The following is a 576716-nucleotide window of genomic DNA, read 5'->3' as shown; positions in this document are numbered from 1 at the left end:
TTCTAGCTTATTGGAATCTATCCCTTCTTTGATATACAGTGCTACTTCTCCCCTAATCCTCCCCTCCCTCTCCTTCCTATAGCATCTTTGGTCACAACAGGCCAGACCCAGGATCCTTTGCCCTGCCTCATATACATATCACCTCCTAGGAAGTCATGATGTTCCCTTCATGGAGTAACAGAAAAATAGTGCCCCTCAGCATCCCCCACTGCCAGAAATTGTGGTTGTGCAAGACTGTTTTGTTTGGGGGATCTTGCGAGGGTGGCAATGCAATCGCTGTTAGATGAAGGGCTTGCTTGGCATGTAAAGGGATTTAAATGTCCTTTCCTCGATGAGGGTGGATGGACCATTCTGAGAAGGCAAGATCATGCTTTGCCTGCCACATTGAAAATTGTGGCCAATGGCTGCCGCTCTTTAGACATTCTGATGCCTTTCCCACAGTCTAGCGATGCAGAGCTTGCTGGGATGCAGACTTGGTGGACTAGGAAGAGGGAGGGGCTCTCCTGCTCTGAAAACAGAGGTTGCGAGGCTGCGGTTGGATGAACGTCTGTGATGCAATGCATGGTTAGAAAAATTAACTGTGAGTTTGGCAACCTTTGGTTTCACGTTACGTGCAAATGTGGCCATTTTTAACTCTTTCCAGGTTCCAACTAAAATAAAAAGACTTTAAAGCTGCAGTCTAGTGCATACTTACTTGGGACTGTCTCATTGGATTCAGTAAGGCTTACTTCTGAGTAAATATGTACAGGATAACAATGCACAATGATTAACTTTGGCTGACTCATGGCAAAGGGTCAAATTCTTTGCAGTGTGAAAGGTATAACAGCTGAGGTTTGGCATGCAGTAGGAATTACTCCTTTCCTCTGTCAGAGAGCTAATAGATCTTTCTTCCTCTGTCCTATAGCTAATAGGCAGCGCTGCCTTTACTTTCCTCTGTGATTATTTTCACGAAGAAATGCAGGGATTTTTAATACCTCTGCTGAGGGCTACTGATTTCATCACAGAAGATAGATCTTTGTTAAGTGTAAGTCTTCCTAGCCCAGGCCAGCCCGATACCATTTGATACAATGTTGATACAATGCAGTATTGTATTGAATGGTTTATCGATATCAGAGGAATTTTTCATTGGAATAGTCTCCGATGAAAAATCCTCTGATAGGGCTTGCATTGTCTTGTGTCCAGTTATTGGGTTGATGTGATACACAGCCCTAGTTGCCAGCTCTGATTGAAGCTATTCCTGGGGAATCTGCCCGCCTGCGCCCCCCCCCATCAATCCATTAACTTCTCCAGGATTGCCTTCAACAGTCACCTGCAGATATATGCTGATTCCTGGAGACTCCAAGCTAGTTCTGGAAGGTGGCAACCCTAGCAGGGAGTTGAAATAAACCCGACTCCAAACTCTGGTTCAGAGAAGTTCTTTCAACGAGCAAGAACTGAAACCAAAAATATAATATCTTGCTTGTCTTGAATCTGAAGCAGAACCAACCCCCTAAACACAAACAGTAGTAACTGGTTCAATAAGGCACTCCAGAGATTCTTTTGATAAGTTATAAGGGCTCCTCTCTGCTTCAGCTATATGTGGATAAACTATAAACTATATGTGGATTTCTCAAGGAGCCATCTAAAAAGAAGAGGAGGAGGAGGAGGAGGAGCCGTAGAGATTGGTAGGTAGGGCCTAGGGTTAGTAGTATTCCGAGATGTTTGCCCACCCACAGTTTGTAGTCAAGCAACAAGACTTCAGTGTGGGGGATTGTTATGGGCCTCAGGGTGAAAGCCTCAGTGTGGAGGCTGGAAGCTTATTGTGTTTCCTGGGCACTGCAATTCCTGCTTGATGTCATTCTACCATGCATCCAAAACACAGTATTTTTCCTGTTGTTGTTGTTTTAATTAATTCATTTATTTTAATTTATTTTTATTTTTCCTATTATTTCTTGTTTACACAGTCAGACAGGTGTTATTGACTGGTTTGTTTTATCCAGACATCGAGTCCTTCCCAAGGACCTGGGATGGCTGAATTTTATTGTCAATTGTTATAGATATCGTCGCAGAATATATTATTGTTATTATTTTACTATGATTATTATTATTATTATTTTACACAGTCAGACAGGTGTTATTGACTGGTTTGTTTTATCCAGACATCGAGTCCTTCCCAAGGACCTGGGATGCCAGAATTTTATTGTCAATGTTGTTGCTGTTTTTATAGATATTGTCGCAGAATATAGGCTGTTCCCAGTAAAGCTGCTTTTTGTAATTGGCTGATGGTGATTTTATTATTATTATTATTATTATTATTATTATTATTATTATTATTATTCCCTATGTCCTCCCTGAATGTCTGCTTGGAAGCAGTAATGGGCTAACAAACTGAAGGTTAACAAACTGAGACTGAATCCAGACAAGATGGAGGTACTTATTGTGTGGGGTCGTCACTCAGGAAGCAATATTGATCTACCTGTTCTAGATGGGGTCACACTTCCTCAGAAGGAACAGGTACGAAGTCTGGGAGTGTTTCTAGATCCACACCTTTCCCTGGTTCCCCAGGTTGAGGCAATGGCCAGAAGCGCTTTCTATCAGCTTTGGTTGATACGCCAGCTGCGTGCATTTCTTGGGGTTCATGATCTCAGAACAGTAGTACACTTGTTGGTAACCTCCAGACTTGATTACTGCAATGCGCTCTATGTGGGGCTGCCTTTGTACATAGTCCAGAAGCTACCATTAGTACAAAATGCGTCAGCCGGGTTGGTCTCCGGGTCATCTCGAAGAGACCATATTACTCTTATATTACAGGAGTTGCACTGGCTACCAATAAGTTTCCAGGCAAAATACTAAGTGCTGGTTATAACCTATAAAGCCCAAAACAGCTTAGGGCCTTCTCTGTTGTCACCCCGAGACTTTGGAACATGCTTCCCATGGGAATAAGCGTCTCCCCATCTCTAGTGGCTTTAAAAAAAGTGTCTGAAGACTCATCTTTTTACTGAGGCTTTTTAACTTTTTAAAAGTTAGATTGTTTATTGATTTGTTTTAAACTGTTTTTAGCATTTAATTGATTTTAATGTTTTGTTTAGTGTTTTGTTGTGAACCGCCCTGAGACCTTGGTTTAGGGCGGTATACAAATACGTTAGATAAATAATAATAAATAATATTTTCTTATCGTATTGTGTGCATTTTGTTTGTAAAATACCATTAAAAATTCCAATAAATAGTTTAAAAATATTAAATATTTTTCTTAAGTGTTCACCTTGGGTTGTATCCAAATCTTGTCTTCCACTCATATTTTCTTGCAGTCACCAATATCTCCATCCTTCTCTGCCCTCCTCCCCGTGTAACATATGATATTGTTCCTGAGGGTCCCCCAACCCTCAGGAACAGATTTTTGGTGGGGCACAGGCTGGAGAAGGAAGGGGGAATTGGCCAAAGTCTCACACACACCCCACATGTGCAGTTGTAAGCATCTTGCCCTGAAATCAGGGACCCACAAGGCTGTAGCACTGTGGATAGCTCCCAGTAAGAAACTTGTTCCAACAAGGGTCAGAGGTAACAATGATGACTAGCCAACCCCACGCAGAGCATCTGTGCGGTGCTTTGTGGCTGGCTGTTTCCCCCCCTCTTCCTACTGCCCCGGTCTCTTCTCTCCTCCCCTTCCCTCCATCCCTGCACTCTCCAGCCCTCCTCCCCTCCCATTCCTCCCCCCACACAGAGCCATGGTGGGCGGCCAAGACGGGCCCCACCACTGCTGTTTTTCCTCTCCCCCATCTGCCTGCCGCCACAGTGGCTTTTCTCTCCCCGCGCCCGTGGCCTGCCTCCGCCTTTCTCTCCCTCCCGCCCACTGCTTGCCACCACCTTTCTCTCCCCCCTCCCACTGCCCGCCAGCGCCTTTCTCTCCCCCTGCCCATGGCCCACTGCTGCCTTTCTCTCCCCCCACCTGTGGCCTGCCGCTTGCCTCTGCCTTTCTCTCCCCCCGCCCACGGCCCGCTGCTGCCTTTCTCTCCCCCATCCTCTGCTCGCCAGCCGGCCACCACTGGCACTTTCTTCCCCCTCTCCTCCTCAGTCCTCACTTCGGAACTCTTGCAGCGTGTCACAAGAGTTCCGCCGCCAAATCCTGGGCACGCATGTCCCAAGAGAATTAAATATATAGATGATGCCTCATAACAAATTGTTCTCTGGGCAGTGGTGGAATGAGGTTTTAAACACCTTCAGACGCAGCTGCCCCTCCCAGGCTGTGCTCCCCTGGCTAGAGAACAGAAAGATTAAGGGACAGTCCTATGAAGCTGTGTAACATTTCTCTAAAGCAATGGAAGTAGTTTTCCCCTCACTACTGCCATGATACTAGCCTTGATCAACATCAGAAACATGATTGCTATAAAGACCAAATGGGGTTGCAGAGAAGGAAAGGCACTCACATTTGTGAGAAGCCTGATTCCTCTGTTTGCAGTTGCTCCCCTAATGATACAGAATTCAATAAATATGGGAGATTGACTAGACTGGATTAGAAGAGGCTTCTGGTCTAGTCAATCTTACTGTGAAGGGAAACTTTATTTGTGTTTAAAAGGCTACTTGATCACATATGTGGATATACAGTTATTTCTTATAACAGCATGTACTCGTTAAATACTTTCCAAAACAGTACAAAATGGGATCTGAGTCCAGGTAAGAAAAGTACTTTACTCATCACAAGTACTATCAGAGAAGTACCCACAACAATGACATCAAAACATAGATACAAATACTAATAATATTTTTGTTTCTGGAGTTGTGTTTTTAGCTTTTTGTGTATACAGCTTAAAAACTGCAAAACTGGTGTGACCAGAGACCGTGGCAAGACACAGAAATTTACATTTGCTCCAAATCCCTGAGGAGCTATTGGTATATGTATAGAGCCTCAGAAAGGTTGGAGGAGGAGCCACAGCATGTGTTGTCCTGTATGTCCTTCTCTAAGTTGTTTTAGCGACCATTACATGATTATAATCATGATATTACTATAGGCAACTGTATTCTGAGAGCATTGTTCCTGTAAGTAAAACCCGCCTCCATTAATTTGATAGAGATATATTTGATGGTAATTGTGAACGACCAACAGCCAGGACCTGTTCTCACCCAGCACCTGTGCAGCTTTATCAAAGTCAGGTGGAAATGCTTGTAGCTGCAGATGGAATTTGATTCTGATGCTTTAAAGCAGATTTTTCCCCTGATTTAGGATGAATGAGTTCCTCATTGAAGTGATTTTGTTTCTTTTCTTTTCTTTTCTTTTGCCACAGTCCTTTGGTTTGTGTGGAGATTTGACATCTATTTTCCCTCCAATGTAATTTGCAAAAGCAGAAACTGTGCTGAAGAGACTACAAACCCCTCATTCTTCTGTTGAAACAACAACAACAAAAATCCAAGCAGGAGATACACAGGAAGCGATTCCAGCCTTTAATCTTAGCTGTGAGCAGGGGGTTGAGTGAGCATCAATAAGTCATTAAATCTTCAATTTTCTGCCCTTCCTTGAGGCTTCCCCTCATTTCCCTTGGGGCTGCCTTTCAAATGCTCAAATCACTATAGAGAAAAGAACAGTGTTGTAGGTCAGCCCTTGTCCCCTCACACAAAGCCAATTCACTTAGCACAGGCTGCACAAAAAATCTGCTGTTCAGATTTTCCTGCACAGAGTGAGGAATTAAGCAACATGCTTCATGTCATAAATCATCTCTCTCAACTGTTTTTGTTCTGCTCTACACCATCCTCTGCCTTCTTCCTCAGGTTCTACTCAGTGAACATTGTCCACAAGGGCCACAGTCCAACACAGTGTTAGGCTTTAAAGTCAGGGAGAGCGTTCCTGGCCATGCTGTGAATGTAGCGCTCGCTGGTATTTGCTCTCAAATAGGGCTGTACAGGCCCATTTGGGAGCAAAGCCACACACCCTGCATCCGACATCAGACGCAGGGTGTGTGGCTGGGGTGCCAGGTGTGGCCCCTGATTGGCGGCGGCCCGGGTTCTTTGAACCCATCCGCTCAATGGTGGCTCCGCCCCTGGCAGATTTGTCTCCTGACTATAAATAGTGTACTTGGCCCAGATAATAAGTGTGCAGCCCAATCGCTCTGTAAAAAAAAGAATTCGGATTCTGTATAGAAGAAACATACTTTGGTTGGTATGAAGTGATATAATGAGAGAACAAGACCTTCTTTCTTTTAAACTTGTATTTCTCTTCCTTGGAAAGCTCGGAGTGCCTAATATAGAGATTCCAGTGGCCTCCTGACCCTGCACTGATGAAGCCTTCATCCTTCCAACAATGCTCTAGAACCAGTTGCTCACAATATATTCACTTTAGGTTCTCCCACTTGTTTTTTTTGTAACACACACACAAACACACCTGTCTTTTATGGAGTCAGACCATTGGTCCATCCAGCTTAGTATTGTCTACAATACAATTGTCTACAAGCGAGCCCCTGGTGGTGCAGTGGTAAAACTGCCGCCCTGTAACCAGAAGGTTACAAGTTCGATCCTGACCAGGGGCTCAAGGTTGACTCAGCCTTCCATCCTTCCGAGGTCGGTAAAATGAGTACCCAGAATGTTGGGGGCAATATGCTAAATCATTGTAAACCGCTTAGAGAGCTTCGGCTATAGAGCGGTATATAAATGTAAGTGCTATTGCTATTGCTATTGCTACATTGACTGGCAGTGGCTTTCCAGGATTCCAGACTAGGATCTTTCTCAGCCCTGCTGAGAAATGTCAGGCATTGAAACTGTGATCATCCGCATGCTAACATGGGCCCTACAACAGAACTATGGCTGCTTCAAAAAGATATGCTTAGTCACTATGTGTCTTGGGAACAATCCAGAGAAGAGTTCTACACAAGCCTTGTGAAAAAGGGGATCTGCGCAAGGTCCCTTCCATTAATTTCAATAGGATTGTGTATGAAAACTTCTCGTAGGGTTATGCATATGTTCCCAGCTTTAGCCCTGAAACAAATGAACAATGCAGTAGTTACCTGCCTTGGCTGCAAAAACCAGAACTTGCTTAATGCCAGTACCTGATCTCTTAACATACAACCTATATTAGCATCACCACCATTCAAGAGCCAGATGCTCAGTCCTATCTGGCCTATATGTGGGTTTTTTTAATTTTTTTTTTTTTAAAAAATCCACACTACTTTTCACATGTATTGTTCTATGAGGGGAAAAAAATACACCATATATAGCCCTTTTTACAAAACCCATCATTCACCTTAAAGGTGTAGTAGTTCTACAAGGAAAAAGATGGCATCTGTAGTGTTTAAGATTGTTTTGTTAATCTGAGAAGGCAAAAACAATGCAGCTGTTGTTTTTCTTATCCAGTGACTACGTATGGGGACAAGCTTCTGTACTCCTGATCCATGTCTGAAAAATGACACCAAAGCACAGCATATTCAGTACTTTGCTTGCTTTAAAAATCTCACTTTCTGAAATGTATTCTCTTAGTCACTTTTATCTAAGGGCTATCTATAATTCAACACTGAGGCAAGTCTCACGATCAGTGAGACTCGCTGGAAGGGGGTTGCAGGCTTAGCCCGCTCTCCCTGCAGACGATCATTCCTGCAGCCCTGGGTGGCCCGATTGGCCATCCACATGACTGCCGGCTCCATCATGGAGCCGGTGGGGACTGCGGGGATCTGGGGCTGTGCGGCCCCCAGAAGTTCCAGGATGCCCCGCGTGAGTGCACGGGGCATCCTGGAGAGACCCCCGAGCCCGGGAAGCTGCTTGGATCCTCCTGCTCAGGGGTCTCCTCATGTGTTGCCGCAGCATGGAGCTGTACCATGGCAATACACAATCAAATAAACAAGGTTAGCGGAGCACTTGCTCCGCTAACCTTGTTTAATGGAAGGGTACTTTAGTGGGTTATCCACTTTGGAACCGCGGGGCTTGCCTGCGAGCTTGGTCATTCCCACAATGACTGGAAAGTGGGCTAAGATCCCTTAGCCCACTTTCCAGTGATCGTGAGAATATCCTCACCATGTAACATAGTGGAGAACATGCTGTAAATGGCTATGGTTGTTTCTTATTTAAAGGAGATGGGTGGAGCACAGGTAGGCACAAACAGGATGATTAATGGATAACCGTGCTAATTTCAAAAGGCTGCTGCTTTAAATATGAGATGATAATGTTTTAGTCACAAAATGGGATGAAACCAGTGTTCCCTCTAACAGGGATTCCCAGATTTTGTTGAATACAGCTCCCATAATCCCCAGCCAAAGGTAATTGCAGCTGGGGATCCTGGGAGTTGTAGTGAGCAACATCTGGGAATCCTTGTTAGAGGGAACACTGGATGGAACCACTTGCAATTGATCTTCAGATGCGCTCTCGCTCTCTCTCTCTCTCTCTCTCTCTCTCTCTCTCTCTATATATATATATATATATGCCTGGCTGCTGCTGTCAGATGAGTTCTTGAGCAAGGAATATACAAGCTGGCATTCATAAGGCTACTTTGTGCTTCTTTACTCCAGATTAGTGAATCCAGAATAAATAGCATCATCTGATGTATGCACAAGACATTGCCTGTATGGAAACTCTTGTTGCATACTTCTTATAGTTAGCATTTATGTACTGCTATTGTTCAAAGTGTTCAAAGCCTTCACTTAAATTAGCTCTGTAATCCTTACAAAAGTCTTGCTTTTATTATTATTATTGATACCATTATTGTATTAGTGGCTGACATGATAGGCAGCCCAATGTTGACTTTTGGGTCTCGCCGAGGCTGCTGGGGACCATGAGTGATCTGTGACTGACCAGAAGCAGTTTTAAGCCACTCCGTAGCAATCCGGTCATCATGTCAGCCATTATTAATGTTGTTGTCATCATCACCACCATCATCAACATATTGCAGGTGGAAGGGCTGAGTCTGGGAGGCAGTGATTTGCCAAAGGCCATCTATTGAGTTCATGGTTGAGGTGGAAATGTCCTGGCTCACTATACTCCTTCCTAATCAGATTTAGGGATCATTCATATGACCTACTGGGCGGATGGGCAGGGGGAAGGATTCCCATACCATGCTTCCCCCCAGATGATTGGCTGTTCCTCAGTGGGAGTGTGCTCCCACACAATCAGCCCTGCTCCATGCAGCATGGAGCAGGGCGGATTGATCTGAAGCTGGGACTCGTTGTCCCAGCCTCCGTGAAGCCCACAATGCACCATGCAACATGCACGCTGCATTGGTGGATTAACTCAAGAGACGGGCTCTCTAGGTGCCCATCTCTGTGTGCAGCTGGGCTGGAAACAGCCTGTGCTCACACATGAGCACGTAGCCAGGGGTAAGGGAGTGCTCGCTCCCTTAACCTTGGCTAACAGCTGGGCTTAAAAACCAGGCTAGGTGGTAGGGGTGTGTCCGAACCGGTCTGGGGGCCATTCTAAAGGCCTCCGAATTCTCCAGACCGGTTCAGACGTGGCCGGTCCGGGTCCGGGTGGGGGGTCTTTCTTTAAGGGTGGGGAGAGCTTACTTACCCCACCCGCCTCTTTGCCCCCTCCAGCGCCCGTATATGACCAAGTAATTGGGGTGCTGGAAACCAGCCGCCCCCGCCGCCCCCCCCCGCAAGCGAATTATGGCCCTGGGCCAAGGCTACTGCTGCCCCCGTCGCCCGCAAAGGACGTCTGGGGAGTTCCGGCGGAGGCCTGGTCTACCTGCCGGGATGAGGCCGGGTAGACCGGGCCTCCGGCGATCGGAGGCCCGGTCTACCCGGCCTCATCCCAGCGGGTAGACCAGGCCTCCGATCGCCGGAGGCCCGGTCTACCCAGCCTCATCCCGGCGGGTAGACCGGGCCTCCGCCGGAACTCCCCAGATGTCCTTTGCAGCGCGCGTGCACCGTGCAAAGGCTCAGTCGCATCTGTGATTTTGCTGAGAGAGGAGCTCTGTTCGTGAGCTCCTCTCTATTTTAAACTCAACTTCTGGTGAGGACTCGGGCCGGGCAGCTGGGAGGGAGGGAGGGCGGGCTGCTGGGAGGGCGGATGGGCGGGCGACGGGGGCAGCAGTAGCCTTGGCCCAGGGCCATAATTCGCTTGCGGGGGGGGGCGGCGGGGGCGGCTGGTTTCCAGCGCCCCAATTACTTGGTCATATATGGGCGCTGGAGGGGGCAAAGAGGCAGGAGGGGTAAGCAAGCCCTCCCTGCCCTAAAAGAAAGGCCCCCCATCGGTGCCGGTCCGGACTGCTCCGGACCATGCACATCCCTACTAGGTGGCACTGGCCCACTGGGATTGGGCTTGATCCTGGCAGTTCTCATGCACAGCCTAACCTGGGCTTGGCATCCCTAGGCTGGATTAGGCTGTGCATGAGAACAGCCTCTTACAGTCTTTGTAGATTTGCAACCATGAATGCTCTTTTAAATCCATAGAGGGAAAATAAAGCTACCCTTTTATCTATTTTGAATGTGCAAACAGTGTGTTCATGGTCTATGGCCTCAGCAAGTGTGAACCCGTGCATATTCTTCAACAGTTAGTCAAGCTCTTAATACTCATACTATTTATGAAAACATTCAATCAGGCATTTCAATCAGTTAGGGGAAAGCCAGAAAGTCAGAGACAGGTTTCTCCATCAGTGCTGCAATAATCCCCCGTGCAAGGCAGGGTTAAGTTTTCTCTTTCATCACATGCCAGTCGCTCCTGGTGTTGCTAATGTCTGAAATAAAATCTGAGTGTCTCCTCCCAGCTAACATGATGCATGGGGGCCTTGCATTTTGGTGTTGATTGCCCATCCCCTCATGAAGCTGTCATCACATTAAATATGTATTATTTAACTCAGCCTAGGGAAGAACTAGAGGCATGTGCGTTATGTATTAGTGAGCATGTTTTCAGGTATATTTTTGCCCAGTATGGTTCTTTCTAGTCCTATGGCCTGCTGTCTGATTAACAGAGTCATAACCTCTAAATCTGTATCTGTCTGTGCTAATTGTCATTACTCCTGTTTTATTTTTACCAATTTTCTCTGTTCCTCTTCTTTCCTCCCAGCAGATTGCTTGTAAGCATCAGTGGAGTTAAATGATTGACACTGACTATCAAGAGTAAGAACACATGACTTGCAAAAGGAGAGAACATAGGTTGTGAGCATGTGTGAATATACACATATGTACGCAGTTATAAAATGTTCCTTGGTGACCAATCATGACTGATATCTTGAGTTTCCCTATTAGAAACATTTTAGAAATGAATATGTATGAGCAATATATTTAAAAGCTTTAAGAGCCCTCTATTTTTAGTTTTAGCAAATTGTAGCAAACTGATTCTGTTTTGAGTTTTGACAAATTCTTCTAATCAATGGCAAAGCTGGGACTTGATTTAACTTATTGAGTTGACTTATGCTAATTCTAATTAAGGATGCTGATTTTTATTCCATCCCTTAGACCCAGATTAGGTCACAATACTTTAAAAATAAACATAAGCAGTATAAGATCCCCATTAACTTTGGTCCCATTCATCTAACCATTGGATCATGTTTTCAGCATGTGTTGGGAAATACTGGGAAACTAGCAGACCACTCATGGTTAGTGATGGAAGAATTCCCCTTAGCTGAAATTAAAATTGGCTCACTAAATATGAGCTTTCTTTGTGAGAATTCAGAAAAAGCTCATCTGTTTTCTGAGAGTTCTCCCCCTTCTTGTAATGGTGCATGTGTGCGGATGGTGTCATGCAGGCAAGTTATCATACTCCTCCCTGGGAACTGTAGGTTGCTTTAATCTGTCCTGCATCCACCCCATAACACTAGCCATGGTATAGATGTTAGAGTCATCTGGAAATTCAACTGCCCCCACTCAAACATGAGACCTAGGTTTGGAGCGGGGTGGGAAACAAGGAAGGATCAGGCCCATCCTTTGGCTGGGGCAACTGAGGTGGTCTCCCCCAGCCCCGCAGTTTCCCAGGCTCCGCACACATACTCTTCTGCCCCTGCTCCTAGCAGCAGCAGTGAGTCTGCTGCTTGGAAGCAACATGTGGCCGACAGATCCTGCACGGGCTGCACACACACACACACACACTCTCCTCCTCCTCACCACCTAAGGCTGCATGTGCTTTCTCCCTTGACCCTGTTTCCTGAGCAGCTGCTGCTTGGAGAAGGCATGTGCAGTCTGGGCTCAGAACTTGGAGGAATTCTGGGCACTCTCTCTTTCTAGAGAAGGGTGGTGTTCAGTGGCGTAACTATAATAGGGCAAGGGGAGACAGTTGTCTGGGGGCCCACTGCCTTGGAGGGCCCCCCGGAGGCAAGTCACATGACTGACTCCCCCAGCCACGCACCTGCCCGGGCTTCCTTCAGTTGTATTCATCCTCTGAAATTGATGTGAGTGTTAAGACCTGGAGCTACCAGAACAGCATGTCTTTCTCTAGTACCATTAAATGACTTGCATCGTCCACAATTTACAAAACCTTTTTAAAAATAATTTAGGATGGTGTTCTGTTGTGGCACATAGGGGTGTGTGTGTGTGTGTAATTTTACTATGCTTTTTGTTAGCAGTCCTCATTTAAGATTACTTAATGAGCTGAGCTTCAGTGAGGCAGGGGCGCCATTTTAAAATCTTGTCTCTGGGCCCACTCCAACCTTGCTACGCCCCTGGTGGTGTTGGTTTCTCTGAGTCCCAGCCCACGTGCCTCCTCTGAGCTGCAGCTGCACTGCCACTGTTGGGCACTGAGCTGCAGGGGGTGGTTGGGGTGGGTGGTAGAATGCATGCTTGGGGCCTGGGGGACCCCTCTGGACCTTGCCCCCTAAGCAGCTATTTCTTGGAGAGGGCATGCAGACCATGCTGGGACTCAGAGGAACTCTCAGCAGCAGGCCAGGAAGCTTCCTGTAGAGCCGGCAATGATGAGGAGGGCTGGTGCACACTCCCTGGTGCCCACCCAACACCCACCCTCCTGCCCACCTTCTGCCCACCACCTGGGGTACCCAGGTGAGGCACTTGGGCAGGCAATGGGGTGGGCAGTGGGCATCCAGGCGGACTACACATGGGGCACCCTGACCCTTGGGCTGGCCCTGGGGAGGAGACACCTCACTCCTCCCCACAATCACCTCCCCATGAGGCCCTGCACATGCTGATTCATACACATGATTCGCGGCCCCATAGGGAGAGCCCTGCAGGATTTATCCAGCTACTGAATTCTGAAGGCATTTCCAGTGTTTTCAGGAGCGGCCCCCTGGCTTTATTCCCTAAGCAAGCTACACACTCACTTAGAGTATAAAGCTTGCAGGGGTGGTGACAGTCTGGGTGACATGGGACCCAAGGTTGCCACCCTCTTCCCCCTACCCATGCCCCCCCCCGCTCACTCTCCTGTTCACAGCAAGAGCTGGACAGGAAGGTGGGCACTGGGCAGGCAACAGGGAACATGTGCCTGTCCTCCTCACCGCCACCTCCACCTGCCACTTTGCTGTTGTGGTGGCCAGGAGGGCGGACAAGTTACACAGAACACCTGCCTGCTCTGCTGCCCTCCTCACTGCTTTCATCTTAATGTGAGTGTTCCCCATTACCCGCCCGCCTTCCTCACTGCGAGGGGTGTGCACAGAACCACTCTGGGTGGTTCAGTTCAACCGAACTCAAACCAGACCAACCGGTCCGTGAGCCGGTTCTAATGAACTGGATGGTGGTGCCTAGAACTGGATTGACCCAGGTCAAACTGATTTGACATGGTTCTAGTGATTGCAAAGGGGAATTTGGTAAGGATTTCCCTTTACAAGCATCAGGGGAACCCTACGGGGTTGAAAAAGTGGCGGTGGGGTGGGCGAGAGGTTGCCTTATGTGCCGCGGTGGTGGCACAGCTCTTCGGGGGCAGCGAAGGGCTGTTAGCATGTGCCCCTCATTGCCTGCCCTGTTTCTGGCCTTCTGCTGCCCCCAAGGAGCCACGTCACCCCTGTGGCACAAAAGGTAACCTCCCACCTGCCCCCGCTCACCCTTTTTCAACCCCATAGGGTTGCCTGATGTTTGTAAAGGGAAATCCTTACCAAATTCCCCTTTGCAGGCACTAGAATCGGGTCAACCCGGTTCCAGGCATGAACTGAACCACCATCCAGTTCATTAGAACCAGTTCACGGACCAGTCAGTCCAATTTGAGTTCGGTTCCCCTTACCAGATTCCCCTTTGCAAGCAGTAGAACCGGTAGAACCAGGCCGAACTGGTTCCCTCTGAACTGGGCCCAGTTCACGTCCCCATTTTTGGAGGGCAGGTGTGGTTCAAGCTTGAACCATTCAAACCAGGCAGGTTCAACTTGAACCTGGTTTGAGCTCAAACCGGTCCGTACACCCCTACTCGCTGCCGCCAAGCAGCGGGTAGAGGTTGTGGCAAGGAGGGCAGACACCTGCTCCCCATCACCTGCCTGGCATCAACCCTCCTGCCTGTTGCCTGCTGTGGGGCACCCAGGCAGTCAATGGGGGTGTCCAGGTGGGCTGCACCTGGGGTGCCTCAGACCCTTGGGCTGGCCTTGGGGAGGAGACTCCTCCCCCCAACCACATGTGGCTGCATGCTTTCTCCCTGCAGATGGGAGGAGATGTACAGGCATGAGGAGGCAGGCCCCATGCAGGTGGCACATATACTCCCCCCCACTACCACCTCCCCATGATGTGCCACACATGCTAATTTGCCCTCAGTCCTGTGCCCCCCGCCCCCCAGAGACAGCTCTGGAAAGGACGGACTGACCCAAAGAGAAAAGATACCAAACAAAATTGTATCAAGTATATTGCTACCCAGCACAATGCAGCTTGCTGAAGCTAAGCAAGTCTGAGTTTGGATACTTCATGGATGGGGCATCTTCTGAGAACCCTGCATAATGCCACAAGTTATATGAAAGAAAGGGGAGATATAAATGCTTTTTTAAAAAAAACCCTCACTTCCATTTTTCCCCCTAAAAGACAAGCTTTGCATTTCCCCCGCTATATTATTTGTTTGTTAGAATCCATGTATTCTAAGCAACAACATATGTAAGTAAAAGGTTAAACTTGGTAATAAAATCATTAACTTTAAGCTCTCTCTTTGTACTATGCAAGAAATCACACATCTGCTGAAGTCCTGAATTAGAGTATTCAGCATTTCTGGGAAAATAATATTTGTTGCCTCAATGAAAGTCCAGACTTAAAATACTGTCATGAAAAGTTGTTACATCCTCTTGGAGCCATGAACATAAGTCCAGTGAGCAGAGCTGCATGCTGCATTTTCTGCATGCAGAATTAGAAAAGCTATGAATCATTGATTGTGATCTGCAAAACCTTCCACTCATTTCAAAATCTTTCACTGTTGCATTGTGGTAAATATGAGCTTCAGATCTCCCCACAAACTTAAATGCCTTGCAATTCAAGCTTATGGTTAAATTCTCTGAAAATTTTGAAGGTTGAAAATGTGTCATATTTGAACATTTTATTAGCTTTTGTTTCAGCACTATTTCATATAATCAGCCTACCATTATTTTTTAATTCATTACTGTTTAATGACAATTTTAAAAGTACAAACATATGCTGGACTAGGACCAGGGAGACCCGAGTTCAAATCCCCATTCAGTCATAATACTAGCTGGGTGACTCTGGGCCAGTCACTTCTCTCTCAGCCTAACCTACTTCACAGGGTTGTTGTGAGGAGCTCAAGTATGTAGTACACTGCTCTGGGCTCCTTGGAGGAAGAGCAGGATATAAATGTACATAGATAGATAGATAGATAGATAGATAGATAGATAGATAGATAGATAGATAGATAGATGTCAAGAAATAAATCCCACAGTACCAAGGTTTCCCCATGAATAATTAGCTGCTCAGTTTCTTTCCATTTGGTTTCAACTTGGGTCTCATACTTGAGTCCTGATCAAACATAAAGTCATGTTCACCAGACAGAAATCCATGATTTGCAGTCCTACATGAATGGCAATCTTCAAAGTTTTAAGCTGGTCAAACTACATGCATTTGGGGAAATTAGCACAAGGCTACATATCCCATACAGCAAGACAAAGCAAATGTCTGGGTACACCGTTGCCAAATGATGAGAATTGAATGTGGGATAGATTTTCACTCTCTGTTGCTCACCATTAGACTAATTTCCTTGTCTGGGTAAAGTTTTACTGTCCTGTGAACTGATCCATGGGTGATTTTTTCACTCTCTCTTGACTATTACAATTCACATTTACATTTCCTCTTTAATGATTCATTGAAAACTATTCCCCTCTCACCTCCAATGAGAACAGAGCACATTGAGGCAGGAACAAGCACATCCAGTTGACAAATGGCCCTAGGTCAACAGATTACATTAAACAAATGGTAAAAATTAGCTGTAATACAAATTCCCTCACTCACTTCTCTCAACTGTCTATTCAGCTCTTTCCTCCCAACAATTGCCTGTGCCTTTCACATACACAAGATATATCCTGGGGGGGGGGGGGGGAACTGTATATATTTTGTTAAATGTGTAGCTTGTTCCTGTGCATGTGTGTGTGTGTTTTCCTTAATACTGTTATTCAGTAATCCAAAAACCTTCAGTTTGAGATGAGAGTTAAAATGCTTTACATATTCACTCGTGCTCTAAAAAGAATGGAAATTGCTTGTTAAGGTGCCCATCGGCTTTAGAAATGAAGCTCCATGTACCCACACTTTGCCTTGATCAGAGATGCTTCAGGCAGAAATTCATCAGGGGCATCTCTAGGAAGTGACTGGGGAAGCTACACCTGTTAAATGCCTACCTGGATGCATCCCTCCCCAGCCCAATGTCCAACTGAAAGACCAAGGCAAAACAGGGGTGCATGGAGCTTCATTTTAAAGCTGATAACATAATAGCTTACTCAAAGTAGTCTCGTTGAAATTAAAAGGGCATTAGGCATTCCTTAACAAGTTATTTTAATTTCAGTAGGATTACTTTGAGTAATGTTCCTCATTATGTCAGTTGCTAGCTCTTTCTTACTGTATTATCTACAAATTAGGAGAGGATGGATTATTGCCATTTGCCAGAGTGCTCATAAACTGTCCTTATCACGCATCTATGTTCCGAACCAGGAAGACACTTGCTAAAAATTGCCAGGACTTGCTCCTCCCAGCTGCGGCTTCAAAATTATCAGTGGGCAGACTCAGTTATACTCTTAGCTAACTTTTCCCTATTATTATGGGGATTTCAAACAGTAATTACTCAAAAATCACTAGACTGATGTTTTTCAGACTAGCAAAAGGCACCAGTCCCATATGGACCTGAATTTGGGGGGAATGGTAAAAATACATAAAGCATTTACAAATATACTTTATCTGTGGTGAAAAAAGGTTACCAAAACTTTGAAACCTCTTTTTAGGAGTTAAAAACGTAAACTGTGGTATCTCAGCTTAAACTGCAGTATCTCTGCAACGGATTTGTACCAGATTTGGAGGGGTGGTGACTCTTGCCCCCTAGTTGATGTGATTGGGTGGATACGATTGACTTTATAAGCAATAGAATGTTTATGGCTTATAATGGCAGAAAGCTGAAAACACTCTTCAACTTAACCATACTGGCACAACTGAGCCAGTATAATTTTCAAGAGTATGTCTATATTAGGGATGTGCAAAACGTTTTGAGCTCATAATGGGCCGTTACGAGGGTTTCAAGCTTGAAACAGAATGGCCTTAAAATAAAAGGCCTGTTTCGAGTTCAGAACAGAACAACCCCATGAGGCCATAGTTTTATCCAGACACAAGCAGGAAGCAGTGGCATGGGATATATGTGGGAGAAGAAGAGAAAAAAAAATAGTTCTTCTTCTCATGGTTAGTGTCTAGAAGCTTTTTTTCTTGTGAGTATATTGGTCCATCTAGCTCAGTACACAGAGTTCACAGTACACAGAGTACTCCAAGTAAGGCAGGAGTCTCTCCCTCAACCGTATATCTGGAGATGCCAGAGAGGGAACCTGGAACCTTCAGCGCACAGATGCAGCTGTTCTTCCCAGAACAGCCTCATCCCCCAGCGGGAATATCTTAGAGTGTTGCTCACATTTCTTCCTGCTCCTTCCATTCTGTTCAGAGTCTTCAGATAGATAAGCTCAGAGCTGAGCTGCTCAGGCCATGACTGCTCTGTCTTCCTGTCTTTCTGGGGCAGGCAGGATGGAGGGAAGGAAGGTTTGATTTTGTGGTTTTCTCAGCATTGACCGTAATATGCTGCGCTATTGCTGCTCTAACAGGTTTTGCTGGATCTCAGATTGACAAAGGCAGAATTTGAGTATCCACCTTCCTTCCTTGAGTTGTGGTTTGTTTTGTTTGTGAGATAGTTTTGTGGTGAGAAATGGACAGTGGCATCTCTCTCTCTCTCTCTCTCTCTCTCTCTCTCTCTCTCTCTCTCTCATATATTTCTTGGTGATTGCTGTGATGAGCTCCATGTCTGACCTTGAGACTAACTTGCTTCATTCACTGCTCTGGTCTGCTCTGAAATCTGTATTGCAAGGTGTACTCAGTTAAAATGTGGCTGTAGTTGCTCTAGTTGAGCTTATGGCTATGCTTGTTCTCAGTTGTGCTGCTATGGCAGCTGTTGCAATGGAATCATAATTGTGTGTGAGAGAGCAACTTGTGCCTATGAAGTTACTGCAGCTCAGGCACTGTGGCTGGCAGTGGATTCTGGATCAGCTATTCTTTTTTGGTCATGTTTGGATTGTGTTTGAAATGTGTACTCTGTGTTGGGAGGGACAGAATTCTATGGGGGCTTAGAGTTTGTTTTGTTAAAACAGCTGGCTCACCTGCTGTTTTGATGAAACATTTTGACCATTTTGCATTTTCTTTTGCGCTTGAACTGAAACGCAAAATCTGTTTTATGCACATCCCTAGTCTATATCACTTTTCAAGAAAAAGTTAACAAAGCAGTTTACATAGCAGAAGGAATGCAAAAATGAGAAAAAGGGGCTCATAATCTAAAAATAAATACAGGGACACAACAGCAACAGCCACTGGGAGGCATGCTATGCTGGGTTAAATAGGAACAGTTGCTCTCCTGTGGTAAATATAAGAGAACCACAACTTTAAAAGTGCCTCTTTTCCCAGTTAGCAGGACTTTATAACCCATTTCTAATTTAAACAGATGACACTGTATGGCCAGATCAGAACTAGAATATTCTTGAGGTAGAGAAAGAGCAAGGTGCAGAAGGCAGCTTACATGGGGTCTTTCTCCCTGTCTCTCAGTATGAGAGTTCTGAACAGAAACCAAAACATTTAAGGTTCTAAGATAAGGCTTCCGAACGGATAATTTGACAACACTGTCACTCACTCTCCAAACCTTATGCCTGTGTATATGTTCAGGAGGATCAAGTTTTTTCCTGAACTGTACCACAAATTAAAGCAGCACATTAAAGAGAAGGCAAAGTCAACCCTTTCCCCTACTCTACTGGTTTTCTATGTGTAGAAGAAGCATTAAAACATGGTGTCCCAACACCTGCAGCCTGTACAGTCCAGGAAAAAAATTGTGAATTTATTCTGCTGAATATATAAATAGGCTCACAGTAACCTATCCTGGCAAAGAAGAAAAGCTTCAGAAGTCATCACTTCTGCCATCTGCGTTTTATATTCTCCTCAATGTAATCAAGAGGTGACCATTATACAAGATGTTAACTCTTTTCAGCCACAGTCCAAGAGGAAGTGATCTGGTTACGGCATGACATAATCATCTTTTTTGAAGCAAGTTGGACCTGGCCCTCTTAGCCTGTTGATTTGCATGCTACTAATGGTGCCAAGTCAATCTGAGGCAATCAAAATCATGCTGAGGGACTTTTTAAAAAAGTATTTATGGGACAGGGGCATATGGGTGTGCCTTTAGCCCTCTTCAAACATTATTTTTATTGATTGATTGATTGATTGAATGAATGATTGATTTTTATATCATCTTTCATTAAAATAATCTCAAGGTAGTTTGCAAAACATTTAAAACAATATAAAATTATAAAACAGTTACACAATAACAAATCTAATGAAAAGTTTTTAAAAAACAAATACAATGAGACCATAAAATACAGAGGAGCAGCAACAAAAACAACACTCATATAAATGCCTGGTTAAAAAGCCAAGATTTCACTTGCTTTCTAAACACTGTGATGGAGACTGAGGAGTGGATGCTAACCAGGAGAACATTCCAAAGTCTGGGGGCAATAAATGTGAAGGACCTGTCCCACATGCACTACAGCCAAGCCTCCCTCATTGTGGGCACCTAGGTAATTTTCGTGCCCAGACTATAACTATTTATCTTGTGACATCCATAATTTTAAATCACACACAAAAAAAGCTATACATTTATTAATAATGAGGGTTATGAGATATTGAAGCAAAACTGTTTTATTTGTAACAACTCTATTTTAATTATGACCAAAACTGTTTTTTGAAAAAACAGCCTCTTAGCTTCCTTTCCCCTCAAGTGAAATTCTTCATTAAAAATAAATAAATGAAATAGGTTGATATACGTGACAGTTCAACACAGGATCCCTCACCAATTTGCTTGTTTCTTTTGGTTCATTACAAGCCTGGCCAGTTTAAAAATAAATGGATGCCAACTCTATATTTATTAAAGAGGGATGAGCATTTATCACTAATTCCATTCACTTTTGCAAGTATTGACACATTCGATGTTTAAATTGAACTCGGGTAGGCCTCCAATGTTACAACTGCTCTCCATATGTATTGCCTTAGTAATATTATAACTACAATACCTGTTGTTTATTATGTGAGAAAATGTTTAACAGGGCTATTAAAATTTCTATTAATTTTTAAAGCACAACACTGGGAGTCCTGATGCATGAAATTGGATGGCCTTAAAGATAGATTCTCTTTGGTCTGCTGGCACGTCTTTTGTCCATGAGGCAAATATTTTCAGTGTGAATTTTGTACTGAGCTGTATTCATGCTTATGAGCCTGTGCTAGGCTTTTGTCTAACCTGTGCTCATTGAAACTGTTAATAGTTTCCAGAAACATGAACATCTTCAAAAAGCTGGGCTACTAAAAATATCCAATAGGATAGTTCTCACCATATTCAATGGGCCATGTAATTTCCACCATAGGTATTCACTGGTGTACAGTAGGTGCACTGTGCTTTTGTCTTCAAAATGAAAGCCCCGTGCAGGGTTCAGGTTACAATCGTATGCACAATTACTTCCAAGTAAACACAGACTTCCAAGTAAACACAGGGTCCTAGAATTTTGGGTCCTTGAAAGTCTTCTACTTCAACCACCTGCCCAGAGCCAGAAACTGTAGCAGCATTCCTGACAGATCATTAGCACCTCTTCTTGAAAACCTCTAGAGAAGGAGACTCCACCACTACACAAGACAAACAGTTCCACTGTTGAACAGCTCTTACAGACAGAGATCCCTAATGCCTAGCTGAAACTGATTCCTTGTGACTTCAGTGCCCTGGCTCTAGCCCTGCCCTGAGAAGCAATAAATTGCTTCCTGTGACAACCTTCTTCTCTGTGACAACCCTTCCAATATTCAAAGCACTGAGGACAATCAGACCTATGCACAGCCGAAATGTTGGCTTCTGATCTGACATGATCCAACCTGACAATGCGACTTCAGGAGGGGCCATGTCAGCCCTTCCCAGGAGTTGCGTCATGTGTGTCAGGTCAAGGCCAGTTGGAACGGCACCCCACCCTCCCTCAGCCCAGCCCTTCCATTCTCTCTCTTTCCTTTGCCTGGGACCTGGGAGGGGAGGGGATAGGCTCTCCCTATTCTCTCCCACCACCATCTCCCTCCTTCCTGAGTTATCACTGAACTAGCTGTTGGCTTTGCCAGCAGAGGCTTGTTTTTTTTTTAAGTGACCCCACCCCCAGGTCTCCTACTAGGCTCCTGAGTTGTTCAGGTAATCCCAGAAGCAACTGGGCTACTCAGGCACTTATTAGGATAGTATTGCCTTCTATCCACTATTTTTTATATTTTCTTTTTTAGAAATGTGTCCCAGTGGAGATTCTCTAGGGAGTATGGGAGGTGGAGTAAGAAAGGAAAAGGTAGGGGAAGGAGAAGGAGAAAATGAGGTTGTTTTTTAAAATAAATGTATATAGATTAGTTAAATCTATATAAGATTATACAGTGTCTGTGTTTGTGTGGGAAGAAGATATAAAACAGATAACCTTTCGTCTATGACCCTGAGCTATTCTCTCATGAAGAAAGGACCATGAACTATTCTCCATTTTGTTTTTACAGTTATCTAGTTGTGGAAGCAGGATCAAGACTACTGCCACTATTCTAATATAGAGGAAGTCAAGCTCATTGCTTCACAAAAATAATATGTATACCACCTGTGCACAGAAAAAACCCAGATGTGTCATTTTTGATGCAACCATCTGCGAAAACTTAATTACGATCACAATGAAACAAATGCCATTTGCCTTTCCAAATATGTGGTAGCAAACTAGCATATAAGTCACCAATTCCTGGCTTTGTTCCAGTATTCTGAAGTCTTGTTATGATTTACTGGACTTAACAATGTCAGGCCAATCTGTTATCTCTCCAATTACTGTTTATCTCAAGCCTAGTCTCCAGCCATAGACTTCTTTTTTCAAGCCATGAAGCTTTATCTTCAGTTCACAGTAACTGACCTGTGTGACTCCTGAAAGAATACACTATGGTTACTTTCCAAACTATTCATAAATATATACATTTATGGGGGCAACAATGTATTGTTTTTCTTTTCTAAATACCACTAATAAATTATATCCAGCAAGGTTTTTTTTTAACCGTGTAAGAACATTTTCAGTTATGAAAAATGTGAGCTTTGCTTTCTCTCTGCAATCATGTATTGTCATTGACTCAGAGGCAATTAGTTATACATAACTAGAGCTGCTATCCTATGCACATTTACTTGAAATTAAACCCGAGTTAGGGATGTGCGTGATTCTCAGGTCAAACTGTGGTTTGAGCACTTTTGGGGAAATGGGACACGGAACTTTAAGGAAAAGGAGAGCAGATCCTTACCTGCTCTCCGCTGCCCCATGCAGCTGCCTACTGGGGTGGTGCATGTCCAAATAACACCAGCATGGCGCCAGTGTGCAGATGGCATCCATGCATGCATGAGCACCATTTGTGTGGTCAGCATGGTGTTGCTGACCACACAAATGGTGCCCATGCATGCACAGATGCCATGAGCATGCTGGCACAGCAGGAAGCACGTAAGGATCTGCTCTCTTTCCCCTTAAATTTCCCTGTCCCATTTCCCCAAAAGCACCCGAACCCTGGTTCATGCATATCCCTAACCCAAGTGAATTATGTGGAACTTACTACTGAATAAGTCTGCACAGGTCTGCACTGTAAAATTGCCAAATTGCCACATTATTTAGGCTATGATCCAGCAGATGCAAGCATACACACCCATTTAGTTCATCTATGCTTCTGTTATACATAACACAGAAATGTATAAAGTAATCATTGCATGTAATATTGAATAAACACATATTTTGTCCTGAATATTGAATAAAAAACATAGAAGGAACCTATGACTTGTTCTTCCTGATACCTTGGCTAAACAGGCTCTGCCCAGCTTTTTCTGCTACCAGCCTGAAAGGCCTATAGAAAGGCCTTCCCCACAAACAGCTGAAATAGTGGCAGACCAGTCTGCTCTCCATTGTTGGCTGCTGATACAAGGGTGTGGTCAAGGTTCATATGGGTGTGGACAAGGCCAGATGAGAATCCATGGGGCATTTATTATCAGGGCTAGGTCAAGGAGTCAATTTCCAAAAACATAAGTGAGCAAAGTTTTTATTTGAGCTGAATAAGAATTCAGGGATTTTCAACGCTTAATTCCCATTTCAGGTAAGCTCTTATGAATTCTGAAGTTCTTCTCCATGTTTGGCTCTGGAGAAGTTTGCAAGCTGCAAACAGAGCATAGCTGTCCTAGGATGTATGAATGTACCCCAAATCAAAACAAGATATCAAGATAACACTCAAACTCTTCTGATAAAGTTGCTTTCCAAGACAAGTGGGTTTTTTTGAAGTAAGGAATTGTTCACTAATATGATCCTCTGCTTACATTCTAGTGAAACAATTCAGGAAGGCTGGAAAAAGCCTTCATCATCATACATATAATGGCCACGTGAACTGGCTTCTGGTCCTTTGTGTAAATGGTATGCATGAACACATCCCAGGAAGTGCAGATAATGATGAGTTCAGGGTAGCTGGAAGATTATGAGAAAAAAAGAATAGAAACAGTTGTCCTTTGTATTTCCATTTATACCTCACAGGCTAAAGGAGGTTTGGGCAAAGATATCTAAATATCAGTGTTGCATTTCCGTTGTGAAAGGTACAAAGCAGCAAAATGGGCTGCTAGTATCTCTGAATCCATCAGGAGCTTTAGAGCACACAGTGTTTCCCCTGGAATGCTTTCAAGGTCTTTTCTCTTCCGAACCAGAGTTTGGAACCTTCATGAAAAAGCTCTTGGTCATAATTATGTGACATCAAAGAATGTTTGTCTTGGTTGGCAGCCTGTTTGGGTTCAAACCAAGAAAAATGTTGAATTGGCAAACTGAGCTAACAAACAACACACACTCCTCCAGCACACCACACACATTATGGCTAAGGAATACAAAGTATACTTAGAGTTCATATTTCTACCACCCTATCCTGTCCTTAGTCAGCAGTTCAGGGGGCGGGGGGAGTTGAGCAGGCTCTCATAATAGATCTTATTTCCTGTTCCACATGCTAGAAAATACAAAGGAATACACTGCAGCAAAAGCTCAGCAATCACAATTCTTTTTACTCATGTTGAAGTTGCTTACCAGGAACAGGAATTTATTAGTTTTATACCAATTGGGTATACAGTGCAAGGCAGTGAAAGGAATCAATCTGCTTGTTCAGAGTCAAAAGTGCAAGGGAACTTATCTATGCAGACTGGTGGGCTGGGGTGGAGACTGTGAGCATGGAGTAGTTCTGGACAGGATGTCAAGAAGACCACTGAATAGCAGTTGCTGGGGAACTGTTGCCTTGCCCTGCTAGCAGGTAGGGGTGTGCACAAAACCACCTGGCCTGGTTCGGTTTGAGTTCGAACTGAACTCGAACCACACTGGGACAGTTGGGTTTGGGCCCCTTTCAAGGCCACTCCCCGATTTGGTTTGGTTGCAGGGGGTGGGGGGGTCGACAAACTTTTTTTTTAAAAAAACGAATTCTCTCTTTTTTCAACTTACCCCTTCCGGGGGGCTTCTCCAAGGTGGCAGTGGGGTCTGCGGAGGCTCCCCCTCCCCCTGCTGGCCTTCCTTTCCCTAAAAATCACCTGATTCCAGGCCTATTCCCTGACGCGGTGGCCATTTTGGAGGCTGCCGTGCCTGCACAGTGGGACCCTGCATGGCTGGGTCGTAAGGCAGCTTCCTATGTTGTTCCTTTGTACCGCTCTGGTCAGACCAACTCTACAGGCAGAAACTGTGCCTCCTCTCCCTGCCTCTCCATCAGTTAGCGTAGACAGTAATGAGCTAGATACGCTCACGATCAGATTCAGTATAAATATCTTCATGTGTCCAATTCCACCTTGGCATGATCAGAAAAAACAATAATGAAATGACTGCAGGCCTGATAAGGCATCATATAACCATATACACTGTTCACAGTTTAGACCACCAGCAAAAGTGCACTGGTAAGCCTTGCAATCTTACCCATGCCTCCTTGTCTCCAGGGATACAGTTTGTGTCCTTGTACCCAAGGATGTATCCTCCCTATGACTGGAAATGCTGGGTATCCAACATTCTTAATCATGGGGAGGATCTCTCCCCTGTGCAGAGCATGTCTCTGATAACAAACGTTGTATCTGTGGAGTACTGGGGGCAGGACTATGGAGCACATCTGCATGAGGTGTGAGGCTTACTGACATGCTCCTGTTGTTACAGCATACGTAGTTATGTAATATCTAAAGAGGGACTATTTGAGATAGGTATGTAGGTAAGAATTCCTGACAGATGTCACATTTCACAGACCGTTTTCTCGCAGGTCACCAGATTATTAGTAGTAGTAGTAGTAGAAGAAGATGTATGAACATTCCTCAGAGAGTACTCTCCCTCCCTCATCAACCTTTTTTCTGCACAATCATGTTTCACTGCACAATTTGTCATGGTGTGCCTGGAAGCCAGGCTAGAGGGGCACTGAAGTTGCCATGTATGACCCTACAGTGTGACAACCTGACTGGTGGGGAGGTGAGGAAGGGAGGGTTCCGAATGGAGTCGCTCCTGAAGTCACTTTGAATCAATTTAATTGTTAAAGTTGAGGGGAGAAGGAGGAAGCAGACCTCAGACTAACACTGTGTGGCTAATGTAACCAGAAGTGATAAAATATACCCTTACAGCCTGCTGTGCAGCAAGTCTTGGAGAGATTAGAAAGTTATTGAGTGAGAGGACAATTAAACTGATTTGTAATTAACTCTGCAGAGAGTGAAACAGCAGAGTTAATGGAAGTCTAAAATACCACTTGCTGTGTTTGTCCCTTGAAACTGTTTCTGTTCCTAACCCATTCCGCCCTCTGTGCCTCATAATAACCTTGAAGAGTTGGCAAGATGGCATTTTTGGGTTGCTAGCTTCACTCTGGGTGGTTGAATAATTAACACCTTCATTGCTGAGGATGTTTAAAACCAATGGAGATGTAGAATTATGATTAGCAATAGCAATAGCACTTACATTTATATATCGCTTTATAGCCGGAGCTCTCTAAGTGGTTTACAATGATTTAGCATATTGCCCCCAACATTCTGGGTACTCATTTTACCGACCTCAGAAGGATGGAAGGCTGAGTCAACCTTGAGCCCCTGGTCAAGGATGGAAGGCTGAGTCAACCTTGAGCCCCTGGTCAGGATCGAACTTGTAACCTTCTGGTTACAGGGCGGCAGTTTTACCACTGCGCCACCAGGGGCTCTTACTAGACAATCCTCTTACATCTAATGGTGGCAAGTAAGCAAACAGAAAATTAATTAATTAATGAAGATGGTGGTGATGATGTATGACTGACACTATGCACAAATCTAATAAGGCCAGAAGACATCAGCACCATGGGTACACAGGCATTGGCACCATGCATACACAGAAGTAGTGGCACTGCTGTTCAGGCTGTGAAAGCTGTAGCCCTACTTTTCTCCCATTGTGGCAAGTGGGAGAAACCACAGGGATGCAACTTGCATAGCTGCTGGTTGGACAGCAATGACACTGCTTCTATGTACACAGCAGCAGTGGCACTGATGGCTTCTGCCCCCCTTAGGCTTGTGCACCATGCCAACCACTAATAATAAATATGTATTGAGGCTATTCACATGATGGGACAAAATCAGGCTAGCCATCCCATCGTGTGAACCACCAGGCTCGGCTGCGAGCCCAGTGGTTCCTGAGCGGGTAACCAACTCAAGTGACCCGCCCCTTAAACTGGGTTTGTGGAGCGAGGCCTCTGAATCCTGGTTTTTTGGATTGTGAGTAGCTGTGGTGCGGCTCCACACCATGGCTACTCATGAGGAGACCCCCGATTGGGAGGCTGAAAAGCAGCCTCCTGGCTTGGGGGTCCCTCCAGTATGCCCTGCGTGTTTGCACAGGGCATACTGGAGCTTCCGGGGGGCGCACAGCCCTCAATCCTCCCAGCCCCCACCGGCTCCATCACAGAGCCGGCAGTCATGTGGGCAGCCGATCCGGCCACCCAGGGCTGCTGCCCTGCTCTTCTGCGGGGAGAGCAGGCTTAGCCCGTTCTCCCCGCAAACCCTATGGAGGCGGGTCTCTGTGATCGTGAGCCCCGCCTCATTATTTATTATTAATAGATACACCACTTTTCAATACAAGTTGAAATAGTGAGCCACTTTCCAACAGAAGTTCTCAAAATGGTTTACATAAAATGTATGATAAAATAGTCCCTGTCCCCAAAGGGCTCACAATTATTTATTTCTATACACACATACATATATGAGAGACACCACCAACAATGACTGGAGAGACACTATGCTAGGCTGAATAGGAACAGTTGCTCTCCCCCTGCTAAATATAAGAGAGCCATCTTTATGCAACTTTAAAAGGCACCTCTTTGCTCAATTGCTGTAGTAAATTGTTTCACAGACTCAAGCAAATAATATTTCTGCACCTTCCCCACGCAACGTAGGGTGGTGCCTTTGTGACTGGCATAGGGGAAGAGGTGAGGAATGCTAGACTTCCTGGCCCTGGTCACATGATTTGGGCCAGCCACTGATCCACAGGAACACTGTTGTGTTGGGCCCTGAACAGTGCATGGAGGTACCAAGTCGTTCAAAATAGGGGTTAGCAACAAACTGGGCCAGTTCGACATTTCAATTGTGAGCTGAACTGGTCTCTAGGAGAGGTGGTTGGGTCCACAATTGAACCAGATCCTGGTCCATTGTGGACTGGTCCAACCCGGTCTGACAGTCCAAGCTATGCTTGTACAGGTGAATGCGGTGAGGATTCCCCTTTACAAGCAAAGGAGAATCCTGCCTTTAAAAGGCTTCTAAGGGTGACCGGGCTGGTGGTGAGAGGGCATCCAGTGACTGTTGCTGGTGTCTATCTTATGTGATTGTGAGCCCTTTCGTGACAGGGATCCATCTCATTTATTTATAATTTCCCTGTGTAAACCGCCCAGAGCCATTTTTGGAAGGGCGGTATAGAAACTGAATTAATAATAATAATAATAATAATAATAATAATAATAATAATAATAATAATAATAATAATAGGAAGGACTCGATGTCTGGATAAAACAAACCAGTCAATAACACCTGTCTGACTGTGTAAAAAAGAAATAATAATATTAATAAATAATAATAATATCCCCCAGTGAGGCACTACCTTGGCATGGTTGTGGGGCTTGCGTGCTCTGAGGAAGGTGAGAGCTATGCCAGAGGTCCAACCATACTGGACAGGTCTCACCAGAGGAGCCAGACAAAGAGTGCCTCTCCCATCAACAATATGGTGAGACGTAACTTTAATAAATCTATACCGGATCGGTCGTCGCCCAGGTCAACAAGGACTGCGCCAGGTGCTATAGTCCCTGGACATCTGGTGGCAAGTGGGCTACAGGACTCAGGATCTTCAGTTGAGCAACCAGGGCTGGAGACTGCAGGGTTACTGGAAGAAACGTCGCTTAACCGAAAAAAATATACGAAAAATGCCAACAAGGAAATAATGATCTGCTATTACAAGTCTAGTCCAACTAGAAGAGGTTATTTAAAAAGAATGTACCAAATTTGGAAAGAGAAGCATCCAGATACAGAAATAACAGAACAAAGGCTAGCAGACCAGAGAAGATTCATAATAAGAAATAAAGTATTCACAGGAGTTGAGCTGGAAGAACTGCAAAGAGCAACACAGGCTCAAGACATGGAAGAAGAATTACCACCAACTGAAGCAGTTGCTCACGCGCAGGTGGAGGAGGTGTTGGAAATAGAGGATGCCACTGTTGCTGAACTGTTTCAAAATCAAAACCAGGCAACAGCCCCTTTGCCTTCACCTCAAAACCCTGAATGCCATTTAACAGAAAAGCAACAAGAACTAAAGCAAAAAATAACTGAGCACATGAACCAAACAACCACCAGGGTTCAACTTCCAGCTCTAAAAACAGTTGCCAAAAAACAACTCACTCAGGCATTAAAAGATGTCAATGCTGTACTTGCAGAAATAACAACCAATAATTTGCAAGAAACAAACAAACTAATATACAGTGCAGCAACAATAACAACACAAGAGCTCGGATATAAGATCAGTGGCCCTGTCGAAAAAGAAAGCAGTACATCACCTAAATGGAAGATTAGATTAGAAAATAAAATTTCCAGGCTTAGATCAGATGCTAGTAAATTAAAAGATATGAAAGACAAGAAGCTGAAGAATGAAAACACCAAACAGTATCTGATCCAAAAATACCACCTAGATTCAAGGAAAATTAGAGAAGTCCTGGAAATAATAAAGCAGCAAATAACAGCAGTGTCAAAGAAGATTAGCAGATATGAAGCCAGAATTACACAACACAGGCAGAATCTCCAATTCCAGTCGAATCAGAGACGTTTCTACCAAAGCATAGAAGGAGAAACTGCAAGAAACATACAAACACCAAATAAAGAAGAAACAGTGCAATTCTGGGGGAAATCATGGGACAATCCAATAGATTATAATAAAAAAGCAGGCTGGATGAAAGAGGTAAAAAAATGTAACCAACAAATGCAAGATCTAATAATAACACCAGAATTAATAAGTGAAAGAGCAAAAAAAATTAAAAATTGGACTGCACCAGGTGACGATGAACTGCATGGCTTTTGGCTTAAACACCTAACAAGCCTTCATAAACAACTATCAAAACAGTTCAATCACATTTTGCAAGGAGGTGATATTGAAAAATGGCTAACAACTGGGAAAACTCATCGCATTATGAAAGACCCAGCAAAAGGTGCAGTTCCAAGTAATTATAGACCAATAACCTGCCTGCCAACCATGTTCAAATTATTAACTGGAATAATAGCAAATGAAGTAATACAACACTTATTAACTAACAAACAGCTTCCAGTTGAACAGAAAGGAAATTGCCCGAACACCAGAGGCACAAAAGACCAGCTGCTGATTGACAAAATGATTTTAGAAAACTGCAAGAGAAGAAAAACAAATCTAAGTGTTGCATGGATTGACTACAAGAAAGCCTTCGATTCATTACCTCACACATGGACGCTAAAATGTTTAGAAACAACTGGTGTCAGCAAAAACATTCAGATATTTATAAAAAAAGCAATGAGCATGTGGAGTACACAGTTAACAATAAATGGCGAGACACTTGGACAGGTTAGCATTAGAAGAGGCATTTTCCAAGGGGACTCACTATCCCCTCTGTTGTTTGTAATCGCCATGACCCCACTTTCACAAATACTAAACAAAACAGGCCTCGGATACCAAACATCTAAAACATCAAGTCAAATAAACCATCTGCTGTACATGGACGATCTGAAGTTGTATGGAAAGTCCCAGTCAGAAATCGAATCACTGCTAAACACTGTCCGTATATTCAGTAGCGATATAGCAATGGTGTTTGGACTAGAAAAGTGTGCTGCATTAATAATGAACAGAGGGAAAATAACAAAAACAGAAGGAATAGAACTGCCAAATGGAAGCAAGATCAAGAACCTGGAAGAGAAAGAACCTTACAAATACTTGGGCATTCTCCAGGCTGATAACATCGCACACACTGAAGTTAAAAGAAAAATTGGAAGTGAATACATCAGGAGAGTTAGAAAAATCCTCAAGTCCAAACTCAGTGGCGGGAACACCATACAAGCCATAAACACCTGGGCTATACCTGTTATCAGATACACTGCAGGAATAATAGACTGGACCCAGGCAGAGCTAGAGACGCTGGAAAATCATGACCATCAATCATGCTCTGCACCCCCGCAGTGATGTCGATAGGCTATACCTTCCTCGCAGCTCAGGTGGAAGAGGAATGCTGCAAGTCCATCAAACAGCAGAGGAGGAGAAAAGAGGCCTTGAAGAATATATCAAGGAAATGGTCAATAACGAGAAACTATTCAACACCAATGAAACAAAGCATGCCTACAAGAAAGAACAAGTCAAGAACCAAGCAGAAAAATTGAAAAATAAGCCCCTGCATGGTCAATATTTGCACAACATAAGTGGAAAATCAGACATCACCAAGACCTGGCAATGGCTTAAGAATGGTTACTTGAAGAAAGAAACAGAGGGTTTAATACTGGCTGCGCAAGAACAGGCACTAAGAACAAATGCAATAAGAGCAAAAGTCGAAAAATCCACAACAAACAGCAAGTGCCGCCTTTGTAAAGAAGCAGATGAAACAGTGGACCACCTAATCAGCTGTTGTAAAAAGATCACACAGACTGACTACAAACAAAGGCATGACAAGGTAGCAGGGATGATATACTAGAACATCTGCAAAAAATACAAGCTACCTGTAGCCAAAAATTGGTGGGACCATAAAATTGAAAAAGTTGAAGAAAATGAAGATGTAAAAATATTATGGGACTTGCGACTACAAACAGACAAACATCTGCCACACAATACACCAGATATAACTGTAGTCGAGAAGAAAGAAAAACAAGTCAAAATAATCGACATAGCAATACCAGGGGATAGCAGAATAGAAGAAAAAGAAATAGAAAAAATCACCAAATAGAAAGATCTACAAATTGAAATTGAAAGGCTGTGGCAGAAAAAGACCCAAATCATCCCAGTGGTAATTGGCGCCCTGGGTGCAGTTCCAAAAGACCTTGAAGAGCACCTCAACACCATAGGGGCCACAGAAATCACCATCAGCCAATTACAAAAAGCAACTTTATTGGAAACAGCCTATATTCTACGACGATATCTATAACAACAGCAACAACGCTGACAATAAGATTCAGCCACCCCAGGTCCTTGGGAAGGACTCGATGTCTGGAAAAAACAAATGAGTCATTAACACCTGTCTGACTGTGTAAACAAGAAATAATAATAATCTTTTTTAAAAGTAGGTGCTTACTGATCTGGCAGTGGCAGCAGCTCCTGGAAACCCTTGCGGTGTCCCCACCCCCCACCCCCCGCAGCATCTCACCTGTACAGCAGTGGCACAGTTCCAGCTTCCATAGATATACGGACCATGCAACACAACATTTTGAATCAAATAAAAATCAAACAGCAAAAATCAGTCCATGAGCAACCCTGGTTCAAATTCCCATTGTCTTCCTTCTAGCCTCATTCAGCTTCGAATGGCACCCACAAACTCTCCCACGAAGCAATGCAGAGTGTGTTTCTTTTGGTGGGGATCCACATGGATTATTCAATACAAGGTCGAATCACTCAAATCACCCAGATTTGAGTCGAATCAATTCAGCCACTAATCAATTCACACATCCCTATTTAAGGGAAATCACATTTTTTTTGTTTTGAAGTCTTAAGGTCATTCACACAACCAGCCTTACAGGGGCTTGCATAGCCCTACTCAGGTAGGGCTGGTCATGTGGAGTGCCTAATACAGTTAGGTAACAGATCCGGATCTCTAGGGAGGGGATCTTTTCTTGCATTATTGAACATGAATTGTCCCATTTGCTAGGCAGGGTCTGCCCTGGTTTGCATGTGGATGAGTGACTAAATGTGAATGCTGTACAATCAAATGTGATTGTAGCTCAGTGGTAGAACATCTGCTTTGCATGAGAAAGGCCTGCCTCTGTTTTCCATAGTAAGTAAATATGGGTCTGAGAATTCCAGGTTTTCCTTGGGATCCATCCCAGTGGATACACAGCGGCAAACTCGCTTATTAAGCCACCTAGTTAAATGAGGTTAAGGAAGCGAGTGCTACCTCAACCTCATTTTTTCAAGCGTGTGTCACCAACGGCTGCTTGCAGCCATGGCTGGCACAAGCAGGGGGATGGGGGGTCCCGATAATGCACTGTGCACTCACGTGGTGCATTATTTGGGCTCTGGGGGGTGGGGTGATGCATGGCGGCATGTCCCGGCACCCTGACCCTGGGAGCTGCTGCAGGAGCACGCCCAGGGACTTAAAGGAGATCATCTGCGGGGATGATAAGGTAAACCGTCCTTCCCTGCAGATTGCCCCAGAGCTCTTCTCATGGATTGTAGTAGATTTTAATCTACTACTGCCAAATGAATACAGTATTTTAAAATAATTATAGAGTTTAATATCTAGGCTTTTAGGATTGGACGGTAAGGAGAAGCCTGTGAAAATTATTATTAATTTATTATTACAAATATTTATATACCGCTTTTCTACAAAAGAAGTTCACAAACTGGTTTACATAGAAAAAAAAAAGATGGTTCCTAGTCCCAAAAGGGGAAATGAATAACAACAAATGCATTATTAAATATAACTAGACAACACTGGGAAGCCTAATACTTGATTCCCCCCCACCCCTGTTCCCAGCATCTGCTCCTGATTCCCTTTGTTAGAAACATGTTGTGAGTTTGTGTGTCACAGATGAATGTGTGGCTTTCTTCAAAATGGGATTCCACCTGTGACACAAAATGAGTGTGCACTTGTGATCTCCTTGTGATCTCCTTTCCTGTCTTCTTTGGTGGAAGCCAAGTGTTGATCTTTCTGCAAGGATCTCCCCACCCTTCTACCCCCTGCCACTCTTGCTCAGCACTCGTGTTAAGTTAAAAACAACAACTTCTCTACAGCCTTTTTTGCCAAGGCTGCAAACGAGTTCATTTAGTGCCACTGGGGTAAGTAGCTTCAATAATGCGGACACCTGTTCCCTGAAAAGGAATCAAGTCCAATTTGGCACGGTCAGCAAATAAGCTTCATCAGCAGCTACAAATTGCTTTTCCAAAAGCCCAAGCAGCTTTGTTTATCAACTGCTGTACACAGTATGAAGGTTTCATGATGAGAGTACAGAAGGAGCAGCCGTTACACTAGTATAAATGAGTTTATTTATTCTGTGCATCTGCCAGGCTGTTGTAAAGGCTGCTGTTGTACAACTGAATGATTATGTTGCAAACTATGTATGATGACCACAAGGCTTATATATACATTTTCAACAAAGTTACAGAAGCATTCCATCAGAAACTAGAAGCCTGATCCCAACTTGCTACGCAGTTCAAATGAGTCTGTGAAATCCAGTCCTATCTTTCCCACTGTCTTTTGGCTCTTGCCGTCCTTTAAGATAAGTTCACAGTGCTGTGGTCAAGAGAGAAGCCAGATCTAGTAACATTTTCACTTCTACAAAAAGGTACAGGAGACCTCTCAGGTTCTGGCAAATCATATGCCCCTTGATTCCTCAAAATGTCTAAAGTTCCTTTGTTCATTTCTTACTGCCAGTAGCACATATGGTCACTCAACCCATCTCTGCAGACTCTATTAAAGTTTTTGCTTCAGCCCAACTCTGTTCTTGTCTTATAACTCACCCTCACCCATCCACTTTTTCTCAGGCCTTTTGGCTCTCTTTTTTGGCCCTCTGCCTGCTTGGTCTCACTTCCTTTAGCCAACCTATCTCTTGGTTGACCTCTGGGCCTTCATATTCCTCTTCTCCCCTGCTAACTGGGCAAAGAGGCACCTTTTAATGTGGCGATTCTCTTTATTTAGCAGGGGGAGAGTAACTGGCCCTCTCCACCCCCAGCACAGTACCGCCAGTGACTGTTATTGGTGTCTATCTTATGTTTCTTTTTAGAATGTGAGCCCTTTGGGGACAGGGATCCATCATATTTATATGTTATGTCTCTGTGTAAACCGCCCTGAGCCATTTTTGGAAGGGCGGTATAGAAATCGAATTAATAATAACAACAACAACAACAACAACAACAACCATCTCTCTTCTCATTAGGCCCTGTGGAATTTTTCATCTGCCCTGTCTCTGGGTGCCCTGCCTCTTAGCATCCCTCCTTCTAGCAATCAGTCTCTCTAACACAATGCCACATGCAACAGCTTCTGTCTCTGTCCCTTCATAAACTTGTAATCCTAGCCTGACTGACCTTTCAGTTTCCCCATAATATATGAATGATTTGTAAACAGAATTTGCATTTTCTTAGCTCACAGAATGTTGGTGAACATGCCATCACATCATAGTGGCTCAGCCAATCACAGCCAGAGCCTTAACCACTGCTGTCACCCCAAAACTCCTTTAGGTATTGCAGTGCAAATATTTGGGAAGCCAGGGAGGCTATTCCCACGATTGTTCAAAATTGGGCTAAGGGAGCCCAGCCTGCTTTTGGGCAGTCATGTGCTGCAATGGGAGCCGCGCAGCTCCCTGCAGCTAGCCACCATAAATACCCCCCCCAAACAAGGTTAGCAGAGTGCACACTCCGCTAACCCCATTTATCCAATCATGAGGCGCCACGGTGCGGCTTTGCACCACAGCAACTCATGGGGAGACCCCTGCCAGGAGGCTAAAACAAACCTCCCAGTTTCAGGGGTCTCCCCAGGATGCCCATGCACTTGGATGTGTGGGGCATCCTGGGACTTCTGGGGGCTGGCGGCCCCCAATCCCCAGCCCCTGCCGGCTCTGTCACGGAGCTGGCAATCATGTGGGCGGCCGATCTGGCCGCCCAGGGCTTCCTGCTTGCTCGTGTGTGGGGAGCAGAGGCGTAACTATAGGGGGGCAGGGGGGGCACGTGCCCCGGGCGCCATCTTTTCTGGTCACGTGGGGGGCGCCGCCATGACAAAATTTTTTTTTTTAATTTTTTAATTTTTTTTGTTAATACAAATGTTTCCTGCTCAGTGCAGCAGCGCTGCAGCAGTCAAGGGAGCGCATCGGTCCCTTCCGTGCTGCCCACGCCCCCCCCCATTGCTTTGCTGGTGCCTGGCGGCCAGTCAGTGGCCTGGCTTGGCGGCAGCGGCGGGCACTTGTGAGGAAAAACCTAAGTATAATGTAGTATGGGGGGGCGGGGGGGCGCCATTTCAGTGCTTGCCCCGGGTGCCATTTTCCCTAGTTATGCCTCTGGCGGGGAGAGAGGGCTAGGCCCGCTCTCCCTGCTTAATTCACCTCAGCTCTCCACATTGCTCGTGTGGAGAGCCTCAGGGTCTATTTCTTCCCTGGTTGTACACACACAAGAAGGTCGCAGAGCTGTGCAGGGATGCTCAACATTGTGCAATCTCTTGTGCTCCCCATGCACTTCCAAAAACATCATTACCTGCAACATATATGGACTGAGGAAGACGCTCTACAGCAGGACCTGTGCCACAGGTTGTGCATTCTGTTACATAAGAACATAAGAACAGCCCTGCTGGATCAGGCCCACGGCCCATCTAGTCCAGCATCCTGTTTCACACAGTGGCCCACCAGATGCCGCTGGAAGCCACAGACAGGAGTTGAGGGCGTGCCCTCTCTCCTGCCATTACTCCCCTGCAACTGGTACTCAGAGGCACCCTGCCTTTGAGGCTGGAGGTGGCCCACAGCCCTCTGACTAGTAGCCATTGATAGACCTCTCCTCCATGAAGTCATCCAAACCCCTCTTAAAGCCATCCAGGTTGTCAGCTGTCACCACATCCTGTGGCAGAGAGTTCCACAAGTGGATCACGCGTTGTGTGAAAAAGTACTTCTGTTTGTTGGTCCTAGACCTCCTGGCAATCAATTTCATGGAGTGACCCCTGGTTCTAGTGTTGTGTGAGAGAAAAGAATCTCTCTCTCTCCACTTTCTCCGTGCTATGCATGATTTTATAGACCTCCATCATGTCTCCCCGCAGTCGTCTTTTTTCTAAACTAAAAAGCCTTACAGTAGGTGTTGTAGTCTTGCCTTATAAGGAAGGTGCTCTAGGCCCCTGATCATCTTGGTTGCCCTCTTCTGTACCTTCTCCAGTTCTACAATGTCCTTTTTAAGATGTGGTGACCAGAATTGTACGCAGTACTCCAAGTGTGGTCGCACCATAGTTTTGTATAAGGGCATTATAATGTTAGCCGTTTTATTTTCAATCCCCTTCCTAATGATCCCTAGCATGGAATTGGCCTTTTTCACAGCTGCCGCACATTGAGTCGACACTTTCAATGAGCTGTCCACCACGACCCCAAGATCCCTCTCCTGGTCCGTCACCGACAGCTCGGATCCCATCAGCATATACTTGAAGGTGGGGTTTTTCGTCCCAATGTGCATCACTTTACACTTGCTAACATTGAACCGCATTTGCCATTTTGTCGCCCACTCCCCCAGGTTGGAGAGTGCAAGCATATCCTGTTGTGCTAGCACAACACTAGTCTGAAACCCTAACTTAGCAGAACTAGCTAGTGTAACATCCTCGCGCTAGCACATGCTTGTTCTAAAACAGTGATAGACTAGATGTCAGCCTGCATTAATAGAGAACACTACAACATTAAAAGGTTCATGAAGTGCTTGAGTTAGTGTGTAGGGAATGTTAGGCTATTGAAACTGTGATCTTCTGAATGAAAGGGTATGATGAAATGAACAAGGATGAATGTATCAGAACTTGCAAGCGTAAGGATTTCCCTCTCCTCAGCCACTCTAGTTCTTAAGTGGAAGTGACTGGCAGGCCCAGCTGATGTTGCCGCTGCTTGTCTAGCCTCATCCGATGCTCCTGGCAGATGTTTTAATCTACTGTTTGAAGAATGACTTCTGCACAGTTCTGATTTTCAAACATCTGTTTCTGTTTAGACAGACAGAGGCATTTCAAACTGCACCGGCTATGCCACACACTGGGAATTGTTTAAACGGCAGCCCAAAGTTGCTTACATTACTCCATTACGGCAAGAGAAGGATTTACTGCAGCAAAGCTTGACATGTCTTTAAGTCCTGTAAAACAGATCATTCATTGAAAAAAGGCAGTTTAACTTCCTAAATACATCCTTTAAAGAAAAAAAAGAGGACTGTTTATAACTCTAACCTATAAACCCATCTCTAAAACAAGGCCTCTCAAATCTGTACTTGATCATGTCCAGTAGAACATTTATTTCAGTCATAATTTTGTCATTTCTAAATTCCCAGGGCTAAAAGGGGAAAAAATTGTTAGGTTCTTAAAATGCAGTGGGTTTGACATCTTTCTGTCCTAACAGGAACTAGCAGGATAAAATCACACAATCTAGTGTGAAGATACTTGTTTCCTTCACTAGCTTCCCTGCTCATTGAAGAATAATATTAATATATTATATTAATAATACTTTTCAGCCTTTTCAATTATCCAGTACATTCTACATAAAACTTGGAACATTCCAGAATATTCAACAATATTCCAGAATAGTCAAGAATATTCAACAAGGAAAAATGAATATATGAAAAGAAATGTTCTCTGTAGTCATGGGAGGGGGGGGGACCCTAACTCTAGCTATTAGATACCAAATCCAACCAAATCACATTGCTTACATGGGTTTGCTTTGTTAAATAATTTTTCATTTCCTGTGTACTTGTTATAATTTTTGCTTTAAATACATTGGCTGACATCCTGACTAACATCTGCATGATCCCCACCGCACATTAAGGTCATCTGAAGAGGTCCGTCTCCAGTTACATCGGTGCATCTGGTGGTGACTCAAAGGCGGGCCTTCTCTGTAGCGGCTCTTGGACTGTGGAATGCACTCCCTGCAAAAATCCCTAATTTGAATTCTTTATTGGCCTTCAGGAGACCCCTCAAAACCTATATGCTTGGCCTGGACTTCCAGGGTTTTTAAAATGTTGTAAATGGTTTTAATGTTGTAACCTGGTTTTTCAGGATTTTTAAATTGTTCTGATTGTTTAATTCTTGTTTTATGATGTTTTAATTGTTTAATTGTTGTTATTTCAGGCTGTTTTATAGATTTTGTTTTAACTGTTAATTGATGTTAATTGTTTTGTTTTAATTGTAAACTGCCCTGAGCTATTCTGGAAGGGCAGAATAAAAAAGTTGAACAAACAAACAAACAAACAAACAAATAACATTGAATGCATGTTCTTAACAGCAGCATGTGTGTGCCGCACAACACTTGGTGCATCTGAAGTGTGGGCACTTTTGTGCAAAAGTGCAGCCATTTTACTCATCCTGTGCTCTCTGGCAGTGCTGTTTGACCTGTGGCAACACATCCCTGAGGGATGTGTAACCTTCAGGGATGTATTTATGCTATCAAAAAGCATTCCCAGAGCCTAGCAAAAGCATGATAATAGTCCTGTCCAAAAGCGCCTATGTTTTAGAAGCACCAAGGCTAACACTGTACACATGGTGTTGTTAAGATCACACATGCAGTGTTGGTCAGGATGTCTGTCAATGTATTTAAAGCAAAATCTATTCTGAACATTTTCACACAAGAAACTTAAAAAGCAACTCTTCTACTAGTTGTGCCAGTTGTGGATTATATCAGTGCAAGAGAGAACATGGAAGAGAAATCTAATAGGAGAAAGTTAAGGAAGGAGAAGTGGTCTTGTAGTAAAAGGTAATGGTAAAGTGTGCTGTCAAATCAGTTTCGATTCCTGGTGCCCACAGAGCCCTGTGGTTTTATTTTGGTAGAATACAGCAGCAGTTTACCATTGCCTCCTCCCACTTAGTATGAGATGATGCTTTTCAACATCTTCCTATATTGCTGCTGCCCGATAAACATACCAGTGAGGATTCAAACCGACAACCTTCTGCTTGTTAGTCAAGCATTTCCCCGCTGCACCACTTAAGGTGACTTGGTCTTGTGGCAGCAAGCATGAATCATGAAGAAACCAGAAACCAGTATTTTGTAGTGCTAACACAACTGCAATCACCATGCAACAAGGTTTTTAAAAAATCACTGTAGTACAAAGAGTCATCCGAATCAGCCTCTACTTGGATTCCCAACAACAACCAGCCGTGGCAGCCTAGTAACTGTTCTCTCTTTATTTTTTCTCAAGCATATGCAGCTACATGGATCTAATAACCAATTCTATAGTGCAATATGGTGTTTATTAAATTGCTACATTTGCTAGGAAATACTTGGCACTGTTTGTCTCAGATCTAAATATTTTAAGTCACTTTTGGTAACCCAGGCTTGTGTGTGTATATTATACTGTGTACTCAACTATACAACTAAAGAAGAGCAGCGGATGCAAATTGTCCAAACAAGCCTCAGCTGATTTGATTGTCATTATTCATATCCTGCTTTCTCCTGCAATCTCTTTTAGTAAATTGTTCTGGCTGGAGCACTAGTAAAGGTGAAGTTGCTGGCTAAGAGTAGGCCAGGTGAAAAAGGAGATCTGTCTTATGGATGTGCTTCCAAAAATGAAGCAAATCTACCCAAAGGCCTGTCCTACCCTAACAGGAGAATGAGGTGGGAATCTGGTGATTAGAATCATGAGGTGGCAGAATGGCCTCTCCAGATGGCTGAAGAATCCAGAGGTGTAACATGCACACATCAGGCTGTGGACTACAATTAGCAACATTAAGACTTTAATGAAGAGAGACTTTAGTAAAGCAAGGCAAGGTAAACTGCTTTCCTACTTGTTTTCTATCTGCCCCACCCCCAATCTAGGACAACTGGCCTTAGCTAACTAATCCAACGCATTACTCAAAAGCTGGTTTGGATTAAGGAACAGATTCTTTGGAAACATTATAATGGCAAACGTGGATCACATTTTTGAAGGTTCCCCTGTGTAAAAAAAAAGTCCCTGCAAGTAGAAAACTAGCACAGAATGAATGCACAGGCTAAAACCTTTCTCCCTGAATGGCCATAATAGACTGTATGGACATCAACACAGCAATTTTAAAATAAAGACTTTTTATTTTTAAAAATGAAATAAGTCCTGAATTGGAAAGCATGAGCTTCGGTTTTTGCTTTTCTTTGGAAAGTGGAAATAGCCACTACTTCCCAATTACACTTATGCTGAAATGTTGGGCTTCCCTGTTGTTTTCTATGCACAGCTCTCGCTTCCATCCCAGGGTTGGGGGTGGCGGGGGGTGGAGGGAACCAGCTTCAAAAAAGGAACTACTACGTTCCACTCACAGACTTTTGAATTAGGACTCTTGTCTAATAAAAAAAGCAAAATACTACATCACTGCTTTCCCTTTGCTTAACATGTCAGTTTTAACTCTGCCTTCCTTAATTGGCTATAATAATGGAAGGTATGTTCCCTTCTCAATATACAATTAGGCAAAACCTGCACCATTAGCCTCCTATCTCAGATTTAAGAAAAGAAAAAAGAAGGCTGGTAAAGCAGACAAGCTAAGTGACCAAATGGGCCGTGCTTAGAATCTGAGGGGGGGGAATCGCCATCCAGGTAATATGGCAGCCCTATCCCCTGCCTGCTATCTGAAGTGGTACAATTCACCCTATCACATCAGGATTGCATCTCCACTAACAATTTCTGTTGAATGTGTAGACCAGGCCTTAGTCTTCAGGAGAAAGCCATATGATGCGGCAATAGACTGATCCACAGCTTTGGAAGAAAAGGGTGATGCCTTTGTGCCACAACAGACATAAGAATGGAAATGAAGGTTCCCAATGCCAAAAATTTAGGCTCAGAGTTGACCTAAGCATTTGTAACTCTTATCTGAGTAACGTTCTCTGAACCAACAAAATCTGGAAATGACCAAATTCTGTACAGGCACTGCAGTGCAGAAAATTTATTTTAACTTAATTAAATTAAAACTGAAAATTTAACCATTTGAAGAAAAGCAAATTTCCTCACTTCATCTTACTGCACTACAAATACATGTATAGCTGGAAACCCAGAAATCTAACAGGGCAGTACTCACCTATGGGCAGAGTCTATTAGTTCCTCTGTGCTCCAGGAGCCTACCCTCATCCTTGCGAGAATGTATGAGTCTTGTCACCTGCTCCATTTTCATGCATAAGGTTCTGAATAATCTCTCTGCAGGCATTCATCTTAACACCTGTCAGGTCAAAATTTCAACCATAAGGGACAGTATAACATCAGAGTGCCTATTCCACAGAGTGTTGCCAGTGCTGGTGAATTATATTCTGTGGAGCTATAATGTTCTGATATATGGAACCTTCTTTTAAAATAAGAGATAAAATGGCACCTGTCTTTGTTTTCAGTTGCACCACAGGAGTTTACTTAACGATTTTAAAATATAATTGATATATTTGGTCTTGTAAACCACCCAGAGAACTTGCGTTTTGGGCGGTATAAAAATGTGTTAAACAAACAAACAAACAAGAAATACATGAACAAGACTTTGTGCATAATGAAACTGTTAACTAATCCAAAATAATTGTAGTCTCTGAACAAAAGGACTATGTGGAGTCTATGGACATCTTATTTTCAGTGTAGGAGATAAAAGTTCTTAATTTAACATAGTGACTTTTTAAAACAATTATGACTCACTAACAGCCTGATCCTAAGCACATCTATGCATGCTTACTTGGGAGCAAGCCCCTTTCAATTCTGTTGAATTTGCTTTCAACTATATGCTTATTCCAGTGTTACAGAATAGCAAATTTCCCAAGTGTTACATGGAGGGAATTTTCATAGGTAATGTTTAATGCTCTTTTTTATTTCTTCTTCCAAACAGTCTTTATGTGTCCAGTATAGTGTCTGATATTTTATAGGAGTCTTTACCTTTGTCTATAATGATAATCTCCATATAAGCATCAGAAGGCAACCTTGTGAGTTTTGCACAAACATAAACAGGATTGTAACAGATGGGGTCTGTTTAGGGTTTTTTTTTTCCACATCTAGAAGGAAAGGTTCTCAGCTAAACTGCACTAGACGATCCATCAGAGTTCAGTCTGAAAGGGGGGTGGGATCCCATTCATTTACAGCGCTAGTCTTCCAAGTTAAAGCCCCTCTCGCTTGACAGCAGCAAGTGGCAAACTTAAGGAAGCAATGGGTCATGGGAAAGGTCCCATTAGATCAGTGGGAGCACACACTAAACAAATACAGCCACATGGATGCGCACATTTAAATACTGCCCAAGGGAATATGTAGACATATGTTCAGTGTGGCTGACAGAAGCAGGCTTGGGGCCTCAAGAAAGCTATGTGTTGTGTTTTTTTAAAAAAAATTCCATCAATCAGTCTCTGGATCTGTGAAGTATGATGATGAAAACTGCAAAAGAAACATGTGCTCAGCTCTCTTCACCTGCTGCCCCATTAAAGCACCATCCCCTTGGAGACACTGTGATTTCAATTCCAGGCTATTTAGGCTGTGAGGGGAGGGGGGAAAAACAACAGTGCAGGCATGTGAAGGGGGGAAAAGAATAGAGGAAGGCAAGTTTCACAGCTTTACAGAGACACCTTCCCTAGCAGCATAGAGGCAATTTTGCTGCCTTGGTCATCTTTCCTTTCTGGCGAGCTGGCAAGGTTCCCCACCCCCCCACCCCAATAACGAAGATGCTGCTTTTTATGCTTCGCGGCTGAAACCAGTGTCTGGCGCCACAGTGTGCCAACCCAGCAGGATGGTACCAAGGCTTTGTGATGCCATCTGGGCTTGGAGACATAAGATGCAATTAAATTAAAATAATTATATCTCGTGCCTCTGTGTTGCTCGCAGCTGTTCATTTGTCAGGATGGAACTTATACATGTCATTGCCACCAAATTAAAAGAATGGGGAATGGATGCCATAAAATAAATGGCTACTAGGGATAATGCTGTGTTATGTAGCTCAGTGCCAATGGTTGGCCATAAGGCATGTCAATGTGATAGTAAATCGCTACCACCAATGGTTGATGTTACCAAAATGCCAAGAGGTTCAGGCCACTTGTTTGCAATGAGGTGGAAACATATGATTATGACATCTGAAAACTCTTTAGCAGCCAGTTTTGCCCCGGTAATGGCTGCACGCAATGACTTAACATCTCTCTTTCCTGTGGTCAATCTGCCTGAGAAAAACTCCAAAGCCACCGAATCTAACACTGATTTCAAACATTATTAATTTATTTGATTGATTGATTTGTACACCACCCTTCCAAAATGGCTGAGGGCGGTTTACAATTAAAACACACCACTAAAACAGAAAAGAGCTAAAACAAATTAAAAAACAACAATTAACAATTGAAAAACATTTTAAAACAACAATTAAACAATTACAGTGATTAAAAACCCTGAAATCGGGTTTTGAATTTTAAAATAAACCAGAAATTAAACCCCCCACAATTTAGGAAGTTGAGAAAGCTGAGAAAGCTTGGGTGAAAAGAAGGGTTTTTAGGTATTTTTTGAAAATTGCCAGAGATGGCCAGATATGTTTTCTGATGTGAAAACAAATATGTTTTCTGATGTGATAATCTTTCATTTTCCTGCACACTTCACTCCTTACATGCATCTATGATCTTCATGTGGTGACTTGATCACTTCAAAATAAAGCTGTGGAGATCCCTGCGGACTGAGCAAAGAGGCACCTCTTGAGATGGTGATTCTTCTGTATTTAGGAGAGGGAGAGCAACTGTCCCAACTGCCAGTCAGCTGAAGTGGTTAGGGTGATGGACTAGGGAGGTAAAGGTAAAGGGTGCCCTCGAGTCGGTGTCGACTTGTGGCGACCACAGAGCCCTGTGGTTTTCTCTGTTAGAATACAGGAGGGGTTTACCATTGGCTCCTCCCATGCAGTATGAGATGATGCCTTTCAGCATCTTCCTATATTGCTGCTGCCCAATATAGGTGGTTCCCATAGTCTGGGAAACACACCAGCAGGCATTCGAATTGGCAACCTCTGGCTTGCTAGCCAAGTCATTTTCCCGCTGCGCAAGTACCCAAATCCCTGTTCAGCCATGAAACTCACCGAGGGCCAGTCGCTTGTCTCTCATCCTAATCTAGCTCACAGGGTTGTGGTGGGAATAAACATAACCTTGTACACCACTCTGGGCTCCTTTGAGGAAAACCGGCATATACATGTAAAAATAAATTAATGAATAAATAAAATCCAAACCCAGAACAGCACCAGTGGTCGTTGCTGGTGTCTGCCTAATGTTCCCTTTTAGATTGTGAGAATCTGGGAACAGGAATTTATTTTTTCATTTATTTATTTCTGTAAACAGCTTTGAGAATGTTTTTGAGATATACTGTGATTTATAACAATTTATAAAAGTGATATATACCCATTTATAACAATTGGCCTTTGGATACAGCTGTGCAAGACAAACTTTTATCACATGACAAGATATTTTCACTTGAGTGATATCCTGATAGTATAGGTAAGTCATATTAGTCTACTCCCACAAGAGAATGTGCTGGAAGCAGCTGCCAGAGATGTAATAATAATAAAAAAACAAATAAGACGGGGAAAGGGAGACAACTCACACCATCACATTTGGAGTATGCGATCATTCTCTTCCAATTGCTCTTCTGTGCACCTAAGGAATTTGTTTTTAGGTTCAATATACTAAAAATAATGTATAGAACTTCAGTGTTGGACATTGTCTAATTGCTCTTTTGAGCCCCAAGGGATGGGCGGAGTCATCATTAGTTTGATTTTATAACAGTTGCAGTACCTGGTAGATGATTGACAACTGGCCATTGACAGGGTGAGTGTCATCATCAAGATTCTCCTAGAAGGCAATACCTTTCTGATGTCATGGCCATCAGATATTTCTGAACTTCAAGAAAGGCTGTGGAGTCCAAACTCTCTACTGCTTATCTGATTGGACAGTGCCAGAGAACAGTGTTGGATGACAACTGGGAGTTTTCTTGTGGGATACTACAGAACTTTTTTGTGTCACCACTCCTCCTCCTCTTCTTCTCAGATTCTTCTTTCAAGGGAGACTTAGCTTTATATATTGATCTGAACTAACCATACAGATAGTTAGCTACCAATTTCTAGTTTTATTATGATTTATTTCTTTTAATTGTGGTTTTATATTTATTAATGACTTACTTCCTTGCCCTAGAACAATTTTTGAGGTAACATGTTTACTTATTCTTTATCTGTGAACCACCAGCAGTGACCCGACCATGAAGTAGGGTGAAGCTGATGCGGTGGGTTATAGCTCAGTTCTCAGGGCAGCATAGCAGCCCACCCAGCACTCATGATCTCCCCCATGCATGACCTTTAGAAGTAAGATAAAATGACACCATGCTGCTGCTTCCCTTCTCAATATAAAAAGGAAGGAAGAGGTAGAATTCTGAATGAAGGGTGGTGTGTGTGTGTGTGTGTGTGTGTGTGTGTGTGTGTGTGTGTCGGGGGGGGTACCATTTGGTTATGAACTTCAGGCAGCAAAAATCATGGCTTGGCAGAGCAGCCCATTAAGGTAAAGTTGTACCATTGAGTTGATGTCGACTCCTGGCAACCACAGAGCCATGTGGTTTTCTTTGGTAGAATACGCAGTCATGCAGGGGTTACCATTGCCATCTCCTGTGCAGTATGTGATGATGCCTCTCAGCATCTTCCTATATTGCTGCTGCATGATATAGGTGTTTCCCATAGTCTGGGAAACATACCAGCGGGGATTCGAATTGGCAGATTTCTAATCTGTTAGGAATGTTTGGATGAAGAAGACCTTGACTGTGTAGGCTCTTGAATGACATGATCTTCAGAACCCTTGTAGCTATCCAATTCTGCGCATTTTCTGGCCTTCCTTGGATCTCACCATACATCCAGAGTATTTCTAGAAATAGAAACTTGGGCTATAACCTGTCTCTTAGTGCTTTAAAAAGTAGTGTATGCTTATGTTTCCCCACCTTACACAGCAGTGAGTTGAGTTTAAACCCAAAACCACAAAACAGGGACAGAGTTCACACCAGGGCAAATTTCTTTGGGGCCCAGTTTGCATGCGCGGCTACTATATCGAGTGTTCTGTCTTTTTCTAGCCCCGCTTCAAACCGCTGCTTGGCACCCATCAGTCTAGTATTACTCTTTGTTGTAGAACCTGTGCTTGGAACTGGTGCCTCGGTGACTCCTGTGTGTGCTGAATACCAGTCAAAAATTCCTTACTCACACTGAACTACAGACCACCACTGTAATGAAGAAACCAATCCCCGGCAGAGTAACTATAGAAACTCCCGCAATAATTACAGAGGCAGCAAGGGGATGTACAAAAATAGATAGCAAACCGCATTTAAGCGAGCTTGATAATAAGTATCCAAGGGCTAGATGTAAGGGAGGAACACACCACAAGCACATAGCAAGAGGTGATAATCTCCTCCCTCCTTGGTAAGTGTGGTGTTTGCTGCAAAACCACTGGCAGCTGTGGTTTGCTGTGTGTACCACAGAGGAGAAAAATCACAGTGGTTACATTATCTTCTTATTTCATTCCACCTATTCTTGTACTGTACATGGAGAAGAGTAGAACAGAGGTAAACCTTCTGTGTTACCAGGAATCTTCTGTGTAGCTTCATGTCAGTACAGCTCTATGGAAATGCTTTGTTTATCCAATTACAAATTATTTGGATGTCCCAATCACTTCTTCAACAGGCAAGATTGTCTTGTATCTGTGCAGTTGAGAATCTTCAGTAGCAGACTTTTTTCCCCTGCCAACTTGTCCACTATAGACTTGCTGCCACCTTCTTCTGCCACCATTTCTTCTTGCAAACAGTTATATTCTGTCTCTCAAGGGCTTTCCTTTATTCATGATTTCTTTGTCCATCCTTCTTCCAGAGCATGCCTTACTATTTCTCCTTGGACTTTAACAACCCCTATATTCATGTTTGCTCCATCCCTGCATTGGGGTGAATACTTAAATGGAGTTTCGAAACACGAACAAGATTTCCAGTCATATAGAAGGATTTATATGCATACAGCTGTACATGCACAGGTACCATATTCTTATCAGGGCCGTAGCTCTGTGGCAGAGCTTCCACTTTGCCTACAGAAAGTCCCATGTTCAATCCCTGGCATCCTCAGGTAGGGATGGGAAAGGCTCTTGCTTGAAACTTTGGAGAGCCTCTGCAAGCCAAAGCAGATAAATCTCAGCTAGGTGGACCTATGGTCTTACTCCGTATAAGGCAGCTTCCTATGTTCCTATAAGGCAGGGACAACTGGTGTGTAGAGATCAAGGCAGGGGCAGAGCCATCATTGGGCTAATGGGTTAAAAGAACCCAGGCCGCCAATGAAAAGGGCTGCTGAAGCCCGCAAGGGGTGTGTGGCTCAGGCTCCAGAGAGCCTCTAGCGAGCTCTCACCTGTCCTTTTCAGGCAGCGCTTGCTACCTGACAGCATGTATTTCTCTTTCTCTCCCTCCCAAGGACTAAGCCTGTCTCGATCCCAGGAGCTATGCCAAGAGGAGAGAGGTTCCATATCCTGCTTTATGTTGAGATCTGGTTCCATGACTAGTTCCAATTCAGAAAAGGGAGTCCTTCTCATTAGAGATGTAGCCACCAATGCTGTCTGCTTCTTCAGCACTTTGGAAGAGGGTGGTGCTTTATCCACTTTATCCAGCAAGGGAGAGAAAGGGAAATACATGCGGTGTTAGGCAGCAAGCGAGCCTAAAATGACAAGGGGAGAGCTCGCTCGGGCTCTCTGGACCCCAAGCCACACCCCCGTGTGTGTGACATCACACGCATGGGGTGTAACTAGAGGGGCCACCGAGCAGCGCCGGACACAGGCTGCCATTCAGCTGGCTCTGCACCTGGGTCAGGGAACAGGGCCAGTTGGTACAATCTTACTTCCTCAACATGTACATGTGGAGTCAAATGTCAGTGCAGGGTGACAGTCTTCTTTTATTTTATTTTATTTTTTGGCCAGTGATACCTCATCTGTTCTTCTTTGTGGATGTTCCTTTCTGTCCTCGCTTCTCCTTCATCCTTTTTAATGCTTTCTTTGGCAACATCTGTTTTCTTCTTTTTACCTTTCTTCTGTTCTCACCTTTTTTCAACTTCTAAGTCCAGCTCCTTCATTCTTATCCCTGTCTCTCATTACTTCTCTGAATTGCCCATTCTAACCTCTGGTTAATGCTTGTAATTTTTCACTATGCTCTAATATAGGCTATATAAGGTTAGGATAGCTTCTGAAATGTTCTTTGACATAGGCTATCCTCCCACCTCTTTTGAAAAGCCCCTCACTGGACTCTTTCACCCAATTTCTCTTAGTTTTCTGTCAAAATTCCACAATATTATGTAAGTTTATAACAGAATTACAGAGAAAACATAGGGGATTTCCTATTCCACATTTCCCTCCTAAGGCGAATCTGGAAAGGACACTTAAAGAGAAGCCTGACTGAAAGAAATTCAGGGGTGTTTGCAGGGGGGATTGCAATTAAGCATCCCTCATTCTCTTCTATAAATGACCTCTCTGCGCCTGTATTTGCATTATCTTGGTCAATGCACATTTAGGTATATGGGCTTGAGAAGGTAACACACAGTCTGCCCTCAGTTTTCTGATGATCTCACAGTTCTTTTTGATGTATAAGTCATGGCTTTTGTCCTTATTAGTCAACCATGACTGCTTTGACAGAACTACTCAAGGACCTTCTGTCTAAATTCAGAAAGCTCTTGTTCTCTTCTCCTGCTTCTTGATCTCTCTTCCACTGTGATCACACTATCCTGCTTTCTTCTTTTCATAAACTGGGCTTTTGCAGATCTGTCTTTTGCTTGATTTTATTTTTCTCTTTCTTTCAGGGTTTCTGTTAACAATTCTTCCTCCCCCTGCCCTTTCTCCTCTTTCACAGTTAACCATTTCCACAGAGTGGAAATATACTAAAGTTGGCCAATGAGGAAGTTTTCAAGAAAGTATACTTCAAAGTTATCCTAGCAACAGCGGAGACTGAAAACATACCTAATTGGCTGATGGAATTACATCATCACTTTCTTGTCCTGCTCTGGGGAAGAGTTCTTGCAGCGTATTCTGCTGGGTTTTCTCTGCTGTCTTTGTTGCCAACTAACAGGCCCTAAAATTATTAAGGTGAGAAACAACCTGGAGGTTGGGGAGGTAGGAGATTCATCCACCTTTGCTACGAAGTAATGAGGTTGCAGGGATTAAAGAGCAGGGATTCAGACAGATGGAATCTTTCTTGGCAGGGGTGGGGGTGCTTTTATCCCTACCTTAATTTAAGTGATGCCACAGATCTGCCTGGTATCTCTGAAGCGAAAATACCATAAGGTCAGGGTCTCCAACCCCGCTGCAAAAAGTAAAAGGGATCTTACTGTCTGCACACTGGTTAGCCAGCCCCTTCCTGCTCTGCTTCTATATTCATCTTCTTGGTCCTCCCAGCTCATATTCCTTTAGGAACATAGGAGAGACTCAGGAAATACAGCTTCCTTGGTCTTTCAGTATAACTAAGTAAACACCCCCCAGTGAAGATGCGTATAGCCAGGGGCGTAGCAAGGTTGGAGTGGGCCCAGAGACAAGATTTTAAAATGCGTCCCCTCACTGAAGCTCAGCTCATGAAGTAAAGAAATCTTAAATGAGGCTGAATAGTGGCAACAAAAAGCATACACATACACACACACACACACACACACACACCTACCTATGTGCCACAACAGAACATCATCCTAATTTATTTTTTTTAAGGTTTTGTAAATTGTGGACGATGCAAGTCATGTAATGGTACTAGCGAAAGACATGCTGTTCTGGTAGTTCCAGGTCTTAACACTCACATCAATTTCGGAGGATGAATGCAACTGAAGGAAGCCTGGGCAGGTGTGCAGCTGGGGGAGTCAGTCATGTGACTTGCCTCTGGGGGGCCCCCCAAGGCAGTGGGCCCCTAGACAACTGTCTCCCCTTGCCCTATTATAGTTACGCCCCTGCGTATAGCTTACCTTCTGCTCACCCCACATTCCAACCCCAGGATCACTGGAGACAGTGGTGGAGAAAGCATTCCTCAGCTCCCCTCCAGTATCCTCCCAAATCAGAGCTGCCACTGCCTCATATACCAGAGGCCTGCAGTATCAGAGAAAGAAAAAGACTCTCCACACAAGCAGTGTGGGGAGCCTAAGAGCATTCTGCAGGGAGAGTGGGCTTGACCCACTCTCCCCACAGATGAGCAGGCAGCTCACCCTGGGCAGGTGAGGCTGGACTCCCTTATAGCCCGCTTTTGGGTGATCATGGGAACAGCCTCAATGGATTCTGAAATTTAGGGAAATAGCTCTTTCACCTCTACACATTGGGGCTATTCTTACGATCACAAAAATCGGGCTAGGAAAATCCTAGCCCGATTTTTGTGATCGTAAGAACCACCGGGCTCTCAGACGAGCCCGGTGGTTCTGGAGCGGCTAACCCGCTCCTGTAGCCCGCCCCTTAGCCCAGGTTTGCGGAGTGAGCGCTCCGCAAACCTGGGCTATCTGCTCATGAGTAGCCCCCCAGCCAGGAGGCTTAAAAGCAGCCTCCCAGCTCGGGGGTCTCCCCAGTATGCCCTGCACGCTCGAGCAGGGCATACTGGGACTTCTGGGTGCCGCGCGGCCCCTGAGCTCCCAGCCCCCGCCTGCTCCGTCTAGGAACCAGCCATCGTGTGGGCGGCCGCTCCAGCCGCTCAGGGCTCTCTTCCCGCTCATGGCTAGGAACTGGGTCTCACTGATCATGAGACCTGGTCCATTGCCAACACTTCACACCAGCCTTCTTCAGTCAGTTTATTTTTAGCCTCTGGACATTACACAGATACAGTGCTCATGGGAGTGCACCAACAAGCCCTGCCCCACCCACCCCAATGTGCTCTATAGCCCTATCCCCATGCTGTCCCCAAGTAGTGTTTGCTGAGTCAAATGCTGACCTCATGACAATGTGGGGGTGAGGCTACAGAGCTTGTCATCATGGAGAGGCCTTTCCAGTACACTACTGCCCCCCTCCCAAAGTATATTGTAATTAGATTCAGTAACAACTTATTTATTATTTCTCTGTGTAAACTGCCCCAAGACATTTTTGGAAGGGCGGTATAGAAATCGAATGAATGAATGAATTACTGATTAGAATGAATTCAGGGGGAAGTTAAATGTATACCTAGCAGAGCTCTGCAAAATGTTGCAAGTGTATGCCTTCTGCCTCTCCCCCGGCTTTGCTGTGCTCCCTTAGGAGAAGTCCGAGTCCGCTCTAGCTGAGTACAAAGGAGGAAAGGAGAAGAATCCATGCTTACCAGGTGACTGATGTTACAATCAGCCGACTTCTGCTCCAGGCAAATGTGGATGAGTAGGAAGAATGCTCATATGGGTTAGCTCAATGAAACAACAGCAATGTAGGGCTCCAGGGTGGGGAATGTGCCCCCTCATTGCAGTCCTTTTTATTCAGGCCAATTGTAATTAGTATTTGATAGGTGACAGCTTATAAAAACCCTAAAAAAAACCTAAACTAAAATGTTTGACATTAAAACATTAGATAGATTAGATGAAAACATGAGATAGGGCTCAGGCTACAAAACAGAGTCTAGCCTTGTTCATTTGTTTATTGCTAATCTGCATAGTCCTGCTCCTCAAGCTGCAGAACTCTACCCATCTTTTTATCATACAGAACCCAATAAAAATACATTTTACTTTTTATGTGTAGCTAAAAATTATTTGGATTTCCCCTCGTCAAATAATCACAGTTTGTTCAGTTTGAAATGTTGCACCTAGAAGTTCCTTGTCTAATGTTGCATCTGGAATGTGAGGTTTTTAACTCAAAATGTGAAATTTTGATTTTTAGCATGAAATATTTCAAGCTATCAGTTGTCATATACTAACCACCTTTGTATATTATCTAGCCAATGCTGTAAGATAAAGTCCCAATGCATGTGATCTAGCATTCTCTAGTATTAAACACTATTGCAGACCAACCATTAGATATTGTTGAATATAATGGTTTTGAAGCCATCTTCTCAGGCTCTTCAGAAGCTTATCAGGGGTACCTCAAAAAGAAGACTAGTAAAGGCAGACAACCTTCCCTAATAAACAGCTTGAGCCTATGAAGCTGCCTCATACTATGTCAGGCCACTGGACAATTCAGCTCATTATTGTCTGCACTGACCAGCAGAAGCTTTCCAGAGTTCCAAAGAAGAGTTTTTCCAAGCCCTACCTGGAGATGCCAGGGACTGATTGAACTCATGGCCTTCTTCACACAAAGCATCTGCTTTTCTACTAAGCGATGTACTGTAGCCTCGTCCCCCAGCTTGCCCACCATAACTCAACTTCCTCAGAACGTTGCAGCCATGCAATTATTTGTTTATCCTATACGGCATGATATGTGCAGCTCTAGGCGGTGTACAAAGTTAAAACACACAACAAATGTAAAAACAGAATAAAAACAGTTAATTCACAAGACAAAAACAATCCCACAATACTTCTCTCCAGATCTTTTTATTGCGTAAATTAAAAGGAAAAAAGTTGCAACAAAGAACATACATTTTGACGTACATGCATCAGCTTCAGTGTTCTATGTCCCACTGTTTAAAATCCATACTCGTATCCAAAGCTCTTAGAACATACCCCTGAATCTTATCCAGTGGGCATGGGTTCTGCACCAGACGCACAGAGGTTCTTTGCCCAATGTTGCACCAGAAAACTTTCACCAAAGGCAGGAAATCCAATATGCCACTGAGAATCAGCTATCAGCAGTGTTAAGTACTAATACCATTGTCAAACATCAAATGCTGCAAAATATAAACTGCCAGATATCAAAGTCAAGTAATATATTGGGTGTCAAACACTGATATTGAGGGACTGTTGTGCATTCATTTTCAAGATGGATGGAACCCAAACTAGATGGGCCCATTTAGTTCAGTTTCCATTAATTTCAAAGCAAATGAGCCAGGGAATTAATGAAATAATAGCAGGGAGGTCTGTTTTTGGATTCCTATCCACTGCCCATTCATTTTTAGGAATTTTCTTAAAAGGGGGAAAAAATCATTTTAACTGTAGTTTCCAATGCCAAACTGTGTCCTGGGACAAAATGGTTATAGCTGCCACCTTGAACAATCATTTTGTTCCAAGATAAAAGGCAGTAGCAAAAACTACAGTTAAACATTTTTTTTCCACACTGACACACACACACACACACACACACACACACACACACACACACACAGGGGTTTATGAAAAGAAATCTGGACCCTTCACATGAGTTCAAAAATGAACAGAAATGGGTCTGAAATGAAAATTTGGGGCCCCAAAACAAACCAACCAACCAACAAAAAAGAAGCAAAATAGAATTGCATATGCACCCAGAGTTGTTCTGCTCAGCCTTGACTGAAATGAACAGTATTTTACAGCTCAGATTTGAAGAAGAAACTTTATTTACAATCAGTGATTAGATTCACAACCCCAACCCCAACCCCCAACAGCATTATATCAGACTTGAACAATTTCCAACGGTGATACCACAGTGCTCTAAATCTTATATTAAGGGCTGCTTTTTTAAGCCAAGGCACTCATACCAAAACTACTCCATACAGAAGATATGTAAACCGTCCAGTTTGGGGTGATATCGAAATAAGTGAAATAAATAATAAATAAAATAAAGATACTTTGCCCCATTATTGTTTTGCTGCAGGACTGAGCATATGCAGAGTAAAGATAAAGTGTTCCGTTGAGTTGGTATTGACTCCTGGCGACCACAGAGCCCTGTGGTTGTCTTTGGTAGAATACAGGAGGGGTTTACCATTGCCATCTTCCATGCAGTATGAGACGATGCCTTTCAGCATCTTCCTATATCGCTGCTGCCCAATATAGGTACCAGCAGGGATTCAAACCAGCAACCTTTGGCTTGCTAATAAAGTTGTTTCCCTGCTGTACAGAGTACCTTTCCATTATCACAAGATATCCACTATTGTAGTGAGCAACCAGATATCATAGAGGGGAGGGCCCTTTTATTTTATTATTTATTTATTTATTTATTTATTTATTTTATTTAACATATTTTTATACCGCCCAAAACTTATGTCTCTGGGTGGTTTACAAACAGATAAAAACAAAGATAAAAGGTTAGTTTAAAACAAAAAAACAAAAAACAAAATTTAAAACACAGCAATTTAAAAACAATTTTAAAAAACGATATTCTAAAAACAACATTAAAACAATTAAAACAATATCAGTTAAAAGCCTGGGTGAACAGATGTGTCTTTAAAGACTTTTTAAAAATTGTCTGAGATGGGGAAGCTCTTATTTCACTAGGGAGCGCATTCCAAATCCTCAGTGGAGCAACGGAGAAGGCCCGTCCCTGAGTAGCCACCAGACGAGCCGGTGGCAAAAGCAGACGGACATCTCCTGATGATCTCAATGGGTGGTGGGGTTCATGATGAAGAAGATGTCCTTTTAAATACCCAGGGCCCAAGCTGTTTAGGGCTTTATAGGTTATGACCAGCACCTTGTATTTTGCCCGGAAACATATCAGCAGCCAGTGTAACTCCTTCAGTACGGGAGTAATATGGTATCTCCTAGATGACCCAGAGACCAGCCTGGCTGTTGCATTCGGGACCAACTGTAGTTTCCAGACTACGTACAAGGGCAGCCCCACATAGAGCGCATTGCAGTAATCCAGTTTAGAGGTTACCAGCAGATGTACCACTGTTTTGAGGTTGTCTGTCTCAATAAACGGACGCAGTTGGCGTATCAGCTGAAGCTGATAGAAGGCCACTGACTCAACCTGGGATGCCAGAGAGAGACTTGGATCCAGAAGCACCCCTAGACTGCATACCTGTTCCTTCTGGGGAAGTGTGACCCCATCCAGAACAGGAAGATCAAAATCGTCTCTTGAGTTTCGACCCCGCACAATGAGTACCTCCGTCTTATCTGGATTCAGTCTCAGTTTGTTATCACTCATCCAGCCCATTACCGCCTCTAGACAGGCATTTAGGGAGGTTATGCCCTCTCCTGATGATGCCGACATGGAGAAATAGATTTGGGTGTCATCAGCATACTGATAGCACCCAGCACCAAATCTCCTGATGATCTCTCCCAGCGGTTTCATGTAGAAGTTAAACAACATCGGAGACAATATGGAGCCCTGAGGGACACCATACAAAAGTTCAGATTTTGAAGAACAACAGTCTCCAAGGGACACCATCTGGAACCTGCCCGAGAGGTAGGAGCAGAACCACTGCAGATCAGTGCCTCTCACCCCCAACCCCCTCAGACGCTCCAGAAGGATGCTATGGTCGATAGTATTGAAAGCCACCAAGAGGTCCAAAAGGACCAACAGAGTCACACTTCCTCTGTCAATTGCCAGTTGGAGATCATCCATCAGGCCGACCAAGGCAGTCTCCACCCCATAGCCAGTCCAGAAGCCAGTTTGAAATGGGTCTAGATAATCAGTTTCCTCCAAGACTGTCTGGAGCTGTGAGGCCACCACCCTCTCAATTACCTTGCCCAGCCACGGAAGGTTGGAGACAGGCCTGTAGTTGTTCAAGTCCGAAGGATCCAGGGTAGGCTTCTTCAGAAGTGGTCTAAAAATTGCCTCCTTAAGACTAGGAGACATCCTACCTTCCCTCAGAGAAGCATTTATAATCTCTACCAGGCCTTCTACAACAACCCCCCTGCCAGAAAATATAAGCCATGTCGGGCAAGGATCAAGAGAACAAGTGGTGGGCTGCACTGTTCCAATCAGCTTGTCCACATCCTTAGGAGTCACAAACTGGAACTGATCCAACCTAACCACATAAGAGGAGTCGCTGGACATCTCCACATCAGACACTGAAGTAATTCTGGAGATGGAATCTAAGTCAGCCCGAATACGAGAGATTTTGTCCACAAAGAATTCATTAAACACATCACAGCGGGTGGTAGATGGTTCCTTTATCTGATTCAAGGGAGGAGGGGCACATACTAGCCCTCTCCCAACCCTGGAAAACTCTGCTGGACGTGAACTTGCGGATGCAAAACGGGCAGAAAAGAATCGCTTCTTCGGCACATGTATCGCCTGAGCATAGGTCTTCTAATGAGCTCTATGTTGCAATCTGTCGGATTCAAGCCAAGTCTTTCTCCACCTGTGCTCCAGTCGTATACCTCGCCGCTTCAGCTCCCGTAGTTCTTCCGTATACCAAGGGGCCAGTTTTGAAGCAGGTCAGACAGGACACTTAGGAGCAATCATGTCTACTCCCCTGGTGAGCTTGCTGTTCCAATTCTCCACCATGGCATCAACAGGATCGCCGACAGAGCCAACACTAAATTCCTCCAAGGCTTCTTGAAATCCTATAGGATCCTTAATATCTTTAACAGCTGTGTAGAAGTGGAAATTTCAGTAGGTGTAGCTTTTCTCATTCCTGTATAACAAACTGAGCCCTGCACAAAGTTCCTCTTCTACACAGCTGTTAAAGATAAAGGAGTTTTGTCCTCTGTGTCTGATCACCTGTAGACTTCCTAAGGATGAGAGAGACATAGCAGGGATATAGGAAGGTGGCAAGATTTGAGAGTGGCCTCTGCCTGCCACCTGCCTTCACAATGGACCCAATGCCACTGCCGGCCTGTATTTGCCAGGCAGTGCATACTTGTTTGGGGCTGAGTGCCACACATGCACTGGCATCAGGAGCACACTGATGAAAGGGACACAGCCACCTGTCAGCCTCTTCCAGCTGACAGTCACTTTGCCTGCTCGGTGACTTGGGTGGGAGCAAACTGCCCCCCCCCCCAGACACCAGTGACCAGGGGACATTTTTCCTCCTCCCCAACCATTCAGTGATGACTATGACCCTGATTTCTAGGCAAGAACCCGACACCTACTAGCACACTCTCCTGTTAGCAGAGGCTGCTGTATTAGCAGCTGAGAACAGACGGAAGACATCTCTGATAGGCCTTTCAGAGCTCTGCTTTTCTATAAAACTTCAATTCTTCCCTGACTTGCACCTTGAGTTTGATTAACGACTCTTTCACATCAGTCTATGCAAAGCAGAAAATGAAAGGAAAATAAGCCCTGTCTTAAAAATCCCCAGCACTCAAGCGTAAAGGGAGGGAGGAAACAGAGACAAAATAAATTTAAACACACACACACACCCAAGATTTGTCTTCAAATAGCAGCACTTAAATGCTAAGCTCTGACCATGGCAGGTGTTTGCAATCCTTGATGAGCAGGTGCAGTGAACGGGCTATTGGGGCTGGTGATGCCCTGCAGCCAGATTAGAGCATTCATTCAGTGAAAGAAAAGGAATGCGCAAAGCCATCAGGGAGCTGGCCAAACACCGGGTGACTCTTATGAAGAAGGCCACTGCCTGTAATGAGCCCCAAGGCCATAATAATTGGAGCCTCCACTTTTGCTCCCTGCTTTGCATCTGTCGCACTATCTCTCACAAAGAGTCAGGGCACTCAAGCTGTGCAAAAGGGTGGGGGGAGAAGAGGGGAGGGGAGATGCATCTTTGCAAGACATGCCAGTTCTTTCTGTGGAACAGATCGGCATCCTCACAAATGAAAAACAAATGATTCTGTAAACACTCTCTCCTGAGCATAATGCTGCTAGTCATCAGAAAAGAAGGGGAGAGAGTGGTAAGGACAGGGTCCACTAATAAGCATTTCTCTGGTAGTGTTGCCAGCATTTTATCTGTGCTCTGTAACTGTGCCTTTAACATTAGCTTCATGTGCAGACATTGGCAAGTGATAATGCTTACCTCCAGGCTTTGAAAAGTGTCTTCTAATGCTCTCTGTGTTACTGCTGCTATTAAAAGCACAAGAGCAGGCCATTAACTTGTGTATTAACTTGGTCAATTGGCAATCTTACTCACTGTCTAGGACAAACGTAGTTCAATGTAGATAAGTATTTACTGGAGCCATTGGTTAATGTATTGCTTTCAGGTTGACTCCTGGATGTGTAAATTAGAGATGAGAAAATGCCTTGAGCAATGTTGATAGTCTTATCAAAATTTGTTCTGCTCCCCTCAAAAGTCCTGTTGTTTTGCCTGAACAGGAATGTCCAAGTTTCCCTTAAATTTCATTTCAGGTAGAATTGGGTGGCAACACTGATATGTGTGGAATGCCCGTGAAACCTATACACTATGGTCATGTGTGTGAATCAGACCAAAGTTAATAGCTTAGATGAAGCAGGTGTATTCTATCATAGGAACATAGGAAGCTGCCATAGACCATTGGTCTATCAAGCTCAGTATTGTCTTCACAGACTGGCAGCTGCATCTCTCTTGTCCCACCCCCCCTCAGCACAGTCCCAGGGATCTCTCCGATTGGTCATGGCTCATCAGAGGGTGGGGACCACACGCTGCTCAGGTGGCTCCCTCACCTCCTCTTTCTTTCTGCTGTGGCTGGCTTCCCTTCCTCCCTTCCCTAGGCACAGAATGGCCTTCAGATGGTCGTCCTTTTGAGGCCTGAGTCGGAATTTTTGGCTCTCAACTTATTGGCCATGTTGAGGCTCTTTTTGCCTACTCCATTGTGTTTTTCCTAGTTTTTAGTTAGGTCACAGCTGGGCAGGTACAGTGCAGGCTGAGTGGAGGTGTATAAGCGTTTGAGATCGGTGATCACCCTTGGACAATTTAAGAAGGGTGGGTGGGTCAATTGGTCCTTAGAGGCTTTTCAGCTCAGGGACTTTGATTCACCAGGAAACCTGCTTCAGGGCTTCATATACTTTAAAGGCTGAGTGGCTTGTTGGGGGAGGGTGTGTGTGAAGCCCTGGAAGTTGACCTGACCCTTTGGGGTTGATAGGGGGAGGACATGGGTTTTATCCCGCTTCTAGCCTGAGCCAGGGTGTGCTGCCCATTTGGGGCCCAGGCAAGGACAGCAATGTTCTAACCCGTCCTTAGTTAGGCCCACACTGTATGATGTTTGTGCAGTTCACTGATTATATCACAACATAATAAAGTTGTGGCCCTCTTTATTGAAGCCAATTGCATCTGTGTCTTCCTTGGGACTGGAGTGTGGGGACAATATATCCAGTGGAGCACTGCATGTTGTTAGCCCTCTGCCACACCCATTCCCCAGGCCTCTAGATTGCCACATACTATTTGCTTCCAACCCATGTTTAAAAATAAACAGCTTGTGGATTTTGCTTCTGTGAAAGATCAATGCAGAGAAGTGCATACAAACATGGAGTGGTGGGAAATCCACAAGTGCCCCTTCATTTACTCCAAAGCAAGTGGCTCAATCAAGTACATCGTCTCTTGTACATACTGATTTGGAAAGGTGAGGCAAGAGTATGAGGGATGCCATACAAATGTCAAGGGACAGGCAGGATGCAGTCCACATCCAAAGACTCTTGGGATGCATTCAAAGTTAAACTGAACGCAGAAACAGAGATTCTTCAGAGTACTGTTTGTGATTACTTTCTTGTTTGTGCCTCACACACTAACTATAGCAGTACTAACAAAGAGTCCTGGTACCTTAAAGACTAACACATTTGTTGTGACATAAGCTTGTGTGGGCACAGAAAGCTTATGTGACAATAAGGTGCCACAGAGCTCTTGGATATGTTTACTACAACAATGCTAATATGGCTCAGAAAATTATAGCAATATAATTAATATCTGACATTAACTGTGTTTGGAAACAAATGGAGGTACACCTTTGTTATGCATACCTAGTACAATTTTTTATAACAGGGCTGGTTAAAACGATACCTTACTGACCTGTGTAATTACCAAGGGAATGTGCCAAGATTTCACTTGTGATGATGTCCCTTGCAGGTGTCCTGATGCCCTCCCCACTTCTAACTGAACAAAAGAGGCACCTTTTCAAAGTAGTCATTCTCTTTACTGAGCAGGGGTAGAGCAACTGGCCCTGTCCATCCCCAGCACAGCATCCCTCCAGTGGCTGTTGCTGGTGTCTGTCTTATGTTTCTTTTTTAAACTGTGAGCCCTTTGGGGACAGGGAGCCATTTTATTTATTTATTCATATCTATGTAAACTGCATTGGGCACTTTTCTTGAAAAGCGGTCTATAAATATTAGTCATATTCATTTCTCCCTTTATCACATCAGATGGAGGGGGAACTGTTCCAGGGTTCCCCTAGCAGGGATTCCCAGATGTTGTTGGCTACCACTCCCAGCGTCCTCTGCCAAGGTCATTGCAGCAGGGGTACAGTCTGAGTTGTAGCCAACAACATCTGGGAATCCCTGCGAGAAGGAACACTGGACTATTCTTCAGAATGATCGCTATACATGTGCTTCAGATTCTTGTTTAAAGAAATGTTTGGAGTAAACATTCTCTAAAGTGACCAGGTCAATACATAACCTGCAAAATCCAGAATGAAAGTTTACTCATTCGAAGAAAGCAATGATTAATGTTTTCTATGTGCATAGCAAACATCTCGCACTCACTGTTCCAGCTCCTTATGAAGAACCACCACCATACTCTTCTGTCCTTTCTCCATCCAGTTCACCACCAAGCAAACATGTTTCAAGGTAGCAGGCAGCCAGCATGACTGTCACACTGGTGGGGTTTTTGTTGTTGTTCAGCATGTATGTGATTGTACTAATGCCAGGAAAGAATAATCCTTTGGCAAAGGGACAAGATCCTTGGATGCCGAGCCTCTCATCTCTGCTGTGGTTATTAGAGGAGACACCTCATTAACAGCTTGTAATGATCATCAGTAAACCATGTGCTGTTAAATAATAAATACATGGTGGTTATCTGTTATGGCAATTACAAGCCCACAGCTGACATTGGGGTTGCTCTGGAATATTATCTGCAAATATAATCTTAGTCTGATTTTAATAGCAAAAGATCTCATTTCCTCAGGCTTCTTACTTTATGGATAATCCCTTGTGCCATTCCCTTTGGATATCCTGCATTGTGCTGCCTGATCTCATCACTGCATGAAATAAGTGGCAAACAGAACATTGAATATATTAAGTGAATATTTGGCCATCAGCTATTTTCTGCCATCTCCATTAAGCAGGTCTGTATCTTGATTTTGATTTGTATGTCTGAAATGGGGGATTCCCAAGCCAGAATGTATACCAAAAGAACAATTAGGCATATTCGTTGTCATGGGATTCAAAAGCAACATAAATCTACAACACCTTTAACCATTATTGAGATGTGAACTATTGTTTAATACATAGGAAGCTACTTCATACTGAGTCTGACCATTATTCCATCTAGCTCAGTATTGTCTACACTGACTGGCAGTGACTCTCCAACATTTCATGCAGGAGTTTTTCCCAGACCCACCTGGAGATGCTACCAGGAACTGAACCTGGGACTTAATGCAAGCAAAAAAGCAGCTGTTCTACCACTGAGCTATGGCTAGGAGTGTGCACAAAACTGCCTGGCCTGGTTCGGTTCGAATTCAAACCAGACCCGAACTGCGCCGGGCTGTTTGGTTTTGCCTCTTGTCAACCACCCCACCCAGTTCAGTTCGGGGTGGGGGGGGGATGTCATCAAACTTTTTTTAAAAAAATAAAAATCTTTTCTTTTTCCTTTTTAACTTACCCGCTCCAGTGTGTGTGTGGGGGGGAGTTTCCTGCGGAGGTTCCCCCTTCCCTTTCCAGCCTTCCTTTATGCAAAAATCACCTGGTTTGGGCAGTCTTTGGCCATTGCTGGGTCTGTTCCCCGGCATGGCAGCCATTTTGGAGGCCGCTGTGCATGCGCATTGGGACCCTACATGGCCTGGCTCATGACCCAGTTTACCTTAACCCTATTTACCTGACCGTGTGTCACCCACACCCGTCCGCCTCGTAGGTAGTGTGACTGGCCCCTTAGTATTTTTATGCCACTTTTGAGTGCTCAAAATGCTGCACATTGTAATCCCTGGAACAGTCCTGTAAAGTAAGTAAGTACTGTTAATCTCATATTTGCAGGCAGGGAGCTGAGGCAGAGAGTGAATAGCTTGCCTAAGGCTACAGGAGCTCCTAATTCATAAACATCCATATTCAGAGGAAGAATACTTCTGAATACCCGATGCTTGAGATGCATGGGGGGTGATGCTGCCCTTCAACCTGTCAGCTTCCCAGAATCATCGGGCTGTGGCCATGTTTGGAAACAAAATTCTGGATTAGGTGGACAGTCTGCAAGGCAATTCTTATGAACTGATTTTCATAGGGTTAGAGGTGTCCCTATAGACCATCTAGTCCAGGGGTTCCCAACCTGTGCTACTCCAGATGCTGTGGAACTACAACTCCCATCATCCCCAGTTACAATAAATTATAGCTGTGGATGATGGGAGTTGTAGTTTAGTAGCATCTGGAGTACCACAGGTTGGGAACCCCTGATCTAGTCCAACCCCAATACAGGAAATCCAGAGTAGGCCATATGGTGTTCAATTTCAAATAGTAAAGCAATAGGTGGGTGAGTATGTAGGAGGCTCACACAACAGATCTCCAAATCTGTGTAATAATGGCTAGATATATACACAACACATACAGCTCTTGAAGTTATCTCCTTGGTGTAAAAATGTTCAGAAGTGGTTCAGAATTGTATGTTCCAGTTTTCTCGTGTGACATTCTTGAGATCCCTTCCAGAAAATGCCCAGTCCATGGAGGAGGTAGCTTGCCCGTCCCCTATTCATCTGGCAAAGTCAGTGAGACATGGAAATTATGAAGTAGCACAATTTGATTCAAAATAGTTAAAGATAAAGCAGATGGAGGCAATTCAAAAGAACAGAGACAACTGGCACTAGAATGGCTAATTATCAACATTGACAACTGCAAAATGATACACGCTGGGGAAAAACAGAAGAAGATAACTCTAACTTTAGTTGCATATAATTGGATTATGAATTAGCTTCTACTATTCAAAAAGATGTACTGGAAACACTGTAGACAGTACCTGTTGGAGCAACGTGCAGTATTGCTGCCAGGCAAAAAGCAAAGAGAATGTGAAGGATTATTGGGAAATAATGGGCAGCAAATTATAGGACATAACACCATATTTCAATGACTGAATGATGCATTCCTGTTCAGTGTGTTGTGTATCATCTGGGATCTTAAGTCAAGCTTTTCAAGTGATTATTTATACTTGATGCTTAACTGAGTACAATGGTTTGGAATACAAAATATAGATGAATGGTTTTGGATACAAATATACATGAATGGTTTTGGATACAAAATATAGGAGAATGTCCAGTTCTACACTGTTCCCTCTCCTCCCTATTCTGCACAAGCTGCTTTTCCTTGCTGACAACCTCACCACCACCACTATCACTGTATGTGAGGAGCTGCACTCATGCGAAGGCTGGGCACCCAGACTGCCATGTGAAGGGCATGGATTGGCATAGGCCTTTGTTTTCTGCTTCATGTCCTGCTAGAATTAGAGGCTTCCTCTGAAACGATAACAAAACCAGTTTTTAAGTGTTTCAAAACAAAATGCATTTTTTTGCAATGATGTTTGCAACTCACTGATGTGGGATACAGTACTGACTTAAGAGTGTTAACCAGGCTCAAAAAAGGGTTTGTCCTTTGAAGATAAGTGTATCAGTGTTGCTGTGGATGGCCTGGAAGATGGGCTACCTGGTAGTGTTAGTGGGGAGTATTTCATTCAGAGAAGTTTTATCCCCTTTCACATCCAATTTCACTGATAATATGTCACACTAGTCTTGGTCAGGCCAACATCTCAGACAGGGCCGGACGGGAGCACTGAGAGGGCGCCGGAATGTATGTGGGGAGGGCGCCAGGTTTTGAGCAGAATAGGTAATTAAGGGTGAGAGTTGGGGTGCAGGGGCACCGTGTGGGTAGGGCGCACCAGGAATATGCCCTGTTGACCTATGGGCCAGTCCAAGCCTGATCTCATACACACCATAAAATATCTGATCCTTCTGTTTAGTATTTGCCTCTGTGGCAAATGCTTTGATGATTTTGTAACCAGGATCTTGCTTTAACCTGACATATTTCTGCACAGCAGGTGTTTAGGGTTCAGGGCTGCCATGATTGCTCACCTACCTTCTCTCACTTGTTTTGATGAACTGGTTATTTGAACTGGTCACCAACCATGAGCAGAAGCCTCCAGTCAACATTTACATTTAGGATATGTAGTAGCAAGCAGTACTGTAGCTTTTGTTTGTGATGAGGAATTAAGGGTGTGTGAAGATGTACATACAGACAGATATCAGTGCACTTTTTCTGCTGTGCGATAAACACGGCTGTTCCTTGTCTTAATTTCTTAGATTACATGCATGCATGCATGCAGCTGGATCCAATGATGTTTTCCAATTCTTATCCACTACTCACTTACCCCCATTCTTCCAATGGGTTTTCTGCCTTTCCCTCCGCATCCAGGCCTTACAAATTTATCCAATTAAATGTTTGTTACCTTTCCCCACCCCCAAGTTTTTAAAACTTGAAAACTGCTTGGGGTGACTCTTGATGCCACAATGGCTAACCAATCAGTTCTGTGTACTACAGATGATGGTTTCTTCTAAAATAGAAACAATGTATAGCCCTATTCAGACATTATGTTGAACACTTTTATGATGAGTGTACAGTATACACAGACAGAGTTAGTCACACATTATGTTGAACACAGTTACAGCAGTATACTTCTTATCTGTACCATGCACTTGAAGGGCCTATACCCAGGTTCAATTTTAAAATGAACATAGGTACAAACATTTACACAAAGACATGTAAAAGTGTACATCTGTACGGTCATAGAACATAATGTCTGAATAGGGCTTATGTCTGACTAAAATGGAGTGAGTGCAGTTCCACAGCAGCTCGACCACTCTAATTATGTATCCTCTCTGCACAGATATCCCTCTTTTGTCATAACATAGGCTGAGATACATTGCCATTACATAGGCATTTGAAGGACTGTCTACTCCCATATGAGCTTGTCTGGTTATTAAGCACATAATTAGAGGCCTAGCTTTGGATGCCCCTACCTCTTGAGGTGACATGGGTGGCTACAGGAATAGGGTCTTTCCAGTAGTGGTGCCTCAACGTTGGATCTCTCCCCACTACAGTTTACCTAGCACCATATCTGACATATTTTAGGCACCAGCTAGAATCAATTTTGTTTTCCCAGAATTTTTAATGGTTTTTAAATTGGTCTTCAGCTCCTGTTGTAGTGACTGCTGTTGTTTAAAAAACAATTTTGATTTAGCAACTATGTTTTGAATGCTGTTTGAATTAAATGTTTGTTAGCTGCCTCTTGTATTGAAAGGTGGGATTAAAATGTTTTAAATAAATGAATAAAAAATAGGCATCAGAGAACAGGTCAGCAGTAGCACAATAGAATGTACTGAAAAATGAGGAAAACCAATTTATAGGCCTGTGCACATTCAGAAAATTTTGATTAGGATTTGATCTGATTTGACTTGGATAATTTTGGATTCAGATTCTATGGGCTCTGGCAATGTAGGATATCAGATCAGATTCAGAATCCTAATCCTAATTCCGATTTAAATTCAGATTCCCCCCCCCGTAGTGGTAAATGGGAAAATCAGAAAAAAATCACCATAACTCACTAGTTGGACCTAGAGCCTTGCGACTTGTCACACATGTGGGGAAGGAGGCACCCTGTAGTGAATTTGAATAGAATTGGTCAATTTCATGATCTTTGGTGAATATTTGAAATTTTTGTTAAAATGGCTAAAAATTGTGAAATCTGATTGTTTCAAGCCAAAATTTTACAAAACATTCTGGATCTAAAGCCCCTCCTTGAACCATCATTCCACCCACATGTGGAATGAAAAGGTCATTCCTTTGATATTGTATTTTTATTTTTCTTTCCCCCAATGAAGGGACAGGCAGACTTTCTGAAGGGATCAAATGAGCTTCACACCTTTTAATCCCTTAATGGCTAGAAGGGGAAGTATGAAAAGTATGAAGGGGAAGTATGGAAAGGGTAACATTCAAAGTAAAGGTAAGGGTAAAATCGATTTCGACTCCTGGCACCCACAGAGCCCTGTGGTATTCTTTTGGTAGAATACAGGAGTGGTTTACCATTGCCTCCTCCTATGCAGTATGAGATGATGCCTTTCAGCATCTTCCTATATTGCTGCTGCCTGAAAGTACTTCAACTTTTACTGACCGTGTGCTTCTGCAATGGGGAAGACAAAAATTAATATAAAATCAAAGGAATGTCTTTTTTCCTCCACATGGGGATGGAGGATTAGTCTCAGGGAGCCATCGGAAAAAGCTCAGCTCCAGAACATTTTGTAAAGTTATGGCTTGTTTCAAGCCAGATTTCACCATTTTTAGCCATTCCCCCCCCCAAAAAAATCACAAAAAATCAGGAGTGACCCATAGCTTTGGGGAGGGGGGGGGAGTCCTGCCAGTGTGGACTTCATGTGTGCCAGATTTCATAACTGTTTGCCAAACTATTCCAAAAATATAAAGGGGGGAGGGGCATGCTGTTACCCCTTTTCATGAAGGCAAGGGACAGATTCCTCCACATGTTGGTGGAATTGTGGCCCAAGGAGGGTCTTGTGTTTCTGAAGTTTTTGTAAAGTTCTGGCTTGTGACAAGCTAGATTTCACAATTTTTGCCGTATTACAAAAACTTCAAAACTCACCAAAAATCAGAGAATTGACCACTTCTCTTCAAATTCACTACATCTGGCTCTGACATCGTTCCACATATGTGTGGCAAGTGTCATGGCTCTGAGACCAACCAGTGATTTTTGGTGATTTATTTTATTTTCCCAATTCACCTCTATGGGGGAAATGGTACCATTTTGTGAATTCTGAAATTCCAAAGTGTTTCTGAAATTAATTTTATTATTTTGGAATTAATTCCAATTTTACCAATCATATTTTATTTTATTAAAAAAAATCAGATTCAAATGTTACTGATTTGGGGCAATTTTGGATAAAATCCAAATTTTCAAATCTGAATTTGCACAGGTCTACCAATTTACTTCACTGTATAACAAATGTGGCTTCTATTTGTTTCTGTTTTTAAAGTACATTCCAGCTACAACAACCCCACTCTACCTTTCAGGATAATGAACTGATTCCTGTCCTCATGCATGAGCATTTTAAAAGTCTTTACTCTGGTGGATTTTTTTTTTAAAAATAGAAGCACTTGAACATTCAGCGTTCCCTTCCCCAGCAAAAAGAAAAGAATATGACAATAGCTAATCATAAAATAAATGGTTTAGATCATATCATTAGTTCTCATTTCCTGAGCTTCCGTGAATTAAAGGTAAGCAGCTTTTCCTGTTCTTTTTGAGATCTATTTATGAATGTTTGGGAGAACTTGACATAGTTGGTGACATTCACAACGATGTCACATCTTTTCCTTGTTTGCATACCCTTTCAAGCGGCATGCATTTTTTTTTTAAACAGAGTTTTGCTGAGGAGTTTCCAACAATATGCTCATTTAAAAAGTCTTCAGGATTCTTTCAGCAGTTGCTTGGAAGTTGCTGTTTCCTTTACACACACACACACACACACACACACACACCCATCTTTGCTTAACTGGCTGCTAGTTCTGCAGACACTGGGCTTGTCCAAGTCCTCCTCCCAGCTCTCCCAGTAACCTTTACAGGAAAAAGCATCCCATTAAATGGTAGGTGTTCACTGCTCTCTTGACCACATAGTCCAAGATGTTTCCTGCCCATGTTAAAGGAATAGCCTTGAATGCTGCAACCCCCATAGGGGCCATTCTGTCAGTCCAGGCATTTAATTAGCTAATTACAACCTGCTGACATGAATACACCAAATATGGAGTTTGAAGAGCAATTTTTTTTTTTTGCAGTTCATTTATTATTAACCCCCCAGTAAACATCTGATATGCACTTCCCTTAGGGGACAGAGTGGTAATTGGTCCCTTGAACACTAAGTTCTCTTACTAATCTGCCTGAGCTGGAACTGAGTGTCGCCATCTGTCCATATTTACACATACACCCCACCGTGCATTTCACATGCTGGAGAAGAAAGAGAGAGAGGAAAAGAGTCTCAGCAAAGTATTTTGAATGCAGCCAGGACCAGCTGCCTTTGTGTAGTGCATTTCAGACATATGTGCCCTGCCCAGGAAAGGAGATGCAACAGTCAGTGGAAAAACCTCTTACGGCATGATGACCTGGTTCTGGTGCTGTTTAATTTCTTTTTCTGTCCCTCTTTCCTCTATTTCCCATCTGTGAAATATAGAAGCATGGAAATTATGTTTTGCTCAAGTGCCCTGATTGCAGAGTCGATAAAGGGAAAAGTAGGCCTTGGAAGTATGACTTAGTAAAACAATGGAAACAAGGTGGACAGAATTAGGGGATCTGTCCCATCCCAAATTAAGCTCCTCATCTCCAAAACAACCTGCTGCATATCACTCACTAGCCTATATTACATCTGGGGGAACTGCTTTTCGTCTGAATGGTGAGAAGCAAACAAAGGGGAGAGAATGGGATAGCCAAAACAATAATTCAATAATCAGAGGGTAGGATAAGCAACATGCAATTTACTTAATGCTGCATTGCTACTCAAATCGTGTGCCCAAATTGATCTGGCTGCATGTTGAGAACCGAAGCAAGAACTTCTAAGGTTGCCAGCTGACCAGAAACAAAATCCTGGTTTGCTCCTAATCTTTTAATAGTAATTCGATGTGCAGAAAGCAGTCAGTTCAGTTTATTTATTTTTCCAGTATGTTTATATACTGCCTTTTTAAAGTATCCTTTGTCCAAGGTGTTGAAGCTTTTCATATATGTCTGCAGAGCACACCCTTGTTAAAGACATAGGTACAGGGGCCTTTTTTTTTTAAGCTGGCAAGAGATCTTTATGATAAACTGGCTCAAAAAGGAAAGTGGTGGAAAGGACTCCACTTCCCAGTGCTCCCCATGTGCCTTCCAAGATGGTGTTGGAATGCAGCAGAGCTCCATGCCCTTTAAAGGAACCCTTGAAACCAGTAAGCAGTTGGTTAGAGAGCCAGGCACCATCTGGAGGTGCACATTGGCAACACTCGACTCTGTGTGCATTTTTCCACTTTGCCTATTTGGAATCAAATATGTGCAGAGACTTTTGGCAACTCTACATGGATCCATCTCCAGTACTCCATGTGGCAGACATGCAGCTGCTTCAGCATGCACCCAGCTTGTTGCTCCGCCCATATTCTCCATTCCTTTAAAATATGGAACAAGAGGGAACTAGACAAATTTTCCAAGAGAATGTTTCAAAGTTGTGCCCTGGCTTTTTGACCCCATAAAGATAGGAACATAGGAAGCTGCCATATACTGAGTCAGACCATTGGTCCACTTAGCTCAATATTGTCATCATAGACTGGCAGCAAATTCTCCAAGGTTGCAGGCAGGAATCTCTCTCAGCCCTATCTTGGAGAAGCCAGGGAGGGAACTTGGAACCTAGATGTTCCTCCCAGAGCGACTCCATCCCCGAAGGAGAATATCTTACAGTGCTCATACTTCTAGTCTCCCATTCATATGCAACCAGGGCGGACCCTGCTTAGCTAAGGGGACAAGTCATCCTTGCTACCACAAGACCAGCTCTCCTCTAGCTTACATGCCATTTAGCAGGCATGGAGACACCCCGCCTCCACAACCAGCGCCCACATGCTTTTGAATAAAATGCAACAGCGTGTGTGCATCTCACTTAGAATGTCTATATCAGGTGGTTTAGAAACATATATGAATGAATGAGTGATGGTGGACTGCATGGGTATATAAGCCCCAGTCCCTCCCTAGTACCTGTCAACCATGTCTCATCCAGAGGCAATTCCACAAGTAAAGCCCCCAAGGCCAATCATAAAATCCTGGTAGGTTCAAATGGGGGCCACGAGCAGTCCCTAAGGTAAACTGGGGCATTTAGAGCTATGTGGCAGGCAAACATTTTAGCAAGGGAATCTTTTCTCACTATGCAAATGAAGCAATTGGAAAAGCAATCCATCCCACTATTCTGTGATCACGTGCAGGGGCAGAATGGAATGTTTGAACTGCCCCTCAATTTAAATAGCATTTTAAAGTCTGGCAGTATCATCTGAACTCGCCCCTGCTAAATTTCCACTTTTAATGAAGCTATTAAAGGCACAGGGGCTCATTTGGAAGAAAAACTTTGCAGTCCTCCTAATTAAAGTTATTTATTAAGCACAGAATTAGGAAAGGCACCAAAAGGATAATTTCTATTCTTCTTTAGCGTTGGGGAAAGCAGCTCTTGAATCCCTCTAAAAATTTGCCCCCCTGTTGAAATCCATATGCACTGCCTGCCAATTAGTCTCAAAAATCCCCTTGGCCAAGACGTTAGCCTTCAAAAACCTGACTACTTCCAAGTAAAGAAGAAAGATGCACTGTACTTGCAGTCATTTATTTTATTACTTATTGAGGCTATTCACACGAGTGTGCAAAACCGGGCCAAGGGAGCCCAGCCCAGTTTTGCACGTGCGTGTGAAGCACCAGGCCTGGGCTCGATCCCAGTGGCTACATGGCGCCAAACCCACCTATTTAGCCACCAAGTTAAATGAGGTTAAACAAGTTAAGTGAGCGTGCCCTTAACCTTGGTTTTTTAATCGTTTGTCAGTCGCAGCTGGCACGCTCGGGGGCGGGGGCGGATTCCAGTAAATCACCACACACTTGTATGGTGCATTATTTGGGCTCTGGGGGGCAGGGCAATGCACAGCACTGCGTCCCGGCACCCCGACCCCAGGAGCTGCAGTGGGAGCTGCTGCTCGTTTGGGCGGGCAATCCGCCTGCCCACAGACTACAAGCCAATCATCTGCAGGGAAATACTTTAACCATCCTTCCCCACAGACCACCTGCGAGCTCTCCTCATGGATCGTGAGAAGAGCTCTATTGTGTATGTTTATATCCTGCATTTTAAGATAAAATCTTCACAGGGTGGATTATAGATATAATAAAATCACAAACAGTAATAAGCCCCTGGTGGCGCAGTGGTAAAACTGCCGCCCTGTAACCAGAAGGTTACAAGTTCAATCCTGACCAGGGGCTCAAGGCTGACTCAGCCTTCCATCCTTCCGAGGTCGGTAAAATGAGTACCCAGAATGTTGGGGGCAATATGCTAAAATCATTGTAAACCGCTTAGAGAGCTCCGGCTATAAAGCGGTATATAAATGTAAGTGCTATTGCTATTGCTATTGCTAATAATGGGGGGGAAATCTCAATAAAACACAGAAGAAAGCATTCTGATGACATTATGAGAGCCAGCAGAGATTTAAAAGCCTTGCTGAATCACGAATATTTGTGTGGAGAAAGTTCCCCAGCTGGAGTGCTGCCCTCTGGGAAGTTCTTGTCTTCTGTGAAACTTCAACAGTTTTCGGTAAATCTTTCCCTGCAGGTTTAGTGGTTTGGGAGTCACCTAATGGCACAGTGGGGAAGCAACCTGCCTAGAGAGCAGGCGCCATTCAAATCCCTACTGGTGTGTTTCCCAGAATATGGAAAATTCGTATATTGGGCAGCAGTGATATAGGAAGCTGCTGAAAGGCATCATCTTATACTGCATGGGAGGAGGCAATGGTAAACCACTCCTGTATTCTACCACATAGCTTTGTGGTCACCATGAGTTGACACCGACTCGATGGCACAACCTTTTAATGGTTTGGAGAGTCTGAAGTGATTCATTTTCTTTGACAGTAGAAATTAGTCAAGTGCAATGCAGACATAACAAAGTTGTGAAACTGCCATGGCATGCAAATCAACATTTGCAAAGGTATGGGCATGCCCTGCCACTTCCCTGGTTTGCTTTTACCATCATTTAGCATAGCATCTGCATCAGTACAAACATGGCTGAAACAAACCCACACTGGATTGGTATGGACAATACTGTCCTACCAATGCAGTATGGAATGGGATATGCTGAAAGCACACAACTGAGACCTCTGCAGATGATGTCCCAATGCCTTCCCAGTACTGCCCTTTATTTCATGGGAGGGGGGACTGTTCATCCAAATGACCCCTCTCCATGTGCTCCCGATACTTGCTTAAACATGCATTTGGAGGATGTGTAGAGGGGCCTTTTGGATGAACAGCCCCATCAATTGGATAAAGGAATGTGCCAGGAGGACTTCGGGACATTCCAAAGGGTACACTTTTCCTAATCTCATGCCTTAAGTGTACCCTGTGCTTTTGCCAACTTTACTGATTAAATGATCAGCAATCAGATTGTTTTGGAAACAAACTGCTCCAAACTGTTTGAAAAGCTGCTATTGGAGAGGAAACTTACCTCGGATAACGTTATAGAGATGGCTAGGAGGATGAAAAATGCTGTTCACTGTGCCAAATTGCTCTCTTTGGGACCCCAAAACCAACCTCCTGAAATCCGGGCTGTTCAGTCTAAATCCTTACAAATCCAATCTTCTCATATGGTCCTGCCCAAGAAAGTGACAGAACAACAAAGAAGGAGCTACTGATGCCACTGATGTGAAGACTCTGCCACTAAGCTGATTTTGATCACTGTCCTGCATGGAACGTCACTTGCAACAGGTGCAAAACAAAGGGTGCACTTTGCTAAGTTTGCAAGTCTGCAGTCCACTCTATTACTGATTTACCATATGATAAGGATGAGGCAGATGAACAACTTCCTGACAACATTATTTAAGTGTGACAGAATCAGAGCTTGCTTCTCCACATTGTCAAGTTAAATTTAATGGCCACAAGTGAAGATGCTGGCTAATTCTGGTTCTACGTACATGATAATTTCCCATCTGATTTACAAGAAAATCCTTACTACAACAAATCTGCTCTTGCAGCCTTCAGATATCCACTCATGGGGATATGTAGGTTCTTCTATTGCCATAAATTGATACTTAAATTCTGTCCTGGAATACAAAGGATGTACTGCAGAAGGGAAAGTGTATGTGTCACCAAAAGGAGTCCAAATACTGGACTGGAAATATCAGAAAGATCTCCAGATAGTGTTAGACCCAAATAGCATGGAACCAGTATTACAGATGATGGAGCATCCATATGCTGATATGATTGCTGATTTCTCGGATGTTGTTGCTGATACTCTTAGCACTGTCATACATTTCAAACATAAAATTAGGATGAAGGCAAGTGCAATACCTGTGCAACATGAAGTGAGGAATGTAGCATAGCATTGCGCCAACCACGTAAAGAGGAGCTCTTAAGACTATAGCATGCTGACATCATAGAGCCTGTTGATTTATTAGAATGCATCTCTCCCATTGTTTTTGTGTGGAAATCAAATTGTACACTTCAAATGTGCATAAATTTAAGATATGTGAACTCCAACATGGTAGTGGATTGTCATACATTACCCAATATCAATGAAATACTGCTTACCCTGAAAGAGGCCTCCATATTCACAACTTTGGACTTGTCATCAGCCTATCATCAAATTCCTCTGCTCAAAGGTCCTTACAAATACACAGCCTTCATTACCCCAGAGGGTCTTTTTCAATGCAAAAGACTGGATTAGCCTCTGCAGCTTCTGTATTTCAAAGGATGATGCATGCAATTTTTGGGATTACGGAGGCATAACTTACTTTCAGGATGACATTTTAGTGTATGGCAAAACCCTTGAGGAACTTGATGCTAAACTGACAGAAGACTTAAGAAAACTCCAACAATACGGTCTTCCTGTCTCTCCAGAGAAATGTCAATTTTGCACACACTCGGTGACATACTTGGGACACACAATATCTCAGAGTGTCATACATCCCAAAACAGACTTGGTGAAAACAGACTTGTGTGGAGAGCCTCAGTGACTGAGAATGGGACACAGCTTACCTCATTTGAAGTGGAGCAATACTTGCATAACATGGATAAAACACAATACTCTTTCCTTGTACCATCCTCAAGAGAATGGCTTAGTCTTAGTGGAAAGAATGAACAGATTAGTGAAAGAAAGTTTACAACTGGCTACTATGCAACAACAACCCTGGAAAGAAGCAATCTATGAAACTCTATTTGCTTATTGAACAACTCATTCTACTACTGGTAAATCACTTTTTGAATGGCTAAGAGGACACAAAGCTACCACCAGTCTACTCAATGGCAGCAACTGATAGGGCTTTCCATGCCATCTTACTCTGAGGATGCAGAGACCTGTGATCGGGTAGAAGCAACAAAAATATAAATTGTATGTGGATCAGAAATGGGGGGCAAAAGAGTGAACATTTCAGATGGAAGACTTTGTTTGAGTATGGTGGCATTATAAAATGAGAAAGCGGGGGGGGGGGATTTTCCTGATAGTCTGGACCAAAACAAATAACTGAAACCCAAGGAGATTCTGTTATATTGGATCATGGAAAGAAATGGAACAGTTTTAGTCTTTCCAGCATGGATTATATGAGAAAAGAGGGAAGGGAGTCTGATCTCAAGAGAGGAACTAGAGAGGCATTTGATCTTGCCTCCAAGTTTTGAACTCACAGAGGAGGCTGATGAACGTGATGGATAATCCTCTTCACCAGGGGAAAAAATACATCACTAACAGCTACTGTGCCCGTCAGCACCCAAGAATTAAGAGGGGTGTGATGACAGGAAACCATATAAGAGACTTCAAGACTTTGACACTGAATTTTAAATTAATTCCGTTCTGGTTGTTAAGGGGAGGGATGTTTGTAATTTATCCAGTAATCTTTTATGTTTTAAGAACATAGGAACATAAGAACAGCACTGCTGGATTAGGTCCAAGGCCTATCTAGTCCAGCATCCTATTTCACACAGTGGCCCACCAGATGCCGCTGGAAGCCTACAGGCAGGAGTTGAGGGCGTGCCCTCTCTCCTGCTGTTACTCGCCTGCAACTGGTACTCAGAAGCATCCTGCCTTTGAGGCTGGAGATGGCCTATAGCCCTCCGACTAGTAGCTGATGATAGACCTATCACCCATGAAGTTATCCAAACCCCTCTTAAAGGCATCCAGTTTGTTGGCTGTCACCACATCTTGTGGCAGAGAATTCCACAAGTTGATTATGCATTTTTTGAAAAAGTACTTCCGTTTGTTGGTCCTAGATTTCCTGGCAATCAATTTCATGGGATGACCCCTGGTTCTAGTGTTATGGGAGAGGTAGAAGAATTTATCTCGATCCACTCTCTCCACACCATGCATGATTTTATAGACCTCTATCATGTCTCCCCGCAGTCATCTTTTTTCTGGACTAAAAAGCCCCAGGTGTTGTAGCCTAGCCTCATAAGAAAGGTGCTCCCGGTCCCTGATCATCTTGGTTGCCCTCTTCTGCAACTTTTCCAGTTCTACAATGTTCTTTTTTAGATGTGGTGACCAGAATTGTACGCAGTACTCCAGGTGTGGATGCACTATCGTTTTGTAAAAGAGCATTATAATATTAGCCGTTTTATTTTCAACCCCCTTCCTAATTATCCCTAGCATGGAATTGGCCTTTTTCACAGCTGCCACACATTGAGTTGACACTTTCAATGAGCTGTCCACCATGACACCAAGATCCCTCTCCTGATCAGTCACCGACAGCTCAGTTCCCATCAATGTATACTTGAAGTTGGGCTTTTTCGTCCCAATGTGCATCACTTTACACTTGCCAACATTGTACCGCATTTGCCACTTTGTCGCCCACTCACCCAGTTTGGAGAGATCCTTTTGGAGCTCCTCACAATCCATTTTGGATTTCACTAACCGAAAGAGTTTGGTATCATCTGCAAATTTGGCCACCTCGCTGCTTACTCCTACTTCCAGATCATTTATGAATAAATTAAAAAGTAGGGATGTGCACAGAATCGGCTGGCTCAGTTCGGTTTGAGTCCAGATTGGACTCGAAGCTGACTGGGCCAGTTCAGTCCATCACCCCCTTGAACACCCCCCCCAGTTTGGTTGGGTCTGGGCGGGTTTGCGGACCTTTTTATTTTTATTTCTTTACTGAAAAATGACCCAGGCTTCTCAGAGGCCAATTGCACATGTGCGGTGGCCTCCAAAATGCCTGCTGCACCAAGCGGGAAGACCCGAACGGGCCAAAGAGCCAGCTGAATGGGCCGGTTCAGGCTGCATTGAGGCCAGTGGGGGGAGGGGGAACCTCCATGGGACCCCCCCACTTCCAATAACTCCCCTGGAGGGAGTAAGCAACATTAAAAAATGTTTTAAGTTTTTTTTTAAAAAAAAATGTCCACAAACCCCCAAACAGACCGGGGGGGGGGTCGGTCCGGGGCCGGACTGAACAGTTGGTGGTTCGGTTCAACTCCAGACCGTCGAACCAAAGTGGCTCGACGTCAAACCAGTTCAACATTGAGCCGGTTTGCACATCCCTATTAAAAAGCACCAGTCCCAGTAGAGGTCCCTGGGGGACCCCACTTCTTACTTCTCTCCATTGTGAAAATTCTCCATTTATCCCTACCTTCTGTTTTCTGTCTTTCAACCAGTTAGCAATCCACACATATACTTGTCCCCTTATCCCATGACTGCTAAGTTTCCTCAGGAGTCTTTAATGAGGAACTTTGTCAAAAGCTTTTTGGAAGTCTAGGTATACTATGTCAACTGGATCACTTTGATCCACACACTTGTTGACATTCCCAAAGAACTCCAAAAGGTTTGTGAGGCAAGATTTCCCTTTGCAGAAGCCATGCTGGTTCACTCCCAGCAGGGCCTGTTGTTCTATGTGCTTTACAATTTTATCCTTGAGGAAGCTTTCCATCAATTTGCCTGGAATGGACGTTAAGCTAACCAGACTGTAATTTCCCTGATCGCCCCTGGATCCCTTTTTTGAAAATCGGTGTTACATTTGCTACTTTCCAGTCCTCCGGTACAGAGATTGATTGCAGGGAAAAGTTATATATTTTAACAAGGAAGTCAGCAATTTCACATTTGAGTTCTTTGAGGACTCTTGAATGGATGCCATCCGGCCCTGGCAATTTGCTAGTTTTCAGTTTTTCCAGACAGTTTAGAACATCATCTCTTGTCACTTCTATCTGACTCAGTTCATTAGCCTCCATCCCCAAAAAGCCTGGTTCAGCAACAGGTACTCATATGCTCAGTATCCTCTGCTGTGAAGACAGACACAAAGAACTCATTTAGCTTCCCTGCAACCTCCATATCCTCCTTAATAATCCCTTTCACTCCCTCATAGTCTAATTGTCCAACCACCTCCCTGGCAGGTTTCCTGTTTCTGATGTATTTAAATAAGTTTTTGTTATTCCCCTTTCATCCTTTTAGCTAAACGTTCCTCAAACTCTTTTTTCGCCTCCATCATCATCATGGGTTAGAAGCCCAGCAGAGATGGAAAAGGAGAGTCCATCTACCTCCCACCCAGTGCTGCCTAGAGTGAGAGACCAGGTGGGTGTTGGGGTTCCTTCTGCTGTTGCCTGCCTGCCTTTGCTTCCCCTGTGGGGCTGCAGCCTCAGGTTAACATCTGCGGGAAGTGTGGGCAGGATTGGGACAGCCACTTCGGGGGAGAATGAGGGCGAGGGCTAGAGGGCTTCTGTTTAATTAGTTTTAAGCTGTTTTAGACTTGGGTTGAAGTTGCCATAATGTGTTTGGGTTCATCTGAAGATGGGGGGACAGGGGGTGCCTTCGTTGACTATGGGGAAGCTATCCCAGTGGTGGTGGGGAATAGAAGAAGTAATGTTGGCAGGTCAGTGGGCCGTTCCAGGGGAAGGGTAGTCAGAAATTTAATAGCTGTCTCTCCTTCTGGCTGTCCTGCCAGCTCTTTGACCTCGGGGAGCACTGCCAACAACCCACATAGCTTTTCCCTGCTCCTCTGTGATGCCAGGACAGTCCAAAATAAATCTGAACTCATCCATGACTTGATCATGGATGAAGGGGCTGACCTGGTATACATTACCGAAACTTGGTTGGGGGAGGCTAGTGGTCCAGTTTGGTCCCAGCTTCTCCATCCAGGACATTCTGTAGAGGAGCAGGTGAGCGGTAGGGATGTGCACAGTCCGGAGCAGTCCGGACCGGCACCGAAGGGGGGCCTTCCTATTAGGGCGGGGAGGGCTTACTTACCCCTCCCGCCTCTTTGTCCCCTCCAGCGCCCGTATTCCACAGAGTAACGGGGCGCTGGAAACCAGCCGCCCCCCACCGCCGCCCCCGCTGCCCCCCCCCCCCCGCCGCGAGCAGATTAAGCCAAAAACTAACACTGCCGCCATCGCCCGCCAGCCCTCCCTCCCTCCCAGCCGCCCGCCCGCCTGCCCGAGTCCTCACCCATGCTGCTGAAAACAAAGAGAGGAGCTACTGAACAGAGCTCCTCTCTCTTTCAAGTCCTGTAGGCTACTGAGGCTTTGCATGCACGCATGCGCGCGCCACAAAGGACTTGATCGCCGGAGGCCCAGTCTACCCGCCGGGAAAAGGCCGGGTAGACCAGGCCTCCGATCGCCAGAGGCCCGGTCTACCCTCCGGCGATCGGAGGCCCGGTCTACCCGGCCTTTTCCCGGTGGGTAGACCGGGCCTCCGGTGATCAAGTCCTTCATGGTGCGTGCATGCGTGCGCGCAAAGCCTCAGTAGCCTACAGGACTTGAAAGAGAGAGGAACTCTGTTCGGTAGCTCCTCTCTTTGTTTTCAGCAGCATGGGTGAGGACTCAGGCGGGCGGGCGGCTGAGAGGGAGGGAGGGCTGGCGGGCGATGGCGGCAGTGTTAGTTTTTGGCTTAATCTGCTCGCGGCGGGGGGGGGCGGCGGCGGCGGCAGCGGGGGCGGCTGGTTTCCAGCACCCCGTTACTCTCTGAAATACGGGCGCTGGAGGGGGCAAAGAGGCGGGAGGGGTAAGCAAGCCCTCCCGCCCTTAAAGAAATACCCCCCACCCGGACCCGGACCAGCCAGGTCCGAACCGTTCCGGCAGTTCAGCCATTCTTTAGAATGGCCTCCGGACCGGTTCGGACACACCCCTAGTGAGCGAGGAGATGAGGTGGCTGTGGTCTATAATTATAACATCTCCCTGTCAGGGTATCGAACCATACTGAATGTGTGTACTTGAGTTTGGGGACAAGGGATAGATTGGGACTTCTGTTGTTGTACCGATCGCCCCACTGCCCAGCGGAATCCCTTACTGAGCTCACGGACTTGGTCACAGAACTTGTGTTGGAGTCTCCCAGACTCTTGGTGCTGGGGGACTTCAATGTTCATTTCGGGATCAATCTGTCTGGGGTAGCTCAGCTGTTCATAGCGGCCATGACAACTATGGGCCTATCCCAAGTGGTCTCTGGACAGACGCATATTTCAGGTCACACGCTTGATTTGGTATTTTACTCTGATCACGGTGGTGTTCCGTAGGTGGGGACTCCAGTGATTTCCCCATTGTCATGGACGGACCACCATCTGGTTAAGGTTGGACTTACAACCACTTCCCAGCTCCACAGGGGTGAGGGGCCCATTAGAATGGTCCGCCCGGAGAGGTTATTGGATCCACTAAGATTCCAAGAAGCCTTGGAGGGGTTTAATGTTGGCTTTGCTGGTGATCCTGTTGACGCCCTGTTTGAGAATTGGAACAACTTGCTCACCAGGGCAATACACATGATTGCTCCCAAGCGTCCCCTCCGACCTGCTTCAAATTTGACCCCTTGGTATATGGAAGATCTGCGGGGTCTGAAACAGCAGGGTAGGTGACTGGAGCGCAAGTAGAGGAAGACTCGACTCGAATCTGACAGATTGCGACATAGAGCACATCTAAAGATCTATGCTCAGGCAATATGTGTGGCAAAGAAGCGGTTCTTTTCTGCCAGTATTGCCTCTGCGAGTTCACGTCCAGCGGAGTTGTTCGGGGTTGTGAGGGGATTAGTATCTGCCCCCGCTCCCTTGAACCAGAGTCATCAGTTACCCGCTGTGATGTGTTTAAAGAGTTTTTCACAAATAAAATCTCTCGGATCTGGGCCGACCTAGATGGAGACTCCACAATTAATTTGATGTCTGAGTTGGAGATGCCCAACTACTCCTCTTGTGTGATTTGACTGGATTGGTTTCAGTTTGTGACTCCTGAGGTCTACCACCAATGTTCTCTTGACCCTTGTCCAACATGGCTTGTTCAATCTAGCAGGGAGGTTGTTGTAAACAGCCTGGTGGAAATCATAAATGCTTTTCTGAGGGAGGGCAGGATGCCTCCTTGTCTTAAGGAGGCAATTATTAGACCTCTTCTAAAGAAGCCTGCATTAGATCCCTCAGAGTTGAGCAATTATAGGCCTGTTTCCAACCTCCGATGGCTGGGCAAAGTAATTGAGAGGGTGGTGGCCTCTCAACTCCAGGCGGTCTTGGAGGAAACTGATTATCTAGACCCATTTCAAACTGGTTTTCGGGCGGGCTATGGTGTGGAGACTGCTTTGGTTGGCCTGATGGATGATCTTCAATTGGGAATTGACAGAGGAAGTGTGACTCTGTTGGTCCTCTTGGATCTCTCGGCAGCTTTCAATACTATCGACCATAGTATCCTTCTGGAATGTCTGAGGATGTTGGGGGTGGGAGGCACTGTTTCACAGTGGTTCTGCTCCTACCTCTCGGATAGATTCCAGATGGAGTCGATTGGAGACTGTTGCTCTTCAAAATCTGAGCTCAATTATGGTGTTCCTCAAGGCTCCGTACTTTCTCCAATGCTTTAACATCTACATGAAACCACTGGGAGAGATCATCAGGGGATTTGGAGCTGCGTGTTACCAGTACGCTGATGACACCCAGATCTACTTCTCCATGTCAACTTCTTCAGGAGCTGGCATATCCTCCCTAAATGCCTGCCTGGAAGTAGTAATGGGCTAGATGAGGGAGAATAAACTGAAGCTGAATCTAGATAAGGCAGAGGAACTTACTGTGCAAGGTCAGAAGTCTAGAGACGATTTTGATCTGCCTGTTCTAGATGGGGTCACACTTCTCCAAAAGGAACATGTTCTCAGTCTGGGAGTACTTCTGGATTCACATCTCTCCCTGGTTTCTCAGGTTGAGGTGGTGGCCAGGGGTGCTTTCTATCAGCTTCGGCTGATACGCCAGCTGTGCCTGTTTCTCGAGATCAATGACCTCAGAACTGTGGTACATCTGTTGGTAACCTCCAGACTTGACTTTTGTAATGCATCTGCATGGGGCTGCCTTTGTACATAGTCCAGAAACTTCAGTTGGTTCAGAATGCGGCAGCCAGGTTGGTCTCTGGCTCATCTTGGAGAGACCATGTTACTCCTTTACTGATGGAGTTACACTGGCTGCCAGTAGGTTCCCGGACAAAATACAAAGTGCTAGTTACAAAGCCCTAAACGGCTTAGGCCCTGGGTATCTAAGAGAGCGTCTTCTTCATTATGAGCCCCACCGCCCATTGAAGTCATCTGAGGAGGTCCGTCTGCTAGGGGTGTGCACGAAACCATCTGGCCTGTTCGGTTCGAAGCTGAACCGGCCTCGAACGGAACCGGGCCAGTTCGGTCCGGCCCCCCATCGAACCCGCCCCCGTCCAGTCTGGTCCCGGACTGGTCCATGAACATTTAAAAAAATTTTTTAAAAGCCAATTAAGTACATGTAGCCCCTTCAGGGGGCTTGTTGAAGCCATGGGGGGGGGGGTTTTCATGCGAGTTCCCTCTCCCCCCGCTGGCCTTCATCATCACCGCCGTGGCCGGATAAGTAATGCCTTTTCGGCAACCCAATTTGCCGGCCGCTGTGCATGCGCAAATGCCCTCTGCGAGCTCTCCAAGTCCGGGGTGTCACTCAGGATTAATTCCAAGGTTGCCTTCTCTTTGGTTGGTTCGAGGACCAGCTGTTCTAGGGCACAGTCATTCAGTATATCTAGAAATTTGACCTCTTTATCATTACCTGACTGTGAATTGACCCAGTCCGTGTGTGGGTAATTGAAGTCACCCATTATTACTGCCTTGCCTCTCCTTGACGTCTCCCTGATTTCCTGCTGCAACTCCCAGTCACTGTCAGCTCCCAGTCACTGTCAGTTTTGATCCGGAGGGCGATAGCACGTCCCTTGTAGCACATTTCCTTTCAGGCCTTGTATTGTCACCCACAGGGTTTCTGCGGAGAACTCTAGTCCACCTAGGTTTTCCAACTTGTTAGACTCTATCTCTTCTTTAACATACAATGCTACTCCACCCAGGGGCATACCAAGGTTTGAGTGGACCCAGAGACAAGATTTTACACCCCCCCCCCCGAAGCTCAGCTCATGAAGTAAAGAAATCTTAAATGAGGCTGAATAGTGGTAACAAAAAGCATAGTTTTATATATCTATATCTATATATATCCCCTATGTGCCACAATAGAACATCATCCTAAATTATTTTTTAAAAGTTTTGTACATTGTGGACAATACAAGTCATCTAATGGTACTATAGAAAGACATGCTGTTCTTGTATCTCCAGGTCTTAACACTCACATCAATTTAGGAGGATAAATACAACTGAAGGAAGCCCGGGCGGGTGTGTGGCTGGGGGAGTCAGTCATGTGACTTGCCTCTGGGGAAGGACCAAGGCAGAGGGCCCCCAGACAAGTGTCTCCTCTTGCCCTATGATAGCTACGCCCTTGACTCCACCTCCAAGGTGCCCCTCCCTGTCCTTTCTATAGAGTTTATGTCCAGGAATAACAGTGTCCTACTGGTTCTCACTGTTCCACCATGTTTCTGTTATGCCCACTATATCTATTTCTGCATCAGCAACCAAGCACTCCAGCTCACCCATCTCGGCTAGGAGGCTTCTGGCATTGGCATATAAGCACCTGTACTTTGAATCTCTCACCTGGTATATGCTATCTTTCTTTTGACTCTTCTGTCTGCTCTTTATGTGGTTCTACTCTGTCCCCTTTTGTTTTATCTGAATCCTTTGCACCCTCGCACTTTAAAGGATGGCTTTTGCCGAACCAGATACTCCCCAGCTCCTGTCGGCTATTCCCTTGTCATCATTTTAAAAGCTGCTCTGCAACCTTTTTGATTTTAAGCACCAGAAGTCTGGTTCCATCTTGGAACCATCTTCCATCAAGTGCAGCCTGTCCCTTTTGTAGAGGCTTTGCTTGCCCCATAATAATAATAATAATCATCATCATCATCATCATTATCATTATCATTATTATTAATGTTTCTATACCACCCTTCCAAAAATGGCTCAGGGCGGTTTGTAATGTATCCCAGGGCCTAACAAATCTAAACCCCAATTCCTGGCACCAGCGTCTCATCCATGCATTTTATTTATTTATTTATTTATTTATTAAAACATTTTTATACGACCCAAAACTTATGTCTCTGGGCGGTTTACAACAGAATAAAAACAAAGTAAAACATTCATTAAGACAATAATGGGGTGGGGGGAACACACACATTACAACAATTTAAAATTTTTAAAATAATATTTTAAAACAGCATTAAAACCATTAAAACATTAATTGAAAGCCTGGGTGAAGAGATGTGTTTTTAAAGACTTTTAAAAAGCTGTCAGAGATGGGGAGGCTCTTATTTCACCAGGGAGCGCATTCCAAAGTCTTGGGGCAGCAGCGGAGAAGGCCCGTCCCTGAAGGCCCGCATTGAAACCCCTCCACTCTGCCTGTCTCACTGTACTGTGCGTGGAACAGGTAGCAGTTCTGAGAATGCTACTTTGGGGGTCCTGGACTTCAATACACTACCTATCAGCCTAAATTTAGCTTCCAAGACCAGGACCTCCCGACTACATTTCCCCACATTCTTGGTGCCAACATGCACCACGACAGCTATCTCCTCCCCAGCACTGCCTAACAGCCTATCTAGACACTGTGTGATGTCCGCAATCTTCGCACCAGGCAGTCAAGTCACTGTGCTGTCAACACACGGGTCACAAACCCATCTCTCTATATCTCTATTGATTGAATCGCCCACTACAAGGAGCCCCCCCCGGAGGAGTATCCCCTGAGTGAGAGGATATGGGTTAATCTTCCACTGAATGGGTCCCTTCTAAAGCAGCATTTCCCTCTTCCTCAGACTGATGTCCTCCTTGCCCGAGACCTTCATTCTCCCTGACAGCAGTGGAGCTATCAGCCCTGGAGTGGGTTGCCTCTACCATGTCCCTGAAAGTCTCATCCCCATGTCTCTCTGAGCTTCTCCAAATCCACCACCTTGCTCTCAAGGAAACGAACTTGTTCCCTGAGAGCCAGGAGCTCCTTGCACCAAGCACACACCCATGACTTATTTATTTATTTAGCACATTTGTATACCGCCCTAACCCAAGGTCTCAGGGCGGTTCTGCCCATGGAGCAAATAGTCATATATATATGGCACTCTGTGCAATATACTGGGAAGTGCTTCCTCCCCTGCTGACTTTCTATCTTCATAGTGGTTTTGTTGGCTGTTTACAGTATTTAGAGAGAGTATATTATAAGAATAGGTCTCAGCTGTAATGGTCAGCTATTTAACTGTCCAAACAGCCTTTCTCAAGAATATGAGGAAGGGATTTGTACTTACCTTCTCTTCTCCACTGGGCTCCTTTGGATCACAGGGGCTTGTTCCAGGCTCCCACACACATTTCCCACAAAATTCAAATGTCCTGTTTGCTATCCCTGTTTGCTATGCTCTGGGGCCTTCACCTCTTATGTAGAGTGTAGGCTTCAAACCGAGACACAGGATGCAGACCAAAGGAATGTCAAAGGAAAGTGGGGCCTCCCCCAGCCCTAGCTGACTCCACTCCCTCCAGGCAGGGACAAACAAAAATACTGGAGTTTGCTAGCCCTGGCAAATGACACACACACAGAGAGACTAGGACTTATTCCTTAAAGAGAAACCAGCCCCTCAAAATCTTCCTTTCGCCTGTTAGTTAGTTTGAAGGGGGAAAAGGCTAGATGTTGTTCTGCTTAGAAAAGCTTGCTCACCTCCTCAAGCTTCTTCTGCTCCTCCCAGAGTAGGCTTTAAACTTTGTTGTTGAGAAGTTTGTCTCTGTGAGAATCCTGTAGAGAGAGTGGGGGGGGGGGGGGTGCAGGGGGGAGAGAAAACAGAAAGAAAGGGGAGGGAAAGGAGAAGGAGAAACTGGAGTTGTTTCTGAATAAACTCTTAGTTGAATCTACATAAGGTGACTTTGTGTTTATGAGGAAAGCAGCTACAAAACATACTTGTTCAAAAGTTGAGTCCTGGCTCAAGATTTTCTATGGTCTTTTAATAAAAGTGAACATTACATTGTACATATGCAGCAGTTGTCCTGCTTTATTCTCTTAAATAATGACACTGGGCCAGCTCATATGACACCTTGTTGGCCTATGCAATTGAAAAGGGGACAGGCTGAAGCACATCTGTTGGGATGTCTTCCACAGATGTCCCAACACCCTCCTAGCATATCCCTTCATCACATGATCTCAGAATGGCCATTCAGTTCAACAGCACACCCTCACATAATGAGTATCGCCTTCCCAATTGGTCATCCCCTTCCTAATCACATGAGCTGGAATGGTATCACCCATACTAGTCCCAAATCCTGTAAGTCCCTGATGCATTAGGACTGTTGGGTCCATCTCTAATGGAAAAGCATTTTTCCTTCTTCCTGTTGCTCCATTTTAGTGGTTACATTCAGACAGGTCAGTTGCTGAAAGCTGAGCTGATGATGGCCAGGGCAGGTTTTGTTTTGTTTTTTTTAAGTCATGAATTAGTTATTTCCTGCCATGCTTGCCTGTATCAATTACCATCCTCTCCATATAAGAGCTGCTTTAGCTCTGTTACCATGTACCCAGTAATAGCTCACTGCTCTGTTCTCCCCTTTGATCAGACACAGGTGGATGACAAGCCTTATACTTGTCTGTTGAAATAGGTGCACATTGTTGTCAGGGTGATTATATCTAATTACATCCTGGTTAATTATCAAACATGATTAATTATAGCAGAGCCACTTTACTTTTGAGGTTGGTGCATCTTCCAGATGTCACGCTGCTGTCTGCATGATACAGTTCCCAAAAGACTTGTTTTTGTGGCGTACCCACTGGAGAGAAACACAAGAACACATTACAAACAGCAAAACAATTCAATATTCTTTTTCTTTGTCCCTATCTTTCCCACCTGTTCAGGCCATTGGGGAAGCATAATATTCAAGGTAAAATTTTCAGTTAGTCATTTGCAGTACACAAAACTCCTTGACTTTCAAAGTTCGAGTATGAAGGGTTTTGATTTACACAGAATTCTTCATCCAGCAGGCACTGTTCAGTCTGATCAAGTCTTTCAAAGACTTCTTGCAACAATAAAATTTAGCCAAATTCCTCTGCCCTTGTGTATACTTAAAAGTATGTCTGCAACCAAATATATTGTCTTGAAATATTTTCTACAACATTCATTAGTCTTTCCCAACTTGGTTTTCAAAATACATACTCTTTCAAGAACATCCAATCCATTTATGCCTTTGGCAAATATTATTATTAAAATATGTACTGTACTGTATATCATTTTCAACAGCAACAAATGTTCTCAAAGCAGTTTGCATAGTAAAAAGAATGAGAAAATCGTTCCCTGTCCCAAAAGGACTCACAATCTTATAGAAACATGAAAGATTCACCACTAGCAGCCACTGTTTATATGCTATGCTGGGTTGAATAGGGAGAGCTGGGTTCCCCTGCTAAACATAAAAAGCTGCTAGACTGCCACTTTAAAGGGCCAGCTTTTTGCACCATAAACCTGGCCACATAATTGAATAATCAGGCAATTGTGTTGAAATGAATCCAATTGTAGAGCTCACAGAACTGAGTTGGCTTTGGGATGCCTTGAGCCCTCATTTGCTACTGGCCAGAGTGATGCTTCCTGTTGCTTAATTTTGTTCTCCTCCTAGTAGATGGTATTGGGTATTTGCTAGGGCAACAACTGCCTGCTATTTTCAAATAGCATTGTCTAAAAATGCCACAAATAATCTACTTATGTTTGCTGATCACACACACACACGACTGTTTGCTTTACTGGTGGAGAGGCAGAGTTCACAGCCTGGAATTAAGCGGTGGTGGTAGGGAATAATAAGAGAACTCCTAAGATAGCGAAGAGAATATTCCTAGCCGCTTGGGGGTTATATGAGTTCTCCTGCTCTTTGGGGTTAAAGTGGGGGAAGCAATCTCTGAATTTTGAAACATAGTTGTTTTAAATAACAAAATCACTGAGTCGCTTCACACAACTTGTGTGAAGCGCCAGGAGGGTTTGTGTGAGGAGAGTGGACTTAGCCTGCTCTTCCCGCATACGAACAACCTCCAAGCCCTGGGTGGCCGAATCAGCTGCCCACACGACTACCAGCTCCATCACGGTGGGGGCTGTGGGGATTGGAGGCCGTCTGGCCCCTCAGAAGTCCCAGGATGCACCGCGTACCATCCTGGAGAAACCCCGATGCCGGGAGGCTTGTTTTAGCCTCCCGTCAGGGGTCTCCTCATGTGTTGCCATGGCACGGAGCCACGCTGCTGTAGCACATGGTCAACTAAGCGGGGTTAACAGAGCGCTTGCTCCACTAACATCGTTTAAGAGGATGGGTAGTTTGTGTAGTTTGCTTCCGGGAGCCGCACAGCTCCTGTGGCAGCAGACAACTAGGAGAAATCGGGCTAGGCTCCCTTAGCCCCATTTCTCCTGGTCGTGAGAATAGCATCACTGTCTTTTCAAGATCAGTTAAGCAGGCTCAGCAGGCGGTACTTGTTTTAGCCTCCCGTCAGGGGTCTCCTCATGTGTTGCCATGGCACGGAGCCACGCTGCTGTAGCACATGGTCAACTAAGCGGGGTTAACAGAGCGCTTGCTCCACTAACATCGTTTAAGAGGATGGGTAGTTTGTGTAGTTTGCTTCCGGGAGCCGCACAGCTCCTGTGGCAGCAGACAACTAGGAGAAATCGGGCTAGGCTCCCTTAGCCCCATTTCTCCTGGTTGTGAGAATAGCATCACTGTCTTTTCAAGATCAGTTAAGCAGGCTCAGCAGGCGGTACTTCCTCTGACTGAAAGAGGAGCCCAACTTGGAAAAGGGAGTTTATAGCAGGGGTCGTTTTACACAAGTTCTCCAAAACAGAATTAGGGCCTAAACTTTTTCTCTGAGCTATCTTTGGATGTGTGACATGGCACATAATGCAGCAAATATAGGCATGGGGAAGTCTTCTATTTAATGAGCACTGTTTAATAGGCACCTGACGGGTGCAGAATTACAAGGCAGATGGCACGCAAATAACTATGCAAGTGGTAAAGAGGGTTTAGCATGGAAGTGCTAAATGTCTCTCCCCAAGCCTGAGCATCTTATGCAGGGACATCTCAACATCCTTTCTTCAGCTTGCACAGTCTATAGGCGAAATAACAACAGGTTGCAGGTTGAGGTCTAGAAAAATCCCCTACTAGCTGGGCAGAGAGGCACCTTTCAAAATGGTGATTCTCTTACATTTAGCAGGCAGAGAACAACTGTCCCTGTCCAGCCCTACACAGCATCCCTCTAGTCTAGTGGCTGCTTTCTTTGTGTTTCTTTTTAGACTGCAAGTCATTTAGGGGCAGAGGACCACCTCACTATTGTTATTCTTTTTCTATGTAAACCTTTTCACTGAAAAGTGGTATATACTGTAAATCTATTACTGCTGAGAATGTTTTGTTGAAAAGTGCTGTATAAAAATATATAAATAAATAATAATAATAATAATAATAATAATAATAATAATAATAATAATATGATGATGATGACGACGACGACAATGACGATAAAACTGTGGTTTCCCCAATACTGAATGACAACCTAAGAGAAAAATGTTTGAATAGCCCTGTGGTGGATGCTCAGTCTGAGGGAGAGCTGTTTTCCTTCTAGGCAAAGATTGTCATGACATTACCTGAGGAAATGGCAAATAAACTGGAAAGACCTTTAAATGTGTGTGTTTGTGGGTGGGGGAGGGGTTGAAGGAAGAAAGCCACACAGCTCCGCGTTACCCATCAGACTCAACACATGGCAAGATAGAGAGAGATGGGAAAGGTGCCAAGTCTGCATTCAGCCTGCATTGGGCTGGAACAAAGCTGCCCAATGCAGATGTGTATGGGGACATAAAGAGTCTAGTGATGATTCCACAGAATTAATTTCCCCCAAGTGAAAATGGCAACCAAGGAGAAAAGACAAGGCAAATTACCGATACTAATCACAGTCTCTTGCTTTTGCTTTCTTCCCCTTCTCTTGTATGATAATTATGATAATTCACAAGCTAACGAGCTTCTAGTAAAAACAGTTCCTGGTTCTCAATGTATAATTAATATTTATGTTGATAACAAGATTCCATTTATAGTATACTTAGGAGAGAAATCCCCTCAGAGGACACACGTTGCAAATGCTGCTCACATTCCTGATTCATTTATTATTTTAGAAGAGGAGAAAAGCTTTCCTGATGCACCAGTTCCCAGCATTTCAAGACAATACACCTAAAACCTTTATACTGTGATTACACTGCATGTTTACTGTTAATTAATGTATTAAATGTATTAATGTATTAAAAAGCATTAATACATGCTTTTAAAGCCAATCATTAGTTCCCTTTGCCATTGCTGATTGACAGTGGCATAGGTTTTGAAACTTTTTTTTTAGCTTTCTCATTTAAATCAAAGCAGTATACCCAAATATTTCAGCTTGTTATTAGGGAAACAAGGGCTTGAAACAGGGGATTGCTCTGATCAACGGCTGCAGTTTCTACGGATTCCTTTTTGAAATACACATTATTACAGTCTTGGAGGCTATTCACACGTGCAGCAGAAACCGGGCTAAGGGAGCCCAGCCTGGTTTCTGCTGCTCATGTGAACCACCGGAAGTCGCATGGCTCCCGGCAGCGAGCTCTCTTAGGTAGTGCGTTGCTTAACTCAGGTTTTGGACACAAGCACACCAAAACACCGAGTTAACTGATCGTGTCTGCCAAGCAGCTGTGGCAAACACACTGGGGGGGGGGCGCTCCCAGTAATGCACTGTGTACTTGCGTGGTGTATTATTGGGGCTCTGGAGGTGGGGCACTGCATAGAGGCGCTTCCCTGAGTCTGACCCCTGGAACAGCCGGGTGCAGCACAGCGAGGCACAGGCAGCCCGCAGGAGAGCCGCCGCTCATTTGGTCGGGCAATCCGCCCACCCAGCCATGTCCTGCGGGGGAGGTAAGAGCTTTTCAGGTTTCCTCCCCGCAAAAGAGAGTAGCCCTTCTCACCGATCGTGAGAAGGGTTTCTTGGTGTAGTAAGGCATTTTGCGATAGCAGCATTTTTTACTCATCCCAGGACAGACGATTGACCAATGTTTATACCCTTATGGGCATAAACTCCTGTGATGGCCTGCAGCCCTTTTGCTTGAGCAACAGGTAACCTGGCCTGCTCCTTAAAACTGACATCGTCCTCTCCTAGGAATCCTGTGCCCACTTCTTATCCCTACTTTGCTTTGCCTTACTGAACCTCTCACAGTGTGTTTGTGCCTCCTTGTTCCTTCTGTACCTCACGTGGACTCTTCAACTAATGACTGAGGCTTCTCCAGGGGTGGCCCTCAAGGTATGACTGAGGCGAGGCACCAAGTGCTGACTTTCGCCACCACACTGGTAAGGGCTAACCCTCTTTCAAACTTGACCCTTGAAAGTTTGGAATCACTCAGTGGGTGTTACCCATGAGTAGGCCCACTGAAAATAATGGGCTTACTGATGTGTGACATCTGCTGTGCAGCAACAGGAGGAGCTCATTTGTATGCTGCTGCTGGGCTGGCAATTCTCATCCCATTTCCCCAGCCATATTTTTTTTTGCAGAAGCCTGACTCCTTGTTTTCTCAGGGACTCACTGTGACTGGCCCCGTGGCCCCAGTGAGAGACTTCATCTGACTCGTACCATGTGTCTCTGCTACCCTATGGCTGCATGAGCAGCCAGCAAGCTCCCTCCTGGTCAGGAAACGTGTGCTTCCCCTAGGTGCACCACTGTGGAGGGAAGGGTAGTGTTGAACTGTGGAGAAGGGGTGCGTCCCCCCTGCCCCAAATGAAAAGCAAATGCACCATTTGTCCCCTAGGATTCTGTGATCCAGTCAGAGGAAGGCGAGTGTTTGGACTGTGTGGGGAAAGGGGTGTGTGAGTGGTATTTATTCTCAAATTATCCTATTTTTTAGCAAAGCATACATATATTATATCAATCAGCATACTGTATGTAAATTTTATGCAATTTTTAACACAAAATGGAAACCTTTTAGGTGAACAGCACCAGTGTTCTAATTTTTTTCATCTTTGTGAGGAATGAGTTTGGTTTTGGGCGGCAGTATCAAGGCAGTGTGTGCACACGTGCATTCAGAATGGGGCCTTCCTGTTTCAACCTGAGTGGGTTCTAAAATTAACTGAGTGGAAATCAAAAAACTTGTGAGCGTGTGCATGTGCAAGTGCCTTAGAGGAAACACTGAACAGCCCCAACTATTTCCACTTTTTTGGTGACAGATTTGGACTATTTTCACCACCTGGACCTAACAACTCTAGTTGCCAGCAGCCTCTTCTTATCTCCTTGTGCTTTTGCATGCTTTGCAAGGAATGTGAGGAGAGGTGCTCCTTGCAAAGCTTGCAGGGGTCAAACCAATCCCTAAGAGTTATTCCAATGGCAGCGGCAGGACAGCATCTTGCCACCTTGCAGGTACCCCAATAATCCACCACCTGAGGTGACCAATTCACCTTGCCTTGTTAAGGAGCTGCCCTGAGCTTCTCCTTTTCATTGATTGTTGGCTACTGCCATTTAGACAGACTTCAGTGGTCCTTTTATCAGTTAAAATTAGCCATGGGGGCCCTGATCCAGCCCAGGAATGTGGTGTATGGTTAGGAGGGGGTTAACACTTTCTCCATGCACCATATTCACCCTGAAAGTTGCTCCTCCAAAGCAGACATTTGCCCCTGATGTAGCTATGTTCTGCAAAAAAATATAGATAGAGAGAGAGAGAGAGAGAGAGAGAGAGAGAGAGAGAGAGAGAGAGAGAGAGAGAGAGTTGGGGGAAATAGAGGGAGAAAGAATCAAGAATGCTGTCAGATGCAGTTACATGGACTCAGAGCTTGTTTACACTTGGGCATTAGGATTAAAGTATAAGCCATAGGTCACATGGAATACATTTTAAGGAGGAATCTGAAGAAAAAGAGATGGCATGCAGAGGTACACCTAAGTAATTTTGGAGCCCGGACCTAAAGGCTTATGGAGCCCTTCCTCACAAATTGCGCATCATCCCCCTACACAGAGACACACACCGTATTTTTAACATGTGAGTTCCTTAGGGCACAAACTGCAACTGAACTCACAAGAATGCAAGAATATAAAATGGGTTTATTTATGCGAATCCAGAAACGTTTCAACGGCAACTCAACATATTCCCATCCCACATATTTCTTCCCCCCTCCCCCCTTTCTCTCCAAAGCAGAGGTCACGCTCGGCCACCTGGCATGGGTCACAGCCACGCTTGCCTGCCTGGCACAGCACGGACTGGCGGCACAGCAACCACACCAGCCAGGACAGACTAAAAAGGATTTGGGGCCCCCCAGGGAGTGTGGAGGCCCTGGACTTCAGCTCGGAAGTCCAGGGGTAAGCGCACCTCTGGTGGCATGACATCCATGTTCAGGGAGGGAAGTTTCTATAGTGAAGGAATAGCAATAATGCTTCTATTAGGTGAGGGTGGAAGAGCTGGAGAAGCAGAGGTCATGAGCAAAGCACAGACTAAAAGACAGGGCAGGGCAATGCTGTGGAGAACTTTAGAGAGAAGGACAAGGAGTGTGTGCTAGATATAAAAGGTGATAGGAGATGGTATCACGTGATCTGAGCCAGGGCTACACAACTTCAGCTCTCCAGCTGTTTTTGGACTACAGCTCCCATTATCCCCAGCCACAGTGGCCAATGGTCAGGAATGATGGGAGTTGTAGGCCAACGTTGGCAGGAGGGCCAAACTTAACTTGCACAGCCCTGATCTGAGCTATGGGAAAGGAGGTTAGAGCAGAGTGTTGGACTGAAATGAGAGAATTGAGGTGTGAACAAGGAAGTCAAGAGAAAGTTACGGCAGTGTGTGTGTGTGTGTGCCCGTGTGTGCATCTGTTAGGATGAATTAAAGTTTTGCCTGATGTGATAGAAACAGATGAATTTTGCAATATTGCAGGAGAGGGGGACATGGCATGGCAACAGGGAAAGAGAACAGGGCATAGATAAAGCCAAGGTATGTTGATGAATATGGAGAGGGATCAAGGAGCACTTCCAGATAGCAATAAAAAGCACTGGAACAGCACTTTTCCAAGAGCATTTTAATTTTCTTTCCACACATGCCATCAGGCTTCTGTAGTCTTAGGTAATGGAAACCCATTCTCTGTCATTGTGGAAAGCAAGTTCCTAGTGCAATTATCTAGGACATCACCTGCTGGCCAGCTCCCGCTTTCTGTGGAAAACCACCATTTTCCAGAACAGTAGTAATCAGTTCTTCATGAAAAGGAAGAGCTGGTCAGTAGGTGGAGCTGTGAAAATTGTGCTAAGACCCTAATTTTCATATAGACAATGTATGGATTTCCACTGCCTGCCTACGACTATGGAAGCCTGCTGGTATGTGTGGAAAGACAGTAAAATTGTCCATAGAAAACTGCCATTTCAGCATTTTTAATTGCTATTTGGCTTGGGGGGAAATATAGGTAAGTTTTAAAAATTATTATTAATTATTAATTATTATTATTATTTATTCAATTTTTATACTGCTCTTCCAAAAATGGCTCAGGGCGGTTTACACAGAGAAATGCCAAATAAATAAGATGGATCCCTGTCCCCCAAGGGCTCACAATCTAAAAAGAAAGGTAAGAGAGACACCAGCAACAGTCACGGGAGGTACTGTGCTGGGGGTGGATAGGGCCAGTTACTCTCCCCCTGCTACATAAAGAGAACCACCATGTTAAAAGGTGCCTCTTTGCCAAGTTAGCAGGGGTTAAAATGATAACAATAATTTAAAAGTGGGTGCTAAATCATCCTTCTCGTTTATAAAACTAGGTAGAATGCCCTTGCATATTAAATGCTGATCTAAGCAGCAGCTATTTCTTGCCTTGTTCAAAAGCATCAGGAAGTTCCCAATGGGCAGTACAGACAAGAACAAGATGCTTCTACAAGAATGTTTTTGTGACAAAGATGCAATGAACTCTCTTCCTGAAGCCAGTGAAACATTTGCCCATTTGGCAACTTGGTCCCAGAAAGTGTGACAAAATTCAGGGGGAAGACTAAAATATTTTTCAGCAACTTGTTTTAATAAATGCTTACTTTTTTAAAAAAGGTGCACCCCTACAACTCAGATAAATTCTGTGCAATGATTAAAAGGATGTTTAGTTAAGGACACCAGGTGAGAGGATGAAAATGCAGAGAATTATAGTACTGTACCCACAGTGGTGCACTGTTCGAGACAGCTTATCCAGCAGGGCTCTGTGTACACAGCAGGCTGAAAAGGGAAACATTAACTAAATCACAAGATTTGGATCATTTATCTTATCAGCAGATGGGGGAATAGGTTATCTTCCAAGCAGGCACACCTGCTCTCCTTTGTAAAACTGTATTCATGCCATTATATGTATTATTGTTCCTTGTTTAAACATTCCATTGAAGGAATGGGATGCAGCATTATGTCAGCACACGCAGGGCACGCACTTAAGGGAATAAGCCTTCTGTCTGAGTTGAAGGCTGAGTAATGGAGAAGCAGACAGTCTCAATTTGGAAAAGAATAATTGCCAATACAATATTTCAGAGAATTATTCTATCTAGTCTATTAAATGCACTGGTGAATATTTTTTTCCACGTCTAGTAGACACTCTCCCCTTTCTTTCTGTAGGTTAAAAGTTTCCATGGGAGAAGGAAGTAGAAAGGAAATGGAGTGGTCAAGTGGGCTTTTTACAGTATAGCTGTTAATGCAAATCTCAGTGAGACTGTGTTTATGTGGCCATTTCCCACTGGTCTGGTGAAACATTCAAACACATGCTCAAAGGTAAACACATGAACTTTATAGACCTAATTTTAAAATGTTTGATACATTTCTATGAGGCAGTTATTGTAAATGGTGGGGTTTTTTTTGTCTGCCGGATTAGCATTCTTATGGATCTTCACTGATGGCAAACTATCAATCAGTCAAGGAAGGAGAAGACACATTTCTCAGTCGCTCTACCTGGGAGTTATTTGCACATGGCTTCATGCTGCAGGGTAAATGTTGAGTGAAGCCACTTCAGATCACACTCGCAACATTAAGGGAAGCCTCCCCTCCCCTCTGCTCTTGGGTTTTGTTTTGATGCAAATTCACATGGCATGCCTCTCTTTTCCTTCCAGCCAATGGCAGGGGTGGGGGAGAGCTTTCTAAAGAGTTATATCTGAATTTCTAAAGATAGTATCCTTCTTATGTGAATGATTCTGCCCCTCCCTAATTGCTTGGGTGTTTTCAGAAAAAGTAGCTTAAATCCAGCATTTTAAAAACCCGGAAATATGACGAGATAAGCTAGAATTTGCATCACAAAGCCCGATTTGTGTGTGGAGTGGGTCCAAGGATCTTGAAGGGACTTCGGGGTAAGTTTGGCTGGTGCATGAATGCAAACACTCTCTTCTGGAGATCCGGGGTACAGCCCTGTCCGTAAAGGCTCCTGTAATGACTGACTTCTTCTTGGCACTGCTCTCTCCAGAAAGTGAGGGAAAGGAGGTACCCTAAAATGATAAAACAGCTACAGGAAAAAATGGGATAGCCGGACAATAGACCACAAGACTATGAAAAATAGGTATATTTTATATGTGCCAAAGGGTTACAATAGCACACATTGGTACTTTTACTTTTTAATCGGCAATCTCCATGCCATGTTACACAATGAGGTCATTCACACAATCAAAAACTGTTCTACTTAGGTTTGGGAGCTGTGTGTGCTACCAATTTTTGGTTGTGTGGAAGCAAGGTAAGAGGAAAACCTGGGTAGAGGTGATTGTGTGGAACCAAGGTAGGAGGAGAAGCTTCCGAGGCACATAAAGATAGATCCTCTCCCCACGCCAGATGTATGTATGATGTCCATGCTTTTAAGAACATAAGAACAGCCCTGCTGGATCAGGCCCAAGGCCCATCTAGTCCAGCATCCTGTTTCGCACAGTGGCCCACCAGATGCCACTGGAAGCCACAGACAAGAGTTGAGGGCGTGCCCTCTCTCCTGCCATTACTCCCCTTTTTGTTTGTTTGGTGCTGCAAACAGTGGTGAACAACAGTGTTAACTCCAGCAATCATAAGTGTAGTTCTTAAACTTTGAAATGAGACATAAATTTGTAATAGATAACTTATGCTAAATATTCAAAGAAATGCAGGAAAGGATGGGTTTTGAATGAGAGAGGAAAGGTTATGCAGCTGCCAAGGCATCCCACGTCCATAACGGTAGCTTAGAAATGAAGGCCAAATATAGCAGCTCTTACTCTAGAAAATAAAGCCATGTTTTAAAAAAGCAAGTGTTGAACTTTTAATTCTCCTAGCTTTGCTTCCTCTTACCAAGGAGCCACTACTTAGTCTGAATGCAAATTAACCTCAAATGAGTAGAGCACTGCACAAAACCCTCACTAAATCCTGGCCCTGGAAAGGCAGGTGCTGAGCCACATCTGCACATTGTTACCATTACTTATCCCCACACAAGCTATTATTCACCAACAGAAAAATACCCTCTCCATTTTTACAGCATACAACTCTAGAGGTCGCAGACATGCCATCAATTTAATGGCTATCACTTCTGTAATTGTCCCTCAGCTGCCTCCCCAGAGATGTGTTTATCATCAAATTCATTTCCCCCCACCCCTGACAAATAAATTGCCAAGCCTGCAATGGTTGTTCGCCCATTTGTGACGCCCTGGTGCCACATAGAGTAGCATACATTATGCACTAAGTGCAATACCATACATTGGCAATTCCAAGGATATTTATTTCTCCCTCCTGCCATTTGCTTGCAAGCATTTCAAGAACACATTTTCTGAAAGGGCGAGAATGGCTGCTTCCTAATACTACTCACATTGGGGGCAGTGGGAGAAAGAGAATGAATGGAACAGAAGAGGTAGGAACAGAAGAAGCCAGTACTAAAGCCCAAGCATTCACGGCTGAAAGCAGTTGATCTGCTTTGTGGCTCACAATTTGAGTTCAAGCCATGACAGTGTGAGGTTGCTGAGGGTCCTAAAGCGTGGGCCCTCATGGCACACTGGGCCCCCAAGCACCCCCTCAAGTCATATTGGATTCTTGCACCCATCCAAGCTTAGTGGCAGTGGTGGGTGGCAGCTGTGGGTAGCTTCTCCAACATGGGAATCTAGGAGGAGCAGCAGCAGCAGGTCCTCCCCCTCCCACCCTCAGAAGATAAGGGGAAGAGGAGCTGCCATCACATCCTAGTTCATTGGAGATGGAGCTGCTGCCACTGCCAATTTCCTTGGTGGAAGTTTCACCTTCTTCTACCCTTCCCATTAGCCAATGGATTCTCTCTCAAAGGCACATCACGGTAAGAAGAAATCCCATGGACTGGTGGAGATGGCAGGAGGAAGAACAGCTGCACAGGTCTCTAGGCTGATAGACTCATATTGCAGCTCCCATCCACTCCGTTGACCAATGGGAGCGCCCCCTTGAGCCCCACAGTGACACAGGGGCCTCTGGGGGATGCTCCCATGTATAGACGGGATGCTGGGTATATAGTGGCAGCATGAGTCTCTCAGCTGACTAGTGTCACTGCTACCACCAGTACGGGGGAGTGACCCTCTAATAAGCTGGCTCCTCAGCTGGTGCCTGACCTGGTCAACCTGACATTGACCCTAAGTTCAAATCCTATCAAAAACCAGCATGACTTTTAGCCTTAAGCATCACGGGGGCTGTTGGGCGTTTTATGTAAGTTCCCGCTTCGTTTTATATTTTATTGGTTTTAAACATTTTATTCCAATGCAGTATGAGAAAAGCAAAGCACTGCAGCATGTAGAACAGGTATTGTTTATAGCATTTGACATTTCCTATCCATTTCTGACAGCTTTTGATTTCACTTGATCCAATGCCTAGTTGCCATTAACTCCTTAACAGAGGGGTGTAGCAGCTGTATGTTCAGTATTAAACATGTTTACATGTTCCTGCAGACGCAGTAATAAATAATCAGTTCAGATTTGCAGGGCTGCGAAGACTGGGGAACTGAAGACTTAATTCCTCATCTAGAAAATGGAAAACAAACAGGTGTTAACAGATTCAGGGATGCTTTGCTGTAGTAAAGTTGACAAATATGCATGCTGAATGGTGGGGGAGAAATGCAGATGCCCATGGGCCCTGTGCCCAAAGCAAGCACAGGCACATATCATTGCCAAAATAGCACTGCTGTGCTCTTGTGCAATACCCATTCACGAAGCTAACATAGGAAAGTACAAGTTTTGCCTTAGCAGAATAGGGACACACATTTTTCCACTCTAGTTCAGTTGTATTAGGACTATTGATGGGCAACTAGTCTCCCACATTTATTCTACAGATTATATAAAACAGATATAGGTAATCTAGGCCAGTGTCATAATCTTGCCAAAAAAGGCAGAAATACATTTTAAACCCAAAAGTGGCATTAAGGGAACAAGCATTGTTTTGTACAAATGACATGTTTTGGGTACCACTCATATGAAAGGTGAGGCAAGCTTGTTTTCAAATATTCATGTTGAATATCTTCACAAAAATACACATTCTATTTACAATTACCAGTGCAAGAGTTGAAAGAAATGTAAGGATGAGCTCTCACAATTTACTTATAACTATAGCTCTTTGAAAAGGAGCCTTGCTCATATAGTTGCGTGTATGAGAAGAGTCCTTCCCTTTGCCTGACACTAGATCCTGCCATCAGTGGGGCAAGGGAGAGTCATCACCTTCATCTAGTACAACACTTCCCAACTTTGGGCTCCCAGATGTTGCTGGAGTACAACTCCTGTCATCCCCAAACACAATGGCCGTTGGGGATGAAGACTCAAAGTTGGGAACTCCTGATCTACTAGTAGGAAGCAAGAAAGGGTTAAAGTTACTTGCAAATCAGGGATTGTGTGGGATAGGAGAGCCCAGCATTAATACTGATCCTAGAGCCCTACAAACTTCTGTGCAGTAATTGAGAGCAACATGTAGACAGGATCCAGCATTATCTTGCAGATCACGTGTGCTAGGGGGTAGGTATGAATGTTTATATCAGCGGATGAGTGGAAGAGAAACTGTTACACAAGGCCTAAGAAATACTGGATTAGCAATCTGTCAAAAACTTAAGAGGAAAACTAATTTAAGCAAGCAATTTAATTTAGACTTACAACTGCCAGGGAAACTTACATTAAAAGCGGGGGGAAAGTAAATCTTACAGAAGTTAGAACATAATTATTTGGAACTGCTAAACATGCAGCCACCACAGTTTCTTTCAGAACAAGAAAACAACATAATGGTGTCCTGTTTTATGTATTCATTTCTTAAACAACCAACCTCCTTCAGGAAAGGCTGTAGAATTTAAAGAAAAAACTGTTACCCTTTAGGGCAGGGGACAAGAACCTACTACTTAAGTAATGCAACATCGCCACCATGTGCTTGATTTTGCAAATTGCAGTTTTATCCAAAACAGTTTTAAAGGGCTGAATTTGTTGCACTATTTGTCAACAAATGCTCTGGAAGACTAATCCTTGATCATGCTCAATTAATCACAGTCAACTCTCATCTCCTAATTAAATTTTTCAAATACAAAAATATATATACTGGTAGTATCTGTTTGTATATCAATCAATCAATCAATCAATCAATCATTATTACGGTCTTTCACCAGCATACTGTTTGTATATTAAACTAAGAAACAAAGACAACCACAGGGCTCTGTGGTCACCAGGAGTCAACACCGATTCAATGGCACACTTTACCTTTAATGATGTGAAGGGATGATGATGATGTGCAGATAATCACATACCAAAGTAACATCATCTGGAGTAATGCAGACTACTACAGTACAGTAAGTTGTGAAGTTGGACAGAAAAGATAAACCTAAGAATATAGCATAAGAGCCCTAGTGGATCAGACCAAAGAGCCATCTATTTAGCTTCCTGTTATCAGCAGTGGTCTTGCAAGAAGCCCATATGAAGGCAAGAGCCCTCACCCTCAGTTTGTCCCCAGCACTTGATATTTATTTATTTATTGTTAAATTTATTTATTTATTTTCTATATTCAAAAGGTAGACTGCCTTGTAGTCCTGGAGATACCATTTAGCTATTAGGGCTAATAAGATCTATCTCCATGGATCTGCCTCTACTGCTTCTAGATAAAATTCAGTATGTTAGAGTATAGCCCGATTTCTATCCGGAGGAAAAAAATCCACTTTTGGGGGGAACTTTGAACCCGCAGTAAAGGCTCACAGAAAACCCGCGGTAAAGCCTGCTGTCTGGGAAAGTTCCAAGAGAAGACAATGAATACCTTCTTCAACTCTTTCACTGACCCACTGTGGAAACCCAACCACGTCAATAGCCTCTACAATAGGAAGCGGGAGGGCTGTGTGACTGCACAGAACCACCACCACTACAGGTACATGAAAGTCCTTCACAGCCTTATAATGGGAGATTTGTGAGCTCACTTCCTAGATGGTGAGCATAGAGTGATTGAAGCACCAATTTCTCAACAGTGGCCTGTTTCCTGGCATTGACACCATGGCATAATACAGTACACAAGACAGATCAAAAGCCATGGATTATGTTTTACGTATGTCCTCCAGATGAATACATTTCAAACTGTCATTCAAGAAACACTCTGGCCTGTGAACTAGGAGCAATGCTGTGATTACCATTACTTGCCAAGAGATGAAGATTCATTTTTCCTGCTCTCTCCAAAAGACTCAGGGATAGTTGCAACATGTACTTGTATTTTATCCTTATACAGCCCTTGTGAGGCAGGGCAAGTTGAGCATAAGATCACCCAAGTTTACTTAAGGACTATTTGAACTTGCATTCCCCACAACCAGTGCATCTTAACAGAATAGTAGTGACCAAAAGCAGCTCTATACATTACAGTGGTCCAACAGTGTGTCACACAACAAACATGTTAAGTGTGGATTACTTACCCATGCCTAAATACCTTTAAAGACCAGGCATGGGACCCTGATTGGATCAGAACTCTCTGATATGTACAGGTGAAACTCGGAAAATTAGAATATCGTGCAAAAGTCCATTAATTTCAGTAATGCAAATTAAAAGGTGAAACTGATATATGAGACAAACGCATTACATGCAAAGCGAGATAAGTCAAGCCTTAATTTGTTATAATTGTGATGATCATGGCGTACAGCTCATGAAAATCCCAAATCCACAATCTCAGAAAATTAGAATATTACATGGAACCAAGAAGACAAGGATTGAAGAATAGAACAATATCGGACCTCTGAAAAGTATACAGTGTACTGTGCTTGATTGGCCAGCAAACTCGCCTGACCTGACCCCATAGAGAATCTATGGGGCATTGCCAAGAGAAGGATGAGAGACATGAGACCAAACAATGCAGAATTGCTGAAGGCCGCTAATGAAGCATCCTGGTCTTCCATAATACCTCATCAGTGCCACAGGCTGATAGCATCCATGCCACGCCGCATTGAGGCAGTAATTGCTGCAAAAGGGGCCCAAACCAAGTACTGAATACATATGCATGCTTATACTTTTCAGAGGTCCGATATTGTTCTATTCTTCAATCCTTGTCTTCTTGGTTCCATGTAATATTCTAATTTTCTGAGATTGTCGATTTGGGGTTTTCATGAGCTGTACGCCATGATCATCACAATTATAACAAATTAAGGCTTGACTTATCTCGCTTTGCATGTAATGCGTCTGTCTCATATATCAGTTTCACCTTTTAATTTGCATTACTGAAATTAATGGACTTTTGCACGATATTCTAATTTTCCGAGTTTCACCTGTACACTGCTGTTTAAAGAGGCAGGTGTGTCATTCAATTATGCATTTGCTGCACGAAACACCAGTGCACTCACAGCAACTGGGTCTATGTGAAGTCTTAAGCACCCTTCATTGCAAAATATGATGCTTCTATATAAATTAATGCTTGTGTTTTGAATGGAACATATGAAGTTGCCAGAATTGGATCACTGGTTTATGTAGCTCAATATCGTCTACTGGTAATATGTGACTCCCAGTGGCTGTAAAAGGTCAATGCAGGAATCCTTCCCAGCTTTTCCATCTAATAGCCTTTACCTGGAGACTGAACCTTGGACATTCTGCATTCAAAGCATATATTCTACCTCTGCATTACAGCCCCATTCATACCTGCATTACCAAACTAGTTGAATTAAATAGTAAATCCTAAATATCAATGGCCACCACTGGAACACTGCAAGCACACTTCTACCTACGTAAAGTAGAAGTAAGTTAACTGAGATCAGTTGGACATTCGTAATAAAATTCATTGGGGTGGGGGGAGACCCACAAATGTATCAATGCAATTACTGTAACTGAGCATGCTTAAGACCAGTTTAAGGTCCCTCTGCATGGCAAGTTCCGAGGCACAATGGATTTGCATCTTCAGTCGGTGATGGTTCTTCTCAACCCATTCATCTCAAAGTCAAAATAAAAATAAATACAAATTCATGGAATTTAATAGAGTTGGTTGCTTATAACAACAAATCCACCAACTAAGGGTGATACATAGGGTTGTATTATAAAATAAAACATATATTGAATGAGCTCTTCATTGAGAAAAAGGGATATCCAGGCTGAGTCTCAGTGCTGCCTGTGTCAGATTCCATATTTCCCACAGAACATGGTGTTATTAATACCAATGGATGGAATTCCCCCTCTCCCCAACAACACGATTATTGGTAAGCAATGCTTGACTATTTTGGCTGGCATACTTTGGCCAGGGTGGGTGGGGCAGAAACATCCACTGAAGAAAACATCACATGTGAGGAGAATACCCAGCTAATTGCACAAGTGTTAGCTGTTCCTCTAAGAAAGTTCTGATTTTTATCAAAGCTTTATGAGTAAGCTCCACAGTTTCATCCCACTTATTCTTTTCTGGGCTTGTGTAGGACACCAAGTTCTCAGCATACTGCAAGATCAACTTAAGAAATCTGTTAAGAAGCAGGAAAAATGAAATTATGAGAATATAATAATTTGATATAAAATACATTTTTAAAATAAATCAAATGTTGACAATGGTTTTTAACGTGTGTGTGTGTGTGTGTGTGTGTGTGGTCCTCCACTCATATTACTGGAAGGGCAATCATCACTATTACAGCTGGAGAATGATAGCACAATGCTCCCTTTCCCAGATAGCACAAGTCCTATCCCTGTTCATTCAAAAGCAAGTCCCACTATGTTCAATGAGCTTACATCCTTGTACTTAGCACTGCAGCCTTGAACAATGAGTTCTTTTGGAAACTAAAGTTGTACAGCAACACTGGGCAACATCTTCTCAGCACACTATTGAAAGTGTCTTACATTTATTCATCATATTACAGCTAAGAAAGGAATGGAAAAAATTACAAATCACTGGAGATAATGAGTGGATCAAAGCAGTTTAACGTGTCACTTTCATACAGCCAGAATATACTCACTTGAGGTATTGTTGATATTCAGAAGGATTCTTTTCGCAAGCAGTATGAATATTAATTAGCTCCAGAGTAATCAAGATTAAGATTAGTTGCAAGATCGGAAACAGAAGTTTAATACTAGGGGAAAAAATTGGGAGAAAATTAGAAACAAAAATCAAGCCAGACATCTAAATGAGAAACATTTAAATGGATTAGATGAAAGTTACATCAGGTCACAACCACTTAGTTCAAGAAACAGCAGGAGAGTTTGCTTATCATCTGACAGTCTCTGTCTCTACCACCTTGCATCCCTTCAGCTACTCCGATGAAGATTATGGTCAGACTCTAAACATCTCTGCCAGTCTATGTCCTGCAATACTGGCATCATGTCAGATGGTAAACTCAAAAGGGGATGCGAAGTTTACTCTCAAATGGCTAAGGTAATCCTATTCTAGCCAGAAATCTGAAATTTCTAGTTCAATACATCCCTATTATTGGAAAAGTCTGGACATTTCCCATCTTATAGCCAAACTTTGGAACACAACGTTTCCTGTATAACAGAGAATGGCATAGATCAATTGAAGCTGCACATGGGATGAAATGTTGGGTTGTGAGAGTTCCATTGCCTCTTCAGCTTGGGTTGTGCGTGGATTCCAGCAGCAGCCAGAAATACTGAACGAAATACAGAGCTATGCTTACAGAACGCAATCTTCATCTGAGTGAGTGATACACATCTTATGTGTATATATAGCTTTGTTTGTCTAATAATTTATTTTGTAAGTTTTCAGTTAAAGTGAATTCTACTTTTTTTAAATTAAAAAGCATCCTAACCTCCTTCTCAGGCGCAGATAGTTATGTCTCTGGCGTGATCTCAGTGACTTATCTATCCACTGCTTATATCTGGTTTCACAGGTAGAAATGACTTGACAGAGCACTTGATGACACTGTGTGCTTATCTGACGAAGCACCACAACTATTTCCAGGACAGACCGTGGGCAAAAGAGGATACGAACATGCTTGTTGCAGAGTTCAATTAGCAACCTGAAAGACAGAAACATGTATTCAGTGTTCTTTAAACTGCAGTAAAAGAAATTAAGCATGTTCAACCTGATTGTATTAACTACCTCTAACAGAGTAAACACAATCTTATTAACTACCTCTAACAGTTAGAGTAAACACAATCTTATTTACTATTAAAAGGGGCAAAGTGATGGCTTATTCCATGTTACTCCAAGAGATAATCACAAATCAAATTAGAACGAGACCATGTAAGGGCTAAAAAAGGATACAGGAAGTTGTGCAAAAAACAGCTTTCTCCAAGAAGGCTCTCTCTCTCTATTTATTTTTTTTTTTTAAGCCTAGAGCTGCCTAGAAAGTATCACAGAATTTTAAGCCATAAAATGAACATGTATTTCAAATCTGACACAGGGAAGGATGAAAGTAATCAAACTTACTCCTCTGTTAAAAGACTGTTTACAGGATCACCTAAAAGTCCAACATTTGGAGACAAATATGGCTGCAGTAGAGATAAAATATCAGCAGTCACACAACCACAAGCAACAGCAGCAATATCTTTTTCTGACCTAAAAAGACGAAAACACAAAAATTACCACACCACACCTTAAGAATTGAGTTGGAATTTTATACAAGATTTATTTGGATAAATGGATGTTATGTAATAGAGCCATCAAACAAAGAGTAATTAGGGGCAAAAAACCACCTAGTATTGGCTTGGACATGATCACACTTTTTCCAAAAAAGAAAGGAAGAAATTGCATAGTGGACGATTTCCTAAGTCTACAATAAGGACAGATCTGCTGGATCAGGCCCAAGGCCTACCTGATCCAGCATCCTGTTTAGTACATCCTCTCTCATCACCTCAAATTGGCCCAGTTATTCAGCCTCCAAGCCTGAAAAGCTCAGTTCTGGAGAGTGATTATAGTCAGTATTCTCTGCCATGAAGACGGATACATTCTGCTTCCCTGAAATCTCCTCCTCAATCATCTCTTTCATGCCTTCATCATCTAAGGGTCCAATTGCCTCCCTGGCAGGTTTTCTGCTTCTGATATATTTAAAGATGTTTTTGTTATTCCCCTTGACACTTCTAGCGATATGCTCCTCAAACTCTCTTTTTGCTTCGCTTATTGACTCCTTGCATTTCTTTTGCCAGAGTCGATGGTCCTTTCTGTTCTCTTCTTTGGGGCATGACTTTCATTTTCTGAAGGAAGTCTTCTTCCTTTTTATAGCTTCCCTGACTTTACTTGTTAGCCATGCTGGCATCCTCCTGAACTTGGTGGTACCTTTCCTCCTTCTTGCTATACATTCCAACTGAGCTTCTATTATTGTGGTATGCTTTTGACATCGAACTGGTTCAGTTTGACAGTTCAGGGTCGAACCAAACCACCCCCTATTTGGTCCAATCCTAGACTGGGACACCCCCCCAGGCCATTGGGGGTGGGTGGGTTACAAACGGGCTTAAATTTTTATTTTTTTTAAGTGGGCTTCTCCAAGGCCATGGGGTGTTTGTGTGTCCATGGAAGTTCCCCCTTCCCCCACCGGCCTTCCTTATGCCAAAAATTGCCTGGTTCGGGCATTCTTTGGCCCTTTCTTAGCCTTTCCCCCATCACGGCAGCCATTTGGAGGCTGCCACATATGTGCAATAGGCCCCTGAATGGCCTGGTCATGACCCAGGCCAATAGGTTTTGTGCACACCCCTATGATTTGACCCTCCTGACTTCAGCTTCTGTTTTACCAATCCCCTCATTTTTTAGACGTTTCCTCTTCTGAAGTCCAACGCATCTGTGTTGGACTTCCTTGGCAGTGCTCCACTCACATATAAGCTGAATTGGATCACACTATGGTCACTGTTCCCCAATGGTTCTACAACTGACATCTCGCACCAGATCCTGGGTACCACTCAGGATTAAGTCCTGGGTTGCCTTCTCTCTGGCTGGTTCCACAATCAACTGTTCCAAGGCAGATTCATTTAGCATTTCTAGAAATTTGGCCTCTCTTTCAATACCCGCACATGAGTTTGCCCACTCTATGTGAGAGTAATTGCAGCCAGCCATTATTGCAGCTCTGTCTCTCTTTGACACCTCTCCGATTTGCTTCTCCAACTCCAGGTCATTCTCAGCGTTTTGATCCAGAGGGTGACGGCACGTCCCTAGCAACACATTTCCTTCCACTCCTTGTATTGTCACCGATAATGATTATGTGAAGGACTCTAGTCCTCCTAGGTTTTCTAGCTTGTGGGGTTTTATCCCTTCTTTAATATACAGTGCTACTCCACCCCCAATCCGCCCCTCTCTATCCTTTCTGTAGAGTTTGTATCCACGAATAACAGTGTTCCACTATTTCTCACCATTATGCCAGGTTTCTGTTATGCCCACTCTAGCTACGTTCTCATTAGCAACTAAGCACTCCAGCTTGCCCATCTTGGCTCGGAGGTTTCTGGCACTGGTGTATAAACGCCTATATGCCATGTCTCTTACCTGGCATTGGTGTGTACTATCTCCCTTACTGTCATTAGACTTTTTTGACCAGCTGTCATGTATTTCCATCTGCTCTACTCCTGGTTCTACTCTGTCCACTTCTGGTTTATCTGAAAAGTTTGCACCCTCGTATCTTTGGGAATTTTGCTTGCCGAACCAGATACTACCCAGTTCCAGTTGGCAATCCCTCAAGCATCATTTGAAAAGCTGCTCTGCAACCTTTTTGATTTTAAGCACCGGCAGTCTGGTTCCATCTTGGTTCAAGTGGAGCCCATCCCTTTTGTACAGGCTTCGCTTTCCCCAAAATGTCTTCCTACCTTCATTCTCCATGACAGGTGAGGAGCTGTCATAAGGCTTATTCAATGAACATGTTTGCTGCAGTGCCTTCCAAGCCCTATAGACAACACCTTTACTTATTTCAGCAGGACTTGGGCTCCATCCTTCCCCCCTCTTCTCTGGGGAAAACCATGTTGTCACAGTGTGCAGCATATCAAGAACAGCACAGGATATGCCCAAGGCTCCTCACATCCTTCTGCCACAGCCACAGCAATGCGGGCAGTGGGGAAGCACCCTTTCTCCAGGGGTCATTTTGGGAGGCTGGAAGTGTGGCAGGGAGGACTGGTGGGGCAACAACAAATTTCTCCAAGCTCAGGCTTGGATGTGCCCTTTGGGAGCTCACCCCTCCTTACACAATAATCCTACAGTATGGGGAAATGCTTGACTAACAAGCAGAAGGTTGCCAGGCAGCAGCGATATAGGAAGATGCTGAAAGGCATCATCTCATACTGTGTGAGAGGAAAACCACAGGGCTCTGTGGGCGCCAGGAGTCGAAATCGACTTGACGGCACACTTTACTTACTATCTTCTTATGCTCATCCAACACAACCTTGTGTTATCCCTTGGTAGAGCTGTTTTCTCCCATTTCCTACACAAAAATCCTACAACATCTTAAACAGCCGTTGCTTTTTCCCCTTTAGAAAGACAATACAGATTTCACATTTGATTGCTGCTTCTGTTCCCTCATAATTTGCCCCACCATAATTAGCAATAGATGGTTCTTACAAAATTGAAGGGCCTCTTCTTGTTCTATCTCAACTAGAACACTTTTGCAAGGTCCTCCATTGCAACGGGACCAAAAGAAACAAATACCTGGTCAGTTAATCCACTTTTCTCCATGATTTCTGTCTCTTTGTTAGGAGTGTGTACAGACCCCTAGCGGTGGTCCAGTCTGAATTCAAACTGATTTTGGACCAAACTGCTGCTTTGCAAACCAGTTCGATTGAACCCAGCGGCTGGTAAGGTCGAACCAACGAACCAGCTCAAACCAGTTCGCGATCGAACCGCTCGAACTGGCTCAGTTTGCAGAAGACTGGTTTGATCGTGAATCAGTTCTGCACATCCCTACTTTTTGTGATGCCTTCATAAATGGACAGAGAAGGCTTAGCTTGGCCCAATGTTGAACAACATAAGGTTGCCTCAGTGCTGTATAATCCATGAAGGTGGGAGTGGATGGATTTAAATAGCAGGAATTTTCAATTGCTGTGGGGTTTTTTTAGTTTGGAATATTTTCTAGACGTTAAATGTTCTAAACCTTGTAATACAAACAATGTATGGTTTGGAGATAGGGTTTTCACTATGACTTGCTCTGAGCCTTCATAAGAACATAGGAAGCAGCCATATACTAAGTATGACCTCATAGATCCATCTCGCTCAGTATTATCTACACAGACTGGCAGCGGCTTCTCCAAGGCTGCAGGCAGGAATCTCTCTCAACCCTGCCTTCAGAACAGGATGGAATAGAAATCATTCATATATTTATACTCTCGATATTTATACTCTCTCTCTCTCTGTATGGCTTCTGTTAAAATCTAGCAAGAAGATTTGCAATTAAGCTTTGTCTTACTACATTCCTTACCCACCAACCTTAATAATAATAAAAACTAGAATCTGGGTGGGTGAGGGCGGGGCGGAAGGTTTTACCCTGCTATTTCTTGAACTTGCTCTTGCTCTTCTGGCAGTACAGGAAGATGAGACCATAAATTAAGGCTTTTCATGCACTTCAGTACCTAGAAAATGAAAAATAAATTAGTGTAGAAATCAGACTGATCGGATCTTAACTTCTTTGAGTTATTACCGGAACTTATTTACCTAAAGTCACATGTGATACAAACAGTTGCTGAATTAACTTTATTTGGCAGTCTATAATTTGAAACTGAGCTCCTAGGATATTGTCAAAAGTACTTTTTAACATGTTAAAGACTGTGGCTGTCATCCTTACTAGATTTACGTGAGGAAGTCCCATAGAAATTAAAAGGAAAAGTTAAATATGCCTTTTGTCAGGATGTCAGCTGTGTGTGTACCCATTTGACTCCCATTTACATTAATGGGACTTAAAAGTATGTTACTTGTGATATTTTACAGCCTGGGTTTTTAAAAGCTTCAAGGGACAAACTCACTATTAAACAATGGGGGGTGGGGGAATTACGTACCTGTTTTTTAAGTTTGGCTATTGGATGAAACTGAGAAGAATAGCAATCTGCACAGCTCATCAGTGGTTTGAGGAATGTATGTTCCTGATTTAAAAAGGAAATTACAACAGATAATAAAATATAAATATATTTAAATCCTCCTTCTGCAAACATGAACATAGCAGAGTATGAAATCACTGTGCTAAATGATTTCAGGAAAATTGCTTACACATGATTATTACAGAAAAATATATCCACAAGTAGATATGTGTAAGCTATAACTTAATATTACATAATGAGGCTGTTCTCATGAGCAGCCAAGACTGAGCTAGGGCAGTTAAGCCCTGGCTTGGCTGTCCGTGGGAACACAGGGGAGCTGACAAGCTCTTGGTGGCGCCTCGGTGGCAGTGAGTGAGAGCACCCTTAGCCATGTTTCCTTGACCATGTATCAGCATCAGCTGCTTTCAGCCGGTGCTGACACACTGACGGGTACCAGCGCATCACTGGGGGATCCCCACAATGCCCCGTACACTTGCACAGTGCACTGTGGGATTTCTGGGGGCCAGGACACATTGTCCCAATCCCTACATCTCCGCTATGTAGTACTGCTAGTCTGGGAGCGCATTTTGCGCTCCCAAGAGGAGAACCCAGTTGTCTGGGGGGGGGGGGAAGGTGAGTTTATCAAGCCTCCCCCATCCCACGCCCCGTCGTGAGAACGACCTCAATGTGTAAACATTGGTTTAAATAGTATTTATGACGACTACGTCTAATCAACTTTATTTGTTAGCTGTCCCATAACAAATTATTCTCTGGGTAGCTCACAATACAACATTAAAAGCTTCCAATAAAAACCCATAACATACAACAAATCATAACACAATACAACAAAATACAGAATACACTACAAAACATTTTAAAAACGTTAAGAAGAAAAGAAAAAGAAAATCAATTTTAAAAAGCCTGAGTAAACAGAAAGGTCTTCACCTGGCATCTAAAAGAACTAAGTGATGGTACCAGGTGAGCCTCACTGGGAAGGTTATTCCATAAATGGGGTGTCACATAGATTGCAACATGGGAAGCCTGCATGCTTGCCTGATTCAGATGTAATGGGAAAGCATAGTTTTCTGCTATATAAACGAGCCTCTGTGAGCTGTGGAGCTTGTTCACTCCTCCCTCCTCTTTCGTGCAGAAGAGGAGGAGGAGATCAGCTTTCTCTATTGCTTTGCAGGAAGGCACAGTACACATTGTGTCCAAACTCAGGAATTGTGGCTTACATCAAGCCAGACTTGGGGAAAAACAAACCAAGATCCAATTGTGGTTTCAGATGTAGTCTGAAATAAACCATAGTGCCTTACGTTATTTTAAGGGAGCCACAACTTGCAGGTTCAGGCATAATACAGAACCATGTTTTCCTTCAAAACAAACTTTAAAGCTTTCCGTCTCCTCTTCTTGAGTGTGAAAGGAGAAGAAACTGAGGTGGGGAGAGCACAAGCCCCCAGTGGCTTATTCACAACTATGGATTCCTGTTATGTCTGAACCAGGCTGCTATGCGTTAAGACTTTAGTGGACACCTTCAAAGACACTTGTACATACATACACACACAGTTAGACAATGAATGTTGGGGCTTAAGTAGGTGTGATGGGAGATCCACAATGGATCTCCTGATATTTTGTCTAACCTTAAAATTGCTACAGGGGAGTCCAAATTTTTATTGGAATAGCAGTGCTGGGGAGGGGCTGTTCAACCTTTTCCCTGAGACGTTTTCCTGAACAATATATTCAGTTCATTTTCCCCACAGGGGCCAATAGTAGGTTTGGAGGAGATCTAAACTGGAAAAACTGGAAGAGCCAATTAAAAAAAGTAGTCAGTCTGCACGTGGTCTATGGCACACTGACCAAGATCTAAGGAGCTCGATGAGTGCTCCTAAGGCATTTCTGCACAAGCCCAGAGGGACTGTTAGCTTTTCTGCCTGGCATTCATATTACATCAAATACTTCTCAGGAGAGTCCCCCAACCTACAAAAGTATATTTTCAGATGGTGTTAATGGGGGTTTGAAAAGATGTGTTTGAAAGTCTGAATAAACATAGTATTAATGTTAGTCAGTGCTACTGACCAAAACCAGTCCTTACTTTAATGATAGCAATGTCATCCTTGGAAAATCTGCACAGAAGTGTAATGGAAAATGCAAGTACTGAATTTGCTATTTCTCTTGGGAAGTCATTTAAGCTGATCTCTCCGTGGCTCAGATGATCTCTAACACGTGGACCTTCTTGGTGGTTCAGGAAATCCCAAAGAAATTCCTGCAGAAATACTGTATGTTAATAGGACCAGAAATATACTTCCAGATAACCATTAAACATTATTTTGTGTTAAGATTCTAGATGTTCATGGTCATGATCCAAAGGAGGGAGATGTATACAAGCTGGAGCTTTGCTTCAGGTTTTGGTGCAGGAGACCCCACAGCAGAACAGATAAGCTCCTTTTTAAACTGAATACAGTGATCTGTAGTTAATACAGTTGTAATGACTACTGTGGTGAAAATAGCAAGCAACACTATGGCTATGCGTGGGGTTCTCTCCTTCATATGTTTGTCCCTTTTTTGGATTATAGGTCAGAACAGCTCTTCTAATGTAGCTTACACTATAGTATAGCACCAGAAAAATGAAAAAAAAAAAAAAATCCCGACACGTTTTTCTGCTTGCTCAGGAAGAAGCTTGAGAACTGCTATAGGTCTCACTCTTGCACAAATGTTTGAAAAACTGCAAAATAATTATTTCCCTTGTGCTCACAGTTGCCTGGATCTAACCCTGGTTTTCCCCCGCCCCCCATTTTTAAGCTGTGCAAAATATTACTTTGTAAAATTCCAGATTCTTAGTCCCTTGTAAACCTTGTGACTTTTCTGAAAAGAAATGAGTGGGGGAAAGACCGCTCTGACATAGAAATGACAGGGCAACAGAGGTTACTATGTTGGAGACTAAGGTTTGTCTCACACCAAGGGTGAATGATGTGTTGACTTGTTGTTCTATACTATAGATTGGCTTCTCTGTTAAAAAGCCAGTCTGAAGCCTACTCTGGGAAGAGCAGAAGCAGCTTCAGGAGGTGAGCAAGCTTTTCTAAACAACATCTAGCCTTTCCCCACTTCAAACTAACTAACAGGAGGAGGGGAGGTTTTGACGAGCTGGTTTCTCTTTAAGGGATAAGTCCTATTTTCCAGGGCTAGCGAACTCCTGTGTTTCTGTTTGTCCCTGCCTGGAGGGAGTGGAGTCAGCTAGGGCTGGGGGAGGCCCCACTTTCCTTTGACATTCCTTTGGTCCGCATCCTGTGTCTCAGTTTGAAGCCTACGCTCTACATAAGAGGTGAAGGCCCCAGAGCATAGCAAACAGGGATAGCAAACAGGATGTTGCAGATTTGTGGGAAGTGTGTGGGGCAGCCTGGAACAAACCCCTGTGATTCACAAGAAGAAGAGAAGGTAAGTACAAATCCCTCCCTCCTATTCTAGAGAAAGGCTGTCTGGACAGATAAATAGCTGTCCATTACAGCTGAGACCTATCCTTCTAATATACTTTCTCTAAATACTGTAAACAGCCAACAAAACCACTATGAAGATAGAAAGTCAGCAGGGGAGGAAGCACTTCCCAGTATATTGCACAGAGTGCCATATATATATGACTATTTGCTCCATGGGCAAAGGGATAAATGGAGAGTTTTCACAATGGAGGGAAGTAAGAAGTGGGGTCCCCCAGGGATCTGTAATGAGACCGGTGCTTTTAAATTTATTCATAAGTGATCTAGAAGTAGGGGTAAGCAGCGAGTTGACCAGATTTGCAGATGATACCAAAATCTTTTGGGTAGTGAAATACAAAACAGATTATGAGGAGCTCCAAAAGGATATCTCCAAACTGGGTAAGTCGGCAATAAAATGGCAAGTGCGGTTCAATGTTGGCAAGTGTAAAGTGATGCACATTGGGACCAAAACCCCCAACTTCAAGTATATGCTGATGGGATCTGAGCTGTTGGTGACTGACCAGGAGAGGGATCTTGGGGTCGTGGTGGACAGATAGTTGAAAGTGTCGACTCAATGTGTGGCAGCTGTGAAAAAGGCCAATTCCATGCAAGGATTATTAGGAAGGGGACTGAAAATAAAACTGCTAATATTATAATGCCCTTATACAAAACTATGGTGCAGCCACACCTGGAGTACTGCGTACAATTCTGGTCACCAAATCTAAAAAAGGACATTGTAGAACTGGAAAAGTTGCAGAAGAGGGCAACCAAGATGATCAGGGGCCTAAGAACACCTTCCTTATGAGGCAAGGCTACAACACCTGGTGCTTTTTAGTTTAGAAAAAAGATGACTGTGGGGGAGACATGATAGAGGTCTATAATATCATGCATGGTGTGGAGAAAGTGGATAGAGAGAAATTCTTCTCTCTCTCACATAACACTAGAACCAGGGGTCATTCCATGAAATTGGTTGCCAGGAAATCTAGGACCAAAAAAAGGAAGTACTTTTTCATACAACACATAATCCACTTGTGGAATTCTCTGCCACGAGATGTGGTGACAGCCAACAACCTGGATGGCTTTAAGAGGGGTTTAGATAACTTCATGGAGGAGAGGTCTATCATCGGCTACTAGTCGTAGGGCTATAGGCCACCTCCAGCCTCAAAGGCAGGATGCTTCTGAGTACCAGTTGCAGTGTACTCAGGATGCCTCTGAGGTACCAGTTGCATGCCCTCAACTCCTGCCTGTGGCTTCCAGTGGCATCTGGTGGGCCACTGTGTGAAACAGGATGCTGGACTAGATGGGCCTTGGGCCTGATCCAGCAGGGCTGTTCTTATGAAAGTGCACCTTGATCCAACTCAAAGTGAATGAGGGGAAAAAATTAAAGCCAAATAACACATTTGCTTGCTTTTTCCCCATCGCAACAAATGCTTACTAAGAGTAAAGTTTTCAACATTAGAGCCGGTTTGCCAAATCTGTCCCACAACTGGCATTCTGAGACCCCACTGCTCTTTAATGTAATTCTTAGAGCTGCCACATGCCACCCACAGATTTTTTTCAATTGCTCGTATCAATGTATTTGCACATATGCAGGTTTAAAGTAGTATCTTCTACAGCAGGGATTCTCAACATTGGGTCCCCAGATGTTATTGGACTTCAACTCCCATAATCCCCAGCCCCAGTGGCCTTTGATTGGGGATTATGGGAGTTCAAGTCCAATAACATCCGGAGACCCAGCGTTGAGAATCCCTGTTCTACAGTATCAAAAGGTAAAAACCCTGCCAGGATACAACAAACAAAAATCCCAGTAAAACCAGCAAAGGTGACAATCTTATCAGTACTGTTGCTTCCGCAATCATCACCTTATTTTAAATTATCCCATACTTAAAATACCCAGGTGTTTTTTTTTTTTTTTTTAATATTATTTGTAAATGCTGCAAATATTCAGTCTATAACTGCTTGCTTCAGAGATACATGACTTGAAGACATACTTATACCTTAAAGTCTGCATGTCCCTAAATAATAATCTGAAGAAGCCAAGCATTAATGTTTAAAACAATATGCATTATTCTGAAACACCTAATAAGGTATGGCGTTGCCAGTTCAAACTCCCCAACTCCATGGTCTTACCATTGCTGGTTCACCAAGAACTAAAGGAAGCTGATTGACTTTTTCATTACTCAACTGTTTTGCTAGCATCTAGATAGGAAAAATAGGAGATATAAATGTAAAATAAGAGATATGAATGCAGTCTCTTGCACAAGAGTGCAAGTGCACAAATACTTAAAAGTTGAGTACCTGCCCTTTGGGAGCACAACTTATGTCGACAAAGTATTTGTGCTAGACCACTACCCGGCGGCAGCACGAGCCCATCAGAAACACTTGTATAACACTGCACAACATACGAGCTGACATTTCCAAGTTAGAAGTATATGATCAGTAGGCAGGACTGTAACTCAGTAGATGGAGAGGCCTGACTTTCCTACATGAGAAAAGGCAGGCAAAACTGTCAGGATTTGTCTACTTGCTTTTAAACTGTTGATACTAGGCTGCACCAGTGCTAGGGTAGTGGCCACAGTGTGCAGAAGCAATTCCCTAGCACCACTTGCTGAGACCCACTCTCTAGAAATGACTGGAGCCACTGCAGAATGATACCTTCCATGCCCATCTTTGCAAGACAGTCTAGAAAGATAGTATTTATTTATATTTATTTAATAAAAAATTTCTTGTATAGCGCCACCTCCAAAGACTCTACGGGGTGAACAGCAGCTGTATGGCTGAAAATTATTTTTAAAAGCTGATGAGAAGGCCAGAATAATCAACAGGACACATTCCTCTGCCCATCTCCCAGTTCTAGCCATCCACTATGGTGGTCAAAGCAGTCTCCATCCTAAACCAGGTCAAAAGCCAGGATCCAGATAATGAGTTTCATCCAGAGGAACTTGCTCATGGATAGCATATTGGAGATTGGCCAATAGTTGTTCAAAGTAGTGGAATCTAAAGAAGGTTTATTTATAATGGCCTCACTGCCACCTTTTTCGAAGCCACCGAAATAGATTCATTTCTTAAGGTACTATTAGATTAATTCAGCCCATCGACTACCACCCCAGCAGATCTAATAATCTAGGATGGGCAAGGATCAACAAGGTACATTTCAGGACCAGGGTGATAAGATGCTATTAAGTCTAAATCACTGGGTTAGATATTAACTGGAATGTATTATTTATAAAAGAATGTGAGGCTCCCCCCCAAAAGATTTAACACTTCATTCACAGGACTGATTTTTTAAAAAAAATGCTGCCTGTTTGTGAAGCGCTTTTCTATTATAGCCTTTGGAAGATTCTCAGAGTACTGTATTTATAAATGAGATTTTCAAATTTTCCGAGGAAGGAAACCTTCATTTTATATTTCTCTGCACTTCAATTTCATAGTTATCAGCTAAAATAAATGCAGCAATTGTACCATTGTAAGAAGTATTCAGAAAAATCACATGGTTAACTTACCTCATCAAAAGTGGTGTAGAGAGAAGATGACTATAAAATATAAAATATATATTTCATTATTATCCCTATATTTGACACAGAGATGCGCTCAAAGCAGTGTACAGTGGCATATACTTCCCCTGCTAAGTGAGCAATGAGGCACCTTTTTAAAGTGGTGATTCACTTTATTTAGCAGGGGGAGAGCAACTGGCCCTATCCATCCCTAGCACAGCATACCTCAGTGGCTGTTGCTAGGGTCTGCCTTATGTTTCTTTTTTAGATTGTGAGCCCTTTGGGACAGGGAGCCATTTTATTATTTATTTACATCTATGTAAACCAATCTTGGAACTTTTGTTGAAAAGCAGTATATAAATATCCTTCATATTTGTACAGCCTTACAAGGGCAGAGAAAGAGCTCCGTCCTTGCAAAGAACCAGTAAACTAGCTGCACATGAAGCTTGGCTTGCAGCACTGCACAGGTGGATGAGAACACTATTTTCACTTCTCTCCCTGCAAAAGATCCTTTCTCTGAGGATCATATAGCCTTCAGCTTTCCATTTCCCCAAAACTAATACATCAAAGTTAATGACACACAGCACTTAGCACCCTACAATCTTAAAATAAATGTTACATAGTATCACCTATTAAGAGGGCATAATCAAAGTAATTGCAAATGGAAATAAAGGTGACGAAGAAGGGGGAAAAGATACCTCAGCTGTCAGTAGTCTGCTTGGACATTTATTAACTGTGGTGAAAAGTAACCTAAGTCCATTTTCCAGCTGAGGAAGTAGAAGAATAACACAGTCTGCATACCTGCAAGAGAAATATTATGGTCAGATTGATTTCTAATGCACATTGCTCCCATTTCATGAAAAACTGGTTTTCTTTTTACAAACACTTTTAGCTTCTGAATTATTCTAGATTAAGAATGAGCTTCATCTGTGCTGGGATTCATACTAGGGATGTGCACAAAATAGATTTTTCATTTTGTTTCAAGCTTGAAACAAAATGCAGATGGCCAAAACGTTTCATTGAAACAGTGGTCAACCTGGTGGTTTCAACAAACCTCAAAACATTTCGAGTGTTTCAGCCATAGGGAACAATGGGGAAACTTGAAACACCCCCATTGTTCCCCATGGGTAGCTCCTAGGGATACCAAAGTGGGTTGGGTGGTAGGGCATGATGGGTGCTAATCAAATTGGATTATTAGGTTTGCTTAATATAGCAGTCTATGACAAATATTAATGCTGCTGGCCAATGAACCCTGTAAATGTAATAGATTATGCTCTAGATCAGTTAAAATCCATGTGACTATTAGGTTTTTTTTCTTTTTCTTTTTTAAGTCTGGGAAAAAAAATACTGTACAGTTATTACCTGTTTTGTCTGAACGAGGTTAGTGCAGTAATCCAAAAGGGTAACATGGTTCTTAATACAATACTAGATTTTATTACTAATTCTTCAGCCAAGAAAAACAGTTCATGATTAAGATCTACAAAGCAATGAAAACGGAACGTGCATTGGAGGATAAAGCTTTGTCACATTTGATGGAACAGGAATTATTCGAAGTACATTTTCGTGGCGGAGAAATCTCAGACATTTCTTATCAAGATGATCATTCTACCATTATTATTATTATATTAAACAACTGAGAAAGAAAAGAAATCCCTTGTGAGGTTTAACAGCCCAGTCTTATGCACATTTACTCAGAACTCAATCCTAGCAAGTTCAATGGGACCTTCCCCTAAATAAGTTCACAACTCAGTCTTGCCGACTTCAGCAAGTGCCCCTGACCTGATAGTTGCCCTGTCCACTAGTCCAGGGACTGTGCTTATGAAAAAATAAAGCTTCTATTTCCTTGTCATATTTTTCTGAGGAAGGGTGTGTCCTACACAAAAAAAACAAACATAGGGCCATGTTACAGTTTCTGTTTAAGCAAGCATGCAAGTCTCTGTAAATGTACACTTAAAAACTGTAAAGTATGGATGTGTCAAACACGCATTTGCAAATGTATCATCCAAATATGTTATTGAAGAGCTGCGATTGGCTGTTTCCTGTTAAATGTAGACTTGGGTAAAACTTGTGTTCACCTCCACACAATGTGTGAAATTAGGGCCATTTCACACATTGTGTGGAGGTGAACACAACTGTTTCAAAGGTTTGAATGCTCACTAGATCTTAAAAGCCATGCTGTTTTTAACTATCAAACTTTTATTAAAACATTCATGAAATCTGGATAGCTGTGTCAGGATCACACTCACTATCTCTCTCCTCACAGCTGGCTTCATTGCATTCAGTAAGCTTGAGTCTTGTGAAAAGCCCTTTTGTGCACAAACACTAGAGTCTACAGATTTGGACAAACCTCTTTAAAATAAAACAGAAAATCTTTAAGGAGCACAATAGGTAATATTAAGCCACCACAAATGGCTGGCCATAACATATGTACCTGAAAAAACATGCAGCTCCTTCAAGTTAGTGAAGGCTATATAAGGTCGATGGACTAAAGTAGACGCAGTTTGCAGAAGATAGTTCTTTAGCACTTGTCCCAATCCTACAGTTAAAAAGAGCAACATAGAAGAATATCTAGGAGAAAAATATGATATACAATAAAATTAGAAACATACACAGGCAGGTCCATTAAAAGAGGCAACTCTCTATGTTTGAGAGTCAGGATTATTGTAAAGATGTTTAAATGTAGATTTCATTAAAATGCAACTATCTAAAATTTAGCTATAGTCACAAAAAGAGGAAAACTAGTTTCGTAGAGGCACTAGGAAAAATGGTCTCTGTGTAGTCCTCTTTTTGCTTTTTTGAACAGTTTTTGCCTTTCATTTCCATTATTAAAATCTTCCCTTCTAAGAGATAAAGCTACAGGTTTCTCAGGAGAACACTTTCTTGTTAGGCTAACTGGAACTAAAGACTGAAAGAAAAACAGTGCATCTGGAAAGGAGTTCATTTCCACAGTATCACTGAAAAGCAGAGCAAGGTTCTGCTGAAATTTATACCGCATGCTGGCTTGTCATTGATGATCCCCGATTAAATTCTCACTCTCTTAATTCCTGTAAAAGATAGTGAGGCTGTGAACACGAACAGCCCTAACTGGGTAGGGCTTCTCGTGTGCAGCGCTGGGATCAAGAGCGATCTTGGCGCTGCCTCCCCCGGCAGCCTGAGGTGTTTTTTTAACTCGGGCTTTTACCTGGGTTAAAGGGTGTAAGGGCACCCTTTACCCCAGTCCATATACTCAGGCTGCACACCCACATCCCCCAGTGCACTGTGCTTGTCGCACGGTGCATTGTGAGATATCTGGAAGCTGGGTGTCCTTCCCCTGGCTTCCCTGCTGCTGCGCTGCTCACCAAGGCAGCACACGTCTGCTAGTGTGGTGCGGCAAGCAGAGCTTTAACTGTGGGTTGTGTGAGGGAAGGCAGGAGCGATCCTACCTTCCCCCTGACCACCCCTGGCTCTGAACAAAGAGGTAGTGTGCAGTAGAGATGTGCAATTCAAGTTGACCTCAAATAGAAACACCCTCAAAATAAAGGGCCTGATTCGGGGTTGAAGAAAATCACCCTTGATTTGAACCGAATCAATTCAGGTGATTTGAGCTCCATTTTGAAGCCAGTTTTTCCAGGGAGGGCTGGTCTACCAAATGGGGTTGGCAGGTAGACCAGCCCTCTGCTCTGGACTTTGCACGTCAGCCTGCCTCAGAGGACTGGTCTACCGGGCCAGTCTGTCATTTTGAGACCCGTTTTTCTAGGGAGAGGTGGTCTACCAATTGGGGTAGACAGGTGGATCAGCCCTCTACTCTGGACTTAGCTGCTTTACCAGCCTATCCTTTGGCCTACTGGTGCTGCTGTTTAATGCCAGATCAGTCCAGAATAAGATCTTTATTATCCATGATTTAATTGCGGAGGACGGGGCTGACCTGGTTTGTATTACGGAGACCTGGGTGGGGGAGCTGGGAGAGATTAGTCTTTCCCAGCTGTGTCCACCTGGATATTGAGTGCAGCATCAGCATAGGCTGAAGGACTGGGGAGGTGGGGTTGCTATAATTTATAAAAACTCAATTTTCCTCTCTACACCCCCTGTCCAAGTGAGTGCTGGTTCACAGTGTTTGTACCTGGTGTTGGGCTCTTGGGACAGATAGGGGGTTCTGTTGGTGTACCACCCACCTCGCTGCCCAGCTGTCTCCCTGCCTGAGCTCATGTAGGTGGTCTCAGATTTGGTGTTGAGAACTCTCAGGATGACTGTTCTGAGTGACTTCAACAACCAATTTGAGGCTGCCTTGTTTGGGGTGGACTTCAGGACTTCATGGCTGTCAGGACAACCATGGGGCTCTCCCAATATGTTGTTGGCCCAACACATGAATTGGGGCATACTCTGGATCTGTTTTTGTTTTTGTTTTAACTGGACGGGAGGATGGTGATTTGAAAGTGGGGGATATGTCATCTATGCCTTTGTCATGGTCAGATCACTTCCTTCTGAGGGTTTGGAGTCTTTGCGGCTACACCTCTCTGCAAAGGTGGGGGACCTAGAAAAAAGGTCCACCCCCCAGACACTGATGGACTCCAATCAATTCCTGAGGGCTCTGGGGGATTTTTTAGCTGGTATGGCAGGTGCTCCTGTCGAAGCTCTAGTTGCTCTATGGAGTGGAGAAGTGGCTCAGGGAGTTGACACAATCGCTCCCAAGTGCTCTCTCCCACAAAGCAGAGCCCATGCAACACCTTGGTACACACCTGAGCTGAGGGCGATGAAAGATGCTAGGAGATGGCTGGAATTTAAGCGGAGGAAAACTTGGGGTGAGTCAGAGTGAACACAGATTAGAGCTCATTATCGAGCCTACTCTGTGGCAGAGATGGAACAAAATAAAAGCATTTTTTGTGTCCATCATTGCATCCTCTCAATATCATCCAGCGGGGCTCTTCCGGGTGGTGCGGGGCCTTTTGAAATCTGGCCCTGAGCAGGATGCATTAGAACCCTCAGTAGCACATTGTGACGCATTTGCACAGCACTTTGAGGGTAAAGTCGCTCAGATTCGCCATGGGTTGGACACTATGGCTGATGCAGGATCATTGGGAGAGGTGCCCAGAGTAAAACCTGGTCTAGTTTTGCTGGAGGAGTTTCTATTATTGGTCCCAGAGTTTGTGGACAAAGTGTTTTGTTGAGTTTGGCCAACCACATGCATGCTGACCCTTGCCCCTTGTGGCTTATTAAACCTAATAAGGAGGGAATTCTTAGCTGGGTCCAGCAGGTTCTAAATGCCTCAATGAGAGAAGGAGTGGTCCCAGCTTCATTGAAGCAAGCTATTATTCGACCATTCCTAAAGAAACCCAGAGGATGTAAACAACTATAGGCCTGTGGCCAATATTCCCTTCCTGGGCAAGGTGCTTGAGTGTGTAGTGGCTGACCAGCTCCAGAAACTCTTGGAGGAAATGGACTATCTAGATCCTTTTCAATCAGGCTTCAGGTCTGGCACTGGAACAGAAACGGTTTTGGTCACCCTGAGGGATGACCTGTGGGGGGTGGTGAGGGGGGGGGGGGAGAGAGAGACCGAGTGCAACCCTTTTAATTCTCTTGGATCTCTCAGCGGCTTTAGATACCATTGACCATGACTTGAGATGTCATTAATATGTAGATGACACTCTGTTGTATCTCTTTTTCATCAGATGCAGGCGAAGCAGTGACTGTCCTGCTTAGATGTAGTCATGGACTGGATGAGAGTGAATAAGCTGAGACCCAATCCAGACAAGATAGAAGTACTGTTGGTCGGTAGTTCCTCTGCCTGGGTGAATTATGTCCATCCTGTTCTAGATGGGGTTGCACCGCCCTGAAGAGCTAGGTTCACAGTTTTGGGATGCTGATTGGTCCAGCACTGTTGCTAGAGGCTCAAGTGTCTTTTGTGGCTTGGAGTGCCTTTTATCAGCTTTGGCTGATAAGCCAACTGCAACCATACCTGGACAGAAATAGCTTGGCCACAGTTACTCATGTGTTGTGTGTTTTTATTGGATATTTTAATGTGTTATGTGGATGTGTTATGAGCTTCCCAGAGAACAATTTGTTATGGGGCAGCTAAAGAATAAAGTTGTTTATTATTATTATTATTATTATTAGCAGCACATCTGCCGGCCTTAGAGAACTGGTCTACCTGGTAGACCAATCCTTCAAGACAGGCAGACGTGCTAAGTCTGGAGCAGGGAGCTGGTCTACCTACCAACCGCAATTGGTAGACCAGCTCTCCCCAGAAAAATGGGCCTCAAAATGATTTGAGTGATTTGAGGTTGATTCATTGACAGCCACCAAGCTGGCTGTTTTCAACAAATCAATTCGAGTTTTTACAATGCAATTTGAGCTTGAACTGAATAGCAAAATTTGATTCTTACACGCTTCTAGTGTGCATGACCTCAGTGCCTCTTGAATGATGAACTAACTTTCCCACAGATAATTAGAAAATCCTGACCATTGGTCTGTCCTTTTCCCTCATCATCAGTGTCTTTTTTCGTTTTCTTCAAAAGCTGAAATTGATTTTGCATAAATCCATCTAAGCATCATAGATACCTCACAAATTTCAGTATTAATTTGTTCCAGCCATTGACCATAACAATACCACCAATAACACTGCTAGTCATACCAAGAACATACTTGGAAAAACTGCTGTAAGCCACTGAACTTATGGGCTACAATAGGACGAACTATAAGATAAATACATACCCGCAATAAGAACAGTTTAGCAACAAATACTGCTTTAGAGCTGTAGTTTAATCCTAAACATGGAAGTGAACCCCACTGACTTCAGTAGAATTTATCTCTGTGTACGTTTGCTTAGGAAGCCAAATATCATTTAAGATATACCATTATGTAATGTTTGTTTTCATTGGTGCAGCTTAATTATTTACTTGCAAGCATAATAGGTTTAGAGATGTATGGTCTACATCACTACAGAAGAGTTTCTCAGATTGAAGACTGGACCATTGAAGTGGTTTTACAATACAACATTTTTATAAAAACTAAAGTGTCATCAAGGATTATTCAGGGTTCTGTTATCTTCTTTCGTCCCTTCCGCTATTCTTCTAGGTCATCAGCATTAGCTGGAGAGTGTTTCAATTTGGTCGAAACGAAAGAGAGAAACCAGATTGTGTTACATACTATATTGTGTTAGTTACACCTGATAACTGAGCAAAGAGGCACCTTTAAAAAAGTGGTGATTCTCTTTATTTACCAGGGGGAGAGCAACCGGCCCTATCCAACCGCAGCTCAGCATTTCTCCAGTGGCTGTTGCTGGTGTCTACCTTTATGTTTCTTTTTAGATTGTGAGCCCTTTGGGGACAGGGTGCCATCCTATTTATTTATTTATATCTATGTAAACCACTTTGAGAACTTTGGTTGAAGAGTGGTATATAAATAACTGTAGTAGTAGTAAATCTCATTGAGTTCAATAGGTTATAAGCAGCCTGACTGCACAGAGGAATGGAGAGCAATATAACACTTTCTTACTGGTCCAACTGTGTTTCTACCCCTACTATGAGTGAAGACATTAATCTGCAATCTTACTTCACAGGAATTTCTTGAGGCGATGCAAATCCATGCCACAAAATATTACGAAGATTTAGACCATCCGGAGACCCAATGAACACTCTCAGGACATCCATCTAATGCACAAAGAATAATTACTTTTTCAGGATACATTTATTTAAATTTGTTAAGAGCATTGGTGCCCAGGGTTGGAGGATTTGATATAAAACACAGAAACCTGCAGCCTGGTTGCAGTTCCTCCCATGTACAACCCCGTTAGATGGGCAGTAGGTACAAAAGGACACACTCACTTTGTCTCTGTGAAGCAATAACTGAAAGAGTCCTAACTTGCTGGCTACTAGGAACACTGGTTGTCTGCCAAGCCCAGCCAAAATTTGTGGACCCTTGTACTAACGTGTGCTAATTACTAAGCCCTAGAAATACTGATATTCTTCAAATTCAGCCACTGCATAAAAACAAAAGGTTTGTTTAGAAGGTGTAGAGATTGCCAAAGCAGTCACTTACCACAGATTGCCCAAAGATCATAGCAAGTTCTTGAGATGCAAGCAAGTCTCTTAGAAGAAAGGGACAATCTTTGCCAATTAAAAAGAACACCTATAAAATCAGAACAAGATATTTTATTTTCTTCCCCAAACTTGTAGCAAAATCAAGTAAAAGCCTTCTCTGTAGCACACCTCAGTTGTGGAATGCCCTCCCTATTTCTGCATGACTACCACTCTATTATTATTCATTTTCTATGTAAACCACTATGAAAACTATTTCTTGGAAAAGCGGTATATAAATACTAGTAAAGTTGTGCCCTTGAGTCAGTGTCAACTCCTGGCGACCACAGAGTCATGTGGTTTTCCTTAGTAGAATACAGGGGGGGTTACTGTTGCCTCCTCCTGCACAGTGCGAGATGATGCATTTCAGCACCTTCCTATATCGCTGCTGCCCAATATAGGTGTTTCCCATAGACTGGGAAACATACCAGTGGGAATTTGAATTGGCAACCTCTAGCTCACTAGGCAAGTTAGTACTAGCACCTATACTGATCTCATTTTGGTGCCAGGCAACGTCATTTTTATTCATCCAGGCTTTTAAGTATTTTAATGCTTGTTGATGTTTCCTCTGGTTTTATTATTTTTTGCTGTTTTTAGTTTTAATGTAAGATTTATTATTAGTCAGTCTTCATAAGCTGCCTTGGACATTTTATGGGGAGATGGGAAACATACACATTAAAAAACCCAGTTTCTCCCCCTTTAAAAGAATAATATAATGACCACAAAGACCAATTGAGGCTCTAGTTCAGGCCTGCTCAACTTTGCCCCCCATCCAAGCTGGTTTTGGACTACAGTTCCCATAATTCCCAGCTGTAGTGGCCAATAGCCAGGAATTATGGGAGTTGTAGATCAACATCTGCATGAGGGCTGAAACTGAGCAGCTCTCCTCTAATTTGATTTGCCAGGAGCTTTCCCAGACAACGGGCTTTACCATGGGTTTACTGTGAGTTCTAATTTGCACCCCAAAAAACTATGCAAAAAGTGGATATTTTAACCCTGGACATAAATTGGGCTAGGCTCTAACACACAATGAAAAAACCGAATTGTGTGTGAAGTGCTCCGCGATATCTCACATGGACTTCAACAAAAATCCAGACGATTCACACCCTCCATTATGGTAGAGAAGTGAGCTAAAAGCCATGTCTGAGAATACTCCAGATAAGAATCTATGAAGTGGACAGGATCATGCCCAAGTGATCTATGATCTTAGGCACTGAGCCTTAGGCAGCAAAAGTGGGCTAATCTTGCCCAGCTCACAAGTGTGCAGATAAGGGGGAGGGAAGGAGTGATACTGCATTCATCAGATGAAGACAATAGCCTGGGTCAAAAGAATCACACAACTAGTTTGGTATGTCCAAGGGAGTTTTGCACTTCTGTTCCTTGAACAGCAGCCTCCACCCCAAGCCACAGGGCAAGTCCAAACAACAAGTCCAAACAGGCACCCAATCAATATCTAAATAACAAAGTACATTAGCAAACTTCAAGGATCAATGACAATGACTTTAATTGTCACAACTCTTTGTCTTTTAATGTTTAACAGTCTATTAAATAGGACTTTTAAAAAGACTTTCCCCATACGTGTTATGTAGTTCCCAGAAGAATAATTAAAAATATACAAACCAAAGATCACAGGTTTTAGTTTCCATGTCTGTCTGTCAGCTAACTAAAACTGTTTTTTTTTTTTTTAAATGAGGTATACAGGAGTTTTCCACAAGCAATAAAGAGTCTGTCTTTTCTGAATGGTATTCCAAATACAAATGTCCAAGGCTTGTGAACTTTAACTACTGTTGGATAAGTTTTAGAATATAGCACAATATCATCATGTCCTGTCATAACTGCAACACAAAGGTGATGGCAGACATTCAGATTAATACTGCACATGCTTGCTACATAGGACAGGCAATTTTCCCAATCTCTCCTTTCCTCTATAGCTCACTGTGTCTCCTGAAAATATGTCCCTGAGGATCATGCAACCTTCAGGGACATTTTTTGATAGGCACAGTGGGCTTCAGAATAAAGGGGAGATCCATGAAAATTGTCCCTTTTCTGTAGTGTTAATCTGGATGTCAGCTGATGATAACTTTTACATAGAGGAAGTTATGTTTAGATTATTGCAAATGAGCCGCAGGGAACTTCACACCACAGTTTGACATCCTGGTCTGCTAAATAACCAGAGTATAAATAAACCACAATAACCTGAGTTTGTATGTAATGTGTTTTAGCTAAAAGTGAAAGAAGTAGCTTTCATTCTCCTCCTCTGTGAGAAGGGAGAGGAGGGGAAGAGAGCATAAGCCCAAGGCTTGTTGTGGCTTATTACTGTAACACTAAACAACGGTTTCATTTTATGACTGAAACGGGCCTACAGTTAGAAAACTGAAATAATTTCATTTTGCTGTATGTAGGCTAGGATGATCTAAAGCTTTTGCATAGCAAAAAGTGCCCAGCTGTGGGGGGCGGGGGGATGTTTAACCTAAGCAACTACTGAACATAATTATACCCCAAATACAAGTATGTAAGAGGAGGAGACTTTGGGCCGTATCCAGACTACTTAGTCATGACTAAGTACCACAGAAATCAGTGAGACAAGTTTAAGTCCTAATTTCAATGGGACTTAGACATGACTAACTTAGTCTGGAACCTGCCCTTTTAGTGTAGCAATATGAGTTTAGTAACTTAAAGGATTGTTATAACAGAGTTACTTTACATAGCATTTAACACCTTCTTCACTGCCTTGATCAGATTACTTGGGGCTCTCTCAACTAAACACACGAGGGATGAAAGAGCACAAGGGGGAGGGAAATATGCAGAGCTGGCCCTTTCCCTTCACCCTTCTCCTTGATTTCTGCACAACATCCTCTACTGCCAAGTGGTAATGTGGAAGGAAAGCCCTGCTTAGCATATTCCTTCGTACTCCCATTCAGCCCACGAGACACCCAGCTTCAAAACTGCTCCAGCTCCACCTTCTCAAGGTAGTAAGTGGCACAGACAATATCCTGTGCGGGACTCACTCCTGCCCCTGGAAGACCGTGCAAACTGCATGCCCCAGCAAGAGTGTCTTGGCTGCTGTGCCATACTGCTGTACACCCAGCATGGTAGCAGCCTTTTTATACTGCCCTGCACACACAGAAAGTTGCCCCCTTGGTTTCTTCTACATTCACTCCTACAGTGAATTTGTAAGAAACCTCTCACTACACCTAGATATGGAAACCAACTGGTATTCACTTCAACCTGTAACCTACCAATCATTAGATGAAGAAGTGAAATGCTGATTTCTTGATTGCAAAAAGACCCTGTTAACCTAAAGCTTGGCAGAGTCTAAGACATTAGCACTTACATCACCCAAGGCTCTTTCCAAACAGGATGTAAGCTTCATTAAGTTGAGTGCCATTGTGGCAGTGTGCGGACTCTTTAGAGTATCAAACATTCCAATAAATATCTGTGGTTTGGAAGATAATAAGGAAAATAAAAAGTTGTGTGTCAGTTTTTCCAATACATTAACGTAAGAAAACAGACTAGTCAAGCAAGCTTATAAGTATAATTAAGTGGCAGAACAAAAACCGTGAATATTTGTGAAATTATCTGTTTAGGTATTGAAAGGAAAGTGTAGTCCTTTTCCATGAAAAAATGCACTGTGCTACCAATATTTTTATTTATACAGCTTATGAACAAAGCTGCTAGGTTGCAATCTGGAGATGATGCATTTTCCTTTAGGGCTACAAGGCAGCATGAGACAATGGAATTGCAGATTCTGCCTGTCTTTTCATCAGTCCCTTCAACTGCCTCCTCCACCACGGGCTGTAGCAAGCAGGAGTCAAATTCTGTCCTTTACTTTGCTCACATGGAGAAACTGAAAACCAATTACACTCTAGCAGGTTGCAACGATGCTTGTTGGTTCCTAGCTATTAGCCCATTCAGATAACACCTTAGAGGTCAGTAAACCATAAAGCTGGAATGGGCAAAAAGGCCACCTATTCCAGCAGCTGGCCACCAGATATATCAATTCACTCCCCAGTTCTGCATAAATAATTTACATAATCTTGATTGAAATGTGCCACAAGCAGAGAGCAAGTGTACTGCAGCCAGATGCCTACAAATCAGATAGCTTAAGATGACTCAAACAAGTATGCTAAGCCATGCACTACAGCAGTCACTCACGAAACTGTGTAAAGCAAAAGGAGTATGTCCATTGTATCTCTGAATGATTTGCTGCTCTGGCCTTCCAATTACGTTTGCTTGGCAGTGGGCAATTTTGCCACATCTCTGCATGACAAGTGATAGGTGATACAGGGACATGCCAGCAGAGGCATAACTATAGGGGGGCAGGGGGGGCACGTGCCCCGGGCGCCATCTTTTTGGGTCACGTGGGGGGTGCCGCCATGACCCCTGCCGGTCCAAATTTTTTTTAAAAAAAATTAATATATTTTTTTAATACAAAGTTCTCCGGCTCAGCAGCGTCGGTGCCCCCTCCCCCATGAGCGCCAGTGGTCCATTCCGCACCCGCGCTGTCCCCCCATTGCTTTGCTGGCCTGGCTGGTTTGGCGGGCGCCGCGGCGGGTGCCTTTCATGCATTGCTCACTGCTGCTTGCCTTGGCTGAGGCGCTCTGTCTGGAACTTCAGGCCAGCCACAGCCAGAAAGAGGCCCTCTATTGGCTTGGGTCTCTAGTCACGCACGCACACGCGACTCGGCCGGCATGCCAAGTCACGCTGCGCATGCGTACGGGTGCGTCCGTCCTCCCAGCTCGGTTCGCCCACGTGGTGGGCTGGTGGTGCGGTCGCGGAGGAAAGCGTCGTTGCTGGGGCTGCAGCAGGCGCAGGCAGGACGAGGACACACACGCCCATCGCTCTCTTGCCCCCGCCGTGACCTTACTCAGGCTTGCAGCAGCCAGGCTGCAAAGCACCATCCCCGCCAGGGCCCAGGCTCCCATCGCAGCACGTCCAGATGGCTCCCCGAGACACGGCGGCGGCATGGCCCCGAGCGACGCTGCGGGAGTGGGCGGGCGCAGCAGAAGCCGGCGGGCTCTAGGAAACTGGAGCCGAGGGGCCGCCTCCCTTTCTCCCAAGACGCGAAGAACAGCTTAACCCGGTCGCTGCACAAAACGCCCTCTGACTGAGCCTGCTTGATCTTCGCCGGTGTTAGCAGGACCGGAATCCTCTGCCTCTGTTCAGTTGGCAGTGCAGGGGTGATTGGATAGCAACCGGGCTACCGACCCTCCAGCGTTGGCCTGGTCTCCCCAAGAATCGGCATCAACCTCAGGAGGTGACTATTGAAAGGAATCCTGGCGATTTTAGCGGCTTAATATTGTGGTAAATAATGTTGGGGTGGGGGATAGTGTGAGTGAAAAAATCGGATCCCCAAGAATCCCTTTGGTCAGTGCTGGCAACCCTAACCTGGGCACTGGCTTTTCATTACAGACCAACATTTTGCTAAGTGGATAGAGGTGAGCAGATCAGTATATGTTTATGGGGAATTTTTTTTTAAAGGTCCTAAGGAATATATGGTTCTCTGAGTTAGAAATATTTTATTTCCTCTGTGAATGCTTGAATTTGTTTTTGGTGAATTCTAAATAGCCTCTATATTTAATCCCAAAATGGATATATGTATTTCTGTCTTCAAGGATTATGTTATATGGTTGGTTTTTAAATCCTGTGGTAGTCTCTGAATGTGTGGTGTGCACCTTCATGTTGTGTATGGTGTGTATACATATTGATGGAAGCATGTATTTAATCTTAGATTTACAAACCCACATTTAGCCATGGAAGTTTTGTTTACAAGTTTTGTTACAGCAGCACCGGGAAGACATTTTAAAATGCAAACCCAGGCAAATTGGATGAGGAGTTTGATTTGTGTCAATCATTACTCTTTTCTTCCATCGGCTGGATTCAGTATTCGCTGTCCTGATTCTGAGCCATGTGAAATCCGTCTGTTGATCCACAGGGTTGTTGTGAGGAAAAACCTAAGTATAATGTAGTATGTATCATCATTGCATCATAATTCTGATGTTTGAGACACAGGCCAACTCCACAGGGTTGTTGTGAGGAAAAACCTAAGTATAATGTAGTATGTATCATCATTGCATCATAATTCTGATGTCTGAGATACAAGTTTTCTGAAACATGTGTGTCAGTCAGATGTATGTTGGGGGGCGGTGGGGGGCAGTGGTGGGGGGGCGGGGGGCGCAATTTCAGTGCTTGCCCCGGGCGCCGTTTTCCCTAGTTACGCCTCTGCATGCCAGAACTACTTGTCATTAGAAAAAGCACACCAAGAAAACACAGGTGGGCTTCTCCGAGGGCAGGTAATTCTTAAACACACGAAGGATCAAACTAGACATGACTTTAAACATGTGTTTTTAGTTTCTTTCTAAAAATTCCAACAGGTGGCAAGCGGGGCATCCTAGATTGGTGCTATGGCATGGGGGTTAACTCCCTCCTGTGCTGCAGCCCTGACTGAAGCTATCTCTCACCAAAGCTGTCACAGGATGGAAGCTGCTGTGGGTGCCAATAGGAATTTGCTCCCTGGACAAACAGTAGTTATGTGTTTGTTAGGAGTGCAGCATGGGGAAGTGGGTTTAACCCCCCCTCCCCCACAGTCTAATCTGGATCAGCCTGTCCTATGGCTGTTATTTTAAGAAAATAAATACAGAAGGAAAAGGCGTATTGCATCTACTTTGAGCCTGAGTGTGAATATTTCTGGGCAAAAGAATGAATTTAACCTCAGCTCTCAGAAATTTGGCAAACAATACTGAGATATGGGGGAGGCAGAAATGCACTACTGTATTCTCAAAGGCTATTGTATCAATGTGTGTGTAGGGCATATTCACGTTAAACCAGCATGGCCATGCCTCCTCCTCCCCTACAACTACAACCCCACAAAAGCCTTTAACAATACACATGCATGGAACAAATAGAATTCATCAACTTATGTTAAAGCTGCCCAGATAACATGTTGGATGCAAGATCTATCCCTTGTGGTCCTTACCACTCCTTTTCTCCCCACCTCCCATTTAAAACTATAAAACTCCCTGTCCTTTTTGCTTTTCTTATTTAATACAGTGCTATGTATGGTGATAGTATTACAGTAACGATATTCTGAAAATGGAGCCACTTCCAAGCCATTTCCATCTTCAGTTCAGTTCAAACAGACTAACTAACTGACTAAATTAACTTCATACCTCTGAGCAGTTTGTCCACTGGAACCACATCACAAACTGATCTGTAAACTGCTTCATGGTGAGAGATTGTAAATGTAAGTGGACAGATTCACACAAAGGTCCTAAAGATCTCACACTTCTTACATAATCCACATTGTGATCTTAAAAAACAGGAAGTAAAACAGTGTTTAGTCAAGCAGAGGATCAATGAACCCACATTCTATAAACACCATGCTCCAAATTATGTCTCCCCCTCTAAAACAATCAAGGATCATGAAAACATCCCTTTTTCATAAGCAATAACTATGTAACAATAAGTAATTACTAGGGATGTGCACGGAACCACGGAGGCGCAGTCCGGCACCGGGGGGTGTCTTGCTTTAAGGGCGGCGGGGGGGGGGGGGTAGTAGTCATGAAACGTGTGGCGTGTGCAGTGGCGACAGACACGAGCACAGAGCGGCGGGAGCATGTGCGGAAGCTGCTTTTGCTTTTTCCGGGCAACGATGGGGGCAGGGGCGGCAGGGAGGAACGCTGCCGCCCCAAAAGCTTTGCTCAAAAATGGAGTGCTGGAGGGGGAAAAGTGGCCAGAGGGGTAAGTACTACCCCCCCCGCCCTTAAAGCGAGACACCACCCCCCGCCAGACCAGCCCAATTCCGAACCTTAAAGGCTGGGAAGAGCTGCTGCTGGCAGCGGCCCTTTAAATCCTGAATGGGGTCTGCTCTGCCCGCGCTCGGGAGCTAAACCAGCACCCCCGCATCTGACATCAGGCGTGTGAGTGGGTGTCAGAGCCACGAAGCGTGGCCCCTGATTGGGCGTGGCCCAGGTTCTTTGAACCCATTCACCCAATGGTAGCTCCGTCCCTGGTTCACACCATCTCAGACAGTCCACACACCCCCTCCCCAGCCAGTCTCCCCCTCAGTCAGTCGGCTGATGGGACTGGCTCCCATCAGCCAGTCTCCCGTCAGCCAGTCTCCCCCTCAGCTGGCCTGGGTTCTTCCTCCCCCGCCCCGCCTCCATTTTGGGGCTCTCTGTGAACATGGGCAGAGAGCCCCCCAAACAGCCCAATCTGTCATTCGCCACCTGTGTTGGCTATCTGCCTCTGTGGGGGGCCCTATGAGATGGCAGCAGAGGTGGTGAAACCTGCTTCTTTGGGCCTGCCTGCCGTCCAAATGACAGGTCCTGCGCCCTGCGCAGACGCAGATAATCCTGAAATGGGCCAAGAACAGCCCGACTTGTCATTTGGGAGGCAGGCAGGCCCAAAGGAGGTGGCTTCTCCACCGTCTCCGCTGTCTGCTTGGCCTTCCTCCTTGTGAGGAGGCCGGTGGTTGGAGCCGACGTGTACTCTCCCACTGGCTCGCAGTGGCACCACCTTTTCCTTGATCTCCCTCTCTCCTTGGCAGCTCTCGCAAGATGTGCCACGGACAACCAGAGATCAGCCACGGACCACCTTAACGTTTTAATATATAGATTGTGCTACTGTATATATTAAAAAATTACACTGGGGCGGGGGGGAGCCTGACCAACAGAGATGCAGATAATATACATGGCTTCACTAACTAATACAATGCCATTTAGAACACACACACCTGGTTCTCCATACTGTACGTGTTCTGTGATTGTTCTCCAATATACCTCACCATTATCAGACAGAATTGTACTAATAGCATGGCTTGCTTTTATCTCAAATCCAAGCTCACAAACCATGTAGTGCACTCTTGATGAAAGACATGTAGAGACAGGATTTACTAATGAAATCTGAAATGAAGAGGGGGGAAAGGTGGAACAGCATACAACGATGTAGTGCTCACTTACACAGATTCCCCACAGACATCAACCCTTTTTATGTTATATTCAATATAATAATTATATACCACTTTTCAACAAAAGTTCCCAAAATGGTTTACATAGATAGATAAATAAAGATGGCTCCCTAGCTCCAAAAGGCTCACAATCTAAAAAAAGAAAAATAAGAAAGACACCAACAGCAGCCACTGAAGGGATGCTGTGTTGGGGCTGGATAGGGCTGTTCTTATGTTCTCATTCTACAGAATGAATGTCAGCTGATTGGTTTGTTTTTTAAATGCCCAGAAATTTGTTAGTGGTTAGAGTGCTGGACTAGGACTGGGGAGACCCGAGCTCAAATCCCCATTCAGCCATGATACTAGCTGGGTGACTCTGGGCCAGTCAGTTCTCTCTCAGCCTAGCCTACTTCACAGGGTTGTTGTGAAACAGAAACTTAAGTATGTAGTACACCACTCTGGGCTCCTTGTAGGAAGAGCGGGATATAAATATAAAAATAAATAAATAAATTAATAAAATAAATTAAAGACATACTTTCTCTGCTTTGTCCTGAAGGAAGAAAAATTGTTTCTATAGCAAAAGGTGAACATGTAGATTGTTAGGAAAGTTGCTACCAAACTGAAGGTCTCTGCCTGAGGAGGGCAAAAGTAAATGCACTCATGTCAAAAAGGACTTAAGCCAATGTTTCTGGTGCTTCTGCTCACCAGTCAAATGTGGAAACTACTAATTATTATGTACATGGCACTTGTGAAAGACTCAGCTGGTCTCTACTTTTGCCCTTTCCTTTGCTTAAAAAACTAAGCAACTACCTCCACAATTCTATTGCCTGGAGAGGAGACTTCCTGGTTAATGTTATTCTTCTTTCCCCCCTTCCTTGCCCAGTAAATGTGACAGCTGCCTAAAGGAAGTTATAAAGAAATGAGATTTTAATGCAGCTGTGATTGGGGAGCAATGTGTGTCACACCTTGGCCACACACCCCCTCAATGTTTGTGCAGTTTCTAACTCAGATCTTGTGTAAAAAATGTGAACATTTCGAATTTGAAAGCGTTATATACATGTAAATACAACCAGGGTTATTATTCCCATATTTGGGGTGGTAAGAGAGAGTGGCTCATAGAAGCCCTGAAATGCTGCCCAGTGTTTCTATTCCCATATTGCAGACTGGAAGCTGAGAGTAGTTTACCACAGCCTCGCAGTTAAGAGAAGGGCTTACAGACAGTGGCTTTTGTCAATCCCTTTAATGTAGTCCACTGTAAATATTGTAGGTTGGAGTTGGGGATAAAACTGAGAGTGGCTTACAACGACCCTGCAATGTAGTGTAGTATTATTACATCCTAAAGCTGACAGAGTGGCTCACAATGGTATATCGCTTACTCTGCAGTATATCCAGTATTATTATCTCTGCATTAGCACTGAAGAGGTCACAAAGATCCTGTATCATGATTTCTATTAGATGGGAACCAAGACTGATAGCTGCTTACAACTTTCCAGTTGTAAGAACTCAATTTTTTTATTAGTGTAATACAACATTATTGATAACATCAAAATACATAAGAACAGCCCTGCTGGATCAGGCCCAAGGCCTATCTAGTCCAGCATCCTGTTTCACACAGGGCCCACCAGATGTCTCTGAGAAGCTCACAGGCAAGAGGTGATGATGTGCCCTCTCTCCTGCTGTTCCTTCCTCCCCTGCAACTGGCATTTAGAGGCATCTTGCCTCCAAGGCTGGAAGTGGCCTATAGCCACCAGACTAGTAGGCACTGACAGACCTGTCCTCCATGAATTTGTATAAGCCCCCTTTAAAGTATCCAAGCTAGTGGCCATCGCCACATCCCATGGCAGAGAATTCCATAGATTAATTATGTGCTGTGTGAAAAAGTAATTTCTTTTGTCGGTCCTGAATTTTCCGACCTTCAGTTTCATGGGATGTCCCCTGGTTCTAGTGTTGTGAGAAAGGGAGAAAAAATTATCTCTGTCTACTTCATGCATAATTTTATATACCTCTATCATGTCTCACAATAGTCGCTTCTTTTCCAAACTAAAAAGCCCTAGATGCTGCCGCCTTGCCTCATAAGGAAGGTGCTCCAGGTCCCTGATCATTTTGGTTGTCCTATTATGCACCTTTTCCAGTCCCTCTTAAGATGTGGTGACCAGAACGGTATGCAGTACTCCAAATGTGGCCACATTATAGTTTTGTTTAAGTGCATTATAATATTAGCATTTTTATTTTCAATCCCGTAATTAAAATAACACCATGAGCCAGCGTGGTGTATTTCCCCAATATGGGAATACACCACGAGCCAGTGTGTAGTGGTTAGAGTGCTGGACTAGGACCGGGAAGACCCGAGTTCAAATCCCCATTCAGCCATGATACTAGCTGGGTGACTCTGGGCCAGTCACTTCTCTCTCAACCTAACCTACCTCACAGGGTTGTTGTGAAGAGAAAATTAAGTATGTAGTACACCACTCTGGGCTCCTTGGAGGCAGAGCGGGATATAAAATGTAAAATAAAAATAAATGTAAAATGATGATCATGTAATTAGCTTTTACATGCCGCCCACAGAGTTGACACTTTCAACAAACTGTCCATCACAACCCCAACATCTCTCTCCTGGCCAGTCACCAACAGCTCAGACCCCATCAGTGTATATGTGAAGTTTGGTTTTTGTGCCCCAATATGCATCACTTTACACTTGCTTACATTGAACCACATTTGCCATTTTGTCATCCACTCACTCAGTTTGGAGAAAGACGTTTGGACCACCCCACAATCTGTTGTAGATTTCACTACCCTAAATAGTTTAATGTCCTCTGCAAATTTGGCCATTTGACAAGTCACCCCAACTTTTAGATCAATTGTAAAAAAATTAAAGAGCACTGGTCCCAATACCGATCCCTGGGGAACCCCATTTCTTACTTCCTTGCATTTTGAAAACTGTCCATTTATTCCTACCCTCTGTTTCCTGTCCTTCAACTAGTTACCAATCCACACATGAACATGTCCCCTTATCCCATGACTGCAAAATTTACTTGAGCCTTAGGTGGGAAACTTTGTCAAAGGCTTTTTGGAAGTCCAAGTATAATATGTTGATCTTTATCCACATGCCTGTTGACACTCTCAAAGAACTCAAAAAGGTTAGTGAGGAAAGACTTGACCTTGTAGAAGCCATGCTGGTTCTCCTTCAGTAAGGCCTGTTCTTCTATTTGTTTAACAATGTTGTCCTTAAGTAGTTTTCCATCAATTCACCAGGCACAGAAGTTAAGCTAACAGGAATGTAATTTTCCAGATCGCCCCTGGATCCCTTTTTGAAAATGGGAGTTACATTAGCTTATATTTAGTTATATTTCCAGTCCTCTGGCACAGTGCCCAGAATGTAGGGTCAAGTTACATATTTTTGCTAGATCAGAATTTTCACAATTTAGCTCCAAAAAGTTTTTGACAAAGTTCCTCATAAAAAAAACCTGAAAAAACTTAGCAGTCATGGGATAAGAGAACAAATACATGTGTGGATTGCTAACTGGTTGAAAGACAGGAAACAGAGCATAGGGATAAACTGAGAGTTTTCACAATGGAGGGAAGTAAGAAGTGGGGGCCCCCAGGGATCTGTACTGGGACCAGTGCTTTTTAATTTATTCATAAATGATCTAGAACTAGGGGTAAGCAGCAAGGTGGCCAAATTTGCAGATACCAAACTCTTTCGGGTAGTGAAATCCAAAACAGATTGTTAGGATCTCCAAAAGGATCTCTCCAAACTGGGTGAGTGGGCGACAAAAGGGCAAATGCAGTTCAGTGTTGGCAAGTGTAAAGTGATGCACCCTGGGATGAAAAAACCGAACTTCAAGTATACACTGATGGGATTTGAGCTGTCGGTGACTGACCAGGAGAGGGATCTTGGGATCATGGCGGACAGATAGTTGAAAGTGTCGACTCAATGTGCGGCAGCTGTGAAAAAGGACAATTCCATGCTAGGGATCATTAGGGAGGGGATTGAAAATAAAACTGCTAATATTATAATGCCCTTATACAAAATGACGGTGCGGCCACACCTGGAGTACTGTGTACAATTCTGGTCACCACATCTAAAAAAGGACATTGTAGAACTGGAAAAGATGCAGAAAAGGGCAACCAAGATGATCAGGGCTCTGGAGCACCTTCCTTATGAGGCAAGGCTACAACACCTGGGGCTATTTAGTTTAGAAAAAAGACGACTGTGGGGAGACATGAAAGAGTTCTATAAAATCATGCATGGTGTGAAGAAAATGGACAGAGAGAAATTCTTCTTCATAATACTAGAACCAGGGGTCTTCCCATGAAATCGATTGCCAGGAAATTTAGGACCAACAAACAGAGGTTTTTTTTCACACAACGCATAATCAATTTGTGGAATTCTCTGCCACAAGATGTGGCGACAGCCCACAACCTGGATGGCTTTAAGAGGGGTTTGTATAACTTCATGGAGGAGAAGTTTATCAACGGCTACTAGTTGGAGGACTGTAGGCCACCTCCAGCCTCAAAGGCAAGATACCTCTGAGTACCAGTTGCAGGGGAGTAACAGCAGGAGAGAGGGCATGCCCTCAACTCCTGCATCTAGGCTTCTCAGAGGCATCTGGTGGGCCACTGTGTGAAATAGGATGCTGTACTAGATGGGCTTTGGGCCTTATCCAGGAGGGCTGTTCTTATTACAAACCCACACAATGAGCACCTCTGTCTTGCTTGGATTCATCTTCAGTTTATTACCCCTCATCCAGTCCATTACTGTCTGCAGGCAGGCATTCAGGGAGATGCCATTTCCTGATAATGACGACATGAACCCCTGCTAACTGGGTGAAGAGGCACCTTTTGATGTGGTGATTCTCTTTATTTAGCAGTGGGAGAGTAACTGACCCTATCCACCCCCACCACAGTACCTCCAGTGACTGTTGCTCGTGTATATCTTATGTTTCTTTTTAGATTGTGATCCCTTTGGGGACAGGAATCCATCTTATTTATTTAGTTACTAGTGTTTTTAAGCCCGTTGATAACGGGCGCTAGCGGAGCTGTGCGCTCCGGACCCCCGCTGCCATTCCCCCTCCCGCCGCCCACCGCCGCCCGCGGCTCTGGCCGGGCCCACCACTACCTGGGCCCACCACCGCATCCAGTTTCCCCCGCCGCCTCGTCCAGCAGCCATGTTGGGCGGCCAGAAGCGGCTGCCCTGAAGAAGCCGGGTAAGCGGCAGCACGGCCAGGCCTCGGCCATGGCTCCGCCGTGCTGCGTCCTCTGGCCAAGGCGGCGGCTTCGCTGCCGCCTTGGCCAGTGTCCCCCGCCACCACTTACTTGGCTTCTTCGGGGCGGCCACTTCTGGCCGCCCAACATGGCCGCCGGGTGCTGGCAGTCGTGTCTCCTTTGCTCTGTTCTGGGCATGCACTCCGCGCATGCCCAGAACAGGCCAGGGAGGCACGGACACACGCTTGGTGTCCGTCCATGGACGGACACCAAGCCTTTTATTAGAGAGGATTATTCCTCTGTGTAAACCACCCTGAGCCATTTTTGGAAGGGCAGTATAGAAATCAATCAATCAATCAGTGAAGAGAGAGATTTGGATGCAATCCTCATATTGATAGCACCCAGCACCAACTACCCTTATGACCTCACCCAGAGGTTCCATGTGGATACAAAAAAGTGTTGGTGACAGAATGGAGCCCTAAGCGACTCCATATAGTAGCTCCCATATTAAAGAGCAATTGTCACAAAGTGGCACCAACTGAAATCTATTGAAGAGATAGGAGCTGAACAACTGCAAAGCATTGCCTCCTATCCCCAACTCCCTCAGGTGATCCAGAAGGACAGCATCGTGGCATCTAGAGCTGCAGAGAAACCCAGAAGAACCAGCAGAGTGACACTCCCTCTGTCCATTCCTGGGGAAGGTCATCTATCAAGTCAACCAAGGCTGTCTCAACCCCACAGCCTGCCCTAAGGCCAGTTTGAAATGGGTTTAGATAACCCGTTCCCCACAACAAGGCTGCTTGAAGCTGGTTAGCCACCACCATCTCCATTATCTTACCCAATCATGGTAGGTTGGAGACCTATAATTATCCATCGCCAAAGGGTTAAGAAGAGGTCTAAGCTGCAGTCTGCCCTTTCTCAATGGGGCACTGAAGTTGCCCCCACACCTGTTGGGAATTCTCTCTGGTAGAGAAATCCTTTTTCATTACAGCAGAGTGCACAGAGGCACAACACAGCGGATTTAGTTAGGCATGCGTGTATGCTGAGAGTAAAGTAACTTGGAGCCAGTTCATAGTTTCAAATCAATATATATGGCATTTATTAAATAACTCCATTCTAGATAGGCAAGTGAGGAGTTAGGATCTCAAATCTAGCTAGCTAGCTAGCTGGAGGCAGATGGATTCTGCATCTCTGCACACAGGGTACAGGAGAGAGAAGCTTGAATGTTGCAAGGTAGAAGGAACAGAAAGAGAAGAGAGGAAAGTGGCTAGAAGGAAGGAAGTCCCCTGAGAGTAGCAATCTACGTTCCAAAGGAATAGTGTCAGAGCAGTAGAGAAGGGATGACCAATGTCTTGACGCTCTAGCCCTCTGACTCACTAGTCTGTCCTCCACTGTCTTTGAGACGAGACATAGTCCTTCACTTCCAACAACACCCACTCAAAAGCTAGCGCTTCACTGAATGCAAACACCACACTCAGTATAACATAGGCATGCATCGCATACCAAAGCCAGACGGAAGCCAGGCAATCTTTTTAGATTGTGAGCCCTTTGGGGACAGGGATCCATCTTATTTATTTATTACTTCTCTATGTAAACCGCCCTGAGTCAATTTTGGAAGGGCGGTATAGAAATCGAATAAATAATAATAAGGCAGGCCATGCGCTACCCTCGTTTTTGTCTCCCTAGAGAGGCCTTTACCTCCATGCTTTCCAGGTTTCTTCCGTCTACTCCTGTCGCACTTAGTGACGTCACCCGGTAACGGAAAACGTCGTCTCCGCACTTTCATCAACCGTCGAATCAAGCGGTTGGTGGGAGGGCTTCGGGGTTGCTGTGGAGGTGGTTTCCTCACCACCCAGCCTAATCTGATATGGATAAACGCCTGAAGAAACTCGTGGCGGGTGCTGCTGCCGCCGCCCCCTCCCCCACCACGCCGGCGGTGCCAAGGAAACAGAGTATTTATGATAAGGATGCAGTCCGTCGGGTAGGTGGGATTGGGAAGACAGCGCTGTCACAAGTACGCATGCGCTAAGCGCTCTCCCACGCACGCACGGAACAGAAGAGCGCGCTTGCTCGGTATAAGAGAGCGAGATGATGTGTGTAGGCTTTCCTTGCGCTGTTATGCATGACAAGCTGCCGACCACGGGTGGGTAGCAGTTTACTGTAAGAAAATTAAAAGAATAAATAAATCCTAAAAACCCCGTGAGCGGTGCAGGAAGTCAGAGGGCTACGACTAACGCAAATAAAAATCTCAACACCAAGCGAAAATAATCGCAAGGTGATATATGTATTCCAGAATGATGCAGACGCTTAGAACAAGCAGTTTTCTTCAGGGAAATCTATAAAAAGCGATCTGCCTTTTTATTGCCAATGTTGTACTATGTCGAGTTCGTTTTGGTTGCTATTTCTCCCATAAAGAAAACTATATGTAACTCTCTCCACGCATTATTCTTTCCTCTCCCTTCCCTTATCAAAACTCAGATTGCAATTTGCAAGCTTTTCTTTCTTTCTCATTTTCTCTTGTAAAACACCATATACATGAGTGGTAGGATATAGATAAGTAACATTTGATATTTTGTTTGAAAACTAACACCCCTATCCTATGCATGCTTACTAGAAAGAAAGTCCTAACAGATTTGGAAGTTAGTACTCTGTTTTCCATCTTATACAGTTACCTGAGACTAACTCCCATTGTACACAATGGGGCATATGCTGCTCAGGAAGTGTGTACAGGATTGCAGCTAGAGTTTCCCAGCTTTAATATGCTGAATTTTAAATTCTGGAAAACTGTAATATGTGAGGAATGAAAAGTTATCCTTACCCATAAAAGCCTTGGGCGTGCGTCCGTGCCGCCCGTGTCTTTTTCGCCCGTTCTGGGCATGCGCGGAGATGGGCGGCCATGTTGGACCCAGCCGCCGGTGGGCGACTGGCCCCGATGGCGGCGGCCGCCGCCACGGGAGACCAAAAGGAGCAGAAGCGGCGGGCGGAGAGTGCGGCCGAGGCGGCGGCGGAGCCGCGGCCTCGGCCAAAGGAGTGCGGGCCAAGGAGGCGGTGGCCGTGGCGGGGCGACTGGCTCCGATGGCGGCGGCCGCCGCCACAAGAAACGGCGGGCGGAGAGAGCGCCCGAGGCGGCGGCGGAGGTGTCGGCCCAAGGAGTGCGCCCGAGGCGGGTGAGGCGGCAGCGGGAACCGCCCCCCCACTAGAGCCCGTTATTACAACGGGCTTACACATACTAGTATGACAATAAAACTATATACGTTTATGGTTTCAAAATGTGGAGTTGTGCTTTTTTGCTAACTAACAAATGGATTGATGTGCCACTGCTAGATTACATATATGAACTCCTTATTTATGTGCTGGCTAGTCCTAGGCAGGGTTAGGTGTGTGGAATCACAGTATTTCCTGTAATATGTAATCAGTAAAGTGGCACTTTAAGCAATAGCTCTGAATAAACATCTCAGTTTGCCACCATTTGGCCTTTAAAAAACCTGTTGCTTTTCTAAAGCAGGAATGGCCTCTGTATAGCCTTCATACCTGATGCAACCAGGGATAGGATTTGGGAATTAATTTCTAAGGCTGCAATCCTAAACAAAAACACCACTGAATTCTGGACTTCCTCCTGAGTAAACATGCTTAGGATCACCTTATCAGTGTGCCCCATTAAAATAACCAGGATTTTGGCACAAATATGTAATGACACATAAGAAACCCATTGATTTAATTATGACTAACGATGGATAAAGTGGTAAAGAAAAACCCTTGTCAACAACTTACTGTTCAGAATGGGGACAAAATGGAAAATAATTCACCTAACATGATTATTTGAGAGTGGGTTTTTTTTAAATATTAGGTATGATTCCTAAAATTATCAGAGTTTTCCAGATGTCACAGGTTTTAAAAGAGAGACGTAGAACTTTAAGCCATGACAGTCAAGGTATGGACGGAGATGATGAGTCAGTCACGGAGTTTACAAGAACTGAGCTCATGGCATTCAAGCCTAGTTTTGCAAGACCAAGATATGCCAACACATACAGAATGGAACCTTATAGAAAATTTCAGGATTATGTAGTAAGGAAGAAAGCTGAAGAGGTCCTAAAGGTAAAGAAACATTTGCTGTTTTCCAAAATTGGGCTTCAGTTCTGCATATACTTCTACTAAACGTTGTGCTGCATAATCTTATAATTCGCTACAGGAAACTGCCCAGTACCTCAAATCTTTGTCTCTTCATACACACTGGGTTTTGATTATTGATTACTATAGTGAAGGTAGCCTGTTCATCATTCTTATTTGTCATTCTGGATAATACTGACATACCAATTATTTTGGCTTAAATTGATCCACCACCCTCATACTTTGAACTTTGCCAGCAAATGGCATATTTACACTACAGATACATAGCCTGTGAATTCTTACTCAAAAAGTACTGAAGTGATTTTAAACTGGTTTTAATTTTGTTTTAATGAGTTATTTATTTGTTTTTAATCTGTTTTTATATTTGTGAACCGCCTAGAGCCATCTGAATGAGGCAGTATAAAAACCTAATAAATAACCAAACAAATAAAAATAAGTCCTACTGTGTGCAGTATGGCTTACCTGCAGGTAAGTGTGCATAGGATTGTGGTTGAATTTAATAGCTATTACCTATTCCAGGCCTTGACAGTTTTTCTTTGCATTTAGAAGCCAGCCCAAAAATCTAGGAGCCAGATAATGGACAATGCCCATCACCAGACTTAGCGATGGGCATTGTGTGTGGGGGTGTGTGTGTGTGGGTGAGGGTGAGAGGATGGACTTTTGTTTGTCCCTTTACAAGTAATTTACAAAGAACAGAATTGGGGTTGCCTGGGACAAATAAATATTTTATTAAATAACTCTACCTCTGAATATCCTAGTCTTGGTGCCATGGTTTCCTGGCGCCTGGAATTTGTCGAGTCCTGATCTATTCATGGGGAACACATCTCTGTTCAAGCATTTTCAAAACTGAGGATGCTGTACTTGCACCCAGTATTCTCAAGTGTGCTTGCTTACCCGACCCATGTGCTGATGCATTCTGGAGCCCCCACTCTCCATGATTACAGTGTTTGCACAGACAAATGCTGTACTTGTGGAGATATCCTGCCCATGATACTGAGGTGAGACACTGAGGTGCCTAGTGCTCTGATCACAGAAAGAATTGCTTCACAAGCACAACGTTTGCCTCCATAAACATGTGCTGCAACCATGGATAGTGGGAAGGTGGGGCCTTAGAGTTCAGTACCACATGAGTGGGGCTTGCAAGCACGTGGTTGGGGATGCTGTACAGCATTTCTCAGTGGCCACTGGCCAGTCATCAGGCTATCAGAGCATAAGAATTACTTTGATGTATCAGATGTAGGTCCATCTAGTTTAGCATTTATAGCAAAGAAGAAGAAGGCTTAAGAATTGTAGTTTTGTGTGGATGGGCTTGAGGTCTCAAAATTCCTTATGCTCTCTGAACTATAATTTCCAGGTTTAAAGTGGTATAAAGCCAATGTACATTTGCACTATAGATATGTCCTAAAATTCCACAAAATAATATCTCCTAAGCATTTTTAATTCTGAAAATTAATGTAGGTGTTTCATAATCTGCAGTAGCTTCTAACTTTGCTTAGGTTAGTCTAATTGAAATCAATGGAAAGAAGTAAAAATATTCAGGATTGAATGTCTTCGTTTTCTAATAAACTAGCCCTAAACTGAGAGATACTCTATTGTTTAGATGTGTGGAGAAAAAACACACATCTTAACTGAAAAAAGATTTATCAACAATGAGTATATTTAAATATTAAAATAAAGCTTATAAACAGTTTATTTACATGAATATTGGCAACCATATTTTTTAACTTTTAATAGAATAAACTTCAAGATTTCAAATATATTGGTTTCAATGGTGCTTTCATGTGTACAACCCTCTCAGAAGATATACTAGCAGCTGTTAAGGATCAGGGCTTTGATCGCTACAAGTACATAGTCCAAATATTTATTGTGGAAAAGACTGGTCAGTCAGTACATGTGAGTAAACTAGTTGGTATTTTTTGTTCTCAGAAAATTGATGGTTTACTTGGGCATTTTCCTCCATTGTAGTTATGTACGAAACAGTACTTCTCAGTGGTTGGTCACCAGGCTATCAGAGCATAAGAATTACCAGCAGACCAAGGTCTATCTAGTCCAGCATTTACAGCAGCTGGTGATATGTCCCTGGGAGCAAACAAAGATGATAGCTGTCCCACCTGTTCCCAGACTCTGGTATTCAGAGGTATACTGCCTCTGCACATGGAGATTTCATTTAGCTTTCATGGCTAATAGCTAATGAGAGAGCTGTCCTCTAAATTTGTTTTACTCTTTTTTTATAGCCTCCCTTATATCCTGTGCTAATGACTTCCCAAAATAATTTCATTAATCTCTGTGGGAAGAAACACTTTCTTTAGTCTGTCCTAAATGTACTGCCAATCAAATTTCATTGGGTGGATTCAAGGTCTAATTAGAAAGAGGAAGAAACACGCTCTCCATATGTTCATAATTTTATAAATCTTTTTCATCTTCCCCCTCCTTTTCTAAATTTACAACATCATCACTAATTCCCAAATGAATTACTCAGTAAAGGCAGTGCAATATGTAATACTGTACAAGCTCTTCCTTGTGGTTGATTGGCTAAAGTAGAAGGTAAGAATCAAGAATGCAGAATAGAAATTTAGATCAGTTCTTGTTAAATGTGGAGTTCATTATGGCAAATGATTGCAGTTGCAAGGAAAGATATTTACATGTGCATTTGGACTACATATTGCAATATAATTCTGTTAGTTTCTGTAATTAGGGTTTAAGATAGTTCGGGCTGTGAAAGACTTGGTTTGATTTGAAAATATGCTTAATGCCCATTTGTAGAACACAATGGAACAATGTGAGAAACCACTTTCCTTGCAGTTATATTCCTGAAATTTTGTGATTACTTGTGATTTATAAAAGATATAAAAATGTCCTGGAGCTGATGCAGTTTTTATGTAAGCAAATCTTGCACTGGAAGAAACTTCTGTGAAAAGTACACAGAAATTTGAATCTGAAAATCATCCAGGAAAGCACTGACCATTAAAAATGCTGGCTGTTAGGTTTTTCAGCATCATGGGGGAGAACCTAAACCCAACCTGATTACCTGTAACTTCTTGTAATGTTATCAAATTTAAATGGGAATATTTTTTCCTAAATTAATATACCAGCCCCATATAATACTTTACAATAATTCAGAGCTGTGGTAATATTGTTGAGCTAATTGGTCAGTATTTCACTCTTTTCTCTCCTACAGATTGCCAGCAGATGGGTCTGGGATGTTGCAAGGGACAACTGGGTTTCAGTTCAACATGAAACTGAGAACTATGTTGCACTGGCTTTGATAGTTGCCGGTTATTATGAGTAATTCCATAAAAACTAGCTTTGTAACAATAATACATTCCTGTGAGTTGCCACAATGGTATATTGTATTTGCTTAAATAAATGCCCTTGCAGTTTCTTTTTTCAGCTGTGCGGTTTGAGTGACATTAATTTTCAAGAGGATGTTGCCACAAACTGGGTGCTAATGGTATTCTTCATTCCTTTGTGAAATCAAAACTCCTTTCCAGTTTTGATTTCATCAGAGTCACTGGCTTGGCAGCAGTACATGTGAAAGGAATCCAGGTATCTTCGTGGACAGTTCAACATGAGCCATCAGGGTGATGCAGCTGCTAAAAAAGCTAATGCAGTCTTAGGCTGAATTAAAAGAGGCATATTGTCCAGCTCATGAGAAGTAATAGTTCCACTCTATTCGGTGCTGGTCAGCCTCACTCACAATACTGGCTAACATGTAGAAATAACTGCAGGCAGTGCTGCTTGCACAATCAATTGTACTCCACAGTGTCACTCACGGCTGCTTTATGCATCTGCAGCAGCCCCAAAACAGTTTGCGGCACTGATGGGATGAGCATCATGTCAGCAACGGTGTCTGCTTCTGGGTCCTGCATTTTAAGGAGGATGTTGATAAGCTGAAATGGGTTCTAAGGAGGGCAATGAAGATGGTGAAGGATCTGGAATCCAAGTCCTATGAGGAATGGCTAAAGGAGCTGGGTATGTTTAGCCTGGAGAAGGGCGGGGTGTGTGCGCGCGATATGAAAGCTATCTTCAAATATCTGAAGGACTGTCACATAGAAAAAGGAGTGGCTCCTGAGGGCAGAACTAAAACTAGTGCGTTGAAACTACAAGGAAGCAGATATAGACTAGAAAGGAAGAATTTCCTAACTGTAAGAACTGTTTGACAGTGGAACTGTTTGCCTCATGCCATGGTGGGCTCTCCTTAGCTGGAGATTTTCAGACAGAAGCTGGACAGCCATCTGTCAGGGATGCTTTAGCAGTTTCCTCCACTGAGCAAAGGGTTGGACTAGAAGATCTGCAAGGTTCCTTTTAACGAAAATTCTAGGAACTCAAAGCCATGTAAAATATTTTTACATTTATTAAAACACTAATTTATGTGATGTTTTATTTTCCATTTGGAACCACTAGATATTTTTGGGTTGGGAGAAAATGAGAAGCTAGATGAGCTTGCTGGGCAGCAAAAGCAAAGGAGGGGAGCATCTCAGGTTCCATGCCTCCTGTAAAATGAAGTCAAGTATATTTAGGTTGCTATGCTATGCATTGGGCCACCTAATGGCACAGCGGAGAAATGACTTGCCTGGGGAACAAAAGGTTGCTGGTTCGAATCCCCTCTGGTATGTTTCCCAGACTATGGGAAACACCTATATCGGGCAGCAGCAATATAGGAAGGTGCTGAAAGGCATCATCTCAGACTGTGTGGAAGGAAGCAATGATAAACCCCTTCTGTATTCTACCAAAGAAAGCCACGTGTTTTCGGCACCAACTCGACGACATAACTTAACCTTTTTGCTGTGCATTGATTAAATGCCATCAGGTAGGTGTCAACTCTTAGCGACCACATAGATAGATTCTCTCCTGGATGATCTGTCTTCAACTTGGCCTTTAAGGTCTCTCAGTGGTGCATTCATTGCTGTCGTAATCGAGTCCATCCACCTTGCTGCTGGCCGCCCTCTTCTCTTTCCTTCAACTTTCCCCACCATTATGGACTTCTCAAGGGAGCTAGATCTTCGTATAATGTGTCCGAAGTATGATAGTTTGAGCCTGGTCATTTGTGCCTCAAGTGAAAATTCTGGCTGGATTTGCTTTATGATCCTTTTGTTTGTTTTCCTGGCTGTCCATGGTATCCTCAAAAGTCTTCTCCAGCACCAAAGTTCAAAAGCATCAATGCTTTTTCTATCTTGCTCCTTCAAAGTCCAGCTTTCACATCCATGGAGTGTCACAGGGAAAACCATTGTCTGAATGATTCTAATCTTTGTAGGTATAGACACGTCACAGCATCTAAATATCCTTTCCAAGGCTTTCATTGCAACCCTACCAAGTGCTAGTCTGAGGCGTATTTCTTGACTGCTGGATCCTTTCCTGTTGACGGTCGATCCTAAAAGGCAGAAGCTATCCACCACTTCAATGTCTTCATTGTCAATTCTGAGGCTGGTTGCTGTACCCATTGTCATTAGTTTAGTCTTTACATTTAGCTGTAGTCCCATTTTTTCACTGTGTTCCTTGACTTTCATTACTAGAGCTTGTAGATCATCCATGTTTTCAGCTAGCTATCAGAGTGGTGTCATCAGCGTAGCACAGGTTATTGATGTTTCTTCCTCCAACTTTAAAACCACGCTCATCTTCTTCCAATCCAGCTTCTCTCAGTATATGTTCAGAATCTAAATTGAATAAATAAGGAGAAAGTATACAGCCTTGTCTTACTCCTTCTGCCAATCTGGAACCAGTCTGTTTCACCATGTTCCGTGGTTTCCTGTCCTGTGTATAGGTTTCTCATGAGAACAATGAGGTGTTCTGGGACGCCCATTTTCCTAAGGATATTCCACAACTTGACATGGTCAACACAATCAAAGGCTTTTCTGTAGTCCATAAAGCACATATTGACTTCTTTCTGGTATTCTTTGGCTTTCTCAATTATCCAGCGTGTATCAACAATGATGTCTCTTGTTCCTTGGCCTTTTCTGAAACATGTTTACTCAGAAGTAATTACCACTAAATTCAATGGAACTTAGAAGTACATGGGATATAGGCCTGCCCTGTTAGTCTCTGAGTACTTCTGTACAGGAGGAAAGATTCCGCCAGCAACAGTTTCACAGCTTCAGCAGTGTTTGTACCCCAATATTCTGAGATAAGTCATTGTGGAACTCCAATAATTGCCAACATTTCAGTTTCCATGTGAACAAAAAGGAGAGCAAACTTTGGGGCATCTTCATTCACTACAAAAGGGATGGGAAGAAGTCTTTGTCTGGTGGGCCTTCAGGATAAAAGTTGCTACATTCCAACTCCAGCGCCATTTTCCATCCCAGTGGTGCATGCCAGTGTTATACACACTGTACATGGTGTTTGTTTTGTCAGAACTAGTTGCACTTCTGTCTCTACATGTGAAAAATGTAACATTTACACAGCAAGCATGGGAGAGAAAAATACCCATATTAAGCAGTAAGCATCAAGATGTTGGGAGCCTCAGAGACTAGCAATATGAGTTTTTCTTACTTTTTCAAGCTCCAGGGAGAACAGCTGCAGCTATCTGATAAGTGCAGTAATGATTTTCTCACATTTTTCTTGCTTCCAAGTAGATCCAGTCTATTACTGAAATGCTTTGAGAAGTGCTATATCAAGTGCAAAATTTATGCCATTTAAATGGGGAAAATGCTATATTAACAAATCAAATTTGGCATGAAAGTTGCTCAGTAGTAAGTTGCTCCTTTAGGCACCCCCATATTTCCCCAGGCCCCGCACATACACTCCTCCCACCCCATAGCCTAGCAATGGCAGTGCATCTGCTGCTTGGAGGTGTGTGGCTGGGAGGCCCCACACAGGCTGCACTCCTCCCTACCTCCTGTGGTTTCATGCACTTTCTTCCTTGACCCTGACCCCTGAGCAGCTGCTGCTCAGAGGAGGTGTGTGCATTCCAGGCCCAGGCCTCAGAGGAACTCTGAGTATTCTCTCTCCCAAAGGGTGCTGGTAGTTCCAGTGGGTCCTAGCCTGCATGCCTCTGAGTGGCAGCTGCACTGCCACCGCTGGGTGCGGGTGGGAGTTCTCCCCACCAACCCTGTCCCCAGAGCAGCTGTCGCTCGGAGGGGTGTATGGACCAGGCTGGGACTCAGAGGAACTATCAGCACCAGGCTGAGAAGCTGCCTGTAGTGGTGAGGAGGGTAGGTGTGCTGCTTTGGCCGGGAGGGTGCTCTGACGGGTGCATGCATATTTTCCCCCACAACCACCTCCACGTGAGGCCCCACATATGCTAATTCACCCCCAGCCCCATAGGGAAAGCCCTGCAGGATGGTATCCAGCTGTTGTACTCTGAAGACATTTCCAGCATTTTCAGGGCTGGGTGGCCCACCCATTAGTTAAGCGTTTGCTTAGGGCCCAAAGCTTGCAAGGGTAGTGGCAGCCTGGGTCACATGGGACCCAAGGTCGCCACCCTCTGCCCCCTGCAGGCCCTCCACTGCCCCACCTTTTCCTGCCCACAGCAAGTGTGCCGGGTAGGAGGGTGGGTGCTGGGCAGGTGACGGAGTGCGTGCTTGCCATCCACACCGCTGCCTCCACCCGCCACTTTGTAGCAGTGGCAACACCACTTTGTGTCAGTGCTTGCCATCCTCACGGCTCGTCACGCCTACACTCCTCGCCGCCGCCTGCACCACCACCTGCCAATTTCAGGTGAGTGGAGGCAGCCACAGCACGGCAGGTGAGTGAGTGTTCCCCACTGCCTGCCCTCCGTGGCAGCAGAGAGGGCAGGGCAGACGCATGCTCCCCACCCTCCTTCCTGCCACCTACTGTGGTCAGGAAAGTGCCCGGGCAATGGGGGGTGGGTGGCGCCTTGCAAGCCATGGGCCGGGGGTGGTGGTGGCAGTGACCCAGACCTTTAGCCTGGAAAGGAGACGCTTCCAGCCATCAATGACTGCAAGCACTTTCTCCCCCAGCTCCCTGCCCTACCACCAACTGCCCCACCACTATCTGTGGCTGCATGCTTTCTCCCAGCAGCTGAGGGGAGACGTGAGGGCGGGAGGAGACCCATGCAAGTCCCACGCGCAGTCTCTCTCCAGGGGTGTAGCAAGGTTGGAGTGAGCCCAGAGACAAGATTTTAAAATGGGCCCCCCTCTGATATACTCACACACAAACACACTTCACAATATATAGTGCACTCACCATCACATCCCCATTATGAATATGGTGAATATCTAGTTCACAGGGACAGATCCAGCAGGAAATTACAGGGGGTGCAACAAGAATCCCCCTGATAAAAGATTCCACCCCCATATAAATTTTGGGGCTTGGATTTTCTCTCTCTTGCAAATGTACTATGCCAGGGGGTGTCAAACTAAAATTTGGTGGTGGGCCAGATTAGATTCTGATGCACCTCTGGTGAGCCACACATAGCCTTGCACCCGCCTCATATCACATATCTTCCTCCTCCTCTCTGCTCTCATTCTTTTTCTCCCCCCCACCTTTTATTTGCTGAATTCACTACTTTTTACACTAAAATACACTCAGGGAAAGATTGATTTTTTAATTTTTTTAGAAGAAATTCGGAACAAACCTGCTAATACCAGCTTTTTACATGGAAAATCCTATCACTCTTCCTCTCTCCCTTACAGAGATGTTTCTAGGTACTTAAAAGATCCAGGGGGTGCAACATGGGTGGGTGTGGAGTCATGTGACATGCCTCTGGGGGGCCCCTTGAGGCAGTGGGGCCCCAAGACAACTGTCTCCCCTTGCCTAATGGTAGTTACGTCCCTGCTCTCTCCCAACCATCTCCGCATATATAATTCGTCTGCCTAGGGACAGCCCTGAAGGACACCACCAAGTCTCTTATGAACCCACAGCCTTTGGCTTGTAAGCCTATTAAAATCTGTGACGTGGGCGCAGCAGGCATCCCGTGAACAGTGGAAGTGCACTCCACACATGTTCAGAGGCATCACAACTAGTCAGATGTTCAGTGGACAGAAGTATAGCGGTCTAGAAAAAACAGTTGCAATGAGTCTGCAACGTGATTTTAACAAATACATACATCTGACTTGCTTACTATCCAGCATTCCATTCCCCTAAGGTTCTTCAACATGTAGCCCGAAAAGGCCTATTTTCTTCCTTCCGACGTTAAGAAACGGAGGCTGTCTACCAAGCGCGCGCGCGCGCGTCGAACTCATCGGTCAGTCACTCAGCCTCAGCCGCCGGAGGAGGAGAATGGGCGGCACTGAGGCGGCTGCGTTGCCATCCCCAGACGAGCAGGTGGCGCTGTTGCTGGGCGTCGCGGGGAAGGTGCGAAGAGGGGGAGTCGTCTCTCTGCCTCCGTCCATCCGTGGCCGGCGGCGGCGATGGCGGCCGTTCTGTCCCCGCGGGTTTGTGACAGCGACCCGGCCACGCCCGGAGCCCAGTCTTTAAAGGTGAGGAGAGCGGGGAGTCAAAGGTGCCCTTCTCCCAGCTCAGCAGGCCGGGGGAGCTTGCTGGTCGGGTGTGAATAAATCCCGTGCCGGCCCGAGAGGCGCAACATGAAGGGACGGACACCAGCCTCCTCCTCCCCCCACCCGCCCCCGGGCGCCTCTGTTTTATCCCAGCGCGAACCCCTGAGCTGATGCCCAGGAGCTCCGCTGGCGTCCAGCGAGGCTCGAAGGAGACGAAGGAGATGGGCGGGTGGCCCATGTGGGGAGGAGTCGACAACGCAAGGAGGATCTCGGGCTAGTCCCCAATAACACTGGCCTGACTGAGACACTTAACACCATCTTATGGGCTGATGATGGACGCTGTCAGCATATTGGCTGAAGTTACTACCTCTTCTTCCTTCAACTCTGGATTGGATTTCAGGGTTTTATTCTTATTTATTTACTTAATTTATAGCCCGCCTTTCTTGCTTACGAGTTCAAAGCCGTGTGCATGGGGTTCCCAGACCCAGGTAGTTTTCCATCCAGGAAAAGGTAAAGTGTGCCGTCAAGTCGGTGTTGACTCCTGGCGACCACAGAGCCCTGTGGTTGTCTTTGGTAGAATACAGACACTGACCATATCCAGACCTGCTTAGCTATAGCAAAGTTGTGGCATCATGTGCCTTCGGGACTGGGACTCCGGTATTGGATGCAGTGGACTTACATGTATGCATACATCCAACACTGTCAGCATCTCCCATCACCTCACCCACTTTTATTCCTCTCACTAGTCCTATTCGCATGTTATATTCAGCACATGCACAATCTGTGTACGGTAACTTTTTAAAACTAGTGTACTTGGGTCATTTTAGAATTAAAGATTGTGGGAGTATACTAGATGTTTATACATTATTAAAATTATGATAAGAAAATGGATAGAACCTTTTCTCTCTTTCTCATCATACTAGAATGTATTGACCTGTATGCTTATACAGCTATTCACATATTATGTTGAATGCACACACAATAGTACACTTTCTAGCTCTACCTGTTTTTGAGGGAGCCAGTATCCAAGTTTACTTAGATACTGACTCAAATGAACACATGTGCATCAGTTACAGACACCTGAGCGCATGTACAAGATCATGTCCAAATAGGGCATGTTGCCATCATTAAGTGAAGAGGGTGTGTGAAGAAAAGGCTTGGATACTGTGAGGAATACAGGTGGACTTTTGGAGTGCATCCTTCACCATTGCTTACTTCTGTGGGATTCCTGACAGTGAGGGCCAGGCTGCTCATCATGGAGGGTGATGTGTAGGTTTTTCAACAGTGTCCCTAAGTAAAGCACTTTACAATTCCATATAGGAATGAATGGTAACCATGGAAAAATATATGATAAAGTAAAGATGTGTGTTTTGGGGAACACTGATACAAGTGGTGTTGAAATGCAATATATAAATATTAATAACAAGCTGACCTGGCGCAGAGCATCTGTGCCCCTAGTTCTCCCTCTCTCTCCCCCCTCTTCATTTCGTGCTCCCCTTCCTTCAACCTCAGCTTGTGTTCTCCCCCACCCCTTTAGCCCCATTTTGTGCTCCCTCCATGCCATGCATGGAATTAGCTATGAGTACATTTAGAAGAACTATATATAGAGAGAGAATAATAATAATAATAAGTAATAATATAAGGGCTAAGCCTGCCCTCTGCTGCTGGTTATCCCAGCCACTGAGAACAAAGTCTGCTGCTTCATATGCATTGTCTCATCCTGGCTTGTGTTTCTTGGTCAGTGTTGGGAACTGGCTTGTACAGAGATAGGAGATTCTCCTTGAGCTCCTGTCTTCTCCATATGATCATTTACACCCCGGCATTTAAACCTGTTTAATGGAAAATCAAGATCTGTATGCCTCAAGATCTCTTGCCCTAATAGCTAGGTACTGAGCCGAGTCTCACGATTGGTGAGACCCGGTTTGGGAAGCTTACAAATGCAGTCACTCACGAGTAGACCCCCAGAAGAGAGGTGAAAAGCTGCCTCCTGGCTCCAGGGGTCTCCAGTATGCCCTGCGCACTCACGCAGGGCATACTGGAGTGTCCGGGGGCCACACGCCGCTCTCCCTGCAAACGATCCGGGCGGGAGCCCTGGGCAGCTGGATTGGCCACCCACATGATTGCCGGATCCGTGATGGAGCCGGCAGGGGCTGGGGAGCTCGGGGGCTGCGCGGCCCCCGGATGCTCCAGTATGCCTTGCGTGAGCGCGTAGAGCATACTGGGGAGACGCCAGGAGGCGGCTTTTTGCCTCTCCTCTGGGAGTCCACTCGTGAGTAACTGTGGCATGGAGCTGCTCCGCGACTACTCACGATCTTTAAAACCAGGTTTGCGGAGCGCTCCAGGCTCGCAGCCCATTTTGCCCCATCGTGTGAACCACCGGGCTTGGCTGCGAGCCTGGTGGTTCCTAGGCAGCTGATTTTGCTCAGCTGCGAGCCCGGTGGTTCCTAGGTGGGTAACCCGTCTAATTACCCCTGCCCTTAAACCTGGTTTTAAAGATTGTGAGTAGACCCCTGGAGGAGAGCGAAAAGCCGCCTCTCAGCTCCGGGGGTCTCCCCAGTGTGGAGGGAAGTAGAGAGGGCCCCTGAGCTCCCCAGCCCCCTCCCCAGCTCCCTACGTGGCTCCTGAGCTCCCCAGTCCCCTCTGGCTCCGTCATGGAGCCGGCAATCGTATGGGCAGCCGATCCGGCCGCCCAGGGCTCCCGCTCTGATCGTGAGCAGGGAGAGCGGGGTTAGCCCACTCTCCCCGCTCACTCTTACGAACCGGGTCTCACTGATTGTGAGACCCGGCTCTCTACTTCCCTCCCCCATCACATCCTTGCTTATATTGTAAGAGATCCTGCAGTGTGCCCTTCTTAAACTTTATGCGGCTCCTTGTCATCCCTGTAATTATTGTTGCCCCAAGTGACTGGCTGAGTTGTTTTTATACAATGATTATATGCAGATGTAATTCATTCCAGTGATTGTTGAAGTGGGAACAAATTCCAAGACCTCATACTTCCTTCTTTACACCCCCTCCCCATCCTTGCACACTCAGTTTTTGAAAGCATCCTGGCTTATTAAATAACAGTTATCTGTGATGTCCACACCTGTGGGAACTGTAGTGTAAGCATTCTCTACATACTAGGAGAATATCAAAACACAGTTTGATCCTCATCTGATATTCAGGTTTGTTGGGGATGCTTAAACTACAGTTTCCCAGTTCAGTTGTCACAGGAAACTCGGTTTTAGTAACCAGGATACTTTTACTGGGCATGTGAGAGGAGGAGGAAAGGGGTAGGGAATGTGTGGAATTGGTGCTCATTCCTGGGATCATTATGTCTGCATTTGCCCAATATGTGAAATCAACAGTGAATACCCCAAAAGCATTAGAATGAGTGTTGCCAGAGTTTGGGTTCCAGTAGCCAGGGCCGATGCTTTATGTTGCTATTTCTGCTCCACTTTGATGAGTATGTGCTGTATTTTCTGGGATTTTTGCTTTTTAATGTTTGATTTTTTTATTTTTATTTTTTGCTCTTGTCACAGGATGACACAGAAGAAAATTCAAATGATAGCAGCCAACCATCTAAAAGGCGGCGAATGGGCTCAGGGGACAGCTCACGAAGCTGTGAAACTTCAAGTCAAGATCTTAGGTAATACCATGCTTTTAAAGTGTTTTTCTCTGGACTGGTATAGTATGTGTCTTTTCTTTACATATTCTAATTTTGTAAACATATATACACACACAAATAAACCTTGCTGAATCATTTGCTTACTCACAAGGGTATTGAAATGGTTAAGGTAATTCTCCCTGAGCTAGCACCCTGATATGTGGTACCCATATAGTCATAAATGGTCCCTAGAAAATTTGGTCAATAGAACAGGACATTTGTATTTTTCTCCCTCAGTGTTGAGGGCTGAAAATTTTACCCTTAAGTGAGTAAGTTGTTCCTGCTTTTGCTAGAAACCTGTAATTTGTCAAAAACATAGTCCAAGACATCCTGATTATTAGATTAGCTTGAAAATGGGACAAAACCTAACACATGAAGTTTATTTCATAATAAAAGGTAATATTCTAGTACACAGTAAGTGAAGCCACATGTAAGCCGTAATGCTTTGCTGTGGCAGTTCTTCCTCTGAATGTTGATTGTTTCAAGATTCATCTTTCTGTGTTTAGCTTCAGCTACTTTCCAGCTGAAAACCTGATAGAGTATAAATGGCCACCCGATGAAACAGGAGAATATTATATGCTTCAAGAACAAGTCAGTGAATACTTGGGTGTGACCTCCTTTAAGCGAAAATATCCAGGTATTTATATTACGAAGTCTTATGTGGATTTCTGGAAATTTAACATACGTACAAGTTAGTAATATCAATAAATCTGTTAATTTGCCTTTAATGAAATTTTGATGGCCAGCAAGGAATTGATATTACTATAAATTGATACCATATTACTATAAATAGACACAACATGTTCCTTACTGTTCAAGAAAAAGGAATATTCTCATAATAACTCATGTGCATGGACATCATCCAGTAGCAAGTTAACTATCTTTAGAGCTTTGAAATTTTTTGCGAATCTTTGATAAGACAATTGAATTGCTTTTCATTTGCCTGCACAGAATGGACTTATTGGCTGTAAACTTACACACATCTGTTGTCACCCATATTCTTTTCTGTCATTAATTTAAAGAGAGAATTGTATCTGTCTTCCAGTATGTAGTTATTAATGATTTGGCATCCCTAAACATATTGACTATTATTAACCTTGCTAGCCTCAGTGTGTGTTAAATCATTTCAGTTATCTTAGATTTCAGATTAATATTCTTTAATGGGTTTCAAATGGCTGCATACCCTTGTTCTCAAAGTTAGGCAGGAAAAACAGAACTGCTGTTTGTGTGTGTGTGCGCGCGCGCATGCGTGCACACACGCATACATGCGCGCACATGGTCTTTAAGTCTGACAAAAACAAGAAGTATTGTATTTCTTGCAGGGATTAATGTAGCACTCTTTCCCATGACAGCAACACTAGTTATGAAATTTAGTATTAAATTATGCTTTAATTTTAAAAGTCAATAAATTTAATAATATTATAGTATCTATCTATCTATCTATCTATCTATCTATCTATATATATATATATATATATATATAAAAATTAAATTTATTATTACATTTGGTATTCATTAGCTACTGATAGATAATTATGGTGGATTTATACTTCGACTAACACACTCAGAAATTCCATTAAAGTCTATGGACATAACTTCCAAATTATTGTATTTAGGATCATGATTGCAGATATTAATACTTTAAAACATTGAAATATTAGTTTATTGGGAGACGTTTGGAGGGAAATCTCACAGTGTTTATCTCATACTTTTGAAGAAGTTACAGAATCCTTTACACTTCTTTTTACTACTTCCCCTTCTCCCCCTTTTCCTTGAGATTTAGAAAGACGAGATCTATCTCACAAAGAGAAGCTCTACCTCAGGGAGCTAAATGTCATTACGGAAACACAGTGTACTTTAGGTAAGAAACAAAACAAAAACTTTTTGTTTTAAACATTTAATGAAGTACAGTATTTAAAAATGTCCAGGATGATAAAATGAATTTGTAAGTATGAATATTTCATTACTGTCTTTTAATGACAAAATCATTTTAAAGATGTGCAAACTCTCCTTCAAGATTATGACTTTCTTAAAGCTGGATGGATCATTCTAATGTTTAGGATCTGGAGTACAGTGGCTGATAGCCAGACTGAGTTGCTCAGCTGTACTATTCAGGAGTTAGTTTAAAGGCCTCCTTAGTTTAGTAGGACTACTCAAGAGTAATTTAGTCTGCTTGTCAGCCCCTGATACTAGTTCCGTGAGCCAAAGGCGGCTTTAGACCCCCCCACCTCAACTGGGTTCTAGTGTGGGTTTATTTTCACATTTAGAACCCCACTGGAGGGGGGCAGTGACTTTGAAGAGATTTGAAGCAGAGATGTGGCGGGCAGAGGAAGGGTTAAGTGCCTTCTGCTACATCCTTTCTGCTACACATTGACTCCTCCTGAAGTTGTCCTTTCAGGAAAAAAAGTGGCAGCTTTTGCCGGTGAGTTACATCCAGATGTTTGTAACTTCTAATTGGGCTGTAAAACCATGAAGCTTGACTCAAGTTGCAAAGAGCAGAGGTTTCACCTTTTATTGTGCGGTTGCCAAATGCATTTTTTCTTATACTGATGCTCTAAGCAAGGATGGACTACAGGTCTTTAAAAATATGGATTATGCTAAAGACAGAGGTGCTTATGTGCCGCGCAAGGAGCTGCCAATCCAAGAGAGGGTGCACATGCTCCTTCTGAGCCATTGTAAAGCATGCTTGCACAGCATGTGGAAGCAGGGCCACTCTGTGGCTACTAGTCCTTGTGTAAATGTGGTTGCGATGTTGCTTCTACCATTCCAGTGGGAGTAACACTGCAACTGCATTTATGCCATGCTTAGTAGGCACAGAGCAGCCCTGCTTCTACATACTGTGCTATTTAACAGTGGCTCGCAAGGAGCACGTGCGCCTCTCTTGGATCAGTGGATCCTTGTGCAGTATGTAAGCCCTTAATTTCATTTCTTACCAAAATGCGTTTAATGAAATCATGTGAATATCCTTTTGATGTGATCCAGGTCTAACAGCCTTACGCAGTGATGAAGTAATTGATCTGATGATTAAAGAATATCCTGCCAAACATGCTGAGTATTCTGTTATACTTCAAGAAAAAGAGCGTCAGCGAATAACTGATCACTATAAAGAGTATTCTGTAAGTATTCTCTCAAATTTTATTTGGTGAGAGGTTTAAAACATGGAGCATGACACTGAATGCCTTTTGGGATATAAAGCTTCTGCAGTTTTTGAAACATTTTTTTTTAAAAAATGTGTTCCAGCAAATGCAACAACAGAACACGCAAAAAGTTGAAGCAAGTAAAGTTCCAGAATACATTAAGAAAGCTGCCAAGAAAGCCGCCGAGTTCAACAGCAACTTAAACCGTGAACGAATGGAAGAAAGAAGGGCCTATTTTGATTTACAGACACATGTAGGATGGCTTAACTTTCTTGCTCAAATGACTATAGGTAGCTTCTTGTTTATTGCAAAGATGTCAGATTTATTTATTTATTTTGCATTTTTCTTGGAAACATACTCTTTTGTTTTAAAATTGAGCTAGATGGTGGTGTTTAATTTTTTATATCACCTAACCCAGATGGCTGTAGGCATTTCACATGTTGAAGGAGCTATGGGTGGGAGTCAGTTGCCCAAGTTTATTCAGCTTATTCTTGCTTGTGCAAGGAAATGAATACAGGTCTCCTGTATTAGATACAGATGAAATGAACTCTTCTCTGAACTAGCCTGTCTCCATTGGTCCTGTCTGGCCTGGAAGTCACTCAGATCCCAAACAACTGTGAGCTCACCCAGATGCTTTGGGATTCACACCAGCTTTTCTTATTATTCCTCCACTCTATTTGCTGTAATTGCAGTTGTTGTAAGGTACAATTGCTATGAACCTTTTTTAAGGACACTTTTAAAACAATGGGACAATAAACAGTATTTTTCCTCACTTTTAAATTTCAGAGTATTAATGCAGTTTAACTACATGTGCATTCTTTACATTTTAGTTTGCATGAACTCAGATTGAACAGCTAAAGAAAAATGCATCCTATGTAGGAGTACAAAGGAAAACATCTCCATATTCTCTGATCTTACAGCAAAATGTGCAAGTGGGCTGCTGGGAACATACTCTTTATCCCACTTCGTGACAATCCATACGTAAAGTGATTAGGAGTATGGATCTGATTTCCACAATCCTTTCTCCCCTTAATTGAGCCATAAAATCACCAGACAAAACGTTGTATGTTGAATAGAGATTGCTTATGACTTATTTATATTTGTTGCACTTTTATACCACCCAATCTAAATTAATAGCCTTGGGCAGTTTACAATTAATACATTAGTAGGTTTGTTTGTATACTGCCCTAAGAGGAGAGTTTGTTTGTATACTGCCCTAAGTTTGTTTGTTTGTATACTGCCCTAAGAGGAGAGCTGAACTTGTGGTAGCAAGCATGACTTGTCCCCTTAGCTAAGCAGGGTCCACCCTGGTTGCATATGAATGGGAGACTTGATGTGTGAGCACTGTAAGATATTGCCCTAAGAGGATAGAGCCACTCTGTTAAGAGCAGAAGGTTCCAAGTTCCCTCCCTGGCATTTCCAAGATAGGGCTGAGAGAGATTCCTGCCTGCAACCTTGGAGAATCCGCTGCCAGTCTGTGAAGACAATACTGAGCTTCATAGACCAATGGTCTGACAGTATATAGCAGCTTCCTATGTTCCTATGACCCAAGGGTGGTGAATTGACCATCATATCATTGATATACACATTGTGTGTGTGCCATACTACTCGAAGTAGGACACATATGCATACATCTGATCATATTTGCATGGAAAAACTAATGATTTGATGATCCTCTGGAAAAACAAGTGAATTCACCAATTTTTTGTGGAAAATTAGCTCCATTTTTTTGTTCTGTTTCAATAATCCAGGTTATCCAGGTGCCTCAAGGGAAATATAAAATCTTACCCACAGAAAGGACAAAGGTTAGTCCTTATCCAGTGGCTCTCATACCAGGCCAGTTTCAGGAGTACTACAAAAGGTACAGTTAAAATATTGAGATATAGTTGTTCTGATTTTATTTTAGGAGAAGATAGTTTATAGGAATTGCTAACAGAATATGACTTTGTCGGGGGGTGGGGGAGGTATGTAAGGGAATAGCGTTCTTGTTAAGCACTAGCTTGGCAATTTCCTGGTTTCATAGCCCCTTTCTGCCTAGAATAGAGGAGCATAATTAACAAGACAACTTAAAACAAAAACTGCCACACTCGGCCACACCAAAGGTCCTTCTACTCCAACATGTTCTTTCCAATGGCAAACACCCAAATCCTCTAGAGAACGACATGGAGAGTTCAAAAGTGATGACAATTCACTGTTTCTCCCTGATATCTGGATACTGTTTCCATGCTTTAATTTAGCTAGCATGGTTATTATAATAATTTAGCTAGCACTTTTTATCTATTCTTTATGAATTGGTCTTTTTCTTAAAACCACCTAATTCTGTGGCCATTGCACTGTCATATAGTCATGCATTTATGTCATGTAAAGAAGTGCAGACTGTCCTGAACCTACTTAAAACAAGCTGAATTGGGTAACAAATGAATTCTAGAATTATTAGAGTGGGGGAATCTCTATACCCACCAGTCACAATTTTTAACTTACTATCACTCTGCACTCCTTACACTGTTTTTCTCTGTTTAGGGGAGTATTTAGAATAAGTTTTATTTCTGAGTGTCAATGCTTTACAGTATATAGATGACCACATCCACGCAGGGATAAGGCATCAATCTTAGGGCTAAAATAGAGTCCGGTGTCATTGTCCCCCCTCCCGCCCCAGCTGCAGGGCATGTGTGTACATACAGGTGCCACATTGGGCTCCCAGCTCTCTGTCTAGCCTTTCCCTTCTGCTCAGTGAAGGAACACTGTCATTTGTGTTCCCTGAGCAGAGGAGGGAGGTTTCTCATTGCTCAAAAAGGTCTGGTTTTTTGAGTGCCCATGCATGACTGCTGGGAGAAAGAAAATCCAGACTCTATGGGGATCCCGTTGAATGCCAGCAGTTTGTCCTCAGTGGACTGGATTGAGTTTTAAATGACTGATGATTGATTTATTCCATTTTCAAAATGAGAATAAATCCAGTGGTCAGTTTGAAAAGGTGCTTGGGCAGGGGGGAGACGTGAAAGCTGCATGTGTGTACCTTTCAAGCTTGCACCTCCCTTCTCGCATGTTGCCCTTTGGGGAAAAAACAGGAGAAATGCAATGCCATTGCATATCTTTTTGTTAGCATTCATCATAATATCTCCCAGCTGATTCCCTCAGTTGCAATATTTTGTTTCAGGTCAGTCCAGTCACACTTTCTCTAAGTGTCTGGAAGGTATGTAAACACAGATAAGGTATTCAGTGTCTCCTCATGGTAATGCTGCTTTTGGCTTGACTGAGGACTCAAGTCTTCTGGTATGCACTGTAGGAGTTACTGAATTCAGAGAATCAGGCTCCTAACACATGAGAGAACAAGAATGATTGCAGTCTCCAGAGCAGTACTTAAACATTCTTGGATCATTAAGTATTTTATACATATAAAACTGAAACGGAATACAGAGGCATGCTAGTTCAGTATAAAATGCGGATGTTAGCCAAGTATAGTCAAATATTTCTTTAAATGGCACAACAGTTTTGTGATGCCCAGATGTTTATATCGCTAACATCACAGATAAAGTACTGTTCTTTATTACCATGCCTAAGTGCTCATCAGCAGTTCTCTTTAAAGGGAATATGGCACTGAACATGGTTACTTCTTCATTTCAGATACTCTCCAGATGAGCTTCGATATTTGCCATTGAATACAGCTCTTTATGAGCCCCCCTTAGATCCAGAGCTGCCTGCATTGGACAGTGATGGAGACTCGGATGATGTAGAAGAACGAGGTGATGAAAAGCGGAAAATCAAAGGCAACTCGGTGAGTTAAAACTGTTTAGTAAAAACAAGTATGTTTTCCTCTTTGATTAATAGAAGACTGGCAAATACAGAGGACCAGGTTGTAAGTCAACTGTTTGTGCTCTCTCCTTGTCTCCGTACAACCCGTGACTCATTCATGGCAAGCCGATGAGCTGCATGGCTGAGTGGGGGATCTAAATCTGGATCTCTTGCATCTGAATATAGCTCCCTTAACTGCTGAACCTCATATCAGTTACACGTGTTTGCATTTTGATTTTGACTTCACAGAATTACAGCATCTTGGCTATACAGATTTTGTAAGGGTGAAGCAGCTGGAGTGTTTTTAATTACATCATTCAGATTAAGAAACTGTTAACCCCAGGGGTTCTCAAATTTGGGTCCCCAGATTTTGTTAGACTACTGTTGCCATCATCCCCAGCCACAATGGCCTTTGTGGCTGGGGATGAGTTAACCTTTGGCTAACCCGTTAAATAATGAGAGCCAGTGTGGTGTAGTGGTTAGAGTGCTGGACTAGGACTGGGGAGACCCGAGTTCAAATCCCCATTCAGCCATGAAACTAGCTGGGTGACTCTGGGCCAGTCACATCTCTCTCAGACTAACCTATTTCACAGGGTTGTTGTGAAAGAGAAACTTAAGTATGCAGTACACCACTCTGGGTTCCTTGGAGGAAGAGCGGGATATAAATGTAATAATAATAATAATAATAATAAATAATAGATTGATGACTAGAAACCTTTAAATGCTCAGTAGCCAGTGACTGCTGCTCTGTTAATGTGGGATTAGATTTCAGCTAATACTGCCCCGGTTATAATCTTGCCCCACTGTTGTGACTTTTAAAATGTGATCCCCAGTACACCATCAGGAGAACACTGGACTGCAGAATCAGGCAATTACCCTTTTCATTTGGAACCTCAGAGGTAAACAGATAGTCCATCATTTGCTTGACAGTAAAGAGGGAGGCATGGTCTTCTTCCTAACTCTAATTGGCATTGAAGTTTAGGAAAAGCTCTTATTGTTGCCAGCTTCAAGCAAGCAAACAAACAAAATGATGATCTTTTCGTTATAGGACAACTCATCTGGCAATGTATCCGAAGGTGAATGTCCTCCTGAAAATCAGGAGGAATCTTTTCAGGGAAGACAAAAAGCAAGAGAGAAAAATTCTACTCCAAGAAAAGAGGGTTCCAAGCGATCTGTATCCAAATCAGTTCCTGGGTACAAGGTAGAAGAAAAAAGCCCCTGACTCAGCTTCTTTACTGACCAGCCTCTCTCCCTGAAACGTTTAACTTTGTTTTTCAAAAATATGGAACTTCTGCTTACTATACTTGACTAGCTGCTCTCCTGTTGTGCATTCCTGTTTGCTTCCTTACTTCCTGTTGCTTTATTTTACTTGGGGCCTTACTGTTCATTACCCTGGCTGTGAAGTGGCTTATGTTTTCTGTACCTAAAGCAATTGCAGCATGAAACCCCATTATAAGAACAGTTTTCTCATTTTTGCAGGGTGAGAAGGTAGATAATTCATATCAAGTATAACTTTGGGAATTGGTTTAAAATAACTTTGTCACCAGTGTGATCATTGGCTCACACTGTCAAATGCAGCGAAAATGTTGAATATATTTTCTTATAACATATTTTTCACTTGGAAAGAGGTAACTGTTTAGAATGTAATTTAGTAATAGTACCCTTAACAAATTCCCCTCATAGGTAGGATGTTGGAAAAGCTTTGGTTTTCCAACATTAATATAGCATTACAATATTGTTTTTAGGGAATACTAGCTAGTTTACCTAATGGCAACCTGGACAGTCCAACACAATACTTTTTCATCTGTACCTCTTCATGTAGTTATATCAGGAGCTAGTCTTGGACTCATATTGTGTTGGACTTCCCCACCACTCTTTTAGTTTGAAGAACTGCAGTTTTTAAAAATTGGTTCTCTATTGCAGGATTGGGGCATATGCTGGTCTGAAACTCCAGGTTTAGCTGTTAACTGTGAGCTGGTTTGGATGATATGCTCTTGGTCCACATGATTAAAAGTGTGTGTCTGGTGAGGGCATCAAATGCATGCCAATTATGACATCTTTTGCAGATGTCCCATTGTCATCCTGATGCATGTGGAGGGGTTGCTTGTTGGAACAGTTGCTCTAAATGTGCTCCATTTACTAGTTAAAAATTACTAGTAATTTCAAATACTAGTTTAAACTAGTAAAGCTGTCCAGGAGGATGTTGGGATGCTCATGGAAGATGTCACATAATGATGGGTATGCACTCAGCATGGGTCGGAAATGTATTATCTGAAGCAGCCCATTGAGAGTACAGTGAAGGGTGGGGCAGAGAGGAAGTGTGTATTTGTTAGACTCCTGCTACCCGTGCTTGTAAAGGTGATGGGGGAGAAGAATTATCTGATCAGACCCAGAATTTCTAGCTGTCCAGGGCTTTAAAAGTTTTTGTGGCGTTTTAAGCAGTGGTTATTATATCCATTATATAATCATCAGTTTTACTGATGCATCTCCGTTTAGGAGTAAATGGTACTTTCATATTTCTCTTGAACTAATATATGATATTGAGGGTTAAGTTAAATAAGGAGGAATAACCCATCTTGTTTCCATTAAAACCAGTGGGAAATCTACTTTACACTGCAGTCAAAACAAGAGAAGGCAAGTGTGTAGGAAATGTTACAGGAAGAAAAGTAAGGAAGGTGGCTAAAAAGTGATTAAAGAATGCCTAGTCTGAGAAGTTGTGTAGCACGTCACAGTTTTAAAGTTCTGTAAACCATTATAGAACTCCATGGTTTATATGCTGATTTTTTTCAAAAAAAATCATTCAAAAATCATCTAGTCACTTTCTTGTTAAGAGTTGTGCAGCTTTGATTAGAAAAGGCTTCCAGGAATACTATTTTAAGTGCATAAATGCATGCTTTCAGCCTATATTACAGAAAACAATACTGTATAGTCTTCAGCTATATTTCCTTTCAGGAATAATTTTTAAATGATACAGTTAATAGAGAACAGGGAACTTTTGCAAAACACATCTGTTTTTACGTATTTGTATTGCAAAAGGTCTATCTTATTGGAGACCAAAATTTATGCTAGTAATGTGTGTCAGGAACAGTGTTCCCTCTAACAAGGATTCCCAGATGTTGTTCACTACAACTCCCAACATCCCTAGTTGCAGTAGCCTTTAGCTGTGGATTATGGGAGTTGTAGTCAACAACATCTGGGAAACCCTGTTAGAGGGAACACTGGTCAGGAAGTCTGAACATGAAATTTGAGGTGGCAGTGTAGCATTTTTGGAACTTTGGGGATTATGTAAACAAAGATCACAACATACAATAAACGTTTGGCTAGTCTGTCATCATGAGGGCACAGAATCACGAACTGATTAGTAAAGCTTTTGACCACTAAATATAGAACTATATCTTGTTTTCAGTGCTTGGATTTGAAAATAGATCCAACTGACTGCTGACCACTAGTTCAAAACCATCCATATTTAGTCACTCTGAGGATGATCCACTGCAAGGAGTCCCTTGAAATTAGTGTTCCCATGCTGTTGTGCAGCTGTCATTCATTGGTGAATGGTGCTGGAGAATTTCCTGTGCATTAGGTCCCAAGAAGACAGCATAGGCTACTTTGAGAACAAAATAGTGCCAAGCCTTTTTCCTACCCATGGTGCTTATTAATGTTCCCCTCAGAGCTCCTTGCTTGATGTAATGTCAGAATGGTTTTAAACATGTAGTACATTTTATTACATGGAACTGAAGAGCATCTTCACTGAAGATGGTTGTCTGTCTATAACAGGTATTTATATGCCTAAATGAAGGCACTTTGAAGTATATAAATGGGGCCTTAACTATTGTCCCCAGGAACTCTTCATATTTCTAATGGTTTTATTATGCAGCATTCACTAGAAAATTACCAGTATATCATCATATATTAATCTCTAGATCATACTTTTTTTTAAAAAAAGTAAAATTCAAGTATAAGAGTAGTTGGGATATACAACCATACTATTAATAGGTCATGGAATACAGATTTTACTTCTCTTTTTAAACTGACACTTGACTATAATCTTCTTTTCTCATTATGGGGAAACAGTTCCCCATGTACTCTTCTTCAGGAGCTATTCTTGTTGCTCTAACTGATGAAGGACTGATGGTTATAATTGCACATGTAGTCGTATCCTTTCCTCAGAGTAGGGGAGATGTAAATTGCACATATATAAACTGAGCATGCAGCAAGAGGCTGGGGTGAAATCCTGATACATCCCACTTATCTTTCTCTCTCATCCCAGAACTCTGGTTCATGTTCATTTTGCTATGAAGACAGGAATGCCTTATTTTCTGGCAATGTAATTTTAGAGAACCCAGTATACTTATTTAGAGTTGTTAGTTATTTTAGCATTAAGCTACAATCCTGCACATTTTTAGGCTGCTTAAATTCCATTATCTTCAGTGGGATGTATCAACCTGTATACAGGATTACAGCCTTGGTCTTAAAACACATTTTGGAAGCAGCAGGATAGAAAATTCTTTTTTCTTCACTCTGTTTTTTGAGTTATTAGTACTACTGTTTGTAATAATAGTAGTTTGAGTTGAAAATTGAGTTGGACAGCAACGTGCCAGACAATGTATTTGTGTTCCTGCAAAGCCACGTTTCTGCTTTTAGTATCACTTGAATGGCTTTGAAATGTGAAGAGGCTTTCCTTTGTATTTCATTTGTATAGGAGTACCCTTCCATGTTTTTGGAGGCTCTTTTAATACGCTGTGACTATTTCACTCCTAGGTTTGTGGAGCTGGGAACAGGGGGAAACATTTTAAATAAATGCACCTACAACAGTGTTTAGTACGTAGACTGTGTATCAAAGTATTAACTGCACACAATGCAGCGCAGAAATAGTAACTCGAAGATAGTTTTGCTTTGGGTGATGGAGAGGGAGTTTGCTACTGTATTCTAATAGCAGTAGAATATAAATATGGTAAGAGAATTAGAAAAGTGCACTTGCTGTTTTGTTTTATATTGATATAGCTTAAAAACAGTGAAAACCTTACTCGCAGAATGTAGCAGTAATGAAAGGATAAACATTGCAGGAATGAGGTTTAATCCTTTTGTTGGGAGGAGCAGGGTATAAAAAGGTATACATGTAGGACTAGAATAGCTCAGTAGAACTTTATATGTATGTTTTCACTTCCATGGTATTTATTATTTTGTAGAAACATTTGTGAATGTTAGACTTCTTTTATCATTTGATTATATTTATGTATATAAAACAGGTGGACTATGCTTTTTTAAAAAAATAAATAAGCAAGAAATTATTCCTGAACGCCTCTGTCATCTTTTGAAAAGGGAGCTGTATATCAATGCCTTGTGGATGTTTGTTTTAATAAAACTCTGGAGGCCAGACAAGTTAAAGGACCCTGAAGCCCTAGTTCTTTTTAACATTTATACATGGATGTAATAATTTTAAGTTTTAAAATAGGGCTAATGCATATTAGCACTTGAAACACTTCTCAGGATGTTAGTTATTTCTAATTCCTGACAAATATTTGGCCCATATGACATCTTTTAGATAGATCTTATTTTACAAAATCTGTTTTGATAGTTTGGTTTTTTCAGATGCTTAATACCATTTCAGTTCAAAATATTTTTTTTTCCTCTGGTTAAGTGTGGTTTTATAGATCAATAAGTTTGATTACTTACCAGTGACTGGTAGTTTAAATCTGTACTGCTTCCCTTAGCATAACTAAAGTCTACCAGACAGAAATATGTATTTTGCAAAGGTAATTGTTAACATCCCACTGTTTGAGTGTTTGACCAGCCAGTGTAAGGTATTATTTCATGGTTATTTGTTTAATGCTCTTCTTGCTTTTCTCATTGGCTTTGCAAAGTTCTGCCTGATCATACCTCTCACTCTTTCAAAGCTTGGGATATGTTTTTATGATGTTTATTTTGAAAAGTGCTAACAATAATATCTCTAGATATTCCACGAGCCACTATCCCATATTTTACAGCCAGTTTCTGATAGTCAGTAAGCAACTTTACACTTAAAGGCTCCCACACTGCAGACATAACTGGAGAAAGGGTTCCAAATTTCAGGCACCAATATCTCTTCAAACCAGCAGATGTTGCCCTGCAAACTCTCTTTGGCCCATTTACAGGATAGTTCATAAGTATAATATGCAGATGCTTGGACAAATTATACTGATGATGTTGTGAAAGGCAGTGGTTTTGCAGCAGTAGTAATGCAGCATTATACAGCAAAATATAGGTTTTTGGTTGGTTTGTTTGTTTTTAAAATTTTTTTAATTTCATTTGTAGTAATGTTAATGTGTGCAATTCAATCCTATGCATGTTTATTTGAAATTAAGTCCCACTGTGTTCAGTTAGGCTTACTCCTTGGTAAGTGTGCATAGAATTGCAACCTTAGACACAGCCTTAAAATTTTTTAATTTGGAGGTAAATGAATTAGACCTACATAGCTGCCATACCAGGTACATAGTTTGAAGATTGTTATGAAAGTCAAGTATGGGTTATTTTCTGTAACATATTAAGGCATGTATTAATATGGACATAAAACATCAAGAAAAGCACTGCAGATCACAGATGTATTCAATCCCCCCACCCCCCGAGATACTATATAGTGATTTCAGACAATGAAGTGATTTATTCTGGTGCTAAATATACTAATATTGGTGGTAGTACTTGCAAAGCAGGAAAATCAGTCAGATAATAATGGCATAACTTTGTATACGTTTCCCCATGATTTCTGTGCATTTTAAAAGGTGGCTGGATTAACATCTTATAATTGGAAATTGATAGAAAATATGTGGAGTACCTTGGAATGCTATTATTTGATGCTAAGTTTACTGAGTATGTGGAGTACCTTGGAATGCTATTATTTGATGCTAAGTTTACTGAGATGTCCAAATAAAGTTCCTATTTATTTTAATGGTACTGGATTGTGATTATGATCAAGTTTGTTGTACACCACCCAGAGCCTTTGGATGGGGCGGTTTATAAATGTAATTAATAAATAATAAAAATATGATTAGGGTGTGTACTTCAATACCCGAATTATAATCTTTTATCATTTAAGTCAACAATATCATTTTTATTTGCACATTTCAGTAAAGTAGCTTTAAGTGATATCACTGCAAAGTGTTCTAGAAACTTCATGTCAACTTCTGCAATGGATATAGCTGGTCATCATTATACCAGCTAGTCATCTCTTTGTTACACTAGCATTACCAAGGAACAAAGAACAGGGTGGTGCTATTTAGTGTTCCCTCTAACAGGGATTCCCAGATGATGTTCACTACAACTCCCAGCATCCCTAGCTGCAATGGCTTTTGGCTGGGGATTATGGGAATTGTAGTCAACTTCTGGGAATCCCTGTTAGAGGGAACACTGGTGCTATGCATATGAAGGGGTAGGCTCAGTTACCTGCACCACTCTGTGCTGTGGTGCCAAAATAGACAGACAGACAAGGACCTAGGCTGCAGTCTGGTGGGACAGAGTTTGGTGTATGTGTAAAACCTGTCTTCTACAGGGTCTATTGAGATCACCAACAAGTAGGACAGGACACAGGTTCTCTCCCCACCGCCCCATAACTAAATATCTGATTGCAGCTTGCTTATCTTCGCTAACAAAAGTCAACAGCTTCCACTTATTTACAAATGACAAGTGAACAGGCTCCAGTCAGCAAAACTCAGGTAACAGGAACAGGAAACGTTTCTGCCTGCAACTTAGCAGAGTTGGGTACAAGATCTCCTTTCTTTCAGCACTGCACCTTATGTAATGTTATATGTTGTGGGTAATATCATTGGCTGACATCCTGACTAACAAAGTGCCAGCAGACTAGCAGTGCTCCGTGTGTCATATATGTGGGGGGAGATATGTGATTTTCACTGATGTGCCCTTCCCCTCAGGAACCCACTTCCTGGTTACAGGGGAGATTTGCAAACAGTGCCCTCTGCACCCACCCCCGGCACTGCCTTAGTCTGGAAGGCAGCAATACACACAAAGTTTCAGTATTGCATTAGTCAGGATGCCAGCTAGTACTGTCTTTAGCAAAACGATTGTTGGCATCAATGGGTCTTTAAAGACTACAGGCTTAATGCAACGTATAACAGTATAAATTGCTGCTCAAAGATTAATTCAGTTTGCATAGGGCAACAAATTATTATATACATTATTTAGCATGCTATTTTATATATCCATAGTTACAAATTTAAAAGCTTATAGAAAGTTTGTATATTAACATTAACTGGTGTTACATTTTAAAAAGATTATTCCTCATTAATTTTTGCATAACGTGTATTCAGGCTGTAGGCAATCTGACCTCATGTTCATCATATTTGATAATTTGATTATTTGTTTGTGGCTTTTAAAGAAAAAATTATGAGCTAACGTACATGCTGTATTGGCTTGGGGTATGTTTTTGTAAAATATACAGTATAGTTCACTTTGCATATACGTTAGACTGTTCATTTATATCCCCAGTATCTTGAATACAATCAATACCTGTCAGTTTTTAATCATTGCCTTTGATCCACACCACACAGAAGGTTTGTTAATGTATAACAGTCAAAATAAGGAAATACATTTTGCAAAACAAAAAGAAAGAAAAAACCTGTATCAGTTCTTCTGGAATGAATTTATAGCCCTCTTCTACCCTTCCAGCCAAAGCCCATTCCAAATGCTATATGTGGAATTTGTCTGAAGGGTAAGGAGTCCAACAAGAAAGGGAAGGCTGAAGCACTTATACACTGCTCCCAATGTGAAAACAGTGGTAAGTAACAGAATATGCTGTAACTCTCTCTCTGAACATTTAAAGTGATGACTCTGAAATCTGAAATGCAGAATTATGTCAGCTTCAAAAATTAACATTTATACAGTTTTAAAAAATTACTATAACATGCCTGATATGCTGAAACAAGCATCATCCATAAAATAAGCTATTTAATTATTCTTGTTAAAGATACTTCATTTGACTAGTAATGATACTGGTTTTGATCTAGGCCACCCTTCCTGTCTGGATATGTCTGCAGAACTTGTTGCAATAATTAAGACCTACCCGTGGCAATGTATGGAGTGTAAAACGTGCATTATATGTGGGCAGCCTCACCATGAGGAAGAAATGATGTTCTGTGATGTGTGTGACCGTGGCTATCATACGTTTTGTGTGGGGCTTGGTGCTATCCCATCAGGTAATTTATATGCAATACTTTTGTTCAGAGAACAAACTCTTCCTCTTAGTTGCAAGAAAAATCTACTACAAAATAATTATTTCCGCTGAAGAAAAACTTGTTGCTTTCTTTCTGTTGGAAAGATGTTAATCTCTAATAATTTTCTACAATGAGCAATTACTTTGTGCTCTTTATAGGAATTAATTTTAGTGAATTCTTGGAGGTAGCGCCAAGAATTAATAGTGCAGTTAAACATCCAAGTTTAGGATGTTTAACTGCACAATAAGGAAAATCCCAGAAAAGTAAACTCTGTTCCCTATTATCTATTCTTGTTGCTTTTAAATATCTATGTATACAAAGCAAAGCATATGACAAAAACCCAAAATGTCATCTGAAGATAGGAATAGGCTGGATTTATTTATCAAATTTGTATGCCGCCCCAAACTTCTGTCTCTGGGCAGCTTATGAATATGATTGAACAGTTAAATCTTGCAGTAGAGAAGCTGACTCCTGATCATAATTATTCTTGATGATTTAAGCAGTGTAGCTGTTGGGTTGAGCTGACCTCTTCCTCCCTGCCCCCCAACCTCCTGTGTATTTTAGTTGCTTTAGTAAAATATAAACATTAGCTTGCCACTGTGAGCCAACTGAAAAAGCCAAGAAAAATCTAGTGAACTGAGCATATTGTTTGAATCTAGTGAAATGTGTGCATGGCTTTTTATTTAGCAGCTGCTGCTAAAACTATTCAGTTGTAAAAAATTGGAGTTTTTCACTTCTACCATTCAGGAACATGATTCTGAACAAACAGTTTCCTCTGTTGGACGAAGGACAGTGCAGTGAACCACACCCACATGTGGCTGATTCTGCTCTTTTCCTACAGTACATAGAATGATCCCTGAGAAAACTTACTTAATAGGAGATAGAGGTGGCCCTCATTATTCGTGAGGGTTCCGTTCCTGTCAATTTCTGTGGATAATAAAACCACAAATAAACAGACCGTAACTCTATGGGGACTGGAGGGGTTAGGTTCCTTGAGCTTAGAAAAATGCTTAAAGCGGGGGCATCGGGCGGGGGGAATAAGGGTAGAAAAGCATAGTACCCTTTTCTCCAGGAATGCCCCTAAATCCTCTTATTTTTTCATTTATAATCTTTTTTTTATACAAAAAGCCACAAAATAGCCATGCTTAAAAATGGCAGCTGGAAATGACACTGGAAGTCATTTCTGGCCATTCGGGAACTTGCAGATAAAGAAACTGGATCTCTGACCCATGCACAGATACATGAAACCATGGCTAACAAGGTTCTCTTATATGGCAATACACAACTGGACACCTTCAAGCAGTATATTGCTGCCTCTCTTCTGCAGTGTACTTAGGGGAACAAGTAGCAGTGTGCTGCTTGATTCCAAAAGAAAGTCATTCACAGCCCTGGAGCATAGATGTTGACTTCTTTGAGAATTAAAGTAGTACTTGACTTGTCAAGAGGCGTGGCAGACAATTGAAGAGGCACAGTAACACAACGAACAATTCTTAAGGTGTTATGTTATGCTTCTCCTTCTGTAATTTATCAGTACATCATTGAAAGAATTACAGAAAAGATTATTCCTTTCAACATTAAGCGTGGAGTGCAAATTCTTAACCTTCCTGAAACTTGTTTTTAAGTTGCATGAACTTAAAGTTACAGCCTAGTCCTAAACATATATGGTCAAAGTCCCAAAGAATACTTTCAAGAAAGTGTGTATAGAATTACACTCAACCTGAAAAAACACTTGTACCAACTTGTTCTATTAGGAGGAGATGTTTGGTCTGCTTTTAACTGACAGCTCTGATTTTGTAGGTCGCTGGATTTGTGACTGTTGTGAAAGACAACCTCCATTACCCAGGGGCAGAGGAAGAAGAGGAAAAAACAGCAAAGAAGGCTAAAACTATTATTTACATTCTATACTGAACTGCACAAAACCAAGTGCAAAATTTGGTGCTATTTAACCTACTGCTTTGTTATAAGGAAAAATACCACTCGAAACATTTTTCACCAAATAAATTCTTTTTTTAATTTTAGTATGATGGGAAGGTTATTGGACAAATTTTGTTCCAGTAGCTTTGCTTGATAATTGACAGTCTCATGCATAGGGGAAGTTCTCCCTATCTGTATTATGTATAATTTGTCATATAGATCCAGTACTGCGCAGTAGTCACTTCTGATTTGAAAAAGTTGCACAGCAGATCTACATATTGCATATTATGTTCTATGTCTCTCATTCTAAACAAAGCAAATTATCATATGACTGGTGGGTGATTGCTGTTGCTTTCTGATAGTACTTTCATTTATTAGCATGACAGCTCCCAATACTTTATAAGGAAATTCTGCTAAAAAGCTTAAAGTCTCTTGTGGTATAGTGGGTTGGTGTTCTCAAACATACTAATGAATATAAAATTACAAGAAGTAATGATACAGAAAGAATAAGGTTGTTTTATACAAACTAAATTGCTTTTGTGGAGCAATAATAACTACAAAAAATGTCATGCCTCATACTTGAGTCACAGCTTCTATATTTGGTCTGATTTAATCAAATGCTTAACTAAAAGAAAGAGGCCATACTCAAGCAGGGAGCCCGATTTGGTAAGTAATCATTACTCCAATGTCCATGCTTGATTCATCTAGTTTTTCAGCCCTTTTGTACGTTAAAGTGAGTGATTTTGACTTTTGTTGGGTTTGAAACAGGAACTCACATTCTTCCAGTGCAGAAATGTAGTGCTGACTCTATACTAGTCCAAACCTCTTCCAGTTCCACCCCTCTTCAGATATTACCGGCATTGTGTGTGTGGGGGGGGACGGACGACCCATCTTCTCAAGGCTGCCAGCTTTAAAAAATAGTACCTGTTACTAGGGAAAAAAGCAGACCAAAATCCCATTGAAATTAAAAGGGATTTGTTAGGTTTCATTTATTTTAATTGTGCCCAACTCATGAATAACAGTCTGGATCCTACCCTGTTTATACTTGAAACGTGATGAAAGAAGTGTGCAGGTTTTCATTTCTACAATATCTTTGTAGAGAAATCTTTGTAAAGAAAATAAGTTTTATTCAGTTACAGTAAACTGCAACATTGATTCAGATTAGACCCTTATCAGTCAAGGGAAAACTGTACAAATACTGTGCATGCTACAGTGTAGCTCTGGGGGAAACTTACAATACAAAATTAATTATGGCTTTATTTTTCCTCCCCAGCATAGAAAGTGTCAGTACTAATGCTCACAGAAAAGCATTCATTCAATTTTACAGACTGTCCACACTTGAAGACCAGTTGTGTTTAAATATAAATTTAAAAAAGCATTTCAAGTATTAGTTTCAGTATTCCAATCAATATAGTCCAGAAGACTGATTCTTCATCCTGAGATTCGTCTTCTGTTGAATGAAACTGCTTCCGGCTCATCTCAATATCTTCTGGATTGTAGGAACCACCACCAAATTGATACGCTACAACTGTTTGATCGAAGTATAGTTTCATTTCAAATTCACTTTCCTGGTGAGAGGGATGACCATAAATCCCTATTCCCACTGGTCGGCGGAAGTGCGCTGGCACACGAACCACATCTTGGCCACAAGTTACAGACTGCAATTCATAATCATCAAAACTGGGGCGAAGAGTCACATCAGATACATACAAGTCTGCATCACCTTTTAAACTCTGCATTTGAAGCACAATCTTTCCTTCATGATGTAGCCATAAATAGCTGTAGTTTCCAGCACCAATCTGACCTTGAACTACCTGGAGGAGAATCCATTCTTCAGGTACATCTTCCTCATCATAAGCACTTGCCATCAGAAGTCCTTGAAAGGCAAGCAACATCACCAATACTCTCTTCCAGTTAGTTGCCATGGCACCTGTGTTGGATATACATGAACTTGTTCTGTCATACATAACTATATTACTACAATAATTTTTCCATGATAGTGGTTGGAAAACTAGAGAGTCAATATCATTTAGAATAGCAAGAGAAAGTCATGTTTTTCTTAGCACTTGTGTCTATTATACAACAGTTTGTGAAAGTGTTCTGTGGTGAAAACTTGAGACATTCAGCAAAGACAAGTCAACCCAAATGGTACCAAGCTACATCTGACACAGCAGATCAGCATCATGTGTAGTTAGGCTAAGTTAAAGCACTCTGAGAGCTTTACCAAATTACAGGTCTTTGGAGCATGAAACCAACTTGTCCAGGTAAGGCAGATTGTTTCAAGTGAAAATGCCCTCTTTTTTAACACTAGTGATTCGAAATTATTTAATAGGCATAGCACCAACAGATGGACCTATTTCTCAGTATAAGTGTATTTTGAATTTCAACAAATGGCTATGCAACATAGGAAGCTGCCATATACCAAGTTAGACCATTGGTCTATCTAGCTCAGTACTGTCTTCACAGACTGGCAGTGGCTTCTCCAAGGTTGCAGGCAGGAATCTCTCTCAGCCCTATCTTGGAGAAGTCAGGGAGGGAACTTGAAACCTTCTGCTTTTTCCAGAGCAGCTCCATCCCCTGAGGAGAAGATCTTACTGTGCTCACACTTCTAGTCTCCCATTCATATGCAGCCAGGGCAGATCCTGCTTAGCTAAGGGGACAAGTCATGCTACCACAAGACCAGCTCTTCTGGTTGACATCAAAGCTTGTAAAACGCATTGCTTGCTATAAGGGCTACATACATGGTCACATTTAGAATATAGGTTCCTGATATTCTAACGAACCATACAAGATTCCACCTAAGTTAAGACATGTATAAATTACCACCCAAAGCTGCATTCTTCAGGATAAAGCTTCCCCTGTGAATGTTTCTGTGGGTGAATCTGTTGACCTTAAGGACTTCAAGTAGTATTTAGTATGTGAAATTGTAGTCCATCTTGTTTCTCACAGATGTGAAAAGGATCATATCCTACATAAGTTTTTAAAAAATATGTACCAAATTGTAGCTTTAAAAAAATACTTACCAAAAGGTATTTTCACTTTGAGCAGACACTGCAGTTCCAAACATGATGCCTTGCTTATATACACTGAACCAATTTTCTGACTACAACACAATGAGGTCATTCAGATGACCTTCCTTTCCTGGGGCCGGGAAGGGGGGAGGCAGAATCGGTCCTGCCTTTCCCCACACTGTTCGCTGCACCCCTACACGATCACTGCTGCAATGAGCAGTGCAGCAACAGAGAGGTCTGGGGAAGGACACCTGGCCTCCAGAAAGCCTGCAGTGCATTGCAGTCATTCTAGAGACCGGGATACTCCTTCCACCAGCCTCTCTAGTAGCACGGGCTGCCTGCAGTCCATGCTACCACACAACTGGGTGGTACAGCAGCACCCAGGTAGAAAATGGGCTCCTCAGCGGGTCAGTGCTGCTCTGATCAGGACTCAGCCCAGTGCTCTATACAACCAGCCCTACCTGGGTAGGGCTGGTCATGTGAACCAGCTTTGTGTTTTCATGAGAACAGGCCTCCCAGGGCTGCATACAGCTTATTAAGAGATTATTCTGAAGGCAAACACTGCTCCAGCCTCTGCATTAACTTGGTACAGCAATTGACTCTGTGTGCAGAGAATGCAGACTAGTACTGCACCAGAGGGGATAATCAGGTTTTCCTTCTGGGTCACTGATTGTCAAAGACTTGACAATCATTTGTTGATTTAAAAATAGAAGTTCAGGAGCAAATGTGTTAAGGGCAGAATCAAAACGGGAAGATGACCAAAACCTCACAAAAGGCAGCAAATGAGTAACTGAACGAAACAAACACAAATCTTCATTAAGACTTCTTATTTATTTATATACCGCTTTCCAACAAAGAAGATCTCAAAGCGGTTTATAGGGAAAAAAACTAATAATTAGGATATTAAGAATAATTAGGGTTCAGTCTAAAAAGAAACATGGTACCAGCAACAGCCACTAGAGGGATGCTGTCCTGGGGCTCGATAGGGCCAGTTGCTTCCCCACCCGCGCTAAATATAAACAGAAACATCACTTTGAAAGGTGCATCTTTGCCAGGTTAGCAGGGGTAAATAATTATCGAAACATTTCACTGGGGAAGAGGGAATTTTGTCCATTCTTGTCTATTTTGGTATTTCGACACCACCTATAGGACTCGCTTATCTGAACTTGGCAGCAAAGAACTCAAGAAACAGAACTTAAGAAAGAGTGGAGGGAGGACATGGCGGAAAATACGCGGAGCATATTTCTATGGGAAGAATATCGTCGCCTCATTTGCAACCTGCGTTCCCCCAAGTCGTTTTTGCTGTTAAACGCGAGAGAGAAAGAGAGAGATTTCTACCTCCCACCCAGCCTTTAACTCTCCAAAAGAGTTTTAAGTTGGCGGAAGTGTTGGTGGGCATGAATTAACACACACACCCCGGAAACATTTACTCTGTAGAAACTTCTAGAGCGGCTGGCTCTGCAGTCAGCTGCAGAGAGCCTTCCCACGCTGACCCACGTTTCCCCAGGACGCTGAAAGCACCTCGTTCCCCAAGTGCTGAAATCCACACAAAGCTCAGCAAGCATGCGCTGCCCGTACCTGCAACCCCTATTGGAACCCACGCTTACCCCAGCGCCGAACCACTCCGCTGGCCCTCCAGTCACCATCGAGGAGGCCGCCAGAGCCTCTTGACAGAGCGGGAGCCAAACACACCCGCTCCAGCCCGCGACAAGACACAACTAGTATCGCGAGACTTTGAAGAGACTTTCCAGTCGCTTATCTTTATGGTTTTGCGCCGCTAAGGCTGGCCTTCCAAGTCCGGAAAGGGAAAAGGAAAGGGGCGGAGTCGCGGGAGAACCCGCTTTTGATCACCACAGGGGCAGGAGCTCGTATATGGCGGCGGCCAGCGGCTGGCTGCAAGCAAGGGCCTAGTAAGACACGGAGAATTTTCTAACTGCCGAGCGAGGAAGACTTTTGGAAATATATCTGCAGGCCCGTCCTTTGGACAGGGAGAACAAGGCAGTGGCCCCCAGCCTGCGCTTCTCCAGGCCCCGCAAGCACACTCTTCCGCCCTACCGCACTCCCAACAGCAGTGCATGTGCCATCCCTGGCCCTGCAGCCTCTGCAGGATGGTATCCAGCTGCTGTACTCTGAAGACATTTCTAGTATTCCCAGGGCAGGCCCGCCCTTTAGAATTAGCTGAGTGCTCACTTAGGGCGTAAAACCTGCAGGGGCGGCAACACCCTCGGCCCAGGGCCACCACCCCCTCCTCCCCTGCTCACACTTCTGGCCAGAGTAAGGCACCAGGCAGGAGGGTAGGTGCTGGGCGGGCAATGGGAGCACATGCTTGCCCTCCTTGCTGCTGCCTGCTGCTTTGAGGTGGCAATGAGTAGGGCAGGTAGGTGGTGGAGAATACCCTGCCTGCTTGCCTATTCTCCTAGCTGCGGCCTTCACCTCCACCCCCTGCTTCTGCGGTGAGTGGAAGCGACCACGGTAAGGAGTGTGGGTGAGTGACTGTTCCCCTTCACCCACCCTCCTTGGCAGGACAGACACATGCTCCTCATCACCTGCCTGGCACCAACCCTCCTTCCTGCCACCTGCTGTGGCCAGGAGGGTGCCTAGGTGGGTGACAGCATACAAGGGCACCCAGGTAGCCTCGCCTAGGGTGTCCGTGACCTTGGGCTGATCCTGAGGAGACTCCTCCCCACAACCATCTCGTGACTGCACAGGCTTTCTCCCAGTTCCCCAAGTGGCTGCCTCACCACCACCTGCAGCTGCATGCTTTCTTCCTGCAGCTTGGAGATGTGCAGGCGGGAGGCGGCATGCTCCATGCAGGTCACGCACACACTCTCCCCCACAACCACCTTCCCGTTAAGCCCCACACTTGCTAATTGGCCCCAGTCCTGCACCTCCATGGGGGCAGTATTGCTAACACTGTGTAAAAGGGGCAAATACAGTACACCAAATGTTTTGCCTACTTGCACCCCCACCCCAATGTTTTTACAAAGCAGGGGCATTGGTGAGGATGAGGGGTTGCGTGGTGATTTGGAATTCCAGCCCAGCAGGCACCCTGTTACTGCCTCCACCATCCTTGAGACTCCATCCCTTTCCCTCCATGCCTTCTCCCCAGCCATTTTGTCTTCTGTTCGGTCTCTTCCCTTTCCATTTGTGCATGAGAGCTGGTTGTGCTGGGGTCCAGATCTTTTGATGAGTCTCATGCCTAACAACTCAAGTGCTCAGCTCTGGAGGAGATGGCAGGTATCCATCATGCCTAGCACCAAGGGACTCAATAGAGCTGCTGGGCTGGAGGGGGCAGTGACCGAGGACAAGGAGGTCTTAACCCACCAAAGAATTGGTGGTTTGTTTTTTTTAATGTCAACTACAAAAAGAGGTTGAAAGATGCACAATAAAAACTCCCATAGCTACAAAGCCACCACAAGAAGTGATTGTAAATGGGAGCAAAATATGAAAGAAAAGCAAGTACAGGTGAAACTTGGAAAATTAGAATATCATGCAAAAGTCCATTAATTTCAGTAATGCAAATTAAAAGGTGAAACTGATATATGAGACAGATGCATTACATGCAAAGCGAGATAAGTCAAGCCTTAATTTGTTATAATTGTGATGATCATGGCTTACAGCTCATGAAAACCCCAAATCCACAATTTCAGAAAATCAGAATATTACATGGAACCAAGAAGACAAGGATTGAAGAATAGAACAATATCGGACCTCTAAAAAGTATACAGTGTACTGTGCTTGATTGGCCAGCAAACTCGCCTGACTTGACCCCATAGAGAATCTATGGGGCATTGCCAAGAGAAGGATGAGAGACATGAGACCAAACAATGCAGAATTGCTGAAGGCCGCTAATGAAGCATCCTGGTTTTCCATAATACCTCATCAGTGCCACAGGCTGATAGCATCCATGCCACGCCGCATTGAGGCAGTAATTGCTGCAAAAGGGGCCCAAACCAAGTACTGAATACATATGCATGCTTATACTTTCCAGAGGTCCGATATTGTTCTATTCGACAATCCTTGTCTTCTTGGTTCCATGTAATATTCTAATTTTCTGAGATTGTTGATTTGGGGTTTTCATGAGCTGTACGCCATGATCATCACAATTATAACAAATTAAGGCTTGACTTATCTCGCTTTGCATGTAATGCGTCTGTCTCATATATCAGTTTCACCTTTTAATTTGCATTACTGAAATTAATGGACTTTTGCACGATATTCTAATTTTCCGAGTTTCACCTGTACAGCAGACCTGTTCCTAATGGGACTCTAGCAAGGACCTTGTTTGATAGGGAGCTCCCACTATTTGGGAGCAATGGGGATAGTCTATAATCCATGAGTTCATGAATACCATGAAAACTCATGAATACCATGAGCTCAGAGCTAGCATCATAGAGGCAGCAAGCAACTTAAACTTGCCAAGTTGAAACAAGCTCAGAATTGGGTTTATCTGTAGAAAGGCCTCTTGTGCTTCAGTTCTTAAAGAACTCTTCTGCAGCGGTTATTAAACTTTATGGGATTACTCTAGAGTGTTTTCAAGATCTGTGAGCTCCTGTGTGAGCAATAAGTGCTTAAAGCACGATATACTGTTGTACCAGCAGAAGCTCACAACTTCTGGCACTCTGCATGCTGCTAGTGACATAACAAATGAGTCTATGCTAATCTTATATCCACTGATTTTACCTTTGTTGAGTCCATTAACTCTATCAGGCTTTACAACAAATATTAAAGATTAAGGCTGCTACCCTAAACACACTTACTTGGGAGTTAAGTCCCTAGAAATGCAGCTGACTTACTTCAGAGTTGACATGCTTCAGCTTGCAGTGCACAATTCCCCCCAAGCATTTTCATGGAGGCAAATGCAAATAATATGTTAGCACTGCTAAACATTAACTGATTCAGAATGAACCCATTAAGAAAATATACACATAGAGACCAAAAAAACCTTTATGCATTCTTGGAAGACTAACTTTCATGGTGTTCCTGTTTGATGATATATAGGACACACTTGGTTTCTCAGGCTTTTAATTGGTCTGTCATATAAAATTGTTTTCATCGTTTTATATTCATTGTATTTTACCTTATGTACACCACCTAGGGATGCATATGTCAGGCAGTATAGAAATATGATAAATATAAATGGCCGTAAGGCGTGGATACTTTTTCTTTGACATGTGTAGTTTGTTAGCAAAGATTTGTCTTCTGTTGCACTTTTTGTAGATAATCAGATTTGGAAGTTAAACATGGAAAATATAACATTTTAGCTGTTTCATATTAGATTCACATGACTTCAAGCGCTGTCCTGTACATAGTTACAGGCACGCAAGTCAAACTGCAGCCAATAAGTCCTAGCCCTACTACAGTATCCAGATCCACTTAAATAAAGAAATAAATCCATGTGCAGCAACAAGTTTGTGACTAATGCAGAAAAGCCAGCTGCGCCACCTCCAACAACTCCATAACAGACAGGACATGTGTACATCTGCAGTTCCTTGAACTGGTTTTACATCTCATCCATAAAGGTGAGAAGCAGGTAACAACAGTGGGAAAGAGGAAGGCAAGAGAGAGCATAGCCTTGCAGCCAAGCCCATGAGTCCTCCTGCTTCTGTCCGATCTCCAGCTACATATGCTATTTTAACCATCTATGGTGGTCACCTAGGAGGCACTACCCTAAACCTTCCCAAAGAACAAAAACAAAGTGTTTGTGTGTTCATCAAAATTTCCAATTCCCTTTACCCCTCTTAACCTCTAGTAGTAAATTTTTGCCTGGAAGTGTCACTCCCTGAACTATAGACACAGTTTGTAGGAGCTAGCTTTGATTGCTGCCCGATCCCAGAGACTGTCGAGTACTTTGCACATGTCCAAAAAGACATATCACTGCAAGTTACAGGGCTTAGCCCAATTTCAGAATAAAGGTCTAAACTAGCCTCTCCATGCCCTTCTCCATCGTCACCAGACCTTAATCCGTCGTTCTTTCCCAAGAACTTCTCCCACGACAAACTCCGAGCAATAGCACCAGGAGGTCTAGCCTTTCCAAATCAAACCCTTCTCTGTTTCAAAATTACCGACAGTGAGAAAGTCAGACTCCCCCCGCCGCATGAGAACATGCATTAAGGAAGGAAGGAGTCGGCTTTCAGAGGGAGAGTGGTGCAAACTACAGTGTGGATATCACTTCATAACTGCTCTTTAATTATACAGTCAAGAAGAGCTCGTTCAACTGTTCTCGCTATGGTGGCCAGCTTGATAGAAGCACACATCTGGGCCTTGGGTACCTGCATACAAGCCAGAAATTCAACAGGCGCAGCAGCACAATTTTCGCCCACAGACAGAAATGCAGAAAGGCCCACCTATTAAATTTCTGCCTGACGCGCAGGAACTCGGGACGGGAAGGAAAAGCAGCCTAACCCCTTTCCCACGTGGGACTACGCCATCCACTTCCGCGCTTCAGAGCGCTCCTGGAAAGAGACGGCAACGCAGCGAAGCAGAGCGCGGGAGTTGCTCTAGTCGACTTGCCGTAGGCGTCTGTGTTACCTAGGTAACCGTTTGGACCCCCCGACAAGAAGGGAAAGAACCAGAACTTCCTACTCCTTCTCCGCTTCTCCTTCTTGAGGGCCTCCGGGTGCCATCAGCATACAGCCGCAGCCAATCACGGTGAAAAGCAAAGGCTCTCTTACGGTACCTAGGAGACAGTAGCTAGCTTTGAGTTTTAGGACACCGCTATCTATGTAGCCATTAGCCACTGCCGGCTCCCTTCTCAGCCAGAAAGCGGCATGCCCCGCCCCCTTTACAAGCCCACAGGGTTTTCAGCTACCACTCATGCTGCGCGTTGGGCGACGTATTGAAGATTGACGATTGAAGGCCACGCCCCTCGAGTCCGCACCTCCTGCAATTTTGTGTGTGGTGGAATGGCTACCTTCGTTCAGGGTTGCAGGTTTCTAGTCGTTAGCTCCACCCGCTTCGGTTTCTGTTGCCCAGCAATGCTGCCAGCCCATAGCTCACATGACATAGACGAAGCAGGAGGGAAGGTAGTCCTCTCTCTCCCATTCTCTGTTGCTGCCCAAGGCGGAGGGAACTTACTGAGATTAATTTTCTGGTTAACCTTGGTTAGGAACGGAGTGGCACCTAATGGAGCAGTGAGGAAATGACTTGATTAGCAAGCCAGAGGTTGCCGGTTCGAATCTCTGCTGGTATGTTCCCCAGACTATGGGAAACACCTGTATCAGGCAGCAGCGATATAGGAAGATGCTGAAAGGCATCATCTCATACTGCATGGGAGGTGGCAATAGTAAACCCCTCTTGTATTCTTCCAAAGACAACCACAGGACTCTGTGGGTGCCAGGAGTTGACACTGACTTGATAAGACACTTTACCTTTACCAGTAAATTGGCACACATTGGGGAGCCAGGCAGGTACCCCTCTTTTCCCCACTGTGGCCCCCTGTGGTCCTTATCAGCTGTCTCACCTCCAGGTAAGTCCCTTGGCATGTCAGATTCAAAGGGAGATTGATTTAATACCTGTCGGGTCTGACTTGACTCGGCTTTGGGGGGAGGCAATTGCAACTCTTAGCACTGAGTTTCTAGTGTGTGGGCACACACGTTTGGTGCACTGCACTAGAAGCCTTCAGTGATCAACAACAATAGTTATATACCACTTTTCAACAAAAAAGTTCCCAAAGCAGTTTACATAGAGAATGAATGAATGAATAAGATGGATCCCTGCAGGGGTGTAGCTAGCCCGCCGGCGGCCCGTGTGTGGCCGTGGCGGGCGCCCCGATAGCCCCGCCCCTGCCTCTGACGTCAGACGCAGGGGATAGCCACGCTATCAGCTGTAGTATATCACTCCTGTAGTATAAACAATTCTTCATACAATTTCATATTTTTTACATTTCTTTGGACAAATTGTCAAAGTCAATTGGTTGTTTTTTTAAAAAATCTAGGAATAAATGGAATCTGTTTGACCCTAATATCTGATCAGTAAAGTACTTCTTACAAACTTGTGAGGATTAAATTGTACATGTTTTTAAACTTTTAAATTAGATTTGTATTTTTATATTCAATTTGAATTTGTATTGTGTAGTTTTGTATGGTTTTATTCCATTTTAATCCTTATTGTGTAGTGTCTTCATGGTTTTATATTGTTTTTAAATGTTTTGTAAACTGCCTTGAGATTATTTTAATGAAAGGTGGTATAAAAATTTAATGATAAATAAATAAATGGAAATAAATGGAAATGCAAGACCCTAGCAACTTTCAGGGATGATGAAGCACAAAATATATTGGCAAATGTGCCTCAAATTATTAAATGATTTTGATTTAGGCAAAATATCTCTAAACTAATCCTAATGAATGGTAAATTTCTAATTATATGCAAATATTGGTGTCTGTTTCAGCTGTACTATGGAAAGCCCTGTGGATCTCTGTTTTACTGAAGACGGATGTAGCAACAACATAGTTCTTGAAAAACAAGTGTTTCAATCCAAAGTACCAGAATCACATGTTCAGCTTGCTTGTAGCCTGCATTACTGTGCTTTTCCTTTGAATGGGAATGAGCTTTGCATTTGGAATACTACTGATGATCCTAACCACCAGGTAAAAACTTGTTTCTTTGTGGGTTCATGTTTAAACCAATGGCTGACATCCAGACTAATGAAGCACTAGTGCATCACTGGTGGGTGGGGAAGGAGGAATTTTGATGAGCTTTTCTTCTCCTGGAAACACTCGGTGCCACCCCAAAATCTGTCCCTGAAGGCTGCACAACCTTCCTAGTGCTCCTAGGGGAAGGGGAGGTTGTCAAAAATTTATCCCCCCTTCCTCTACTGGCTGCATGAACAGTGGAGCTGAGATAGTTGAACTCTTCAGAAGCCACTCCTGTAGCTCCATTACTTCATTGGTCTGGATGTCAGCTAGTGTTCTAGGGAATGCAGCCCACTGTACTGCTTCGTTCTGTGCAAGTTCTTTTGAAAACAATGGAAACAGTGATTCACACAGTGGGAACAAAAAAACTGACACCATTAATGATCTAAAGATAATCTAAAGCTAGCTTTAGAACTGCATTGGCAGCCAACATGTTTCCGAGCGAAATACAAAGTGCTGGTTATTACCTATAAAGCCCTGAATGGCTTGGGTCCAGGATACGTAAGAGAGCTCCTTCTTTGTCATGAACCCTGCTGCCTATTAAGATCATCTGGAGAGGTCCAGTTATGGTTGCCACTGGCTCGTTTGGTGGTGATTCAGGACCGGGCCTTCTCTGTGGCTGCCCCGGGGCTTTTGAAAATGCTTCCTGTCAAAATAAGAGCATCTCCATCTCCATCTGTTTAATTGTTTTTATTCTGTGACATTGTTTTAATTGTTTTAAATTCTGTTTTATATTTGTTCTTTTACTTAAAAAAATGTAAAAATATTTCTGTACCGCCCAAAACTTGTGTCTCTGGGTGGTTTGTTGTGTTTTAAATTGTGTATACCACCTAGACATACACATATCAAGTGGTATATAAATATGATAGATAGATAGATGAAGTTCAGTTTTGTATTTGGAAGAATGATATAGAATTTGTTGTGGTGAGTACAGTTCAGTGCTTAATGCCAGACAGTTTTGAATTAATCATGATAAAAATTAAGCATCATTGATGACACTTCTTCCTTTATGTCCCATTTGATAATGCCTTCTCTATGTTACATTCAGATGGTGGAGGTAGAAAGAAGGATTATTTCTATCAATTGATTTCTAATTCTGGAGCTCCTTTATAATGCTTGCCAAGCCTAAATTAGGATATTTTTTTCTGAGGCACTGTAAGCCTAAGCCATATATATGCTAGCAGAGATTATACTGATGTTATTTAAGCTCTATATTGATAGTATAGTAAATGATATATTTATATGTCATGTAAATGATATATTTATCATTTTGGGACTAATATTTATATCATTTTGGGACTAAGAGACAGATGAGTTAACTAAATTGAATACTTTGGAGAAAACAGCTTTGTTATCTATGAATTGTATATGCATTAAGAGTTATCTATGATATCTTTTTGTCAGCCATTACACTTAATAGGTCATCACCATTCAATTACTGCACTGGCATTTGGAAGCAAAGTCGATCCACTCCTAATTTGTTCTGCTTCACGTGACTATGTGATAGTGTGGAATCTGGATGAATGTATGAAGAAAGTGCTACAAGGTGAACTCTTGGATATAATCAATATTTTTGCATTAGGGTTTGCATTCTGATCTAGGCAAAATATGTTCAACACCTGTAGGTCCCCAGGAAAAATGAGAGGGCCACTGAAAAGGGAAACATGTTGATTCAGTATCATAATATAGCTGCACAAATTTATTTATGTAACAAATGTATTATTCATGTGCAATGCCTCCCAAAACAGCTATCTTTATCACTCTGACTTTTCTTTATTCCTTTCTTTGTTATAATGTTTATTATTATAAACCAGTCTTTATTTCTATATAAATATGTATCTAACTTCCTTCATTCTGGTGGGGTAAAAATCTTGCATATACCATGGGAAGTGTATATGGGAATTCACTGAGTTTTAAACTTCTAATTTATATTAGTTATGTCTTATGCTGGTTAACATCCAGACTAATGCTGTGTAAACGCATTAGTTGCACACATGCAAGAAGGTTGTGTAGCTCTGCACAGTTGCTCCATCGCTCATGCTCTTGTTCAGGTTACATTTGCACAACAAGGGTAGCAGAACTTGATATGGGCATCCTGTTCTGCACATTGTTGCACCATCACACCCTGTTAGGCTAGCACAACTTTGCTGTGTCTGGAACACAAGCTCTGAGCTTACAACAGCTAACTAGTGCAAAGCCTTGCACTAGCGCAACAGGTTTGCACAAGTTCAGCATTAGTCTGGATGTTCACCCAGTGCATTATAGAATGGCTAAATAAATAATTATACTCCTGTACAGCATTTTGGATGTTTTAGAATGATGGCTTTTGATTATATAGCTAACATCATCATTAATAATTAGTAAATACATTAAAATAATATATTCAACAAGGAAGAAGAAAGCTTTAACTGAGAAGTTTAACAAATGCTGAACATACTGGAGTTCAGACATATATATATATATATATATATATATATATATATATATATATATTTATTTATTTATTTAAAAGTTGCACATATGCAGTTTTGGAGTAATAATAATAATAATAATAATAATAATAATAATAATAATAATATGATTTCTATAACACCCTTCCAAAAATGGCTCAGGATGGTTTACACGGAGAAATAATAAATAAATAAGATGGAACCCTGTCCCCAAAGGGCTCACAATCTAAAAGAAACATAAGATAGACACCAGCAACAGTCACTGGAGGTACTGTGCTGGGAGTATCAGATCTAAGAAAGAGCCCCAATAACTGAATGTTTCAATTGCTGCAGGGTTAATGCCAGAAGGTATCGTTATAGGAACACTTTTGGGAATGGTGCTTTATGTCCGATTTAGCCCAGATGATCAGACTGTGGCTGTGTGTGCTGGTAATCGGATATATATGCTAAATGCGAAGGTGAGAGCATATGATGTCAAATAAACTATATTCCTATTCAATTTCAAAATTAAGGCTGCAATCCTGCACAGACTTTCCTAAGCATCAGGCCCACTGAACATAGTGGGATTTACTTCTGAGCAAACAAACATAGGAATGTGCTACATGAATGATATTAATGTGTTAGAAAAGGAATGAAAATAAGAGAAAGCAGTTTTTTCTTTATTGCATCAAGTAGTGTTTTTCAGAAGTGATAGACAATAACATTACTTTAATTTCTCACATTTATTGATCTAGTGAAACTGCCATATTGATCATAATATATTTTTGAGTTAAAACAATTCTCTGCTACTTTTGGTATCACTTCTACAGTATTGTGGAGTATCCAGTGAAGACACATAGACATGTTTAGCTTCACATGTGAAATCAGCCTTGGCAAAAGATGCTGCTGAAAATATAAGAAGAATGAATGGAAATAGAAAGAGAGAGAGAGAGAGCATGGTACCACAATTTGACAAATGGAAGGACTGGTGGAGTCTACAGACTACTGGCCTATTACTTTGTATTTTAAATGATTGTTTTGGAATTAAGTGTATATTAAATACCACTGAACAACATTCAAACTAATGCTGAGCTTGTATTAGAAGGTTGCCTATGTGCAAAAAACTTTCTTGATCCCACTCCCTTCCTCTGCTGCCCCCAGTGCACCCTGAAAATATGTCTCTGAGGGCTGGAGAACCCTCGCAGACATACATCGGGGGCAGCAGAGAGAAAGTAGGGCTTGGGAAAAATCATTGCAAGCCAAGCAAAGTTCAAACATGATGGTAGCATTAGTCTGGATGCTACTCATTGACTTTAATGAAATTCGTGTGTGACAAACCACAGGACAGGTGAGCATTTTGAAATTAATAGATGCCAGGAATTAATGAAAATTCTATGTAGTATTACATATGGAAGTATTACATCGGCATTACATCTGTATTACATCTGTACATAGACAGTACAGCAGACATGGGGTACAATCCCCTAGAAATGACTCATGGGAAAGCTGCTTTGATATGAATGAAAAAACCACAGGAACACAATTGGGCTTTTGCATAGCTCCCTTTAATTTCAGATCTCTTGCATTGTTCTAGAAGCACTTTAACTCTAATAACATATGCACAGAGGAAGCCAGTAGGTGAAATAATATTATTATGTCACGTTTGCATGTTATTTTTTAGACTTTGTTTTAAAGCTCTAGTGGCATTAAATGAATGAAGGAGTAGGATCAAGTAGTACTATTTTTATTTTGAAATTGTCTCTCTCTCCCCGCTGGATTAATTGCAGGACGAGGCTATACTTGCTGAGTTGGAAGGCCACCTGGCTCCAGTGACTGCTGCTGAGTTTTGTACTTGGGAGAAAAATATACTTATATCAGTTTCTGAAGACAGAAGTTTTAAGGCAAGGAAATTACAATTGGTTTTTGTAATATATATTTTATTGAGACCAGGACTTTGGTAACATGAATGTAAAAGCACTCGATTATTACAAATGGAGGTAAAAGTAAAAGCCTGAGAGAGGATACTTTTTCCTGATAAAATATTAAAAGGGAATATTTGAGTTCATTAATATTAAAATTGAGAGGGTGGTGGCCTCCTAGCTCCAGGCAGGCTTGGAGGAAACTAATTATCTAGACCAGGCTTCCCCAACCCGCGGCCCTCCAGATGTTGCTGAACTACAATTCCCATCATCCCAGCCACAATCATATAGATGGGGGTGATGGGAATTGTGGTTTGGCAACATCTGGAGGGCCGCAGGTTGGGGAAGCCTGATCTAGACCCATTTCAAACTGGCTTTTGTATAGGCTATGGGCTGATCTGCAACTGGAAATTGGCAGAGGGAGTATGACTCTGTTGGTTCTTTTGGGTCTCTCGGTAGGCTTCAGTACTATTGACCATAGTATCCTTCTGGAATGTCTGAGGGGATTGGGGGTGGGAGACACTGCTTTGCTGTAGTTCCACTCCCACCTCTCGGGCAGATTCCAGATTGTGTCTCTTGGAGACTGTTCCTCAAAATCTGAACTTTTGTATGGTGTCCCTCAGGGCTCCATATTGTCTCCAATGTTGTTTAACATCTGAATGAAGCCACTGGTAGAAATCATCAGGAGATTTGATGGAGGGTGTTATCAGTATGCTGATGACACCCAAATCTGTTTCTCCATGTCAGCCTCATTGGGAGAAGGCATAACCTCCTTAAATGCCTGCCTGGAGGTAGTGATGGACTAGAAGAGGGATAACAAACTGAGGCTGAATCCAGATAAGATGGAAGTACTTTTTGTGCGGGGTTGGAACTCAGGAGATGATTTTGATCTGCCAGTTCTGGATGGGGACACGCTCCCCTGGAAAGGACAGGTACACAGTCGGGGTGCTTCTGGTTCCAAACCTCTCCCTGGTGTCCCAGGTTGAGGTGGTGGCCAGAAGTGCTTTCTATCAGCTTTGGCTGATACGCCAGGTATCAGCCAAATACGCCAGGTATCAGAGGTCGTTCTTGAGATGAATGACCTCAAAACGGTGGTACATATGCTGGTAACCTCCAGACTGGACTATTGCAATGTGCTCTATGTGGGGCTGCCTTTGTATGTAGTCTGGAAACTGCAGTTGGTACAGAATGCAGCAGCCAGGTTGGTCTCTGGGTCATCTCGGACCCAGAGATACTCCTGTATTGAAAGAGCTACACTGGCTGTCAATAAGTTTCCGGGCAAAATACAAGGTGCTAACCAGCATGTCTTCTTCACCATGAGCCCCATCGCCCATTGAGTTCTGGAGAGGTTCATTTACAGTTGCCACCAGCTCATCTGGTGGCTACTTGGGGACCGGCCTTCTCCATTGCTGCTGCTACTACTAATACTATTTATATACTGCTTTTCAACAAAAGTTTGCAAAGCGGTTTACATAGAAAAATTAATGAATAAGATGATTCCCTGTTCCAAAAGGCTTACCATCTAAAAACAAATAAGGTAGACACCAACAACAGCCACTGGAGGGATGCTGTGCTTTGGTTGGAGAGAGCCAGTTGCTCTCCCCCTGCTAAATATAAGAGAATCACCACTTTAAAAGGTGCCTCTTGGCTCACTTAGCAGGGGTAACTGTCCCTGGGCTGTGGAATGCACTCCCTGATGAGATAAGAGGCTCCCCATCTCTGGCAACTTTAAAAAAGGCATTGAAGACATATTTGTTCACCTAGGCTTTTAATTAGCTTCATAGTTTTAATACTTTTAATGTTGGGTTTTAAATGATTTTAATGGTAATGATTTTAATGTTTAAATGATTTTAATTGTAAACCACCCAGAGATGCATGTTTTGGGTGGTATAGAAATATGTTAAATAAAACAAGATTCAGTAATAATTAAATTTCCTGCGTTACTTGGTATTTGGGGCTCAGTTCTCTTCATGCAAAATTAATAGAAATACTTACAATGATTCTAGATGTTACTCTTGTTTTTAAAGCAAATATCACTCACTATTGTCCATTTTATTTCTGTACCTGCTGATAGTAGGACAGGGATATTTTGCAGTCAGATAATGGCCATTTAAGTAAAACATTGTCTGATACAGGCTACCGTCATAAACATACTTAATTGGAAGTAAATTGTTCTAAAAGGAATTTTCAAGAGTACATATCTTAAGACCTGAGTGGCAGTTATTTTCTGCAACAACCACAACCATCCACGCAGATTTCTTTATGGCGTGTACCTCTGAACAATGACTACATTATCTGAAATCTTGACTTTCAACATATAAATATACCTTTTATGTAGTTTTCCATTTGTTGCTTTGGAAATACATTTCATAATGATCTAAACCAGCATTTAAATATTACCATATTTCTCAAAAGGTGTGGGACTATTGTACTGGACTGTTAATATACCAATCAGCAGTAATTACAGGTATGTGTTGGGGTTTTTTTTAACATGAATTGGTACTAACCAATCATATGTTTTCATAAAGAATTATTTTAAATAAGAGATGAATATGTTCACCAATGCCAGTATTAATGGAGATGAAGGGCAACATCTGCTAATGTTTAGAATAATGGAGTGGGATATAAATTCAGTTACATAACATCCCTACCATTCTCCATGCTACTCCCAGTGATGACATTAGCTGTATATCCGGTAGCCCTAATCCAGAGCCCTTTACATAGATCCTAATGTATCCCTGAAGTTTCTCCATTCTGAGATGCTGCCTTGTTAATTTCAGTGGATGCAGCGGAGGGAATATGTGCATGGATCTGCTACCTCCACAGACACAAATGTGACAGCTGCTGCAGACAAAGGAGAGACATGTGTAGCAGTGCTCCTATGCAATTAGATTGGTAGAAGGGATTGTATTTACTGCCAGTTATTATTTGTTTTTGCATCTTATTGGTTTCTGGTCTATTGATTTGATAGCAAGATTTGCTACTCAGGCCCACTGCTCTCTTCAGAAATTTTCTTCTTCATATTTATGAATTGTGTGCTTCTCCCCACCCCCACCCCCATGTTAGTTCTTTTTTTAATTCTCTAGCATTGTGGCTAGTTAGAAGCTGCCCTCTAGGGCTAGCAACTCATTATGTGCACAGTAATGTAAGAGAACCCGAGCACCATTTAGGGGGCGGTGGTGGGGGATCTTCTAGAGGGAGAATCTGAAGCAGCAGCATGAGGGAGAGGGTTTTCCCCTGCCTTCAGCTTTCTGGCTTCAAATTGCTTCCTGCCTCAATGCTTTTCCTCCATACAGTTTAAAACATGTGTTTGCAGTTGCATGTTTAGTTGTGAACATGCTTTTTTAATCTTGTGGGAGAGAATGCCATTTGGAGTGGAGAATCTGTGTGCAGAGAAGGGACTAAGCAGTGTCTCTCCCCTGCCCCTTGTTCTGTCCCCATTAAGAGAATGAGGGGGGGGGGACATAGGGACATATGAAACTACCATATACTGAGTCAGACCATTGATCTATCTAGCTCAGTATTGTCATCGCAGACTGGCAGCACCTTCACCAAGGCTGCAAGCAAGAATATCTCTCAGTGGCGCTTATACCATCAAGTACTACTACTTAATGCGACTAAGCCATGGCTCCCAGAGGGCCAGCAAGAGTGCCCTAAAATCACCTGCAAACAGAAGGCTAGTGAGCTAGGCAAAACATTCAGGGAAACCCACTCACATTTCTTAAAATAGTGTGTGGTAGCCAAAAGAGTGTGGCAGGGAGTAAGCAAGCTGTTAGAGTGGCCTGATTTGGAAAAACAGACTTGGGAAGAACTAACCTCAGGTTTGAGCGATAGAACCTCCTTTCGAGGTCCCAGAAAGAAACCTTCAAGGAAACGGGACGGAACGGGTGCCCTCATACTAGGGAATTGGAATGTTCCCCTTCTCGTAATCAGGTTAGTAAACCTGTATGTCATTTATGCAATGCTCCTGCATAGGAATAGGGAGGGAAGACGCGACCAAGAGGTTCACGCAGATGAGACAGTAAATCTCTTCTGGAAAAGTTTGTATGGTTATGTGCAAAAAGTCAAGAGTAGCTCTTTTAAACAGCAATGGGACAAATTGTGGAAATGGACGTCGGACGTAAACCCCCCCCCCCCATTACCTGATGTGCCTTGAAATCCCCCACCCCCGAGTTACAGTACTACCTGCATATACTTCATAACCTTGTGGGTTTCCAAATCCTTGTGTGTAAATCTTTGTAGATATATCATGTACAAACAACCACTTTGTATATAATTATGCTTTGGCAACGTACTGTATGCTTTGGTAGTTTGTTGGTTCAATTAAAAAATCTTGTCCTATTAAATCTTGTCCTATCTTGGAGAAGCCAGGGAGGGAACTTGAAACCTTCTGCTCTTCCCAGAGTGGCTCCATCCCCTGAGGGGAATATCTTACAGTGCTTATGCATCAAGTCTCCCATTCATATGCAACCAGGGCAGACCCTGCTTAGCTAAGGGGATAACTCATGCTTGCTACCACAAGACCAGTTCTCCTCTCCTCTCCTCTCCTCTCCTCCTTAGAGGGAGAGGGTGGGGGTGGGTTGGGTTGTGTATAATATGTAGTTAGCCCTGCAGCTCTCTATTTCATTTTCACCTTTTTGACATTCAGTAGGCTCCAATGAAAACAGCATCATCATTGCTCAGCTACATTATTTCAGTTTGTGCTCACAGTTATTCTGACACATTGATTGTATTTACTGTACTGACTTTGTTACTGAAAGGTTGTTGCTGTAATTGTGAATGGCTGGCTTTAGAACTAGTTTTACTCATTGATTTAAGAACCATGCATGCCAGCCTTGCGCAACTGAGGTCTCTGGGGCAACACCAATGCATTTTATAATTAGCCTTTAAAACTTTTATACAACACTTTGAATGAAAAAATACATGCTTATTGCTGTACCTTAAATACATGCTTATTGCTGTTTCAAACAACTGAACTGATGCCATGCATTTCAATATGCTTTGTTAACAATAATACAATGTAATTATGTTGTATAGCATTTCCTCTTTTAAGTCTCTACATTGATGAAGAAAATAAACAGATTATCACTGGATGTGCAGATGGCCAGGTAGGCAATGAAATACATATTAATCTCGGTCAAATATCTAAATAACAGTTCTGTATTGTGAAATTTTGTAATATGGATGTTATAAAATTAGATAGCAAAATCATGCCTTTTGATTTACTAGAGAGCACACTAGAAAACTACAGTAAAAATATAATATGGAATATAAGGAGTTGCTTTATACAGAGCCATATAGTAAACATGTAGTAAGCTCTGACTGGCAATAGCCTTCTACAGTTTCAGTAGTCATCTGAGAAACTTTCATGCTAGAGATGCAGAGACTTGAACTTGTAACCAAATCAGTGCAAATCCGGTACTTTACCACTGATTAATGACCTTAGAATTGGGCTTGTGCTTTGTAATGATTTAACTGATACATTTCTGTTAAATAATTGCACATTTCTTATATCTGAATATAGACTGAGAGTTTACAATATTTCATTTTAAATTATAGAAGGGTACAGAAAATTCACGCTTTACTTCATTTATGCTTTCTTAGCAAGTCAAAATAGTCAATTGTGCATCTGTTAGTCATATTTCAGTAGTTGAACCCAAATCACTCTTTATCTGAGAAAATTACACCAATTGATGGGCAAGTTGGAGAAATCTACACTTGAGATAAACGTATTGTTCTGATATGATTTGGTATCTGGACACAAGCTTATGTCAAGTGATAACATCATAAACATATTATTACTTAAACAGATAGGTGGACAAGTTGTTTATAGTAGACTTTTTTTCTTTTTCAGCTGTGGATCTTCAGCTTGATTAGTGGCCATCAATATCGTTGTGTAGTACATATCAATGTAAAAAAAGAAAGAGAGAAGTTTTACAACAAAATAAGGAAATCTGAACAATTGGGTAATGTGATGCTTCAAGAAAGCATTTAAAAATATTAACTGATGATATGGTTAAAATGTGGTTTTCACATAACACATTCCTCAGGGACATATTTTTGGGAGGCAAGGAGCATTAACAAAGGCAGGGAGAATAAGTGATCTGCCCCACCCACCCACCGTGTGACTGCTCTGCTACTCAGCAAGACACTGGCTGAGCTTGGAGCAGCCTTGTGCAGGATGCAGCTCCACTATGGCACTGGATGGCTGTTCAACACGTTAGCCACATGTTTGAGAGCATGCCTTAATCTTTCTTAATCTATGTATATCAATCTTAATCCATGTATATCAAACATGTCCTGAGGTAGATACAGTGATCTGGTTCGTGATCCGTTGAATCCATTAGAATGGGTTCTGCGCCTGCGCGGAAGCCTCTCAGTGTCGAGTTTTACAGCTCCTCTTCGGCGCCTGCGCCCCACCCCACATGGCTATTTAAGGCGGGAGGAAGTGCAGGCACCTCAGTTCCTTTGCGACCGCCGTAGGAATCGGTTCACTCGGTTTCTACGGCTCCTCGTTTTGGTTCCTCAAATCTTTAAAAAGTTCTACTATCTTGCTTCTCTGGACTTCTGACCTTGGATTTCTTGTTAAACCTTCTGCCTTGCGATTCTACTTTGCCGCCTGATCGGACTGTTTTGCTGGTGAATGACCCTGGATTGCTTACCGTTTCTGCCTACTCTAAATGTATTGGTTTGGAAACTTTGATTGGACTGCTACCTGGCTTTGACTTCGGACTGACTAACGACCACGTATTTGTGAGTAACGGACTAACTTGTAGATATGGATACCCCAAAGGGGAAAAAGACTTTTAAACGTTGTGAGCAATGCAAGGCAAAACTGCCCTCACAAGATGCACATAGTTTGTGTTTGCTCTGTCTGGGTGAGGCGCATATTATGTCCTCCTGTAATATCTGCCAATCGTTCTCAAAACAAACCCAGAGAAATTGATAACTCCATTTGAGGGCCGCGATATACGAAAATGTTTTGGCAGTGCCTTCGTCCGCGTCAAAGAAATCTCCTCAGGCTCATGGCTCGGGGGCCCTGGCTTCAACCCAATCTAAAACCCCGTTGCCCGCCGTAAAAACCCATAAATCCTCAAAAAGGTCTGGTGAGAAAATGGCGACTACTGAAGAACCCGCCGCAAAAACGCAGAAGCTGTCGACATCAGGCTCGACCCCGTCGCTGAAGTCTGTTCAGGAGGTGGTTTTTGTGTCGATATTGAAGCCCTCGACATCGGCAGCTCCATCGGCATCGACGACGACTCAACACTCTGGGCCCTCGGCATCGACGGCAGCGCATCCAGCTGGACTATCGACGCAGAAGCCACACTCGATGCCTAGAGACACCTCAACATCGGGTGCTCCAGACATTGCGTCAACATCGATCTTGGCACCGATGAAAGCATTGACGTCGACAATTGAAGAAGTGTTTTCTCCTCCAGATCCTGCTCTACCGGTACCGAGTCTCCGAGATTTACAACCAGCGCCGATGCCGATACGGTCCCCCTCGACATCGGGGGAGGGAGTCCAGCCTTCGGCATTGAACACACCAACAAATATTACTACTGTTATACCTCAATTCCAGGCTCCCCTGACGTTTGCAGTAGAGGAAGCCGACCTCTCAAATAATGGGGGCACGGCTTTGGACCCGGGAACAACACAGTCTCTTCTGACAATGTTGGATTCTGCAGCTAACACTCCATCTACATTTCCAGGTTTTCCTTGCTCGGACGAAGACACTCCACAGTCCAACCCACAGTTACTATCTGCTACACAACTGTCCACTGCTGCCCCATGGCACACCTACGGGTTCAGTGGGGTCTCCTCTTCTAATGAGATGGTGTTACCTGGCACATCTTCACCTGGAATGGCCTATGACTACGATGAGGATCGAGTTTGGCGATGAGCCATGCCTGCAACTACTGTCCCTCGAGCTACTGCTGCCCTACCAATCCATCCACTCCCTAAAGGGGGTACCCCTCTTCTGCCGAAACTGGTGTTTTCCAACGCTTCCATGCAGACTCTGCTATCTACATCTACACGGTTAACACAAACCACACAACAAGTTGCTGCAGTAGTGGTCCAAACGGAGGACCCACCTTTACCCCCTCCTCCAATGATAACATCACCAGGCGGGGTTCCCTCACACCACTCTCCCTCTGAGATTGAGTCAGATGACAGTCACCATGGCTCTTCTGATTTTGAGTCTGACACAGAAACTGTGGAAGCTGACCCCTCGCCCGATGTGGCTACACCTGCCCACGTCTCACCAACGGAGGAATTAAAGAGCCCCTGGTGGCGCAGTGGTAAAACTGCCGCCCTGTAACCAGAAGGTTACAAGTTCGATCCTGACCAGGGGCTCAAGGTTGACTCAGCCTTCCATCCTTCCGAGGTCGGTAAAATGAGTACCCAGAATGTTGGGGGCAATATGCTAAATCATTGTAATCCGCTTAGAGAGCTCCGGCTATAAAGCGGTATATAAATGTAAGTGCTATTGCTATTGCTAAAGGCGTACCACTCTCATGTTAAACAGATGGCTGCCACCTTGGGATTAGATCTATCCTCACAAGTAAAAACCACTGTTGACCCGGTCTACAACTTCATGGCCCAGTCCCAATCAGCACAACCAGTAGCTCTACCTCTGCTACCCATCATTTCAAATGCCGCTCAATGCGCCTGGCAGGTTCCACACATGTCCACACTAGATTCTAAGAGGCTGGAGGGTCTTTACAGGTTACAAGAACAGGATAATACCTACCTATTCAAACACCCTGTTCCAAACTCATTGGTCATTGACTGTGCGACCACGTCTAGGTCCGGTCGTCGACACACCACCCCTGTGGATAAAGAGGGCAGAAAATTAGACGTCATGGGGAGAAAGTTATACTCCACCTCTTGTCTTTCAGTCAAAGTGGCTAATTACTCGGCCTGCATGGCTAAATACAGCTACTGCATTTGGGAGAATCTAGAGAAAGACATTGATAAGTTGTCTCCTGAAGAACTCAAGGTATGGTTCCGGAAAACGTTACAGAAAGCTGGGGACCTCACGTGTCAACAATTGAGCACTGCAAAGCACCTAGCAGAGTCGGAGTCTAGGTCTGTCACCACTGCGATTATCCTCCGTTGTCATGCCTGGTTGCGGTCCGCATCCCTGCATCAGGACATGAAAGATAAGATAGATGGCAAGGGCTTTTTCTCTGAAGAGACAGATTCAGCAATGGAGAAAATGAAGAAATCAAAATTCACGGCCAAGACATTCACGTCTTCGGCATCAACTTCGTACCCTAACAAACAAAAATCCTACTATTGCCCCTGTGCGTCCCACAGGCCACAGGAACGCCGTGACTTCCGTAAGAATTACCAGCCTTTTAATAAACGCCCAGGACAACAAAAGGGTAGATATACCCCTACGCAACGCGGGAAACAGGTGGATGGCAACAAACAACGACCCTGAGATACAGAACAGTCCATTGCACCAACCAACTCTATTGCTCCATCAACTTTATTCTCCCTCCCAGAACATCAAGGAGGTCGACCACCTGGCCTACACCATCAACCAGCCGGTTCTGCAAGCCAACAACAACATCAGATTGGCAAGTTATGTGCAAGCATGGCGCCACATAACATCAGACCATTGGGTCTTAAAGATTGTCACATTAGGGTACGCAATAGAGTTCAAGATGCGCCCACTGTTCAGGGGCCTTCGCTTTACGAGATCAACTCCAGCTTTATTGCAAGAAGTGAAGGAGCTCCTTTGCAAGAATGCAATAGTCCCAGTGCCATGGGCATCTCGACGGGAGGGGTTTTACTCCCATCACTTCCAAATCCCGAAAAGAGATGGCGGGATTCGACCGATCATGGACCTCAGGCACCTCAACAAGTTCGTACAAGTGAAAAGGGATTGGATAACGACGTTGCAGGACATCCTACCGCTGCTACATCAAGAGCAGTGGCTCGTGACGTTAGACTTAAAGGATGCCTACTTTCATATAGGGATTCGACCATCCCACCAAAAGTACCTGAGGTTCACGGTAAGAATGTCAATATATCAATATCAAGTCCTCCCGTTCGGTCTCTGCACTGCCCTGTGTGTATTTACCAAGTGTATGGCGGTGGTAGTGGCTCATTTAAGGACAAAAGGCCTGAAACTCTTCCCCTATCTGGACGCCTGTCTACTGACATCCAGAGACAAAAAAGAGTTATGTCTGCAGATTCAATACATGTTGGGCCTCATCCGAGATCTAGGAATACAAATCAACTGGAAGAAGTCCAGTGTCCACCATATCTTACATTGGCACAATACTGGATGTAGATGTGGGGAGAGCGTTCTTGCCAGAAGAACGCTACCAGACCATAGCTCTAATGGTTTAAGAGTTTCAACACAATCCCTTGCAAACAGCGCATCAAATACAATGTTTGCTAGGCCTAATGGCCTCCTGCAAGTCGACTGTACACTACACCCGATTGAAAATGCGGAAGCTTCAGCTGTGGTTTCTGTCCTCCTTTTGCCTAAACAGAGACAGCCCAGCAATGCAACTACATCTGCCTCTACCAATCCTAAGATCCCTCTCTTGGTGGATGAGGCGGCTCAGCTTGCTCAGAGGAATACCGTTTCAGACACAGGCCCTGTCTGTGTGGGTCACGACAGATGCTTCACTGCAGGGTTGGGGTGGTCATTGCAATACCACAGTAGCACAAGGTCTCTAGACCCGACCCCAATGCCAGTTCCACATAAACTTCCTGGAGCTACTGGTGGTTTTCCAAGCCATGAAAGCCTTCCTCCCAATGCTAAGAGGAAGTGTAGTATAATTACACTTGGACAACACGACCGCCATCGCCTACCAGAACAGACAGGGTGGAATGGTCTCCAGGTCGCTGTGTGCCCTGAGCATTCAAATCTTGGCATTGTTGTATCAAGAACAGCATCACCTCAATAGCCATCCACATCAAAGGCACGGACAACATACTGGCAGATAGCCTCAGTCGTTCATTCTCCACGGAAACCCAACATGAGTGGGAACTGAACGACCTATACCTCCACAAGATATTTCTACTCTGGGGTCACCCGGAAGTTGACTTATTTGCTACAGCGCAGAACACAAAATGCAGGCTGCTCTGCTCGGGAGCGGGCCACGAACCCCAGTCTTTGGGAGATGCTTTCCAGATAGACTGGTCGGGGCAGTGGGCTTACAAGTTTCCCCCTTTGCCTCTTGTGAGCAGAGTTGTAGCATGTCTACTGGCAGGCCATGTGAAGTGCATCCTGATCACGCCTTGGTGGCCCCGCCAAGCATGTTTTCCACATCTATTCAAACTAGCTTCGAGTTATCACAGACTTCCGAACCGTCCAGACCTCCTGATTCAGGAAAACGGACACCTTCTACATCCGGAAGTGCTCACCCTGCAACTAACAGTGTGGAAGATCGATTGCTGAAGCGAATCATGCTAAATTAGCACAAGCCATCTACGAGAAAAAACTATGCCAGCAAATGGAAAAGATTTGCTATCTACGCTTCTCACCATGCTTTCCGCCCTAAGGAGGCTTCTGTCCGTGATATCCTACTTTATTTGACCTCTCTGAAATCAGCGAAACTATCGAACGTGTCAATCAAGGTCCACTTGGCTGTGCTTTCATCTCGCCATCCAGGCTGGGATGGGAAAACAGTGTTCTCCCACCCTTCATGCAAGAGCTTCCTGAGAGGCCTCACTAATCTGTTAGGAGTGTGCACGGTTCAGTCCGGCAACATTCCATAGAACGCCGGACCGGTCCGGCGGTCCGGCACAGGGGGGGCCTGTCGCTTTAAGCGGGGGGGTGGTAGTACTTACCCCCCCCCGCCGCTCTTCCCCCTCCGGCGCTGTTCCGATCAAGGAATCTTCTTGGAGCGGCAGCGTTCCTCTCTGCCGCCCCTGCCTGCCCCCGTCGTTGTCTTAAAATGCCTCCAATGCTGCCCCCATTGTTCCTAAAGCCCACAGACGAGCGCTAGCGGCGCGCATGCACCCTGCGCGCCGCGTGCTTGTCTCTGACGCTGCCGCGTGCCCGCCGTTCGCTCCGAACATAGGACAGGCATTGTCCAGGCAGAGACTATCACACTGGATTGTCGAAGCCATCCATCTGGCGTATTCTTTACAGAAAGTTCAGCCACCAAAGACCATCAGGGCGCGTTCCACAAGAGCTTATGGTGCCTCGGCTGCTCACCTGTCTGGCATATCGTTTCAAGACATTTGTAAGGCCGCTACATGGTCTTCTGAACAACCTTTTGTGAAGCACTACGCTGTAGACTTACGGTCTGCTGCGGAGGCGAATTTTGGGAGAGGTGTCCTCAAAAAGGTGTTGCAATAACTCTACTGCTCCCTCCTCCTTATGGAGCTAATTAAATACCCATTCTAATGGATTCAACGGATGACGAACCAGATAAACAGGTTGCCCACCTATAACTGATGATCTGGTTGTGATCCGTCGATATCCATTAGACCCTCCTGAACCTCCCCTCCACAGTAGTACTTACCTCGCTATAGTAGAACTTACCTGCTGACTTGACTGCTTCGGCGGTCTCCAAGGAACTGAGGTGCCTGCACTTCCTCCCGCCTTAAATAGCCATGTGGTCACATGAGGCGGGGTGCTGGTGCTGAAGAGGAGCTGTAAAACTCGACACCGAGAGGCTCCCGCGCAGGCACAGAACCCATTCTAATGGATATCAACGGATCACTACCAGATCATAAGTTACAGATGAGCAACCTGTTTTTCTTCATGTAAGATTTGTCACAGACATTAATGACAGTTGTATTGGACTCTGTCACTGTAAATCAGTAGCACAACTACAATTCATATTTTAAGATTCATACAAGCATTTAGCAGGAAAAAGTCGTGTGTGTGTGTGTGTTTGCAATTATTTATAATGAGGTCTGGATACTGCTTCTGAAGATGTGAGAGCAAAACGTATTTGCATATCAGCTGCAAAGAAGTCATGTTTGACTAACAGCATAATCCGATCCCTGTTGCATCAGTGGGATAGGACTGCACATAATTCAACTTGTACCAGTTGCTCAGTGCATCATTAACCAGAAGTTGTGTTTTGCCAGTACAAGTTTCTTATCCTGGGGAGCTATCCTAGCCCAGCTGTCTAATGCAAGTCAGGAATTCAGTGAAGAAACATGGTCAAGCAGGGTGAGAGGAATGGTCAGATTGTTAGGAGGTCCAGAAGTGAGAATCCAGGCAACCCCCTCCACTCCTAAGGAGGCATGTAGTCCAGGCCTGCCTGCCCACAAGGGGGTCCAGGAAGAAGGCAGGGTCCATCCCTGTGGTTAGAAGCCTCGGAGGGAAACCAACAACAGAAGGAGCCCAAAAGCTGCTCCCTATCCTAGAGAGGCCCAAACTGGGTATCCCAGAATGAGTTTCCCCAATGAAGACTAGTTTTCCTGAGACCCAGGACAAGGCAGCCATGGCTCACCTTTCCCCATGTCACATCACTGCGCTCCTGACCTCTGCACGGATTCTTAGGTCAGCCACGTCTCTTGGATAATCCTAATTCCCAAAGCCAACATCCTGCATCCTTCTCAAGCGATCAGATCCTCAGGTTATGTCTAACCATCCCCAAACCCATTGTTATGCATCTTTCATCGTATAAAAATAGCTAGCAGAAAAGCCTCCAATTTGCACAACCTCTGTGATCTATCTTGGAGCTTAACTTGTTACCCTCTGCTTCTCCACTCTCCCCACCAAGGATCCAGGCTCCGCTACCTTTACGTTAGGAACAGGGAGTTTAGGGGACTTCCCTACTTCCTCTGCTGCTGGGACCTCTTCTCTCCCTGATCCCCCCTTTTCCTGGCAAATCTGTGTGAGAGTGTGGTTACTGTCAGGCTAGGTTAGGAGGTTCCTCTGAAAGTTCCAGTTGTATCTGCCTTTGTGCCACCAGTTGAGGAAGTTTGGTCAACTCCTCCCTTGGTTAAAAAGCAGCCCCAGAGGACACAGGGCTATTGATCCTGCAGAATCAAGGCCACTGCCTAGCCTTACTCATAAGGAGCATTCCACTGTATGGCAATGGTCTTGAGTCAGCGTCCATTACCTACATAAAGAATGCCCACTCATAAATAAGCTCTCCTGTGAGGGATAGCAATAGCCTAGGGCAGAAGCTTCCAGCCAGTTCCACCAGCAAGGGATATCTGCCTCTTGCTCCTCCCACTAAGAGGGACCTCACTCACACACTCTCCTTCTGTTATCTTTTCTTTGTAGGATTCCGGCAACCCTCCAAATAACTTATCCTCATTCCTCCAAGCTCCCCAGACAATGCAGGAGATCATTTCTATCTCTGATTCAAATTCCTGATTCCCAGCAGCCTCCCACGATTTGCATAGACTGGCCCCACTGACTTCCAACTCCCCTGGAAACCTGGGTCCAGTCCTTGTAATATCCTTTCACTAGAAAGGTGGCTGTCACCTCCCCAATTAAGCAGAGGAGCCATTTCCTTCCTTTTTCCTGGTTTTTACTCCCCTTCATGAACAGCAGACCAAACCAGCCATCACAGGAAACCACCATCTCACTTATCCATTTCCATTTCAGTCAGGCATTTATAGTTATTGAGCCCGGGCACGCTTCCACCAGAGTGTCTGAGTCATGTGGGGATTCCCTCGTTATCCTTCTAGTCAAGCCTCTTATTTTGTATTCAATAAAGCAAATTTTTTAAAATTTGGATTTAAGCTTGTGGTTGTGACATTCTGAGGAAGTTTTGGCTGTGACTTTGGAAGCCTGTGGTTGTGACTGTCTTTATAACTGCACTTAAAGGTCTTGCAAGTGGGGAGAGAGTTCCCCATGTAACAAGCTTAGTTGGGATCTTGTCCACCTTTATAGGATTAGGCCTGTACCTTGTGCTGGTGCAGCTCTACAAACAGAAAAATGGGTGTGCCTTGCTGTGATGTAATCAACAGCATTGCCACACACAAATCATGGGAATCTGCCTAAATTAAATCTTAGTAATTTGATTAATTGTGTTTAGCCTTCAACTAAATGTCTTAGGGCAGCTTCACACAATCTGCTACAAGTAAGTAAGGTGGGAAAATTTTGGAAATAAGCAATGCACACTCCTGGCTGTCGTGTAATGTTAAACCCCCAAGTCTGCTCCTAAGTCCATACCCAACATTCTCTTGAGATGCTCTTCCCGACTTCATATCTTGGTTATGGAAGTCAGGAGGATGTTGAGTGGCAGACTCAGAACTGGACTTGGGTGGGTTTGCACGACACACCCACCAGGAGTGCACACTGCTGGTTGCTGACTAGGGATGTGTGAGCCACCCGTTTGGCCAGTTCAGTTCAAATCCAGACCAGATTTGAACCCAGAGGTGCACCTATGCAGTTTTGGAGCCTGGACCTAAAGGTCTTTGGGACCCCGCCCCCTGCAAGTTAAGCATCATTTTTTAACCTGTAAGTTCTTGAGGGCATACCACCCGGGACAGATTAAAGAGGGTTTGCGGCGGGGGGGGGGGGCAGGGAGTGTGGAGGACCTGAACTTCAGCCCCAAAGTCCAAGGGTAAGAGCACCTGTGTTTGAACCACCCAGGTCTGGTCTCAGGTTTGGCCGAACTGTGTCCAATCTAGTTTGGTCACTGAACTGAGAGAAACTGGGTCCAGTCCAGTTTGGCCATCGTACCAGGCTGAATTGGTTCATGGGCCAGTTCAGGCAGGTATACAAAGTAAAGGGGAATCTTCACTGGATTCCCCTTTACAAGGATACCCCTGAACTGGCCTGTGAACTGCTTTTTAGCACTGGGGGCAGTCTGGTTCAAACTCAGACAGGCACCCCCCTTTGGGTTAGGCATGCCTAACTAGGCTGGTTCTATTCGAACCACGGTTCGAATCGAGCTGGCTCACACATCCCTATTGCTGGCATCTCTGTCTCCCTTACTTGGGGTAGATAGTGTGAAACCACCTTTAGTCAATCTGTTTCTGATATGGTAACCAAGAGTCATTAACTATTTTCCCCAGATGAGCTTCAGAATACTTCTAAAGTGTATACTCCAAATGACATAAGAGAAGAAGAAACAGTTGAAACTACCTTTCCAGTCCTTAGAATTGAACACTGTGACAAGTCTGCATATTTAAGTAACAAAGGACACGGGTAAATACAGTAAATGTTTATTGACTGCTTGACACATTGTGTTATATAAATTAAAATCTCATAGATGTATCTCATGTATGCAATAATATCTAGTTGGTGATCACTTTTTAATGTTGAACTGTCCTGAAAACATCGTGAGGAGGGCTTCCATGTTATTTTAATCATATGGAGCATCAAACTTCTTAATACGTAGTAAGCATATTGCAAATCAAATTGAGCAGCTATGAAAACATAACTCCTAGCTTTATGTCACAATTTAATTTATCTAGGCTGGTTAGTGTACAATATACAGCCACTACTTCTTCCTCTCCCATCTCTGTTGACACTGTACCTTTCTCTTTAAATGTATAGTAATTTAAAATGAGATTTGTTTATTTGATGGAGGGTACTGCTGAGCTGAAATGTAAGGAAAAGCACCTACTTATTTATGTACAACTTTTAGTTTGCATGGTAAGAGGTTCCCTGTATCAAGGCTATGGAATTTAAAAGTACAGCTCTTTGTATCTGTAATAAAAAGAATTCTTGATTTTTTTATTTTTTATTTTAATCTTCCTTTCTGTCTTTGTTTTAACTTAGTTTTTCTGCAGTGAATGCCCAATGCTTGTGGATAGGAAGCTCTACTAGTTTATTCATAATTAACATGGCAAATTTTGAGTTGGAAGCTGTTTTACATTATAGAGGTATGATTATATAGTGGTTGTTTTTAATAGTCAGATATGATTTCTAACTCCAGGACAGTACTTATACGGAAAGCCATGTTTCTGTTAAAAAAATATTTTACTTCATATGTGACTTTCTTCTTGTTTCTACTGACTGATTAGAATTGTACAGGTATGCAGACTCTTAACAAGTATGATGTCTTCTAATTTTGCCTATGATTATTGTACTGGGAGTGTATGTATCTTTTCCCACCCACATATTTTAAAACTGACAATAGCACTGCTGAAATCAGCAGAGTTAGATTGATGTAAACCGCATATAAGGAAAAAGTTAGACCTAGTATGTAATCTAATATGATGTTTTTCTGACTTGGAGAAAGAAAAAAATACATTTTATTGTGTTGGGTTTTTTGTTTTTGTATGTTTAAAGATTACAGTGCCCTCAGCATTCAGTTTGCTGGATCATGTGCTTTAATGAAGAAGGCTGTTAGTGGTAGGGTAAGTACAGTACTTAAATGCCTTTGAAATATTTGAAAATAGTCAGTACTTGTAAGTGTATAACATAATTTATGCTCTTGAAGACAAAAGCTTTGGAAAAATAATCCACATATGCAGTACCCCATGCTAGCAACACTTGTACATAAGGTCCCCACCCTTCATTTTTTTCATAGTGGTAATGATGTTACCTTCACAGAGGTAATGGGAAAGCCACTGAAATAAAGCAGGGGGAAATGTTATTTTGATTTATACTGAGCAAGACGAATGATTCCAGTAATCCAATATTATCAACTCAGTTTATAGTTATCTTGGGATAAGGCAGATTTTTTCCTTAATTCTGATATCCAAGGACATTTATTTCAAGATAAATAGGACTGAATGCCTCATTTACACAAAACATATGTTCTGTCTACCTCTTTAATTATTATTATTTTTCTGATGTTGCCTTGCCCATTAACTAGGGCAGTAGATGGGAAGAAGTGAGAAGTATTCTTAGTGACTCTCTGTGAGTTAAAGTGAGGTGGTGGGTGGTGGTTTGAATTTTGAAGGTCAAACAAAGTCACTAGCTGACATCCAGGCTAACCAACAGAAGCACTTGTTTGTTTTTGTTGAGCAAGGAAATTGCCCTCTGCAGCTGCTTATGCCTCCTGAAACTATCTCCCTGAGGGTACTCGTGCTCTCAGGGACATAATTTTGGGAGGCACAAGCAGCAGCAGAGGGAAGGGGAGATAGCAGAAAATTGCCCGTTCCCCCTCATACAACAACAAAAAACCTGGCATGTTTACAGAAGGTGAGATAGGATGTTGATTGCTATTCCTATGACTTGCATATCCTGACTGAGGAGATGTAATGCAGTGAAAACCAGCACCATGCAGATCAACACAGAACTATTTTTATTTCTAAGCCAGCATGATGGTGATATGATAGCAGGTGGCATTCACAACACTGAAATGTTGTGGATACTGTATATTTTCATGCACTATTTTGGTTTGAAGGGAGGAATATTTCATGAACATGTTTCTGCAGGTTTTCTGCTTGCTAACTTCAATGTTTGAGAATAGAATTGCCTTACTGGAGATTAATGTGGCTGCACTACTGAGATCTCAGCAGAGTGAGCTTCTTGTAACTGGAAGAGAGAAGGGCCTTTCAGCTATTGCCAAGTAAGGATTCATTTTACTTAAGCTGTAGTTTCAATTTATTTTGTGTTTGAATTTCTACCTGTTTTGCCTCAGAGCTTCAGTAACATGTTAAAATATAAACAGTTTGATCTAAAACAGCTAAAGCGTGACAGATGACAGATACAAAACTGTACCCCAGACTCACCACCAAATTGTCTCAAGCAAGGATGAATTAGGGGGGCACAGAACATTAAAAGGAACCCTTGATATCCTGCCTTCCATTTCCATTTAAGCAGAATCCTCAAATCTGTAACAAGGTTGTTGTATGGGTGGCGCCATCTTGGATACACTAATGGATTTTTTGGTTTAAGTAATCACTTTAAGAAGTACCCTTCCTTCCTGCTGCTTCTATGCTGCTGCCATTATGGAAACAGTGTTGCTGGGGAGCGGAAGAGAGATTGGTTTCACTACTCTCAGGCTGAGGCTTGCAATACCAGTATAAGCTGATAACTGGGCTTGTAGTAAAGTTTCATACAAATGTATATAACTATGTCTACTGATTTGTTGGTTTAGTTACTCCCTTCTACCAACCTCTCCCTTGTGCCTGAAGAAAGAAACAACCAAATTTGTAAAGAAAAAAGGTAAGCTTGGTAAACATAAATCAGTTGGGGATATCTATCTATCTATCTATCTATCTATCTATCTATCTATCTATCTATCTATCTATCTATCTATCTCGTGCTATTTGCATGGGGCAGTATCCAGACTAAGCTGGTCATGACTAAGTCCCATTGAAATAAATAGGATGTAATTTGTAACTGACCAAACGTTGGTTCTTCAACGTGGTCTCTGTGCTCTTACACGAAGGGGCTTTGCGCCTGCGCAGAGACCTTGTTGGAGTTTCTCCAGCCTAAATGGGTGGTAGCCCCTCCCCTCCGGTGATGTGCGCATGTCCCTGTGATCCCCTGCTCAGTCTTCTTCGTCTGTTGACAGACTAGCTTTGTTCTCAGTTTCTCTGAGCTCTTGCAAAATCGGAAGTACTATTTTAGCCTTATTCTGTCCTTAAGTTTTTTCCTCCTATCCCTAATTAAGTTTGCTCTCTCTTTCCATTTGCCTTTTTCTTTCTATTGTGACCCCTCCCCCTTTCCCCCTTAGGCAGGGTGTGTGTTCTTATTTTAGGCTTTCCCCCCTTTGCTTATGACCAGTAAGGTCACTTTTAAGATCTGGATCGTGATCCGTTGCATTCATAAGGAATGGCTTCTGCGCCTGCGCAGGGACCTCACAGATTGATTAGCTAGCTCCTTGCGCTGGCCCCAACTGTCAGCACGTGCCTGTGTTGCCATTAACTTAGGCAGTTGGGGCGCGCTTTACTGTAAGGTCACTTTTAAGTTCTGTGTCCATTGTAGGGCACAACTTCCCTGGACACAGTCGTTGCCTTTATTGCCTCGGTGAGGCCCATAATGTGCAGGCCTGCTCCTTTTGTGCTAATTTTTCAAGCAAGCACACAAAAACCGGGCTTAGTGCCTTCATGCTTGGCTGTGGAAGCAGGCTCAAAAATCTTTACCAGCCAGAATGCAAGCTGGCTTAGAAGAGTGATTATTTATTTATTTATTTATTTATTTAACATTTCTAGCCTGCCCTATACCCAAAAGTCTCAGAGTGGGTTACAATAAAACCAAAATAAAACATAATTAAAATACAACATCATAAAATCAAAAATACAGTAAAAAATACAGTGCCTGAGAGGGGAAGAACCACTACATCTCTGGTCAATGGCCAGGGTAAAGAGGTGAGTCTTCACCATTCTCCTGAATGTGCACAATGTTGGAACTTGGCACACCTCAGAGGGGAGGGCATTCCACAACCTAGGGGCCACCACAGAGAAAGCCCTTTCATGTGCCCATACCCCTTTGACTGCTGGCAGTGGTGGCACGACCAAGAGGGCCTCTCCTACAGATCTTAACTGACAGGCAGGTCTATATCGGAGAAGGCCTATATTCCTTCAAGTATTTTGGGGCCAGGTTGTTCAGGGCTTTATAAGTCAATGTTAAAAATATTAATTGGGCTTGGTGGCAAATTGGCAACCAGTGCAGTTCCTTTAAGACCAGCGTGATGTGCATCTGACCAGAAGTGCCCATCAGCAGTCTTGCTGCTGCATTCTGCACTAGTTGCAGCATCCGAACTGTCTTCAGGGGCAGCCCCACTTAAAGAGCATTACAGTAGTCCAGTCTGGGGATTACCAGAGCATGGATCACTGTGGCCAGGCTATCTCTGTCCAGAAAGGGCCGTGGCTGGCGGATAAGCCTGAGTTGAAAATAGGCACTCCTGGCCACCACTGCCACCTGGGCCTCTAGTGACAGTGATGAATCCAGGAGTACCCCCAAGCTATGCACCTGTTCCTTCTGCGGTACTACTACCCCCTCAAGAATAGGATATCTCCCCACTTCATGGACTTGAGAGCCCCTGACACACAGCACCTCCGACTTATCTGGATACAGCTTCAATTTATTGGTGCACATCCAGCCCATACCGCCTCCAGGCAACAGTCAAGCACCTCAACAGCCTCTCCTGATTGAGATGGAATAGAGAGATAGAGCTGGGCATCATCAGCATACTGGTGGCCCCTTCTTCAAACCTCCTGATGACCTCTCCCAGCGGCTTCATATAGATGTTAAAAAGCATAGGGGATAAGATCAACCCCTGAGGAACCCCACAGGACAACTCCCAGGGAGTTGAACAAAATTCCCCCATTGCAACTCTTTGATATCAACCCTGGAGATAGAGGAGTGAAACCACCACAATGCAGTGCCCCCAACTCTTGAAGCCTTTTCAAAAGGATACCATGGTCAACAATATCAAAAGCTGCCAACAGACTGAGGAGAACCAGCAGGGTAAAACAGCCTATGTCCCTCTTCTGGTAAAGGTCATCAGCCAGGATGACCAAAGAAGTTTCAGTGCCGTGACCAGGCCTGAAGCTGGACTGGAATGGATCCAAATAAACAGCTGCCTCCAAGCATTCCTGAAGTTGAGTGTGTCTGCCACCAGCAACCAGTCATCTAATTATGGAAAGAGCTGGATTCCCTGTTGTTGCAAGAACGCTATGACTGGGGCCATACATTTTGTAAAGATTTGTGGGACGGAGGCAAGGCCGAAGGGTAGAGATTTGAATTGGTAAGTGTTGCTTCCGATTGTGAAGTGGAGGAATCTCCAATGTTGCGGCCGGATAGTGAGATGGTAATCAGAAAGTCTCTGGTAATCAGAAAGTCAGAAAGAATAACCCTTTCAAAAGGTTGTTCCAAAGGGCCTTCATTGGGATCCAAGGGATCTTACTGTTCGTATTGGAGATCCTCTGCCTCAGAGGGGTAATTTTGCTTGTCCCCAAATGACTCGTCTATCAAATCATACTGCCCTGCCTTTTCCAATTTGAGAGGTGACTTATCATCGAATTCGAGCAGGCCTTCAACTTCAGGTTTGAGCTACCCCTCCTCTTGGTCCGGGATGTAGTGTTATCAGACCTCCTCTGCAAAACAATACAGACCAAACAGATGGAACTGCAATCAACCAACCTGCCCAACTCCCCAATCTCACCAAAGGGACCAGCCCTTTCGAACCAGCCACTACCAACTTTAAAACAAACAACCCACGTTCCCCCAGTGTCTGCAGCCTTCTAAGTCTAGACCTTCCTCCACTTTCCCAAAGAAGCAGTGATTCTTTTCCCACACCCAGATGGGGAACCTGCTTATCACCTTTTCTCCCGGCATGGGAAAACATTACATCAGATTTGTGGGTCCTCACAATTATAAGATTGGCTATGCAGTGGGATTTTCTACTATGTCCCCCTACAACCTGCCTGTTGCTACCAGGGCCACCCCCACCCTCTTGTTGGCGGTGACCTCGCTATTCAACAAACAGGCTATAGAACTGGTCTACAACCCCACTTCCGAGGGGTTCCACTCTCAGTACTTCACTGTTCCCAAACCAGATGAAGGCCTCCATCCCACCCTCGACCTACGCCTTCCCAATTGCGCCATCGCCTACAAACGGTTCTGAATGATCACCATCCCAGCCATTCTCACTCTTTTACAAAGGAACGTGTGGTTTGTCTCCCTAGATCTCAAGACACATATTACCATCTCACCATCCAGCCGCAACATTGGAGATTCCTTCACTTCACAATCGGAAGCAACACTTACCAATTCAAATCTCTATCCTTCGGCCTTGCCTCCGTCCCACAAATCTTTACAAAATGTATGGCCCCAGTCATAGCGTTCTTGCAACAACAGAGAATCCAGCTCTTTCCATAATTAGATGACTGGTTGCTGGTGGCAGACACACCTCAGATGGCGCTAGAGTCACTAGTCACCATGATACACTTGTTGAACAAGTTGGGTCTCCAAATCAGTTATGAAAGATCCAAGCTGCAGCCAACAAGATGCATAGAATTTCTGGGCTTCCTGTTCCACTCTCTACACACAAATATTTACCTACCAGATTGCAGAATCCAGGCCATTTCTTCCCTGGCCTCCCGTGTTGCTCACAATCGACATCACTGCACCCGAACCATCCAACAACTCCTGGGCTACATGGCCTCTATGATCCATGTGCTCCCTCATGCCCGTCTCCATTCCTGAATCTTACAACACTGGTTCCTTTGCTGTTTCCATCCACACTTGGATCCCCAGTCGCATTGGCTTCACCTGCCACCAATAGTCAGGCATTTGGTGTTCTTGTGGACTCATCTGCAGAACCTAACAGTAGATGCACCTTTCCATTCTCGGACACTGTGTCACACCCTTACCACAGATGCCTCAGAGACTGGCTGGGCGGGGGTGGGGGGGTGGGCTCACTTAAATGATCTTCACCTCCAGGGTATCTGGTCCACGAACAACCTACCATATAAATTTCCTCTAACAACTGGCTGTCTCAAAGGCCTTAAAAGGGTTTCTGCCACTTCTAGCCAATTCGGTCATCACAATTCAGACAAACACCACAGCCATGGCCTACCTCAACCGCCAAGTGGGAACCTCTTCTACAGCACTTCTGTACCTGGCCATCGAAATCTGGTAGTGGTGCATCCTACACTCTGTCACTCCCATAGTGGTGCATATTCAAGGAACTGCCAACCCACAGATGGACGCCCTCAGCAGGGCAGGCAAGGACTCCCACAAGTGGCAGCTAGACCGTCAAGTAGTTCGCTCACTCTTCAACCATTGGTTTACCCCAGACATAGATCTCTTTGCCTCCCAGTTCAGTGTGGACAATTCAGTGGACGGTACTGCTCTAGAGCAGGAAGAGGCCACCGCTCCCTAGGGGACACCTTTGCCACCGCTCCCTAGGGAACACCTTTTCCACCGCTCCCTAGGGGACACCTTTGCCATTCCCTGGAATGGTCTACAGGCCTAACTGTTCCCTCTGATACCTCTACTCCCATGAGTTCACTTGAAGACCCACCAGGAGGGAATGACTTGCATCTTGATTGACCCTTGGTAGCCAGGCGTCCCTGGTTCCCTGGTCTCCTACATCTCTCAGGAGGTGTACATATCCGCCTACTAACTCCTCCTCACATTCTTACTCAGCATTCCGGCTGCCTTCAGTACCCGGACATCCACAGATCACATCCCATGGCATGGCTGTTTCATCTTCACTCCCTCCACCAGGCCCTTTTTGCAGCCAGAAAACCTACAATAAAATTGTGCTTAACTAAGTGGACACGCTTCATAACACTTCCTTCACACCAGGGTTGTATCCCCCCTTGATGTCTTACTTACAGACATTTGTTCTTACCTCCTTTCCTTGAAGGAACAAGGGCTAAAATTGTTCTCCTTAAGGACCCACCTTGCAGCATTTGTGGCCCACTCACCACCGAGTTCTCCAACCTGGTTTTGGGATCCTACAATTAAGCGTTTCCTTAAGGGACTATCTCACCTTTATCCAGATGCATCTATTATGGCTCCTTCCTGGGATCTCTCCCTGGTCCGTCTTGCCTTATGGGCCCTCCTTTCATGTCATTGACTTCAGCACCTGTAGACATCCTTTTGTCTAAAGCGGCCTTCCTTGTCATCATCACCTCGGCCCAACATGGCAGTGAGCGTAGGGCCCTCAGGGTAGATGCCCCATACCTCATATTTCATAGCGATAAAGTGGTGCTAAGACTTGATGTATCCTTATCAAAAGTAGTCTCCTTTCACTGCTCTCAACTACTTAACTTGCCAGTGTTTTTCCTAATTCCACGGATTCCTCCCAGGGGTGTCTCCATTTGTTGGATGTCCAGAGAGCCTTAGTCTTCTATGTTCATCATACTTCTTTTGGGCAGACTTCATAGTCTCTGTTTATTACCAGTTCAGGCCCCAATAAGGGCAAAAAGGCCCCAGCTCAAACCATATCAAGATGGCTGGTTAGGTCTATTCAACTCTGTTACCAGATCGCCAAGAAAGATGCACCTACCTCCTTAAAGCTCACTCAGCTAGAGCAGTAGCGACATCCACAGATTTCAATAGGGCAATTCCACTGGATGTTATCTGCCAAGGAGATACTTGGGCTTCTCAACATTCTTTTATGCATTACTATGCTTTGGATGTACGCTCACTTAAGGATGCGGCATTCGGCATAGCCATCCTGCAATTGCTCTTCGCCCAAATACCCTCCTCCAGGTAAGAATAGCACAGGGTGCAGCTTGTCATGCGTCCATTCGAGTAAAGCACAGAGACCACGCTGAAGAACGTCTGGTTGCTAACCTCTAACTTGGGTTCTTCTAATGGTCATTTGTGCTCTTACATGCCCACACATCCTCCCCTCTTAAGATTTCTTCCAGTTCGACATCCTCAGAGACTGAGCAGGGGATCACAGGGACTTGTGCACATCATCAGAGGGGAGGGGCTACCACCCATAAAGGCTGGAGAAAAATTGAGCTTGGAGAAACTCTGACGAGGTCTCTGCGCAGGCGCAAAGCCCATTCATGTAAGAGCACAGATGACCACTAGAAGAACCCAAGTTACAAGTAAGCAATCTGACGTTAGTTAGATATAACTTGTTTCATTTATTTCAGTGGTGGTCCTTCTCCAGAATATCTTTGGTATTTCTATTTCACACATTGACCCTTCACTGCTTTTGTAGCTTGCATTGCATCTATAATTTTTATGGTCTTTGAATGAACCTTTTCTTCCTGTCAGGGCTAAAGAACTAACTAACTAACTAACTAACTTTATTTATTTATTTATTTCTGGACAGTTAATAGGACTGGGTTACTTTTTTCCCTTTTAGAAATAATGCTAAATATGTGTGCATACAAAGAGGAACAAATTCTTTATTTAGGCTACTTGTCCCAAATGCTGTCTGTTCTTTCCTATGTCATAACAGTTATTTGGGGCTCTGTTGATATGCATACTTCTTCACATAGGTCAAAGGTGAATTATTTTATCGCTTCGTTGCTATCTAGCTTATCAACCTCTGTTAACAGCATAATAACACGTATTATTACCCGTCTAAGCCTTTACTGAGAAAACAGATGTCTAGTCTTATTCTGAGAAGATTTATGCTTTCTTGATGCAAATTTTATATCACAATTCTAAGCATGTATACTTACAAGTAAGTTCAGTTCCCTTCAGGACCTCTTTTTTCCATATTAATCTTCCTGTTCACTCAGATCAATATCATTGCCTACCCTGGCTGTCTTTGGTGGGACCATGAGACAGGACCTTTTCATTTGTGGACATAGCCTGCCTAACATCTTCACTCCTTGTGTTTTGGCAAGCAGTGAAGACCTAACTTGTTTAGCAGACATGTGGGCAGGGGATCATTGACATTGTATTTCGATTTTGCTGGCAGTCTTTGTGTTTATGTATGTATGTATGTATAAATATAGATAACTGTTTATTTTAGAAGCCCTCTGACACAAGGTATCAAAAATATATTTGTGCTTGTAGAATACATTTACTGTTACTCAGTTGTAGTAGTCATTTTAACTAATGACTTTACTTCAATACAGGTAAAATGAGTGTAATAAAAGATCAGCCACTGGTTTTCCATAGCAAAATAAAGTCATCAGGTTACACATCATCACCACAGTGAGTACAAATTCTGGTAATAAAGTTTAGAGTAGCTGACATCCCCACTAACTGTCCGTCTACATGCTAGGAAGAAGCATCCTGGCAGTGGACCACATCTGTAGCATGATCTGTTAGACATTCTTAAGCTCGGGTTCTGTGCCTGCACAGGACCTCATGGGTGGAATATCCAAGCTCCTTGTGGTGCTCGGGTACTGCCCTTCACGCTCAGTGCAACCGTTTATTTCAGCGGTTCCTACTGTTCCTTTCTAACCGCCAAAGTGTTCACCTTGTCAGATAGGGCTCCTCCGTTGGATTGGTTTCTGTAGATGGAGAGAGAGAGAGAGAGGGAGGGAGGAAGTGTTTTTTAAATCTTGGACTGGCTGTTGACTATTCTTGTTTCTACACAAACTGATTTTGTTGAAAGATTTGGAGTTTCCCCTGGTTTGAAATGGCTTGCTTTTTGATTTCCCAATTCTCAATGGACATTAATTAGAAAAACATTTAAGAAGTGCAAAGATTGTGGGGGGAAATTGCCCGCAACTGATTGGCATGACTCCTGCTTGTTCTGCTTAGGCGAGGATTATAATACAAGGACCTGCCAGATTTGCACGTCTTTCTCTCGCCAAACGTTAAAGAACCAGGCACTGTGACTCAGGGTGGCTTTATAGAAGCAAGCATTTCGCCCCCTGCCACCAATGCCGCGCTCTCTACAACTGCCATTGTCAATATTGACCTCCAACCAACCCCTTGGTATCTACAATGGCTTTAAGCCAAGCATTGGGCAAGCATGTATTCAAGCACCCAGGGAGGTTTCAAAAGATTCTGCCTCCAGGAGTTAGCACAGGAAACATAAAAACAAAAGATCCTCGGATGAGGATTGGCATTCGGACTCGCTGTCAAAGTGTAAATCCCTCAAGTTGACAGATTCCTTGACATCGAAGACAACGCTTCGAAGGAGCAAGCCTTGGACCCAGTACTGATGTCAACTGAAACTGTATTGAGATGCCTGTCTCTGTTACTGAATCCATCAACGTCAATGGCGTCACAAGCTCTATCACAAGGTCATCTTTCCCCTTCAATGTCAGTTATTGATGCGGAAGAAGAAGGAATCCTAACACAGGAGGACCTTGGGCTTTATCAAGCTGCTTCCCCTTCCTTGCTATTTAGATTCTTCAAAAAGCACAACCTTGGCTTTAACTTTTAGAGGATTTCTTAGCCAAGGTCTAGATGTGGAGAATAATGTTGAGGGGGATGTAGTTCCCATCCTGGAAACTCCTTTGATGTCTTAATTGAAGCCTTATTCTCAAAGAGGCACACAACCTTTGGATCATACCTCTGCGTTAAGAAATATGCACAGGGCTTATGTACAGTGCTCACATGGCTGTGGCTGTTGTGGTTGCTGAGGTTCCACTGTATCACTGGAGTGTTCTCACCACTGTACCTGCCACAGGAAACTCAAAATTCAAGAATATTGTTGCCCCATGTCTCCAGTTCTACCATATGACTATGAAGATTACCATTTGTGGAAGTTGCAGAAGTCTGTTTCCTTGGATAGAATGAGAGATAACAGAAGTGACCATCATCAGTCAAGTCAAGAAGGGATTCCATCTGCACTCCAGGGGCAAAAAGGGGATACTCTATTTAAAATCCCAACTGCTGTTGCAGGTCCTTCTTCTTTAAAGTCTATGCCTACTTCAGCTGCTGTTTTCCAAGAACCACCTACTCCTGCTAAGGATATGTGAGTGGTCTCCGAAGAGACCAGCTGTATACAGGGTACAGGTGTTTCTGGTACCTCTATTCTGCCTGTACAAGAGGAGGACAGATTTTCCTCTGCAGAGTTTTATACGTCTTCCTCTGATTCTGATGTGGAGTCTGCAGCAAGGGAACACCTTTCTGACCCATCTCTGGATGAAAACATTCCATCTAGACCTTCCATCTTCCCTACTGAGGAGTTGATGGAATATCATGTGTAGGTATCTGCGATGGCTGAGGTTTGGGGTCTGGAGTTAAAAAAGCAAACTTCAGAAATTAAAGACCTGGTCTATGACTTTATGGTGTCTTCTCAATCAGCACAAACTGTCGCTTTACCTATGCTACTGATCATTACAAAGCCTGCACGGTCTGCATAGGATATACTCAATGCTGCAACTCCAACGTCTAAAATAGTGGGGATGTTGGTCAGTGGGTTGTATGCTAAGTGGTGCAAGCACAATGGTGATGTTTCTCACACCCTCCTCACTAGGACAGCTTGCTTAGTCCCCTGAAAAGCTACTCTGGAGGTTTCAGGGAATGGTGCTGGAGTCTTCAGTGGGAGGGGAGAATTTACGGAAAAGAATCCAAGCACTTTCTGCTGTTGCTCCCTGGTTACTTAGGATACAGCTCAATGATTTGATGTAGATTTTCTTTTCATTTAATTCAGAAAGAGTATCTTTATTGCTTTATAGCAGGTTCATAGGAACTTAGGAAGCTGCCTTATAGCGAGTCAGACCATTGGACATCTAGCTCAGTATTGTCTACACAGACTGACAGCGGCTTCTCCAAGGCTTCAGGCAGGAGTCTCTCTTAGCTCTGTCTTGGAGGTGCTAGGGAGGGAACTTAGAACCTTCTGCATGCAAGCATGCAGGTGCTCTTCCCCAGTAGCCCCATCCCTTAAGGGGAATATCTTACAGTGCTCACATGTAGTCTCCCATCCAGGGTATGGAAAATATAGTGTAAAAGAGGCTGAAGAGTAAATAATAAGCTATTCTAGTTTGACCCGAAGATAAGCTAAGGTAAGAATATATGCTTATCTGGGAATTTGGCACACATTCTGTAGTAATTTTCTGTCAGCCAAATTTTTAAGTAGTCATACAGTAGTCTGTCTGTTGTGTCAAGCAAAAGTTAAAATTCTGAGCCTTGGCCGTCCTGTACTAAAAAGCACTGAATTATGCAGCCTGTATAAAATAGGCAAATTGAGCAAATCTGCATAGTTTGGTCTGCAGTTCTTAGTATTTTGCATAACTTACTGTGGTTTTGCTATTCATTAGGAGGGGCAAGACATATAGTGCTGCAGCCCCTTCCTCAACCAGTAGAAGCCATGTTTGCCACCTCTCTGACTTCTGAGATTTCAGCAGGCTCCTTGTCCACACACTCTCAAGGATACATTTGCAGCCAAAAAGGCTGGGAACAACTCTTTGTTTAAAATGAAAAGTGTGAATCTGCATCTTGTACTGCATTATATACAGAATGTGCAGAATCACAGCAGGCAGGCAGGCAGGCAAGCTTTGTGCACTGTAGCAGTTACTTTAGATGTTAATGTTATTTTTTCTTTTCTTTAAATAATCTTTCAGGCAAGCACTCAGATCTGCTTACACATGATGCTGACATAAACCATAGAAAATGAAGTTCAGTTACTGAGTGGTCTGTTCTCCTGTGGATATTTTTGTGCAGTTTTCACTTATTTCTAATGGGCTAAGTTGATGTGTAAAAAATGGGAACAAGATATCTTAGTTTGTACATTAATGTGAGCAACTTCTGTGTTATGTCTAAGAGCTGTCATCTGCTTTAAGAGCTGTTGACTTCAATGCCATGTCTAACTCAAGAGCTGGAGAGTGTCTTTTCTCCTTGCAGAATGAACATGTTTTCTCCAAAGACTAGTGCAAAACGGAACAACAGTTCAACATCAAAATGCAAGAGAAGTTTCAAACTGTAAGTAATACCGTGGCTGTATTTTTAAAAAGCCATTTATGACACTTGAGCAAAACTAACATTATCTTACAATTGCAATGTAAGAGAAAAATAACGAAAATGGGCCTTTAAATGTGTTTATTACACTTGTATATTGATGGAGATAAATATTTAAAATTCCCTGTATTTCTAATATACTATACTGCTAGTAGAACTACTGCTATAATATTTATATAACGCTCGTCAACCAAAGTTCTCAAAGTGGTTTACATAGAAAAATAAATAATACATCAAGAAGATGGTCCCCTGTCCCCAAAAGGCTCACAATCTAAAAAGAAACATAAGGCAGAAACATAAGGCAAACTGGAGGAATGCTGTGCTGGGGTTGGATAGGGCCAGTTGCTCTCCCCCTGCTAAATATAAGAGAATCACCACTTTGAAAGATGCCCATTTGCTTAGTTAGCAAGAGTAACTAACACAATATAGTATGTAACACAATCTGGTTTTTTCTCCTTTTAATTATTTCCATACTATTTCTAGAAGAAATTACGAAGAATATCCACTGGCAAATTCTCCTCCAACGAAATTCGAGAGACAGATTATTGTAGCTGATAAACCAACTTCTGTATGTTGTATTCAATACTCAGGTACAGAAATATTGATCTGTGTGTATTATGACTTTGATACCTGTAGCATAAAGGTGTGCACAGACTCTTTTTGCTGTTCAGTCCGAATTCGAATTGAATTTGGATCGGACTGTGGGTCCGCAAAGCAATTCGAAGCAGTTTGACGGTTCGAGCCAGGCTCGATTGAGGGGAGAGGGGTGAGGGCGACGCAGCAAGAGACATCTTTAAAAGTAAATGAAGTCCTTACCGGCAGCATGTGGTGATGAAATCCTCACCTCCACTTGCATGGAGGCCAGGTAAGTACCAGAGTAACGCCACCGCCATGTGGGCTGTTGGGTGGAGAGTCACTGCTGCCACATGGGCTGCTGGGAGGAGTGCCGCTGCTCCAGGCAGCTTTGGTACCTTCGGACTGCCACTGGTAAGGGAAATTTACTTTTAAAGATGCCTCTCGCCCCTCATTGACTTTTAAAGATTCCTCTTGCTACACCTCCCTCACTCCTCTCATCTCCCTCAGTTGAGTCCAGTTCAAACCATCACACAGGTTCTCTTCAAACCGGGTTTGATTTGATTGCAGACTGTGCCCCTTTCCTGAAGGCTAGCCCGGTTCATGCTCAGACCAGTTTGTGCAGCAGACCAGTTTGCTTCGAATCATTCGTGCACACCCCTACTTCTTCTTTCTTTATTCAATTTCTATACCGCCCTTCCAAAAATGGCTCAGGGCGGTTTACACAGAGAAACAACAAATAAATAAGATGGACCCCTGTCCCCAAAGGGCTCACAATCTAAAAAGAAACATAAGATAGACACCAGCAACAGTGACTGGAGGTACTGTGCTGGGGGTGGATAGGGCCAGTTACTCTCCCCCTGCTAAATAAAGAGAATCACCACGTTAAAAGGTGCCTCTTTGCCAAGTTAGCAGGGGTTGCAAGAGATGGATGATTGCAAGAGATAGCAAGAGATTGACGGGAAGACTCTATTCCTATTTAGTACATTAGTATAACTAGTAAATAACTAGTAAAGTGTACTGTATTATTCAAATATTAAAAACCAGTTTTATTCACATAAGGATCTGTAAGAAAAGGAAGGGTAATTCAGACAGCTTGCCTTAATTTTTGGCCTTATTTTGGACATTGAGTGAGCAATTTTTGCACACTTTTTGTTAAGTCCAATTTAAATGTGATCCTGGACATGTACAAAATCTCACCTGTGCAACATTTTGTATAGCTTGCATCTTGTTTAAATTGGTTCCTCTCGCTTACATGTGCATTGTGAACACACCATGGATCTGTGACTCAGGAGAATTACATTTTAATGTACAAATTCTGTAAGAATAGTGGCAAATGGCCCAGTTTAACTGGGGTAAAATGCCACATGAGTAATTTTTCCTTACATGTCCTGTGCTGCATTTAAATTAGGCTTGGTTTATAGGTAAGAAGTGGAATTTTCTGACTCCTTACTGAAGTGGAACATAGGGACATGCTCCATCCCACTTGTGCTTTGCTCTCTCCTTCCCCACAGGGAAGTAACCATATCAATGCTTTGGCAAAATCTTCAGAGGGAGCACAAGCCTCACTTCACATGGAAGAATCCATACTGGAGAGAAAATGATAGAAATGCCTTGTAGGGATACATACAAAATGGATTTTGCATTTTAAGCTTAAAACAAAATGCAAAATGGCCAAAACAGCAGTCAAACCAGCTATTTCCATGAAACAAACGCGAAACATTTTGAGTACTTTGGCCATAGAAAACAATGGGTGGGGGAACTCGAACCATTCCATTGTTCCCCATGGCTAGCTTATAGGGATACCAAAGTGGGTTGGGTGGTAGGGCATGATGAGTGCTACCTACCACCCAACCCACAAAAGAAATGGGCAAGCAGGTGATTTAAAACAAAATTTTAACCTTTCCCCTAAATTGCCATAGGATCCTATCAGGGTTTTGGGGAAAGGTTAAAAATGTGTTAAAAATCTCCTGCTTGCTTATTTCTTTTGTGAATTCTATGGTAGGTAGCATTCATCATCCCCTACCTCACAACCCACTGGAGTCCCTGCAAGCTACCCATGGAGAACAATGAGTTGTCTTGAGTTCCCCATTGTTCCCTATGGCCAGAACAAGCTGCACTCACAGAGTGTCCGCAAGTTTTGCATTGCAATTTGCAATGCATTTTTCAACCCTGCCTTGAAAAACACTGCAGAAGTACATAGTAAAATGGAATCTGTCCCTCCTAACACAACACACATTTCAAATACAGTCCCAAAAATGGCCAAAAAAGAATCACTGACTCAGAATTCACTACCGGCCACAGTGCCTGCGCTGCAGTAATATCATTGGCACAAGTTGCTCTCTCACACACAACTATGACTCCTTACTTCCTAGCTTATAGCCACCTAATGGTGCAGCGGGGAAATGACTTGACTAGCAAGCCAGAGAATGCTGGTTCGAATCCCTGCTGGTATGTTTCCCAGACTATGGGAAACACCTATATCAGGCAGCAGTGATATAGGAAGATGCTGAAAGGCATCATCTCATACTGCACGGTAGATGGCAATTGTAAAACCCTCCTGTATTCTACCAAAGACAACCACAGAGCTCTGTGGTCACCAGGAGTCAACACCAACTTGACAGCACACTTTACTTTTACTTCCTAGCTTCGCAACAGCTGCCACAGCAGCACCTTTAGCACTCATAAGCTCATCTAGAGCAACGTCGGCCACGTTTTGACTGAGTAAACCTTCCAATGCAGATTTCAGAGCAGACCAGTGCAGTGAGTGAAGCACAAGTTAGTCTCAAGGCCAGACATGGATCTCATCTCAGTAACAACTAAGAAATATTACATGCACACACAGAGACAGAGCTAGCTCTATCCATTTCTCACCACAACACTATCTCACAAAGCAGCCAAACCACAACACAAGGAAGGAAGGAAAGCACCAAAGTTCTGCCTTTGTCAGTTTGAGATCCAGCAAAACCAGATAGATCTGGATAGTGATCCATTGCATTCATAAAGAATGGGGTTCTGCGCCTGCGCAGGGACCTCGCGGACCGATTGACTAGCTCCTCATGATGCCTCCAACCACCTTGCACGTGATCGTGCCCACATTTTAATAGGCAGTTGGGGTGTGTCTTCCTCAGTTTCTTTTAGACCGCCATTGCATCTAAACCTCAGATCGATTGCTCCTCGGTATATTGGATTGTTTTCACATTAGACTTTGAAATTGGACTGTTTTTGGACTACAGTTTCGGATAACCCTCAGGATTTGTAATTTGGTGGGCCAATTCTTGGCCGTGAGGCGCTCAGCGCTGTGGCGTCTAAAGCGCCAGTTAAGACAACTTTCAAACGCTGCACTAACTGTAGGGCTAAGTTACCGACAACGGATACACACGACGCCTGCCTACTCTGATTAGGTGAGCAACATAACCCGCAGAACTGCAAAATCTGTTGCTCTTTTTCTAAACAAACTTTGAAAAATCGAGCTTTGCGGTTACGGGCAGCACTATATGAAGACGCTCTTCGACCCCCGACAAGACTGGGGACCGACACCGGCTGGTGGCGGATTTAACTCCTGCAAGAACCCCAATTCAGTCTCCGGCGTCACCCAGGGTGACTTATCATCTGGAGGATTATATGGACTTCGGTGAGGGAGTCATGCAAGAACAACCTGTTTTGCAGAAAGCTCGGACTCCGTTGTTGGCCCTATTGGATTCAAGTGAAGGCACGCCATCCGGGTCGACTTTTCACGGTTTTACCATCGACCAGCTGACTGGGACAGCAGTGCCTAAGACTCCGTCTGCGTCTCCGGTGCGGCCGTCCATGCATACTCCCAAGACTACTCGACTCATTTCAGCAGCCATGAGTCCCATTCGACAGCTAATGACTCCTTTGGTGGAGCATCATAATCTACCGAAGCCGATACCTATTCTGGCACGAACGGCAGATGCATCAACAGCCACGTCAGTTGCTGTGGGCCGCATCACACATGCTTGTGGTTTCCGCCACAACCCCGAAGTGTTTTTTCCACCGGATTATGCGGAATACAAGATATGGAAAGCACAGCAGTCACTTCGTGAGGATCCACTGCCACAACGGCAGCGTCCATTGGAGGCCAGATTGCCGCAAGATAACCCGTCCTTGCCACACCGCTCAGAGTCCATACGTCCCCAAGTGTCATTACAAGGGGCACCTTCTAGCCTTGTCCCTGCTACACAGTGTGTTTCGACGCATGAGACTGGGAGCAGTAGAAACAGTGACACGGACACATCATATTTGTCAGACACTGAGGGAAGTAACTTGCATGAGCCCAGAGAACCTGACCCTCCAGAGGAGGTAGCGCCTGGTACCTCGATCTCTCCCTCAGAGGAACTAAAAGCGTACCATGCGCAACTACGTGAGATGGCGGAGGCTTTGGGCCTGGAAGTCCAGTTGCCAGTCTTGGATCTGAAAGATCCTGTGTATAATATGATGGCAAAAGCTAAGCTTACTCACCCTTTGTCGCTACCAATGATTCCAGCAATTACGAAGGCGGCGCAGTCAGCGTGGGGTGTTTTGAGGACATCAACGCCCACCTCGAGGAAGTTGGAAAGTTTGTATAGGGTGCAAGAGGCAGATAACGCTTACCTGGTGAGGCACCCAGACCCGAACTCTTTAGTGGTGGAGTGTGCGTCGTCAAAGGGTGCTCAACGCCATACTACCCCTGCTGATAAAGAGGGGAGAAAGCTTGATGTCCTGGGACGTAGAGTTTATTCTACGTACAGTTTAGCAGTGAAAATCGCTAATTATGCTGCGTGTATGACACGGTATGCCCACCATCTATGGGACATTTTTTTTCCAGGACTCGTCCACGTTGTCCGCAGATGATTTACAAAAGGCACTAGCGCAGACCTATGAAAAGTCTACGGTGGTGACCAGGCAGTTGCTGAGCACGTACAAACATTTAGCGGAGACAGAATCGCGAGCAATGGCAACAGCTATTACTTTGCGACGTCACGCATGGCTGAGGTCTACAGACTTACAGCCAGAGATGAAAGATAAAATTGAGTATTTGCCCTTTGATGGGAAAGGACTATTTGCAGACTCTACGGATGACACCATGGAATCCTGGAAAAAGATGAAGGTCACGGCTAAGACGTTCATGGCATCCACTTCTTCAACTAGTCAGCAGTCTCGTAGTCGCCCCTACGGTAGACAGCAAAATAGGTATTCGATGAAACAGGATCGAAGAGAATACAGGAGGCAGAACAGGCCTTATCAAAAGAATAGACCCTATTATCAGAAACCTAAAGGCCAGAGGGCTGCTAAAGACCAATCTAAGCAGTCTCTTTGAAGTGAAGGTCCATCCACCACAACAGCACATATCGACACCAACTACTGTACCCGAGGCTCCCAACACCAGCCTCGCGTTAGCCAGAGTACCCGAGGCTCCCAATACCAGCCTCACGTTAGCCAATGTATCCATCAAATTGGCACACCACGCCAATGCGTGGCACAACATAACATCAGATCAGTGGGTACTGGAAATTATAACTTATGGCTATGCAATAGAGTTCAAGAATTTGCCACCTTTCCAGGGTGTGAAATACACCAGGTCAACGCGAGTACTTCAGGACGAAGTACAGGTGCTGCTGGAGAAACAAGCAATAGTGCGTGTGCCGTGGATGGACAGACTGACGGGGTTTTACTCCAGATATTTTCAGATCCCCAAAAAGGATGGGGGAATAAGGGCAATAATGGATTTGAGAGAGCTGAACTATTATGTAGATACGAGAAAGTTCAGAATGGTCACTTTGCAGGGCATTCTGGATCTCTTACTGAAGGAAGAATGGGCGATCACCATGGATTTGAAGGACGCCTATTTTCACATAGGGATTCGCGAGAGTCACAGGAGATTCCTTCGTTTCACAGTAGGCGATACAGCGTACCAGTACACAGTTTTGCCATTCGGGCTCTCAACAGCCCCGCGTGTGTTTACAAAGGTGATGGCAACAGTCGTAGCGTTCTTAAGAACGAAAGGCGTAAGGCTGTATCCTTACCTCGATGACTGGCTTATGGTGAACGCAGACAGAGAAGAGTTACTTTCTCAGACACGATTGGTCTTACAGCTGCTTCAAAGGTTGGGAATCAATGTGAATTGGAAGAAATCCAATCTAAACCCCCAAAGACGAGTGAACTTTATAGGCTCGATACTGGATTTTGCGAACAAGCGGGCTTTTCTGCCAGAGTCACGGTACGAACAGATCAGGGATCTAGTGCTTATGTTCGAGAAGTTGCCACGTCAACCGGCGGAGGCCGTTCAGAGGCTTCTGGGGCTAATGGCATCCTGCAACTCTACTGTGGCTTATACCCGTCTAAATATGCGCGACCTTCAGTCGTGGTACCTGCGCAATTTTCGTCCAAATGTGGACAACCAGAAAAAGATGTTGCTCATCCCAATCTGTGTCCTGAGGTCACTGCGGTGGTGGATTCAACGAGACAATCTACTATCAGGAAGGGAGTTCTGACCCCGGACACCATCCTGTTGGGTGACAACGGATGCCTCCCTATGGGGTTGGGGAGCGCATTGTGGTCATTGTCAGGTGCAGGGTCGGTGGACTCCACAGCAAAAACTAAAGCACATAAATTATCTGGAGCTTTTGGCGGTGTTCTTGGCGTTGAAGGCTTTCCGTCCCCAGTTGCAGGGAAAGGTTGTACAAGTGAACCTCGACAACACAACCGCCATAGAATACCTCAACAAACAAGGCGGGACGGTGTCCCGAACCCTATGTCGTCTGAGCCAGCGTCTGTGGACCGGGTGTATTGCGAACGCCATACACCCCATGGCGTTGCATATCAAAGGGGAAGACAATGTTCAGGCGGACATGCTGAGCAGATCGTTTCAGCTGAACCAGCAGCACGAATGGGAATTGAGCGAGTGTTACCTTCGGCCACTGTTCAAGAAGTGGGGTTCGGCGCAAATAGATTTGTTTGCCACTGCTGTGAACAAAAAATGTCAGAGTTATTGCTCTCGTGCAGAACATGGCAAACACTTACTGGGAGATGCGTTTCAGCGTCTCTGGAGGGGGGGTCTATATTACCTGTTTCCCCCACAACCACTGATCCCCAGGGTATTAGCACAAATTCTCAGGGACAAGACACAGGGGATACTGGTGGCACCATGGTGGCCCAGACAACCGTGGTTTGCTCTTCTGCTGAAACTGTCGCAGGGCCGGTATCACCAATTTCCCGTTTACCCGGACTTGCTGAGTCAAGAAAGGGGAATGATCTTACACCCGCAACTACACACGCTGAAACTGACGGCGTGGCTAATAGGTTAATGAAAAGGATCCTGCTTAATAGTAGGAGGCTTTCGACCCGGCGTAATTACAATAGTAAATGGCAGAGATTTCGCAGCTATGTGAGAGGGAAAGGATTCTTCCCTAAACGAGCGTCAATCACGCAGGTGCTACTGTATATGATGACCTTGAAAATGTCCGGCTTGGCAAATTCATCACTTCATGTGCACCTGGCGGCTATATCTGCCGAGCATGGTGGCTGGGATGGAAAGACTGTGTTTTTGCACCCCAAGAGTAAGAAATTCCTGAAAGGGGTTAATAACATGTACCCACCTGTACGACGTCCCATTTAGCAATGGAACTTAACTTTAGTTTTGAATGCATTGATGGAAGCACCGTTTGAACCTTTGGGGGCTGCACCCTTGGGCATGCAGACTTTAAAGACTGTATTCTTAATAGCGATGACGTCGGCACGTAGAGTGAGCGAATTGGCTGCAATACGGGCTGATCGGCCCTACACCCAAATTTACCCGGGAAAAGTAGTGATGCGCCTGGATCCTAGGTCCAGGCCCAAAATAGTATCAGATTTTCATATCAATGAGGATATTGTGCTACCCGCGTTCTTCCAGGGCCCACAAACGCAGTTGGAAATCAAGATGCATACGCTGGATGTAAGGCGTTCCTTGCTGTATTATCTGCACGCTACTAGGTCCATAAGGAAAACGAACAAGTTGTTTATACTTTACTGTGGCAAGCCTAGGGGCTTATCAGTGACACGACAGCGGCTTGCGCAGTGGATCGTGCGTGCCGTACGGCTAGCATATAATGCTCAGGGTGTGACACCCCCAAGTTCTATTAAAGCGCATTCAACGAGGGCTTATGCGGCATCGGCAGCAAATTTGGCGAGTGTGCCACTACCAGAGATCTGTAGGGCGGCCACATGGGCCTCATGTCATCCTTTTGTGAAGCATTATGCTTTGGACATACGGCAAGCGAAAGATGCGGAGTTTGGTCGAAGTATCCTGAAGAGGGTGCTGCCTTGATGACCTGCCGCCAAAGCGGGAAGCTGGCTAATCACCCATTCTTTATGAATGCAACGGATCACTATCCAGATAAACAGGTTGCTCACCTGTAAGATGATCTGGAGGTGATCCGTTGTATTCATAATACCCGCCCAGCCTCCCCGCAACATCAAGGCGGTGAAATTGAAGTTTCAAGAAGGCTCGTCAGTGTGCACGACGGTGTCTGGCGGCCTGCAGAAACTGAGGAAGACACGCCCCAACCACCTATTAAAATGTGGGCACGATCACGTACAAGGCGGTTGGAGGCGTCACGAGGAGCTAGTCAATCGGTCCGCGAGGTCCCTGCGCAGGCGCAGAACCCCATTCTTTATGAATACAACGGATCACCTCCAGATCATCTGTTACAGGTGAGCAACCTGTTTTTATAGCAGCAATAGCACAGCATAGTATACTCAATGCTGAGAAAGCCACAAAATCAAGCCTGCCTTCCTCCTCTCCTGATTTATCCTCCTCAAGAGAGACACGCTATAAGGATGCTCTCTGTCTCCCAGTCCCTTTGAATACATTTTGAAATCCCTTCCTCCAGCCAATGGGGGGCACAGTTGCCCATGACAACACTTGATTTGTATGATAACAAGCCAACAAAAGTATGGGTATCGCAAGCTAATTGGAAGCCAGTGCCAGAAAACCAATCAGCAAGGGGAAAACAGTGACGTTATGACACCCTCAGCTCTGGAACTCCTCTCCTTGATTCAGAGGTGCTCTTTGGACTTCGGGGCTGAAGTCCAGGGCCTCTACAGCCCTGGGGTGGGTGGAATCCTCTTTAGTCTGTCGTTGGTGGTGTGGTCACCAGGCCAAGCATGATGTTGCTTAATTTGCAGGGGAGAGGGGCCTCTCCAAAGGCCTTTAGGTCCAGGCTCCAAAATTACCTAGGTCCACCTCTGCCTTGATTCTTCTGGTTTTTCTTTCCAAAGAGAAAGCAAACAGATGACCCATTTCCTCTAATCAATTATAACTAACTCTTTCATTCCCAAGCCATTCCTATTTCTCCTGCAAGCTTTGGTTGTGGGTAGAGTCCCATTGGCTAAGATTGGCATGTATGAACTAGCTACAGGGGAGGTTTGGGGAGGCAATTGGGGAGGGAGGTTGATCTGATTGATTTGATATAGATTGCTATAGTGCTGAAAATGCTATTGGAATGTAGATGGTGGTGGTAATAATTACAGATTATTAACATAGCTACAACAAAAATCATGTATAGTTCCAGAATTAATTTCTGTTGAATGTTTGAAGCATATTCTCTTTTTGTGATTTCTGGCATGGAAGATAATCTTACTGAGGCAAAACCAAACTTCTCTGAATTTACTTTTGTTATTAGTTTAATTGGCAATGGGGATGGGTTCTGCGTAATGACATAAAGATAAAAAGAGGAATTTTGCAATATGTTCCCTCCCGCTATTGACAGGTTGCTCATATTTCATGTTTAACAGTGCATCTGTTTCCTAAGCCACACACACACACACACACTTTGGCTGAATTTTTGGATTCATTTTCTTTGTGCATTATTCTTGCAGGAGATGGAGAGTTTTTGGCTTGTGGCTTAGCTGACAAAACATTGCTGGCATTCAATTCAAACCTTACAGGAACACCAACTGTTTATTCAGGTAAAATTAATTCTAGTCATTTTCATTCTTAATTATCCCCCTTTCCCTAGAAGATGGCTGATTGCATTCAAATCATAAAGAAACCTAAGGTAGACCTACAAAAACTGTAGAAATCAGTGACTTAGAATGCAAGTAGATCAATAACCCACTTCTTTTTCAGTTCTATTTTAGGTGTCTGTCAGATTTGTGTTGCAATACTCTGTCCAGTTATTGTTGTTTGATACTACTAAGCTGAGACACTTGAACACTTTTAACTAAAGATTAAACTTACAGATTTTTTTTAAAAAAAATAGATCAATCAAATAGAACAAATTGAAATAAAGGACACAATCCAGCTTCTCTGTCCATATGGGGGGTGTGGTATAAAGGATATGAGTGTTGAGTAAGATTATTGGATTGCATTAATGAGCCTCTCATTCCAGGCAACGGCTGCAATGCACTTGGCACTATGTGTGCCCCGCTCAAAGGTGGCAAAGTTAAAGGGCTCTACTGAGCCTTGTTGGTATCCCTCCATGTACACTGAGGAGAGGATGGTCACACCCCAGATTTTATTTTGAGACTGAACTCTGACTGTGAGTTCTGCCTATTTCAAAGCAAAACTGGCTTTTAGTACATTACCTGCTTTCGTGAGTCATTGAAGTCTACTACAGCAGGACCATGGTATTCATGGGGGTTCCATTCTTCGCAGTTACCACGGCTAGTGAAACCGTGAGTACCTGGTCATTAAAGTCTATGTGATCAAGGGGTTTAGGTTCCTGGAAGCCCCAAAATTGTGCAAAAAACAGCAAAGTAAAGTGCTGTATCATGCTCCACAGGCCTCCAGCAGTCCAGCAATGCTCCCCAGAAGTCCGAATTTGGCCATTATTTTGTGATTTTTTGCAGGGGGTGGATGTGTATTTTTTAAATTGAATGAGCCACAGAATGGCTCCCGCGCCCAAAATGGTGGCCGGGAATGACCGTGGTAATTTGCAGCCACCATCACCCCGACCTGCAGATATGAGGATATGACCCTCTCCCTACATTTTCTCCCCGCGCATGCCAAGGTTGGGTATCAGTTCCCCAACCATGGAAACGCAAAATGGCAGATGCTGGATCTGCAGATAATAAGGTATTCTTGTACTGCTTCTTCAAATATTTATATACCACTTTTCAACAAAAGTTCTAAAAGAAGATTACATAGAAAAATAAATACTAAATAAGATAGTTCCCTGTCCTAAAAGGATTCACAATCTTAAAAGTAACATAAGGTAGATATTGGCAACAAGCACTGGAGGATGCTGTGCTCAGGTTGAATAAGGACAGGTGCTCTCCCCCTGCTAAGACTTTATGTGCACTACTTTAAAAGGTGCCTCTGCTCAGATTCACTTTTTTTTTTTTTTGGTGAGGACTGGTTGTATGTAACTGTTTGCAAAAATGAAAACCACTTCTATAAATGAAGTAAATAGTTAAGTAGGATTTAAATGGATGTGCACTAGGGGGCAGCCTAGGACCTTTAAATATCTTAATATTATGTTTTCACATTGGTGAATAAAATATCCAAAGTAATAAATCTGAGATGCTACATCAGGGTTGTTGTTGTTTTTCACTTCAGAGCGGTTCACACATACGTGTTGGATAAGAGCATGTTAGTAATCATATATGATCTGAGAGATGTAACTTCTTCTGTTTCTATTATACTAATAAGAGCATTATAAACTCTAAAAAACAAAATTAGTTAGCCATTCTAATTGGTAATGTAAAGGTGGTTGTCTGTTCAGAGAAACAGAAATGTATTCCTTCTATATGCTTTTGCTTATGAGAACTTCAATTCATGCAATTTCTTATTTGCAATTGATCGTTATCTTTATGAGAACTGGCAATTTAATTGCTACTGTTGGTACCAAACACAATAAAAGGGCAGAGTTTATAGTTCGAATATCTTAACACTGTAATTGTTTTCCAAGTATTGAATTTTTTTTAACTTGTTTATTAGGTTATTTACACAGTTATAGAAATGCTCATTAAAATATCAGCTACATTGCATTTACTAGCCGACCCCACACAAAGCATCTGTGTGCTTTGGGGCTGGCTGTCCCCCCCCCCCCCGTGTGTCTCCTCTCTCCACCCTCCCTCCTGCCCCAGTCTCTCCTCTCTCCCACCTCCCTCCAGCCCCACGCTCTCTTGCCCTCCCCCCTTCCGTTCCTCCCCCCCTCCCTCCACACAGAGCCACAACTGGTGACCAAAAAGGGCCCCGCCGCTGTTAGCACCTGTTTCCCACTCACCCCTTCCAGCGCCACTAGGGCCAGTCTGTCCCGCTGCCTCCTGCCTCCTTCCAGCTCAGGCCGCGGAGGTCGCAAGTTGCCGCAACTGCAGCTCGGCTAGGCCTGCGGCCGCCGCCTCTTCACAGCAGCCAGGCCAATAACTAGCTGGATTGGCTGGACGGCGGGAGCTCACGCGCAGCTGGGGCCACTGCTGTCGCCTCCTCACCATGGCCGCCGCCATTTCCCCCCCGCAGCAGCTCAACTCAACGGCCTCCGCCCAGCCAATCCACTGGGTTGCCAGGATGCATACCCACGGGCACGTCTACGAGAATTAATATAATAGGAGACTGTCATATGACTAGCCACAATTTATTCTCATTGACACTATATGACCAGAGTTTCCTTATTAGAGATGTTGCTTTACTAAAAGATTCTTTTGAATTATTACAAATAGCTGCATTTGATGGGCTAGTGGGAAGATATATTTTGAAATGAGGGGGTGCATGAATCCGCTGCATCTGTACACGCAGAATCCTTTTTAATGAGCTGAAACTCTCCTGGTGTCCTGTTTGTTGGGAAAGGGGAAGCAGGGGTGTCTGAATCAAGCCACCTCATTTTCTCTCCCAAAGAACTGATGAACAGGATTTCAACTTTGTTAGAAAAGGACCCTTCATACATAGGACAATGGAAGGAGGAGTGCACATGTAGTCCCCATTTGTGTGTGGCGTCCTGCAGGCAGCTAAGAATAGGTGCATAAAACTCTGCTGCCACACATTTGGCCCTTATCTAGCTAGATTAGAGTGTAATCTTATCATATCCTCTGGGAGTCAAAAGGCTCTGTGCAACATTCTGTGTACGCACCCAAGATATGCAGTTCTACTTCAGCTTCTTTCTCTACCCTTGCAGAATGAAGCTGCTCTTGAGCTTTAGGAGACCTTCCACAACAGCATTCTTAGTGCCAGGGGCACTACCAGAGGAGACTGGCAGAATCCTCATGCACAGGGCTGTTTGGATGCTAGCCACTCAGTGCTATGTGCGGTGGGACGTACTCAGTGGGAGAACGTCCCACTGCATTCTGCTTGCCTTCCAGATTAACACTTCCAAGCCCTTGGGACCAATGACTTTTCAAAATATGCATTCTTGGGATAAAAGCTTGTCTGGCTCCTTTAACTAGCATCAGGAAGACTGACCATATTGGCTCTTGATTAGTCTTTAATCTATGCTTTTAATAGCATTTTCTTAGAGGCATTCCTTCTTGTGTGATAGAGAAGGGGAAATGTCTCTTTTAAGGTCGTGTTTTTATAAGCATGTTTTATACATATATTTAAAAATATATCTGCTACCTAATTTACCAGGGGCACCTTTTTAGTCAGTCAAAGGATTTTTGATCAGTTAATCTGAATGACCAATCAATTGAACATTGAAACACTAGTAAATATAAATTACTGGTGCTACATTTATTTTACACCAGCAGCACGCTCAGTTGGAACTCAAAACCTGCAGTCAAAGAGTTCTCAGAGCAAGATGACTGAATATTACACATAGCAATTAATAACCTGAAACCTGGAAATTATGGAAGGGATTCATTAAAGTGTGACTACCCAGCTGTGGACTTTGAAGAAGGGCTTCTGTTGCAGTTCAACTAATCAGCTAAAAAAAGATAAAAACTGCACATATTTGGCCCTTTGTTTACAGTCTGGAACAGTGAGGATGTTTGAAAAGCTATAAAAGGTTCATTTAAAGGGTTATTTTTAGTCTACTTTCCATATCGAAGAAAGCATATGAGATCATCATGTCTGTGTGCCTACCCTGTTAACTTCTGTGTCCTATACAAACCAAATCTATACTATGTGGGAAGGGACCTGAGGACTGTCTGGCAGTTCCAGGAGGCAACCAGTAGATAATGAGGCTATTTGCACGCATGTGCAAAGCTGGGCTAAGGGAGCCCAGCCCAGTTTTGCACTCACATGTGAATCACCGAGATTGGACCCAATTCCAGTGGCACCACAGCGCCAACCACCCCTATGAAGCCTTCCCTCAAAATGGGGTTCAGAGCGCGAGCCCCGTTTTTCTGCCCATGTGTCAGCTGTGACTGCTTGCAGCCATGGCTGGCAGACTCAGGGAGAGAGGATCCCCATAATGCACTGTGCACTCGTGTGGTGTATTCTTTGAGCTCCGGGGGTGGAGTGTCACATTCCAGAACACCGACCCTCGGAGCTGTCGGCAGCTGCCTGTGCTCGTGTGGGCAGGTGATCTGCCCACCCAGGGACGGTGGAACGATCATCTGTGGGGAGGTAAGTGCTTTCAGGCTTCCTCCCCGCAAAGAGAGTAGCCCTTCCTTTTGAGAAAGGGCTCAATATTTTGCTTGCTTAATGGCTGGTTGGGTCAGAACAGCTGTTGAAGTCAGGAAGGGCAGAGCCCAGCTAATGACCTCCTTTCCTCCATTTACCAGGCCCTTGGCTAATGTCAGTGGCTGACAGTCTTCCACATCTAGAGGTTGTGGGGGCGCGATGGGAGCCTTGTGCACTCCCCCTGTCCCTCTGTGTGAACATAGTTGTGCAAGAACATTTATACTCGAGCGCTGCTGTGCTCTGGAAGGGCTCTGGAAGATCAGAACCACATCATTAAGGGTTAAAGCAACATGTTCCTGATCTTCCAGAGCCCTTCCAGAGCGCGGGGAGTGCTTTGGAGTAGCAATTTGGTGTTGTGTGACTTCTGTGTATTTATTGATATTTTACTGTTTCTATTGACAATATATTTTTTAACTATTCTGTGAGCCACCTTGAAACTTTTTCATAAGACAGGATATGGGCCCGATAATAAACAAATTTACATATTTTGTGTAGCCACCACTCATAGGCAATCTGTTGTTTAACATGGAGTTCTACATGGGTTTGGAGAGTGAATAATTATTTCGTTGAGAAATCTTTTTGTCACTAGTGCATTTCTGCCTTGTATATTTTTTAGAGTGATTTAATGTATTCAAATTTTATTTGACATAGTTTTATTTTGGATTGTAAGCTGCCTTGAAAAGCTGGCAATGGAAACACTAGGTATAAACTTTATAAATAAATTAATAGAATCAAGGCATCCGTTGACTCTTCTGGCAGGTGAGTAAAGCTAGGATGTTCTTTTTCCTTGGTTTCTGAGGTGTCAAGTATTCCATGATAATGGCTTACATAAAAGCAATGACTGAGATATGTAATTGCCTTAAGAAATGTTCATGAAAAGTCAAGGAAGACTGTCTGTTTAGAATTTTTTGCAATGCAAAACAGCTCAAATTGCAATTATATAAATGAAAAAAATGTACACACAGATGCCAGCTTTTAAAATGTAGTTTCATGCCCGTTAAAATTAGGCATCATAATAGATTCAGTACCAAGTATTGTGTAATTTTACTCATTGCATTCCAACTCTGGGAATTGAGCTGCCTAGATAGCGGGAAACGTTACACAAATTTTTGGTAAAAAGCATGTTATTTCTCTCTTTTTCTTTTTTGTTGCTTTTGTGATCAATCTCCAATTTGTTAATGGCCTCTCCTTTGGACAGCGGGAAGCACAATTTGATTAGTAATCCTCCGAATCCAAGGAAGAGGGCAGATTACTCACAGCATCCGAAAGTACATTGCTACAGAAAAGATAATATTGAAACAGGAGAATAATGTGAAAAAAGCACAGTCAGCTGACTTCATTACAACATATAGTGCATGAAAATAGCATTCAGCCTTTATAAGACCCCAGGATACCCATACCTATAGGAAACAATTCAAGGGTAGATGAAATTGCGCATTACATCAAAAGGAAAGGATTCCTTGCTTCCTTCTCTCTTTTCCCTTCTTGCTATGATGAACAATCTCTGTGACTGATTGTTCTGAATTCGTACCGTATTTACCTGAATCGAAGATGACTCTAAAGACAACTCCCTTAAAAAGTAGAGGTTAAACACACTTATACTTGCATTTACTCAAAAGGAACAGGGCTCTGAATTTAAGATGACCTTGTGATCTGTGTAGTGATCCTCATGGTACTTACTCATAGTGATGGGTTCTGCGCCTGTGCACGACCTCACAGAGTGGATTGCTTTAGCTCCTTGTATACTCTAACCGTGTTGTGTGGCAGTGCGGCTGTTGGATAGGCAGTTAGAACATATCACAGTCAGTTTCTTTTTGACCGCCTCAGAGTTCACCTCATCAGACTTTGCTCCTTGGCGGATTGGTTTTAGGGGACAGCATAAATAGTTTGTTAAAACTTGTAAATAGGACAGATTACTTGGTTATAAATTGGACTGATCTTTGACTATGTTAAACGAATTGATCTGGATTGTGATCTGTTGTAATCACAAGCAGTGGGTTCTGCGCCTGCACAGGGACCTTGCAGGCTGACTTAGTAGCTCCTCATGACACCCCTCCCCACCTGCACGTGTTGTGCAAAGTCTGTTAAGATTGGCAGTTGGGGCGTCCTCCCTTCAGTTTCTCTTTGACTGCCTTAGCATTCAAACCTCATAGTAATAGCTCCTCGGTATAACAATTATTTCCTAAACTGACCTGGATTTGGATAACAGACTTTGATTTGGAAAATGATTTGGCTTGTTCACTGATTCGAACCACTTGGAATTTGACTTTGGAAAGGAATTGACGAGACCATCTTACGATCTGGCATAAGAATAAAAATTGACTTTTACCTCAGCAATGGAGGTAAAAGAAGACTAAAGTGCCGGGCAAAACTTCCGTCATCAGATCTGCATGAAACTTGCTTGATGTGCCTTGGGGAAGAACACAATATGGCTGCATGTAAGATTTGCTGTTCTTTTTCAAAGCAGACCAGATTGTAATACAAAGCTTCCACTGGTGGATGACAAAACACAATCTAACTCAAGCGGTCCTGTTCATGCCATTGACTCCAACGCAATGGGTCACGACAAATGCATCTCTAATGGGATGGGGAGCCCACTGCAGGAACCATTGCATACAGGGGAATTGGACGGAGGTACAGGCACGAAAACTCATCAGTTACTTAGAGTTGATGGCTGAATTTCTGGTGCTAAGGGCCTTCAAACCCATGCTTGCGGGGTCAGTGGTGCAAGTGCAGCTGGACAATACGTCAGCAATTGCTTACCTCAACAGGCAGGGGGGCACGGTCTCCATGTCACTGTGTACTCTGTCCCTGAAGATTTGGAAATGGTGTGTTGCACATGCCGTCTATCCAGTGACAATACACATAAGAGGTGTCGACAATCAGCTAGCAGACATCGCAGTTGAATCTCCTACCACAACCAAAGACACAAATGGGAGATAGGGGACTCTTACTTACAGAAGGTCTTCAGCGTCTGGGGTGTCGCATTGGTAGATGTGTTTGCGATGTGTGTCAACAAAAAGTGTGTCAGCTACTGTTCTCGTCCAGGCATAGGACAGGGCTCTCTGGGGGATGCCTTCCAGCATACTTGGAGTGCGGGTCTCCTATATCTCTTCCCACCATTACCAATAATAGGTTGGATACTAGCACAAATATTGAGGGACAGAGCCTCCTGCATTCTTCTGACACCATGGTGGCCACGCCAGCCATGGTTTGCCCTGTTCCTACAAATCTCTAAGGGTCTCTTTGACAGATGCTTGCTTGCGCCGGATCTGCTCCAGAGAAATCAGGGGAAAGTTCTGCATCCCGATGTCCACACGCTCCGAATGACAGTGTGGAGGATCGGGTTCTGAAGGACATTCTGCTAAACAGGTGTTTTTCAACAAGTCAGAATTACGCCAAAAAGTGGAAGCATTTCATGTCCTATATTCAAGGCAGGGGGTATCAGCTTTTCTGTGCCAAAGTACAGCAAGTTCTGCTTTACGTGACTGGGCTGAAGTTAAGGGGCCTAGCTCATGTTTCAAGCAAAGTACATTTAGCGGCCATTTCTTCAAAACACAAGGGTTGAGACGGCACAATGGTTTTTTCCCATCCTGAGTGCAAACATTTTATGAAAGGCCTCAATAATTTATATCCACCTATTAGGAAGCCTGTTGAGCAATGCAGTCTGTCTTTGGTGCTTGGGACTTTGACAGAGCATCCTTTCGAACAGTCGGCAACAGTGCCAGTCTGTCTGCTCACCCTGAAGACAGCATTTCTCGTGGCAATCACGTCAGCAAGATGTGTGAGTGAATTGACAGCACTCCGTGTGGATAAACCTTACACTCGATTTTATCCTCACATTGTGTTGGCTGTGGTGTGCAAGAGATCTTTTGGCTTGACCTGGACAGGACTTGACTACCCCTCTAATGAAAAAGTCCTTTTAAAATGTGCTCTTAGTGTGCCACTGTACTCACTTCCAGCGCTGGTCATTTACTTTGTTTTTTCTGAGTGACGAACACAATTCTGCTGCCTGCAGCATTTGCGCTTTATTTTCACACCAGGCTAAAAAGAGTAGAGCTCTCCATTTAAAACCAGCTCTCTATGAGAATATCCTCCACCCGGGGACTCCACGCCCACAGTCGCCGCGGATGGCTCTCGTGATGTTGAAGTAACTGACTGAGACTCAGCCTAAGCCTTCGACATCGAGCACAGCCTTAAGATTGGAGGTGCACACATTTGAGTGCCCAGCATCTGTCTCTACCCCACTCTCCACACAAAAGGGGGATAAGAGACAGAAGCGAACAGTTGAAGATACAGCCTTTCTGGCTGCCTCCGCAAAGCAGGAAAAAACATCTGATTCAGGGCATCACTCCCCAGTAACAGCAGGGATGTCAGTAGTCTCACATATTCCATTGCTGACATTGGCACAGACTTCAAAAAAATAATCACTATCGGTGACTTCAAAGGCCACGTCTAGCTCAAAAGTGAAGGTGAAGTCAGTGCCGAAGGAGAAGCCAGAGCATACCCTCCACAGCATCGAAGCTGAGGACTGAGTCCCTCATAAAAGCTCCTTTGACCTCGGCTACAAAAGGGAGCAATACCCACCTAAATATAGAGAATGATCCTAATGTGATTAATATTTTACCTGTTCAGGAGGAGGAGGAACAACCCTCTCATACACTCCTTCCTTGTAAAGCTCAAATGAAACTACACCTTCAGCATTTAAAGGGTTTCTGTCAGAGGGTTTAGATGTGGAAGATGATGCAGAGCAGATTCCTGTTCCCAAAACCCCTTCTATGTCACCTTTAAGGCATAACCCTGTTCTTCAGTGACAGAGCTTTGCTTATAGGAATGCTTAAAGTCAGGCGCCTTTTCATGCTCCACAATGCTCATGAACGGATCCTTTTGGGAACTCTAGTCATGCATGTCCGTACAAACTCCACCCAACAGGGCAATCATTGGTTTACTACAGATCAGAGGAGAAGAACTTCTCCTGCAGTGCTTTATGATTATGAGGAATTCAGATTGTTTTAAGCAATGGAAGGCTCAGGGATCATTACAATATGCTTCCCCAGCAAGATCACCTGTTCCACAGTATGTGCAGATGGTGCAACAGCCCCATGTTCTGTCACCTAGTCATTCAGCTACCCAGGTAATATACTCAATTCCATCCAAAATCATATCAGATCTGCCTAAGAGGGATTTATCAGTTCCTACAAGTAATAAAGCGATTGGATCTAAATCTATCCAGACATCACCTCAGCTGGTTGTAGACAGCCCTAAGTCAGCATCAGTTTCTATTCAAGCCCATTCTTCCCCACAACAGTATGACCAGGAATCATCTGAAAGGGAGTGTGAGTCTGAGTCAGAATCAGAGATGACATCTGTGGCCACTGAAACATCAAAGCCATCTGACTCAACAAGTGAGGAGTTAAGATCTTATCATGCTCATGTGTCTGAGATGGCAGAGGTGCTAGGGCTGCAGATAACACAACAAAGATTGCTGAGCCAGTTTATGATTTTTATATGCAATCTCACACATCATGTCCAGTGGCACTCCTAATGCTGCCAGTAATTGCACAGGCAGCAGAGTCTTTTTGGGGCATGCCATTAGCGGCACTGACTTCAATGAAACTAGAAGGGCTCTATCATATGCAGGAGGGTGAACATTCCTTTTTCATAATGCAACCTCTGCCAAACTCACTTGTCAGTGTCTGTGCTACATCGAGCAAATCATTTCATTACCATTCTGCTCCTGCAGATGAGGAGGGGTGTAAGTGAGATGCTTTTGGATGAAGAGTGTACTCTTTGGGATGTTTATCAATAAAGATGGTCAGTTACCTTGCTTGTATGGCCAAGTACTACCATACTCTATTTGAAGCTGCTATGGAGGAAATATGTGACTTACCTGATGAGTTTCAGCATAAGTTCACAAAGCTTTGTGCAAGGTCCGTAAGTTTGACAAAACAACAGTTGGGCACATCTAAGCATCTTGCAGAGAATGAATCGCAAACTTCAGCTACAGATATTTTGATCTGCAGACATGCTTGGTTGTGGTCTGCTAATGCAAATGGAGATGAAAGATAAGATTGAATACTTATCATTTGATAGCAATGGTCTATTCTCTGAAACAATGGATAAGACCATGGAGAAAAAGGAAAAGTCCAGGTATACTGCAAAAACATTTACATCTACTACTCAGCCTAGCTATGAACAAAAGTACCTAACTAGGGATACAGGCCAGCTGAGAGGAGAGATTTTCGTAAACAATATCAATGCTACTTCAAAAAGCCATATCGCCCCAAAGGGAAGCATCTTCGATGAAACAGAATCTTTCATCTTCGATACAGGCCTCCACCATTACCTCCATCAAGCACCATCAGGTTAGCCCAGTATGTGTAGGTGCGGCACAAGATAACAGATGCATGTGTGCGGCATATTGTTATCACGGACTGTGCCATAGAGTTTCACTGGAAACCATGTTTCCAGGGCATAATATACACAATGGCAACTACTGTGCTGCTCAAAGAGGTGAAGGAATTACTGGAGAAAAGGGCAATTTCCTCTGTAGGATGGAAGGATCAGAAACAAGGATTTTATTCATGTTACTTCCAGATTCCAAAGGAGGATGAAGGCATAAGACCCATCATGGACCTATGTATTCTCAACAAGTTTGTCGACATGAACAAATTCAGAATGACTTTGTTGCAAAATAGTCTAGTCCTCCTATGCAAGGAGGAGTGGTTTGCAACTTTAGACTTAAAGGACGCTTATTTTCACGGCAGCATTCAAGTGAACCACAGGAAGTGCCTTTACTTTACAGTGGGAAAACAAGTGTGCCAGTACAACGTATTACCCCTCAGAATTGCAACCGCACCAAGGGCTTTTACAGAATGCATGGCTCCAACTATCGCACATCTGAGGATGGAAGGATTTTCAATCTTCCCGTTCTTGGACGATTGGGTAATAACATCAAAGTCAGCAAGTGAGTTACATCCACAGACCCTGTATGAACTATAACTTCTACAAGCCCTGGAAGAAGTCTTATCTAGAACCTGTTCAGAGGATACAGTACATAGGTGCTGTTTTGAAGGCAAAGGAAGAAAGGGCATTCTTGCCAGAGGAAAGATTCTAATGCAAGATTTGATTCTGACCTTCTGGAAAGAACCTCAGCTAAGAGCCTATCTGGTACAAAGGTTGTTAAGGCTGATGGCATCATGCACCACAACAGTGCAGTATATGTGCCTGAGAATGAGGCCACTACAGTACAGATGTGGTTTCTCAATGTGTTCTGCCCAAATGTGGATGGACAACAAAAGACTGTAGAAGTCCCTGTGCATGTACAACACTCTCTGAGATGGCACACATCCCAACACAGTATGTCAAGGGGTCTTCCGTTCGAAACACCACTTTCCACTATAACTTTAACAACAGATGCATCCTTAATAGGATGGGATGCACATTCTTTGGGCCACAAGGTTCAGGGGTTGTGGAATTCCAATCAGAAGAGATTGCACATAAATGTTTTGGAGCTCATGATAGTCCTTCTCGTTTTAAAGTCCTTCTGCCCACTGGTAACGGGGAAGGTGATGCAGATAGTGATGGACAACACAACTGCCATTGCTTATCTAAACAAACAAAGAGGTACTATTTCTCGCTCACTTTGCACTCTGAGCATCTAAATTTGGGATTGGTGCATAAAAAACAACATAAAACTAATAGCAATACACATCAAAGGGGAGTTGAATATGATGGCAGACAATCTCAGCCATGTGTACTTAACATCTCAAGCACACAAATGGGAGATTCACCAGAACTATCTACAGACCAAATATCTACAGACCAGATATTTCATCAATGGGAATGTCCAGTTATAGATCTGTTTGCTACAAGATTGAACAGAAAATTAATAAAGTACTGCTCGAGGGCAGGTCTCAGCCTCCAATCTTGGGGAAATCATTTTCAAATACATTGGACAAACAGCTATTCTATATCTGCCCCACCCCCTTTGCTGATGGAGAGGGTGTTGGCAAAAGTATTGTAGGAAGGCACATGGTACATACTCTTGGTGCCATGGTGACCACAGCAGCTGTGGTTCACGACTTTATTCTGCCTATTCTACAAAATGGTGCAGCTGCCTCTGCATCCAGATCTATTGTTACAGGACGTGGGGAAGGTACTGCACCCCAGACTCAGGACACTGAGGTTGACAGCTTGGAGGATAGGGCTTTGAGGAAGATATACCTGAATTCCATAAATCCGTAACCCCCAAATCTTATAAAAGCAAGTAGAAGTGTTTAAAAATCTGTGCTTCCACAAGGAACTTTGCACCAAAATGTGCCACAATAAGAGATGTACCTTATACCCATTTTTACCCAAATAAAGTGGTAATGAGAACTGACCCACAATTTTTGCCAAAGGTAGTTTCAGATTTTCATTTGAACACGGATGTAGTCTTACCTGTGTTCTTTCAAAACCCAGTTTCTTCATAAGATACTGCATTGCATGTTCTGGATGTACGCGGATCATTACTGAACTATCTAGAGAGAACTAAGGAAATACTTAAAATGAACCTTTTATTCATTGCCTATAAAGGCAAATGTGTGGGACTGGCTATTTTGTGACAACTTCCAGTGGTTGGGTGAGTTGATCCTGCTGACTTACAGAATTCAAGGAGTGGCACCACTGTGTACTGTGAAAGTACATTCAATGAGGGCATATGGATCCTCTGCTGCCTATGTCAGAGATTAGGATGCAAGATATTTTTCAGACTGCAACCTGGTCATCTAATCTGCCATTTGTGAAACATTATGCCTTGGATGTGTGGATGGCTGCTGCACCAGAGTTTGGGAGAAACATCTTGAAGAGGGTTTTGCCGTAACATACTGCACCTGCCTGGGTAAGCTTACTAATCACCCATCATTATGAGTACCATGCAGATCACTACACAGATAAATAGGTTGCTACCTGTGACTATTGATCTGTGAGTGACCCACAGGTATTCATAAGACCATCCTATCCTCCTCGCTGCAGTACATTTACTTATGTTTCAAATGCTGTCATTTCAAGTTATAGGATGATTGTCTCATGTGGCGGTCATCCAGGAACCAACTGAGATGTGCTCTAACCGCCTATTCAGTGATCACACTGCCAAGCGACACAGTTAGAGCACATGAGGAGCTAAAGAAATCTACTCCATGAGGTCCTGTGAAGGCACAGAACCCATCATAATGAATACCTGTGGATCACTCACAGATCAATAGTTACAAACAAACAACCTGTTTATTTCTTATAGTTAGGAAAAACCTAGTCTTGGATTCAGGTAAATACATTATATCTACATAGGCTGGGAATGTTGAAATTTAAGAGGGATTGTAATCTGCACACTGATGTCAGTCCTTCCTAAGCAGGCTTAACAAAATAGTCCATTGCAGCAGAAAGAAGAAATGATATTGGCAGACATCCTGACTTAACAAAGGATTGGTACAGCAGTGTTGCATTCCAGACCAAGGAGACACTATGCACCCCTCCTTCTACAGCTGCCTGCATCACCCAGAAAATATGTCCCGGAGCCTCAGGGACATATTTTTCAGCTAGCACAGGAAGCTGCAGAACCAAGAGGAGATAGTGTCTCCTTAGTCTGGAATGCAACACTGTTGCACCAGTGCTTTGTTAAGTCAGGATGTCAGCCATTAACTAGTAGGTAGGAAATATTTTACTTTCCTTGATGGGGGGAAATAGATCAGTAATGAAATTTACATTTTTTAATCTAACCCTTTCAAGCTTGTTTATAATAGGTAGGTGTTGTTTTTAAGTAAGGTTGCCTGAGATGAATAAGGATATTGCTAGACAAAAATTTCTTGTGATCTACTGAGTTTGTGTGACAGGCCTGATTTTTAGAAATGTATTTTCTGTCTTTATTAAGGGCATGATGGTGCTGTTAACTCAGTGGGCTGGAGCCATGATAATAACTGGCTTGTTTCATCTTCTGAAGACAGAACTTTAAGGATCTGGTCAGTCAGCAGTGCAGAACCTGCTTTATGTCTGGTAATAAATAGCTCATGCCTGTTAGATTTTGGGTACCTTTCTATATGCCTCCTGTACTCCACAAATCCCACTGATTATATGCAGCTGGAATATAACACTCATTAGCATCTTAGTTATTGCAAAACATTTTCAGGAACAGTTTGGCTGTTTTGGTAATCAGTAGTAGTGGTGGTGCTGAATCTTGTCATTATCAGGCTCATAATATGAATCTGTGCAGCTTGTAAGTCACGAGCCCTTTTACAAGCAGAGTGCTATCCTCCTCCAGCTGAAAGTTCTCAAGCTACCCAAAATGATTACTGAACTGCCACACATATTCTAAGGACATCAGGATCCTGATGTCCTTCCTTGGAATGCAGAGCTATCATTCATATTCCCGTTAGCACTGCCCAGCAGCAGTCCCCTGCAAGCTGAGGTCTCTGCTGCTGGGAGACTTACCTTCTACCATTCCCATCCTCATCAAGATAAGTTTCTTCCTGGTTCACTCCCAATGATAGCGTAATTGGGAGTGTGACAGGACCTTAGCTTGAAATGAGGTTAAGATTCTGTAAATTAGTCTTGAGCTGGACGGTTTAGCTTACCCATTGAATCTGTGGATCAATTTTTTTAATCATACCCTGTTTTCTTTAATATATTTATTCCATATTTGCACTATCACGACTGAGATAATTAAATAATCTTCTAATTATTCTAAAGCATGGGTGCACAACTTTGACTCTCCAACTGTTGTTAGACCACTACTCCCATGGGCAGTCCACACTATCCCTGCCTATTGGCCACTGTGGCTGGGGAAGATGGGAGTTATAGTCCAACAACAGCTGGAGGACAGAAGTTGTGCACCCCTGGCCTAAATAGAGAATATGATTATTACACATTGAATAATTATTGACCTCTTCTCAGTGCTTAGATAAAGGATTATAGCTGGATGTCATGACATCAGCCTATATTTGGTACTGAAAGCCATTGGATTTGATGAGATCATCCATGATGAGTGTATGTAGAATATGCAGATCAACAACCACAGTTTCATAGGCCAAATCAGAACCCCAAGTTGCCAATCTAGAGGCAAAATAGGATTGTGGAAGGAGTTGTGTCCATGGCAAGATGATTTGCCAGCAAACAACTTTAATAGGCAGATGCTAGATACTTGGTGTTCTGCTCCTTCTGTCATTTTCAATAATTACCAGGGCTAGAACAAGAATTATTTGGCTCAGTGGGTGGTTGCCTATATGGTGCGTTTTAGGACTGTGGTTTGGGATATCTTCCCGGGCAGAAAAGGATTCTTTTGTTTATGGACAATGCTTCCCATCAAAGCTGACCATTGATTGATTCCTCCCAGGCAGAAAGAGCTACCTTCTGTTCAGGCTGGAGCTTTACTGAGTAATGGCTGTCTTAGGATTCTGGAGGCAAACTCTCAATGAAGCTATTTGCACGACCAGGGGAAATCAGGCTAAGGGAGCCTAGCCCGATTTCCCCTGGTCTTCTGCTGCCATGGGAGCTGCGTGGCTCCCGGCAGCAAACCGCAAAAACCACCCCTCCCCTTAAATGAGGTTAGCGGAGCAAGTGCTAACTTAGCGGAGCAAAACTCTGTTTTGTTGATCGTGTGCTGCCGCGACACGGCTCTGCGCCATGGCAACACATGAGGAGACAAGCCTCCCGGCCCCGGGGGTCTCTCCAGAATGCCCCATAAACTTGCATGGGGCATCTTGGAACTTCCGGGGGCTGTGTGGCCCCGTGCAGCCCCCCATCCCTGCAGATCTACCCGGCTCTGTGACGGAGCCGGCAGTCGTGTAGGCGGCCTCTGAGAAGCCCATAGGCAAGAGGTAAGGGCATTCCCTCTCTTTTGCTGTTCCTCCCCTGCAACAGGTATTTAGAGGCATCTTGCCTCCGAAGCTGGAGGTGGCCACCAGACTAGTAACCATGAGCTTGTCTAAACACTTTTTAAAGCCATCCAAGCAAGCGGCAAACACCACACTCTATGGCAGAGAATTTTTCTTTATTTTTTCTTTATTTTTACATTTATATCCCACTCTTCCTTCCAAGGAGCCCAGAGCGGTGTACTACATACTTGAGTTTCTCCTCACAACAATCCTGTGAAGTAGGTTAGGCTGAGAGAGAAGTGACTGGCCCAGAGTCACCCAGCTAGTATCATGGCTGAATGAGGATTTGAACTCGGGTCTCTCCGGTCCTAGTCCAGCACTCTAACCACTACACCACACTGGCTCTCAGAATTCCACATATTAATTCTGTGTTGTGTAAAAAAGTACTTCCTTTTGCTGGTTTTAAATTTCATGGCCATCTGTTTCATGGGATGACTCCTGGTTCTAGTGTTTTGAGACAAGGGGGGAAATTTATCCCTGCCCACCGTATCTACTGCATACATAATTTTATACACCTCTATCATGTCTCCCCATAGTTGCCTTTTTCCAAACTATAAAGCCCCAGATGCTGTAGCTTTGCCTCATAAGGAAGGTGCTCTAGGCCCCTGATCATCTTGGTTGCCTTTTCCAGTTCTACAATGTCCTTCTTTAGATACTGTGACTTGAATTGTGCACAATACCCCAAGTGTGGCCACACCATAGATTTGTATAAGGGCATTATAATATTAATATTTTTATTTTCAGTCCCCTTCCTAATGATCCCTAGCATGAAATTGGCCTTTTTCACAGCTGCCACATGCTGAGTCTGTCAATGAGCTGTCTGCCGCAAGACAGGGAGGTGGGATTGGGTAGCATTGTTTTACAGTGGTTCCACTCCTACCTCGACAAATTCCAGATGGTGTCGCTTGGAGACTGTTGTTCCACTAAGCGAGAACTGAAGTGTGGAGTCCCACAAGGCTCCATAATGTCTCCAATGCTTTTAACATCTACATGAAACCTCTAGGAGAGATCATTAGGAAGTTTGGTGCTGGATGTTATCAGTATGCTGATGACACCCACATTTACTTCTCCATGCCAACCTCATCAGGAAATGGCATATTTCCCCTAAATGTCTGCCTAGAGGCAGTAATGGGCTGGATGAGGGATAACAAGCTGAAGCGGAATCCAAATAAGACAGAGGTACTGACTGTGGGTGTCCAGGACCTGAGAGATGGTTTAGATCTTTCTGTTCTGGATGGGGCTACACTCCCCCTGAAAGATCAGGTACGTAGCTTGGGAGTGCTCCTGGATCCAAAGCTCTCCCTGGTTTCTCAGGTTGAGGCGGTGGCCAGGAGCACTTTTTATCAGCTTCAGTTGATACATCAGCGACATCCATTTCTAGAGGTGAGTAACCTTAAAACAGTGGTATATATGCTGGTAATCGCCAAGCTTGACTACTGTAATGCACTCTATGTGGGGCTGCCTTTGTACATAGCCTGGAAACTGTAATTGGTACAGAATGAGGCACCCAGATTGGTCTCTGGGACAACACAAAGGGACCACATAATAGGGATGTGCACGGACCGCGGAGGCGCGGTCCGATGCTGGGTAGATCTCATTTTAAGGGGGGGTTGTACTTACTCCTCCTGCCACTTTCCCCCCTCCAGTGCTCAGTTTTTTAGTAAATTTTTTGGGGCGGCAGCATTCCTCCCTGCCCCCTTGTTGACAGGTAAAAGCGGAAGTAACTTCCGCGCATGCGCCTGCTGCTGACTTGCGCATGCCCACGCAACATGTGATGTGTGTGGCAGGCACATGCACGTCAGCAGTGGGTGCATGCACAGAAGTTACTCCCACTTTTACCGGTCAACAAGGGGGCAGGAGTGGCATTTAGGAACACTGCCGCCCCAAAAATTTCACTGAAAAAATTGAGCACCGGAGGGGGGGAAAGCGGTGGGAGGGGTAAGTATAACTCCCCCGCCCTTAAAACGAGACCCCCCGGCATCAGACCATTGCACCGGGCCACTTGTGAACCGGTTTGCATGCCTCTAACATGGCCTGTGTACCGGTTCATGCGCATCCCTACCACATAACACTAATTCTAAAAGAACTGCACTGGCTGCCAATATGTTTCCAGGCGTTTCCTTAGCGATCACATCTTCAGATTACTAAAGCTCCTCAGAAATAAGCAATTAAACTTAAAAAAAAAAAACCAGTTTCAATGGCTTGAAAACGGAACAGAATGACTATTACCCACAGATTTTGGAAAGTATTAGAGAATTACATGATACATTGACTACAGAACTCTAAACATGTATAAGAACGCTTGACTATTTTAACTGTGTTTATGGCGGGATTTATTGGCTTGACCCGGGACTGGAATTGATTACTCTATTAGAAAAATCCCCTATTGTTCCTGCCATGAGTGCAAAATCTCCTAAGGAGAAGACCACCTTTAAAAGGTGTGAAAATTGCAAGGGGAAATTCCTCTCATCTGACAGCCACCAACTCTGTTTGCTGTGCTTGCGGGAGGGCCATAGTGCTGTGGCCTGCTCAATCTGCTCTTCATTCTCTAAACAGACTTTTAAAAACCAAGCGGCCCGACTTAAAGTGGCATTAATGGAGAACACGCTTTGCCCCAGAAAAACTATGCCCCAATCACCTGCGGCTTTGAGTTCAACCTCGAAATCGGCACTGAAGGCTACAACACATACGCAGTCTAAATCCTCGGTGTCTGGGGAGGCAGCCTCGACCTCGAGGGATGAAACACAGTCGGTTTTCAAGAGACCGACTGCCATACAAGCCAGCCCAAAGAGAAAGGGCAACCTGTTAGTGGACGCTCCGCCACCGAAGAAACACAGAGACAAAACACACAAGAAAAAACACCATAGCAAGACATCTGAAACAAACCCCTCTCCGACAGGGTTGCAGAAGATGAGAAGTCCATCGGCATCAAACCAACATTGGCCAGAATCATGACATCGAGTGTTGTCACTTTCACCGGCACCAATCCCACAGCAGTCTCCTTTGATGCCAAGGCAGCCACATTGGATGTCTACATCCTCGACATCAAAGACAAGTGAGCAGATGCTGGAATCATGACACCAAGTGGCATCTCTCTCACTGGCAACAACACCTCAACAGTGGCCATTGATGCCGAAACTGCCACGTTAGAAGCCAACTTCTTTGACATCAAGGCCAAGTGAGCAGACACCTGTCACCTTCAACATCGAGGTCAAGTGAGAAGAGACCTGTCACCTTCAACATTGCACATGACGTCGAGTCTGAGGTGGAGACTGGGTTAGACCCTACATCAGTGACAGACATCATTAAGCTGATGGAGTCTGGATAGAGCACTCGATCAACCACTACGTTCAAAGGCTTCCTTAGTCACGGACTGGATGTTGAGGTGGAGGAGGAAGAATCGGATCAACATCTTTTGGCACCAAGTACACCTTCGGTGTTGTATACAGGCCCATATAAGGCCACTCCAGTGTTGGAGTTACTACTGCATAGGGGTTGGGGGGATATCTCCATAACCCTATCACCAGAAGAATATTCTTTATTTAAACAATGGCAAATGCAAAGGAAGCGCTTAACACAGACCGCAACACAAGTAACGCCGAACAGGCAAGATTACTGGGACACATAAGTGCAGACAGTCATGCTACAAGAACCAAGATCCAAAATAAGAAGAGTTTCCATTCAAATGAACTTCCCTCCCCTTCCGGTAGTGGCTACACACACTACACTGATGCCACAGGGCACAGCTACACAAACAATCCAAACAAAAGACACCAAAAGGAGGAACAATAGGAATCCACCTGCAGAGAAAGGCATGAGAAGGAACATGACCACATCTTCCACAGACACTGCCTTGGACACAAGTGGGGCTTCGAGCCACCAAACTGATGAGCAGCTGGACTCTTCAGATGAGGCGGAAAGTTATGCTTCAGACTCCTCGGTAGAAGAGTCCAAGGAACACATCCCTGAACCTAGTCAGACTGTATCAACAATTCCATCTGTGTCACCAACAGAGGAGATGAAATCCTATCACCAGCAGATAGTGGAGATGGCTGAGTTACTTGGCTTGGACCTTAAACAAAAAACAACAGATCTGGATGACCTGGTGTACAATTTCATGAAAAGGATGACAGGACTACAGCCACTATACTTACCGATGCTACTGGTCATTACCAAGGCTGCAAAGTCAACTTAAGAAGTTGTCCAGACGTCCATGCCAATATCAAAGCGACTGGAAACACTGCATAGGATACAGGAAGAAGACAATGAGTATCTTATGAAACATCCTGTACCTAACTCACTGGTAATAGATTGCACATCATCTTCCAGAGGTGGAAGGCACCACACAACTCCAGCAGATAAGGAGGTACAAAAGCTAGATGTTCTTGGCAGGAGAACATACTCAACAGCATGCCTTACTATTAAGATTGCCAATTACATCGCTTGTTTATCGAAGTATACATACTCCTTGTGGGAGAGTTTGTTTGAAGAGTGTGCTAATCTGACTCCAGATGAGTTTCAAAAAAGATTTGAAAGCACCTTTGTCAAAACAGCAATGACAACACGCCAGCAATTAAGTAACACAAAGCATCTAACAGAATCAGAATCCCACATCCTAACATCTGTAATAATGCTGAGGAGGCACACATGGTTGCATGCGACCACACTATAACAGAATATGCATGATCGCAGAGAGGCACTCCACTTCGATGGTAAGGGGTGATGAAACAGACACCACAATGGAAAAAATCAAAGAACACGGCGAAATCATTCACAACCCAAAGATATACTAATACAAGATATCAACCTTACCAAAGGAGGCAAAACACATTTTGGCAGAATGAATGAAAGGACTATAGAAAGCCATATCAAAGATAAAACTAAAAAAAGGTATGCTGCTAGAAATAGAACTAACCAGCAGAACCATTAGAAGGCCGCACAGCAGGCCAAACAACACTTTGATTGCAGTCAGAGCCCATCTGCACTTATGAAAGCCAGCAAGATGATGATACTCACCATCTGCGCAAGGAACAGCATCACCTTGATGCTTGCCAGGGTCTCCATCAAACTGGCAAGTCATGCTCCAGCATGGCACTGCATAACATCAGACCAGTGGGTGTTGCGCATAAGCACAACGGGGTATGCAATAATGTTCGTGACTCTGCCAGAGTTTATGGGGATAAAATATATTCCTGAGACAACAACGCTGAAAGAATTGTTGGAGAAACAGGCAATTGTGCCAGTGCAAAGGGCTCACAGTCAAGTGGGCTTTTACTCCTGGTACTTTCAGATCCCAAAGCGAGATGGGATGTACGCCCAATAATGGACTTACACTGGTTGAACTTGTATCTCAAGGTACAGAAGTTTCGCATGATAATGCAAGCAATCCTTCCATTTCTGCATGAAGATAGGTATATTGCGATGTTGGATTTGAAGGACGCATACTTCCACATCGGCATACAGGAGAACCACAGGAAATACCTGCGCTTCATGGTGGGCACAGAAATTTACCAGTACAATGTGCTACCCTTTGGCCTAGCAACGGCCCCAAGAGTGTTCACAAAGTGTATGGCAGCAATCATAGCCTACCTTCGAATACAGGGCCTCTCCATCTTTCCATATCTGAACTACTGGCTCCTCACTGCAAGAACAAGGGCACAGTTAACCTCCCATGTGAAGATGGTGATATCACTGTTACACAACTTGGGGGTACAAATCAATTGGAAAAAGTCACATCTACAACCTGCCAAGTGACTCCAGTACATTGGTGCAGTACTAGACATGGAAGAATGAGGGCTTATTTACCAGAAGACAGGTACAAACGCATTTGAAAAATAATGAAAGTATTCCAAATGACACCACTACAGAAAGCAAGGTTGATCCAGGTACTTATGTGCCTGATGGCTTCATGCACATCTACTGTACGCTATGCGAAACTGAGACTGAGGAAGCTGAATACGTGGTACTTGTCGGAATTTCACCCCCATGTCGATCCATAGAACAAACTCTTGCTCATACCAGAAAAGGTGTTGGCCCCTCTACACTGGTGGACCAACAGCACAAATCTCCAGAGGGGAATTCCATTCAAATCTCTAGTGCCCACGCTGATGGTGATGACAGATACCTCCATGCTGGGCTGGGGAGCTCATCTGTCAGAGCTAAGGGCGCAAGGTTTTTTGTCTGCATGAGAAAGGCAGTTGCATATAAACTTCTTGGAGCTACTGGCTGCCTTCAAGGCTCTGGAGTCTTTTCGGAACACCATAATGGACCATGTGATCCAGATACAAATGGACAATACCACTGCAATTGCATACATAAACAACCAAGGGGGCACCATATCAAAGCCACTGTGTCAGCTCAGTCTACAAATGTGGAACTGGTGCATCACACAAAATATTAATATGATTGCTATCCACATATGGGGGAGGACAACACATTAGCGAATGCATTGAGCAGGAGTCATGTGATCCAACAACACAAATGGGAGATGAATCCCTTACTCCTGGAAGAGCTGTTAGCATGTTGGGGGACACCAACAGTGGACCTATTTGCAACTGAGCAGAACAAGAAATGCGGGCAGTACTGTTCCAGAATGGGACTAGGAAGCCACTCCAAGGGCAATGCATTCCAGTTTCAATGGACTCTGAGTACATTTTACTTGTATCCGCTGTATCCCCTACTGAACATGGTGGTAGCCAAGGTACAGCAGAACAAGACCAGAGGGTTTTAATAACCCCCTGGTGGCCAAGATAGCTATGGTTCCTGCAGCTTCTCAGACTGTCTGGCCAGAACCAGAGGCAACTACCACAGCAACCGGACCAGGTAACTCAAGAGAAAGGTCAGCTACTGCACCCAAACTTAGCCACACTAAATCTTACAGCATGGAGGATAGGTTACTGAGGAAAATCTTACTGAATAACAGAAAGACTTCCACCAGGAGAAATTTTCGGGCCAAATGGAAGAGGTTTTGCAACTATGCAAAGTCAAAGCACTTTACGCCCAAGGAAGCAACACTAAGGGAGGTGTTGCTATATCTCACATCCTTGAATTCACAGGGACTCGTGAATGTCTCAGGGTGCATATGGCAGCAATTTCGGCACGCCACAGTGGATGGGATAGGGAAACAGTGTTCTCTCACCCTAGGTGCAAGGAATTCATGAAAGGCATAGATAATATGTACCCACCAGTACGACAGCCCATGGACAAATGGAGTCTGTCTCTTGTGCTTTCCACACTAACAGAAAAACCTTTTGAGCCAATGACAACTGCTGCTATGAAATTGGTGGCACTGAAGACAGTATTCCAGGTGGAAATAACAAGTGTGAAATGCGTAAGCAAGTTTCTAGCACTTCATATATGAATCATATACAAAATTTTATCCAGATAAGGTAGTGATGCGCTTGGATCCAGACTTCAGACCAAAGATAGTCTCATACTTTCTTTTAAACCAAGATATAGCTCTGCCGATCTTTTTCAGAAATCCATCCTTGCCTTTGGAGCAACCAATGCATTCGCTGGATGTGCGTAGGGCTGTGCTGTTCTATTTAAAATACAGAGGATTAGGAAAACAAAACATCTATTTGTCTGCATGAGCAGCCAATGAAAAGGCCAAACGCCATCACACCAACAAGTATCACATTGGCTAGTGGAGGCGATAATGATGGCTTATGAACTACAAAAATTGACCCCACCAAGATTGGTGAAGGTCCATTCAACAAGGGTGTATGCAACATCAGCAGCGCATTTGTCTGGCATGAGGTTCAAGGACATCTGCTTGGCTGCTTCCTGGGCATCAGACCAAACATTTGTCAAGCATTATGCTTTAGACCTTCACTCTGCAGCAGCAGCTGAGTTCAGAAGGGCAGTACTGAAAAGGGTGTTGCAATAGCTTGAGGCTCCCTCCTCCTCAAGGGAAGCTCATAATTCACCCATTGTTTATGACTGTCCTAAGATCACTATCCAGATAAACAGGTTGCTTACCTGTAACAGATGATCTGGTAGTGATCTCACGACATTCATAAAACCCACTCAGTCATCCCCACTGCAAAGTGCAAGCAATATGATCTGTGAATTCAGAGATGCTTACAGGAAAATGCTTACAGTCGGCCAACAAGAAACTGAAAGGGGGACGCCTAACTGCCGGTATAAGATACTGCAGGGCATGCATAGAAGGTGGTTTGGGGCGTCTTGAGGAGCTAATGAATTTTACTCCAAGTTTACACAGGTGCAGAACCCCATTGTTTATTAATGTTGTGAGATCACTACCAGATCATCTGTTACAAGCAAGCAACCTGTATATCCCTTTCCTCCTCTTTGGTATACATTCCAACTGAGCTTCTATTATTTTGGTTTTAAATAGGTTCCATGCTTTCTGGAGTGATTTGACTCTCCTGACTTTCCCTTTCAGCTTTTTACCAGTTCCCTCATTTCATTTTTGCATCGGTGCTGGACTTCCTTGGCAATGCTGCCCTCCCATATAGCCAGTGTGGTATAGTGGTTAGACTGCTGGACTAGGACCAGGGAGACCCGAGTTCAAATCCCCATTCAGCCATGATACTTGCTGGGCGACTCTGGACCAGTCACTTCTCCCTCAGCCTAACCTACTTCACAGGGTTGTTGTGAGGAGAAACTTAAATATGTATTATTTACATTTATATCCCGCTCTTCCTCCAAGGAGCCCCGAGTGGGTGTACCTTTCCGGGCTCCTTGGAGGAAGAGCGGGATATAAATGTAAATAAATAAATAAAAGCTGAATTGGATAACACTATGCTTTTACAACTCTGAAATCTCTCACCAGCTCCTGGGCACCACTCTGTACTGTGGTGCAAAGGGCTGAAGTCAAACCAGGGATTCTTGTAAGATATCAGGTTTTCAGAATGTTGTAGTAGCTTCCTCTTATGGCCTTTAGCTTTGACTGATTTAGATAGTAATTATGTTAAACAGCAATCAAATAAAACTTAAGATGAACAAATATTTAAGTAAGAAAATTAACACAGATGGTAACATGCTAAAATGACTGGACTCTATAAGGAAATTACTTGCAAGTCTCTTACATTATCTAACTGAAAATTATCCAGTATATAATGTTAATTATATATTTTTAATTTCAGGGCAAGGAAATGTTTCATAAATCTATCCGATCAGCACAGTTTTATTACATAGACACATTTATATTGCTATCTTGTGGAGCAGAGTTTCAATTGTTAAGATACTACCTTGACACCAGCAAGGATGAGATGAAAAGGTAGGTGAAAATGTACAATTTTACAAATATCAGAATATCTTTGTTTTTTACATCCTATAAGGTGTTGTGTTTTTTTAAAACTGAATAATAGACAAAACAATGTAGAACCAGTACAGAATTTGTTTTAGCTATCTCTTTTATATGGCATCGGAAAATAATAAATTCCAAGTAGGACTAATGGAGCCTAGTTTCAACTTATTTCTGCCTGGTGAATTTCACAGAGGTATTATGTAGTGGGTCTTGGTTTATAACCAATTTGGATCAGATTTCACTGTAATATTTAATTTGATTATACTGTGAATATGGTCTGTATTGGACTGCAAAGATATGAGAGATAAAATGGATGGTACTAATTGTTTGAGTGGCTGCCATAATCTTATTTCAAGTTGGCAGATCAAAATAAAAATAACACTGTCAGGACCCCCTCCCATATAAACTTAGCCTATAAACACAAAGGTTATTGGGGTGGACAAATGGGGACATGGACATAGTGATCTCCTGTGCCTTTTCCCCTTTCAAAAGTAGGCCAAAAATGAGGGGTGGCACAAAAATGAGATGGGTTCTGGTCATAGCTATGCCAGATTTAATTATAAAACTATCTTACACTATTTTGGAATTGTTGCTTTTTCTTTGGTGAAAGAATGTTTCATTGTTGCTTTTTCTTTGACTTTATCTTTGCGAAAGTATTTTAATTTATTTCTAGAGTTGCAAGGTTAAACTGATACATTAATAAATCAAATATTTAATTATGAGAGCAAAGTTTAATCAGTAAGACTTAGAGTTAAGGAAACATTGTTTTGGTTTTTGCTGTAGTTTTGATGAATATAATAGGAATTGACAACAAAATTTTAAAAATGACCTTTCCTTCCATTACTGAATATTATCCTATAATTTAATAAACAAAAGCTTACATATACTTATTTCAGTATCTCAGAAAGGCATCTTTATTGAGGTTCAGATAATAAAATCAGCTTATTTAAAATGTAATTATTTAATTGAGCGGTTGACTAAAGGTGGACAGTTGATCAACTAACATTAATTGGACAGCTTTTATTGTTTCAGTTAAATCAGTCATTACCCAAAGACATTTGAATGGGGATAGATTCATCATTCATTGGGGAATGGTTAATTATATTTCCAAAAAACCTGGAAAATTATATGCATGCATTAATTGCTTAGGGTGTGATCCAAGCAAGTTACGCATATTTCAGTCTCACTGATTTTAGAGGGAGACACTGGGGCACATACTTATCTCTCTAATTGAAATCAGTAGAACTTTAAAATGTTTAACTTGGCTAGATCATTCTCTTAGAACTAGTAAGATCATGCTTTCCCTTCACATAGCTGACAGATCAACTGATTTCATCACCTACGCTTGTTGCTTTACTAAATTTCATTTAGTACTGAAAGCCAAATAAACAATAGCATAAATAGAGAGGGGGAGAAATTCCACAAATTATCTTGAGAGCCAGCTTTTCTTGTTAAAAAAAAAAGGAAAGGAAAGGAAGAAAAAGCCTAATTTGCCCTGACATTTTGTTTGTGGATTCCTTCACGTTAATTTCCCATCATTGCTTGTTTTTTTATGTACAACTGTGCTATTTCTTTTATTTCTCCTAATTCTTCACTCAGTTCTCTGATGAGTCAGGTTTGGAAGAATGTTTTAATGGAAAAGACTCAATGAAACTCTAGACAGAAACATCAGGAATGTGTTAAATCTCTTAATTAGAAGAACATGGTAATGCAGCCTAGATCACCACTCCCCCTCTCTCCTCTCAATCTCTCCCTCCCTCTCAGTCTCCCTACCCTCTCTGTAAGAACAATAATCTGTGGGGTTTGATCTGTAATGGCTCACACTTGAGGTTGCATTAGTCAAGCTGAATATGCATGTGTAAACCAGCCCTCAGTTGATTCCTGCTAGGGAATATTTCCATCACTGCCCCAACCTAGCAAAAATTGACAAAGTGTTTTGCATTAGAGATGTGCCAAAATGCTATTAGGCATCTGAATTGCGGGCATATCCCTTTAAAACCGAGGGCTTACACAGCCCCTTTAAAGCAGAGAACAGGTCCATGCCTGCTCCTCCTCCATTCACCACCACTTCCATAATGGTGGCACTCCCCCCAGCTAAAACTGCTTGCCAGTGGAATGTCTCCAAGCTGCCCCTAAGTGCTGGTATCACGCAAAGGCAGATGGGAGATGCCTCACTGGTATGCATGCAGTCATAGCTTGGGGGGTTTGCCACCATTACAGTTTTTATCAGCGCACAACCACCAGCTGGAGTGCACACAGCTCCTGAAGCTGAGAAGGACCAGTTTATGTCCTACCAGTTTATGCTGAATCGAGTAAGGACCATTGCTCCCCCCTGCTAAATATAAGATAGTCACCACTTTTAAAAGCACCCCTTTGCCCAGTTAGCAGGGTCGACATCTAATCTATAGTGAAATCTGAGTCTCTTTTCATGGGCTTACAGGAAAAGCAAGGACAGCAGAAGTGTAACACTATAATGTATTAATCTCACCTTAGGCTTGCTCCATGTTAACATTAAAATGGGGGCAGGAGTTGGAATCATTCTGAAGGCACGTGTGATGGGACAGGTTTAGTGATACATTAAAGTATTTTTGGAAGAGTACACTTAAACATTTGCTGAAGTATATTATGATTATAGATACTGTGGATGTTAACCATTGGACAGAGATATGAAAATCTTTTAGCCTTTCCCCCACGATATGGAAAAACAAAAGCTGCTGTAAAAAAATTAAGCAACTGGGCTAATGCTGATGTGATGCTTTGAGGTTCAGTAGATCTGAATTGTCTAAGTACATTTGTGTAATAGAACAATTGCATAGGTAACTTTTACTTTAGGTTTTCAAAAATGTGTTGGAGTAACATGTTATAAGACACTTGCCAACACTCTTCACCATCTATTGTTTTTGACTATTGATGTCATGTGTATATGCTTTCCACAGATACAGAAACAAGAGCATTTGCAAATCAGTACAGAAATTTCCCATGGCCTCTACAGTGGAAATTACCAGTCTTTCAGCAGTCAATGAATTCTACTCTTGTATCCTCCTACTAATTATTGTCTGTTAGCATTTTAGTAATTGATTTAAAGCAGTTGTCATTAGTTCTTAGCTAGCAACTCTTCTTTATTATTAAGATGGGGTTAAAAAAATGCTACTATTCACTATCCTGCTATAAAATCATTAGTAACCTAAATCTGGTCACATGCATTATGGTAATACAAACTATTGCAGAAATTATTTCTACCAGTAGTGAGCCTCCCCAAACAGTAGTGCACTTGAGAGGTGGGGAGTAGTGCATTTGAGAGTAGTGCACTTGAGAAAATTCAGATCTTTTAAATTAATAATTCTAATGTAGTGAACTGAATGTTAACATTATTCTTCATGTTTGCCTGCTGCTGGTTTAGTTAGAATATGCCTATTGAAATAGATTAGGAATGTATTCTGGAATCTCATTCTGGCGTCTCATTCTGGCGTGTACTTGATCAGATTAGCACAGGTATATCAAAGAACTGGACAGCAAGACCATATTCTGTATCCAGCAGATCTGGATTGCTATCCGTCGAGATCCATAAGAATGGGTAATACACCTGCGCAGGACCCTCACGGTAGAATGCTGAAGCTCATTGAGGCAACCGAGCCCCACCCCCATGCCTACAGCGTGCTATTTAAAGGTGGGCCGGGAGCCATGTTCTTCAGTTCTTTTTCCGACCGCTGTTGCTTTCTGTCCTCAGGCTGTCGCTCCTCGTCGGTAAAGTTCTTCCTTGTGATTTCTTCTGTAAAATAAGAAATAAGATATAATGGACTGTTTATCGGGTTTTTTTACTTGGAACAGATTCTGTATTTCTCTGGTGTCTTTGACTTTGGACTTTGACTATCCTTAAAATGTCTGAGGAAAAACGGAGCTTCAGTTGATGCACAGACTGTAATGCCAAGCTTCCCTCAAATGACCTGCATGACCTATGCTTGATCTGCCTAGGAGAGGAGCACAATGTCTCCTCTTGCAAGATATGTTTATCTTTTTCAAAGCAGAACAGAAATAATTGAGCTTTGCGGCTTCACACCACCATTTACGATGACGTATTAAGCCTTTTGACATCGGGGGAACCCCACCCTACGGCCTCATCGTTGACTTTGAGGGACTCGGCATCTAAGCCACCTCCGTTGAGACCACAACCATCAACCTCGGCATTGGCATCCTTTCAGATCTTGACATTTGGCATCCTTTTGGATCCTGAAGTCTGCTCCCACTTCGACACCGAAGTGTTCAATTTTGAAAATGAAACAGTTGGGATTGGATTTATCCTTCTCCTCCATGACCAAAGAAATCCAAGACAGTGGGCTTGACAGAAGAAAGGACACCATCCCCGTCCAACCTGCAAACTTTGCTTTCAAAATCCTCAACCTCTGAAGTCGGGGTTGACAAACATTGCTTGGCATTGAGAACCTTTACCTTGAAGGGGAAGGATCAACTGTCATCAGAGAAGCAAAGGTTCCTCGATGTTGACCACACATCACTACTGAGATTGTCAATGTTGAGAGCCTGCTCTCTGTCTCCAGCTCCCACTCCAATAGATTGTTCAGCTCCATTGACACTGCCAGATGAAATCAAAAGACCTCATTGATGTCGACCCAAATTCCATCGACTCCAAGAGCACAAGTTCCACTTTCTACTTTAAACATGCCGTGTTCTCGGCATCGAGGTTGGTGACTCCGATGCCAAGCCCAATACTAACTTTTTGTGTTGACGAAGATGACAGGGATGTAGTATTGGATCCTACTACTGCTCACACCTTGCTTTCTATATTCAACTCCAACTCCAGTACATCCACATTAAAGGTTTCCCTCCATGATCTTCGGAGGTTGGAACTCCTAGGGAATCAGCTGCAGGACAGCCATTTGTCCACCATACTCTGGCAATGGGTTTACTGACTACTGCCCATTTAGCAGACTCCTCACCGTGGCATTCATGTGGCTTGGCACATTCGTCAGCTGCAGAGGTGACAATGTCTTCGGTACCTTTGGGGACAATATCTCCCAGTTTCCCTTATGATTTCAAAAAAGTCCAGCCCTGGAAATCATCACAGGCTAAACCTTATCTGCCACTAACAACAGATGTGACTCCGGTTCATCATCTTCTAGGTCTGTTTGGTAGCATACTATGCCTGCAGAAAGAGGGGAGAAAAATGGATATTTTGGGAAGAAAGACTTATTCCACTTTGTGCCTATCCATCAAGATAGCAAACTATTCCACGTGCATGGCAAAATATAGCCTTGGCTTATGGGAAGATCTACAAAATGCCCTGGAGGTCCTCTCCCCGGAAGAATTTGAAAAGCACTTCCAACAAACTTTAGATAAATCTGTTATTTTTAATGCTGGGATTTGTACATCTAGAGATTTACATATCAGGCAGTATAAAACTACGATAAATTAATAAATCAGCAGCACGTACACACCATCAATTGAGCACTGCCAAGCACCTGGCTGAGTCCAAATCATGATCCTTGGAAGCTGCAATCTCCCTACAGAGACATGCCTGACTTTGCTCTGTCCATGTGTGAGAATTTCACATGATAGCGTTACAAGAGATCCTATCTCTTCTATATAGGAGAACTGGCTTGTTATGCTGGCTCTCAACAATGCGTATTTCCACATTGGCATCAGGACAAGACACAGAAAATATCTCAGGTTCACATTAGGGCAGGGTATATCAGTCTTTCCATTCCTGGACGACTGGCTCATGACTTCCAAAGACAGAGTAGGGTTACTTTCTCAGATGAAGTATGTTTTGTCTTTCCTCCAAGACTTGGGGATCCAAGTCAATTGGAAAAAAATCCAAACTGGAGCCAGTTCATGTTATCAACTGCATTGGAGCAGTCCTAGACACAGAAGCCAGGAAGGCGTACTTACCTCAGGAACGCTTCCAGTGCATCAGGGACCTGGTTCTTCATTTCCAGCAGCTTCCATCTCAACCGGCTCGACTCATTAAAAGACTAAAACTAAAAACCGTATGATGTATTTAAAGAAGTTTTTGTAATTCCCCTTGATGCTTTTAGCTAAATGTTCCTCAAACCCTCTTTTCGTCTCCCTTATTGTCACCTTGCATTTCTTTTGCCAGAGTTTGTGTTCCTTTCTGTTCTCTGCATTTGGACTGGCCTTCCAATTTCAGAATGAAGCCTTCTTCCCCTTTATGGCTTCCTTGACCTTACCTGTTAGCCATGCTGGCATCCTCCTGGACTTAGTGGTACCTTTCCTCCTTTGGAGTATACAACCTAACTGGGCTTCTAGTACTGTGGTTTTGAGTAAACTCTATGCATTTTGGAGTGATGTGAATCTCCTGATTTTGCCTTTCAGTTTTCTTTTCACCATACTCCTCATTTTGGAGAAGTTTCCTCTTCTGAAATTCAAAGTGTCTATGATAGACTTCCTTGCTGATTCCCTCTCTGCATGTATGCTGAATTTGATCGCACTATGGTCACTGTTCCCTAAAGGGTCGATGACACTGACATCACGCACCAGGTCTTGGGTACCACTCAGGATTAAGTCCAAGGTCGCCTTCTCTCTGGTCGGTTCCAAGACCAACTGTTCTAGGGCACAGCCATTCAGCATATCTAGAAATGTGAGCTCTTTGTCCTTACCTGACTGTGAATTTATCCAGTCTATGTGTGGGTAATTGAAGTCTCCCATTATTACTGCCCTGCCTCTCCTTGATGCCTCCCTCATTTCCTTCTGCAACACATACATTGCTCTCCCTGTGTTCTTCAAAGATCCATCTATGCTTTTAGAAAGTGCAATACACTCCTTGGATGTGCAGAGGGCACTTTTATATTACCTGGATTGCACCATGGACTTCAGATCCACCAAGCATCTGTTTGTAGCATACAGGGGCTCTGTGAGACGCTCCTGCATTTCCAGACAAAGAATGTCCAGATGCCTAGTTGAGCTTATCCTTCTAACCTACAAGTCATAGAATGTTCAACCACCTGAAGCAATCAAATCCCACTCTACCCATGTCTGCGCTTCATCAGCTTCACACCTTTGGGAGTAACCTTCACGGACATCTGTAAAGCAGCACTGAGTTACCTTTCATCAAGCATTACACCATGGACATGCTCTCTGCTGCCAAGGCGAGCTTCGGGAGAAGCGTTTTGAAGTGGGTGTTAAAATAGCTACTACTACATCCTCCTCCTCTTGGGAGCTAGCTAAACACCCATTCTTATGGATCTTGATGGATCTCGATCCAGATAAACAGGTTGCTCACCCGTAACCTTTGATCTGGTAGAGATTTGTGGACATCCATAAGACCCTCCCGGCCCACCCCTCTGCAGCAGTTCTATACTATATACGTACTGAGTGTGCATGCTATTCTCCTTGGATGATGAACGCACCTGATTCTGGATGATCGTCCTCCACAGTGGTTGTCCAAGAACTGAAGAACATGGTACCCAGCCCGCTTTTAAGTAGCATGCTGTAGGCGTGGGGGCAGAGCTCGGTCGCCTCAATGAGCTTCAGCATTCTACCCCATGAGGGTCCTGCACAGGCACATTACCCAGTTACAGGTGAGCAACCTGTTTTTTTCTGAGGGCCACACCCATAATTTAAGCAGGATATAAAGACCTGTCTTCAATTAGTGGTCATTCTAACTCGGTACTGCCTGCTCTCATTGCCAGCAGTTTACCAGTGTCTTTTCTGGCCCTAATGTGAGAAGGTCCTTGACAGAGCCATCTGAGACCTTCTACAAGTTATGCAAGTGCTCTACCACTGAGTTATGGCCTTTCCCAGTTAGTTAAGTGCAGAGCCAATCAGGAAGAAAAGAAAAAATAGCTATCAATCAGTGGGACTAGATAACTTGAGTAATCTTTTTTTAAAATATATTTATTTTTAAATTCATTAACCACCTTCCACATGCTTTCTCTGTACACAGAATATTTATTTATTTATGTTCAAGGTGGTGTACAAAAAAACCTGAAAACCTACTAAGACAAATGCATTAAAGATAGCAACCGCTAAAATATTTCAAAACCCTCAGCAGAGCACTACTTCAGAAGGCCCAAGACAGAAATGTTATTGAGTGTGCAAAGCTTTGGCAAATAAATCTGAGCTCAAATGGCCCAATTTGACCCAAACAGAAAACCATCTGGTTCAGGGTTAATTGAAACAAATTCAGTTTGGCCCCAACTTGGCTGCTGAAGCTTTACTTGTGTCCACTCCCCTGATGCCAAAACATATTTACCCGATTAGGCACAGGCAGAAGACAGGCTGCATATGCCTAATCTTGCTCGTGGCAGTCGGGGCTAGCAGCTGAAGTGGTGATTTTACTTTTTAAAAGGCATCTTCTTCATTATCTTTTAAATTTCTCTGCAGACCTAGGAAAGGCACACGGTTTCTTATGAGCTGTAGATTTTCCTGGGGCTGTTGCAATGGCCTGAGGGCTGTGTGACTCAAGGACCTGTTCCTGCAAGCAGAAAGGTCTTTTGTAGTGAGTGCAGAGAAGAAGAAAATCACTCTTCACCCCTCTCCACACATGCCCAGCTGTGTGCATTCACCGTCCTAAGGTCATTCACCTAAGGCTTCCTGCAAGTGTGCAGCAGCCCTTCTTCTGTCCACCTACTGCTGTGCAGCATGTGGGCCAAGGACCCTTTCAGGCCAACAACATCTTTTCAGTCCAACAATAATTAAATTCAAGTAATTCAAATTATTATATTATGTAGGGTATTATCATGTGTGATTGTATGCATGCTATATTTTTATGTATATTTGAAATATATATAAACAGTTGTGAAAATATTTACTGCTATTTCTATAACACACAGTTGATATAACAGAACTTTAACTTACAGAGATGACAGATATTGTACTGGCAGCTGGTAGTAACCGAGCATTGGAAGTATTTGACCTCAATGCAGGTTGTAGTGCAGCAGTGATACCAGATGTTCATTCTAGATCAGTTCACCAGATTTGCCAAAATAAGGTAGGCATGAGATCTTCTATTACTATTAAATGTTTTCTAAATGCAGATGAGCACAAATGACGCAACGTAAGAACAAATACTTGCTGTATTTCAAACTTCTGTAAAGAACATAACTCCTATTCAAAATCGTTGTACCTCTTTTTCAAAGATATGAAACTGTATACAACTGATCAATTCAACTGAGCAAATGGGTAGAGGTGTCTCAAGCTTTACCTCTCAACTTACCTAAATCTCTGGTCCGTAGACCCATTGCAGTTGACCCATTCTGTACAAAGATGGCTGTAACATAATGTGAACCCAAGGTTGTTCAGCATCAAGGATCACATAGGAAGTCTATTGTGAGTTGGAGCTCTGATGCTAATTTGCATGCTCTGTTTGAACATGAGCACAAATATAGCTTGCAGTTATGAATGTCAAATCCTGTGGAATTCACTGGGAGACTCAGTATTGTTTGAGTTGCGATTTGACGTCTGTTTTATCAAGTGCTTTGCCCCCCAGGTATCCCAAAACAATAATCATAAGCAGTATTGTGGCTTAATCCTTAACACAAGTGTTTCCTTGATTTTGCTCCAGAGCATTACAAATTAAATAAGAGTTGTTTTGAGTACAGTGTGCATTAACTATGATCCTGAGAGCCAGTTCTTGCATGCTTAAGGGACTCTGTGTGTACAGTGGGGCTTTTCTGTTTTCCAGAATCGTAGCTCCCCAAATCAGTTCTGAAATCCCTATAGCTTGTGGCAGCAGTTTCAGGTGTGCCACTGTAGGGCTGTTGTGGTAGCAGGGTTTATTTGTTTTATGAAGTCTGTTGTATGCATGTATCTAGCACATATGATTGTGAGCCCTTTGGGAACAGGGATCCAACTTGTTTATTTGTTATTTCTCTGTGTAAACTGCCCTAAGCCGTTTTTGGAAGGGCGGTATAGAAATCCAATGAATGAATGAATGAATGAATGAATATACTCACACACACACCCCTCTGGATCCCAGCCCCTATCTTCAGTCTTTTCGGAGGCTGCATGCGTAGGTGTTATGTCTATACAGAAGAACCTCATTAATCACAGACTCCCTATCCGTGGTTTTGGGTATCCACGGTCGGGTAATGAACACCCGACCTCGGTATACATGGGGTGGGGGAGGTTTTGTAAAGGGTTAAATCCACATATCCGCAGGTTGGGGTGGTGGCTGGAAATGACCTTGGAGGTCATTAACAGCCTCCATTTTGACATTGGGAACTATTTTATGGCTCCTTTTCAAAAACAGGCAAAAATGGTGATTTTCAGCCAATTTTCAACTCTTGGAGGCACTGCTTGACTGCTGGGGACCCGTGGGGCACGTTAGCCCTCCCCTCCCCACATTTCGAGAGCCTTTTAGCTCTGTTTTTTAAAAGGCAAGAGATGTCAATTTTTGGCCAATATTCAACTCCTGGGGGGCATTTCTGGACTGCTGGGGACCCGTGGAGCACACTAGACCACCCCTTCACATTTCTAGGGCCCTTTAGCCCCCACTTGTAATAAGACAAAAATTGGAGGTTTTTGGCCAATTTTCGACTCTTGGGTGACATTTCAGGACTGTTGGGGTCTCAATGAGTACACTAGGCCACCCCCCCCCACACACACACATTTCTAGGGCCTTTTAGCCCCATTTTGAAAAGAAAAATGGCTATTTTTAACCTATTTACCTCTCCTGGAACCTGATTCCATTGCACCAACAACCCAGTATTTGTGGTTTCCATATCCGCTGTAGTAGCGGAAAACCGAACCCCAACAAATACTGAGGTTCTCCTTTATTTCAATATTTTCCTTTCAACTAACACATAATCACAAATTTGCATCCTGATATTTAACATATTTATTTGGTTTCAATTAAGTTTATTTACAAGTCCAGAGTTGGTTAAAATATTTTTCTGCTGTTGGATTGGCACTAGCACTTATTGGATTGGCATCATTAGAACTAAAACAACATGGCTGATGCAGAAAGTAATTCCATCTGATGTCAGCAGTTCTTGATTTTAATCTTGATTCCCCCCACCCCACCCCAGCATTTATAACGTTACTATAAAATTTTACTCTTGGCTAAAATTTGGCATGCAGTAGTCAAGAAGAAAAAACATGTTCCCAAATTTAATTTAAATACATTCCACTTTTTAAGTTTCAGTAGTGCAAGACATTTTTTGTGGTTTGTGATTTTTTTTTTTTTTTGGTTAATCTATAAATCAAAACTTTCAATGCATTTTTGGAGGCTAATTACTGGACTTTTATTTTTTACTGTAATGACATGAAACTAGATCATTCCCTTAGATCTTAGCTACAGAGAGAATTCCAGCGGAACAAATTCCATTAAAAAGTTACATAATTTGTCACATGGAGGGAAGCAAGTCCAAATGGCAGCTTTCTGCCAACCCCTTCCCTTGGCCCTCAGCTCCTTCCATATTAGTGGTATGCATGTGAGTCTGCAAGTTTAGAAAAGGTTGACAGGATAGATAACCCTGTCTTGGCTTGGCAAGGTCAGACTGTAGAACCACAACTTCATTTACCTTGGGTGAAATGTTAGTAGAAAACATTTCTCCTCATTGATTTGAGTTGGTTATCCTCAGTTTTTCCTCATATGGCTGCTTCATTGGTTATGTTTTCTTTACAGTCAAGGGAATACATGTACCCTAACGTTTTGTGTTATATGAGCATCTGCTTGATTTCATGATAAGCACCCCCAAGCCACTCAGCTAGTTGAGTAGCTATTTTTAAGAAGGACTTTGATAAACTGGAATGGGTTCAGAAGAGGACAACAGAAGTGGTGAGGGGATCTAGAAACCATGTCCTGTGGGAAACAAATGATATGCTGGATATGCTTAGCCTGAAGAAGAGAAGACTAAGGGGGGATACGACTGCTTCCTTCAAATAACAGAGGGGCTGTCACATAGAAGAAGGAGCAGACTTGTTTTCTGTTACACCTGAGGGTGGAACTTGGTTGAAATTACAAGGAAGCAGATTTAGGCTGGAGTCTGCCATTGTAGAAGGGAGAATTGCCATTTGTGGGAGCTCACAACATGGGCAGATACACAGAGGCTATTCACACGCGCAGGCAAAACCAGGCTAAGGGAGCCCAGCCCAGTTTTGCACACGTGTGTGAACCGCTGGGATCAGGTTGATCCTGGCAACACCATGGCAGCAAACCCCACTAAGTACCCACCCTTGAAAACGAGGTTAAGGGAGCGAATGCTCCTTTAGCCCCGTTATTTTAATCATCTGGCAGCCACAGCTGCTTGCAGCTGCCAGACTGTGGGAACCCAGGGAGGAGGGATCCTCATGATGCATTACACACTCACGCAGTGCATCATGGTATCCCGGGGGCTGAGACAACACATCCTGGCCCCTGACCCTCCCCGCTGGCTGGGCGCACAGGGAATTGTCTGGGCACGTGGGGAGTACGCCCAGCACAGGAGGAGCAATCGTACGTGGAGAAGATAAATTTAGCCCACCTTCCCCACAACCCTCTCTGAAGCCTTCTCACTGCTCATGAGAAGAGGCTCACATTGTAGTGTGTACTTTGGTGTAGTGAAGTATCATGTCTGAAGTGGCCATGAGGTTTGCTTTGTTTTTATCAGCTAAGTTTGATGTAGCTACACTGTGGCTGCATTTGGACATAACATGAAACCAGAGATAAACGTACCAGAGGTTTGAGTCTGTGGTCATCCAAAAGTGTGAAGCCATGGTTTCGTCACGCAACCATGGCTCTGTTGTTGCTCCCAAACCTGGATTTGAAGCTTTGGTTTGTAGTGAGTTTTACTTGGAACTTCAGGTTCCAAGGGGCCATTGTTTCATCTGAATTTTGCTGCATCTGTAACCTGGTTTTTGTGCTCTAGCTCTTCCTGAAACCATAGAGGGGGTGTTTCAGAGCAGCCAAGAAATGGGTCAATTCCATTTCATCCACGTTCCTCACTGGCCACCTCTTGGAGCTGTTGATCTACCCACTGTTGTCACTGTACTTCCTCTGCCAGTGCTTGGCAACAGGGTTGCTGTATCACCAGAGTTCATTCATTTAAAGGGAAAGAACCACATTGGAGCAAGCCTGCTTTCCTCTGCATCTTATGCCTCCTCCCTTGTCCATCTGCAATAAAAGGATGGGATGACAAGATGGGTACAGCAAGAAACATTTCCAGCAATGCAGGACTGCAGTGATTTGTGCACAAACGCATGAAGCCCTGGTAACACAAGATATTGAACAATTTCCTACACAGGGCACATATGCCAGACCATTGGAGGAGTTATACCATGGCACACCAGAAATACCAGTGTGCTGACCCCGTGCACTGCGGGGTTCCTATCAATCCCTCCTCAGGAATACACCTGAGGAAACCTCAGCCATGGCATCTTCTTGTGACCCAATCAATTAAAGAGACAACATGTTTCTAGTGTCTGTCTCTGTCCATTTTGCCTACTCATCAACAGTGGGACTTGTATGCTGGGAGGTGGTGGGAGGCTAGCAAGTCTGTTTTTCTATGGCACTTCTCCTGTGCTGAAATTCGAAATACAAGTGCTCAAAGGGGTATAATAGGCAAAGCCTGACTTGCTCCAAGGAAGGGGATGGCTGGTTTCTTGTGCACTTGGCACCAAGAGAGATTGGGGATTGGATTTCATGAGCAACCTGCAACACACATCTTGGCATTGCCCGGCATGTAGGATTTTTACTTATAATTACCATAGAAAATGTTTTGGCAGCTTCCATCTGGGGGAGGAGAAGAGGCACTTGCACAATGAACCCTCTCATTCACAAAACACCTGATCTAGCATGGCTGCTCAGCAAGGCATCCTTTTAAAGTTGTTCTGTGTGTTGTCTGATTGGGCAGCACGACATTGGTTGTCTTGCATGCCTGAATATTGTATTTTTAGCCTGCTTTCCAGTAGGCTTATAAGATCACCTGGCATTCCGTATGTGTGTCCGTCCATGTGTGGCCCCCCACTTTCAACTTTGCAATGCCTGGATCAGTATTATCCAAATTGGGTACAGTTGTAGGGACACAAAGGGGCAACTCAATGGCGTAGTTTGTGATAGTGTCATCCATCCTGATTCAAGATGGCAGACACATAAACATTTGGGGCACAAGTGGGCTAAGTTGTGGACCGTCTAACCAATTTGAACCAAATTTGCTACAGCTGTAGAAACACACAGGGATGCTTCAATGGCATAGTTTTGTGATGATGTCATCCACCCCATCTAAGATGGTGGACATGTGAACATTTGAGGTTCAATTGGGCTAACGTGAACTGCCTAACCGATTGGAGGCAAATTTGCTACAGTTGTAGGGACTCATAGTGTCAGCTCAAGGGCATAGTTTGTAATGATTATCATCCACCCTGATTCAAGATGGTGGATGCATGAATGTTTGAAGTGCAAGTGGGAACTGATTTGGACCAAATTTGGTACAGTTGTAGGGACACCTCAAACTCGTACGGTAGTTTGTGATGATGTCACCCACCCCATTTCCAGACAGCAGATGCATGAACATTTGAGGCACACGTGGGCTAACCTGTGAACTGTCTAACCAATTTGGACCAAATTTAGTCCAGTTGCAGGGATAGTGAAAGGAAAGTAGGCAGATTAGTTCTTCTTAGAATAACTTGTTGAAGTTCCCATGGATAGTACTGCTCCCTCCAACTGTACAGAGGGATGTCTATAAGTGTGTGCATGTGTGAATTTAGATGTTCAGCCTTGGTCCCCCGGATAGGAAGTACCACATATTATGCATTCCAGCAAAGGAAAATCTACCATTAATGGAATAACCCTAAGTTTGAAGTAAATGTAAGTCCTTGGTTTTTTCAGTGATCCTGTTCTATTTTTTGTAGGGGAAGAAGGGCCCCAGATCATCTGCAAGTGCTGCTTGCCATCCCCCCATATCAATAATTATGCTTGTGCGGGACTTTCTAGCTTCAGAGCTCTCACAAAGGCAGTGGTGCAAGTGATGAGAGGAAAGAGTTAAAAGGCACGATCACACTGAGCATGCCTCTTCAAAGATCGTGGCCGCTTTATTGACACCCTGGTGCCTTGCCCACACTCTAGCAATGTGAGCATTACAGAGCATGCTGGGATGTGGTTTTGGCAGACCAGGAAGAAGGAGGGGTTCCTCTGCCCAGAAGCTGGAGGCCGCCAAATTGCAGTTGATCAATCATCTACAGCATGATTCTTGGCTTCACAGATTAACCACAGGTTCATCTACCCAAGGGTTCACGCTAAGTCCGAACAGCCCGTGTGTTTCCTGCTGTAAACAAGCAAAATGATCGCCAGGGTCTGCAAGGAGGAAGGCAGCAACAGCATGCCTCTTCTGGAGCAGCCCTGATGGAAGTTTGCACAGCCCTCAGGGACATATTCCTGTAAGCCAAAGAGCACTTTTGGAGAGAGCACTGAAAATTGCTCACCCCTTCCCCTGTGCAAGTACTCTGTGCTCGAAAAGCCTTTTGCTGAGCTCAGTGCAGCCTCGCCATGAGGGTGTAACTCCTGCTCCACCTAACTAATCTGCACTGAATGTCAGCCACTGTCATTATTATTTTGCTTTATTAATAAGCCTCAAATGAACTTTCAGACTTGAAGTCTTTGCTTCAGTCATAGCAATACATTTTGCCAAACAATGATAATAGAATAGATTGTAATTGTTTTTCCACTGCAGTTGTGGGCAGAAGATACAGAATTCACCGCTTTAACACAAAAGGTTATTTCAGCGATATATACCAACAGTTTAGGGATTACAGACATGTTGGGATGTTAAAATTGTTCCTCATGCCCAGTTTTTGTGTTCCTGCTGTGGTTAAGCTTGCTGGTAAGGCTACAGACAGCAATCCATCCTGAATGTCCTTTCTTTTGTGGTTTTGAAACCGTTCTTTAGAACAACGGTAGCATTGCTTTTTGTGGTTTTCTGAGAGACTGTTCTGGTATAACACTTAACTTTACTAAACCCCTGCAGTATTATTTGTAAAACATTGATAGACTTTTTCTGGCTTTTCTTTTTGCTCTGTCAGCAAAGTGACTTCAAGTTACTTAAGCAGAGCCCATTTTGAAGCTGTGGACACATTCACATGGAGAGAGAAACTGGAGCTTGTTTTTATGGAAAATGGAAGATTACCATCCTAAATCAACCTTTGCTGTTTTGTAACATGCATTAGAACTTCAAGTAAAATGCTTAGTGGTAAAACACGATGGCCACAATCCAGGAAGTGCCTTTAGCAATGGGAGGACTTTGAGAAGCTGCTGCTAGGGAAGTGAAAAAGATAAAAGCCCCACTAGATGCACAAGTTATATTTTCTCTGGATCATAGCCTATGACAAGAACATGCTGACAAGATAGACAAGATGCTGACACTGAAATCATATTAATAAAAGTCAGACGCTTATGTAAAATTATCAAAGCAGTCTGTTTTTAATAAATTGTTCATTTTGAATGCAACATGATGCTTCTGTTTCCCTTTGCTATACCATTCCATACAAAATCCGTAATTATTTTATTCTTACACACCAAGGCTGGAATCCAACATGGAGTGAAGCATGATCTTAAGCCGAAAGCAATCAACAGACTTAAGCATACTTGACTCTGAGTTGGGCTGTAGCCACTGAGCATAAAGGGCACACATTTATTGGTGGTGATAATTAAAAGATTGGGATTTTTTTCTCATTTAAATCCATCTACGATGAAAGTAATGCAGTCTGATTGTCCCGTGCATGATATTAAATTAAGTGGTGGTGTAATACTCCAGTTGTAGAGTAAAAATGTTGCTAGTTGACCAGAATGGCTGTAGGGGTGTGCATGGAACCGCGGAGCTGTGGTCCGGCACTGGGGTGGGGGGTTCCTTAAGGGCGGGGGAGGGTTTACTTACCCCTCCCGTGCTTTCCCAACTCCGGCGCCCATATTTCCTTTAGCAATCGGGGCAGCAGGATACCTCCCTGCTGCCCCTTTCCCTGCTTGGCTGTGCGTGCACCTGTATTTCCTTTAGCAATTGGGGCGGCAGAATACCTCCCTGCCGCCCCTTCACCCGCTTGGCTGCGCGCACGCCCGTATTTCCTTTAGCAATCAGGGCGGCAGGATATCTCCCTGCCGCCCCTTTGCCCACTTGGCTGCATGCGCGCCCACATTTCCTTTAGCAGTCGGGCAGCAGGATACCTCCCTGCTACCCCTTCGCCCGCTTGGCTGCAAAAGGCTTTAAGAAGGGGCTTCTTAAAGCCTTTTGCAGCCAAGTGGGCTAAGGGGCGGCAGGGGCACGCGCACAGCCAAGCGGGCAAAGGGGTGGCAGTGAGGTACCCTGCCGCCCCAATTGCTAAAGGAAATACAGGCTCACGCACAGCCAAGCAGGGAAAGGGGCAGCAGGGAGGTATCCTGCTGCCCTGATTGCTAAAGGAAGTACGGGCGCCAGAGTTGGGAAAGCGCAGGAGGGGTAAGTAAACCCTTCCCCGCCCTTAAAGGAACCCCCCACCCCAATCCACCCGAACCTGAACCGCCCATGTCCGGACCGGTCCGGAGGCCTGTAGAATGGCCTCTGGACCAGTTCAGGCACATCACTAAATGGCTGTAGAGGTACGGCACAGGCATGGATTGATCTACCTAGACTGCACCAGAATCCACCTGAAATTTTGTCACAGCTAGGAGTGATCAGAGGGCCCACTCTTATGATCTCTGTGTTGAGGCAGCACATAGAAGGCCAGTGGGGTCAATACGGAGCTTTGGATCTAGGCCAGTTACTTCCCAAGGCAATCTGGTAATCTCTGGCTAAGAAGTGATATGAATCCAGGTTTTATTTTATTTCCTAGTGCTAAGCCAGCATTAGTTGTAGGATCACACTGGCTCATCCAAAATAATGCAGCGCTGGTGTTACAGGGGAGTGGCAATTTTTGCAAATCTCCCCTTCTCTCTGAAGTATACTCTTGGGGGGTTGCTTGACACTCGGGCATATTTTAAGGAGGCACAATGCACTTTAGAGGGAAGGGGAGATTTACAAAAATCTCCTCTGTCCCATGGCATGAGCACTATGTTAGTCTAGATGTCATACACTGTCTCTGAAATAAAATAGCTGTATCATAAATAGATGGATATTTCAACTTTTTCCTTTGATGCCCTCTTTGACCATCTCCAGTCTTCAAGATGTCCATAGTCCTCCTAAATATTGTAACACGGACCTGTCTGAAGCTTCTTTCCTGAGGATGTATTTGTAGATACACCTTGGATTTTAAATTTATTCTAAAAATGTACACATGCCTTTAGTGAAAAATTATAGTATATCTGCAGCTGCCAGACATACTATTAAAGCTAACATTAAAAAGAATTTAGCCGCATTAATTGTAACTGTTTTAGACATGCTCATCTGCCATTTGACTCTTAACCATACTGAGCCCTGAATCATCTTCAGAAAAATAATAAAAGCATTTGTTGTCCTAGCTATGACCTTTATACTAAATATTATCTTATGCTCCAAAATGCATATGACTAGAATACAGAATGTCGGATTCAGCAGTAGCTTTGACTATTTAGCAAAAGAATCGTCAACTAATATCTCCTGCTTGCCAAAGAAATGAGATTCTAGTTTGCCATCTTGGAATAATTAGAGACATAGCAAGATATATTATCTTTTTATCCATTCTTTCCTTGATATATTATAAAAGTACAGGATATTATTCATGCAGAGCTAATTTACGTAGCCTGTTGCTGAAACAAAATATTATCCAGTATTTTCTGGGAAATACATTTCTCAGAAATGTATTTTCTGGGAATACATTTATTTCAGGGCAGTTGAAAATAATTTGCACCCAGCCATTTCCTGCTGCCATACTGTTGATTAGACATTGCAGATATTTGGGTAGCAGAGCAACAATGCTTGGAGGATGAGGAGAACTTCCATTATTGCAGGGATCAGCATCTGGCATTTCCTCTTGTGATAAAAACTTAAGATCAGCACTGTTGGATTAGGCCCAAGGCCCATCTAGTCCAGCATCCTGTTCCACACTGTGGCTCACTAGATGCATCTGGGAAGCCCACAGGCAAGAGTTGAGGTCATGCCCTCTCTCCTGCTGATTCTCCCCTGCAACTGGTATTTAGAGGCATCTTGCCTCTAAGGCTGGAGGTGGCCTATAGCCCTCAGACTAGTAGCCGTTGATAGACCTCTCCTCCATGAATTTATCCAAACCCCTCTTAAAGCCACCCAGGTTGTTGGCTGTTACCACATCTTGGGGCAGAGAATTCCACAAGTTGGTCATGCGTTGTGTGAAAAAGTACTTCTTTTTGTCAGTCCTAAATTTCTTGGTAATCAATTTCATGGGATGACCCCTGGTTCTGCGAGAGGGAGAAAAGAATTTCTTGGCAATCAATTTCATGGCATGACCTCTGGTTCTGCAAGAGGGAGAAAAAATTCTCATGCTGAAAATATGCTACCCGAAAGACATAGACACATTTCTGCTTATTAGCTAGATAGTGTTATGATGATAATTCTTGAAGTTGCTTGGCAACCCTTCTCATCTTGTGATTTTTTGTCACAAAAATGGTTTGGTGAGAGCAAAAATGAAAATTTTAATCCATAGCTAATTTTGTTGCAACCCTTTGGTCAGACTGTTAGGAAACAACTATTTTGAATGATTATATTTGTAGAGAAGGGTTGTGATTGTGTAACTTAGTAAAAGACATACTGTACAAGGGAAAGTTAATGAGGCCCTCTGAACGGGCACATAGTACTAATTTGCCTTACTATCTTTCATGTCTCTATTTAAGTAGTGTTTATTTAGTTATCTTATACTATAAATGAAATAAGCATTTTAGAGAAAAAGCAAAAACATACACGGTAGAGTATGTCTTATTCTGTCATGGCACCCATGTTCTGGAACTCTGCTGTAGAAGTTTGTGTGGCCCTCTCCACACTGGCCTTCTGCTTTCTAGTTTTAAAAAATGACTTTATAGGAATGCATACTGTGCTGGCTGAGTGTGATCGGTGCTGATTCTATTATTGATGGCATTTTAATTAATTTTTAAGTTATTTTGTGGATTGGGTTTTATAGTCAATTTATGGATTAAAAGTTGTTTTATTGTGACATATACTGTTTGTCCATGCAGTATACAAATTTTGATACCATTGCTTGACAAAGAATGATGTATACACATTTGAAAATAAATCTCAGTTGATCATTATGTAGTTAAATGTTTTAGATTAGAGTTATCATAACCCTTTTTGCAGGCCATTTCAAAGGCAGTGTTGCATATCTGTTGACAAAGTACTGGAATATTTCCCAGTGCAATGTAAAAAAAATTCCTGGCAATTTTATTCTGATTATGGGAAGTAAGCTCAAGCATCACAGCTGAATTCAACTAAACTGAACATTTGAATGTGCAGGAGGGGTGTGGCTTGTTCAACTACTGTTTCCCTGGAAACAAAAAAAAAAGAAAGCTTCAAAGTTTTGGTCAAATTTATATTACCAGATCAGGACCTTATATAAGTGAGTATAGCTTAGATTCAAATCAATAGCTATTGTGTCACTTTATACCAGAAGTACATTTGATTTATTTTATTTTTACATTTATATCCTGCTCTTCCTCCAAGGACGTGATCTACATTGTTATTTTATCCTCACAACAACCCTGTGAGGTAGGTTAGGCTGAAAGATAAGTGACTGGTCCAGAGTCACCAAGTGAGTTTCATGGCTGAACAGAGGTTTGAACTCTGGTCTCCCCAGTTGTAGTCCAACACACTAACCACTACACCACATTTGTTGCAGGACTACCCCTGTAGCTTTGAATCCTATTGGTCTGTCTGATATTTTGTTCTTTTTCTGTCATATCTGTTTTTGTGTATGTCTTTGTGTATGTATTCTTTGCATCTGTCTTCACGACAGAGAATACTGAGGGTATACCTGTTCCTGAACTGGACTTCTCAGGGGAGGAAGCTAAAGAACTGAGTCAGATAGAGGTGACAAGAGATGATGTCCTAAACTGAAAAAATTAAAAACTAGCAAATCACCAGGACCAGATGGCATCCATCCAAGAGTCCTTAAAGAACTCCGATGTGAAATTGCTGAGCACCTTGCAAAAATATGTAACTTATTCCTACAGTCAGACTCTGTCCTGGATGACTGGAAAGTAGCCAATGTAACACCAATTTTCAAAAAGGGATCCAGGGAAAATTACAGGCCAGTTAGCTTAATGTCTGTTCCGGGCAAATTGATGGAAAGCATTCTCAAGGATAAAATTGTAAAGCACATAGAAGAACAGGCCTTGATGTGGGAAAACCAGCATGGCTTCTGCAAAAGGAAATTTTTCCTCACCAACCTTTTGGAGTTCTTTGAGAGTATAAACAGGTGTGTGGGTCAAGGTGATCTGGTTGACATAGTATAACTGGACTTCCAAAAGGTTTTCGACAAAGTTCCTCATCAAAGACTCCTGAGGAAACTTAGCAGCCATGGGATGAGGGGACAAGTAACTGGTTGAAGTACAGGAAGCAGAGGGTAGGTATAAATGGAGAGTTTTCACAATGGAGGGAAGTAAGAAGTGGGGTGCCCCAGAGATCTGTTCTGGGACCGGGGCTTTTTAATTTATTCATAAATGAGCTAGAAGTTGGGGTAAACAGTGAGGTGGCCAAGTTTATTTTATTTTTATTTATTTTATTTAGTACATTTATATACTGCCCCATACAAAAAGTCCCTGGGCAGTTCTCTGCAGATTACACCAAACTATTTAGGGTAGTGAAATCCAAAACCTATTGTGAGGAACTCCAAAAGGATCTCTCCAAACTGGGAGTGTAGGCGAAAAATGGCAAATGCAGTTCAATGTTTGCAAGTGTAAAGTGATGCATATTGGGGCAAAAAAACCCAAGTTGACATATACACTGATGGGATCTTTGCTGTCAGAGACTGACCAGGAGAGGGATCTTGGGGTTGTGGTGGACAGCTCGTTGAAAGTGTCGACTCGATGTGTGGCAGCTGCAAAAAAGGCTACTTCCATGCTAGGGATCATTAAGAAGGGGATTGAAAATAAAACTAATAGTACAACCCCCTTATACAAAACTATGGTATAGCCACAGTTGGAGTACTGTGTAATATTCCAATCCTACTTTAGGTCACCATACCTAAAGAAGGATATTGTAGAACTGGAGAAGGTACAGAAGAGGGGAACCAAGATGATCAGAGGCCTAGAGCACCTTATGAGGCAAGGCTACAGCACCTGGGGCATTTTAGTTTCAAAAAAAGACTGGGGAGATGTGATAGTGGTCTATAAATCATGCATGGTGTGGGGAAAGTGGATAAAGATCAATTTTTCTCCCTCTCGTATAACACTAGAACCATGGGTCATACCATGAAATTGATTGCCAAGAAATTTAGGACCAACAAAAGGAAATACTTTTTCACACAATGCATAACCAACTTGTGGAATTCTCGGCCACAAGATGTGGTGTTGGCTGCTAGTTTGGATGGCTTTAAGAGAGATTTGGATAACTTCATGGAGGAGAGGTCTATCAACGGCTACTAGTCTTAAGGGCTACAGGTCTCCTCCATTGTCAGAGGCAGGATGCCTCTGAATACCGGTTGCAGGGGAGCAGCAATGAGAGAGAGGGCATGCCCTCAACTCTTGCCTGTGGGCTTCCCAGTGGCATGGGTGGGCTATTATGTGAAACAGGATGCTGGACTAGATGGACCTTTGGCCTGATCCAGCAGAGCTGTTCTGATGTTCTTTCTTTATGTTCTTTATTTCCAGTATTTATTTATGACCTTTTAACATATAATATATGCCAAGAACAGTTTATTGATAATGAAATAATTTAATTCTTTTCAGAATAAAAACAATAGAAAACAATTTAAAGCAGACTGAAAACAAGAAATGGTGTAAACAATGTTCTTGCAATTCATTTCAGTTAATTCCCAGAGGCTTGGCAGAATAAAAACATTCTGTAGCCCTCTTCAGACATTATGAGTGCCAGCCATGCTCATGCTGACAACTGCCAAAATTAGGAAGACATCTTGCCCTACACTGTCACTCACCTGCTCCAGCCAACCCATTCACAATCACAGCCCCATTGATCTAAAGGGGAGCACTATATGCGTGGTAGCCAGCACTTCCCTGAGCTGCAATCTGGATTGCCTTAGGTTGCAGCTCATGGAAGCACCAGCCATCATGCTTATGGTGGCTCCCCTCAAATGGAGCCATAAGCATGACTGGAGGGGGTGAGCAGCAGCATGGAGCAGGACTTCTTTCCCACTTTTGCAGCTGTAAGCATGAGTGGGGCTGGTGCTCGTCTGAAGAGGGCTTGCATTTTTCCAAAAAGAGAGCTAAGACGGCCACAAGCAAATGTCCTGAGGGAGTGCATTCCCCAGCTTCAAAGCCACAAACAATAAGTTTCTGCAGCTGGTGGAAAGTAATCTCAGTTCTGTACCTGGGCGCTTTCCAGACTAGCTGCTCATTAGCAGCAAAACGCCTCCATATGGGCAAGTCGCATTCGGGATGTAAACGGCAGGGGGGAGCATTCTCGCAGCAACTAACAACCGGAAAAAACAACTTTTTCATGCTGGATATGCAACATCCTTGCTCTATATCGTAGCGATTAAATTTGCAACAAGGCATTGGAAATGTGAATGGCACCTTGCTGTCTGCATAGGGACTGTGGTGTCACGACGCAGGAAGTGTGGAAGCACACTTTCAAGATTTGTCCTGACCCCGTTGTAGGGTCCAGTCTGGAAGGCATCCTGGTGCAGAGCCTCACTGCTGATTTTAAAGGTGGTAGTGGGGCAGGACCATATGGAAGGAAGTGCTTCCTTAGACTTGTTCTTCATAAAATACTAAGCCAAAATCTTTTTTAAAAAGAAAGGAGAGAGTTCTTTATTGTACCCGCAAGTTGGTTGTCATGCAATGAATATTGCTTTCTAAGTGGTATTGATATTTATAGAACATTTGTCTGAAATGCACTAAAGCTTATTAATGACGGAGTCACAATTGCTGCTTTGTAGTGTTGCTAATGCTAGATATGATCTCTTTTCCTAACATCTATATGACAGGATGAAGGGAAAACTGATTCAATAATGCTGAATGTTGGAAGACATCTCTGTTCTCTTTAGTTGCAACACTTGTAATATGAGCTGTAATCCTAGCTGCTTTTTCCTCTAGCAGTGACTGTCTTCTAGGCTTAATTAAACACATGTTAGTGAATGTGTTTTCTTGTTCTTCACATGTTACTGAGAGCTTGGTCATTTGAGTAACTTGCCTTTCCAAAGGACCAGACTATATGGAAAGTACAAGAGGCAAATGAGCCAATGAAGAAGTTATTGATTTGAATTGTGTCCAATACTGGCGAACTCTTTGACTTTTGCTAAGGCCTGCATACATTTTTCAGCATAATTCCATGTGCAGAGATGATGTCTGACCACAGAGAATTCAGCTGTGGTAATCAAATGTTTTCTCTTGCAGGGATCAGCTTTTAGCACTCAGTGCTATGAAGCTTACAATCTTTTCTTGACAACAGCAATTGGTGACGGTATCAAACTCTGGGATTTGAGAACACTGAGGTAACAGCAGTTGGTTTTTCTTAAAATGAAAAGGGCAAAGTGCTGCTTCAAACTGTTCACACATACTAAGCAAATGAAGCTTTCTTGCTTATGTTTTATCGGTTTTCTGTGCATATATCAACTATGGCAAAAATAGTTGCATGGGGACTGAGAACTAGTGGAAAACTAATCTCTTTTTGTGAACAGCAGATTTCTCTCCCCATCACATCAAATTTATACTGATTCCCCCCGTCATCTGCTTATACACATTTCTTTTAACACTTCAGTGTGTGCAGACTTCTCGTTATATTCTAATGATTCTGCATACTGCAGAAATACGCTATAGTTATATGTACCATATATTTTATACCTGAACTGCTGGTTTTGGGTGATGTGGTTCCGGGTGGTGCAGCTACAATGGTCTTGTTCTCTTCCTACAATATGCTACTACAAGTCAAGATATCTCATGAAGCATCTGTCTCTGTGTTGTTTTATGTTTAATGATAGTTGCAAAGATTCAACAGACCAGTTCACAGCAGAAAGCATTTGGATTTCTGTTGGCGTTATCTTTATTTCTATTGGCATTGTCTATTGGCATTATCCTGCTCCATAAAGGAATCTAACCGTAAAAGTTATTTGGGGCTGATTATCTACATCAGTCCTCCAGTCTCATCATCCCCAGCCACAGTGGCCATTAGTCAAGGATTATGGGAGTTGTAGTCCAACATCTGCAGGAGGGCCAAAGCTGTACAGCCCCAATCTACATGAAGTTGTATCCTTTTGTGCTCCTCAAGAGACCTCTCTATGATCTACAATATATGGCACAAAGTTATCTCAATCATTATAGGATGTTGTGATGAAGTCAAAAAGAAGTGTATATGTAATGAAATCTTAATAAATAATTGGTGTGTCACTGCCTCTGCCTCTGCACTTGCATACATAATAAAGGCCACTTAACACACATTACATTTTAGTTTCCACCTAAGAAACTTTTAAGTTGTAGCTAAAAATGCAAGCTTGTATTTTATTTGGCTACCACTTATCAGGGGCTTGCATTTCCTGAATCAAGCCCTTCTCACAAAAAGTGAGAAGGGCTTGAGGGTGAGCTGCTGGGAAGGTGGCAGCCCACCTTCAACCTACTTCCCCCACAGATGATCGATCTGCCATTGCTGGGCACACTCCCCACACACCCAGACGATTCCCAGCTGGCCCAGGAAGCAGGAGGGTCAGGGGCCAGGATGCGTAGTCCCAGCCCTTGGAAATCACATAATGCACTGCACAAGTGCACTGTGCATTATGGGGGTCCCCCTCCCCTCCCCAAGCTCTCCACAGTCTGTCAGCTGCGATTGCAAGCAGCCACGGCTGACAGGCGATCGGAAAAATGAGGTTAGGAGAGCGCTCACTCTCCTAACTTCGTTTTAGAGGGAGGCTCAGTGAGTGGGTTTGCCTCTGCGGTGCTGATGGGTCCGTGTCCGATCCTGGCGGTACACGCACACATGCGAAACCAGGCTGGGCTTTCTTAGCCCGTTTTTGCACACACGTATAAATAGCCTCTCTGTGTCGTGAACAAAATGACCCTAAGTGACAAGATAGTTTTTAAAGGACAAATTAATTAATTAATTAAATGTGGAGGTGAATCCTCTTTGAAGTCAGTGAAACTTTATAACTGGAATTATGTAATGAAATGCACATTTTTTTGTCTTGGAAAATCTATTCCAGCTCATCTGACTTGGGGGAAAAAATAACATCTACAGGATTGCATATCAGGGCAGCACAGGAAAGAACATGTGTGGGGAGTTGACTGTAAATCAGCAAAAAATAGAGAATGTCCAAGTGAAGTGTTTTAGAAAAATTGCTTCTGAGAAATATGGTGGCCAACTTAATATCAATTGATTTTTTGTTATTGCTTTCTAATTTAATTTTGTCATCTTCTTTTTTTAAGGGGGGAAGCATGAAAGTTCTTGCCAAACTGTACTGTAAGGGTTTATTACCCTTACCAAATGTCAAAAAAGTAATAAAATGAAGGATTTCAGGGTTTGGACTCTGTTAAATTCTTATGTTTTTGCAATTAACTGGTCTAGCTACAATTCATGAAAAATGAAAAAGTTGAAAGTTTTTCACAGGTCACTTATCTGCCACCTCCTTTTAAAACGTTAATTTAAGGAGAGCAGGTGCATGGTAAAATAGTTAAAAGTAAAATTTGGGTAAGCAGTTTAGTGTATCCTCACTAAAGGTCTAGCTCTACTTTGTGCCATGAGTGTTTTCATCAATTCTCCCTTTTGAGAGTCCTGCACTCCTCCCTTCTCTTGGCTTTCCATCCTTGCTACTTATCCTCCCTCTCTTGATACCATTGGCTGATTTGCTGTTATCACACTGTTGAGATGCCATGCCCCCAGCTGCCATTGGCTTAGTAAGATTGATCACACTGGTGGCCTAGCCAGCTTTGACCTAGGATGCTGAGTTCTGGGGGCGGGGGGAGTGTTACTACAGACCTTAGAATGTGAATTCCAAGTTCTGTGGGCATCATGTATGAAAGTACTTCCTCTTCCTCTCGTGTACAGGCAAATGCCATGAACTTTCAAGTGAAAGCTTCTGAAAGCAAATCAGTTGAGCTGTCTCAGAGCCTTTCACCAGAGACAACTTGCTTGCTTCTTGTAGGAAAAGATCTCCTCATTTAATGAAGGGAACAATTTATCTAATTTACTAGGATCTGCCAGTACTGCAAAATTAAATAAGAATAAATGTTCAGAGTTTCCTGTCACAGATCAAAACCAGAAATTATCTTTTTACAAAGTTTTATATTATGTTGCTTATAGTCTGAAACAATTATGAAACATGTATTTAAAATAATAAGACACCAAGGAACTCCTAATTCTTTAAAATTTGCTCTAATAATCTTACTTTATGTTATGCATTTATAATCTGCACTTCACTAATTAATTAAAATAAACAATTCAATGTAATGAAAACAATAAAAACAATATAAAACTGAAACAGCAAAGATTATAACAGGATAAAACCCATATCACAAGAAATTAAGAGCTTGGGTTGTTGTTACCACCATGACCACATGTTACCACCATGACCTTTTGGTGGTAGCTAAAGACTTTAAAAAAACAGTCTTTAGCTACCACCAAAAGGTCATGAGAGCCACAAGACCACCTCACCTCTGACAATGAGGGCACCCAGAGGAGGACTTCTGAAGATTACTTTAGTTTATGGATAGATTGGTGTGGGAGTAGGTGATCCTTCCCAGATCCTAAGCTTTTTAGGTCTTTTAAAGTGGGTACCAGCATCTTTGTCTGGAAAGAAGCAGGAGCTTGTGAAGCTGTTAGACACTAGTTTAGTGACTGTAGTTTGGACTAGGGTAGCTCCATGCGCATTGCAGCCTAATCTGGAGTTTACCAGGTCATGGACAAGTGTGTTCAGGCCATCTCTGTACAGGAAGGGCCACAGTTCCCACACCAGCCTTTGCTGATGAACAGTGCTCTGGGCCACAGAACCACCTAGGCATCAAGAGGCAAAGTTGGATCTCTTAAATTTAAAATTTGTCAAGTAAATTTGAAGGAATTAGGAATTCCTTAGTGGACAATACTTATAATTTATGAGTGTCCAAAGAAATGCAGTAGTAGTCAGTGCTAATAATCACTGAACAACTCTAGTGTAAGAGTTGGCTCTAGGCTTAGTGGAGTGGGTGATGTGATGATTCTTTAGTAAAATATACATTGACATTTTTTTCTTTTCCAAAAGCATAATTTTAGAAAGGAAAGCTATGTGCACAAGCACAATGGTATCAGCAAATTATTAGTGAAATAAAGTCATGTCACACATTGTCTATGTTCTTTGCTACATATTGCACAGTATAGAGAGAACTTGGCAGACAGCTTCACTATATAGCTACCAGATGTTAGTTGTGGAAGTTCTTGCCTATTGCTGCTTAAGGAGTGCATGTGAAGAATGTTATTCGCTGCTTGTTAACCTAACATAAAAAGTTTCTCTGAAATATTTGAAGCCATTTACTCTTTGAGTAATAGTTGGCAGGTGAATTATAGATTGCTCCTCCAGCCACACACTTATTCTGAGGAAAATCAAGAGTGATTGCTCCACTGGCCATGGAATTGCCCCATGGTTTTCAAAGTTTTTAGTTTTCACAAAACTGGCAAGATTCCAGAGGGGCAATTCCAGATGCATAGCAATGTTAGTCTGCTGCAGCAGAAACAACACTCGGTGGTTCCTAAAATTAATAAGAAATGTATTGTGATACAAGCTTTCATAGGACAGAGCCTACTTTGTCAGAAGGATGAAATGTTTTATACACACACACATGGAAACAAAAGGGTGGTGATAGAAATTTTATCACAAAGAAAGGCCAGAAGGCCCAACAATGAAAAAGACAGATGTGTTGCGTTATTAGACAGAGCATGAATGAAAATAATATCTGGTCATAAGGATAGAACATCCAATCAGAATGAATCTGATACACTCCCACCTCATAATGAATAGGCAAAGCAAAATGAATAGTGTACATAAACAAGTAAACAGCACCATTACTTCCTGTAGTCAGCTAGGTACTCCCAGTCTCCATTGAGCCAAATCTGATAGTGTCAAATTGGCAAATGAATTCCAACTTGTCATCTTCAGATTTGATTTTGACTTTTTGTTGAGATATGGCAACTTTTATATCTAGTCCAGATGTCCAGGAACTTTTCCACACATGGCTTTTAGCTTGCATCTGCTCCGGAATGGAGGGTGTGAGTTCACATATCAGCCATATTTACCCCGAAGTCGCAGCGGACTGTCAGGGACCAGTTCACACACAGTTCTGCTTTCCCCGAATTATGGCTGCACATTCTGGCTTAGCCTGAATTATTTCTGGGTTTTAAAAATCCTCTAATTGTGGAATCTTTGGGGGGGGGGACGAGGTTTCTGGTATGCCCCGATGCTTCTCTGTGATGTGTGGAAGGGGCATTGCCGATAATTAGGCTTTTTTCAAACAGAGGGCGCTGCTTGGCAATTTATCTTGCCGATCTTCCACAAGGGAAGTTTGACAGAATCTCTGCCTGCTCTTTTCATGGCTCTGTCTCTGAAGCTGGTTGGGACAACCAGCAGGCAGTGGAGACCAATCTCCTCACGAGAAGAAGAGGGCAAAAAAGGTAGGGAAAAGGTTAGCCAAAGCTTGATTTTGGAGGTCAGGCAAGTGTGACAACGCTGAGATGAATCACCTTAGCTAATGAATTATGTCCCTGATTGCAAGGAAGGAAGTCAGGCTGCTTAAAAAGGGATCAGGACAGGTTTGGTAAAATTCATGTTTCAGGTCATGTTTCACGGCTGGGTCCCAGCTACGGCTCCTTCATGCAGTGAGCCCCCGTCTCTTTCCCCTCCCTCCCTTTCGCTCTCACCTGCGTTCCCGCACCCTTTGATAAATGCAAAATGTGGGCTTCTTCTGCTGTTCTGAGTCTTCAGGCTTTCCACCCCTCTGATTAAGGTGGGGGGGGGGGACATGAGCGAAAAGTTACCAGCACAAACTCCTCTCCTTATTAGAGAAGGGAAGATTGTCTGCTAACACCGGGATGGTGTGAGAGGAAAATATAAAAGGTTATTACTTCAAGCACAGGGCATGATCCAACAAAACCTAGACATTTTTCAACTGGAGACATTTTGGAGACTTTGCAGCCTTAATTCTCCCCTAAAAACCAATGAGGGGATTCTCACGATTGGGCAAAAGGGAGCCTAGCCTGCTTTTGCCTGATTGTCTGCTGCCACAGGAGCCACGCGGCTCCCGGCAGCAAACCCTCCTAATTCCCCCTCCCCTTAGACAAAGTTAGTGGAGTGAGCGCTCCGCTAACCCCATCTTTTCGATTGTGTGTTGCCACGCCGCTGCTCCGTGCCGCAGCAACACATGAGGAGACCCCCGCCGGGAGGCTGAAACAAGCTTCCCGGCCCTGGGGGTCTCTCCAGTATGCCCCGCGCACTTGTGCAGGGCATCCTGGAAATTCCAGGGGCCATGTGGCCCCTGATCCCCGCAGCCCCCACTGGCTCCGCGACGGAGCTGGCAGTCATGTGGGCAGCGAATGCAGCTGCCCAGGGCTGCTTTCCTGCTTGTCTGCGGACAAGCCTGAAGACCCCTTCCCGACAAGTCTCACTTATCATGAGACTCGCCTCAATGTGTCTTCTGAATGATGGATCATGCCCCTGTGTATTTGCTACTATTTAAAAAAAATAGCTGGGACAGTGCAGCACACTATGACAGTTAAGGGCAGTCAAAGAAAAGGGGTAGAGGAGCATCAAGTGCTGGAGAACAGTGTTCTGTTGTTTTGACTAGTCAATCTTGCAGAACACCTAATGTCAAACTAACAACAACAAAAGGTCTCCTGCCTATCCCTCCTCTGGGATAGGATTGGAGGAAAAACCTGGAGAAAGCTGTGGGAATGCACACAGGAAAAAGATCTGCAGGGAATGCAGAGAGGAGCCAACCCTATGTGTACGGTCAATTTAATCCCCCAAATTAAACAGCTGCGAATCTGCTGCGAAACAGATTCACTCTTTGGATGCCTTGCGACATGAAGCCATGTCTGGATAACTTCCTGGGAAATTAAAATGCTTTTCTATTTGTTTCTGCAGTTTACCATTATTAATGACTATGAAGAAGTGAAATTTGTGACATGAAAGTATAGTTCCCATATTTTTCAGGCAAAATAAAAATAAAAATTAGACTTTAGGGAGAACATCGGGAGTTGTTTTAGGAAAACTAAACCATTTTCTTTAGGAAGAAGTTCTGGAATGTTTATGTGCTAAAGCACTCCAGACTTTGTAACTCTGTGTTATAATTTTTGGTGCCTCCATTACAGAATTCTCTCCTTATTTCATTAAAAGAATCTTTTCCTCCTTTATTTGATTCAGATCATTAATTGGATATGTTTTACAACACTGGACTGAGAGCAATGCCTGATGGAAAGCCACTCAATCTTTTCTTAGTGTTTGACTGTGATCCATCAATGGCTTGCTTATAAAGGAAGTTTTCCAATCAACTGTTTACCCATCTTATGCTAGCACCTTCTAATTCATAGTTCTCCCATTTACCTGATGAAAATAGCATGTGGAGTTATGTCCAAAGACTTGCTGAAGAAGAATATAGTGGCCGGCATCGAAAGCACTGCTAAAGTGCTGCTAATGCTGCACAGGTGCTGTGGGGGAGGGGCAGTTTACCTTAGGGACATAGTTTAAGGAATCATATCAGAGGGAAGAGTGACAAAAATTGCCCCCTGCCAGCACTAGTGCAGCATTGCTGCACAAGCACTTTATTGGTCTGGAACTTGGCCAGTGCATCCATTGATGGTGATGCTGTTTCAGAATGATGTACCTCTTGTCTAGATGAGAAACTGAATGTGTACTGGATGAGAAAATATACTCAAGGAGCATTCACAAAATAAGACAATGTATTTGAACTTTTTCTGAAGGTGTGAGCGTCGTTTCGAAGGTCATAGTAGCCGCTGTCATCCTTGTGGAATCGCTGTTTCTCCTTGTGGACAGTTCATTGCCTGTGGATCTGAAGATAAATGTGTATGTAATAGTAATTTGTTTCTTGCAAAACTTAGGAACATAGGAAGCTGTCTTATACTAAGTCAGAACCTTGGTCCATCTAGCTCACTATTGTCTACCTTGACTGGCAACTATGGATCTGCATAGAACCGTTCGGCACACCATTCTAGGAGCACCGAACCAGTTCTGTGGACCAGTATTCGAGCTGGTTCAGAGGACAGGGGGATCCTTTTAAGGGGCAGGGGATGTGCTGCCTACCTGCCAGTCCCTGCCCCGCTACTTCCCCCCACTGGCACTCTCGTAAATAGCGGGCATGCAGGGCTGCAGCATGCCTCCCTGCAGTCCCAGCCAGGGTTCCTTCTTAAAGGAACCTCCCTGCCCCTTAAAGGAACATACACACACCCACCCTCCTGGGTGTGCACAAAACCGGTTCTGTGCACATTCCTACTGGCAACAGGTCTCCAGGGTTTCTGGCAGGAGTCTTCTCCCAGCCCTACCTGGAGATGCCAGAGATTGAACTTGGGACCTTCTGCATGCAAAGCAGAGGCTCAGTTGCTGTAACAGGTAGAAACAGTGCTGTGCCATGCACATTTCTGGCATTACATTAAAAGAAAAACTGATGCCCACCTTATATGTTACTTCAACTTTGTGACAGATGCCAAAAAATCTAGTCCTCTGTATATTGCTTCAGCAATGTATGGAAGGTTGAAATATGTGAGGTTGTCCTGATCATGTTGTTGTTTCTCATGCCAACTCTTCTCTTCCAGCCTGGTTATGCTTGTATGGGATATAACAGTGTGATTAGGGTGACATCACAGAACTACAAGACTATCAGTGGCGTTCCTGATCAAAAATGCATATCTAACTGACCTGAGTTCTTGCTTCTGGAATAAGCCATCCACAAAAATGCCTCTCTGTCTCTCATTTCTCCAGCTATATTTTAAGCTCCATCACCACTGTGACAATCCTTGAGTTTTTGCCTGTCTTTCCCCTGTTCACTTTCCTTACTCAGATGAAAGCTTTCTAGCTGGGAAACATCCATTTGTATTCTCATTATTAAGAATATATACAGATACCTAAAAAACAAGATTTGGTGCAGTTTTTCCTCTGTGATGATTCAGCCACCAACCAGTTACTGTTGTGCACAGCCCATTTCTGCTTCCACTCCTCAGAACCAGTTTTCCTTGAGCTCAGCCCTAGAGTGGAATAATTATGGCTGACCACAACATGGTGAATATGCTTCCAGGGTATGCTCCATTAATAACCTTTCCTTTGTGCCCCTTCTGCAAAAAGAAAGAATCTCTCATTTGGCTGAACTCCATGTTAGCTATTTAGTGGACCAATTTCTAAAATAAAGCTGGCTTTATTTAAAAAAAAAGATTTTAAAAATGATTTGTATTAGGCTGATTGTGTTACAGGACCATAAAAATGAAAAATGTTGGTAGCAATTAATAGGGTGAATATCCTTTGCTGACATCTTTTATGGGACATTACTTAGAATCTTGAAAACATTTGACTAGAAAAATTGTCTTTTGTATCAAACAAAGCTATAAATATTTGAGGTTTCTTGTAGCTGAGAAAACATTCTTCAAATGCTACCCTTTGAACCATTTTTTCTTCTGTTGGTTATTTGCTAAATCAAATAGTTATATGTGTTTTGAACTAATGGGCAATGGAGGCATATAATAGATGAGTGCAAGATGAAGTGAGAACAGCTTGTACATGAACATGTTGTCAGGCTCAATCTCTTAGAGAAGAATCCAAAGCCAAATAAAGATTCTTGAGGGAGTTGCTGCTCCTGTTTTGCTGGGTGCTCTCCAATCTGCTTTCAATTAAAGCCATTTCTGTTCACAACTATGAAATCTGTTTGTTGGACTAGCTGAACAAAATAAAAGGTCTCTAAAACACTCATACACTTCATGTACACTGTGATTACCCAAGAATGAGTGTTTCTCATTTTCAACTTCATATAAAAAATACCAATTCTTAACTCTTGGCTGAGCCAAATCAGAAGTGTCCAAATAACAAATGAAACGTACATGAGAAAAGTAGCTGGGAAGGACAATATTTCCTAGTCTGCCCTGCATGCCTTCCTAGACATCAATGGGGCTTCCCTTTAAAGGCTCTCCCTGGTGCTGTACACAGGATCAGTCTGTGTGAAGGTAAATGGTGGGAACGGCTGCCTCTGCCTGGGGCCACGGGCAATGTGCATGTGATTCGGTTTGACCTTTCAAAGTGCAGGGAGGGGGAGGGGAGACTATCAAAAGCTTCTCCTTGGATATATTCAAGATTAAACTGCAATAATCAATGTATTGTTGTTGTAAGAGCATATGTTGTAGTTACTTTTTACACTTCCTAACTAGATACCTAGGTGTTCCTGAGGAATATACCTGTGGACTGGAGTGTGTGTGATGGGGGGGAGCACCAAATGAGAACATTCAGCTTGACCATTTTTAAGATGTATAAATATAAACTAGCTGACCGGGCGCATAGCGTCTGTGCCCCTAGTTCGACTCTCCCCACCCCAGCCCCTTCTCCCTGACTCTGTATTCCGGTGGGCATCTCTGACACCCACCCGGCCTGCTTCTCCCCCCTGCCTGTGGTTTCTCCATCCACTCCGGCCTCCGCCTCCTGATCCCAGCAGCCCAGCTGCCTCCTGAACCCGGCAGCAGCTCAATGGCCTCCTGCCGTGGTGAGCTCCCGCCACCCAGCCAATCCGCTGGGTGCCGGGACGCATCCCCATGGGCACATTTTCAAGGATTAATTATAAAGATTTGAACTAGGAAGAACATTCGGTGTTTTTCCTAAGTGCAACTGTATAGTTATCAGGATGGAGAAAGGAATGTTCTTCAAGGCAGTGCTTTTCATTTTCTGTTGTCACTCTCAGACTGGAACATGCCCTACACCCTGAGCCTTGCATGTTGTAAACACTATGTTGGTTTGATACTTGTCCAGCTAGTTCAAGTACACATGATAAGGACATGTGCGCACTGTGAGTGCATATATCCTGTCTCCCTTCTGCACTGGTTCATCTGCACTGCTCCTCTACACATGCTACAAATATTGTATCATCAGTCTTTATTACAGTCTCGGTTTCTAATCTTATAGTAATTTCATCGTAACCGTACATCTTTATGCTAATAGGCATAGACTCTATCACTTTTATCTGCTTTTAATTGCCTTTAATATCACCTGTTACATGTTCCTTTTACTTTGTACTGGTCTGAGACCATAATAAAGATTGATGATGACGTATTTGTAGCACATGTAGAAAGACTGTTTACACAAACTGCTTCTCATACAACTAGGGAGTGTCTCTACACATGCTAATCTTTTTTAATGTACTTCCAATACTACTATAAAGTAAACACACACACACACACACACACACACACACAAGCACTCCAATATGCTGAAAGGGGGAAAGGATATGTATGTTCATGGCACACACATACAACCCAATCGCATGTGCTCAGGCCAGTTGGACATGTAGAGTCCCAGCCAGGCCACTGTTAGCTGATCTAGAGTAACTGAATACAGCCTCTTGCTTAACCCACAAGGATTTTATCTGGGACACTGGGAAATGTTTCTATCGTGCTCTGGAAAGGGGCTCTCTCTCCCACCTCCCCACCAACTCTGTTGGCCATCAGTGATATTATTCTTGACTCTAAATACTGGAATCTGGAAACAAATCTGTTATATAAGCTTTCTCTTCCCAATAAGTCTGTAATGATGATTAATATTTAAGACATCTGTAACTCCATATATATATATAGCATAGTTCTTTTACCTCTTCTTTTAAAGAAATGTGTAATGAACGAAAAGCCAAAAGAGACAATAAAATTAAGGATATTAATCACAAACTGCCTTCCACAATTCCACAAGTTTATGACAGGGAAGAATATGTGTTGGCAACACTGCATAAAAACAAAATTGAAACCACATTCTGTCTTGGTACAGAAACAAATCACTGTGTTGTGTTATTGTAAACAAGAATTGCAGGTGCTTAGCCACCCGTTCCCTTCTTGTAAAATAGACTTAGAGACCTACTGCTTGCTAAAAATAGCTTTGTATAATTTTAGGAACTTTAATTTAAGCCTATGCTCACGTGAACAGAGACATAGATAGCAGTCATTAATGAGTATGTAAAATGCTCCTGTACTAGTCATACTCATGGATAGGGTAATGTGAGGAAGCAGCTCTCCGGAGGGGAAGGGCTCATGTTTCTGTGGAGTACAGTGCCTTCTTGGAAGGGGTATAATCGACTCTGGTTTGGAAACATTTACACCAATGAGATCAGGGTTAGGGTTACTTACTGACAGAGCCTCCCTCTTGTTTGTTTTTCTTCTGAAGCACATTGACTTTTGTAGTAAGTAACTATTGCATGGAACTCATTTGCGTGAACCTGTAGGGATCTAGTGTACAATGGGCTCATTAGCCAAGTGTTTTTGTAGTCTAGGAATATACAAAAAAGGGCCTAGAATCTGAGCAAAATTGCAACAGAGGTGTTGAGTGATCTCTGCTTAGAAATGATAGCTGATTAACATATGCAGATGAAATCAAACAAAAGATGGGAACGCCCTTAGATTTGTGTTTCAAAATGCCAGTTGGGTGCTAATTAGCAGTTAAGTGGAATTTCTTGAATTTTATTTTGCAGTTTGGTAATATCCAGGGGTCAGAGTTCTTTACACTGCTCTCTTGAAACCATTGTTTAGGTCATAGAAACTGTGGCAAGCAAACTCAATTGTGAACCATTGTGCAGACCCACTAAGACGATTCCTTGACAGACCTGACAAAATCAGCCACAACCAGCAGACTTTACCATCACTTTTTGGCTCTGACATCAAAGCAGGAGCAGACACTGCTTCAGTAGAATATTTTGTCATCCTACATTGCCATAAGATGTGGCTTGAGAACAAACCACAGTGGACTTCCAGTGTTTTTACTTCTTCATGCATGAACACTGGAACTTAGTTTAGATTTATTTTACATACAAGTATTTTACTCATCTGCAACATTTTTAAAGTTGACCAGTCTCTTCAGTCTCTTGGAATTTACTCCACCACCACAGCATCATTAATCAGACAAATCTTCCACATCTGTTGTTAAAAAATATCCAGATGCCTTACATCATTTTTAATCTTATGTTCTAGGTTTTAGCCCTGGCTTACAGCTTGGGACTGAGTTATGCCAAATAGTATGTAATTTTAAGTGTGGTAAAATACAGGACGGCATTAAAAGCACTCATTTAAAGAAATTTGTGAGGAGGAGGGCAGAAAAATAAAAATCATTGTTTGTTTGTTATAGTTACATCCTACTTTTCCAGAAAATTCAATGAAGCGTACAACATATAGTATTCCCAACTGGTCTCCCATCTAGGCACTGACCAGACCTAGACCAGCTTAACTTCAGAGGCTTGCTGTATTGTTTGCCCTTCAGACAGTACCCTGGAAGTTAAATTGATGGTAGCCCTATTCACATGTTTTGTTCAGCGCATGTAAAATCTGTGTATAGTGTACACATGTACAAATCTGTATGTGCAGACAGTTATTCACATGTTATGTTTAACACATGTAAAGTAGTACATTTCCTAACTGTATCCTACATTTGAGGGGGCTGAGTGCCCAGGTTTATTTTTAAAATGAACACATATACAGGTGAAACTCGAAAAATTAGAATATTGTGCAAAAGTTCATTAATTTCAGTAATGCAAATTAAAAGGTGAAACTGATATATGAGATAGACGCATTACATGCAAAGCGAGATAAGTCAAGCCTTAATTTGTTATAATTGTGATGATCATGGCGTACAGCTCATGAGAACTCCAAATCCACAATCCCAGAAAATTAGAATATTGTGAAAAGGTTCAACAGTCTAGGCTCCAGGTGTCCCACTCCAATCAGCTAATCAATCCAAACACCTGCAAAGGGTTCCTGAGCCTTTAAATGGTCTCTCAGTCTGGTTCATTAGGAATCACAATCATGGGAAAGACTGCTGACTTGACAGTTGTGCAGAAAACCATCATTGACACCCTCCATAAGGAGGGAAAGCCTCAAAAGGTAATTGCAAAAGAAGTTGGATGTTCCCAAAGTGCTGTATCAAAGCACATCAATAGAAAGTTATGTGGAAGGGAAAAGTGTGGAAGAAAAAGGTGCACAAGCAGCAGGGATGACCGCAGCCTGGAGAGGATTGTCAGGAAAAGGCCATTCAAAAGTGTTGGGGACTTTCACAAGGAGTGGACTGAGGCTGAAGTTAGTGCATCAAGAGCCACCACACACAGACGGATCCTGGACATGGGCTTCAAATGTCGTATTCCTCTTGTCAAGCCGCTCCTGAACAACAAACAACGTCAGAAGCGTCTTACCTGGGCTCAAGAAAAAAAGAACTGGTCTGTTGCTCAGTGGTCCAAAGTCCTCTTTTCCGATGAGAGCAACTTTTGCATCTCATTTGGAAACCAAGGACCCAGAGTCTGGAGGAAGAATGGAGAGGCACACAATGCAAGATGCTTGAAGTCCAGTGTGAAGTTTCCACAGTCTGTGTTGATTTGGGGAGCCATGTCATCTGCTGGTGTTGGTCCACTGTGCTTCATTAAGTCCAGGGTCAACGCAGCCATCTATCAGGAGATTTTGGAGCACTTCATGCTTCCTTCCGCAGACGAGCTGTATGGGGATGCTGACTTGATTTTCCAGCAGAACGTGGCACCTGCCCACACTGCCAAAAGTACCAAAACCTGGTTCCATGACCATGGGATTACTGTGCTTGATTGGCCAGCAAACTCGCCTGACCTGAACCCCATAGAGAATCTATGGGGCATTGCCAAGAGAAGGATGAGAGACATGAGACCAAACAATGCAGAAGAGCTGAAGGCCGCTATTGAAGCATCCTGGTCTTCCATAACACCTCAGCAGTGCCACAGGCCGATAGCATCCATGCCACGCCACACTGAGGCAGTAATTGCTGCAAAAGGGGCCCAAACCAAGTACTGAATACATATGCATGCTTATACTTTTCAGAGGTCCGATATTGTTCTATTTACAATCCTTGTTTTATTGGTTTCATGTAATATTCTAATTTTCTGGGATTGTGGATTTGGGGTTCTCATGAGCTGTACGCCATGATCATCACAATTATAACAAATTAAGGCTTGACTTATCTCGCTTTGCATGTAATGCGTCTATCTCATATATCAGTTTCACCTTTTAATTTGCATTACTGAAATTAATGAACTTTTGCATGATATTCTAATTTTTCGAGTTTCACCTGTACAGTCATTCATATAAAGACATGTACATATGTACAGACATCTATATACACGTACAACATAATGTCTGAATAGGGTTGGTATGGTGCCTGATTCTGTAATTTAAGACTGTCTAAATAAATGGAGAGGGGTTTTTGGATGACCTCCAACTTAAGCTGAGACTGAATGAAAAGGTCATCCATGCTACACAGGCTATAAACATCTTATTTGTTGCCCAGAGTAATGAGGGTCATTAACATCATGGAGAACATACTTAATGCTTCTGAGGGGCCAAAAAGTATAGCCAAGTAGTGCTAATACCCCAGCTTGAAGAACAGATGTTTGTCATGACCTGTGAGAATTGGAATACAAATATATGATTCTGTTAGCTCTCTGGAAGCAAATTAATCCTACTTTCTAGATTTTTAAAACGGGATGTTTTGGAGAGAATTTTATGTGATATCTTCCAATAGCAGTTGCCACTATGTTTGAAGTATGGGATCGGGGAATGTTTTCAAGCAGGAAAGCAGCGGGGGGTGGGGCTGTACCTTTTTTTGGCTCGCTGGTTTCCCCTCATAGTCCATCCCCCTGAGCTGCTTTCCCACTTGAAATCACACACAAAGCAATACTAGGTAAGATATTATTGGGTCTCCCGTATCTTGGAGAGGAGAGCTGGTCTTGTGGTAGCAAGCATGACTTGTCCCCATAGCTAAGCAGGGTCTGCCCTGGTTGCATATGAATGGGAGACTTGATGTGTGAGCACTGCAAGATATTCCCCTCAGGGGATGAAGCCACTCTGGGAAGAGCAGAAGGTTTCAAGTTCCCTCCCTGGCTTCTCCAAGATAGGGCTGAGAGAGATTCCTGCCTGCAACCTTGGAGAAGCCACTGCCAGTCTGTGAAGACAATACTGAGCTAGATAGACCAATGGTCTGACTCAGTATATGGCAGTTTCCTATGTTTCCTATCTTAATTTTTTAAGATTGTGACCTCCTCAATTTGAATTGGGGCTGCAGCAGTCCTGGATAGTTAATATCATTTCCCCAGTGCATGCACCATCTCCAGATCAAAAATAGTAACTGGATTCATATTGAATATGTGGTACTATAAAGAGTTGTGTGGGGTTTTTTAATGCCTGAAAAAGACTTTCCTCTTGAGCCCGTCTGGACAATACTTTGCCCACCACACATAACATGCACACATGGTGAGTGCACACATCCTGTCTTCCTCCCAGTGCACAGGGGTTTATCTCCCTAATTGCTTGTGGGGGTGGCAGCTTGTCCAAACGGCTCCTTTACATGTGCTAGAAATACTAGTTTAAACTAATATTTCTAGGACATGTAGAGCAGAGGTTCAGACAACCGCCCCCCCCCCCCCAAAACACAACAACAACCCCATACACACACAATTAGGGAAAGGCACCCCTCCGTGCCGGGAGGGGGGATGTATGTGTGCATTCACCACATGTACACTTCCTTATGTGTAGTGGGCTGAGCAGACAAAGAATCATCCAAACTGGCGCCTTGTCACTTCTTTTTTTAGCCTATTTGCAACGCTAAAGACAACTCTATAAATATATTAGCAAATACTCTTTCAAACCTAAATGTTTTTGAAAATGTGCTGAAAGTAATACCTACATTTTCCAGGAAAAGGAAACAAAAGTAGGTGTGTGGTTATGAATCCAAGAAGGTCGTGTGTATGCCAATAGAACAGGTAAACCATTTTCTACTTTCAGCTGAACTGGAGACAAAGATGGAAAGGAAATATCAATCACTTCAGAATCAGTAATCTTTATTATTAGGAATAGGTTTGAATATGAAAAGAAGAATTTACTTTGGCTCTAGTGAGTCAGGCTTTTATGCACATGTGCCTTTTCACTATTTACCCATTTCCTTCATGGCGTCTTTCCCCGTTTTCTAACATTTAATTTGCAGGAAATGTGTAACTTCTACAGCTAAATTCACACAAGTGATCATTTTTCAGAGTAACTGTTATTCATTTAGGGTTTTTCTGGGGGGGGAAGGCACTTGAAAGTTGCTTATTAGTAAGTAATAATTATGGAACATTATAAAGTAGCTTGAATGGAACAGAAACCTAATAAAAATAGAACAGTTAAGACTAGCTGGCGGCCAGTGAGATAGGCTGGAAAGTAGTAAATGCCTTCTGCCACTGAGAAGCAACCAAGGCGGGGAGCCCTGGATCCTACCTTCGTTGAAAGCAGCTGAGATGGGCTGGCTTGTACAACACTGTGCAGGTGTGCTGTTGGCGAATGGCAGCAGCCGCCAGTGGGGGTGTGCTCTGTCCACTGGGTCTCGCAAAATGTTTGCAAAGGCTTCTTAGCATAGGTACAAGTTGATGATAAGCAGCCCTGTGGATCCTGATGGATGGAATGGTGGTGTAATAAGTAGTTTAAATTTCTGAATATTTTAAATAATTCTTCTCCTTATGCAGGTGACATCATTAACAAGCAATGCCTTCCACCAGTTACAAGTAGTGAGAAGCCTGTAATCTGTTCTCAGTGGGTGAAAACATGTCTGTACATACTTTTTCATCCTGACTTAAATGTGTATAAACTTTTTAGACATACTGTATAGCTTTTTAGCTAAAATATCTTGACAGCTAGATACTTCGGGGGGAAGGGTTATTTCATCATGTGCTGTTGACATCTTTAACATGAATGTCTGTTGTCTCTCAGGCTTACATATATGAGAACCATTCAAGCACCTATTCTCATAAGCTGACAGGACACACAGAATCTGTAATCAATGTGGCTTTTAGTCCTTCATCGCCCCAGGTATTTTTTCTCTTCATTTTTCATGTATAATATCTGATTTCTAATTGCCTGTTCTGTATGCTAATCAGATACTACATTTTCCTCATTTTCTTTCTTAACTTCTGCACATTTTCTATTTAATATCATTCAGGATACAATTATATTTGCTAGGCAGTGTGATCGATGGAAGTTAGTCCCACTGTGTTCAGTTGGGCTTACATCCTAGTAATTTCGTTTAGGATTGTAGCCTTAGTTATGTATGCTGATGTTCTTGAAGTGAATTCAAATTACTTTGGGCTGGTTTAGATTATACTTTGCTAGCCCCACCACACATGATCAGTATGTTTGATGGCACATATCCTTCTCCACACCTGAAGCACAAGGGCACCTTTCCTGAGTTGTTCGGGGGATGGCTCATCTGAACTGCTCCTCTGCAAGTGGCCCAGATGCTAGATTAATGTGGCCCATATACTAGATTAATGTGGTCCAGATACTAGAGATGTGTCATTCGATTCAGCAGCGAATCAATTCTATTCAAATCTGGCTGAATCACCCCAAGAAAGGGTGGTTAGATTTTGAGGTCAAATCAAAATCAGCCAGATTTGAGCAGAATCTAGCAGAATCGATTTGACCTTCAATTTAAGGGGGGAGGAGAGTTTCTGAATTACTTTAATTAAAAAAAAAACAGTGCCAGGGCACCCTGAAAGTAAATAATGAATTACCTTTGCAGAGCCTGCAGCAGTGACTTCCAACCGGCCACCACCATCTCCCTGCAGCTGCTAGCCACTCCTGTAAAGAGGCGCCTGCCCCCATACTTTAAAAAACCTATTCTATTTCTCTGGCGGGAGTGGAGACATAGGGCTGGCTGCTGGCAGTGGCATGGGGGTGGTGATTGGTGTTCTAGCGAAGAAACAATGGGAGATATTCCTGTTATTCAGCACAAAGGCACAGGTGTTCTAGTTAAAAGAACACTGGGCTACTCCATTAAATGGCCTCCCCGCACATCCACAAAGCCATTTGAAGGAGGCTAGCCCAGTCAGTATGAGAGCTAGTGCCAGTCAGGCTGGCCGTGGGGAGGGATAGCGGTCCAATCGCCGCCACCTGCTGCCAATTCTGCAGTGGTGGGAAGGGATGGCGGGTCCAGTCGCTGCCTCCCTGCCGCTACCAGCAGCCAGTCCTATGTCTTCACTCCCACCAGAGGAGTAGAGTGGGGTTTTAAAAGTATGGAGGCAGGTACCTCTTCACAGGAGTGGCTGGCGGCCGCAGGGGGATCGTGGCAGCCAGTCGGGGGTCACCGCTGCAGGCTCTGCAAAAGTAATTCAGAGGCTCTCCGCTCCCCACCCACCACAGCACAGGTTGAATTGATTCAGATTTGATTTTTAAAATCCAGGTCAAATCAAATTGACCTGGTTTCGAGATGGCCACATTTGTGGTTGATTTGACCACAGCTGGTTTTGATTTGACCATGAAATGAATCACAATTTGTGATTTGTGTAAATTTCTACCAAATACTAGTTTAAATTGTATTTAAATAGTAAATAGTATTTACTAGTATTTATTTAGTTAGTTTGTTAGTTAGTTATTACTTTTCTAGATCACTCCATCCAAAGGCCCTGGACAGTGCACACGTTTAAAAAACATAAAAACAAACACCATTTAAAACACACTGCTTAAAATAATATAAAAACAATTTTAAAGCCATTCAGAACCATTTAAAACCAATTGAAATACTTAAAAATAATTTAAAAACCTTGGAAGGCCAGGCCAAACAAGTATGTTTTTAGGGCTCTCTTAAAGGCCAGCAACAATCCTAAATTACAGATATCTGCTAGGAGTACATTCCATAGGCCAGGAACAGCTACAGAGAAGCCCCGGCGCCAAGTCACCACCAGACGTACTGGTGGCAACTGGAGATAGACCTCTCCAGATGATCTCAACATGTGATAGGGATAATACAGAAGAAGGCGCTCTCTAAGGTAGCCCGGACCCAAGCCGCTCAGGGCTTTAATGGTAATAACTAGCACTTTGTATTTCGCCTGAAAATATACCGGAATCCAGTGCAACTATTTTAAAACAGGCATAATATGGGCTCCCCAGGTTACCCCAGATACCAGTCCAGCTGCTGCATTTTGAACTAACTGAAATTTCCAACCTACAGTTTCTGAAGGCAGCTCTATGTAGAGCTCATTGCAGTAGTCAAGCCTGGAGACTACCAGCTGATGCACCACTGTTTTGAGATCGTTCTCTTCAAGGAGTGAACACAGCTGACAAATTAGCCAAAATTGATGGAAAGCACTGCTGGCCATAGTCTCCACCTGAGCACAGGAAGATCTAACTCATCCCTCAAATTCCAATCCCCCACAATGAGCATCTCCATCTTGCTTGGATTCAGCTTCAATTTGTTATCCCTCATCCAGCCCATTACTGCCCATAGGCAGGCATTTAGGGAATGAATGCCATTTCCTGATGATGATGATGACGATGACGACAACTGATAAGGAGAAATAGATTTGGGTGTCATCAGCATACTGATAACACCCTGCACCAAATTTCCTGAAGACCTCACCCAGCGGTTTCATGTAGATGTTAGAGCATTGGTGACAGAATGGGCCATGTAGAGGAACCGTTCAGATGAAACACCCACTACACATGTAATGGGCACTGATAGCAGGAAAAATTTTGTAATATGGTGGGCTAGTGGATGATGTTTTGACTAAACCAGCCCTTTTTCAGAGTTGAACAAGTTGAACTGCTAAAGGTTTTAATTATACTTTTAATTGTATATGAATTCTTCAGATAGAAAGGTAATAGCTGAGATTTCAGGGAGAGAAGTGCACCCTTCCTGTTTCAAAAAATTCAAAAGCTTTCACCTTCATGTTCAGTAGTATTGAAAATCCTGATACACATTTTGGTGAAAAGCCATTAAAAACATTTTCTCCAGCGGTGACAGCTACAGTGATGCTCACAGAAGGACTGACTTTGCCTAGCCAGAGATAGAAGGAGCACCAATGCGCCAGTCCCATCATTATCAGAGGAAAGGGCATTGGGGAAATAAAGTGGCTTTTTGCACATTACCCAGAAACCATTCCTTCTCCCATGCTATCTATCTATCTATCTAATTTTAATTTTACTTCTGTGATTGTCTCAGTAAATCAGGAAGTTACTTTCACATTTGGAATTTAATATTTCGACACTATTAATCTTGAACTCACAGAACAAATCTGGACAGAATGGAGATGCCTTGTACTTCCATTTGTGGTTATCTGACTAACATTTCATATATAAAATTCTATTCTGAATGTGATGCAAAAGCAAAGACAGGAAACACAAGGCACTTGTACTTTCCCCCCACTTCTGTATCTCCCTAATGTCTGAGGCTGCCCTTAGCATATTAATAAAACAATGACTGATGTTTTCCGTGATTTGTAACACTTTTGCAAAATGAAATTCAAGATTTAACATAACTGATATTCCAGAAGAAACATGGTTCTGTTTCAGATAATATTACCTTATCAAGGATTATATTGTGACAAATTAGAAAAAAACCAAGTATGTAGTATAATATTTGTCAAAAGGGAAAAAGCATTTTTTAAAAACTGTCAAATTATTGGTTTTCTTTGGCCACTGATTTTGAGAATCCCTTTTTCAATTCGAGATGCACGGCAGCCAGAAGATGTTTCATATTGAGTTTTGCTGACTTGCCTATATGGAGGAAACTGCCCACTGGCCAGTAGGGAAATTTACATTGAATTTCCCCAGATAGTAGGATTTTTAGCACTGAAATCATCACAATTTATCTAGAATTGGCTGTAAGTAGTTTTGGATGACTGAAAAATATGAGTTATTGATTTTCTGCTCCGCTACTAGGGAAAGACTGTGTTCCCTGGTGACAACATCTGGAGAACACAATTTAGAAGAAAGACTTGTATGAAAACACTGTTATTCTCTGATACTGGTTCACTGTTGCATGTTCAATTAATCTTCACTACTAGTAGCATATAATTTTCCACAAGTAAGCTGCACTTTGTATTGATAGGGGGAAATCCTTTTTGAAGGATGTACACATGTTGTGCATTTTTCATGTGAAAGAGTACAGCTTTCTTTATTAATAGAGAAGCATCCAAATTCTCAAAGCATTCTGTGAGTACAGTAATGTCTTAAGTGAACTTGAGAGCTAGAAAACCTTTGAGGACAGAGGCCAAATGTGGTCTCTAAATAGTAGACCTAAATTCTGTAGATTTTGGACAGAGAATCAGTAACGTTGAGGATTTATTTAGAGTAAACTGTTTTAAATAAAGAAGCCCAGCATAGATAGAAATAGAGGACTGGTACCCCACCGGTGTGTGTGTGTGTGTGTGTGTGTATATATATATATATATAGTGTGTGTGTGTGTGTGTGTGTATAACAACAAAAACAATTAAAAGCAATATATCAAAATAGGTTTCAGCTGCCAAAAACAAACCAATCAAATAAAGGTTAGGAGCCACATGGTAAAAGCCTGATGGATAGGTAGGTTTCTGATAGCAAAGGGGCCATGCTTACCTCACTCACCAGCATATCCTACATACTGCTAGTATGGGCAGATTGTGTGGGGGTGGGAATGAGCTTCAGGTGAGCTCTTCTCTCCCCATCCCAGATGCCTCATTCTTTCTCGGAACAACCCATTAACTCCTTGCTGTTGGGCTGGTTGTTTGCTGTGTTGGGAAGCTCATGTGCAAAGGGTTAATTCTGTGGCCAGGTGCAGCGAGGGAGAGTGAAGCAGCTGGGATGGGGTGAGAGAAGTGAGAATAAGCCTCACCTGAGGCTTGTTTTCTGCCCCCACAATCCACCCACACCAGCCACCACTGCATACTGCATGCCACTATAGATAAGGCCCTCTTACGTGTCACTGCCAAATGTACTATTGATGGTGGTGGAGCATGCCAGATGCCTCTCAAGCTGCTCTTAGTGGACAGAAAGTATTTATGACAGAAACAACTGGGGGAAAGGAAAGAAAAGCAAAATTCTTTAGAATATCTTTTTATAATAAGAGAAGTAACCCAACTATTTTTTTTGCCGGGGGGGGGGGCATTCACAGAAGATTAACCCTAGTTGTCGGATATGTCAAGATATTTCAGTTTTTAATGTTAAAATAACATGAGACATTTGGTTGCAGATGCCCATGAATGATGTCTTGTTTATCTTTCATATTGCTATTTAGGTTTCATATGCTTGGCATTTTGTCTCAGAGGTTTTCAACATGCCAAGAAGTAGGAAGCAATAACTGAAATATATTAAACATTTATATTTTGACTAGACAGCATCTGTCATGAAATAATTTAAATAATCATATTTATTAAAGGAAATATGATCCAGAGAGTAAATGATGTAGGAACTGAATACAGCTTCTTTAAAAATAACTGCTTACTAAGAATGATATTATGACTGTTGCCACGAAGTCTTTCCGCTTGACAATGTGATTGCAGCCTTTCTTGACCAGGCATATTTTAACAGACGCAAAACCAGTTTGAAGCCCTTCATCCATATTTGAACTGAGTAAATCTTGCTACATACCTGAATCTCTTACTTTCTGCAGCATTAACCATGGTAACACAGCCGATTTCATAGCAGAATTTGCTCCTTCTCACTCTTATTAGCAAACAGTTTTTGAATATAACATCTGAATTGAATCTGTGTGTGTGTGTGTGTGTGTGTGTGTGTGTGTGTGTGTGTAGCTGCAAACCAAGGCGTGTGCAGAGACTACATTCTTGTTCCTCATGCCTCAGTGCTATTTTCCCCATTTTAAAGATATTTGAATAGCATTGTGTTATCACCAGCACTGAAATCAATGAGATGTTAATATGGAATAATTGAATTAATGTCTGTTTTAGTTCTGGCTCACATTGACCTTTTCAGTTGTAGATTATAGGTAGGGCTGGTGGCGGGCTGGGCCGGCCACAAGGAGGAAGAGGAGGAGGAGGCAGCCGCTGCCTGGAGTGGGTGGGTGGGTGGGAGGAGGTGGGCTGGCCAGAGGCGCAGATGCTCTGCACCCAGCCCAGCAAATTTTTATTAAAAGCACACTGTCCACTATGAATGAATGGCTGTGTGGTGAGGGTTAGAGGAGACTGAATAAGTTCAAAGGAATATTTTTAAATGTGCATAAATCTAATTATTTTTTTACTACTACTACTACTACTACTACTACTACTACTACTTATATTCCACTCTTCAACCAACGTTCTTCTACTACCACAAATATTTATGTACCGCTCTTCAACTACTGTAAAGTTCTCAAAGCAGTTTACATACGGTTACAAAAGTGAACCTCTGCGCTTCAAAATTGTGTCCGAAAATGACATCAGAAGTCATTTCTGTCCACTCAGGAACTGCAGATAAGTGAAAATCACCTGCATTTCATGCCGTGGATAAAGAAACTGGGTCTCTGACCCATCTGCGGATCCATGAAATAATGATCCGTATAACCATGGATAACAAGGGTTTCCTGTATTTAGAAATAAAATGTTAGAATAGATGTAGTAGCAATAATATTTAATTCATATCAAACTTGTAAGCAAATTTCTCAGCACAATAGATTAAATAGATATATACACTTGTCTGTATTGGTTGTATAAGTCTGTTGTACATTTGATAGCAGTAACAGTAATTAGTAGCTGGCATGTAATAACAGCCAGAATTAGAGATGTGCAAAATGTTTTGGGTACAAAACGTTTTGTACTCGAAACAGGCCGTTTTGGGTGTTTTGTAGACAAAACAAAAAGCCCATTTTCCAAATCCAAAATTTTTGACACAAAACAAAACATCCCTGTTTTGGCTACAAAACGTTTTGTTGTTTCAGACTTCCATTTTGTGGCGATCTCTGAGTCAGTCTCCATTTTGTATTTGACATCTCTTTGAATTTCCCGCCCTTCCAGCCTTCTGATGAGTTCCCTCCTTGTTCCCCATTGGCTCTTTTGCCTCTTGCCACTCTTTACCGACCCCACATTGGCCAGGGGAAGGGTCGAAGAAGGAGCAAGGGTGGGTGGGAGTTCAAGGAGGGGTTTTCAATTCATTCAACAAGTTAGTTACTCATTCGTCATTCTGCCTTCTGCCTCATTGAAGAGAGAGAGAGAGGGATAGAGAGAACTAGTTTGCATTGCATGGCATGCCTCAATTTGCCATGATGATGCCATGCCATTGCCTATGCCTGCCTGCCTTGTTGCCAGCCTGAGCCCAGCCTGCTATGGCTACTGCATGCCAACCTGGGAATGGATTTATCTGCTGCATTGTTTTTTTGTTCCAGAAGAATTTCTTTTTCACCACCTTGAGAGATGCCATACCATTGCCTATGCCTGCCTTGTTGCCAGCCTGAGCCCAGCCTGTAAATTCTCTGGTAGCATATGAGATTTTCAACAACAAACCATTAATCCACTCCCATATGCTACCAGAGAATCTACACTCAAAACATCTCAGAAACAACAGAACCCAGTACCCCATGGGTTAGCAACTCATGTGGGTGGTTGGCACCCTATGTGCTCTACACCACCACTTGCTTTGGGCCACCCCGGTGCCACCCAAATGCAGTTATGGGGCTGCTGAAACCTCCATCATTCCCTATGGGGAAGAACCTTAGACGCGTAAACTCCATTAAATCTTTAAAAATCAGCCCTCTGCCCAATTCCTTAGAAATAATTCTGGCAGCTTCCTTGTCCCCATTGGGCACTACCACCCACCCTACTCTGCTCTGGGCCACCCCCTTCCCCCACGACATGAAGCTATACTTTTGCTGAAACCTCCATTATTCCCTATGAGAAAAATCTTAAACTTCAGACATTCACCAAAAATCAGCCCTTTTCCCAATTCCTCAGAAATTTTGGTGGTAGCTTCCACCCATTGGGAATTACCACCCTCACGCACTAGTTTTGCCCCAGAGCCATTTTTTAAAAATCCACAGTGTTTCGGATTTGGATCTTGCAATTTCGAACAAAGAACAAAATTGGGGTGTTTCAGATTGGCCGATTTCGCGCAAAGAACAAAATGGAGGTGTTTCGGATTCGGGCCAAAAACAAAACAGAAAAAAAAAACCAAAATGCACAACCCTATCCAGAATACTCTCTTACCTCTAGGGGAGGAGTTTTCAACCCTTTTGCAGCTACAAACTCCAACTCTATTTATAGCATGTATTTTCATAAGGCTCCAATAAAAATTAGAGAACAGCAGTGGCTCAGGATTGTTATTTTCAAAAACTTAATTTTGACTCACCAAAAAGCAAACAGAATTCAGTGTAGCAAAGATTTTCTATGGATCACTTTGACCTATCCTATGTACTCCAGTTAAGAAACCGTGCCCTTGGGTTTAAACAAAGAGGTTAAAATCAAATACATTTTAAGAGACTTCAAACCACATTGTTTCTATTACTGAGACAAATGGCAGAATACTTGTTGCAAAAGTGCCCCTCACTGACATGACAGCTGTGTGACTCCATGAAAGTTACCCCTCCCCCTTTTGGACTATTTTTGCTCTTTGAGCAAGAGCAAAAACAATCACCTGTCAGAATAACAGTGATGCTTCTTTCCCTTACTTTGAATTGGCTTCCTGACATTATCACATAAACAAATCTGACTGGCTGTGACAAAAACATTTTTCTACTTGAGATTCATAAAGTTTGAATTATTTCTTAAATTTAAGGAATTCTTTTAGCCTTCTAGATGTTTAAGCTAAAATTAATGTGCAGCAGCCAATGGGTGCAACACAAATGATGAACAAGAGTCAATATGCACATAACTTAAAATTTTCTTTTGTTTTCTTTAGTTTTTATAAAATATACTGACTGAGAGCCTGGCTAACAAAGTGAGGATGTAAGTGATGTTGTATCCTCACAGCCGGACGCTGCTCTCAGTGCAGCTAGAGGCTTCTCCACTAATGGAGAACATATGTGTAGTATTATTTTTATTATTATTTAAAATATTTATATCCCACTCCGCCAGTGCACTGCTACTCGGGGCGGCTCACAACAATAAAATAGATACCGTGTAAAATAAAACTAATAAAATTTACCAAATTAAGTAAACATGTTAAAAGTCCAGGCTAAAACCACAATCAGAATTAAGTTTCAAATTAAAAATTATTTTAAAAGCGAAAAATTGAGAATTATAAAAACTCACAAACCTACCATATATAACCAAAGGTGGAGCATTAAAAAGCCTCTTTACAAGGATGTGTTTTTAGTTGTTATTTTAAAAACACTGAGGGGGGGGCATGGCGAAGCTATTCAGGAAGGGCATTCCAAAGCTGAGGGGTCACAACCGAAAAGACCCTGTTTCTAGTCCCTGCCAACTGGATCTCTGTTAGTGACGAGGCCACCAGCAAGGCCTGAGAAGATGAGTGGAAGACCCAGGCAGGTTCGAATGGGCGAATGCGATCTGACAGGTACCCCGGCCCCAAGCCATGTAGAGCTTTAAAGCTAGGTGGCCAGATTTGGCTTTTTAAAAGCCAAATTCTGGCTTATGGCCCATTTGACCCACAAGTATACCCCTTAGGTTCTGGCAACCCTGCTTTAAAGGTCAAGACCAGCACCTTGAATCTAGCCTGGAAGCGGACCAGTAACTAATGAAGCTGTTGCAGGATGGGTGTGACACTCATGAAGCAACTTGCACCTATGGGCATCCTTGCAGAAGCATTCTGGACCAGCTGAAGCTTCTAACCCATCTTCAAGGGCAGCCCCACATAGAGTACATTTCAGTAGTCCAATCTGAATGTTAACATAGGAAGCTGCCATATACTGAGTCAGACCATAGGGTCTATCTAGCTCAGATTGGCAGTGGCTTCTCCAAGGTTGCAGACGGGAATCTCTTTCAGCCCTATCTTGGAGAAGCCAGGGAGGGAAGTTGAAACCTTCTGCTGTTCCCAGAGTGGCTCCTTCCCCTGAGGGCAATATCTTACAGTGCTCACACCTCTAGTCTCCCATTCATATGCAACCAGGGTGGACCCTGCTTAGCTATGGGGACAAGTCATGCTTGCTACCACAAGACCAGCTCTCCTCTACCAAAGCATGAGTGACTGAAGTCAGGTCCGACTTTTCCAAGTAGGGTCTCAGCTAGCATACCAGCCCTAGCTGGTAAAAGGCACTTCCGCACACTGCCGCCACCTGAACCTCCAAGGACAGCGTTGGGTCTAGAAGCATCCCCATCCCAACTGCGGTCTTTGTCTTTCAGAGGGAATGTGACCCCATCCAAGACCAAATTTACCTCATTACTTGGATAATCAGTTCTACCAGTCCAAAACAACTTCCATGCCCTGGTTCATAGCATCCACTGCATCCCTGATGTCTGCTGACTTAAAAGATAGGTATAGCTGGGTGTCAGCAACATACTGATGATACTGCAGCCCACACCCATGAATGACCTCTCCCAGAGTTTTCATGTATATGTTAAAAAGCATGAGATACAGAACAGATCCCTGTGGTACCCCATAGGCCAAAGGGCAAGGGGTGGAGCAGGCGTCCCCCAGCACCAACTTCTGAGTAAAACCCTCCCAGTTGAAGCGGAGCCACCATATAACCATATCCCCAAGTCCCAACCCAGAGAGATGTCCCAGAAGGATACCATGGTTGATGGTATCGAAAGCCACTGAGAGGTCCAGGAGGATCAACAGAGTCACACTCCCTCTGTCATCCACCAGGCTGACCAAGGCAGTTTCCATCCCATATCCAGGTTGGAAGCCAGACTGGAAAGGATCTAAGTAATCAATTTCAGCCAGGACTGCCTGGAACTGAGATACCACAATGCTCTCCAACACCTTGCCCAAGAAGGAGAGGTTTGAAACTGGTCAAAAGTTAGTCATCTGGGTCCAATAAGGGCTTTTTTTTTTTTAGGAGGGGCCTAATGACTGCCTTCTACAGGTGAGGGGGCGTTACCCCTTGCTTTAGAGAGGCATTCACCACCCCTGCCACCCATGGACCCAGTCCCTCCCTAGAAGGCTTCACCAACCATGAAGGGCAGGGGTCGAGGATGCATGTGGTAGGCCTCAGCCTTCCAAGCAACCTGTCCACCTCCTCAGACACCACAGTCTGAAAACTGTCCAATATAACAAGACCAGATGGTGCATTGGCAACATCCAGTTCCAGTGCTGCAAAAATTTTAGCAAAGAAGTCAGAATAGATGAGTTATTTTATCCACAAAATGTAACACAAATTGGTCACAGCAGGCTATCAAGGGTTCCTTTTGGTCTTTGGGGTCCTCACTTAGGAGGCCCTGAACCACTTGAAAAATCTCCACCGGACGACATTGGGCAGATGCAATGGTAGTGGAAAAGTAGGATTTTTTCGCCACCATCATCACTATAGAGTAGACCCTAATATGGGCTCTAGCCTGTGTTCAGTCACATTCATCCTGAGTTTTCCACCAATGACGCTCAATCCATCTTCCAACCTGCTTCATTGTCTGCAACTCACCTGTATACCAGGGAGTTGCTTGGACTTGGCAGGTTGGGAGAGGACGCCTAGGTGCAACTGTGTCAATCGCCTGACCTATTTACTCATACCAGAGGGAGACCAGGGCATCAACAGGATCATCCACTCTCTCAGCAGGAAACTTCCCCAGAGTCATTGGGAATCCATTAGGACCCATAAGCCTCCAAGGGCAAATAATTTGAATGGGTCCCCCACCCCTGCAGAGGTGTATTGGGCCCATTCTCAGTCCAATCTTCACTAGATATTGACCCATCCATGATAAGAGTATTGAGGCCTCCTGGACTATCCACGGAGCACCACTGTCCACCATTGACCCAAAGACCAAGTCAAGTGGATGGCTTGCCACATGTGTTGGGACCAGAAATCAATTAAGACAAACCCATGGTCATCTTGGAGGACATGAAGTGCCAAGCTCCACCAGACAAAGCTGCCTCAGCATGGACATTAAACTCCCCCAAGACTAACAGCCGTGGTGTTCTCAACACCACATCTGCGACCACCTCAAGCACCTCAGGCAGAGAGACTGTTAGACAGTGGGGTGAACAGTATACCAATAGAATCCAAACTTTGAATCACAGACCCTGACCCTATCCACCCCTATCCAGCACAGTACCTCCAGTGACTGTTGCTGGTGTCTGTCTTATGTTTCTTTTTAGATTATGAGCCCTTGGGGGACAGGGATCCATCTTCTTTATTTATTTGTTATTTCTCTATGTAAACCACTTTGGAAAGTTTTGTTGAAAAGCGGTATATAAATTTTGTTTGTCTTGTGATCCTATCACTACATGCAGACACTCAAACTGGTCAGTGCATCTGGTAAGGAAGATGGTTTCCCAATGAACCAGGGCAACCCCATCCCACCCCCACTTTGGCTGATGCTGCACCCCAGAAACCTGGTGGGCACAATTGGGAGAGATTTAGATCTCCTCCCTCATCCAACCAAGTCTCCGTAATGCGTGCCAGGTCCATGTGCTCATCCAGGATAACCTCCTGGATGGCTGTATTCTTTACTTTTATGGACCTATTATTTAATAGCAAGGGAGGCTTCTGGGAGAGTTACTAGAGTCTTTTTTGATGGTATAAAGGCCAGAGTGTGTAGTGTGGGAAGTAATTTTCACTAGTTTTCCTTGCATCTGTAAGTGCTCTGTGCCTTCCAAAAATATGTCCCTGAGGGCTGCACAACTCTCAGGGACATATTTTTGGAAGCCACAGCACATTTACGGAAGAAGGAAAGATAAATGGAAATTGTGTTCCCCTTCTCCATACATATGTGTTCTTTTAGTGGAGAAGCCTCCAGTTGCGAGGACACAGCCTCTGCTATGTTTGCACTTTGTTAATCAGGATCTCAGCCACTGTTTATGCACTTGAATGTTTAGTCAGTATGTACAGAATAACAATGAAGCTGTTGTTAAAAACCCATTATTGACTTTAGTATTAAATTTCTAATAGCAGAAAATACTGCACAATTTTGTATTTATGTAGTTCTCGAGTTTGTATAGGATTGTCTTTCTTTCCAAAAGGAGATTCAAGATAGATAACAAAACCACAGAATAGCAAGAATGTAACCAAAAAGTGTAGTAAAATCAGATTAAAAACCAATCCGAATACCAACATATTTCCCAAATGACAACTGCCCTGAAGAGGAGTTTAGAAAGCTACTTGTTATATAGGGTCCTATCAGGGATTTGGGGAAAGGTTAAAAAATCGTTTAAAATAACCCATTTGTCTGTTTCTTTGGTGGGTTGTGTGCCAGGTAGCTGTACCACCACTTTGGTGTCCCTAGGACCTACCCATGGGGAACAATGTGGTGTTTTGAATTCCCATTGTTCCCTATGGCCAAAACAAACTGCCCTCACAGAGTGCACATACAAAAATTTGCATTGCAATTTGTGACCCTGCCTTGCACATTAGAAGCACACACTTAGAGGAATCTGATCCTCCTGACACAGAACAACACACATTTTTTAAAAACACAGTCCAAAAATTGCTAAAAAGGAATTACTGACCCCAAATCCACTCTCAGCCACAGTGTCTGTTTTGCAGTAACATCATTGGCACAAGTTGCTCTCTCGCAGCTCTCTCTCTTCAGCATTGCAACAGCTGCCACAGCAGCACCTCAGCAGCAAGAATAGCCATAAACTCAACTAGAACATCTTCAGCCACATTTTGACTGTACACACCTTACAATGCAGATTGCAGAACAGAGCAGTGAGTGAAGCACATGTTTGTCTCAAGGCCAGACATGGAGCTCATCTCACAGCAATCACCAAGAAAATATCACACACACACAATCTGAGATCCATCAAAACCAGATAGTTGATAACATAGCAGCAATAGCACAGCATATTATACTCAGTGCTGAGAAAAGAAAACCACAAAATTAAACCTTCCTTGATTCCTTCCTCCCCTCCTTTCCTGATGTATCCAAGGGCACACTAAATGCTCTCTCTACCTCACCTCCCCAGGCCCTTTGAAATCATTTTGAAATTCCCTCATTTTTGTTCCCCCTTCCCCAGCCAATGGGGCATATTTGCCAATAGCAACAGTTTATTTGTATGATAACAAGCCAATCAAGAAGCAAGGAGATCTCAAGCCAATCTGAAGCCAGTGCCAGAAAACCAGTCCACAAGCAGGAAAAGCCTTTCAGAATGTCGCTCGAATCATTTGAATCGATTTGAGCTCCAACAGGGAGCTCAAAACAATCAGGGTTGTTTTGATTTGGACATGAATCATTCCCTTTGTTTTATATTGCTAATATAAAATGGCTAATAGCCATCCATTGTGTGTGGCCAGGGCACAATTGACAGTGATTCTTCCTTCCTCTGCAGTTGCCTGTGGCTCTGGAAAATAACTGTGGGCTGGTTATTTACACACAAACAGAACTATGTTAGATTACTGGCAAATCTAGGATCCCTGAGCATGTAATGTGAACTCTGGATATTTTCACCGATCCCAGATCTGTGCAGGTAAACCTGATATTTAACTGAGATAATTAATCTTAGCTCTGAACTTGGCTGGTCTATCCTGGTTAAATGTTGGGTTTTTGTGAAGAAGATCTGGGATTGACAAAAACGTCTGAGTTCACACAACACACTCTGCAGGAACACGCACAGCTCAGGGATCTCAGATTTACTGGTAAATGTGCATTAGTATGATCATATGAACCAGAATTTTATGTGTCCCTTCAGCAGAAATTCATCACAAACTTCTTAGACAGCACTCTTTGAATTGCATTTTCTTAGCATTCCCATAAGACAGTGCTAGAGGAAAGAGTTAAATATTTCTTCCCAGCACAACTTTTCCAATTAACTTTCCCATGCAGCTGTTTTAATTGTTGCGGAATGGGGAGCGTTATAAAGCACTGTGAGAGATTCTGATCACATTAGGTGATCACCCTTAAATAGGACTAAAAGGACCTCAAATCCAAGTGGTTGTATGTCAAATAGGCAAGGGTCCTGCTTTAGAAGCTGTAAGGAATATAGATATTCTCTGCATGTTTTCCTCACAGTGTTACAAGAAACAAAATAACGACACTTGTTGATAGTTGCCCTGTTTTGGAGCTCTTAAGGGGCCAAAAGCCTTCAAGAATTTGGCCTTGTAACCTCAGCTAAGCTATCAAGTTTCTGTTTACATATTCTATTTGTATCCCACTCTTCCTTCAAAGAGCACAGAGAGGCTGAGAGATTCTGGCCTGGTTCAGGGACCATAGAGTTAGGATTAAACCCAGGTTTTACCTTGCTTTCCCTAGCCTCAGGTGCACACTGTCTCCCACACTTTGTGTATGATGAGAAGAAGCATTCTGCTTTTAAACCTGCTTAGATTAAAGCCAGGATCTGTCATGATATCCAAGCTGAGCAATCTTGTCTTATTTTAGCCAATATCTGCAAATGAGGATTTGAAGCTGGGATTGCCTGTGCTGGCACATGTATATGCTGGTTAAGGATTGGGTGTGGCCTATCACTTAGAGATGGGATAGGAGACAGAATGAGCTCTGGCATAGGACCTGCAAATCCTTTCTTCTGTCCAGAGACTAAAGTTTGGGCGGTATAGAAGTTTAATAAATAAATAATTAACTGAAATATCCATAGACTCATACAAGAGTGAGATCTTGTGATAATTACCATCTGGCTAGAACACCTATTAAGGCTTCATGAAGTCTCTACATACCTAATAGGGCCCTTCCAATAGAATGCATTGCTCTACACAGGCAGGATATAATAGACACTTTCTCCAGTTCAGTTCTTTTATTACACACCAATTCTTTTCTTGGCAGAAAATAACACTTTATCTTATTAAGATATTCTTTCCGCCCCCACCCCCCATCATTAGCTGGTGAGATGAGGGAAAGTATGTTGTGATGTCAGAATACTGTGACCTGACATCACAGGTTGTTCTACTAGACATAACAGGTGTTGACGGGGGCAGGGTAGATGTTCCCTTGCAATCTTTGGCAGCAGTTGCACATTTAAGATAATGAGGCTATTCACACGGTCCACCAAAATCGGGCTAGGGGAGCTTAGCCCGATTTCAGTGGACTGTAAGAACCACTGAGCTCACAGGCAAGCCTGATGTCCTCCAGGCGGTTAACCCGCCAAACTACCCCCCCTTAAACCACGTTTGCGGAACGAGCGCCGTTTTTTTTTAAATTGTGAGTTGCTGCAGTGTGACTCCATGCTGTAGCAACTCACGAGAAGACCCCCAACTGGGAGGCTGAATGTCATGGCTCAGAACTCTGAGTCAGAAGAGTCAGAGGAGGAACAGGAGGACTCGGTTGGGAGTACAAGCTCAGAGGCACAGCAGCAGGATTTGGCTGGGAGAACAGACTCTGGAGCTGAGTTGGAACAGCTGGCAGACATGAGGGCTGAGGAGACTGATCAGGAGGCAGCTGGAATTTCACCTGTGTTAAGAAGACATCTCAAGATAAAGGCTCAGTGGGAGACATGCAGGCACAAGATCTCACAGGAGAGGAAATAGAAGTGCTAAGTCAGGAAAGCTTGATTGTCTCTGGTTATCTTGAGCCTTATATTAAGGAGACTGTTCTTAGCACAGATTACTGTCAGCAACTTTGCCTTTTTGCTGACAGTGTCCTCGTATTTGTACTTTCTCAATCTTCCCTGTTTCAATCTGTCCTTGTTCTGTTCTTCCTTGCTCCTTTATTTCAGTTATTACTCAGTTATTGTAGAGCGGGGTACCTAGTTTAGTTTCAAAGGACTTTCTTTTGTTTATAATACTTTATCTTGAGAGTCATTCTTCACTTTTGTTCGTGCAGCTAAGCTGCTTCTCTTAGCTACAGAACTTTATTTTGACTCATACAAGTAGAGCTGAAGGGATCGTAAATCCTGTCAGGTCAGCCGTGCCAACAGATTTACAACACTGAAAAGCAGCCAGCCAGCTCGGGGGTCTCTCCAGCATGCCCTGTGTGCTCATGTAGGGCATGGTGGAGCTTCCGGCGAACTCCCCAGCCCCCGCTGGCTCTGTGACAGAGCTGGCAGTCATGTGGGCGGCCGCTGCGGCCACCCAGAGCAGACTGACTGCTCGTCTGTGGGGAGAGCAGGCTGAGCCCACTCTCCTCACAAACCCCTTCATGGCTCTTCTCACCGATCGTGAGAAGAGCCTCAATGTCTAGTTTGGCCCTGTTTATAAGCAAGTTACCAAATATTTCTATTATATAAGTTTCTGCAGCTATATAACAATAAAAGCAACAATTCATTAAAGAGCCATGATAGATTTCTTCTAAGTTTGCTAGCTATTTTAGATACCAAAAACATTTTGGAAACCATTTCAGCAACTCATAAAAACCTCACTAGACAACATGTGTTCATATAACTAGTACATAGTTTTCTGCTAAGTGTTTTCCCAACCATCCTTACAAGATTATGCTCTAACCTCTTTGTAGTCAAGCAAAATGACAGGTAGCTGTGGAATATACCTTCACTGAAGAGCTGAATTAACTTGTATAGAAAAATATCTGTGTAATAAAACTAGCCAGATGTCTTGAAGACAGATATAAAGACTACATAGCCATCTGGTTCCCCTTATAACACCTAATGAACTAACTCCACCAATATTTAAACACTTGAAAAGAGAAAAGAAAAGATTATTTTGAAATGTTGGTTACAGATTAGGCACACGCCCCTGCACAATAATAATTTGAACGGCAAACAATTTTGAGTTTCTGGTCTAAAGAGTGCTTCCAGGTAAGACACGATACAAGAGCGCAGGTGAGCTCCGCGCCTGTTGTTTGCACTTTTCTGCAAAGGCGCAAGACCACCCATGCTTTGCTGCAAGCCTGCAGGAGGATTAGTACCGACCACATTAGGCTGCTCTGGATGTCAGCCACTCTCTTGTATGTCATGGAGTATAGTGGTTCGCCGCTCCAATACTATTGTGAGCTGTACAAATATATGAATAGGGATTACACAGTTAGAATAATATTTGTTTTGCTTTTTCTCCATTGTTCTCCTTTATGACTAAATTCCAGTGGCAAAACCAGTGAAATAAATGCCAGCTAGGCCCTAGACTTTCAGTACAATTGAAGCAACATGTGAGTTGGCCATTCTCTCTGTACTGAATTTCTCCTGTCACTAATTTATATTGTATACATGCTAGTGTATGGCAAATATGTAGTCAGCTGGACTGGTTTTTCTTCTCTTTGGTTATAAACACTCAGCAAATTTTGGATCTAGACTGATTTTCTATACCTAGACATGGGCCAGGGTCTTTGCATAAACAACTTAACATCAACATCTTTTGTGTCTGCTGCAAAATATGATGCTCGCTGCACTGGAGAGCTGGCTAGCCTGGTAGGCACACATCATTCTTCCTCATTAGTTTACCAAGACTTATGTAAGCCATTGATATTAACACACAGCTCTTCAAAACTTGCTGTCAATAGCATTGGTTAGATCATTCAATAAACACATTTTCATTATCTGTTAAATTTATACCCTGCTTCCTGTCTGTGTTCTCAGGGCAGTTCACCGAACTTAACACACACAAACATGACTAAACCTCTGGCAACTTTTAAACCTCTGGCAACTTTTATTTATTCACCCAGGCTTTTAATTAGATTTATAGTTTTAAATAATTTTAATACTGTGTTTTTAATGTGTTTAATCTTTTAAATGATTTTAATTGTTAATTAATTTAATGTTTTAAATGATTTTAACTGTAAACCACCCAGAGATGCAAGTTTTGAGTGGTATAGAAATTTTTTAAATAAAAAATAAAACTGATGCAGACTATATCAATACAAGGAAGAGCATCCACACAATCATCAATCTGCTAGAGGACTGCATTTTCAGCCCACATTAGGGAGAGCAGAAGTAACCCTAAATAAGGAAATATAGCAGTCAGCTGGCAATTCAACTCTCTCTGGACAGGGTATTTGAAAGGTACAGTTTCACCAATGAGAAGACCCTGTTCCTGGTCTAGATATCTATGACAGTGTCAGGATTCTTAGTAGAGCTTTCTCAAATTATCTAAATTCATGAGGAAAATAGGCTGTGCACAAAAGCTGCCCAACCCAGGCTAGAGCACCCCAGCCTGGGTTGGACTGCTCGTGTACAGTGCCAGGGTCAAGGCTGATCCCGGCACTGCCTCCCCCAGAAGCCTGAGTTTTAAACCCAGCCTTTAACCTGGGTTAGAGGGCTCAAGCACACCCTCTAACCTAGGTCCAGGATTGTGTGTATACTCGGGCTGTACGCAGCCCAAGCATACACAGAGTTTGGCGTCTAGCGCATCCAACTCATGAGGGAATCTCCCAATGCACCACACTGCTCACACAGTGCATTCTGGGTTTCCTAGAGGCCGAGACTAATTTTCCTGGCCTCCAGTGATCCATGCTGCCTAGAGCAGCACAGATTGTGTGGGTGCATAACAGCGCACCAAAAAGGAGCCTGTTAATAATCTGTGGGGAAGGTAGGTTCATCTCGCCATTGCCACGATCATGTGCATGACCTCAGTGTATGGGGATAAGGCAGATCTTCAGGTAACTAGAGTGTTAAATATCAAGACAGAACTTAGAATTGTGCCAGGAAAGTAACTGGCAACTTGCGTAGATTCTTGAAGAGTAGTGTAATATGGTCCCTCTGGTTAGTACTAGTTGACAACCTGGCCACATTCTGGACCAGCTGAAGTTTCTGGTCAGTCTTCAAAAGCACCAGCATGTAAACACATTACATTAATCTACTCTAGAAGTTACCAGGGTATGTAGGGTGGATGCAAGGTCTCTGTCTTCCACAAGACGGTACAGTTTCTCAACTTGATGCACAGACATAATTGAAAAATTATTGACAATGGCCGCTACCTGAGCATCAAGCAGTAATACCAGGTCATCCACCCCATTACTCAATTCAGGGTGTTCAGGGACTTCCCTGTCTTACAGTACTTCGATGAAAAGAAGAGATATAACTGGGTATCATCTGCACCCTGGCAACATCATACTCCAGCTCACACAACATCTCCCAGGGGCTTTATATATATGTTCATGACATGGGACCACACAAGCATTTCCCATGGGGCAGAGCAGCAGTCTTCCATTACCATCTGCTTGACAAATAGGAATGGAACCATTGCTAAGCAATGCTCTCAGCCCCCTATCCTGAGAGCTGATCAAGAAAGAATTCTTCATATAAATCTAGACTGCCAAGAGGTTCAAGAGAATCAAAAGGGACACACTCCCTGTATAACCAAAAGACAGACCATTACTGCAACCAATGTAATTTCAGCCACAAAACTAGTCCTGAAGCACACTGAAATAGATTTAGATGAAGAATTTGTGTAGTTGGCCACCATCGCTTGCTCCAATATTTGCCTAAGTACGGAAGATTCAAGACAGACCCATAATAAGGATCCTTGGATGTCTTAGAGGTCTCAGCATTGAGAGAGTCTGGGACTACTCAGAGATAAGTGGACAATTGATCCAGTCGGTTCAACTAGTGCTCTCAAGGGCAAGAATATAGGAGGTGGTTGGTTGTACTGCCTAAAGAATCTTCTTCCTATCTTCATTCTGCACTAACTGAAACACATTTAGATTATTGCAACTGACAGATGGTCCATCAAGTACAGATACTGTAAATGGTTGCAGTAAACGATGCCTGCAAAGCTATTGTGCAAAAGGCAGTTATAATGATTATAGCTAGGCAGTGTTAAAACAAAGTTTGTTTTTCTTAATGGAACAGTATCCTTTACTCATAAATTCAATATTTTTGTGGGCTGTCTGTGATGATGGTTTGGCTGCTGACTCTGCTATGATTTGCAAAATATTTTCCTAAAAGGAAGGTAGATGGTTCAGTAATAATATGCATTTTTATGATGTGGGCATGATGAGGCAGACAGAAAATACCTAAAATTGTAATCCTAAACTCATTTACTAGGAACTAAGCCCCAATTGACACACAGTGGGACTAACTTCTGGGTAAACATGCATAGGATTGTGCTACAATAATATATGTCCTTGAGCAGCAATATCATCTATGTGTCCTCAAATATAAATTTGTCCAAAAATATAAATTTCAGAAACAATATTATTATTTAAAATATGTGTATACTGCTTTTCAACAAAAAGTTCTGAAAGTGGTTTACATGTAAAATGAGAAAATGGTTTTCTGACTCAAAGGGGGCTCACAATCTAAAAATAAACACAAAGGAGACACCAGCAACAGCTACTGGAGGTGCTATGCCAGATTGCATAGGGACAGTTACTCTTCTCCTGCTAAATATAAGAGAGCCATCACTTAGAGAGGTCATTCACACAATCAAAAACTGTGTTCTGCCCGGGTTTTGGAGCTGTGTGTGCTCCCAATTTTTGGTTGTGTGGAAGCAACATAAGAGGAAAACCTGAGTAGAGGTGATTGTGTGGAAGCAAGGTAAGACAACAACTGGGTAGCTTTCCTTCCTACCACACAATCACTTCTACCCAGGTTTTCCTCCTACCTTGCTTCCACATGATTGAAAATTGGGAGCACACACAGCTCCCAAACCTGGGTAGAACACAGTTTTTGATTGTGTGAATGACCTCATTCACTCCTGTATCAAGAGTAAACATAAGCCCACCCAAGCTATAATCTGGAAGCATTCAGCTCCTCTATGTATTTAAAAACCATAAACACAGAAAAGTATTTTTAAAAAACTTCATGAAATGGCTGGTGAAGAGGGGTAGTTATGTTGCTAATTGTCAGTGATTTCATGGCCACTATGCAGTAGCTGTCCCATGACACTTGCATTGTGGAAAGATATTTGGGTCCCTTCCAACAATTGGACCTTTGTTGCATGACAAAATAATTATCTGGAAAGATTCTCAGCTGAGTGTGTGATTCTTGGAAACTAGCTGGGAGCCAAGAACTTATCTTAGTGATATGCTACCATCAATTTACCTATTAACAAGTTGATGGTATTTGAATCCAACTGAGTTTCTGAGTGGTCTTCAATAGTAGCCCAACATAAAGCATATTCTAGTAATCCAGCCTAGAATTGCCAAGGCAAGAATGACAGTGGCCAGGTTCTCCTTCTGTAAGAGTGACTACAGCTGATGCACCAATTAAGCTGATTAGCCAAATATGCCACGTGCTTTCAGTACCACAGCCAAGTCCATTTTTTAAAATGACATAGTTCAGTTTTATAAGACTGCTTATGATCCCCTCCTATCTGCTATTCACTAAAAACCATACCACAAAGTTCTTCCAGACATCAGACACTGGGACCATTTGTATTGAAATTTATTGAAGAGGTGATGCATTCCATTCCTAAATATTTGTTTAATGTAGGACTGAAACTATTTTCCCTTTCCTTCACAGTATAGTGAAATTCTTGTTTCACTTTTTGCTTGTCTACTGAAGATGATACTTCTTTCATTGACAGCATTCATTTATTTCTCCAAGACAGCAGGAGATGTGCTAATAACAAGTTATAATAGACTCTTTGTTTTCCTCCATTGGCTAACATATGAAAACATTTTTAGTGGTTTACAGGAACATATTTCTCTTAACAGTTTAGGGGTGCTATGCTAATACTGTGAGCTCAAACTGCAAACTGTAGTGTAAGGTTTTAGTCAGATATAAACCTTAATACTGTTAAAGTGCTCCCACATCAAGTCTCCCATTCATATGCAACCAGGGAAGACTCTGATTAGCTAAAGTGACAAGTCATGCTTGCTACCACAAGACCAGCTCTCCTCTCCTCCTCCATCAAGGCTTTTAATTAGATTGACAGTTTTTAATTGTTTTTAACAGTTTTAACATTGTGTTAAATTGTAAATTGTTTTAATGTCTTAATGTTTTATTATAAACCATCCAGAACTTTGTGTGGTATATAAATTTGTGTGGTATATAAGTTTTGTGTGGTATATAAATTTGTTAAATAAATAAATAAATAAATAAATAAATAAAACCTTTTAAACTATTAATTAACATTCATTTGCATATCACCCAAACTGCAATTTACATGCAATTTTATATATGTTTGAAGAAGTATAATTTAATAAACAACCACCAATCATTGTTAGAAAGAAAGGCGATCATTAATATTTTTCATATTATACAAATACACCAAAACCAAAATACTGTAGCTGATTTTGCTTTGTATGGTGGAGCTGAAAGTGGCCTGTGCAAAGGCACTGTGGTCACCCATCGAGGCTCTGACCAAGCCTAGGTTAGCTCCAAGAAGTTGGCTGTATCATATGCCCTTAGATCATGCCCTGGGAACCATTCCTTGTTTTGAATGTGGAGGAAACCGCCTACAGAACTATCTATAAACTCCTCTGTTGAGACTGAAAACTTAACACCATATCTGTATCTGATGTCAAGCAATATGAACTCACACAATATTTCAAGGTTTATACTAGTTATTTCCCATCCTTTCAGGACTCTGGCTGGCAAAGAATTGATGGTGCAGAGAGAGGAAGCCCTTTGTGCCACCTGAAAATATGTCTCTGAGGGCTGCATAGCATAGCCCTCAGGGAGTTATTTTTGGATGACGCAGAGGGCTTCCTGGGGAAGAGGAGGTCTTAAAAAAATTGCCCCTTACCAGTTACATCAGTGCAGTTATTCTGCTCCTTTTGCTGCACCAGCACTCCTTGCTCTGTATATCAGTCACTATGCTAATTTTACAGATATGCAGATATAGACATAAACTTCTCATGTCCATCTGAGAGACCATGTCAAATCAAGCATTAGTCCCAGAAGTCAAAGCCCAAGGTCCTTTGCTCCAATCACCATCTCATTAGGCTGCTGTTTAGCTAAAGTAATGTTTTTCTAGAATTGTAGTGTTTTCTTAAGATTATATAACCTTTAAGAAATGTATACATCTTGTTCAAGTTAATGCAGATTATTGTGGTTTGTGCTCCAATCTAACTCTGCCTCTGTATGCACTTTTCAATGTATATTCTCACGAACTAGCAGTTTCAAAATCCAAACGTCTGTCATTGTACTTGAGGAAAGCTTCAGTTTTAATTCACAATGCCAAATATCAAGGCAACTGCTGAATATAACTGGCATTTCTAAAAGCGTCCAGAAAAAGTGGTCTGATGTCTGATAATAAAAATGTTTCTATTCAGCAAGAATACCTCTTTCAGATGGAACTGTCTCAGTGTTGGAAGGGGAGGAGGTCACGGGGATGCTGTCAGATATTGGAAAATGAGCTAGAAAGTTCAGTCAATTGAGATTACAGTACGAGTAGCAGCATGGCTGTTTTCCAGCTCTGGCTTGGAAAAATAATTGAAGATTCAGTTCCATCCTGGTTTCCTAATATGAGGTAGATGATGTATAGTAAAAACATCTGACTAGATTTCAAGCTTCTCTGTGGAAGGATGGTGTTTGCCAAACTATTCACTGCCCAAACAGCAGTATAGAACATTGCCAAATTTGCTCACAGTGCCATTCACACACTATAAATATTTTCTATGACCCTGAGTAAGTCAAAGCTTTTTTTAATTGGTGAAGTGTCTGGTCTTTAACAGATTGATTCATTGATTAAATTTAAATAAATTTGGATAGTGCTAACCCTAAATAATTTGGTTTTTGATTGATTGATTGATTGATTGATTGAGAAAACAGTGTGAAAACTTGTACTTTAATTAAAGAAGCTACCATTCATTATTAGAAGAAACTGCTTAGTTAATATTTTGATTTTAATAACATTTCTCAGTATGGAATATTGCCTGTTATAGAAACCCAGTAAAACCAAAATAGTTTCAAAAAAGTTCATGATCCATCAGTATTGTGGAAGGCTTCCATAGTTCTGGCTTCCATAGTTCTTTCTGTTGGTGGGAAAGTCAAAGTAATTTAATTTTGTAAAGCAAAACTACTTGCTAGCATTAAGTATGAGCTTGAAAGAAAAGCTCTCTTAACATTTCATTTTCATCAGATTTGGTGCTGGGGGTAAGCAAATGTTTCTATGTGGCTGGCACAGTGATGGGCCCTTCCAGAGTTCCAGGATACATGTTTTAAATCTGTAAATAAAATGTTACTTGATGCAATGCACTAATTAAATCAATTAAAGCTTACAGCCCTAATCTTTCCAAAATGGCCATTTTGGTGAATTCAGTTCAATGTTTAAAATATTTCATTTTTCACAAATAAACAAGGACTTCTTTCTCAGTAATTATCAAACCATATTACAGTATCATTTATCATACTATTCCTGTTTTACAAATTAAAAAATGAAAGCTGAGAAAGTGTGACAAGTGCAAAACCATCAGTCATATGGTCCAAGACCAGCATATTGCAACAACAAAAGGATAGTCCATTGTTATAGTTCTAGTACAGTATTCTAACTACTTACTGTGAGGAACAAACCATATTTGTCTATTTGATAAGTATTTATGAATTCCTGCAATTGTGGCCTCTAATTTTCTCATGCCATTCATTATGTAAATTACTTTTAAATATTTTTGTTGAAAAGTGGTATATAAATATGCTTAATAATAATAATAATAATAATAATAATAATAATAATAATAATGTCTTACATACCATGCAGCATCATGCAGATGTTTACCGCACTGCAATCACTGCTGTGTCTTCCCAATGGCAGTTGCAAAAGTGCAAACTTGAACAAATGCTGGAATTGTTTACAGGAGTTGCACAATCACATGGCCGTTGGAAATAATAGCTGTATGATCATGCAACTCCATTGTGCAATTTCAATATTTGTGCAAGTTTGTGCTTTTGCAACTGACATTGGGAAAACACAGCAGCAACTACAGTGTGCCAAATGTGTGGGATACATGTGTTGAACACATCATTATCATTTTATTTATTTATTTAGTTCATTAGTTTTAATAAGCATATTCCACAGGAGGCAGAGGGATGTCAGTGGTTTTTTGCTCTCCATTTGTTTCAATGGGTGCTTTTCACATCCAGAGCTGGCATAAAGCAACTCATGGCAACACAATTTAACCTATACAGTTGATTTCTTTTGCAGCACCACTTGAGGCAGGGACTTGGGATGTGGATTTATTATGCCCCACCCCAAAGCCTGTAGAAAAGAGCTGATGAATCAGAAGTTGCCCCCAAATTGTGATTGAGGAGAGCCTCTCCTATTTATCTTCCCACTCAGCAAAAGCCCTTTTTGCTTCCAGGATTATGTCCCTGAGGGTTGCACAGCCCTCATAACACTGCACACCATGTGGGCCAGTTTACGTAAACAAAACGTGCTCCCTTTGGCGAGAGTGGTAAAATCTCTTATGTAACAGATCTATAGAGCTGACATATAGGCATCATTATACACATTTATGAAGGATTATTGGCTGATGCAGCCTTTTAGGCAAAGAGTTCTCCAACACATTTTAGTTCCTTTAATTTGCAGGCTGTGTTCTTTGGAGCCTGCCCAAAGAGATGGTTTGATTTTCTACATCCCAGATGTCAAGGCTTTTCTCTGAACATAAGAGAGAGAAATTTTTGTATTGTAAATTCCCATTCTTCAACAGATCCAGAGAGCAGTCCCCCCATCCCTTGCAGGCTATTTTGGCCTGTGCTGCACTTTTAGGAACATGTCAGGGAGATAGGTAGGGCTTCACAGGAATGCCCTGCTCTGTCTCTTGCATGCATTTGCAGAGTCTGTTTGTGGGGAATGGGGATAGATTGGAGGTTTGGTTGTATTTGTTCATAAAGTTTCTTCATGTTGAAATTAAGCTATGGGTATCAAAAGATTTCTGCTTTGCCCAGTTCTGGTCTGAGAACCTGGGGGTCTCCCTCCCACTGCTGATGTTAGAAGCTGACCCTGTCTTTCAAGCAAGAGGAGGTGCTATCTCAGAGGTTAAGACAGCACCTCCTCTGAACACATTGGATAATGGAAATTTACAGTAACAAAACTTCCCTTTTATATTGCTGATTTGGGGGATGTGTTAGCCTATGGGTTTTCTATACCATGCCAAAATTTCTCACAGATATTTGGGAAGGGGTGGTGGTGCTGTGAAGAATCATATCCAGTGCTAACTTTGTTCTGCCTTCATGTTTCCATGCTACGTCTAGTGCCAGTAACAAATGTCTAGAGTAATTTGGAATCTAATTCAATAATCCTCCAAATCATGCTGTTTTCTCAGTTGCTTCATCAAAACTCAGTTACTGATAGATAATTTTCCTTCATTTATCTATCTCTGCATATACATTATTTTGTGGTAATCAAATTAATATTAACATACATTTAAAATGCTTATTTAAGTTAGCTGTTAAAGCGCCACTGCTATTTCCATTTCCTAATAACAGGCAACATCTCAAAGAGACCATATTACTCCTGTACTAAAAGAGCTACACTAGCTACCGATAGATTTTTGGGCAAAATACATGGTGCTGTTTATAACCTATAAAGCTCTAAACAGCTTAGGCCCTGGGTATTTAAGAGAACGTCTTCTTCGCCATGAGCCCCACTGCCCATTTAGACCATCCGGAGAGGTCTGTCTGCAGTTGCCACCAACTCATCTGGTGGCTACTCAGGGACAGGCCTTCATTACTGCTCCGAGGCTTTGGAATGCACTCCTTGCTGAGATAAGAGCCTCTCCATCTCTGATAACTTTTAAGGCAGTTAAGACACACTTGTTCACCTGGGCTTTTAATTAGACTTACAGTTTGTTTTAATGTTTCAATTTTGTTTTGATTTGTACCGTTTTATTGTAAACCAACCAGAGACATAGGTTTTAGGCGGTATATAAATATGCTAAATAATTGAATAAATAAGTAGAAATGTAACTTATTAGGTTGTGAATTATGTAGAATGTTATTTTAGACAGACTAATCATATCATGCTTTTAAGCCCACTAAAAATAGACTAAAAAAGGGCCACTTCAGTACATTACATTCTTCTTCATAAATCTGTATATTCTGCCTTGAGGTTGTTTTTAATGAAAGGTGGTATATAAATGCAACAATAAATAAATAAATATTCACTTGGCTGGATTTCAGTGCCTGGCACTGCCTCAGTTTGGAATCTTCTAGAACTTTACCTCAGAGCTTTTAACACAAATGCAGTCCCCAAGTGACACTTATAAAAATGACTTGACCTGAGGTTCCCTCCATTTTTCATCAACTGCCACTATGTTTGCATTATGAAAAGCCTTCCTTCATGGTCAGAGATGGTCTTGCCTCAGCTGAGGGATTTAGTGTCTTTACCTCTTTTTTGTTTTGCTTTGCCCTTTTGTTCTTTTCTACCCATTTTTCTTCTAAGTATTTCTTTCTCTAAATTTGTAGCATTTTTCTTTTCTCATATTCCCTCCTCCCACTTTCCCCCAAGCTAGTTTTTCTAGCCATTCTGCCTTTTCTAGCCATTCTGCCTTGTCTGAGACCTGGGGCTTATGGTAGGAAAGCTTCCTTTGAAAAATGTGTTTTCTGTGGAGGCAAACTCTCCAGATGGCCATGACAAGCATCTTCTGTATTTAAACAAAGATGATAATGTAGATAGCAGTGCTTAAAATCCACGCATCAAGTGAGGAAGAATCAATCTTCACATCAGTAAACTTCACATCTTTTTCTGTAAGAAAAAGTTCTCAGCCTCAAGTTACTTGGTTAAAGAAAAAAAGCTAAATGCTGGACCCCACAGAAAGGTCTTGGTTGGATCTTGACAGTCATTCAGAATACAGTCATCAAATAGTGCACAACTCTCTCATTATTGGTCAAGTCTTCATTGAACCCAACTGGAAAGTAAAAACCAGACTCTCCTCATCCATCTAGCTCTTTGATACTGACAGTTCTGCCACAACTGCCCAGCAGAAACAAGATGGTCATGCACACGACCAATTTTTCTGGAGCTAAGGAGGACCTGGGGGAAGGCAGGAGCCTACCTACCTTCCCCCACACAATCATCACCTCTTCGGGATGCCACCACTTGTGCTCCCACACAACAGGCACAGTGGCAGTCGCCTGATGTAGGATCAAGTCCTCCCACATCCCAGGGTCCCAGGGCAAAAAGAGTGGGTGGTGGTGGTAGTGTCCAATGGGTGGAAGCTACCACCCACATTTCAAAGGAATTAGGCAAAGGGCTGGTTTTTTTGGTGAATTTTTTTTAAGTTTACACATCTTTAAGAATTTTCCCATAGGGAATAATGGGGATTCCAGCAAATGTATCACTTCAAATCAAGGGGAAAGGGATGACCCAGAGCAGAGTGTGGTGGGTGGTAGTGCCCAATGGGGACAAGGAAACTTCCAGAATTATTTCAAAGGAATTGGGCAAAGGGCTGATCTTTTGTGATTTGTTGAAGTTTACATGTCTTTAAGATTTCTCCCATAGGGAATAATGGAGGTTTCAGCAGCCCCATAATTCCACTTGGGGGGCACTGGGGTTGCCCAGAGCGAGGGGTTGTGTTGTGCACATAGGGTGCCAACCACCCCCTTACCCACAAGCCTGTGGGGTACTGGGTTTTGTTGTTTCTGAGGTGTTCATTGTAGATTCTCTGGTAGCATATGAGATTTTCAGTGAAAAACAAGAATCCACTCTCATATGTTACCAGAGAATCTACACTCAGAACACCACAGAAACAGCAGAACCCAGCACCCCATGGGTTAGCAACCCTTCCCCTGGCCAATGTGGGGTCCGTAAGGAGTGGGAAGAAACAAAAGAGCCAATGGGGAACAAGGAGGGAATTGTCAGCAGGTCAGCCCATGTGGAAAATTCAAAGAGATGTCAAACACAAAATGGAGACTGACTCAGAGATCACCACAAAATGGAGGTCCGAAACAACAAAACGTTTTGTAGCCAAAACAGGGACATTTTGTTTTGTATACAAAACTTTTGGATCTGGAAAATGGGTGTTTTGTTTTGTCTACAAAACACCCGAAACAGGCTGTTTTGGGTACAAAACGTTTTGTATCCGAAACGTTTTGCACATCCTTATTGTCTACACAGACTGGTAGCGGATTCTCCAAGGCTGCAGGCAGGAATGTCTCTCAGCCCTATCTTGGAGATGCCAGGGAAGGAACATGGAAGCTTCTGCTCTTCCCAGAGCAGCTCCATCCCCTCAGGGGAATATCTCATAGTACTCACACATCAAATCTTCCATTCATATGCAACCAGGGCAGACCCTGCTTAGCTAAGGGGACAAGTCATGCTTGCTACCAAAAGAAGACCAGCTCTCCTCTCTAATATTTGTGGCAGTTGACAAGTTGATGGCAAAATCCTACATCAAGCACTAAGGAGGTATGAAAAGGGTTAGATCTTATAGATCTCTCCCCTTCCATTTGAAACTTGGTCAGTGGATCCATTTGATAGCCATACATATCCAGGGTCCAGAGAGTACTAGTGGATTCCTTCAAGTTCCATCACACTCCATATCACAAATGGATCCACAACCATTTTCAAAATTTGGGTTGACCTATTATAGATAAGGCAATGTGGAATAATTTATAAGGCAATTGTGTACAATAATTTATAAGGCAATTTGGAAACATCCTCTATAATAAGATGGTAAGTGTGCGTCCGTGCCTTAGAACATTGGGGTCTGCGTCCGTGTCTCCCTGGGTTGCTCTGGGCATGCGCGAAGTGCATGCCCAGAACAGACCGAGGGAGACATGACCGCCAACACCAAGCGGCCATGCTGGCCGGTTCTCTTGCTGCCGCCTCTGCCCGCCCAGCCGGAGAAAGGACGCTGGGAAGGGAAAGACGGCGGGGGCGGGCAGCACTCTGGGTGGCGGGGATGGCACTCTGGGTGGCACTCTGGGAGGCGGGAAGGAAAAGGACACTGGGGAAGGGAAAGACGGCAGGAGCGGGCAGCACTCTGGGCGGCGGGGGCTGCCACAGCGAGGCAATGGTGGCGGCAGCCATGTTAGACGGCGGGGGCGGGCAGCACTCTGGGAGGCGGGAAGGAAAAGAACACCGGGGAAGGGAAAGACAGTGGGGGCGGGCAGCACTCTGGGCGGCAGGGGCGGCCGCAGCGAGGCAATGGCGATGCCGCCGAAACCGGGCGGGGGGGAAACTTTGGGGCCCTTGCCCGGCTGGGGAGACTGGCCGCGGCATGGAGGCTGGAGGTGGTGGAAGGGGTAATGGCGGCGGGGGGCCCGGAGCACACAACTCTACTAGCGCCCGTTATTTAACGGGCCTCAAATCACTAGTTTCTCTATATTTGTTTGAAGACATAATGCTACTCCAGCAACCCACTGAGACCTAAATAAACTTATGACCTTGATTCTCACCCAACTAATATCTGGCCATTTGAACCAATGCCAACCTGGTAGCTATTACTTCAGCAGAAGGATAGATGAACATATAGCCTTGTGATCTACTTATAATCCCCTTTCCTTGTTTTTCATAAGGACAAGGTGATCCTATAGCCTGCCACTAACCTCCTCCCTAGGTAGTATCTACCTTCCATCTTTCTCAGTACATTTTCTTGCCAATATTTTCTCTCTCTCCATTATCAGAAGCAGAAAGAAGCTTGTATTCTCTGGATGTTAGAAGGACACTCATTTTCTCAGTAAAAGATCTCCCCCTTTCACAAATCTCCAGCTTTGTTTATTATGATAATACTCAAAAGAAGCTTCAGGTTTCATTTCAGCATCTCTCCAATCGCATTTCAGCAACTATCAAGTTATGGTATGAATTATTAGCTTGCTATTCACTCAGCCACATGAATGCACAGAGACCATGAAAGGGAAAGGCAGATTTCTTACCTGTAACTGTATTTCTTTAAGTGATCATCTGTACCATCACATGACCTTCCTTCTCCCCTCCTGCAGCAACTTCTCTTTTTTGTAACTCTGGCAATCTCCTTCAACTGAGGTAGCTTGGGCATGAGTCACTTGTATAGGGTATCACTTGGGGGCAGAGTTCACTCCAAAAGCTCTGAGGTAAAACCCTAGAAGGTTCCAAACTAAGACACTAAGCAGGCGCAGAAACCCAGCAATGTGACTGAACAGATGACCACTCAAAAAATGCTGGTTACAGGTAAGAAACCTACCTTTCTTCCTACATTAAAATTGTCTCAAAATGTAATATGTAAAATAGAAGCACACTTACAGAATTACATTTAAATAATCAACTTCATCTTTACTGTTTAAGCTATTAAGCCAGAACAATTTTGGAAGTTGAATCACCATTCGACCAGGAGTTCACCATTTTTCTAGGGTTTAGTTTTATTTGGCATCCAGGCATAGCATATTAAGAGACAGAGTTTGTGCAAGTCTGAAATTATATATAATCTGTGAAACCTCCTCCCCTCACATCTTGCTAGAAATAATTTTCCCCAGTTTTTCTCATTACTAAATAGAGAACATCATGATGTGGATGATGTCATATTAGCAACATGAGAATCCAATGCTCCTTTAAACTCATCTTTTAAAAAAATTAAATTGAACCTATACTCACTCTTTCAGCCATGTGAATTTTAAATATACGTTATAGACTTACAAATGGCTATTACAAATGTGATTTGGAAACCATTATACATTTTAAGGCTGGCTTAGTAGAAAGTTAAATATTTTCTTTGTTTCCAGTTACGTCTTTTTAAACTTAGTGTACCACATAAAGTCTGTTGGGAGTACCATAATGATTGAGTAATAGAGGGGAAGGCACATATCTATGATGATAAAAATCTGAGGAGGTAAAAAGCTTGAGTTAATTCACATATCTCAAGCTGAATATGAAGTGACAGTAATAAGAATGCATATAAGAAGTTCACTGGTGATAATGGGATGTGGTATAGCAAGCAAACTGGCATGGCTGCATTATCCACCATTCTCTGTAACCTAATTTATGTTAATTGAGAGATGAATTATGATAGTTTTGCATAATATTGCAATAAGTACATATATTGTTTATTCCAAAGGGTTGCCGTGTTAGCCTACTAGAGCAAAAATAATTGAATGTTCTGGGTAGGGGTGTGCACAAAACCAGAAAATCCGGTTCAGTTCAAGTCGAACCGGACTCAAGCCAAACCAGGCCCTGTTCAGTTTTGTGCATGTCAAGCTGGGCCCTGGTCTGGCTTGAGTCTGAAGCAGTTTGGGCCCATCTTGAGTGGGGCCAAAAGACATTTTTTAGAGCTTACTGCCTCCGGTGGCTTTGCGGGGGGTGCTGCCATAGCTGAGGGGAGTCTTCAGTGGTTTCCCTTCCCCCTACCGGCCTCCCCCCGGTCTTAAAAGGGCAGTTTCAGCCCATTTGGGGGCCTTTTCAGCCCTTTCTGTGCTAGCAGTAGCCATTTTGGAGGCCACCACACATATGCACTGGCCATTTGTGTGGTTGAGACCCAGCCATGCAAATGGCCAGTGTGCAGGCACAGCAAACTCCAAAATGGCCACCAGCAGCACAGAAATGGCTGAAAAGGCCCAGAATGGGCCGAAACGGCCCTTTTAATACCCCTTGCGGCTGTGACAGCACCCCCAAGGCTGCCAGAGGTAAGTGTGTGTGTGTGTGTGTGTGTGTGTGTGTGTGTGTGTGTGTGTGTGTACAGGTGAAACTCGGAAAATTAGAATATCGTGCAAAAGTCCATTAATTTCAGTAATGCAAATTAAAAGGTGAAACTGATATATGAGACAGACCGTTACATGCAAAGCGAGATAAGTCAAGCCTTAATTTGTTACAATTGTGATGATCATGGCGTACAGCTCATGAAAACCCCAAATCCACAATCCCAGAAAATTAGAATATTACATGAAACCAAGAAGACAAGGATTGTAAATAGAACAATATCGGACCTCTGAAAAGTATAAGCATGCATATGTATTCAGTACTTGGTTTGGGCCCCTTTTGCAGTAATTACTGCCTCAATGCGGCGTGGCATGGATGCTATCAGCCTGTGGCACTGATGAGGTATTATGGAAGACCAGGATGCTTCATTAGCGACCTTCAGCAATTCTGCATTGTTTGGTCTCATGTCTCTCATCCTTCTCTTGGCAATGCCCCATAGATTCTCTATGGGGTCAGGTCAGGCGAGTTTGCTGGCCAATCAAGCACAGTACACTGTATACTTTTCAGAGGTCCGATATTGTTCTATTCTTCAATCCTTGTCTTCTTGGTTCCATGTAATATTATAATTTTCTGAGATTGTGGATTTGGGGTTTTCATGAGCTGTACGCCATGATCATCACAATTATAACAAATTAAGGCTTGACTTATCTCGCTTTGCATGTAATGCGTCTGTCTCATATGTCAGTTTCACCTTTTAATTTGCATTACTGAAATTAATGGACTTTTGCACGATATTCTAATTTTCCGAGTTTCACCTGTATATATATATATTCTCACGTAGAACCCGAAATCAGCCCTGGGCCAGTCCAGGGGGTTGCCTCAAGCCAAACCAGGCCCAGTCCAGCTGGAGGGCGAGCCCTTGAGCCAGGCTGGTTCGATGGCAAACCAGCTCAAGAGTGAGCCAGTTCACACATTCCTAGTCCTGGGCACTAAAAGGATTTTGTGATATACATTTTTATGGGCTGCAGCTCACTTGTCATTCTGAGTTGTTATTCTCAGACCTTCTTCAGATATTATAAGAACTGAAGACACTGTGTCAGACATTATGAAAATTGAAAATGGGTATGCTGTCTCTAAATGTGCACTCTGAATCTTGCCCCCACACACATACACTCACTGATACGCTTAGAAAGCCACACCTCCCCTCTGTCCTAGCATTCCGATCGCAAGAAGAATTTGACTTTGAGTACAGACAAATGCTGTACCTGTGGACAGTGGGGAGGCAGGACTTTTTATTAGGGATGTGCACAGAACTGGTTCGGAGGCCCTTTATGGTCCTTCAAACCGGTTCGAAGAACTGGAGGTTTGGCTGGTTCGAAGGGGGGCATACCATTTATTATTTATTTATTTATAGATTTATTTATTTGTTCGATTTCTAGACCGCCTTACAAAATAGCTCAGGGCGGTTCACAAATACCACAAAACAGTTAAAATCAATCAAAGATTGAAAACAAAAATCTTTAAATACAATAAAGCAGCTAAAACCCAATACATTAAGAACCCTTTAAAACAATTTAAAAACCCTAGGAGGCCAGGCTGAACAGGTAGGTCTTTAGGGCTCTCCTAGATGCCAATAAAGAATTCAAATTACGGATTTCTGCAGGGAGTGCATTCCACAGTCTAGAAGCGGCTACAGAGAAGGCCTGCCTCTGAGTCGCCACCAGATGAGCAGGTTTTAGGGTGGGGGAGGATGCTCTTACCATTCCCACCACCTTTTCTCCGCCAGTGCTCCATTCAAAAGTGCCCATCAGGGCAGCAGCATACCTCCCTGCCACCCGTGTCCTCTTTGGCCTGAAGTACCCAGCACATGTGTGCACATCGAGTGGGTTCATGAGCGAGTGTGACATGCACACACATGTGCCTGGTGTGTGCACATGTGCCAGGTACTTCCAGGTACTTCCAGCCGAGGAGGACACTGGGGTGACAGAGAGGTATGCTGCCACCCCAACAGGCACTTTTTGAATGGAGCACCGGCAGAGGAAACGTGATGGGAGGGGGAAGGGCACCATGCCCCACCCTTAAAGGTATGTCCCCCCCAACTTTGAACCGGCCCCTGCCAGTTCCATACACATCCCTACTTTTTATAATGTATGAAGAGCACTTCAGTCTTCTTATTTTCTTTCAGAGGTTTTGTGTGTGTATGCATACATGTAAAGTATGATATGTTTTTATATAGATAGGTAGATAGATAGATATCGATAGATATGGTAAAGAAACAGATACTATAAGGATAATGAATAGTAGCAACAAATCCAACAGAACAGTCTCTACAAATCTTTTCATACTGAGGTCCTAGTTTTAACCCCAATCTGTAACATAGGATCCACTTTTAATATTTGCTTGTTCATCTTTCTCCTTCTCCACCTTCTATCCTAAAACAAACAATAGTTTAAAGGCAAATTATGCTACTGACTTAGTATGACCAACCTACGTTTGGGGTATGATCCCTTGAGGTCAAAGCCCACCAGCTGAAGACCAATAAATAGATTATACTAGGGTTTGGTAACTGGTGGCCTGTAGGCTCAATCTGAGGGTTGCCATCTCTCCCACAAGTTGCCAATTCACTCAAGGATCACAATGCATTATTTATACCATGTCTCTCTCTATACTAAGTGTCATTAAAGAGACATGATCCTACCCACAGAATTACAAGCTAGCCCATGCAAAACACAAGGTACGGAAATCAGGAGGGAAGAAAAATAAAATGTCAAATGCCAATTAAGAAACAAAACAAGTATAAAGGAAAGGGTATGTATTAAGTGTCTTAAATAAAAAAGAATCCATCTTATCAATAATGGATAAGGAGCAGCTATAGAAAAAAGAACAAAACCAAAAAGGGCATAAATGGAAGAGTATCTGAAGAGACCAAGGAGGAATATGAACAGAGAGCAGCAATAAGACACAGCAAAGGCGACAAAGACATATAAAAACAAGTTAAGAAATCTTCAACCTACTCTGAAAAAGAAAAGGGAGCCAATGCAAAGAAACAAGAAATAGAGAGGACTGTTAAAATGAGAGGAAAGAAAAACTAAGTGTACAGAAGAATTCATGCAAATGCTGTGTTAAAAGTTGAAAAAGCAGGAATAATTAGTGCAAGAAATAATAAGAAATCCACTAAGTGTGCAGAAGTGACATTTTAAATGGATGGATCTTGGAAATATTGAGAAGGAAAAACTGAGAGATTTGAGGGGAAAAAGAAAGAGAACGGTCAAAAAATCACTCCAAGACTGCAGACTGTACAGCATGTACAGAGTATACTACAAAACCACTTGAAGATAGTGAGATATAAACTGAACAATAAGGCTTCAGCATTCAGCATCTTGATTTTCAGTCAAGGGCTAGACATTTTCAATTTATGGCTAGACATCAAACAAACACATTTTTAAGAGAGAGTGATGGACCAGAAAAATATCACCTGCATAAAAGTGATACAACAAACCAGATAAAGAACCAAGAAAATCAGGAGCAAGAATATATAAGGAAAACAGAAAAGGACTGAGAAATCCTGAGGAACAGAAAACAACATAAACAAATAACATAAAGAGGAAGAAAATGAACCATTAAGAAAATCTCCAAAAGAACCATTGTTAAGATCAAAACTGAGAAAGAAGACTTTTCCGACCTCGCCTTTTTGCTTAGGCAAAGCAACAGCGATGTGCACATAGGTCATTCTGATGTTCAGTTTTTGTGCAGGGAGGAGAGGAGAGGATAAGAAAATCCTTTGCCTACTACCATGCCATGCTCTCCTTTGACTTTTCAAAGTGTATCTGCACATCCACTAATACCTCAGATCAGAATGGATTTTCAGCAGAGGGCACTATACTATAATGAAAATCATACATAATGGTCACTCCAGTACCTAAATGATCCAGTGCTTCCAATGTGAAGCCTAGGTCTTCGTTTTTTTTAAAAAATCACCAAGAAATCTGAAAACTCATTTACTTTTTTTGCCTGAAGTAAAGTTCAAAACTTTAAATTATTGTGGACTCTGCTACGTGCAATTTCAGATGAAAACACTGTTGATTATATTCCCCATTATAAACGAATACTATAATTTAAGATAAATTATTAAAACAATGGAAAGTTGTAAATGTATCACTTCTGTTCAAGTAGACAGCAAACAGAAGCAATGCATTTTTAATTCATTAATTTATTCTGAAGAAAAGCAGTTGTTTTCACAATTATAATTCAAATTTTGAATTATACAATTAGTAAATATATGTAAGCCATAAAGACACTATTTATTATTAAAATATTTACATAACCACTTTTCAACAACAAAAAGTTATCAGAATGGTTTACATAGCAAAAGGAATGAGAATGGCTTCTTACCCCAAAGGCGCAACTACCTAACCCCTCCCCCCCACACACACAAAGACAACATAAGTGACAGCCACTGTAGAGATACTGTGCTGAGCTGAATAGGGACCTATAGTGTAGGGGGGCATAGGTGGCCTGGTTCTTTTCGCCGACTTGCTCCCTACCTCTCCTGATGGTGGTGGTTGTGATGGTGGTGGCCTCCCAAGCTATGGCATGTTCTTACTAGCTGCATGGTATGCCATTGAGGATGGGCAAGAAGTGACAGTAGGCTGCAGGAGCACACTACTGGGGAACGGGGATGCTGCTCCAGGGGGGTGGTGAAGGTGGGAAACAGCAGCCCACCTTGCTGCCATGAGAACGCAGCAGTCACCAGGAAGCATGGCAGCTGACCCAGCAGCCAGCAAAGGCGAGCTGAGTGGTGAAGGCAGAGCAGCCTCCTCACAGGCTGCTGAGTCAACCACTGTGCTTCCCGGAGACTATCGGGTGCCCGCAGCAGCGAGGTGAACAGTCTGTTAAAGGTATCGTTTCTCATTCTCACTGCCCACCCTAAGAGCAGCACTCATGGTCTCCACAGGGAGAACAGGCAAGCAAGGCGGACCCAGAGGCAGGATAGCATGGACTCTTGGAACCCATGCTCCCTACTACAGCTCCAACTCTGATAGGGACAGTTGCTCTACCCCTGCTATTGATAAGAGAGCCTACATCTGAAAAGTTCCTCCTTTCTTCTTCTTCTTCTTCTTGTTTATTGTTATTTCTTGTTTACACAGTCAGACAGGTGTTATTGACTGGTTTGTTTTATCCAGACATCGAGTCCTTCCCAAGGACCTGGGATGGCTGAATTTTATCATCAATACTGTTGGTTATTATAGATATCGTCGCAAAATATAGGCTGGTGGTGATTTCTGTGGCCCCTATGGTGTTGAGGTGCTCTTCAAGTTGTTTTGGAATTGCACCTAGGGTGCCAATTACCACTTATTTTGGTCTTTTTTCTGCCACAGCCTTTCAATTTCAATTTGTAGATCTTTGTATTTGGTGATTTTTTCTGTTTCTTTTTCTTCTATTCTGCAATCCCCTGGTATTGCTATGTCGATTATTTTGACTTGTTTTTCTTTCTTCTCGACTACAGTTATATCTGCTGTATTGTGTGGCAGATGTTTGTCTGTTTGTAGTCGCAAGTCCCATAATATTTTTACATCTTCATTTTCTCCCACTTTTTCATTTTATGGTCCCACCAATGTTTGGCTACAGGTAGCTTGTATTTTTTGCAGATGTTCCAGTGTATCATCCCTGCTACCTTGTCATGCCTTTGTTTGTAGTCAGTCTGTGTGATTTTTTTACAACAACTGATTAGGTGGTCCACTGTTTCATCTACTTCAGAATTGCACGGTTTCTTCTTTATTTGGTGTTTCTACGTTTCTTGCAGTTTCTCCTTCTATGCTTTGGTAGAAACGTCTCTGATTTGACTGGAATTGGAGATTCTGCCTGTGTTGTGTAGTTCTGGCTTCGTATCTGCTAATCTTCGACACTGCTATTTGCTGCTTTATTATTTCCAGGACTTCTCTAATTTTCCTTGAATCTAGGTGGTATTTTTGGATCAGATACTATTTGGTGTTTTCATTCTTCAGCTTCTTGTCTTTCATATTTCATAAGAATACAGCATCTTATATTTCATATTTCAGTTTACTAGCATCTGATCTAAGCCTGGCGATTTTATTTTCTAATCTAATCGTCCATTTAGGTGATGTACTACTTTCTTTTTGTACAGCTCCACTGATCTTATATCCGAGCTCTTGCATTGTTGTTATTATTATTATTATTATTATTATTAATAATAATTCAATTTTTATACCGCCCTTCCAAAAATGGCTCAGGGCGGTTTACATAGAGAAATAATAAATAAATAAGATGGATCCCTTTCCCCAAAGAGCTCACAATCTAAAAGAAACATAAGATAGACACCAGCAACAGTCACTGGAAGTACTGTGCTGGGCATGGATAGGGCCAGTTACTCTCCCCTTGCTAAATAAAGAGAATCACCATGGTAAAAGGTGCCTCTTTGCAGGGGATTATTGTTGCTGCACTGTACATTAGTTGGTTTGTTTCTTGCAAATTGTTGGTTGTTATTTCTGCAAGTGCAGCATTGACATCTTTTAATGCCTGAGCAAGTTTTTTTTAATTTTAAATCAGCATTCGACTCTATATCTAGAGGATTGCTTTGGAAGAAGCTAGCCCAAACAAACATCGACAAGCGGCTTCTTTTTTAAATGCAACAGCTTCATGCAGTCTCAAACATCAGGGTTAGATGTCATCCTAAAGGCGAGCTTTCACAACCTATACCTACCTGTAAAGGAGTGAGGCAAGGATGTATCCTTGCCCCTTCGCTTTTTAATTTATATCTCAATGACTTGGCCCCTTGTTTAACGATTCCAGCCTACATTCGCCATCTGCAGCAGGTGTGTGCATTCCACTTCTTTATGCAGACGATGCTGCTATTTTAGCTAGGACTCCGGTGGGCCTGAGGCAAGCATTGAAAAGATTGGCCCTCTACTGTATAGCCAATCATCTTTTGATCAATTACTAAAAATCCAAAGTCATGATTTTTGCAAGGAGACCTAGGCAGTTAAGATGGTCGATTGAGGAACAACAATTAGAACAGGTCTATACATATAAATATCTAGGTGTGACCCTGCAAGCAAGGGGTTCATGGAAGGCACATATAGATCAAGTTATTCTTATGGCACAGAGAAGTTATCTGGCTATCCAGATATTTTTCTATTCTAAAGGAGGTGAGATCATTTCGTCCGCCTTGGAATTATTTGCGCCAAAGTTAGGAGCCAGCTTTCATATGGGGCACAACTTGGTCGTTTTCCTTCATACATGTCTATGGATGTGGTTCAAAATGACTTCCTTAGGGCTCTACTTAGAGTACCTAGATGCGTCCCCAATGTATTATTCAGATTTGAGTTGGGTGTTCTGAAGATCAAGGTCTGGGCCTGGTTGTCCATTTTGACCTATTGGCTAAAAGTTAGATTTCCCCCCCGGGGATGGATTTCTCTTATCATGGCTGATGTATTCCAGCCCACTTGGGCCCAGGCTATTCAGGACAAAATTGTGTCCTTGGGTCTGTCTGTGGACTACCTGGTCCTGTTAAGTCACGACCAGGACAGGCTAATCCTGAAACAAAGAATCTTGGACTCTGAAATCCAACAAGAATTCTCCCGAATCCCTGATTGTACTAAAAGGAGACTGGGTTTGAGCAGTTCTAGTTGGGGACCTTGCATTTGTCCTTAGTGCCTGTTCTTGTGTAGCCAGTATTAAACCCTCTGTTTCTTTCTTCAAGTTGCCATTCTTAAGCCATTGCCAGGTCTTGGTGATGTCTGATTTTCCACTTATATTGTGCAAATATTGACCATGCTGTGGCTTATTTTTCCATTTTTGTTCTCGTTTCTTGACTTGTTCTTTCTTGTAGGCCTGCTTTGTTTCATTGGTGTTGAATAGTTTCTCGTTATTGAACATTTGAAGTGCATCTTCTTCACTGTCCTTTATATATTCTTCAAGGCCTCTTTTCTCCTCCTCCACTGATTGATGGACTTGCAGCATTCCTCTTCCACCTGAGCCGCGAGGGAGGTATAGCCTATCGACATCACTGCGGGGGTGCAGAGCATGATTGATGGTCATGATTTTCCTGGTCTTACTGATCTAGCATCTCTAGCTCTATTATTATTATTTCTTGTTTACACAGTCAGACAGGTGCTATTGACTAGTTTGTTTTATCCAGACATCGAGTCCTTCCCAAGGACCTGGGATGGCTGAATTTTATTGTCAATTGTTATAGGTATCATCGCAGAATATAGGCTGTTCCCAGTAAAGCTGCTTTTTGTAATTGGCTGATGGTGATTTCTGTGGCCGCTATGGTGTTGAGGTGCTCTTCAAGGTCTTTTGGAACTGCACCCAGGGCGCCAATTACCACTGGGATTATTTGGGTCTTTTTCTGCCACAGCCTTTCAATTTCAATTTGTAGATCTTTGTATTTGGTGATTTTTTCTATTTCTTTTTCTTCTATTCTGCTATCCCCTGGTATTGCTATGTCGATTATTTTAACTTCTTTTTCTTTCTTCTCAACTACAGTTATATCTGGTGTATTGTGTGGCAGATGTTTGTCTGTTTGTAGTGGCAAGTCCCATAATATTTTTACATCTTCATTTACTACCACTTTTTTCAATTTTATGGTCCCACCAATTTTTGGCTACAGGTAGCTTGTATTTTTTGCAGATGTTCCAGTGTATCATCCCTGCTACCTTGTCATGCCTTTGTTTGTAGTCAGTCTGTGCAATCTTTTTACAACAGCCGATTAGGTGGTCCACGGTTTCATCTGCTTCTTTACAAAGGCGGCACTTGCTGTTTGTGGTGGATTTTTCGACTTTGGCTCTTATTGCATTTGTCCTTAGTGCCTGTTCTTGCGCAGCCAGTATTAAACCCTCTGTTTATTTCTTCAAGTAACCATTCTTAAGCCATTGCCAGGTCTTGGTGATGTCTGACTTTCCACTTATATTGTGCAAATATTGACCATGCAGGGGCTTATTTTTCCATTTTTCTGCTCGGTTCTTGACTTGTTCTTTTTTGTAGGCCTGCTTTCTTTCATTGGTGTTGAATAGTTTCACATTATTGACCATTTGAAGTGCATCTTCTTTACTGTCCTTGATATATTCTTCAAGGCCTCTTTTCTCCTCCTCTGCTGTTTGTTGGACTTGCAGCATTCCTCTTCCACTTGAGCTGCGAGGGAGGTATAGCCTATCGACATCACTGCGGGGGTGCAGAGCATGATTGATGGTCATGATTTTCCTGGTCTTACGATCCAGCGTCTCTAGCTCTGCCTGGGTCCAGTCCATTATTCCTGCAGTTTATCTGATAACAGGTAAAGCCCAGGTGTTTATGGCTTGTATGGTGTTCCCGCCATTGAGTTTGGACTTGAGGATTTTTCTAACTCTCCTGATGTATTCACTTCCAATTTTTCTTTTAACTTCGGTGTGTGCGATGTTATCAGCCTGGAGAATGCCCAAGTATTTGTAATGTTCTTTCTCTTCCAGGTTCTTGATCTTGCTTCCATTGGGCTGTTCTATTCCTTCTGTTTTTGTTATTTTTCCTCTGTTCATTATTAATGCAGCACACTTGTCTAGTCCAAACTCCATTGCTATATCGCTGCTGAATATACGGACAGTGTTTAGCAGTGATTCCATTTCTGACTGGGACTTTCCATACAACTTCAGATCGTCCATGTACAGCAGATGGTTGATTTTACTTGATGTTTTAGATGTTTGGTATCCGAGGCCTGTTTTGTTTAGTATTTGTGAAAGTGGGGTCATGGCGATTACAAACAACAGAGGGGATACTGAGTCCCCTAGGATAATGCCTCTTCTAATGCTAACCTGTCCAAGTGTCTCGCCACTGATTGTTAACTGTGTACTCCACATGCTCATTGCTTTTTAAATAAATATCTGAATGTTTTTGCTGACACCAGTTGTTTCTAAACATTTTAGTATCCATGTGTGAGGCAATGAATCGAAGGCTTTCTTGTAGTCAATCCATGCAACACTTAGATTGGTTTTTCTTCTCTTGCAGTTTTCTAAAATCATTTTGTCAATCAGCAGCTGGCCTTTTGTGCCTCTGGTGTTCGGGCAATTTCCTTTCTGTTCAACTGGGAGCTGTTAGTTAGTTAATAAGTGTTGCATCACTTCATCTGCTATTATTCAAGTTAATAATTTGAACATGGTTTGCAGGCAGGTTATCGGTCTATAATTACTTGGAACTGCACCTTTTGCTGGGTCTTTCATTATGAGATGAGTTTTCCCAGATGTTAGCCATTGTTCAATATCACCTCCTTGCAAAATGTGATTGAACTGTTTTGATAGTTGTTTATGAAGGCTTGTTAGGTGTTTAAGCCAAAAGCCATGCAGTTCATCGTCACCTGGCGCAGTCCAATTTTTAATTTTCTTTGCTCTTTCACTTTTTAATTCTGGTGTTATTATTAGATCTTGCATTTGTTGGTTACATTTTTCTACCTCTTTCATCCAGCCTGCTTTTTTATTATAATCTATTGGATTGTCCCATAATTTCCCCCAGAATTGCACTGTTTCTTCTTTATTTGGTGTTTCTAGGTTTCTTGCAGTTTCTCCTTCTATACTTTGGTAGAAACGTCTCTGATTCGACTGGAATTGGAGATTCTGCCTGTGTTGTATAATTCTGGCTTCATACCTGCTAATCTTCATTGACACTGCTGTTATTTGCTGCTTTATTATTTCCAGGACTTCTCTAATTTTCCTTGAATCTAGGTGGTATTTTTGGATCAGATACTCTTTGGTGTTTTCATTCTTCAGCTTCTTGTCTTTCATATCTTTCAATTTACTAACATCTGATCTAAGCCTGGCGATTTTATTTTCTAATCTAATCTTCCATTTAGGTGATGTACTGCTTTCTTTTTTTTACAGGTCCACTGATCTTATATCCGAGCTCTTGTGTTGTTGTTGTTGCTGCACTGTACATTAGTTTGTTTGTTTCTTGCAAATTATTGGTTGTTATTTCTGCAAGTGCAGCATTGACATCTTTTAATGCCTGAGAGAATTGTTTTTTGGCAACTGTTTTTAGAGCTGTAAGTCGAACCTTGGTGGTTGTTTGGTTCATGTGCTCAGTTATTTTTTGCTTTAGTTCTTGTTGCTTTTCTGTTAAACGGCATTCGGGTTTTTAAGGTGAAGGCAAAGGGGCGGTTGCCTGGTTTTGATTTTGAAACAGTTCAGTAACAGTGGCATCCTCCATTTCCAACAGCTCCACCACCTGTGCCTGAGCAACTTCTTCAGTTGGTGGTAATTCTTCTTCCATATCTTGAGCTTGTGTTGCTCTTTGCAGTTCTTCCAGCTCAACTCCTATGAATACTTTATTTCTTATTATGAATCTTCTCTGGTCTGCTAGCCTTTGTTCTGTTATTTCTGTATCTGGATGCTTCTCTTTCCAAATTTGGTACATTCTTTTAAAATAACCTCTTCTAGTTGGACTAGACTTGAAAGAGCAGCTCATTATTTCCTTGTTGGCATTTTTCATATATTTTTTTCGGTTAAGCGATGTTTCTTCCAGTAACCTTGCAGTCTCCAGCCCTGGTTGCTCAACTGAAGATCCTGAGTCCTGTTGCCCACTTGCCACCAGATGTCCAGGGACTATAGCACCTGGCGCGGTCCTTGTTGACCCAGGGAACGACCGATCCGGTATAGATTTATTAAATTTACGTCTCACCAGAATGTTGATGGGAGAGGCACTCTTTGTCTGGCTCCTCTGGTGAGACCTGTCCAGTATGGTTGGACCTCTGGCATAGCTCTCACCTTTCCTCAGAGCACACAAGCCCCACAACTACGCCAAGGTAGTGTCTCACTGGGGGTATTATTATTATTTCTTGTTTACACAGTCAGACAGGTGTTATTGACTGGTTTGTTTTATCCAGACATCAAGTCCTTCCCAAGGACCTGGGATGCCAGAATGTTATTGTCAATTGTTATAGGTATCATCGCAGAATATAGGCTGTTCCCAGTAAAGCTGCTTTTTGTAATTGGTTGATGGTGATTTCTGTGGCCCCTATGGTGTTGAGGTGCTCTTTAAGGTCTTTTGGAACTGCACCCAGGGCGCCAATTACCACTGGGATTATTTGGGTCTTCTTCTGCCACAGCCTTTCAATTTCAATTTGTAGATCTTTGTATTTGGTGATTTTTTCTATTTCTTTTTCTTCTATTCTGCTATCCCCTGGTATTGCTATGTCAATTATTTTGACTTGTTTTTATTTCTTCTCGACTACAGTTATATCTGGTGTATTGTGTGGCAGATGTTTGTCTGTTTGTAGTCGCAAGTCCCATAATATTTTTACATCTTCATTTTCTACCACTTTTTCAATTTTATGGTCCCACCAATTTTTGGCTACAGGTAGCTTGTATTTTTTGCAGATGTTCCAGTGTATCATCCCCACTACCTTGTCATGCCTTTGTTTGTAGCCAGTCTGTGCAATCTTTTTACAACAGCTGATTAGGTGGTCCATGGTTTCATCTGCTTCTTTACAAAGGCGGCACTTGCTGTTTGTGGTGGATTTTTCGACTTTGGCTCTTATTGCATTTGTTCTTAGTGTCTGTTCTTGCGCAGCCAGTATTAAACCCTCTGTTTATTTCTTCAAGTAACCACTCTTAAGCCATTGCCAGGTCTTGGTGATGTCTGATTTTCCACTTATATTGTGCAAATATTGACCATGCAGGGGCTTATTTTTCCATTTTTCTGCTCGGTTCTTGACTTGTTCTTTCTTGTAGGCCTGCTTTCTTTCATTGGTGTTGAATAGTTTCACATTATTGACCATTTGAAGTGCATCTTCTTTACTGTCCTTGATATATTCTTCAAGGCCTCTTTTCTCCTCCTCTTCTGTTTATTGGACTTGCAGCATTCCTCTTCCACTTGAGCTGCGAGGGAGGTATAGCCTATCGACATCACTGCGGGGGTGCAGAGCATGATTGATGGTCATGATTTTCCTGGTCTTACGATCTAGCGTCTCTAGCTCTGCCTGGGTCCAGTCTATTATTCCTGCAGTGTATCGTATAACAGGTATAGCCCAGGTGTTTATGGCTTGTATGGTGTTCCCGCCATTGAGTTTGGACTTGAGGATTTTTCTAACTCTCCTGATGTATTCACTTCCAATTTTTCTTTTAACTTCGGTGTGTGCGATGTTATCAGCCTGGAGAATGCCCAAGTATTTGTAAGGTTCTTTCTTTTCCAGGTTCTTGATCTTGCTTCCATTGGGCATTTCACTGGGGGTATTATTATTATTATTATTATTATTATTATTATTATTATTATATTTGAGTTCATCTGTATGGACCGATTAAATTATTGGAATTTAAACAAGAATTCTGAACATGTCAGTAAAACACCAATAGAAAACAATCAGTTCAGACAGAGATGCCTTTGAAATTCACCCCCAAAGGAAAAGAGGAGAGCAGAATTGAGGTGAATATTCAATTTCACAGTGACAGTGCTTACAGTCCTGACCCATCCAAATAAGTGTCCAATCTTACGACTTCCTTGCTTTCTTGTTCCCAGTTATGACATAGATTTCCCACCATAAATTGATGTCTATTGTGAAATTAACTTGCGTCAAATCTGTAAGCGCTTTTTAGTTTTGAGTGTCTCAAAAGTTATTCATACAAAAGCCATTTGGCTTCAAAAGTATTCATTGTTCAAAAAAGACTTTAAGAGTTGGCCCACTTAAACCATTCACAAAAAGCGGAACCATGTGTATATCTATGAGTTAACTGAAGCAGTCAAGGCTACACAGTATTAGTAGCATTATGTACACTTCTGTTTTATTGTCCATAACCTGACTAGACTAGTCTTCAAATGGAAAGACTGAGCTCCTGTTTTCTATTTCTTGTGACCTCCACTTCATCAATTTCAGTACAGATAACAGTACTGTAGATGTATCTTGGCAGAGTATTTAAGAACCAGATGTGATAATTTGCATTTGGACTTGAGAGAGACCAAGATTCAAATCTGCCATCAGCCAACCTCATTGGGTTGCTTTCCACTAGTCATTATCTCTTCGTCAAATCTATTGTAGTTTTTTGTTGAGATAAAAGGAAAGCAAGAGCTCATCTATACTGCTCCAAATTCCTTCAAAGAAGGATGGGATACAAATGCAATAAATAGTGAATTGATACTCTTAAATGAAACAAGAAGATCCCTGCCAGATCTGATTCCAGTTATGCAAGGAGAGGAGACTCCTGCTGTCCAGTGAGCCCTCAACAATCCTACAGCTGCCAGCAAAAGATTAAAAAATAAACAATGCTTCAATTAAAAATTATTTATGACCCTTCATGAATCACAAGGAATGGTTTACATATGCAGCTGGAATAATTATTTTATTTTATTTTATTTTGTCGATCTGTGGTAACGGATACAAATGTATTATGTTTTTCATGTGGTTCTGCAAAATGTAGTTTCACTGGGGAGTTCTGTAAACTAGTCTCATTCTTTTAAGATCTATTAAGGCTGGGGCTAAATGCCCAGCCACTGACTTGTCATATACATTGACAATGGAATGCATAGCTGGAAAAAAGCTCTATTTGGAAGGCAGTTGCAAACTGTGGGATTACACACACACACACACACACACACACACACACACACTTACACTTACACTTATTCTGCATGTGAAGCATTTTTCTGCATAAATTAACTCCACAGCTGTCTGAAATACCAAAAATTGCTTAATGGTGACTTCAGTCTCAAATTCTATAATACTTTTATTTTCAATATGATTCTTAAAAGGGTTCTGGAGTAGGCTTGTGTATTTCTATTCAGGTACAAAACGTTTTGTGCCCAAAAATGGCAATGTTGGAGGTTTTGTAACCAAAACAAAATCAAGAATTAAAAAACAGAAATTTTTGTTTCCAAATCGAAATGACTGTGTTTCGGACAAAATGCTTTGTTCTTCAAAAAAGCATTGCAATTGAAATTGACTTCTCCGACTCTCTCCACTCCAGCTGAGGCACTGAGTGATTAGCAGAAGATAAGATATGCAAAAAGCTTTTAAGCTTGAATGGTTTAGTTAAGTATGTGTTGTATTCAGTGTGATTGAACTGCAAACTGACCTTGCAAAGAGATTTGGAAGACAGCATTTTGAGACAGAAATACCCAAATATCTTTGGGAGCTCCATGCAATTCCAAAGCTCTTGCTAAAAGCCATGGTATAAATTGTGTGGAGGAGTTTTTTGAGAAGCTGGTTAGGAAAGTTCTGAAATTACACAGGTTTTTCTTTCCAAAGGTTTAGAAAGAATCTCTTGACTTGTTCAGGGGTCTTTTGAAGAGCTATTTTGTTTTTCTTCTGATTTTTATGAGTTATAGTGGTGTCTAACTTTTTTTGCTCAAGTTGAGCAGTCTAATGTAATTTAGGCCACAATGTAATTTGGTGGGACATGATGTCTAAGCCAGTGGTTCACAACTTTTGCCATTGCAGGGACAGGTCATCCACATGGGACTACAGGAGACAAAAGGTGGGTGGTGGGGAATATCCCTGTCAATTTATTGACATCCCCAGAAATCTTAGTTGCTTCTCTCTTTCTTGTAACCATGATCCATGGTTTTGCACTTTCTTAAATGCCGTGATGATAAATCTCATCAATTCTGAACAGTAGGCTGATTTGTTTGGGCTACGGCTCACTCCACTTCAGTTAAATGAACATTTGAAGCTGTTCCATAGTACCAAGGCAGTTTTATTTTATTTTATTTTATTTATTTTACATTTTATATCCTGCTCTTCCTCCAAGGAGCCCAGAGCGGTGTACTACATACTTAGGTTTCTCCTCACAACAACCCTGTGAAGTAGGTTAGGTTGAGAGAACTGACTGGCCCAGAGTCACCCAGCTAGTATCATGGCTTAAAGGGGATTTGAACTCGGGTCTCCCCGGTCCTAGTCCAGCACTCTAACCACTACACCACGCTGGCTCATTGCTCTGTCTTGCTATCTCAAATGACCTGTGGTCACTGTTCCATGGGGAGGGAGTGTTTTTATTGAAAGATTGCTTGAATCCACAAATGGGTTGTGCTGCTGTGCTAGTGCCACAAGGACAGGTTCACACCCACTGCAAAATTCTCAAATAACTGCCAAAAAATTAAGTGTCGTTGTTCATCATTCTCTTCACTCTTTCAACTTGTTTATGTGGGGCTTCAGGGGCAAAACAGTGGGTTGTGTGGCAGTGCCCCAAGGGTGGTTCACCCAGATTCTAAACAGGGCAAAGGACTGATTTCTTAGGAACTGTTGAGGTTTACGCGTCTTTAAGATTTTTTTCCCCCCTTAGGGAATAATGGAGGTTTCAGCAGCCCCATAACTCCAACTGGGAGGCACTGGGATGGCCCGAAGTGAGTGGTGGTGTAGTGCACAGAGGGTGCCAACCACCCCCCTGGATTGCTAACCAATTGGGGTACTGGCCTTGTTGTTTCTGAGGTGTTGAGTTTAGATTCTCTGGTAGCAAATGAGATTTATAATGAAAAACCATGAATCCACTCTCATACGCTACTAGAGAATCTACTCTCAGAACACCTCTAGAACAACAAAACCCTGTACTTCATGGGTTGGCAACCCATGTGGGTGTTTGGCACCCTATGTGCACTACACTGCCACTTGCTCTGGGCCACCCCAGTGCTCCTCAAGTGTAGTTATGGGACTGCAGAAACCTCCATTATACCCTATGAGGAAAATTCGAAAGCCGCGTAACTTGAGTAATTTTTTTAAAAAATCAGCCCTTTGCCAAATTCCTCTGAAAAAATTGTGGTAGCTTCCTTGTACCAACTGGACTACCACCAACCACACTCCACCCCCACCCCCCACCCCGTGTGAAGCTATACCTTTCCTGAAACCTCCATCATACCCTATGGGGAAAATCTGAAAGATGTGCAAACTTCAAAAATTCACCAAAAATCAGACGTTTGCCCAATTCCTTTGGAATTTTTGTCTTAGCTTCCACTCATTGGGCACTATAATCCCCACCCATTATTTTGACCATGTGACCCATTTTTAAATCTGAATTAATTCGGATTCAGATTCGGATTAATTCGGATACAAGGGTGATTCGGAAGGCTTAATTTTGGACAAAATAGAAAATGGGGTTGATTCGGACTTGGTACAAATCGAAACAGAAAAAATACAAAACGCACAACCCTATTCTGGAGTAACTTTTTTTGAAATAGCAGTTGATTCATCAGTACATTATGTGAAAAGTGATTTAAAATAACATTATTTGCCAGTGCATTGCTATGGCTTCTGATGTTGGAGTTGACATGTTCCTTCCTTAGTATGCAAGCAGCAATCTACAAATTAGACCACAAGCTAGCAAACAGTTCCAGTAGAATAGAACATTCTGTGGCCCTGTTTGGACATAATGCCAAACCAGAGGTAATTGTGCCAGATCTTTGAGTTTGTGATTGTCCGAAAGCATGTCAATGGTTTTGTCACCCAAGCATGACTCCCAAACCTGAATCTGAACCCTCCATTTGTAGTGAGTTTTGTTGCTGAAACCTGGGGTTAGAAGGCAGCATTGTGTCATCTGAAGTTTGCTGCTGCTATAATCTGGGTTTCGTGCACAAGCTCCGTCCACCACCATAGAGAGATCGGCTCAGAGCAGTCCAGAAATGTGTCAGTTCTAGAATGGCCGCATTTCTCGCTGGCTGCTTCATAGAGCGGACGCTCTGCCCTCTAGCATCTCCTTGCTCCTCCTGCCGTTTGGCAACAGATGCCGCAACCTGAAGTTCCTGCATTTAAAGGAATAGAATGGTGTTAGAGAAAACACTTTAACTACAAGGAGAATAGACACACATGCAAGGAGCCCTTTCAGTTACCTAATACCCAATCTAGCCCCATTCGTGGGGCTCTCAGGTGGGTTTTTGTATTGTTCTTTACATATATAAACTGCCCCATCCAAAGGCTCTGGGTGGTGTACAAGAAATGTAAAAAGACCTAAATACACACCATTTAAGACACAGTGCTAAAAACAATATAAAAACAATTTAAAAACAATTAAAAACCATTTAAAACTAATTAAAATGTTTTTAAAAACAATTTAAAGACCTTGGAAGGCCAGGCCAAACAAGTAAGTTTTTAGGGCTCGCTTAAAGGCTGACAGCGAGCCTAAACTGCGGATATCTGCCAGGAGTGCATTCCATAGGCCAGGAATAGCTACAGAAAAGGCCCAGTTCCGAGTCGCCACTAGATGTACTGGTGGTAACTGGAGACGGACCTCTCCAGATGACCTCAGTGAGCAATGGGGATCATACTGAAGAAGGCGCTCTCTAAGGTAGCCTTCAGAGCTTTAAAGGTAATAACCAGCACTTTGTATTTCACCCAGAAATATATCGACAGCCAGGGCAACTGTTTTAAGACAAGCATAATATGGTCTTTCCGGGTTACCCCAGAGACCAGTCAGGCAATTGAGGCCTGTTCCTTTTTCCAGCTCTTCTCGCAACCCTCTGACCCCAGAGAGCTCTGAGAACACTCCCTCGAGGATTAGGGTGCTGCTGCTGCATAACAGGTCAGTCAATGCTAAAACATCTCTCATCCACAATTTGATTGTGGATGAGCATGCTGACCTGGTATGTGTGACGGAGACCTGATTGGATGAGCTGGGTGGGGTTGGTCTCTCTCTCAGCTCTGTCCTCCAGGTTTCCAGATCATGCAACAGCCTCACCTCGAGGGTCATGGAGGGGGCATTGCAGTCATCTTTTGGGAGACCCTCCCTGTTTCCAGGTGCCCGGTCAGGCAATCTCAGAATTTTGAGTGTTTGTCCTTGAGGGTGGGCCTCCGAGATAGGCTGGGGATTCTGCTGGTGTACCAACCACCCTGCTGCACTTCAGTCTCCCTTCCTGAGCTGGCGGGGGTGGTCTCGGAGGTGGCCTTGGGTTCACCCAAGCTTATGGTTTGGGGGGATTTCAGTGTCCATGCTGAGGCCCCCCCTAGTGGGTGTGGCTCAGGATTTCATGGCAACCATGGGCCTGTCTCAGTTGGTATCGGGACCTACCCACATGGCAGGACATACTCTGGATATGGTTTTTGCAGACCAGGAAATAAATGATCTGGAGGTGGGGAAATTTGAGACAACTCCCTTGTCATGGACAGATCATCATCTGGTGGGGTTTAGTTTGACTGCTCTGTCTGCCCTCTGCAGGGGTGGTGGGCCAATTAGGATGGTCCGCCCCCGGAGGCTTACTTTGTTTATTGTTTATTTGTTTATTTTGGCCCAAGGCCAGCATAACCGGAGGATTACTGTATGGATCTGCTTGGATTTCAGATGGCCCTCAGGGAGTTTCCAGTGTACAGAACTGGTGACCCTGTTGAGGCCCTAGTTGATCTCTGGAATTGAGAGACAGCCCAGGCTGTTGACACGGTTGCTCCTAAATGCCCTCTCCGGCTTGGTGGAGCCCAATCTGCTCCTTGGTTTTCCTCGGAGCTTAGGGCGATGAAACAACTTGGGCGATGTCTGGAGCGACGCTGGAGGAAGAGTTGTGATGAATCCGACCGAACACGGGCTAGAGCCCATTTTAGGGACTACTCCCTGGCAGTGGGGGTGGCAAAGAAACTTTTTTTTCTGCCTCCATTGCATCTGCCCTGGGTGCAGTCGTCTTAAATAGGCTGACCCCCGATGCTGTTAATCAAGAGTTCCTGAGTCAGCAGCTTTGCCTGTTGTTCTACACATGCAGTTCCTTAACTCTTGCTGTCTCTTGGACCAACGCCTCTCCACAGCTGAGACCAGTTGCACCTCCTACACAAGAGCTGCCTCACCCATTTCTAACTCATTTTCAACTTCCCATGCATCGGACCCACTCTCCTTTGCAACTTCTGGTCCTTTTCCTCCCTCCTCTGCTGTAACCTCTATCCCCTGCTCCAGCTCCTCCTCGGAGTCTTCCAGCATGCCCATGACGGCAAGGTTGCAACTCGAATCACCCCACTGTTTCCCATGGGTCAGTCCTAGGAAAACTAAAGTCGGCTGGGTGCTACCTACTGCCCAACTCACAAAAGAAATGGGCAAGCAGGCGATTTTAATTTTGTACAAAATGTTTCCCCAAAGTCCCCATTGGATTCTATGGGGGTTCTTGGGAAAGGTTCCTTAAAAAAAAAATAGCCCACATACCCATTTCTTTTTGTGGGATGGGTGGTATGTAGCACCCATCATGCCCTACCACCCAACCCACTTTGGTGTTCCTAGGACCTACCCATGGGGAACAGTGGGGTGATCCAATTTCCCCATTGTTACTTATGGCCAAATCATTCAAACAAAGTTGATTTGTTGAAACAACCGGCAATGGCCACTGTTTCGATGAATAGATTTGAGTATTTTGCACTTCAATTCAAAATGAAATTGAATTGCAAAATACAATTCATGCACATCTCTATCAACAATCTAGTTGCACTTGTAATTAAATAGGAGTCCAGGCAAAGAAGGGTATACTAATGACATTATTTCTCTTTTGACTTACAGCTCATCACAGCTACCTTGGATGGCAAAATGCTATTGTTCCTACCCTGAATGATGCTCAGGCTTGACACCTTGGTTCTGCTCCTCTGAGAGTAAAAGCTTCCTGAGATAAAGGAAAAGATTTGCAACTGGGCGAATCACTGTATGTTTCTGTTAAATACAGTCTTCCAAATTATTTCTACCTTCTATAAAGCCATTGAGATTTGCTTCAAAGGCAAGGATTACTGTTGGAAATCTCTCTAGCAGAAGGACATTTGATCCTAGGGTACTGGGTCCTTTCTTCCTCTGTTTTAGCAGAGCATTACAGGATCAATTTGTTTGTGGCATGTTTAATAAATTTAATGTATTTTTTGAGACTTTACTGGTCACCTCTGTAATCTGACTTTGCAAAAAATGAAATATCTGAGCATTCAGAAATTGTCTCACAAGTAAGCTACAGGCTGCCTTTGCAACATTCTTGCCCTAGTCCTCATTAATAAAGTGATATTCTAGTCATTGATTTCCTTGCCTTTTTATTCATCACTAGGGAATGTCTGAGATGCTAAGCATTTTTCCCGGTATTGTGACATGCTAGCTAAATGTTACCATATTTCAGATTATAAATGAATATGGTATCAATAGTTTTTTAAGATTCATGCTAGACAATCCATTTCTCCTTGGCTCCTCAAAAAAGCTTTGAATGACAAAAGCAAATTGGATTTCTGGCCTTCTCCTCCACCTTTAAGACCCAGTAAGAAAAATGTGGTTGAACTGTTTCTCAACAGTCTTTAGGAAAATGTCATTGTGGTACAATCACCTTTTACAGGAATTCTTTCAGATAATTTCAAAATACAACTGATGCTCTTTACAAAAGCTGTGTACATACAATGTATAACCATGCTCAAAACTTTTCCCAAACCCATCCGGGCCATGAGAAAAGCAAGGCCCAAATTCTGACAATAATTGAATTACTAATAAGGAGTTCCCTTCAGCCAAATTTCAGCACTTTCAAACCACATGTATTTCTATGGGAAGGCATTTACTTACTTACTTATTTACTTACTTATTATATTTGTACACCACCCCAAACTTCCATCTGTACACGTTTTACAGCAAAATAAAACAAATTAAAACAGAAATTAAAAACCTTAACACAATTTAAAACCACAAGTCTAGTTAAAAAGCTTGGGTGAATAAGTGTGTCTAAAGACTTTTTAGAAGTTATAAGAGATGGGGAGGTTTTTATTTCAACAGGAAGTACATTCCAGAGTATCAGGGCGACAACAGAGAAGGCCCGTCCCTGTGTAGCTACCAGATGAGCTGGTGGCAACTGCAGATGAACATTTCTAGATGATCTCAGTGGGTGATGGGGCTCACAGTGAAGAGCCCCCTGGGCCTAAGCTATATAGGACTTTATAACCAGCACCTTGTATTTTGCCTGGAAACTTATTGGTAGCCAATGTAGTTCTTTTAATATAGGCTCTTCAAAATGACCCTGAGAACAACCCGGCTGCTGCATTCTGTACCAATTTCAGTTTCCAGACTACATAAGAATCTACACTCAGAACACCTCAGAAACAACAAAACCCAGTACCCCATGGGTTAGCAACCCATGGAGGTGGTTGGCACCCTCGCTCTAGGCCACCCCAGCACCCCCCAAGTGCAGCTATGGGGCTGCTGAAATCTCCATTCTTCCCTGTGGAGAAAAACCTTAAAGCCACTTGTGGGGTGCTGGGGTGGCCCAGAGTGAGTGGTGGTCTAGTGCATAGAGGGTGCCAACCACCCCCATGGGTCACTAACTCATGGGGTACTGGGTTTTGTTATTTCTGAGGTGTTCTGAGTGTAGATTCTTTGGTAGCACATGAGATTTTCAATGACAAACCATGAATCCACTCTCATTTGCTAACCTTAAAGACACATAAACTTCAAAAATCACTTAAAAATCAGCCCTTTGCCCAATTCCTTTCAAATAATTCTGATCGCTTCCTGGGCCCCCTTGGGCACTACCACCTGCTGCAATCTGCTCTAGGCCACCCCTTTGCCCCCAATGTGAAGCTATACATTTGCTGCAATCCTCATTATTCCCTATGAGGAATTCCAAAATACTTTTAAAATTCACCAATAATCGGAGGAGTGTCCGATTGCTTTGGAGTTTTGTGGGCGGTAGCATCTCTGGGTGCCTACCACCCACCCCACTTTTGTGCCCCTAGGTTCTCCACAATAGGGTCTAATGGGCTGGTTCTGGTCCCATTATACCCTATGAGAAAAATAATTAAAAATATTTCAAATATTCATAAAAAATCGTAGGGGTGTCCGATTGCTTCAGGGTTTGGGTGGTTGTTGGCACCCATGAGTGCTCCACAATAAGGAATAATGGGCTGGTTCAAGTCCCATTATACCCTAGGAGAGAAAAATAAAAATGAAATTCAAAAATTCATTAAAAATCATGAGTGTCTGATTGCTTTGGGGTTTGGGTGGTAGGTACTCATGGGTGCCAGATACTACCCCACCCACTTTTGGAGTTTCAAACCAGTTCAAACTGGTTTGAATCGAACCACCTCCAGTTTGGTTCAAATTCGAACCTGCAGCTCGAACCTGATAGCTGGTTTGGTTCAAATTCGAACCATCGAACCACCCCGGTTTGAATTTGAACCAGTTCAAGTTCAAACCGGTTTGCACATCCCTACTGTGATGGAGCCAGCAGCCATGCGGGTGGCTGATCCAGCCGCCCAACTACGAGTGGCTGCTCGGTTGCGGGGGGGGGGAGTGGGCTAAGCCCACTCTCCCCGCATAATGCATTCAGGCGCTTCACACCTGTTGTGTGAAGTGCCTCAATATATTGTAAACCCTAACCCTAACCAGCCCCAAGTGGGATATGATTGTGAGTCCAAACATAACCAGATCCTGGTCCGTCCATGACAATGGGGAAATCACAGGCATCCCCACTCACAGAATACCACCCTGATCGGAGTAAAAGGCCAGATTAAGCATATGTCCAGCAACATGCATCTGTCCCAAGACTGCTTGGGATAGGTCCATATTTGTCATGGCTGCTATGGATCCTGAGTCGTCCCAGACAAATTGGTCTCAAAGTGAACACTGAAGTCCCCAACCACCATAAGCCTGTGAGACTCCAGCACTAAGCCCAAGACCAAGTCCATCAGCTCAGTTAGGGGCTCTTTGGGCAGCAAAGTGATAGATACACCAACAGCAGTCCCAGTCTATCCCTGGTCCCCAACCTTAAGGAGACATATTCAATATGGTCAGACACTTCAGCAGGGATCCTGGTAAGGGAGATATTATTCTTATAGACTACAGCCACTCCACATCCCCATCTATGTCCCCTCACCTGCTCCCCAGCAGAGTACCCTGGAGGAAGAAGCTGGGACCAGACTGGGCCACCAGCCTCACTCAACCAAGTTTCTGTGATATATACCAGATTGGCCCCTTCATCCATAATCAGATCATGGGTGATTTCTGGTTAATTCTGGACTGACTTGGAATTACAAAGAAGCAAGGTGAGACTCTGTGGGTAGTTGGCACTACTCCCCAAGGCCAAAGAGCTGGCAGGACTACCAGAAGAGGAAACATCTGATTTCTCTTCCCCTGTAATGGCCTGCTAACTTGCCAGTGTTACTTCTTGTTCCCCACCACCACCAGGATAAGCAGTTAAAGGGTTAAGCAGTCAAAAAGGCAACTCGCATGCCTCCAAAGAAGCACTCACCTGGGATTGGCTGGATCGCTCATTCTCTGGGGCAGAGATCTGCTAATCCCATGCAACTGTTTTCAACACCCTCCAAAAATACAACTTGTAAAGGATGCATATACTATGCAGTAAGTTCCAATCATCAAGGGGGAAAGCTGCATAATGCCGCTGGCTATATGAACAACACTGTACTGACATTGCTGTGAATCCCTCCATAGTATGAATGCCTCCGGACCTTAAGCATAGCAGGGCAGGAATAAATTGCCATTTGGAAAACCTCCAAGCAAAACACACAAGGTTTCTTCAACTTGTCCTCATTTCTTACACTCTTGTTTGGATATGCTTTCCAGACCCCTGACCATCTTTGTTGCCTTCCTCTAAACCCATCCCAGTTTGTCTGACATTAGCAATAGCAATAGCACTTACATTTATATACCGCTTTATAGCCGGAGCTCTCTAAGCGGTTTACAATGATTTAGCATATTGCCCCCAACATTCTGGGTACTCATTTTACCGACCTCGGAAGGATGGAAGGCTGAGTCAACCTTGAGCCCCTGGTCAGGATCGAACTTGTAACCTTCTGGTTACAGGGCGGCAGTTTTACCACTGCGCCACCAGGGGCTCTTAGGAGTGGCATTAGGAGTGGCATTCGTCTTCTGATTTATAATTCATGTTATCCAACCTACAAATAATAGGAACTTAAAACTTAAAAATAGGAACTTAAAACTTAAAATAATAGGAACTTAAAATAGGAACTTCTACTACTGTTTGCCTTTCCCACCCACACGCACCTTTATCCACAGCAGACAAATTCAGCTTTAATATCAGTGTTCATCCTTCTCAGAATAATTAAAACTATTTTAAGTTGATTCATGAAACCTAACATGCTTATAATTTATATCTATATTTCACAACAACATTTGGGACTAATATTGATTATGCTATCCTCTATATAAAAGTGTCTTGAAATAATAAACATGCAGGCAAGCCTCCATGCAAATATGCAGTTACCTTTTTTCACAAGTAATAAGTGCATTGTCACTTCAAGTATACGTTGATACACTTCAAGTATGCATTGTCACTTCAAATATACGTTCAAGTATGGTAAACCCCAACTTCAAGTATACGTTGATTCCCATCAACGTATACTGAGCTGTCAGTGACTGAGCTGTCAGTATCTGAGCTGTCAGTGACTGACCAGGAGAGAGATCTTGGGGTCGTGGTGGACAGCTCGTTGAAAGTGTTGACACAATGTGCGGCAGCTGTGAAAAAGGCCAATTCCATGCTAGGGATAATTAGGAAGGGGATTGAAAATAAAACTGCTAATATTATAATGCCCTTATACAAAACTATGGTGCAGCCACACCTGGTGTACTGTGTACAATTCTGGTCACCACATCTAAAAAAGGACATTGTAGAACTGGAAAATTTGCAGAAGAGGGCAACCAAGATGATCAGGGGCCTAGAGCACCTTTCTTATGAGGCAAGGCTACAACACCTGGGGCTATTTAGTTTAGAAAAAAGACGACTGCGGGGAGACATGATAGAGGTCTATAAAATCATGCATGGAGTGGAGAAAGTGGATAGAGAGAAATTCTTCTCCCTCTCACGTAACACTGGACCAGGGGTCATCCCATGAAATTGATTGAAGGAAATTTAGGTCCAGAAAACAGAAGTATTTTTTCACACAACACATAATCAATTTGTGGAATTCTCTGCCACGAGATGTGGTGACATCCAACAACCTGGATGGCTTTAAGAGGGGTTTGGATAACTTCATGGTGGAGAGGCCTATCAATGGCTACTAGTTGGGGGGCTATAGGCCACCTCCAGCCTCAAAGGCAGGATGCCTCTGAGTACCAGCTGCAGGAGAGTAGCAGCAGGCAAGAGGCCATGCCCTCAACTCCTGCCTGTAGGCTTCCAGTGGCATCTGGTGGGCCACTGTGTGAAACAGGATGGTGGACTAGATCGGCCATGGTCCTGATCCAGCAGGGCTGTTCTTAGGTTCTTATTGTCCAGTCTTGTATAAGCACTTGATTATACAAATGAAACTAAAGGAAAAGTAGCCACTGCCAGCCATCATGAGTCAGCTGAATATGTCACACAACTGGTAATTAACTGACATCAGTTTATTTTTCTGGCTCATGGGAATGCTTGTTTCCTAAATATGGCAGACTTGCAGTAATCACTGTGGTTCTATAATGAAATGCTTTCAGAAGAAAACTTGAGATGATTTGAATGTTGCACTAATAAATTATTTGTTTCATGTTTCCATTCTTCTCTAGATGTATGCAAGTGCCACTGATGGTATGGCTCTAGATGCATGATTTTCATACATTTTACAAAGGGCTTCCATCACTGGAATTTTGTTTTCCAAGTTCCCTATCTTAGTTCTAATCCTGATTGAAAAACCTTTACCCTGTGCTGTTGCTTTAGGACCAGACTAGATGCAACTACTCTACTACTTATCTCAAGGAGTGTCTACCCCAATTACATATAAAATTGGGAAGAAGGGGTCCAGTTTTAAGATAAACTGGGAGAGTTTGCCCATCATCAGTAATAAGCATCTTGGTTACCATTTCCATTTTTAAAGTGTGCTGAGGTCCTAAGTGTGTTCTTGCATCATGCTTTTAAAAACAATGGAAGTAGCAGAAGGAAAATAGTGTAGACTAAAAGAATGGAATGCTTAATCCCTGTGTGTAGCAATGTAGGAAGGGTAAATTGTTTCAAGTTGTTTCAAAGACACTTAATAACAATAACAAAGAATTGTGGGAGAATTTCCCATGTTTCAATTTTGAAATAGTAGAAACTCTCTATGGCCTAAAAATTTTTATGATTTCAATTCTAATTAATTTTTCTTCTTCCCCAACCAGCCTTTTACAAGCAATTTACAAGATGACGCTACCAGTATTCATTTTCCCTACAAGGAAAATGAATACTGGTAGCATCATCTTGTAAATTCCCCAAGGTGATTTTTGTTGTTGTTCTTGAGAAAGGGGAATTAGGTAACAACCAATGAAAGACTGGCATTTGTACTTTTCAAGTATTAAAACTGAATGCTTGAGAGCAAATAACCTGTGGCGGGGGCGGTGGCAAGCAAAAGGTTGATTGTGCATCCTTAGGACAGGTTCAGACAACATGGAAAATGTCAAACCTGAGTTTGGCAGTGAGACTGACTTCCAGGGGTGTGGGGGGATAAGCTTACATTGGTCGTGTCATCCGAACCTGGAAATATCAGCTTATTGCACCTGGCTTACAGTCTGAATGCCGACATTTGTAATCAAGATCTGAAGTCGGCTGCAGATGTCAGCTTCTGGACTGTAACTCAGGCGGAATAAGCTGACACTAGTCGTGTCATTGGAACCTGTCAATGTTGGCTTATCATCTCCCCCCACCAGAAGTCCATCTCACTGCCCAAAGTTAAGCATTTTCCAGGTCATCTGCACCCACCCACCAATTTATAATCAAATAAGCCTTGTATACTTCAGAAACCTAATTTAAAGGCCAGAATTCCCATAGTATTTAATTACATTTTAGCCCTGCCATGATAAAAGTTTTGAGATATCCCCAAAATGTTCTCCAAGAGTAGCAAGAGACCATTGCCATACATTTTGTGTGCAGACAAGAAACAGTGGCAATGAAAATGCAAGGAGGTAAGGTGTAACCATTGGCATGCTGGATTTAGATCAGAAAGGGCGGGGTTCAGATCCCTACTCAAACATCAAACTCATTGGGCAATCCTGGACCAATCACCACCCTTCAGCCTAACCTACCTTACAGGACTGATGTGGGGATAAACTCAGGCAAGGAGAAAATATGTGCACTGTCCTAAGTTCCTCAGAGGAAGGGCAGGATATACACAGATAATATTTCACATGCACAAATCCTCTAGCCATGATACTCAGCATGTGTTTTGATGATCTTTTTGAGCTCAGAAGGGAATCGTGGGAAGGATGTCACATAAGGGTTAAGTCAAGTCTGTAGAATTAGCCAGTATAATTGGCTAGTGCCCATATACACTAGAGCCCAATTTCAAATCGATGCTTGCTATAGGCCCACTATTTAAGTGAACGAATTTCCCATAGGGGTATGATTTTCAAGCTGACTGTGAAATGTCACATAGAAAAGGAAGGAAGTAGAGTGAGTGTAAAGTACAGAGTATAGCTTTGGTAGGGGTGGGGACCGTTATAGTTGGGACCATGTTGTGGCGGGGGGGAGGGGAGTGAAGGTTAAATCACTCGTCTCCCATGCCATGGTCACAATCAGGAAATTCTTGTCATGGTGGCTGCTATTTAAGAACAAAAATATTAAAAATGAAAGGGCAAACAATATGATTAATATAGCAGGGCTGTTCACAAAATCATAATTAGTGTAGGAAAAGCCTCCTACCCTAATTCGAGAGCTGTGCGCAATCCCATTTGCCAACCATCCATCAGTTAAAACAAAGGTTGGAGGCCCGCCAGTGCTTGTGTGTTAAGCACCAGCTTTTTCTTCTATCTCATGCAGCAGCTGAGTACAGCTGCTGGGTAGGAGGGAGCCCTCTGATACCGGCTCACTTACTGTGCACTGCCTCACCGATCCAGGAGTGGAGCGCGCATACTGGTTCTGTTTGATTCCAAAGCCCATTCACACTTGTGGCAGAATTCTCTGCCACAAGATGTGGTGACAGCCAACAACCTGGATGGCTTTAAGAGGGGTTTGAATAACTTCATGGAGGAGAGATCTATCAACAGCTACTAGTCAGAGGGCTATGGGCCACCTCCAGCCCCAGAGGCAGGATGCCTCTGAATGCCCAGGAGAGAGGGCATGCCTTCAACCCCTGCCTGTAGGCTCCCAGTGGCATCTGGTGGGTCAGGATGCTGGACTGGATGGGCCCTGAGCCTGATCCAGCAGGGCTGTTCTTATGTTCACTGCTGGTGAGTACAGGGGGCTCTGTGGCGACTAAGACTTGTGCCAATGCTGCTGCAATGATTTCCCCATCATTTCTAATGGGGAAGTGTTGCAGCAGCACTGATCCAATTCTTAGTAGCCATGGAACCTCTCCACACTCTCTAGCAGCGTGGATGGGCATTGGGATCAAACAGAATCAGTGCACAAATCCTGCACTTGGATCAGCAGGGTGCTGCACAGTAAGTGAGCCAATATCTCTCAGTCTAACCTCCTCACAGGGATGTGGTGGGGATACAACATGGAATGGGAAGAATCATATACACTGCTCTAAGTTTCTTGGAGAAACGCTAAGAAATGAAATGAAATGGAAGGAAGGAAGAATTATTCTTCATGAGAAAAGGAACACATACATGGCTGCAAGTTTCCATACATATTCCGGAATGCTTCAGCCATTCTGGGCCAGCACTTGTGATCTTTCAAGCTAAATGATGTCCATCAGCCATATAGTGTGGTTTGCCATGTGCTCCATACCCCTCCTTTTTGTAATTCCAGGCAAGTAGCAAAAGTAGGAGATATGGTGTCAGACAGAGGTGTCTCTGACTTAGAGGGTGACACCCTGAGCTGGCCTGATCTATGGCGATTCTATTGTAGTTTTGTCTTGTATCATACATTATAATCAATAGTTATATTACACCATGCAAAGCAAAGCCTTTCTTCAACTCTCTTAAAAATTATTGACTGTTACAGAGTTTTGAGCACTGTAATTAGGAACAGGACAGAAGATTATATGCATTCCAATGATGTGTCATGAGAACATATATTTTGGGTGGAGACAGCTATGTGGAGTGAAAGATCTGTGTAATGAGAAGAAACCAAAAGGGAATAAATCAGATGAGAACCTGCAAGTTCTATACATTTTTGATACATTTGCACATAAGTCACTGTCATTCATTGCATCAATCTAGCCGCAACCTGGACAATATTTCAAGTGTAATAGATGGACCAATATTCAGACTTTCCTGAGGTGTAACTAATAAATATATCAAGCACAATTCATAGGAACTTTGGCAGAACACTGATGCCTTCATTATACACTCAAGGCATCTCCCAGTGATTTCAGCAGAATGGGGCTGCTTCAAACATTACCTCAGTGGAATGGGAGCTGCTTCTCTGTAGCTTTGGACCACATGATTGAGGGAACATTTAGAAGCTGGAATGACATCGATGGAGCCAATCTCTGTGGTAGGCCTCTGTGGCCCAGGGGAGCAGTAAACAATTGGGAAGGACCTATTGGCCCCACCCAATAAGTAACAACTGTTCAGTGTCACTGTAGTGGCATGGGATGCAGCCCACATAAAAGTGGTTCTTCTGCCACTGCAGTTAACATATGCTTAAGTGCACTCTCAACTTTGTCTAGACTTCACCATTTTCTTTTACTGAATATCAAGCATCTAATGGCACAGCGGGGAAATGGCTTGACTACCAAGCCAGAGGGTGCCATTTCGAATCCCTGCTCGTGTGTTTCCCAGACTATGGGAAACACCTATATTGGGCAGCAGCGATATAGGAAGATGCTGAAAGGCATCATCTCATACTGCGTTGGAGGCGGCAATGGCAAACCCCTCCTGCATTCTCCCAAAGAAAACCACAGGGCTCTGTGGTCGCCAGGAGTCAGCACCAACTCGATGGCACACTTTACCTTTACAGGAAAGAAACGTATTTGGGGGATTCCCTGCACCAAACTGTTTCCTGCTTTTCCAGCTGTGAAGTAAGCAAGGAATCAGGCATGTTTCACAAATGGCTTATGAGTGATCTGGTCTTGTTCTTCCCATTCTGTTTGTGAGAATGAAAACACAAACAATGATATAAATAAAGGTACTTTCTGAGTGAGATGACATCTAATTACATTTAGCAGTTGAAGAACAGCATCACAGTTGCCAAATGATCATCTTTGATTCTGACAAGTCAGAAGTCACTCATTGCCATTTGGTGCTTGGAGTGAGTCACAAACGTGCCACTTCAGCCATCTTGCTGGCCCCAACCAGTGCCAGGCCAAAGAAGGGAGGACGCTCTTACAAAGACTAGGGGTGGCAGCAGAGGTGAGGCAGGAGGGCAGTTAGAGCAGGCAGAAGAATGACACCCACAGTGGGGAGCTGGGGTGCTCAGGCCACTACCTCGCCTTGCCTCATGAGGGAGCCACTAGTGGTCAGCTGATGTTTCTAAAATGAGTTTTGATTGTTAATGGATAACACCAGTCAGGGAGGGGTTTAGACCACTATTCTGCTAGTATGTGGGCAGAGGTACACCGAGGTAATTTTGGAGCCTGGACTTAAAGGCTTTGGATGGCCCCCTACCCTGCAAATTAAGCATCATCATGCTCCACCTGATGACCACACCACCTGGGACAGACTAAAGAGGATTTGGGGGGGGGGGCAAGGGGCTGTGGAGGCCCTGGACTTTGGCCCAGAAGTCCAGCGCTAAGAGCGCTTCTGTAATGTGGGGGAGAAGAGAGAGGAGCTGCAAAGTAGCCAGCCAGATGAAGGGCCTGATCTCTAAATCCTGTAGCTCTGCCTCTGGAACGCCTCACTGCTCAGGAAACAGTGTAACAATTCTATTGCAAACTATCTGCAGACCCCCCCCCCCGCCCCTTCCCCACACCATAACTTCCTTGCCAGTTTTTCCTGATGTTCTGGTTTCTGATAATAGGAAGTTGAAAGGGGGCACTGCTAGTCTTAGGCTCTTCAGCATTAAAAGCAGGGAGAATCCTATCAGTTCTCTTGACTGGCAGTCATCTTTGCTGATTCAATGTCTTCTGGTACCACCGCTGCCCATTACTACCAATGGACAAAAAGGTTAGATTTGGTGTCCACTGGTGTAAAACACTACTTCATTCACACAGCTACAAAATTAAGCCTTGTGTCTTTATTTCTGTCTCCTTTTTGTCTCCAGAATCTGAAAAGTACTGAGCGGGAACAGCCTCAGGGGGCGTGAGCAGCCTCAGTTATGTGTGCCAGGTTCATTTTTGGCTTTTTCCAGCTCTCAGAGAACAAAAGGAACAGAAAGCAAGCCAGAGAATAGTCACAGAGGCAGATCCACAGGCAGAGAGAAATGGCCCAGGAACAACACATAACCTGCAGGCCAGATGTACCTGGCATCTTAACTCTTCAAGATTTAGTTAAAATGAAAATAAAAATGTTGGTTCTGATTTATAGTTATCAGGCTTTGCATTTTTCTCTGATGAGCAATGTTAGCAGAAATGACTGAGTATGCATATTTTCTGATAAACAAACAATATATGCAGAAATGACTGAGCATAGGTGCATACAGAGGTTTGTCAAATCAACACAGCCAACATTTCTTTCATGCTGTAATGAAGGCACTAGGAGCTTTCCCAGACAGCAGGCTTTACTGTGGGTTTACTGAAAGGTTTTACTGTGAGTTCGAAGTTGCCCCAAAAAACCGACACAAAAAGTGGACACCACCACCCCGCCGATATAAATTGGGCTACACTCTAATGTGCAATGAAAAACCCAAATTGTGTGTGACGTGCTCTCTGATAGTTCACAGGGACTTTGGGGTAAATTTGGCCAATATGGGAATGCACCCCTTCCATTCCAGATGAGATGCAAACGAAAAGCTGAGTGTGAAAAACTTCCAGGGTTTCTTTGTTGTGGACAAGAACTCAGCAGATGGCTAACAATTACAGGTTGGCATCCCAGACATGAGAATTAATTTGGATTTGATTATCAGCATTTTGCTTTTGATTCAAGCCTTGGTGCATTTATATTATTATTATATATGAAGCTGCCTTATACTGAGTCGGACCACTGGTCCATTTAGCTCAGTACTGTCTGCACTGACAGGCAGTGGCTCTCCAAGGGTTTTTTCAGCCCTACCTGCAGATGCCAAGGACTGAAACTGGGACCTCCTGCACACAAGCAGGTGCTCCACCACTGAATAACGGCCATAAGAACATGAGAACAGCCTTGCTGGATCAGGCCCAAGGCTCATCTAGTCCACCATCCTGTTTCACACAGTGGCCCACCAGATGCTGCTGGAAGCCTACAGGCAGGAGTTGAGGGCACGCCCTCTCTCCTGCTGTTACTCCCCTGTAGCTGGTACTCAGAGGCATCCTGCTTTGAGGCTGGAGGTGGCCTATAGCCCTCCAACTAGTAGCCAATGATAGACCTCTCACCCATGAAGTTATCCAAACCCCTCTTAAAGGCATCCAAATCCAGGTTGTTGGCTGTCACCACATCTCGTGGCAGAGAATTCCACAAGTTGATTATGTGTTGTGTGAAATAGTACTTCCACTTGTGAGTCCTAAATTTCCTGGCAATCAATTTCATGGGATGACCCCTGGTTCTAGTGTTATGTGAGAAGGAGAAGAATTTCTCTCTATCCACTTTCTCCACACCGTGCATGATTTCATAGACCTCTATCATGTCTTCCCACAGTCATCTTTTTTCTAGACTAAATAGCCCCAGCTGTTGTAGCCTTGCCTCATAAGAAAGGTGCTCTAGGCCCCTGATCATCTTGGTTGCCCTCTTCTGCACCTTTTCCAGTTCTACAATGTCCTTTTTTAGTTGTGGTGACCAGAATTCTATGCAGTACTCCAAGTGTGGCTGCACCATGTGTCCCCATTCCCTAAAAGGATCTTACAACATTATTTATTCAATATTTAATTTATTGTGGTTGTTTATTTTTATTACTGCTGTAAATATAATGTGAGGAACACTTTTAGTAAATTCACTTATAGGGAGCAATTAATACTCCACCCAATGTAAACAGGAATCCAGAAATAAACTTGACAAGGATGTGCTTGCAAACAATAAAAAGGCGCACCATAAGAAAACCATTTGCTGACAAACACCTCTCACAGGAACCCTTATTTAGGCAGATGTGTTTTAAAGAGCTGGGCTGCACAAAACATATTGGCAATGAAACATGTAACAAAATGATTCCCACCCATTTTAAAATTATATTAAGCACAATAGCAACTTTCATACAGACTAAATGAGAAGGCTTGGTCATCATTCGGCCTGGAATACAAATTAGGGGATGAATCATATGCAAACAATACCGAGTTGATCCATCTAAATACTAAATGCACACCACATTAATGATGATTAGACATTTAAAAATATGACATATGGAAAGGTTTCTTTAAGCATTTGATTTGCCTTCCACCATAACATGTGTAATCCCCATAATACATTAGCTGGCCATAAAGGATTCTCAGCTCAAGAGTCCCTCTTCATGTCTCTCTGGCAGGCAATGTCTCCTCAATACCATGTGCACCAAGAGACACTTTAAAAGGCAACGTTGATTTATTGAAACTCCCCTCTTAAGGCGAGCATGACAGAAACTATTTGGAATCTCACTTTTTTCCCTCTCAGAATCTTTATGGGGCTGGGGGAGTGTGCTTGAAATCAAGTCTTGGCTTTGAAAATGGACTGGGCTATAACGAGTAACCTTCTTATGTAAGTTGCTATAACTATCATTTCCTTTTAGTTTGCATTATTTCTTATAGTTTTAGAATAACTGAAGAAATAGTGATTCCTTCTTTTTATTAGTCCTAAAAACCCATATGTACCTTGCATTTTTACAGGGTAAAGACCACATGTTGGCTCTTTTCAGATTTTTGAATGTGTGTGCAGAGTCGGGGTGGGGCTAGTGGCCGTGATTCTGACCCTCCACTTCCACATGTTCTCAACCCCACTCCCTTGTGATGACAATGACGATGAATATTTATATGCTGCTTTTCAACAAAAAGTTCCCAAAGTGGTATATTATACCATGTGCCATCTGAAAAGGGCTAATTTGGTGACCCGTTCAGCAGAAAGTCATCAAGTGATGAACATGCATGTGTGAATCAGTCCTGCATCTTCTCTCTCTGATAGGAATAATTCAATTGTCAACTGGGGCATGCTGGGTAAATGGCTCGGGGGCTGCGTAATCGCCATTGGGCATGGTTGGTATGGGAGGAAAGGCTATCTGCTTGGTGTGCAGTACACCCTATGGCCCTGCTCGCCAGTCAAAACACAGGAAACTCTATCAGCTTTAACAACAGTCCTCTTCATTCTCTCCATACATGAGGAAACAGTACCTCCTGAAGAACTTTAATATGCAGAGAGAGAGAGAGAGAGAGAGAGAGAGAGAGCCCACCCACACAGGCTTCTAGAACAATGATCTTGACTATTTTCCAAGTGGGGGGGCCACTTTGGCAAAACTCCCCCCCCTTCAAAAAAAACCCACCTTCACTGTGAAAGCCATTTCCCACTGTGCGACCTTTGCACAGCATTGCATGTTTCTCAGTGCTGGAAGAGAAATGGAATCCTCTCTTAAGAGCTCTATGGGGAAAGCACTGGGAAAGGCGACCCTTCCCAGCACTCTGTGCACACCTTCCAAGATGGGGCAGGGGCTCAAGAGGGCTCATGTTTCCCTTAAAGGAACCCCTTCCCCACATTCTGGGCACTGGGCAAAGCATAGCACTACACAGTGAGGATAGTTTTCTCTGCATGGTGCCAGGGGAACTGCGCAGAGTAAGTAGCTTTGGCCCATACTTTGACAGAGTATGTAGCTTCACACAGGCCCAATAAACAATTAGTCAGGGAGTGGCACTTAGGGTTGATGGAGCCTGCCACTGGCCACCGGGCCATACAGTGAAGAACACTGCTGTGGAGGGGAAAGGAAACAAACTCCTATAAGCTCCCTTGAAGCTATACACATATATGCATACATCACAGGTGGCCTAAGAATGCTTTCTCTTAATGTCACTGTATTTTGTTATGAATTATGGCAGAATACTTCACTGAGGAATCTGTCTCTAGCTTATGTATAATGCCCAGCAACCATTATTAATTTGTTCTCGTTTCATGTGATACTGTGAAATAGGCCTCAATCATGTTGTTGATGGAATCCTTGTGATTTTATAAAGGTTCTGCCGTCAAGTTGGTGTCAACTCCTGGCGCCCACAGAGCCCTGTGGTTTTCTTTGGTAGAATACAGGAAGGGTTTACCATTGCCTCCTCCCATGCAGTATGAGATGATGCCTTTCAGCATCTTCCTATATCACTGCTGCCCGATATAGGTGAAGCAGTTAATGGCTCTGATACCAGCATTCATTTGGGAACATTTAGTGAGTTTCTCAGTCCTGCATGGATTTTTAAAAAACACTTTTTTGTGTGTCTGGAACTCTCCTTTCCATTCTGAGTTGTCTTTTACAGAAATTGCCTTTTGCCACATTGCTACTTGGTTGCACATGCATGTTTTCTGTGAAGGAAACTTTTAAAAAATTGCTTTGCTGTCCTGATTTAAGCCACATGTTGATTTTGTCAGCTATGAATGCAGCAGCATTCGCAAAGATATGTGTGAAGTTACCTGAACTATGGAAACTCAGTCCAACTGAATCAAACTTTGTTTAATCTGATCTCCTAGGCAATTGAAAACAAACAGGACATTGTTGGCTATTTATTCGCTTCACCCTATATGCATATTTATTTATTTATTTATTTATTTAACATATTTTTATACCACCCAAAACTTACGTCTCTGGGAGGTTTACAACAAAAACAGAAAAGTTAAAACATTAGTTAAAACAGATAAATGACAACAAATAAATTAAAACATTGGTTAAAATATATGGCAGCAAAAAGTTAAAACATTACAACGATTTAAAGCCTTAAAACAATATTTTAAAACAATGTCAAAACTATTAAAATGGTATTTAATTAAAAGCCTGGCTGAACAAATGTGTCTTTAAAGATTTTTTTAAAATTGTCAGAGATGGGGAGGCTCTTATTTCAGCAGGGAGCACATTCCAAAGCATTGGGGCAGCAACTGAGAAGGCCCGTCCCCGAGTAGCCACCAGATGATCTGGTGGCAACTGCAGACGGACCTCTCCTGATGATCTCAATAGGAGGTGGGGTTCATGACGAAGAAGACGTTCTCTTAAATACCTCCGTCTTATCTGGATTCAGTCTCAGTTTGTTATCCCTGATCCAGCCCATCACCACCTCCAGGCAGGCATTTAGGGAGGTTATGCCTTCTCCCGATGAGGTTGACATGGAGAAATAGATTTGGGTGTCATCAGCATACTGATAGCACCCTACACCAAATCTCCTGATGACAATTCGGAACCCTGAGGGACACCATTAAAAAGTTCAGATTTTGAAGAACAACAGTCTCCAAGGGACACCATCTGGAACCTGCCCGAAAGGTAGGAACGGAACCACTACAAAGCAGTGCCCCCCACTCCCAACCCCCTCAGACGCTCCAGAAGGATGCTATGGTCGATAGTATTCAAATCTGCCAAGAGGTCCAAAAGGACCAACAGAGTCACACTCCCTCTGTCCATTCCCAATTGGAGATCATCCATCAGGCCAACCAAGGCAGTCTCCACCCCATAGGCCACCCGAAAGCCGGTCTGAAACAGGTCTAGATAATCGACAATTTCCTCCATGACTGTCTGGATCTGGGAAGCCACCATCCTCTCAATTACCTTGCCCAACCACGGAAGGTTGGAGACAGGCCTGTAGTTCTCAACTCTGTGGAATCCAAGGGAAGCTTTTTTAGAAGTGGTCTAATAATGGCCTCCTTAAGACAAGGAGGCATCCTGCCCTCCCTCAGAGAAGCATTTATGATCTCTACCAGGCCTCCTACAACAACCCCCGTGCCAGATAATATAAGCCATATCGGGCAAGGGTCAAGAGAACAGGTGGTAGGCTGCACTGCTCCAAGTAGCTTGTCCACATCCTCAGGAGTCACAAACTGGAACTGATCCAATCTAACCACAAAAGCGGAGTTGCTGTACATCTCCACATCAGACACTGAAGTAATTGTGGAGACTAAGTCAGCCTGAATATGAGATATTTCCCCCACAAAGAATTCATTAAACATGTCACAGCGGGTAATTGGTGGTTCCAGATTCTTATTCAAAGGAGGAGGGGCACGTACTAGCCCTCTCACAACTCTGAACATCTCTGCTGGATGTGCGTGAACTTGTGGATGCAATACGGGCAGAAAAGAATATTTTCTTTGCCACACGTATTGCCTGAGCATAGATCTTCAAATGTACTCTATGTTGCAATCTGTCGGATTCGAGTCAAGTCTTTCTATTTGTGTGCTAACCTGCATTTCTATTATGCATTGTGAGAGTGTGACCGCAAGTAGCTTTTGGAACACAGTATAATACAATTATTCTGTAAGATGTATGAGGATCAATGGAAGGAATCTTAATGCTTCAGTAATGGCAGGGTATGCCAAGAAGACTAAACTAATGACAGCGGGTACAGCAACCAGCCTCAGAATTGATAATAAAGACCTTGAAGTGGTGGATAGCTTCTACCTTTTAGGACTGACCATCAATAGTCAAGGATCCAGCAGTCAAGAAATACTCTGCAGACTAGCACTTGGTAGGGTTGCAGTGAAGGCCTTGGAAAGGATATTTATTTGCTGTGACATGCCTACAAAGATTAGAATCATTCAGACAATGGTTTTCCCTTTGACACTCCATGGATGTGAAAGCTGCACTCAGAAGGAGCAAGATAGAAAAAGTATTGATGCTTTTGAACTTTGGTGCTGGAGAAGACTTTTAAAGATACCATGGACAGCCAGGAAAACAAACAAATGGATCATAGAACAAATCCATTCAGAATTTTCACTTGAGGCACAAATGACCAGGCTCAGACGCTCAAACTTCGGACACATTATGCAAAACCCCAGCTCCCTTGAGAAGTCCATAATGCTGGGAAAAGTTGAAGGAAAGAGAAGAGGACGACCAGCAGCAAGGTGGATGGACTAGATTACAACAGCAATGAATGCACCATTGGGAGACCTTAAAGGCCAAATTGAAGACAGATCAACCTGGAGAGAATCTATTTGGTTGCTAAGAGTTGATACCGACTTGATGGCACTTAATCAATCAATCAATTAATGGCATTCCACATATTTTATTATTAGGTAGATTCAAATCTAGGATGTCTCAGAAGTGACCCAAAATTATATCAATGTGTTGGCTCACTGTCAAATGGTCTGTATGATGAGATCAATTATCTGTTTCAGTTTAACTTCTAAGAGATACACATTCACATATTTGCTTTAATTAACAGAATCTGTGATCAAATAGTGAATTAAGATCATGAGCAACCAAATATTATTCTACTAGCCACAGCAGGTAACTTATAGGCAGTAGAAGAGGATTATTATTATTATTATTATTATTATTATTATTATTATTATTATTATTAAAACATTTTTATACCACCCAAAACTTATGTCTCTGGGCAGTTTACAACAAAATAAAAACAAAATAAAACATTCATTAAGATAAAAATGGGGTGGTTGGGTGGGGAACACACACATTACAACAATTAAAAAATTTAAAATAATATTTTAAAACAGCATTAAAACCAATTAAAACAACATTAATTAAAAGCCTGGGTGAAGAGATGTGTTTTTAAAGACTTTTAAAAAGCTGTCAGAGATGTTGAGGCTCTTATTTCACTAGGGAGCGTATTCCAAAGCCTCGGGGCAGCAGTGGAGAAGGCCCGTCCCTGAGTGGCCACCAGACGGACCTCTCCAGCAGATCTCAGTGGGCGGTGGGGTTCCAGACAGGATGCTGATGTAACTATGCCACTGTAAGACAGTCTGTGCTGTCACAATTACGAAATATTTTTAGGACTGGGCTGAAGGTCAGTCAACAAGAACAGCAGCATCTTTCGTACATTCTAGGAAAGTGATGCCCATGCCAGCAAAATACTTTCCAGGTTACAAAAGTTGTGAAAGCTGTCGGGGGAATGTCCTAGCCTTCTCAGTGAAGAACAAACTCCATCAAATCTCTATGAAAAAGCAGAAGGAAAAAGATTTTCCAGGCACTAATTCAAGAGGGGTCTCTTTTCCAGCATCCCAGGGTGTTGAGGAGCTTCGTGCATGGCTGCATCCTGTTGGAAAGACAACTGGGAGAGCTCTTTCCAAATAACAGTGGCCATGAGTAAGACTTCTTTCTCTAACAGCAATAAGGTGATTCTAGGTGACTGGAGAAAAGCACTATTATTTGGCTCCTCTATCATAATATTTGCAGTGAACATCTTTCCATAAAGCCTCCATAAAGAAATGTCATACAGCCATGTAGAAATATATTTATGCCAAAGTACAGCATTTTTATCAAAAGTATAAACTAATTTAGTTGGATCCTCATGGTTTCATTCTTATTAATTTCCCAAGGCTAAAGGGGCATTCACATGTGTAAATAGGGTGAGATGAGGCTATAAAGGGATTTTAAAGAGAGAGAAGTTGAACAACATCAGAAATAGTTTTGATAAGTATGTGACTTGAACCATTTATATTAATAGGTTTTGGCTGGAGAGATCCTGGAGAGCTTCTGAACTAAAAACAATACTGTCAGAGTAGATAAAACTGGGATCGATAGACTAATGGTCTGTTTCAGTATAATTAAGGCAACTTTATGTGTAACCTGCAGTCTTAAACTGACAATTCCATTGCACATGGGGGTTGATTTTCACTTTATATTTTGTACCCAGATATCCATATGTGAATATGACATATACAGGTCACATTTGAATGGCATGTGTATGTAAATTCATTATAAGTCTCTTTCAAATACTGAAAAGATGGAACCATATCTTTTTCCAATCTCAGTTTTGCAATATTTTGGAGAGATACAGGCCACATCTTACTTCTTCTTCTTTTAAACTCCTTTTTACTGTTACGGAAGTAGTGAGGTAGAAGGCTAGTGCAGAACAGTAGAGAAAGACTCATCTCAAATCCGACAGGTTACAACACAGAGCGCATTTGAAGATCTATGCTCTGGCAGTGCACACAGCAAAGAAGCAATTCTTTTCTGCTCACATTGCTTCTGCAAACTCATGCTCAGTGGAGTTGTCTAGGGTTCTCATTCCCTTGAATGAGAATTTAGATCCATCAGTTACCCATTGCAGCATTTTAATGTCTTTTTTTGCAGATAAAGGCCATATTCACACATAATGTGAAACACTGCACAGCAGCCTCCATTTTGGGGGCAAGGGAGCCTCTCTCTTTTCCTGGTCTAGCAAGCTCTGTAGCACTCATGTTGCCAGACTGTGATGAAGGCATCAGGACATCTCCAGGGCGGCAGCCATTGGCCACAATCTTCAAGGGGTTGTGCCAAGCATGATTGTGCCTTTTAGGAATGGTCTACCCACCATCGACAGGAAAAGGGCATATAAATCCCTTTAAATGCCATGCCATGCCATGCACCGCTGCCCCCATAAGAGCCCCACAACAAAACAGTCTCACACAAGCACAATTTCTGGCTGTGGGGGGATGCTGAGGGGCACTATTTTTCTGTTTCTCAGGAAAGGGAAGGAAACATGATGACTTCCTAGGTGGGGGTATGTAAATAGGGGAGGGCAAAGGATCCTGGGGTCTGGTCCGCTGAGACTAAGGATGCTTTTGTCAGGGCTCACCCCTGCAAAGCAGTCCATGGAGACCAAACCACACTCCTGCCCCTGTGGTGGCTTGCCGCCAGGGGGCTAGCACTCTCATGAGAGGGCCAATCCACTGGGGAGGACCTTAGGCTCACCAACCTTTGGTCTTTCATTGGACTGCACACTCATGAGTTGAGCCATCAAAAAGAGAGAGAGAGAGAGAGTTAATGATAGATCCATCTGGTTAATTATAGATCTTTTGCATAGTGACCCCCTTCTCTCCAGGGAAGTCTTTAACACACCCAAAGGAGATTTTGACACTCCATGTCTCCAGGCATAGCCAGGTGGGCAGACTGGGGAAACACCGGGACTGGGGACAGATAACTCTCATTCAAATTTCCCAGGTTCAGAACAGTGTTGCAGCATATGCATATTGGCCGCCATGGGCAATTGTGGGAGAGGGAAGCCCCAGTTGTCGGAGACCTCACTAGAGTGGGGTCACAAACAGATTTGGGTATCATCAGCATATTGATAAAATAGTATACCAAACCTCCTGATGATCTCTCCCAGAGGTTTCATGAAGATGTTAATGGCCATTGGAAACAGTATAGAAACTTGTAGAACTCAATACATTAATTCCCTCTTTGCAGAGCAACAGTTTCCAAATGTCACCATCTGGAATCTGCCAGAGAGGTAGGAACAGAACCACTGTATAACAGCGCCGCCCAATCCCAACTCCCTGAGGCGACCCAGCAGGATACCATGGTTGATGGTATTGAAAGCCGGAGAGATCCAAAAGGATCAGAGTCTCACTCCCTCTGTCAATACCCAATTAGAGATCATTCATCAGGCTAACCAAGGCAGTCTCAACCCATTGTGCACCCAAAATCCTGTTTGAAATGGGTCCAGATAATCTGTTTCCTCCAAGACTGCCTGGAGTTGAGAGGTCACCACTCTCTCAATCACCTTGTGAGAGGAGAGCTGGTCTTGTGATAGCAAGCATGACTTGTCCCCTTAGCTAAGCAGGTCCACCCTGGTTTCATATGAATGGGAGACTTGATGTGTGAGCACTGTAAGATATGGGGATGGAGCCACTCTGAGAAGAGCAGAAGGTTCCAAGTTCCCTCCCTGGCATCTCCAAGAAAGGGCTGAGAGAAATTCCTGCCTGCAATCTTGGAGAAGCTGCTGCCAGTCTGTGAAGACAATACTGATCTAAATAGACCTATGGACTGACTCAGTATATGGCAGCTTCCTATGTTCCTATGCCCAACCATGGAAGATAGGAGCCAGGTCTATAATTGGCTAACTCTGAGGGATCTAGTGCAGGTTTCTTCAAGTAAGATCTAATAATAGCTTCCTTAAGGCAAGGAGCCATTCTGCCCTCCCTCAGAGAGGCATTTAAAATCTGTACCAGACTCTCTCTTATAGTACTATTGGCAGATGAAATGAGGCAAGTTGGGCAAGGGTCAAGAGAACAGGCAGTAGGATGCATCGACGGAAGAAGCTTGTCCACATCCTCAGGAGTCACAAACTGAACGTGATCCAGTCTGATCCTATAAAAAGAGTTGCTGGACACCTCCCTAGTAGACTTTGCAATAAATGTGATATATTATATGGAAGCTATGGATTTCTGTCCCTTCCCATATAAAGGCCACGACTCTGCTCAATTGGTCTGAATTATCCAAATGCCATTCAAAAAATAGTTGACATAAACACGACGAATTGCAACTATAAATGCATTAGACATCAAAATAGGCTTCCCCATTGTTCCCAGCAGCCAGGGTATGATCAAATGCACACAAAGTTCCCTATGATATTTCAGGCCCTGATATTGGAGCAGCTAAGCCAATGGGTGTGACAATTGTCAGCAACAGTAACAGAGAGCTAATGTGATAGATCTGAAGGTCCTCAAGCTGAAACAGTTGATCAAGGATTATTTAATCTCTCTTAGTAAAAGGAAGAGCAAGAGAGGAAGTTCAAGCTGAGACAACACAAGTCAAAGCGAAGGGAGGCAGTGCAAAAAAGTTCAATGATACAGCCTATACAAGTGTACTTTATTATTGATGGATATGATAAATGAATGACTTCTCTATGTTTTCTCAGGTTTTGAAATAGGTGATTAATTTAATAATTTTTCTTCCTTTGGTTACCTCTACCCACCCGCCCCCGCCCCCCTGGTCTGCTTTATTTCTATAACAATCTATATTGGCTGCAACAGTCATTCTCCAGAAAATACATAGTAAATACAGTCTTCCAGCTGCTGAATTCCAAGCCAGAATCCAGCTGTATATCATAACTATAGGAGAACGTGTTTATCTTTCCCCCCACTGAACAAACTAGAATGAAGTCAGATGCTTGGCAGGAGGGGGAGGGGAGGGCGTTTGTGTCTTTCCCTGCAGCTGTTGAATGACAGCTTCCAGTTATCATCCTTCCTCTTATTCTATATTAGTAAGAAGAAGAAGAATGTGGGAATAAAATTCTAGCACGGAATTTAGTGGCCACACCCCACCTATCCCCAATCATGCCCACTGTCTGGTGTCCAGTAATAACAGTGTGTAGGGGTGGGGGTGGGGGGAGAGGAAAGCTTGCTTGCCTTGTCTTTGGCAGAAACGTTCATTCCTTTCTGTCATTGTGTGTTCAGAGTACGGTTTCTCATGACCTTTCTTATGAATAGGGGATTGGCTATTCTGGATTTAATCTTTACTACCCTGGAAGAATTGGTTGATAAAGTGAATGTGGGGGAAATCCTGGGGGAAAGTGGCCACGTCATCTTAGAATTCATACTGTCAGGGGGAAGGAAGTTGGATGTGTACCCTAGATTTCAGTGAAGCTGATTTGAATGAGTTCAGAGAAAAATTAGTTCAGTTTCCATGGCTTGAAATCCTAAATCAGGGGTAGGCAACTTGTGGCTCTTCAGACCTTGCTGGACTACAACTCCCATCACTCCCATCCACAGTTCATTACATTGTGGGATAATGGGAGTTGAAGTAGCAACATCTGGAGAGCCATGCATTGTCTATCCCTGTCTTAAAGGAGAAAACAGTCCTAGAGAGATGGAAGAATATGAAAAGTGAGATACTGGGGACACAATCCGAAACAATTCCCATGAGAAGGAAACGTGAGAAACATCTAATAGAACCAGTCTAGACGCTCTCTGGGCAGCTAAGAAGCAAAAAGGATATATCTAGGAAATGGGGCATAAAATGAAGGAAGAGTACAAATGAGTGAACTATGCTGCAGGAATGGTGTCAGGACAGTGAAAGTTCAAAATTAGCAGGATGCCAAAAACAAAACAAAAAGTGGTTTTTTCTCATATGTCCAAAGCAAGACAAAGGTCGAAGAAGCAGAAGGTCTGTTGTTCAGAGAAGATGGTGAAATGGTAATGGGCAGCCAAGAGAAGACAGAGCTACTTAACTCCTGTTTTGCTTATGGCCACATTCACACGTAATGCAGAACTGGAGTTAATCGGGGGAAATGATGGATAGTGTGTATGTCCGAATGCATGAAACTGCGGTTTTGTGACAAAAGTGACCCAAGGTTTCCCTCACCAAACTCCGATTTGAACCTTTGGTTTGTAGTGAGGTTCGCTGCTCCAACCTGAGGTTTCAAGGCAGCAACACTATGTCCAAATGCAGATGGAGCCATGACCCGGGTTTCATGCTGTTTCTGCTCCAGAAACCATAGAGAGGGCAGTGCAGACCAGCCCTGAAATGCGCCAGCTCTATGTCTGCCACATTACTCGCTGGCTGTATTGTGGAGAACTTGCCCCACTCCCCCAGTCCCCGCATTCGTCCAGCTATTGCCTACAACAGGGTTTCTGCACCGCTGTGCTGCCTTGCGGTCTTTAATATATTGAAGAGTGAACAGCATCAGTGGCCCAGCTTGTGCTTTGTCTCATCCTGCATGTTTCCATTGGCAAAATGCAGAAAAGGGGGTGGTATGATGGGGCATTCATTCTGTGGAAAGGTCCCCACAACTCTGGCAATTAAGGAGTATTAGGAAAATCAGCCAGGATCCCGATAGCACCATATGCTGGGCAACCCTCCTCCCCAATACAGATGGCACATGCCAAGGGAGTTGCGCCCTGTGTTTTGGTTGACAGATGACAGGACAATGGAATTGTACCCTGTGTCTTTGTCAATAGGCAGCCCCTGTCAATCTGGATTGGCTCTGTTCTCTTTTTACTTACAAATAGGTAGGGGAAGGGGGGCCCATCCCCTTCCCCTTGTGTGCAAGCATACATTCTCTGGCATTACTCATGAGAAGGACCGTCCATCTGCAGCAGTATTTCATCCATTCACATGAGCGATTTTCCAAGTGTGAGGATGATGGATACTGCTCTGTAGCGGACAACTCCCTCACGAGAGTGAAAGGCCACGGAGACACCCTGGCACTACTCATGAGAAGGGCTGTCAGTCTGGAGCACCATCACAAATCATTACAGGCTGGATTATTTCTTTCCAGGCTGTGATGATGTTCAATGCTTCCCAGAGTAGACTACTCCCTTATGAGTGTGAGACACCATGGAGACACACATACAGGCTAGAGGGCTAATGCCGCCCAGGCTGGTTGCTTGATCCATGCAAGAACCTTTCCTTGTCTTGAAGAATGTTGCCTAGAAGCAGTCCAGTCACCCCCTCTGCCTGTCTGGTTGTGCCCTGGTACATATGCAAGTTGATACTTGCACGGTACAGCCGGCTGGCTCAACAGGGATCAGAGAAGGCATGAGATCCCCACATCCATGATTCCCTGCAGTGACTGATCTGCATACACCGCTACACCAATCAGAGTCCGGGAAATTAGGATGGGGAGAGTGATCTATCCCCCACACTTCCCCACTGCCCACCCGGGACCACTCCGACATGTGGAGTGGCCAGCAAGGTAGCAGAACATGTAAGGACTTAGTGGCAAGGGTACAGATCGTGAGCTCTATTATTAACCAATGAGAATAGGGGTGGGACCCCCTAGGCTTAAATAGCCTAACTCATGAGGGTGCAGTCCAGTGAATAACTGGAGCCCACTAGGACCCTGGTCCTCCCCAGTAGACAAACCCTCTCATGAGACGACTAATCTCCAGCCGGCAAGCCGGCAAGGGGGCAGGGAGTGTGCTGGGGGTTCCTGGTCTGCTTCCACCAGGTCTGTCATCACAGCATCCTCCCTTGCTGTGGTGGACCATACCCCAGGATCCTTTGCCCACCCTTGAATACAGATTCCATCCTAGGAAATTGTCATGACTCCTTCCCAGGGTTGCAGGAAAACAGTGCCCCTCGACATCCCGCCTTTCATATGTTATGTGCTTGTGCGAGACTACTTATTTGTGGGCCTCTTGTGCAGGCTGTGGTGCAAGTGGTATGAGGAGAAGGGTTTGTGCCATTTAAAAGGGTTTTAATGCCCTTCCCCAGCCAAGGGTGGGTGTTCCCTGCCAAAAATGCATGACCATGCTGTGCACGACCCCTTCAAGATTGCGACCAATGCAGCCCTGATGACATAACAACGCTTTGCCTGGAATCTGGCAATGCAAGCGTTGTGGAGCTTGCTGGGATGTGGACTTGGTGGACTAGGATGAGGGAGGGGCACCCCTGCCTGGAAACCTGATGCTGCCGGACCACAGCTGGATGAACATCTGTAATGCGATTCACGGTTTCAAAAATTAACTGCCACTGATTCCACATTGTGTGCGAATGCAGCCTCTGTCTTCTCCCACAACGGAAATGTGGCCCAACTGAGCAACAGCTGCACTAACAAATAAAGAAGGGAATTGTGCCTCAGGATAGGTAAAGGGATGGAGTAGAGCAGCTAAGACTTTAAATGAGTTTTAGGACTTTGGGTTACAACCCAAAGAATTGCACAGGTGACCTCAGAGCTGCTATTTGTAAACTCAAGCCCATTAAAACAAGAGATGAGCTTGTCAAACACCAAACACAGTCCAAAAGTCCACCTTGAGGTCATTCACACAATCAAAAACTGTGTCCTATCCAGGCGAGCTGTGTGTGCTCCCAATTTTCACTTGTGTGGAAGCAAGGTAAGAGGAAAACCTGGGTAGAAGTGATTGTGTGGAAGCAAGGTAGCAGGAAAACCTGGGTAGCTTGTTTCCACACAACCAAAAACTGGGAGCACATACAATTCCAAGCCTGGGTAGAACTCGGTTTCTGATTGTGTGAATGACCTCAGTGTATGGCACAGCAGTTAAAAAGAAGGTGGATATGTTTAGCTTGGAGAAGACTTGGGCGTGCGATATGATAGCTATATTCAAATATCTGAACGGCTGTCACAAAGAAGAAGGAATTGAATTTTTCTCTGTTGCTCCTGAAACCAGGACCAGAACCAGTGAGTTGAAATTAGAAGGAAATGTATTCATGCTAGACATTAGGCCAAATTTCCTAACTGTAAGAGCTGTTCAGCAATGGAACAGTGGCTGATATACTGCTCAAGGGAAGGGGAGTGGCTTGAGCACCACCCATGCCCCTGCATGCATGTAAGCACCACTTCGCGGTAAGTGTTCTGTGCATGCAGCTGCACAATGTGACACCCATTGGAAATAAATGGGTGTCACATCACACTTACTGCAGAGTGCTGCTGCCTTGCAGGGTAGTCCCATCAGTGGTGATTACATGGGCGCAGGCTCAAGCTGCCCACATCCCCTTCTGTCAGCCAGTGTGCCTCTTGCATTGGTGGCTCTCCTTCTCTAGAGGTTTTTAAACAGAGGCTGGACAAAGGGAAGAACCCACTCCTCCTCACCCCTTGGCTATCTTGCAGCCTTGCATTTAGTTTAGTCATGGTGTGGCCTGTGTCCAGCCAGAGTAAGGCTGTGATTAGGTTCAAACCTACATTTGAGGGAGGGGTGGGTGGGGGAACCCTTGTGATAATTATGCCATCGTGCACCCAATGTCAGAGGAATCCCACAGCCATTAAAGGAGATTCCTGATTTCACCAGGTTATGAGGCTCTCCACACGAGCAGTGTTTCACAGGGAGGGTGGACTTGACCTTCTCTCCCCACAGACGATCAGGTGGCTAGCCCTGGGTGGCCGGATAGGCCACCAATGTGATTACAGGCTCTGTCATGGAGCTGGTTGTGGTGGCAGGGATTGGGGGCCTCCCAGCCCCGGAAGTCACAGAATGCCCCATACGTGTATGCAGGACATTCCAAAAAGCCACCCACTGTTGCCGGGAGGCTTGTTGTTGCCTCCCCGTCAGGGGTCTCCTCGAGAGATGCCATGGCATGGAGTCGCAGAACAGCAACACATGAGCAGGTGCCTGTTTCCAAAAAAAGTAACAAATATGTGTACAAATCAGAAGGTCTTCTCTTCACCGAGTTATATCTAATAGTTTCAGAGGTCTATTAACTAATAAGCATCACTTCAAATTAAAGTTTCTATACACCAAGACATAAGAGGTTTTAATAATTTTTGTGCATAGATTTTAAATTATCTCAAAGGAGCAGTTAAGGATGAGTTGCATTTCTATATAGCATTTATTTACTTAAAAACAAATGCAAACACAGGATCTACCACAGTAGGGTAGTCTCTCTAGCAGCAAGGTTGCCTCTTACCCACTAAATTACATAATAGCTGGAAATTGCAGCTCCCAGCTAATACTACTTTGCTCAACATTCAGATCCAGCTTTTATCATCATCTGGAAAGATCCTTGCTTTTGATTTTTCAATAGCAATTTGTGGTCACTCAGATTAGTGAGCGTTTTTCTTAACATTTTGGACTCAACATCTGACCACAGATCAGACTCTGAATGCAAATGTTAGCATCAGGTATAAAGCAGTTTAAAGAAATGACAAAAAGGAGCAAATTTTCAAAGTGTGTTAGAGGAAGCAACAACACTGTCTCCCATGATTTATGTAGCCATCATAAAACCACAGTTTGCAAGATGTTCAGTGAGAGGACATGACTTCAATTATTTTCTTTCAGCCTGGCATAAACAAGGGTGCTATATTCCAAGCGGACATAAACCACCAGACTCCGTGACATTCTTGCTGTGACAAGTAATTATTGTTACACTGGCTGTGGCTCCAACACTGACTTATCCGTGTTTGGAAACCCATGCCTTCTACAAGGCAAAAGTAAAAACCTATTGCACCATTCCCTTATCTCAGGGTCCACGGGAGGCAATTGGGCCTCCTTGGAAAGACTAACCTTGAGCTATCTATTCAAGGATCATTTCCTCATGAACTTGCTCCCAAGCCATCCATCTTCTCATTGAGCCCTCAAGCTCAGCAACACTGAACCTGAACAAGAAAGATCAATACAATTGATCAAGTTATGTCTCTTTAAACCAAATTATGTATTCCTTCAGTTGCCTTCCAAAGTGATGACATGCATACATAAACCTTTATCTAGACAATACAAATGCATTAGTCCCTCTTCCCAGGAGCTGTCCTAGCAACTAGCCTATGAATGCCCCCAGAATGTTAACGTGGGGGCCACCACCTAGTGTAAACTGGCCTCAAGAAGCATCCTTTACCAATGAAAGATGATGAGCTTTTGATGACCCCAAATCCTGCTGATTGCTTGAAAACACTAAAATAGGCTAGAGAATACTGTTCATGTTTATGTGAATAAACTGAATACTCTAGTTAGTAAAAGGGATATGAGAAAGGAATATTCTGATATCCAGAATTGTTCACTATGTACATCTCATCTCATCTCATTTCATCTCATCTTATTAGGTGGTTTATTTAAAAATCCTAGTACTTCCTGGCATTACTCTAAAATTTTGCCTGGTTTTACTACACAACAATTATGTTTAGTATCAACATGGTTGCTTTTCTTGGATTTTTCTGTTTTGGCAGCAGATCTTGCACAGTGGAGCGGTCATTGTATACTCTGGGCTGGCAATCATTGAGTAGCTTTGTGCAATCTCTTACGATGCTTCAGGACCTTCCTGGTGGGTAGAGGAGGATTTTGAGTCACAGTTCACAGTATCTCCCTGGCTACAAAGTGAGCTGCAGCGAATATCCCTTTCCCCAACTATAGTGGGCCAATCCCATCTGCCAGAGTTTTTGAGAATCTGCAGGAAAAATCAGTGGCCGACATCCCCAGACTAAGCTTCCATTGACATGCAGGTTTTTCTGTCATACAAAGTGGGGAGAGGTGATTTTCAGCAATCCCCCCTACCATCTGCAGCTGCCTGTGCATCCCAAAACTATCTTCTTGGGGGTCTCTAATCTCTCAGGGACATAGTTTCTGGAGACACAAGCAGTTGCAGAGGGAAGGAGAAATCACTGAGAATTGTGCCCTATCCGTTTGCACAATGTAAAAAACTTGGTCATCCATGGAAGCTTAGTTTGGATTAGGGGTGTGCATGGAATTGGCTGTGGCCATTTTGTTTAAACTGGAACCAAACTGGAACTGAAATGCCCAGTGAGTCCGTGAACTGGTTCATTAGAACCGGCAGCAACTCAGTTCATGCTATTGAACTGGGTCAAACCTGTTTGGCCCAGTTTGACCCGGTTAGAGTGCTTTGCTTATAAAGGGGAAATCCAGTAAGGGCACCTTACACACTGTGGTGACAGTGGTGGCAGCTCCCCAGAGGTGGCCCCTCTCGCCCCCACCTGTGCTCCCTCCTCACTGCAGGCTGCCTGCCGACTTGCAGTGTGGGGGGAACGCTGACGGGGCAGGCACCACAGATCCACCACCACCACCAATGGGGAGCTGTCACCACAGTGGATAAGGTGCACTCTCGCTGCCCCCAAACCCCCTTTAGGTAGGGAATCCCCCTTTGCTTTAAAGGATTCCCCTTTACAAGCAAAGCACTCAAACTGGCCAAACCAGGCCCAGTTCAGTTCGAACTCGGACAAGCCCTTCTTTTTGGGGACTGCTCCGGTTCAAGCTCAAACCAGGTTCTCCACACCCCTATTCTGGATGTTAGCCAGCATGATTAGGAATCAGCCAGGATGGGGCATATAGGTTAGCAGTCTTGCCTGTAGGCACGCACAGGATGTCTATAATGAGAGTGAATCACTGAGTATTTAAAATTGCTTAATATAATACATAAGTCAGAATAAAAGTTTAACAGATTGTCTATCATGGCATTAACAAAACATAATATACGTCTGATGAAGCTGTCAGTGGTGTATGGATTAATCATGATAGCAAATAAGACAGATGACCTCAAAAATAACAAATGCAGGTGTTATGTTGTCTACAACAGTGGCTGAAAATGAATAATTCATTTTATTTTAAAACATCTTTATTAATAGGCAACCCATACATCAAATAGCAACTTGTTAGTTGCAAAAACATAGTGAACACATAGTAAGCCTTTACAAAGTCATTCTTTGATCAAACTTGTATTTTATATGAAAATTAAAAGTTTAAAAGAAACAAAAATATTTCTTTTAATTTACATATTATGTATTAATTCCATATTATACATTATATATAATGTATTGTAATTTTTTTAAATAGAAGCCCAAAACATATCAATATAATTCAGGAGTGCAGTTATTTATTTATTTATTTATTTATTTATTTTTGCATTTATATACCGCCTTTCGTTAAAAAGATAACCCCAAGGCGGTTTACAAAAGTTAAAAACATACAATAAAGACAATAAAAACATCATGTTAAAAATATAAAAACATAAAAACAGGCATAAAAACAATACAACAAATACAACAAATAAAAACACAAAGAAGCTGCAGTAGAAAACGATCATGTAAAAGCCTGGGTAAAAAGCCAAGTCTTTAAAAGCTTTCTAAAAGCCGTGATGGAGTCCGAGGAACGAATGGCCACTGGGAGAGCATTCCAGAGTCTGGGGGCAGCAACAGAGAAGGCCCTGTCCCGAGTGCACGACAGCCGGGCCTCCCTCATTGTCGGCACCCGGAGCAGGGCCCCCTCAGATGTCCTTGTCAAGCGGGCAGCAACCCATGGGAGCAGGCGGTCCCTCAGATACCCCGGGCCCAAACCGTTTAGGGCTTTAAAGGTCAAAACCAGCACCTTGAATTGGACCCGGAAACGAACCGGCAGCCAGTGCAGCTCTTTCAAAATGGGGGTGATATGTTCCCAACGGGCAGCTCCGGATAAAACCCTCGCTGCCGCGTTTTGCACTAGCTGCAGTTTCCGGATATTCTTCAAGGGCAGCCCCACGTAGAGCGCGTTACAGTAATCCAGCCACGACGTGACTAAGGCGTGGGTAACCGTGGCCAGATCTGCCTTCTCGAGAAAGGGACGCAGTTAGGGGAGGGGGGCCCATGTCCGCCACTCTCCCCAGCGCCCCCCCCTCCAAGTGAGGGAGATAATGAAGAAAACAGGGAGGGGTGGAGCTGGGGGACCCTCAGGAGCCTGGTGGGGGAGGTTCTTTGAACCCATCCACTCAATTATAACTACACCCCTGGAATAATTGCCTTAATTAGGAGCTCAAAAAGAATTATTGGTTGTTGCCTAAACTCCCACTATCTGTGATTGTCCTAGGATACCTTATACCTTCACTGCTACAGCTAAACCTGAGTTCAATCAGTTTGGAGAGTTCCCCCAGGATTCATCAGACAAGCTGAAATTTGTCTTTGGGTATCTTTGCACAATTCCTCCTCTTGGAAGTCCTCCAGGATGTTGACAAAAAGTAGGTGAAATTTTGAGGAGACTAGTCAAAAGCCCACAAAAAAGAGAAAAGGTACTCTTTGATAATAATAAAAAAGAGTTTTCACTCTGCTCTAATTTCAAGTCCCATACTTTCCCCCACAAATGAAGCACAGAGAGAGAGAGAGAGAGAGAGAGAGAGAGAGAGAGAGAGAGTATTTAGTACAGTTAGGGCTCCCGTGATTTTATAGTTCAAATTGTAAGAACTTCTATTTGTAGCATCAGGAGGTCAGTCTAGCTTTAATTTTAATTTTAATCTTAATTTAATAATAATAATAATAATAATAATAATAATAGTAGTAGTAGTAGTAGTAGTAGTAGTAATAATAATAATGTAGTGCCAAGGTTGTTGTTGTTATTATTATTATTATTATTTCTTGTTTACACAGTCAGGCAGGTGTTGTTGACTGGTTTGTTTTATCCAGACATCAGGTCCTTGGAAAGGACTCAATGTCTGGATAAAACAAACCAGTCAATAACACCTGCCTGACTGTGTAAACAAGAAATAATAATAATTATTATTACCTTGGCACTACCTTGGCTCCCAGTGAGGCACTACCTTGGCCCCCAGTGAGGCACTACTTTGGTGTCGTTGTGGGGCTTGCGAGCTCTGAGGAAGGTGAGAGCTATGCCAGAGGTCCAACCATATTGGACAGGTCTCACCAGAGGAACCAGATGAAGAGTGCCTCTCCCATCAACAATATGGTGAGACATAACTTTAATAAATCTATACCAGATCGGTCGTCGCCCGGGTCAACAAGGACCGCGCCAGGTGCTGGAGTCCCTGGACATCTGGTGGCAAGTGGGCAACAGGACTCAGGATCTTCAGTTGAGCAATCAGGGCTGGAGACTGCAAGGTTACTGGAAGAAACGTCGCTTAACCGAAAAAAATATATGAAAAATGCCAACAAGGAAATAATGAGCTGCTCTTTCAAGTCTAGTCCAACTAGAAGAGGTTATTTAAAAAGAATGTACCAAATTTGGAAAGAGAAGCATCTAGATACAGAAATAACAGAACAAAGGCTAGCAGACCAGAGAAGATTCATAATAAGAAATAAAGTATTCACAGAAGTTGAGCTGGAAGAACTGCAAAGAGCAACACAGGCTCAAGATATGGAAGAAGAATTACCACCAACTGAAGAAGTTGCTCAGGCGCAGGTGGAGGAGCTGTTGGAAACAGAGGATGCCAACTGTTCCAAAATCGAAACCAGGCAACCTGCCCTTTGACTTCACCTTAAAAACCCAAATGCCATTCAAAAGAAAAGCAACAAGAACTAAAGCAAAAAATAACTGAGCACATGAACCAAACAACCACCAGGGTTCAACTTCCAGCTCTAAAATCAGTTGCCAAAAAACAACTTGCTCAGGCATTAAAAGATGTCAATGCTGCACTTGCAGAAATAACAACCAATAATTTGCAAGAAACAAACCAACTAATGTGCAGTGCAGCAACAATAACAACACAAGAGCTCGGATATAAGATCAGTGGACCTGTAAAAAAAGAAAGTAGTACATCACCTAAATGGAAGATTAGATTAGAAAATAAAATCTCCAGGCTTAGATCAGATGATAGTAAATTGAAAGATATGAAAGACAAGAAGCTGAAGAATGAAAACACCAAAGAGTATCTGATCCAAAAATACCACCTAGATTCAAGGAAAATTAGAGAAGTCCTGGAAATAATAAAGCAGCAAATAACAGCAGTGTCAAAGAAGATTAGCAGATACGAAGCCAGAATTACACAACACAGGCAGAATCTCCAATTCCAATCGTATCAGAGACGTTTCTACCAAAGCATAGAAGGAGAAAGTACAAGAAACATAGAAACACCAAATAAAGAAGAAACAGGGAAATTCTGGGGGAAATTCTGGGACAATCCAACAGAATATAATAAAAAAACAGGATGGATGAAAGAGGTAGAAAAATGTAACCAACAAATGCAAGATCTAATAATAACACCAGAATTAATAAGTGAAAGAGCAAAGAAAATTAAAAATTGGACTGCTCCAGGCGACGATGAACGGCATGGCTTTTGGCTTAAACACCTAACAAGCCTTCATAAACAACTATCAAAACAGTTCAATCACATTTTGCAAGGAGGTGATATTGAACAATGGCTAACAACTGGGAAAACCCATCTCATAATGCAAGACCCAGCAAATGGTGCAGTTCTAAGTAATTATAGACTAATCACCTGCCTACCAACCATGTTCAAATTATTAACTGGCATAATACCAGATGAAGTAATGCAACACTTATTAAGTAACAAACAGCTTCCAGTTGAACAGAAAGGAAATTGTCCAAACACCAGAGGCACAAAAGACCAGCTGCTGGTTGACAAAATTATTTTAGAAAATTGCAAGTGAAGAAGGTTAGTATTAGAAGAGGTATTTTGCAAGGGGTCTCACTGTACCCTCTGTTGTTTGTAATCGCCATGACTCTACTTTCACAAATACTAAACAAAACAGGCCTCAGATACCAAACATCTAAAACATCAAGTAAAACCAACCATCGGCTGTACATGGACGATCTGAAGTTATATGGAAAGTCCCAGTCAGAAATCAAATCACTGCTAAACACTGTCCGTATATTCAGTAGCAATATAGCAATGGAGTTTGGACTAGACAAGTGTGCTGCATTAATAATGGGAAAATGACAAAAACAGAAGGAATAGAACTGCCCAATGGAAGCAAGATCAAGAACCTGGAAGAGAAAGAACATTACAAATACTTGGGCATTCTCCAGGCTGATAACATCGCACACACTGAAGTTAAAAGAAAAATTTGAAGTGAATACATCAGGAGAGTTAGAAAAATCCTCAAGTCCAAACTCAATGGCGGGAACACCATACAAGCCATAAACACCTGGGCTATACCTGTTATCAGATACACTGCAGGAATAATAGCCTGAACCCAGGCAGAGCTAGAGACGCTAGATCGTAAGACCAGGAAAATCATGACTATCAATCATGCGCTACACCCCCGCAGTCATGTCGATAGGCTATACCTCCCTCGCAGCTCAGGTGGAAGAGGAATGCTGCAAATCCATCAAACAGTAGAGAAGGAGAAAAGAGGCCTTGAAGAATATATCAAGGACAGTGAAGAAGATGCACTTCAAATGGTCAAGAACGAGAAACTATTAAAACACCAATGAAACAAAGCAGGCCTACAAGAAAGAACAAGTCAAGAACCAAGCAGGAAAATGGAAAAATAAGCCACTGCATGGTCAATATTTGCACAATATAAGTGGAAAATCAGACATCACCAAGACCTGGCAATGGCTTAAGCATGGCCGCTTGAAGAAAGAAAAAGAGGGTTTAATACTGGCTACACAAGAACAGGCACTAAGGACAAATGCATTAAGAGCAAAAGTAGAAAAGTCAACAACAAACAGCAAGTGCCCCCTTTGTAAAGAAGCAGATGAAACAGTGGACCACCTAATCAGCTGTTTTTAAAAATTGCACAGACTGACTACAAACAAAGGCATGACAAGGTAGCAGGGATGATACACTGCAATATCTGCAAAAAATACAAGCTACCTGTAGCCAAACATTGGTGGGATCATAAAATTTAAAAAGTTGTAGAAAATGAAGATGCAAAAATATTATGGGACTTCCGACTACAGACAGACAAACATCTGCCACACAATACACCAGATATAACTGTAGTCGAGAAGAAAGAAAAACAAGTGAAAATAATCGACACAGCAATACCAGGGGATAGCAGAATAGAAGAAAAAGAAATAGAAAAAAACAACAAAATACAAAATACAAAGATCTACAAATTGAAATTGGAAGGCTGTGGCAGAAGAAGACCAAAAAAACCCCAGTAGTAACTGGCGCCCTAGGTGCAATTCCAAAACAACTTGAAGAGCACCTCAACTCCATAGGGGCCACAGAAATCACCACCAGCCAATTACAAAAAGCAACTTTACTGGGAACAGCTTATATTCTGCGACGATATCTATAATAACAACAAGGACAATATTAATAACAAAATTCTGACATCCCAGGTCCTTGGAAAGGACTTAATGTCTGGATAAAACAAACCAGTCAACAACACCTGCCTGACTGTGTAAACAAGAAATAATAATAGTTTTTCATTTTAATGTAAACTGCCCTGAGCCACTTTAGGAAGTGGATATATAAATTGAATGAATGAATGAAAGAATGAATGAAAAAAATAAAATTATGTTTAAAAGGCACCATATAGCAGGAAAAACACCATTATCTTTCATATTGTGTGAAATGTTAGAGGTGTTTCTTTGGCTGCAGGAAGTATGTAAACTCCTCCCACACAAGCACATAGTTAAATTCCATTCACTCTGTACTTGCAAAATTGAGGATACAACTATGCAACAAATATAAATCACTTTGAAGACAGTTTCAAAATAGTTACACCTGGTTTCCCCCAGAGAATCCTGGAAATTTTAGTATTGTGATGAAAATTATTCACAGAATTACAATTTCCAGAGTTGTTTGGCAGGGAACCATGACAGCTACATACCTGAAACTGGCTTATACTTGTCAGTTACAATCCAAGGAGCACCTAAGCATACTTGATGCTCAATTGTGGCCCATACTACATACAGGACCTGTATATGGGCAATATATGAGGAAGGTGCCCACAGCTGCAGAGGCAGGGGCTGACATACTGCACAATGTTGCTCATGTGGTGGAACGTAATGCATGCACAATTGTTCAAGAAAGCAGTTGCGGAAGTACAAGAACATAAGAACATAAGAACAGCCCTGCTGGATCAGGCCCAAGGCCCATCTAGTCCAGCATCCTGTTTCGCACAGTGGCCCACCAGATGCCACTGGAAGCCACAGACAGGAGTTGAGGGCGTGCCCTCTCACCTGCCATTACTCCCCTGCAACTGGTACCCAACTGGAGGTGGCCCACAGCCCTCCGACTAGTAGCCATTGATAGATCTCTCCTCCATGAAGTCATCCAAACCCCTCTTAAAGCCATCCAGGTTGTTGGCTGTCACCACATCCTGTGGCAGAGAGTTCCACAAGTGGATCACACGTTGTGTGAAAAAAATTGTGCAAAGAGAGTGCACATATATAATGGCTTCATTGTCATGCCATTCCATTTGCACTATGTTTGCACTTGCCCAACAATGTTCTTGTTCAACAGTGCAAATGTTACATCCCACTGTATGTGTAATGCTGCACAGTATGCCAGTTATTGGCTTTATAGCTCAGTCTTTATAATTGTATTAGTTCCAGAGGACATTGATTCAGTCCATGGTGTGGTGAGTTAATTGCTTCAGTTGTTCTGTATTTAATCTGCAATGTATTAATTTGAGTATATGAAACTTACAAAGAAAAAACACCCTTAGCAGAAAACTTGGAATGTCAGGTTTTTTAAAAATGAATGGAAAAGTAGATTTTGTACACTCAAAAATGTAATTGATAAGCCTGACCTGAATAAATTAAACCAACATCTTACAAATACATCATGGAATTTGCAGTTGCAGTAAAGATGACTGAACTCACATGTTTGTGGCAAACTTTGTCTTGCAACGAAAGATTTATTAAAAGATGTGTCACTAATATAATAACAGGGGTGCTATTAACTGTGGGCCAAAATATGTGGCAAGGCATGTGCTCGCCTCATGAATGAGATGCACAGAGAGGAAGCAGCTGCAACAACCTCCTACAGGATAATGTAGTGTTCAAGCCATAGTCTGCTGATTAGATTGGGAAGGGTTCATTAGAATGTCCTTAAACATGCTTGTTGATGCTGTCAAAGAGAGCCACTGCCCAAAGCCTCACATGGAGAAGGTGAGGACAAGACTGTGTCCTTTAATTCCCACCATGTTTTTCAGTAGCAGGTATATCTGAATGTTTAATCAAGCAGGAGGGCATCCAATTTATATTTGGTCAATAAGGTTAGTCCAGGGCAGGGATTCTTAAACTTGGGTCCTCAGGTGTTATTGGACTTCAACTCCCATAATCCCCAACCAAAGGCCACTGAGATTATGGGAGTTGAAGACCAATAACACCTGAGGACCCAAGTTTGAGAATCCCTGGTCCAGGGGTATAGCTATAATTGAGCAGATGGGTTCAAAGAACCCAGACCCCACCAGCTCCTGAGGGCCCCTCAGCTCCACCCCTTCCTATTTTCTTCATTATTTCCCTCACTCCAAGGGCCACTGGGGAGAGGGGTGAACACGGGCCCCCGCTCCCCTAGCTATGCTCCTAGGTTAGTCCTTGCCTCTGCCAGCTCTCATTTAAAGAGGATTTTGCATACAGAGTTTTTCACACAATGCATACATGCTCCTACCTACAATAACCTTGTGAGGTGTGTTCTTCTCATTTTATAGATGAACACCTGAGGCTGAGAAAAGATCATGGCTGTGCTCAGATTTAATGGAACATCTTTCTGATTCAAAGATATGTATATATTTATTCAAAAATATATATCTCATCTATTTTTAAAGAAGATTCTAATTCAACGTTACTTGCACTGTTTCTTGTGCATTATCTAGCTATCTATCTATCTATCTATCTATCTATCTATCTATCCATTTCAAATATTTAAATCCTGCACCTCCAGCATGATACTGATTGGGGCGACTTACAAACACAATAAAACAATTGTCCTTATGCTAGTCCGTGCCTTGTGTAGGGAAATATATTTTACATTGCCCCCAAAATGGCAATTTGGCTACTGCTCCCCAGTCATGTTATGAAGGAAAAGCCTGTGTGTTCAGAACTGCTTGTCACATTATAGCAACTTAGGAAAACTTAGGAAGCAGCTTCAGGACACTCTCCACATTTGGGATTTCTCAGATAACTGCAGCATAATAAACCACACCAATCTGGCCAAAGGTTTATACCATAGCTTGCTTAGCATAATAGCAAATCCAGTCTTGGACTGTTGTCCTTCAGCTCTTTGGAGCTGATGATTTGCTTTCTCTAAATGTTGGCTCTGAATGACAATTTCCTTCAAGCAATTTATCATTTCAAATTCTTTTCAAATGTCACCATCACCCTCAAACCAAAACTATCTCATTACCTTAGCAAACAAGCTGGCTTAACCATACCCATCTGAGGGAATCCAGCAAAGTACGCACTGCAATATGATGGGGGCACACGAGCCATTGGTGGGTAGACTTCTGTGTTATTATTTCATATGGTTGGGCCAGAATCCACTTCAGTCCACTTGAAGTTTATCTACAGTAAAACATGGCAATTCTAGTAACCATGTATTATGCAGGATGAAACTGAATAGTCAGTCATGCAGGATGGAAAATACCCCATGAGTGCATTGTGGTTTTTCATCATCTGCGTTATTTTCCTTTAGTGCTTGTATGTGGACTCAGTTCCTATCCTAAGAGGGAATGTGCTGTTCTTTCTTTTGTTGGCAAAAATAGTTTCAGGCTTAAAGATGAAAACAGGATTGCCTGATTTGACTTTTATCCAGCCCGTTTTACATCTTAGTCCAAAGAACATGGAAATAGCAGCATAGAATTTTGTGGGCTATGTAGGGTGGGTTCCCCACCACCACCTTATTGTTGTTGTTAAAGGTCAGCTGAATCTAGCTGCATGTACTATGTACTTAACTTTCACCTCTGTACAATTTCATGGAAGCTTCTTGGAGCGTATAACATCAAATGAATATCATGAGTTCTCAAGAAAAAAGCAGTATGATATAAATATATACTAGTTAACAGTTCTTCTGGAATGGAGATGAGGTAGTAGGATTTGCCATTTCCTTCCCAAAACATAGAATCATAGTTAGAATAGACCAAAATTCATCTAGATTCAAAATGAAGATGATGGAGAAAAACCGATCTAACCGCTGAATTTTCCAAAGGGAAATGTGTAAGGGAATTGGCAACCTACACTATCCCACCCATTATGCCATCAATAGAGATGACATTTTTTAATGCTCCAAAAAAAGGGAGAAATAAATATCCAAGATTACAAGGGGAAGAACTCTTCTGGATCCATAAATAACCTACGACTTGGGAATCACAATAGAATCCACAAGATGTCCTTCACTCACTTACCATTTCTGTCTTAAGCCCAAGGAGATTCCTTGACCACATTTGCACATAACGCAGAACCGCAGTTGAACGGGCCAGAAGGTCTACTAGCATCATGTCTGAATGCATGGAAATGCGCTTTGGTGCAGCGATGAACGCTGGGTTTCAGATTTGTAATTCCAGTCTGAACCCTGGGGTTGTAGTGAGTTTTGTCACCACAACCTGAGGTTGGATGCAGCCTGCAGTATGTCTGAATTCAGAACCGCAGGCTGGGTCCCCTTGAACCAGAGTTGAGGGAGGAAGCTCCTCCCTGAACTTCGGCCATGATTGGCTACGCAGGCTGTCCTTCATGGGACAATATTTTGATCATTATGTTGTTGTGAGTCTGCCAGGGAACAATTTGTTATGGGGTGGCTAACAAATAAAGTTTATTATTATTTATTATTACCCACAGCTGTTTCCAGCAGACAATTCCAGAATTTCAGAACTGTACATACCATCCACTGATTTCCATCCTAAATCTGTTATATTTGTGGCCATGAATTTTTAAACCCACAGTCTGCTTTGTTTCAAAACACTTCATAAGAACATAAGAATAGCCCTGCTGGATCAGGCTCAAGGCCCATCTAGTCCAGCATCCTGTTTCGCACAGTGGCCCACCAGATGCCGCTGGAAGCCACAAGCAGGAGTTGAGGGTGTGCCCTCTCTCCTGCCATTAATCCCCTGCAACTGGTACTCAGAGGCACACCCTTGAGGCTGGAGGTGGCCCACAGCCCTCTGACTAGTAGCCATTGATAGACCTCTCCTCCATGAAGTCATCCAAACCCCTCTTAAAGCCATCCAGGTTGTTGGCTGTCACCACATCCTGTGGCAGAGAGTTCCACAAGTGGATCATGCGTTGTGTGAAAAAGTACTTCCGTTTGTTGGTCCTAGACCTCCTGGCAATCAATTTCATGGAGTGACCCCTAATTCTAGTGTAGTGTGAGAGGGAAAAGAATCTCTCTCTCTCCACTTTCTCCACGCCATGCATGATTTTATAGACCTCTATCATGTCTCCCCGCAGTCATCTTTTTTCTAAACTAAAAAGCCCCAGGTGTTGTAGTCTTGCCTCATAAGAAAGGTGCGCTAGGCCCCTGATCATCTTGGTTGCCCTCTTCTGTACCTTCTCCAGTTCAACAATGTCCTTTTTAAGATGTGGTGACCAGAATTGTACGCAGTACTCCAAGTGTGGTCGCACCATAGTTTTGTATAAGGGCATTATAATGTTAGCCGTTTTATTTTCAATCCCATTCCTAATGATCCCTAACATGGAATTTGCCTTTTTCACAGCTGCTGCACATTGAATAGACACTTTCAACGAGCTGTCAACCACAACCCCAAGATCCCTTTCCTGGTCCGTCACTGACAGCTCAGATCCCATCAGCATATACTTGAAGGTGGGGTTTTTCGTTCCAATGTGCATCACTTTTTCGTTCCAATGTGCATCACTTTACACTGTGAACGATGTGAACGATGCATCACATCGTTCCAATGTGCATCACTTTTTCGTTCCAATGTGCATCACTTTACACTGTGCATCACAATGTGCATCACTTTACACTTGCTAACATTGCTAACATACTTCTTACTACTTTGCATTATCATCTCCCTCTGATATAGTTCTAGAGAGCTGTCATGTCCCTCCTCAGTACTCCCTTTTCTAAACTAAACCAACCAAGTTACTTTAAACTTTGCTTATAAGACACATTCTTATATTTATTTACACAATTTATTTGTGTAAATTATTTACACAATTTATTACATTTATTTACACAAGTTTCAATTTGAATTTTTCTTTCTAAAACAATTTAATCAAAAATATTTACTTATTTTCCCAGATGCAAGACTATATATTTGGTATTACTCACTTACATTCTGTGCAGTGATCCACTGATCCAAGGGAGAGACGCACTTGCTGCTTCTGTGCCCCTTTAAATCCCACCGGTATGGCTTCCAAAGGCAGGGAGGCTCCATGACTACTAAGTAGTATATCATTGTGCTTGCAACAGTACTCCCATAATTCCCAATGGGAGTTCCACTGGAAGTGTGATGTAGCATGGTGTAGTGGTTAGAGTGCTGGACTAGGACTGGGGAGACCTGAGTTCAAATCCTCATTCAGGCATAATACTTGATGGGTGGCCCTGGGCAAGTCACTTTTTTCTCAGCCTAACCTACTTCACAGGGTTGTTGTGAAGAGAAATTTAAGTATGTAGTAAACCGCTGTGGGCTCCTTGGACGAACAGCAGGATATAAATATTAATTAATTAATTAATTAATTAATAATAGTGGTAGTAGTAGGCGGTGGCACAGAGCTTCTCTACCGTTGGAAGCAGTGCGGGAGGCATTTAAAGTGGTGCAGAAGCAGCAAGTGTGCCTGTCCATTGGATTGGTGGCTCACTGCACAGAAACTAAGCCACTTAAATTTGGACATAACCTCTAATTAATTAATTAAATTAATTAATTAATATTTTGGGGTATATTAATATTTTAGGGTGTATCTCCAAAGTAACTTATCTATCTGCCATCTTATTTATCCTGTAGATCACTACTGTCATTCTTTTTTCCATAGTTTAATAACGTCTTCAGTTCTTAGTGCATGAAACAATGCATTTATTTGTTCTCTTGTGTTGGATTATTGGAAAAGATTTAATCTTGTCTTTCTACAAGTTTCTACAGCTGTGTTTCATTCTTTGTCCCTGTATATGTTATAAAACTCAGCTTCAAATTCTGAGGATGATTTGATGACATGTGAAAGAATCCAAAGACAAAGTTCCATGCATTGTAAATATATATTTTTAACCATTTATTAACTACGATCAAGAAGTTATACAGTCTTGACAGACTTTCTTTAAAGTTGACCTTGTGTGTTTGTAGATTAACTGGTATGAAGCAAAGGCAGAAAACGTCTCCTCAGAGTTCTGTAAATAATTTATTTAGGAAAATGTCTCAGCATTTCCTTTCCTCTTTGATTTATGCAACATTCATCTCCTTTAGTTGTCTTTATTCATGCTTATGTTGGTTTCTGTCCTTAACTTAGAATGTTTCTTCATTTTTAAGAGTAGTATTTATAGAGGTGGGCAAGCTGGAAAGTGCATGACTCTTTTTGTGCAATGAAAAATGACTATGTTAAGGAATCACAATAGATAATCCAGCTGAAGCAAAAAATATGCAGCTAGTGAGACAGGGAGACGGGAGTGCATGGTTTAAATTAAAAAGAGCTTCATTGTCCACGAGATCCTTGCAGGCAAACAACACGTGAAAGACAGAGAATTCATCCACACAATCAAAAACTGTGTTCTGCACAGGTTTGGGAGTTGTGTGTGCTCCCAATTTTCAGTTGTGTGGAAGCAAGGTAACGGGAAAACCTAGGTAGAAGTGATTGTGTGGAAGTAAGGTAGGAGGACAAGCTACCCAGCAGGAGCCTGTCTAGGGAAGAGGGGGCCAGTGTTTGCCCTTCTCCCCGGAGGTCCCTCGGAGTGAGGGAAATAATGAAGAAAATAGAGAGGGGTGGAGCTGGGGCCACCTCAAAAGCTAGGGGCCCCAGGTTCTTTGATCATCTGCTCAATTATAGCTACACCCCTGCTACCCAGGTTTTCCTCCTACCTTGCTTCTTCACAAGCACTTCTACCCAGGTTTTCCTCTTACCTTGCTTCCACACACAGCTCCCAAACCTGGGCAGAACACAGTTTTTGACTGTGTGAATGACCTCAGAGGATTGTCTCAGTGACTCTTGAGAACCATCAAACAAAACAATTAACTTCAACACAACAGCTCAAATCCAGAAACGTTTGGTCAAGTCCCATGGAAATCAGTGAAACAAGCTGACTATCTTCTGCTTTAGTCTTCAGAAGAACTATGTTGGCAGCTCTTGATACTATTGTGATGAAAAACAGAGCTCTGACTACAACAAATATTTATATACCATTCTTCAACCAAAGTTCTCAAAGCAGTTTACATAGAAAAATATATAATACGTAAATAAGATGGCTCCCTGACTTCAAAGGGCTCACAATCTAAAAAGAAACATAAGGCAGATACCAGCAACAGCCGCTGGAGAGATGCTGTGCTGGACTTGGATAGGGCCATGTGCTCTCCCCCTGCTAAATATAAGAGAATTGCCACTTTAAAAGGTGTGTCTTTGCTCAGCATCCTTCTGAGGAGAAGGATACCATCTTTTGAAGGTGTGAGGATCTTTTGCATCTTTTTTTCTACTCCACTTATGAAGCTCCATGTTGTCAAACAAAGAAGTTCCTCTGAGTACCAGTTGCAGGGGAGTAACAACAGGAGAGAGGGCATGCCCTCAACTCCTGCATGTAGGCTTCTCAGAGGCATCTGGTGGGCTACTGTGTGAAACAGAATGCTGGATTAGATGGGCCATGGGCCTGATCCAGCAGGGCTGTTCTTATGTTCCACATAGTCAAAAGACTGAGAATTTTTCACCCCTTCTAAACTTTGTGCCCCATCCTTTTCTTTCAACATCCTCCCTGTTCACTATTTTTACTCCACTTTCCTTTTTGCTTTTATATCTTAGTGCACTCATGTGGGAAATGGCACAAGAAGATTAAGAGGGTTCTCTTCCATTAATTTCCCGTTAATTCCATTTTGAATTCATAATATGAACTCTGACTTCATTATGGGAATAAGCAAAACGTGTTTGACATTCAAATGACAAAATGGTTCTATTTTTATGCATATATTTTATCTTTAAGATTCATAGCATCTGTCTTCCATAATTAGAAGGAATTTACATGTATCTAATGAAGTCCTTTTTCTCCCACTTGCTTTATATTAGTGGGAAGATCTGTTCATATATACACATCAGTTTCAATAGGTGGCACTACATAATGCTTTAACATGAGTCACATTACTGAGATGGCTTTTGATTATTCTCTTTACAACATAACAATTTTATATTATCCTAGATGCAACATGGTTTAGTTTCAACTTCAAGATGAGCACAGGTGAACCAAACAACATATTTAAACAAAGAACAGAAAGTGAAAGAAATGCCTCATGGCTTGAAGAAAGAATAGAAAATGATGTAAAGTCATGACACTTTTCACAATATCTATTCTTAACTGATGAGGGCTCCTGAAAATATGTGCCTGAGGGCTGCACACAAAGTGGCACAGAGGCTTCCTGGGGAAAGGAAGGTCATTAAAATGGCTTATTCACTGGTATAGTTAGTTGGAAAGTGCTGTAGCTTGTTCCTCTTGCTGCACTGTTTCCTTGCTCTATATGTCAGCTGTGGATTTCAGCACTCAGGGTTTGAAATGTCAGTGCCTGGAGTAACATGAGGCTCTAGATTGGATACAGTTGTGTGGTGTTTTTGGTTAATCCAATCCTTGATCCAGGCCAGCTTTTGAATGGGGCTTTTAGTTACATGTATTCCAGTACTGGAGTAGAGGCAAGGCTAAAAAGAGCCCACAAGCTCTTCTCACAGATTGTGAGAAGAGCTCTAATATCTATTTCATTAAACTGTTAATATTCCTGATTCCACCCCACTACCTTGTCCTTGCTTACCACAACTAGGGATGTGCACGAACCGGTTCGGAGGCCATGTTGGAGGCCTCCAAACCGGTTCGGAACTGGACCAGTCCGGGGTTCTGGCACTGAGGGGGGGGGTCTACCTTTAAGGGTGGGGGGGTAGTATTTACCCCTCCCGCCGCTCTTCCTCCTCTGGCGCTGCATTTAGGAACCAAGTTTCAGGGGCGGCAGCATCCCTCCCTGCCGCCCCTGCCCCCGTCATTGCCCGGAAGTCTCGGAAATACGAGTACGCATGCGTGCGGCGCGGTGCGCGCGCCTGTTGCTGCTGTGCACGTGCCGCATACATCACACATAGCGTGCATGTGACGTATGCGGCGCGTGTGTGCACGGCGGCAACAGGCGCGCACTCGCTGTGCCGTGCACATGCGTACTAGTATTTCTGTAACTTCTGGGCAACAACGGGGGCTGGGGCGGCAGGGAGGGACGCTGCCGCCCCTGAAACTTGGTTCCTAAATGCAGCGCCGGAGGAGGAAGAGCGGCGGGAGGGGTAAGTACTACCCCCCTGCCCTTAAAGGTAGACCCCCCTCAGTGCCGGACCGCGCCGGAATCTGTTTCCTTTTAGACTGTGAGCCCTTTGAGGACAGGAGACCATCTTATTTATGTCTTATTTATTTTTCTATGTAAAGCACTTTGAGAACTTTGGTTGAAGAGCAGTATATAAATAAATATCTGTAGTCGTCGTCGTCATTGTAGTTCTCTCTCAGTTTCCCCCAATTACCTCTTGCCACTGCATAGACAGTAGGCCTGCAAATATTTAGAAGCAAATGCAGCTGTTTCTACTTGGTACAATAACAAAGCATCAACATGTTCACAAATCCTAATGCTTTTTTAAAAAAAATGAACACCAAATATAGGGATTATAATGCGTGAGAGCTGGCAATAGCAATAGTGCGTCTCATCATCAGTTCTGTCCCCTAGCTAACTAATCATGCCTATGCACCACAGAAAGCTACTTACTGATGTCTGAGAGTGACTGAGAACACAAGAAAGGACAAGTTACTTCCTCATCCACCCTGAGGCTATTCACACGATGGGAGAAAACCGGGCTAGCGGAGGCTAGCCCCATTTCCTCCCATTGTGAGAACCACCAGGCTCGGCTGCGAGCCTAGTGGTTCTTCAGGGGGTAACCCGCTAAAGTACCCCTGCCCTTAAACCAGGTTTGCGGAGCAAGCACTCCGCAATCCCGATTTTTTTAAATCGTGTGTTGCCGTGGCATGGCTCCGTGCCACAGCAACTCACGAGTAGACCCCTGACCGGGAGGCTCAAAAGCAGCCTCCCAGCTTGGGGGTCTCCCCAGTATGCCCTGCGCACTCGCACTGGGCATGCTGACGCTTCTGGGGGCCACGCAGCCCCCAATCCCCCCAGTCCCCGCTGGCTCCGTAACAGAGCTGGCAGTTGTGTGGGCGGCTGGTTTGGCCACCTGGAGTAGACTGACTGCTCGTCTGCGGGGAGAGCAGACTTAGCCCACTCACCCTGCAAACTCCATCCAGGCTCTTCTCACTGATCATGAGAAGAGCCTCCCTATTTCAGTATTGCTGAACCTCACAGTGAAGGAGTCAAGAGGAATTCTGGAGCAAAATTCACAAAATATGAAATTTAGTGGACTTGTGATTTTTATTTTTATTTACTTAACTAATCTGAATAAATGTTGGCCATCCACTAATCTGAATATATGTACTGATGCACACATGGCACTTTGCATGAGCATGGAATCCCCTTTTTATTTTTATGAGCAAGGGAAGGAGAACGCCCCATGCACTCACCAGAGAATCCCTGAATATCTCATTCTGTGAAGGTAATAAGAAACTCCTTCATACATGGGGCTCTGGATCATATCCATAGTTGCTCTGAAATAAAGGGAAATCTTTTTGTTTGTTTGTTCAATTTTTATAGTGCCTTTCATAAGACATCCCAAGGAGGTTTACAAAAGTTAAAATACAATAAAACTCCCTAAAATCACATATAAAGCCTTAAAATCAGTTAAACAATAAGAACGATAAAACACCAAAAAACAAGACAACTAAAAAGACAACCAGAAGCAGGAAAGATGAGAGACTCGGTGCCTGAACAAATAAAAAGGTCTTTAGTAGTTTTTTAAAAGCAGCCACAGATGTCAAAGAGCGGGCATTCACTGGGAGAGCAACAAGGTATATTGTGATACCTTGAAATTAGGGAACAGCCTTTAAAACAAAGCATGTGTACTAAGGTGCATCAGGTAACCCTAGAGAACAGGTTGGCATTTAGGAGTACATAGTATGAAATTCAGTTCACTGAACATGAAAGGTAAAATATATTTTTTAATCCATTTCTTTCTCTGTGGTGGTTTTCTTTTGCCTTTGAAGTCTGTCAGGCTGCAAACTCTCCCTGTATACAAGAATAAGACACTGTTAGGGGCATATCTAGGGTGGAGCAGGCAGGGCACATGCCCCAGGCACCACTTGAAAGGGGGGGGCGCCATTTCTTAAAATATTTTTTTTTAAATGGCTGATGAAAACAAAATGGCCACCACACATGCTCAAATGGCCTCTGCAAGACCCTAGGCCATGCCAGGCCTCGCAGAGGCCATTTGAGCATGCATGGCAGCCATTTTGTTTTCAGCTGCAATTTATTTTTATTTTTTTTTAAAATGGCCACCGCATGTGCTCAAATGGTCCCTGCAAGGCCCTAGGCCTTGCCAGACCTCACAGAGGACATCTGAGCATGTGTTGCAGCCTCCAAAATGGCCACCACTCCAATCTTTGCAGGCCTGAACAGGCCTGAAAATCAGCCTGGAACGGGCTGCGGCAGTGAATTAAGATGCCAGCGGCGGGAGGGGGAATGGTGAGTTTGTCTTTGAATCGGTGTGAAATCCTTAGTATTAAGGCCCACTGGGAGTTTCTTGCTCTCTTTCACTCATTTTAACTGTCTTTCTGAAATACTAGAATATATTCCAAGCCGTGACACAGTTTACTCTGCATATCCTTTAATTGTTTTCAGAGTATCTGGGAAAAGTCAAATTCTCCATTTATTTTTAAAACTTATGTAATAGTGATGCTACAATGAATAGTAGAGAATTAGACAGGCACTTCTGTTTAGTTTTCCAAGTATACCTCCACATAGTATTTGGGTATTTCATGAGCCCCAGCATACTGAAATTTGTAGTTTTCCAGCATTTTTTGGTCTGGTTACGTCCCCTGCTAAATAGTTTTTGAAAGATTAAAAGATTAACGAGCTTGACTTGTATTTTTCAGCTGATATTATGGTAAAGTTATCTGAAAGATGGGTGTCAGATGTTTGGACAGGAGGCACAATTTCAGTGCTTGCCCTAAGCACTATTTTCCCTAGATACACCTCTGGACACTGTACATACTAACTAATGTATAATCAGTTGCATACTGCACTATATACAGTAACATATATTTTACTAAGGATTTCTTTTCTTGTTTTATTTTATGGTCCAACAGCATGAAGTAATCAGAATAAATGTGCTCTTAGAGCCAGACTCTAAATTAATCAAAAGGTTTCCTCTCTTATTGCTAGAGGAAGTGGTTTCTCTGTACAAGAGAACTTAAACCAAATCTCCTTTATGGTAGCCAGTCATTCAAGATTCTTTTATCACTCCTTCTCAGGCTTAGCTGTTCTCTAGAAGAAGGTGTCTCAGGGTTACTTCAGACTATGATTTTCCTACACCAAAAGCACATCTGATTTTAAAAAATACACAAACAACAAATATTTATATACTGCTTTTCAACAAACGTTTCCAAAGCAGTTTACACAGAGAAATAAAAAATAAAGAAGACAGATCTTATTTCATCACAAGTGAATTTCAGTCCGTTGAAAAACGGGCGCTAGTAATGCCTTCAGCCCCTGCCGCCTCGGACACCGCCGCCGAACCGCCCTCCCAGCTGCCCGATCCCACCATTTCTACAGGAAAGAGCAGCTCGCTAGCAGAGCTTCTCTCTCTGCAAAGGCTCTTCTCAAACTGGCGCTTTGAGCGGAAAGGGCGTCCTTTCCGCTCAAAGCGCCAGTTTGAGAAGAGCCTTTGCAGAGAGAGGAGCATTGCTAGCGAGCTCCTCTTTCCTGTAGAAATGGTGGGATCGGGCAGCTGGGAGGGCGGTTCGGCAGCGGCGTCTGCGGCGGCATTTTTTAGGGCCAATTTGGCCCTTAGTAATATGGGGGGGATGGGAATGGTGGGATCGGGCTAGGGCCCCAAGGTTTCCCCCCCGCCCAGCTTTACCAGTGGCTCCAGGCCTCGGCGGCAGCTCCGCCACCACCTCGGCCGGCTTCCCCGCCGCCTCTTCCCCCACCGCCTCTCTCCTTTGTTTGCGGCGGCCGCTTCTGGTCCCGCCGCCGCCTCACCCACACTCCCACCGCCAGTTGCCCCGCCGCGGCCACTGCCACCTGTGGCCGTGGCTCCGCCGCCGCCTCGCCCGCACTCTCCTCCTGGCGTGGGCAGCGGCCACTTCTCCTTCTCCCAGCCCCAACATGGCCGCCGGGTCCTGCCGTTCGTGCCTCCCTTGCTCTGTTCAGGACATGCGCTGCGCGCATGCCCAGAACAGGCCAGGCACGAACGCACGCTTGGTGTCTGTCCACGGACGGACACCAAGCGTTTTATTAGAGAGGATTATCAAAGAGGTGTGTGTGTGGAAAATCATGTGCCAGTGCCTAGGAATTACCTATTTAATTTTGTACATCAAATGTTGATCATCAGAGTTGTGTAAAATGGGAAGGGGGGATGGGAAGAGGAACTCCTCTTGTTGTGGTTGCTCATTTTTAAGCACCAACCTGAAAATGAAGGGAATTCCGTGCTATGCCCTTTCCCACAACAGCATAAACACCCTTCCAAAGTCCTGTGTCAGGCTTTTCTCCACCCTCTTCTTGCCTCCTTGCATCTCTCCTCCAGTCCCCTCAGTACTAGCTACTCTGACACAGAATCTCCTGTATCCACAGTTTCCCTTCAGCACATGGAACTGCCTGTCAGGTTTGTCCTTAGGGCATGGCAGGCAGGGTGACCGTCCCGGGACCCACTCTTTTAACTCCCATTAGAATTAACTGGAAGGGGCCCCCACACTGGCTGATTTGCCCGAGGCCCTGCACTCTGCCAGGGCTCTCTAAGGGCAGCCCTACTGCCTGTCATTAGGCCCTTTGTGAAATTTTCACCATGGGCCTAGCTAGGAGAAAGGGGGCCCGTCTTTACCCCTTTCCCTGGCGGCCCCTAGGAATGAGGGAGATAATGATGAAAACAGGGAGGGGTGGATCTGGGGGGCCCTCAGGATGTGGGGGGAGGGCTGGGTTCTTTGAACCCATCTGCTCAATTATAGCTACACTCCTGGTTTTCACTCAGCCAAACTAACCTTCTTCACATAGCAGTGGCACTGTTTCTCACAGTGACTGACCTTTCTGATGGTAGACACAGAATCCTAAAGAGTTCTGCTTTCATGTTAAAAAGAGCATTTCTTGGTTAGCCCTCATGGTTATGCACCAGCATTGTCTGCTGAAGGCTCAAACTCTAGACTTCTTCTGCCCAGGCCTATAGTAATCAAGCATCCTGCATACTACACATTGCTCTCATCTCATCTCCGTGGCCTCCAGTCCTTGCCTCTCTTCCAACACTCGTTTGCTCCTAATGCCACACATGAAACCTACCCTTGTCTGAGCCCCCTCCCCCATTCTACAAAAAACCAAATTCTTTGGAAGAAAGAAAGAAAGCACATTTGGGCAAATCTACTCTTTAAAGCTGACATCATCCGTAACCCTTTGGTGACAAAAGGGGCCTTCAGCATCCCTGCAGTGAGTGACCATGTGTGGAGTGGACCACACGCGGAGGGGGTGATTTGTTCTGCAGCCCTCAGGAACAGATTTATACCAGTGGACAAGGCTTTTGAAGGGCGAGGAGAGACACAATAATCACTCCTTTCCCCCTCCATGCCCAGTTTGCTGCACTTGTGCGCAGAGGCCTGAAATTGGCCTGACTGGCTTCATTTGGGAGGAAGGTGTGTCTGGGTAAAGGACTCTTTCACCACCTTCTCTCCTAGTCTCACCTCCTGCCTCAGCACGCCTGTCGCCAGCGTGCCCACCCTGAGCCCCAGCCAGACTTCACATCCTTTGGGAGGCGGGAGAGCTCTCACCGCTGTCCCTGCTCTGCCACCACACAGCAGCCAGCCAGCCAGCCACCATGGTGGTGGTCACCACCACCAGGTAAGCGCACCTGGAGGTTGCCACCTAGGTCCAAAACAAGCCCCACCCCTAGATGCCCCCACCGTCAGATCCTTTGGCAGGAACAGCTCATGAACTCACCTCCGGGGGGGGCAGCGGGCGGCTTCTTTAACTGTAAACGGAGCCGGTGCTCCGTGCCGCCCAGCAGCCCTCGCGGTGGGGAATCGCCTCCGCCACTCACCTGGCTCCCGTGGAGGCGAGCCCCCGCCAGCATCCAGGTGAGTGGCAGAGGCAATTCCCCGCCGTGGGGGCTGCTGGGCGGCACGGAGCACCGGCTCCGTTTACAGTTAAAGAAGCCACCTGCCGCCCCCCCGGAGGTGAGTTCATGAGCCGCCCCTGTCCTTTGGCCCACTCTTGGTTCCCTCGTCCCGATTTCAGCCGACACAATTTTGGCAAACTTAGCTGCAGATCATGTCAGCCATTGTATCCAAAGTACAATGTCTGGGTTTTCATTTATCAAAATGAAGTTCTGTTACTGTACTTCTTAGGAAGAAAAAAAATCCAACTGTTACCTGAGGCAATAAAATCAGGAATGACTGTACATGGAAAACTCAATTAAGAGTTCTGTTTGTAAAAGATAATTCACTACGGCAGGAAAGGGAACAGCCCCCTCTTTTTCTGAATATCTCTACTGTCTCTTTCTTTGGGTTGAGGGTGAATGGGGGTGAATGGGAGGCTGCTTTACAGCTTTCCTGTGAGATCATTGTGCCAGTAGGACAGAGAGGAAACTAAAGGCAGGCAGGGGAATCTTCTCACTTAGGTCACAGACAGAATGTAGTCCCTGCTGCCACCCAAGGGAAAGGAGCTCTGCCGGCAGAACAAACGCCTTTGCTTTGGAATGCAAATCGGCTGCAAGGGAAGGAAAAGCAAATTAACTGCGTTGCAGCTCCCAGCTTCTGAGGGTGAACTTTCTCCCACACAGACTGAACAGTGTCTCTATGTTCATGCTGCTGAGCTGTGTAACACTTTCGAAGAGTGTGAGCAGAAATCACCCTTTGTACCCAGGGACCCCAAGCCAAGGCTCCTCCTCCACAGATATTCTAGATGAAGACGCTGACAACCTTTCTGCCTGCCTGGTTGCAGCTGCTGAGAAACCGCTCCTGAAAGCGTGAGAGTGCCTGGGAGCCCCATAGCCTGCTCACACTACAGAAACAGCAAGCACCAATGGCTTATTTTTATCTGTACTGTTAAACCAAAAAAAGGGAGGGTGTCGGAGGAAGGGACCTTCAAATAAGGTACTCTCCTGTGTCTCATCAAACTCCCATAATAATGGAGCCATCTTATCTATGGTTCAGACATACAAGCGTGACAGTCCTGTAACCGCTGTCACCATTTATCTTCAATAGTCCTCTCTTATAAGATAGGACATGCTTAGTTGGAGTAAATAAGGGCCACTTTATTAATGTACAGCAGATAACAAATTTGCAATGAGGTCCTAACTAATCAGAGTGCATGTACTCCTCCCGTGTGGTGGCCACCTCCTAGTGAGGGCCATCCCACACTAGGGCGAAGGGCCAGGTACCGACCTCCTCTCACTGTGAGGCTTCACCCCGCTGAACGGGGAGCAGTATCAGGGATATACCAAACAAACACAAAAGAAACTGAAAGTCTAATGTGAAATCTGACTACACAGACTTTCCACTAGATTAACTCCCTGAAGCCAAAAGCCCTGGCTTTTTTTTCTTGAACTCACCAAACCATGGTAGAGGACTCAAGCTTCCTGCCCTCCTGGCTTTCCAGGACTTGCAGAGACATTTTCCTGCAACCCAACATCATGGCCACATGTCCTCCTCTGCTCCTCCAGCCAGCTCCTTCTAACAAGGAGCCTCTGCTTCCTTCCAATGGCTATCTAGAACCCACCTAGTTGGCATGCTGATTGGCTGAGCCCTGGAGTTCATCAGCCTGTCAGTCAGGACAGGTTTCACTTCTGGTAAACTCTTTAGGGGAGGGGTGGCTGATCACTACAATATATAATTCCAAGGAATTTAGTTCTTAATTCAAAATCTTACCACAGCCTTGCTTACAAACTGCAAAGGGTCAGCTGAGGTGCTGAAAAGCAACTCGATTCTCCATGTGGAGTTACACTCTTACATCATAAGGTTTTTCATAATCAGCATTCCAGTTCTATTAACAGAGAATCAGTACCTTGTTTGTTCCTACTTTTGATGTTTTGTTACTGCAACTTAGATATCTAATCATTTACCCCTTTCATGGAGATATACATTCCTTCACTAATCCTTATATCTGAGATGCAGATAGCAGCCATATAGCTACTATATCCGAAAAGCGTCTGGTTCACAATAACCTCTTGACCATGACCATGGCTATTTTTGGCAGGGCTGGGGGAAGAAGGAAGGACACAGCCTATCTTTACCCACACAATCCACATGGCTCCAGGATCGCACCCACATGGCTGGTGAGCAAGCGATGCTGGAGCAGTGAGGGGGTGGGAGGCTGCATCCTCCAGCATCCCACAATGTATTGCATGAGGAGCGTGGTGTATTGGGGGAGCTCCCTGGTGTTGGGCACTCCTTCCGCCCGGCTTCCACATGACCCAAGCTTCCACACAGCCGAGCAGTGAGGTCGGAGGGCATGCATGTGCCCTTCTACCTCACTTTTAGCTCAGGTAGAAAACTTGGGCTACCTGGCAGATGAACACTGGGATCTGTCCTGATCTTGGTGGTTCTCATGACCGGCCTAGTGCTGCCCTACCTGGGTAGCACTAGTTGTGAGAACGAACTCTTTGGGTGTCAGGGTCCTGTTGCCTTGGCCTGCCCACCACAGGCGGTGGGCGGCGACTACGGACTCCTCCCTTGGCATTCAGAGGCTACCCCATTATCCCCAGATGCCATGATGAAACCCCAGGCAAGCCCGGACAGCAACTCCTGCCCCCCGTCTGAGCCCAACAAAGTGTCAGGCTCAAATGGCGAAATCTCACGAGACCCGGGAGCAGGCTCATGAGATCTCACACCGAGATCTCGTGAGGCCTGGAGATCTCATGAGGGTCCCAGAGAAACCGGGGACTCTCGCGAAACTATCAGTGAGATCTTGACTGTATATAAAGACTGGATGTCCAATGATGAGGGGCCAGTCTGGTGAAAGCTGCCCAGCGAGTGGGAGCTCCAGGATCCAAGGACCTAAAGGGGCAAGGGCATCATAATAGGCGGCCTGTGGTGCAAACAGGCGCCTGTGAGGAAGTGTGCTCAATGGCCTGAATTCTGAGGCTGGAGCCTAAGCCGCTGCGAACAAGGGCTGCAAAGGATGCCCGACATGAAAGAGTTATAGGTAAGAAGGTCATCATTTTTGAAATCAGACTTGAATCAAATGACTAAAGGGAAGAAGGGATACTTTGTGTTCTCACTGGAATGTATCAGGGGTCAAGTAAAGCAGCCATTCAGGACACACAACAAGATAAACCCACCACAACAAGGGAACCTTGATGCTGAAGCGAGGCCCACCTCAGCTGGGAAGGTGCACCCTGATTGTGCAAAAAAAGCCTGTGTGTGCAAACTTGTATATGCTTAAGCAGAAGAGATTCATTGGGTGGAGCCAATGAATATATTCTTGCCCCCCCCCCTTCCCTCTGGCAATGCCCAACTAAACATAGCTAGTATGTACTCATGAAAGGCCAACAGAAGGGTCAACCAAGAATAATCAACCTTTTGGAAGCTCTTTTGAAAATGCTTGCAGAGCCTAAGGAACAGTTCAAATTAAGCCCTGAAACTTGCAAAATAATGAAAACTTCTGAAACCCTTGCCTCTCTCTAATCTGCCTTTGCGCCTACCTTTTAGGCTGGCATTGTGTCAGAGTTCAGAGACTCTGCAGCAATGGATTTTTCAGTACCACTGCTAGGTCTTTTTAATAGCAAACAGCTTAGCAAAAAATCAGCCCTAGCTGGAAGACAAACAGAAAATGCCCTTCCTCCTGTCAGGCTGCTGCTGTTCTAAGCCCCTGGTGTTGAGTTTTGGGCCTGTAAGTCTGGTTAAATTTAGACCTCTATTCACTATCTTCAGCAAACAGCTCATACAGCACTTCCTTTCTTTTGGAAAGGTAAAGTCTGAGAATCGGGAAAAATGATTACAGATGTTGTGTTACACCATGGATTCCAACCCCCTGCCACCCCACTTCTGTTTTATACAAACAGAAAGGATTCAATATTCCTTTCTGTATTTGTATTTGTTTTTAATTTGCTTTGTATTTGTATGTCATCGGAGTCTGAATAAGTGAGTATGAGTGTGTATATATATGTATATATATACCCAGTCAAATGTTTTACCATCATTTTACCTTATTGGAACAGAATGCAAATTGGCAGGCTTACTTTCAACTCACAGCCACACCATCTTTTGGGCAGCCATGCAGTTGCTGAAGTGATGCCAGCCTTTCCATTATAACAACCACTCTCTCTTCTCATTTTCACGGGGCTGCAAGCTTGGCTGTGAATTCTTTTGCTACAGACTAAGAATTTGGAACTAAAAAGCCTGCCCCATCCCTGGTGAGAGTTTTAGAGTTAAAAAAGAAACAAAGAAAAACACAACGTTTGGTATTGTTTTTTTTTTTTAATATAATGTGCAAGCAAACTAAGTAAGGCATTTGGTAACTCATCTCAAGAGTTGCAGGATAAATTTATAGATTAACAATTAAAGTTGCCCCCGCTCCACTGCTCTTTTTTGCAAAGATCCCTTTACTAAAGGAAAAGCAGAATTTCAGCAAGAGGCTTTACACACAAGGCTTCTACCCCGAATCTCCTTCAGAGGACAGTGTGTGCGTTCACACACCAGCCGAACCCACCCTGATGTCGCGTTGAGATTTTTGGACCCACTCCACACACAAATCGGGCTTTGTGATGCGAATTCTAGCTTATCTCGATGTATTTCCAGATTTTTAAAATGCTGGCTTTAAGCTACTTTTTCTGAAAACACTGTGCAAACAGGGAGAGGCATTGATGCAGGATCATTAGCATGATAAGAGAGATGTTCTCTATAGAAATGCACATATCACTCTTTAGGAAGCTCTCTCCCCTCCACCCGCCCGCCATTGGCTAGAAGGAAAACACGGAGCATGCCATGTGAACTTATTTCAAAACAAAAACCGAGAGCAGAGGGGAGGGGGTGCTTCCCTCAGTGCCATGAGTGTAGTTCAAAGTGGCTTCGCTCAACATTTACCCTGAAGCTTGAAGCCATGTGCAAATAACTCCCTAGTAATTCCTGGCATAGAGCCATACCTGTTGGATTTCTGCTTCTCATATCTCTATTAAGAGCACATAAGCCTTACCAGAAACAAAGGCTGCCAGTCCTATTCACAGCTGAACATTGATTTTGTAAGTCCTTTAATCACAAGGACAGTTAAATAAGAAACACTTTCTTCATTCATTCATTCAACAAACATATCTTTATACCACCCAAAACTTACATCTCTGGGCGGTTTACAACAAGTGCTAGTAATGTGCTGCTAGAGGTAACCTAACTGATTATCTCAGCTTCTTAGCATGCAGTTTTCCAAAATCAGGAACTCCTCCATCAGGAACAATCTACCTACCATTTCCCAACTGAGTGCAAGGGAGAGCCTTAAGGCCACATTCAGACATCACAGGAACTGGCTTAGAACTGCAGTTTGCAGTTAACATTCTAAACTGGGGGGTCACATCATGGACAATCCCCCATTCCCAGTCTGGGAAACTCCAGAGGCAGGTTAGAGTTTCCCCTCCCACTTTCTGGTCCTCCTAGCTTGGTTCTGCCCACTTATGCAGCCATGACAGTGCCAGTCTGTGGGCATGACTTCACAGCTCCAGGAAATCACTCACAAGGGTGGGTGGGGGGGTGTTCTATAGGTCCAGTGTGTCCAGCACACACCTACCACTGTCGTTGCTGCAAGGATCACAGACTTCAAGCAGTGCTCTCTGGTTGTGCTGCTGGCCCTTTAATTATAAGAGCAGCAGGTCCAGGTGCCTGTTGGCAGGCAGAGGAAGTCGGAAGTGTGCAGGGAGGGGCGTGGCATTCAGTCAGGGAACACACCATGGAGTGCTGGGTAAGCCCTAGAGCGCAACCGCTGTTGGTGTTGCTCCAAGCTGACCTCTCACTGGTCACATAACCTGTAACCACAGTTTTAGCAGCGGATGCATGCAGACAACATGACAACGCCTTCTAACAGATGTGTAAAGCGGTGAAACTGAGGAGTAATCCCAGCTCCAAATTCCAGTTTGTTCAGTAAACTAAACCCTGTGGTTTGGTTATGAGGCTGTGGTTGCATGCATTCAGACATTGCACAAAATTGGTGTTACAGGTTTGCCTGTAACCTGTAACTCTGGTTTTGTGCAATGTCTGAATGCAGCCTTATTCTGCATAAAAGAGTGCTCCCAAATTTTCTTATCTACTTGGTCCATCAAGCTGAAAACAAGTATCTGATCAACTGAATTGGGTAAGCCAGATATTGATAGAGACAGTCTAGCACATAATTCTCTGATATGCAGGATACTGTAGCCCTATTCAGACATTTTAAAAGAAAATAGCCCTGTACATGCTTATGAATGCTAGAAGTGGGACAGAAGTCTCACGCCAATGCATCACACACTCGCTCCTTCCACCATGCCACTTGGTATCCAAGTAAGGCTTATGAAAGATGAGCCACTGTTTGACCCAGCTTTGAGGTATTCATTAGAAGTATGTAATTTTATAGCTGAAGGCTGCAAACTGACCTTCCAGCTTAAGCTAGTTTCTGGTCTAATTCATGTAAATTTCCTCATGCTGATGTCAAACTATTGTTGGTGAACTTATTCTACAATATTCTAATCTGAAATTATCAACTTTAAATAAGAAAAACTGGAGTCACAATTTGACACATTTTAATATCTTTATAAGTAATCATATTATATTATATTATATTATATTATATTATATTATATTATATTATATTATATTATATTATATTAATTATATTATTTACATTTTATATACCTTATTTATATTAACCCCTGCTAATAGGGCCAGTGGTGGCTCTCATATTTAGTAGGGGGAGAGCAACTGTGCCTATTCAGTCCAGCATAGTGGGGCTATTCCCATGATCAGCCAAAATTGGGCTAGGGGAGCCTAGCCCGATTTTGGCTGATGGTGGGAGCCACCGGGCTCGCAAGTGAGCCCAGTGGCTCCCAGGCGGTTAACCCACCTAAATACCCTTTCCCTAAAACCGGGTTTGTGGAGCGTGGCTCCGTGCCTCAGCTACTCACGAGGAGACCCCCAGAGGGGAGGTGAAAAGCTGCCTCCCGGCTCCGGGGGTCTCGCCAGCATGCCCTGCATGTTCGCTTAGCCCGCTCTCCCTGCTGTGCTTCCCAAACCGGGTTTCACCGATCGTGAGACCCGGCTCAGTGTCTTTCCAGTGGCTGTTGCTGGTGTTTCCTTTGTGTTTCTTTTTTTAGGTGGTGAGCCCTTTTGAGACAGGGGGACCATTTTTTCATACCTTTGCTATGTAAACTTCTTTGAAAACTTTGTTGTAGTTGAAAAGTGACATATAAATATAGTGGCCAGCATCCAGAAGTCATTCACACAATCAAAAACTGTGTTCTACCTGGTTTGGAAGTGGCATGTACTCCCAACTTTTGGTCATGTGCTAGCAAGGTAAGCGGAAAACCTAGGTAGATTTTCCTCCTACCATGCTGCCACACAATCACTTCTACCCTGATTTTCCTCTTACCTTGGTTCTGCACGACCAAAAATTGGGAGCACACACAGCTCCCAAACCTGGGTTTTTGATTGTGTGAATGAGCTCCCCGACTAATGAAACACTGGTGTAGTGATGCTTCACTACCCCTATGAGGGAGGGGTGTTTTCACTAATTCTTTCCTTTTCTTTAAAGTCAGCTGTGACTCCTGAAAATATGTCCCTGAGGATTACACAGTCTTCAGGGACATATTTTTGAGAGTCACAGTAGCACCAGCATTAGCAGCACCAGTGATTTGTTAGTCTGGATCTTGGCCACTATTTATTATTGTTTATATAATTTTATCTTATTGAACTATCTCAAACTCAAAGTGGCTAAAAAACAACCACCACAAAATGATCAATACATGTCAAGAGCAAAATCAGCATTAAAATAGCAGTAATAACACAGTGGAGCATACACATCCTGTCAGCTACAGAATGGAAGTCTTTTTTTTTTAAAAGGGTGAGCTTGGCTTTCCAGAAGAGTAGGGGCCTGATAAAACTCCCTGGCAATTGCATTCCATTGTGCTAGTGCTGGCACAGTGAGTGAAAAAGGCTGTGTTACTGGTAGACCCTTGCTAAATCACATTCAGCAGAGGTGTCAGGTGTGGGCTTTTGATATACAGATCAAAATCAATGTTGATATACTGATCAAACCCAGGTAGTATTTTGTTCCACTTAAACTTTTCAAACGCTCTTCCAAAGCATTGAAATGTTTCCAAACACTGAAATTTCCAAACACTCTTCAAAAACATTACGAAAGGCCTGGAAGTAACTGGAGCATGACTGACTATGGTGTGGTGTGACTTTTTAGGGAAAGGTGCAGCTAGTGTATCAGCTGAAGCTAGTAACAATGCGCCTCAGCCCCATGGCCACCTGAGCCTCCAAACTGTAGGGGAGAATGGCAGTTCAACTCCTATTAGCAGAGTAAAACCAGTATAGTGAGAACTCAGAGAAGCAAGAGGTGTGGAGACAGTTGTGTAAGTGTGAAGAAACAAGTAAAGGGTTTATTTAGAAGTTACAAACAAGTAAGGAAAGCATTCAGCTGGTTCTAGCTAAGCTTGTGGATGAAAGGAGGAGAGAGACTAAACCAGCTGCTAGCTCTGGGAGAGACTACTGACTGAGACACCCTGGGAGAACAAAGTGGGGAGGAGTCCTGCACTATCTATTAGGGATGTGCGAACTGGTTCGGATCCAAACCGGGGGCGGTTCGGAGGTTCGGATCCGAACCGAGCCACCCCCGGTTCGGTTCGAATCCAAACCGAACCGGGGGTGGTTCATTTCGGACCGGTTTGGATTGGTTTGGACACCTGAAAATTGGTAGGATGGTAGCTGGCACCCAGGGGTACCTGTCACCCAAACCCCAAAGCAATCAGACACTCGTACGATTTTTTATGAATTTTTGAAAATTATTTTTATTTTTTTCTCAGAGGATATAATGGGACTCGAACCAGGCCATTATTCCTTATTGTGGAGCACCCATGGGTGCCAACATCCATACAAACCCTGAAGCAATAAGACACCCCTATGATTTTTTATGAATATTTGAAATATTTTTAATTATTTTTCCCATAGAGTATAATGGGACCCGAACCAGTCCATATCCCCTATTTTGGAGCACCTAGGGGCACAAAAGTGGGGAGGGTGGTAGACAGACAGGGGTGCCTACCACCCCAAAAATCCCAAGGCAATTGGACACTCCTCTGATTATTGGTGAATTGTTAAATTATTTTTGAATTCCTCATAGAGAATAATTAGGATTGCAGCAAATGTATAGCTTCACGTCGGGGGGAAAGGGGTGTCGTATAGTGGAGTGTGGTGGGTGGTAGTTCCTAGGGTGGGCAAGGAAGCTATCAGAATTATTTGAAAGGAATTGGGCAAAGGGGTGATTTTTAAGTGATTTTTGAAGTTTACGCGTCTTTAAATTTTTCTCCATAAAGAAGCATGGAGGTGTCAGCAAATGTATAGCTTCACGTCGGGGGCAAAGGTGTGTCGTAGAGTGGAGTGTGGTGGGTGGTAGTTCCTAGGGTGGGCAAGGAAGCTACCTGAATTTTTTCAAAGGATTTGGGCAGAGGGCTGATTTTTGGTTAATTGTTGAAGTTTTCGCGTCTTTAAGGTTTTTCCTCATAATAAGTTATAATGGAGCTTTCAGCAGCCCCATAAGTGCACTTGGGGGGTGCTGGGGTGGCCCAGAGCGAGTGGTGGTGTAGTGCACATAGGGTGCCAACCACCCCCATGGGTTTCTAACCCATGGGGTACAGGGTTCTCTTGTTTCTGAGGTATTGAGTGTGGATTCTATGATAGTAACTGAGATTTTCAATGAGACACCGTGAATCCACTCTAATATGGTCTGTCTACCACCCACCCCGCTTTTGTGCCCCTAGGTGCTCCATAATAGGGAATATGGACTGGTTCGTGTCCCATTATACTCTATGAGAAAAATAATTAAAAATATTTCAAATATTCATAAAAAATCATAGGGGTGTCTGATTGCTTCAGGGTTTGCATGGTTGTTGACACCCATGGGTGCTCCACAATAAGGAATAATGGCCTGGTTCGAGTCCCATTATATCCTCTGAGAAAAAAATAAAAATATTTTTCAAAAATTCATAAAAAATCGTACGAGTGTCCGATTGCTTTGGGGTTTGGGTGACAGGTACCCCTGGGTGCCAGCTTCCATCCTACCAATTTTCAGGTGTCCGAACCAGTCCAAACCAGTCCGGATCTGAACTGGTCTGGATCCGAACCGAACCAGGGGGTGGTTCGGACAAAACCAAAACCAAACCACCCCCTCCTGGTTCGACCCGGTTTGGATCCGAACCAGGCGAACCGGTTTTGTGCACATCCCTACTATCTAGTATACTAAAACCCCTAGTGGTAATTAGGAGATATTGCTGCTAAGAGCTGATCCTGCTAGAGCCTCAATAATTCCAACACAAATCCTCTGCAGCTGCCGTCCCAGCTGCAGAGGGTTTTGGATGATATGGATTATCTGGACCCTTTTCAATCTGGCTTCCACCCTGGATATGGGACTGAAACTGCCTTGGTTGCTCTAGTGGATGACCTATGCCGGGAACTAGACAGGGGGAGTGCGTCCCTGTTGGTTCTGCTGGACCTCTCAGCAGCATTCGATACCATCGACCATGGTATCCTTCTGGGCCGCCTCTTGATAATAGGAATTGGAGGTACTGTGTTGTAGTGGCTCTGTTCCTTTCTTGGGGGGAGGGTCCAGAAGGTGATGCTGGGGGACTACTGCTCGGCCCCGTAGCCATTGGCCTGTGGGGTCCTGCAGGGTTCGGTCTTGTCCCCCATGCTGTTTAACATCTACATGAAGCCGCTGAGAGAGGTCATCCGGAGACTTGGACTGAGTTGTCGGCAATATGCAGATGACACTCAGCTCTATCTCTCCTTGTCACCGGATCCTAGGGAGGCGGTGGATGTCCTGAATCGGGGATTGGAGGCCGTGATGGGCTGGATGTGGGCTAATAAACTGAGACTTAATCCAGACAAGACGGAGGTAATGTTGGTCAGTAGGAGAGCCAATCGGGATGAGGAGATTTTACCAGTTGCGCTCCCCTTGAAGGAGCAAGTACGCAGGTTGGGGGTAATACTGGACCCGGCTCTGCTTTTGGAAGCTCAGGTGGAGGCGGTGGCCAGGGGTACTTTTGCACGTCTTCGGCTAGTGCGCCAGCTGCGTCCCTTTCTTGAGAAGGCAGATCTGGCCACAGTTACCCATGCCTTAGTCACATCATGACTGGATTACTGCAATGCGCTCTACGTGGGGCTGCCCTTGAAGAATATCCGGAAACTGCAGCTTGTACAAAATGCGGTAGCTAGGGTTCTATCTGGAGCTGCCCGGTATGATCACATCACACCTATCTTGAAAGAGATGCACTGATTACCAGTGTGTTTCTGGGTCCAATTCAAGGTGCTGGTTTTGACCTTTAAAGCCCTTAACGGTTTGGGCCCGGGATACCTGAGGGACTGCCTGCACCCAAGGGTTTCTGCCCGCTTGATGAGATCATCTGCTCCGGCTCTGCTCTGAGTGCTGACAATCAGGGAGGCTAGGTTGTTCTGCACTTGGGACAGGGCCTTCTCTCTTGCTGCTCCCAGGCTTTGGAATGCTCTCCCAGTGGACATTCACTCCTCAGACTCCATCACAGTTTTTAGAAAGCTGGTTAAATCTTGGCTTTTTATCCAGGCCTTTACATGATTGTTTTATTGCTGCTTCTGTGTGTTTTTATCCATGTATAGTTTTCTGTATTTGTATATTATATATTTTAATATCAGATTGTTATTTTAGCTAAATACTTTAAACTCATTTTTATTATGTGTTTTAACTTTTGTAAACTGCCTTGAGATTGTTTTTAATGAAAGGCGGTATATAACTAACAATAAATAAATACAATAAAATAAATAAGATCAGTGCCAGATCCAGGAGGATTCTCAAGTAGTGAACCTGGTCCTTCAGAGGGAATGAAACTATATCCAGAACAGGAGGCACACTTAACCCTAGCTAAGGGTCACCAGAGAAGAGTACCTTCTCTTGACTGGATTACATTTCAGCTTGTTCTTCCTCATCCAGAATCTCACAGCTGACAAGCACTGGCTCTGGGTTTCCTTCCACTGCCTCCCTAGGGTCTGATGTAAATCAGATAGAACTGCATGTTATTAGTGAATACTTAGTTGGCTGCACCACTCCAGGTGTCATAAATTCATGCTCACACAGAACAAGCTGAAGAATATCTATCAAAATTTGACAAGAAAGAACCCAAGCATCCTCCACAACATCAACTAATGGAGAAACAGAACCTGCCAGAACATATATAAGTGGATTTATCTGCTTTGTGTTTTGTAAATTGGTCACAGCAGACTTATGAGGGCTCAGTAATATCCCTTTGAGGAGTCTGTTGCAACAAGCCCTTGAGCTCTGCTGGACAACACTGTGTTGACACACAGTGTCAATTTCTTTGCTCCAATCATTGTCACAGGGTAAACCCCAAAATGGGCTCTGAACTGTGTTCAGATGTACTCATTGGCTGCATTCACACATAATGCAAAACTGGAGGTAAACAGGGCAGAGGTTTGAACTCTGTTATGTCTGAATTGGCGCCAAAAGCAACTTGCTGTTTGCCTTGCCAAACTCCAGTTTGAGCCTTTGGTTTGTGAGTTTTTCTTGCCGCAACCTGAGGTTTTTTGGTGGCAGTGTTACGTCTGAATGCAGACAGCACTATAACCGTGGTTTTGTTCACTTTCTAGAGCCGTAATAATAGAAATGGTGAAGCAGACATGCCCAGGATTTTGCCTGCTCCATGCCTGTGGTGCTTCTTGCTGGCCGCTTCTACAAGCACTCCCCCCCCCACCCACCCACCCGCCTCAGATCCAACAAAGCAGTTGCCTGGCAACAGGGACACTGCACCATCCCATCCCGAGCTTGGCAGCCTGTCAGATGGCAAAATCACACAGGGGCATGCCCTCTTCCCACTCTGTCCCTTGCTCCCCTCTACTGGCAATCAGGAGAGAAAGGGGATGGGATGGCAAGACGGGTGCTACATGCTTTGCTCTCCAAAAATGAAGTGACAAAGATGTATGTTCACAAGCACATTCCTTTGAGATGGCAACACAGGCAGGGCAAACCCATTAGAGCACTGGGACAGAAACATGTGGCAGGGTGGTGATTATACCCAGGGTGAGGTTAAAAATTCCCAATCAGGTATTCTTGAACGCCTCAAGTCTACTTTTTGTAAAGTGATGTTGTGGAAGTTGGGCCCATTCCCTTCCCCTTGTGGGGTACCTGTGCAATCTCTAGGCTTACTTACGAGAACGGCTGGGCAGCAGGATCAGCATTACCCCAGTGAAAGGAGTGATTAGTCATATGTGGTGAGGATGGGTGCTGTTCCTAAGAGGACCACTCACTCATGAGAGTGTAAGGCCATGGGGATACCCCTTCACAAATAATGAGAACTGTCTGTGAGGACAGGTGTGTCGGGCAGAATAATGTTTGACAATAATCCCCCTCTCCCATGGACTGCTGTCTCATGAGAGTGTCAGACCATGGAGACATGCATGGTGGCTGGACGGCTGATGCTAACCAGCCAAGTTGCTCTATACAAGCAAGCTGTGGGGACAGATACCCCAGCAACAGCTCTCCGTGTCTCTGTGACTGCAGCGAAGAACCTGCTAAAGCAGGCTCTCTGCCAACCCATCCACCCATCTGAACATGCCCACCTTTGTTTTTGCCTGTGATGGTGTCCCCAGTCACTGAAAATTGGGGTTCCCCTCTCCCGTTATTTCCCAAGGTGGCAAATCTGCATGCAGCACAATGCTGGTCTGAACCCAGGAATTTTGAATGAGAGTAAAGATCCATCCCCGGACCTGATGTTTCCCCAATCTGCCCACCCAGCTACTCCAAGTCACATGGAGTGTCAAAATCTCCTTTGCGTGCATGAAAGGCTTCCACGGAGAGGAGGGGGTAGGTGTACAAAAGTTCTATCATTAACCAGAGAGAGCAGGGTCCCATGCAAGTGGGCCCCCCTTTGCTAGGTTAGCTCAACTCATGAGCATGCAATCCGATGGAAGACCAAAGGTTTTGTCAAGCATAAGGTCCTCCCCAGTGGACTGGGGAGGACCTTAACACTTCCTCTCATGAGAGTACTAGTCCCCTGCTGGCAAGGCATCACAGGGCAGGAGTGAGGTTTGCTCTCCAGGTACTGCAGGTATGGTCATAACTCCCCATCCTAACTTTAGATAACATAGGCTATTATATAGATATAGATATAGATAGCCTATTCCAATGCGATGAATCAATGCGATGAATCCCTCCCCTATTCATATAAGTAGAACAGTGTGTGATCTGACTGACTGACTTTAATTGCTATGGACTCAGAGTTCACAGCAATTAAGGTCACACAATGTTCATCGCATTGGAACAGGCTAGAATCTTTTTAAAAATATATATTAAAAATCCCATAAACCCTACCAACCTGGGGTTGTGCCCATACCTTTTGTGCCCCCAAACCCACATTGGGGTACCCATGTACCCCCCAATGGGGGGAAGGGGCTGCCTCAAATCCCCATTATTCCCTATGGGGGGAAATGCAAAAATTGAAAGAAAAAAACAACCCATCAATAAATCATTAATAACAGTACTAAATGTATTGGAGTATTATGAAAAACATAACAATAAACAGATAGCTATGATCTTTCTGGATGCAGAGAAAGCATTTGACAACATCTCCTGGCAGTTTATGTGTAAGCTATTGGATGCAATGGGAGTTGGTAATAATTTTATTAGGGCCATTAAGACAATATATTTGGAGCAATATGCCAAAATTATTATAAATGGGGAACTATCAAATAATTGTAAAATACAAAAAGGAACTTGACAAGGGTGTCCACTTTCCCCATTACTTTTTATTTTTATTCTGGAAGTGCTTTGTAGAAACATAAGAGAAGATGACCAAATACAAGGCCCGAAAGTAGGAAAACAGGAGTATAAACTCAGAGCCTTTGCGGATGATGTGGTGTTTTTTCTAGAAAAACCATTAGGGAAGATTGGAAGGCTCTTGGAAAAAATAGAACAATTTGGCCATTGGCCGGGTTTTATATTAATAAGAGTAAAATGAAGGTGCTGACAAAAAATATGGACCAGAAATACAATGACAGACTCTATGAAATAAGCGAATTGAAAGTGGAGAAGAAAATCAAATATTTGGGTATTTGGCTGACAAACAAAAACTATTTGTTGTTTTCAAATACTTATATCAAAATATGGAATACAGTAAAAATTGATTTGCAAAGATGGACTAGAATGAACTTATCTTTAATGGGAAGAATTTCAGTTGTGAAGATGAATGTTTTACCTAAAATGTTGTTTCTTTTTCAGACTATTCCTATAATTAATATGTTAGCCTGTTTCAAGCAATGACAACAGGACATAACTAAATTTGTTTGGCAAGGGGAAAGACCAAGAATTAAATTTAAATTTTTTAACAGATGCTAAAGAAAGAGGTGGTCTTACTCTGCCTGATTTAAGGTTGTATTTCGATGCTGTTTGTTTGATGTGGTTAAAGGAATGGATAACATTAAGAAATCCCAGAATACTTGATCTGGAAGGATTTGATATAAGGTTTGGCTGGCATTCATATCTGTGGTATGATAAAAGCAAAGTGCCAAAAGACTTTCTTAATCACTATGTTAAGAAGGAGTCTAATTGTGGACAAAATATAAAAAATGGCTGGAATGTAAAACTCCATTATGGGTATCCCCGATTGAAGCTTTGGCACGTAAAGAGACAAATATGCAATCTGAATGGGGTACCTATAGGGGATTGGGAACCATTTTTACTTTATTTAAAGAACTATATGGACCTTTCATCAGGGTTTGAAATATAGTAACAGCAGGTTGGGTTGGGTAAAATCGAGTAGCAGTGTGGAGTATGTATGTTTTGAATTATTATAGCAATGGTTTATATGTATAGTTAACGTGAACTGTGCAGACAGGTAAGTGGGAAGTCAATATTTACTTAATCAAATAAAGGAATGTCGTTTGGATTGTAAAGCTATTGTAAAAGCCAATAAAATTTTAAAATGCAAAATAAATAATTAATAATCATAAGAGTGTCCAATTGCTTTGGTGTATGGTGGGTGGTAGGCACCCCTAGGTGCCCCTAGGTGCTCTGCTGTGCATAGGGAATAATGGGCCAGTTCGAGCCCCCATTATACCCTCTGGGGAAAATGCATCCCCCCATCATTAAAAATCGTAGGAGTGTCTGATTGCTTTGGGGTTTGGGTGGTAGTTGGCAACCATGGGTGCCTACCACCCAACCCAGTTTGGGAGGCTCGAACTGGTTCAAATCAGTTTGAACTGGTTCAAATAGAACCAGGCTCTGTTTGGTTCAAACTTGGACCAGCATTGCCAACTCAATGCCTTGTTTGGTTCAATTTCGAACCTTCAAACCGAACCAGTTCGAATTTGAACCGGTTTGAATTTGAAACTTTTTGCATATCCCTAACTCTATATGCCAGAATGTGTGATGTTCCCTCCTCCTTTCTCTTTGTCCAGGGAATTGCTCCAGCAGTCTCCCTTTTTGAATATCCTTGGTCAAGGGACATACAGGAGGAAGCCACACAGATACAACCTAATAAATACCTAATATTATTGCCTTAACAGGAGCAATGATACCTAAACCCAATCAAAAGAATGAGGCCCTACACACGATAAGGGTGTAGAGCCTGCAGGGCTTGTGCAGGGAGAGAGTGGGCTTGACCCACTCTCCCCGCACACAATCAAATGTCGAGGCCTGGTTGGCCGCCCCCTATACAACTACCGACTCCATCATGGAGCCAGTAGGGGCGGCAGGGATCGGGGGCCACCCAACCACTGGAAGTCCCAGGATGCCCCACACAAGTGTGTGGGACATCCTGGGGAGACCCCCAAGGCGGGGAGGATTGTCAATCCACTAACCTCATTTTAGGGGAGGGGTTCGTAGGCAGGCTAGCCGCCATTGAACCACTGGGCCTGCCAGCGAGCCCAGTGGTTCTCACGATGGGAGGAAACTGGGCTGGGCTCATTTAGCCCAGTTTTTCTCCATCATGAGAATTGCCTCATTATCCAAGGATGGGTTCCTACCAGTCCTCAGTCCTCAGTTAATGTCCCAGGGTATGTTTTTGCCTATAAGAACCCCCTTCAAACATGAGAATGCACATTTGCTTTTTGCATCTGCCACCATGCTTCTGCCCATGTCCCCCCCCCCGTAACTCCTTGATTGCTCTCTTCTATGCTAACTAGCCTATTTGTTTGTACTTTTGCTATCAACGGCTACTAGACAGAGGGCTATAGGCCACCTCCAGCCTCAAAGGCAGGATGCCTCTGAGTACCAGTTGCAGGGGAGTAACAGCAGGAGAGAGGGCATGCCCTCATGGCTTCCAGCGGCATCTGGTGGGCCACTGTGCGAAACAGGATGCTGGACTAGATGGGCCTTGGGCCTGATCCAGCAGGGCTGTTCTTATGTTTTGCATTGGCCACCTGCATCTGCCATCGGACTCCGCACTCCCATTGGGTGCACTCCAATGAGCTCACTTTGTGCTTGAGCTCCCTAGAGAGAAGAATTTCCCAGAGCTAGACTCAGGTAGCTATGAAAAACATGTTTTCCTTTCTCTTATATTTACTATCAAATCTCTATCCCCCTTCCTAACATAGCAATTTGGTAACATGCCTAACCAACCACTTTTTCATTTCCTGTACCCCTATTACCATTCAATAAAGCAACTCTTTGTTTTGAAAGGCACATCTCCATCCTCTTTCTTTCCCTTTCCAGTGTGTCCACATCATGGCTGTCTATTATGCACAGCTCTAAAGATATTTTTATTGCTGTAAATGGGTCTGCACTAGGGATGTGCACGGAACCAGCTGGCCCAGTTCGGCTCCAATGCGGACCAGATTTGAGCTGCCCTGGGCAGCTCAGGCTTGTGTTCCATCAAGCCCATCCCATCCCATCCCATCCTGGTTCCACCATCAAGCCAGCTTGAGGGGCTCTATGGCTATACTAGTAAAGGGGGATCCAGCAAGGGTTCCACTTTACAAGTAAAGTGCTTCGATGTGTATGTTCGATGTATCTTCACCAGATTCCCCTTTACAAGCATAGCCCTCGAGCTGGGTTGAACTGGGCCATATAGTACTGGGATTGATCCAGTTCAAACTCAGACTGCCCACCTTTTGGAGGGGGGGGGGCTGGTCTGGTTCGGGTTTAAACCAGACAAACTGGGCCAGTTCAAATCGAACCCAGTTTGATTTGCACCAATTTTCTACACCCCTACCTGCATGCAGAAAGCAATTGTGCTTAACAAAAGCAATTGTGTTAAGGAGAAGAGATGGAGCCTTCTCTTCTCTCTGATGTGCTAGATTTTACCTTTAAAAATTGCCACTGCATGGTGGGATGGTGGTGGTAGCAGTGATGGGGATGGCGGCAGCGGTGGGGACTCCTTTCACCCTGTTGCCTGCCTCCCAAATGACAGCCCTGGTCGGCGCACTGTGTGGGCATGCAAAGAGGCCCAAAACAACCCACAACTGGCCAGGGCTGTGATTTGAGAGGCAGGCAGGAGGTTCAAAGGAGTCCCCGCCTTTGCAGCCACCCCCCACACTATAGCCGCTACCATTCTGCCGCACAGTGGCGACTTTTAAAGTTATTTCATCTTTAAAGGCCCCCACCACAGACTTTTATCTGTAAAAAGGAATCTTTGCTGGATTCCCCTTTACGAGTATACCGTCAAGCCACCTCATGAGTCAGGCTCTTGGCTTGCTGTCAGACTGCCCTCCCCCCGGTTCAGATCAAGGGCAAACCTTCGAGCCGAGGCGGCTTGTGTGTGAACCACCTTCATTTTGAGCTGGTTCAAACATCCCTAGTTTGTACCATGTATGTATTTATTTTATGTGTCCCACCCATTAACATATAGTTTCTTGTATGGTTTCCATCACTTCCTTTTGCTTCATCTATCTAGCCCCTATCTATCATCTATCTAGCATCTATCATCTGCACAGGTACTTTGGCAATCAACACTTTAGGTGCATAGGAAGCTGCCTTATACCGAGTTGGACCATTGGTCCATATTGCTCAGCATGGCCTACAATAAATCACGGGCGTATCTAGGGTAGGGCAGGCAGGGCACGTGCCCCAGGCGCCACTTGAAGGGGGGCACCATTTTTTAAAATTAAAAAACTTTTTTAAAATGGCCACCGAAAACAAAATGGCCACTGCACATGCTGAAATGGCCTCTATGAGGCCCTAGGCCATGCCAGGCCTCACAGAGGCCATTTGAGCATGTGCAGTGGCCATTTTGTTTCCAGCGGCCATTTTTTTAAAAAAAAACAGTTATTTTAAAAAATGGCCACCACACATGCTCAAATGGTCCCTGTGAAGCCCTAGAACCCAGCACGGGGAGGGGGAACCTTTGCAGTTCCCCCCATGGCCTTTAGGAAGCCCCCCAAAGGGGCTACAAGTAAAAAAATTAAATTTAATATTATATAAGTCACTGTACACATATTCAGATTGGCACTATATCCAGAGAATCAGGGCTTGTGGAATATTAAAACATTAATGAGCTTGACTTGTATTTTTCAGCTGATATTATGGTAAAGTTATCTGAAAGATGGGTGTCAGATGTTCGGACAGGGGGTGCAATTTCAGTGCTTGCCCTAGGCGCTATTTTCCCTAGATACGCCTCTGCAATAAATGGCAGCAACCATCCAATGTTTCAGGCAGCAGTATTTCTGAGCCCTTGCTGGAGTTGCCCCAGATTGTATTTGGAATATTCTGCATGCAAAGAAGATGCTCTACCACTGAGCTATGGCCCCATCATGTTCTCTCAGCTCCCAGGACTCAAAGTGGGTCTCGTACGATAAAGACCCAGCCTTTAAGTATATAAGAGCATAAGAACAGCCCTGCCGGATCAGGTCCAAGGCCCATCTAGTCCAGCATCCTGTTTCACACAATGGCCCACCAGATGCTACTGGAAGCCTACAGCAAGAGTTGAGGGCATGCCCTCTCTCCTGCTGTTACTCTCTTGCAACTGGTACTCAGAGGCATCCTGCCTTTGAGGCTGGAGGTGGCCTATTGCCCTCTGACTAGTAGCCATTGATAGACCTCTCCTCCATGAAGTTATCCAAACTCTTCTTAAAACCATCCAGGTTGTTGTCTGTCACCACATCTTGTGGCAGAGAATTCCACAAATTGATTATGCGTTGTGTGGGGGGGGGGAAATACTTCCGTTTGCTGGTCCTAAATTTCCTGGCAATCAATTTCATGGGATAACCCCTGGTTCTAGTGTTATGTGAAAGGGAGAAGAATTTCTCTCTATCCACTTTCTCCACTCCATACATGATTTTATAGACCTCTATCAAGTCTCCCCACAGTCATCTTTTTTCTAAACTAAATAGCCCCCGGTGTTTTAGCCTTGCCTCATAAGAAATGTGCTCTAGGCCCCTGATAATCTTGGCTGCCCTTTTCTGCACCTTTTCAAGTTCTACTATGTCCTTTTTTTAGACGTGGTGACCAGAATTGTATACAGTACTCCAGGTATGGCTGCACCATAGTTTTGTATAAAGGCATTATAATATTAGCAGTTTTGTTTTCAATCCCCTTCCTAATGATCCCTACCATGGAATTGACCTTTTTCACAGCTGCTGCACATTGAGTTGACACTTTCAATGAGCTGTCTACCACAACCCCAAGATCCCTCTCTTGATCAGTCACCGACAGCTAAGATCCCATCAGCGTATACTTGAAGTTGGGTTTTTTTGTCCCCTTTGTGATTGCTGCAGTTATCGGCAGAAAGATAACATATCGATATTATAATGCAGCCATCCTTTTGATAGTGGCTAGAAAAATAAAACCGAACTAGTTTCAAATGTATTCTAGTTTCATGGAAGTGCCAAGAAGAAAGCAATTATTTATGAAGAATCCCACTTTAAAGGGTAATAGCATTAATGATATAGGATTCATTTTGAAGTGCTTAATTGCTTAACCAGCCCTGCCACCCACACAAATGGCATTTCATGAAAAGGTTATGAGCTAACACTAGACTTGCACTATTAATTTAACTTAAACACATAAAATTAGGTGTTTGGTTTCTTTGCCATATGTTCCATAGCTTCACTTCTGAGTAGTGGATCACAGCTGAAACCGTTAAGAACTATAGAGCCTTCTTTTATATAGAATAGCTCAAATTCCACCTTAGATGGTTGTATCAGTAGAGTGAGATGACATATTCATTATGAGTTGTGTATCAAGTTCCTAAGCATATTTATTTTAAAGTAGTTAGAAGTTCAGTAGATAAGTGTGCATAGGATTGCAGCCCTAATATTGATTCAGGAAAGCTGGTTTAAGTGTACTAGAAACACTGGGCAGCATCCAGAGTAATTAGCATGTGTCTAAGCACCGCTGAAAGCAATGAGACAAATTAGACACAACTAACTTAAGTCCCATTAATTTCAATGGGATTTAGCCATTACTAATTTAGACTGGATGTTGCCCACTGTTTTCTTTGGGAGTAGAAGCTGGACCAAGATTATTTGCATCCTTGAAAACCGCATTGATCATGCCAAATGGCATTAGGGATGTGCGAGCCAGCTCACAACGAGTCAGGCTTGACATCGAGCCAGCATGGTTTGGGTGGTCAAACCAGACTGCCCCCCAGTTCACAGGCCGGCTCGAGGGATATACCCGTAAAGGGGGATCGTTACAAGTACCAGGGATTCCCTAACCTAAAAAGGATTTCCTTTACCTTTAAAGGAAAGTACGCACAGAGGCCCAAACCAGCCCGCAGCTGGCCCAGAGTCAGACTGTCATTTGGGAGGCTGGCAGGGCATTTGGAGGAGCCTCCACCACCACCTCCCAAGTCTCCGCCACCACAATGGCCGCCTCCACTACTCCTGCCACCAGCAGGACTTTGTTTAAAGGTAAAAGAAAGCCTTTCAACTGCCCGCCCACCCAGGTTTAAAGGTAAAGGAAAGCCTTTTAAAGTTAGGGAACCCCCTGCACTTGTAAAGGGGAATTCTAGCCAGATTCCCCTTTACAAGTATACCCCCCAAGCCTGTCTGCAAGCTGGCTCAGAACTGGCCAGTTTTGATTAAGCCCAATCCACCCAGGGCAGCTCGAATCCAGTCCAGATACAAGCCAAACTGGGATAACCAGTTCTGTGAATATCGCTACATGGCATAGCCTTCCCAGCACTGTATCATGTGGAACACAGATGGGGGATTGCGTGACTCCTATGTCAGAAAGTGCCCTACATGTAGGGGTGTGCACAGAACAGGTTCAGGTGATTCAGTTCAAATTAAAACCAAACTGCTGGTCTGGAACCAGTTCAATTGAACTGGCTGGTGGCACGGTCTGTTCAGTTGACCTAGTTTGACCCAGTTTGAGGGCTATGGGTGTAAAGGTGCAATCTGGTGAGCTTTTCCCTTTACAAGCAAAGGGGTGAGGCAATCCTTTAAAAGTGTTGTAAGGGTGGCTGAGGAGAGCCTCTCGCTCCCCCCCCCGGTCACCCCTACAACACTTTTAAAGGATTCCCCCACCCCTTTGCTTGTAAAGGGGGATCTTCACCAGATTCCCCTTTACAAGCATAGCCCTCGAGCTGGGTTGAACTGGGCCATATAGTACTGGGATTGATCCAGTTCAAACTCAGACTGCCCACCTTTTGGAGGGGGGGGCTGGTCTGGTTCGGGTTTAAACCAGACAAACTGGGCCAGTTCAAATCGAACCAAGTTTGATTTGCACCAATTTTCTACACCCCTACCTGCATGCAGAAAGCAATTGTGCTTAACAAAAGCAATTGTGTTAAGGAGAAGAGATGGAGCCTTCTCTTCTCTCTGATGTGCTAGATTTTTATGTGTATGATTTGTCTTAATAATAATAATAATAATAATAATAATAATAATAATAATAATGGAGGAGCATTCAAGCACTGAAGCCCATAAGAACATAAGAAAAGCCATGCTGGATCAGGACAAAGGCCAATTTAATCCAGCATCCTCCTTCACGCAATGGCCCACCAGGCACGTCTGGGAAGCCTGCAAGTAGGTGAAAGAGGGCAACTGCTCCCTACGGTTGCTGTTCCCCAGCACCTGGTATTCAGGGGCATGCTTCCTCTGACCCTGATGGAAGTATACAGCTATCAAGGCTAGTCGCCATTGATAGCCACTATCTTCCATGCCCTTTAAAAAACTGTCTGGATTGGTGACCATCAACATATCTGGCAGCAGTGAAACAGTTTGACTATACATTTTGTAAATAGGTTTTTCTTTTTGTCTATCTCGAATCTCCCAGCATTTAGCTTCAACAGATGACCCCAGGTTCTAATATTATATACCTGCATTCGGAACTGGCACAGTCCAAAGATGGATAAACTATATAACCTTTCTAAATATATAATTTAGCTTTGTGGAGTGCTTTGCAAATATTTCATGTGGAAATCCACACATAATAACTAGGCAATATTATTTTCAAGAAAGCCAGTTTCGCAGCTGGAGTGTCAGTAAGATTATTTCTTTCTGTCAGTGTTGGTCTGCCAAAACAAAACAAAGGGAGCGGGAGAGTTTCATTATATTCAAAAGTCTTTTCTGGTCTACATGAACAGATGAAATATATGTTTATAATGTGCACCTTTATATTCAAAAGCAGAGTGAAGCATCAGCACTGGCGCACATAACAGATTAGACATTTGGTGTCCATCTTGAGATTGATATTTGCAAGGAAATCGGTGGAGCCTTAAAAAAACAAACCTAATAGTTAAATATAGTGGTTAGTCTTTAAATGATAGTTCTTTGTGTTTTTTTAAAGAAGGGAAAAAAGGAGCACAGTTTTCTCAGGAAGTTAATTATTACCATAAGTAGCATGTGACCCAGAAGCCATTTATGGTAACTCATGAGATACCTGTGTTTGACCATTTACTTTGGTTAGGATTTCAAGAATACAAGCTCATGCTCTTAAACATAAACATTTCTGGTTGTCATGATTTCAGCATTAGATTTGAAGCAGGACTGATCTGAAATTGGGGACACTCTTCATGAACCCTTGTGTTATATACTTTTTTTATTTTTCACAGATATAAACAGAAGTATTTATCATTAGTCAATAACATAAATATAACTCATTAGCCAAAAAAGAGAAAAGAAAAAAGTACAATTACATGTCGGCTATATTAAATTACACCAAATGAAATAAAAGGTTGAATATTATCTTGTAGAACTTGGTTGTCCCTTTGGTCCTTCTTTGGGTCCCTTCTTGCAGAGAGATCTTTCTTGTGAAGGTGGGGTTTTTTTTAATGACAGCACCCCAGATACGGATTTATCTTTCCAGGGCCATCCTGTAATATTTTTAATATGCTTGACAATGTTGCTGTTCTATTTTTATTGGTGGCTATTCATTTCACACACGACTGGAGTGTGCCATGTTTGCCACTTCCTTGTGGCTAGATCCCGTGCACTAGTATTTGTAAAGAAAAACAACTTAGATCAGCCAGTTCCTTCTACACCATCATCCCTCCCTGGAGAAGAGCAGTGTTGGCATTAGGAGAAACCGCATCATTTTCCCAACCCACATGGCTCCTTTTTACAGATGTCAACCACATCATTCCAGTACTGTATGAATCATTGTGAAATGTCATTTGATGGATGTTTTCTATGTTTGTTGTCTTTAAGAAAGGACTGTTTTTATCTGTTAATTCTACATAGCCTTGGGTGCTTTCAAAGGAATGTGGCAATGAATAAATATAAAAATAAATAAATAAACATTGGGTCCTGTGATATTTTGCAGATGGCGGGGAGATATGGGGGTGTAGGATCAGGGGAGGGAAGTTTGGGCCCTGGGGTTCAGATTGGCAGAAAAAGACTAGGCTGTGGGGTTATGATGGGAGGAAGAGTGAGTTCTGGGATTAGGACTGAGGGGAAAGTCACTCAGGAAAATTGATAGTCTCTGAGTTTTGGATGGGATCTAAAGTTAGGATGGGGAGAAAGTGTTATCTGGGTTTAAGACTGGGGGAAGCCTTACCTCCATTGCCATGGTTGATACTTGGAAGTACTCATCCCTTTCTCGCTAGAGCAGCCCCTCTTGCAACTGAGCAAAAAGTAACAAAAAAGGTATTTCTCTTTAAAGAGCAGCTGCAGTAATGGAGGGGGTAAGTAGAGTGTCCCAAGAGTATAGGGGTGGCTGGCTGTTGGAGGGAAGGTTCAGGAATTTCCCCTGATTTGTGTGCTGGAGGGAGAATGTTTCCCTCAGCCAACACAATTTTTTGTCCCAGCAAGTAAATACAGGGCTAGTGCCTTCGCATTGCCCTCTGATGACTGGGAATAGCTCAAAGAGAAGCACAGATAGTCAACACTGCAACTGTTGAGGTGTATGCAGATTGCAGTGTATGGTGGGTTCTTATTTTGAACCCCATTATTTTGGGGCAACAATAAGGCTCACCTACCCTGAATAAACAATATTTTATGTTATTAATTCCAGGGGAGGGGCATGGTATCTTCCTCCTTGCTCCCAACTCTCCTCTTTTCACTTGCTTTCTTGATTTTTCCTGAATTCATCTGCCCAGTTGTTACGTTAGGGCCTCAGCAAAATCTCCTTCAGCTGCTATTCTACAATCCGCCTCTGCTCCCAGAGCATAGGAGGAGGAGCAGTCTCTTTCTCAGTCTGTCTTGCTTTGGCAGGTTTCCAACAAGTTTTTAAATCTCCCTTTCCCAAAGACCTCACTCCTGCAGCTTCTGTTAACAGGCAGTCCTCTGGAACCTGGTCCCCTGCTATGCTTCATTTAGAAAAAGAGATGCCAAGACTTGAGATTGTCTGGGGATACTACCTGCCCGTCTGGAACATCCTCACCCTAATTTTTAGTGTTTGGGGATGCTTTGCAGTTTCTCATTGGTGAAAGAAATGGACTCTGCACCTTCTTAGAAGCATTTCCATCTATTCTTACTTTCATGGTTGAGTTCTGGCATTGAAAAAAAATAAGAGGTATTCTCTGGCACCAGGTCTTGTTCCCCCTCTTCCTATGTCCCTATAACCATCAGTTTCCAATCCCACTTTCTTTCTGGCTTTGTACAACATGCAAATCACATACTGTACCTATTTGGGAATATGCATTTGTGGCAGCTGCACAAATGCATACTCTACACTCAGAATACTCTACACTTCTATAGTTTGCTATTTGAACAGAATAATTCGAAAAGCACAGCAGCCATTTCAAGGTTCTTTGCCAGCTCTAGCTCAGTTTCTTATTTTGATAACTGATTTAGACAACATTACTTTTAGCTGTTTAAAAATGTCAACTCTCTAGTGTTGTCTTCACTCGGCATTGGATCTTTTGATATTTATAATGCAGAGCAGCTGTAAAGCAATGCTTATTTTCCTCCATGTTTGGCATTCTTTCATCCTACAAAGGATTCTAATGATTGGATCTTCATGCTGATCTTGAAGATAATTTTCATGGATTGGTGAATTCTGCTTTTATTGATAGTTATCCTTTGTTGCACTTTTGCACTTCCTTGCAATAGGATCCTGTATTATCACACCGACTTCAGTTATGCTGCTTCTGCAACTGCATCCAACAACCCTGTACTATCACAATGAGAGAACTATTATTCTTGCAACAGGTGTTATTTTGTATTAGACTTCCACACCCAAATAGAACATGATACTTTTCCCGAAATAAGGTCAGCACCAGCACGCCAACATTAGAATCCAAAAACCATTTCTTACCTTTGCTAGGAAGCTAATATACTGTAGGTGGGTTATTCTGATGATCACAGGAATTGTGGCTGAATGTTGGTTACCCACACGGGTGTGATTGTGTGAACCTACGCCACACTGGAAATCTCAGTTCTGTTCTGGGGCAAAAAACAGCATCACTCCTCAAGGATATGAAGTAGGGTGGTGGAGCTCAGGACACTCCAAACCAAGATCCACTCATCATGTAAACCCACATATCTCACCTATCCTGGCTACCTGCATGCCACACACCCTCACCTGTGCATCCAATACAGACATCCCTGGATAGAGTGGATGCCACACACAGGTATTTTAACATCTCAACCCTACCCCATGGCCCCCAAGCCCAAACACTGTCAGCTACCTTCTTTCTGGCAACAATGTACATCACACTCACTTGCAATACCCTACCTACACCTGTCTCACCACTCATATTGCTTCTCCTTCAAGCTGCAGCACAGCACGCCATGCTCAGAAGCCCCGCACTCTACCAACAGATGTCATCAGGGAGACCTGGCCACCCATGTGACAGTGGCCAGCTCTACTGCCTGTGAGACCAGTGGCATGGGATGATGCTTGCCCACTTGGGGGAAACAGGAGGGATGTGTGTAACATCTGTCTGGAGAGGGACAGAGCTGAGATGTATGGCTGAGATGTATGGCACAGGTGGCTCTTGGCCCCTCTCCCCCAGTCCTTGGTTGAAGGGCTCACATCAGTGCTGATTTCAGTCCTTATATCAGAGAGGTTGGGGGCCAAAGACCCCTTTCAAAAACTGTAATCCCCATGTAAGTACTGGAGAAGGTGCAAATCAGGTTGAGGACAATTAATTTGAGCTGGTGCAGGAAGGCTATGCCATTGATGGGGAGGGGAAAATTAATGGGTGGGCAGACTCCTCCCATCTAAGATAGACAGAGAGCGATGTGTCCCTGGAGAAGACAGGGACTTTGCCTCTGGCCAACTTGTCCAGTCACAATGGTTGGCATCTGGAGTGGTGTCCCTACATGCCCTCCTCTCCCAGGTAACACCACTTCCTATCCTGCCCACAGGCAGTGCCCCTGGTAGGGTGCTGTCCAGGATGACCCAGGGTTCTTGGATTTGCCTAATCCAACCAGAGTTCAGACAAGGCTTACTGATTGCACAGCACACCTACCTGTGCGGTCTTGGAGGCACAGGTACCTCCTGTGCACTACCTGTGCAGGCCCTTTCTGTGTGGCTACCTTCCCCCCTCCCTTCTGGGGTGATCCCTAATTCAGGTGGGTCAGGATCTGACTGAGCAGCAGGCAGTAGGGAAGGAGTTAAGATGCTTCCTTCTCACTCAGAAAACTTCCCTGCCTCTCTGGGCAGGTTGAGCAGTTCCAAAGCATTCCAGGAGGTCCCACAGGCATCTGAGAGTGGTCAGAACTGCTGCAGCCACTCACTGTGCCTTTGGGGCCAATGCAATGGGGTCTGGTGACAACATGAGCCCATGCCAACTGAAGACCCCTACTAACTGAGCAAAGACACACCTTTTCAAGGATCCCTCCAGTGGCTGTTGCTGGTATCTGCCTTATGTTTCTTTTTAGGTTGTGAGCTCTTTGGGGAGAGGGGACCATCTTATTTATGTCTTATTTATTTTTCTATGTAAACCACTTTGAGAACGTTGGTTGAAGGGCAGTATATAAATATTACTACTACTACTATTACTACTAGTAGTAGAAGAAGTATGCCTGACTGAGGGCAGGGCAGGGGCTGCTGGGAAGACATCCAGGCCCTTGGAGGAACAGGTGGGCAGGGACAGAGCCATTGGTGGCTGCATGAAGTTGCTGCCTCGACTGGGGTTGCAGTTATGTGTCTGGAACAGTGGAGGATTCCAACAGGGAAGATGATCATCTCCTCTGCCTTGCATGCCATCTCAGTTGGTGCCCTCCTGCCCTTCCAACAATTTTGTGATTGTGAACTGGCCCTGTAGCAGAAAACATTAGTGCAGTTTCCAGAATTAATATTTTAAAACAATTATTTGGATATTTTAAAAAAGCTTTGGATACCAATTGATAGAAAATAGTGGAAAGGTTAACATCCTGGCTTTTTAGAGGAAAATGTCTTAACATAATTATATTTTTTGGAAGAAGTACAGCATGCATTTTAGAATACCATCTAACCACAGAGGATTAGGTGTTCTTATTTATGATATATGATGCAATACAGATTTTCAGTAGGAAGAAAAGTACGTCAGTTTTGCAATAAGTGGCAAAATCCAACATTGAGTTTGTCCAAGTTCATTTTACAAGCACTATCAAGATGATGCCTTAAAAGGAAAATCTTGTGTGTTTAGTTTTAATTAATTCTCATAATGTGTTCATTATTTCCCATGGTGGGCATGGTTTATAGCATGGCTGGCATATGTTTAAGTTAGATGGTTGTTGCCAGGCAAGTGCCTAGTATCATCTCAGTAAAATCAGTGGTAAAGTACACCTTTCTGGAAAGACCAATTAATCCCAGTTCAAAGCAGTAACATTTTCTATGTTAATAACCTTGGGAGCAAAGGAACTGTATAATGTTTGAGCTTGTCTGCCCAAAGTCAGCAGAGCTTCCTGCTCACTGAGTTATTAGAAGAAGCCCACTGTGTGCTGCTGCTCTCACATACCGAGTGCTTATCGATGTCCTGTCCTGAACTACTGTAGCATGAGAAACTGCATACACTTGCTTTACCCAGATGTTTTTATTGGATGTCTACCAATGATTACCCAGATGTTTTTATTAGATGTTTTAATGTTGCGTTGTGAGTCATCCAGATGACAATTTGTTATGGGGTGGCTAACGAAGTTATTTTTATTAATTATTGTATCTATCTATCTATCTATCTATCTATCTATCTATCTATCTATCTATCTATCTATATCCTTGTATGCAGGGGCGTAACGAGGCTGGAGTGGGCCCAGAGACAAAATTTTAAAATTGGCCCCTCGCTGATACACACACACTCACTTCACATTTGACTTGCCTTTGGGGGGCCCCTCGAGGCGTGGGGGCCCCCAGGCAGCCGCCTCCCCTTGCCTAATGGTAGTTACGCCCCTGATTCCTGATATGTGCATGGAACTCATGAAAACTGATGTTGCTTTAATGCAACATAAAGAGATATGCACAGTCATCCCACCACTAAGTGATGGGGCAGCCATTGAGTTTAATATGTGCATAGGACCACCCCCAGAATTGATCTGGATGGCTAAGTTATAGATTTGAATTTCCCAAAGCTCTCCACAAGCTTTCCCATTCATTTCAGTAGAGGGACCTATTTACTATTACTGCTCCTGTGATTACTGTCTGTATACTGGTTTTCAGCAGCAGCAGCAGCAGCAGCAGCAGCAGCAGGAGCAGCAACAACTACAAAAGTTCTCAAAGCAGTTTAAAAAGAAATTGCATAATAAGAAAAAGGTGGTTCCTTGTCCCAAAAGGACACACAAGGCAGACACCAGCAACAGCCCCAGAGGGATGCTGTGCAGGGGTCAAATAGGGCTAGTTGCTCTTTCCCTTCTTAATATAAAGATCGTCACCACTTTGAAAGGTGCCTCTTTGCCCAGTTAGCAGGGATATACATATAAGCCCTAGGCCATTTATGAGGACATCCATACAATAATAAACTGGGGCTATACTCACAATTGGCAAAAATTGGGCTAGGAGAGCCTAGCCTGATTTTTGTCGATCGTATAAACCACCGGGCATGCAGGCGAGGCCAGTGGTTTACAAGCGGGTTACCCGCTTCTGTAGCCCTCCCCTTAGCCTGGGTTTGCGGAGCGAGCACTTCGCAAACCTGGGCTATCTGATCGTGACATGCCACGGCTACTCATGAGTAGACCCCTGGAGGGGAAGCGAAAAGCCGGCTCCTGGCTCCGGGGGGTCTCCCCAGTATGGGGGTCTCTCTGTGTGGCCCCCGAGCTCCCCAGCCCCCTCCGGCTCCGTCACAGAGCCGGCAATCGTGTGGGTGGCCGATGTGGCCGCCCAGGGCTCCCTCTCCGCTCGTGTGCGGGGAGGGTGGGCTTAGCTAACCCTGCTAAACTGGGTCTCACCAATCGTGAGACCCGGCTCTCTGTGTTCTACCCAGGATTGGGAGCTGTGTGTGCTCCCAGTTTTCAGTTCCGTGAAAGCAAGGTAGGAGGGAAACCTGGGTAACTTCCTCCACACAATCACTTCTACCCAGGATTTCCTCTTATCTTGCTTCCAATCCACACAACCAAAACTTGGGAACACACACAGCTCCCAAATCTGGGTAGAACACAGTTTTTGACTGTATGAATGACCTCGATATGTACACATATAAGACCTAAGCATATTTTGTAATCTAGGTACAGTTTACATAAGGATAGTGGAAAAGGATCAAAGTGGCAGGTCCCCTGGAAATGTTACTCATACTTTGTGAACAAAGCTTATGTGCATACACATCTGGAAAATGGAGTGTCCACATATTGTAGGTGCCGGAGCCTATGCACATTCAGGGTCTTTGGTACATGTGAGCTCTGTACAGAACTAATGATGAAGGCATGGAAGTTTGGGGGCAGGGCTTGTTGCCTCCGACCCATACTTGCTTCCATGTGGTCATTGTACCAAGACTTCAAAGAGCATCTGTCTAGAGCCTTTGGTACATGTGAGCCTTTGTGCTTGTGGATTGGATTCCTCCATTGAAACATATGAGCAGGCTATTGTGGGCGGTGGGAATTCTGTCTTCCCAGCAGAGTTTATGTGCCCTTGAGCAATTTTGGTATTGTGACGTATGGGTCCTATTTTGTGGTAAAATATGCATGTCCTCAGTGGAAGAAAATCTCTGTAAAGGAAAGCTGAACTTTAAACATGTGTTTTAATAATTCGTCACCATTTCAGGACTAAGAAGTGTTCTAAATCAGGCATTTTATCTTGGAATGCTCCCTAACTACCTATGTCAATTTCCTTTAAGTCCTGCCACCGAGTTTCAGAGATAAAATCCATTCTAAATTCCTGGAAGCCAAATTAGAAAGTGATACATCATATGCTGTTTTATCTTGCAGCTGTTAAAGATTCCCCCCCCCCTCCAATATGCTTTACAGCCCTAGCCTGTCTGGGCTGGGAGGCTTCCAACTATATTTTTCCAGCTGTAGATATCTATTATTCCTCTTATTCCTCCACTCTAGGTTTATGTCACTTATGATAATGCTCTCTGTCTTTAGTCAGCTGCAGAAAACCCTGTATCAAAAGCTTCTCTTTTCAGATTTCGCTTAACCAAATGTTCTCAGGGGGACCAAGTCTCTGGTGATAGGTAGATGGGTTTCCCTACAACTGACAAAGTGCATTAACAAGGCCTAATTTAGAATGCTGAGTATATGCTAATGAGCACACGAAGCTGCTGTATAAGGAGACTTGCCCATCACTTCAAAAGGAGTAGTTGCATGCATGCCTCCGTTTGAGTGGATGGAGCTGCCTTCTCAAGAAGGACATCTGGGGAAACCCATTCATATAGGTGGCTGGTGCTTGCATTGAAACTCCTATACAACTGGGTAATATTGGTAAGAGTGCATATAATATCATATATACATTCCTCTCAACCCCAATTATATCTATGATATTTGAATCTCACCCTTTCTCCAAGAAGCTTAGGGTGACTTACACAAGGGTCTACTATCTTATCCTTACAACAACCCTATGAGGTACATTAGGTGGAAACTGTGGCCCTTTTCAGATGTCATTCCTCTGGGAGTTATTTGCACATGGCTTCATGCTTAAGGGCAAATGTTGAGTGAAGCCACTTTGAATTACACTCAGGGCATTGAGAGAAGCAGCCCCTCCCCTCTGCTCTCAGGTTTTGTTTTGATGCAAGTTCACATAGTGTCTTCCTTCTAGCCAATTGGGTGGGGGAGATTACTAAAGAGCTACATCTGAATTTGTAAAGAGAGTATCCCTCTTATCATGCTAATGATTCTACAACAATGTCTCTCCCTATTTTCAGAAAAAGTAGCTTAAAAACAGCATTTTAAAAACCTGGAAATACTTGAGTAAGCTAGAATTCACAAGACAAAGCCCAGCGTGTGTTGAGTGGCTGTAAGGATCTCAAAGGGACTTTGGGGTAAGTTTGGCTGGTGTGTGAATGCACACACTCTCTCCTGAAGAAGATTCAGGGTAGAAGCCCTGTCTGTAAAGCCTTCTGGGGATTATTAAATAACCCTGGAGAAAAGCTTAATACTAAAAGCTGCAGACCTGCTTAAAATGTGTATATAGGGAATAGCATATGCAAAAATAACACATACCTTTAAAAATCAGAGACGTGTGCACACACATAATATATAGAAAATCCCAGACTAATGCCCTGCTAACTGGGCAAAGAGGCACCTTTTACCATGGTGATTCTCTTTATTTATCAGGGGAAGAGTAACTGGCCCTATCCACCCCCAGCACAGTACCTCCAGTACTTCCTGTTGCTGGTGTCTAACTTATGTTTCATTTTAGAATGTGAGCCCTTTGGGGACATGGAGCCATCTTATTTATTTATTATTTCTCTGTGTAAACCACCCTGAGCCATTTTTGGAAGGGCGGTATAGAAATGGAAATAATAATAATAATAATAATAATAATAATAATAATAATAATACCCCCAGTGAGGCACTACCTTGGCGTGGTTGTGGGGCTTGCGTGCTCTTAGGAAGGTGAGAGCTATGCCAGAGGTCCAACCATACTGGACAGGTCTCACCAGAGGAGCCAGACAAAGAGTGCCTCTCCTATCAACAATATGGTGAGACATAACATTAATAAATCTATACCAGATTGGTCGTTGCCTGGGTCAACAAGGACCACGCAAGGTACTGGAGTCCCTGGACATCTGGTGGCAAGTGTGCTACAAGACTCAGGATCTTCAGTTGAGCAACCAGGGCTGGAGACTGCAAGGTTACTGGAAGAAACGTTGCTTAACCGGAAAAAATATATATGAAAAATGCCAACAAGGAAATAATGATCTGCTATTACAAGTCTAGTCCAACTAGAAGAAGTTATTTAAAAAGAATGTATCAAATTTGGAAAGAGAAGCATCCAGATACAAAAATAACAGAACAAAGGCTAGCAGACCAGAGAAGATTCATAATAAGAAATAAAGTATTCACAGGAGTTGACCTGGAAGAACTGCAAAGAGCAACACAGGCTCAAGATATGGAAGAAGAATTACCACCAATTGAAGCAGTTGCTCACGCGCAGGTGGAGGAGGTGTTGGAAATAGAGGATACCACTGTTGCTGAACTGTTCCAAAATTGAAACCAGGCAACCTCCCCTTTGCCTTCACCTCAAAAACCTGAATGCTGTTTAACAGAAAAGCAACAAGAACTAAAGCAAAAAATAACTGAGCACATGAACCATACAACCACCAGGGTTCGACTTCCAGCTCTAAAAACAGTTGCCAAAAAACAACTTGCTCAGCCATTAAAAGATGTCAATGCTGCACTTGCAGAAATAACAACCAATAATTTGCAAGAAACAAACCAACTAATGTACAGTGCAGCAACAACAACAACACAAGAGCTTGGATATAAGATCAGTGGACCTGTAAAAAAAGAAAGCAGTACATCACCTAAATGGAAGATTAGATTAGAAAATAAAATCTCCAAGCTTAGATCAGATGCTAGTAAATTGAAAGATATGAGAGACAATAAGCTGAAGAATGAAAACACCAAACAGTACCTGATCCAAAAATACCACCTAGATTCAAGGAAAATTAGAGAAGTCCTGGAAATAATAAAGCAGCAAATAACAGCAGTGTCAAAGAAGATTAGCAGATACGAAGCCAGAATCACACAACACAGGCAGAATCTCCAATTCCAGTCGAATCAGAGATGTTTCTACCAAAGCATAGAAGGAGAAACTGCAAGAAACCTAGAAACACCCAATAAAGAAGAAAGAGTGCAATTCTGGGGGAAATTATGGGACAATCCAATAGATTATAATAAAAAAGCAGACTGGATGAAAGAGGTCAAAAAATGTAACCAACAAATGCAAGATCTAATAATAACACCAGAATTAATAAGTGAAAGAGCAAAGAAAATTAAAAATTGGACTGCGCCAGGTGACGATGAACTGCATGGCTTTTGGCTTAAACACCTAATAAGCCTTCATAAACATCTATCAAAACAGTTCAATCACATTTTGCAAGGCGGTGATATTGAACAATGTCTAACAACTGGGAAAACTCATCTCATAATGAAAGACCCAGCAAAAGGTGCAGTTCCAAGCAATTATAGACCGATAACCTGCCTGCCAACCATGTTCAAATTATTAACTGGAATAATAGCAGATGAAGTGATGCAACACTTATTAACTAACAAACAGCTTCCAGTTGAACAGAAAGGAAATTGCCCGAACACCAGAGGCACAAAAGACCAGCTGCTGATTGACAAAATGATTTTAGAAAATTGCAAGAGAAGAAAAACCAATCTAAGTGTTGCATGGATTGACTACAAGAAAGCCTTCGATTCATTACCTCACACATGGATACTAAAATGTTTAGAAACAACTGGTGTCAGCAAAAACATTCAGATATTTATTAAAAAAGCAATGAGCATGTGGAGTACACAGTTAACAGTCAATGGTGAGACACTTGGACAGGTTAGCATTAGAAGAGGCATTTTCCAAGGGGACTCACTATCCCCTCTGTTGTTTGTAATCGCCATGACTCCACTTTCACAAATACTAAACAAAACAGGCCTCGGATACCAAACATCTAAAACATCAAGTCAAATCAGCCATCTGCTGTACATGGACAATCTGAAGTTGTATGGAAAGTCCCAGTCAGAAATTGAATCACTGCTAAACACTGTCCGTATATTCAGTAGCAATATAGCAATGGAGTTTGGACTAGACAAGTGTGCTGCATTAATAAGGAACAGAGGGAAAATAAGAAAAACAGAAGGAATAGAACGGCCGAATGGAAGCAAGATCAAGAACCTGGAAGAGAAAGAACCTTACAAATACTTGGGCATTCTCCAGGCTGATAACATTGCACACACTGAAGTTAAAAGAAAAATGGGAAGTGAATACATCAGGAGAGTTAGAAAAATCCTCAAGTCCAAACTCAATGGAGGGAACACCATACAAGCCATAAACACCTGGGCTATAACTGTTATCAGATACACTGCAGGAATAATAGACTGGTCCCAGGCAGAGTTAGAGACGCTAGATCGTAAGACCAGGAAAATAATGACCATCAATCATGCTCTGCACCCCCGCAGTGATGTAGATAGGCTATACCTCCCTCGCAGCTCAGGTGGAAGAGGAATGCTGCAAGTCCATCAAACAGTGGAGGAGGAGAAAAGAGGCCTTGAAGAATATATCAAGGACAGTGAAGAAGATGCACTTCAAATTGTCAATAATGCGAAACTATTCAACACCAATGAAAGAAAGCAGGCCTACAAGAAAGAACAAGTCAAGAACCGAGCAGAAAAATGGAGAAATAAGCCGCTGCATGGTTAATATTTGCACAATATAAGTGGAAAATCAGACCAAGACCTGGCAATGGCTTAAGAATGGCAATTTGAAGAAAGAAACAGAGGGTTTAATACTGGCTGCACAAGAACAGGCACTAAGAACAAATGCAATAAGAGCCAAAGTCGAAAAGTCAACAACAAACAGCAAGTGCTGCCTTTGTAAAGAAACAGATGAAACAGTAGACCACCTAATCAGCTGTTGTAAAAAGATCGCACAGACTGACTACAAACAAAGGCATGACAAGGTAGCAGGGATGATACACTGGAACATCTGCAAAAAATACAAGCTACCTGTAACCAAACATTTGTGGAACCATAAAATTGAAAAAGTTGAAGAAAATGAAGATGTAAAAATATTATGGGACTTCCGACTACAAACAGACAAACATCTGGCACACAATACACCAGATATAACTGTAGTCGAGAAGAAAGAAAAACAAGTCAAAATAATCGACACAGCAATGCCAGGTGATAGCCGAATAGAAGAAAAAGAAATAGAAAATATCACCAAATAGAAAGATCTACAAATTGAAATTGAAAGGCTGTGGCAGAAAAAGACCCAAATAATCCCAGTGGTAATTGGCGCCCTGGGTGCAGTTCCAAAAGACCTTGAAGAGCACCTCAACACCATAGGGGCCACAGAAATCACCATCAGCCAATTACAAAAAGCAGCTTTACTGGGAACAGCCTATATTCTGCGAGGATATCTATAACAACAGCAACAACATTGACAATGAAATTCAGCCATCCCAGGTCCTTGGGAAGGACTCAATGTCTGGATAAAATAAACTAGTCAACAGCACCTGTCTGACTGTATAAACAAGATAGTAATGATAATATAACAAATTAGTTGGGGATATAAAGAAATCTCAGACTAATTTTAAAAAATCAAACACATCACCATCAATAAAGCCTTCTAGAACATCAACACCACGCAGCATCCCACACTTCCTGTAAATGAAGCCTTACAATGGGATATGGGTCAAGTGTTACTGCATCAGAATAATGTAAGCGCTAAGCAGCTTTCAAGACCATATCTCTAATCCATAACCCATTGTGTTTTGAGATATCCTAACAAAGGACATAAACAAAAGAAGTCAGTCCATTTTTATCTGGATTCCTACTCATTGTTATATTGTATTGTATTTGTTCTATGCATGAAATATTAAAAAATAGCTAAACTTTGGTAGGTTCAAAATGGAGCGTGGGCCGTGTGGACTGTAAACATTCTGAGTTCAAATAAGACTCTAAGATATTAATATTAAAAATTACTTGCATTTTCTTCAGGAAAAAAGAATTGTGTTTCCTGTGGCATTTTCTGTTCTTATCTACTTTGTTTGGCTGGATATTAAAGAGCATGTTGATGTCTTTGAACTGTAGGGTATGGATTAGATGATCTTCCCAAGTTTCCATGTTTCTTCCAACAAAAAATAGCTTCCCACTCTGTGATATGTAGTGCACTAAAATACATTTTAAAAAACCTCAAGTGAACCTTGAGAAATACATTATTCAATAATAATCGTGGAACAGGCATGTTTTTATCTTTGCCTAAGTACAAGAATTTGATGCTTCTTTCTAAAGAGATTGGTTGGCTTTAGATTTCAATAAGATGGTCCAATGCTATCATGAAACAGAGTCCAAAGAAAATGTATAGGACTGTTTTTCTTCAACTTTTTGGCACACAGAAAATTTGCAGATCACATTGTCATTCTAGTATGATTCTCTACTGTGACTGAAGTTGATTGTGAAAGCAAAAAAATTTTTTTAAACTAAGACAGATCTGTTACATTTAAAAATATGTTGGCATCAAATATCAAATTTTACACCATAATGCACAGCAGTAAGGGATTTTGTGACAGTGAAACTGGTGAGAGCAGCCAACATCTTGACTAATGTTGTGGGGAATTTTACATGCAGTGCCTCACAGCTGATCAGGGTCATCCTTAGAGAGCCCTGACAGGTTGCAGGGCCTGGGGCAAATCAGCCAGTTTGGGGGCCCCCTTCCAGTTAATTCTAATGTGGGTTAAAAGAGCGAGGCCTGGGGCAGTCACCCTGCTTGCCATGCCCTAAGGACAGCCCTGTTATTGACTAAGGTGCATTGATTTAGGGGTGTGCACAGACCGGTCCGGGGCCATGCAAGAGGCCTCCGGACCGGTCCGGAATTCGGCCGGTCCGGTGGTTCGGCGGGGGGGGGGGAGTGTGACTTTAAGGGCGGGGGGTAGTATTCCCCCCCGCTGCTCTGCTCTCCCCCCTCCGGCTTTTACTACTTGTAAAATTGGGAGACAACGACGGGGGCAGGGGCGGCAGGGAGGAACTCTGTCGCCCCAAAAGCGTTTTAGAAAAGTCCAGCGCTGGAGGGGGATGAGTGGCGGGGGGGGCGGTAAATACTACCCCCCACCCTTAAAGCCACACTCTCCCCAGTGCTGGACCATGCCTCCATGGTTCCGTGCACATCTCTACATTGATTTTAGAGGAGGGCAGGGCAGAGATATAGTCCTAAGGGGAAAGGGGGCAAAACAGAGATATGCAAATGATTGGCAAAGTTTGCCAAAATATCATAGAACGGCTTGCTGCAGAGAAAGTTCTTGGCTACTACTGAATAAGGTGCTCTGATTTTAGAGAAGGGCAAGGCAGGGCAGAGATATGATCCTTGGGGGGGAAAGGGGAAAACCAGAGATATGCAAAGAAGAGATAGGAACCTGAGAAGACAGTGGACTAATGGAAAGAGGGAGACCTAAAAAGATTGAAGAGATTAAAGACAAGTTGGAAGAGGAGAAGGTCAGAGGAACGAAGGGAAGTGGCAAAGGCAAGAAGGAACAGTCTGAGAAGTAGAAACATGGGGAAAGTTGAGAATAGAGAAACAGAAGTGCAGGAGCTGCAATGGTCTGGAAGGCTGAAGTTCAGGCACTGATTCAAAATATTCAGCCAGATCTTTGGAGATCGGTTTCTAGTCTTGAGTACAAGAACCAAAATCCCTGGTAGCACTCTAGAACACTGTTTGTCTAAGGCCTTTCGATGCCCAGAGCTCAGACTTGCTACCTGGATTATAAGCAACTGTGTTTCATGATGTAAAAACAAAACTGCAGCTAGACAATACATTCTGCCCTGAGAACAGTAGACTTCTTGAATTGCTTATAGAGAAGATTGCAAACCTCCATATTTGAGGAGTCATTGTGAACCTCAAATCTGCGTCCAAATTGCAGTCAAATTTTAAGAGCATTGATTGCTAACATTTTGTCTGGGCCTCCTAGGCTTTCAACACACACATTAGAAGCCCTGACCTGTCAACAAAATAGTCATAAAATTGGACATCTATTATATGTGAAAAAATTATGAGGACTTAAGGGATCACAGTTATTAGACATCTGTAAGAACATTGTGTTCAGACAGCACACAATTTGATGATTTGAACTAATAAAATAATGTTCAGCTCGTGCCCTAGGAATAATCAAACTAAGAAAATTAAATTAAATTACTGTCTGTATTATTTGATAAAATTCTGTAGACCATAACGATTTCTGTGTGTTTTGTAGACATGATTTTTCAAAAAATCATGCCCTGGATGAAATATAAAATAATCACAAGTACAATAGGGATCCGTCACCTTAAGTGGCGCAGCGGGGAAATGCTTGACTAATAAGCAGAATGTTGCCAGTTTGAATCCCCGCTGCTATGTTTCTGGGACCATGGGAAACACCTATATCGGGCAGCAGCGATCTAGGAAGATGCTGAAAGGCATCATCTCATACTGCACAGGAGGAGGCAATGGTAAACCCCTCCTGTATGCTACCAAAGAAAACCATAGGGCTCTGTGAAGGATCACAGGAGTTGAAATCGATTTGTCAGCACACTTTACCTTTACAGTAGGGATCCAGGAGTGAAGCTAAGGGTTGGCCTAGTTGGCAAAGACCATTTCCTCCTGCATGGACCCCAAACATACAGTGACAAAGCTTCTGATCCAGACAGAGTCACTATTACCCCTGGACTTCGGCCCCGAAATCCAGGGCCCCCACAGCCCCTGGGCCCCCCCAAACCCTCTTTAGTCTGTCCCGGATGGTGTGGTTGCCCAGCTGAGCTTGATGATGCTTAATTTGCGGGGGCAGGGGGGGCTCCAAAGGCCTTTAGGTCCAAAATTACCTAGGTGCGCCCCCTGGATCCAGAACCCTGAGTATGCTCTAATTTATACACAGAGGTCATATACATGACCTGACTGGCAGCCAGGCCAGGGTGGGGAGAGGGCTGGCAAGTAGCACCGCACATGAGCTTGCCACACACTGGCTTTTTGCGGTGTCGCACATAAGTGGTGCCACAGCAAGCATCAGAGCAGGGAGCTGGAGGAGAAAGTCTTCTGGCATCCCTCAATGCACTGCGCCAGGAGCTCAGTGCATTGAGGGGATCCTCAATGAACCTAGGGTTAACCATGAACCTGGGGTTAAGGGCACATTTGCAACCTTAAACCCAGGTTAAAGCCTGAGGTAAATTCCTGTGTCCCCAATACTGTCCTTAGACATGAGGCAGGAGTTTTTAGATTAGAAACAAGATCGTGGCTGAGTATTTTTTACATTTTGGCTGAAGCTGGCATTTTTCCAAGTGGGCTTGGCTCCCCTAACTCTCGTAGACAGTTATGCCTCAAAATGGAAGGTGGCGCTAAGACACAAGTTACAGTCTTATGGCCTGTCCCAGGAAGAGCTTGTTAGGCTAGGGTATGACCAAGCAACACGGGTTATCAAACAGCGTGCCTTTGATACAGAACGTCAAGAAGAGCTAGCAAAGCTGCTGAGAGGGATCTATATCGGTAACTAGTCATTAAATGCAAGACCTGCTGAATACCCAACTAGTTTAGCAATGGCAAGATTTAGGAGAGCCATGACCCTTGCTCAGCTAAATGCACTCCCCACTGCAGTTTTAGAGGGGAAGTTTCAGAAACTACCACACTCAGCCTGCCTCTGCCCTTGTGGCTCGGGAGAAAAAGAAACAACTGCTCACATAATTCTTTACTGCACATTTTACAAGGATATTCTAATCAATTTTATCTCTTTGCTTTTAATGCAGTTTCCTGGCCACACTGAGGAGTTTTATTTAGATTACCTGCTGTCAAATTTTAAAAATACTGTGTCTGGGAATGTGGCCGGGTTCTGCTGTGTAGCTTATAAAACTCGTAAAAAACTTAGTACTTGATTATTAGTGGCTGTTGTTGTTGTTTTGTATCTACAAATGCTGGTCAATGACTGAAATAAATCTATCTATCTATCTACCTATCTATCTATCTGGAGTAAATTCCTGGGCTTGGGGTGGAGGCAGCACCGGCATCAGGCTTGGTCCTACTGCTTCACATGGGCAGCCCAGCCCAGGCTTGGCTGGGCTTGGCTACATATGTGAACAGCCTCATAGTGTACTACACTCGCTTCTATGAAAGAGGAAGCTGTTGGAGACACAGCTCCAGTTGCATTGTCTGTTTGCACCTTTTATCCTAGTGAACACTAGGGCACTTTCCAGACTAGCTGCTCAAGAGCAGCAAAATGCCTCCATTCAGGCAAGTTGCACTGAAAACATAAACAGCAGAAGGAGCAGTCTCGCAGCAACTAACAACCCCCCCAAACAGCAACTTCCTTTCGCCGGATATACGACGTCCTAGCCCTATATCACAGCGATTAAATTCGAGACAAGGCATTGGCAATGTGAACGGCACCCTGCTGTCTGTGTAGGGACTGCAGTGTCACAACGCATGAATTATGAAAGCACACTTCTAAGATCTGACGGGACCCCATTGCAGGGTCTAATCTGGAAAGCGCCAAGGGGCACTAGTAGCAGAGATAGTGAGGAAGAGTTTTACTTTTTATTCTCCATCTTATTGTCTCTCTCTCTGCTCTGGACTTCTCTGATTCTCTCAGGGGTCTCTCACTTTGTCCTTCTTGCTCTCTGCTCTGCTGCATTCTCCATTAGCCATGCAGCTTCTTTCTCTACCTCACTGCTCTGCACTATGCAGATAGAAAGTTCAGGGACACGGGCTTTTCTATCCAAGTATGTAACTTCCCCAATACACCTTACTTGCTTTTGAACTTACATGAACCTCTCAGGCTACTTTTTAATGTGCTTACTCTTCTTACACATACGTGCTCTGCTATAATTGGGGGAACTAAACCTCTCCCCTCCAAAAGAAACTCCTTGCATGCATCCCTTTGCATCATAGGAAACACCAGAGAGTGGGTGGGCAAATACATACTTTAAAAGTTGCCTGTTGCCCATGCATATGCCCATTTGAATTAGAAAATTCTATTGTGAAATAAATTTCTAATCCTAATAGGTAGGTGCCTGGGATAGGCAATTTTTAGAGCAGGTATTTGTTTCTGTTTGGGATTATTGTAATATATGAGACTGAGCTTCAGCCAGAATTAGTCTCCTTTTTTGCCTATCCTGTCCCCCCTGCCCCGATAGACTCCTCTGCTTTGTATATGTGACGCTTTCCTCTCCACTGAAGTGTATGGGAAAGACCATACTGGAAGGGAAGATGCATGAGCTTAATGGAATTCCTTCTCCCATAAAGATTTGCTAGATTGTGGCAATTGTGACTAATCCTGACAATATTCTCTCTTTCTCTCAGGGGTAGCCCTAATATTTGTACCTGTACCCTCAGGATAGGATAGGCTATACATGTAAACAGATCAATAAATGCAGGGCTTATTCATATTTCTTACAGCATATATGTATGTGAGCACCTGCTCCGTCCGATGCTCCTATAACAAAAGAGTTGTATGTATGTTGCTGGTATTTGGGGCCTGGCATGGAACAGCTCCTTCAGAGGGCACTTGGAACACAACGTTCCCCTTTACAAAGAGAATGGAGTAGAATGGAGTGCTGCCACCATATGACATAATCACATCACGCAGTTCCAACGATGTAAGGCAAATGGATGATCTGCTGTCTGATACTCCTGGGCCAGTTTATAGCCAGGAAATTTGACTCCCGGTCAGCACAGCATTGTCAAGTGTTTTTCATCATTGGTAAAAGTCCAGTCAAATATTTTCTCTTTGTGTCATCACTTATGTTAACTACAGACCTGCAAGGAATCATCTTCATTCTAGTTTCCATTGACTAGTCTATTACATAAATTTTAGTTTTCTTTGATTGCTTTCTGGAAAAGATGGTTTCAGCATACTGTGATGGATTCAGTTTCACTCAGTGATATCAAGAAGGTGCTTTATTGCTTTTACATGAGCACATGCAAGCATTTGAACTGGATTTTTAGAATCATTTGTAACCACTCATATATAAGAAGCAATTTTAGTGTTTCTGGTTAGTATGTTTTTTTCCACTGAAAGCATATTAGCACTCAGTAGCACTCTAAATGTTTTACTAAGTGGGGCCACCACTAATATTTAGCATTTGTTCAGAAGCTACTCATGCAGTCCCTATCCATCCACAATGCCACTCCTTACATTGTAAGACCAATAATGCAGTTCTGGGGCAGATTTCCAGAACTAAAAATACCAGGATGTCTCCTCTAGCTAATCCTATCTTCCTCCAAATCCACAGGATTTACAAATCCTATGACCTGCTTCCTGGTAAAAAGATTCAGGAATCCAATGCCTTTCAGATTATCCAACCTGACTTTATTTTTAGCCTTTTACTTAGCATTTTTATAAAGTACTTTATTAAGAGAAGACTAATTCCATGCTGGTAGCAGAATATATAATCCTCATGAAATATGTATGCAGAGACTGTGGAAAGCGTCTTGTGGCAGGGGGAACTGTTGTAAACAAACAAACAAACAAACAAACAAACCAACCACCCTCCATTTTAATCTAGCCAAGAAATTCCTGAATTCTTAACTCAAAAGCCCCCATGAATCTGCCTTTGGAAGTCCCTGAATTTTACTTTATGAGAGCCCAATCTAAAAGAATATAAAGGATCCCAGCTCTTTCCTCTGGTGCTTGCTCTCTGAGCATGGGACTAATGGCAGATTCTTTGTTTTGTCGCACCTTGAGGTATCCAGCTGGGTACATGTTTTGTATCCAAACCCTTTCAATTTCTGTGTTTAGGGTGGAAAGCAAAACATAGGGACATAGGAAGCTGCCTTATTCCGAGTCAGAGCATTGGTCCAGCTAGCTCAGAAATTTCCATGCTGACTAGTCGATGTTCAGGGCTCGGACACACAATTGCATGTTCACACACATGTAAAATATGTGCTTGAGCAAACATGGTAATAGAGCAGGAGTGGAAGGGAGACACCGCACCTTTATTATTATTGTATTGTATTGTATTTGATTTCTATACTGCCCTTCCAAAAATGGCTCAGGGTGGTTTACACAGAGAAATAATAAATAAATAAGATGGAACCCTGTCCCCAAAGGGCTATCAATCTAAAAAGTAACATCAGATAGACACCAGCAACGGTCACTGGAGGTACTGTGCTGGGGGTGGATAGGGCCAGTTACTTTCCCCCTACTAAATAAAGAGAATCACCACGTTAAAAGGTGCCTCTTTGCCAAGTTAGCAGGGGACCTTTACACTCCGACACATACTCAAGCTGCCATGGAAACTGCTGAGTTGTCAAATGATTAGCAAATAGAAATTTCCAGCAAAAGGAACAAAAGGAACATTTGGGCACAATGGCATTAAGAAAGCTTGGGTAGTGCCAGCCCCTTGGATACTCATTAGATACAACTTCTCTCTGATTGCTCACTGAGGGCTGGGCCATGCCCACAGAGACAACAAACAAAGCAAATATATTGGGAAGAAGAGGCACAGTTCTAAAGAGCAGGTAATTCCCCTCCCCATTTGCTTTGCTATTTCTAGACACAGCATAAGGTCCTGGTTCCAGTGGATGGAATTCAAGGGAAGTAGGCCTAATTCACTTAGGCTTTTATTTTCATGTTTGTGTTCCAGTTAGTGTTGGCAACTCCAACTGAAGCTATTCTTGGAGGTCCACCACTCCATGTTTTTCACAATATTAACCTGAGGAAGGGCCTGCCTGCTTCTCAAAGCAGTTTATATATCAAAATGAATGAGAAAATGGTTCTCTGTGGCCCCAGATGGCTCTCCCCAAGAAAGACTGTGAGGCTGTTCTCATGTGCAGCCAAGACAAGGAAGCTAAGCCAATTTCTGGCTGCTTGTAAGAACCGCCAGCAGCTACATGTCTGTCGGCAGCACCTCAGTGACAAACTCACCAAAGAGATCTGCCCATTAGCCAAAGTTAAGGGCATAAGTGTGGCGTTAACCCAGGTTAAATGACCATGTGTCAGTGCCACACTGCACCATGAGGCGCAGACACAGGAGTAGGCTCCCGGCCAGTGCCGGAGGACCCCCAAAATGCACCATGCACAGCACGTCCCAGTCCCTGTCGCTCTGCGCTGCCAGGGAAACATGGTGACCACCTGGGCGCCCAGCAAGGACTAACGGATTGTCTGGGGAAGGTAAATTTTAGCAGACTTCCCCGCCGTCCACCCGGTAGCTCTCTCTTGTAATCATGAGAAAGGGCTCTGTTGTTTTTTAAAACCCTGATCTATGCTTCTGACAGCAGTGCATACAGATGATAATTACATATTGTCTGTTCTTATAAGCTTGCAGTAGCATAAAATATCCACTTTATTTCACTGTTTTGCAACTGCTTACAGACGCAAAATCCATAATTACACATTCTCCCTTCCCTCACCAATAATGCATTATTTTGTGGTCTGTTCTTTTTTGTTGCATCAGAATAAGATTTTGTAAAATGAATCATGGGGAATTGTTTTAAAATATTCCCCTTTGCCCTGCTACTGAAGTGCTTGCTTATTCTTATATCCTAAAAAAATAGGGTATATCCAGGTATGGGTTGAAGACAGATTGGTGGTCAATATGTATTTGATCATAATGTCTGCAATTTGGTGTCTTTTCCATCTTGATAGATATTTTTGCAAGGTAATGCTAAATTTTTGTGAAGAAGAGGTTGTGTTTGTCCACTTGTCTGAGAATTTGATTCAAAGGTATATTGCCCCGAATCTGGAGTCATTATATCCATCATGACTGATAGACCTCTCTTTCCCTATGAATTCTGGTCTTGTGGTGAGCATGAATTGTCCCCTTTGTTAAGCAGAGTCCACCCTGGTTTGCATTTGAATGGGAGACTACATGTGGGCACTGTAAGATATTTCCCTTAGGGGATGGAACCACTCTGGGAAGAGCACCGGCATGCAGAAGGTCCCAACTTCCCTCCCTGGCATCTCCAGGATAGGGCAGAGAGAGGCTCCTGACTGCAACCTTGTAGAAGCCACTGCCAGTCTGTGTAGACAATACTGAGCTAGATGGACCAATGGTCTGACTCAGTATATGGCAGCTTCCTATGTTCCTAATTCTCATCTGTGTTTGTGCTAAATTGGTGTGTCTGTATCCTTGGATGGACCTGCCAGTAAGGGTATTATAGATCCTTGAGGAGGGTGTTAGAGACCATAGGAACTGTCACGCCCTCGATCTCAAATAGCAAGGAGGAAGGGGAAGCTGACAGCCTTTCAGCTGATGCAGGGGTGCGTGAGGGGCAGAGCCCAGCTGTCAGTTCCCAAGAGACAGCTGAGGAAGGTCCGGCTGAGGTTTCAGAGCAGGCACAGCAGTCTGACGCAGCAGAGACAGCGACGGACAGACTAGAAGATGAGCTGTGCAGGCAACCCACACTGACTCCACAGCAACGGCGTGTCACAAGGCGAAGAGTACAGCTGGAAACTATCAGGAGGAGTAAATGCCTCTTGCAGAGGGCTGATAAGCCTTGAATCCCTGCCAGCTGAGAGTTATCAGCTTGGACTATAAAGCACGTCAACAGCTTTCTTGAAGACAACATTTGTCAATCCTCATGTCGACAGCTTTCAGCCCGAGCCTGACATAAAGACTATTCCGAGCCGTGTTCCATTTCTGCAGCCCAGTTTGTATTGTGGACTATCTTCCTGGACTTCCCTTCTGGGTGGCCAGATTGCTGACAGGAAGCTGCCATCTACTGTGTCTATGTTTTTATATTTGTATGTATTGTTGGAGATACTTCATCTTTGGGAAATATGGGAACTGGTATTCAATATGGTGAATAATCTATATATTTAATTCTCCTGGTTGTGCCTTTGGAACGTGCGTCCCAGCAGCCCAGCTGATTGGCTGGGCTGCGGGGGCGCCCGATTGGTCCTGGCGCACCCAGGAGAATTGCCTGGCTGGGCGGCTGCGGAGGCAAGGTGGCGGGCCAGGCCGCGCCGCAGGCCAGGCGATGGCGGGCCAGGCGGTGGCACTCTCAGGCCCGGCCGCGCCGGCGGTGGCACTCTCGGGCCTGGCCGCGCCGGCGGCAGCGCTACTAGGGGTGCAGATGCTATATGCCCGGTCAGCTAGTAATATTTATATTACGTTTGAAAGTTAAAAGATAAAAACACAAGGATAATACTATTTAGATTCATAAACAATAATAATCCCAAAAATCCAATAATGGCACAATATAGATGTTTTTAATGGCACAATATAAATGTTTTTTAAAATAATCAAACTTAAAAAATATATATACAGTGACACATTTAATATAGATCATGTAAACACTGTTGTGCACTGACAAAAAAACCCCCACCAAATTGGCCCCACCAACATCAGACTTCACCAGCCAACACTGGTACCACCCCTGTGATATAAACAATAGTCATAATACAATTTCATAGTGTTTTACATTAGACTGGGCTTATTGCCATCAGCATCAGTTCAGAAGCATAGACATGTGTGTGTGGGTTTTTTTTAAGGCTAATGTTTAGGTGTAGATCCCCCTCTATTTTATTTTATTTTATTTTATTTTATTTTATTTTATTTTATTTTATTTTATTTTATTTATTTATTTATTTATTTATTTATTTATTTATTTATTTATTTATTTATTTGATTGATTGATTGATTGATTGATTGATTGATTGATTGATTCCTATACCAACCTTCCAAAAATGGCTCAGGGCGGTTTACACAGAGAAATCACAAATAAATAAGATGGCTCCCTGTCCCCAAAGGGCTCACAATCTAAAAAGAAACATCAGATAGACACCAGCAACAGTCACTGGAGGTACTGTGCTGGGGGTGGATAGGACCAGTTACTCTTCCCCTGCTAAATAAAGAGAATCACCACATTAAAAGGTGCCTCTTTGCCAAGTTAGCAGGGGTATTTGAGAGGCATTTGAGATCCTCCCTCCACATTTTATTGGATGCCCTTAACCAAAATGAACAACCTATATCTTCAATTTCTCACCCCACGCCCCAATAAATAAATGAATGAATAAATGAGAAGTGCTCTTCAAGTTTTCCCTCTGTTTTTACCCTGGATGGTGTGCTATGAAGTGATAAAGCATTGCTTTGGAAGTGGAAGTGGTCTTGCTATTATTTGCCACCTCCCTTTCTTTTTAGAGATTTTGTGTGTGTGTGTGTGTGTGTGTATGTGTATGTGTATGTACACACACACTTCCCTACTTGATGGGAGAGCAGCCCTCATTCATTGAAGAAGGAAAATAATAAAAATTTAAAACTGGGCAAACTAAGCTAAACAACATGGGAATGTGAGGAGAAACCGTGTTGTTGACAAGGCACTGCCGTATAGATGACTCTGTCACTTGTGCAATGCTATTCCATTCATCACTCCAAATTGCAAAAGATAACCTAGCAGCAGGAATAATAGCATTTTACTAATGACAAAATATTTCAATTTTAGTACAGGTAAAATATGATAACCCAACAGAAGCAAGGCTTCCTTGGGGAAAGATATGTGAATTCCTCACAACCAAATGAGTAACAAAGGCTCACACTCCAGTTAAGAATCTAGAACATCCAAATAGCACCATAATGATGTGGTATGGTTTATTCCTGGTTTATTTTCTAGGTGCAGCATTTAGTACTGTGATTTATAATGGACTATGGTACTGAAATTGCTGCTGTTTATTAAAGTTGATAGAGAGACAGTTCCACTTTTATTTCATTATGGACTGTTTTCAGTGGATGCTTGCTTGGAGCAATGTATATAAACAAGTTTGCCCAGCAACGCAAACAAGAGATGGGAATCTGAGCTGCACAGTGGTTTTGGTTGCATGAATACGTTCCAAAAAAACATTTATTGGTCTTTGGTACATTTGCATGACAGTTTTAACCACTCTATTTCTCACAATAAACTTTCATTATACCATGGGGAATGCTGAGAAATACATTTGCTTTGAGTGTTAACTCTTTTAAAATTTATTCAGTTGTTTTCCATAAAGAGACAAAATGCAAAATCGCTTAGTATTCCTAGATATAATTTAAGATCTACAAAAATATTGCTAAAATTGTATGCAATTAATATTCAACATTTCCCCACATTTCCCTTGAATTTTTAAAATTATCAATTGAGCCACCCTGATTTACTTAATTCAGACAATGACATAATGCAATAATTCACATTTATGTGTACTGGACTTTGCAAGCAGTCAAAACTTCCTTCTTTCTAAATCCAGATAAAACATCATATCCCTGATTAGAAATCAGCCACGGAGCCAGCCAAATGGCAGCCTGGGTCCAGCCCCGCTTGGCGGCCCCCTCCAGATATGCCTGTGCGTGTGACATCACATGCATGGGGGCATGGCTCGGGCTCCAGAGGAGCCCAGAGCAAACTCCCCCCTCCCGCCCGGGCTACTGAGAGCCTGAGCGAACTCTTCGTCAGTTATCTCAGGCAGCGCTGGCAGGCCGATAGGACATTTCCCCCTTTCTCTCCCTCCAGAGAGGACCCAGCCGCCATTCGTCTGGCTTCAGCAGCCCTTTTCATTGACGGACCAGGTTCTTTGACCTGTTGGCACAATAGTGGCTACGCCCCTGTTAGAAATGCTGCATTATCTCAGCAAATTTCTTTCAGTCCTCTAGAATTCTTTGGAGGAGATACTAGTTGTCTAGTACCATAAGAGCTATATTTAAGGGGACATGTTTTAGTAGATTATCTGCACCAGTAGTGTGGCTGTCCTTTTGACCCCTTAGGGTTTTGATACCTTTAGTCACAATCTTCTGAGCCATTTTGAAGAGTTGGGAGTCTTGTCCTGCAGTTCTGGTTCTGCTTAACTGGACATTCTCTGAAGGTAGTATTAGGTGATTTCTCGAATTCTGTTCCATCCCTTAGAATTGTCCTATGGCGTACTTCAGGGTTCAATGACAACACTATTACTAATGTTAAACATTTATATAAAGTTGCTGAGGCTAGCATATACTTGTGACATGTGGCTCTGTCCTCCGCTCCAATAACCTAGGAATTGCATTCTTAACTATGAATGAACCACTGCTTGTACATATATACATATGTACCATTGTACATAGTAATGGTATCAAGGGGAATATGGTATCAAGGGGAATATTAATGGTATCAAGGGGAATAACAAAAACCTCTTTAAATACATCAGAAGCAGGAAAACTGCCAGGGAGGTGGTTGGACCATTAGACAATGAGTGAGTGAAAGGGATAATTAAGGAGGATATGGAGGTTGCAGAGAAGCTAAATGAGTTATTTGCATTTATCTTCACGGCAGAGGATACTGAGCATATACCTGTTCCTGAACCAGGCTTTTCGGGGATGGAGGCTAGAGAGCTGAGTCAGATAGAAGTGACAAGAGATTATGTTCTAAACTGTCTGGAAAAACAGAAAACTAACAAATCGCCAGGGCTGGATGGCATCCATCCAAGAGACCTCAAAGACCTCAAATGTGAAATTGCTGACCTCCTTGCTAAAATATATAACATCCCTGCAATCAGGCTCTGTACTAGAGGACTGGGAAGTAGCAAATGTAACACCAATTTTCAAAAAGGGATCCTGGGGTGATCTGGGAAATTACAGGCCAGTTAGCTTAACGTCCATTCCAGGCAGATTGATGGGAAGCATCCTCAAGGATAAAACTGTAAAGCACATAGAAGAACAGGCCCTGCTGGGAGTGAACCAGCATGGCTTCCACAAAGGTAAATCTTGCCTTACAAACCTTTTGGACTTCTTTGAGAGTGTCAACAAGTGTGTGGATCAAAGTGATCCAGTTGACATCGTATAACTGGACTTGCAAAAAGCTTTTGACAAAGTTCCTCATCAAAGACTCCTGAGGAAATTTAGCAGTCATGGAATAAGGAGACAAGTACATGTGTGGATTGCTAACTTGTTGAAAGACAGGAAACAGAGGGTAGGTATAAGTGGAGAGTTTTCACAATGGAGGGAAGTAAGAAGTGGGATCCCCCAGGGATCTGTACTGGGACCGGTGCTTTTTAATTTATTCATAAATCATCTAGAAGTAGGGGTAAGCAGCGAGATGGCCAAATTTGCAGATGATACCAAACTCTTTTGGATAGTGAAATCCAAAATGGATTGTGAGGAGCTCCAAAAGGATCTCTCCAAACTGGGTGAGTGGGCGACAAAATGGCAAATCAGTTTAGTGTTGGCAAGTGTAAAGTGATGCATATTGGGACGAAAACCCTCAACTTCAGGTAAACGCTGATGGGATCTGAGCTGTCAGTGATTGACCAGGAGAGGGATCTGGAGTCGTAGTGGACAGTTCAACTCAGCTATTGAGTCAACAGTTGACTCAATGTGTGGCAGCTGTAGAAAAAGGCTAATTCCATGCTAGGGATCTTTAGGAAGGGGATTGAAAATAAAACGGCTAATATTATAATGCCCTTATACAAAACTGTGGTGCAACCACACCTGGAGTACTGCGAACAATTCTGGTCACCACATCTAAAAAAGGACATTGTAGAACTGGAAAAGGTGCAGAAGAAGGCAACCAAGATGATCAAGGGCCTAGAACACCTTTTTTATGAGGCTAGGCTACAACACCTGGGGCTATTTAGTTTAGAAAAAAGATGACTACAGGGAGACATGATAGAGGTCTGTAAAATCATGCATGGTGTGGAGAAAGTGGATAGAGAGAAATCCTTATCCCTCTCCCATAACACTAGAACCAGGGGTCATCCCATGAAATAGATTGCCGGGAAATCTAGGACCAACAAATGGAAGTACTTTTTCACACAACACGTAATCAACTTGTGGAATTCTCTGCCACGAGATGTGGTGACAGCCAACAACCTGGATGGCTTTAAGAGGGGTTTGGATAACCTCATGGAGGAGAGGTCTATCAATGGCTACTAGTTGGAGGGCTATAGGCCACCTCTAGTACCAGAGGCAAGATCCCTCTGAATACCAGTTGCAGGGGAGTAACAGCAGGAGAGAGGGCATGCCCTCAACTCCTGCCTTTGGCTTCCAGAGGCATCTGGTGGGCCACTGTGTGAAACAGGATGCTGGACTAGATGGGCCTTGGGCCTGATCCAGCAGGGCTGTTCTTATGTTCTTATGGACTGTATGAGGGCAAACAGATTCCAGGTAAAATGGAGTTGATGGTTGAGTGTCTTTTTGATCAAGGGAAGGTGGGTTTATCTGTCCTTGATGGGATCTTACTCTCTTGACAGAACAGGTTCATAATTTTGGGGTATTATTGGTTCCAGCTCGCTCATCACATTTACTACATGATCCCTGATCAACTGGGACCTTGTAGTGAAGGCCTTTCAACTTAAAAAGAAATGGCACCTGAACACCTGGATGGCAATGACTGCAATCATGCATAAAAAACTGTGGGAATGTGCTTCTTTCTGAAGACTCTTTCCCCACGACCCTGAAATGGCATATGCCAATAGGATCTCCCTTTCTGAGGGAAATGTCAGCTGTTTGTGAGCGGGGGGAACACCCTGATATTAATTAGGACTGATAGGACAAAGGGCTCCACACCCCCTATACCATGACCTCAATCCAGATCAACACCCTTCATAGAAGCTATTTATTAAAAAAAAGACCAATCATGCAATTAGGGATGTGCAAAATGTTTCAACATTGAAATGTTTTGACTCAAAACAGGATGTTTCAAGTGTTTTGAGCTTGAAACAAAACACCCTTTAAATAACAGGCCTCTTTCAAACATGGAATGAAACAACCCCATTTCTATTAGAAACATTTTGACATTTCGAGTGCCACTTTGTAGGCCTGTTTTTCCCTTGCTGATTGGTTTTCTGGCACTGGCTTCCGATTGGCTTGCGATCTTCTTGCTTCCTGGTTGGCTTGTGATCATACAAATCAAGTGTTGCCATGGGCAACTGTGCCACCATTGGCTTGGGGGAGGGAGAAGGGAGGGGAAAACCAAGAGGAGGGAGTTTCAAAATGTATTCAAAGAGACTGGAGGGCAGAGAGAGCCATTATAGTGTGCCTTTCTTGAAATGGGCATTTGCAGCTGGGTGTGTGTAGAAGAAGAAAACAAAGAGAGTAAAGGTAAAGATAGAGCAAAGAATTCACTTCTGTGCATTTAGCAACCTGTTTCCCTCTTAGCGCGATACTTGGTCATCACTGGGACATGTGTGTGTAATATTTCTTGGTGATTGTTGTTATGAGCTCCAGGTCTGGCCTTGAGACTAACTCGAGTGCACTGTGAGTGCAGCTTGTTCTGGCCCTAGGGAACAATGGGGAAACTTTCCACCAAACACCCATAGGATCTTAGGTTAAAAAATTGTTAAAAATCCACCTGCTTGCCTTTTTCTTTTGTGGGTTGGATGGTAGGTGGCACCCATCATGCCCTACCACCCAACCCACTTTGGTGACTGTGTGGAAATGTTGTTGTAATATGTTCAGCTAGTAGGTGGCACTAGCATTTGCTAGTGGTGATCTTAATTGGGAGCAGAGTCCCTTCCTTCTTCCTGCCTGTAACTTTGTTGAACTGCTCTCTTCCTGTTACACAATAAAGTAGTCTTAGCCTATAATGCCTGCATTCCTCTGAGCTCTCATGACAGCGTTCCTAGGAACTACCCATGGGGAACAATGGGGTGTTTTCAGTGTCTCTATTGTTCCCTATGGCTGAAACGCTCAAAATGTTTCTAGTTTTGTTCTGTTGAAACAACCAGTTTGACTGCTGATTCAATGAAATGTTTCGGCCATCTGTGTTTCCCCCTGAGCTCAAAACAAAACTCAAAATCCATTTATTGCACTTCCCTACATGCAAGTGCTATGCACAGTGGCTATCACACTGTACAGTGAGCTGCACTTCCAAGAGGGATGCAGACCCTTTGCTTCCATGCCAGCCAAGAGCCCATGCATGCAGTTTCTGAAGGCAAGGAGCTGCTCTGGGCATATGAAGCTCTGCATCATAGCAACTGTGACTGACTCCCATGATTCCCAATGGCAGTAGGTCACAGCTGCTCTAATGCAGAGCTTAGTATGCACAGAGCAGCCCCTCAACTTTGGGAGCTGCATGTACAGGCTCTTGGCTGACATGGAAGCAGTGAGCCCACATCTCTCTTACACATACTTACTTCACAGTATGTCAGTTACAGTAAGTATTTTATCTAATTTGATCCTTAAAGGTAAAGTGTGCCGTCGAGTCGGTGTTGACTCCTGGTGCCCACAGAACCCTGTGGTTTTCTTTGGTAGAATACAGGAGGGGTTTACCATTGCCTCCTCCTGCGCAGTACAAGATGATGCCTTTCAGCATCTTCGTTTATCGCTGCTGCCCAATATAGTACCCATGGGGATTTGAACTGGCAACCTTCTGCTTGTTAGTCAACATTTCCCCACTGCACCTTAGAGGGCTCTCATACGCTCAAGCAACGTTTCCCACAGTAAATTACAATCACTGTAACATACTGCCAAAAATCTTTGGGGGCACATTTATAAGACTATAAAATCATTTTACAAAACTGCAGGAAAAGCGACCCCGCATTTACCTTTTTTCAGATCAAAAATGGTCATGTGGATGGGACCTAAGGAACAGATTAAGAGATGAAGAGGAGTCAATGATAGAATTCATTAAGATGGCTTCTACCATATGAACTGGCATTCAAAAAGTGTGTCCCAAACAGTAAACAATTCAACAAGAATAAATGACAGCTTTTCTGTGGAAAGCAATCGTTCAAAGTTGTTATCTGAAGAGTTCAAACAATATGGTTACCATTTGCCCACCCTATTAATGTTACAATTTATTGCTGGTTCACCATGAGACTTCTGGAATTTAGTGGGATGCACCAATGGAAATACCAGGCACAGGGAGAGGAGAACTGGTCTTGTGGTAACAAGCATGACTTGTACTCTTAGCAAAGCAGGGTCCGGGGGATGGAACCGCTCTGGGAAGAGCATCTAGGTTCCAAGTTCCTTCCTTGGCATCTTCAAGATAGGGCTGAGAGAGATTCCTGCCTACAACCTTGGAGAAGCCACTGCCAGTCTGTGTAGACAATACTGAGCTAGATGGACCTATGGTCTGTCTCAGTATATGTCAGCTTCCTATGAATCAGAGCAGGCGCATTTTACTTGGAAGTTTCTGGAAGTTTTTGTAGCAATTGAGCTATACACTAACAATAAAGAGTATTGTGATTTCTGTTTAAGATTCTCCATCTCAAAGACAAGAGAATCCAAATATCTAAGAGATCAAAATATTTCAGACCACCTGGAGTGAGATGAACATCTTCAAAATATCAGAATCTTCAGTCTGGCTACCATCTACCCCATGAACAAGGGTCAATTATTGATAACAGACTGAAGTTGCTTGGTCTTAGAAATATCTAGCCTTTTGCATTTTACTTTTTACCTTCCCTGGAGGAATGTAGACATTTTTCTCTTTGTGCACGATCACTTAAGTTAAGTGTTTAAGTAATGACATAACTTATTCGTAAGATCTAGGTGATGTGCTAACCCAAATGGCTATAACACACTATGACTGTAAAGGGAAAGTTATAATTACATCTTTGGGGGAAAGATCAGATGCAGGCTTTGTCTGCTTCCTATTTTATCCTTTCCAAAAAGCAAGACTCAGAAGACCTTTGGATGAAATAAAAAACCCGGACCTGATCCACTATTTAGTCTTTACAATAAGTGTTTGGGGCAAGATAATCATATCAACTTATGAAACAGAGTGAGTTAGCAACACCCTCTGGATTTTTGAAGCCTGTTTGCAGTGCGGCAGTAAAGAATGTGTCTATGACTTCATTGCCACCTTCTCATGGAAAGCAAAATCCTGTTGCTAGGAACGTTTTTGTCCCAGATGGTGCATAAAAGTAAATACTTTTGAAAGGAAGTGTTGAATAAACAAACACATTTCATTATGAGATATAATAAAGCACTGACACGAATGGTGACCGATACCGGAAATGATTTACTCTAAAGCCTTAAAAACTATACCTTTGTTTATCTTTAGTATAGTCAGTATTTGCTAAATATATGACTTCTCTAGAGTAGAATTCCCAAACACTTTTTTCTGCTTTTTAAATTATAGCTTTGAATTTATGACAGGTCATAAATAATTTCTGAAAAATATCCTGAAGCATAAATCAAATATATATTTCTATAAAACATAAATTGCAACTAAATGTCCATGTTGCTTCTGCCTGGTTCATACTTCTGGGAGATGCTGTAGATGGAACTCATTCAGACTCCTGTCTTGGATTGCCCCTCAGACTCTTGAAAAGCATCTATCATTTTTCATTAACATACACTTTTGGATGAAAATCCAGGAAAAATACTTCTGTTTTGGGGGGAAGGAAACATATAGAAGGCAGGTGCTCATCTGACATACAGAAGGGTGCTGAATTCATCTAGTCCAATACTGTTTCTATTGATTAGCAGCAGCTTCTAAAGCTTCGGGCAAAGGTATATTTCTCAGATCTGCTATCTGAAATCTTTTAACTGAAGATATTAGGGATTAAACACACAAAACACATGTCTCACTGCTGTTCCTATAAAATTTAAACCTGGACAAGTTTGGGTTTAGAACTAGAAACTAGACTTGGAGTGCAGTTTGACTCCAGAGTGTGCGGAACACCTTATTTACTGTTGGTTCCCATTGTCAGAAAAGTGGCACCGATTTGCCATGAGGCTATATGAGGCACAAAGAGAAGCCCAGGAAGAGTGGGTTGCTGCATAGTAGGTAAAGTGAAGTGTGTTGTAGAGTCAGTGTCGACTCCTGGTGCCCACAGAGCCCAGTGGTTGTCTTTGGTAGAATACAGGAAGGGTTTACCACTGCCATCTCCTCTACAGTATGAGATGATGCCTTTCAGCATCTTCCTATATCGCTGCTGCCTGATATAGGTGTTTCCAGCGAGGATTCGAACCGGCAACCTCTGGCTTGCTAATCAAGTCATTTCCCTACTGCACCATTAGGTAGCTTAGTGGGAGAGACCCCAAATATGCAGGAATTTCTCCATTTACAACAAACAAGCAAATAAATCTTTTCCCCCATAAGCCACAAAACCAAGGGCTATGCATATATGCTGCTTCCTGTTGCCAAAGAACCTTGGCCACAGAATGCTGCAAGCAGGGGCAAACCTTCTGTTGGTCAGTACTTGGAAGCTGGAGCTGAGGGTGGATTCGCCTGGTAGGATGTGTGCCTGAGAATGTGCTCCTCCCTGCACTTCAGTTCCCTTTTCATGGCTCATTTAAACTGTAAGGGGGACTTCAGCACACACAGATCAAAGATGCACATTCTCTGAGCCCATTCCCAAGCTTAGGGGATCAACATGGAAAGATTCATTACTCCTCTGAGCTCAAGGTCTGTTTTTCCATGGATGGCTGGTCTACCAATTGGGGTCATCGGGTAGACCAGCCCTCCATTCTGGATTTCGCATTTCAGCCCACCTCAGAGGACTGGTCTACCCACCGACCTGAATTGGTAGATCAGCTCTCCCCAGAAAAACAGGCCTCAAAATGGCACTCAAAGCACTCAAAATGTTTTAAGTCGAAATGGGGCCATTTTGTTTCAAGCTCAAAACAGGCCCTTTATTTTAAGGGTGTTTTGTTTTCAGCTTGAAACACTCAAAATGGCCTGTTTTGAGCTCGAATCTTATCGAATAGCAAAATGCTCAAAATGAATTGCAAAATCCATTTTGTGCACATCCCTAGGACTAGACGGGCGCAGGAGGACAGGCTGGAAGTGCTTAATCTTGATCCCATCATCAAGGAAGCAGTGACTGTGGCAGAGGTTTCACTTTTTAAAAGGCTTCTGGAAGACTTCTTGTTGTTATTCCTCTACAGTCCTGGGAAATACATGGGGTTTCTTGGAATTGTAATCTTTTCCAGGGTTGCAGCCCTGGAATTGTAATCTTTTCCAGGGTTCCAGGGAGAGCCAGCGTAGTGTAGTGATTAGAGTGCTGGACTAGGATCCGGGAGACCCGAGTTCAAATCCCCATTCAGCCATGATACTTGCTGGGTGACTCTGGGCCAGTCACTCCTCTCTCAGCCTAACCTACTTCACAGGGTTGTTTTAAGGAGGAACTTTTTATGTAGTACACTGCTCTGGGCTCCCTGGAGGTAGTGCGGGATATAAATGTAATAATAATAATAATAATAATAATAAATTGCAATTGCTGGAAGGTTTTTTAAAAGTGAAACCTCTGCCACAGTTGCTGTTCCCTCGATGCTGAAAGCAAGATGCCTCTTAACCCCTGCCTGATCTGTTAAATACATTCAGGGGTCAAGGGAGTAGTGGCAAAGGGTGAAGGGCTGACGTTTTGGCCCCGGTTTGAAGCAAATCCTTTGAAACAGGATGAAGCAATATGGAAACCGCTCAAAGCACCGAACTGAATTGTGATACATTCGAAAGTACTGTGGAGGGAGGCACCCCCACCACTCTAAAAATTCTATGGGTCTAGTACTATATTATCTAGTATTGTCCTCTCCCTAGTATTGTCCTCTCCCATAACCTAAATCTTCTCACAAGTAATTTCCATTCTGCAAAGCTTCCCAGCGAGTTCTGCAGATTCTGTTCTTTTTATTGCTCCCTATTCAGTGAGATCAAGAAATTACTGAAGAATTGCTCATTGTTAATTTACTGAGTAATTGCTCATTGTTAACTTTGGGAGGGCTTTAATTGCTGGTTTCTTTTAATCATTTTTTCTCTTTTCTTTCTTATTTTACTGACATGCTACTTTGCTATAAAAATCAAAAAGGAAATACAGCATCTCCCACAGCAGGGGACAAAAGCTGACTAATTAAGGGGCAATTCATCACTTTATGCTGAACAGGAAGTAACAAAAAGGACAGAACCTGCAAGGAGGAAGCTTTAAATTAAAGGTCCAATTAAATTAAATGCCCCCAAAGCCTCAATAGTGCTTTGCCACTCTACACTTGGCAGACTGGTGGTGCAATGGCATTTTAGTGGGGGGAAATAATAACAAATCAGGTCCCTAAAGTACATGAGGACAATACAGAAAACACACTAGAATGCAACAATATGGCAATAATGTGGATTCACTGTGAAAAGTGAGTGAAAGGATGGTGGTGTCAGAGAAAAAGGCCAGTGTGGAAACAACTGTTATCCTTTGGAAATTTTTGATATAAAGAATAATTTTGAGGAAAGATTAAAGCCTCTAGTGATAGAGTGTGATAAAATGCATTAGGCAAGGAAATGGGATCTGAAGATTTGTGCTGCCCTCCGCCCCGACTCTTTTCCTAGGGAGGAACCCCACTGCCAAGTCCTATAGGCTCCTTAAACTTAGAAGTTCTTGAAATCATGAAGCAGAACATATGACATTGCATTAATACATATATTGTGGAGTTGATTCCCTCCCTAAAATGAATGTTTCAGGAACTCAGTCAATGCTGTAATCTCAAGTCTATGTTTGATTCTGTTCACATGGGAATAGGCTCTGAATTTTATTCATCATTTTGTAATTATAGACACTGTCAAACCTGAAGAATTAGAATTCCCCTCTCACAGATAAAAGTCTGATTCATACAGTGATTCCTCCACCATTTCCACTGCAGGTGTGCGTAAGCAGGGACTTGAACAACACTGTTGGGAGTCAGCTGTCTGTCCAGGACTGGATTCATGAACAAATGGAAATGTCAAATCCCTCCAAGGTTTGAAATATGGGAATGAAATAAGAAAAACCTTCTCATTAAAATTCTTCTCATTAAAGGTTTATTTCTAGTTAGTGGGCAGATAGGAGATGTTTGGCAATGACATAACGATTAGCATTTTCTCCCATAGGAAATATGAACATTTTACGCTTATAATTCAGAAGGTATGTAAAGCAGTAATGAATGTGCCCTGTAACCCGGTCACATGTCTTGTGGAAAATAAGAATTGGATGCAAAGACTGCAGTGTAAGCTTAATGTCACAACTCATGGGGATGCACCCATGATTTGTGTTGACCAGGATTTTGTGGAAGTGTGGGGGCATGTTTTGATGCTATTATGCCAGTGAGAACAGCTATTGACAGATGTGATACAGCTGCACTATAACCATAGAGGAAGAGCTGTGATGGGATATGGACAGCGACAGGACTGGCCATGACCTATCTAGCCTTTCAACTACCACAGAGCCAGTTAGGTCAGCACAACCCTGAGTTAAACCTGAGCAATTAGAGAGCCCAGATATAAGGTCTCACAGGAGGAAGAGGAGAGGAGAGCTGGTCTTGTGGTAGCAAGCATGACTTGCCCCCTTAGCTAAGCAGGGTCTGCCCTGGTTGTATATGAATGGGAGACTAGAATGTGAGCACTATAAGATATTCCCCTCAGGGGATGGAGCCTCTCTGGGAAGAGCATCTAGATTCCAAGTTCCTTCTCTGGCATCTCCAAGATAGGGCTGAGAGAGATTCCTGCCTGCAACCTTGGAGAAGCCTCTGTCAGTCTGTGAAGACAATACTGAGCTAGATAGACCAATGGTCTGACTCAATATATGGCAGTTTCCTATTTTTCCTATCTTAATTTTTTAAGATTGTGACCTCCTCAATTTGAATTGGGGCTGCAGCAGTCCTGGATAGTTAATGTCCTATGTTCCTAAGAAGTTAGTCATTTGCCATAAAACCATGGAGATAGCTAAACATCGTTATAAGTATAATTGAGTTAGATGCCTCAATTATAATTTGCAGCTGAATTAGAAAGGCTTAGGGTGTGAAAGTTACATAGAAATAAGTTGCACTGACATCAGTGGGATTTGGTTATTTTCAAGGATAGATGTTTAGAATTGGAATACTGAATCTACAATTAAGAATGATAGACTCAATGTTTTTTCATGCACACAGCTAGTAATACTATGAGGCTATTCTCACAACCAGGAGAAACCAGGCTAAGGGACCCTAGCCCGGTTTCTTCTGGTCATGTGCTGCTACAGGAGTCACACAGCTTCCGGCAGCAAACCTCCCAAAATACCCCTCCCCTTAAATGAGGTTACTGGAGTGAGTGCTCTGCTAACCCCATTCTGATTGTGAGTTGCTATGGTGAGGTTCCGCACTGCAGTGACTCGCGAGGAGACCCCCCTCCGGGAGGCTGTAACAAGCCTCCCGGCCTCAGGGGTCTCTCCAGAATGCCCCATGCACTTGTACGGGGCATCCTGGGACTTCCGAGAGCTGGGTGAACCCTGATCCCTGCCGCCCCTACCGGCTCCATGACGGAGCTGGTAATCTTGTGGGCAGCCAATGTGGCCGCCTAGGGCGAGCTCCCTGTTCGTCTGCAGGGAGAGCGTGCTAAGCCCACTCTCCCCGCAGAGCCCAGTTAAGCTCTATACACAGATCGTGTGTAGAACCTCTATGTCTGTTACTGCAAATATTAAACCATATAACCTGGAATGAGGGTTGGGGCTTTGGATGGCAACACCTCCTACAAGACCTGGAGGATGCATTCTTCCCAAGTTTAGAAGCCTGTTAGAGCCTGAATGGTTGTAAGCAGAATTCATTGCAGCTGAGTAGCAAAGAAGGATACCAGGCTGCCAGTATCTCCACCAATAAAGAGAAGAAAGGGAAATCCCACCGTGACTACAAAACAAAAAAATGCAGATAATGATGACCAAACACTGAAAATATAAATAAACATTGGAAATGTATATTCAAAAATAATAAGCCAGTAATAAATAATCCATAACATTAATAAACAAAAATCATGTATCTAAACTAAATACTTCCACAAGAAAAATAATAATGTATGCAGTAATACTCAAACCAACTGGTAACATATAATACACAAAATGCCTTCTCACAATGCAGAATACACAAATAAAAGCATGTACAATAACAGTCAAAAGTTAAGGAAGAAGGTATAACTGAGCCAGGCAAAAATTGGACTGCAGGATGAAATAGGCAAAGTCAGGTATCAAAATGGAAGTGGAAGATGACAAAAGCACTGTGTCAGACGAGTTCTCAAAAAGAGGTGTGGACGTCCTCAATGGCGAAATGCTCAATACCATCCGCACAGAAGTGAAGATGTAAAATCGTTCATGAATGTCGTTCATTTGATTCATGAATGACATTGATTCATGAAGTTTGTTTTTCTCCACAAGGACATGCAGTGGGCTTCATCTCTGATCCAGGTCAGCTTATTTATGGAAGCATGCTCGACGGGTTCTCTGCTATCAGCATGTTTGTGATTTTACAAGTAGGAGAAGCTGGCCACTCTGCAGAAGAAGTCCACATACAGTAGCACCTGCAAGCTGCTGTAAGCTGCTGTGCTCCACCTGCAATCCTGCACAGGGCAGTGGCGCTCCACCCGGCATCCGGCATGGCCGCAGCGTCCTCCTGGTTCTGTGCATGTGCGGAGGCTCCACGCATGTGCAGAGGCTCCACGCATGTGCAGAGGCTAGGGCCATGCCTCACTGGCCTCTCGTGCCTGCTGGATCAGACCCATCCAGTCCAGCATCCTGTTTCACACGGTGGTCCACCAGATGTCTACCACTTCCTCTTGCCTCATGGAAGGGCCAGCCCTAGGATTGTCTCCAGTCTTTAGTAGCGCACTTGGCCAGGCCCCAGTGTCAGACCCGCTCCTGAGGCTCCAATTTCAAGCCTGAGGTAATCTGGTCTAGTTCTCATTGAGTAGTCTGTATCTGGGCTGTGCCACAAGACTGCGCTGGTGGTGGTGAGGTCACGTGATCCAATGCTTCTCCACCAGAAGTCCACATTCCTATACAGAGGAAGCTAGCATATCAGCATGGCATTAGCCTTGTGCCTTTCTCCTTGATGTGTTAGTTTTCAACGCACTGAAATGTTTGTTCATGGGGGAGCATTCCATCATGTGAGCCCCCATCTGCAGCCAGACGCAGGATTACCACCTCAGTGAGAACTAGGCCTCTGGCACCTGGTTTCCCTGGCTTTACTTTACATGAGTCAGATAGCTAGTAAGGGGTGGGGACTTCACAATTGGGAGAGAGGCCTAAATCTCCCTCATGGGTTTTCAGAAGTCAGCAGGAATGGACAAAGGCAAAGCTGCCAAACACATCCCTCCCTTGTAGCTATTAAAGGTACAGAAGCTTGCACCGAATGAGAAGTTGGCAGCTCTCACCTCTCCACAGCTGGTGCTGCTGTTGGAATATGCTACTGTATGTGGACTTCTTCTGCAGAGTGGCCATTTTTGTAACTTGCCAGCAATTCAGGGAAGAGGGGGAGGAATTTCCCCTATATTTCACATTTAGCCTAATGTTTTCTTTTCCCTTTTGCAATTTTTACGGAGATATCTTTACCTCCTTGGAGAGTATGAAACTTCCAAGAGTGCTTTCCAGCCACAATATGGATAGCAAGACACACATTTTCTGAGTTCGGGGGGGGGGGGGAATCTATAGTTTTAATGTAGAACCTGAACTGGCCAAGACAACATCAGGTGCTGTGAATTAGAAAAGTGGAGAAAAGGAATGGATGGAAATGATGACTTACACTCAGAAAGGCTGCACACTTTTTTCCAGACTTAGGAATGTTCTCCTTTCTATTAAGCAATAAACCTCTGAGTGGGAAAGTGTGGTTTTAAGAACATTTTCTCTAAAGTCCACTGAGTAAAAAATTGCCTATTTTGGCTCTTCAAAATTTCCTTAGCAAGCCAAAAATATTTGTTTCAGGATAACTCTTTTCCACATTTGCTTTTTATTGCTTACCTTAAATAGTATAGTATTTGTGCTTGCTGGTTAAGCAATTTTTGTTGTATCCAACTTTCCACACATTGGAAAGGAACAGTTAAAATCAAAGTGACAGTGGTTAGTAAATGTGACACATAACTCTATCCTAAGGAAATTTCTTTTGTCCAATATGCCTGTACAGTATTTGGACTACTTATCTGCCTGCTGCAGATAACTGTTTACATTCCTGGAAGCATGTGAATTCTGTCTGCAAAGATTTTTAAAAGGACAAAAATTAAACTATAGGGCAGTAACATTTTCCTTAAAAATGCATTTTTTTCCACACATAGACAGTGGCGTTACCACACTAACATAAAAGGAAAAGCATAAAATACATAACACACTTGTCTCTTGGCTTTGAGTTCCTCACCCAGATAAAGCATTTACAGGAGGTTCTGATTATGCTGTTTCAGCACTTTTGATCTCTGATTCCAGACCTTGGGGGTTTATAAGTCTGTGGTAGCTCCTGCCAAGTCTTTCAATAGACAGGAATCAGTACTGACTGTACACTCCACATGACTGGCTATCCAAACTAAGTATGGAGGTATTCTAAGGCAAACCCCACCATCCCACCCCTGGCTACCACACACACACTTTTCTACATGCCTAGGATATAGTGATGCAGCTCCTAGTCGAAAGGAAATTAAAGTCTGGACAGGCCAAATCAGCCCAGTGAAATTTACAAAAATCTGCCAAAAGAGAAACTCAGCTGGTCTGGTCACCTCCGTCACAGAGTTCCTCCTACCCATTTCTTCTTCCAGGTTGACTTCACAGCTTATGTCATCAATGCGGAAGCTACCTGAAATAGCTTCCATGTAGTGACTGCTCGGCATGGTGGTTTTAATGGATGGAGGCTGCTTGCCAGTGTGCCATGTTGATTACGTCCATGACATCATTGTCAGGTACCACTAGGAATGACAAGTAGTACCCTGCAAACTCTCTACCAAATCCATGTGGCAAGTGGCTTTAATTTTGTTATATTCACTGTATGGAATAGTTGCCATATAGATGGTTGTCAGTGGGGAATGTTTTTAAGCAGCTCTTATGCTGTGTCACAACTGTAGAAACAGGTGTGGTGGTGGAAATGGTCAGATTTGGCAAGCTTCTTCATGCTAAGTTGCTTTAAGCTAAGCTAAAGAAAAATGTTTTCCAGAAGAACATAAGAACATAACATAAGATGAGACTGTGTAGATCAGGCCAAGGTCTATTTAGTCCAGCATCTTGTTTCCCACAGTGGCCAAGAGATGCTTCTGAGAAGCTTACAATCAGGAGATGATGAAGGCATACTCCCTGCCCTGCAAGTGGTATTCAGAGGCATACTATTTCTGAATCTGAAAGTAATATGCAGCCAACAAAAACAGTAGCCATTGATAGATTCGCCCTCCATGAATTTGTCTAATCCACTTTAAAGCCATCTAAGCTGGTGGCAATTGCCACATCTTGTGGTAGTGAATGTCATTCCCTCTCCCTCTTTTTCACACGTAGATTTGAGAAAAGTGTTTTATGGCCTATTAAGTCTGACAAGCAAGAGCATATTTAGCCTGCTCTCTCAGCTCTTGTTACCAATAGCAGTATTTTGTGGGTTGTACATAAATGCACCCCTGCTCCATGATTTTGAAAAAGCACCAAGGTACAGGCTAACAGCTTTCAGCAACTTTCCAGCCCATGCAGCCCCCAGGTGCTTGGCACAAATGGGTCATTAGCAAAGGCAGCATTTGGAAAAACACCTCCAGGTCAAATGCTAAAATACTGCAAAGGGTGTACAAACAGCTCTTTTCAGAGTAAGCTGGCTAATAGGCCATTAAAAACTATCTCAGTCAGGAATACTCCTATCCAGTGATAAGGCTTGAGTGCTTCAGCAGTAATGAGCAAACATGCAGCCATTTCCCCTTCATAAGGTAAATGAAGCAACTGGCAAGATAAGGAGGAGAGCTCATTCATATACAATAGATTTACATTTTGTACCTGGTACACCCTGTTTCGAGGAAGCAAGTGAACATAGAACTATTTCACCAAACAGGGAGGGAAGCACCCATGAATATATTGAAACTGTCTTTGTTTCTTTCAGCCATTCTATACAGCCATAGAAAGCCCATTTGTACTGATTAGGTTAACCTAGCAATGGGCATTATTGCCATGCCTCGATTTCCTTGCCTTCCAAGGAGGGATAACATTTGGAATTCCCTGTTGCTGCCCAAGGGCATGATTTTGGGTATATCTGCCTTTGGCAGACAACATGGTTTGGCAGACAACCCTTCCCCACTCTGCTATGCGTCTTACTCCTAAGGAATACCCAGATTGAACTTTACGCACCGAACGTGCACTAGGAAAGATAGGTAAACTTCCAACTCAGCCTGATGGTTGATCTCCAATTGGTGACCAACAGAGGGAGTGTGACTCTGCTGATCCTTTTGGATTTCTTGGTGGCTTTCAATACCATTGGCCATGGTATCTTGCTGGGTTGCTTGAAGGAGGTGGGATTGGATGGCACTGTTTTACAGTGGTTCTGTGCCTACTTCTCTGGCAGATTCCAGATGGTGTCACTTGGAGACTGTTGTTCTGAAAAGTGAGAGCTAAAGTGTGGGGCTCCACAAGGTTCCATACTGTCCCCAGTGCTTTTTAACATCTACATGAAACTGACTACATGAAATTTTAAATGTTTTATATTTTATATTATGTTTTAATTTGTACACCACCTAGAGATTTCTATATTAGTCAGTATAGAAATTCAATCAATCAATCAATCAATCAATCAATCAATCATTTCCTTTGAGATCTTTCCCATCTCTTCTCTCCATCCCTCTCAGCTCTCCTAAGGCAAGCACTCCATCAAGATTTCTAACCAAGCTCTCTTCTACCTTCTGTGAACTGCCAGGCAATTTAATAAGAACCTTAACCAAACTCCCTCTTATTTTCTATAATGCCCTAACTTTGTTTTAATAAAGCTTTGAAACTCATAATCAAGTCTCTCTCCTTCTTTGAAATTTTCCAATACACCTTGTTTGCTTAAATTTAATGCAGTGTCAGGACGGCACTTCAGTTAGAGTTAATTTCCCCCACTTAGCCCAAAAGCATAGCCGAAGCATTCAGCCAATCACTCTTGTGCAGTCTGGTAACACTCTACACACCAAACCAAACAGCTAGTGATCACTGTGAACGCGCTTTGCAAGGCTAAAGAATCTAGTCCCTTAAAATACTGACTTAGACTTTCTTGAATATCTATCTATATTAATATGTCAGCAAGACCTCTATCAGATCAGCTTCTCAAACTATAGATTTACTTGAATGTTATCATATTATTCTACATTACAGGAACATAGGAACATAGGAAGCTGCCATATATTGAGTCAGACCATTGGTCCATCTAACTCAGCATTGTTTACACAGACTGGCAGCAGCTTCTCCAAGGTTGCAGGCAGGAATCTCTCTCAGGACTATCTTAGAGATGCCAGGAAGTGAACTTGGAACCTTCTGCTCTTCCCAGAAAAGATCCATCCCCTAAGAAGAATATCTTGCAGTGCTCACACATCAAGTCTCCCATTCATATGCAACCAGGGTGGACCCTGCTTAGCTGGGTCTGGGAGTACTTTTGAATTCATACCTCTTCCTGGTTTCGCAGGTTGAAGTAGTGGCCAGGGGTGCTTTCTATCAGCTCCGGCTGATACGCCAGCTGCACCCGTTTCTCGAGATCAGTGACCTCAAAACAGTGGTACATCTGTTGGTAACCTCCAGACTTGACTTCTGTAATGCGCTCTACATGGGGCTACCTTTGTACGTAGTCCAGAAACTTCAGTTGGTTCAGAGTGCAGTAGGGATGTGCATAAAACCGGTTCTCCCGGTTCAGTTCGGATCCGAACTGGGACCGAACTGGACCAAGGTGGTTCGGTTTTGGTTTTGCCGAACCACCCCCTATTCCGGTTCGGATCCGAACCGGTTCGGATCCGAACTGAACTGGTTCGGATCTCAAAAAATAGCTGGTTTGAAAGGGGACCTTGTGTTCTACCTGCCACCCAAATTTCAAGTCGAGTGATGGTTTTTTAAATTAAGATTTTCTAAGGCACTAAATAATATCTAATTGGAAAGAACAGAATGTGTGTCACTGGGTGAAAGGTAAAAGCCACATAGAGAGACAGTTATTTAATGCCTTAGGAAATCCTAATAAAAAAACCATCACTCCTATCTCTCCGGGGATTGCCGTGAGGGACTGAGGCCATTTTTGCCATGGCCCCAGACCCACTTTGGGGCTGCCCCAAATCCCCATTCTAGCCAATGGGATTTTTTTTTTCTTTTCAAGAAACCCACCAACAATGCTAGGGGCACCCATCAATTGCCACCCCAGCTTCTTTGCCCCTCTCTCTCTGGGTGCCCTACACGTAACACCCAGTCAGTCCACCTTAATACCTACCTACCACCTACCCAAGCAACTAAGATGACACTCAGAGAGACAACACCAACTCCCTGATCTAACAAAAAGGCCGCTGCTGCTGCTGCTGCCTGCCAGCAGTGGAGCAGCACACTAAGCACACACACAGAGAAGAAGCAGGAGGCGGAGCAGAGCAGCAGACCTGCTGCTCTGCATGATGGGTGATGTGATGATGCCCAAAGAAGCCACCACCTCACTCAGTGCCTGCCACTGAGGCCTGACAGACAGAAACCAAGCCAGCCAACCTGCTCTGCTCTGCTGCTCCTCCTCCCCATGGATGATGCACACACACCCCACATCTGGCCAGAGGCCGGCCAGCAACAACAACAACAACTACTACTACTAGTACTACTATTACTACTACCCCCACAACCAGTGTTGCTACGCTACGCCAACATTGCCAGTCACACGCACCACAGCCTGAGCATGGCACAAAGCCAACAGCTGCTGCCAGCCAGTGCCTAGCAAGCCAAGCCAACAAGAGGAGAGCTGAGTAGATGGCGCACGCACACCAACCCGTCACGACGCGCAACTGCAAGGGGAGAGGGCAGGGCACAATTACAGGCAGGAGGAGGCGGGGCAATCCTAGCACAGATTTTGAAGTTGAAATCCAGTACATCTTCTACCACCAGCTGTAGTGTAGTGTGGTGAGTGCATTGAGTGCAGCTGACTGAGTGTGAGGAAGGATGATGATACTAGTTAGTTAGTTTCAGCAGACTGAGAGCATTGAGCATGGGCAATGGCATTTGGCAAGCAACACAACACGACAACACTCACCTGCTGCTGCTGGTTCTAGTAGTTGTCTCTTGTCTTCACCTCTTCTTCGTGTGTGCGCAGTGAGTGCATGCCTTTTGCCTTACTTGAAAAGAAATGGTTCTCTGGTCCACCACATATTTGCTCAAGGACACAGAGAGGACCAAGGCAGGTGGTGGTGGCACCAGTGTGAGTGCATGTGTGCTGGTGTTTGCCACCATGTGTGTGTGTGTGTGTGTGTGTGTGTGCTGCTAGCTATGAGGGGGGAGGGAGGGAGGGAAGGGGAGAGGGAGTTGGAGGGGGAGAGGGATGTAGCAGAGGGGATTGAAGGGGGAGGAGGGTCCGGCTCAGAGTTGGTCAGCCACATATTATGCACACACGTGGTCACGTGTGTGCTTCGGTGGGAGAGACCAGATTCTCATCATCTTGCCAGCCCGGGGTTTGGGGGCAGGTGAGGTGGGTGTGGAAGGGAGGATGGAGGAGGGTGATGAAGAGGGAGGAGGGAGGATGGGGGGAGGGAGGGATGGAGGGAGTCTTGGAGGGGGGGAAGGAAATAAAACACGTAGACACACAGCACAGACAGACAGACAGCACACTACAGAAAGCATCCACACACAAACAGACAGTGCTAGGCATCCATTCACACAGACAGACAGACACACAACAGGAAGAGAGACAGACTGAGCCTGCACCACACACACAGAGAAACCCAATTCCCCCCCTGCATAGTTATCAATCAATATGTTGTGTTGGCAGCCAGTTCATTGCTATTCTGATGGTTTTTGTTTTTTTGCCATCAGCCAACATCAACAGTGACCACAATCAAGATGAACATAAGATGATAATAATTCATTCGTTTCATTAGAAAAAATCATCCAATCATTTTCTCCATGTAAACCAAGCCCCCCACACATGATTTCTGGTAACATTTTCAATAAAATCAATTCATTTGGCATTCATCATTTTATTCTCCCTTTGTTACCTCCCCCCCACCTTTTGGACAATTTTGAGGGTTGATTTTAACATGGGGTTAAAAAAAAATTATTTACATGTTTATTTACATACAAGTATTTACAATATTTACACTGCATTAGAACGTATACCTGCTGCTGCCGCTGAGTCTAGTACTATTAGGGCTGTGCTACTTTTGGGGTGTGTGCCGTGCCCACACCAGGTCCCCAAATGCTGACAGGTGGAGAGATAAGGGCCTGTGCTGCTGCTGGTCAGCATTGGGTTTATTTTTAGGTGGGCGTGGGCATTGTAAATGTCTGGCCAGTCGCAGCACTACAACTACTACTACCAATGCATCTCTGTGTGGGCACACTACACGCTGCGACTGGCTGGCACGGCTCAGTATCTGTCACGTCAGCTCAGCTAGAGGTGGATGGGGGGAGGGTATGGATAAGCACAGAGGTCGAGCCAGGCAGGTGACCAACCATAGGGCAACCCACGGTAATCACTCGCCCGGCTCAAACTCCAGCTTGGGGTAGCCCAACAGGGGGAGTTTCACCTTAAGGAAGACCAGCTGCTCCACCAGAGCAGGGTCCAAGAGGGAGCGAGAGGGTGTCACCACGTCCCTGGCACGTGAAAACACCCGCTCGCTCTGGACACTGGTTGGGGGGCAGGAGAGGAGGCGCACAGCCACCACCGCCAGGTCCGGCCAGACTTGGCGGCAGCTCACCCAGAACTGTGCGCAGTCCATGCCGTCTTCCTCCACAGGCTCCTCCAAGTACTGCGCAACGCATTGCTCAGCACTGGAGGGGTGCCTGGCAGGTCGAGCCTCCCGCATACCAGGCATGGCGCCATAGCAGAACCACTGAAACCACTGGGCGGATCTCGAGTCGGTAGCAACTGGCTGCTGCAATGGCGCCGCCTGGGATGCCGTGCTGCTGGACTGGGAAGAGGAAGGGGAAGGGGAAGCTGATGCTGGCTGGCCGCCCATGCTGCTGCTGGGTGCGGGTTGGGCAGCGGGGGCTGCCCCCGCACCACTACCAACATCCTGGTCTCTGCGGGCCCTAGCGGCCTCCTCCTCCCTAACCTTCTCTACCAGGATGCCCCTCCACCTGGGCAATTCGTCGGCACTCACGGCATTGCCCTTGAGGACAAGCGAGGTCATACTCCTCCCTCTCTCCCAGCACCCCAATGAGCTGCCTGTCAACCCCAGACTTCAGCCTCCCAGCCAGAGCATGACTCTCTGGTGTGGTCAAAGAAATCTGGAGTTCACCCATCAGCTTCTCGAGACCCATAGCTGTGGGCAGCGCCTGGCTCAAGGGAGTGGTGTCAGCACACAAGCCCTTTGTGGCAAATTGGAAGGGCTGGAGTGCCGACACCGCCTCGGACATCTGCTTCCACTCTGCGTTCGAGAGGTCGCAGACATCCAAGGACTCGTCCCTCGCCAGGGCGACAAGGGCTCTCTCCTGCTCCAACAGGCGCTGGAACAGGAGGAAGGTGGAGTTCCACCATGTCTCAACATCCGAAGGGATGAGATGGCGAGGAAGCCCAAGGTCATCCTGCTTGTGGCGAAGCAGTCTCCTGGACTTCTCGCTGCGGTGGAAGTGGGCGGCCAGCTTGCGGGACTTATCCACAAGCGTGGCCGTGGCAGCAACAGCAACTGGGATGGGGTGGGCCCCCCTCTCCTGGGATGCCTTCAGCTCCTTAAGGCCAAGGGCATCCCTGATGGTCAGATGGAGCCTGTGTGCCATACACCGTATGTTCACACAGTCCATGACTGTCTCGACAGCGGCGGTAACGTTGGTTCCATTGTCGGTGACAATGAAGCTGCGGGAGAGGTGTGGACACCCGCCAATCCACTCCTCTATCTGGCGGTCGAGTACGGCCGCCACCTCCTCCCCGGTGTGCCTCGTGTCCATCATCTCCACATGCAGGACGGTCCACCTGTGCCGTAGTGCAGCGGGAGCCGCGCAGGACCCGGAAGCATCACCCGAGGAGGTCCCCTCACTCTCTGGTCCCCACCAGTGGGCAGTGAGGGCCAGGAAAGCAGCGTGCATTCCACTGTCACTGGTCCAGAGGTCAGTCGTGAAATGCACGCTGGTGCCCGGCAGAGCTGCACGCAGCCCGGCCAACACGAGCTCCCTGCACTTGCGGTACAGGGAGGGGACCACGTTCCGGCTGAACGTGGTCCTTGAGGGGATAACGTAATCGGGAGCCAGGTACTGGATTATCCGGCGGAAGCCGGAGTTCTCGACCACCTGAAACGGCTGGTCATCGGTGGAAATAATCTCCCCTATGAGGCGGGTGAGGTGATGATGGTCCACGTGAACAGTACGCTGGCTGCCCGACGACTGCGTTCACCGCTGGACTGGCAGTGTAGCCTGCCTGCTGGCTGGCACACTGCCGCTGCCCGCCCTAGTGGCAGATGCACAAGGCACGCTAGCGCTGCCAGCCTGTCCCCTGAGACCTGGGTGGTGACGCTCTATGTGTCTCCACATAGGCGTCGTACCCAGGCGCGCAGGGTCCCTGCCACGGCGGACCTGCATCCTGCAGTGGACACAGCGGGCGTGGAATGGGGCATCTTGAGGGACCTCAAAATGCACCCACACACCACTGCCCTTAGCCTCCTGCGCCCTGGGCGCCGTCCTAGGCCGTTTTTCCATGGGTGGCTGCAGTCCGGGGGGGGGGGTCCTGCTGCTGCCTGCCCACTGCTGCCACCCAACCCGCCCCTTCCACCCTCCACACCAGAGGAAGGGCCCAGCTCCACTGGCATCGGATAGGCAGGCCTCTCCTCCACCAGCTCACCAGACCGCTCCCCACCAGAGTGTCGGGCTTCATGAGGGGGGGGCCCACTGAGTGGCGAAAGGATAGGGGGAAGGGGCCCCAGAGGGAGGGAGAACCTGGCTACATCCTCACCGCCCTCTACCTGCTCTTCCACCTCCACAGTCTCCTCCACCACAACGACTGGCGGCACCTCAGCAGCACCTGGTGCCACTGAGGAGGGACCCGCCACAGCCCTAGTCCGAGTGGCCATGCCCGTGCCGCGATTGCCAGCAGCAGGCGGGGGGAAACGAATCCTGCGCACCAAACTTGGAGCCGTGGCAAAGAATTCTCCAATGGGGAGGAGTGGGGTGTCCTCAGGCTCCCCGCGTCCTCTCCGTCTCTGAGTTTCCGCAGGTGCACCCTGCTCCAGGCCTCTCCCACGTCCTCTGCCTGGCAACCTAGAGCGAGCCCTGCCCGCCACACGGCGCTCAGACATTCTTATCTAGGAGGAGGGAGGGAGACTTTAAGAGTAAGGCCAGGAAGGGGCAAAAAAATAATTTGGAGGGGGTTGAAAGGGGCAAAAAACCCACAATTGATTCCGAGCTGGCGGGGGGGGGGGGGGGCTGTTTTGAAAAAGTAAGCCAATTGGGGGCGGGGGGAAGGATGGAAGACTTTTTGATGGGGTGGGAAGCCAATTGAATTGAGGGGGAGAGGGTGACCTTTTAAAATTTGGGAGTCAAGCCAATTGGGGATATGGGTCTGGGAGGTTTTTTTAAAAATTGGGGATTAAAGGGTGGACCACGGGCAGTTGGGTGGAGTAGTTGTGGTGTGGGTGGCAAGTTTTTATTTTTATTTTTGGGGAGAGTGGATGCGGGGAGGGCACAGCACCTACTGGGGGGGGAGGGACGCAGTCAAAGCTTGGGCACCTGTAGATCAAAGGAGGAAACCCTTATTTATTGAACTGAAACACACAGTGTGGAATGGTTCTGGGGGGTGGTTTTCAAGTAATGCTCCTGTGGGGGGAGCATCAACCTCAATGCAGCCTATTTAGTGACTTTAAATTGCACACAACCAAAACCATAACCCAGTCGCACCTGCACAGAAGTTGAACCCACCCACACTGTGACTCTGCCCACCATGGCAAGCAAGCAGCAGCAAACACTTGATGGCAGCATGGATGGAACATCATCATCATATATGTGTATTGGCACAGCATGTAGTAGCAGCATCAGATCAGAACCCATGACCCCACTCTGCCCCACCCAGAGGCCAGGAAACACTCTGGAAGGCACCTGTTCAAAAACCAACTGCAAGACGCATGCAATGCAACGCAGCACACAGCAGCAATTTCTTCACTGAGCAAGAAGACACAAGTTACAACAGTACATCTCCTCTCCAAGGGTCCCTCCCTCCTCCCCACACCCAAATGCATTTCAAAATAGGGGTGTCCCTATTTAAAACCGCCAACTAGGGAGGGAAAGGGGGCAACAAAAGGTGCACAATTGCACACGCACTAACCCCTCTTCTTCCGGTTCTTCTCCTGCCGCTCACTGCTGGTCACGGATGCACTGCCACCAGCCATCCACCCTGGGCTGCGACACAAGCAGGGCGGCCGCACGAGGCACAGGCAACTGGGGTAGGTCAACGATGGAGAGGGGCAGAAGTGAGGAGACAACACTATTTGTGTCGCTCAACTCACCCCCAAGCAGAGACAAATCAACCAAAAACTTTCAAAAGAAAAAAACCCCGATGGCAGCCGCCAGGTGGGTAGGCTACTGTGTGCGGCTGCAGCTGTGGGAGGAGGTGGAAAGTGAAGGGGAGCAGAGGGAGAAAAGTCAAAGAGAGAGAGAAAAGAGAGGGGGGCGGCAGGGACAAAGAGAAAGAGAGAAAAGAGAGAAAAAAGAGAGAGAGCGGAGAAAGAGAGAAGAGAGAGAGAAAAGAGGGGGGCAGGGACAAAGAGAAAGAGAGGAGAGAGAGAGAGAGAGGAGAGAGAGGAGAGAGGAGGAGCGCAGCGCAGCAGGGAGGGGGGATTCAGGTGTGGGGGAGGACAGCAGTAGCAGCGGTCCCAAGAGGTGGGGGGAGCCAAGGGTGTGTGGGTTGGGGGGCTAGTGTGTGGCAGGGGGCCTGGGGTAAGTTGAGGGAGTCAGGGGCAAGAAGAAGGAGAGGTGGGGGGAGCCGAGGGTGTGTGGGTTGGGGGGCTAGTGTGTGGCAGGGGGCCTGGGGTAAGTAGAGGGAGTCAGGGGCAAGAAGAAGGAGAGGTGGGGGGAGCAGAGGGTGTTTGGGTTGGCGGGCTAGTGTGTGGCAGGGGGCCTGGGGTAAGTAGAGGGAGTCAGGGGCAAGAAGAAGGAGAGGTGGGGGAGCAGAGGGTGTGTGGGTTGGGGGGCTAGTGTGTGGTAGGGGGGTGTTGGGGGAAGGGGAGGGGGCAACAAACAGCAAAGGAGAAACTAGAACAACTCGGGCGGGTAGCAGCAGCGATTAGGCTTGATGGGGTGGGGGGAGGAGCTGGGCTAGGGTCTTGGAGGAGGGAGGGGGGCAGGCAGGGGGGAGGAGGAGGAGGGGAGCAAAATATATAAAGCAATATATTATCAAGAACACAAGCAAGTTTAAAAAAACACAATGAGAAGAAAGACTGACTCTTTAAACCAAAACCACTGCAGAAAGAAACTCGTGGGTGGGGGTGTGGGGAGGGGGAGGGGAACCAAACACTGACTCTGGGAGGGCCACTAATTAAACAGAGACAATGAAACAACAATTGCTGCAAATAATAGCAAATAAATAAGTGGGACTCACTGCAAGCAAAAAAACCCAGACTCTGTTGGGCAGCAGCAATTGGGAGAAGGCTGGATGGGGTGGGGTGGGGGTGGGGTGTGTTTGGTTTGGACTTGGAGGGGCAAGTTAGGAGCAGGGGGGCCACCACACAGAACAAGGAGCAACTTAAAAAGCTGAACACACAGAACCAATATTATCAAATCAAGGCAATGGAGGAGCACACAACCAACAAGAGAACCAAAATTGATTATATGGGACAGGGACAACAAAAAACAACAACAGAACCCTCTGGCGGGGGGGGGGGGAACCAACTCGCAGGGCAGCAGCAGAAACAAACAAAATGCTACTACAATTTAAGCAAAACCAGCAAGCAATATATAAATGAAAAACCAATGGAATGTGAAAATCAAAAAGTTGAACAAAAACAAGGCAGGACACAAAGAGCAATAACAAATAGAAGAACTTTTAAAGCAATGAGAATGCAGTGGGTGGGAGTGGGGGAGGGTAGGCCCAAGGGATCAGAAGGGAAAGGGGGGAGGGGGGGGGGAGAAAAGCAGACAGACAAAGAAACAGGGAAATTTGGGGAAAATTAAGAAGAAAGTTAAGTAAAGTAACAGTACAGACAAGAGACAGACAGAGACACACAGAGAGTCACAAGGGGCAGGTGGACAAAGGATTAGAGCACACAGAGAGACACAGGACACAGTCAGGGACAGGACTCACAGAGACACCAGCAGCCAGCAAAGGGCAAGTAGCAGGTCTCAGAGATGATCCCACAACTGCAGCCAAGAGAAGTTTCCAGACAAGAGGCTTGGGTTTATATAGGTTTTGAAATTCCCTCCTTTGGGAGCCCCCACCTTTGCACTCCCCCCACGGCCAACAGGGTGCCAGCTCTCAATAGTACAACAGCCAAGCAGCCTACCAGACCAAAGGACTCATTCTGGCCAATCAAAGGATCAATAGCGCAGCCAATGCAATGCCTGAAAATAGCCTCACAAAATGGATGCCAGGAGCAAAAGTTTCAGGAACGAGCCACAAAATGGAGGACACACTTCTAACTTACAAGAGACACTGAAGACACTCAATAGAAGCCTCTGCGACATCCAAACCGGTTCGGAAAATCCGAACTGGTTCGGATCCGAACTGGCCCAGATTCGGTCCGGGATCGAGCCGCCGAATCCGAACCGGTTCGGATCTGAACCGAACCGCCCATCCCTAGAGTGCAGCAGCCAGGTTGGTCTTTGGGTCATCTCGGAGAGACCACGTTACTCCTTTACTGATGGATTTTCAAAAAAACACCTGAAAACCCATCTTTTCACCCAAGCTTTCTCAGCTTCCTAAAATTTTTAGGTTTTAATCTCTAGTTTATTTTTAAATTGTTAAATTGTTTTAAGTTTTAGTATATGTATTTAACTTGTTCTATGCTGTTGTTAACCACCCAGAGATGAAAGTTTGGGGCAGTGTACAAATTTGATGATGATGATGATGATGATGATGATGATGATGATGATGTTGATGATTAATATAAAATAATGGTACAAGTCATACTTTGACAAGACCAGCTCTCCTCCCATTAGGCCCAAGCAAGGAAAGTACTCCCAGAATCCAAGAGAAAACAGCAGCAGTAGCAACAATTATGTTTGAGCTGCATTGGTATGCACATATTTTGCGTCTCCACACTCCTGATTTTTTTTTTTTTTTTTACTGCTGATGGGAAAGGGAGGCTCTTTAGTGGTAATGTACATGCTTTGCATAATAAGATTTCAAGCTCATTTCCTGGTATTCCCAGTTTAAATGACCACTGGAAGCAGGGTTGGTAAAGTACCTCTGCCTGAAGTCTTGGAAAACCACTATCAGCCAGAGCAAGAGCAGTGATGAATGGACCAGCAGTCAGACTCAGTATAAGGCACATTCCTATAATTTTCTTAACTTTTTTTTGGTTTTCTAACCAATTTTGAGGGATATGCATATTCTGCTGCATTTCACTTAAGCCTTCTCCTTTTTGAAGTGTGTTTTGTGTGTGCTTCAGCAGGGTTCTGGAATAAGACAGCAAGGTTTTATAGTAAGTAGCCCACCAACAGAAGAGTAAGTATCTGTTAGGAAAAAGTTCTGAGTAACAAGAAGAAAATCTCAGTAATCCAATTTATACTCAGCCAAGCTCACATGGGCAAGAGGCTTTTGATATAATTATCAATGGAAAAAACCAATATGCAGGGTTTCCAAATCTACATAAGTTAAATATATTGTCTTGATGTATTGCATGATATTGCTCCAAAGCTCTGAGAAGTATTTGCTGGGTTTTTACTACATACCAAATCAGCTGAAGTGGAATATCCAATTCATCCAAAAAATGATGTTGCTTTTTCCATGAGCAAGAGAATTATCTTCCATGGTACATGACAAAAGAAAATCTGGCAACAGAAATATCTGCATATAACCAGTTACTTATTCTTTCTGCCTTCTTGGCCTCTCGTTCTCTTGACAGATTCACCTTATGTTCTGTTCAGTACACCAGCCTCCTTTGAGAATTTGCTGATCTGTATTTCTACTCACAGGATCATTTTAATGTTACTTCAGAATCCCATAAAGCCAGATTTTAAGAAGTTAGAAATACCTTAAAGCTAGATTTCACAGAGCACAGCCTCATATAGGATGCCTTCAAACTAACACTAAGAGGCTGTTCTCACGAGAAGCCAAGACTGGGCTAGGGCAGCTAAGCCTGGACGTGGCTGCCCATGAGAACCACCAGGAGCAGTACGGCTCCCAGCAATGCCTCAGCGGCAAACCTAGCTAGGGAGCCAGCTAGTTAGCTGAGGTTAAGGGCACACGTGCATCCTTAACGCAGGCTAACTGCTTGTGTGTCAGTGCCGGCTGCTTCCAGCCAGCACTGAGACAGGACGCGGCTCCTGGCCATTGCTAGGGTGATCCCTACGATGGACCACACACTTGTGTAGTGCATTGTGGGATTTCTGAGGGCTGGGATGACGTGTCCTGGCTCCTGAACCTCCACTCTGCCTGGGGCAGCAGCAGTTCATCTGGACACGTGATCCACGTTCTCAGCCAACTCTACTGGATTGTCTGCAGGGAAAGTAAGCTGCTTCAGCCTTCCCTGCCGCCCTCCCTCCCTCAAGCCTGCTCACAGAAACATGAGAAAAGGCTCTAAATCTTGATAAAACCATGATTTAGTGTTACTAGCATGAGCCTTGAGCTCACTCATTTCCACACACTCCATGCTTCCCTTCGTGCACAAGGGGAAGAAATCAGCAGCTTCATTTGTGGCTTGGAATAAACTGACATAATGATGAATCCTGGCTTGTTTTAAACCAGGATCAGAAGTATAAACATTCCTTCCCTGGTACATAGAGTTGTTAACCCTACTGGTTTGTCCTGGAAGTTTTTCACACAGGGCTTTTAATGCCCTTTAACTCACATCTCCTCTGGAATGGAGGAGATGAGTTCATATATCAGGCCGATTTACCCCAAAGTCCCTGAGAGCTATCAGGGAGCACTTCACACACAATTTGGGTTTTTCACTACAAGTTAGAGTGCAGTCCGATTTATATCCTGGGCTTTTAAAAAAATCCACTTTTTTGCATCAGGTTTTGGGGATAATTTTGAGTTCACAGTAAAACCTCGCAGGAAACCCGCAGTAAAGTCTGCTGTGTGGAGAACTCCCTGGAGTCTTCAGGAACAAACACCAATCTCCAGGAGACTATTGAAAGCAATTCTCAAGATTTTAATGGCTTAATATTATGAAAAAATATTTGAAGAAATTTGAAAACAGCAACAACTACTCCAGGAATTTCCATCAGATTTGGCAACCCTACTCATGCGTGAAAGGGAAGGGAGAATGTCTGAGGCTTAGGGATGTTGTGCAGAAACAGAATGAAATCTTGGTTACATGTGATGTCTGAACTGGACCATTGTATCTGAAGCTAGCAAATACTGTGGTCCACCCCCCTGCCCCCCGCAACCATAGTTTGCCAACAAGCCAAGTTATCAAACCTAGAAAAAGTCTGAAATGACCGCTAGATAGGGGTTGATTGAGGTGATGCTTTCTCTTTTTCAGGAAATTGTCATGGTGACATGAACGCAGACCAATAGTCCTTAAACTGAGGTCAGTGGGAATGGGAAAACAATATATGCAAATCAGAACTGCCACCAAATGTTGCCTAAAGCAGAACTGAAGTATTCAGTGAATGCTGCTTAGATTAAACAACTGTAGGAATTCCAATGGAAGTTGAAAGTTTGTTTGTAAAATACACAATTACTATTTTCAAAAGCTGAAGACCTGGCAGACCAAGCTGTAGCAGAGGCAGCAATGTTGCTTGCCGTAATACAGGCAAAACTACACCAAGGCATATATGCACTAATATGGCACTATTTTATAAGCTGTTTTTTGACATGTGGCACATTTGCCAAAAACTTGGCTACCAGAGGTTGAAAGGTGGCTCTGAAAATGATCCACTCTATCTACTAAAGACAGGAGACAGAGTGTAGAATCCAAAGGAGAGAGTTGTGGTATGCAAGGACAAGGCAGTGGAGCAGAATCAGGAATATTCATAGTTTAATGAAATAGATATCATGTACAGAGAGGCAAGTGCAGACTACTTTCAGTGCTCTTGCTGCTGGCTGTTTGCTAGCCCCACCTCTACCCCAGAACTAGAGTACAAGTAAATAAAGCTCCATTCAAAAGCTGGCCTGGATCAAGGAATGGATTAACCCAAAACACCACCCAAAGGTGCAAAAAAAAAAAAGGCTACTGCCCAGAAGCAGATGATCTCAGTCTCACAGTTCTTTAACCAGCTAGGCAAGACACAACAACTGCATAAAGCATCTTGAGAAGTGCCAGACAGGTTTAAAAAACAGAAACAAAAACACCCACTCTGGCAGGGCTTTGTGTTATGGAAGCTCTGGAAAGGGCTTTTGGTTGTGACTGCACTCCTACACAAGCCTTTGTAATGCAGAAGCTGGATGAGACAGAGACTAAATTTCAAAGAAAATTGGTCTTCCAAGCAGGCCAAGTCCACAAATCATGTGAGCTCTTTCTTGTTCGAGGACACAAGTTGTTCCATGACAGTGATATCTGCATGCCAAATATCTTTGGTGCAAAAAACTACTGTTTTTGTTTTGTTTTTTAAAGAAAACAGTTGCTTCAGATGGCATTTTGGTTACAACATACATAAGCAAGATTTGTCTTTTAAATTTGGAAGGTGAACGGCTAATCTCTGCCAGATCTGACAACCGTAATATGGAGAGACAAATGCTCCTGGCTTTTGTCTGCATATGTCTGCTAAGTTGCTGTACATATGCTTATTTAGCTCTAAGGTACTTTGCCTACAGCCAAATGGAAAGACAGACTTCTCTAGGGGCATATCTATATTACGAACATATATTGGTTTTATGGTTTTTACTACCATGACTTCCAGCAAACAATCATGGGACATTTTGATGAGGGTGCTGGGAATTTCTTTCTTGGAGATCACTCGCTGCTCTCTTAGAACTAAAGTTCCCAGGGATCTTTTTGTAGATGGAACAGCTAATAAACCAGTTTTAGGTATGTGGGGTAGATGTGCCCTAGGATTCATACGCCAGGCTATTGTTTTGCTTTGCCTGCAGGCCAAATGTAATTGACCATTGGGTTCAGGGTGCTGGGTCCTGGATTAGAACTTCTTAAGGACCCATGAATTTATACCTATGCCTCAGCAGCTTGTGACAATTTTTTCATATCTTTGTCTTTCTTTGTTATGGTTTGATGGCTTCCGAGTTAAAGCTATCAATCCCCAACTGCTCTAGCTATTCACTGGAGGAGTTTGAATTCATGCTCAGGGTAAAAGGTGAAGTGTGCTGTCAAGTCGATTTTGAATCCTGGTGCCCAGAGAGCCCTGTGGTTTTCTTTTGGTAGAATACCATTGCTTCCTCCCACATAGTATGAGATGATGTCTTTCAGCATCTTCCTATATTGCTGCTGCCCGATATAGTAGCAGTGGGGATTTGAACTGGCAACCTTCTGCTTGTTAGTCAAGCACTTCCCCGCTGCACCACTTAAGGTGGAGCATGCTCAGGGTAAATATAGACTTATTTGCCTTTTTGAAATTAGGGCTATTGCATTTTGCCAATTGCTTTCTTGGGGTGGGAGATAGAAAATGGGAAAATACATTGGACTTCAACTTTCTCAGAGAGAATGCCACAACATGAACATATGCAGAAGTTGATGTGCATTCAATTCACATTTGTACATTCAATTCTCATATCTCCAACTCCTGATCAATGGCATCCTCAACTCCTTTCTCACTTTATTCTCATTAAATGGACTGACTTTACAGATTACAACCTGGCATTGGCTATGACATAAAATGTGGACCTCCACAAACACAAACACAGACACATACACTCACTCACATAAGAACAGCCCTGCTGGATCAGGCCCAAGGCCCATCTAGTCCAGCATCCTGTTTCACACAGTAGTCCACCAGATGCCACTGGAAGCCTACAGGCAGGAGTTGAGGGCATGCCCTCCATCCTGCTGATACTCCCCTAATACACAAATACATCCTCTCTTTTTAGCATACCAGTGTTGACTCCTGTGTAAAAAGAACAAGTTGTTCTAGTATGAACTAATCAGCCTACTTTCCTTTCTCTGTCTAGACAACTAGACTAAATTTGGTTCAAACTGAAGTCCACAAGGCAGATCTCTTGCACTTCAAATGTTCACATGTCCACCATCTTGGATTGGGGTGGATGGCATCATTACAAACAACACCATTGAGGTGTCCCTGTGTGTCACGCACTACAACTGTACCAAATTTGGTCCAAATCAGTTAGATTGTCCTCAAGATAGTGCATTTGCACCTCAAAAATTCACACGCCTGCCATCTTGGATTGGGGTGGTTGACATCATCACAAACTACGGCATTGAGGTGTCCCTGTGTATCACTCACTACAACTGTACCTAATTTGGTTCAAATTGGTTAGACAGTCCACAAGCTAGCCCACTTGTGCCTCAGATATTCATGCATCTGCCATCTTGGTTTGGGGAAGATGACATCATCGCAAAGTATGCCATTGAGGTTTCCCCATGTGCCCTTACAGCTGTAGCAAATTTGGTTCAAATTGGTTAGTTGGTTCACAAGTTAGTCCACTTGCGCCTCAAAAGTTTACACATCCACCATCTTGGATTGGGGCAGATGACATCATCACAGACTATGCCACTGTGGTGTCCCTATGTGTCAATACAACTGTACCTGATTTGGTTCATATTGGTCCAGGCATTGCGGAGTTGATGGTGGGGGGTGGGCGGTCACATAGACACACACAGAGAATACAAGGTGATCTCATAAGCCTACTGGAAAGTAGGCTAAAAAGGGTGAAGTAGAAATGATGTCATTAAGATGGAATATTGTTGGCTTCTTTCAGCTCTGTAGTCACAGTAGAATACTGAATAAATGGGCAGGCATTGTAGTATCCACCAAAATGGGTGGGTGGAATTATGTCACACATCATAACCTTAATGTCCATGGCAAAATTATGTGGGCAGTAACTGGAGCAATACATTTGCTAAAAGATTTTTTTAAAAACCCTTTGTGGTCTCCTAATACTCTTTTGATTGATCTGAAGCCATCAAGAGCATGATGAATGAGGAAGAATGCAAAATCAATTATAAAAGCAAGACAAGACAAGAATTTGCAAGAACTGATGTGCCTTGTCCTGCTCGAAGTTTAGCAAAGAACCTACAAAGCATAGAAATCACACAGGGAGATATATAATTTAGGAGAAGAAGGGAGAGCTGTCATTTGATCACTGCAGCCCTGGCTAGCTCATGAGGACAGTAAGGAAACTTTGCTTGGAACAGGCATGGGCCTAGGGATGTGCATAAAACCGGTTCTCCCGGTTCGGTTCGGGTCCGAACCGGGTCCGGACCGGACCGGGGTGGTTCGGTTTTGGTTTTGCCAGACCACCCCCCCGGTCCGGTTCGGTTTCGAACCGGTTCGGATCCGAACCGAACCGGTTCGGATCACAAAAAGTGGCTGGTTTTGAAGGGGACATTGTGTTCTACCTGCCACCCAAATTTCAAGTCGATTGGACCTTCCTCTGATTTTTTACAAATTTTTTTCAAAAAATAAATTTTTGCCCATAACTCACAATGTGGAGCCCTTAGGGGCAAAAAAGCTGGGGTGGGTGGTAGCCACCCATGGGTGTCCTCCACCCCAAAAATCCCAAGGCAATTGGTGGCTCCTAGTATTATTGGTGAATTTCTGAAGAAAATTTTTTTTCCCATTGGCTAGAATGGGGGTTCGGGGCTGCCCCAGACCCACCTCTGTGGGGTGGCAGCACCCCCAAAGTGGGTCCGGGGCCATGGCAAAAATGCCCTCAGTCCCTCCCAGCAATCCCCGTAGAGATAGGAGTGATGGTTCTGTTGTTTTTCTGAGGTATTCTGAGTGTAGATTCTATGATAGCTTATGAGATTTCCAATGAGACACCATGAATCCACTCTCATTTGCTATCACAGAATCCACACTCACTCAGAACACCTCAGAAAAACAACAGAACCATCACTCCTATCTCTACGGGGATTGCTGGGAGGGACTGAGGGCATTTTTGCCATGGCCCCGGACCCACTTTGGCGGTGCTGCCACCCCACAGAGGCGGGTCTGGGGCAGCCCCGAACCCCCATTCTAGCCAATGGGAAAAAAAAATTTCTTCAGAAATTCACCAATAATACTAGGAGCAACCCAACAATTGCCACCCCATCTTTTTGGCCCCTCTCTCTGGGCGCCCTAACACGTAACACCTAGTCAGTCCATCTTAATGCCTACCTACTACCACCACTCCTATCCAAGCAAGTAAGAGGAGGACACTCAGAGAGACAACACCCACTCTCTGATCTAACAAAAAGGCCACTGCTGTGCTGCCTGCCAGCACAGCAGCAGCAGCGGAGCAGCACACTAAGCACAAGAGCAGCACACACAGAGAAGAAGCAGGAGGCGGAGCAGCAGAGCAGCAGACCTGCCGCTCTGCATGATGGGTGACGTGATGCCCAAAGGAACCACCGCCTCACTCAGTGCCTGCCACTGACTAGGCCCGACAGACAGAAGCCAGCCAACCTGCTCTGCTCTGCTCTGATGCTCCCCATGGATGATGCACACACACCCTACATCTGCATCCCAATGACCAGACCAGACCAGACCAAGTGCGCAGAGTCAGCACAGGCCAGCAGCCACCAGCCCAGCAACAACAACAGCTACTACTGCTACCACCACAACCAGTGTTGCCGCTACAATAACATTCCCAGTCCAGTCACGCGCGCCACAGCCTGAGCCTAGCACACAGCCAACAGCTGCTGCCAGCCAGTGCCTGGCAAGCCCAGCCAACATGAGGAGGAGAGAGCTAACAAGTAGACGGCGCACGCACATCACCAACCCATCACGACGGCGCAACTGCAAGGGGAGAGGGCACAATTACAGGCAGGAGGAGGAGGAGGAGGAGGAGGAGGAGGAGGAGGCGGGCGAGGCAATCCTAGCACAGATTTGAAAGTTTAAAATCCACCAGGACATCTTCTAGAATCTAGACTTCTGTTTTTTCTACCACCAGCTGTAGTGTCTAGTTAGTCAGTGTGCTGTGCAGCTGAGCTGAGCTGAGCTGAGCTGCATGTGAGGAAGGGTGATTGTAGCTAGTTCTTTAGTTTCAGCAGACTGAGCATTGAGCATGGGCAGTGGCCTTGGGAAGCAACACAATTACACGACACTCACCTGCTGCTGCTGGTTCTAGAAGTTGCCTCTTCTCGTCTTCACCTCTTCGTGTGTGTGTGTGTGTGTGTGCAGTGAGTGCATGCCTTTTGCCTTGCTGGAAAGAAATGCTTCTCTGGTCCACCACCACATATCTGCTCAAGGACACAGAGGCCCAAGGCAGAGGTGGTGGCACCAGTGTGAGTGCATGTGTGCTGGTGGTGTTTGCCACCACAGGTGTTTTGTGTGTGTATGTGTGCGCTGCTAGCTAGGAGGGGGGAGGGAGGCAGGGAGGGAGGCTGGGAGGCAGGGGGGAGGAAAGGGGAGGGGGAGAGGGATGTAGAGGGGATTGAAGGGGGGAGGGTCCGGCTCAGAGTTGGTCAGCCACATATTTGTGCACACACGTGCTCACGTGTGTGCTTCGGTGGGAGAGACCAGACTCTCATCATCTGCCAGACCGGGGTTGGGGGCAGGTGAGGCGGTGGTGGGCTGGAAGGGAGGGAGGATGGAAGGTGGTGAAGAGGAAGGGGAGAGGATGAGAGGGGAAGGATGGAGGGAGGCATGGGGGGGAGGAAAAAAAACATGTAGACAGACACACACCACACTACACACAGAAAGCATCCACACACAGAGACAGTGCTAGGCATCCATTCACACAGACAGACAGACAGACAGACACACAACAGGAAGAGACAGACTGAGCCTGCACCACACACACACACACAGACCCAATTCCCCCCCTGCACAGTTATCAATCAATATGTTGTGTTGGCAGCCAGTTCATTGCTATTCTGATGGTTTTGGGTTTTTTGCCATCAGCCAACATCAACAGTGACCACAATCAAGATGAACATAAGATGATAATAATTCATTCGTTTCATTTCAAAAAATCACCCAATCATCTTCTCCATGTAAACCAAGCCCCCCACACATGATTTCTGGTGACATTTTCAATAAAATCAATTCATTTGGCATTCATCATTTTGTTCTCCCTTTGTCACCTTTTTTTCTTTCTTTTGCATAATTTTGAGGCTTGATTTTGACATGGGGTTTTTAAAGAAAAAATTATTTACATGTTTATTTACATACAGTATTTACATATCTACACTGCATTTTTGAACGTATACCCGCCGCTGCCGCTAAGTCTAGTACTCCGTGGGCTGTGCTACTTTGGGGGGGTGTGCCGTGCCCACGCCAGGTCCCCAAATGCTGACAGGTGGATAGATAAAGGGCCTGTGCTGGTCAGCATTGGGTTTCTTTTTAGGTGGGCGTGGGCATTGTAAACATCTGGCCAGTCGCAGCACTACAACTACTACTACAACTGCATCTCTGTGTGGGCACACTACACGCTGCGACTGGCTGGCACGGCTCAGCATCTGTCACGTCAGCTCAGCTAGAGGTGGAAGGGGGGAGGGTAGGGATAAGCACAGAGTTCGAGCCAGGCAGGTGACCAACCATGGGGCAACCCACGGTAATCACTCGCCCGTCTCAAACTGCAGCTTGGGGTAGCCCAACAGGGGGAGGTTCACCTTAAGGAAGACCAGCTGCTCCACCAGACCAGGGTCCAAGCGGGAGCGAGAGGGTGTCACCACGTCCCTGGCACGTGAAAACACCCGCTCGCTCTGGACACTGGTTGGGGGGCAGGAGAGGAGGCGCACAGCCACCACCGCCAGGTCCGGCCAGACTTGGCGGCGGCTCGCCCAGAACTGTGCGCAGTCCACGCCGTCTCCCTCCACAGGCTCCTCCAAGTACTGCGCAACGCATTGCTCAGCACTGGAGGGGGGCCTGGCAGGTCGAGCCTCCCGCATACCAGGCATGGCGCCATAGCAGAACCGCTGAAACCACTGGGCGGATCTCGAGTCGGTAGCAAATGGCTGCTGCGATGGCGCCGCCTGGGATGCCGCGCTGCTGGACTGGGAAGAGGGAGGGGAAGGGGAAGCTGACGCCGGCTGGCCGCCCATGCTGCTGCTGGGTGCGGGTTGGGCCGCGAGGGCTGCCCCCGCACCACTACCAACACCCTGGTCTCTGCGGGCCCTAGCGGCCTCCTCCTCCCTAACCTTCTCGACCAGGATGCCCTTCCACCTGGGCAAGTCGTCGGCACTCACGGCATTGCCCTTGAGGGCTGGGTGACAGAGACAAGCGAGGACATACTCCTCCCTGTCTCCCAGCACATCAACGAGCCGCTTGTCAACCCCAGACCTCAGCCTCCCAGCCAGAGCACGACCCTCTGGCGTGGTCAGAGAGATATGGAGTCCACCCATCAGCTTCTCGAGACCAACAGCTGTGGGCAGCGCCTGGCTCAAGGGAGTGGTGTCGCCACACAAGCCCTTCGTGGCAAGCTGGAAGGGCTCGAGTGCCGACACCGCCTCGGACATCTGCTTCCACTCTGCGTTCGAGAAGTCGCAGACATCCAAGGACTCGTCCCTCGCCAGGGAGACAAGGGCTCTCTCCTGCTCCAACAGGCGCTGGAACAGGAGGAAGGTGGAGTTCCACCGCGTCTCCACATCCGTAGGGATGAGATGGCGAGGAAGGCCAAGGTCATCCTGCTTCTGGCGAAGCAGTCTCCTGGACTTCTCGCTGCGGTGGAAGTGGGCGGCCAGCTTGCGGGACTTATCCACAAGCGTGGCCGTGGCAGCAACAGCACCTGCGATGGGGCGGGCCCCCTTCTCCTGGGACGCCCTCAGCTCCTTAAGGCCAAGGGCGTCCCTGACGGTCAGATGGAGCGTGTGTGCCATACACCGTATGTTCACACAGTCCATGACTGTCTCGACAGCGGCGGTAACGTTGGCTCCATTGTCGGTGACAATGAAGCCGCGGGAGAGGTGTGGACACCCGCCAATCCACTCCTCTATCTGGCGGTCGAGTACGGCCGCCACCTCCTCCGCGGTGTGCCTCGTGTCCATCGTCTCCACGTGCAGGACGGCCCACCTGTGCCGTAGTGCATCGGGAGCCGCGCCGGACCCGGAAGCATCGCCCGCGGAGGTCCCCTCACTCTCCGGTCCCCACCAGTGGGCAGTGAGGGCCAGGAAAGAAGCGTGCATCCCACTGACACTGGTCCAGAGGTCAGTCGTGAAATGCACGCTTGTCCCGGCCGGAGCTGCACGCAGCTCGGCCGACACGAGCTCCCTGCACTTGCGGTACAGGGAGGGGACCACGTTCCGGCTGAACGTCGTCCTTGAGGGGATGACGTATTCGGGAGCCAGGTATTGGAGAATACGGCGGAAGCCGTTGTTCTCGACCACCTGAAACGGCTGGTCATCGGTGGAAATCATCTCCCCTATGAGGCGGGTGAGGTGATGATGGTCCACGCGAACAATACGCTGGCTGCCCGAGGACTGCGTCCACCGCTGGACGGGCAGTGTAGCCTGCCTGCTGGCTGGCACACTGCCGCTGCCCACCCTAGTGGCAGATGCACAAGGCGCACTAGCGCTGCCAGCCTGTCCCCTGAGACCTGGGTGGTGACGCTCTAGGTGTCTCCACATAGGCGTCGTACCCAGGTGCGCAGGGTCCCTTCCACGGCTGACAAGCATCCTGCAGTGGACACAGCGGGCGTGGAATGGGGCATCTTGAGGGACCTCAAAATGCACCCATGCACCACTGCCCTTGGCCTCCTGCGCCCTGGGCGCCGTCCTAGGCCGTTTCTCGCAGGGTGGCTGCAGTCCTAGGGGGGGGGGGGCGGCCGCCGCTGCCTGCCCACTGCTGCCACCCAACCCGCCCCTTCCGCCCTCCACAGCGGAGGAAGGGCCCGGCTCAACTGGCATTGGAGAGGCAGGCCTCTCCTCCACCACCTCGCCAGACCGCTCCCCACCAGAGTGTCGGGCTTCACGAGGGGGGGCCCCACTGAGCGGCGAAAGGATAGGGGGAAGGGGCCCCAGAGGGAGGGAGAACCTGGCTGCATCGCTGCCAGCCGCACGGTCCTCACCGCCCTCTACCTGCTCTTCCAACTCCACAGTCTCCTCCACCTCAACAACTGGCGGTAGCTCAGCAGCACCTGGTGCCGCCGGCGAGGAGGGACCCGCCACAGCCCTAACGGTGCCTCTGCCTCTGCCGCGATTGGCGGCAGCAGGCGTGGGGAACTGAATCCTGCGCACCAAAGATGGGGCCGGAGCAAAGAATTCTCCAATGGGGAGAACTGGGGTGTCCTCAGGCTCCCCGCGTCCTCTCCCTCCCCGTGCCGCAGGCGCACCCCACACCTGGCCTCTCCCACCTCTGCCTGCCAGCCTTGAGCGAGCCCTGCCCGCCACACGGCGCTCAGACATGCTGCTAGGTCAGAAGGAGGGAGACTTTAGGAGGAAGGCCAGACAGGGTCAAAAAAATAATTTGGAGGGGCTTAGGGGCCAAAAAAAAGGCAGCTGATTTGGAGGCGGCGGGGGGGAAGTTTGTTTTCAAAAAAGGAAGCCAATTGGGGGGAAAGGAAGACTTTTTGATATGGGGGGGGGAAGCCAATCGAAGTGAGGGGGAGGGTGTCCTTTTTGAATTTGGGAGTCAACCACCAAGCCAATTGGGGAGATGGGAGGGTCTGGGAGGGTTTTTTTTTAGAAAAATAGGGGGTTAAAGGGTGGAACCCCGGTGTGGGAGGGTGGCACGGGCAGTTGGGTGGAGTAGTTGTGGTGTGGGTGGCAAGTTTTTAGCTTTTTTTGGGGGGGAGAGTGGATGGGGGGAGGGCACAGCACCTACCGGGGGTGGGGGAGGGATGCAGTCAACGCTTGGGAACCTGCAGATCAAAGGAGGAAACCCTTATTTAGTGAACTGGAACACAAAGTGTGGGTTCTGGGGGGTGGTTCTCAAGTAATGCTCCTGTGGGGGGAGCATCAAACTCAATGCAGCCTATTTAGTGACTCTAAATTGCACACAACCAAAACCAGAACCCAGTCACACCAACACAGAGGTTGAACCCACCCACTCTGTGACTCTGCCTGCCCAATGCCATGGCAAGCAAGCAGCAGCAAACACTTGATGGCAGCCTCATGGATTGAACATCATGATCATCATCATACGTGTGTATTGGCCCAGCATGTAGTGGCAGCATCAGAGCCCAGCCAGGACCCCACTCAGACTGCCCCAGAGGCAAGGAAGCACTCTGGCATGGCATGGGCCCAGCATGTAGTGGCAGCATCGCATCAGAACCCTGGACCCCACTCAGACTGCCCCAGAGGCAAGGAAGCACTCTGGAAGGCACCTGTTCAAAAACCACCTGCAAGACGCATGCAATGCAACGCAACACACAGCAGCAATTTCTTTACTGGGCATGGGCATGAAGACACAAGTTTTACAACAGTACATCTCCTCTCCAAGGTTCCCTCCCTCCTCCCCACACCCAAATGCATTTCAGAATAGGGGTGTCCCTATTTAAAACCGCCAGCTAGGGAGAGAAAGGGGCAACAAAAGGTGCACAATCGCACACGCACTAACCCCTCTTCTTCCGGTCCTTCTCCTGCCACTCACTGCTGGTCACGGATTCGCCGCCGCCAGCCAGCCACCCTGGGCTGAGACACAGCAGGGCGGCCGCACGAGGCACACAGGCAACCGGGGTAGTTCAACAACGATGGAGGGGCAGAAGTGAGGAGACAACACTATTTGTGTCGCTCAACTCACCCCCAAGCAGAGACAAAATCAACCAAAAACTATAAAAAGAAAAAAAAAAACCGATGGCAGCCGCCAGGTGGGTAGGCTACTGTGTGCGGCTGCAGCTGTGGGAGAGGAGGTGGAAAGTGAAGGGGAGCAGAGAGAGAAAAGACTAAGAGAGAGAGAAAAGAGAGGGGGGGCAGGGACAAAGAGAAAGAGAGGAGAGAGAGAGAAAAGAAAGAGAGAGAGAGGAGAAAGAGAGATGATAGAGAGAAAGAGGAGAGAGGAGAAGCGCAGCGCAGCAGGGAGGGGGGATTCAGGTGTGGGGGGAGGACACAGCAGTAGCAGCGGTCCAAAGAGGTGGGGGGAGCAGAGAGGGTGTGTGTGGTTGGGGGCTAGTGTGTGGCAGGGGGCCTGGGGTAAGTGGAGAGAGTCGGGGGCAAGGAGGAAAAGAGGTGGGGTGGGGGGAGCAGAGAGGGTGTGTGTGGTTGGGGCTAGTGTGTGGCAGGGGGCCTGGGGTAAGTGGAGAAAGTCGGGGGCAAGGAGAAAAAGAGGTGGGGTGGGGGGAGCAGAGAGGGTGTGTGTGGTTGGGGCTAGTGTGTGGCAGGGGGCCTGGGGTAAGTGGAGAGAGTCGGGGGCAAGGAGGAAAAGAGGTGGGGTGGGGGGAGCAGAGAGGCTGTGTGTGGTTGGGGGCTAGTGTGTGGCAGGGGGCCTGGGGTAAGTGGAGAGAGTCGGGGGCAAGGAGAAAAAGAGGTGGGGTGGGGGGAGCAGAGAGGGTGTGTGTGGTTGGGGGCTAGTGTGTGGCAGGGGGCCTGGGGTAAGTGGAGAGAGTCGGGGGCAAGGAGGAAAAGAGGTGGGGTGGGGGGAGCAGAGAGGCTGTGTGTGGTTGGGGGCTAGTGTGTGGCAGGGGGCCTGGGGTAAGTGGAGAGAGTCGGGGGCAAGGAGGAAAAGAGGTGGGGTGGGGGGAGCAGAGAGGCTGTGTGTGGTTGGGGGCTAGTGTGTGGCAGGGGGCCTGGGGTAAGTGGAGAGAGTCGGGGGCAAGGAGAAAAAGAGGTGGGGTGGGGGGAGCAGAGAGGGTGTGTGTGGTTGGGGCTAGTGTGTGGCAGGGGGCCTGGGGTAAGTGGAGAGAGTCGGGGGCAAGGAGGAAAAGAGGTGGGGTGGGGGGAGCAGAGAGGCTGTGTGTGGTTGGGGGCTAGTGTGTGGCAGGGGGCCTGGGGTAAGTGGAGAGAGTCGGGGGCAAGGAGAAAAAGAGGTGGGGTGGGGGGAGCAGAGAGGGTGTGTGTGGTTGGGGCTAGTGTGTGGCAGGGGGCCTGGGGTAAGTGGAGAGAGTCAGGGGCAAGGAGGAAAAGAGGTGGGGTGGGGGGAGCAGAGAGGGTGTGTGTGGTTGGGGGCTAGTGTGTGGCAGGGGGCCTGGGGTGAGTGGAGAGAGTCAGGGGCAAGGAGAAAAAGAGGTGGGGTGGGGGGAGCAGAGAGGGTGTGTGTGGTTGGGGGCTAGTGTGTGGCAGAGGGGTGTTGGGGGGAAGGGGAGGGGGCAACAACAAACAGCAAAGGAGAAACTGGAACAACTCGGGCAGCAGCAGCGATTAGGCTGGATGGGGTGGTTGGGGGAGGAGCTGGGCCTGGGCTAGGGTAGGGTCTGGGAGGAGGGAGGGTGGGGGGGGCAGGCAGGGGGGGGGGAGGAGGAGGAGGAGGGTAGCAAAATATATAAAGCAATATATATCAAGAGAACACAAGCCAGAAGTTTAAAAAAAAAATTAAAAGAAAGACTATAACCAGCAGAAAAAACTTGGGGGTGGGGGTGTGGGGAGGGGGAACCAAACACAGACTCTGAGGGGGGCCACTAAGTGAACAGAGACAATGAAACCACAATTGCTGCAAATTAATAATAGCAAATGAATAAGTGGAACCAAGCAAAGAAAACTGGACTCGGTTTGGCAGCAGCAAACTTGGGAGAAGGCTGGATGGGGTGGGGTTGGGGTGGGGTGTGGTTGGACTTGGAGGGGCAAGTTTGGAGCAGGGAACCAAAACTGATTATATGGGACAACAAGAAACAACAACAGAATCCTCTGGGGGTGGGGGGGGGGGATTCAGGGAACCAACTCACAGGGCAGCAGCAGTCAGCAGAAACAAACAAAATGGTACAATTTAAGCAAAACCAGCAAGCAATATATAACTGAAACCAATGGAATGCAATGTGAAAATCAAAAAGTTGGACAACAACAAGGCAGGACAAAGAGCAATAATTAATGGAAGAAGATTTAAAGCAATGAGGATGCAGTGGGTGGGAGTGGGGGAGGGGGAGGGTAGGCCCAAAGGATGAGAAGGGAAAGGGGGGGGAGGGGGGGGAGAAAAGCAGACAGACAAGGAACAGGGAAAATTGGGGGAAATTAAGAAGAAAGTAAAGTGAAGTAACACACAGTATACAGGCAAGAGAAGAGACAGACAGAGAGAGGAGACACACAGAGAGTCACAAAGGGCTGGTGGACAAAGGATTAGACAGAGCACACACAGAGAGACACAGGACACAGTCAGGACTCACAGAGACACCAGAGCAGCCAGCAAAGGGCAAGCAGGTCTCAGAGATGATCCCACAACTGCAGCCAAGAGAAGTTTCCAGAGAAGAGGCTTGGGTTTATATAGGTTTGAAATTCCCTCCTTTGGGAGCCCCCACCTTTGCACTCCCCCCACGGCCAACAGGGTGCCAGCTCTCAACAGTGCAACAGCCAAGCAGCCTACCAGACCAAAGGACTCATTCTGGCCAATCAAGGATCAATAGCGCAGCCAATACAATGCCTGGAAATAGCATCACAAAATGGATGCAAGGAGGAGCAAAAGTTTCGGGAAGGAGACACAAAATGGAGGACACACTTGGAACTTTAAAGAGACACTCCAGAGACTCAATTTCGTTCCCGAACCGGTTCGGGAAACCCGAGCCGGTTCGGTACCGAACCGGCTCGAATTCGGTCCGGCTCGGTCCCCGGGAGGGCCCGATTCGGTCCGGGATCGAGCCGCCGGATCCGGACCGGTTCGGACGAACCGGTCCGGAGCCGAACCAAACCGCACATCCCTACATGGGCCAAACAAATTGTTCCTTTCTAACAACATAATGGATAGAACTACATCGCAGTTAGGGACCCTCCAGGCCTGCTATGCAACTTGAAAGGCAGCACCAACAGTGTAGTGCAATGTAGTGAGTTGGTCGTGTAGTAGCAAACATGCAGAAGTTTCAAAGTTCCCTCCCTGGCATCTCCAGATAGGGCTGAGAGAGACTCCTGCCTTCAACCTTGGAGAAGGTTCTTATGTTCTTGTTCTGCCACAAGATGTGGTGACAGCCAACAACCTGGATGGCTTTAAGAAGGGTTTGGATAACTTCATGGAGGAGAGGTCTATCAACGGCTACTAGTCGGCGGGCTATAGGCCACCTCCTGCCTCAAAGGCAGGATGAGTTGCAGGGGAGTAACAGCAGGAGAGAGTATAGGGAGTAAGAGCCCTCAACTCCTGCCTGTGGCTTCCAGAGGCATCTGGTGGGCCACTGTGCAAAACAGGATGCTAGACTAGATGGGCCTTGGGCCTGATCCAGCAGGGCTGTTCTTATGAATTACCCCCTTTGCTAAGCAGGGTCTGCCCTGGTTTGCATTTGAATGGGAGGCTACATGTATGAGCACTGTAAGACATTCCCTTAGGGCATGGGGGCATTCTGGGGAGAATACCTGCCTGCTTGCATGCAGAAGATTCCAAGTTCCCTCCCTGGCATCTCCAGATAGGGCTGAGAGACTTCTGCCTTCAACCTTGGAGAAGCTGCTGCCAGTCTGTGTAGATAATACTGAGCTAGGCTGATATACATAGCTGCCCAGAGAAGTAAGTTTTGGGCGGGATACAAATATGTTACATAATAAATAAACAGACATTATTGAAATATTATGTTAATAGATTAGTGACAACAAAGCAATGTCCTGCTGGCAGTACTTGATACCTAATAGATTGTCCAGAATTAACCAGAGAAAGAACTAAATTTAAAAATGATAATAAAGTGTTCCCTTATTTTTCCTGTGCATTATAGATAGAACAGAATTTGAATTCCTGTCAGGTGGGGAAAGTGCTTTATAAAACTTGAAGCTTCTTCACATTCAGAAACAATGGAAACAGTTATCCGTTATTGTAACTGAATGCAGCCTATTGTCTTCCTAGGAAGGGGAAGAATCATATAACAAAGTTGCCATAAAAGTATGACATTGGATGATGAAAACCCTCCAAATGAAACCTGAGGTATGGTTTGGAATCTTCTGCAACAATATAGGTCCCATCCAGAATTTTCCATGCTCCAATGCTTAGCAAGCTTTCTTAGCAGGAGACAATTCTTCATTATTATTATCTAAATGTTTTAGATTATAGATCTATTTGCTGAGCGTATCTGGGGATAAAAAATGACAAGTGCTCAACTATGCTAAACAGGTGGTAAAATGTTACATGATTATTACATTTTGCATTATGAGGCCTATTCAGTTCTCTTGAAGATTTAAATTAGGGATATGCGAACTGGCTCGCCCCTGGCTCGTCCTTATATATATATATATATGAAAGAAACTCACCACCTCTGGGGGGTGCTGCTGCAGCCACAGGAAGATCTCTGGCAGTTCCTCCTCCCCCTGCTGGCCTCCCCTCAGTCTCCAGTTGGTCCAGTTCGGGCTGTTTTAGCCTGTTTTTGGCCCATTATGGGCCTCTTCGAGCTGACAGCAGCCATTTTGGCGTCCAATGCACATGCGCATTGTTCATCTGCATGACTGAATGGACTAAGAGGGCCTGAACTGGGCTGATCAGAGACAGGGACAAGGCCAGCGGGGGGGGACGGACCACTGGAGACTCACCCAAGGCCATGGCAGTGCCCCCTCCCCCCGAGGCAGTGTGTTTCTAAAATAAACATTTTTTCCCCGTTAGAACCCCTGGACCGGCTTGAATTCAAGCCAAGATGGAATGTGTGTTTTTTTTGGGGGGGACTAAACATGCCCGGTTCCATTCAAATCCACTTTGGACTCGAACTGAACCAGGCATACCGGTTTCATGCACACCCCTAATTTCCATCGTAGAAGCAAAACTAGGCATTTTCTATAACAAGGGTGATGTCACACATGGGATAAATGGGATATTGTCAATGCAATGTGCAAACCACATAACTGAGCATCCTTGCACTGCAGTATCTTCAATGGCTGACATCCAGACTAACGCTGCACTAGTGCACCGAACAAAGATGCAAACTCATAAGATCACATTGCTGAGCAGATGCTCAAAATTCTGCAATCTCTTAATCTATTTGTACAAGTGTTGTGCTTGTGCACCAATGACAGAGGATAGCTTTGTATCATTCCCTACAACACATATGGACTGAGATTTCACAGCAGCAGGTGTGTCACACATTGTGCAAGAGCACCCTGTTGCACTAGCACAACACTAATCTGGAACACAAACTCCCGGCTAAGCAGAACTAGCTAATCCAACATCCTTGGATTAGTGCAACATGTTTGCACTAGTGCAGCATTAATCTGGATGTCAGCCAAACTGGCTTACATGATAGTATGCCACCCTGAGTTGTTTTTGGAATGCAATGTGTATTTCTGTCACATAGTTGGGCCTTTCTGCCCTGGACTATTAGGGATCGGGTATGGTAGCCTTTCCCAGAACCTTGTCAGAGCTTGTTCTTGTCACAGAGATAGAATAGAGTGGTACTTCTCTTTTCTTCTTCTCCAACAATGGCTAGCTTTATCTGGGATAGTATTGTCAGAACAATGGTACCTGTTTTCTAGAGTACTGTCTCCTTGACCCACTGTTTCCTTGATGCCTAGAATGGCAACGTTATATACTCTGATGTCATTGCAATGGGTGTGTCTAACATGACTGAAATGGCTAATAACTTTTTATGCCATTGCCATTGTTGCCAACAGCACCTCATGGTTCCAGAGCTCCCAGGTTTCCAGTGATGGGCCCTATCAGAACTTCATTTTATCATTTGGAAAACAGCAGAGAAGTCATTTATCTTTATGATGCAGGTGAACAAACTAGTCTTTTTTTCTTTTTCCTTTAAAATGGTGCTGGGAATCTTGAATGGGAGGCCTTCCAAATCAGTGTTGTTCTATCTAAGGTTACATAAAACTCTCAGGGATGTCAGAAAAACAATACTTCTCCCTGTGTATCAAAGACAGAAAAACATTTAACACTTTTGTATGATTCTGTTGTTTATCTTTTCCTTCTCTTTGCACCACAGGGCAAATTAATCATCTACAGCAGCAAATCTACTTTCATAAGTGGAAGAAAATATCATTTCATTTATTTAAAACATTTTCCATTTTTCCACATACGTATTCATATGTACATAAAATCATACAATAATCTTACTACAAAGCAAAACAAATCAAAACAGCACCATCAGTCAAACTAACAGAATCAGAGCAATACTGCCAAACCAGCAATAAAATAGTAAAAACAAGAGTATCGATTAGAAAAAAGATTGGGAAAATAGAAGAGTTTTTACTAGGAACCTAAAAGATAAATGGGATAATGCTAAATAGACCACTCTGGGGAGGGCATTCCAAGGATGGAGTGCCATCACTGAAATGGTTCTAGCTTCAGGTATCACCTGCATGACTTCTGATGGTGGTGGCAGCCAAAGCAGATCATTCAGTTATGATCTCAGTGAACAGGCAGGTTTCTATGAGAGAAGGAGGTCCTTCAAATACCCTCATCCCAGGCTGTTTAGGGATGAAACGGAAATCCAGAGCTTGGAATGTGGCCCAGAAACAAATGAGAAACAAGGGTAGATCTTTTAATACTGGTTAAAAAATAATTATTATGGAAGGTCTCTGTTGGTAACCTTGCTGCTGTATTCTGAACCAGCTAGTTTTCCAAGCACTTTTCAAAGGTAATTCCATGTATAATGCACTGCAGGAATCCAAACTTGGGTCACCATGGCACAGTTGCCCTTGTCTGGGAAAGGGTGCAACTGGTTCACCAACCAAAGTTGGTGGCAGGGTTGCCCTGTTGTCCATGAGGTGCACTGAGGTGAATGCCTCAGGTGGCTGGGCTGTGGAATGCACTCCTGGAAGAAATCCGTAATCCAAGTTCATTAATGGCCTTCAGGAGAGCCCTTAAAACCTATCTCTTTGGCCTGGCCTTCTAGGGTTTTAAAACTGTTTTAAAACTGTAAATGTTTGGCCTGGTTTTCCAGGGTTTTTAAAACAATATAAAATGTTTTAATTGTTAATGGTTTTATGTTGTTTTATCATTTCTGCTTTTAACTGTTAATTGATTTTAGTTGTTTTTATTTTAATGTAAACCGCCCTGAGCCACTTTTGGAAGGCTGGTATAAAAATCAATCAATCTATCAAATAAATAAATAAAATAATGGGGGCCGAGGTGCAGCGCTGGCCTCTGTCAACCCTCTACTACCTAGACTTGAAAAGGAGAGGCATGGGATGGAAGAGGAAATGAAAAGGAGGAGACTGGTGGAGAGACACTCCAGCCCGCCACTTTCCTCTACTCTCCTCCATGAAGGGGAAGGAGAGGAGAGTGTTGGGCTAGTCTGTTCTCCACCACACTTCTCTTCTGCTCCATCCTTCTTTTCAAATCCAGTGAGCATGAGAGGAGGAACAGTTGTTGGACCTGCTCTTCATTCCTGCTGGCATGCTGCCAGGTAAGGGGGGCCGCATTTGGTGCCACTTGGTAAGGGAGTGGGGGGTGGGTGTTGACATTTGTTGTTGCCAGCTAAGGAGGAAGCAGGGAGGCAGCCTTAAGCTCTTGAGCCATTCCTAGTTGGAGGACACAGATGTCACGTGGGTAACTACAGACAAGAATCTAAAAGTTGATCTGGCAGAACAAAGAAGAGGAGTTGGTGCAGCAGCAGATGAGGCCTTTAGTGGCTTTGTGTTATTGCAGGGGCCTGGGTGAAAGCCCATTGGCCAGTGGGCAGGGAGAGAAGTCACTACTAAAGCCATCAAAGGCCTCAATGGCAGAAGCACCAACTCCTCTTCATTCCCACTCTCAGAGGGTGGGAGTTTCTACCACCATTGCCACCCAAGGCCTCAGCAGCTCCTCTTTTCCACCCTCCAAGGGCGAGAGTGGAAGGATCTGCTGCCACGGCCGGCTACCTACCTGGTAAGCTGTGGGAGGTCTCTGCACCACGGGCCTTGGGCTTGGTGTTGCTCCAGATCTTGGCGCCATCTCTGAGAGTATCTCAAGGTTCTGTTCTGCCCCTCTACCATATAACATCTACATGAAATGACTGCTGCTGCTTCATAATTCACGTGGCATTTTATCCACCTCCTAACCTCCCTACCTGATGGCACTGTGAGCCTGTTGGCTGATCTGGGCCACTACTGACACTGCAAAATTGTTGGCCCTCAGGCAGGTGTTGCCAGGCATGGAGTCCAACAACTTGACCTACCCCTGATGCTGACCCTGGGTAGTCTATAATAGAAATGAAATGAAACAGAGCAGAAGTTTCCCAGTGCAAACCCTCAAAAACCTACCTGCCAGGTGAGAGCAGAACCACTGGAGCACAGTGCCCCCAACCATTAACTGGGACAGAAAATCTAGGGGGATACACCATGGTTCACAGTACTGACAGCCACTGAGATGTCCAAGAAGCAGCTTTTGTTTATATGGATCATGCAGGATGAAGCTGAGGAACTGTTTTCACACATTTTCATAGCAAGAAAAATGGCACAATCTGGGTTAAGCCAGGGGATACTGGGCCACAATCTCATCACACTGTTGTGATATGAGAGAACATTTAAATGGCCAGTGGCCATGCCAAAGCATAATCCTCTGATTGATTGTATCACTCAGTGTCCATTCAGTGATGGACTGTGTCATCCACAGTGTCACTTAAACATCACACTGGCATCTAATTCCATGCCCTGTTCTAAAATTATCAGTAAATGCTTAACTGAGAATCCACCTTAAGAACATAAGAACAGTCCTGCTGGATGAGGCCCAAGGCCTATCTAGTTTAGCATCCTATTTTACACAGTGGCCCACCAGATGTCTCTGGGGAGCTCACAGGCAAGAGGTGAGGGCATACCCTCTCTTCAGCTGTTGTTCACCTACAACTTGAATGAGGCTTTTCTTAGACCCCTGCACCTTGAAGGAGGTTGTTCTTAGACCACTCCCAAAGAAGACTATTCTCCTGACCAGTGTGGGAAGAGAAGGGTATGGTAGGCTGGGTCCAGGAGCTTTTCTCGAGGGAGAGGGTTCAGGCCTTGTGTCACACTCCCACAGATGTCACTGGGAACACCACAGAATCTAACTTTATTTTATTTAGCAAATGTATTAGCTGCCATTCAGCATAAACTCCCATGGTGGTTCACAAATAAAAAACAGAAAAATTCAACTGAACTATGAAAGCACAGAGAGACAGTCACATCAATTAATAAAAGCCAGTTGAAACACATAAAATAGCAATTAAAACCAGCTATTTTAATGCTGGAATGTCTGGGCAAATAAAAAAGTATTTGCCTGGTGCCAGAAAGACATCAGCATTGACACCAGGCGAACTTCTCTGGAAAGGCATCCCACATATTTGGAAATTAAAATTTTTGCAATTGAACTTGGGGGGGGGGGCACAAGTTATTTTCCAGTTTTGTTTCAAAAGTTCAGTTTTCCAAGCTGAATTCTACATCAAGCAGAGGGGTATGTGCCCATCACTACTTAACTAAGGCCTGTTTCACACACATATAGCAGATGAGGTCGTAAAATGATTCCTGGAATGTATCACATCATGTTGCAGGTGGAAGATTGCACAAACAAATTCTCCTCCTCTATAGAAACAATACCTGCACACTTAGAGCTAGATGGCGGGGAGTAGAGTTCTAGCTTAGTCTGCTCCCTAATAGTTTTGTATATCCAGGAATTTTTTTTTTGGTGGAGACCTGCCTACAATCTGAAGTGGCACACTTTACCCCACCCCATCTGTTGGCTGTGTGGATTTGAAGCAGAAGCCTTGAACAAAAAAATGGCAAAAGAAATCTTGAATTCTGCATTCACTTTTTGAGAGTTATTTGATTTTATGAAACTCTGCAACTCTACAGGTGGGGCAGGGCAAGGTGAAGGATTTCCTGTTTGGAACGCCAAGGCTGCCGGTATGGCACAGAGTTATTTGTCTTGCATTTGGATTCTGCCTAACTGTTCTGTCTCTTGCTCCCCCGGAGTCCTGTTGCTCCGCAGCTTCCCCTCAACGTGCCAGCATCTCCAGACGTGAAATATACAACCCACTGATCCTATTCACATCTCCTCCATCTATATCCTGATGAGTTGGGAAGCAGTGACTGCTGCTGCTGCTCTCTGGCCCCAAGCCTTGCACAGAGCCAGCTAATGAGAGCCAGGTTTATTCCACATGCTCGTGCAGCTGCCAAGGAGACAGTGTTGCTGCTAGAAGATGGGAGAATAAATCCACGTCAGGCACGACTTCCCACTGCTTTTTAAGTTTAGCGATTGGAACAGGCAGCAGTGTAATAGGGAAGTGTGTGAGCCACACACAATTGCATCCCCTCTCTCTTTTATAGTCTGCTCTCCAATAGAAAATAGATCTTTAACTTTGATCATAAATTGCCACAAAACCTTCAAATAACTTTTTAAATGAAGGAGGAGGAAATCCTGCTCTAGATGAACGTGTTGCCTTCATAAACCCAGTGTTTAATTTTTTAAAAGCATGGGTGTTGGAGCACAAGCCTATCACAAAGCTTGCCTGGAAGCCCTCCCAAATTGTCGCTATGTGCAAGCTGGCCATGCTTCTCAATGGGAAAGAAAAGCACCCTGCAGATGCTTGGAAACACTCTGTGAGGATAAGAAGTCTCAGCTGCCCCAGTGATAATGTGTGGAGGTAATGGTGGTTGCCAAAAGGGACCTTCTGGCAGTTCACTTCTATCTCCCATTACATTTTGTTACCTGAGTGGTAAATAGTGCCTTCTCCCTTCTCTCTCTTTAAACAAAAAAGATAAAACCACCTAGAAATGCATATACTGGGTGGTATAGAAATATGATAAATAAATAAATTAAATTAAATAACACCTCAGTTCCTCCTTGTTTCAGCTCTAGTCTCCCCCTTCCTAAAGGAAAAGGAAGGGAGTGAAGAAAAAAGCAGCTTGGTGCCATGTGTCTGTCTTTCCTTAGCAGTCCATCATGGGGAGAGTGATGGTGGTCTACTCTGCTGCCCTTGAGAACTGGTCCACAGTCTGAAGCCAGAAGTATCCTGCTTCATGGTAGGGTCAGCCCTGTCCCCTCTCTTCAAGGTAGTTCTCTTCTTAAATCAGTTGCTGATCAGATGGATAGGCACAGCCATCTCTTTTTTATTTTTGTCTTTCTATTATTTTGTCTTTCTATTGACAATGCTGAATGATCTTCCTGAGGCCAAGAAGAACATCCTTTTATTTTGGGTACCCCAAAACATGCGGGGGGGGGAAAGGTTTTTTTGTAATTCTATGAACTAACTCATGCCTACTCTTCATATTCAGGAGAAAAAACTGGTAGAATTCTCAGGTGACAGAATGGAATGCATCACTTCAGCTGTAGGTGAGAGGAAGGCCACCATTTTGGAAGCTCTTCCCCATAAAAAGTAGAAAAATAACATATAGGGGAGAAAGCTTCTCACCCAGCCTTCCCCTTGTGCTAGTTTTCGATTTAGAAGGGAGCAATGGAATGTGCGATTCCCACTTGCAATCTGAAGTGGTACAGTCCATTATTCTACCAACTCACATTATCTATGATCTCATAGATGATGTAGGGAAATGAAAACTTCTGAGCCCATGAAGGTGACCAAACTATGGTTATTACCATAGTTAATAAGAACACAAGAACAGCCCTGCTGGATCAGACCCAAGGCCTATCTACTTCAGCATAGTGTTTCACACAGTGGCCCACCAGCTACCTCTGGGAAGCACACAGGCAAGAGCTGGAGGTGGCCTATATTTTTCATTTTATTTAACATATTTATATACCACCCACTACCAAAGTCTCTAGATGGTTTACAATAAGGAAACAAACCAAAAAGATGAACACATTTAAAACATATATAAAATTTAATGTTAAAACAATCAAAATTCAACCAAAAACATCAACTAAAATGTCTACTAAAAAGCTTTGCTAAAAATATGTTCCTTCAGTTGTTTCCTAAAAGCCATCAGAAATGGAGCAGCTCTAATCTCAGCAGGAAGTGTGTTCCACAGCCCTGGGGCAACTACTGAGAAGGCCTGCCTTTGAGTCGCCACCAAACAAGCCAGTGGCAGCCTCAGATGAACTTCCCCTGATTATCTTACTAGGTGGCAGGGTTCATAACGAAGAAGGCATTCTCTTAAATACCTTTGGCCCAAGCTGTTAAGGGCTTTATAGGTAACAACCAGCACTTTAAATTTTGCCTGGAAACCTACTGGCAGCCAGTGTAGTTCTTTCAAAACAGGAGTGATATGATTTCTTTGGGACAACCAAGAGACCAGCCTGGCAGTAGCATTCTGCACTAACAACACTCCTGGCCACTGTCTCCACCTGATACATCAGAAAGTTGGATCCAGAAGTACAGTGCTCTCAAACTGTGAACCTGCTCATTCTGGGGGAGTGTAACCCCATCTAGAACCGATAGATCTATCCCATCTCCTAAACTGCAGCTCACTATAGTGAGCACTTCCATCTTGTTTGGATTCAGCCTCCGTTTGTTATCCCTCATCCAGCCCATTACCGCCTCCAGGCAGGCATTTAGGGAAGTTAAGCCATTATCTGATGAAACTGACATAGATAAATAGATTTGGGTGTCATCAGCATACTGATAGCACCCTGCACCAAATCCCCTGATGATCAATCCCAACACTGGTAGAAGGGATAATCAGGGGATCTTTCTGTTGGGAGAGATCAACAGGGGATTTGGTGCAGGGTGCAATCATTACTCTTTCATTTAGATGTTAAAAAGCATTGGAGACAAAATGGAGCCCTGAGGAACACCATATTAAAGTTCTCGCTTTGTAGAACAACAGTCTCCAAGCAACACTCTCTGAAATCTGCCTGAGAGGTATGAGCTGAACCACTGTAAAACATTGCCTCCTACACCCATCTCTGCTCAGACGGTCCAGAAGGATAACATGGTTGATGGTACTGAAAGCCACCAAAAGATCCAAAAGTCACATTCCCTCTGTCAATTCCTAATTGGAGATCATCCATCAGGCTGGCTGACCAAGGCAGTCTCCACCCCATAACCTGCCCAACAGTCAACTTGAAATGGGTCTAGATAATCTGTTTCATCCAAGATTGCCTGGAACTGAGAAGCCACCACCTTCTCATCACCTTGGCCAACCATGGGAGGTGGCAGACAGGCCTATAATTGCCTAACTCCGAGGGATCTAATGCAGGCTTGACACAGGTCTAATAATTGCCTCCAAGGAGGCATTGTATCTTCCCTTAAAGGAAAGAAAGGAAAGATTGTGCCATTGAGTTGGTGTCAACTCCTGGTGACCACAAAGCCATGAGGTTTTCTTGGTAGAATACAGGAGTGGTTTACCATTGCCTTCCTCCTGCACAGAGGAAAGCTGGTCTTATGGTAGCAAGCATGACTTGTCCCCTTAGCTAAGCAGGGTTCTGCCCTGGTTGCATTTGAATGGGAGACTACATGTGAGCACTGTAAGATATTTCCCTTCGGGGATGCAGCTGCTCTAGGAAGAGTATCTAGGTTCCAAGTTCCCTCCCTGCCTTCTCCAAGAGAGGGCTGAGAGAGATTCCTGTCTGCAATTTTGGAGAAGCCGCTGCCAGTCTGTGTAGACAATACTGAGCTAGATAGACCAATGGTCTGACTCAGTAGAAGGCAGCTTCCTTCTACTGAAAGAGCCCGGGGCCCCAAGCTCCTGAGGGTCCCCCATTTCCACCCCTCCCTATTTTCTTCATTATCCCCCTCACTTCTAAAGGCCGCTGGGGAGAGGGGCGAACATGGGACCCCTCTCCCCTAGCTACGCCCCTGCCCCTGCGCGGAATGAGAGGATGCCTTTGCCATTGTCACTGAAGTGAGCACCTGCCTCCAGCACCTTCCTATATCACTGCTGCCCAATATAGGTGACTACAAATATATATTTACTAGGCCCAGTCTGGTGAGCACACTAGCAGGGATCCAAACTAATAGCCTCTTGCTCCCTAGGCAAGCGGCTTCCCAGCTTCATTTATGTTTCTATAGCCCTCAGCCTAGTAGCCTTTGCTAATTGTTTGCATTATCTGGTTATTTTGACTGGTTATTTGCATTGTCCATGGTGTTGAGGATTCGTAAATTAGTCCACGGTATAATCCCACCTCGCAGCCTTGTTTCTCACGTCTGTTGTTGAAGAGCAGCCCCCCAAGAACCCCCTGTCTCCCACGGAAATCCAGCGGGCTCATCATTTCCATGCAAGTAACTTCCCTCCAAGCGTTTGGGACTGGAGACGCGTTGTACACAGGACGCAGGAGGAATCGCTCGGGGGCCCCTTTCTCCATCTGGCTCCTTCCCCCCCCCCGCGCTCAATTAGGAGCTGCCAATGGGGGAGAAGCGGCGAGGAGGACCGCTGTGGTTCAGGATGTGGCTGGATTTGGGATCGCCTTCCAGGTAGACTCGAGCAAATTGTCAGATCGGAATTGGGAATTATGTCATTGCCGCGGAGGAATGGATTCGAAAGCGTTTCCTCTGCTGGCTGATTGACAGCCCTTGCATGGAAAAGGAGCCTATATAAAGCAGGGGAGGGAACCGCTGGAAAGCCACTTAAAGAAATCCCAGCCAGAGGCAACGCGGCTTTTTCCACACCCCCACCGAGGGCTGTCCTTGCGGGGAGCCTGGCATTGCGCTCTCACACAGAAACTTTGAACTCGTATTCTTCTGGGACAGGATTTGGGAGCTACAAATCTGAGAGCATCGCTGGAAACTTTTATGCCAGGTAAAGGCTGGGATAAATTGGGAAGGATCTCCAACTTGATAGGCTTTATTGAGAAGGGAGAAGAAGACATCTGCAGCGTGATTTTCAGCCTTGGAATTGCAACCTAAGTAAAGAATACATCATGTCTTTCTTTTTCAGTCACCCCGCTCTTATTGGTCAATGACTCATAGGCTGCTTATCAGAGTTTTTGTTGTTGCTCTTTTCCTAATCCTTATCTGTCGGAAGAGCTTTTCGATTGTGACTAAACAGAGAACCAGATCTTTAGTTTAGAGTACAAATCCGTTAGGAAGTGAGTTTCCCTGTGCAAGCCCTGCTGCAATGAATGGGATCTGTACAAGAGTACTGGGGAGGCGGAGGAAAGTGCCCGTTATGTCTGATCTAGTGTACTATAAGTCTGTTGGGGGCAATGACTTTTATGGTCTGTACAACATCTATCACACTGTACAAATCTGAAAGGAGGAGGAGGTAGCAGCTGATGCCTACAGAAGCAGTCAAGCTGCAAGAAACTGGTTGGTCTCAAGGATGGAACAGCAGCTTTGGGGTACAACCCATGGGGAAGTTCTCCTGCACACAAACTCCTATGGAATGAATGGAGGCTGCACAAGAGCTCATATTCATTTCTCTGGAGTTTGCACAGCAGACTTCCCCTTGGAGTGTAGGCTTTGTCTATAGTATTCTTGCAGACTCTTTGGATCACACCAAACTTTTACATGTTGATTTCTTTCCTAATGGCTTTATTAGGCAAAACTCTCTTCATACTAGGTTGCATATCATCCAGTGTCCAGCCCAAATTAATAATGGTTTTGTTCCCCCTGATTTCATTGTGGTAGAGCTAGTCATGTATGTAAATATCCCTGGAAAAAAGGGATATTTATAGACAAAACAGTGTTTAACTGGTTTAATTATGCCCACACTTATTGTTTAGTGGCTAGTCCTCCTGACATAGTTATTGCAGTATATGTGTCAAAGGGACAGATAAAACTAAATGTGATTGTAATTTATTAGGTGACATAATATAAAATGAGTTTGATTCCATTTGTGGAAAGATCAACTTCTCACACAATTCCTTTGTTTTGGTTTGACATGTGCAGCAAATGATGGTGCAGAGAATGGCAGAGATTTGCAGTATAGCCCTATGCAATTTACTTGGAAGGAAGGAAGCCCCATTGAGTTCAGTGGGGTTTCCTTTCTAGAAGTAGTGCAGTCTGATTAAGTCTTTACCTTTAACTGGATCAAACTTTGGCTAGATTTTTTCAAAATCACCAAAAGCACTATTTAGTGTAGAATTTAGCAAAAAATATGTGCACACACAGTCTATACTTACTCTGCTGTGCTGAGCCCATTTATATGCTACAATCCTGTGTGCACTTTCTTGGAAGTAGGCTCCATTAAACTCAGTGGGTTAGGTCATCACATTGTGTATCACGTTGACTTACTTCTGAGTAACCATGCTTAGATGCACAGAAGATGTGCATCCCTTTTCTATGTGTGTTTAGTCTGAAGTTCTTCTTATTTAGTTCACTGAACTGTAATCCAAATTAAGGGTGCTTATGATTGCGGTCTTAGTTCCAGAAGAAGCTGAAGGGTTATTTTATACTGATGTAACAATAGATACAAAGAAGTAGACGTTCTGATATTTTTCCAGTGCAGAATGTGTGTGTGTGTGTGTGTCTGACTGAGACTGGGATTTGCTATGGAAGCATAATATATAAGTTAAATTACATGTGAAACCCTGATGGAAATGCCATTATCTTCCAAGAATGCAACTCTATGGCTAGCCAAAAGTGGATTTAAGAGATGTAATAACTAGTAGACTATATCTGAGTGCCCAGACGTCTCACGGAAAATTTTGAAGACAACTCAGCTTGAGTAGTATATATTTCCTTGAATTTATTAGGAATGATATTATGCCTGAGCTCCCTTTTTTTTTGCTCCTGAATTTCAAGTGAGCACTCTCATTAGTCACCAAAATCAATCCAGGATCAAGTGTATATATTACTGAAAATATAGAAGCATGGCCAAAAGTAAGGACTAATAGAAAGATCTACAAAAAGTTGCAGAAATGCTTCTTTTATAGTAAACTATCCATAAAATATGGTATAATGTATGCATAGAATTTACTTTCAATAGAATGGTTTCCCGAGTTAGTGTAAGGGAGAGGGAGATGTGTTGGTCTTTAAACTGGTAAAAAAGGACTCAATAATGCATACATTTTTGTTTATAGGCAATATGTTACACAGGAGCTGGCTGTTGTGGCTAACAATCTTGCTAACATTGTGGATTTCATTAGAGGCTCAAGGTAGGTCTTTCAATATCTGTACTGTTTTTGAGCCACAAACTGTAGTTACTGTAACCTGATTTCAGAGAGGAGTTAGGCTGCAATTTTACACATACTTACTTGGCTAGGTCTTGAGAATAATTGTGCAAATATTTATTTCCATAGCGTGCCTGCAATATGAAACTAGCTTGAATAAACAATTTATGCCTCATGTGTCTCATGCAAAGGGGGAAAATGGGCTATGTGGACCAGACTCAGGGTGGGTATCAATTGGCTACATGCCAACCTGCTGTTTAATGCATAGCTTTAGGGGACACTTGAATGTGTGCACTCAAGATCTTCTTAAGTACTAACTTTTGTTAGAATTGGTTCTAGATTTGGCTAGTAATTTGAAAGACTGCTGTAAAGAAAGAATGCTTTATTGTTATTTAGTGTATTTATCTTCTGCTCTTCCTTGGGAAAGCTCAAGGCAATGTTCAGGATCCCAATGCTCCCCCAAGCACTGAACAGGCCCTCACTTGCTTGGCTTCAGTAATCCTACAGCACATGGTGCTCCTACACAAGTCCCTGGACCCAATGTTTTTGGTTTGAAATGTTATGCAGTTTCACTAAGGATATTTAATCCATATATTTTCCAAGAAGCAGTATCAAATAGATGGAGTTGCTGAATTTAGTATTTCATGCCAAATGAGCAGCAGTTATTTGTATGTCCACCTAGTGGAAGTGACATACCGCAGTATAGCCATGTAAAGAGCTGCCATTCTCAGTTATGCCAGCAGTCCTGTGGGAAGGAGGGATCATCGCTCAGTAGCAGCATTGCATGTAGCAGGCCCCAAGCTCAGTCCCTGCCATCTCCGGTTAAAGAAACTCCGGGAGCATGACTAGGACTTTGCTTGAGTTCCTGCTAGCATTGTCAAAGTAGACAGTGCTAGACTCGTTGGATCATAGGTGTGACCTTGCATGAGGAAGGTCTGGATACTCCATTTGACCCTGAAAGAGATACTTCAGAAGAACCTTCAGGTCATTGAAGGTATTACGGGGCCTTCCTGCCATTATAGGCCCTCATCGTCTTAAGCCACTTGATCTCAGGTCTTATGTAGCCTGATGGAATGGGAACCAAGGCAGTATCACTCTTTCCAACACCTCCAGATAAGGTCAGGAGCCCTGGAGCATGTGGGAGGAGCTTATGTTGAGGCTCTTCCCTTCACCAGTCCCAATATGATTTTAGCACTAAGTATAGAGAAGAGGTGCAGCATGAACTCAGCACGTGGTGTAGGGCTTCTTATGGTATTGTGGAGCAGAGGAAGGAGTGGCACCCCAGTGGCTTCCATGGTGCTCTGGTGATGTAAGAAATGTGCTTTGAAAGAAAGCTGTATCAAATGCAACCTACTTCCACATTTCAAGAACAAGGTTTTAGGGGTGCCCAGAGCATGTGTTCCCGGGCATGGTCTGAGGGCACATGACACACATATCTTGCTGGAGCTGAGCACATCTAGGTCTGTTCAGTGTCTGGATGGGTGACCACCTGAGAACTCCATGTATGCTGCCTTTGGTTCTATGATGGAAGAATGGCAAGATATTAATGTAACAAATAAATCATTGTGATTATCTTGAGTAACAACCACAGAATCATAACTTCATTGTTTAACTAGTGTAGTTCATGAAGAGAGTGTTGGATATGAACCAAGGAGACTTGGGACTGAATTACTTTTCAGCAATGAATTCTCTGGGTGGCCCTGAACAAATCAAAATCTTGTCTTAAGTTTCCCCATCTTAAAACTGAAATACCAATGACCCACTTTCATATTATTTTTGTGAGGATGAATCAGATAACATCTGATACACTGTAACTCAAGAAAAATGAGAGTTAGAAATGCTAAAACTATTATATATATATATATATATATATATATATATATATATATATATATATATATATAAAGACTGATGATGCATACTTACACTGTACATGTTTTTGTTAATCATGTTGCTGCATGCTGATGGCTTTGCAGATGGTGAAAGACAGGATGAGACCGCTTTTGACTTACTGCAAATCAGCAACATAAACAGGAAGACAATTGGAGCAAAAGTATTTCGGGGTAACATTTCCAATGTCCCAGCTTACCGCTTCATCCGCTTTGACCACATACCTCCGTTTAACCCAGAGAAATTAACACAGATTTTTAAGTTGCTCCAGAAAAATGAGGGCTTCATTCTTACAGCCACCCTGAGGCAGGATAGACAGTCAAGGGGCTCCATTATTGCACTGGAAAGCCCTGGCTTCTCTCAGCGGCAGTTTGAGATTATTTCCAATGGCCGGGACAATACACTTGAACTTTCCTATTGGGTTGATGGCTTCCGGAAAGGGTATTTTTTGGAAGATGTGGACCTAGCTGACTCACAGTGGAAGAACATCACAGTGCAAGTCACAGGAGAAATCTACAGTCTCTATGTTGGTTGTGACCTCATTGACAGCCTCATCCTAGAGGAGCCTTTCTATGAGTACCTGACAGATGAGAACAGTAGAATGTATGTGGCCAAAGGATCCAGCAGGGAGAACCATTTCCGGGTAGGTAACCCACAAGAAATGTAGTTTATGAGGTAAATGGCTTGCAACAGGATCCCAAACATGTTTACTTCGATGTAAGTCCCGCTGAGCTCCCATGGAACTTATTTTGTAGTGGTGAGTATGCTTAGAATTGTGAACCTTTTAGGCCAGAACTAACTGTGGTGCAAATCATAGGGTTGCTGAGGAAAACTCCAACCCAATATCAGGTTTCCCCAGCTCTCCCCATAATGTGTAACTTAAAAAACCAGGTGTGATATGTCATTAAAGGACAGGAGGTGTGACAGGAGAGCATCTTGTCACACATTTCCTCAAGAGGAGTGAGAACATGCACTGGGCTGCTATTTTCAGCAACAGTCCTAAGGTCTGCATCTCGCTTAATTCTGTTCTCCATGTTAGATCTATTCGGGCATAGTCAAGTGTGGATAAATCATATTGCAATCCTGCCCAACTCTTCTAAGGCTATTTCCTTGGCCCCTCTGAGGTGCTGGTGCCTTTTCCTTTACTGCATAGAAAGATGGGGAGGGGCATTAACTCAGTGGGAAAGCAGATGCCGAGCCCTTTCTCACGATCTGTGAGAAGAGCTGGGCGGGCTGGTGGGGAGGAAGGTTATGTTACCTTACCTTCCTTCCAGACGATCCAAGGGAGGGTGCTGGGTGTGCGGATCACACATTCAGATGTTCCTCCACTACCTCCAGCAGCATGGAGGGTCGGGGCTGCAACACATTGTTCTGCCCCCCCGGACTCCCATAATGCACCACGCAAGTGCCTTAGCCAAGCAGCCCGCTCTTGACTGCTCATGAGAACAGCTTTGCTTTGTATGCCGAAGGTCCCAGGTGCAATATCTGGTATCTGCTGAGTAGGTCGCAGGTCAAGAGAAGAGCTTTTGCCTGAGACTTTGGAGTATGCTGTTGCTTAAGACAGAGCATATTATTCTAGTTGGAGCAGTGAACTAACTTGGTATGAGACAGTGTCCTATAACTGAAACCAAGAGTTGAATTTTAAATAATTAACCACATGGTACACTTTAGTGTCATTAACTAGAATCTGTGGAAGATAGCTGGAGAAATTATATGGTTTCCCAGAGGTAACTGATGGCTAGTGAACAGGCATTGTGCTTCAGAGGGAAGGGAAAAGAAGAGGAGGCAGTGGAATGAGGCAAATTTAATTGGAGGGAGATTCAACTTTGCATGATTCAGCTGAGATAGTAGCTACCTAGTACTGACTCCAGCAAGAGAGACCTGCCACCTCTGATGATTGCTTATAAAAACTGAATGGATATTAGGCTACTGCAGGAACCATGCATAGGAAAGCCAGCTCCTGGGTTCCATCTCTCTGGGCTGATTTCCTCTTTATTTTTTAGTACATGGGTATAGCTGTCTCAGTGCAAAAGGCATATGTGTTCTATCAGGTGTGAAGAGTTCTTGCATTTACATTTTGTTATTTTATAGTATTTCTAAATGGCTTTTCTGTTGTTTTTAAAGTAGGTGCAATTTTTGGGAATCTGGGAAGTGACTGTATCCTTTTCCAATTGCAGTGTCCCTGTCTTTTTCTTTTTAAGAGGGACATAGCACTTAGCAATAGCACTTACATTTATATACCGCTCTATAGCCGGAGCTCTCTAAGCGGTTTACAATGATTTAGCATATTGCCCCCCAACATTCTGGGTACTCATTTTACCAACCTCGGAAGGATGGAAGGCTGAGTCAAGCTTGAGCCCCTGGTCAGGATCGAACTTGTAACCTTCTGGTTACAGGGCGGCAGTTTTACCACTGCGCCACCAGGGGCTCTGATTCATACACTCACATGCCCTTCACAATGAACAGGCCAGGTGTGTATTTTCTTCCCTTGGGTCCGCAAACCTGAGTAGGACAAGTAAAATGAGAATCAGCTTCGTCACAGTCTGTAGTATGATCAGAACCCGACCCAGAGTAAGGGTTTGTAGAAAGTGGCAGGCTTATTTCTCAGAGCTATCTTTTGACTTCTACAGGACAAAGTAAATTGGTTGAGGATGCTAGGGAATCTCCTGCTTGCCCCAGACTATGGAACGAGGAAGGAGGCTTTGCCCCATCTGACTGTGTCCTTCACTGCATTTGTTAATGATTCCCAGCGATTTCTATGGGATGAGGAAAATAGGCAAGGCTAAGGGATGAAAAATTGGCCACCACTGAAGACTCTGGAATTATGTAGTGCCACACCAGTGTTCCCTGTAACAGGGAGTCCCAGATGTTTGTTGACTACAACTCCCATAATCTCCAGCTTCAATTGCCTTTGGCCATTGCAGCTGGGGATTCTGGGTCAACAAGTTCTAGGAATCCTTGTTAGAAGGAACACTGCTCCACACTGCTTCCAAGTGCACCCTTTTAATTTCTCTCATGTAAGCTAATGGTTTTTTCTTTACATATGGGGGAAAGTAGAGCTCTGAACCTGTGAAAATCAGTCCCATTTCCTTCTATTCCATGGCCAAACCTGCTACTGGACATTCCAGCCTCCACAAATAAGGACCTCATGGTTCTGTGTGTGTTTGAGTATGTGCCCTTGCAATGTGTCTCTGCAGGCACAACATGCCTAGAGATTAATAGCATCCCCTACAAATACATGAGTCCTCTCCATCCATCCCTCTGGCTCATCATTTCGCTAGTCTCATTATACGCATGTTAAATTAGCCCTACATCATCTTCATGAGTAGGGGTTCCACTGCCATAATCTGACCATGGTACAATGGTGGATGTGTTATATATTTGTAAAGGCTCAGGTCTTCATAGCCATTGACAGGACTGCTTTAGATCACCCAGTTGTTAATGGCTGGCTTGATCTAGTGGGTTGAAGAAGCCCAAAGTAGCTGGATGCAACACTGACTATACTCCTGCCTCTCCCCCTTATGCACTCTAAGATATGTGCGCTACCAACTAAGCACCATCCTGACCAGCTGGAAATAGCTCATTGTGGACTTAAATATTATATTACATTCATTTTGAGATCAGTGGACCATAATAAAAAATTAGAATACAAGACCCGCTGTTTTTAGCTGGACCCCAATTGCCGGTGCTCATGAGAATCAAATGACCTGAAACTATTTTCTTTTAGAATGAGACACATTTTAAAGTGGTCTCATTTATTTTCTAGGATTCCATATGCACCTTTTCAACAAACATCTGTAATTTCTTCTCGTTTCAAATATTTTTCAGTTCTCTAGTAATATCATGAGTTGGATTACTCTCTCTATTGACCCATCTAATGTAATTCATGCATGTGTAAAGCATCTCATCAGTAGCATAACCATAACCATGCTTTACCAGACCAAAGGTCCATCTAGTTCAGCGTTCTGTAATAAGATTCTGGTTTCCTACACTGGCCAGCCACATACTTCTGGGAAACCTCACATGCAGGGTACAAAGGCCACAGCCCTCCCTGCAGCTTGCTCCCAGCAATTGATCTCCAGATGTCTCCTGCAGTGTTCCTCCTAAAAGGGATTCCTAGAGGGGTTCAAAGATCCATTTAACCTAGCATTGTTCGAGGTATACTGCCTCTGAAGTTCCATTTAGTGATTGTATCTCATAGCCACTGATAGATGCCACCCTTCATACATTTTTCTAATCTGTTTTTAAAGCCACCCATGCCAGTGGAGAAGTTCCATACATTAATTTTTGACTCACATAAATTCATTATGTTTTGTGTGAAGAAGTACTTCCTTTTGTCTCCCTTGAATCTACTGCCAATCACCTTCAGTGGGTGACTCCATGTTCTACTGAACATGGGATAATAATTCTCCATCCATATTCTCCACTCCACCCCCCCGCCCCAATTATAGTATTTTCTCCAAACTAAGAAACTTTAAATACTTTAGCCTTTCCTTGTAAGGAAGTTCTCCAACCTCTTGATAGTTCTGATTGCTCATTCCTACACCTTTTCCAGTACTATGAGCTGACACAGGACAATAAAAAGGTATTACAATTAAGCCTGCATTACAGGCTTAAGTGATTTACAGTAATTAGCTGTACCCTCTCCCCAGGGAATGTTGAGAACTATAATTCTGTGTGGGACATTAGGGATCTTCGCTGCAGAATTCTCAGCACCTTTGCCCAATTGCAATTTCATGATTCTTTGAGGGAAACTGTGTGATTAAACTAGTATAAAAGCCAATATGAACGTGTGGTGCAGATGTTCCATGCCACTGCAGTGGAAATTAGAACTCGGTAAGGTACCAGCAAGGAAACAGCTCCTTGACTATTATCTCACAGTATTATTATCTATATATATAATACACTAAGGCCATATGTGGCAAGCCCCGCCCACACAGTGCTTTAGCAATCAGAGGTAACAGAACAGAAGCACCATGGTGATTAAGCAGTGGGGATTCCATATGCAGATAGGGAAAAGAGCAGGTAGGGGGTGAGTGAGTGAGTTAGCAAGTGGGGAGGGGGAGTGAGTGAGCGGTGAGTGGGGAGGGGGCGAGTGAGCGAGCAGCGGGAAGGGGAGAGTGAGCGAGCGAGTGGTGAGAAGGGGGTGAGAGATCAGGGAGTGAGTGAGGGGGCAAGTGAGCAAGCGGTATGGAGCGGGCAAGTGAGCAATCGGGTGAGTGAGCGAGCGATAGGGAAGGGGTGAGTGAGAGTAAGCAGGGAGTAAGAGCAAGTGGCTGGGAGGGGTGAGTGAGTGAGTCAGTGGTGGGGAGGGGTGAGTGAGTGAGTGAGTCGGTGGGGAGGGGTGAGTGAGCGAGCAGGGAGTGAGCAAGTGAGCAGCAGGGAGGGGCGAGTGAGTGAGCGAGCACACGGGAGGGGGCAGCTGAGAGTGGGTGGCTGAGCAATAAAGCAGGGCCTGTGGTGAGGGGCAAGGAGGGCAACAAAGTCCTAGCACACAGATGCTCTGTACAGGTTCGGCTAGTTATTTTTTTAAAATTAATTTTATTTTTATTATTTATCATATTTGTATACTGCCCACTACCGAAGACTCTAGGCAGTTTAAACATACATGTTGAAACATACTAGTTTGTTTATTCATGAACCAATTTATGAGGTAAATAATATATATCAGAGAAATAAGTGTGTGTGTGTTTAGCGTTTATCAAAGATTAAATTCAGTTATGGAAGAAAAACTACAGAACCTCCCCACAGTTCTTAGTTTATCCTTTAACTTATAGGAACAAATTTGCTGTCTGTTTGCAGGGTCTCTTGCAGAATGTTTTCCTGACTTTTGGAACTTCAGTCGAGGAAGTCTTACGCAACAAAGGATGCCAGATGAGTCAAGCAGGTAATAACAATGTGTCCCCTCCCATTGTTGATTCTTGGCTTTTCTAGACAGGTTCTTCCCTCTGATGGGCCAGCATGAATGGGTGATTTTGGAAGTGTGAATGAGCAGAAGAATGGGATGTGAACCACCATAGATTCCATTGACAATTTTGAATTGGTAGAATGAAAATGTACAGAATGGATAATCTTCCACTGGGAACTTCTTCTGCTCTTGCCCTATTGAGATAAACAGGGGATCTCCTGTTTGGGGTATGGGGTAACTCCTGTTTGTTGCATAGGGGAGGTTCCTATTGGATTGATATTTCTAGGCAAAAGTTAATTATTGTTGTCTTGATTATGTTGGTAGATGTTAAGTATCTACACCATGTGTATACTTGACCATTACTGCTTACTTTGAAAGTGTTACATTTTACAACTTTACGTGGAAAGAAGAGGCATACAAAGATGGGTTGATGAAACTGGAAGGCAAAATAAGGGACTGGTCCTGGTAAAATGTTGCACACTGGTCCAGTTCAGATGTCACACAGAGCCAAGATTAAATCTTGGTTTTGCATGCGATCTCATAGCCTCGAGAGTGCACACTCCCCGCCATGATTAGAAAAAAGGCACAGTTTGTTGTGAAATCCAAACACTGATCCTGGCTTATTCTAACCAGAGCTCTTCACATAAGCCAACATCGGAACCAAACTTCCAACCTTGAGTTCAGATCATAGTTAGAATAAGCAGCATTGCTCAGTTCAGATGTCATGACTGATCCTGGCTTGATTACAACCACAGTTAGAAGTGGAATACTTCTGAGGCTTGTGTGCAAAGAAAAGGGGGAGCATGCACTCCCAAGGCTAAGTGACTGCCTGCAAAGTCAAGGTTTAATCTTGGCTCTACATGACAAATGAACCTACCACAGAAATCTATTTATTGAGTCCTACAGAAATCTATTTACTAAACTTACTGAGTTCCCTCCCTGGCATCTCCAGGATAGGGCTGAGATTCCTGCCTGCAACCTTGGAGAAGCCGCTGCCAGTCTGTGTAGACAATACTGAGAGAGATGGACCTACGGTCTGACTCGGTATATGGCAGCTTCCTATGTTCCTTTGTACTCCTCCCCTCCTACTATATAGACAGTGAGGCTATTCTCACAATTGGAGAATAGCCCAGCCCAATTTTCCCACGTTGTGAGATCCACTGGGCTTGTGGGTGAGCCCAATGGTTCTCTGGCAGCTAGTCCGCCAAAGAAGCCCTCCCCTTAAGCGGGGTTAGCAGAATGAGTGCCCGCTAACCCCATTTCCCCAATTGTGAGTTGCCACAGCACGGCTCCACACCGTGGTGGCTCACGAGGAGACTCCCCCTGAGAGGCTAAAATAAGCCTCCCAGTCTCGGGGGTCTCTCCAGGATGCCCTACGCACTCGTGCAGGGCATCCTGGGACTTCCGGGGCCATGTGGCCCCCGATCCCTGCAGTCCCTACCGGCTCCGTTACGGAGCTGGTAGTCGTGTGGGTGGCTGATTTGGCCACCCAGAAACGAGCGACTGCTTGTCTGCGAGGAGAGTGGGCTAAGCCTGCTCTTCCCACAGAGCCCGGTAAGGCTCTCCACACAGCTCATTTGGAGAGCCTCACCCTGTTTTACTTACCGTGACCAGTGTGTGCTGAATTTTGGGAGTGCTAGATTTCTGCAGTCTGGAAGAAGGTAGCTCTGCAAGAGATGCCTATGAAAGTTTCAAACAACAGCCACCAGAAAAAGAAAGCTATGTGTGTGAAACCCATGTATGCAGTGGAAAGGAGTTTCATAGGCCAGTCAAAAAAACTTAGCATAAAATATCATATATACACACACACACACACACACACACACACACCCAGCAATGAGCCATACCCATTACAAACTCATTTTATAAAAAGACCCCACCACATCTCCTTCCAACAAGAAATTAGGGCAAAAGAAACACACACACACACTTGAGATGTACATGTATCGATAACTGACAAACCGAATACTTCAAAATATGGTAGGACAAAAAGGAGAGATATCCTGGGAAATCTTTTTTAAAATACTATATTTTAAGTGATTTTTTTTAAAGTAATGTTTAAAATGTACCCCAATGTAGGATAGGAGCTTGCATATTGTGTGTGTGTGTGTGTGTGTGTGTGTATGAGAATGAATATGAGGGGACTCACTGCACAGCTAGCTGATGCCCCCTCTCACTGTAAGAATTACAGTAGCCTTATGTGTTGCCTCATGTGTTACATATGAGTAGAATAGGAAATTAAGGCCTACTGTAAAAGTAAGGGTAGAGAAATAAAAGCCCAGCAGATTTTTCATCTTGCAAATAAGATCCAGGCAAAACTAAACAAAAAGCCTTGAAGCTGCTCTCATGAACAGCCAAGCTTAGGCAGCCGACCGAGCCAGGGCTTGGCTGCCTGTGAGAACCACCAGGATCCCGAAGGTGCCTCAGCGCCAAACCCTGCACCGAAGCCCGGCTCTTAGCTGAGGTTAAGGGCACAAACAAGCCCATAACCCAGCTTGCCAGGATCATGTGTCAGCGTGAGCTACTTGCAGCTTGCACTGACACAGAAATGGTTGCCTAGAGTGCCTGTCCCTTGGAATCCCCCAGTCCGCTGTGCTCGGCACGCAATGTTCTGTGGGATACCTGGAGGCCGGGAGAATGAGTCTTGGCCTCAGAGCTATCTGCCCTGCTCCTGCTCCTACTGCACGGAGCAGTGGGGATCATGTGGGAGCGCGGCAAGGCTTGAGAAGCTTTCCCTCTGCCTGCTCCCCCGCCCGGCCTGGTAGGTCATGTGAACGGTCCCCTTTACTTGCTGAATGCCTAGTCCTGGAAGTGCACAAACTGTAACTTCAGGGGATAGCTACATACACTTGGATATGATTGACCTCTTCCAATAGGGACAGAGAGTGAACAAACTAATATATTACAATACATGGAACAGTATTTTGAAAAGAGGCATGCATACATGTATTGGTTTCTCAGAGTCTGAAGCATTCGTAGTACAACATAAAATTCAACTATTATGGGCTTCTTGACAGGTAACTTGTATTTACCAGGAGCACACTCATCTTGCCAGAGGGAAGATATGCAAGTTCCACTTTGGAAATAAATGTTACACATGTATGTGAACAGAACATTATTATCTCTTGCAAATCCTGTTTTCCTCAGTGGTGTAAAAACTGCTGGTCTTGGATGTATGTTGTTCAGACTTCTCTGGATGTGCATTGATCTTTTAAGAACAATGTACAGTTGTTCTTGTGTTCCCAGATGCTGTTGGACTACAACTCCTATCATCCCCAGCTACAATGGCTGAAGGCTGCGGATGATGAGAGTTGTAGTCCAAAAACATCGGGGGGCACAAGGCCAAGAACATCTGAATAGGGAAAGATTCAAGGACCAATGTTTAGTCACTAAACATATATTGCAGGTTCTGTCACTTTATTTGTAGCTTAAATTAAAAGCCTTAAAAACACTCCTTTTAAAAAGGAATGGCTCTAGTAAACATACATACACACTTACATACCTGCAATCCAAAATACTTGCTACATTCAAACAAACACCAATGTTTGTGAACAGATGTGAAGTTTTGTGTGAGCGGCAATGGGAGCCCATTTGGGCAGAAGGAGACAATAAAGCAATACTTTTCAGCTGGAAACCTTTTTGCTTTGAAGAACAAATACTCTTTCCTCCTGTGAGAAATTATCATAAAGCCAACAGCAATGAATTGATCTCTCAGCAACCTCGCCCCAGATGTCCTCTTTTACTAAGGGTCAAGTGCTACTAAGAAGTGCTGCCCTTCATATTTCTTGTGCAGTTTGTGCTACCTGTACCCCCTGTGGTGCCTTCAGGCTTAATAGCTTCCTTAAAATGTTCAGGTCAATGCACAATTGTGGTTGATGTCAAGATCTGAAATTAATCATCTCCGAAGTGTCATATGCAGAAAACAGATACTGTCTACTTTAATGTATCTACACGGCAAGAAGCTTATTTCAATGAGTCAAGCTGACAGTCATGCAAATGGCATTTCATGATAAATTGCTCTGTTGTGTTGAGTTGTATTTTCTGGGTTTCCAGTTTAGAGGCTAAGATAGCCAAGTTATTTATATTTCTCTGTGCTGGAAACAATTCATTATAGACTTGGGGAAATTTATTTAAACTGTTGTCACCATTGCTGGTTTGGATTGATGAGCTTCCTTAGCAGTAATTATTTTTCCTGCCAAAGAGTTCTTGTTGATTCCTCAATTTCTTTTCCTCTGATTATTTACAGATCTGACACTCAATTCTGCCCTTATTTTTTACCCTGTTTCTATGGCCTTATTGTATTTGTAGCCCTTCAGTTACTCCTGATTTGTAGTAATGTCTCTAAGAGTAGTAATTTGTACTAATGTCTCTCTATAGCGTCACTGGCAAGAGTTGCATTTGATTTCTTTATTAGCAAGTTTCAAGTGGCAATCTCTAATGAGCTATCCTCTGGTTGTGGTAATGCTTTAGTTCCTTTAATTTATAGACACATGGAGGCTATTCACATGATGGGGCAAAATTGGGCTAGTGGAGGCTAGGCTGATTTTGCCCCATCGTGTGAACCACCGGGCTCGGCTGTGAGCCCGGTGGTTCCTAGGCGGGTAACCCACCTAACTACCCCTGCCCTAAAACCAGGTTTGTGGAGCGAGCGCTCCGCAAACCTGATTTTAAAGATCGTGAGTAGCCATGGTTACTCACGAGTAGACCCCTGGAGGGGAGGCGAAAAGCGGAGCCCTCACATAGGGCATACTGGAGCTTCCAGGAGCCATGCGACCCCCCGAGCTCCCCAGCCCCCGCCGGCTCCATCATGGAGCTGGCAATCATGTGGGTGGCCGATCCGGCCACCCAGGGCTTCTGCCCTGATCGGCTGCGGGGAGAGGCTTAGCCCACTCTCCCCGCTTAGCTGCAAAAACCGGGTCTCACTGATTGTGAGACCTGGCTCACTGTCTTATTTAAACAAGTTCATATTCTGTTTAGAAACACTAAATATTTGGCTGCTTCAGCATGTCTTGTGGCTTCATAAGAAAGATACATTTTACTGAAAAAGATGCGAAACATGGTTTACTGTCTACCTGATATTATAGAACAGGCATAGCCATCTGGCAGCCCATAGGCCAGCTTTGGTCCTCATGTTCTACCAGATGTTAAAGGGGGATGAAGCTGCAGCTCTGTGGTAGAGCATCTATTTTGCATTCAGAAGGTCCCAGGTTGAATACCTGGCATCTCCAGGTAGGGTCTGTCTGAAAGCCTGGAGAGCCACTGTCCTGCTACTGTCACTGTAGCAGACAGTACAGGAGACCCTCATTATCCATGGTTTCGCGGATTGCAGTTTCATGTATCCGTGGATGGGTCTTAGACACCCAATTGCTTTATTCGCGGCATGAAGTATAGGCAATTTTTGCCTATCTGTGGTTGCTGTGTGGCCAGAAATGACTTCCGATGTCAGTTCTGTTTGCTGTTTTGAAATGCAGACCCATTTTGTGGCTCTTCTTTGTTTGTTTTTTAAAAAAGATTTAAAATGAAAAACAAGAGGATTTGGGGGGCATTCCTGGAGAACAAGGTATTTTCTACCCTTAAAGGATTTTCTACCCTTATTTTTGCCCCTTCCTTGCTTTTTTGGCATTTTTTTCAGAGCAAGGAACCTAAACCCCATTTCCCATTGACCCAAGGAAGCTCTCTACATGAGCAATGTAGAGAGCCTAACTGGGCTTTGCAGGGAGAGCGGGCTTAGCCTGCTCTCCCCGCAGACGAGCAGGAAGCTCGCCCTGGGTGGCCGAATCAACCGCCCACATGACTATCGGCACTGCCATGGAGCTGGTAGGGGTGGCAAGGATCGGGGTCCGCCTGGCCCCCATAAGTCCAAATATGCTCCGTGCGAATGCGCGGGGCATCCCTGGGAGACCCTCGAGGCCGGGAGGCTTGTTGTAGCCTCCCGGTCGGGGGTCTATCCGTGTGTCACCACGGTGCAGAGCCACACTGCGGTGGTACATGATCAACTGAACAGGGTTAGCGGAGTGCTCTGCTAACCTCGTTTAAGGGGAGGGGAATTTTGTGGGGGTTCCTGCCAGGAGCTGTGTGGCTGCCATGGCAGCACACAACCAGGCACAACCAGGCTAGGCTCCCTTGGCCCAGTTCCTCCTGGCCATGAGTATAGCCTCAAGGTTACATTATTCATGGTTTCCGTATTTGTGTGAATTGGCAGGAACAGAACCCCCATGAATAACAAGGGCCACCTTTATTGAGCTGCCTGGACTGATGGTCTGACTAAGGCAGCTTCCTGTGTACCTGGAGTGTGGTAAAATGCTTGCCCACTGTTTCAGTTGAACAGGAAAGGAAAAGAAAAGTGATATATTGATGAGTCTGTTTCAATGGATATTAACCCAGAAGCAAATCCTACTGACTAACATACAAATTAAATTACTCCCAAGTGGTCCTTTAGAGTAATTGCTGAGTAGTACTATTCAGTAGGTTAATCTGGATGTCAGCCACTGTTCTCAATCGCTTACTCCAAGTTTGCACATGTAGGAATGCAGCCCTCGTCTCTCCTTGGGATTTTGTATGTAATGCTCCTTGAGCACACATGCTCCATTTTCTGTTGCTAAATGGTGCCAACTTTATTACGGAGTCTGACCACTCATGGGGTCGGGGGTCAGTTTGTACAGCAAAACAACTGTCTGAAGACTTGTAGTGGCCCTTGAGAGTACTTTGCATCCCTCTTCTAGAATGTTACTTCCTGGAAGCTAAATTAAGAGTTGCCCTGCATAGCCGAAAGATATGACATTACTATATTCCCAGATGAATATTCAATATGTATAATGAGGTGCGTATTGTCTGAATTTGAAATATTTTGAAACATGGGACAAGGTCTCCAGAAGATGACCATAGTATTATTCAATCTGTGCAAGGGAAATTCTAGCTGCAGTTTTTTTATTCTTATTTGAAGAAATATACAAACTAGAGTAGGAAGTGTGTGTATTTATAGTTTGGCATTGTTGGTTCTTGCTCTTCTGGCATAAGCCTGTGCCAGCATCAAAGAAGTCTGACAGAAGCATGTTGCTGTCTGCAGAAGCATCTACTGAGAGATTGTCCAGATTGGAAAGAGACACTGGCTGCCATCCAGGCTAACATTACATGCGCTAAAAACGTTCCCCAATCAGCTATTTTTGCTGATCTCTCCTTCTCTCTGCAGGCCACTATGCCTCCTGAAAATATGTCTCAGAAGGTTAGGGGACTCTCAATGCCCCCTAATTTTCAGGAGGCTGCAGAGGGAGAGAAAGATAGCCAAAATTTATGTGTAGTGTGTGCTTTGGCATTCACATAGTTAGTCTGGGTTTCAGCACTGCTCATTGGTTATTTATAGGCATATTAAAGGGAGCACTAGCTTACATTTTTGTTTCGTTGTCACTAGGGCTCTGCTGAATATTCAGCCTTTTAATTTTTGGAGCAGAAAGTAATGTCAATGGGAGTAGCTGTAATCTTCCCTTCAAAAAAAACCCATTAAATCTACTTTTTTATGGCTTTGAGGTGACTGTTCACAGATATTGAGCCCTTTCTCATTATCAGTGAGAAAGGGTTTGAAAGCAGGGAGGAAGGCTGCCAGCACTTCCTACCCGTAGCCGATCCTTCTTCTCTTGCGAGGTGGGTGGATAGCCACTCAGACGATTGCCGGTTTCACTCAGCAGTGTGGAGGGCCTGGAAGCGTCGCCCTGCCATACAAAACTCCCATAATGCACTGCGCAAATGTGTGGTGCATTGTGATGATCCCCCCCAATGCCAGCTGGGGACCCCGCAGTCTCCCAGCCCTGGCTACAAGCCACCGCGGCTGGCAGAAAACAACAACAAAATGAAGTTAAGGGAGCACTTGCTCTCTTAACCTCATTTTGAAGGAGGGCTCTGCAGGTGAGTTTGCTGCAGCGGCAGCAACCGCTTGCTTCCCGCTGCTTCTCACGAGCAGCCAAGAGCAGGCTTGGCTGTCTTAGCCTGCTCTTGGCTGCTTGTGGGAACAGCCTCGCTGCCTCTCCTGTTGCTTTGGCAATATTTTCCCCGTACCTTCTCCTTCCTTTACAGTCATCTAGGGATCATTGGTGAATGTGGTGACATCACAACACTGTGTAGGCAATCAGATTTCATTTAGTGATGACATGACTGCGGACAAATGAAGCCAGTGCTTCCTGCATTGCATTGCCTTCACTCAAACAGACAACCCCCATCACCCCCATCTTTTAATGTGTAAAATCACCAATACACCCACTGTATGTGCTTTTTAAAATCATTGCTAAGGGTCCCCCCACCCCCTGCTTTGGTGTGTGTGAAAAGCACTTGTCCTTATGGCCTAGCCCTAGTTTTGATAGCCCATAGCTATGGTAAGACAGGTCTTCAGTAATTAATAGATCAACAGATACAATGAGGCTGTTCACATGAGCAGCCCTATCCAGGCTTTGACAGCCCTACCTGGGTAGTGCTGCTTGTGTGAAGTGCCAGGATCGAGGATTATCCTTGAGCTGCCTCCCTGGGTAGCCCGGGAATTTAAAGTGACCTTTTACTGGGCAAAAGGGCGCAAGTGTGCCATTTTACCTAGGTATGGGGTTGTGTTTATGCTTGCATGCAGCCCAAGTGGACACAGAGCTGAGAGCCTAGAGCACCCAACTCATGGGGGAATCCCTCAATGCACCGTGCTTGGCATGTGGTGCATTGTGGGATATCTGGAGGCCGGAATGCATTTTCCTGGCCTCCAAAACGCTATGTGGCAGCACCGGTCATGTGAGCACGTGAGCTGCACAGCTGGGATTGCTATTGGATTATCTGGGGGGAAGATAGGTGCTATCCTGCCTTCTTCCAGGCTGCCTTCTCTGGCCCAGCAAAAGGTCATGTGAATGACCTTATTGCATTCTGTTTACACAGAAGATAACCTTGAATTCTGTCAGACACAGCTTACAACAACTGTTGAACTATTCTGTTTGGAGAGTGATCCCATTAAAGTCCTGGAAAAGAATGATAGCATGTTCTGAACCAACTTCATTAATGCTATCACACATTCCTTACCACTCTTGTCACTTCCTGAAGAATTTAATCCAACTTCCATTTTCTGAAGAAGTCATTCAATAAAGACTTTACTTTATTGTGCTTTTTTCCGAATTGTTTAGGACTAGAATGTTGGCAACACTTTAACCTATGTTTTTCTTCAAAAAAACTGATGAAACTACAGGGTACATATGATACTTTTTATGATTATAAGTGGACTATGTAGAACTTTAAATATGTGTAATTCATAAAGGATTTTTCTTTTCCATTGTCTCTGAGCTTGTACATGAGACTCTTCTGTAGCTGGAATCTAAACTGTGAAAAGGAATGGCTGTAACTGGAAGGGGCTGACATCCAGTCTCTTTAATATAATCTTGGGTATAATTTGGCATGAAACTATTCCAAAAGAGAAAGAGTTACAATCCACCTATAGTACCAGTATATAATTTGAGTCAAAGGTTATAATTAGTGGAAAGCTGTTGCGTATACATAATGGATTTTTGCTCTCTTCTTGCCAGCTGAGGTCAACACCATCAATGAGAGCACAGAAATCCTTCACCTTAACCCTTCAGTCATGACTGCATATGTTGGCGAAAACATTGAAAAGAAAGCCGAATTTTGTGACCGCTCTTGTGAAGAGCTTGGGTCTATGTTTACCGAGCTCACCGGACTGCGTATTGTTGTCAATGGCTTGAGTGAAAATCTGCAAAAAGTGGTAGGTATCCCCAGTTCATGATATACTAGAGGTTCAGACATCCTTATATCACATCAAGATGAGCAAAAATGAGAAGAATCAGCCACCAGCAGAAACATGAGCCTTGTTGCTTCAGTATCTACCTGGCACTGACAGTGAAATCCAGCGACATGTTGGAAATGTCCCAAATCCTTTTCTGAAATAATCTGTGACGGACATATTCTTTATGATGTCACCCTAAGGATGGCCCATGAGACAAACTGCTCCTCAAGTGGCAAGTCCCAAATACTGTTAAAGCATGGCTGATTGTCAGGTGTTTATTGTTTTATTTTTTAATATAAGGTGCTGTTTAGACTTTGCACTTCAGCTGATCCTATTTTAGCCTGCTTCTTTCCAGTCTGTCATTTGCTCCCATAAATAATTCATTCTTGCTGACAAAAGCAAGTGATGTTCCAACAATAAGAACAACAATTTATAGGCAGCTTTTCAACAAAAGTGTCCAAAGTGTTTACATAGACAGATAGATAGATAAGATATTCCACTCCATGCAGTGAATAGGGCTAGAGAGAACCTTGTTACTGGGACAATATATTGCCATATAGGACGGCTTACCATTGAAGAAGTGTACTCTAGCACTGGAGAGGGTGAACAGCCAGCTCAAATTTTTCTCCCCAAATGATGAGGAATAAAATAAAATTCAAAATGGTGTGGCTAGGTGCAGGAGGGACTTGTAGGATGCCTGGCAGAGATGACGGGCATCTCCCAGCTGTTTGTAACACTGACACAGCTGTTATGCCAACAGCAAAATGGGAGGTATAATTAATTGCACATAATGGGGCAAACATTTTTGTTTCCTAGCAACTATATTTAGCAATCTGGGGAGCAGATTTGCCACCATCAGCAGCAATGCTTGCTTGGACAACATCATCTGGGCAGATGAGAGAGGGATTAGCTTGCTTCCTTGTGTGCTATGAATCAAGTTCATACATTTGAAATAGATCTAAAGAAGTCAAATGTGTTTCTCAGGAGTGAAATCATTTTTCATTCTAAGGAAGATGAGTGATAACTGGAAAAAAGTTTTTGAGTAAAGTTTGTTGAGATCTGGTATTGGCAAGCACGGATTGTAATATTAGCTGAACAGTTTGTGCTCTGAGGAATAGTGTAGTCACTGAATTGTTTGCTTCTTTTTTGGCTAAAGTACTTCAGTTGCATAAAAGAAATATCCTTTCTGAGTGTTCTAGCTTATAATCTAAGAATAGATAAAGTTCCTTGCTTGATGTCTTGTGATATACGGCATAAAGATCAGCTCAACTTTTCTGATTTGTTTGTTTCATTGTACAGTCTAAAGAGAACGAAATAATGTGGGAATTGCTTGGCCCCAACAAAACTCTCAAGAACCATTCAGCTTGTTGGCAAGATGGCCGTGAATTCGCAAATAATGCACACTGGGTTGTGGACAGCTGCACAGAGTGTAACTGCCAGGTGAGGCTTCAGCAAATGTGTGTGACTATATTTTCAAACCAGGTCCTCCACAATCAGACACAGGAGGTGAGAATTGCTCCATGGACGTCTGCGGGGAGAGCAGGTTTCCCCGCATACGATCTCCTGTTCTTTCCTGGGTGGGTGGATCACTCGCCTAGACTGGCAGTGGCTTGCCCGGCTGAGATGCCGGGACAGGATGCCGTGCATCGTCCTGTCCCAATAATGCACCATGAGAACGTGCGGTGCATTACTGGCATCCCCCTCCACCCCCACCCCTGAGTGTGCCAGCCATGGCTGCAAGCAGTGGTCTAAAGTCAACGTAGTTTCTTAGCTCTGCATCAGCACCCAAACAGAGAGTGAGGACTATCAATGGGCTCCATTTCTATTTAGTTTGGGGCAAAGCTGTTATCTCCACATGCAATAATAGGAGTCTGGCAGGCTTCCTTTGAAATTGTGTTCTAAAGAATTATATGGAACCTTGATTATTTTTTTAAACAAGTGATAGTTACAAATATAGGCTATGTTCCTAAGTATGCTTACTAAGTTGTAAGTCCCATTATAAAGAGTGGGATAGACAACCTAGTATACATGTGTAGGATTGGAATGCCAATATAATAGACTTGCAATTTCAAACATCAATCACATGCCTAGGTCATTCATGCAATCAAAAACTGTGTCCTACCCAGGTTTGGGAGCTGTGTGTGCTCCCAGTTTTCAGTTGTGTGGAAGCAAAGTAAGAGGAAAACCTGGGTAGAAGTGATTGTGTGGAAGCAAGGTAGGGGGAAAGGCTACCTAGGTTTTCCTCCTACCTTGCTTCAACACAATCACTTCTACCCAGGTTTTCCTCTTACCTTGCTTCCGATCCACACAGCCAAAAATTGGGAGCTCACACTCTCCCAAATCCCAATAGGACACAGTTTTTGATAGTGTGAATGACCTCACCAAGTTATCACAAAGGTTTATCACATGCAAATGGTATCCATCAGAGGGGAGAAAAAATGATATGTTGGTGATCACTTAATGAACTAGTCACATGAAATTACTTGGGCAATTAAGTCCAATGGACCCAAACCCATCATTGCCTGTATCCCCTTAACTCTGGTGTAATAGGCAGAGCCACACGGGTTGCCTTCCTGTCAAAATTATTCCCTTCTAGGCAGGAGCTTCTACAATGAAGGTCATGCACATAATTCTGCTTGTACCTGTGACCTATAGTGTCTAGGGTCCTTTCTCCCCCTTGTTCACAGCAGTGCTGCACAAGTGATTTGCACCACAGTGATGTTCCAGAAGCTTGTGCCATCAACAGTAATGCTGATCATTAGTGTTGATGACACCAACTTTTTGGGACACCACTGTGGTACACATCACTTTGCACCAATAGTGCAAAAATTTAGAGCAATCATACAATTTAAGCCACAAGTATGACTGAAACTGTACTATTGTTTTTGCTTAAATATTTATATAGTTATTGTTTAAATAGAGCAGTAGTACACTTTAAGCTGTCACTGGTGTAATGCTACATGTTATTGTATTGCTTCAGTAGACAATGGCCTGTTCATTTGAGCTGCATCTGAAAGGGTACTATACTATGTCTGTTGGAAAATAGCACAGTGCCATATTTACACCACATCAGAAGTCCAGTTTTCCTCAGAAAGGCTTATGTAGTCACAAAATCCATCTTACAATTAACAGGGTTGGGGTTTTTTTGAGTACAAAGTTTTCCTGAAAAGTAGAGCATTTAGTTTCCCTAATCTCTGAATAATGGTTGCATTTTTGTTTCCCTTGCATGTAGGATTCCAAAACAGTTTGCCATAAAATTACATGCCCACCTGTGCACTGTGTCAGTCCTTCATTCATTGATGGCGAGTGCTGTCCTATCTGCTCTCACTGTAAGTATAACATACAAGAACAATGTGCCTTTAAACCGAAATAGTAAAAAAATCTCATCTCGCACATGCCACCCACAAAAAGTGCTTCTGCCCAGTTTGGGGTGATTTCATGACCATACTCTTCAGGTATTCGGGAACCATTTCTGGGGCCTGAATCCTTCGGGGGCCAATGTGGGAGGGGGCAGGGAACTTCCCTTGCAGAAACATCTTTCTACATGCTGTACTTAAGAACAAATCCAGCAACTGTTTGGGCTGTAGCTGTTCAGTGCTTTGGGCTGCAGATAGGCTTAAGAACACTAAAAGAGTTGGAGACCCAAGAGAATTACACGTACTGTTTGACTCTTCTGGCTTTTGGCTCTCTTACCAATTTGTGAGTTTTATCAGTCTTCCATTCATAAATATTGAATAAGACAATTATGCCATACTGAATTACTCAACTATAATTATGCCACACTCAATTACTCATGAGTAGTCCAATTGAAACCAACAAGTTAGTTTTGACTAACTTGTTACATTAATTTCAATGAGACTACTTGTGAGTAATTGCATGTCGATGCCAGCCAACCAGTACTTAAGCCCTTCTGTGGTGCTGCTTCTTATCTGCAGCTGAGGACAGCGAAGAGGGCTGGTCTCCATGGTCTGAGTGGACAGAATGCTCCACCACATGTGGATCTGGAACCCAGCAGCGAGGAAGGTCATGTGATGCCACCAGCAATACCTGCCGAGGCCCATCCATTCAAACCAGAACTTGTTTCCTTGGCAAATGTGATAACCGCAGTGAGTGTTGTAACTTCTTTCCTTTACTTTACAACTCCTCCTTTGTTTCCCATTAGAAACGAAATAAACCTGGAATCAGTCTTATGTGCAAAACTCTTGTATCTAAGTTTCAGGTTAATCAGATGACCTTTTCTTTAAAAAACAACCACCACCACAATCAGATATTAAGATATGACCTGAATTGGCACACAAATGTCCTTATGCCCTTGAGGGAGGTGAGCCTGCTGGCTGGGTGGCAGATTGCTCTTTACTCTCCCTCTTGTGCCTCTTTGCAGAAGAAGGTTGGGGTATGGGAGGAGTCACTTCAATTTTTGTTCAAGGACCCACCAACCTTGCTACGCTCTTGTTGAGATGATATGCCAAAAGTCTGTCTAGCTGAGTTCAGTCCATGGGAGTAGCATATGCCTGGCCACTTGGGAAAAACTGGAAGCTATTATGGACTGACTAAAGCTGCGGCTATCACAAGCATTTTGTATTGCAAATGGAATAGGTTCTTCTCATACTGGTTGACATCTCTGAGGAATTTCCATTATAATTTTTGAGGTTGCAGAGATAGGTACTTGCACTGTGATTATTTTTCTTTCTCTGGACAGTACGGCAAAATGGTGGCTGGAGCCATTGGTCCCCTTGGTCTTCCTGTTCTGTAACCTGTGGAGTAGGCAACATAACTCGCATTCGGCTCTGCAACTCTCCCATACCCCAGATGGGTGGGAAAAACTGCAAAGGAAGTGGCCGCGAAACTAAAGAATGTGAAGGAGTGCCATGTCCCAGTAAGTCTGTTGGTTTGAATCTCTAGGGTACAGGTGCTTCATCCTCTGATATGGCTCCACCCTAGAAGTCAGCATTTGTCAGGCTAAAATAACACATCTAGTCTATACACTTGAGAGTTAATAACAGCTGACCCCTGGGCCAAATCCAGGCCACATAGGAGTGCTATCAGACTCCATTTACCAACCTAGAGGGGAAGAAGTGTAGACAAACTGGAATCTGTGACAGAACTTGCCAGCGAGCCACTTTAGGGGTTATAACTTGAGGTCCCCTTAAGTGGCACAGCGGGAAAATGCTTGACTAACAAGCAGAAGGTTGTCAGTTTAAATCCCTGCTAGTACTATATCAGGCAGCAGCGATATAGGAAGATGACAGGAGAGGGGGCACGCCCTCGAATCCTGCCTGTGGCTTCCGGCGGCAGCTGGTGGGCCACTGTGTGAAACAGAATGCTGGACTAGATGGGCCTTGGGCCTGATCCAACAGGGCTATTCTTATGTTCTTAAGATGCAGAAAGGCATCATCTCATATTGCACAGGAGGAGGCAATGGTAAACTCCTCCTTTATTCTACCAAAGACAACCACAGGGCTCTGTGAGCGCCAGGAGTCGGAATCAACTTGACGGAACACTTCACTTTACTAGCAACTAATCCTCACTCCTGGCCCTCTGGAAGGCTATAAACATATACTTAGTGACTACATGATCCCATTGAACTGAATGGGAGTAGGTGGATTGTGATTTATGACCAGCTTAGTTAAGATGATAACTTCCAGTTAGAGCAGATTCTATTGCACCCGTGGATATACTTCAGGTTCTTTGACAAGACTAGAAGAAGGATTTGGATTCATTGTACTGTTGCTGTGATCAGTTGCAATGACATTTTGAAATCAATGAATTGCACCACTGCATGTGGTCATGGTCACTGCACTGATGCTTGATTGATTAGGCTGTTTTGCTCATACTAATTTCTGTGTTGTCTGGTCTCTTCCAGTCAATGGTCGATGGAGCCCTTGGTCTCCATGGTCTGCTTGCACAGTTACCTGTGGAGGTGGAATTCGTGAGAGGTCTCATCTCTGTAACAGCCCTGAGCCTCAGTATGGTGGAAAGACTTGTGCTGGAGATGTTATACAGCATGAGATGTGCAATAAACAGGATTGTCCAATAGGTGAGCATAGAATGTATTGTCATGGCCAAGGGCATAGCTGAGGAGAGGGGGCCCGTGTTAGCCACTATCCCTGGTGGCCCCTCGGATTGAGGGAGATAATGAAGAAAATAGAGAGGCGTGGAGCTGGGGGGGCCCTCAGAAGCTGAGGGGCCCAGGTTTGAACCCATCCACTCAATTATAGCTACACCTCTGGTCATGGCATGTTTACTGGGATGTAATATGTCTAAGTCATTCTGTTTAATGCGTATATTGAGATGTCGTCCTCCACAGGTGGGCCTCCAGGCTACTTCAGACCTCCCTGCAGGACCAGTGTACATTTTGGCCATAGCTTAATCATAGAGCACATGATCTGCATGCAGAAGCCCTGACATTTAATCCCTGGTATCTCCTGTTAAAAGAATCTTGGATAATATGGCTAGGAAAGGCCTCTGCCTGAAACCTTGATAGCTGCTGCTAGTCCGATTGGACAGTATTGGCTTAGATGGCCAAAGATGTGACTCAGTATAGATGCTTCATTTGTACTTAGTCAATACTGCTGTGACTGCATAGGATCAAATAGGGGTAGGGATATAAAATACAGTAAGTTGTTAAGGCAACCTACTGTTTATAACAATTTACAAATCCATAAGGAGAAAAAAGTTGACTCTGCAGACTAATCTTCCTCCTCTTTTTCCTCTTTACTCAGGTAAGGAGATTAACTTAATACAGTCACAAATAATATTTTTGTCTGTTTTGGCAGATGGATGTTTGTCAAATCCTTGCTTTCCTGGAGCAGAATGCAATAGCTACCCAGATGGTTCATGGTCCTGTGGTGCATGTCCGACTGGTTACCTTGGAAACGGAACTTTCTGTGAGGACCTTGATGAGGTACATGAGGGTTCCATTGGTGTGGAACTACTTATTTGAACCTGCCCATGGAAACACTTATTTGCCTTTGTTGGAAGCTTCCCAGGAAGATAACTTAGTACATTTTTTCTGCTTGCTTATTTTTTGGCAGTGTGCTGTAGTGCCAGACGTTTGCTTTAAGTTAAATCAGAACCAGCGCTGTGTAAACACAAATCCAGGATTCCATTGCTTGCCATGCCCTCCACGCTACAAAGGAACGCAGCCTTATGGGGTGGGCCTAGAGGCTGCCAAGGCAGAAAAGCAAGTAAGTGTTTTTGAAAGAAGGTCAGTGGCCAGTAACAGAATGGAAAATGTGATATGTTTAGTATAAAAGTGGCGTAGAGAGAGAATGCTGTATCCATCATTAGAGCATCTTGATGTTAACAAGTCTGCTGCTCTGAGCAGTATTGTCCTGGAGGTGAGATACAAATATTTTAAATAATAATAATAAGTGAAACATGTTTTAAATTTACCCATTGAACTGGGAGCATAGCATTCAAATGCAACCCAAACTTTCAGTGAAGAAGTTGTGTGCTTGCTGCTTGTTTAGAAATTAATCTCAAGTTATTCCTTTATATAAACAGGGATTATAGAAATATTAGATTTTCAAATGGCTTAGGGCTAAATGAAAAGGGCCATGGAGAAGTTGTAAAGTGCCTAAAGGAAAGGGCATTAAGGTTGGCCCCTGTTCCTTGGGTTCTACACTATGAGCAAAGACCTTTTGATTTTCCCAGGACTTCTAGAATGGCAGCTGACCTCCATATTTATTCTGTAATTTGTTGGTTATTTTTGGTCATTGTATTAATAATGTTGCTAATTATTTCTTCTTGTTAGTCACCCTGAAAGCTATGCTAGAAGGGAAAAATATACATTTAAAAAATAAATAAATACATATCCTTGGCGCACATTAATCAAGAACCAGAACAATCCATATAATGGATACATTTTGTGAAACTGTTTGACACAGCCAGATTTCTGTCTGATTACCTCACTCTGAAAAGGTCTTTATCCAGTACGGATGCAGATAGTGGTGGCCGGTATGGGCAGGGTAGCATAGTGGAGGAAAGCAAGCCACAGCTGCAGCTCATTCTCACTCTTCTCGCCCCACACAGGCTGCCTTGCTCTCTCGGGCCTTGCCCTGCCATGCTGTTAAGTTGAGGTGTGTGAGCTGGTATTCATCAGGTTGGGGATTGTCCCCAAAACTGTTGAATACTGTTGCAGAGAAATTACTTATCCTCTATAAGTAATTTAACTAAGAAACAAGAGTTTGATATATATTGCTAACTAAAACATAGGCTAAGAAAAGACTAAACAAACTAACAGTCTCTTATGCAGAGAGAGGGAGAACCTCTCAGTTTAAATTCAAGTCAGCAAGTGAAGAGCAGACAGACAAAACATTGTGACTCCACCCCGAAGCCAGAACACAGACACATTAAAATAAAAAAGCATGCCCCATACAAATAACTGAGACAATGTCTATGGAAAAATCCCAACAAATACTAGCCCGTGAGCCTCGAGGTAACTGTGACAGGGCAAAGCTAGAGATAATTTAAAGAACTGAAATGCAAAATTGCCAACCTCCTTGCAAAAATACATAACTTATTCCTACAATCAGTATCAGAGGATGAAAATAGCCTATGATTTTCAAAAAAAGATCTTGGAAATTACAGGCCAGTTAGCTAAATGGCTGTGCTGGGCAAATTGATGGAAAGCATTCTCAAAGATAAATGTGTTAAGCATATAGAATAACAGGTCCTGCTGAAGGAGAACCAGCATAGCTTCTGCAAAGGTAAATCTTGCCTCACTGACCTTTTGGAGTTATTTGAGATTGTCATGTGCATAAAGGCGATCCAGTTGACATAGTATACTTGGACTTTCAAAAAGCCTTTGACAGAGTTCCTCATCAAAGACTCTTGGAAAAACTTAGCAGTCATGGGATAAGGGGGCAGATTCATGTGTGGATTGGTCACTGGGCTGAAAGACAGGAAACAGAGGGTAAGTATAAATGGACAGTTCTCTAAATGGAGGGAATTAGGAAGTGGGGTCCCTCCAGGGATCTGTACTGGGACCAGTGCCTTTTAAATTATTCATTAATGATCTAGAAGTTAGGGTAAGCAGCATGGTGACCAAATTTTCAGATGACACCAAACTATTTTGAGTAACAGAATCCAAAACAGGTTGTGAGGAGGTCCAGAAGGCTTTCTCCAAACCAAGCGAGTGGGCAGCAAAATGGCAGATGCATATTGGGGCAAAAAACCCCAAAGTGATGCATATTGGGGCAAAAAAACCCCAACTTCACATACATGCTGATGTGGTCTGAGCTGCTGGTAAGTGATCAGGAGCGAGATCTTGGGGTCATGGTGGACAGCTTGTTGAAAGTATCGACACAATGTGTGGCAGCCATGAAAAAGGCCAATTCCATGCTTTGAATAATAGGAAGGGGACTGAAAATAAAACTATTAATATCATAATGACTTTATACAAATATGGTGTGGCCACATTTGGAGTACTGTGTACAATTCTGCTCACCATACCTCAAAAATGACATGGTAGAATTGGAGAAGGTGCAGAAGAGGACAACCAAGATGATCATGGGCCTAGAGTACCTTCCTTATGAGGCAAGCTGCAACACCTAGGGCTTTTTAGTTTAGAAAAAAGGTGACTGAGGGGCATCATGATCAAGGGCTATAAAATTATGCATGGTGTGGAGAGAGAATTTTTTTTCCTCCCTCTCGCATACACTAGAACCAGGGATCATCCCATGAAACTGATTTCCAAGAAATTTAGGACCGACAAAAGGAAGTACTTTTTCACATGACACATAATTAACCTGTGGAATTCTCTGCCACAAGATGTCTGAGGGCTATAGTCCACCTCCAGCCTAAGAGGCAAGATGCCTCTAAATACTAGGGATGTGCATGAATCATTTTGGTGCCTCATTAGAGAGGTGCTGAAACGATTCAGGCGGCCGCATCTGAAAAGTTTCAGTGGGGAGTGAGTGGTAGCTTCAAGAATGAGGCAAACGGGTCCTTACCTGCTCCTCCGCCACCCTGCCACTGTTCCAGTCATGGTGCTGTCCTTCCCAAAAGGCTATGTGACGTTGTGTTGCGTTGACCATTTGCATGGTCACCATGGTGTTGCAAATGGTCACGATGCAGGGTATTGCAAATGGTCACGAAGCAGCCGTGTTCGGGCTTTGGGGAAGGATAGTGCCAGGACTGGAATGGCAGCAAGGTGGAGGAGGAGCAGGTAAGGACTGCCATGCCTCCATGTCAGGAGAAGAGAGCTGGTCTTGTAGTAGCAAGCATGATGTCCCATTAGCTAAGCAGGGTCTGCCCTGGTTGCATTTGAATGGGAGACCACATGTGAGCACTGTAAGATATTCCCCTCAGGGGCTGGAACCGCTGCTCTGGGAAGAGCAGAAGGTTTCAAGTTCCCTCCCTGGCTTCTCCAGGATAGGGCTGAGAGAGATTCCTTCCTGCAACCTTGGAGAAGCTGCTGCCAGTCTGTGAAGACAATACTGAGCTAGATAGACCAATGGTCTGACTCAGTATATGGCAGGAAGGGCCCGCTCAACCACTGATGCATCAGTCACCTGAAACCATCCTTTTGCTTTATTTGTACCATAATTAGCAACCACAGTGACAGCAATCATTGCACTCACTCAGTACAGCCTTTTCTTGTTTCCAGTCATTCTACATTGCTCTGCCCTTAAAATCTTCTGGGCTGAATACAGTATTCTATACTTTAAAATGTCAAAACCTGTTATTAGGATGAAATCCAACCAAATCTATGCAGCTAAGTATAATTATTTATAGGAGGAAAATGCATGAAAGCAAATTCCTTCCCCAGTTTAGCTGGGCTCTTGTGCTGCACTGGACTTAGTCTAATGATTAATCTCAGTATCTGATCTGAAGGAATGTGAGGTATCCGCCTTGCTGAAGCTAAGCAAGTCTGACTCTGGCAAGTGCCTGGATGGGAGATAGCCTGCGATCACTGTCTTGAGTTCTAGCATGGAAGGAAGGCAGGATACAAATGTAATAAATAAGGATCTAAATCTGGCTCTCGCTGCACACTCGTACAGTCCTACTGAAGCATGGTATGAATGCTTATGATATGCTTTTCAGGTATGTGAACCTGTAAACCCTTGCAAAGACAAGACACATCATTGCCATAAGTCAGCAGAGTGCATCTATTTGGGGCATTTCAGTGACCCCATGTACAAGTGTGAATGTAGGACAGGCTATGCTGGTGATGGATTCATCTGTGGTGAAGATTCTGACCTGGATGGATGGCCCAATAATAACTTGGTCTGTGCTGCCAATGCTACTTATCACTGCATAAAGGTAAGTGAACAGAGGTAATGGAAATGTCATAAATGACTTAATGGGTAGTCATTAGGGGAGTCTATTGATGTTTACCAGAAAATTACTATTCCTGAACCATTTGTCAGACTGCTGTTGTAATGATTGAAATAATTCTGAGGGAAACATTTCATTGTTTTAGCTATATCTTGGTCTCTGGAGATAATTTGCAGTTTTAGGCTGTACCATCTTGCATGCAGAAGAGGTGATTTTTGTCCATTTCCCTCTGAAGCACACTGTGAATACAAAAAGATGTCCCGTGGGTCATGTATTTTCATGATGCACACGGCACACGTCTTCTTTGGAGAAACAGGAGGGGGAAAGCAAAGAGCGAGCTGTTGCTCAGCTGGCAGGCCCTCTTTTCCTCAGGGAGGGAGATTTGTCTACCCTTCTTCAGTTACAGCTGTGCCTCTGGTATAACTCCTACCAAAGTTCTCTTGTTCCCAAAATAGCTCCCATTTCATCCAGAGACCCAGAACTCTATTCAAAGTATAATTCATTCTCTTTTTTTCATAGAAAGTTTGATGCCCCTCCGTTCATACATTTTATTCCTGATTGTTCTCCTTATAGAGGGATTATGTGCTTTATTACAAACATCAGAAACTGAAATATATGTTTATAATTTGAAAACTCAATGAGGCTCTTCTCATGATTGGTGAGAAGAGCCTCTAGGGGGTTTACGAGGAGAGTAGGCTAAGCCCGCTCTCCTCGCAGACAGTCTGCTCTGGACAGCTGCAGTGGCCGCCTACATGACTGCCAGCTCCATTACGGAGCCGGCGGGGGCTGGGAGGATTGGAGACCACGCGGCCCCCAGAAGCTCCAGTATGCCCTGCTCGAGCGTGCAGGGCATACTGGACAGACCCCTGAGCCGGGAGGCTGCTTTTAAGCCTCCCAGCTGGGGGTCTACTCATGAGTAGCCACGGCTACTCATGATTTTAAAAACCAGGGTTGCGGAGTGCTCGCTCCACAAATCTGGTTTAAGGGGAGGGGTAGTTAGGCGGGTTAACCTCCTGGAAGCCACCGGGCTCACCTGAGAGCCTGGTGGCTCACACGGTCAGGCAAAATTGGGCTAGGCTCTCCTAGCCCGATTTCACTTGATCATCAGAATAGCCTCAGTATGGATGACTGCAAAATGGAATTGGGAATGAGTTTCTCACCTCATGAAGACAGTACTAGAGGTTCACTGAGCATACAACTTTGATGTTGAACTCTTTGAGGTAATTCACGCAATCAAAAACTGTGTTCCACCCGGGTTTGGGAACTGTGTGTGCTCCCAGTTTTCGGATATGTGGAAGCAAGGGAAAAGGAAAACCTGGGTAGAGGAGACTGTGTGGAAGCAAGGTAGAAGGAAAAGCTATTCAGGTTTCCCTCTTCCCTTGCTTCCACACAATCAAAAATTGGGAGCACACACAGCTCCCAAACCTGGGTAGAACACAGTTTTTATGGTGTGAATGATCTCTTTCAGTCCTGGTTGATACTGGCCATGGTTGAGCCTCTGTAGCCACCTCTGAGATTTCTAATATGCTCCCTGTTGAGATATAAAGTTTTCCATCTTTGATGGCCTTCAAGAAGGCCTTGTGTTTTAACCGGACCTTTAGTGGTTGTTTAAGTGCATTAACTGTTTTAAATTGCTTTTATTTGTTTTGTATCACCTTGAAATATTATTATTTGGTGGTATACAAATGTAATAAATAAATACATATCTGCTCATCTGTTAATATGGCAAACCTGGCATTTACAGTTTGTATTTGGTGTTCTCTCCTCGCCTCCTGCTTTTGTGGGGGAGTTCTTATCATTGGGACATATTGAGGCTATTCTCATGCACAGTGGAAAGCTGGCCAAGGGAGACCAGCCACAGTGGGAACCGTGCAGCTTCCAGTGGCAAGCTCAATTAATCCCTCCCCCCATGAGGTTAGCGGAGCAAGTGCTCCGCTAATCCCATTTTCCTGCTTGTGTGTCGCCACAGCGCAGCTCTGTGCCATGGTGACTCACTAGTAGTCCCCGACTGGGAGGCTACAACAAGCCTCCTGGCGTTGGGGGGGGGGGTGGTTTTCAGAATGCCCTGTGTACTCACGCGGGGCATTTTGGAACTTATGGCCCCTAAACCTTGCCGCCCCAACTGGCTCCATGACGGAGCCAGTAATGGTATGGGCAGCCGATCTGACCGCCCAGGGCAGGCTCCCTGCTTGTTTACAGCGAGAGCAGGCCAAACTTGCTCTCCCCGCAGAAACCTCTTAGGCTCCCCACACTGCTTATGTGGAGAGCCTTATTTTATGTGATTCAAGAAGCAATACGCAAGATTTGCTTTCATTAAGAATACAACATGTTTAATCTTTTAGAAGAGGCTCTTTCCAAGAGCTCAGCCCAGTATTTTTGCAATATGAATGTGGATTTAATAGAGGTTCCATGTCTTATTTGAACAACCTAGCCAAACTGTCAGATAGTAACCATCATTGGACATCATTCCAATTTAGCAATATAGTCCAAAAGATTGCCTTTCTTTATCACCTAAAGTGGATGGAAATTGAATTGAGCACGTATGTATTTTTATTTCAGGAGCAAATAAGCATTCTAGAATTCTTCAGAGTTCCAATTTTGAGCTTTCCAAACTCTAGGGTCATGCACATGACCAAAAACACAGGTGGGATGGAGGGATGGTGGGGCTACCTGCACATGACTGATTGCTGTTTAAAGGCTCTGCCACTCGCTACAGCACACGATCAGAGCTGCAGTGAGCAGCAGAACAAGGAGCCGGAGGAGGAAGTCCTCTGGCATCCCTGAATACACCACGCCAGGAGCACGGTGTATTGAGGGATCCTCCTCAGCCGGGTGCTCTTGCCACCTGGCTGTGTGTGTGTGTGTGGGCTGCCTGCAGCCCGCACACGCACACAACCCCAAACCTGCAATAAAGGGCACACTTTTACCTTTTAACCCAGGTGAAAGCCTGGGGTAAGTTCCTGTGCTTGGGACTGAGGCTGCACCAGGATCAGGCTCGATCCCAATGCTTCACATTGGCAGCCAAGCCAGGCTGGTCTGCCCAAGCCTGGTCTTGGCTGATCCTGTGAACTGATCGTGTGTTTTACAGTGAGACCTACAAACCTTTAACCAACATTTAGAATTCTCACGAGTTTATCAAGCAGTGTTTTGTACCAACGTTGGGTTGTTTGTGTGTATAGGATAACTGCCCTCTCCTGCCTAATTCTGGGCAAGAAGACTTTGATAAAGATGGAAAAGGCGATGCCTGTGATGAGGATGATGATAATGATGGGGTAGAAGATGATAAAGTAAGTGGATTCTCTTCATTAAGACATCCTGTTCTACAGAAGAAATAGATATGGTGTCATCAAGAAGCTCTTGGCATCTTTGTTGTGTACCTTTTAAACTAGGGTTATTTGATATTGGGACTATTTGGACAGAGCTGGGATTTCCACACTGTTTTTACAAATGTCACTAAATTATACAGGCTCCCTTTTAAAAAAATAGGACAGTGCGTGGATCTAAGCCAGTTTGGGGGATGTTTTGCTGAACATCTGGGGAAAAAATTAAAACTGAAGACACTAATTTTTGAAGAATAAATTATGTTTATCTATTCAGGATGTTCTTTGCATAACCAGTTTGGTGTGAGCTATTATTATTCCCACCTGGGAATCTTAATGGGAACATGAGTATTTTAAGCTACAGAAGGGAACAATTATTACTGAGCACATAGTATCTCTGAACTATGTTGATATGCCTTTGTGTGTGTGTGTGTTTTTAAAATCTTGTTTCTTCTTATAGGACAATTGCCCTCTTCTTTTCAATCCCCGTCAACCTGATTATGACAAGGATGAAGTTGGTGACCGTTGTGATAACTGCCCCTATGTGCATAATCCCGCTCAGATTGATACTGACAACAATGGAGAGGGTGATGCATGCGCAGTGGATATTGATGGAGATGGTACATTCTTATTCATTCTCCAAATATTTTGTTTTTAAGTCAGCATTGTAGCAACCGATAAACTATTGCTCTGTATTAAGCTCTCTCCCTTGTGAACAATGACTTTACCTCAGTTAAAGGGAAGCCCAGCCTGGGTTAGACTGCGTGTGAGAACTGCCAGGATTGGGCCCAATCCTAGTGGGGCATCACTGCCTTGTCCTGCTTCTTAGCCTGGCTTTTAGCTGAGATTCAGGGAGTGAGCTCTCCCTTACCCTTGGCTTCCTGCTAATGTGTGACCTCAGGATGCTTCTAGCCTGGTTGCACACAGAGACGGGTGCCTAGAACACCTGGAGGAGAGCTGGTCTGGTGGTAGCAAGCATGACTTGTCCCCTTAGCTAAGCAGGGTCCACCCTGGTTGCATATTAATGGGAGACTAGAAGTATAAGCACTGTAAGATATTCCCCTTCGGGGATGGAGTCGCTCTGGGAAGAACATCTAGGTTCCAAGTTCCCTCCCTGGCTTCTCCAAGACAGGGCAGAGAGAAATTCCTGCCTGCAACCTTGGAGAAGCCGCTGCCAGTCTGTGAAGACAATACTGAGCTAGATTGACCAATGGTCTGACTCAGTATATGGCAGCTTCCTATGTTCCTATGAGGAATCCCCCAATGCGTCATGCATGACTTATGGTGCACTGTGGGATCTCTGGAGGCTTGGACACGTCACCCTGGCCTCTGTAGCTCCATGCTGCACCCACGCAGTGCAGATCTTCTGGGAATGCAATCCATACTCCCAGCAAGGCCAAGTGTCCATCTGGGGGGAAGATGAATTAAACAAACCTTCCCCTCCACCCGCCCGGTTACATGAATGACTTTGGTATCTTATATATAAATATAAGGTGGCTAAGAAATAGTAAAACAGAACCTCAAAGTGCAAAACATCATTAAAATAATTGAAATATTTCATTAGAAAAGAGCTATTAGAAAATATACAAAATCCAATTATTATAATTAAGAACACTTGCATACTGTTCTTTAACAACAACAACAACAACAACAAAACCTCAAAGCCATTTACACAGGGGGAAAAATAAGCTGGTTCCCTGTCCCAGTTAAAATATGAAACTCTCCAACTCAAGGAATATTCTCAAAAGGAACATTTTAAAAGGAACATTTTGCATAATCTTTTAAATCTTGCAGACTTGGAGTCTGGTGAGCTTTCCTGGACCATTCTGTAATCCTTGAGGCAGTAAAGGAAAGAGCATATCAGGTTCTCCTAAGCAATTCCTAAGCAGGGCTCTCCAACAGGTCTTAATGGGCAAGGCTTATATTAGGAGGAGTACTATCTAAGTATTGCATCCATTTGATATGAAACATTTGAGTAATACAGTATAATATGGCATGAAAGTATAAATAGTGGTCTAGTAATAGCCATCGCCTGTGGTAATTATTTATGTAGAATGTGCCTACATGAAGAACCACGCTTGATGTGCCAGCCAAATAAAATATCTTCACCCAAAATGTTTGCCAAAATGCACTGGGAGAGGAAGGGAAAAAATATTTGGATGTTAGAATAATAAGGATCCCATATTACATTTTGGTCTTGGGAGAGGAAAAAAAATGTCAATAGTGACATTAAACTGGCAAAACGGACCTGAACAGTAGCCCAGTACTGAAAAATCTACCAACCCAAATGCCTTTGGTGTTTTTGGAATGCCTCTAGGTTTGTGGGTTTTGGCATGAATTGGGAGCAGAAGCAGCAATGTCCTGAGAAAGGATTTTCTGCAGCATTTCCTGGTAATTTAACTGGGGAAAAACCTGTTAGATGTTGGATTGGATTCAGCAAATGTGCTCTGGTGATTGGGGCCCCAAGGAGCAAGGGAGACACACTGAGGGTTGCTCTAAGCAGTCAGGGCTTGCCAGGTTCTGGCAGGATGGGAAGAGAGGCAGGGATACAAGGGTGGCAGGATGAAGAGAAGGCAAGCACTGGGAGCATAAAATCTCTTCATCTATGTCAAGACTGGGCAGGCCCAGAAGAGCTAATGAAAGCTTTAACTCTTCTACTAGGTCCTGTGAATGGTGTGGATGCTTCTGAGATTGGTAGTTTTTTTTCTGATTCTGCAAGTCGTGGTTGCAGTCTCGGAAGCAGGGGTTGGGGCCATTCCATTTTCCAGAAGCAACCACACCACTCACAGGACCTAGGAAGAGAAGTAAAGTGGCGGGGGGCAATTTAAAATCTCAAGCTATGGAAGATAGCTTACTGTGTGTGTGCTTCATCATGTTCCAGAGGAAGCAGTGGAGCCTGTCTCCTGACACTACTCAGTTACAAGGAGAGGAGGAGGAGGAGGAGGAGGAGGAGGAGGAGGAGGAGGAGGAGGAGGAAATAGTTCTACATGACATGACAGTTGGCAGGGTTTGATACTGCCCCTCCTGAGATTGCCAGGATCGGGTCAAGTTACATTCCAACATTTTTGGTGGTACGGAAGCCTAATGTCTGGAGGGATGGCAAGATATATAAATGCAATTAAAATGATTCCCGGCCCCAAAGTTCATTTGTGTTTCTGTTTAAAAAAACTCTGCACATTGATAATATTATAAATGTCTCAAAATAACAAGCGAGACATGTACGGCTTGTGCTAGGCTCTTGGATGCTGCTCTGCATGCATGGGGTCCAAACATCTGGCATTATCTGCATTGCTTTTTATCTTGGCAGATGTTTTCAATGAACGCGATAACTGCCCATATGTCTACAACACAGACCAGAGAGATACAGATGGGGATGGAGTTGGTGATCACTGTGATAATTGCCCACTGGTGCACAATCCTGATCAGGTAACTGAATCAGCACTTCTCTACTGGGAGCTGAACGGTTCATCAATGGCATCATCTGATGATGGCATCACTGTAAAGGTGCCATAGATTGCTACACTGTTTGTGTCTTGGTAAAAACTTGTTTTTGTTTGCCAGAAAGGATGTCATTCATGCTATTTCTCTCCCGCCCCCACCTCACTTTTCAAGACACAAACTCAACTCCAGCTGACGGGGAGAGGAAATGAAGACTTTGTTGTAGATACTCTGTATTCTCGTACTCTCTCCCCTTCTGTCTAGGGAGGGAAACCCTTTCAAGATCTAGGGAAGTGAAGGATGTAAGGGCTTCTGATAATGATCATATGTAGTAGCAAAGCCTGCAGTCTTCCACCCCTCTTCCCATTAGAACCTCTCCCATCTGAGGGCGAGGTTCACATATGTATTGCCTCATGAAGTGAAATAGCCATCACACATTAAACACTGCAGATGGAGATTCCATATTACCTCACACCAACTCAAGCACCATACTTTCCCGTGGAGGCAGTTCATGCATTCGGTTGCAGATTTATTGAGTGATGCCTTACTGAGTGATGTGCATTTTTGTGTGAATTAGGGATGTACACGGAACCGGTCTGGTGCTACTTTTCTGGAGCACCAAACCAGTTCCATGGACCGACGTCCGAGCTGGTTCAAACATGGTGTATGTGGGGGGTTCCCTTAAGAGGCAGGGAAGGTGCTGCCTACCTGCCAGGCCCGACCCCACAGCTCTTTCCCCGCCGGCACTTTCTCCCAAAGTTGGTGCGCAGGGCAGCAGCATCCCTCTCTGTGCCCCATTTTTTGTTGCCATTAAAATGGCCGACGTGTGTGTGTGCCATGCACACGTGCGCTGGCGATTTGCATGGTGATGCAGAATGGGGCACAGATGACGCTGCTGTCCCACACAACAGCTTTTGGAGTGAGGGCTGATGGGGCAAGAGCAACAGGGCAGGGGATGGCAGGTAGGCACTGCATTCCTTGACTCTTAAGGGAACCCCTCCGCCCTCCTGGGAGTGCACTGAACCGGTTCTGTGCACATCCTTAGTGTGAATCAGGCCTGATTGTGTAGGGCAGTCAGAGTGTTGGCCTTGTTTCTCTCAGTTGTCTTTGCCCCAGACCCCACCTCCAACATTGAGGAAAGCATTCACCTAACATTGAGAAAAGGAAATGGCATTTGCTAAACTGTAAATATAACATCATTGCCCATTTGTCATAAAGAAATCTTATTCATTCATGTGCACTAGCACAGCTCTTCCTGGTTGATCAGCGTCTCATGAGGGATGGCCCAAGATGGCACTTCTCTTGGTGATGATAACAATATAATAAACTAAATAATTGGTCACTTGCAGCCCTTTAATGGTTCTGCTGAGGCAAAATGCCTGAGGCAGATTGCCTCACTCTGCCTAATGGTAGGGCCAGTCTGGGGGTAATAAAAGAAAAAAAAGAGGACCAGCATTTTTATAGCTCCTTGGGGCAAACAAAAAAGGTGTTTCCGGTTCTGTCATGACAGACAAAGAGACAAAGAGACAGACAAAGTGACAGACAAAGAGACTGAAGGTAATCTGCCCATGCAGATTGGTGTACTATGGTGTTCTAAACAGCTTCCACCAAGCTGCCTGATGCTGATGCAGAGAAGGATGAGGAGCATGCTTTTTCTGTGCATATGAGTGAAACAAACTATGCCTGTTTGAGTGTGGGCAGTTAGTGTGTGTGTGTGTGCGCGCGCAAGCATGTACACTTTTTTATTTGGTCCACCAAGCAATTTTAAATTCGTAACATAAGTCCCAGACCAAAATGGACTACCCAGCCTTTCTTTATAGCAGTGCCATGTTCTACTTATTCACTCTATTCTGGAAGAAAAACCACCCAGTTTACATAGAATTAAGACTATTTTGTCCAGTAACCAAATGAATGATTATATTGAAGACAAATATTAACAACAAATTGCACAATTTAAGGGGAATTAATGCTCAGGTTACTAAAGAGCAGCTTTTTCAAGTTTTCAGAGCTCCAATGCTAAATATATTGCTTTTGTTTTGAGTGGATAGTCTGGAATTTCTAATCATGCAAAGTTATTGCCTCCGGCTTCTCATGGCTTATAAAAAACTGAACATAGCTGAGGTCAACAACAGCCACTCATACCTTAAGAATGTTGCCTAAACAAGAGCAGTTTCTCACAAGACAACCCAGCTTTTCTCATCTGCAACATCTTACTAAGTGACCTGAGGCTAGAATTGAGATCTGTCAAGGTCAAGGGCTTTCTGTATTGACACTGGCTTCCTTAAAATGATTGTATCATATTTTCATCTTGTAGTCCTCTTAATAGATGCTGGGGGACAGATGCCAAATGTTTTATACTGTCAAAGCAGATACAATAAAAGTTTACTAGGTCTGAGCTAGTCAAACTATTTTTAGGATTTCCTTCAGTTGTATTCATCCTCCGAAACTGATGTGAGTGTTAAGACCTGGAGCTACCAGAACAGCATGTCTTTCTCTAGCACCATTAAATGACTTGCATTGTCCACAGTTTACAAAACCTTTTAAAAAATAATTTAGGATGATGTTCTATTGTGGCACATAGGAGATATATATATGCTTTTTGTTACCACTATTCAGCCTCATTTAAGATTTCTTTACTTCATGAGCTGAGCTTCAGTGAGTGGGGGGTGGGATTTTAAAATCTTGTATTGGGGCCCACTCCAACCTTGCTACTCCCCTGTTTCTCACTGTATGAATAGCCTTCTGTGTTGCAACATTACAACCAGTCTTCATGCTTCCATTCGTCTCACTGAGTCTAGGCCTGGCAAATAGCTATATACATCTATGCTAAGAAGTTCTGTGACAGTTGGTAGACTTGTCTCAGAATTGGAAATTTTTCATCAAACATTTTGTATAAACCTAATAAGCTTTCAGGATGAGATCCCCCCCCACCCTCCCAATTTTCAAAACTGCTGCCATCATACATAGTAGTATCTGAAGAAAACTACTAAAACACTGTACTGTAGTTATGTGATTAAAAAAAAAATCTATGTGATGCTTGCTTTTTTACTTGATTGCAAAGATTTCAATCCTGTTATATTTCCCCCCACTTTAGACTGATGTGGATAATGACCTGGTTGGTGACCAGTGTGACAACAATGAGGACATAGATGAAGATGGTCACCAGAATAACAAAGACAATTGCCCTTACATTTCCAATTCCAATCAGGCTGATCATGACAAGGATGGTAAAGGAGATGCTTGTGATTCAGATGATGACAATGATGGTATCCCAGATGACAGGGACAATTGCCGCCTCACATTCAATCCTGATCAGAAGGATTCTGATGGTAAGATTGCACAACAGTGTCTGATTGTTCTTATAGAGCTCCATCTTATTTTCCCTATCCACTAAAACAAGTGGCTTCTTAAGCAAGAATTCACACAGGATAACATCAAGATTCTCTAATTCTAGGCTGAGCCTGTGTGTCAGGAAGACAGCTGCATGTTTACTTGTTTATATAACTGATTAATCTGTTTAGGTGACGACATTCACACACAAAGTGAAACAGGAGGTTGACGAACCTGCAGTTTCACTTTGAAACCATGAATTGCATCACAGTCGTTTGTCCAACTGCAGTTCGGCAGCCTCCAGTTTCAGGGCAGAGTGGCACCTCCCTGCTCTTGGCTGCTGCCAAGGCTGTATGTTAGCAAGCTCCGTAGCCAGACTGTAAGCAAAGGGTCAACACATAACCAGAGCTGCAAGGGGAGGTGCTGAGTGTGACCGTACCTTTTTGGAATGGTCTGCCCACCCTCGACATGGAAAGGGCATTTAAATCACTTTAAATGCCATGCCAGCACTTCTTCTGACAGCGATTGTACTGCCCACCTCCTAAGAGCCCCACAACAAAACTGTCCAGCACCAGAACGATTCTGGGGGGAGGGCGGTTATTGGAAGGCACTATTTCCCTGTTATTCAGGAAAAGGAAAGGAATATGATGATTTCCTGGGAGGGGTTATGTATATGAGGGAGGGCAAAAGACCCAGGATGTGTGTGTCTGTCCCACTGTGACCTGTGATGCTCTTACGTGGGCTCACCCAGGCAAAGCAGTCCATGCAGACCAAATCATACACCTGCTCCCCTGGCAGCTTGCTGCCGGTGTACTACTCCTCTCATGAAAGGGCCATTTTACTGGGGAGAACTATTGGGTAGAACACTGTAGGTCTTCCTCATGAGTTGAGCAAACTCAACAAAGAGGGGCCCCACCATGCTCTCTGTTTAAGAATTTTTGCACTGCAATGCCCTCCTCTCATGGGAAGCCTTGCATGGACCCTAAGCAGACTGTGATGCTTCATGTGTCCGAGCCTAGCCACGTGTGCACACAGGGGGAATACCGGGTGTGGGGAAGTATTTTTTACTCGCTTTCAAAATTCCGTGGTGCGGCTGGAGTTGTACTGTATGCAACACTGATCTGCTGCCATTGGGATTCATGGGAGAGGGGAGCCCCAATTTCCAGTGACCCCAGGAAAGTGGGGTTGCCGTTTTGGGGCACAAGCAAGAGTGCACATGTCCACATGGCTGGATGGCTGGCAGGCAGCACACTTTGACAGCTACTTGGCAGCAGTCACAGGGAGAGCAGTTGCTGGGGTACCCGTTCTCATGGCTTTTCTGCAGAGAGAAACCTGACTCAATACAGAGCCCCCAATGGCCTGACACTCTCATGAGAGAGCTATACATGGAAGGGATTGTTTTGTCATCATGCATTATTGGCTATTCTGCCCGAAATGTCCCACAGATTGTTCTTTTCATTAGTTGTGAGGGGGTGTCCCCATGACCTTACACTCTCACGAGTGAGTGGTCTACTCGGGATCGGCATCCATCATTATCACAGAGGAGTCTTCCTTCTCAGATTTGGCAATGCTGTTTTTTCTTCCTAGCGCTTTTCATGTGTAAGCCTAGGGACCCCACAGGTACCCCCAAGGGGAAGGGGCTGGGCCCTCTTCCCCAACTTTTGTGTGCAAAAAATAGAAATTGGCTGTTCAAGAATCCCTGGTTGGGGTTGCTTTTAAACCCAACCCCAGGAACACCCCTCCACCCATATGTTCCCGTCATGATGCTGTAATGGGATGCCCTGCTTATGTTGCCACCTGGAGTGTTTGTGCTTGTGAACATACATCATTGTTGCTTCATTTTGGGGGAGTGAAGCACTTCATGCTGGTCCTGTCATCCCATCCCCTTTCCCTCTTGGTTGCCATGAGGGGAGAGCAAGGGACAGAGTGGGGAGAGGGAATGCCCCTGTGTGGTTTTGCCACTTGTGGGGCTGACAGTCTTGGGTTGGAACCAGTGTTCCCTCTAATAGGGGCTCCCAAATGTTGTTGACTACAAGTCCCAGAATCCCCAGCTGCAATGGCTTTTGCTTGGGGATTATGGAAGTTATAGTCAACATCTGGGAATCCCTGTTGGAGGGAACACTGGCTGGTATGTGGCCAGGCAACTGCACTGCTGCATCAGAGATAGGAGGGGCGGGACTAGAGCTCTGAGAGGCGGCAAGCAAGAAGTGCCGCAGGCATGGAGCGGGTGCAATCCTGGGTGGGTCTGTGCCGCCGTCTCTATAATTGTGGTTTCAAAAACCTCACGGAACCGTGGTTATGGTGGTGTCTGCATTCAGACATGACGCTTCTGCGGCCAAACCTCTGATCTCGGCGGTGAACCTTACTTCAAACCGAAAGTTCAAACTGGAGTTTGGCGAGGCGAACCGCAGGTCACTTTCACTGCAAAACTGTGGTTGCACAAATTGGGACATATTGGTGTTCCACCCTCTGCCCCATTTAACTCTGGATTCATGTTATATCTGAATTTGGCTGGTGTGTTCACACATAACTGTTTGTTTTTAGTGCTGCTTCCAATACTGAAAACCTTTCCTAGACTCAGAGCGTTCACACATGGTTTCCTTCTAAATGTATGCTGAGTTGCAACACTGGTGATGCAACGTCTGCTAGTTGAACATGTGAAGCTGCCTTACATTGAGTCAGAATATCAGTTTATCTAGTTTGGTACTGTCTACCCTAACTCAGTGGTGGCTCCCCTAGCATGCCACCCTCCTAGCATGTACCCTCCTCTCCTTCTTTGCTTTTTTTAAAAAAGGGAGGAGAGAGACAGGAGGGCATCTTGCCGGCATCCCAATAATTTGCTGCCTGAGACAACTGCCTCACCTTACCTCATGGAAGGGCTGCCAGAGGTATTCCCCAGCTAAGAGTTGACACCTGGAGGTACCAAGGGTTGAACTTTAAACTTTCTACATGTCCTCTTCCACTGAGCTACAGTCCATCTCCTGAATTCTCTAGGAATACTGTAACATTAGGTAGTCAGTAGTGAAGGAGATCAAGGACCCAGTGATTTCTGCTCACCAGATTGCTTTGTTATGGTTAGGATCAGATTTTGAGCCCCAGCACCATCTTGGAAAGTGCTGACAGAATGCTGGAGGTTCTTCCCAGCGCATTCTCCATAGAGCTCGCAAACCTTATAGGATGGCACTGCAGCTCAACAGGGCTTTCTCAACACAACCCCACTCCCCGCCAGCAAGTGCTGGGGAAAATGCAGCACTGTACAGGTGTGAGCATGGTGGGAAATGGCTATCACACTGAAGGTTTTTTGCCACAATGATCCTTAGTTGAAAAATAGTGAAGATCACTGTTCTGCATGATATTTATTAGCCTTCCAAAGTGTATTTTATATAGAGAAAATGGTGCTGGTGTTGGTAGGGAAACTAGAATGAATCACTTCTGTGAGGCATTTAGCTTCACACTGCATTTGCCGTGCTCTGCACTGTACTCCTATTCACACTGATTTGGGAGTAAGCCACATTGAACACAGTGCACCTTACTTCTGAGGTGTGTATATATGCATTGTGAGATTTCACAGTGGGAAAGTAGTACAGGAGTACATTCAGCACCATTTAGTCTTGCATCAAAGATACATACACGATGATTTCATCAAAAGAATACATTTGCATGGACTTTTGCAAGATTGAAGTCTTAACTGGAGCTCTTCAGTTGAATAGGTTTTCAGTCACTGGAAGCTGAGGTAGCAAGCCAACCCACAAAGAGCAAAGTGGGAACAAAGCAGTAAGAGGTTTAGCATTCCATGAATCCCAGCTTAGCACTTACAGTATTCTGCCATATTATTGTGCTATGGCTTGAGCATAGATTTCTTGCCATTTGGATTTGTGAACAGCTCATCTATGACGGATGCCTCAGAGATAAGTCTGTGTAATTTGACTTCAGTATTAAGGATCAGACTGCTAGGACCCTAGCAAAAAGAAAATGGAGTGCTGTTTCTGTGCTGTGACCCAGCAGCTGACTTCCAGATAGCAAACCATAGGGCATGGATGATGGGAAAGATGCTCCCTGTATTTCTTGAAGGATAAGCAACTTTGTCAGCAGTCAGTTTCACAGGGAATTTCAGGAACATATGCTCTGAATAATTAAAACCTCATTTGGACAAAAAAAATCATTTCTTTGATGTTGGAAAGGGACTAAAACTGGAAACACACACTTTTCCCTTTAAGTGTTAAGATAAACATATTCAGGAGCATGCAGCTGGTCAGAATTTGGAGTTCAGCTTGGCTGCCAGCCTGTCAGCCTGTGGAATGTGGAGCCATTTTCTCATCAAGATGAACTACAGAAGCCTTTGAGGTGTTTCACTCTCTCTTTCTGTAATTTTTTGTTTTGCGGTTGCATAACAAAGTATGTCCTTGAAGATTAGAGAGGCAGACAGTGTTCTAAGGAAATATGTCTCTGAAATATGTGATACAGTCCTCAGCTGATAAGATGCAGACTCTCAATAATGATTACTGACTTGGGTGGAATAGGCTATGCTGAGATCTCACTCTCTCTTTCTCTCAGAGCAAGAGTATAGCCCTCCATGGTTGTACAGAAAGGTCTGGAAATGTGTTGGGGATATCTGGTGAAATAACAGAAATCAGAGGGGCAAACATGCACACATGAATCTAGTTCTTCTAGTCAATCAAAAGATCTTTGAAAAAATGCCATAGAACGTGTGTGTAAAAAATGTAATGAATTTGTGCAATGGAGCTTTCCCCCAAGTTTTTAGCCCATGAACTCAAAATACATGTTTCTGAACTTTCAGTTATGTTCATTTATTTAGTGTCTACTATTCTTCAACCTAAACAACTTCAACTGAAACCACTATAAATATTACATTTGAGCTTTCAAACCATTTACCACATTGCCATCTTCTTCTATAACAAGAGATTTGGTGGTTACAAGCTTCTGCTAAATTTTTTTTCTTTTTTCTGAGCTCTGTCTTAAATACTACACAAATCTACTGATATTTCATTACAGTCACATTCCAGGGTTCAAAAGAGTGCTTATTTCCCCTATAGCTTATCATGCTATTTTTTTGCAAGATAAACAGTTTTCCCCATAAATAAGTAGCCAAGAGCTATTTTTGTGTGATTTACTATAATGCCCTTCTCACTCATTTGATACAGATGTGACAAAAATAAATGTCCACTAATTTAGGTATTCATGGCAGAACATTGCTGAAGGCATCTGATGACAAAAAGATAAAATGGAATTTAGAAATTCCAAAGTGCCCTTTTAAAATCAAGCTCTGTGGCACTCTGGGCTTGTTTGAATTGTGTTTATCACTGATAGTTTACATGCAGCTGAAATATTCACATATTGCTTGTCAGATATTTCATTTCACATTCACCTCTGATACATAAGTGGCCATATGGCATATAGTATAAGTTGGAAGAGAGTATATGACAAGTGCGATAAATATTTATATGCGACTTTTCAACAAATGTTCCCGAAGTGGTTTAGTATATGACAAATATGATAAATATTTATATGCCACTTTTCAACACATGTTCCCGGAGTGGTTTACATAGATATAAATAAATAAATTACTCCCTGCCCCCAAAAGGCTCACAGTCTAAAAAAGAAACTTAAGATAGACACTAGCACCAGCCATTGGAGGGATGCTGTGCTGGGGATGGATAGGGCCAGTTGTTCTCCCCCTGCTAAAGAAAAAGAATCGTCTTTAAAAAGGTGCCTCTTTGCTCAGCTAGCAAGGGACAAGCAAGAATGATACTGTTTTGAAAATAACATAAAACTTCTACAAATAATATGTTTTAACTGACTTCTTGGACAGCTACCAATGTACCCCATTGGTTCTGTTTTTCCTAAAACTGCCTGTGCTGAGGAAGATTTTGAGGTCTGGACAGGGTAGGACATGAGTTATTGGTTTGTGTGCAATATATGTAGAGGTGTGCATGGAACTGGGATGCCCAGTTTGGTTCAAATAGAACTGGACTTGAACCAAACCGGGCCTGGTTTGGTTCCATGCTGAACTGGTCCTAAAAATACCGGGGGGCGGCCAGTGTGGGGAGCAGGAGCCATTGGAGACTTTCCACATGGCCGCAGCAGCACCACCCAGAGGCTGCCGGACCAGGCGGTAAGTTTTCTTTTTAAAAAACTTTTGTTTTTTTAGAGAGTGTTGAACAAGGTGGGAACCCTTGTTCTCTCCGTACCCTGTCAATCTCTGCTTTAAGTCTGCTCTGATTGATAGTTTGATACTCTTAGGACACTTCCATCTTAGGGCACTTCCATCTGAGCCATTTTTGGAAGAGCGGTATATAAATCAAATAAATAAATAAATAAAAATCTTCTTTGTTCTCTCTGTTACTTCTTCTTCCTTCACCATGAGGTAGCTAGTACAGCATGCAGGCTTTGCTATCTAAGTGTGCAACTTTTAAAATGCCGCTTCCCGCCTCCGCTCCCAAGCGGTGGGTGGGGTGCGGGGTTGTGCACCCGGCCTGAGAAGCAGGCACGTCAGCGCCATCTTGGCCCCCTCCACGTCTGGCCAGTCAGGAGAGGGGGCAGGGGGGAGGAGCTAGTCTCCTCACAGGCAGTCTCTTTGCTACCAGGCCTTCACTTGTTTTATACCTTAAACAGTTGTGTCCAGATCTCCACTGCGAGCTCATCAAAATGGGTTTCTCAATAAGGGGTTAACTCAGTTTCTCCCATACAGGGACTGTATCGTCCATACTGGTCCAATGAGACTGAAGGGCCTTTCAGCTGACCAGAACAATTGTTTGTTGCTGTAGAAGTATATCCTAATCCACTACATTTTCACCCACTTAAAAGTTAGCAAAAATTATTCTACTATAATAATAATAATAATAATAATAATAATAAATAATTCAATTTCTATACCGCCCTTCCAAAAATGGCTCAGGGCGGTTTACAAAGAGAAATAACAAATAAGATGGCTCCCTGTCCCCAAAGGGCTCACATTCTAAAACGAAACATAAGATAGACACCAGCAACAGTCACTAGAAGTACTGTGCTGGGGGTGAATAGGGCCAGTTACTCTCCCCCTGCTAAATAAAGAGAATCACCACGGTAAAAGGTGCCTCTTTGCCCAGTTAGCAGGGGGGAGCATCCTCCATGAGAATAGAACATGGTAGACACTCTTCTTCACCTGTACCATTTGATTCCAGTTTTTGGAAAGGGTGGCATGACTGCGAAATTTGCAATTTTTGTATTAATGCTGACATACATTTGATACTCAGTGAAATTTTCCATAACTCTTACTGGAATTTCTGCTGCTTCTCCCTACAGAAAGACAGGTGTGGATAGAATATTGAACAATTCTATGTTCTTTGTATTATATATTTATATTTTTAGGTGATGGCAGAGGTGATATCTGCAAAGATGACTTTGACAATGATAACGTTCCAGATATTTTTGATGTGTGTCCTGAAAATGATGCCATTAGTGAAACTGATTTCAGAAAGTTCCAGATGGTCCCACTTGATCCTAAAGGAACAGCTCAGATTGACCCAAATTGGGTTATTCGTCATCAAGGCAAAGAACTGGTACAGACTGCCAATTCAGATCCTGGCATAGCTGTAGGTAAGTACTAAGGATAGTTAGAATTAATCTGCAGAGTCCTTTGAGTATAATACATGCAGAATTATAAACCATAAGCACAATCCAGATAACTAATTTAGCTATTCACATGAGCTTTTATATACAAAATGGCTCTATGGATATCCTGCTGTTATATTGTAGAATGCTGCTTTTGAAATTCACCTTAGTTTGTTGTGTGAGAGTGGGGGCTGCAGTTTAAGAAGTGCAAATCCAAAGCCCCACTGCATGGATAAATGGAACAGAACTGGTTGCATGGTTCTCTGGATTGTTACCTAAACTTTTATTATGGTTGTGACTGTGTGTGTTTTTCCCCCACTGGGCACATTTTTTCATCATTACCTTATGTGGGAGGGCAGTGATGTGGGAGTGCCTTATGTGGGAGGCCCTCCCATGTAACTTGGTGGCAGTGAGATGGTGTACTATGTGGAAGAGATGTGTACCCCCACTAGGATGGTAGACCTGTCATCTGCACTGGCAAAAGGAGGTTTTTATCCTTCATGGCCAAAGACCTGAATTAAAAATGAGAAGGCACATGCCCCTATCCCGCATTCCATGTATGCACCAATACATGCATGTTTTCTGAATGAACTCATTTTAAAGCAAGTATATTTATATGTATACTTTGTATAAGTATGAAGAATGCAGAAAGCCAAGAAATAAACATATGATAGATCCCAGGGCATGGTCTGAAGGCACATGATACACCTACTTGGCTGAAGCTAAGCAAATCTACATCAGAATGGGTGACCATCTGGAAATCCCATGTATGACACCAGTATGGAAGAAAGGCATAATATAAATGTAATATTCCACTGCGATACAGTGGGGAATAAGGAATGCACCAAACAGTGTAATGACAGATGCTTGCAGCTAAATGGACACTCTAGGCACTAAGTGAAGTAGGAAAATTTGCAACAGGCCTGCTGGTGCAGTTTTCAGGTACACAAGAAGAGAATAGCTTTTAAACATCAACATATCGAACAAGCTGCAACTTCTGAGAGAACTGAGCATCTACATTTTTCATTCTGTTTCAGGCTATGATGAGTTCAGTTCTGTTGACTTCAGTGGTACATTCTACGTTAACACAGACCGGGATGATGATTATGCTGGGTTTGTCTTTGGCTATCAGTCCAGCAGTCGCTTCTATGTCCTAATGTGGAAACAAGTTACTCAGACCTATTGGGAGGACAAACCCACCAGAGCTTATGGTTACTCAGGGGTATCACTTAAAGTAGTGAACTCTACAACTGGCACTGGTGAACATTTGAGAAATGCCCTTTGGCATACAGGAAATACTCCTGGACAGGTAACTTCCTGAGCTGGTGATAGTGAATACAATATTTTAATTTATTTTTGCTTGTTTTGCATGATCGCAATCAACCAATTACAGTGTGTGTGACTGATGATTCAGAGTTTGGTGCTGTGCAGAGAATGTTAGCTTCAGCTCTAGGAATCCCAGGCTCCAGTCCCGACATACTGTTTCTCCCCTTCCAGATTTTGTGTGCCACGACTGCGCCACATAAGAGATTCTGTGCTATTCTGATGGGGACAAAAGCCTGTGTTGCATTACATGGGCCCTTTTTGATTGAAAGTCATGACTATCATCACAAACAGGCAGTGGCTGTCTTATAGTAAGTGAGGAGAGATGGGTTTCCAGAGAAGAAAGCAGAACTCTCAGCCAGGGCTGCTCAGCTTTGGCTCTCCTGTACATGTTGGCCTACAACCCCGATAAACCCTGTCTATGCGCCACTGTGGCTGGGGATTATGGGAGTTGTAGTCCAGAAACAGCTGGAGGGCCGAAGTTGAGCAGCCCTGCTCTAAGCATAAGAATTCGGGCTTATTACTTTGATGTTAATGGGATTGTTGCTTGGACCTTACATACTCACTTGATGCTGTTGTGGAACTACGGCTTGGTCACAAGAGTACTTGATTTGTGAGTGTGGGCCCTAGATCTGAACCTGTCATGTCCAGTTAAGGGATGCCATGTAACTTCAAAATGACCAAGTGCTTCAAAATGACCAAGAATGAAACCCAGGCATCGATCATGAAGCCGGCTTCATTATCCGTGGCTCCCAGGCTTTCAAGTGAGTTCCAAGTAGCATCACTAAAACAACCAAAGTTCTGGAAAACAGGGACAGGTTTAGCTCCCCCCACCTCATGGTGTCTCTGAGGACAACCACCCATTACTTGGTTCCATGTAAGTGAATTGCAGCCATCTGCTCTTCTGGGGGAAAAGGAAAGCACTGCATTTGGGAACACTTTTGCGATGGGAGCCAAACATGAGTTTCATAATCCACCCTGAGTAGCTCTCTGCAGAGAGGGCCTCCTTGTGCAGGGCACGCAAAGTGCAGCCTCCCAATATATTCCTCTGCCTTGGTCCTCCGTCCGTCAGTGCTGCATTTAGCTGGTAAATAATAAAAGCATGAGAGTGGACATCTCATACTTTGGGTGCACCAAAACAAATACCCGAACATTTTAAACTTTTTGTCTATTCATCTAAAGAAATGAGTCTAGAAATCCGATCACTTCCAATTATTGCAGCAAATCACTCTTGACATATTCTTTTTAATTTAAGGATTTTTGTTGTTCTCACCACAGGTGCGAACCTTGTGGCACGATCCCAAGAACATCGGCTGGAAAGATTACACTGCCTACAGGTGGCATTTGATCCACAGGCCTAAAACAGGATTAATAAAGTATGACATTTCCTGTAATATATAGCATTTTTCTTTTTCCATCTGATCAAAAAATGAAGTTTTACTGAGTACTTTGTATTGTAAGCAAATTCCAGCGCTGGCATTTCATTGATGGTAGCCTATCTTCTTGTCCTGGACAATTTGGGAGAAATCTGAACAGTTTACCTTTCCCTAGCTTTCCATCTCTTCAGATGTGTTCAATTTCCTTTGAATGGCTCATATAAACAAATTGATTTTTAGATAAAACTTAATACCTCAAAGTCTTGGAAAGGGGCTGTTTTTGTTTTGATAATGCAAAGTTGAAAATAGAGAGCTGAGAAAACAAAGCTTAAAAGAATATTGAGAGGGATATCCCGCCACCCACCCTTATTCTGAGAAAATTCTAAAAACATTAATTGCAGCAGAGGAGGCTCTAAGTGCTTCCTTAGACTTGGGATGTCTGAGCATTCCATCTGGAAGTCAATCTTAACTGAGAAACAAACAACACAAGTGCTCACACAATTATTCACGCACATTATTTCAATAAAATCCATATATTTTTAAAACACTGATTCATACACCATGTTTTTCCCATCATGGGATGAGCAAAATGACAACATTCCCATGCAAATGTGGCATTGTGTGAGTATGATGTAGGTTGGCGTTGAAATTTCAAAAAAGTGAAATTCGAAGCAGATTTTGGAGTTCCTTCCAAGGAGAAACATCTGAGAATTTTCAAGGGAAGCCAAACAACTTTCTATAAGACAAATGAAATTTCTCATGGGATTTCTGCCCTTTTTAGTATGGTGTGGACATGGCAACTGCACCACAGCAATCCTAGTAATTAACATTTTCTGAAACCAAAGCTTTTTCCTTGGAATCATTGATACATGCAGTTCTATTGCCTGAATCATTCCTGCATGAGAATACTGTAATTGGAACAATCTGTGATGAGAAAAATAGTTGATCAGTGTTTAATGTAGCTAATCAAGAATGGACAATTTTCACAGCATTCAAATTAGTCTGTAGCACTAAAAAGATACTAAGGTCATTCACGCGACTGAAATCTCTGGTGGCTAGGGAGGACTGGGGGGAAGGCAGGAGTATACCTACGTCCCCCCACCCGAACTTCAGGAACCCCATGCCGTGCCACTGCAAATACAATTGCCACTGCAGCGAGCGGTGTGGCATGCTGGAGGCCCAGGAAATGCTGCCTGGCCACCAGAATTAGCACAATGCACCGCGAGAGGAGCATGATGCATTGGGGGATTTCTGCTCAAGCCAGGCCCAAGCAGACACACAACCAGATCCCCAGTAGAAGGATGCACTTGCACCCTTCTGCCTAGGTAATAGCCATGTGAAAATTCCTGGGCTACCCGGTGGGGCAGTGCCGGGATTAGTCACGAGTAGCCCTACCCTGGTTGGGCTGCACAAGCCTGGGTAGGGCTGCTCATAGGCACAGCCCCACAGGCTGACATGCTGTGCAAGGGTTGTATGTACTCAAGTTACACAGACACAAAAATTGTGCAAATGGTGTTATGCAAGCATAAGCCCAGTATTTCTAATGGGCTGACTTTTCTTGAACAATTTTTGCAGTTATACAATTTGTGCAACTTGCACGCATCCCATGTTAATGGGCTGACGTACTCTTGCACAGTTTGTCTGCCAGTAACTAGTTTATTGTGATACAGGCTGTTGTATTTCAGCAGCTTAGCTGTCCCCCTGCCAACTGAGCAAGGAGGCACCGTTTTAAGGTGGTGATTATCTTTGTTGAGCAGGGGAGAGCAACTGGCCCTATCCATCCCCAGCACAGCATCCCTCCAGTGGCTGTTGCTGGTGTCTCTTATGTTTCTTTTTTAGATTGTGAGCCCTTTAGGGACTGGGAGCCATTTTATGTATATCTGTGCAAACAGCTTTGGGAACTTTTGTTGAAAAGCGTTATATAAATATTCATTGTATTCGTATTTATAAGCAACAGCCTTCTTCATCATCTGATACTGACCAACATTCTGACTATCTTCTGCGCTGCAGACTAGCAGTGTTTGGCTGGTTGTGCAGGGCGAAGGATTTTCACCTATTTTCCCTGACCTCAGAAGCACTCCCTGCAACCTGGAAATGGTTCCCTATTGACTGTGCTGGGGCTTCATTAGTTAGGATGTCAGCCACTATTTATTTATGTTCCCATTACAATATGCCATTTAGCCTCCACAGCATTCTGTAACTTTTCAAGTATAGATAACTTTGCCCTGTAGTTGGCAAGACTCAGTAAGATGGAACAAGAGGAAGTTGTTGCTCAGGAAAAAGTCAAGTTTGAGCAAACCTATAAGGTTAATTCAAGCATTCAGGAAATAGCACATGATGTAGGCCTTCATGGAGTATACCACTTTATTATTTGTTTGATTGATTGATTGATTGATTGATAGATATACCGCCCTTCCAAAAAATGGCTCAAGGTAGCTTTAGATTGCAGGTAGAGAACCATGAGCTTGAATGTACCCTCGAATAAAAAAGTTCCACGTGCCTGTTAGGTTTACATTGCAAAGAGTTTTTTACATGGGGAGGGTGAGGGTGGTGTCAAACATATAATTCCCCTACTTAGTCTGAAATGGTATAATCCAGGGAGGGCTGTACTATATGTTGTTTTTGCATATTTGAAATGGATCTAGTGGAAGATTCCAAAACTTTTGAAGTACTTGCAGGGCTCATCTAGATGTTATGCCATGAATCACAGGTGATATTCCAGTATCAGTGGTAGTAAACAATGACAACCAGGCATGCATTTTGTGTTTTAGAGATCTTTAAACCCTTATATTGCTAGAAGCAATCATCCAATCCTGGTGGTGTTCAGTACTCTCTCCCGAATTGCTAGCTATTGAAGACCAGATAGTAGGCAAATTGGCTGACTCAATAAGGCTATAGCATTTCTGGATAAGTATATAGCCATATAATGGTTATCCTCCTAGCCCCTCCTGACTGTGTATTTGTTCTAAGATATGGAAGAGGAATCTGAACTGGTCTTAAGATCAAGTATATTGGCCATTTACCTAGAACACCATAAACTGTAAGAATATAGAAGGATGCATCACTCCATTGCTCCAGTTGTTGTTGTAGCCTGGCCCTTCATAGATGTAGCCCTGACCACCACTCTCCACCGCACAATGCTGGTCAGGCTTCCATCTGCTCACAGCATAGCTGAAAGAAGGACTAGCCTAGACTTGCCAGACCAGAACCTTTAAACTCATAAAATTTGATAATTAATGTGACTTTGTGCTCTAATTTAAATGCAAGAACAACCATTTTTAGGACTCAGATGCACACCAGATGCGTTCTGATGTGCATCCAATCCCCATGAGTCACACACCCAGTATGTACAATACAGACAAGAAAATCAGTCATGCTTATGCCCTGTTGAAATTAATGAAACCCACAACGGACTTCTCTGGACTGGTGTAATGGACTGTCCTGGTAGCATCAGTCTGCCCTCTGGCAGGAGCAGAATATATTGCTTTGAGGTTTTCCCATGTTAAATCAGCCCTACGGTTCTGCTTTCCCATGTTCCAAGAACATCGGAACATGGAGCAGAGAAAGCACTACAACAAACACCGATAATCCTGGTCTCCAGGATGATTCAATTCCAGCCTGAAAGAAAAATACGTAACCCATTTTTAACTGCAGAAGCCACCCACTAACTCTCTAAGGTAAAGAACAGTTTCCTTAAAGCAGGCTGATCTGTAATGGAATACTTAGCACATTTAGCTGAAGCACTTAGTAACATCTGCTGTCAGCGATCATATGATGTACAATGTGCCCCGAGACTTTGGAGTGGTGTTTCCTATTGATATGCATGACCCCTCTTCAAGTTTTCTGTACATTCTGGTGAGAAATGGCAACATTAGCCAAATTTTAACTATCTTTATTGGTGGAGTAACAAGGCTCAGGTGATAATATATCTAGATCTCCAATCTAATAAGATTGGGTAGAGATGCCTGAGTCTAATCCACATCTAATGCTGGACAGTCCTTTCCAGCACAAACGCCCACCCTACCAGACTTGACTGGACTTAAAACCTTGGGAAATCCTTTGCAGATGGTGTTCATAAAATGACTTGTTCATAAAATGCAACACCAGAACATATTCAGGGAGAAAAAGGCTGTGGCTGCTGGCCAAGCTGGTTCATGTAAGCCAGGAATGGAAGAGTAGACCATGTGTTAAAAGTCATGTGTCCTGGAAACTTGTGTGAGAATGCGACATGGTATTTTTCTTAAAAGGACTCTTCTTATAGCTAAGAAGCTGAAGTATCATTTCAAGCACTGTATTCTTTCTTCACAGGGTTTTAGTATATGAAGGGAAGCAGGTCATGGCAGATTCTGGACCAATCTATGACAAGACCTATGCTGGAGGGCGGTTAGGTCTTTTTGTCTTCTCACAAGAGATGGTATACTTCTCTGACCTCAAGTATGAATGCAGAGGTAAATTGATGTGTAAAATTAGAATTTGGTTTGTGCTCCAAATGTTTCAGCATTATAGAGATATACATGAATGGCTCATGCAGGGGCTGGTGGGGTGGGGAGTGGTTCCCTTAAGGAGCTGGTAGAGGGTTCCTGACCTGCTCCTCCCTGCCCCGCTGCTTTTCCAGGCGTGGTGCATGGACCCCAACTGGCCATGTGGGGCTGCGGCACTGTTCCCTGCAACCTCCTGGTGACATTGGCACTCACATGTGTGAATCAGCATGCAGAGCTAGAATAATATATAAAATTGCACTTAACATCTGTAATGAGCTTGCTGTTGTTTTATATGAACAAACCATAGTTAAAATTAAGCACAGTTCCCCAGTTCAGATGACACATGGAGCTTTGGTTAATTTAAAATTGAAAGCTTTGATAGCACATGGAGCTGTGGTTAGTCAAAAATGAAAAGCAGAAGCTTTTGATCTCTTCCCTCCATGTGCAGAGGAGGAGGAGAGGAACAGAGGAGCATGTGTGCTGTTGGGCTTGTTCACACAGAGGGAAAGTATTCCCATTTCATCTAAAATGGGCCAATACATGTTAGGTTAACTTACATCACCGGATTGTTGTAAGGATAGTAGCAGATGGAAAGGCGTGTTGCAAATGTAGGGCTGCCTATGTACGTAGTCAAGAAACTGCAGTTGGTACAGAATGTGGCAACCAGGTTGGTCTCTGGTTCATCTTGGAGAGTTCATATTACTCCTGTGTTGAGAGCTATACTGGCCACCGCTAGGTTTCTGGCCGCTGATAAGCACTCTAACCACTAAGTTAGCATAGCGTAGCGGTTAGAGTGTTGGACTAGGACCAGGAAGACCCGAGTTTGAATCCCCATTCAACCATGAAACTCACTGGGTGACTCTGGGTTAGTTATGTATCTCTCAGCTTAACCTACCTCACGGTTGTTGTGAGGATAAAAATAACTTGGAGGAAGAGCGGGATATAAATGAAATAAATAAATAAAACCTATAAAGCCCTAAATGGATTAGGCCCTGGGTATTTAAGAGAATGTCTTCTTCATCATGAGCCACTTCACCCATTGAGATCATCTGGGGAGGTTAGTCTCCAGTTGCCACCAGCTTGTCTGTTTGGCTACACAGGGACGGGCCTTCTCTCTTGTTGCCCCAAGCTTGTGGAATGCGCTCCCTACTGAAATAGAAGCCTTCCCATCTCTGACAACTTTTAAAAAGCACTTGAAGACTTATCTATTCATCCAAGCTTTTGGTGACTCTGGTTTTAAATTGTTTTAAGGTTTTTATTTTCTGTGTTTTAACCTGTTTTATGTCACCCTAACTGCCCAGAGACAAAAGTTTAAGGCGGTGTACATATTTGATAGATAGATAGATGCGGTAAATTACAGCCCACTAGCACATGTGGACTTATATCTGATTTTCAGAATATGTTTTATTGTGGCTGCATTCTCATGACCAAAACAATCACGGTTAAAGAGTTAACTGTGATCAACCAGCCCTATGTAGTCCTACAGAGTATGTCATGAGAACCAAGTATTTCTAGGCAATCTCACTTAAATTACTGTAGTTAACCAGCATTTAATTAGGATAGCTAACCAGGATCAGATCCTGGTTAGTGATCCTGGTTAAATGCTGGTTAGCCACTGCAATTTAACCAGGATAGCCCAGAAATTCCAGGTTCTCACAACATGCTCTGCAGGAGTACATGAGGCTGACTGATTGCGATTAACTCTTTTACTGCTAGTTGTGAGAATGCAACTTGTATTCTGATAGTTTGTGGATTTTATTAGCCTCTTTGAGTCTCGTTTTGGAGAGAAAGATGGTATAAAACCATTCTAAAAATAAGTATAATATGCCAAAACACAAATAACTTTTTAGAATTGTTTCATATTTCCTGTACTACATTCCAGTTGATGCAACCATATTAACCAAATCCTCCTCTCTCTTGCAGATATGTGAGTTAAAGCTGCTACATAACTAGCAAAGTACTGTAGATGCCATTCAAACTAGACACCTCTGTACATCCTGGTACTCCAGATTCCTCACTCTATTTTCAACTCCCCCTCTGGCATGTTCCCTGATCTTGTACCTCCCTGCTGTCAGAAGGGACTCCTCCAGTTCTACACCCAAGTGCCTTCTATGAGCTTGGCTTGACAGGGCCCAAATGTGAGCATCAAAACTACCAGAAGCAAAAGCAGATTGATGTGTAGAGTGAACACTTGGCTGACACATTTTCCCCTTTGTTTGTTTTAAAATGACGTTTACATATAATGTGTAAAAGTGTAATTACTTAATGTATTTATATAGATAGATGTAGATATGATATAAAGTGCTGGGGGGTGGGAATCTTACATCGTGAAGCAAAAACATGGTTGGAAATAAGACCACTTCTTAAGCCCACATTACGTGCACAGATCAGGGTGGGGTAACACAAAATCTGAAATATCAACTTCAGCAAATTTAAGAGGGACCAATTGCTAAATATCTACCCTACTCATTAAGAAGCCATGGGAACCAAGGCAGAGGCTAAATTGATGATTAAATACCTCAAAATGCTAATGGATTTCTAACGTATTTTCAGATGTGCCATATGCTTGAAATTCTAAATTTAAAACAATATCTTTCTTGTAATAATAAATACTGGGATTTTAGCAGACTTCATTACAAATTGAACCACCGCTTAACATCTTGTGTGACAACACAGAAGAAATATTCAGATTTTATATTCGTTTCCATTCTACTGGAGTAAATTCGGAATTATTTTCATTAAGGGATACATGTAAGAATGTTATTTTGGAACTGTTCATCCAATGCATGCAAATATCACTGAATCTAATCCAGTTTAGGATTGCCCCATGAACAGGAGTTGATGGAAGTTCTATGTCGTACTTGCAGCTCAAGTACTTTTGTGTGGGGAAAAAGCCATGTCAATTACTCCAATTTGTTTTTCCCAATAATTCCTCCACAAGGAATTATTCCAAAAGCACTCCTGAGGAAACCAGCATTGCATGAAGTCCAGCCAGAGTATTCAGTCCCAATACACTCTTCCACTTTACGTTTATTAATAGGACTCCTGTTGGGTAAATGAAAAATAGTTTGTAAATGTCCATAACAGCCTTCACCTTTGCGGATGCCCCTTTTATATAAAGGATTCCACTTGTCCAATGGCTGCTTTCAATTTGCATTCCCTCTTGTGTCTCATATACACAACTAGTGCTTGGCCACTGTGTTTAGACAGTTCCTCTTCATCATTACATGGGTGTTCAGTGGGAAATGCATGGTGGACAAGCCTCAAACTCATTGGTTGCATACAATATGTATGGGAATCTGTATTGACTTCAAGAAGATATGGGAATCCATTGGTATGGGAATCTGTATTGACTTTAGGAAGATACTCAGTGGTGAGAATTCCATTTACAATGCCAATCAAAGCATTTCCATGACTTAACAGCCATTTCTGAAGAGCTGTCTGGTTGTGTGTGAGGCTTTCATTAAAATAGTTACTGATTGTGTGAATTATTTTCTCAACACTGCTGCAGCAAGCACTTTGACACCCAAACCTTGATCTGGGTTTTTGATCAGGTGGCAGTTCTATCGCTAACAAAGTCTAGTAACATGCTATGGTTCCCATTATAAGGATATTGATGCTATTTATTATTATGTGCAGCTACATTTTCCAGTAATTTATTTGAAAGCAGGCCATAGAGAGTACAATATTAGCAATGGGACTCCTCAGAGGACGTAGCTACAGAATGTTGTTAATGATACAACCTGAAGATATGAATACTCTTGGCTATTTGTGTGATTAAGAGTAATTTTAAATGCCCAGAATTGTCAAATAATTAAGTAACCATTGAACCCTTCCTTATAAGTGGAAGCTTAATATATACTGTTGCCCACAATTTTTGTCTGACGTAGGACTTTTAAAGCAAATTGTGCTGAAGGTATTTCAGCTTTTATTCTAACCAGATACAACAGTTATTCGGTTATACAGTAATATGCAAATATTTAACACTTTTTTGTTTTTAAGTTGAATGAGCATTGCCCATGAGGTATACATGTTGGTGTCATTTTATTCATGGATGAGGTTTACTAAGACAAGAATAAAGTCATCTTAATCCTGACTGAGTCCTGTGTACAACTCTGCTACACACATGGGCCTTGATCCATCAGGGATCAAGGGCTGTGCATGTGCAGCTGAATAAAAGAAGCTATCTCACTGCCTAGAGATACACATATCAGGTTTTATATAAATATGATAGATAAATAAATAAAATCCTGCCAATCAACCGCTTGACAAGCAAGGTTGGGACAGAATGCTCCCCCCTCCCAAAGAACTGCTAGGTGGGAAGTCCGCTTCCCCCCCCCCCCGCCCTCTTTTTTAATTACTTTATGTTTGCACAGCCCTGGCTGCTCAGTTGGGTTGGGAAATTGCTTGCAAGATTCCCAGTCCAGCCAGGTATACACACTTAGAAGCTCTTAACAGGACTGAAGGAATTTATGCACGTATGAGTGGCCCCATCCAAGGTAACAGACAGATGGTCTTTAGGCTTGCAAAGAGATGCATACCCAGATCTGTCCTTGTCCTTCCACCAAAGCAAATAAGGCTCTGTGTGTGCATCCAAGCTGCTGTACCTACAGTCAGCCACTGGATCGGGGTGACAATGTCTTGCCTTTTTTTTGAGGATATAGTGAGCCAAATGTCAGTTCAGCTGTTTTCAAAAACAACTTTTAAATAGATCTTGCTGTTATATACCTTTATAAAGAATCCACAATTTCTGGCTTTGTTGCACAATACTTAGTTTTGTCATAGAAAAAAATTCTTAAAAGTCCACTTTATGAGGTTTGTTTTATATTTCTTGGGGTATCTTTACAATTCATATGTTTTAGTGTTTTAGCCCCAAGTCCCAGAGGGATGTAGTGAGGGAAATGTTATTCATGTCATAGTGTTTGTTTATCCTTCAGCTAATAAAAAAAAAAAAGACATCAGTGCTGGGACTAAGATGTTAATATTTAGATTGTACCATATTTGCCTATACTGTGTAAATTATTTAAGATTGTTTCCTTTTTCTTTGTGTGACCGTGTGTGTATGAGAGACAGCACGTGAGAGAGAATGCAAGAGACCCACAAGACTTACAGTTTGATTTGCCAAAGATTGTAAATAGCTATTTATTTGTTTGCACGAACAGAATTTCACCATTTAATGTCTCTCATTTATTCAAATTATCTTTTAAAAAAACATTTAACAATACACAATAAACTGTAAAAGGTTTTGTTGAAAGTGCTCTCTTTACTTGTGTATAGATTTTTTTAAATTTAATATCTCAAATTTCTCAGTTATTAAAACCAAACATTTATTTATTATTACATTTTTATTGCACCCTTTCCCTTAGGAACTCAGGGCAGCATTCATGCCCCCTTCTTTTTATCCTCGCAACAACCCTGTAAGCTAAGTTTGTTAGATATCCTGAATTAATAGGATGGAATTCAATTTAAGCCTCTTCTGTTATCAATGTGGAATAGCTGAAGCTACACTCATTTTGAGGGGGCTTGTGTTTGAATGCACTCCCCCCCCTCCCCTACAATCAAGAGGAAAGTAACTTTTGTTTCTTGTAAACCTTAGTGCTATGCATGGATGTCTGCACTGTACGTGGGGCAGTGTTTCAGAACCTTAGCTCTATGAATTTTCTATATGACAAAGGTGGCTATATTATCAACACTGAAAAAATGCTGCAGAAATGAGAACAGCTATAAAAATTCATATAGCCAGGGCCCACAATCCAGGGCACTACAGTGTAAGCGCTAATGGTAAGACATACCATTAGAAAATCATCACATTTTTGTAAAAAAAAAAAAAAGAAAGGGGGGGGGGCTTACACTCTGGCACTCTATGTTGGATAGCCTACGGTTGCTACCACTTTCTGTAGCAGAACATACATCACAAATGTAGATTTTTTAAAAAAATTACCATAAGTATATGTTGAAAGTAGGGATGTGCCGAAACGAGATTTGGCATCCAAATCGCAGCACAATCCCTTTAAAAATGAGGGATTTAAAAAACCTGAAACTTGAAAAATTGTGTTTTAATCCCTTTAAAACACAATCCCTTTAAAACTCCTCCCCTTTACACGAAGGAGAGCAGGTCCATCCCTGCTCCTCCTCTACCCGCCACCATTGCTGTACTCGCGGCACTTCCCCCATCTTGCAGCAGGCGCCAACAGCGCTCTCCCCCAGCTGCCCCCCTGTGGCGCCAGCACACACATCACCTTTGTGCATGTGCGGCATCCATTTGTGTGTTCAGAAGTGCCGTGCTCTTCTCCATGTTAAAGGGGAGATGTCAATCATGTTTTGAGCACATCCCTAGTTGAAAGGGTAGGAGACTCCATGTAGCTGTCTCCTCTTTAATCTGTTTCATTACAACACTTATATGTGTTATGTCTGGTAGTATACTGTTATGCATCTAGCAAGCCGAATATCAGGAAATACTTCCTTTCTTGCCAAATACAATATGCCACTGTGGGCAGGGTATAAACATTGGAATTAGTCACTCTTCTGTGTACCATGCGAGGAATAATTTCTCTGGAGAGGGCATGTTTTGTATGCAGTGTGCCACAACTGAGAGAACCTAATCATTATTACCCATCTAATTCCAGTGGTGGGGGAGATAAGGATGAGGGCCTGTAATGATGAATAGAAAGTTCAGTCAGTCTCATGTGATAGACAGCAGTCCTTCAGGTACACAGATCCCAAGCCATGTGGGGATTTAAAGGCAATAGCTAGCTTGTGGATAGTGTCAGAAATGACCGGCAGCATAGCTTTTTGAGCACTGGTGAGATGTGTCCTGTGTAGCTGCATTTCAAACTAACTTGATATTTTTTAGAAGTCTTCAAAGGCACCCCACATATTAAGCATTACAGTAATCTGATATTGAGAGTACCATGTTGAATGCAGCTTTGTACACTTTGGGCGGGGGGGAGTTCATACAAGGTTATTGGTTAATAACAGTCACATCAGGACAGTGACAGGAGGTGCCGTTCATACAGCCAACGGCACTATTCAGCTTTGCTCCTGATGATTCACAGTTACTGTGCATTATGTGCAAAGGTAGCACTTTGGTGCAGTGCTCAAAATGGCTTAACTTTAGGCACGTCCTGCTGCAGTAAAGCCACCCACCTGGGAAAGCTCCTGGCATACCAGCCGTAGCTGATGGAAGGTGTGTTACATGTTTGGCCATCCAGTTTGGCCATCCAGTAATATAATATCCAGTAATGATAATGCAAGATCTGCTGTATCAGCCCTCCCATAATGAGAACTTGGGTCCTTTAGGGGATAGTGCAGATCTGTTCAAGGCAGACTGAATACTGTTATAGACACCTTGACCATGGCATGGATTTTTTCAGCCCAGGAATGAAAGTGAAAACAATTGCCTCCAAAGTAATCAAACGTGTTAATCTTTACATCTTTTTGACTTAAATCCATAAGCTATTTAGGATGTAATCCTGTGTTTCAGGCTCCAGGAAATACCTGTGACTGAGACACTCATAAGCTTGAGGCCCTGGATACTGTCAGGCACATGTCCAAGACTGCCAGGAACCATGGAGCTACATTCGATCCTGGATAATGCTGTAGCTGTATTTTTTGGGAAATGTCCATGTCCTCAAGCTGAAAGCCTAATTTGAGTGCGTCAGTTACAGGTTTTGCTGGTGCCATCACATCACTTTTGAAAACAGGGAGGTAGGGAGATGCTCTGTTATCAAGAGTGTGATGGGACCTAGAGGACTCTCTAATTCAAATGGGTAATCACAAATAATGTTAATACCAAGTGTCCAGCAGATATCCTCAAAATAAGCCATATACAGTAACTCCACACATTCAGAATCAGACATGACAGCAAAAAGAGTGTCTTCCTGTTACTAGTCACAATATATGGGTTTACATTTTGGACCCAAACTGCTGTCATATGTTACATCTTTCTAAAGTTTTATTTTATGGAAAGAATTTCTCTGAATAAATGCTACTTTTCCTTGCATACCATCACAAGAAAGTAATACTCAGTTCACACACATATTGACTTCTGAGCCAGAAATGTCCCCATTATTATCGAGTTTTATTGATGCAAGCTTAACATCAACAGTCAGACATTTTGAAAATTTGGTCCATGTGAGCATGGAAAGGGTTTTTAAGCAATGCATGCTACCAATATTCTGTTCTTTTTCTTAGAATATTTCAGAACTGCTTTCACAATGAAAAGTTTTAAAAGCAAGTTTGGCAGGAGGTACTACTGGTATCTTCCAACAATTATGGATGTCCCTTATATAATGGTTTTATCTAAATTAGCAGCCAGATAATTATGACATAAAATGACAGGTCTTTTTAATTCCTATAGCAGGTAATACATTCATAATGGCTGGCCCTCAACTCCAGAGCTGCTAAATAGATTCTGTGATTTTTGTGGGGCTATTTAATGTTGGCTAATTTATTTAGATCAAAGCAACCTCCAGCTTTCAGGGGGTCCATGCCCTCCATGGATCCGAAGAGAATAACGCTGCTACCACCACATGAAAGCTATGGGCACAGTGATACTCTCAGGAATCAGGAGTGGGCTCTTCTGAGGGTTCTGGGTCCTCTCAGCAGCTGCCCAGTGATGCTGATGGCCATAATTTAAAAGGCCTGTGACTTTCCACATTAAGAAAAAGGTTGCATCCTGAATTTTGAAATTCTACAGGAATGCTCTCCCAGCTAGTCAGTTCCTCAAACGATTAAGACCAGTCCTGCTAGATCAGGCCCAAGACCTATCCAGGCCAGCATCCTGTTTCACACAGTGTCCCATCAGATGCCTCTGATAAGCCCACAGGCAAGTGGTGAGGGCATGCACTCTTGCTTGCTGTTGCTCCCCTCCAACTGGTATTTAGAGGCATCTTGCCTCTGAGACTGGGAGCCACTGATAGACCTGTCCTCCATGAGTTTGTCTAAGCCCCCCTTTAAAGCCTAGTAGCCATCATCACATCCTGTGACAGAGAATTCATAGATTAATTATGCACTGTGTGAAAAAGTACTTCCTTGTCTTGGTCCTGAATTTCCTGGCCTTCAGTTTCATGGGATGGTGTTGTGAAAGAGGGAGAAAGATTTATCTCTGTCTACTCCCTCTACTCCATGATCATTTTATACAACTCTATCATGTCTCCCTGTAGTCACCTTTTTTCCAAACAAAAGCCTCACATGCCAGGAGCATAGGGACCATGGAGGAAGGGGAGACGATCATTCCCCAGCTGCCAGGATCTTAGCCAGGGTGCCCCCTTGTCCCCTCCCACACCCAGTTCATGAACAAAGGGCTCCGCAGTTGGGATCCTGAGGCACACCCCTCTCCTCTTCAGCCAGTGTTTCACTGAAATGCTGGCTGTACTGGGCGGGGGTGGGTGGGTGTGGGGAAGCCCAGCTAGACAGCATTTCAATGAAACACTGTGTGGGGAGGAATGAGAGAGGGTCTAAATGGACCTTCTCCTGGGCAGTGGGCCTGCCCCCTGCAGCTGATGTCAGATGCAAGGGGGTAGGGCCAATGCCAAGGATGGGGCCTGTCAGCTTCAGCAGAGAGGGTCTAAACCAGGCCTGCTCAACTTCA

The 576716-nt window shown here is 43.8% G+C and overlaps 6 protein-coding genes across 29 annotated transcripts; 4 read left to right on the top strand and 2 right to left on the bottom strand.

The window, feature by feature from the left end:
• Positions 1–98412: 98412 nt before the first annotated feature.
• On the bottom strand, positions 98413–152828 carry ERMARD (ER membrane associated RNA degradation). 8 transcript variants are annotated; one of them, XM_053297499.1, is made up of 19 exons: positions 152378–152828; positions 133828–133996; positions 132263–132402; positions 128428–128529; positions 125056–125145; positions 124570–124667; positions 119474–119610; positions 118405–118519; positions 117741–117843; positions 117052–117081; positions 115679–115747; positions 112174–112344; positions 110064–110147; positions 109555–109640; positions 105535–105663; positions 104912–105121; positions 104105–104218; positions 103989–104008; positions 98413–98711 (listed from the first exon to the last, which is right to left on the bottom strand). In XM_053297499.1, exons 1-19 carry the CDS (start codon positions 152426–152428, stop codon positions 98656–98658), a joined length of 1974 nt encoding a protein of 657 aa, XP_053153474.1. In that variant the 5' UTR covers positions 152429–152828; the 3' UTR covers positions 98413–98655. The 8 variants fall into 8 exon arrangements, 7 of the variants coding, with proteins under 7 accessions (XP_053153474.1, XP_053153461.1, XP_053153493.1 ...); XM_053297486.1 differs by lacking the exon at positions 103989–104008 and adding an exon at positions 103400–103618 and having other exon boundaries at positions 152378–152825; XR_008316492.1 differs by lacking the exon at positions 98413–98711 and adding an exon at positions 103505–103618 and having other exon boundaries at positions 103881–104008; positions 152378–152827.
• On the top strand, positions 141087–146763 carry DYNLT2 (dynein light chain Tctex-type 2). Of its 4 annotated transcripts, none has more exons than XM_053297561.1 (4): positions 141087–141226; positions 143125–143340; positions 145108–145266; positions 146552–146763. In XM_053297561.1, the coding sequence occupies exons 1-4, from the start codon at positions 141113–141115 to the stop codon at positions 146660–146662; spliced, it is 600 nt and encodes a 199-aa protein (XP_053153536.1). In that variant the 5' UTR covers positions 141087–141112; the 3' UTR covers positions 146663–146763. The 4 variants fall into 4 exon arrangements, with proteins under 4 accessions (XP_053153536.1, XP_053153549.1, XP_053153558.1 ...); XM_053297574.1 differs by having other exon boundaries at positions 141107–141226; positions 143093–143340; XM_053297583.1 differs by lacking the exon at positions 141087–141226 and adding an exon at positions 141233–141388.
• On the top strand, positions 152536–174558 carry PHF10 (PHD finger protein 10). 2 transcript variants are annotated; one of them, XM_053297546.1, is made up of 12 exons: positions 152536–152750; positions 156290–156396; positions 156921–157051; positions 158198–158275; positions 159397–159530; positions 159655–159804; positions 161303–161412; positions 163173–163323; positions 164389–164541; positions 171996–172104; positions 172334–172522; positions 174338–174558. In XM_053297546.1, exons 1-12 carry the CDS (start codon positions 152682–152684, stop codon positions 174421–174423), a joined length of 1467 nt encoding a protein of 488 aa, XP_053153521.1. In that variant the 5' UTR covers positions 152536–152681; the 3' UTR covers positions 174424–174558. The 2 variants fall into 2 exon arrangements, with proteins under 2 accessions (XP_053153521.1, XP_053153515.1); XM_053297540.1 differs by having other exon boundaries at positions 158192–158275.
• A 1002-nt stretch (positions 174559–175560) lies between these two features.
• C1H6orf120 (chromosome 1 C6orf120 homolog) lies at positions 175561–183948 on the bottom strand. Of its 3 annotated transcripts, none has more exons than XM_053297613.1 (2): positions 183813–183948; positions 175561–176384 (listed from the first exon to the last, which is right to left on the bottom strand). In XM_053297613.1, the coding sequence occupies exon 2, from the start codon at positions 176377–176379 to the stop codon at positions 175822–175824; it is 558 nt and encodes a 185-aa protein (XP_053153588.1). In that variant the 5' UTR covers positions 176380–176384; positions 183813–183948; the 3' UTR covers positions 175561–175821. The 3 variants fall into 3 exon arrangements, with proteins under 3 accessions (XP_053153588.1, XP_053153578.1, XP_053153570.1); XM_053297603.1 differs by lacking the exon at positions 183813–183948 and adding an exon at positions 179044–179522; XM_053297595.1 differs by lacking the exon at positions 183813–183948 and adding an exon at positions 179073–179235.
• Positions 183949–183975: 27 nt separating this feature from the next.
• Positions 183976–353072, top strand: WDR27 (WD repeat domain 27). Of its 11 annotated transcripts, XR_008316483.1 has the most exons (26): positions 183990–184140; positions 185855–186053; positions 187503–187644; positions 188882–189006; positions 190315–190428; positions 192862–192913; positions 195484–195554; positions 196301–196412; positions 206416–206548; positions 207125–207228; positions 207638–207705; positions 208732–208865; positions 209397–209464; positions 216808–216886; positions 220478–220555; positions 221075–221181; positions 231026–231115; positions 245614–245735; positions 256723–256856; positions 259823–259920; positions 265730–265851; positions 281260–281357; positions 288794–288896; positions 298564–298644; positions 298808–298906; positions 352581–352598. XR_008316483.1 is itself a non-coding variant. In XM_053297383.1 (25 exons), exons 2-25 carry the CDS (start codon positions 185862–185864, stop codon positions 352626–352628), a joined length of 2493 nt encoding a protein of 830 aa, XP_053153358.1. In that variant the 5' UTR covers positions 183976–184116; positions 185855–185861; the 3' UTR covers positions 352629–353072. The 11 variants fall into 11 exon arrangements, 10 of the variants coding, with proteins under 10 accessions (XP_053153358.1, XP_053153393.1, XP_053153437.1 ...); XM_053297383.1 differs by lacking the exon at positions 298564–298644 and having other exon boundaries at positions 183976–184116; positions 352581–353072; XM_053297418.1 differs by lacking the exon at positions 298564–298644 and having other exon boundaries at positions 221078–221181; positions 352581–353072.
• A 160235-nt stretch (positions 353073–513307) lies between these two features.
• THBS2 (thrombospondin 2) lies at positions 513308–572372 on the top strand. Its single transcript, XM_053297232.1, has 21 exons — positions 513308–513392; positions 515384–515940; positions 521100–521184; positions 530745–530941; positions 532262–532402; positions 534195–534291; positions 534898–535068; positions 535662–535838; positions 536826–536999; positions 537739–537866; positions 537997–538149; positions 542012–542230; positions 545425–545532; positions 546026–546185; positions 548873–548991; positions 552098–552332; positions 559702–559929; positions 560982–561253; positions 562546–562643; positions 566952–567091; positions 569048–572372. Exons 1-21 carry the CDS (start codon positions 513323–513325, stop codon positions 569053–569055), a joined length of 3537 nt encoding a protein of 1178 aa, XP_053153207.1. The 5' UTR covers positions 513308–513322; the 3' UTR covers positions 569056–572372.
• Positions 572373–576716: the final 4344 nt, after the last annotated feature.

The sequence above is a fragment of the Hemicordylus capensis genome, chromosome 1, assembly GCF_027244095.1.
Source record: "Hemicordylus capensis ecotype Gifberg chromosome 1, rHemCap1.1.pri, whole genome shotgun sequence".
NCBI lineage: Eukaryota > Metazoa > Chordata > Lepidosauria > Squamata > Cordylidae > Hemicordylus > Hemicordylus capensis.
This window is presented reverse-complemented; position numbering and strand designations above follow the sequence as displayed.

Coding starts and splice junctions, on each gene's coding strand:
- DYNLT2 (XM_053297561.1), top strand. CDS start 141,113: ATGGATAAACGCCTGAAGAAACTCGTGGCGGGTGCTGCTGCCGCCGCC. Junction 141,227..143,124: donor ATAAGGATGCAGTCCGTCGG/GTAGGTGGGATT, acceptor AGAGTTTTCCAG/ATGTCACAGGTTTTAAAAGA. Junction 143,341..145,107: donor AAGCTGAAGAGGTCCTAAAG/GTAAAGAAACAT, acceptor AACTTTTAATAG/AATAAACTTCAAGATTTCAA.
- ERMARD (XM_053297486.1), bottom strand. CDS start 152,428: ATGTTGAAGAACCTTAGGGGAATGGAATGCTGGATAGTAAGCAAGTCA. Junction 117,844..118,404: donor ACCTCGTTCAGACAAAACAG/GTAATAACTGTA, acceptor TTTCTCTTGCAG/GTATGCAGACTGTGTTATTC. Junction 105,664..109,554: donor CAAGTTCAAGAAATAGCAGG/GTAAAACCTTCC, acceptor TCGTCTTTTTAG/GTCAGAAAAAGATATTGCTG.
- PHF10 (XM_053297540.1), top strand. CDS start 152,682: ATGGCGGCCGTTCTGTCCCCGCGGGTTTGTGACAGCGACCCGGCCACG. Junction 156,397..156,920: donor ACTTCAAGTCAAGATCTTAG/GTAATACCATGC, acceptor TTCTGTGTTTAG/CTTCAGCTACTTTCCAGCTG. Junction 159,805..161,302: donor ATTTTGATTTACAGACACAT/GTAGGATGGCTT, acceptor TCAATAATCCAG/GTTATCCAGGTGCCTCAAGG.
- C1H6orf120 (XM_053297613.1), bottom strand. CDS start 176,379: ATGGCAACTAACTGGAAGAGAGTATTGGTGATGTTGCTTGCCTTTCAA.
- WDR27 (XM_053297383.1), top strand. CDS start 185,862: ATGGAAAGCCCTGTGGATCTCTGTTTTACTGAAGACGGATGTAGCAAC. Junction 207,229..207,637: donor AGCTGTTTTACATTATAGAG/GTATGATTATAT, acceptor GTATGTTTAAAG/ATTACAGTGCCCTCAGCATT. Junction 207,706..208,731: donor AGAAGGCTGTTAGTGGTAGG/GTAAGTACAGTA, acceptor ATGTTTCTGCAG/GTTTTCTGCTTGCTAACTTC.
- THBS2 (XM_053297232.1), top strand. CDS start 513,323: ATGTTACACAGGAGCTGGCTGTTGTGGCTAACAATCTTGCTAACATTG. Junction 535,839..536,825: donor TGAAGGAGTGCCATGTCCCA/GTAAGTCTGTTG, acceptor GGTCTCTTCCAG/TCAATGGTCGATGGAGCCCT. Junction 542,231..545,424: donor CTACTTATCACTGCATAAAG/GTAAGTGAACAG, acceptor TTGTGTGTATAG/GATAACTGCCCTCTCCTGCC.